The sequence below is a fragment of the Chelonia mydas genome, chromosome 1 (genome assembly GCF_015237465.2).
Source record: "Chelonia mydas isolate rCheMyd1 chromosome 1, rCheMyd1.pri.v2, whole genome shotgun sequence".
Classification (NCBI taxonomy): Eukaryota; Metazoa; Chordata; order Testudines; family Cheloniidae; genus Chelonia; species Chelonia mydas.
In genome coordinates, this window is record NC_057849.1 from 127591132 (window position 1) to 128167847 (window position 576716).

Consider the following 576716-nt stretch of genomic DNA (forward strand, 5'->3'; position numbering starts at 1 on the left):
GATGTTGCAGAAAAAAGGAGAAAGTGGGGTGAACTCTCATTAAGTTTCTTATATAGAAACCTGAATGGTTTAAAAATAAATGGTATATTACCTGGATTTTGCCATGATGACAAGGTGAACACTATCTAGTTCAAAACAAGCAGTCCAGTCTTCACATTTTAAAACACTATTAAACAAATGCTAGACAAAAGATTTTTCCCTTGCCTGTTGCCTCTGGTATATAAACCAATGGTCATAATGTTTAATCCTCTAAGGCAACTTTCTAAATTGTCTATACAGTCAAGTAAATTTAAAATATATAAATAAAGGTCTTTACCTAACTCAGAATTTGTTTCTTCCAGTAACAGCTTCTTTTGCTTCAAGTTCATTTACTCTTTTCTCAACTCTGCTCTGTTTTATTAAAGGCAATTAAATCAGCATAAATATTAGTCATGGACAAGTTTTTCACCTCACCGATTGCATGGAAGACTTCTGTTGGTGACCCTTTGATTTCAGTTCAGATTTCTTTTTTCAAAACTGCAAAAATGTTTGGAGCAGCATTTTCCTTGTCATATTGCTGTCACAAGTCTGTGAATCTTTGTGAGCAGAGAAATTTCTGGAACTGAAAAATCCTTTTGGCAAATCTTTCAGGAGGCAAACTCTTAAGATATTCCTATTTTCTACTTCTTATTCTCAAAGTGTTTATTTTTATAGCTGAGGTTAATTTCCGTTACTGAAAATTATGATATTAAAGGAGACTTGTTCAGAGTAGAGGGAAAATACATCTCACACTCATGCAAACCCACTGGCTATCTATCTAGCTGGTTACACTGTCCCATTAGATGGTAGGTAAAATTTCCAACAACTCCTACATGGCTCCTGTGTCTCATTTTCACAGATTCATAAATTTTAAGACCAGAAGGGGTGACTGTGATCGCCAAGTCTGATCTCCTGTATAACACAGGCCATAAGACTTCCCTTAAATAATTCCTGTTTGAACAAGAGCATATCTTTTAGAAAAACATCCAATCTTGATTTAAACATTTCCAGGGATGGAGAACCCACCAGAACTCTTGGTATGTTGCACCAATGGTTAATTATCCTCACAGTTTAAAATGTATGCCTTATTTATTTAGTTTCAACTTCTAGCCATTGGATCTTGATGTACCTTTGCCTGCTAGATGGATGAGCCCCCTATTGTCAAATTTCTGTTTCCCATGTAGGTACTTAGAGACTGTGATCAAGTCACCCCTTAACTTTTTCTTTGTTAAACTAAATAGATTGAGCTCCTTGAGCCTATCGCTATAAGGCATATTTTCTAATCTTTTAATCATTCTCACGGCTGTTCTCTGAACCCTCTCACATTTATCAACTTTCTTCTTAAATTGTGGACACCAGAACTGGACACAGTATTCCAGTAGCAGTCGTACAAGTGCCAAATACAGAGCTAATATAACCTCTCTACTTCTACTTAATATTCCTGATATTCCTGCAAAACACACCTACCAGATCAGACCTGTCAGACAACGAAATGCCCAGTTTGAGGATCCCACCAGAATTTAGGTGGGAGCTGAGTGACAGGACTGAATCAGCTTTGCGCATGACCACCAGAGTAAACTTAGGTGTCTACATGATTGGGCGACAGCTGTGAAGGGCTTTTGAAAAGGGAGGGATAGCTCAGTGGTTTGAGCATTGGCCTGCTAAACCCAGGAGTGTGAGTTCAATCCTTGAGGGGGCCATTTAGAGATCGGGGGGCAAAAATTGGGGATTGGGCATGCTTTGAGCAGGGGGTTGGACTAGATGACCTCCTGAGGTCCCTTTCAGCCCTGATATTCTATGAAAATCTATATTTTGGGTTTAAGTGCCTTAATCCCGTTGTGGAACTAGCTCTAAATGATTTAACCAAGACCACCCAGGAAGTATATGGCCAAGCAGGGAGCTGAATCCAGGTCTCTCGAGTCCCGGGCTAGCCCCTAACCACTGGCCCATCCTTCTACTTATTTCTGTATTTCTTTTGCCTTATGTAAATATTTGCCTTTGTGAATGTTACTCTTTAATCTTCTGCAATTTGACTCACATGATTCAATAAAGGATTGGCTGCTTACATCCCAGACAAATAAGGTATGTAATAACTAAGGGAGAAATTCATCCAGATACCAAAACTACAGCACAAGGCCCTTCACTTAACCCCTCGGTAGAGCTATATGGTGGGGGCCATGCAAGTTTTCTCTGTGCCAGTCCCACGTAGGCCAGTACAGAGAGTGGCATTGTGAGTGGGAGGGGAGGCTTACTGCAGGATCCCCCACCATGAATATGCCATGGCCCTAACACTCCATGGATGTGTATGGACAGTGGACATTATTCCAGACCATAGCCTGGAGTAGTAGATGCATTTAATGCCTCCTCTGCAGCTTGTAATTTGTCTGCATTAATCCCAGTTATTCTGGCTTTATGTGGGTGAAGTGATTTTTCACTCTGAGATGCTAGCTGCCTGCTGTTGCTAAACAGGGCATGTGAACTGGGGACAATTCTGCATACAACATGGCTCTGCATACAACATAGGTTTTGGAAAAGGTGGACAGGGATTTACATGTGTCAGATATTTAGAATCAAATTTCAGTTTGACATCTCTTGATAAATTCTGTTTCCACACGTGTGGGCATCTGACATATTCCAATATTTTTAGAGGTTACGTATTTCAATATATTCTTTTATTAGTTTTTGTTTTTAAACAAAAGTTTAAGCTTCATCAAATTTACAGGCAAGAATTGAAGAATGAAAAGAGTCAGTGAATTTTGAATGTGGGTGAAACAACATTTGGGTAATCTGACATTTTGCTTTCAAGAGTCAAGAAATAGAGCAATTATAGTTGTAGTAGTCTAGACAGCAATGTCTCACAATAAACTGTCTTACTAATTGCAGAATGTTTACAGAGAAGGTTATAACAGGCGTGAAGTAAGATTGACTAGAACAAACTTGCTCTCTTTACATCCTTTTAAAAATAGATCCCACAATTTCCTCAATATTTCAAATCCTTGGATAAATATTGAGATGCGGGTTTTCAGTTGTAACCTCTTTTTTATTATGGCAAAATTATGCCCCCTGAGGCTCCGTCCTTGCCCCTCCTCTTCTCCCCAAGACCCTGTCCCCGAGGCTTTTTCCCTTCCTCCCAAGGGCCCATTCCTGCTCTTCCCCCAGAGGCCCCACTTCCAGCCAATCCAGAGTGGGGAGCAAATGCCAAACATGCATTCATGCCCAGGTGGAACTCACTGTATTGGTTTTAACCTTTAAATCCTCAAATGATTTGGGTCTGTTAGAGGGCTTATTCCTTCACCTGCTCACTTCCCTGGTTCTTCTCATATGAACAGAAAGCAACAATACCCGAAGTCCAAAGGTGCAAACAATTCGATGTTTATTGGGGTGAACTTCCAGCAAGCAATGATTCCAATTTCCTTGCTTAGTGTCCCCCTTCCCAGCTCTGACACCACAGAACCTTGCCTGTGTCCATGGGCATGCGCACAGGGTGTGCCAGGTGTGCCCAGGCTCACCCTAATGTCTCAAAAAAAAAAAAAGTGGCTTTGCATTTTAATTTAATCACATGATATGCTCTTTTAGTTTTAAAGTACGGATTGTTGTATTATGCAATAAGCGCCGAACTGCGTAATATAGATGTTGTAGAAATGTATAGAAAGCCCACGTTCGCTCGCAGCATGCGTCCTCACTACTGCGGCGCCACCTTACCATTAGTCCTCCCCTCTGACTATTCCAGAAAATTCTTTGACCTATATAAGCGGCCGTATCAGGCATCTACAGCGCAGTGTCTACAGTGTTTGTAATCTTTGTCGCGTGTACTCTACTGAAATAGCATAACAAGCCCCTTGGCTTCACGTTTTAATTCAATCGTATGATACCCCCTTTTAATTTTAAAATATGGATCGGTTGGTTGTTAAGATAAGAAAAGGAGCAGACAAACTGAATTATAATGAATGTGCTGATAGTAGTGCAAATACCTCAGACTCCTCGGTTAAGAACTTACATGAAGATAATGCCACAACCAGTTCGTGCAATAAACTGAGTAATGACCAACAGAAACAGACTTTGTCTCTTAGTTCAGGTCAGTGTAGTTCCTATTCAAAGCCATCAAACATTCCATCTGATGGCCCAGCTTGTGATTTTCCAAAAAATTGATTAGAACACCGGTCTCGATTATCTAGAGCTCCTTATCAGCCTAGATTAAGCATGTTTCCTAGAAGTAAAATAGGGAATAAACAAAGAAGTTTTCAGTCTGATTGGTATGAAAAGTATAAGGTGGTTAGAACATAACCCATCAAAGGACGCAGCATTTTGCTTTTACTGCCGTTTCTTCTCCTCTAATGATGCAGCAAACAAAGGTCACACTGATCCAGCATTTATTGATAAGGGATTCAGAAACTGGCATAGGGCTAATGAACGTTTTAAAAACCACCAGCTGTCAAAATCTCATATGTTGAGCTGTTCTTCATGGTCAAGTTTTAATGAAGGGAAACCTATTGATGTATTGTTGTATGAGGGCAAGCAGGTTTATCTGTCTAAACAAGAAGAAGAACGGTGCCATAACCAAAGTGTAATGGAGTGACTGATTGACATTGGTCTGTGTTTGGCGAAAGGTGGGAGACCATTCAGGGGTCACAATGAAAAAGCTGACAGTTTTGAGAAAGGTTTATTTCTAAATCTTGCCAATATGCTCCAAAAATATGATCCCGTAATGGCAAAGCATGTGCAACAATCTCCTCGAAATGCTACCTATCAGAGTAATCACATCCAAAATGATTTAATTGTGGCCTTGCACAACGTTGTGCAACAAAAGAGTGTGTCTTCACTAAATGGAAAAATGGTCTCAATTGCCGACGACATTACTGACTGTCAAAATACTGCACCACAATGGACATCTGTTCATGGTGTCCACAATGAAAAACATAGTCCAGCTGAACATTTTGTGTCTGTTCAGAGACTATTAACAGTTGATGCTCAGTCTATTTTTGACCAGTTAAATGACATCCTCGGCATTCTTAAAATTGACTGGTCATCAGTGATGTCTGTCAGTTTTGATGGCGCATCTACTGTGTCTGGATGTACTGTGGGAGTTATGAAATGTAAAGAAAGAAACAGTGAAATACTCTACACTGCTATGTGCATTGTCTGAACCTCGTCCTAGTAGATGCATGCACTTCAAGTAAACAAAAGAGAACTATCTTTGATTTTTTTGGTGTTCTTCAGAGACTCTTTATGACTTCATGGAGGGGAGTCCTGTGTGACATGCAGTAATGGAGAAGATTTCACAAGAAGTAAGATCCCAGCTGAAGACTTTGAAGTCACTATCAAACACAAGATGGGCATGCAGAGCAGAAGCAGTGGCTGCTGTAAAACAAAACTACTCCATCATTTTACAAGCTTCACAAGAGATTATTGAAACAACTTGCCTTGCTGACACTAAAATAAAAGCCAGGGGCCTTATCCATGAACTAAATTAATTCAAGTTCATCTTTGCCCTTCACATGATGCACCCTATTCTCCAGATGGTGGTAAAAGTGAGTAAGGCTCTTCAAGCTCCAGGTCTCAACTTACTTATTGCAATGACAGGGGTGAAAAGCTTGTGTAACTCCTTGGCTGCGATGAGAAATGGCCCAGAATATTTTCAATCTATTTTCAATGACAGTGTGAAAATGTGTGTAGAGAATGATATATCAATTCCCCCAGTTAAGAAGAGAAAAACATCCACTCGTATTGATGACGCATTTGAGTCCCAGCATCACTTTGATACTAAAGAGGAGCAGGAGAGAATAACTTCATTTTACCCGCTCCTAGACTCAATGATTACCAGCATTGACCAGCGTTTTGAACAGGAGACTTGTAAAATTGTGACTGCAATGGGAAAACTGCTGAGCTTAACATTGGCAGGGATGATATGAGAATCATTGCCAACAAATTTAAAGTGTCCTTGGATGAGTTGGAAGCTGAAGTCGGATTGCTTCGGTGTTATGACGGATCTGTTCCTAAAGGTAGCACTACGAACACCACCAGAGTGGCTTGATTGGCTAAAGAAATCGGATCGGTCTTCCATGTTCCAGGCCTTTTACAAATCTATTCAATGCTTTGCAGTCATACCTGTTACAAGTTGTTCATGTGAAAGAGCCTTTTTGAAACTAGCACATGTAAAAAACAAACTAAGAAGTACAATGTCCCAACAGCGCCTCGACTCATTCATGATTTTGTACATTGAACAAGAATTGGCTTTGTCAGTTAATTACAATGATGTGATTGAGGAATTTAGGTCCATAACACCTGGTGAGTGACATCTCATTCTCTAGGACAGGAAGATGAAGAAACCTTAATCTGTTTTGGTCAGTTCGGGTTAGCTCATTATCTGGTTAAAAATAAAGATCATGAAAATTGACTGTATCTTTGTATATGCCTGGTTATCACTACAGCAAAAATTTGGTATTTTGTGTCTCATTTTTTAAGTTTGTATTTTTTAAGTAAAGTTTAGTTGTTAATTAAAAAAAATAAGTTTAGTTAAGTTTTAGTTTCTTTAGTTTGTTTGATGAATAAAAATAATGTCCTTTATGATTGAGTATTCAATAAATGTTTGCCTTTAAAAAAAATTAAAAAATAAAATTCCCCAAGTGCACACCCTAATGAAATATAGTGTGCACACCTATGCCTGTGTGCCTCTTCCCATTCCCCCCTTTAGCAAAACATCATTCCAATTCCCCCACCCCCATTCCCTGTTCCCATTTCCCCCCTTTCTTCTTGATTGACTGCAGACTATATAGTAAAAACTTGAGTTCTGCTTAGCTATACCTTAACCAATCATTTTACTGAAATTTAACTAAATCAATCCTAACATACTGTAACATGATTATTTAACCAATTATATCCCACCACCTTAATTAGTTTACACCCAGAAAAATTAATGATACAGCAGACAGGAACAATCACAGAAACAGACAGAGATTATACAGAGAAACAATAAGGAAATGGGGACCACAGTGATAGAACAACAAAGAAATGAGAATTTCACATCTCAGCTATTGATGCTTGAGTTCTTGCCAGACAGGATGTTATCAAACTAAGTTTCCTTTTACATCTTCTAGGCACTTCCCTTTCTCTGGAGGTGATAGGCATTATCAGGACAGGATTGTATTCCTAACAGCCCAATAGCACCTTGTTTCAATGTGACTAGTTTGGAATGTGAGGATGTAACCGTTCACTTCCCAGCTTATGGCTGCCTCTGCTGCTTAGCCAAAGGCCTTAGCCTAAGCACAGGGCCTCAGACTGTCACAGTAAGAGAAGGCCCTTACACCGACAGACAGTGATTTTGATTCTTTCTTTTATACCTCTCTAACTAGCTAAATGATAAACATATACCTAAATTTTTAAAGTATAGGCCTTTGCAGACAGGCCTGAATATCTATATCCTAATGGGGTCCAGATTAACAGAGACCAGCTCACTTTTTGGGGCCATTCTAATACATGATCAGCAGAGAAATATGAGCTGATGCTCCCTAACAAAAGAGAGAGCATTCCTGTCATTATTCAGAAAGGCCCTTTGACTTGGGACATGCTTAATTGCTACTAAAGTTCAAGTTTGTTAAGCAGGCAGGATGCAAACCTCATCTATTTTTTCTTACATGTTGAAGATGAAAGAGCAGAGGGGCTACTTATGAGGAAATTTTTGCATCCGGATTTGTTGATAATTGCAAGGGCATTATGCAAGGGATAGAAGCAGATTACTGTGAATTTTAAATGTTGTCAAGGGGAGGGCCACAACTCTGAGATAGGTACTTTTTTTGTCTATTGAATATATCAAATTAAATAAAACTGTACAAATAAAGTAGGGCCAATTGTATGGATTTAAATTTTTATATCTCACAAACCACCAAATATTTGAAATCACCAACTCTGACAGGAAAACAAATCACAGAATCCTAGAAGATTAGGGTTGGAAGAGACCTCAGAAGGTCATCTAGTCCAGCCCCTTGCTCAATGCTGGACCAAGACCAATCTCAAATATCACTAGAAAAGTGTGAAAATAGACCACACACTCTTATTTATTTAGATTTATACGCATACACAAGAAAAAAGGTGCCTCTCATATGCTCTATGTGGCGTCATCAAAACTTAAAGTTACCCCATATTTAAAATAACACTCCAACTGTAAAGCCTCTCAGGGGTCCAGAAGAGAAGATGGCATGTAACTGTATGCATAAGAGTCAAAGTATATTGTTTCTTACTTGAATTACATTCCTATTGGCTATGCTTCTCAAGCAGATAAAAAATATTGATCTGAAGTTAGAAATTTAAAGCTTACATTTTAAACCTAACATTTGACTTTTACCTTTACAAGAAACAAACACACAAAAACCCAAGAAAGGGAAATTACCTGCATATATTTGCTTGTTTAGCATGGAATTTTATGGATTTCAATTACCTATAACTCTTATGAGAGACATTCGTCTTTCATTTTAACTGCCACTGTCATATAAGAAATGTGTGAACTTTTTATTCTTATTACTTCCCTGGGGTCAGGCAGAAAGAGAGCATCCTAATTTTCTCAAGAATCACCACAGCCATTATACATTTTGTATAAAATTCCAAAAACAAATTAGTTAAAATGCATTTAGGGCTAGTGGATGCCCTGAGAGAATGAAATTGTACATTTAGCTACGAAAGAGGTATAACACAAGCAAAGTCAATACGCAGCCCTTCCAATGTGACTCAACTGAAGAGGACGGGACCCCCTCTTGGGATCAGAAGATAGTTTAGTCTCCACTCCTATTCACTTCCATATAACCTGTGCAGGGCTCAGAAACAGTCCGTGTGAGTCCGTATACTGTGTTGGCACTTCTCTGATGTGACCATCTTCTTCTCTAGACTCTCAGCTTTCACTAAAAGCAGTAAGTTGTTAGCTGTTTATAATGTGAAGAAAACCTCAAAAATGTGACCCAAAAGGTAACCAACATGGGGTGTCTGTATGAATCCGCAGAATGCCTAGAACAATAGCTCTGAGACACATGAACTGCCTTTCCATCTCAGTAGAGTCTTAACTCAGATGCCCAGTGCTAAGAATCATATCGACATTTACATTAACTATTTAAATCTTCATTTAAGAAAAGAAAGGGAGGATCACGGAGCTGCACAATTTACCATTATACCCTGTATTTTTTTCTCCCAATCAAAAAGGCAAGCCCAAGGAAAACAACCAAGCTCATGGACATATTCCACTGAAGAGGGAGTGGGGAGCTAAGCAGAGCTTAGAGAGCACATAATTGCATTTTGAATTTCTGCACAGTCTACAGTGAGTGGTCTCTCATTTGGGATTTTTTACCTGAGTTGCATTTATTTGTGGGTGGAGCTGGGAAGAGTACCACTACCCTTTCCCCTCTAATCTCATACCTGAGTCTATGGAGCTTTTAAGGTTCCTTTTTCACTTTCATATTATATTTAAGTACAGAACAAAATGTTGATAAAAGAAAGTCCAGAATAATTTATGTTTTCTCTTTTCAGGATCCCAGGGGACAACTGACCTGGTAAAACCATTAAACTGCTAGAACCTTGCTTACGCTGGGGATTCTAATAGTGTTGTAATTGGTGAAGCTAAATGGATGGTTTGAACAATAGGATTTGTTTGTTTGTTTTTGCTGAAATTCCCAGCCTTGGAAGGTTTTGAAAATAAGGTGGTAGTCAGGTCCCACTCAGCTAAGGGATTTGTAGGTTAGGGGCAGGACTTTGAAATCTGCTCTGAAGTAAGTGAGGATGCATTTGCACTTTAATGCACAGGCGACGTGTTCATGTCATCATTTGCTGCTATCAGGCATGCCGTTGAGTGCTGCATCCTTTTTACTAACATCGTTTTTAATTTTTCCTTGCACAAGTTGAGCCAAAGCTTTTCATCAGTCTGCTCATTTTTTCCAGGTGTTGGGACATATTAGTGATGCTGGAGGTCTGCAAACTGTGGGGAGTGTGTGTGATAAAGTGAAATAATAATTGCAGGGGCTGGTTTCACTCCTTCAGGGAGGAGGAGCGAGAAGGGAGAGTCCTTAAACTTCAACAGGAAGTTCTGCATGTTGCAATCATGTCTACTCAGGAGTGATCCTGAGCTGCAGACCCGCAGTTGAGTAGATGTTTCTACCAAAAAGGTCCAGCTTTTTGGAGTCTTTCACCTTGGGAGTCTCCCCTTGTGACCCCTGCTGTTTTTGTTCATTGGCCACAGCAACCAACAGGGATCATGGGGAGGAAGGATGTATATACAAGAACTCATACCCACGAGCTGGGACACAGTACTTCTTTTCGGTTCTCTTGGCTGTGGGGGGCAGGGAAGTGGGGGTTTGCCACAGGCTTTTATTGAGTCCATGATGGCCTTATTGAGAGGTAACACTACTCTTGATAGGCCCTTTGTGGTCAGGTTGTTGACTAAAGTATGGGAGGACTCCTTTACCACCTCCACTTCTATGCCCAAATTTTGGGCTACTCTTTTCAACAGCTACTGATGCGCCTTGAAGTCATCCTGGGAAGGTGATGCGCCCTGAACTTGGCTTTGTTGGGGGAGGAGGAGATTGGCACCGGCTGAGGGCATTCCTCCTAATTTTTGCAACGGATGGGTCACACGGTATCGGCCCCTGGTACTCAGCATTCACCTGAGTACTGGAGTTTGGATTGGGGACTGCCTGAAGAGGTGCTGGAGCCCTTTCTTCTGAGGTCATCAAGAAGGAGCACCTCGACCAGAGTCCCTACATTGGAGAAGCCCACAAGTTCCAAAACAGCCATTGAATAGACACCAGCCAGTGACCTGGGGGCCAAGTACCTGAAGGCATTGCCTGGTTCGGGTCCACCGCCATGCAGGGCCGAGAGGAGGAGTGTCAGGGTCAACTCCTGGCATGTCTTCAGGTCCCATCATTTAACACAGCTCTCAGTGATTTCAGCTCTCAGTGATTTCAGTTAGAGGGGGAACCTCACTGCTGGTGCACACTGGGCAGTCCCTTGCATCAGAGACACTGTCCCAAAGCAGGTCTAATGCTTAGATCCAGGTATCAGTGATTTCAGTTCTGCAGTGTATAACAAGACTCTCAATTGCATTTCTTTGTTGCTTCCTGTTCTGAAGCCCAATGACAAGGGAATCCAGGATGTTGACAGAAAACAGGTGCTTCCTTGGCCTCTGCCAAGTTTATCAATAAGCGTGTCAATTTTGTGCCAAATGGAGTTATGGATTTAAGAGGTACATACTTGTCCACTGGCACCTGAACTGAGCCCACCAACTCATTTCACATAGGCCACAAGCTTTCATTGACTCCTAACCTAGGCTGAATGTTTACCAGCATACCATAGGTGAAGGATTTTAGTGTCTCATAATCCATTCAACAAGCCACCTCCACCCATCCCTGTTCACAAAAATAATCTATTAATATTTTGGTAACACCCACTATGTGTTTGATACTATCCAGGCACATAATAGAGTTCCTGTCATGAACTTCAAAGTTATAACATTCATAAAACAATTAGGAACCAAAATTATACTTCACAGGATAAAGCAATTTGACAGGGTGAAACAATGTATATATTAATCTGATTATTAGAATCCATTATTGACCAAAAGGAGTACTTGTGGCACCTTAGAGACTAACCAGTTTATTTGAGCATGAGCTTTCGTGAAACTGGTTAGTCTCTAAGGTGCCACAAGTACTCCTTTTCTTTTTACGAATACAGACTAACACGGCTGTTACTCTGAAACCCATTATTGACCAGTGCAGGGAAAAAAAAAAAAATCAACAGCAACACATTTACCCCCCTACCCCCATTTTGTGTTTTACTTAAAAAACCCCAAGTTATTTGCATAACATATATTTTGGTCTGAAGCAAATAAACGCTAAGGGTTTTGGAATGTTCAGGATATGGTCATCAATAAGAACAATTTTAAGGGCCATAATCAATAAGTTTACAAGGCTGCACTCATAGGCCACAATGAAATCCATTTTGACTTAATCAGGTTTCCTATTTTTTCTGGTAAATATATGGCAATTTTGGACTATAGCCAAGCTGTGTCTACTGAGGACAATTATAAACCACTGCAGAACAACTTGCATGAGCCACACAGCTCCCAAGTCAAAGTAGCATATTAGCAAACACATTCTATAAGGTTGACAGATTTCATTTGTTTTCTTTTTTCCACCTTTTATTTCAGCCTATGACCACTTATTTACATTTCCTTTTCTTCTTCTTATCCCTTTTTTGGGTTTTTTTTTTTTTTTTTTGGCACTAGAATGAAAACTCCGCAGCCGTGCTTGAAATTCAGATGAACGATTTCATAAGCTTATCACATATACTGTAGGTAGATGCTGCAGTCATAGATCAAAAATATGAAACATTCCCTCAACATAAAGGTACATTTTGCTGAAGCCCCCTTGGAAAGTCTATGGTTTAAGGACATTGCTCATGTTACCACACAATTCTGAACTCAATGAGCTTAAATACTTTTTGAAAGATGAATGGCTTTTCTGAAGCTCTCTTTTCTTCCCCCATAGGAGCACTCAACATTTACATTCTTCAAGGATTTCAGGTGACAAAGGGCCCAGTACTGAACACCTAGCATTCAGTTCCTCACAGGATAGGTTGTCACGGAGCATGAGCAGTAATTCTAATGCACAAACAGCAGGTAACAAACGGGGCAGACACTTGCAGACTCTTATCTTACCCATTTTACTAGGTGCGTCAAACAGACTGTTGTGAAACATCAGGTAGGTGTTTCCTGGCTACAGATAGCATAGAATTGCCTGTGTTAGAAATATGCCGAATGTGAAACTCAGTTCTATTTATCCTCCGTTCATTTCCCCTCAAAACTTTAAATACCGTATTTAATAGACATAGCTGTATGGACAGTAACAGGCAAAAGTTCTTCTCATCATGCAGCCTGAATTACTAGGACTGGGATCCTTGCTCTGGAGAATCAACTCCCAGTTTAATTGATTGAGTACCTCTCCCAGAGGCTCTCCCCTCCTTCTGCCTATGGAGTCAAAGGACTGCAGGTTTAGCATGGTGGTTCTTGCCCAGCCCTTCCTGCAGTCCACTATCCCTGCCCACCCCATGGACACAATCATTAAAGGAGTGAACCCACCCTGTGCAGCTTCCCTTAATTATGCTTTCTGTTATCTATCAGCTCTGTGTTCTTGGGGAACCAGGGCACAGTACCCAGCCTGTCTGACTCACAAAAGTTCTCCCCACCCCCAGCCTCTGCTTGAACTAAAGCCGGTCAGAAGAAAGACCTACAAAAAGCAACGAAAAGGCAGTGGAAGACACACCTAAACCCCTCCGGACAAGGGTGACAGGATTAAGGAAACTCCCCTAGCCTCCTTTGCAGCAAAGATGGCACAGGGAGGCATCTCCATTAGCATACAGAATGGAGAACAGAGATTCCAAGGCAAGAACCACACCGAACTCTGGGATCAGAAAAGCAGGAAAGCACTACATCATGGGGGATCTCTGCTCCAGATGTTAATGAACGTATTAGCTCAGTAGTTATCAGACCAATTCTAGTAATGAATCCTTTATTGGTATCCAAAATACTAAAGCTGCCTAATTGCATTGTGAGCTCCCTCCAAGGAACACCACCCATAGCCAGGAATGATCAGTTCCTATTGTCTAGCCTGAACAAAACAACTTTGATATATTCCCTTGAGCCATCAGTTTACCCATAAACAAACCTAGTGTTCTTCCTTGAATCATTGTTCTTTCCCTTCAAAAACCCCTACCTATGCTCAAGTAAGTGCTCTGATGCCTGGATCCAAAATCTGCATCAGTACCATTGGGACAACATCTTCTCCTGACTGATCATGCTGGGGGCTCTGCCTGTCTCCAGCACTCCGGACCCTCAGCTATCACCACCACCTGGGAACCCCGATCAATTCAAGCTTCATGGAGTGGTGAGAACCCAGCTGTCTCTCTCTGGGCATAGCCTTCTGACCCTGACTTGTGTGATCAGTTATAGTTTTCTAAACCTGACTTTTATAATCAAATTTAAGTTAGATTTAATATTATAACCATTTTGTTTGTTTGACTCCCCTTGTATGGTTATTACCCGGCAATAAATAACTTTCATGGTTAAGCTGGTTGCTTCTCTCTCTCTCTCCCCCCCTCATGGATATTTTTTGGTTTTCCCATTCGCTCTGCAGCAATGATTCATACCTAAGCTAAAGATCCCTGCAGTGCCCAAAAATCCTGTGGGGTTTGTTCATTAACTGGGTTACTACCAGAACAATTGTAACGTGAAAGTGGGGATAGGGACATGCTGAACCTGGGGCACAGGAGGGTGGCAGCTTGGAAGTGCTGCTCAACTCAGCCTGCTCAGGCATACTCTATTCTGGTGCGGTGTCCATGGCATATGAGGGTGACAGCTTGGAGGTGCCGTTTGACCCAACCTGCTGAGTCCAAGGGCATCTGAGGGTGACAGCTTGGAAGTGCTGCTTGACCCGGCCTACTGAGACAAGGGACATATAATGGGTCAGCTTGGGAGTGCTGATTAATCTAGTCCTCTCAGACGTGCTCCATTAATGTGTGTGTGTTCGTCTGATTCTAGGGCTGGAAGAACCCAGCCCTGGGGAACCTAGGTCCTGCAGGATAGCTCCACTGGGAGAGAACTTGCAGAAGGGAGAAGGAGAGCTCCATATGAGATCACAAGTGACTCATACACAATGTACAAGCAGTACATTGATAGAATTACAGAACCCCCCCCAGAAGAGTAACTCTAATAAATGAGCATACCCCAAAGTAATGGAGTATTTGCTACACCTTTGTCAGAGGAGGCAGTATGTGCCTCTTAGCATACACAGCCAAAATTCATCACTTGGCAACACATTTTATTATTTTCAGCTCTCCAATTATCATGTCACACAATTACGATAAAAACCACACCATCTAAGTCAGCCTGAAGATTAAAGACCAATAATACCTATTCAAATGTAACATTCTTAATTTTTTGACTCCCTCACATGTGTTTCCACTACCAGTGTTCCCTTTGTGTTCTGGTTTGTACCTTATGCATGCTATTCTCTGTACACCTTGTTTGCTCTCTAAGTTGAGATATTTGTAAAAAAAAAATTTTCAAGATGGCCAGATAATATGGTGATGTTCACTGCATTAGATCAGGCAGAAGTTTCCAAACTGTGTTTTCAAACATATTAAGTGGCAAGACAAAATCAGCAATAAGGCTATTAATAGCCAAACCTAGTAAGTGCCTTCATCAGCCCTGTTTCAGCATCTTATTGGTACTGACATATTAGGATTAGTAGCAGGGAAGACAAACCGATTGCAAAGTGTGTTTACTGAGGAATGCCACTACACAGTTGCTGATCACATGGTTGCCAAATGCTTTGGTGGCATGATAAAATTGCCAATGAAGGACACATACCAAACATCCAGCTAGATATCTTAAGGACCTAGCCAGAGATTGATCTGGGTGACACTTGACCTGGAAGGAGGCTACATCTCTTTGGGATTTGCCTTGATGATTACTAAGTAGGAAGCGAGGAATCCTTTGTCTGGCTCAGTTTGAAGGATTACAGGTGACACAAAGTTGGGAGGTATTGCCAATATAAAGGAGGACCAGAATATCATACAAGAAGATCTGGATGACCTTGAAAAGTGGAGTAACAGAAATGGGATGAAATTTTATAGTGGAAAGTGCAAGGTCATGCACCCAGGGACTAACAAAAAGAATTTTTGCTGTAAGCTGGGGACTTATCAGTTGGAAGTGACACAGGAGGAGAAAGACCTGGGTGTACTGGTTGATCACAGGATGACTATGAGCAGTCAATGTGATGCGTCCATGAAAAAGCCTGATGCATTAGCTAGGATTGCATTAGCCGAGGTACTTCCAGCCAAGACAGGGAAATGTTACCACCATTATATAAGGCACAATGTGGAATACTGTGTGCAATTCTGGTCTCCCATGTTTAAGAAAGACGAATTCAAACTGGAACAGAGAAGGACTACTAGGGTCAGAAGAATGGAAGAAGAATGGAAAACCTACCTTATGAGGCTGAGGGGAGATATGATTGTTCTCTATAAATACATTAGAGGGATAAATACCAGGGAAGGGGAGGAGTTATTTAAGGTAAGCACCAATGTGGACACAAGAACAAATGGATATAAACTGGCCACCAACAAGTTTAGGCTTGAAATTAGACAAAGGTTTGTAAGCATCAGAGGAGTGAAGTTCTGGAACAGCCCTTTCAAAGGGAGCAGTGGGGACAAAAAAGTTAACTGGCTTCAAGACTGAGCTTGATAAGTCTATGGAGGTATGATGAGGCTGCCTACAATGGTACGTAGCTGACATGCGACTGCTGGCAGCAAATATCTCCAATGGCTGCTGATGGGGCACTAGATGGGGAGGATTCTGACTTACTACAGAAAATTCTTTACCAGGTGTCTGACTAGTGGGTCTTGTCCACATGTTCAGAGTCTAACTGATCACCATATTTAGGGTTGGGAAGGAATTTTCCCCCAGTCAGATTGGCAGAGACCCTGAGGTTTTTTTGCCTTCCTCTGCAGCATGGGGGATGGGTCACTTGCAGGTTTAAACTAGAGTAAATGGTGGATTCTCTGTAACTTGAAGTCTTTAAATAATTATTTGAGGGCTTCAGTAACTCAGCAGAGGTTAGGGGTCTATTACAGGAGTGGGTGGGTACGGTTCTGTGGCCTGCGATGTGCAGGAGGTCAGACTAGGTGATCATAATGGTTCCTTCTGGCCTGAAAATCTATGAGTCTATGAGATTAAGGATAATAAAAGATGGCTGTATTGAATGGGATTTACTGCTGGATTAAGGGGAGTTTTCTATGTTAATTTTCCTCAGTAAAAGAGGAAACCGTTAACTATACCAGAATTGAAGGGAACAGAATTTATATTCATTCATAAGAACATTAAAAGGCCGGACTTCATCAGACCAATGGTTCTTCTAGCCCAGTGTCCTGTCTTACAACAGTGGCCAATGCCAGATGCTTCAGAGGGAATGAACAGAACAAGACAATCATGAATTGATCCATCCCCTGTTGTCCAGTCCGAGCATCTGGCAGTTTGAGGCTTAGGGACACCCAGAGCATGGGGTTGCATCCCTGACCACCTTGGGTAATAGAATGGGGTTGCATCCTTGATTGATCCTTCATTATCCCATGGTGGCACTGCCAATGCACTTCTGTTTTGCCATAAATATCCAATATTTATCTAAGTGTGTATGTCTTAAGAAAGTATTTGTAATGCTTTGGTGAGAGGCCCTTTGGAACAACTTTGTAAATGTGACATGTGCCTTGATTTTTTTTTAAACTCCAAGTTCAATTAAATGTATACAGCACTTTGAAAAAGTTACTAATTACAACTTATTAGAGCTTGTTCTACCTAATAAGTTCCCAGTTGGAATTCAGCAATTCTGAACTAAAGGGATCCCCAAAGGCACCTGTTTTACACTTGAAAGCTCAGAATTATTGCTGTATGGTAACACTTTCTGATATGCAACATTAGCCATGAAGGAACTGTGCAATACCATTTCTGTTATCTTGAATGGCAACAGAAGAGGAAGAATTTACATTACTTTAGTTGGACTGTAGATACAATATAAATATTCACTAGAACTGCAACACATGGTTATACAAAATTATATGCAAAATAATATTACAGTAAGCAATATTCACCCACCTGCACTTTCAGATCTTTGGATGAAAGGCATTGCAGAAGAAAAACTGTTACTATATTGTGCTTGACAATATTTTTCTAATACCATCCAATTAATAATTTACTGATAGTTTGGAATAGGATATTCTTATTTTTTAAGATATTTAAATAGTGTACTCAGAGACACAGACTGTTTTAAATTTGCTTTAAAAAAATCTATGTAATATCTAAGAATTTTAGTGAGTCTTCCAATGTTCACTTATTTTTTGCTTTTTATTAAAAACAAAAAGTGAGCTGCAGAAATGCTAGAAAAAATATTTGATCTCTGAGTTCTTGTTTGAGTTACGTTCTGTTATCTCAACAGTCCACTTATTAAAAAAATGAACAAACAGCACTCTAATCATTCAACCACTTAATTTTTTTTCACATGCAGAATAGAAGGAAACTTCAGTATTTTATTTCAGTGAATAATATCAGAAGTACCTATTTTCTTATCTTCAGCATTTTTTACGTTCACTATCTTCATCAAAGACGTTTTACTGTGATTACGAGAATAGTTTAGGGCTTCCCACAGCTAAAAGGTTATTTTTTTTTTCAAATTTATAATGCAATCATTATCTCCATACAAGAGGTAAGATCCTTTAAACTAGTGTTTCCCAGTCCAGGGGCTGGGGCAAAGTAGTACAGGAAAGTCAAGACACAGAGGAGAACAGCAGTAGGGAAAAAGAATTTTCACAACCCTGGATATGTTCCACCATACAAATTATACTTATTTGTTTGTTTGTGGTAGCACTCACAATGTACTTTATACTTTCCAAAAAGAAAATACAGTCACTTTCCTGAAGAGCTCACAATCTAAAGATAGACAGAAATGGACCCGGATTAGCAGAAATGAGTATAACATATAGGGTGGCAAAGATGGTGCTTGGTAAAACAAGGTTAAGCTACAAAACAAAAATATTACTTTCGGTATTAAATCAGCAGAATTTTCTGTAGTAAAAATAATGTAAAGAGTCTTCAGAAGGACTTAACTGTGGAGAAGATAGGGGGCCTTGTGCATAAGCTCATAAAGACTAAAGGAGGCAACATGAAAGAATGGAAAAAAGAATGGAAATACAAGGCTGTCATCATTGGGGGAGCAAAATGGATGGGGAAGAGGCTATGTGAAATGAGACAGGGGGATAAGTAGGGAGTAGCAGTGTTACACAGGCTTACACAGCGCTCAGATGAGCTGCAAGAGCATATGGTCGTAGGAAGCTGACAATGGGTTCCCCCTCCACCCCATTCCAGAAAGGGGAAGTCACAAAACAGGAGAACAAAAACGAACACCACGAAAGTAAAACACACAAAAACAAAAAATCCAACCAGAAGATAAGAACAGGAAAGACAAAGGCATGGACAAGGAATAGGTAGTGGTAACTGTGCCGCACAATGGTATAAGGGGGCAACAGCCTATCCATAACAAGGAAAATGTTGAGCACCATTGTTCTAAGCAGTCTGTTATTCCAGCAAACCAGAGCAAAACCCTCCACATGTTTGAAGCAGATTGTCTTTGCAGTTTTGCAAATGCACTGAATGTACATGACATTATGCAGATGACAAGACTAGTATAGCTGAAGAACAGGCAAGAAGAAACATTCCTTCCACTTAGCACTGCAGAAGACAAACCAAGAGTAACCAGGGAAATTTAAAAGTAAATCATGAAAGACTTCATTGTCTTATTTTAGAAAGAAAAATAAAAAATAGATAATTTTTTACTCTACATTTTCATTCCCTACCCCCCAATCTCCAACTAAGAACATGTTGAAATATATTAGTCCTTAGTCATATGGTGGTAAACCAAACAGTTCTGGTTCAAAGTCCTCCATAGATTTCAGCACTAGATTTGCTTCCTTTGTAAGATCTTGATTCAAATTTTCATCTGGAATCATAATCACTTGCATCCCAGCTGCCAGTGCTGCTTGAACCCCAAGTGGAGAATCTTCAAATACAAGACACTGAAAAATGAGAAAATAAAGACATAAAGGTTAAAATGTTGTAATTACTTGTATTATCACAAGAAAGGATGGCACATTATATATCAGAACACATGAAAAGTCACTTTCTCGAGCTGAGTAAATGAAGTATCTATAGGGCCTAATTGTGCATGACAGAAGTCAGTGAAAGTTTTCTAATTGATATCAATGAATGCCGATTGATCCCATAATGCTGAAGAACAGTGGGTCATAATGTAAATGGTTTTCAGTGCAGTTTAGTAATGTATTCTCGTGAACTGGTGGGAAACTTAACATTTTCTACTCCACAAAGCATCTGCCTGCAACTGACATGCATATTTTCAATACAATAAATACAGGAGAACCTCAGAGTTAGGAATACCAGAATTATGAACTAACCAGTCAACCACAGACCTTATTTGGAACTGGAAGTACACAATCAGGAAGCAGCAACAAAAAAACCAAATCAATCAAACAAACATAAAAGCAAACAGTACAGTACTGAGTTAAATGTAAACTACTAAAAAATAAAGGGAAAGCTTTAAAAAAAAGTTTTGACAAGGTAAGGAAACTGTTTCTGTGCTTGTTTCATTTAAATTAAGATGGTTAAAAGCAGCCTTTGTCTTCTGCATAGTTAAGTTTCAAAGCTGTATTAAATCAATGTTCATTTGTAAACTTTTGAAAGAACAACCATAACATTTTGTTCAGAGTTATGAACATTTTAGAGTTACAAACAACTTCCATTCCCAAGCTGTTCGTAACTCTGAGGTTCTACTGTAGCTATATTCTCTCAAACACAACACACCACAAAATGTTGGACAAGATCCTCAGCTGAAGAGAGTGGAACTGTGATAAGAAAATCTGTCCCACTGCCTTTAAGCATCATGAAGAAGTCCAATAAATTATGTTCTTGTTAAGAAGTAGTTGTTAAATTCTTTTTCTTGGAAAGAAGGGATTGCTGCCTCTTGCAGAACATGTAAGCACAAGTGGGTTCTGAGCACATTCAGCATGCTTAGATGAAGATTAGTGAGGAAAAAAAATTGTCAGCACAGCTTGTCTGGATACCTGTGAGCTCTCTTAGGTTCGAGAACTGTTGCAGTTTTTGGCCCATATTACTGCTTATAACAAATTGTAAACAAGTGATATTCAAAATGCATGAGCCACTTCATATCTTTTCAGATGTGTTTTGTACTTAAAATAAGAGTTTTTTCATGGTTTTCAGTTTTTGGATATCTGGGCTCCATTCAGAATATAGCAAACAATTTAGTAACAAAAAAATGAATGTGTGGCTCAGGAACGTAAATGCTGCATCTTCTGCTTAACAGATATCTCAATTAGAGACACAATGAAATTAAAAACATTAAATGGGGCCTGATACATAAAGCCACACCACATGAAATAATTTGTATCAATGAATGTCCATATCTGTGATTTCAAAAGAATTCTGTTGTTAGTTTGTTCTATATTTAAACCTGAAACCTGAAGTCAGTGGTAAAACTTTCATGGATTTCAGTGAAGCCAGGATTTCATCATATATTTATAGCAATAATTTATCTGAATAAGCAGTGTCAGTAAACAATACAGTTAAAAATATTTGAAAGCTTTAGAAAACCATTAGGAGCAGATATTAATATATGTGCACATCTTGTGCATCTAGAAAGGTTATTTGCATATATCTGTTATTGCTCAGAAGAGATGTTCTAAAATTGGATATTATAATCTCTATTTTAATGCAGAAAGGGTTTAGAGGAGAGGTCACTCAACTTGTGCAGTAGCTGTAGTTCTTTGAGATGTGTCCCCCTATAAGTGCTCCACTTCAAGTATGCATGCAGCTCTTGACCCTTTGATCAGAGATTTTCTGTTAGCAGTGTCTGTCTGGCAAGCATATGCATCCTATGACTCTTCGTGCTGGATAACAAGGCTATATAGGAGTGCATGGGTGAACCACTCTTAGTTCCTTCTCCACCCAAACATCCCCCAAGAAGCAATCTGAAGCAGAGAGGAAGAAGGGTAGGTAGTGGAGCATCCATAGGACACACATTTTGAAGAACTGCAGTTATGGCAGAAGGTGAATAGCCACTTCTTCTTTGACTAGTATTCCTATGGGTGCTCTACTTCACGTGACTTTCGAGCAGTATCCTCAGATGTAGGTCCTGCAGTTTTGAATTCTGTTCCATCCAAGAGCCGCATCGGACTTTACAGCATGGATCAGGGAGTAATGTTTCAAAAAAAAAAAAAAAAAAAAGAGTTACCTGTTCCGTAACTGGTGTTCTTTGAGATGTGTTGCTCATCTCCACTCCATATTAGGTGTGTGTGCTCCCCATATGCACCGGTGATGGACGTTTTTCCCCCTCAGTGGTATCCATAGGGGACCAGCTCTGGCACCCCCTGGAGTGGCACGTGCACGCCATGGTATAAGCGGTGCTGCTGGCGACCTTCACCTTCAGTTCCTTCTTGCCAGAAACTTCAATAGTGGGGAAGGAGGGCGGGTCATGGAATGGACCTGAGCAAACACATCTTGAAGAACACCAGTTATTGAAAAGGTAACTGTCTTTTCTTCTTTGACTGCTTGCTCCTGTCTATTCTGTATTAGGTGACTCCCAAGCAGTACCAATGGAGGCGGGTAGAAGTTCATGGGCATGTAGATTGCAGCACAGCTCTGCCGAACCCATCATCATCTCTGGCTTGCTGAGTGATCGCGTAATGTTCCGTGAACACGTGAACCGTCGTGAATGTTCCGTGAACACGTCGTGGCTCTGCAAATGTCCTGGATGGGAATGTATGCCACGAAGGCTGCTGAGAACGCCTGAGCTCTGGTCGAATGGGCCTTCACGATCGGTGGTGGTGGGACCTGTGTCAACTGGTAACAGGTCCGGATGCAGGAGGTGATCCAGTTGGAAATCCTCTACGAGGACACCGGAAGGCCCTTCAACTTATCTGCTGTAGAGATGAAAAGCTGAGTCAACCTGTGGAAGGGCTTGGTATGCTCCAGGTAAAATGCCAGGGCACGTCTGATGTCCAGCACGTGCAGCCTCCTTTCCTCACTAGTGGCATGCGGCTTGGGGCAAAACACCGGGAGGAAGATGTCCTGATTGACATGGAAGGAGACCACCACCTTTGGCAGAAAGGTCAGATGGGGTTGCAGTTGAACTTTGTCCTTGCAGAACACAGTGTATGGCGGCTCCGATGTGAGGGCTTTGATTTCCGACACTCGTCTCACTGATGTTATCACCACAAGGAAAACGACTTTCCGTGACAGGTGGGAAAGGAAGCAGGAGCCCATAGGTTCGAAGGGTGGGCCCATGAGCCTAGAGAGAACCAAGTTAAGGTCCCACTGTGGGACAGGAGCCTGAACCAGCGGGAAGAGAGTCTCTCAAGGCCTCTCAGGAATCTGACCGACATATCATGGAGAACACAGTCTGAGTCTGGAACAGCGGGCGAAATGCGGAAATAGCCATCAGGTGCACCCGGATGGAAGAGAGGACCAGTCCCTGGTTCTTAAGATGGAGCAGGTACTCCAGGATGGATTGTAAAGGAGGAATGCAACAGAGAGAGAACACGCTCAGATGCCCAGTGGGAGAACCTCGTCCACTTGGCCAGGTAGGTTGCTCTAGTGGATGATTCCTGCTTTCCAAGAGGACTTGTTGGACCTTATTAGAGCAGGCCAGTTCCTCTGCGTTCAACCACACAGCATCCACAGCGTGAGGTGGAGGGAGGTAAGGTTGGGGTGCAGGAGGCAGCTGTGGTCTTGTGAGAGCAGATCCAGCCGGTCGGGAAAGGGCTGGGGGCGGTCGTCGCCAGGTCCATTAGTGTGCCGAACCAATGCCAGTGTGGCCACACCGTGGCAATCATGATGAATTTGGCCTTGTCCCTCTTGATCTTTGACAGGACTCTGCTGATGATCAGGTTTGATGGGAACTCATGCATCGGAGCCCCCGACCATGAGAGAAGGAAGGCATCAGGGAGAGAATCCTTGCCCAGCCCCTGCAGGGAACAGAACTTATGACATTTTCTGTTCTGTCTGGTGGCAAACAGGTCCACCTGGGGAGTTCCCCACCTCTGGAAGAGCATGTGGGCTACCTCTGGATGGAGTGACCACTCATGGTGAGAGGAAAAGTACCGGCTGAGGCGATTTGCCAGCATATTTCTGACAGCAGGAAGATGACAGGCCTCCAGATGGATTGTGTGCTTGATGCAGAAATCCCACAGACGGAGTGCCTCTTGACAGAGAGCCAATGAATGCGCTCCCCCTTGCCTGTTGATGTAGAACATAGAGGCCGCATTGTCTGTCAACACGCTCATCACTTTGCCTGAGAGATGTGGCAGGAAGAATCTTCAGGCCAGGCGGACTGCTCTGAGCTCTCTGACATTTATGTGCAATGTCAGTTCCTCTGGGGACCACATACCTTGGGTCTGCAATGCACCTTGATGCGTGCCCCAGCCAAAGTCTGAGGTATCTGCCTCAGTTTGATTGAAGAGCGTGGACTGTTGAATGGGGACTCCATCTAGGACTGCCTTAGAGTCGGTCCACCATTGCAGAGAGGTAAGTATCTCTGGCGGGATGGTGACGACTTTGTCCAGATGATCTCTGGACTGGGAATAGACCATTGACAGCCACTGTTGGAGAGGTTGCATCCTGAGTCTTGCATGGCAGACGACATATGTACAGGCTGCCATGTGTCCGAGCAACTGGAGGCATACCCGGGCCATGGTCAGAGGGAATGTGGAGACCGTTGCAATGAGATCTACCGTCATCCGGAACCGGTCTTGAGGCAGGAAAGCTCTTGCTCAGGTAGAGTTGAGCACTATCCCAATGAACTCTATCCTTTGCACCGGAACTAATGTTGACTTCTTGTCATTCACCAATAGGCCCAGGGACCAGCATGTGACCTGTAGTACTGTGAGATCCCGTTGGACTTGAGATCTGCAGCGGCCTTTGACCAGACATGCCAAGCTTGTGGGGAGAAAATGCAGAAATTGGGCTTGTTTTTGGCTTAATTGGCTTGTGAGTTGCTTGTTGGCTAGTTTTCGGCTTGTAGCATGTTGCTTGTCTGGCTTGTAGCTTGTCGTAGCTTGTTGTTTCTTTTTTTCTTTCGACGGCTCCTGGCAAGCTGGGGCAAGGGGAGGAAGAGAGTCAGGGGTGCACAGCAGGCCCACCATAGTCCCATACTGCACGCCAGGGGGATCTAGTCACAGAGTGTTGGGGTTCTTAAGGATTGGCTTGTTTTGACCTTGTTTTGAAATGGGATTAGCTTGAATTTGGGCTTATTGTGAAAGTCGGGGTGCTTATTTACCACATGAAAGTTGGTAACTGTGGTGCAAGCTGCCATGTGTCCCAGTAGTCGAAGACAGTTTGTTATTGTGGTTTGAGGGCTTCCCTGAATTGCCTATACCAGACCTGGCAAGGTTATGAATCTGTCTGAGGGAAAGTAGGGTCTGGCTCTCAATGAGTCCAAATATGCCCCCATGAACTCTATTCTCTGTACAGGGGTTAATGTGACTTTTTTACATTCAGCTGCAGAACCAACTCCTGGAACAGAGCAAGGGCCATCTGGGTGGAAGACAGCACTTCTTCATAGGAGCGGCCCTTCAGTAGACAGTTGTTGAGGTATGGGAAAATTAGGATTGATTTTTGTCAAAAGTCAGCAGCCACTACTCCCAGGACCTTTGAGAACACATGTGGTGCCAACGAAAAGCCGAAGGGAAGCACTCGGTATCAGACATGGTCATGGCCTATAGTGAAACATAGGTATTTCCTGTCCAATGAAAGTATCATTATATGGAAATAAGCATCTTGTAGATCGAAGGCCAAAACTCAATCCCCTTTCTCTAGTGAAGGCATTATCCTGAACTTCTGAGACTTCTTGAACTTGTTTAGAAGTCTTAGATCTAAGATCAGTCTCCACTCTCTGTACCTCTTTGTCATGATGAAATACTTCAAGTAAAATCCCTTGCCCTTGTGAGGAGGAGGAACCAACTCTATTGCTTCTCATTAAAGGTGAGCATTCAGGTCTCAAAAGAAGCTTATGAGAGGGATCTCTGAAGAGAGACGTAGGACATATGGAGGGAGGGAATGATGTAAAATGGATGGTGTAGTCCAACGTTATGACCTCTATGATTCATTTGTCTGTAGTGATCCACCTCGAAGCATGTTGGATGTAGGCTAGTAGGTCTCCAAAGCGGGGAAAGTGGACTAATGAACATAACTGTAACAACAGAAGTATGGGGAGATTTGAATCCTCAACCAATCTATCAAAACTGTTGCTTTGAAGATGGCTGGGTGGTAGTGGAGGGTGGTTGGGCGCCCCTCTTTCTCTGAAATCTGTCTGGCATGTTCGGTGGATCTATGGAGCCCAGAAAACAGAGCAGGATGTGTTGTCTGGGCAGACGGTGACCTACTAAACCTTCTCTTAGTTGCAGGTGTATACATGCCCATGGATTGTAAAGTAAGGCCTAGAGTCCTTTAGAGTGTGCAAGGATGCATCTGTGGGTTCTGAGAACAGTTTACAATTGTTGAAGCTCCCCCACAGGGTTCTGTATTTCTCTCAGAATCCCTGAGAGATGGAGCCATGATGCCTTGTGCATAGAGATGGATCTACCAGTTGTGCCTGCAGCATTTAAGGACTCTTGAAGAGCAGTTCTGGCCACCAATTGTCCCTCTGAGATGATGGACTCTATATTCCTGTGGCAGATAGTCAATAAAAGCCATGACCCTTTTGTTTTTGTAAATTTATATTTGCCCATGACCTCCTGATAGTTCACAATCCTGAATTGCAGGGTTGCTGACATGTAGGCCTTTCACCCAAAGAGATCCAGCCCCTTCCGGCTCTTATCATATAGGGTAGACTTAGCAAAGTGCTGCCTGCCCCTATCATTTACTGCATTTACCACCAGGCAGTTAGGTGAAGGATGAGAGAACAAAAAAGGTAATTTGAAGGAGTATCCTTAGTGGGAACATAATACTTTTTTATTCGCCTGTTCACACACACGTGGAATAGTGGCAGGTGTCCACCACAGCATTTTAGCCAGGTTTAGAAGCAGTTCAATGATGGGTAACACCACCCTGGAGGGTGTTGATGACTGCAAGATATCCAACAGTTTGTGTTGTGAATCCTTGACATGTTTGAGAATAATTGAAGAGTGTCATCTACCCTCTTTATGAGGTCTCGAAACTGCCAAAAATCAGCAGTCATAGATGGTGGCGGACGAATAACTGCCTTGTCCAGAGACAAGGATGAAATAGGTGTTTGAGGGTTGGCCTCTTTAGCCACCCTAGATTCCTGCTTCTCAAACGCCTTCTCCTGTGGAGGGGGGTGGTTGGGGAAGAAAGGGCTGTACAACTCTAGCCTCCCTGTGAGATGGTATTAGTGGTCTGGCAAATTGTCATTGATCGGCAGCACAGGGGTCCCAGTATGGCTATTGTGGGGATTCATAAGGAAGTGGGGTGGTATGCAGGGTTGGTTCCACCACATTTGATAATGTGCCTGATCCTCTCTATGATCTTCAGAGAATGGGTTCATGAAGGGATATACTGGAGAACCTTGAACAGGGATGGAAACTTCCAGTCAGTCTTTTTCATCCTCCTCCATCTCATCCAAAAGAGAAGCACCCTCAGAAAACAGCAGAGAGTCCTGCGGTACCAGAGGATGGGAGTCCAGAGATCAGAGTCTTGGAACCCATGGGGACCTGGGACTCCGGTGCATCTGTTATCGAGAGGTCCTTAGTCTATCTGGACTCCTGTGGTATTCAATCAGGGATTGGTAGAGACATAGTAGTCAAGGCCATGGCCACTGAAGCTGCCTGCTGATGGTGTATGTACTGAAGTTGATGCTGGTGTTTGGCATCGTTGCTTGCTGGGTGCTGCTAGCATGGGTACAAACAGCTGGGTTGAATGCATAGGTACTGAGGGTCAGGCTGAACTTGATGGTGCCGGTCCCAAGTGTCTATACTTGCCCTCCTTACTGGTATAGCATACTGAGGACTTATCAGAGCCATGTCTCTCCTTTGTGCTATGGGCCTTTACAGTATCAAAGGATACTGCCGGTATCAAAGGAGTTCTCCAACTCAGTGGTACTGAGTCGAGAGGTCATGGCTTCAAAGATGGTAGATCTCTCTGGAGACCGGACCTTTTTTGGAGCTGGCTCCTTAAGGTTAGAGTCCATGCTCCTGTTTTTGGAAGACTTCTCTGAAGCTGCCAAAGTCTCCCTTTTCTTAGGGGAAGCCACTGCCAAAGAGCTAGATCTGTCCAGAGACAGATGTACAGGGAGGTCGGACTCAGAAGATGGCCAAAGGGAGCATTCCATCATTAGCAGTCTGAATTTCATCTCTTTTTTCCTTGCCTTAGCCTTGAAGGCCAGGCAGAAGCTGAATTTCTGGGAGATGTGGGACTCCCCCATGCAACAGACACACTAAGGCCTGGCCTACATTATAGATTTAGGTTGACATAAGGCAGCCTTGTTCCCGTCAATGCAAGTGCCCTACTACACCGACATAATAATTGTACCTCGATGAGAAGGGTAGAGCTTATGTTAGTGTAGTTAGGGCAAGGTAGTTTCTATGCAGACACTGCATTACTCACATCAGCTGTTGGCTGTCATTCTTGTCAAATTGACAAGAAAGCCGGGCTGTCACTGGGGCGGATGGGGGGCTCTACTAGAGCACACTGCCCCCGGGCTCCCATCTGGGCTGCCCTCACTCTGCTTGGAGCTCAGCTGCTTTGAGGTCCCAACTGCCGGCTCCCCGTGGGGAGCCCGGCTGTTGCCCAGAAGCTCCCAGATCCCTGCTCGGAGCCCAGGAGCCATCTGGACTCCAGGCATGGGAGGGGAGGTGGCAGTCACACTCTTGGTGGCAGGGAGAAAGGAGCCGGGGGGGGACATCCAGGGTCCCAGTGGTGGGGAGGCAAGAGCCCCGAGGGGCAGCTGGGCTCCGAGAAGTGGGGAGCCAAGAGCCCTGCGGCAGACAGGCTCCCGGAGGTGGGGAGGCGAGAGCCCAGAGGGGCAGCCGGGCTTCCCATGCCAGGAACAGGGAGCCGAGAGCCAGGGGTTGCAGCTAGGCTCCTGGTGACAGAGACCCGAGAGCTTGGAGGGGCCGCCAGTCTCCCTGTAGGCAGGGAGTGGAAAGCTAACAGCCCAGAAGCAGGCGGGCTCTTGGCGGGGGCTGTGTGAGGAGCTGAGAGCCCAGGCTCTCAGCCCCTCGCACTGCCCCTCTTAAGTTGGTGGAAGAGCTCCTGGTGAAGATGTGCATCACCGACAGAAGGAGGGTAGTGTGGACATCAACCACTGCAGTAATTACATAGGTCAACTGAAGTTTCTAGTGTAGACATTCCCTGACTGTGGCCATCGCTCACAGGAATAGCCTTATGGCAGGAGAGGCAACATTTGAAACCTGGTGAGGCAGAAATGCTCCTTCAGAAACAAAATTAGTTTCCCTGAGGGCAAAGAGAAGATAAAACATTCCCCTCACTATTTATCTAACTAATTCTAACGATAAAACTATCTTAATATTATAAAAATATTAGAAAGTCAAGGCATGCTCAAGATGGAAATGCTAGGGCTTCATTTCAGTCTGAGGCAGTTGAGAAAGAACTGCGGGCATTTCGCCTGTCCACCCCTATATAGTCTCAGTATCCAGCATGAGGAGGAACAGGATGCATGCATGGGCCAAACAGACACTGCTAACTGAAAATCTCCAATCAAGGACTTGAGAGATGCATGCATACCTGAAGTGGAGCACCCATATGGACACTACTTAAGTAGTATATTGTGGATAGTCTGCAAAATGTTTGTGCTTTTTCCAAAGCCTAACTTATGAGAGAAACAAAAACCACTTCAAGGATGAAGGAATTGGCCACATATACAGGAACTAGCCATGTAAAGATATTATATGTACTGGGTGTCAGAACCAAGCTAGAATCAAGATGTTTTCCTTACAGACTTAAAATTGTCTCCTTGATGACCAAGAATCAAGACATTTTTCTTGCAAACTTTAAATTATCTCCTTAATGACTTGTTATCTACCTGCTAAACTCTTGGAGAAGGGAAGAGTGCAGACTATCAACACACTGAATACAAACCCACAGTATGCACTACATACCATTCTCGGAGGGGTGAAGGAGGGGAGGTGAATTAAAGTTCTGAATTATACCAGAACATAGACAAGTCTGTTTATTTACAATCTACAATGAAGAAGTCTTTCTTTGTTAGTTAAACTTTTCCACAGGGTCTAAATGATAATACAGTAAGTTTTGACATTTGAAAAGACTTGCATAGCTATTTGGAAAACAAAACAAAAACAAAAAACAAACATGCATACATTCTTACACTGCTAGCATTATCTAAGGTTTACAGGTTAGTGTGCAATTTAAGTTCAGTTAAACCTATTTACACACACACACACACACACACACTTGAAGGAAACAACTGCAGGACTAGTCAAGTAATCATTAATTGTAATATGTATAATAGAATGTATTACTGAAATAAAGTCTCTGGCATCAATAAAATCATTTTATATTATTTTATATAAAAAGGAACCACTAGATAAGATAGGATGGGGTTCTAACAAATACTCAGGAAGGGCCTAATTCTGCTTCCCATTCAAGTTAGAGGGAATTTTATCACTGATTCCAACAAGGAGCAGAAATAAGCCAATGGCAGAGTGCTTTTGAAAATCTCATCCATAAAATATTAAAGCATGGGTCATTTGCTGGTTTTAACTAGAGAAAATGGTGGGTTTTCTGTAACTTGAAGTCTTTAAATCATGATTTGAAGGCATCAGTAACTCAGCCAGAGGTTATGGGTCTGTTACAGGAGTGGGTGGGTGAGGTTCTGTGACCTACGATAAGCAGGAGGTCAGACTAAATGATCACAATGGTCCCTTTTGGCCTAAAAGCCTATGGGCTGGTCTACACTACGGAGGTGGGGTGGGGTGGGGGAAATCAATCTAAATCACGCAACTTCAGCTACGTGAATAGTTGAAGTCGATGCACTTAGATCTACTTACTGCAGTGTGTCCACTGCAGTGTGTTGACGGGAGACGCTCTCCCGTTGATTCCCCTTGCACTTCTCATTGAGGTGGAGTACCAGAGTTGATGCTAGAGCGATCAGCAGTTGATTTATCGTGTCTATACTAGACATGATAAATCAACCCCCGCTGGATCGATCGCTGCCCGTCGATCTGGCCGGTAGTGTAGACAAGACCTATGAGTCTATTCCTCTGCAGGAAGAGTACCAACTTATTTACGGCAAGGATATTTTGAAAGGATTTGCCCTTTTACAGCATTAGGTAAAGTTTTATTATTCCCATGTTGTAGATAATATTTCAAAGTCAAAACTATAGGTCGTTTAACTAAAATTAAAGTCAATATCAGATTTCTGTGTTATTTTCCAAGCACATTTAAAATTATACCAAACAGAAAATGATGAAAACCTAAACACCCAGGTAAGAAGAATCCAGAATTTTTGACCTATTTATCTATGGTACTTATATGGCCTGCGCCAGTGTAGTATGTGAACACCACAATCTTTAATGTATTTGTCCTCAATACTCCTCTGAAGTAGAAAGTTCCATTTAACATCATTTTATGGATGGGAAAATGAAGCACAGAGAGGCTAAGTGATTTTTCCAAGGTAACACAGGGAGTCAGTAGCAGAGCAGGGAACTGAACCCAATTTTCTTAAGTCACAGGCTAGCACTCTAATCACTGGATCATTCTTCTCCTCCAAATCTTTGTGGCTAGGGTACATTTCAACAAAATGAGCTTTTTGCTAAACCTTAAATGGGTGTAAGGTGTACAATGGTTAAAGCAAAACAATGAAAAAAATGTTAAATGTAAAGGCAAAAAGTAGTTCAGTACAGTATATTTTTAGAGATGCAACATATATGAATAGTCTTTGAAAGCATTAAGATGTAAGTAGACATGAACTTGCCAGTTTGTACTTTGAATTTTCTGATAACTTTACAATGATTTTTTGTTATTTTTATTAATACATAACCAGAACTGTTGACCGTACATCCTTACTTTTTTTCTTATATAAGCCAAAAGAAGGAGGGCATCAGATATACAAGGTAAAAAAAGAAGAGATTTGAGGCAGTATAAATAGTGGGTCAGAGTAAGTGTACACAGAAGCCAACATGTTTAAACTAGGCACATAATACACAGGTACCTAAGGCACTTAAATGTCTAGGGTGAGTTTCAGAAATGTTGAGCAACAGCAGCTACCATAAAATACAATGACATTTCGGGATTCTGAGCACTAGATAGATAGTTTCGTTCCTTCGAAGTTCTGAAAAATAGAAAGTTCTGTTTCAGGTTCAGTGAAACATTTTGTTCAACCTGAAAAGTCTTGTTTCCTGGTCTTTTACAAGGACTAGATTCACAAAGGAAGAGATGGTGGTTCCTAAATAGCCATTGGGCTGGGGGTGAAAGGGAAAGGGGAGACGAGAGTGTGGTGGGTAGGGTACCCACCTCGCACGTGGGAGATCCAAGTCCTCATTCCAATGAATATTTAATTTACATAAAGCAGAAAGGATTTCAACAGCAGAGATTGAGAGGGGACACTCTCTCCGTCTCACATGAGACTAGGCAATAGCCTGGTGTTAGGATTCTCACCTGGGAACAGGAAGACTTGGTTTCAAGTCTCCTGCTCCAGAGCAGTGATACAAATCTGAGTTTCCCACATTCCAGGTGAGAGTGTCCTCACCACTGGGCTGAAGCAGTAAGGGGGGGTGGGAGGGGGTACTCCTCCCCATTTTGTGAATGGTGCCCAAGTCCCCTGTAAATCAAATCTAACTTGGAAAAAAAAAAAACCTGTAGACAAAACTTTTCAGTGAATTTGTGTGAAATTAATGAACAGCTTCAAGTTAACCAAACTACATTTTTCAATGCATAAACTATTCATGCAAAAAATTTTACACAGCTCTACTGAGCACTTCTAACATTCAGGTTGCATTTTTCTGTGTATTTTTACAAACATCAATAATTCTAGAGCTCATGAAGTGGAGGGATGGATTGCAATGGCAGTGCTAGTACAAGAATTCCCACTTAGCTCTGCCAGTGCAGCTCAACTCTCACCTACAATACCTCTGTTTCTTAAAGGCCCTTCATAGTAGTCACTATCAACTGTCTCAAATTTCCTCCCTGTGTACCCTAGATAGATTTTTTTTTTTTAATCACACCATCCATTTCCTGGCAATACTAGAGACGGCAACTACTAAAACTAAGCAACTAATGACAATGAGATGGGAACATTAAATTTACTTTTGACCTAACCCATACAGTATTGAAAAAAAAAATGGATTGATTTATTGCACCATTCAGTCCCCCCTCACTGTTTCTTCAGGGAAGTCTAGCCATGGGTGATGCAGAAGTTAACTTCTCTGACTGCTGTCTCACAAAAAAGCTCTGTAATATGTCAAAACATTATTTTATTCGATGAGAATTTTCCAAAAACATGGTTAGTTGTATTCTATATGTACACAGAGAAAAAAAAAAAAGTATAGAACTGCAAGGTGGAACACAGGGTGTATAAAAATAGAGGATTTAAAAAATAGGATTTTTAAAATTTAAATACAGGTTTGCTGCCAAGTTTTCAAAAAAGTCAATGTCCTGAACTGGTGGAAGTCACTGGCTGAGCAACTGGAAGCCGGGTTTACTGAGTGCTAAAACAGTTTGTGACAGCAGTAGCCTCTTTTGCAGGTGTAAAGAGAATATTTTCTTCATTTCAGTTTATTCAATAGTTCAGACAATTATTAGTTTATTCAAAGTTAAGAAACCAATTGGGAAATGATAAAAACAGAGAAGCTTGCTTTCCTCTTTCAATCTATGAATAAAACTAAGTGTGAGAGGATGAGGACATGATGACCAGAAACAATCAATACAGTAACTACAGAGAACATTTCTTTTGTTTAAATACAAAATATGTTTTGATAATTTTTTTCTTATGTATCCAGCACATTGATGAAAAATAAAATAAAATCCTAGTTTTGTGCATTTTAATTGAATTTGACTTCATCCAAATAGTATTTGACATAAATCGCAAATAAAAAATTGTCATCTAATAAAGAAGAAATGCACCATTCATTATTTTCCTAAAATCATAAAAATATATAAAAATCTGAATAAAAGTAAATTAAGCTATATAATTGCTTAAATAAATGTGTATAGGTATAGTGAATCTTTCAGGTTACCAAAGGGAACCATCAAATAGGCAATACGGCTATATTCAGGTGCCAATAATAGAATTGTAGGACTGGAAGAGAGAGGTCTAATACAGTCTCCTCCACTCAAGGCAGGACTATGTATTACCTAGACCTGACAGGTGTTTGTCTAACCTGCTCTTAAAAATCTCCAGTGATGGAGATTCCACAACCTCCCTATGCAATTTATTCCTGTGCTTAACTACCCTGATAGTTAGGACATTTTCCTAATGTCCAACCTAAACCGCCTTTGCTGTGGTTTAAGCCCATTGATTCTTGTCCTATCCTCAGAGCAATTTTTGAAATAAACAAGAACAATTTTTCTCCCTCCTCCTTGTAACAACCTTTTATGTACTTGAAAACTGTTATCATATCCCCCTTCAGTCTTCTCTTCTTCAGACTAAACAAACAATTTTCTCAGTTTTCTAAACCTTTAATCATTTTTGCTGCTCTTCTCTGGACTCTCCAATTCGCCCACATCTTTCCTGAAATGTGGCACCCAGAACTGGACACATTACTCCAGTTGAGGCCTAATCAGCACAGAGTAGAGCGGAAGAATTACCTCTCCTGTCTTGCTTACAATACTCCTGCTAATACATCTGTAATGTTGCACTCTATATGTTTATGAAAATATGCTTGTAAGTGTAAATATAACATAACTGTAATATGCTTTATGCTAGATATGCCATGTAACATAACCTTTGCAAAGGTTATAATCTACAGAATATATTCATCCTATATGTATGCATGTATCATTTTCATATCTGAAGTTATGAGCGTTGGCTCTAAGCTTGTATTTGAAGTGTTTGCTGCAGGAAACACATAAGGAAGGTTTGGCCAACATATTATGAAGGAACTATTCAAGTAATTGGGACTACTTAACTAACAATGGACTTTGGGAGAAGCCAATCCACATCTGAGCTTTCCTGGGAGTGTTCAAACGAACATGTAAACAACATGTAAACAATGGCGTTGGCCTGCAAAAAGCTGAATCATTCATGGACATGTGACTTGCCCAGGTGGCTACAAACTCCATCTTGTTGCTGTGATTTTGCACAGAAGAACAAAGGGGTTTCTGCTCATAAGAGAGAATATAAAAGGCCCAGGAAGCCTCTCCATTTTGTCTTCAGCTGACTCAAGAGATGACCTCTCCACCCCAAAGAGATGCCTGAAAGAAACTGGAACAAAGGACTGTAACTACGGGGAGTGTGAGTGATTGCTGGACCCAGGCCATAACTACAACGTTGGTCTGAAAAGGATTGTACCTGAGATAACATCGAGGGTGAGAAGTTAGTATTTGTAACTAGATCTTTAGTGTATTAAGTTAGCCTTGCGTGTTTTGTTTTATTTTGCTTGGTAACTTACTTTGTTCAGTGCTTTCAAGTAATGACAGACAGAAATCCTACTCTTTATACTTAATAAAATCACTTTTTTTTATTAACCCCGAGTAATTAATACCTGGGGGAGCAAACAGCTGTGCATCTCTATCAGTGTTACAGAAGGCAGACAATTTATGAGTTTACCCTGTATAAGCTTTATACAGAGTAAAACAGATTTATTTGGGGTTTGGATCCCATGGGGAGCTGGGTGTCTGGGAGCTGCATACAGGAGCACTTCTTAAGCTATTTTCAGTTAAGTCTGCAGCTTTGGGGGCGTGGTTCAGACCCTGGGTCTGTGTTGCAGCAGGCTTGCATGTCTGGCTCAACAAGGCAGAATTCTGAAGGCCCAAACTGGCAGAGAAAATGGGCTCACAGGTAGTCTCAGCACATCAGGTGACAGTCCCAACGGGTCTCTGTGATAGAATCTGTCACAACATCCCAGAATTACGTTTGCTCTTTTGCAACATATTTTAATGGTTACTGCAAGGAGGGTTACACTGTCCCTTTAAGAGTAGAGGGGGCCAGAAGATGTTGTTCCAGGGAGTTGGAATGAACAAAGGCCCAAGAAATAGCCTGGTAATGGAAGAGAGGAAGTGGTCCTGGGTAATCAGGAGTTGGATGGGGGAAAACTCCACAACATTGTTCCAGCTTCAGCAGCCTTGTAGTGTAGGATGGGTCAGCGATCGCCTCTCTTCTAGCCAACTGGGAGGAGCTCTCTGGAGGAGGGCCATATATGGACTGCCTTATCCCTCAGAACAGGGGAGACACTGGCAAGAGAAGGAAGCCAGAGCCAGAAGACTGAACTCCAGAGAGAGACAGCTATGAGAAATGAAGAGAAGACTGTGGCAGGGGAAGAGCTGTACGTGGATGGCAGAAGAACTAGAGATAAGTATGCATGTTTGTCCTGCAGTGACGCACTTTATTGGTTGGACTGTTTGTGGGCACTAAACCAGCCCCACATGGAGGCCCTGAAGAAGGAGGCTGTTGCAAAGAAAACTCTGGCCATGAGGGACTGCTCAGCCCTGTTAACGTTATCAACCAGTGAGAATCAACCTTTCTTTAAGAAAATAATCATGTTTTGCATTTGTACTTTTTAGTTAGAACTGATTATTTAAATCAAAGTTTCCTGCTTTCTGATTTAAATAATGATTAAAATTGGAGATTTAAATCACTGTGAGGTAAATCAATTCACTCAGGTCAAACAAAACCCTTTGGTCCCGCTTTCTTTTTAAAATACTAACCCTATGTCCATCAATATGTCGGCAACCATTTAGAATCAGCCAAGGGAAAGTAAAAGATGGTTTCTGTCTCAGAGGTTTGATGAAGCATGACTTAATTAATGACTTCCAGTGGGCAAGTGGACTCTCTAACTTCTTATGCTAGTCTCCTTCATATGTTCACTAAATTTTCTTAATTTGTTTTTCATTGCAGTTTGAGGGCTAATATTTTCAATCTGTTGATTGTTATCATTATGTATAAAGAAACGTCTGGCTAATGTTGTGAGGAATGGAACAACTGCTGTCAAAACATGGAGCACAGTCCTGCCTGTGTGTTTGGTTGTTAACGGTATACTTGGTTTGTGGCATACATCCATGTCTCTAAGCTCTCCGTGCATTCTGAAAGCAGAAAAAGCACAACTCTGACACACTCTGCCTTTTTAAAGAGTAAGCTTAAATGTAGAACAAACCAAACATTTTTTAATCCACACTATACATAGAAACATACTTCACTAGTCTGGCTTGCCTTATTGGCTTCCATGATGTCACTAAGCTTGTTGTATGAGAGAAGCAGATGATTATGGAAGGCAATATGCATAATGGAAAAGCTTAACTAATTCCCTGGAACTAGAGGCAATTAAAACTCTTAATTAGCAAAGAAGCCAGGCAAATGACCCATAATTATGATGGCTTTAATGTTATAGGAAATAAATGCACCAGGTCTTCCTTCTGCCTTACTTGCTACTGACATCTATTGTCAGCAGCATGGCAACATTTTTACTGAATGATGAAAAGTTTACGGAGGTTACATACATAATGGGATTAACAACTGTGCTGCATAGCGATGGCATAAACAATTTGCTGCCTAGGCCCACCCATGCAGGGGACTGGACTAGAAGACCTCTCGAGGTCTCTTCCAGTCCTATGATTCTATGTGCTAAATGTAGAGATATGAAAGTAGCCAAGTTCTTCAGTGTTTTGCATGAATATTGCACTGTCAATATCCCTCCAACAAAGAGATGTGATTATACAGCTTTTGGTTGGAAGTTTCTACATTCTTCCCCTCCCCCCGCCCCCCCACCTCCCACCCCATCTTGTTCTGAATGCAGTGTTCAGTACAGCTGCTATGGCATGTCTCAGAGAGGAATATTGTTGACAGTGTTGCCTTAAGACAGTTTTGACTTTGGCAGTAAACCAGATGGCTAGAAGACAATAAAGAAATAAAACACTACATTTCATTCTTTGACTCTACACATGCAGTTAATAATTTCAACTAGGAAACAACCAACCAACCAGCAACAAAAAACAAACCACGAAACAAGAGGCCCTAATGCACACACATTTTATCTGAGAAAGTGAGGTAAACACCCTAGTAAGGCTTTCAGTTAGGACCCTAAGTTAATACAAACATGAGTAATGTATAGCAGGGGCACTCCAATATCTATACAATAAACACCTGTCTGTTATATTTTTGCACCCACCATAAATGGCTTAAATCTTAACAAGATTAAAAAAGGGATTGGATAGTTATATAGGTATCAAAAATATCCAAAAGTTCTTATAATTAATAACACAAATTTTGGTAGGGATATTAAACCTTGTGCTTCAGGGCTTAAGCCAATCTCTATTAGAGATCACATCTGAGGCACAGGCATAAGGAAAAAAAATCCTTTCATTATAGATATACACGGCCAATTATGACACTGCTATATCAACAATGTGACAAGGGGGAAAATTAGACTTGGGGATTTTGTAATTTACATACATACTTGTCTGCTAATTAAGAAATTTCTCATTCTGATAAATTTTGGAGGAAGAAAGGTGAGGAAGTTCCATCCTTTTTGGAAAAAAACTATAATAAACTTGAGAACATTTCTTACATGCTATGATACGGATTGTACTTTTGATCATCATATAAAAAACATTCAGCCCTGAATCTGCAAAGCACTTGAATGCATGCCTAAATCCACTGAGGCAAATGGGCCTAAAGCACATATTAGAGTGCTTTTTTTGAACTGAGATCTTACTAATGTAGTATCAAATAATTCACTCTTTTTTGAAAGAGCCAGAAGAACAAGAATTGGATATCTGGTGTTTCCTCATTTTTTTCTCTTACCTATTTTATATTATTTGCTGCATTTCCTAGATTTTGTAACAGGCAATAAAGAGACTGAAGAGAAAAGCATCCAATTTCTGTCTGCATTTTTTGTTACCGCTCTTACCTTTAGCCTACCTCTTGGCCTGCTCAAAGCAGATTCTGACTTGGTTAAATCTTTCTCACTGGAGAAGGCATCCCCTATGGATACTGCCATCATATTAAGGCTTAGATAGAATTACATTAGTATTAACCTCTCTACTGGGGAAACTAGTGGCAGAATGCCAGCTTCCTTTCCCAGCACACATAAAACCTATTTCAAAACCTTTGGGGATATATGAGAAAACCATGTCCTCCTTAAAAGAAATGCCAAATGAAGTCATATTCAAGAGGAGAAGGATTAGCAGCTTTTACCACCAAGAGAAGCTTTTTCTGAGCTAGAGGAGGCCTCTTCTGTGCATTGGACTGCACTGCTTTGGATTGTTATCGAGCAGAACCCATCATCGGCATGGACGCATGTCCTCGGGACTTGTAATTGAAGCGCTAAAGATTCATATGTCCCTTCATGCATCTGGCATGTAAATATCTTGTGATGCCGGCTACAACAGTGCCATGAGAATGCCTGTTCTCACTTTCAGGTGATATTGTGAACAAGAAGTAGGCAACATTATCTCCTGCAAACTTGTTTGTCTGAGTGATTGGCTGAACAAGAAATAGGACTGAGTGAACTTGTAGGCTTTAAGATTTTACATTGTTTTATTTTTTAATGCAAGTTGTTTTTACATAATTCTACATTTGTAAGTTCAACTTTCATGATAAAGAGTACTTGTATTATGTGAACTGAAAAATACTATTTCTTTGTTTTTTACTGTGCAAATCTTTGTCATAAAATAAATATAAAGTGAGCACTATACACTTCTATTCTGTTATAATTGAAATCAATATACTTGAAAATGCAGAAAACATGCAAACATATTTAAATAAATGGTATTCTACTATGGTTTAACAGTGTGATTAATTGTGCGATTAAAAATATTAATCGCACGATTAATTACGATTAATTTTTTAAATCACTTGACAGCCCTACATATTATACTCACACTCCATAGAGTGAACTGACATGGATTTTCCTTGATGGACCAAACTGATGAGATTCAAAAACTTACAAATATCATGTGTAAATTCCTAATCTGGAACTATGTGGTTAGATACCATCAGAATACCTCTCGCACCTGACACCACCAACTCTCTGCACACAATTGGAGAGCGATACTTTAGGAGCAGAACACCAGCTCTGGCAAGACTTAGGAAGCCAAGTGCCTTCAAGGGCTTGGAGCTACTAGGGTGTGCTGCTCCAGAGCAAGGGTCCCTCTAGTACATTTTAGGATGGCTGTAGGAGGAAGCCCCACTCCTGACACCTTAGGCACTCTAGAGCTAGGGAAGGGATTCTGATTGCTGGAGTTCCTAAGCATCTCTGGAACACATCCCCTGCTCTACTGGAGGTCAGGGACACCACCACCTAGATGTTTCCTCCATTTGAGAAGCTCCAACTTGAGAAGCTGACTTTACAAGGTCCCATAGAAGACCCTTTGCAACCACCTATGCTAACTTCACATGTCTATTGAAGCCTTTTCCTTAGGGCAGGTCTACACTTAAAATGCTGCATCGGTGCAGCTGCACCGATGCAGTTGCACTGCTGTAGTGCTTTTATAAAGACACTCTAAGCCGATGGGAGACAGTCAACATAGGGCTGTCTACACCGGTGCTTAGGTCGGTGTAACTATGTCACGCGGGGGTGGGGGTTCACACACCTGAGTGACTTAGTTATACTGAAGTAATTCTGTAGAATACATCTGTCTCTATAGTGTATAAAAATAGAGACGTCTCTCACCCCTTTCACACCTCAAATGGTCTGCAAAACCCTTTTTCTTACCCCCAGTTCTCTCTACAATTCACACACAGATTAGTCAGTTCACTGTGACATGAAGGGCTTGCTACAACAGTTAACTCCAGTTACACCACTTGAGCAAGCCGAGCTGGAGTGAGACCAGAGTGAATGTATTGCAAAACAATACCTGAGCTACACAGAACTAGTGGCTGAACTAGGAGTTGTAAGTCGAACTGATGCATCCAAACCGCATTACTAGCTCAGAGTCAGCAACACTTGAACTCCAACTCACCCCCTTCGACAGGCCAGCTAGCTCAGGCTTAAAGCATCTTAAACTAGAGATTTTTGTGTGTAGATGGGAGTCTGGTTTGAGGAAAAACATAAATTACTTAAGTAAAAGTATGCAGTGAAGATAAGTGCTCAGTTACACTATGTATGTATGTACAATGCATCCTCCTTTATATGTGCATTTACGGCCTGGTCCAAAGCCTACTATGTCAATGGAGAGACTCCCATTGACTTCTATGGGTTTTGGATTAGACACTTAGGGTATGTCTACATAGCAATTAAACAACCATGGCTAGCCAGGGTCAGCTCACTTGGGATTGCAGGGCTTTGACCATGGGGCTATAAAAATGCAGTGTCGCTGGAGCCCAAACATCTACACAGCAATTTTTAGCTCTGCATCCCAAGCCCCACAAGCCCCAAGTCAGCTGGTATGGGCCAGCTGTGGCCGTGCTGTGGGTATTTTATTCCAGTGTAGATTTACATTTAGTGAGCTCAGAGAATAAATCACGCATGCCTGGCACATGAATTTAAAACACTCAATTTTGTCAAATCAAAGACAATTTTCTTCAAAACCTAGTCAAGCACTTCTGATCACTGGAAATATAATTAAAGGCCATTTTTCAATTCTTCATCTGCAGATTTCCAGTTTTTAATATATATATTCTTAAAGTGATTCTCTCATTAGGGTGGCAATTGTATATTTTCACTTTCTTCATCTTCAAAAATGGACACACATTTTTGCTCAAACTTGTAAACAAAATTCAAATTTAAGAAGGGGCCAAGGAAGAAAATGTCAGCCTGGAAGATGAGAGTTTCATAAGGTTAAGTGTGGCTGATTAAAGGGGGTGAGAATAAAAGGAGTCATGCAGAAAAAAATTATAGTACTATCGATATGGCTGAATGATGAACAGTTGCTACTAATATGACTGTTTACATGGACTGCTGGTATATGGGAATTTTCATGAGTCATTATACACAAAGGCAGACACATGTACCTTACATATAAAATGGTGGGCTGCTATTTAGCACTTACGTTAGTGATGGGAAAAACAACAACTTCTTTACTAATATGTCACAATGTCTGGTGGGTTATTGTTTAGGTAATTTGCATTTTCTTTTTTCCTACTCTTTGATGTACATAATATCTAGGAACAAGGAATAATGTCTTTAAGTGACCCATTTAGCAGTAGAATGATTAAAATGTATTTATTCAGTATTTCAAACCGCAACAGTATTTGCAAATTTGATGTCCTACTGTTTTAACCGTCTGCAGGCATTTTTTTCTTTTTTTTTTTTTCTTTTTTTTTTTTAATACTACATGGTTTCTCTCCTTTTTTGATATTTAATTCAGTTTCTCGGAAGTGTCTGCAAACGTTAATCATAGCTGGTTTTACTATGAGGGCATATGCCAATTCAAATAAACAGGGAAGGAGAATCTTACGAAGTATTAAGTAGGCTGTCTGGGGAAATTATATTTCCCCTTGTTCTCTTAGTTCCATTAGGGAAAATGAGTACTAGGCTATCATGTTTCTAACTACTCCCCAAATAAACAACTCAGCAACTTTTTCAGCCATTATTGTCTATAATTTTAAGGTTCATATTAGACACAATCAGGAGAAGCATATGAACCTAATCTTTTTTCTTAATTCATATTTATATTAATTTACTATTATGACAGATGGAGCAGCTCAGTACAAGAATAAGATCAGTTACAGCACAGGTGCAAGGTTAAAGCAAACATCACTTGCAGTAAACAGAAATCAGTAAAACAGGAAGGGAAACTTACATTTGCATATCTTAAATGCCCTTTAGTAAGATGGTAATTAGAACACTCTGCATTCCTAGCTGTTGCATAAATAACATTTTTACTTTGAGGCCAAAATCAGCAGCTATTTTTCATAAAATTATTCAAAAAGGGTTATCTTCAGGAGGTGGAAGGGAGTGGGAGAATTGGGGAGGGGATATAAGGAGAAATTTAAAATTTCTTCCTTCTATTCAGGATTCAATCAAGTGAAAGAATGTGCTTCTGTGACTGACAGTTGGACACAGACACTGTGACTCTGTGAAGTAATGAGAAGGTCACATTTACATGTGAGGTTACTCTGATCATTCCGGATGGCTGGAGCATTCTTTTTATAGAGGACTGTGTGTTTAGAGGACAACACACTAAGAACTTTGTAAGGCAACTTGTGTCACAGGCCTCAAGAAATTCCCAGGCATTTCTGAAACAGTGTTCGATTATACGAACAGCAGAAATCTAACTCAATCAACAGTCGCTTGGAATAGCAATAGAGAAGTATTGTTCTTTTATGGAGAATACAGGGAAAACACTCAAGATGCTCACTGTTAATGATGACTACTGCCACTGGGTACTATATTTTCTGGAATCTGCCATTTACTGAACTCCAAATCTAGCCTGAAGGAGGAATTCTGTGCAGTGAAAAGACTATCAGTGACATCTTCCCTTCCACATGAAATTAATATTAATACGTTTACCCAAACCACTGAGATTTCCTCATAAAAAATAATGCAAAGCTCACATTTGTCGTTGAATCCAGACTGTGACCCTTGTGCTGGACTAGAACCCGGATGGCTTACATGATCAATGTAAGATGCAAAAGCAGCAGGCCACAAATAGGAATAAAACAGGGTCAGAGGCAGAGACTGGTGATATCTTAAAGGTATGTAGGGAAAACTGATATATAAAAGGTCAGTTCCTTTTTCAGCACTGAATGAAGATAATACCATGAACAGGAGCTTGTGGGCAAGGCCTTCTGCAGAACATTGTCTAACCTGAATCTTGATGAAAATCCCGAGTACATAAAGTAATCTAGAAGCTCTTATGATTTTAGACATAAGAAAACTTCAGCTCAGTGTGCAGCAGTGGTCAAACAGGTTCAGAACCATTAGGAAAGGGACAAAAAGTAAGACAGAAAATATCATAATGCCCCTATATAAATCCGTGGTACACTATGTGCCGTTCTGGTCACCCCATCTCAAAAAGGATATAATGGAACTGGAAAAGATTCAGAGAAGGGAAACAAAGATGATGAAGGTATGGAATGGCTTCCATACAAGGAGCAAAAAGAAAGATTAGGGTTGTTCATCTTAGAAATAAAGAAAACGAAGGGGGTATATGATAGAGTTATATAAGAACATGAATCGTGTGAAGAAAGTGAATTTAGAAACTGTGTTTCCCCATTCACATAAAACAGGAAGCAGGGGTCACCCAATGAAATTAATAGGCAGCTGGTTTAATAGAAATACAACAAAGTACTTTTTCCACACAGTGCACAATTAATTTATGGCAGTGGCACCGATTTTCTAATCTGCCGGGGAGTTCTCAAGCCCCATCTCTGCCGCAGGCCCCACCCCCACTCCACCTCTTCCCCAAACCTCCATTCCTGCCTCGTCTCTTCTTGCCCCCGTCCCGCCCCCACTTGCCCCTGGCCCCCCTCTTCCTGCCCCTTCCCCTAAGTGCGCCCAGCCCTCGCTCCTCCCCCTCCCCTACAGCGCCTCCTGCATGCCACTGAACAGCTGATTGCAGCGGGTGTGCGGCGCTGGGAGCGAGGGGGAGGCGCTGATCAGCGGGGCCGCCAGCTGGCAGGAGGCGCTGGGGCGGGGAACAGGGGGGAGCTGGCTGACAGTGGGTGCTAAGCACCCACTAATTTTTTCCCTGTGGGTACTCCAGCCCTGGAGCACCCACGGAGTCAGCGCCTATGACCTGTGGAATTTATTATCGTGGAATGTTCTGATGGCTAAAAAGGTATAACTGGGATCAAAAAAGAATTAGATAAGTTCATGGAGGATAGATCCATCAATGGCAATTGGCCAAGATGGTCAGAGATGCAACCCCATGCTCAGGGCAACCCTAAACCTTTGACTGACAGAAGCTGGGAGGGGAACACAGGGATGGATCGTTCTAAATGCCAATTTCTGTAAACTCCCCTGAAGCTCTGGTAATAGCCACTGTTGGAGACAAAATACTGGGATAGATGGGCCATTGGTCTGGACCAGTATGGTTTTCCTTATGTTCTAATTAGTACTTTCAAAACTCATCCTCAAAAGAGTGGCTGCAGTTTTATACACATAAATTTGATAATCAGACATCTATTTCAGAACCTGGTTTATGGCTAGCTTAAAGTCTGACCCTAAGTGTGATAAACTGATTTGGACTCTCACCAGAGTAACTCCAGAAGAGTTCTTCTAACATCAAGTTCTGTACACTGTTTATGGTAACATCAAAAAAGATATTAAAAAAATCAGTCCGTATGTCTAGATACCTCTTGAATCAGAGTGTCCCAGAAACACTAACGAAATTATATGCACATTATTGGCATTGTTAGCTAGTTTACCTGGACTCCATTAAAACAGGTTTAATCCTAACTCTCTTTTAACCATGTGTTGGAGAATACATGTATTCATTATGGACTGGCTTTCAGAAAGACCTGCTCGTAGCCTCCTTCTGCGTGAGTGCAAACACCACTGTACATAGCTTTCCAAGTATTTACAATTGTACGCACAGGTATTAGAATCAATTACACAAATACGCAGGTGTCAGTGCTTGAAAAAGCACATAACATTACACACATATAGAAAGAGGCCAAACAGTGAGACACCCTGTAACATTTTATCTTACAACCCTTTGAACAGATGTCCCAGATCATCTTGCTTTTGCTAGGTGAAGTTAAACTTCCATCTTTCCCTTCCTTTGTGAGGAGAGCCTCAAAGAACCCACATCCTGGGTCTGAAGCTGAACCCTCTCTTGAACAAACCAGATAGTGTCTTCTACAGAATTCTTTTGATTGGGACTTTTTGTTTCTCTCTGAATCACTTTCAGTCCCAAGTTCCTGAGAAATACATAAATGTATTGGCTTTAGAGGATACAGTACAGAGTTATGTTCTATATTTGAAATCTATAGTTTTATTATTGCAAAGTCTATTTATTGACCTTTTCTGTTTGTCTTTAAAAAGAATTGCTCCCCTGTAGGGGATATTAAATTCTTATTCTGTTTTATAGGGTGCTTTAGTTTTATTTCTTCTTTACATCCAGTTCAAAGTCAGTGAGACATTGACGTAAAACTATTTGTGGGTACAAGGTGAAAATCTAACATTGTTTGCTAAGGGACAAAAACACACAAATGTAAAATTATTATTATTATTATTTCCCTCAAATAAAGTAATTTATCTGCCTCTTAAAATTAATGGGAGCACACTTACGAAAAAATGCTTTTTTCCATTTGTAAGAATCTTGTAGCTTTAGGGACAGAAATGTGAAGGTAGAAAAGGAATCAGACCAGGGGAAAGCAAAAAAATCATTCCTAGAATTAGGGCACAGGTAAAATATGTCACTGACATAATTACTTACAAAACTGGGTATAGCAATAATCTCCCTCCCATAACTCATTATCTTCTCTTGAGTAGTGTTGTCCTGTCAGGAATATATGTATTCATAGTGAAATGTACATGACTAAACTGATTTAAATATCTATGGTACTGTCTAGTTGTTGTATAACCTTTGTTAGAGGCTTTAAACATTACCTACCTTTCTGTGCCATATATGTCTCAGGACACAGACCCACTTCTTGATTTGTTCAGGATGGGAAAAAAGTGCAAGGAGCCACTTTCACCTTCAAAAACAGCCTCTCATTGGGTTAGAAAACGGGCATGAGTAAAGTGGGACTTCTATCAATCAGAATATGGTCTTCTGACCATCCACACAATGGGCATTGGCACCAGTCAAAAACTGAATGAGGAAGACAGGTATGTATACATGCTACATTTGAATTCTTCACACTCCAGAGGCAAAACTGCTTTCCTTCAGTTTTTCCAGGAAAAAAAAAATGCTTTGGGCTGAGACTCAAAATGAAGAATTTCAGTATGAAAAGTTAAAAATTATATGCAACTGAAAGATCTTTTAGAATGGAAATGTCAATGCAATATTAACTATTAGCTCTCTATGCACTTCAGCTATAATAAACATTTCCTAATGATCTTTAAATTACAATAAGTTGTCTAATGGCAGAATGTAGATTTCAATGTAGGACAAAAATTAAAAAATTAAACAAAACTGAAGCAAAAATGACTAATAATAATGGTAAGAAAAATCTTCATGGAAACAAATGTGGAATTCGGATACTATTCCCCTTAACTAAAAACAGAAGGATCCTCAGCTGGAAATTGATGGTTGCAACTCTTCAAATCACAAGAGAAGCCATTTTCTAACACTAGCACTTTGGAGATTATTTAAAAAAAAAAAAATCAAATATCAAGGTTGTTGGGTTTACACCAAGCTGCTGAAACAAACCATGATTGAAAAATTAAGATGAGCTGTCTTTATTAAAAAAAAAACAAACAAACAAACCAATCCCTGTGATGTTGCCAAGGAAATGTCCAGCAAAGGGTTACAGAAATAAAATGTGGAGGATGGTCTGAGAAAGAAAAAAATTCAACACTAGGCATATTATGATGCCAAGATGAAGAGCACAAGGAGAAGAGACAGACCCCAAAATGCAGTAATAAGAGAATTAAAATAAAAGCTACAACAACAAATATGTTTCTATAAGGTTTCAGAATTTGAAATAAAAAGAGATTATGGCTAAATCTAGGTCATTTTTCAGAGGTTTTTCTACAATGAGATTACAGTTCATTTATATTCAAATTTCCATTGCCACTGTAATGTTAACTACCAAAAGGAAAAACTGGCTGTAAAAGAACCTATTTGCATCTGTTTTGAAAAAAACAAAGGAATATAGAGAAAAGACTTCAACGTAATCAGTTTTATGTGTGATGAGAAAAAACTCCATATTAGAGGTGATTAATAGACAACAAAATATTCCCTCTAAAATAAAGCATTCCCTATAGATTAATAATAAAATATATTTAATTAACTGGTCCTATGACTTCAAAAGGGCAAGTCCATAATTCTGAACCTCTCAGACCGCAAGACCATTCTGAGAGTAAAAGGCAGGCAAATCTCTGAACATTTTTAACACTGAAGTTAGGGAGAAAGGCAACATATTTACCCTCCCTACCATTAATACAAAATGGTCTAGTGGATAAAACACAACTGAACAAAGAATGTGGGCTCTCTTCCCTGCTCTGCCACACAATTCCTCTATATAGTTGCACTTTACCTCTCTGGACCCCAGTTTCTTTATCTGTAAACTTGGACTAATAAACATTTACCTCACAAAGATGTTGTGAAGGTCATGTTTATGAAGTACTTTGTTGTCCACAGACAGAACATTCTATGTAAGTAGTAAGTATTAATACTTACTACATTCAGCACTAAGTAGCAGGGACCTTCCCTCTCCCCCACATATAAAAAGAAGATTTTGTTCTCATACAGATAATGTAAGGGAGTACGCAGAACACACATACTGGAACAACAGTGAATGAATGTCATGCAGATCATTCCCTGGCATTGACTCTACAGTAGGAGTTAAGCTGAATCGTACCATAAGGTCAACTGGTTCTTTGTAACACTCATAACAACAAGAGTAAAGAAAGTTAAACATATATTTATTTATTTCTACATTACTATTACTTTCTACTTGAATTGAGATGTAATATCTTGTATATTATATGCTGCTGTGTTTTATCAGCTTTATCTTGAGTACCCTGATGTTAGAACTGGCTGTATACTGTTGCTTCAAGCAAAAATTATCAAGTAAATTTAGGCAATGAGAAAATCAAGGATGCAAAGAGATTGATATGTATCAGTCATATGAGAAAGTGATTAAGCAGGTTATTTCTCCCAAGAGTTTCCTTTCAACTGTGTTCCAAATTCAGTTTCTCACATGAATATTAAAATTCATATGCTCTGCTCTGAAAATGAATTTACATTTTAAAAGATACTCATATCTTAATCTTCTATTTTAATGTTTTTGAAAACACAATTTTATCAAAAATTTGGCTAGTAATATCATCTTTTTACACAACAGTTTATAAGTGCATAGGCACATGCATATAAGCATATATTGCTCATTTGCAGCTATTAAGATGCATTTAATTTTCCATTAAACCAATGTTTTAATATGAAAAAACATCACTAAACTACTATTATAGTATCACAAGTCATCCGTTTTCCTCCTGATATGGGCACATATACAAACAAAATAAAAGGAGAATTTCTGTGAAGGGATGAAGGGGACAGACAGAGTAAATCTCCCCAAGTAAAAGTAGAATACAGACTTGGGACAACAAAATAGGCCAAGACCTTATTAAAGTAGGGACATAAGGCTCAGTTACAGACCTAACTGTGATGTTAATATAGCACATACATTAGTTTTGGAATCACAGGAACTATGGTAGTAACCACTTTAAATTAATGGTGGTTATAGAACTTCCACTGTAATAAACCTCTTTCAATTACTCAAAACTTTCCCAAACAAATACATCTGGAGACAGTTGGCCTATACCTAGCCTTTTTTTAAGTTTGACTTTTAAGAAAGAGGAAATTACTGACCTGTAACTGGAGGTTCTTTGAAATGTGTGGTCCCTGTGACAGGGCAAGGCCAGATGGCTATGGAAAAGTAGTGGGAGATAAATATATTAGCTCCAGGCTAAACAAATTTCTGGTACCAGGATAAGTGAAATGGCATTGCTCCAGGTCAATTAAGACACCTGGGGCCAATTAAGAACTTTCCAGAAGGCAGGGAGAAGGCTAGGTTGATTGGGACACCTGAAGCCAATCAGGGGCTGGCTGAAACTAGTTAAAAGCCTCCCAGTTAGTCAGGTGGGGGTGTGCATGCCAGGTGCTGTGGGAGGAAGCTGTGCTGTTGGAGAGGCTGAATAGTACACACCATATCAAGCAAAAGGAAGGAGGCCCTGAGGTAAGGGTGAAGTGGAGTTTGAGAAAGTGAGGGCTGCTGTGGGGGAAGTAGCCCAGGGAATTGTATATGTTATGTTTCTAAAAGGTCAGCTACCATAGCTGATACTATTAGGGTCCCTGGGCTGGAGCCTGGAGTAGAGGGTGGGCCTGGGCTTCTTCCCCTCCCCCCCGCCCCACCTTTGCCCCCTGATTAATCACTGAGACTGGGAGACAACAGAGACTGTGCAAGGAAGGATAACTTCTCCTCACCTCCCTTGCTAGCTATGATGAAAATGGCTCAGTAGACTGTCTCCCTTGTCTCTAGGGAGAGAAGGGTTATATGGAGGGTCACAGTGAGCCTCTGAGGCTAGCGAAATCCACCAGGAAATGTGGGACCCATGGAGGCAAGGACAGAGCTTTGTCACTATATATATATATAGGAGCAATTCCTCATTTTGAATTCCCCTTCTAAATTGCAGCCCCACACTGAGTCTAGAGGGAGAGCAAATACCTTGTGCTCTCACATTCCACCTGTTTCCTCCAACCTTAGGATTTCTGAGTTGAGTCCATCATTATATTAGGTGGGGCCACCTTCCTGCCCAAAACCACTATTTTCCAAGGCTCTGAGATTAGGGTTGCCAACTTTCTGATTGCAGAAAATTGAACACCTTGCCCTGCCCATGCCCCACCCCTTCCCTGAGGCCCTCCCCCTGCTCACTCCAGCCCACCTCCCTCTGTCGCTTACTCTCCCCCACCCTTGCTCATTTTCACCAGGCTGGGGCAGGGGTTTGGGATGTGGAAGGGGCTGAGGGCTCTGGCTGGGGATGCGGGCTCCAGTGATAAGGGGTTTTGGGTGGGAGGGGGCTCTGGGTTGGGCGTGGGGGTTGGGGAGTGGGAAGGGGTGCGGGCTCTGCACTGGGGGTGTGGGCTCCAGGTTGGGGCCAGAAATGAGGGATTCAGGGTGTGGGGGGGGCTCCAGGTTGGGGCAGAGGGTTAGTATGCGGGGAGTGTGTGTGAGGGCTCTGGTTGGGGGTGGGGACTTGGGGGTGGGGCCAGGGATGAGGGGTTTGGAGTGTAGGAGGGGGCTCTAGGCTGGGGCTGAGTGGTTCAGAGTGTGGGAGGGTGCTCCGGGCCGTGGTGCTGGCTCTAAGAGGGAGTTTGGGTGTAGGAGGGGGCTCAAGGCTGGGGAAGGGAGGTTGGGGTGTAGGCTCCAGGTGGTACTTACCTCAGGCAGCTTCCAGAAGTGGCTGGCATGTCCCACCAGCTCCTAGGCACAGGGTAGGCCAGGAGGGCTCTGCATGCTGCCCCTGCCTGTGGTGCAGGAACCGCCGAGAACCCTGGCTGCCCCTGAACCTAGGACCCGGTGGGACATGCCAGCTGCTTCAAAGAGCCGCACAGAGCCGGCCACTGCAGCCAACCAGATTTTTAGTGGCTGTGTTGACTGGAGCTGCCAAGGTCCCTTTTCAACTGGGTGTTCCTGTCAAAAAACGGATGCCTGGCAACACTACATGAGACAGATAACTTCAACCCCCAAAGGGATTTTCCCTCTTCCTCAAGCCCCAAATTTGTACTTCATTGGTTAGGCAGAAACTCTCATAACCAGGGAAGTTCACTGGTCTCTGATCCTAACCATTGCTCATTGAGATAAGGAGTTCAAGAGTTCAATCCTTGAGGGGGCCATTTAGGGATGTGGGGCAAAAATTGGGGATTGGTCCTGCTTTGAGCAGGGGGTTGGACTAGATGACCTCCTGAGGTCCCTTCCAACCCTGATATTCTATGATTCTAAGTCAGAGTAGGTGGCATTTCTCTTAATATAATGCTCACTTCCCTCATGTCTCTTGGTTATGAAATATTTACTTACTGGCAGACAATCTGTCACATAAGCATTAGTGATAACAATGACCCCACTGACCGGCAGTTTAGAATTTCAATTATATTTATATAGAGAGTTCAAAAGTAATTTGCTTTAAGTATAGATACATTTTTATTATATTAAAAAAGTTTGATAGCAATAAGACAGCTCAGCAGGTAGAGATTAAAACCCAACATAAAATGGAAAGGAGAGGAAAAACAGGACGTCTGCCTTTACTATTCCTATTAATACTGAACCAATATCTCAGCACAGTTGATTCTAAGGGCATACTCTAACGAATGAGATATAAAAGATTTAGAGGGGTAGGCTATGACCTCTAAGATTACTTTTTTTTTAGTGTTAGGGCCTAATTTAGGTGTGCTAATTCCAATTCAGATTACTATATTATCTTTATTAACTATTCTCATAATTAGTAAGTATTTTGATTGCCCAACAATGCATGAAGTACTTCAAACACGGGCAATGACACTGCCCACTTCTACACACTTGTGTAATAATGCTGATTCACACTGGTTGTCATATTTCCACCCTGGTTACATTTCTGTATTGGATAGTCTGGCATATTACTGATATTTGCATTCTGCTGCACATTTATTTCTTGAAGTCCTTCCATTCTAAAGGCATTCACTGTACCTTGAGATACTATACAACTAAAACCAGAAGTGTTTTTGCTTTTGTTTTTATTCTTCCCAATCCTTCTGTATATCCTGTTAAAATCATTTTCTAAGCAATGTGTTGTAGAACTGCTGGAATTACTTTGACACAAACTGCTGCACCATGTCCCCCACCCACCTGAAAAAAAAGAAAAGGAAAAAAGTCTATTTTTCTGTTCCACTTGAAATGTATGGGAGTTCTGTTTCACACAGATGTGTAAGGAAATGACAAACATCTTTTAGACCAGATAATGTCAAGGTCTGAAACCCTGATCGATTTAAATTCTCCAGAGTTCACAATGTAATTGTTCCTGGACAGAGTTTATGAAGTTGACAGAAGTTGGCATCTGTGTTCCCTCTAAGGTGAGCGCCCATATAGGAGGCCATCAACAGACTAGGGACCAAATGGCTAGGCAGCAGTTCTGCAGAATAGGACCTAGGGGTTACAGAGGATGAGAAACTGAATATGAGTCAACAGTGTGCCCTTGTTGCCAAGAAGGCCAATGGCATTTTGGGATGTATAAGTAGGGGCATTGCCAGCAGATCGAGGGACGTGATCATTCCCCTCTATTCGACATTGGTGAGGCCTCATCTGGAGTACTGTGTCCAGTTTTGGGCCCCACACTACAAGAAGGATGTGGAAAAATTGGAAAACGTCCAGCGGAGGGCAACAAAAATGATTAGGGGACTGGAACACATGACTTATGAGGAGAGGCTGGGGGAACTGGGATTATTTAGCCTGCAGAAGAGAAGAATGAGGGAGGGACTTGATAGCTGCTTTCAACTACCTGAAAGGGGGTTCCAGAGAGGATGGAACTAGACTGTTCTCAGTGGTAGCAGATGACAGAATGAGGAGTAATGGTCTCAAGTTGCAGTGGGGGAGGTTTTTCATTTGGAAACTTTAACATTAGGAGGGTGGTGAAACACTGGAATGTGTTACCTAGGGAGGTGGTGGAATCTCCTTCCTTAGAAGTTTTTAAGGTCAGGCTTGACAAAGCCTTGGCCGGGATGATTTAGTTGGGGATTGGTCCTGCTTTGAGGAGGGGGTTGGACTAGATGACATCCTGAGGTCCCTTCCAACCCTAATATTCTATGATTCTAAGGGACGCACACCTAATTACTATAGCCATGCAGGCATGCAAACAAGGGCATAGTCACAGGTGAGTGTAGGGTGAGGTGGGGAATAGGAACTGGGTGGGGGGGAGGACGGTGATGTGGGAGCTGGGGATGTGCAGATCTATGGTAGGGAGAGAACTCCCCTCAGCCCTGAGGTTGTGGCCTGGAGAGACGCTTCTTCCTGAGCCCCAGTCCCAGGACTGTGGCGGGGATGGGAGAGAGGCCTCTCCCCCGGCCTCAGCTCTGGGGCTGCGGTGGGGGGAGATGCTTCTCCCTGAGCTCCAGAGAGGAAGTGGGGGAGGACGGGAGAGATCCTCTCCCTTGGCCCCAGCTCCGGGGCTGCGGCAGGGAGAGTTAAAGAGAGCTTTAAAAAGTTAACCTTTCTAAGTAACATTCTCTTACTACTTTATTTCTTTTACATGGCTTTTGTTTTAAGTGTATACGGTTTTGTCTAAAAGTTTAAAAGTCAAGTGATGCCAAACTTCTAAAGTATTTATAAAATCTTGCTGTTTTAGTCTAGTGCAGGGGTTCTCAAACTTCATTGCACCATGACCCCCTTCTGACAACAATAATTAACTACACAACCCCAGGAGGGGGTACTGACGCCTGAGCCTACCCGAGCCCTGCTGCCCTGGGTAGGCGGGCCAAAGCCCAAGCCCTGCCACTCACAGTAGTGGGGGGCGAAGCCAAAGTTTGAGAACTTCAGCCCCAGGCCAGGGGCCTGTAACCTGAGTCTCACCACACAGGGCTGAAGCCCTCAGTCTTTGGCTTCATCCCTGGCCCTGGGCAGTGGGACTGGGGCTTTGGTCCCAGGCCTCAGGAAGTCTAACACCAGCCCTAGTGACCCCATTAAAATGGAGTCTCGACACACAGTTTGAGAACTGCTGGTCTAGTGAATGGTATTGGCCTGTGGGAAGGTGGGAACAGAGGAGGAAGGGTGCTAAAATATTTTAATGATGAGAAATGGCTGGCATTAGCTGCCGATCTGAATGTTGAAAATATGTAGAACTCAGTAATCAAAATGTAAAAATGTCTTTATTTTTATGTTGCTATTATCAGTAAAATTACAAACTGTAAATCCCTAGTATTACAATGAACTATTTTTGTAACTGTCGGTATAAAGCGCCCTTTCCCTTCACTTTTAGTCCTAGTATTTGAGGATGTACCATAATTAGAGTACTTGTGGCACCTTAGAGACTAACCAATTTATTTGAGCATAAGCTTTCATGAGCTACAGCTCACTTCACGCATCCGAGCTCACGAAAACTTATGCTCAAATAAATTTGTTAGTCTCTAAGGTGCTACAAGTACTTCTTTTCTTTTTGCGGATACAGACTAACACGGCTGCTGCTCTGAAACCTGTCATAATTAGTGTATTTTGAGAACCCAGACACCTCAGAGCAGCATTACCTAAAAAAAACATTTTTGCATTTATGCGGGCAGGAGTTAGGGTTAGGGTTCATACAAATAAACACCTTAAGCAATGCACCTTGTGCTGATTATGCACTATATGTGTCTTCTGACTTTTTTAAAACTTTGTGTTTGTGGATAATCTAAGCAGTATACCCAGATGTACAGATCCTCTTTTTTTAACCTGTGTAATACGTAATTTTTTTAACATTAGTGTTAATTTTTAATTCTTCTTTTCATACCTATGGTAACTTTTAAAAAATATATATTATGTAGGTTTTTTGTTTCTACTGGTGGCGCACATCCGCACAATGACTCGATACTGGTGCTGCACATAACAAAATTCATTCCACACATGGATGGAAAAAATATTTTTAACTTTTGCCAAATCGGATAATTTCTGGTTGTGCTTTCCACTAAACTGTAAACTGTGCAAAAGATCTGCAAATAAAGGCATTTGCAAATAACATGAGAGCCATTGTCAAGCTACCACAAATAATACTGAGCCCTTTTGCTGTATTTATAAAAAAAAATAAAAATAAAAGGGGCTGAGAACTGTTTTGTCTGTCTTTTAATATCTCTAGCATTCAGACTTTCAATTAAGATTTATTAACTTGTCAAAGAAAAATAATTTTACAGCATATACAATTGCAGTTCATTTTTAGCATATTTATTGCTCTATAAACAGAAAATCCAGATTTCCCTTAAAACACTCTCTTCTCCTTGCAACAAGAGGTGTCCCTAATAAGAGAAGACAGGGAGAACAGAATATTCATGAACCTATAAGTCTCAATATATAAAAGTATAAAGTTTAAAATTAAACAGAATTATAGGACTGTTCCCATTAAAAAAATCACTGTTGCCTGTGTTTCCTATGCAAACTCATTGGGAGTTGGAACATAAAAGGTTCTAAAATACTTCTTGGATAACGGGATATCCACCTACCTGACTACTACTTGTGCTAGCTAGTTCCATCCCCTAATTGGTAGGCCAATGCTACATTCTCCAAATCTTAAAGCTCCAAAATATTCTAAATAATTGATACACTTTTGGAAGATATTTTATAACAATATGTGTATTAAAATTCAATATTAAAACTGTGTAAACATGCAAGCGTATATGATTACAGAATAACTATTATTATTTACAGAAGCATCCGCTATACGCTAGGCACATTCCAAACACTCAAGAAGGATGGTCACTCTTCTGAAGAGCTCACAGTGTACAATTACATCATATTACAAAAAAACCCAAGAGTAAAAGAAAATTCTTTAGAACTCTTTACTGATCATGGGAATCCAGTATAGAATAGATGCCTCTCCACCAACCAAACAAGTAAATAAGACTAATTTGCAATCATATTGCCTAGGGAGGTTGTGGAATCTCCATCATTGGGGATTTTTAAGCTCAGGTTGGACAAACGCCTGTCAGGGATGGTCTAGATAATACTTTGTCCTGCCTTGAGTGCAGGGGACTGGACTAGATGTCCTCTCGACGTCCCTTCCAGTTCTATGATTCTATATGGACCCATCTACTGGATATCAAAGGAAAATGATACCAAAAAGCAGATCTGGTGGTCAACCAATCCAAGAGAGGAATTGCCCTTCTCCAACACTCCCCCTTTTCTTGGCCACAAATACAGAAGAAAGCCAACACAGATTTTTTAATTCCTGGAGAATTTTCATACCATAATCATATTAGAAAAGGAGATGCTATTATCAAAATTAATTTTAGAGCTATAATTTAACATTTTGATCCTTCAGAATCTAGAGTGTTCCCTACTTTCTCAAAACAACTGCAAAACAGATATAAATTTCCAGTTATCCAAAAATGTTTCAGGTGTTGAGCAACCTGGCAAACAAGGTTATTTAGACTCTAGAGCAAAAATTAAGTGTTGCAGGCTATCAGGCCTTTCAAAATATCTTGCCAGGAAATTCATTCCGTTTTGGACCAAGTGATTCTTTGTGGAAAGAGAAGTATGTCTTGAGAGCGGCTAAACACAAAGACATCTTGGGCTTTGTCTATTCTATGAGCTTTGTACTCGGCATGGCTGAACCATGCCTTTGCTGCTACTATCAGTGTTACTGTGGCTATATTGCTATTTATACTCACGCTAGCTCAATGAGAACTAGTCGAGTATGTGTACACGAGCAGGGGAATCACACATCTCGCTCACAGTGTAGACAACCTTGGAATATATTTTAGCTTTAGCGGATGGGGTAGCTGCTGCAGAGACTTAGCTCTGTAACCTTTGAATTAGCTCCTTTTTCTGTTCGCTGGTGAAAGAGGCAGAGAAATTTAGAGGCTACAGTTGAAGATGACTGCCAGTGCCTCTTTGAGGATAAGATATCTCCTTCATTTACGGCAGACAGATTTAGGGCTTTGCATCAACTACCTCTTTTTTAGTAAAGAAGAGGTAGCTTCAGCAACATCAGGATTTCTCAGGTCTCCCTGACACCTGTCAAATTGGACTGAAGCCTATATATTATACAGTGACTAGAATAGTTGTACTGGTTGATCTAAAGGCAGATTCTTCTAGAGCTCTTTGCGGAACTGGTGCCTTATAGTATGTTAGAAACTATACTAAATATAGAAATCAACAGAAAAACGATGAGGCTCAATTTAGACAGCCTGCTTTTTCACTCTTTTCCATGATGCTTTTATTCCAATGTTTGGTTTGATCCTAACACAGTATGTCACAAGCATTATGATGTCTTCATACTGAACAGTAACTGAAATCCTTTTATTAAAATACAACATTCTAAGATGAATTTATTCATCCTTGGAGTGACACTGAGCCTGAAGCCCTTACTATTAATCACTACACAAAGCCAGATCACACACTCAACTCAGACAGTGAATCTGTGGACTCAATACACAGATTTTTTTTTAAAGTTATATGAAAGGTGATGGGTTTGAACTGGTTCTTTAAAAATGAAATGGATGTATTTCAGAATTTTCTGAGAAACTATATTTTGGATGTTCAGGACTATTTATGAATAACCAACTTACCACTACTTAAGGACTACTTAACTTTTTGTAATACACTCCTCTTTCTCTTTTCACTTTCCACCCCCATCCCTATCCCCTCATACTCCCTGCAGGAACTCAGTTTGAAAAACAAACAAAAATAAATTCATTTCTTTTGTGATGGATAGAAAAGCAGTCCCATATTTTTATTTTAAAAATAAAATGGCAGTCAATGTAGTGAATATTAATTATCCTTAGCTAAGGAACTGTACAAGTTATTGCTAGATGCTCCAACTGTAGGTGTGACTGTTTTTAAAGTAAATTTACAGACAAATTAATTTAAAATCCCTGTATTAATAAAACAGCCGCACTAATGCACTCCCATCTGACAATTCAAAATCAAATGTCAACTTTGGAACATACTGGCTGCTTTTTGCTTTCTAGCTGAATGTAAGATGAGAGAACTCTCAAAAGAGAAGAGGACAGGAACAAAGTGTCCAAACAACTGAGAATTACTATTTAATACAAGAGGGAATGGAGAATGGAATGAAAGTGCAAACCCCCAACATCAGTGTCTAGATGAGGTGGGATCTGAGTTACTACAAAAAATTCTTTCCTGGGTATCTGGCTGGTGAATCTTGCCCATATGCTCAGGGTTTAGCTGATCGCCATATTTGGGGTCGGGAAGAATTTTCCTCCAGGGCAGATTGGAAGAGGCCCTAGAGGTTTTTCGCCTTCCTCTGTAGCATGGGGCACGAGTCACTTGCTGGAGGATTCTCTGTTCCTTGAAGTCTTTAAACCACAATTTGAGGACTTCAATAGCTCAGACATAGGTGAGAGGTTTTTCACAGGAGTGGGTGGGTAAGATTCTGTGGCCTGCGTTGTGCAGGAGGTCGGACTAGATGATCATAATGGTCCCTTCTGACCTTAATATCTATGAATCTTTCACAGAGAGATGTTTTGTGACACTCTGTACCTCAGAGTGGCACCCTGCAATCCCCATATTCACCACTGTCATATAATTATGTTTTGTACAAAACATGACCTAGGTATCATTTTAAGTCTTGATCTGTTGAACATTAATATCCTGTTGGATGATATTTGCTATTATTATAGGTGAGGTTATGAAGTATGCTGTATGTTACTGAAACATTCTGTGAGGTTGAGAACACCCACAACAGCCTTTCAGGTAAAACAATGGAGTAGCCACACGTGCTGATGGCCCCTTAAAGGGAATCCACTCTCCCAGTGGCCATCTCAGAAACTTTTCAGAGAGAGCACATAGACAATAGAGAATGCTTAACCAATGAGGGTGGATCCTCACATCAAAAGCTTAGATCTTTCCAGCAAGCTAAAGAAACTATAAAAGAGGGGAACCGACATCATCACTTTCCCTCTCCCTGTCCCCCTTCCCAACTCAACACCTGGAGGAACATCTGGAAGACAAAGACTTTGAGTGGGGGAGGGTGATCCCAGGCTGGAATAGAGTCCCAGCCTGTGTACTGAGGATCTGTGACCTGTTTGTATCATCTGTCAGGGTAAGACACTGCTTGATTTGAATCCTGTTTAGTTTGTAGAACTCAGACTGCAAATTTATTTTTATTTCTTAGGTAACCAACTGTGATCTCTATGGTCACTACTTATAATCACTTAAAATTGATCTTTCTGTAGTTAATGAATCTATTTTATATTTTTACCTAAAACAGTGTTTTGATTGAAGCATTTGGGAAATCTCAGCTCAGTTTACAAAGCTAATGTGTGTCCTCTCCATATCGAGGGAGGAGCGGTCTGGGTAATGATCTTACACTGGTCAGGCTTCTGGAGTAGCCTCTCTATTGTTGGTTCATGTAAGGCTGCACAAGCTTTAATGCAACTCAGTTGAGTGTGTTCCTGCCTGTGGATTTCTGTGTAAGTGCAGTACCTGCCTGAGGTTTGTGGCTTGATACACCATGTGATATTATCTGATTAAATATGACCATGCAAAATCATGGTTGCTACCACTGTTATATAATTGCAACAAATCTTATATCAAGTGTGACACATAGCCAGAAAGGGTTAAGGAGCTTGCAGGATAAATGGCCCAAAGTCAACCATTAGAGACAAGTTAAAGTATGTGAAAGGTCATTAGGGCCACTCCATGCTAGCTAGGCTAGAACTTTGAAATGCAAATTTGTATTGTTAGAGAATTGGAGGTGATTCTAATTGTATGTGTGTACTTATATCTTGTAGGATATGAGCTATGTAAACAGACAGTTTCTGTCTGTCACTATAGCTATTGATTCAGAGATCAAAAACCATATTAACAGTTAGATAACTGTAAACATAGTAACATCACTGTATTCATCTCTCTTTGAAATGTATACCAAATCATCTGCGAATGGCAGGAAAATGGGGAATGGCCTTATGTTAATCTGTGTAGCTAATTACCAGCAATGCTTACGAAATAGGTCTATTTCAAAATCCCCATGATTGCTTATTGTCTGAAGGCCTCTGACATGTCAAAGAAGGCCTGAATCCGTATAAAGATGCCTTGAGTCCCAATCCTTTTTATCTCAGCTCTGCTTGATGCTTCATGCAGGGGAAGCTTAAGCCCAAAACTGAGATCTCCAGTCCTAATCTGGAATCACCCTGAATATGAACATTGAACAATAACCTATGACTATTCCTGAAAGAACTCTTTGCAACTACAAAGCTCACCATCTCTGCTATGAATTTGATCTCAAGAACTCATGTCTGTATATATATTGATCTTTTAGCCAATACTCTCTTTTCTTTTTAAATAAATTTTAGTTTAGTTCATAAGAATTGGCTATAAGAGTGTATTTGGGTAAAATCTGGAATATTCATTTACCTGGGAGGTAATGTGTTCGAACCTTTGGGATTGGTAGAACTTTCTTATATGATTAAGATTTTCAGTAATACTCATATTTGCCTTGGGTGTCTGTGTGGAGGCCTAAGGCTAGGTTGCTTTATGGGAATGTTGTTGGCTTCTGGGTAACCAGTAAGGTATTATAGAAGCTGTTTTGTGCTGGCTTGGTAAATCTAAGTATTGGAATATCCACCATTTTGGGGGATTGTCTGCCCCATTCTTTGCAGTTCACCCTAATTGAGTATCTCCAGTGTGGCTCCCTGGGATACCAGTCACACAGCATCACTGAGTGAGAGGAATATCTAAACAACAAACTAAAAGAAGCAGTTAGAGGTAAAAATGCAGCCTTTAAAAAGTGGAAGTTAAATCCTATTGAGGAAAACAGAAAGGAGAATAAACTCTGGCAAGTCATGTGTAAAAATATAATTAGGAAGGCCAAAAAAGAATTTGAAAAACAGCTAGCCAAAGTCTCAAAGTAAGAACACATTTTTTTAAGTAAGCACATCAGAAGCATTTTTTCCTGTAATTAAAAAATAAAAATAAAATAAAAAACCTGCCCGAGGCAGAGCATGCATTGAAAATTTCATCCTGAATAGTTTGTTTGGCAAAATTATAAACAACTGAAAACAGACCCTGTTAAAGAAATGTTAAAGGTAATCTTAAAACTACAGGTATGTTCCACTAAAAACACATGATGCTGTTTTGTGGAATAAAGGTTTGGAGGCTTGAGTTTGGGATGACCACATTATTGATTGGAGGGAGCCTGCATGGGAGGAGGAGTAATTAAGCAGCTTATTCCATACTAGTGTTGATAAGTCTTCAATTTTGCACCATTATGTAATTTGCTGATGCTTTTTTTTTTTTTTTGAATTGGTACTGTTCTGACTCTCTAATTCAGTGGTGGGCAAACTGTGGCCCGTGGAACACATGCGACCCATCAGGGTAATCTGCTGGCGGGCCGCGAGACAGTTTATTTCCGTTGACCAGCCATAGGCATAGCCTCCCGCAGCTCCCAGTGGCCACAGTTCGCCGTTCCCGGCCAACGGGAGCTGCGGGAAGCAGCGTGAGCCACAGGGACATAGTGCTGGTTGTAGAGCCCTCTAGTGTGCTGCGTTCATGCCGCAGTATATCAGACGCTGCCAGCCCACACCCTCTCTGTTCCTTCTTGCCGACAACTCCAAAAGAGGGGCAGGAGGGTGGGTAATGGAATGGACATGAGCAACACATCTTGAAGAACAACAGGTACGAAAAGGTAAGTAACCGTTTTTTCTTCGAGTGCTTGCTTATGTCGATTCCATTTTAGATGACTCGCAAGCAGTGTCAATGGAGGTGGGCTCGCAGGTCACCATCATGCAGTTTGCAGCACAGCTCTGACAAAGCCAGCGTCATCTCGTGCCTGCTGGGTCAGTGTATAGTGCGACGCGAACGTATGGACGGACGACCAGGTGATAGCCCGACAGGTTTCTTGGATTGGCACCTGTGCCAGGAAGGCCACCGGAGGTGCCTGCACTCTAGTGGAATGAACCATCGCAATCACTGGCGGGGGAACTTTTGCCAGCTTGTAGCAATGATGGATGCATGCCATGACCCAATAAGAAATTCTCTGGGCTGACACCGGGCAGCCCTTCATCCTGTCCACAACAGCAACAAACAACTGACTTATAGAACAGCTGCATTCTATCGATGTAGAAGGCCAGAGCCTGCTTGACATCCAGCTTATGCAACCTACATTCCTCATCTGATGCATGAGGCTTCAGACAGAGGACCAGTAAGTAGATGTCCTGGCACGTGTGGAACTGGGAAACAACCTTGGGCAGAAAAGCTGGATGCAGGTGCAGCTGGACCATGTCCTTGTAGAAGACTGTATAGGGCAGCTCCAATGTGAGCACCCTGATCTTGGACAACTGCTGTGCTGACGTTATGGTGACCAAGAAGACAAGGAGCAGGAGGAGGGAGCAGGAAGCTAGGGGTTCAGACAGAGGGCCCGTGAGCTTCGAGAGCACCAGATTCATGTCCCATGGGGGAACTGGATCTCAGATGTGTGGGTCCAGGTGCTCTAGACCTTTCAGGAACCATGCCATCATGGGATGGGTGAAGACAGACCTGCCCTGAAGCAGAGGGTAGAACGCAGAAATGACAGCCAGGTGCACCTTGGCTGAAGACAGTGAGAAGCCCTGGAGCTTTACATACAGCAAATAGTCCATGATGACCTGCAACTGGGCCTCCTCAGGACGAATGCACTTGTCTGAGGTCCTACATGCAAAGCGCGTCCACTTGTCCACATGGGTATCCCTGGTGAGGGTTTCCTGCTGCCCAGAAGGACCTGCTGGACTGCCGTGGAGCAGTCATGCTCGTCCGTGCTTAGCCACAGAGCAGCCACACCATCAGGTGCAGAAACACCAGGTTCAGGTGCAGCAGACTGACATATTTCTGGGACAACAGATCCAGACAGAGAGGTAACTGCAGCGGGTTGGCCACTGAAAGGCTCAGCAGCATGCCGAAGCAGTGCTGGCGAGGCCATGCCAGGGCAATGAGAATGACCCATGCTCTGTCTTGCTTCACCTTTAGCAGAACTCTGTAGACAAGCGGCACTGGCAGAAAGGCATACATCAGTGCTCCCAACTATGAGATCAGGAAGGTGTCTGACAGGGAACCCTGGTCCCTGCCGTATAGGAAGCAGAACACTTGTCACTTCCTGTTCTGCCTGGATGCAAACAGGTCCACCTGGGGAGTCCCCCAGCATCAGAAGATCAGGGTGACCACCTCCGGATGGAGGAATCACTAATGGCAAGAGGAGAAGGACCTGCTGAGGTGATCTGCCAGGATGTTCCTGGTTCCAGGTAAGTGACCAGCCACCAGGTGGATGGCGTACTGCACACCAAGGTCCCAGAGGCTGAGTGCCTCTTCACACAGGGCTAAGGACCTAGTACTATCCTGCCAGTTGTAATACATTGCGGCTGTGTTGGCTATAGGACCTGCACCACCTTGCCTTTCAGGTGGAGTAAAAATGCCTGGCAGGCCAGGCACACTGCCTTGAGCTCCCTGACATTGATATGAAGAGCTAAGTCATGCTGCATCCAGCGACCTTGGGTGCTGAGCTTACCCAGCCCAGATCTGACACATCTGAGACCAGGGTGAGCAATGGTGAAGGGGACACAAGGGAACTCTCCGCAGCACTAATTTGGGGTCTAGCCACCAGTTCAAGGACAAGAGGACAGTCTGGCAACGTGACCGCTCGGTCTAAGGGGTGCCTGCTGGGAATGTAGACCATTGCTAGCCATGTTTGCAGGGTTGCAGATGAAGCCGGGCGTGCCTGACCACATACGTACATGCTGCCATGTGGCCCATCAGCCGTAGTCAAGTCCATGGTGATCAGATGTCTCCTCTCGTGGGCAATGAGATCCACCATGGCCTGAAAGTGTGCTTCCAGGAGGAAGGCCCTGGCTCATGTGGACTTGAGAACTGCTCTGATAAACTCTATGCGCTGGACCAGCATTAACATGGACTTTTCTATATTTATTAACAAGCCCAGGAAATTGCAGGTGGAGCATACCAGATCAAGGCTTCTCTGCACCTGTTCCAGAGACCACCCTTGATGAGCCAGTCGTCTAGGTACAGAAGATCTGGACCCCCCGACATCTGAGGTAAGCCACTACCAGTGCCACGCATTTCCTGAACACCCTGGGGGCTGACAGGCCAAAGGGTAGCACCATGAACTGAAAGCAGCGTCCTGCCACTATAAAACGCAGGAACCGTCTGATTCATGGGAATATGGAGACATGGAACTAAGCGTCCTTTAAGTTTAGAGCGGCATACCAGTGCCCTGGATCCATGGAGGGGATAATGGAGGCCAGGGATACCATGTTGAATTTCAACTTCTTGAGAGACTCATTGAGGCCACACCGGTCCAGGAGGGATCTGACTCCCCCCTTGGCCTTCGGAATTAGGAAATATCGGGAGTAGAATCCTCTTCCTTCCATGTCCCAAGGAACTGCCTCCACAGCCCCCAACTGCAGGAGCTTGTCGACCTCCTGAACCAGGAGTTGCTTGTGAGAGGGTCCCTGAAGAGGGACGGGGAAGCAGGGGGCGGGAAGGAGGGATATCCACAAACTGCAGGGTGTAGCCCCAAGCTACTATGTCCAGGACCCAGTGGTCCGAGGTAACCCATGACCAGACCATGCCCCACAAGCGAAGGGTAGCCTTAGTGTCCTTCAACCCATGTAGCCTGGCATCCATTTGATTGGAGAAGAGCCCAACTCCATCAAAGGGGAGGTCCTGAATAGAGACCTGCATCTCCTGGGAAAGGGCCTGCCATTTGGACCCAGGAGCTGAGTTGTATAACCACAGCCGATACAACCACCCTCGCCACCGAGTCCCATGCCATTTTCAGGGAGCATCTGGCTGCTGCGGTCCTTTCCTCTACCAGGGTACCAGACTCCTGAGCCTGACCCTGAGGAAGGGAATCCTGGAACTTCTGGAGGCTCTCCCAGAGGTTAAAACTGTATTGGCCCACCAAGGCATGATGGTTCGCCACCTGGAATTGTAGGCTTACTGTTGAATAAATTTTCCTGCCAACAAATTGAGTTTTTTGGCTTCTTTATTCTTGGGAGTAGAGACGATGGGGACCTGCTTGTCCTTTTCATTGGCCACAGACACAACCAGTGAGCCTGGAGGTGGGTAAGTATAAAGGTACTTGAAACCCTTGGCCAGGACAAAGTATTTTTCCTCAGCCCATTTCAAGGTGGGTGGGATGGAGGATGGGATCTGCCACAGTGACTTGGTGATCTTAAGGACTCCATCCTGCATGGACAGGGCAACCTGGGTGGGCATGGAGGCCAGGAGGACATTGATCAGGGTGGCCTACTGCTTGGCCACCTCCTGCACTTCCAGCCCCAAGTTCTCTGCCACCCGTCTGAGAAGGGCTTGGTGTTCTTTAAAGTCATCTGTGGGGGCTGATCCTGGAAGGCCCTTTGACTGCCTCGTCCGGGGAAGAGGTCGCCAGTGGAGGTGCTGAGGGCTTGGCAGCTGCCGTAGAGGGAGGTTTGAGGGTGGGCACTGGATCCTCAACCTCTGAGTGAGCTTCTGGTACCAGGCCTGGTGGGGCCCTCGATCTCTGCTCCAACACGGCCACTGATGTGCGCTGCAAAGGGGGCATTGTCATCACCAGACCACCCCATGCTCGCCAATACGGCTGTGGACGGCAGGGCAGTTTCCGGTGCCCAATCCCAACATGGGGACCAGGGTGATGGGCTGAACTGGGCCTCCACGCCAGAGGAACCACTCTCTGGCGACTAGGGAGGAGCCATCGATGCCTGGGTCTGCTTGCTGGTCATGGCTACCGGTTAGTGCTGACCAGGCATAAGTGACCTGTAGCTATACCGGGGAGATTGGTGTCGGGGAGAATGGTGTTGTGGAAACCGGTAAGATGAAGGGGAGTGGTCCCCCGGTGCCATCGCCCGGGACAGATGTCTAGATGCAGATCGGTGATAGGGTGAATGGCGTCGGTTATAATACAGGGAGCGTCGACCCCGCACTGGGGAATAACGTCTTGAGGTCAGGAGGGAGAGTTTGTGCGACCAGCAGCGTGGTTGCAACTTGCCATGGGATTGCTTGTCCCATGATCTGCGGTGTTCCTCTGCCCCCAAAGGCATCTTAACAGCTGGCCTGTCCTCTCAGGAAGCCTTAGTTTGGTCCTGCAGCACTGGAGACATCACAGGAGTAGATGAACTGTGCTCTCTCTGTGCCTGGGTTTGGGATGATGACAGTGCAGGCAGGATGGTGGGTCACATACCACTCACCAGAATCCGTGACCGAACTTTAAGTGGGCTAAGAGCCACAGGCGTGGAGGCACATGCATGCTGCTCCGGAGAAGGCTGGCGGACAGGCCCGGTTCCTCTACCGGATGACCCTTGGACCTTCTTGCTCAGGGCCAGCAAGCGCTTTTTCGCCTTCTTCTTTGGCACTGGCAACAGCAAACGGTGCTGAGAGGAGCCAGGTGCCAGCAGCACACTGCACACTGAGGCCAAAGTACTCAGTGCGGCCTGTATAGAGGGCACAGAAGCCAGGCAAAGAGCAGATTCCATCAGGAGAGCTCTGAGGCGAATATGCCTCTCCTTCTGGATGTGAGGTCGAAAGTTCTTAGATCTGACAACACTCCTTAATGTGTGATTCCCCCAAGCACTTAAGGCAGCTGTCGAGGAGGTCACCCACAGGCATAGGCCTGCCACAGACCGAGCAGGGCTTAAATCCAGGAGCTCGGGGCATGCCCCACTTGCGGCAAAGTCCCAGCTTGGACCTTAACTATCAGCTAACTACACTACTTAACACTAATTACAATTAACAAAGGCCCAAAGGCAGGAAGTCCAATGGAAGAAAACCACTAGCTCTTGACAAGCAAGAGAGGTGCTCCAATTGACCACCACTGGAGATAAGAAGGAACTGAGAAGGCATTGGCCGGCAGCACCTGATATATCGCTGCATGAGCGCAGCACGCTAGAGGTCACTACAGCCGGCCCTACAGGTACCACTAAGGCAAAAATCTCTGACAGCCACGCACGTGGGTGTGCACACACCCACAATGGAATCGACTTGAGCAAGCACTTGAAGAAACAGCATTTCAGTGACTCTGCCCTGCTTTTCTCATAACCTCGGTGGTCTTGTACGGTGGTGACTTGGCCCTCCAGCCAGGTCATATTATAGTTCCACCCATTCTAGGTTATCTCTGTCACAAACAAACAGTGTCTGACAAAATAGTAGTAATCAATGCAATGTCTTCCATCTCTTGAGGGCTCCTCTTCGGCCTCACTCTTCCAGAAAAGCAGCTAGCAGGACTTCCCACTGGAATCCCTCAGTAAACCTCAAAAGCCAGACAAAAATACAAACCAAGCAACTTCTGTCAGCCCACGGCTCAAGCTTTTATTCCACCTGAAGTTCTCTCCACACCTAATTTCTTTCATGGGAAGAGCCTGACAAAGAAACTCCAGACCACCTCTCTCCTAGGTCTCTCCCTCCTAACTGCACTGAACTCCTTCCTTTTAACTCTTCCTTGCACCTAACACACCCACAGAACAAAGTGGGGCTAATTAGAGCTCTCAGGCAGTTGGTGGGGTATTTATACACATTATTACATAGCCTTATATCTGTACCTGGTAAATTGTTTGAAACTATAATTAAAAATAGAACAACAAAACACCTGGAAGTTCATGATGACCTTGTCTAACCAGCATGGTTTCTGCAAAATATTGTTATGGCTCAAAAATTGGCTAGGAGGAAGAAAACAGAATAAATTAAATAGTCAAATTACATGGTTAATTTTCATCATGGCAAAAGGTTAACAGCAAGGTGCCTCAAAGTTTTGTACTGTCCTGTATTTATTAGTGATCCAGAAAGACAGCAAGTAGTAAAATTTTGCTTATGACTAAAAGTTAGGACCAGAGGGAACTGTGAGAAACTTCACAGGGATCTAAACTAGTTAGGTGAATAGGCAACACAATCACAAATTAAATCCAATGGTTGACAAATACAAAGTAATGAATATGGGAGAGAAATAATTAAACTACTTGTACACCTTCCAGGGTTCTATATAAACTGTATCAACTCATGAAAAGGGCTTGGACATCACTGTAGACAGCTCAATAAAGACCTCTGCTCAATGTACATGTTCAGTGAAAAAAGTAAACAAGATGTCAGGTTGCTAAAGGAATGGGATGATAAATAATATGGAGACTGTTATGATACCTTTGTATACATGAATTGTGCAGCCTCCTCTGAGTACCGTGTCATCCCATCTCATATAGCAGGGATTCTCAAACTGGGAGTTTGGACCCCTCAGGCGATCGTGAGGTTATTGCATGGGAGGGTCGCAAGCTATCAACCTCCACCCCAAACCCCGCTTGCCTCCAGCATTTATAATGGTGTTAAATATATTTTAAAATGTGTTTAGTTTATTAGGGGGGTCACACTCAGAGGCTTGCTGTGTGAAAGGGGTCACCAGTAAAAAAGTTTGAGACCCACTGTCATATAGGATATTGCAGAGCTAGAGGGGGTTCAGAGAACAGCAATGAAAATGATCAAGAGCCTGGGAAAAAGTCATATGTACTGAGATTGAAAAGACTGGGATTGTTTACCTTATGAAAATGAATAAGAAGGGACATGATAAACTTACACACAAAATATGTAATTAAAGCTATGGACTCATTGCCACAGGATGTCATTGATAACATGAACTTCACAAGATTCAAAAAGGGACTCAGCATGTATATAGATAAGAATACCCAGAGTTATAATTCATAACACATTTTGTGGAAAATATATTAAGCCTCACGGTTGAGGGCTTAAGCCAATCTCTAACTATCAGAGAGCCAGATGAGATGTGATGGAAAGAGTAGATTACTCCACATCTGCCTGCTGTGGGGTTCTTACACCTGCCTCTCACATACATGGTGCAGATCCCTGTCAGAGTCAAATTACTAGACTAGATGATCCAGTATGGCAATTCCTATATTCTGCATTATTTTGATAGAAAGGGAAAGGTGTCTTTGATGGAAGGTAAGGACAGCATCTCTACTATTACACGGAAGCGTTTCCTTCTTCAAATCCGCAAACACTTCAGCCTTGCCCAGGCTTAGTTTGAACCATCTGTCTCATGTCTTTGAATAAATACTCACTATTATTGTAACAAAGAAATTCTGGAATCACACTTTAACAGATAAACCTGTCCTTTTCCCAGCTTTTCTCTGTGCTACTACAAGGTCTTTTATATTTATAATACTAATCTATCACAATAAAAATATTTTGTTTCCAAACACACTTCTTTATGGGATACATTTTGTAATCATCTTATAAGTGCACTCATTTCATAATGTAGTAATCGGTGTACTACCATTGCATAAAATCCTTTGCCCTGTTTAGCCAATAAATAATCTGTCAGTGCTAACTGATCACCCCGTACATAGCTTTTCTGAAATGATGGTAAAAAACCCACAAAGAATATTAAAAATTCATCCTCACCCCACACAACTGAATAAACTCTTGCACAGGCGCGGGGGAGAGGGGGGCATCATATCTCTGAAAATTATCTGCAGTTTCACATTTCATGAACAGCAACAATGTTTTTTAAAAAATATAAAGAGGGCATTCAGGGATAAAGTGACACACACTGGGCCTTCCAAAGATTTCTGCAAGACTTTCTAAATTAATAAATTACAAAGAAGCAACAAAAATATCCTTAACAATTCAGTTGCTTGTTTTAGTCTTTATTCTTTGTTCTAAAACTCTGAAGCAGCATTTTTATGACAAGCACTGGCATGATTGCAAAGGTAATTTCAGCTATACAGAGGATCAGTGCACTAGATCTTTTTGAAAGAGGATTTATTCATTGCTTGCTCTAACCCAGAAGACATTAGAAACATTTTAGTGAAGATTCTTGTTAATTAAAATCCAATTATTCAATGATTACTCTGTTTGGCATCTCGAAAAAGATGCTCAAGGACTTGAAAGAAAAAAAAGATAACTCAATGAACAGTTTATCAGAAAAGTAGTATTTCCCCCCTTTCTTTTCTACTTACCATGCATAATTAATATGTGATAATACCCATAATGAGTTCTCTAAAACAATTAGTAACTCATCTCCAGTGACCTGCTAATCTGAATATAATGCTTTTTGAATTTGTAGGTGCACCAGTCTCTTTGTGTTTATGCACCCATATCACGTAGAAGGAGAGAAGGCTGCAGAACATAATTTATTATTTTGCATCAGATTTCATCAAGTCCCTTAGCAACTACTTGATACATTATCAAGACAAATGCAAGGAATTTTTTTTCTAAAATAGCGGTGCCCCAAAGAATAAGAACCAATTACAATTCTCCTTTCCTACTATAATCATAGACATCAAGTGAAAGAAAACCTTGACCAGAGTATTTTGTATGAAATTTGAATGCCTTTTTTCCATCTCCATAAGGCAAATACATCCATAAACAAGCACGCAGTGTAGTGTCTAGAACACTTAAGAGCTAAATTACTTTCAAACCATGCAACACTTCATTTTTCTTCTACCCATGTATAACACAGCTAGTGAGGAGAGGAGGGGAACAAATCCTGTAGACAAAGTATTAGGATTGAAAGAAACTTTATAAATATCTCTTTTCTTTAGCTGCTTTGTAAATAAAAAAAAACAAAAAAAACAATTCCTTTACAAGGGACAACATTTATACCATGTCCTTAAAAGTCCTACATTCCTAAATGTGGTCCTAAAAGTTGTTTTCTTTTTTCCATCTCTATTTTTGATGGCTTCCCAAACTGTAAAAGAGGATTAAAGATTCACCCCATTAGTCTGGAGTCTGTTGATATTTCTCCACCCCTCCACATTGCTGCAACAAACACAGAAAGTAAGTTTTGCAATCCCAGAAGTCACCTTCCAGCCTGGAAGGTACAAATTAGGGTTTACACGCTGAGACTATTTAGAAGCAGAAGGTGGTGCAGGATGCAGCCACTTGCTTATTAAGTAGTACATCACACAGGGAGCACATTACACCAGTCCTCTAATCTTCACACACTAATTAGAAGCTTCTGGGTGGTATTCAAGGTGTTGGTTTTAATCTATAAAGCTCTAAATGGTTTGAGACCTGGTTACCTCAGATCACTTCTCTCCATGGGGGATACTGACAACAAATGCAGTCAGTAGGTCCAGTCAAGCTAGACTCTCCCCGACTTTTAAAAAAGAGGTCCTATGATGGTGTCACTTGAATAAATATGTGGACAGAGTTGGCATTGGGCTTTGTTGCAAGGATAAGTTCCTGGGTTAGTGTTTTTGTTGTGTGGTGTGTGGCTGCTGGAGAGCATTTGCTTCAAGCTGGGGGGCTGTCTGTAAGCGAGGACTGGTCTGTCTCCCAAGATCTGTCACAACAAAAACACTTACCCAGGAACCTATCCGTGCAACAAAGCCCGATGCCAACTCTGTCCACATATTTATTCAAGTAACACCATCATAGAACCTAATCACATTAGCTATGCCATCAGGGGCTTGTTCACCTGCACATCTACCAATGTGATATATGCCGTCATGTGACAGCAATACCCCTCTGCCATGTACATTGGCCAAACCGGACAGTCTCTACGCAAAAGAATAAATGGACACAAATCTGACATCAGGAAACATAACATTTAACATTCAAAAACCGGTAGGAGAACACTTCAACCTCTCTGGCCACTCAGTAAAAGATTTAAGGGTGGCAATTTTGCAACAGAAAAGCTTCAAAAACAGACTACAATGAGAAACTGCTGAGCTTGAATTAATATGCAAACTAGGTACCATTAACTTTGGTTTGAGTAGAGACTGGGAGTGGCTGGGTCATTACACATATTGAATCTATTTCCCTATGTTAAGTATCCTCACACCTTCTTGTCAACTGTCTAAATGGGCCATCTTGATTATCACTACAAAAGTTTTTTTCTCCTGCTGATACTAGCTCATCTTAATTAATTAGCCTCTTACAGTTTGTATGGCAACTTCCACCTTCTCTGTATGCATGTATATATATCTTCTTCCTATATGTTCCATTCTATGCATCCGATGAAGTGGGCTGTAGCCCACGAAAGCTTATGCTCAAATAAATTTGTTAGTCTCTAAGGTGCCACAAGTACTCCTGTTCTTTTTGCGGATACAGGCTAACATGGCTGCTACTCTGAAACCTCTCTTAAGAAAGCATATTTTGCCCATACTTCATAGCATTCACTGGCTTCTAGTTCATTTCTTGTAACAGTTTGGATCCTGGCTGCCTCTCTCTCTATGTCTTATCAGAGGGTGGAAAGCAGGTTTTATTTATTTAGCGTGTGCATAGTTGTCTACCCAAATGATGGCATCTTCAGTGGCGTGATGCAGTTCTTCAAGGCCACCGCTGAACCTACCCAGCAGGCATTCAGCGACAATGTGCGTCATCGTCTGTGTTGTGCCACAGCCAGGGCCGGCTCTAGTTTTTGCCGCCCCAAGCAGTGGAAAAAAAACTGCCGCCGTGGACGGCAAAAGAGAGAAACTGCTGCCGATTTGCTGGTGCCTGGAGCCGGCCCTGGCCACAGCTGCACGAAGGGCACAAGCGATACTGGTTGGCTGCACAGAGACCTTCCCCAGTCCAGATCCTGTTCAACAGGGACCACTGGCGATGGGGCAGGTCAAACCCAGGTGGGCAGATTGTGAGTTTGGCGACGAGGGACTGGTTGGGGATTATAACAGATATCCATTCCTTTCACCAGAGTGTTTCCGCCCCAACATCCTGGCACTGTGGATGAGACCATAATGGGCGATGTGACGGCAAACATGCAGCTGGCAGTTTAAAAAGGTCATTGTGCAGTGGCAGGCTTGGGTTGGCATGTACTTTCTCCAGTAACCTGCCAGTGGCAACCTCTCATCTGATATGAGGAGGAGCAATATTTCTCAGAACTGGAAGCCATGGGAGTGAAGTCAGACGCAGGGTGCCAGAGATGATGCATATGGCGGCATATAACTGCGTATCCACCAGTTTGGTGTGTGACGATCAACTCCAAACTCGTGCGCAGTATTCTGCCACCGAATAAATGGTAGGTGACTGGAGACTGGGCATTTTTAGTGCAGTGTCCTTTGTTCTTCTGCAGCTCACTCCACAAAGCTCCAACCTGCTGAGTTTGGAGACATATTGGAAATCACATCTGTTTTATGAACCACTCTGAGAGGATGGTTTTAGTGGGATGTATAGGGGATGGGTAGGTTGTATGGTTTTGATGTGTTAATAGTGCTACCTGACTTTTTAATACATATTATATTGTCTAATAATGAATTGCAGGTGGCCCTAGAGCATGAGATGAGTAAGAATAACAAGGTTCCATCAGGAATCTTCCCTCAGCCTCATTTTGGGGAAAGCTGACAACTATGAGGAAGGTGCCATTCACACATTGTTCCCACCAATTGAGCTTTTCCAGCTAACACCTACTAGGTCTCCTGAAAGGCTCTCTCACTGATAGGCACCTAGTAGGGTCAGCTCACCATACTAACTTGAGTAACTATTAGCTGAACCATTTTCAATCAGAACAGAGGGTCATCACTCTCTATGCTAGCTTATTGAGAGACCAGTGAAGAAAGAGAATAACTGCTAATGCATTAAGCAGTTCCAAAGTTCTGGGCACTTCTAGTTCCACCTTCAGTGCACCCCAAATTTCCCAAAGTAAGCCTATTCTCAAAACATCTGTGGTCTATAATCATTTGCTTTCCACATTTGTGCAAGCAATTACTGTGATTATGTGCACATAAACGGAAAGAATGTACACGAACAGCAAGTAATTTATTTCTTTAGATTTCTCCAGCGTATATCCAAGGCACTAGCTTCATTATTTTAGGTCAGTTAGACAAATACTATACTATTTACTTAGTGGGATTATCCATAACAGTAGCAAAGCAAGAGAAATAAAAAAAAACCCCACACCAAATAACCAGAACCCAACTCCTTTTCAAATGTCCACAACAAGAGTTGGGGCTCTGCAGTGTGCTTAGAAGAACAAAAAATTCATGCTCTGACTGATTGGGAAGGAAAAAAAGTTCCCCAGTCAAGGACCCTGCAGGGAAAACCCTTGAATCAGGAGTTTCCTCCCTTTCAAACTGAAGTAACCCCATCTTCACTGCAATCACATCAGTACAGAATGGAAAATGAGGTTGTTCCCCAGATAACCAGGCCACATACAGTCAGGGCTTTGTAAGTCAATGACAGTACCTTGAATTTCACCTGGAGATTTACTGGAAACTAGTGAATATTGTGAAACACTGTTGTACGCTCTCCGCATAAAATCCACATAGTAAGTAGGCAGCCACATTCTGCACTTGCTTTAGTTTATGGATACTCTCCATACGCAACCCCATATAGAACATATTACAGCAGGTCCACGCTCAACCAATTGGCCATTTATTCATGCAAGTCTCTTTTGTGTGTGTGCAAATGAATGCATGAATGCAACCCACACATACAGATATTTTGAAAATCAGGCTCAATAGCTCTGTTAGCCAGGGTTTCCAATTTATAATTGGAAATGTTTATATCCAGCAGTATGATGATAAAACATTTGATAATAAAATAATAATTAAAAAAATCTACCCACATGAATTTGTATGCTATGTATACAGCATAATGGTTTACATTATGCATTCCTGTTTATTGCCATGCGTCAGCTAGGCAAAAATCACAACTAACTGAGATCTACTCAAGAAAAAGGAACAGAAGAATTTTGAAAAGAATGTTATTGGCACAGGTTTTTATTCTATGGTGAAAATTTCTGTGTCTTTTTGCATGTACTGTTTTTGTTACTGTTATAATAAATAAAGTGTCTAATTTGTGAATTGTAAACATTCAGGAAAGAGTGAAGCCCATTTATGTACAAACAGAAAAAGTACAGATTAACAATGATTGACTCTAAAATACATAACTTAAACAGCAGGGGTTCCAACTTGCAGCTCCAGTATATAACTTAATGACAGATTATTCATGCCTTTGTAACTCCCTTACCTTATTTAAAGTATGGAAAACAAATTCAAAGGCTCAGTATGTACATTAGGCACAAGAGACAGAAAAACCAAATGACACATACAAATCTTAATGTAACCTGACCAATCTGAAGAACTGCATTGAACATTCATCGGAGTCAGCACAGACTACTATTCATGATTTTGGGTTTTATTAAGCAAAAAACTACTATTAAAAAGGGTGGGGGGGATGCGCAAACCAGAGTAGAATTATTTAAAGTAATTGACTTAAAACAGGCTGAGGCTTTGTATAACATTTGAAAAATCTGTTTTGCAATTTTAGATTAAAAACAACAGCATTTATAATTTAGTTCATTATAAAGGTAAATAGCACTACTTGTTAGGGATGTATCGGTTGAAAAAATTAACAGGTTAAACGGTTAAAATGATATGGTTTAACTGGTTAACCATTAACTGAGGTTGCTCGGGCAGGCTGGCGCCAGGTGGCAGGGGCTGAGGTCCTGCTGGCCCGGCCAGGACTGGAGTTCTGCCGGGGCTGCAGCCCTGGGGTCCCGACGGCCTGCTGTGGCCGGGGCTGGGGCTGCTCCTGCCTGCCCATCCTTCTGCGGCCGGGGTCCTGCCTGCCCGCCGTGGCCGGGATCGCTCCAGCCCGACCGCCACGGCTGGGACTGGGGTCCTGCTGGCCCAGCTGAGGCTAGAGTCCCTTTGGCCCGCTGGCCTGGTGTGGCCGGGCGGCTGCCAGGGTAAACAGTTAAGGTCCGGTTAATGGTAAGCCTAATGCTAACTGGTTAACTGTTTAACCTTTTACATCCCTACTACTTGTAAGGTCTTATATTGTTTAAATTTCATAGAACAACTATAGGAAGGAAAGTAGGTAGGTAGGTAGGCAGACAGACATAAAGAAAGAAATTATGGCTCTCATCCAGCAAACACTTAAGCAAGCACATAACTATATTCACAAGCATTGTCCTATTGACCTCAGAGAGATTACTCATGTACTTAAAGTATGTGCATAAATGTTTGCATGTGCAAAGTGTTTTCAGCATCAGAGGCTGAAATATTTTTATTAAACACTTTGCCATAAAATGTTTGTCATTTCAAAACATAATTGCTTTAGTGCTAATAATGATGTTATTTAGAGGGAAGGTGGTGTGCTTTATTTTTTTGTCCTTTATTAATGTTAGGTGGTATCCTGAGTGAATGGGTTGCACATTTCAGCAAACCATGGGGTTGACAGAGTATGTTAGCAACCTGTATTAGGGAACTGCTGAAAGAGGGGAGTTAAGTTTCCACAGAGAACCCTAACTGTGCATTTGGCGGTTTTCAAAAGTTTGAGTTTTGCTCTATGTTCTGCAAGGGAATGACATACCACTAAGCAACTTTAACTCTCAATTAATTAAGTTGCCACTGAATATAATAATAATGTTGGTCAAATCCTGAAGTCTCCAGTCTGTATTGAAGAAAATTTCCCATCCATTTCAACAGTATTTCTGCCTAAGTGGGTGTGAGTGTCTGCCCAGCCAGACACAGTGCAGAACTGGCAACACAGTGAGTACCTCAAGATTTCACCCCTTTTTTTGTTTTTGTTAAAAGTCAACAACCCATGTAAATTTATAACATCAGCTTTAACACAGGAAACACAGAATCTTGAAATCAGGTCCTTTTCTGTGACTATGAAAATTTCATATGTTTGCTATTAATTTTAAATCTACAAACACAAAAGAATGCATCTGATGAAGTGAGCTGTAGCTCACGAAAGCTTATGCTCAAAGAAATTTTTTTAGTCTCTAAGGTGCCACAAGTCCTCCTTTTCTTTTTGTGAATACAGACTAACACGGCTGCTACTCTGAAACACAAAAGAATCAACTCATCCTTAAAGTGAAATTCAGTATGGCCATGGAAAGAAAATTCTAAACATTCCGAAGCAATGTTAAGAACAATGGAAACTGACTTCCAGAAGCTGGACGGTAAAAGTCAGAAGACATTATGCCAAATCTGCATGTTAAAAAAAAAATGGTTTACTGAAAATAATTTTTATTTTGAGATCTTTTCTTTTCGAAAAAAAAATGTAAATTGGCCTTCCCTTGCCTCTGCTGCTTCACTAGCCCCTCCTTTAAGGTCACACAATGCTCTCTTTGTGATTATTATGCAATTTTGTCATGTACATTTTGGAAATCATGGATTCCAGGGATTTTTCTTTTTTTTTAATGCTCTCGACATTTCATGATTTTAGTGGATGTCCAGATGTGATGGAAAAATCTGTTGCATCATTTGCACTAAGAACCTTGAGTTCTGTCAAATAAAAACCTGAGGCTGCATGGAAGGTTAAGAAAGAGCAGGAGCCCACAAACGGCACTGTGGTGACATAAAAAACAGACCAATGAACTCTTAGGGTATGTATATACTGCAAGGAAACACTCATGGCTGGCTAGTGTCAGCTGACTCAAGCTCTCAGAGCTTGGGCTGTGGTGCTAAAAAATTGCAGTGTAGACATTTGGGGTCTGGCACCTGGCAGGAAAGGTGGGTCTCGGAGTCCAAGCTCCAGCCCGAGCCCGAACACCTACAAGACTATTTTTAGCCTCTTATTGTGAGTCTGAGTCAGTTGACACAGGCTCTGAGAGTCATTTTCACATTTTGGGTTGCTTTTATTTTGCCGTGTAGATGTACCCTTAGTGACAGATTTCACTACTCCCTTCACTAATAGGTTAAAGAATAGACTATTTCAAAATACCGTGGAGAGTTAAAGTTTGAAACAAAACAAAAACATGGCTATAATTTAGACGATCCTGTGTTCAAATATGTTAACCGTTACCACAGCAAAAGCCCAGTTCTAGTTGTTTGCAGTGAAATGGGAAAATAGTTTATTTGAGGTGCAACATCTGGAACACAAAAACAATACTTGTGATACCTAACTCTTTTTTATGATGAATTTTTATTATTTCTGAGCTTTTCATGATCCTCTCACAACTTTTCCTCCACAGTGGATAAATAAAAACAATGATCAATTATTGTTTCAGAATGGTTAGGGGGTCATGACCCCCTTGATCCTACTGTTAAACCTCCACAAAGATTGTTTCTAACACAGAAGCTCATGTTTGCTCTCCCCCTACCCCCCAACCATTACTAGACAACCTCCTAGATATTCTTATTCCCTTTGCCTCAAATAAATTCCTCCAGTACTTCCTTTCTGGTACTTTCATAATTGCACAACACAACTTTTAGCCACATTTATTTTCAAAACAAAACAAAACCAAAAACCCCCACCCCACACTGAACATTTCAGTTATTAAAGTAGTCAGAGAATATATTGCACATATATTTTGTATATCAATACACCACATTACAAATTTTAAATCTCTGTTTATCTAATAAATAGTTATCTGGGAAGATTACTTTCACATGATGCCAACTTCAAATTCTGAGTTAAGGATAAGCAAAAGCAAAAAAAAAGAAAAAAAAAGGCACTATGATATGCAAAGAGTAAAACATTTGTCTTTTTCCTTTCTAATAAAGAACCTTTAAAAATGAAATATCAGGACTATCAGCTCCTCACTTCTTGTTCTAAATGGAGGTTACAGCCTTGTGTGACCGCTACTGAGATTGTTCAAAGCTTAGACCCACTCCTGCACACACTCAGTCATACAAGTAGTCCTTATGCATGCAACAACTGTCCAATGTGTACTACTCACACGAGAGCTACTTGCATGAACAAGATATTTGGGGACAGGTTGGGGACTCCTTGTCAGTTGTTTATCAAAGAGAGAGAAATAAGGTCTGTTATTCACATTCTCCCACATGTACAAAAGAAACATGAGATTGATTTTATTATACATATACACACACACACACACACACACAGACCTTCAGTCATCATAAAAACAAACCATATTACTGTTCCTTTTGCTTCACAGTTCACCTTGAATGTTCAAGGTCCAAGTGTCTTTCCAGTATATACAGTAGCTAACAATAAGTTAAATAAATTGCAATATGAACAATTATGATTTACTAACACAATTCACATATGTTCTAACCAAAGATATGACCAGACTTATTTCAGTTTAGATTCCTCACTATATCTGAATACAATTTAGATTTCAAGTCAGAACTCTGAAACACATAAAAATTGTAAGAGAATTACAGTAAAATAGTATCACAAGTGGATTACACAAAGAAGTTTCAAGCAATACAATAAATTTAGCACGAGGAACACAAAAGTGATCCCAGTGGACTGTAAAGTAAGAAAAAGTAAGAAATTAATTCTTACTTCTTTTTATTCTCATGTTTAATTGTAAATTATATTTCTAAATTTGTGTCTCTTTTTCATTTTTGCTCCAGCAAAGTCACAAACTGGCACATCAAATGAGTCATTATGGAGCTAATTTGCCAAAAAAAGTGGCAGAGCTCAGCTGGCATCCAGCTCAATGGAGTACATTCCTAAAATGGTGAAATGACTGTTGAGTACCTAACTCTCTAGGCACTACACTGATGGATCATCATCAACATTGATGATCAATCATCACTTATTGATCCACTCCTGCCCATGTAAATAAGGGGCTTCAATCTCAGAACTTGTCATATTAAATAACAAATTAAAACAAAATCAAAATGTAGTCTGAATTGTTTATTGCTGACTTTTCAGCTAATTCAATCCCTACCTTTTCTGGAGGAGGAGGAGGGTGAAATCTCTTTGCACAAACTAAAAACGCATCAGGCTGTGGCTTGCTGTTCTTCACATCTGGGTCATCTCCCAACACAATATGATGAAATAGATTAAAGAAGTCTTTGTGTTTGCTTGTTTTTATCTGAAATGTCACTCCAGCTGAGCTAGTGGCAATAGCTATAGGTACATTGTGTTGGTGTAGATGGCGGATCAGCTTTTCAACCCCTGAAAGACAAATTAACATGTATTTTAATATTCATGTCCTATTTATGGTACTACAGGCTGTATCATAATGAAGTCGTTTTACTGAATATAATAAGGATTCATTTGTCCTCAGTCATTCTTGAAAGGAATTTTTATTAAGGTTGTCTCCACTGCAACCAGAGGTGTAATTACAGCACATGTAGACATACCTGAGCTATCTTTGATCTAGCTAATTTGAATAACAATAGCAGCAAAGCCACAGCAGCATGGGCAGCACCACGGGCTGAGGAAGATTGCCAGGGACCCTGTGAACTTACTTTTGCGGCTAGCCCTTGCTGTCGAGGCTTCACTGCTATTGTTATTTGAGCTAGCCATGGTTTGTCTGCACATGCTGAAGTCACACCTCACATGGCAAAACAAACTCTAAGCATGAAATATTTTTTACTCAACAGAAAAATCAAAGTGTTTACACCAAGGTAACAGCAGATAATTATTCTTGAATCAAATGCCGATTTTTTCCAAAGCTACTAGACTCAATTCCCCTTGTCTTAGCTACACAAGTTAGAATGGAGGGAGGTATTTCAGCCATCAATGAGCTGGATACAGTTCCTTGATTCTGCATAATTGATTAGCATGAATTAGAGAAGCCTGGAAGGCTGCTCTAACTTATACTGGCAGTGTAAAATCCCTGAAAGACCTCACATCAGTGGAAAATCAGGGTAGCAGAGCTGCAACATATCTTCTATAGTGGGTATAAGCATGAACAAAAGGCCAGAGTAATGGTCTGATATCCTCAAAGAAGAAGAATTACAAGGCAAGTAGTTTCTAGTTTCTTAACTTTTATAGACAGAAGGAAAAGTAACATGACAAAATTTGTTATTGTGCTGACATCATTAAACTACAGTTCTATTTTAACTGTTAGACCTATGGTGATTTACTCAACTAATAAAAGACAGAATAATGTGGTTTGCCAAGTCTTCCCAACCAACAAAGATGCAAAACAAGGCTACAATGCGCTTAATAGATTCAAATTAAGTAATAAAAATAATATTTACATTTTCTAAATTGCTGCACAAAATTGATTGATGCAAGTCCTACCTGTTCAAATAGCTAAATCCGAGACTTATTAAGATTTTGATTACAATACTGCAATTTGATACATATTCATATAGCCCCTACTAAATTATCCTAAGAAGCTATACAAACAAATTGTAGGATGTTAGTCACCAAGGTTTAAACCCAGATCAGAGAAAAATTAGATTAATAAGATGGACTTTTGAGGGGAATGTATTCAAAAATCCATTTAACCAACAGGCCTCACACGGGACCTTGGTGCTTTAGTTAGGACCTTCTATCAAGAAAGACTTTTAAAAAACAATGGAGCCAAATTTTCTAGCATAAATGGTTGCAGTTTCATCAGTTTCAATGGAGATTTTTCCCATTCACTCCAGAAGAAAATTTGGCCCACGTATTATTAAGAGTCAGTCAGCATGGATTCACCAAGGGTAAGTCATGCCTGACTAACCTAACTGCCTTCTATGATGAGATAACTGGCTCTGTGGATGAGGGGAAAGCAGTGGAGTGTTATTCCTTGACTTTAGCAAAGCTTTTGATATGGTCTCCCACAGTATCCTTGCCAGCAAGTAAAAGAAGTATGGACTGGATGAATCGACTATAAGGTGGATAGAAAGCTGGTTAAATCATCGGGCTTAGAGAGTAGTGATCAATGGCTCCATGTCTAGTTGGCAGCCGGTATCAAGCAGAGTGCCCCAAGGGTCGGTCCTCGGGCCAGTTTTGTTCAATATCTTCATTAATGATCTGGAGGATGGCGTGGATGACACGAAATTGGGAGGAGTGGTAGATACGCTGGAAGGTAGGGATAGGATACAGAGGGCCCTACACAAATTAGAGGATTGGGCCAAAAGAAATCTGATGAGGTTCAACGAGGACAAGTGCAGAGTTCTACACTTAAAAGGACGGAAGAATCCCATGCACCGCTACAGACTAGGGACCGAATGGCTAGGCAGCAGTTCTGCAGAAAAGGACCTAGGGGTTACAGTGGACGAGAAGCTGGATATGAGTCAACAGTGTGCCCTTGTTGCCAAGAAGGCTAATGGCATTATGGGCTGTATAAGTAGGGGCACTGCCAGCAGATCAAGGGACGTGATCATTCCCCTCTATTTGGCATTAGTGAAGCCTCATCTGGAGTACTGTGTTCAGTTTTGGGCCCCAAACTACAAGAAGGATGTGGAAAAACTGGAAAGACTCCAGCGAAGGGCAACAAAAATGATTAGGGAGCTGGAGCACATGACTTATGAGGCGAGACTGAGGGAACTGGGATTATTTAGTCTGCAGAAGAGAAGAATGAGGGGGGATTTGATAGCTGCTTTCAACTACCTGAAAGGGGGTTCCAAAGAGGATGGATCTAGACTGTTCTCAGTGGTAGCAGATGACAGAATGAGAAGTAATGGTCTCAAGTTTCAGTGGGGGAGATTTAGGTTGGACATTAGGAAAAACTTTTTTACTCGGAGGGTGGTAAAGCACTGGAATGGGTTACCTAGGGAAGTGGTGGAATCTCCTTCCTTAGAGGTTTTTAAGCCCTGGCTGGGATGATTTAGTTGGGGATTGGTCCTGCTTTGAGCAGGAGGTTGGACTAGCTGACCTCCTGAGGTCCCTTCCAACTCTGATATTCTATGATTCTATCATTCTAAGAAATGTACTCCAAAATGATAAATGAAACACAGGGGAATTGTTTATAATATGCACTACTGAACAGAGGAGGAAAAAATGAGTTCTCTAGACACACTTTTCTGATGTCATGTATTCACTGTCACAAAATCTAGACAATTCAGCAAAACCCATTCAGCAATATTATGGGGAATTAACATTAATAGTATGTATGCAAGTGTATATACGGTAAAAGATGTGCTATCCAGCCGTTTGCCAACCAGAAAGCTCTATAAACTGGCATTTCTAATCTTCATAGAAAGTCCAGTTTATTGTCCGGTTGGTGCAGGGCCGGCAGGCTCCCTACCTGGCTCTGCATGGCTCCTTGGAAGCGGAAACACATCCCTGCTGCTCCTAGGCGGAGGAATGGCCACAAGGGGTTTGGAATGCAGGGGGAGGAGGGGTGCAGGAGGGGGTGCAGGCTCTTGGAGGGAGTTTGGGTGCAGGAGGGGCCTCAGGATGAGTTTTGGGGTGGCAGATACAGGGGGCGCTCACCTCGGGCAACTCCCCGCAAGCGGTGACCTGTCCCGGCTACTCCTAGGCGGACCTGTGGCAGGCTGCTCTGCGCACTGCCCCTGCAACTCCCATTGGCTGCGGTTCTCATCCTCACACCCCCTACCACACCCAAACTCTTTCCCTCTTAGCTAACCAACATTTTTCACTTACTCGCATCCCCCCATTCCTCCAACATGCCAGATAAAAAAAGCTTTTACTGTATGTATGTATATAAACAATACATGGCTAAACGATACATGTATAACGTTTATGTACACACGTGGAAGTGATGTCCATATAACAACTTGCACAACAACAGAATTAATCATTCAATTCTAATAGACTCATTTGCCCTCTCCCCACTAATCCAACTCTAACAGAATTTATTCTACATTTCAAAACTATTAGCATCTTCAAATAGTCACTATTTTTAAAAAGAGAGAGAGACAGAGAGAAAGAAAAAAATAACATAAACCCATTAGAAAAAATCTCCATGTCCAGTCTCTCCTCCCCGCAGAAAACAAACAAACAAAAACGCCTAAAAGTCCAGTATGAATAAGATTCAATCCAAGGCCAATCACAGTTTTTCTGTATATAAAATTGCTATTTTCAATAATTTTTAGATTATGTCTCCCTTCAAATTCTGTACAATTGAGCATGTGGTAAGCAACGTGAAGCGATATGAAAAAATATTTCCAATTACAAAAAGTACACTACTCTATTAAGGTTCTTATCAACACAGGATCTGAGTACTTTCTCGTAGTTTAATTAAGCACTGTGACTAACATCTGTCACATATGTTTTCCCATCCTCTCCCTAAAGAGAATTCTTGAGCTGGCCCACTGTAAAAGTTCTGTCTCCTGCATAGACAATCTTTATCCAAATTGTGGTGGGCCTAGTATATTAGCTCCAATTAGATGAGCCTGATGTTGTCCTTTGAGTAAATTCTCTGAGCTTGGCCAGGAACAGAAAGTTCAACTCTGGGCAGCAGTTGGCTGATGTATACAGGGTGGTTTTTTTCTGTGTCGGTCAGATTATTGTGTGCTGAAGGAGAAAGGAGTGACTCCTTCTCTGAATGAGGTGTTCACTACGTTGGACAGGAGTGGCACCACTTGCTCCATGGCTCTCTTTCACAAGCCAGGAACGCCATGGTTCGGATTCACACATCTTGGCTTGAGACTCCTTTCAGATGTCAAACCTCCTGATGAGCAACGTACTGAACTCCAGGAATGCAGAGAGGTTATTGGTTGATGGGTGAAGGCAGGGTGGTTTCAGGTTGTTTGGGAACCCTTCCCAAATGTGTAAAAAAAAATTCTGTATAATACATATAAACAGTATACACAACTGTTTGGTATAAAGTTTTTATTGGCAGGAGTTTGGGATGGCTGCATTACTCATAACTGGCAAAGCCATGAGAGTGTTAAACAGATAATCTCAAAAGCATGCCAATAAAGTGCTTATACCACATTATCATATAGCCTGTATTTGCTAAATATTTCACAGAGGGAAAAATGAATATTTTAGTTTACAACAAAAGTATTGGTACAGTTTTAAATTAATCTTGACCCATAAAGGCAGATTATTTAATACCATGAAATCAACTACACCACATGCTCAGGATAAGAAAAAATAATATTAAAACACTTGGGGAAAATGCCTAATATAGCTTTACTATGCATAACAATGAGATTTTTAAGGTCCAATATCTTGGGAGCTTCCATGGGTAGAAAAAAGTGCTGTGTATTCAACTGTTCAGCCAGAAACCTTCCCCCTTCTGGTCACTTCTCTCTCCCACTCTTGCCCTCCCATGTCATGTTATGTTTCCTTTCCTTCCCATGTAATGTTTCTTCACTGCAACACTCTTCAAGGGGTGGGGAAAAGTGAATTAAAGAGGTAAGTCGGGAGAATGGGAAATCTAAGAGCAAATACCTGGGAAAGATGGAAAGAGAGAGAAAAAAGAAAAGGGTTGTGACACAGAGGGGAATGGAGAGAATCCAAATTTTATATTAAACTGACAATCCCATTCCAATCCCCTACGATGCCTCCCCACCCAACTTTCTTTCTTCCCTATGACTGGAGGGATCTTCACAGGCACTTTCATGTTGAATGATCCCTTGAAAAATGTGTTAACTACTTTTGCTAAACAATCCCTTCTGCCTTGAATTTAGCTATGATACTCTGAGTAAGCTTCCCAGATCTGAAGAAGAGCTCTCTGTAAACTTGAAAGCTTATCTATCTCACCAACAGAATATAATCCAGTAAAAGCTAATACCTCACCCATCTTGCCTCTCTAACAATCCCAATTCTGTTTCCTAACCTGAGGTAAGTGACAGACACAGAGAGATGCTGAGACACAGAGGGAGGGAGTAAAAGATAAACTGAGGGACAGAGTAGGAAAATGGAAGGGATGACAGGCAGAGGAAATTGAAAAGTTAATGGTAGGAAAAATACTGAAAAATTTTGGAAGAGTGAGTTCCTGGGTGGTGATATTCATGTGATAAGTTGCATTTATAATAAAACTCTGACCATCTATACTTTGTCTACTAATTCTTCTTCACCAGGAATAACCAGGCCCTGAGCAGCTTTAAAACAGACTTTTTTTTTGTTAAAATAAACTTGCCAGCAGTACATTTCCTTCATTTCTCCAAAAAAAGTGAATACCTTCTCCAAATGTATACTTACCTGAGGCCCATGTTGGTACACACATAGGCCACAGACCCATTTAAATTCCGATATCTTGTGACCTACCTAGGCTAGAAATGGGTCTTCATAGCGTTGAAAAGATACATACAGTCCTTGTATTTTTCTAGCTTCATTCTGCAAATACCAATACACTAAACTAACCTTTCAGTCACTGTGTCTTAAAATTACAAAAAAGAAAGCAAAAAACGTGACAGTTTTGCCATCAACTCTCATTATTCCCACCTTGGCTTACATTTTAGATAATGGATAATTACAGGGCTGAGGGCATGACAACTCAAGTTTGATTGTAGAGGAGCAATGGAAGCTTTTTCTCACTTCAGCTGCTATGTGCATACTCAATCAGGTAGACAATATTTGCTGTTTGTGCCTATATTATTCCCCCACCATACAAACACTCACAACCATTTATGATGCAATATTAAGAGATCTGATATTTTGTTTGTAGCATTTTGTTACAACATGCCATTTACAGGCATCTGAGACATTTTTTGGCAGTCTATAAAAACAACAGTCCTGCCTGCAATACATCCCCTCCTGCCCCCACGTCCCACAAGTAGCCACATGCCCAGGAATTTTGAGGAACTGGAATTCCTCTTACTGTTAGTAAAGTGTCTGTATTAGCAAACAGTCAATCAACTAATCCATCCATCTGGAAACTCAGTTAATCTGTAGATGTGCCTCTCCACAGACTTTTTTCTGTGTTCTCCAGAATCCAGCCAGTCAGTTAATAGCTTCATTGTTTTTGAAGACAGCCTTTACTATGCAAATGAATTGACCTTTCTCTTGTTACATTTCTAAACAGAAATAAAAGCATGAACAGAAGTGTAAACTTCCTCCTTTAAAATCAATGAAGAATTAATGTAAAAGCCTACTTGTGTTCGTTTAAATGCCTACATTAACAAAAAAAAAGTAGCACCCCTTCCTCTGAAAAATGTCATATTGTTTTCTCACTGAAATGCAACTATAAATACAAATTAACTTTTGATTCTGAAAACGTATGTGAAGTCCGAGCCACCACTACACTAATGTGAGAAAACAGATATTTAAACTGCTTCTTGTTATAACCAGAAGTTTTACTTCAAATGAGATTTAATGTAAATAACCTATAGCATTTTACAAGTAGAAGAATTTTTCTTGTAAAGAAATACGTCCAATGACTTTGCAGTTTTTAGGTCTGCCCCTATCCCATATGTCCTACCTATCAAAGGGCTAATTTTCCCCAATTTGTGACCTCTTCAAGTGGCTTATTTTCTTCAATCCCATGGCATCTGTTTCAGCTCAGCAGTCAGAGGCTATGTGTACTCAGTTTTCACTAGAGTCAGTTGGCTAAGGAAAAGCACTGTTGTGGAAAGGTTTCAGAGTAGCAGCATGTTAGTCTGTATCAGTAAAAACAACGAGAAGTCCTTTTGGCACCTTAGAGACTAACTAATAAATTTTAGTCTCTAAGGTGCCATGAGGACTCTTCATTGTATTTGTTGTGGAAAGGTTACGTCTTCAGGGTTCTCTCTCAAATTCCCCTAGGTCAGATGTTATGGTATGATTCGCCCCCCCCCCCCTTTGCATTTTGACTTTACTAGTTCTAAGGGAGCCTGATACTGCTAGATCAGAGGTTCTCAAACTGTGGTCCATTGACGACCAGTGGTCCCCAAGCTCCATTCAGGTGGTCAGCGGGTAGTTTCCTCTAAGGTGCATGCCTGGGCGGCTGCACATGAGAGAGTGAAGGGCCACCCACCTCATTAGTGGAGCCGCGCAGGCGTGGCTCCACTAATTAGGTGCCTGGACCCTGGAGAAGACGCACATGTAAGGTGAGGTGGTGGCCTTGTGAGGGATAGGGGGTAGGTGGGAGGGGACAGTGGGGTGAGAAGAGGGGGTGGGGGTAATTTGGGACGTGCAAGGCTGCAGCAGCCAGAGAAAGAAGCAACTTTCCGCAACTCCAGAGCTAGTTACTGGGGAGATACGGCCCTCCTTTCCAGCCCCAGCTCAGGGGTTTCCGTGACGGGGTGGAGCAAAGAGGGAGAGACCCCATTCCTTTCCAGCCCTGCTTGGTGGCTGTTGCGGCAGGGGAGACACCCCTCATTCCCAGCCCCAGATCAGGGGTTGCCACGACGGGGGAGAGAGGGAGAGACTCCCTTCCTTCCCAGCCCAGCTCGGTGGATGTCACAGTGGGAGAGACCCCCCTCCTTCCCAGCCCCAGCTCGGGGGCTGCTACGGCAGGGGAGAGAGGTCACATCCATCGCATTAGAAAGATAAGACTACTGATATTAAAATGTGAATTGTGTTCTTTTATTTGTAGAACAAAACAAGTTAATTATTATTAAGTTTTTTTTATATAGCACTTTTATCCAAAGTGCCTTACAATATTTAGCTAACGGTACAAACAACGTTTGGAAAGATCATTAAGTGGTCCGCGAAAAAAAAAGTTTGAAAACCACTGTGCTAGATCATAGCTATCTATGTATAACTACCTTATTTATATATGTTACTTAATTTGTTTTTTAATAACTGGTTAGCATACTAAACTCCACACCCAAGAATGCAGGTAGGGTCCAAAAATAATACATTAGGAAAAAACAGCTACACTTTTTTTAAAAAAAGTGTGCTGCGTATCCAAGTGCAGCTGTAAGTTAGTTTGTGCTCCTGACACTGTAACAGTGGAAAAAATTATGCTAACAGAAGTTTTCACCACTCTTATTTTTCCTTCAGGATGTTTTACAAAAGATCCAGACCAATAAAATCCATTTTTTATATGAATCAGTTAACACTGGGTGATTATTTACAATGTATTACCATATTCAAGTAACAGTGCAAGTATTACATTGATTCAGCCATAGAATACTTTACTGGGAAGATACAACTTTTTGGTATCTTTCTTGTATTATTATTTTGTAGAAAAAGTTAAAAGAAGTGCCAAATGGGAAATTAAATTATATTAAAACTATAAGAAGCCTCCCACCAAACTATGCATAATTGACATTATGTTCCCATTTACACTGATCTTCAAACCAAACCTGGAAATTTCTTATTAACAAATTACAGTAATGCCAAAAACAAATAAACTAATCAGAAACCCTACTACCACCAAATCACATGCTGAAAATTCATGTAAACTCATGATCTTTAATCTCTAATTTAGGGGCTCAGCATCTGCTCTCCTCCCGCTAATTTTTTTCTATTTCCTCCATGTCCTAAGTGACACAGCCAGATGCTTGAAGCACCTTCAGGAGATGGCCTTTGCATGCATCCAGGTTCATCCGAACCCCAGGTCTGGTCATCCTTCAGAGACTGGCTCACGTATTCATCCTGATGTAACAGCCAGTTAAAAAATATCGTCAGTAAAACCAGGTTTATTTAACTAAGATGACAGTGAGAGAAATAAATGAAAGTTAAGCAGAACATCTTCCAACAGACCTTTTGCCCATCTTTAGCCAATCCACTCTACACAAATAGGCTTCAGAATTCAGATCTAGGCTATTATATTATTTATTTACCACACAGGTGAGAAAGAAAGCAAAATGTCTGAAAGCAGGTATTACAATTTCATTTGTAATCAACAATTTCAAACATTTCTACAGATGCAGCTGTACTAAACAAAACCTTGTTAGATGGACGGTAAGTGGCTATGAGAGGCAAAGTTAAGCTTGCTTTTGGAACCTTCTATGATGATATTTTACTAATTTATGTTTGTTTAAAAGAGCATGAACTACTACTGTATTTGAATATTTATCAAGCTTCCCATTACTAATCATTTTCACATTTTAAACCATTTATTTTATTTTAAAAATAAAACTAACATTCCTTGGTATACATACACAGTAGCAATCTTACTTTAAATATTTTGTCTGTTCAGTTTTTTATATATTAATATTCTAAAATACAACCAAATAATCAAGTATTGTAGGTAGAATTTTGGGATGCTTATTATGCTTTCTCCATCTCTTCCTCTTATGGAATGTCCTGCCTTGATTATTTAGCCAGAGATTTAAATTCAATCCCCCTTTAGACACAATTTTGAAGTGACAATATTTAATAATTCCAATTTGCATCAGAAGACCAGGGATCAGATCATCATAAGTTAACAGTTAGCAGGCTAAATGAAGAAAATACATAAAGACCATTCAATGCAATCCAGTTGTGCTCCTTCAAATTAACATCCTCTATTAATCAACCATGGTGGTAGATAGAGTACCATGTATTTTACTGTGTGGTATGGCATGGCACACAAACCATAATAGCATGATGCAATATATCACAAAAGAGGAAACATTATCTGAAGGACATGTCCCAATTTACTGTTATTTTGTATCTATGAATGTACCATGTTTTCCAAATAACTGGAAAGTTTTATTGTTAATTTTTCTTGCTTCATTTTTCTCCACCCCTTTTTTTAAAATAGAAAACAACATTGTGTGTAATGGTCATGCATTGTTGACCATTGGGTAGAAGTTGAAGATCAAAATAAATAAATAAATAAATAAATAAATAAAATTGTAAACTGATTTTAGTTAAGTCAGCTGAAATGAACAAGGATCAACTTTAGATGTCAGCATCTTTAAATCCTGATTAATCACAGATGTCAATGAAATTAACAACTCTGAAATAAACAACCAACAAAAAAGACCAAATTGACAGGATGCAGGTATTGGGAGAACAGAGACTTCCTACAAGAATAGCTCAGCATTTTCATTTTGAAAGTTTAGGAAAAATATAAAATAAAACACAAAAAAGCACAGATTAAAGCAGTCTTCCCCCTTTATTCCCCTGATGCTTCTCTTCAGTCTCACTGGGTTCAGCTGAAACCTTGGTGACAATAATTAGTTCAATCAGTTGACGACCTAGGGATAGTATGTACTGAACAAGATACTGCTACTGTGTCCTCTTTTACTTTCATTGATCACTGATGTCATACAGAGAAGAAGTTCCAGAAAAAAAAGAAAGCTGTTATCGCTTGGCTGGAGACAGCATGTCCCTCCCTGATTGTTCTAGGGCTCCTATGCCATTATTTTGTATGGGGCCTTTTACATGTAGTCAGTTGTCATGCTTTAAAGCCATGTGATGTCATCTACTCATTCTGCTGTAAAAACTAAGCCAAAAATTCCTGGCTCCATTTAAATCAATGACAAACTCCCATTGCTTATCCAAAAATTGACAAGGTGGAAAGTAATTTATTTCATATTTTCTCTTTGGTCACTGCTATCTTTGCTAACTGGACACATTCAGAATGTGACACTAAAGACAGTACCAAAATTGCCAGAGAGAAGAAAAAAACAATTTTCCCTTTTATTTTAATGTAAATTGAAGAAGTGTTTGGAGGAATAAGTGGTTTTGTAACTGCTAAGTACAAAGGACCTTCTGAGGAAACAGATATTCTTGTCTTCTGATGTTTTTCAGAGATTTCTTCTTGGGCCTACTCATCCAATTCTCTAATCTTTTCTAAATGTACATCAATCAGATGCTTTCTGAGCAACAATCTGCTAAGAATAATATGAACTTTCCTGCAGTAGAATTCCTTAAAAATTAATGCAAATTCCAGGGACCTTTTTGAAGCTTAAGCTAAGAGACATTGGGGGAAAACTGAGAATGTACTATTCCCTACATTAAACTTCAAAACTGAGGACAACTACTTTCTAGGTCAGAAGACCCAAATTAAACAAACAGTTGTATCCTTTGGATGGCAAAACACTGTATGAATACCACAGCACACTATGACTCTGCACCACCTGTTCACTCCTTTGATGGGAGCCAACAGGACATTGAAATATGCAATCATATTGCTCTTTGAGCATTTCGTGATTACGAAGAAACCCAGTACTGTAGGTCTGCTGTTGGATCTCCAGTAGAAAAGCTGGACACTTGTTGAGGTCAGTGTTGCAACTGTGATATTTGGGAGTGAACATTTTCTGGAACCAGGAAGGACAATTAGAAGAAAAAAATAATCTCTCAAGGTGGGTTCAATTTTGGGCCTGTCATTCTTGACAAGTAACCCTTTAGGGCATCCAGCTGACAATCCTTTAGGACAGTGAACCCAATTCTGAGATAGTTTCAGGCAATCTGGAACATCTGGTTACACTTACAAGTACATTAACTTCCCTGTACATTTCTAAACAAGTTTTGTTATAGACAGAAAAATTACAGTGATAAAGAGACTCAAGTTATAATATGGTCTTTCAGGTTTTTTTTTGTTTATTTGTTTGTTTTTTTACTTTGTGTCAGGACAACAAATACTGTAGCATCTACCCAACTTAACCCCCCCTCCCCCACTTAAAATAACCATTTTAAAATATTACTGCTCTTCAATTTAAAATATAAGCACCAACCGTAGTCAATTAAAGCAAACCATTCACTAGGGAATTTTCACAGATTAAGCCAGAAATATTTTCAGATTCAGGTGAAAGGTGAAACTGAGCAACTATATGAAGCCTCAGGCTATATGCATGAAAAATGCTGAAGGCTTCACATTACCTTCAACTTGTCTGAATGTTTTATTTTCTCTCCTTGATTTCTTATTTTTTAAAAAAAGCAAACAAACAAAAAAGCAAACCCTTCTTTAAAACAAACAAAAACAGGTAACTTAAAATATATATAATATAATATATACTTTAATACTTTAATATATACTTTGAGATGTTTATGGAATGTGGAGATGTAATTTAGTAAAGAATATTCTATTTTACACCTTACCTATTAAATCTTTGGTTCTCCTTCCTCCTGCAGTCCCTTCTGATTTTTAAAGCAATTGGAATAGTTATATAACAATCACATGACAAAAGAAGACACCTATAGCATGTGCTATTTTTCTCATATTGATGCAGTTGAGCAATATGGTATGACAGCCTGGGATTTACAACTAATAACAGTAGCTATCACAAGAGTTAAGGTAACTTCAGTTTCCATTATAACTCAGTGTTTATATATGCAAAGTTTCCAAAATATTCAACTTTTGGACTCATATGTTTTTTGCTAAATATATATTGTTTGAAGAGGGCTACACCAAAAATGGCCAAAGTTTAAAAGGTGAACTGTAGCACATGTGTAGTTCTTAATAGAGAGTCTGTACTCTGCTAGTGGATATGGAGTACCAGAAAGACTTGGAGCTAGCCCCCACCCCTCTGGAGGGGGTAGGGGAGCTGCGGTCTGCTCCTTAAAGGAGCAGAACATGGCTAGGGAGGGCATTCATTCTTTATATGGCTTTAACAGAACAATACATATGCTAACAAACTTAAACAAAGGCTTTGTTTAAGAGCCTAACTTTCCAGTTTTGTGGGTGAGAGAACTATAAGTGAAGACTATAATGCTAACGGCCTTAAACCAGCTGCCTCAGGAATCTGCCAAGAATTTTGCTGAAAATATGTTCCTCATCTTAGCAACGGAGCTAAGACTTATCACACAGCTGCCCAGCTTTATTCGAATGAAACTCCTTCTGATCTGACAGCTCAGGCATTGTCACTTTTGTCCAGAACAATTTACAAACTTGGAACCTAATCCTGTAAACCCCAATGATCAATCCCATTGAAGACAGTGGGACTATCTGCATGACTATGGACCATTTTTGTGGACTGGTAAGAATTTCAGGAGTATGTTTCTATAAAGGAAGTGGAATCCCCCATTGAAATGCAATGTTTGGGTGCAATACCATAAACCAGTTTAGGATACAGTACTACTTAAAATTTGTCTTTTAATAAGTCTTACATATGCTGAAATGTCTGCTCACCCAACTCCCATATTCCATATAAACAGACTGAATACTCCATATTTTGGGGGAAAGTGAGTAGTTAAGCATGTTGATGTTTATATATAGAAAGAGGGGCATTGGAGGGGACGGGGAGAGCATGTGGGCCCCAGGCTGGGGCAGGGAGGAGTCACATGGAGGGTCACGTGGGGAGGTCACATGCCCCCCCTGCCTTGTGTCCCTCCCATGAGTGCAGTACCGGTAAGAAATGATTTCTACTTGCACCACTGGTTGCTCCCATGCTGTGTCCTTCATCCCCCCACCCCTTTCCAGTGACTGTATTGGGTTCTCTTGCTGCTTCTGAGTGTGCCAGCAGCTGAGTGAAGTGGACTAGGCTCCTGATTCCTGAAGTCTCTTCAGCGATTGTAACTCTAGTCCATTTCACTCTGATGCGAGGACACCCAAAACAAAACAAGCAGCCTATGAACACAGTGGAAGTTCTGGAGGGAAGCAGAGATTGCTGAGAAACAACAACAGAGATCGCAAATACACACTGTACTGTTTAGGATACCTAACCAAGTGTGTATAACCCATATCTTACATGAGTCATATCCAATTGTGCATGAATGGGAAACTTGAAGAAGATTATAACCCCTTTGTGCAAAGGCTGCCTATCTCTATTTCCAAATCATTTGTAACTCCTACACTGAATCTGATGTCAGACCAACCTAAAGCTCTTCAAGATTTCATCACCCTGTTTAATCAAAGAAAAACTAACATTACCATCAGACCTCTGGCAACTTGATTGGATTTCTAGTTGATTTGATCATAATCCTTTAAGACTATGAAAGCAATTCTTCCGTAGAAACCTTTGTAGCTTTTGAGCACAAAAATGCGCCCAAGGAAAATAAAATACTCATTCCACACAAAGGATGAAGCAGACTGTGCCAAAACTCAAATGGTTTTTAAAAATGTTTTTGGTGTAACTTGATGCTCTACAGACCTGAGAATCACAAATCATTATCTGCACATGGCCTCGATCCTCAAGTGAAACTGGTATTGTTACTGTGATGACGGGAAAGTAATAAGGGTAGAGTCATCCACCATTTGCTGTAACTGTTATAGATCCAGTGTTCAGTAGACCTTAGAAATATCTCCTATGTTCACCTGTTTCATTTTTATTATGAAATGTTCTTTAGGAGTATAATTAGCAGCGTGACATTACTAGATATGAGTCAATAATGCAGAAAAAAAAGTGAGCATCATTCTGGGATGTATTAGCAGGAGTGTTGTAATAGAGGTTACTTACCTGCTACTGGAGGTTCTTCGAGATATGTGGTCCCAATCTGCATTTCTCAATTGGGATACATTTGCATACTATGCGCTTGAGTCCGGAATATTTTGTAAGCAGAATCCACTGGCCCGCAGCTGAAGTAAGCCCACATCCCCTCTGGAATGGGAATATAAAGTAGTCGGTAACAAAGGGTAATACAACCTGAGATACATTTTGAAAGTGTCTGTGTCAATACAGTTTGACCTCTCTAGCATTCTGCTTTGTAAACAAGCAGTTTAGGTGTCTTTCTAAGATCCTTTGTTCTTTGCACATAAAAGGCCAAAGCCCTTCGAACATCCAGAGAATGCAGCCGTCTCTCTTCATAAGAGGCATGGGGTTGTGGAAAAAAAAAAAACTAGTAGGTGACTTATCTGAGTTAATATGAAATTCTGAAACTACTTTAGGAATTAATCTAGGATGGGGTGTAATGAGACTTTTTTTTATAGATGGTAGTATACAGTGGGTCTGCCATGAGCATTCCCAGCTTGCTTACTCTTCTGGCTGACATTATGGCTACTAGAAAGGCCAACTTCATGAAAAGACAGGCCATAGAGCACATACCTAGAGACTCAAAGGGGAGTTTAGTGAGTGACGATAAAACAAAACTGAGGTCCCACTGAGACGCAAACTTCACCAATGGTAAAAAGGATCTGACAATCCCATTTAGAAATCTAGTTGTGACATAATGATTGAATATGGTATGGCTATTCACCAGAGGATGGAAAGTTGCTGATTGCTTCTGGGTGCACTTGCAGATAACTGAGCGTAAGACTTAAGCATAAATTGGTACTCTAAGATAGCAGGGATCCCAGCTGATTCTGGAGGCAAATTGAGAAATGCCTCCATTTTGTTGTCTAACAGCTTCTCATAGAGTCTTTTCTGCTTTAGTTAAGGATGGACTACACCCTTTTAGAACACAAGTAGTCTGTTTCTGACAGCCATCCAAATGCCACACCCTGAGTTGCAACAGTCCTGGACTTGGGTGCTTGAACCTACCCCATTGCTGTGCTAGAAGGTCTGGCAACATGGGGAAGTTCATGGGTGGGTGAACTAAGTGCTTCAGCAGATCTGTGAAGAAGAACTATCTCAGCCAGCTGGGTACAATCAGGATGATTCAAGCTCTGTCTCGGTGGATCTTCCATAGAACTTGTAGTATCAATGGGATGGGAGGAAAAGCATACCCAAGTCGACTCCTCTGACACACCAGCAGGGCATCTCTCATCAATCTCTTGCTCATAGCTGCTTTGGATGTGTACCAAGGAATATTCCTGTTCTCCTGCAAGGTAAAAAGGTTCCCAGCCAGCATTCCCCACTGGATGACGATATCATTGAGAATTGAATTGTGGATCTCACATTCATGATTTCCAGAAAAATGTCTGCCCAGGCAGTTCGCTAGGGTGGTGGTTTTCAAACATTTTTTCTGGAGACACAAATGAAGAAAATTGTTGGTGCCCGTGACCCAACGGAGCTGGGGATGAGAGGTTGGGGCTGTGGGAGGGAGCTCTGGGCTGAGGCTGGGGGTTAGGGTGTGTGAGGGGGTCAGGACTCTCAGCTGGGGGTGCAGGCTCTGGGGTGGGGCCGGGGATGAGGGGTTTGGGGTGCAGGAGGGGGCTCAGGGCTGGGGCAGAGGACTGGGGCACGGGGTTGGGGCATGGGCTTACCTCAGGCAGCTCCTGGTCAGTGGCGCAGCGGGGATGCTAAGGCAGGCTTCCTGCCTGCCCTGGCCCCGTGGACCACGCTGTGCCCTGGCTCCTAGGCGGAGGTGCGCAAACAGCTCCTGACCACAGGCCCTCCCGCCCCCCCGCCAGCTCCCGGCTAGTGGGAGTGCAGAGCTGGTGCTCAGGGTGGGGGCAGCGCACAGAGCCCCAGGGCCTCCCCCGGCTTAGGAGCCAGACCTGCTGCTGGCCGCTCCTGGGGTGCAGCACAGTGTCAGAACAGGTAGCCTGCCTTAGCCTGGCAGCACCACCAATGGGACTTTGAATGGCCTGGTTGGTGGTGCTGACCAGAGCCTCCATGACCCAGTGTCTTACATTCCACGACTCACAGTCTGAAAACCACTGCACCGGGGAGTTTAGCACTCCTGGTAAATATAATGCTGATAGAGTTACGTAATGGCTGATGCACCAATTCCAGAAGGTGACTGCCTGTATCATAAATGGAGAGATCTTGCTCCCTCCTGCTTGTTTATATTGGATAGCGTGGCTTATTGTCCAATATTATTTGGACATATCTGGATCAGATGAGTGGTAGGAAGGCATCACAGCTTGATAAATCACTGTGAATTCTAGCAAATTGATATCCATTCTGGACTCCAGTGGGGTCCAGTCGCCCATGTGAGTGCCCCAACCCAAGAGGGAGACATTAGTAAATATTGTTGCCTCGGGAGTTACTGTGATGAAAGACCGTAAATCATTCTCTTTTCACCCATGCTGCCACTACTGAAAAAACCTTCACAGAGACCCTGGGTGCTGTAGCTAGACTGAGGGAAAGAGCTCTGAATTGGTAATGCTCCTGATCAAAGAGAAACCTCCTGTGGGCTGAGCGGATGTGAAAGTTAAATTATACATCTTTCATGTTGACAGACACAAACCACGTGCCCGCCTCTAAAGAGGGAATTATTGAAGCCAAGGATATCATACGGCATTTTAGTTTTTGAATAAACCTGTTCAGCTGTCAGATCGAAAATTGGCCTCCATCCCCCATTCTTTTGGGGGATCAAGAAGTAAGGGGAATAGAATCCCTTCCCTGGATGTAGAGGTGAAACTCTTTTTATGGCTCTCCCGAGGAGAAGAAAGTTCACCTGTTGTCATAGAATCTCCTCATGAGAGTGGTCCCTGAAAAGGAACCCAGAAGGGGGTTTGTGGATAGGAGGTACCAGAAACTATCAGAGAGTTGTCATGAATAAATCTCTAATACTCATTTGTCTGCAGTTATGGCCTTCCAGTTTTTGGCAAATTGGGTAAGGCAGCCTCCAAATATCAGAGGAGAGGAATGAGGCAGCATCAATAAAGGGACACGGGTCTTGACACTCCCTTCAAAAGAAACTCTTTGCTTGGGGTTAGAGTACAGTGTGGTGGGGAACGTTGCAGAGACTGGATTTCTAGATCCATAAACTCACTCTGGGGGTCATGGATCAGCATTCATATCACGCTCCCTGTCAGTACCTGCCCAGGCTCGGGAAGCAAATGATCCAACCAGTGTACTAAATGATCATAATGGTCCCTTCTGACCTTAGTATCTATGAATCTATGAAACTATGAATCCTGGTCACGTGCCACCTGAGGCACACTGCACACCCACTGTCTCTTGCCTGGCGACTTCTAAGGACATTGGTAGTAAAATAGCTGAGGAGGCGGTCTTGCCCTATACCCATCTATAGTGTTCTCTCATAGGGGCAGGGGTATAAATGCCGAGCGAGCAAAGTGCTGTCCTCAAGTTTTTAAGGGAGTGGAGAGACTCATCTGTCTTTTCATGGAATAGGTTGATAATATCGAAAGGCAGATCTGGTATGGTACTCTGCACCTCTCTATGAAAACCTAAGGATTGCAACCCCGAGTGTCTCCTCGTAACAGTGACCGTAGCCACTCCCCTAGATGCATTATCTGCCACATCCACCACAGCTTGGAGGGAAGTTTTGACCACCAATCTGCTCTGATCCACTAAGGCCTTCAAGTGGGTCCTATCCTCCTCAGGGAGCTTGTCCTTAAATTTGAAAAATCTTGTTATAATTAATAAAATAATATTTGGCCAAGAGGACCTGAATAATTTGAGATCCTGAATTGGAGGGAGGTGGAAGAGAAAGGCTTTCTCCTTGGAAGGTCGAGTTGCTTGTGTCTATTATCAGAGGGAGTAGCCTGCGGGTGTTGTTGCTTGGATCATGCTGTAGCCACCTGCACCACTAAAGAGTTAGGCAGTGATTGAGAGAACAAAAACTCATACCCGCCCCCCTGCCGCCAAATGGGACAAAGTAGCGCATCTTGGCTCTCTTATGGTGGGAGCACAAGAAGCAGGAGTATGCCAAACCATCCTTACCAGATCCATGATAGCCTCATTGATGGAGAGGGCCACTTGATTGGGAGACTGGGACCAGAAAGCTGCAGAATGTCTACTAAATTGTGCTGAGGTTCCTGGTCTTTCTCAAGTTGAATCTCTAGCTTTGCAGGCACCCTGTGCATAAGCTCTTGATATTTTTAAAGTCATCCAACGGAGACGGAGAAGATGGAGTAACCACCTTATCCCCTGAAGATGACAAGATCACTCCCAGAATAGCTCACCTTCCCCTTCTGAATATTCCAGTGGGGACGATTGTGGGTGTCCACAGGATGGCAAATAGGTCTCCTGTACCAATCCTGGGTGTCTACGGTAGGGTTCCCACGGTCCCCAATATTGCCAATCGGCTGAGGAGGACCACCTGTCTCTTGGCCAATCATATCTGGTCAGAGACTGAAACCCTAACCTTCTGGGGCTCCTGTCTAGTGCCACCTCCATCCAATGCCGCAGCAGCTCCTGTGGGGCCTCAGACTCATCCACTGAGAAAGCTGGATCCCTTACCTCTGGTACCAATGATTGTGCCCCAAGGATGGCAGGTGGGATAGAAGAATGACTCTGCCTTGCCAGGATAGCATCTTCCTCTTGTGTATCCACATCCCAGAATAGACAGTCCCAATAATGTGCATAGTGAAGAGCAAATGTCCCCCAGGGAGACGTAGGAGAGTCCATTGGTGGAGTCATCAGAACCGGACCTTCCTTGGTTACTATGGTGGTTGGCTCCCTCCAGGGCTGTGTCACTACTGGTACACATTGGCTTTAAAAGAGGATGGGAGTACCAGGAGCTGTTTAACCCAAGCCTTCACCATTGGAGTCATACCCTTGTGTGCCTCCCTAGGGACTGAGTGGCTATATTTACTTAGGCCTAAGCCCTTTGTCCCCATATGCGCCAAATTTGATGGGGTCAGGGAGTGATCCTCTCTTTTTGGAACAGTCTTAGATTAAGATGGCTTGTCCTTGTATCTATGAAAGTGCCATTTGCTCTCATGTGAAGCCTTTTTTTAGGCTTAACAGTCTTAGCCTCTGCTTGGTGAGACTGATGTATGGGGCAGGCCAGGAGGGAAGGGGAGGTCCCTTAGACCAGATCTCATTGGAGCTTCATAGTCTTCTCCAGGAGATATTTTCTGAGTGTTAGTTCCCAACCCTCATGAGTTCTGGGGGAAAAAGATGCTGCACTTAATAGAAATATGAGACTCACTTAGGCAGCAGAGGCAGTACTGATGTTTGTTGCTCACCGAAAAGGAGCAATGGAAGGAAACAATTTTTTAACCTGGGGACACAGGGCATAATCCAAGACTACTCAGGGTGACAATGTCCCTGGGTGGGAAAGAAATGGGGGAAAAAAACTATCTAACTATACTTTGTAGAGTATACTACAGAGACTACTAAAACTATCTCTGTATAATACCTTACTGCAATGATGCAGTAAAAAGGGAGCTGATGACATCAAAGATTTCAACTCACATCCTGAGGGGGTAAGAAGAAACTGGAGAGGCATGTGCCTGCACCACCTTTTATGGCCGCGGGTCGGAGCACAAGGAGAGCTATGGTGTGCGTGCAGGCCAAAGGACACTGCTTATGAAAAATTCCTGCTTCAGGTGCATAGTGTGCATGCGTATTCCACATGTGGAACACACACAGGGACCATCATACAGAGAAATAATTCTTCCACTCTGCTCAGCACTGATAAGGCCTCAACTTGGAGTACTGTTTCCAGTTCTGGGTACCATACTTCAGAAAAAATGTGAATGAATTGAAGAAAGTCCAGAGGAGAGCAACAAAAATGATTAAAGATTAAAGATCTAGTAAACATGACCTACAAAGAAAGATTGGAAAAACTGGGTTTAGTCCAGAAAAGAGAAGATTGAGGAGGGATAACAGTCTTTCAGCAGGTAAAAGGTTGTTATAAAGAAGAGGCTGATAAATTGTTCGTCTTAACCACTGAGGACAGGATAAGAAGTAATGGGCTTAAATTGAAGCAAGAGAGATTTACGTTAGACATTAGGAAAAACACTGTAACTGTAAGGGTAGCTAAGCTTTATAACAAATTAGCTAGGGAGGATATGGAATCTCCACCACTGAAAGATTTTAAGAACAGGTTAGACAAGCACCTGTCAGGGATGGTCTAGATACTACTGAATCCTACCTAAATGCAGGGGATGGACTAAATGACCTATCAAAGTCTCTTCCAGTGCTACATTTCTACGACTATTCCTATTCTCAGATATATATATATATATATATATATATATATATATATATATAAAAATAGAGCTGGAAATTAATCTATTTCCAAGCCAAGGAAGTAACTAGCTGCTAGTAACTAATGCATCTTTCTCACTTTCCTGCACTTTAAACAATAACAAAGATTCTTCTCAGAGTGCAGTTGAGTCCATGTTCCAAGTAGGATTCTTCCCCTTTCCAACACACCTTCAAGAACTACCCCATTCATCCCATAAATTAATTTACATAACTGCAATGACTGCTAATTACACCTGTAACCAGTCAGAAATATAAAAAGAAAAAGTGTCATTGGTACATCCTGACAGCTCTGTCAAGCTGATATTTCCTAGGCCTAAACGAAGCCTAGATTAGCAGGAGACAATTTGAGGTTTAATAAACTGCTAAAATAACAAGTTCCATCCTGCACAATGTGCCACACTATGTGATAATATGTACGTAAAGGGCAATGCAAGAATGTTCCTTGCATTCACCCACGGGCCCCATGAAGTTAAGTACAATTTATAGTGACAGTGTGTTCCCTCACACAGAGAATATAAATTATGTAAGAAATAAACTATACCCAACTTTAGGGCTTTGGGATCAGAAGAATGACTTTATACAGTCAAGGGAGCACTGTTGCAAGTTCATGTTTCTACCAATCTAAAAGCAGGTGGAAAAGGGACCTTGGCAGCATGTTAAATTGTCTATACATTTTGTTTTATTGATGTGAACATTTCCAGAGGTCTAGTTAAGAGATCTAATTTTTTTAATTATATAAATATAACAAGGTTTTAGTTTTTCCTATGGACTCTCCTAATTTATTTTTTAAAGAGATTCTATGGCTGTGTTCACAATTTAATCTAACTATGATTGGTCAATAATGTTTTTGACTGTCCAAGTTGCCAGAGCTCCAAGAGGTAATTCTGGCTTTAATTAAAAAAGTTGGTGAAATCCTGAAAAGTTTTAACTTGACATTGATCCCAAGCAAAAGTAATGGAGCAGCTGATAAGGGACTTGATTAATAAAGATTTAAGAAAGGCAATATAATTAATGCCAATCAACATGGTTTTATGGAAAATAGATCTTGTCAGACTAACTTGATATCTTTTTTGATGAGATTACAAGTTTGATTGCTAAAGGCAATTGTGTTAATGTAACCATACTAAGACTTCTGTAAGACATTTGACTTACTACTACACAACATTTTGATTAAGAAATTATAACGAGACAAAATTAACATGGAATATATTATATGCATTAAAAATTAGCTAACTGACACGTCTCAAAATGTAATTGTAAATTGAGGAGTCATCATTGAAAGGGTGCGTTTTAGTGGGGTTCCAATGAGATCAGTTCTCAGGATTATGCAATTTAATATTTTCATCAATTAGACCTGGAAGAAAACATAAAATCTTCACTGAAAGTTTGGGCAAGTGGTAAATAATGAAGAGGACAGGTTACTGATACAGAGTGATCCAGATTATTTTATAAACTGGGCAAAAGCAAACACAGTTTTACTACAGCCAAATGTAAAGTCACAGAACTAGAAACAAAGAATGTAGGCCAAGCAGGATGGGGGACTATATCCTGGGAAGGAGTGACTCTGAAAAAGGTTTGGGAGTCACAGCGTATAATCAGCTGAATGTGAGCTCCCGGTACACTGTTGTGGCCACAGGACTAATGAAATAATTGGATATATAAACAGAGAACTCACAAGTAGAAATAAAGAAGTTATATTACTTCTGTATTTGGCAGTGCTGCAATTACAATTGGAATACTGTGTTCAATTCTGTGTCCACAATTCATAAAAAAGTTGAAAAATTTGAGAGGTTTCACAGAAGAGCCACTATACTGATTACAAGATTGGAAAATATGCCTTAAAGTGAAAGATTCAAGAAACTCAGTCTGTTTAGCATAACACGAGGAAAAGAAATTTGATAATAGAAGGCTCTTAAACTAACAAAGATATAAACTATCCAAAGATATAAGTTCCAATGGTTGGAAGTCAAAGCAGGACAAATTCAGACTAGAAATAAGGCAGTTTTTCAAAAACATTAATTAATCATTGCAAGGATTAATCAAGTGTTGTGGTGGATTCTCCATCACTGGAAAAATTTAAATCAAGAATGGATTTAAAAAAAAAAATGCTTTCATTCAAACAGGAATTTAATTGACGGTGGTATTGTAGCCTGTTTTACATAGGAGGTTTAGCTAGATGACCACAATGATCCATTCTGTCTTTACAGACTATGAATCTATGAAGTTTTGCTATTTTGGACTACCACTGTGAATAGCCTTATATTGTAGCTACCCATAATTAATGAAGATATGTTCTCGCTAAAACGAGCCACCCAAGCTCATGGAAAAGTTATAGCTTGATGAACAGCAAAGAAGTTTAAGGAGTTTTACCATATTTACATTAATATAGACTTACTGTATATGAACACTTACCAAGCACTTATTACATACAAATAATACATTACCTATTGTATTACAATACTCCTTTATTGGTCATGTTAGTTTTTAAGGTAAGTATACAAATGAAGAAAGGAGGTGGTGAGGATATAACAATTTTTTGTTGTTGCTGTTGTTTGGAGTTACATAAAAATTGATTATTAAAAAAAAGAAAATTTTAGAAAATATTTAGTTTTCAAAGAAGCAATCTTTCAACAAAAATATATTTTGTTAGAAACAATTTGACGTTTTGCTCACTTGTGGGATCAGAAAAAAAATCACCATAGATCCTACATCTGACAAGGAGTTTCACCCATGAATTAGTTTTCCTGTGCCTTGCCATGGCATTTCGAGAATGGGTAAAGTGACTTTTCTTCTCTTTCTTCAGATCTGCCATTTTGTTAATAAACCAGTTAGCAGTTCCCAGGGAACTCAGTGCTGCTTGGAGAAGAGAGCAGAACGATGACTGAGATAAAGAAGACTTAAGAAAAATAGAAATGGGAGCACACACACACACACACAAAATCAGTAATTTTTAAAAATAAATATGTCATTTGCTGAAGGGAGTCAAAAAGCTCACAGCTACCTTTGCTGCCTGGTTGGCAGCAAAATGGCAATGGGCTTGTTGACTCCCTTCATGGCAGTAACCGTAATTCAACCCACTTGTGAAGGTCAGCAGAAACTAACCTAAGACAGAATCTGAAATGGATTAACATTTTCAACAGCAAACGGGATTTAGGACCTTAAATTCCATGGATTAGACTCCTAAGCATCTAAGTGACTTCTGAAATTTTCATTTGTAGTCTATTAAATATACTTTACTTTTATAAATAGCTTTAAAATATAGCACAGAAGAACTGTCTTACACTTTACAATGTGTCTTGCCTTTCAGCTTCATGCTATTTTTTGTAGATTGTTGTGTTCTTTTCAAGGAATATAGTTTTTTCTGAGGTAGACCTCCATGTCCCTGATGGGGCAACTGACAATCTCCTCCATATTTTACTCCTTCACTTATAATACCATCCTTCAAAGCCTCCTTGTCATGGGGTTGCTACTCAAAGGAGCTGCTCCTGGACACCTCAGAGAGTAGGAAAGAAATTCTAATAATTGAACATATTGTCCCATATGTTTCTGACATATTGAGAAGCTGCCTATTAGCTTGATATTTAAATCTGTGCAGAACATTTTCACAAGTCCACTAGATGAGATCCTTTTCTATCATTTTTTGACAACATGGATCCTCATCCACGTGTTAAACCAGACATTTTCTTTCTGCCTACATAAAAGTTTGACAAGAATGAAAGACAAATTATTTCATTAAATTAGTTCAGCCTTCAGCTCTGACCCCAAATTGTCTAAATGCAAATGAGATTTACAATTTTAAAGAGATGTAAGGGATGTAGAGATATTTCAGATTCCTCTACATTTATTTGGCAAACAGTTCCCTTTTTAAAGAACTCACTTATTCCACAATCCAGACACTACTGACCTTCTTATTACTTCTACAAAACAGCTGACAAGCCAGTTTTGGTCATTCTCCAGTTAACAAGACCCAGGAAGTCAAAGCTATCCTTCCCTTCAAGAAGGAAAACTAAACCAACAGCAATTTGATGAGTTCAAGTAAAAAACAAATAGCCAAAAAATAAAGGAGAAGATAAAAAAATGAATCCTGTTTGGGCTGGTGGGGTAAGAAAATATTTTTTAAAAAGAAAAGCTATTTATTTATTTGCTTAATTGACTTTTATGTTATTCTATGTTCTCCAACTTTGAAAGTTGCTATGAGAAAAGACGGCTACTTACCTTTCGTGACTGTTGTTCTTCGAGATGTGTTGTTCATATCCCTTCCAACAGGTGTGTGCGCGCGCATGCTGCATGCACGATCATTGGAAATTTTTACCCTAGGGGACCCGTTGGGTCAGCTGAGGAGCCCCCTGGAGTGGTGCCTTTGTGGTGGTGTATATAGGACCCTGCTGACCTGCCACCTGCTCAGTTCTTTCTTGACAGAATATTCCGACAGAGGGAGGCAGAAGGGATTTGGAATGGACATTAGCAACGCATCTTGAAGAAAAACAGTTACAAAAGGTAAGTAACCGTCTTTTCTTCTTCGAGTGATTGCTCATGTCCATTCCAATAGGTGACTCCCAAGCAGTTTCGACAGAGGAGGGGGTCAGAGTTCACCAAGTTGCTGATTGCAGTACTGCCCTGCTGAAGGCTACATTTTCCCTCGCCTATTGAATGATGGCATACTGTGAATGAAGGAGTGGATGGAAGACCACGTTGCTGCCATGCATATGTCCTGAATGGGGACCTGTGCGAGGAACGCAGCGGAAGAGGCCTGGGCCCTTGTGGAGTATGCCGTCAATACTGGGGCTGGGATCTTAGCCAGGTCAAAGTGCGTTCTGATGCAGGAAATGATCCATGAAGAGATGTGCTGGGACGAGATGGGAAGCCCTTTCATCCTCTCGGTGATTGCAATAAAAACCTCTGGTGACTTACAAAACGGCTTTGTGCGTTCAATGTAGAAGACTAGGGTATGCCTGACATCCAGGGAATGGAGTGCCCACTCATTGTTGCTGGCATGAGGTTTAGGAAAGAATACCGGTAGAAATATGTCCTGGTTAACATGTAATTACAATACTACCTTGGGTAGGAACGCTGGGTGAGGGCGTAGATGCACGTTGTCCTTGTAAAAGACCACGTAGGGGGGCTCGGAAGTTAGTGCTCTGAGCTCGGAGACCCTTCTGGCCGAGGTTATGGCCACCAGAAAGGCCACCTTCCAGGAAAGGTAGGATAAGGGGCAGATCGCAAGGGGCTTGAAAGGGGACCCATGAGTCCGGAAAGGAACAGGTTAAGATTCCACCGGGGAATGGGCTGCCTCACCTGAGGCTAAAGCCTATCCAAGCCCTTAATAAAGTGGCCCACCATGGGATTGCTTAAGACTGACCTGCCCGCCACACCCGGATGGAAGGCCAAGATGGCCACCAGGTGTACCTTAATAGATGATATGGCAAACCCCTGTTGCTTCAGGTACAAGAGGTAGTCTAGCACAAGGGGAATAGAGGCTTGCTACGGGGAGGTATCTTTCTGTATGGACCAAATGGAGAAACGCTTCCACTTTGTCAGGTACGTTGTGTGAGTGGAGGGCTTCCTGCTCCCCAACAGAACTTCCCTAACAGAGTCTGAGCTGGTTCAAGCTGGTTCAGCCATGGAGTTTCCACACCATGAGGTGGAGGGACTCCAGGTTGGGGTGTTGTAGTTGGCCGTGATCCTGTGTGATGAGGTCCGGGAGCATAGGAAGGGCCACTGGCCTGTCCACTGATAGGTTCAGCAGTCGGGGCCACGCTGGTGCTATGAGGATCACTGAATCCCTGTCCTGTCAGAACTTGAGGAGGACCTGCTCTATGAGGGGGAAGGGCGGGAACGCATATAGCAGGTGACTCGTCCACGGTAGGTGAAAGGTGTCTGCTATGGAGCCTTGGCTGTGGTTCTGAAAGGAGCAGAACAGCTGACTCTTTCTGTTGCTCCCTGTTGCAAACAGGTCCACGAGAGGATAGCCCCAACTCTGGAAGATCGAAAGGGCAATGTCCGCTCTGAGTGACCACTCGTGAGTGTTGAATGAGCAGCTGAGGTGGTCCGCTAGCTCGTTCTGTGCTACCGGCAGATATGAGGCCTGTAGCTGGATACAGTGTGTGACACAGAAGTCCCACAGTCAGAGAGCTTCCTGGCACAGGGGAGAGGAGTGAGCACCACCTTGTTTGTTTATATAGAACATCACTGTGGCGTTGTCCGTCAGTACTGCGACACATTTGCCCTGAAGATGGGCCTGGAATTGCTCTCAGCTCCCTGACATTGATATGCAGCGATAGTTCTGGTTGTGACCACATGACTTGAGTTCTGATACTGCCCAGGTGCACTCCCCAGCCCATCTGGGATGCATCTGTGAGCAGCAACAGTGAGGGCTGAGGGCCAGCTGAGTGTCAGCTGAATATACAAATTATATCCAGATTTTCTGTTTCTGGTTTTTTAAACTTGCTCCCCTCTCCAGCTCCACCCCCACCACACTCATTTTACCCTCAGCCCTCTTAAGATATTAAGAAATTAGATATAAATATAGCCACCCCTCAAAAAAAAAAAATCTAGACTATTGGTAGTGCACCATAAAGGCTGAAAGGCCAAACATTCAAAATCCAGAAAGTTCCAAAAGTTATGTTTGTTACGTTTACATTAATTATGCTACTTTGCACATACCTGGAATTTGCTATTCTGCCCTCTCTCATTATATTTTGCCATAAAATACTGCTGTTTGTTCCGGAAACATTAACTTTACATTCTATGTTGGTAACAAACTTAGTTTAGAGCTTTCTTCTTTTGCATGCCTGAACTTGTTACGTAGGGTTTTTTCCCCTCCCCCAATACATACTACAAACTTAAACGAAAGAAAATGTTACTAATGGAACCAAGATTACAAGTTCAAGAACTCAGAATATGCAACATATATACATGGACAGACACACAAGTCTGTCCATGTGTGTAAAGGCATGCATATTGTTTATTTTACACAATACACTGGAGTGTATACACATACACACCTTAAAAAAAACTTGTTGAATTACACAGCTACTCTCAAATATTATAAAGCAAAGACTAGATCATGAAACTTATAAACTTCATGCATATTTATCCTGTCCATGTGTTTTTCTGTTCTTTAAAACATGTATTAAGAGCAGCTGTTCCACAAGTGTATATGAAAAAGCTCTCAGCATCCTCAGTACCTTTCTACCAAGTAAACAGGAAATTTTTAGCAAAACCTGTCAAGCAAAGAGTGAAGAAATCAGGTCTGTGAGAGAAAGTGCTTTGTGAAAGGAGGTTTTAGAACTATACAATAGTCACAGTGTTTAAATAATTTCATATGCAGTTATTTAAATATTGAAGAGAAACACCTGGCATCAATGCAGCATTAGGAAATATTTTTTCCTGCTTCATTTTACTTTCATGCAGTAGCTCCTCTTTGGTCATTGGAAGCTCAAGTACATCTCGAATAATCTGTGCTCCCTCCAATGCTTTTTTACCCATGACTAATGATTTCAAATCCCAGGTATATGCCTTTCCAAAGCGTTCACAGATTTCTTGAAAAACCGTAGTATAAAGATGCTCAGTATCTGCAAAAAAAGAGAAAGAAAAGGCATTTGTAATAAGCAAGGCTGGAATCAGAACCAAGCTCTTATGTTAAGAACACCCAAACTTTGCCTAATTGGAGGGTTACACTGGCAATTTGTCAGGTGCCACAGGAGCATATCCCTAAATGGAACTCATAACAGCTGCCCTTGTATTTAATACAGAAGTGCAGCCAGACTGCTGAGATCCACATAGTACACCAAGTATCAGGTATTCTTACTCTTCAAAGGCAACACTTCCATGTTATAGGAAAGTGCTGTGGGTCATGATAAAGAACTGTATTGACCTGCAGTTTCACTGCCTCTATCCCGCCTGGGCTACTACACAGTACATGTAAGAAAAGCAATCTTAATTAAGAGATCATATCTATTCTTCAACTGAGGGCTTATCTACACTATCGCCTAAGTCAATGTAAGTTACATTGCTCAAGGGTGTGAAAAAGCCACCCCCCCTGAGTGATGTAAGTTACATCAACTTAAAGCAGTGTCCACACCACTCTATGTCAGCAGGAGATGCTCTCCCGCTGACCTAGCTTCTGCCTTTCGTTGAGGTGGAGTATTATGCTGACGGGAGAGGGTTCTCCCGTTGGCAGGGCACATCTTCACCAGACGTGCTACAGCATGCAGCTGCGCAGTAGTGTAGACTATCCCTGAGAAAGAAAAACAGAGAAGGAAATCTGGTACTTGAAGGATGTCATTACATCTTCAATTTAAATTACAACAAATAATTTATTTTAAAAGTTATATTAATGTCTTTAAACATCAGCTGCAGAGTCCCTTCAAAAGATACCACAGTCATTATCACAGTTGGCATCACTACATTTATATCTGACCGTGTTTCCACTATAGCCCTGCCCTCCCATCTCTTTCTGTTTCCAGGGGTTAATGGTAAGAGGTCACTTCAGGCAGTATCTTGGCATATAAAAACTCAGCCTTGGGACAAAGCTTTTCTTTTTAAATATGATTAGTTTTAAAAACAAAAAAAATACCCGCCCTCTCCTGCCAAGAATAGAACTTTTCCGAGGTTTGGAAAAGTGAAGGTTGATAACATTAGATCTAGTCAGAGAGAATGTGGCTAGTAATATCTCTATTATTTTAGTTCCCACCTCTTAAGCAGAGATTATAAACTGTACCTTTAAAAGTAGAGTCTCTTAAACACTATAGGTTGCTTTCCCACCATGTTCTCATTTTTCTCCCTCATACATTCCCTTGCCTAGAAACCTTTCACCTTCTTTTAACTTAGTCAAAGGTAATAGTTAAATGAACAATTTCTCAATATGTTTTTCAAACGTTTCAGTACTTTCTATGTGAACAGACTACAGCCAACATCTGGGGAAAAGTTGTAGACATCTTTCAAATGCACTGAAAGAAATTATAGAGAATGTTTCCTCTTAATGGAGCAGTTGGCGTGTACTTAACACAGACTTTTTTGACAGTTTTCCACTTTTCTAAGATCTTGATTAAAATAAATAATTTAACATATAAGAGAGAGGCTAGAAAGGTTTTTACACAGTACAATACGCGCTTCAGCGTCAACTCAAGCCTGCCTCACTTTGAGTGTGTGTTTCTCACCTACAGTTTATTTAAAAGTTTCAGGATCTGTAGTTTGAGCTTGAACTTTCAGAACAACAAATCCACCATACTAACGTGCTGGAAGATTCTCTCTAGATGATTTCTAGATTGGATCCTAATGAAAAAAAGTTCCTATTCAAGGTTACACTTATAAACTTGTTCCTTTTATTTTGGGAAATTATTTTTAAGAAAAGAAAAATAAAATGTACAAGTTGTGAATGAGAATGTGTTCCACTCACTGTCCTGCTAAGTATCATGGAGAAAAAAAGAATATTTCAGAAACTTTCAATTCTAAGCTTTGCCATCGTGATAGCTTAGAGAACAGACTAAAGAGGTGGTAGCAAATGTGAGCAATACAGTCATAGAATCATAGAATATCAGGGTTGGAAGGGACCCCAGAAGGTCATCTAGTCCAACCCCCTGCTCAAAGCAGGACCAAGTCCCAGTTAAATCATCCCAGCCAGGGCTTTGTCAAGCCTGACCTTAAAAACCTGTAAGGAAGGAGATTCTACCACCTCCCTAGGTAACGCATTCCAGTGTTTCACCACCCTCTTAGTGAAAAAGTTTTTCCTAATATCCAATCTAAACCTCCCCCATTGCAACTTGAGACCATTACTCCTCGTTCTGTCATCTGCTACCACTGAGAACAGTCTAGATCCATCCTCTTTGAAACCCCCTTTCAGGTAGTTGAAAGCAGCTATCAAATCCCCCCTCATTCTTCTCTTCTGCAGACTAAACAATCCCAGCTCCCTCAGCCTCTCCTCATAAGTCATGTGCTCTAGACCCCTAATCATTTTTGTTGCCCTTCGCTGGACTCTTTCCAATTTATCCACATCCTTCTTGTAGTGTGGGGCCCAAAACTGGACACAGTACTCCAGATGAGGCCTCACCAGTGTCGAATAGAGGGGAACGATCACGTCCCTCGATCTGCTCGCTATGCCCCTACTTATACATCCCAAAATGCCATTGGCCTTCTTGGCAACAAGGGCACACTGCTGACTCATATCCAGCTTCTCGTCCACTGTCACCCCTAGGTCCTTTTCCGCAGAACTGCTGCCTAGCCATTCGGTCCCTAGTCTGTAGCGGTGCATTGGATTCTTCCATCCTAAGTGCAGGACCCTGCACTTATCCTTATTGAACCTCATCAGATTTCTTTTGGCCCAATCCTCCAATTTGTCTAGGTCCTTCTGTATCCTATCCCTCCCCTCCAGCGTATCTACCACTCCTCCCAGTTTAGTATCATCCGCAAATTTGCTGAGAGTGCAATCCACACCATCCTCCAGATCATTTATGAAGATATTGAACAAAACCGGCCCCAGGACCGACCCCTGGGGCACTCCACTTGACACCGGCTGCCAACTAGACATGGAGCCATTGATCACTACCCGTTGAGCCCGACAATCTAGCCAGCTTTCTACCCACCTTATAGTGCATTCATCCAGTCCCTGCCCTCTGCAGCAGCCTGACGCATAACATACTCCTTTGCTGCTCAACTCCACTAGTTTGCTTTTCTTGAGACCAGCAGACAGTTCTAATTTGAGATCAATGAGAAACATATGGGATATTTCCTATCATCTCAGTAGGAAAAAGTGAATACACGGCACAAACAAAGGATTTTTCTGACACTTTGGTTTCAGCATTCTGTGTCAGTAAATAGAAGAGAACCTGAAGTTCAAAGGGGTTCAGTAAAGGTCCATCGTAGTTTAAGGAGTCTAGAAGTCTAGCAGACAGGTCAGGAAGTAACCCTCAGCCTACAAAAATCTGTAACATTTGCTGCAGATGCTGCTTAAGCAATTCAAATGTAGAGGGGGCAAAGAGTTAAGTGCATGACTAATTTAATCCTGGGTAGCCCCCAAGCAGACAGGTTACATATCACAATACTGCTCCAGATCAGCACAAATTCAAGTGAGTTGGCCCTGAATGGTGTCCAGATTGATAGCTTGAGAAAGGAGAAAAACTGTTCACTTGGCACTACCAGCTGGTGCTCTCAGCAAGTTGAGGTTAAGATGAATTGACAAGATAATGCTTAAGATGTCACAGCTCTGTTTTTCCTTTGTTTCTGATCTGTTGAGAATTAAAAAAAAATAAAATAAAATTGAGATCAACTAGAAAAAAAAAGAAACCTAAACCTTGATAAAACCTGGGCATTGGAAAAATGGCTGCAATGGAAATTCTAAGAATCTCTAGTTTCTTATATCATGACTTCAGGTAAAATTATGAATGTATGAATTCTTAAGAAACAAAAAGATTTTCCATCTGATATTTTCATGATTAAAGAAGGCAGAACCCTTGCGGTCCTCCTGTGCCCATAGCTGCAATTTGGAAGGATCTTACACAGGTGTGGAAGCTTTACTCCCCTGGGCAAACCTGTAGGCCTATAGCACAATTAATAAAGTAACTGAAATAACTCAGACTTAATCTTCAGTCAGAATCTGGGACAACATCTAAATAAAAATAAATAAAATAAGACTCCCAGTGCCTGCAATTTGTATATTTTTTTTGTTAAAAAAAATAAACAACAGAGCCAACCGCGAGTGTGTGTGTTTGGTGTCACAAACACACACACGATTACTTCCATGTTTTTTTAAAATACAAAAACATGTGTGAACTTCCCCTGGGAACTCTGCAACATCAGCTAACTATCCAACAGTAACAGTACTCTTAACTTTGTTATCCATGCTGACTTGGGAGTATCTCAAAAAAAGCGCTGAACACACTACAGCCAGGTTAGTTTTCGTTCCATTACAAGCAGGGGCTGGGGGTGGAGGGTGGGGGCGGGGGAGGGGAGGGGCAGAAATGGGGGAGACATGCATAGCCAGCTAAATGGCAAGACAGTATGAGTGTGGAAAGTAATTGTATTTTACCATATGCAAACAATGGAAAGTAAAATATTCTATATAAAACTAACGTGTGAGTGTCAAAGGCACGAAGGGGAAGCTCAACTCCCATTGAAAGGCAAGAGGAGTTGTGTGCCTAGCTACCCTTTATACCTTTGAAAATCCTTCCTGTGTTAACTGTGTCCTTCTAAACTTCATCCCATCTCATCTCTTTTACCTAGACGTAGTCAATATGATGTATTGCCCACCAAATTCATTTCACTGGGGAAGAGTGATTTTATTCCCTAGCCACAAAGTCATTCCATAGTCATTTTTATAGTGACCCTTCTTGTACAGAGAAAGGAAAGGCTACTCCATAGTTGTTGCTTACACTGTGCAAAAGCCAGTCACAATAAATACAGATAAAGTGACAAGAATTATAGAGGTGTTGGATTGCTCTATTTGTGATCCAGCAGAAAAATATGCTGAAGCATACCCGGAAAGCCTGGAGGTGACTTGTGTCATAGTATACTGTAAAACATGATTGTTTATAATCTGTTGAAATCACCAAAGAGAATCTGAATTAAAAGACCAGATCTAGCCAGGTTAGGGTTGTGTATTGGTTGCCCATCACTGTAGTATCTAAGCAACTCCTCTTTATCAATTGCCTGAGATCCAGGAAGATACTTGAAGATGGCAAAATGTAACTTATTAATGAATAAAGCCTGGATCTAAGTTTTTTTTGCCTGTTTTATTAATTTATTACAACACATTTTAACTTAATCTACAGTTTATCAAGAAGACAAGGTTAATAGGCATGCCAGCTTCCTTCAGCTATAGATATGGCTATGATATAGTCATGAGTATTTTTAGTAAGTCATGGACAGGTCACAGGCAATACACAAAAATTCACAGCCCGTGACTAATACTATATATATCCCTGACTAAATCTTAAATGGGTCACTGCTGGGGGGCGCAGGGACCGCTGCGGAGGGGTTGGGGGGAACGTGTCTGGAGGGGCCGCTGCTAGGGGGGAACTGGAGGGCTGTGGCTGGGGGCGGTTGCTCCAGGGGCCTAATGTTGGGGGGAAGGCAGCTGCTTGGACGGCCTTGGGGGTCAGTCACACTGGCCCCCGCAGAAGTCACAGAGATTGCGGAAAGTCACGGAATCCGTGGCTTCCATGACCTCCACGACAAACACGGAGCCCTAGCTATAGGTTTTGCTTTATTGTTTGCTTGTATGACCTGGTTCATCTGTACTGTTGTCTTGATTGAATAAACATGTCCATGGTTTGTTCTTTTTCACTGAATCTGGTTTATCACTTGAATTCTAACTAAATTTGATATTTTAACTGTGCACTTTATAAAAAAATGGGCCCAAACTGGACCCCAGAATCTAAACTCCACCAGGTTTTAGGTGTTTTGGGGGGAGAGACCAGGAGGGGGGAATGAAGGAAGAGAGATGGCATGCAGAAGGGAGAATTTTGTTTTCAAATCAAAGGTTTCAAGTACCTCTACAATTTTCATAGAAAATATGATCCAAAAAAGGAAAGGGCCTACTTTCTGGCTTCCATTTAGCCAAAGACCTGGTAGTAATGGGGGGACTTTAACCAACCAGACATATGTTGGAAAAGTAAAATGGCAAAACACAAAATTTCCAATAAGTTCTTGGAATGTATTGGGGACAACTTTTTGTTTCAGAAAACAGAGGGGAGTAACCAGGGGCAAGCCATTTTAGATTTGATTCAGACCAACAGGGAGGAATTGGTAGCGAATCTGAAGATGAAAGACAATTTGGGTAAAAGAGATCACAAAATGATAGATTTCATGATTCTAAGGAAAGGAAGGAGTGAGAGGACAAAGATTTCACATAAGTAGACTTTAACAAACTCAGAGGACTGGTAGGTGAGGTCCCATGGGAAGAAAATCTAAGGGAAAAAAGGTTCAGGAGAGCTGGTACTTTCTCAGAGAGACTATATTAATTGCAGTCTATCCTGATGCGAAGGAAAGTCAGGAAGTAGGAAGCCAATATGGCTCCATCAGGAACTCTTTAATGACCTGAAAATCAGAAAATAATCCTACAAAAGGTGGAAATATGGATAAATTTAACTATCAAATCATAAAAATATAACCAAGAAACAGCATCTGTGTCGAGTGTGTTTTCCCCAACACTCAACGTAGAAAGAGATATTACTAGAACTAGATTATTCTTGCAGAGCTTTCTAAAGTTCAGGATGAGAACGCCTTTCTGTCTAAAGGACAACTTTAAGTGCTCTAAAACCTGCACATTTATTTAGATTTCTTGAAATTTGCTGTGCCATGTGGGGATGCAAAATAGGATTAGCATTCCAAATTTGGGGTCATTTGAGCAAGGTAAGGTACAAACCCGGCCACAGAGAGAGAAGGGGGCTGGGTTGGGAGAGGTCAGTTAGACTGGGTGGGCCAGGGCCATGGCAGGAGCAGAGGGCCCGAGTGGGGAGACAGGGCTTGACTCGGTATACAGGTTGGGCTACATAACCTACTCCTGGGGGAATTCTGCGCCACTGCACATGTGCAGAATTTATGTCCCCGGCACATTTCTTTACTTCCCTGCAGAAAATTATTTTCTGATGGGGAAGCAAAGGGAAGCCGCAAGAGCAGTCATGTGACTCTTCCCAGGAATATGTTTCAGGGCCCAGGGCAGCTTCCAGAGAGGTAAATCACTTTGGGGCAGGAGGTGGGAGTGGGGAAGACCCGGCTGGTGGCTCCTACCCTGCGCCAGGCTCAGCTGCTAGTCCCAGCTGGGCTGGGCAAGACGGGATTTCCTCTTCCCCTGCACGGCAGCCAGGGCAGGGTCAGACCCACCATCAGATTTCTCTGCCCGCTGCAGGAGGCTCTGCAAAGTCCCCCCGTCCCACTTCCTGCACCCATCACTCCTCAGGGCTGCAGGGGGAGGGATCCCTGTACAGGGAACTGCTCCCCCATCTGCCCAACCCCCGTGCATCCAGACCCCCTCATACGCACACCCTTCCACCAAGCCTCACCCCCCACACTCAGAACCCTCCCGCCGAGCCCCATGCCCCCTGCACCTGGACCACCCCGACGAGACACCTGCACCCGGATCCCCAGTCCACTGAGATGCAATCAGCCACCCCACTGAGCCCACTCCCCCAGCATCTGGCCCCCCACTGAGTCCCCCACACCCAGATTTTCTGCCAATCTCTACCTCACCAAACTCCCCTCCCCGCTGAGCCCCAACCACCTTCACCTGGACCCCCCTGCAGAGTCCCATTACCATTGCACCCAGAACCCCACAACAAGTCCCTGTGCATCCAGATCCCAAACTGAGCACTTGCACCCAGACTGACCCACCCAGAGCCCTCTCAACCCACACTTGGATCCCCCCATACTAAGCCCCTCCACATTTGGATCCTGCCTTGCTGAGCCTGCCTGCCCACTCTTGGTGCATCTGGCACAGATGGGCTGGGCGCTGGGGTGTTTCTGGGGCTGGCCCGGTCCTTGCACTGTGTCAGGGTTCGGTGCAGCCTCACCGCTGAATCCATGTCCTGGGGGGAGCTGCACAGTGATCTCCCACCTATGTGCAGTCAGTGGCCTGTGCTCCCCAGTGCCATGCTGGAGCCTCCACATTTATTTGATAAATAAAATTTGCAGATTTTTTAAAATATTGGGCAATCATTTTAATTTTTTTGGTGTAGAATTTTTAATTTTTTTGCACAAAATGCTCTCAGGAATAATAACCAAGTAAGCATGATACCCTCCAGTGAGCTGCTGTCGGTGATCTGAATTCGCAGCAGAGGGCACCAGACAGCATGGAGGTACTTTTTACATGCTAATGGCTTAACGGGACAGGAAGGGGAGGGTTACATGGAAATGCTGGCCAGGAGAGTGGGGGTGGAGAAGGAGAGAGATAGTCATCTCTCTTGTGCTTAAAAGTTACTGTAACCACCACATAGTTAAAAAAAACTGTTTTGATTTTGGAACATAGATTATGCCTGCGATTTCTCTCCCTGCCCTGTTATCAAAGACACACTTTCAACATTTCAAAGCATTATACCCATTTTACTAAAACAAAGTCAGCAAGAATGGTGGAGGAGTTAGACTAATCAGAAATCACATAATAATCTTTACTTTTACCTAGCCACAGTAGCACCTCAAATGGAAACCTTCATGCTAACTACCACTGCCTAAATGACCACTAACTCCTTCAAAAACATTTCTCCTCTTTCTTTAAAAAAAACTAGGAAATTCACTGACAAAAAATGTGGATTAAAGAAGAGTTAAGGCTGGCTGGTGGTATCCTATGCCTTTTACAACATCAAGTTCAGCAAAACTCAATTAATTCCTAATCTTGCTGTAAATTTCATTGGCAGTCAGCTGTCCTCACATAATATAATGAGCAACTAACAGCATTATTTCAAGAGAGGCCACAAATTAAAAAAAAAAATACAGTAAAGAAACATTTATGAGTTGGAGGAAATTCCTTCTGAGTAAACTTTATTGTTGGGATTTATTTTTTTGTTATAAAAACTAATTCATTCATTATAAAACTTGTTTTATTAAGTACCCAGAGCTTGTGATGAGTGCATTTCAAATCAATGAATGAAAGAAAGTATTAATAATTCACAATTATATTTATATCTAGTAATTGATCTCATTATTGAAGAACCTGAGTTCCTTGCACATTTTAAAAGTTATACATGCCAGCCGTTTCTCCTCTCTATCCCCACTGATGGAAAGCGTTTTTCTTTTTAGTTGGGGGAAAAGCTAGGTCAAAGAGGTAGGCACATTATGTTCTAGTGAAGTGGGGCGGGGCAAGGAAGAGAGAGAGTCAGGATAAATAAAACAAACAATAAGAAGTCACTAGGACCAAATGGTATTCACAAAGAGTTCTGAATTCAAATTCAAGGAATTCAAATATGAAATTGCAAAACTACTAACTGTGGTATGTAACCTATCGCTTAAATCAGCCTCTGAACCAGATGACTGGCAGATAGCTAATTTGATTCCAATTTTTAAAAAAGGCTCCAGAGGTGATCTTGGCAGTTACAGGCCTGTAAGACTAACTTATGTACCAGACAAACTGGTTGAAACTACAGTAAAGAACAGAATTATCAGATACACAGATGAACACAATATGTTGGGGAAGAGTCAATACAAGCTTTTGTAAAGTGAATTTCTGCTTTACCAATCTATTAGAATTATTTCACGGGATAAGCAGACATGTGGACAAGGGTGAGCCAATGGATATAGTGTACATGGACTTTCAGAAAAACGTTGACAAGCTCCCTCACCAAAGGTTCTTAAGCAAAGTAAGCAGTGATGAGATAAGAGGGAAGATCCTCTCATGGATTAGTAACTGGTTTAAAGATAGCAAACAAAGGGTAGGAATAAATTATCAGTTTTCAAAGCAGAGAGAAGTAAGTAATGATGTCCCCCAAGGATCTGTACTAGAACCTGTGCTGTTCAACATATTCATAAATTATCTGTAAAAATGGGTAAACAGTGAGGTGGCAAAGTTTACAGATAACACAAAATTACTCAAGATAGGTAAGTCTAAACCTGACTGCAAAGAGTCACAAAAAGATCTCACAAAATTGGGAGACTGGGCAACAAATTGGCAGATGAAATTCATTATTCATAAATACAAAGTAATGCACACTGGAAAACATAATCCCAACTATACATACACAGTGATGGGGTCTAAATGAGCTATTATCACTCAAGAAAATATCTTGGAGTCATTGTGGATAGTTCTTTGAAAACATCTACTCAATTTGCAGCAGAAGTAAAAAAAGCTAACAGAATGTTAGGAACCATTACGAAATGGATAGATAATACAGAAAATATCATACCACCACTATATAAATCCAAGATATGCGCATACCTTGAATACTGCATGCAGTTCTGGTTTCTCCATCTCAAATACACACACACACACACACACGAAAAAGTACTGACAACAGCAACAATAATTAAGGGTATGGAACAGCTTCCATTTGAGGAGAGATTAAAAAGACAGGGACTGTACAACTCAGAAGAGACAACTGAGGGATGTTATGATAGAGGGCTATAAAATCATGAACAGTGTGAATAAGGAAGTGTTATTTACCCCTTCACATAAAACGAGAACCGGGGGTAACCCAATGAAATGAATAGGCAGCAGGTTTAGAACAAACATAAGGAAGTACTTCTCCACAAAATGTACAGTCAACCTGTGGGACTCATTCTCGGGGGATGTTGTGAAGGCCAAAAGTATAACTGGGTTCCAAAAAGAATAAGATACATTCATGGAGGATATGTCCATCAATAGCTATTAGTGAAGATGGTCAGGGACACAATCCCATGCTCTCGGTGTCCTTAAACCTCTGACAGCTGATACTAGACAGGAGAGGATGGATAACTCAATAAATTGCCCTGTTCTGTTTTATCCTCTCTGAAGCATCTGGCACCAGCCACTGTCAGAAAACAGGATAGTATTCAAGATGGACTATTGGAAAGCTCCAGGCATTGCTAAGGAATAACTTCTCATTTCACTCATAACATTTTCTCTGAAAATTCCCCTACTAGCATCTGTACCAGCCTTTTTGGGGAAAGCTCTTGTTTCTTTATTAGTTGTGTAACTCAACTTGGGATAGAAATGGCAGAAGTTTTAGTGCAGACAGCACTAGTGTTTTCCTGTTACATCTTCAAACCTAAGAACGGTGCTAGAAGACGCAGGAGTTTAAAAAAAAACAGCAGTGAACTGCACAGACAGCAATGAAATTGTGTGAAAACCACTGAACATGCAGCCAAGGACTCTACCAAGGAACAGCAACCCTAGAAGAGGACAGAGGAGAGTTTAGTTAAGGAAAGTCAAAATGTTGCCCTTCCAAAAAGGATATGTATTCAGCTCTAATAGTGAGAAGGTAGGGTTAAGTTAATCACACACACACCATGGCAGGCTTCCAAATCACCATATTATGGAAGCAAGTCACTGAAGCGGCCACAAGTGTTTTGCAGATAGACCACTGTACATACACATTCTCTATTCTTTTCTGTCCTCTCTTTTCCCGTGTGGATTTGTCATGTCTGTCCTAAAAGCAGATGCCACAGAGCCCTGAGGCATTCTGGCACTTGAACCTTCTACTTGGTCACAACATGACTGATTATAAATCCATTTAGACTTGGCCCTAACATGACTGAATACTAATCAACTTATACAATCTATGAACAGAGATCGCTTTTCCCTTGGACTTCTTCCCAAATACTATGAACAATCCAGATGACTTTCTAAAGTAGGCTCTAGGTATTAAACAACAGTGTTTTTCATATACAGGTTTTGAAGACTGGCCTCACGAGATATATCATGTTGATGAAGGAGGAAGAGCAAAAGGGTAATTGTCTTGACTGATTTGCAATTCTGACACTATGTTGGGGGTAGAACTTGAACTGAGATTAGGAGGATGCATGGGGGACTGGGTAATTCACCGAGACATTTGGGAACTTAGACTACCTGGTATGCCTAATCGATTTTTAGTCAGTGCTCCCAGAATAATATAGCTCAGTGGTTTGAGCATTGGCCTGCTAAACACAGGGTTGTGAGTTCAATCCTTGAGGGGGCCATTTAGGGATCTGGGGCAAATATTGGGGATTGGTCCTGCTTTGAGCAGGGGGTTGGACTAGATGACCTCCTGGGGTCCCTTCCAACCCTGATATTCTATAAATCTATAACACCCAACATTTGGATAGCGAGAGGGAGTCAATGGATATTCTGGCCATGAGAACCCCCACAGCTTCAGTGTGTACACAAACTGAAGCCAGGGGAAGTTGTCACTGTTCATGACAACGTTTGTTAAGAGGGTATGGGACAAGGAACTACCCTGACAGGACACCTACTCTTCCAAGCTAATGATAGCTGTGTGCATGTTGAGGCCACCATATTACAAGATATTCATTTTAATCTCACCACTGCTGCAGGCCTGTGGATAGAATTTTTCAATCAGCCCTTAGGTTTCAGATACCCTTTAACTAGACCACCCTAATACCTGATCGATTCCAAAATTTACTTTCACTCCTACCAGAGATTCAGAAAATTTCTGAGTTACAAGGGCAACTTCATATGCTTCAAAATATATATCAAGTTGAAAAGTATGCCTTTCGTACCGCTTATAGACATATAAGCTTATGTACATAGTATGATGTATTGTGTTTTGCGACTAAAACTGTGCAACAACCCCATTATAGTATTATAGTGGGCATGTTATTGCTTGTACTGTTGTTATTTGTTTAGGGTTATGTTATTGTTGTTGTAAGGGACGTAATAATAATAATAATACTCTTCATGTCCATACTAACCATGCATTGTCATTGTATCCAATTAAAACCCCTAAGGTTGAAGTATCTGATGCAGAGTTTGAAATACAAAATTTAATGAAAATGGAAGTTTAAAATTGACTTTTAAAATTGACTGGAAGCACAAAAGGGGGGAGTGTGGAAGTAGATAAAGAGAATTTGGATGCAGGCCTCTATATTGAGCATGAGTCAGGCTTACTCTAGCTTTAATAACACGAGATTTGTAGCAGCGGGGATAGTGCGAAGAAAGTGGAAGGAATATGTATAAACAATATGCAGTTGTTGCTTATTATTGTCTGTAATAAAGGTATAAATACTTGTTTATCTAATTGTTTATCTTTGAGAGACCTGCATAGGTGGCGAAACCCTGTGTCCTAGTGCACTCTCTCCCTCTGTGCAATTGCTTGAGGTAATAAACTGTATCTGACTTGCTGCACCCAACCTGAGAGTGAGAACTGTGTCCTTCTCTGACATACCATCAATACAAAAATGGATACAGATGATGGAATATCATTTTGATATTATGAAAAAGACTGTAAATGCTGGACAGTCCATGTGCTACAGCGATCAGAACAATATAAGAATTTAAAGAAAATAAGAAAGTGCATGCTGTACAAAGTATGGTCTAATTTCCACAACAGCAAGGGATTTTAAGAAGCAAGTCTATTTCCCTACTGTATCAGTGTTAAGCAGTCGTTACCAGCTCTCACAATTTTACAAATCTTGGGATATTTTCAACTTTTTAAATAAAGCTCCTGCTGCTGGAATCAAGAGTTTGCATGAAAATTTCAGCTTTTAGTAAAAAAAGTTTCTACTGCTCATGGTTGTAGAGAAATGCTTGAAAACATGAAGAAGCGCACCCTAAAGGCTCAAAAACCATAAAAATACATCTATTATTTTAAAACTCTTGTGATTTTTGAACTCCTGGAGTAGGCAATGGTGCCGTCTCCCACTAGGCAACTTGCCTGTACTAGTTATTAGGGCATATAATAAAAACCCGAGATTGTTTTACCAAGAGGGGTCTGTTAAAAAGCCATCTATATAGTTTTCATGCAGATGCAAAGAGGTTGTCCCAGCATGCAAATTAGCAGAATTTCATTCATAAAAATTGACGCTTCTGCTGGTGTCATACCACATTTGTCAGCTATACAGAAATAACAGCCAAATTCACACAGTTTGACAAGGAAAAGCAGACAATCAAAAGCGTGGGGTGTTTCTGAGTACAGAATGTGGTAGAGGCTGTTTGTCCAATTAAAAGATAATACAGACATCAGTGCACCTGACTGAGGACAGGCAGTCCACCAGACATGGCTCTTGGCAGACACCTTGCAACGAGAGCAGCTGATCAAGTTGCCATCTCAGCAATCCAACAAAACAAACAAAAAACAGAGTAAAACCCTCAAGAAGCTACCAAACAACTACTAAGAGCTGTAAATACAAGACACTTGTAACTGTAAAGACAGGGTGCAATGTTGGGTCGCCCTCAAAGTTATATAAGTATGATAGAATTATAATTATGTAGTAGTAGAAATAAAGACAGACAAAAGAGTATGTAGGTATTGTAAAAAGGTATGAACATCCGTTCCATGCTGTTGAATTTCACTCTGTAACAAATGAAAGGTCAAAGTGCTAATTATTTCAGGCCGGTACAGGACAAAGAGTCTGTGCTGGAAAGTGATAAGAACTTGGAGGAAACAATGCTGTTCTTTAAAACAACACCCTGATGCGCTTCCCCCGCGGGGGCCCCTTGTCATGCCTATGTAAATCTTGGTATCAAAAGAGGGAAAAAATAGATAGTGGGATAAAACTTGTTAAATGAATCAAGAGTCACAGATTGTGTTGTTAAGTAAAAGAATGAATGATGAGTGCATGGAATTGAATGTCTGAAGCAGGGAAATAATTGGTTAGTAAATGGTGCCAGCCTAATCCTAAGAATTTCAACCTTGGTATCGATGGGCCAAAGAATATTCAAAGTGGAGATAATGAGATGACCCCCGGAGGGCGAACCGGAATCCACCCAAAACGCATCAAGGAAGAACAAGAAGATAACACCTAGCCATCATGGAGCCGTCATGGATGTACCACTTGCTGATTGAGCTGATTGATGGTCATCTCAATTGTAAATTCAGCATGATGAAGAAACTTCCATAGACTTGTACTGAACCAGAGACCTATAAAGATTGGACCCCAGGACTGTGTTCTTTGAGTCTGGTTCTACGACCACCCTCCAGGAGCATCGGATGCACATCTGACAAAAACTCGGCTCCACTCTCGTGTCCAGGCCACCTGGCCAGCGTCTTGGCACGAGCAACATCTAGGCTGGTAACTATAACAACCTTTTTGCAGAACCTGTGTATGAATGTCTGTGTGTGTGAATGGATCTATATAGAAATTGCATATAGGAATATTTTGTTGTATTTACAATAAACGTGGCAATTTGCCTTGTCTCTCTTACAAGATGCTGTTGGTATCATTTTTATTAGTGTAACAGCAATACAGCCGGAAGCATGGAAAAAACTGTGTAAATGATGGTTCCACAACTCGCCAAGCAGGACAAAAGGGAAGCACAGAGGGAGTTTGAATGTGGGCTTTTTATATCCTTTACTTGAAATGGACATTTAGAACCTTAGACAACTAACCTCCGGTTCTGGGTGAGTTCTTTTTTTTTTTTCTAAACCAGTTAATCCAATCCTTGACTGTGAAAAGAAACAGAGCACTAATGTAAAAACATATGACACGAGTAATGTGATGGTTGAGAAGAGAACAGGGTCAACTGTTTAGTGGTTGACTTTTTGAATTGCTTACAGCAGAGTAGCAAGAGAAAAGGGGGGAACAACTGAAAGTGCAAAAATACATGTTCTCAAAAAAAGATTCCCATAGAGTATAACCATTAATGTGACATTATTCAGTCCTGCACCAGGACACGCCACCAACACTAACTGGACATTTCTCTTGTGAGACTAATGCTGAAATTTCCCAATATTGAATAGACAAAGAAAAAAAAACAATTGAAGGGGAGTGGCTAAAGCACCACTTTTCCTGCTATTCGAGAACAGGTGAGGTTTTAGGGCTTGTCTACACTGGCAACGCTAAAGTGCTGCCGCGGCAGTGCTTTAACGTGGCTTGCGTAGTCACAACACAGCGGAGGGAGAGAGCTCCCCCAGAGCTCTAAAAAACCCACCTCCACGAGGGGCGTAGCTACCAGCGTTGGGAGCATGCTCCCAGCGCTACTGCACTGTCTATACTGGCACGTTACAGAGCTGAAACTTGCAGCGCTCAGGGGGGTGTTTTTTCACACCCCGAGGGAGAAAGTTGCAGCGCTGTAAAGTGCCAGTGTAGACAAGCCCTTTGTGGGACACCACAGGAAGAGATGTAAATGAATAGTCCCACAAAAGCAGTCAGTTGAGACCCTAAAACTCCATATAGGATGTGTTTTGTATTTTGAATTGTTGGGCTGTTCAGTATACAGGGTCTGTAACAATGAGCTCACTTTGTAAAACTTATCCTTACCTTTTAATTTAAAAACTGAACCAAAATAATTAGCAGCCACTGAATAATGACTCATACTACAGTAATAGTTGCTTTAAAATTAGAAGCTAGTTATACAGGTCTTACAGCAAAGTATTCAATAAATCACCTCACGTGGCTGTTAAACTATAGCTTCTGAAAGCTAAAGGAAAAATAATGAATATGATTGCTGAGAATTAAAATTACTGCTGCTAATTTAATTGAGTGATGATTTGCAAATTAATTTTTTTGATTAGCACTTAGCATAATTCACTAAAATTATCAATTATTCATTGTAATAGGGAACGGGTAAGTAATCTGTTTTAGGTTACATTTTTTGCAAATCTAAGTTACTCTAGACTCTTTTTTTCTCGCAATATTACGTTAACATAAATTTATGCTATCCAATGATACATCAGTATACTATACATTAATTACTGCAACAAGTCAAGAGAATCACTATTGTTGGCCACACAAAGTTCTGTAGGACTTCTCATTCTTCCTGTGTGGTACAAGCTGCTGGGAATTCAAGTTACTGCTAAGAGGCTCACTATGAAAATACCTTTATAGTGTCCAAAATAATAAATGCACAGAACTAATCTCAAGGGACACTAAGATTTGCCTCTTGGGGCTTGCATCATTTGGAGGATTTTTCTGTGGAAGAAACAGCTCAAGCTGACTTTGTTTGTTTTACATGCAAAGAAATATTCTGTGTCCACAGGCCAAAAGAAGTCTGTTGACAAATATGAAGGGCCTCCTAATTTACATTTAAAGACACCCTATTTTCACCTCTTTATTTTTTTAAAAGAAGAATATTCCTACTGCAGTCTAGTATGCACGTCTTAACCCTATCTATAATGTCACACATAGAAGAAAAGGAGTACTTGTGGCACCATAGAGACTAACAAATATATTTGAGCATAAGCTACGTGAAGTGAGCTGTAACTCACGAAAGAAGTAACCCCCAAATACATAACACCAATCAAACACTCATCATTCTGATGCTGAGTTGTAAGTATGCCACCAATCCGTAAACTCTACACCAAAAGGAAGGAGGAGCTATATTTTGCTTCCTGAAAAAAAGCTCTCTTTGGAAAGTCAAATGAGACAGGTGCCTATTTAGGGAAGCATGCAAGTATCCATGGAAGTCACACAGCTTAACTCCCCAACTAAAACAGGCAGTAAAAGAAACACCTTCTTTGAAAGGGTGGGGAGCGAGAATACTCGTAAGCACACCACAACACTCTTCAAAAGAGAGTGCTTAATCAGGAAGCCCCTGCATGCTGAAAGAGACAATGGATTGGATTTTCAAAAGCACTTACGTGATTTAGGAACATAAGTCCCACTAAAAGTCAGTGACTTATGCTCTAAGTCACTTAGGCACTTCTGAAAATCCTGCCTGGAATGCCCATCACATTTTACATTTTTGGTAATATTTTAAAGGCTACCTGGCATCTAGTAGAAAATGAAACAGTCTCTTTTCTTTCACAGCACTGGATAAGTTCCAAACTTAACTGCAGAGTACATCAGATAAACACCACTACAAGGAAGAATTGAGACCTAGAGGCTAACAAAGATAGTCTTTTGTTTCTCTTTCAGAAAAAATGGTTGAACATTTGTTTGCTTAGTAAACATGCTGACAACCCATATTTCTATATGATGTTAATGCTAAGACATCTAGCTTCTCGTTTGGGTATGCATTTCATTTGATTCTTCAAGAGACAGACTACTTCATGCTGGCTGACAGTCAACGTTCAAAAGGAGAAGTTTCAAAGCTATTACAAGGAGATCCCATGATATTATTTATTTTAAATAGACTTATAGCAGGAACACCTGGCCCAAGCCAAAGCACCAGAAGGAAGTCAGGCGTTTGAGATTTGCGTGGTGAGGATGACGGAGCAAGAAGAGAGGTGTGTTATATGAACTGTATCAGCCTTTCTTTGAAAAGCAAAAGTCAAACAATAAAATGTCCACACTGCAAAATGACCTTAACACCCTGGGGTCCTATTCTTTCCCCACAGGGTAGTGGTAATTAGGTAATTACCACCAACTTCAATGGGAGGGAAGGTTTTGTTTTAATGTGTTTTAAACTAAAGAATTAACTAGCCTATAAATATTTCAACTACCATGTGTGACAAATAGGACAATCTCCTGGATAAACCTTATTGAATTAAGTATAATGCCTTTGGGGCCCAATGTATTAAAATGCAATTGTTTATTGTTATTGTGGGATTGTACACAACTTCTCTAGGAGATGTGACTAATGCTAACCTTTGGAAATGTTAGGAACTTCAAAGGACTTTCTGAAACAATGTGAATGTTTAAAATTAAATGTATTTCCCAGGAAGTCTCGAAGAGAACATAACCCCTCCGATTATGAAAGAACTCAGCCATTTAAAGTTTAGCCCGGGGGAGGGGGCCCACTGTATGGCTGATTACCTATTTGCAGTCTATTCAAAGACCCCAAACTGAATAAAGGATTCACTCACAAAATAATGGGGGTTCTTGTTCTGAGCAATGGGTGTTATGAATTTGAAATCACAAAAAAAAACCCTGGTTAGGTAGGGTCTGAAGAACTGCTCAACTGTCACAGCCCATTTTGCAGTTAGGGTGATCTCCGGTAAGTTTATTAGCCTGTGTGCAGCAGGTTGTTTTTAATATGTTTTCTCTGTATTGCTTTTATCTTAAGTATAAAATGTGCTTGCTTAGAAAGAGCTGTGTGGTATATTAACTGTGGTAATTACACTGTTAACTGTCTCTGAAGAGAAGGCAAAAAAAGCCAGTTTCGGCAGTCTGTCTTCTGCTGGGGATATCACAGTACAGCAGAACCCTGTTTATCTGATCTAATTGGGACTGGGGCCAGATCTGATAATCAAAAATCCTGATAGAGAATTGGAAAGTGCCATGCTGCAGCGCCATCTAGTGGCCCCAGGAGAAATCAGCCCTTTAGACACCTGTGTGTGTTGGTTGTCCAGTTAACACGGAGAGCCAGATAATGGAGGGTCGGATAAACAGCATATGCAGGGAACTGCTCAGTGTGGAAATACCCTGGTCAGAAGGGCGAGAGACAGGGGCTTCCAGGAAAGAGAGGCAACAGCTGGGGACCTAGAAGCCTAATGTGGGTTCCCTTGCTGGAACACAGAGGGAGAATACATATGCATTTCCCCGTTATTGTGATACCATGTTATACATATCCATTAAGGAACAAATATTACTCCCTGCCCAGGGCCTGAGTAACAGGGGTTATGTGCTTGGGAAGTTCATGGGGGTAGGCGGGAAGGAATTCTTCTTACCCTCAGGTAATAAAGCTGCTCCACACTTGTTACTCAGCAGCCACTATACCAATACCCTGTAAGATCTGGTATAGTCACATTTATTCTATAAAAAAATTCCAAGTACACTTCTACCCACGAAGCTCAGCACACAGTGCAAACATCATCTTTATAAAACCATCTCCAATGCACAAAGGAATCACACTTCTACTTCCAGGATACAGGGAGACAAATGAAACAACTGCAATGAGTTCACATTAAAAAAATGCTCCTTTGACCTCTATTAAATACAATCATCCCTGCACTCCATCCAAAACTGGCATACTGGTTGAAAGCCTGCAGAAGTCTGTGAAAATTTCTTTCACAATCTACTATTTTGAAAACTATGTAACCTACCCATAAAGATATAATCCTAGATGAACACTTATCCAACTTAACAAAAAAGGAATCACTTGTTTCAAATACTGTTCAAATAAAAGGAATATACTTATCAAATAAATAAAAAAAATATTCAAAACCACCCTGATAACAGAAGTCTGAAAATATGAAATAGAATACTGGATTCAATTTTTCCATCTCCCAGATTTTTTTTTTAAAGGGATAATTGATCTATCCTGTTTCTAGCCTCTATTAGCTGGAAAATCTTCACAACACCATTTTAAACTAAGCCATTGTTTAAAAATACAAACACAGATATGGAAAGTGATGCAGAGAGAAATTACATCAGCTGTGCAAAGGACTCATAACAGACAACCGCTCTTCATTCGGTTATACTGTGGGAGACAGAGTCTGACCAGGAAGCCCAGCCAGCAGAGGAGAATTGGGGCATAAGGTACCATGGTGGCATTTCAGAGTCCAAGTGTTTTTGTTCAAAACTCAGAATATTTAGGCTTTGGGACAAAGTATTTCAGTTTTTCACCAAAGAATCAAAATTTCCATGGAAATTTGACAAAAAAAGGGGAGGAGGGGGAGGAAATCTTTTTTTTCTGTTTTAATTTAATTTTTCCGGCCAGCTCTACTCCTAAATCTTGTACTCAGACCATGCCTCTCTCCAGCTTTACTTAGGGATGCTCTGGAGTTAAGCCAGAAATTCATTTAGCCCCAAACCTAGAGTTTCTTGTTTAAAGTGTTGTAAAGAAAACAAAGTTAGAGAAGCCAAAAGACAAACATCTTTCCCACTATCCCCCCCCAACAATAAATACAGTAAATTACAAAAGGTTTAGATGGAGAACTCAGTTAGTGAGCCAAGAGCAGATGTATGCTGGTGAGCCAAATTCATGTGAAGCAGAATTACAGTGCTGGAAGAAGAGTGTGTGACTATTGCTATTAGGGCTATATTTTCAACTATCTCAGAGGAGAGAGACTGTGTCTTGTATCACTAGAGAACTGTTCTGGGCATAACTGAAATGTTATGTTATGATTGTGTTTTGAATGTAATGGCTTAGAGTTACAAGAATCACTGCTGTGTATCCCATTAAATGAAATGAAAAACACTTGTACAAAAACTGAAAGGGTAGAAGAAACTTTATTTTATCATTTCACTCTTCTGTGTGATCGATAGTGTTGAAAATAAAGGAACAGATATTGCAAATTGGCTTAGGTGTCATTCTATTATTGTTCGATCATTCTTCCTTCCTACCTCAGTGTTGCAAACACAGGTCAAAATTTACATCTTGAGAGACAAGTGGCTTTGCTCCCCTGTAGTTTAGATTTAAGAAGCCTGACATTAGAGTTACTTTGGTGTGGAGCACTCAGTACCACTGGGAGCTGCGGGTGGCCATGCAAATGTAAACAAACAGTCTGGCGGCCTGCCAGTGGATTACCCTGATGGGCCACATGTGGCCCGTGGGCCGCAGGTTGCCCACCACTGCCCTAGTCACTGAACATGCAAATAGTACAAGGTAATTCTCAGTTGTGAGGAACTTACAATATAAATAGTAGAGCTAATCAAAATTTCAATGGGGAGAAAAACTTTTTCAAGCAAACTGTAATTGAAATATTTTGAGGGTTTTAAACCAGCTATTGAGCTGGTGAAAATTCTTTAACTACAGAAAAAAAAAAAATTGAGAAGACTTTTCAAAATTGTCAACCAGCAATTTTTTAATTCCCACAATATTTTTTCTTTTTCAATTTCTAGAGTTTTCTTGACCAAATCTTCTAAATAGACAAGACAGACAGCAGAGCAGGAGTAGAGTTCCATTGGCTTCAATCAAGATTCAGTAGAATAATTCTGCTCAATTTGTCAATTTGGCACACCTAAGTTTTGCAGGAGGGACACAAGCGGGGAGGAGAGATATATCCTTTTTTTGCGGGGGGTGGGGGGGTGGGGAGAGGGAGGGAAGGGAGATGTCTTTTTTTTTTTAATGGCAAAACATATTTACTAAAAAAAAATGAGAGAGAGCAGTCATGAATAGCAATTATTATTTTATTGTCTACAGTTGACCTGGTGTGCACTATCCAGGACTGTACTAGGTCAGGATTCAGTCTCCAGGTAAATGCACTAGACCTAAAGTATAAACTAACTTTGAAAAATAACTTCTGTGGCACATGCTGCTCATGTAATTAGCATCTTTCCAGACTCCATGCCGGTACACTCCTTTCCATCATTTAAATCAAGCCTGCAATCATCAGAATAAAGATGGCCATTTTATGTATTAAATATCCTGAGCTGAGGTTATGTAACTTATCTTACAGGTCAGAAAGAGGTCGGAAGGACCAATACTACAACTTTTACTCCACCATTCACCACCATATGCTAAAACTGCTAGAGAAAAGTACAAGAGCAGATCAGACATATTTTTCGAGTTGTACATTCAGTCAAACAGGGTCACCTTTGGTACTTACCCTTTGCTTAAGGAAAAGAGAGAAGAATTAAAAGATATGCAAGTTACTAAGGAAAGAGACGCTAGCAGCCAAAGGATTTTTTGTTCTGTAAAAAGCATGTTTGGTTTCTACTAGGCCTACATCGGAGGTAGTTGTCCCCTAGGCTATTTCCATTAATTAGGCTTCTCAATAGTGACTTTTAAAGAGATGGGAAATTCAAGCACAAAATAGCAAATCTATCATAATATTCCATTAAGAGGCTGTTTTAGTGCTGTGAGTTCTTCCATGTGAATGGCAAACCTAGCTGCTGACACAGTGTACAGGATTAAATTCTATGACACATTGCCCTCACAGAGAAAGTATATCTGACTCTTGTAAAATACTGCTGTGTAAGTCCCCCCCACTGTGATATAAAGGATAATTTTAAACACCAATTTTGTTGCAAGCTCGTAGGAGATTTTTTTTCTTTCTTACAGTGACACAGTTCGTGCTGCTATTGTTAAGATGTGTCAGCACCCTTATAAGCCCTTATTGTATTTTAAGAGCTTTATAACTCGGCCATAAAAAACAAAATTAAAAGCTACAAGAGAGAGTAAGAGTAAATGCAGTTCCTTCATTTAGAGAAGTGATTCCGTTTGCAAGCATCTTACTTTTTACTGAAAATTTAGCATCTGTCTATCGATAGACACAATCAAACTCTCATTGACTGCAACGGGAATCAGAACAGGTCCTAGAGTGTGCCTGGGCAGCAGTTAGATTGTCATTATAAACCAAACTCATCACAGTGTAACTAAGGCTATGGCTACACTGGCACTTTACAGTGCTGCAACTTTCTCGCTCAGGGGTGTGAAAAAACACACCCCATGAGCGCAGCAAGTTACAACAATGTAACGCACCAGTGTAAACAGTGCCCCAGCATTCTAAACTAATCCCCTCGTGGAGGTGGAGTACCAGGAGCAGCACTTTGAAGTTTCAAGTGTAGCCATGCCCTGCGGTCACTGGAATACAAACTGAAGTTTAATGAATAGACTGTAATTGACTCAAAGGCTTCATTACAGTCACTGTGGGTTAATAATACATTTTTCAAACTTGGATCCCCCATTAAATCTGATATCTGTATTATTTAAAAAAAAAATTATTTGCCTTACAATGGATTTACTCTCCTGAACCTATGCTCCTGGTGCAAGCTCTGAAAGTTATGAAGTTGTATGCTGTTGGCTTTAGGCAGGGGGCAGTATGGCCTGCCACTTAAGTTGACAGTTGAACCCTAGTGGTTCTGGGGCTTCCACCTGTCAGTTCCTCTACTTCTAGTTGACAGCATAAGAGATCTCAATGTGTGCTGCCCTTCTACTCCTATAACACTGTATCACAACCTACTTAGTCCACACCTCATGAACTCTTTGGGGGAGAAAAAAACATCTTTTTTGCCTCAAATATTCTTTGACAAGTGCTTAACTCTTTTACAAAATTTAAGGCAAGGGACAACAATATTTTAAGGATGAAAGTATGACTGACAATGCCAGAAGCAACAGAGAAGTTAAAAGGAAGAGGATAAAATTCAAACCATAACCTTTGACAAGGAAAAGGCCATTAGAAACTTTAGTGAGTTTTGGTAGGGCTATAGCAAGGGTTCTCAAACTGTGGGTCGGGCCCCCAAAGTGGGTCATGACCCCATTTTAATGGGGTCATGAAGGCTGGTGTTAGACTTGCTGGGGCTCAGGGTCAAAGCCGAAGCCTGAGCCCCACTGCCTGAGGTTGAAGCCGAAGACTGAGGGTTTCAGCCCTAGGCGGGGGGGGGGGGGGGGGGGAGGGGGTAAGATTACATGCCCCCCACCCAGGGCAGAAGCCGTTGGGCAGCTTTGCCCACCCCTCCCCCCCCCGGGACGGCAGGGCTTGAGCAGGCTCAGGCTTCAGTCCGCCCTCCCTGGGTCGTGTAGTAATTTTTGTTGTCAGAAGGGGGTCACGGTGCAATGAAGTTTGAGAACCACTGGGCTAGAGGACGGTAAGCAAAGGCACAAAACTTCACTTAAGACTACACCCTTTCCAAGTTAGAAGTTTCAAAACAAACTTATAAGTTGGAACACACAAGAAAAGCATTTAAAATGGAACCGAGTAGGGGAGGGAGAGAGAAAGGGGGCTAGGTCTGGAAAGAAATAGTAGAAAGAAAGGAATTAGAAAGGGTAATCATTTTTTCCCCTTTAAACTGCCTTGAGATTTATCTGTGAATAAGGCTAAGGCATCGATGAAAAAAAAAAATCCTCCCACGTGCTATCATAATACATAAGGCAGGAGATACTCTGAAACTCATAATTTTAGTATGGAAATTAGTACTGTTCCTTGAACATGTATCCATTTAAAGATGAGCTACAGAAGTTCACTGGAAATTCAGAAAACAACACAAAAACATAAGGTTTCAAAAGAAAAATAGTAAACAACTGCTTTAATACCCTCTGTCAGGTTAGAAAGGAAAAGAGAGAGAAAAGAGAATGTGCAGCAATCTCATATTCACATGTCATGCAATAAAAGAGTATGGGTAGGGAGGGAAAGGACTTCATTAAAATTTGCTAAAAATGTGCTTTTACTGGACCATGCTCAGAAACTTTTCTTTTTTCTACTCCCATTACTTGTAAGAGTTTCCCCTCTCACTCTCAAAACAAAGACTATCAGCTATTCCTTACGTTGTAGTCAGCTGAAAGAAATTTACTCCGGGGTTCCATTTCAGATTTTTGTGCGTTTATCACCATGATTCCAGGGGCTACTTAGCTACCTAAAAACTCCAGTGTTTTTTGGTTTTTTTTTTTTCAAATAATAATTTAGAAATTAGCTGACAGGAGCACTGTATCTAATTCCTACATAAAGAAAGAAACCTAAATAAATACTAGTTCAGCTCTGATACTACTAACATGTTCTGAGATCTTGTGTCAAGTCACTTAAGGGACAGTTAGGTTTAAAATTTTAATGTATATTCTTACTTTATTACTAACTCTTGAATACAATAATTAAAATAACTGTAAAAAATTCTAGATTACTTTCTATCAATTAGGCTACTTACTTTTTGCAGTTCACCAAGCTCGGACTAGATCATTTAACTTTTGGAAACATTCTACTAGGGCTAGGCCCCATGAGTTTATACTGCACCTACCTGGAGTTCTAGGGGTGTTACCTCACTACAAATAATAGACTAGAAAGTGACTCTAAACAGTACTGATATTGACATTTTCACGTCACTTTCACAATATTGCCAATCCCAAATGTTCAAAACTCAGGAGTCAGGCTCACCAAAAAAATAATGAGATTATATAAAAACAGTAGATTTGGTGTTCTTTTTATTTGCTTTCTGCTTTTTGACCATTTAGGTTGCACAGGCAGCAAATTTCGAAGCTTTCTCCACAGCCACGAGGGCTAGAAACTTCATTTTTCTTTAAGAATGAAGGCTGAAATCATCCCATATTCACTTGACTCCAGGAACTGGGGCTTTAAGGAAAACAATAATTATCATAAGACTCATGACATTTTCTGTTTAAAAGCTAGTTATTTTCCTCGAAGGCTCTTAAACACAACAGTTCTCACATGAGAATATTTAAAACCAAACACCAAGAAAATTTCACATTTTAAAGTTGAGAAAAAATTGTATTTTCTGAGATCTATCAGGGCCACTGCAGGCAGGAAAGGAAAATAAACAGGCACAGGAGCTCTGGGCAGCTCTTACTTTTGTAAAATTTGGAGGGTCAAATCTTCCAGTCCTTAATCAAGTAAAACTTCTACTGCAGTCAGCCCCTCCCCACATACATATTAACATATGCTCAATAACTATACACGTCATACTTAAATATTTGAGCCCTAAAGGCTACACATTTTATATGCACTAGCACATGGACTACATTTTCTGCATATTCTGAATAGTGCTTAGCGCACAGATGGTTCCCAGTGAATAATACAAATCATGACAATAATAATCAACTTTATGGACTCTGTGGACGTAATTTCTGTTCTGTGTTCTGGAATTGGCCTGGATACCACTGAAACCCTAAGAATTTGAGACATAAACACATCTGGTATTCAGACAACACTTTTTCATTCCTTCCTTTTCCCAAACTTGGAACAAAAAGTTACAAAACAAAATGGTTTTCAGTTAAAATGTAAAATTTTACAACAGCCATTGCTCTACAACCCAGTCTGGGGCAGAATCTGCCACCCCTTGGGGTTAAGTGATCTCCTCTCATCCTCTCTCTTTCTTCATCCTTCCTGATTTCTGTGCTGCTTTTTATGCTGTCAATCATGACATCTTTCCCAATTGCATGAGACCATTTGCTGGAGTCTCAGAGAACTGGCCTTCTTGGTTTTGCTCCCATCACATTCCTTTGCTCCTCCTGCCAGCAAAGAGATAGGCTGGTGCAGTGGATAGGGAGCTAGCCCTGAGAGACCTGAGTTCTACTTTTCCCATAGACTTCTTGTATGACCTCAGGCCAGTGACTTAGGGAGGGAATTTCAAAGGTTTTCAGACTCCCAAAGATGCAGCTAGGCATCTAGTGGGGTTTATAAAGCATGTAATCATCTAGGCGGTTTTAAAAATCTCACTAGGTGGGCAAATGCCCTTGAAAATCTGGTCCTATGTTTCTCTGTGCCTCAGTGCCCCATCTGTACAATGGGGATAACAGCATTGCTCTCCCCTACAGAGGGGCTGTGAGGAGACATTGGTTAGACACTGTGAGGCGCTCAGACACTGGGGTGATGGGGCCACATAAGTACCACAGGTAGAGTAGGAACTTCTCTACACCAATGGTTCTCAACCAGGGGTATGTTTACCCCTGGGGTACACAGAAGTCTTTGAGGGGGTACATCAACTCATCTAGATATTTGCCTAGTTTTACAACAGGCTACATAAAAAGCACTAGTGAAGTCAGAACAAACTAAAATTTCATACAATGACTTGTTTATACTGCTCTATATACTATACTCAGAAATGTAAGTACAATATTTATATTCCAATTGATTTATTTTACAATTATATGGTAAAAATGAGAAAGTAACCAATTTTTCAGTAATAGTGTGCTGTGACACTTTTGTATCTTTATATCTGATTTTGTCAGCAAGTAGTTTTTAAGTGAACTTTGGGGTACACAAGACAAATCAGACTCCTGAAAGTGGTACAGCAGTCTGGAAAGGTTAGGAGCCACTGCTCTATACCACTGCTATCCCTTCCCTTGGTTTTGGCCGCTTCATTGCAGCACCTATCCTCCTCATATATCCCTCTTTTCTGAATGTAACCTTGACTGTAGTTCTTCTGAGTCCCCTGTGTTCTGTCTTCAACACCCCTCCCCGCCCCCCCCCCCCCCCCAAGGGATTCCTTTTTACAGGCTCATCTAATGACTTCCAGATCCTCAATTTAATTGCCAACCCTTTGAATCTTGATAACCCAGCCTCTGTTTACAAACATAGGGACTCCCTGCCCCAAGGGCACAAGCTGGGAGCAGTACTTCTCTGCAGAACTCACACTCTACACCCAGGCTGTGCTGCTGCAGTTAAAAGCTCTGCCTGGGGCTAGGATGTGCACCAGGAGCAGACCTCCTGGAAGAAACTCAGGGGAGGGAGGATGACCCCCTCCGAAACCCCCGCACTGCCTAAGTGGAGTCCCTGAATTAACCTCTGTTCCACATTGCACTGGAAGTTAGCTGAGATTTTGATCATATCCAGTGGGCGCAGCTAAAACTTTTTTATTAGTAGGAGAGAACAATTTGAGGAGATGCTATTCTCTCTTCTTCTAAAAAGCAACACTGTTGAGACTGGTAATACTGTACTTAGTGGTTAAAAGAGCAACTTTTTTAGCTACCCACTGGCTCTGAAGCATCTCAAATTTTATTTTTTCTCCATATATATTTCCAGTGACACTTTCTCAATTTCATCCTTGGACACAATTGGCATGGGATGTTAGGGGAAAAAGTCCATTCTAATTTTCACCTTTAAAAACCATAGCCATAATAAACTGCAAAATACATAATACTGTAAGGTCATTGACAAGTTAAATATTTTAACAAATTAAATTTTACAATTTCATAAGAGTCACATAAAAACTAAAAATTATAGGAAAGAAAAAAGTAAATGTACTAGAACAATCGTGGTACTTCCCATTGCTCCTCATTTCCTCACTCGTGGAAAATTAAATAGTTTAAATGAAACAAGGAAAAATAGAATAAATATATGATCTATGACAATAACAATGTAAGTTATACAATGAAACCATGATTAGATATTTTACAAAACCTTAGTGAACCAAAATATTTTAATTTTCCTGAGATATGTTTGTCATAAAATGTTGTTTTTAATTTTTAAAGAGTTTAAATTTAGCATGCTGTGATCTGCTCTTTACTGCTGCCTCTCCCCTGAGCTCCAAGACCTAAAGCAAAGAATGTTCTTTTAGCCACACAGGAAAAAAAAAAATATAATGAGTAGAATAGATGATCATGCTCAGCATAAAAAGATCCACTATTTTTCTAATGTTACTATTCCTTGTAACAATGGGCCTTTAGTGGAAAGTCAGTGATGCATCATCTTAGATAGTTGTCTATTTGTGCGGACAGGGGTCTAATCTCTTGCCTTGAGGCATATCCAAATGTCAAATGTACATAGTTGCCACAGCAAAATAATATTCCAAAGTCAACTAAATATCATTTTACTTGCCATAGATCAAGATCTTTACCACCACCGGTCAAACTACTTAGCATGTAGGAGATCGCTTACACATGATCAGACTGATGCTCCATGCTTAACACTGACTTCCTTCATTTCTATCTGTCTGATACAGACTGTAGGCATCTTTCCCTCAAACAGACTCTCCCTTTGGCTCCATTCTCTTCCAAACTATTACTGAGGTCTTCTCTCCATGAGAAACACTCCTGAATCAGCACGACTACTTCTATACTCAACCCAACCTTCAAGAGACTTCTCTTAAAAGATCAGTCAGTAATGAACAAGAGTCAAGCAATGCAAAAATGAAAAGAGTTTATCTCAACGTGAGTTAAGTGCTAAATGGATTCACTCTTGTGCAGCAAGTAACAAAAATGGGAAATACAATTTGAAATCGAAAACATCCAGAAAGCATTGCCTAGCAGTAAGGGCAGCTGCAGAGCTGAGTACTTAGGGTAACAGAAGGATGTGTCATTCACAGGTTTTAATCAGTGATCAGACATTTTGAAGTAAAACTAACAGCTGCTATAAAGAATGGCACAATGAAGGATGCAAGGAAGGCAGTCAAGTATGGAACAGGCACAATGTGCCGCATTTATAAATGAAGATCATAAAAAAAATAACTATGTATTAAATAACATTATTTCAGTTCTTAGGGAAAATATGGGAGGGAGGGGCTTAGACAGCAGTTGAAAATCACTGAAACAAACAAAAGGAAGCTGAACTCTAATCATACATCCAACTTCACAGGAACCTTACCCCAAAGAATATAGTAAGTTTAAACAACAGATGGGAGGATAGTAGAATATTAAGGAAGATGAAGTTTTACTGGTGCCCATGGAGAAACTTTCAAGAGCTGCAGTTAGACCTCTCTCAATGGAAGGCCCTAGAAAGACTTTCCTAGCCAGGTCACCTTTTCACAGAGATCTCCTGCCCTAGCAAAAACTGGGGCAGACAAGGGAAGAAGGAAATCAAAGAAATAAATTATATTTAGAAGTTGAACCAAGCTTTCACAAGAGCAGGGTTCACTTAGATGTAAGCTTTTTGCAAGTCTTAGTACCAAGGTACTATAGTAAGGAGTACTCTGTATAATAGGACCCTATCAATTCACAGTTAATTTTGGTCAATTTCATGGACATAGGATTTTCAAAATATAAATTTCATGATTTCAGTTATTTAAATCTGAAATTTCAAAAGTTTGTAATTGTAGGGGTCCTGACCCAAAAGGGAGTTGTGGGTGGAGGGGAGGGGGGATTGAGAATCCTAATTGTAGGGGGATCACAGTATTGCCACCCTTATTTCCGCACTAGGCTGCTGGCTGGAGGCGCTACCTTCAGAGCTGGGTGGCCGGAGAGCGTGGCTGCTGGCCAGGACCCAGCTCTGAAGCAGGAGCACAGAGTACGGATGGCATGGTAGGGTATGCCACCCTTACTTCTGTTCTGTTGGCCTTCAGAGCTGGGCCCTTGGCCAGGAGCCCACCATTCTCTGGCCATCCACGTCTGAAGGCAGCAGCACAGAAGCCAGAGTGCACGGTATGGTATTGCCACCTTACTTCTGCACTGCTGCTGGTGGGTCCTGTCTTCACAGGTGAGCCTGGCTAGCAGATGCCAGTTGTCTGGCCATCCAGCTCTGAAGGCAGTGCAGAAGTAAGGTGGCAATACCGCAACAACCCCCCACCCTACCCACCCTCTTTTGAGTCAGGACCCCCGTTTGGGAAACGCTGGTCTCCCCCATGAAAATCTGTATAGTATAGTACACAAAAGACCAGATTTCATGGGGGAAACCGGATTTCATGGTCCGTGACATGTTTTTCATGGCTGTGAATTTGGTAGGTGCCCAATATATAAATATCAGACACATGAAAGAATACTAGAAGCTGTAGAATAAGAAGGGAAATGTGTGCAGACTGAGTTAATCTTGATATCCACAGACAAGTATGCTGCCCTCACTAAATCAGAGGTAGAAAAGGAATAAAAGAGAATCCTATGCAGAGAGGGTCAGCAGTATTACTGCTAACCGTTGTTCAACTACTGAAAGGGAGCCACCTGAAATGAAAGATTCCATATCCAGACTAACGACTCCATAAGGAGGAAATTAGATTAAGATCTGTGTCATAAACAAAACAGGATCCTATGTTACCTTCCCAGGTGCCAGGACAAATGATGGCAATAGCAGGATACAGAATCCTAAAGAATGTTGAATAATTCCTAGAGATTTTAGTCCAACTAAAACAAACAAACAAAAAAAATAAGGCTCAAGAGTCCTCTTTGGAGATGTGATTAAAAGAATGAAGACAACAATGATGCAGAAGATGTTAATCTTCTCCTTTCTACTCTATTGGAGATCAATTGATGGATGCATCACAGGGGTAGACAGAAGCAGCAACAAAATGTTTAGAGACAACTGATCTTGCTGGAGAAAAAAAAGATTAATGAAGTGGTAGATGTCTTTGGGTTTTAAACAAAATATTTCACACAGTGTTACACCAAAATTTCACTAAACAAGAATCCAAATCTGTTTTAAAGATGGAACATGGACATATGCACTCAAGATTGATTGAAGGATTGTAAACAATGAGTTACAATATATGGGAAAGTATCAAGTTTGGAGAGAAAGTAAGTTGCCTAGTGCCTATTTAATGTCTTCAATAATGAACTAAGGGAGAGCATAAACAGCATTTTAATAAATTCACTAAACTGGGAGGAGCTGCAAACACTGGTGGGGCAGAGTAATAATACATAAAGGGACTGAAGTAGCAAACAGCAAATCAGATAGAAATTTGCAATGAGGAAGGGCAGCAAAGGAGACCAGGACAACTTTGGGCTGTATATCAATATATGTGATATTGACAAACTGGAGGAAATTCAAGGAAGATCAACAAAGACAGGGAAAGAGAAACACTTACATGGAAAGAGTAAATAAATTAAATATGTATAGCTTGGCTAAGGAAGAAGTAAATGTGGTAATGTGAGCATGGGAGAAGAAGCACTCTGACAGAAGGCAACAACCAAGGAAGGAATGGATTTATTTATTACAATAGAAGAGGGCATAGCTCCAAGTACAATTAGCTTCTGGTTAAATTTTGCAAGGAAAGTGGTTTGGACTACTCAGAAGTATTATTCAGGCCTAATTTGATGGAGTCAAGTTTGCAAACTAATTCCAGTCCTGCAGTTTCTCACTGAAGTCTGTTTTTGAAGTTTTTTTGTTGGGCCTGGTCACTACAAAAAGTAATTTTCCCTCTGTTGATACTCACACCTTCTTGTCAACTGTTGGGAATCGGCCACATCCACCCAGATTGAATTGGCCTCGTTAGCACTGACCCCCCAGTTGGTAAGGCAACTCCCATCTTTTCATGTGCTATTTATTTATACCTGCCTACTGTATTTTTCACTCCATGCATCTGATGAAGTGGGTTACAGTCCACAAAAGCTTATGCCCAAATATATGTGCTAGTCTCTCAGGTGCCACAAAGACTCCTTGTTGTTTTTGCTGATACAGAATAACACGGCTACCCCTCTGAAATTGTATTTTGTTTTCTATAAGGATTTAACTGTAAGGGAAACCTAAATAACTTAATTGAGGTTAAAAAATCCATTGCTAACAAGCAAGCATCTCCGCTGAGACTGGAAAAGCACCCATGTGAATTAGAAACAAAAGTTCCATTATTCCGGAATAAAAGTTTCCACACAGAGAGTTATATTCGTAAAACTATAGCAGTATAATTATACTGGTAAATTTCCTCCTGTAGACAAGTCCTTAGGTACCTTCAAAACCCCAGCCTGACAGTCTGTTACAGAGCCTTTACCCAAAATGGGACTACCTGCATGAGTAACTGCTACACAATATAGGGATGGCAGAACTGGGCCCTAGGGATAAAATCCTGGGCCTGCTAAAGTCAGTGACAGAACTTCCATTGACTTCATGGGGCCAGGATTTCACCCAAGTGCTTTATCACAAGCCACTCTGCTGTAAATGACTAGCGTACGAGGGTGTCTCACTGTGATTGTTTCAGTAATTGTAAGCATTTGTAATTGCCTATCCTTTGCCAGTACACACAACAATAAATTCAAATGTTGCTAATCAGTGTATTGCATCATTTTTTATTAAAAAGTAAATAGAAAATTAGAGTAGGTGGGGTGCATTATATAGCAAAAATTCCACATTTTTTTCTCTCTTAATGAGATTCTAATCTACCCATGACCTTTTTGCTTACTGCATCTTCTGATTATTACATCCAAAGCAAAATAATTTGAAAAATTTATATATACACACACAGCATGTGCAGTTGTAAACATAGACCAACATTTTCAAACCTCTTTGCCTACAGCGGGGTTCCGAAATCCATACTTAGACATGAATAATGAGGGCCTGATTTTTTAAAGTGTTGAGCACCCACATATGAAATCAACAGGAGCTGTATGCGTTCGCAACATTGAACAGTGAAAAGTTTTAGAAGATTGCTAGATTATAGCCTCAGAAGATTAATTCATGAGTCCAAGCCATAACAGAGAACAATTTACAGAGGACTGATTTTTATTTGAACTGGTGCTATATGCTATAACTACAGGAGAAACAGGAAAGTCTTTTAATGTCTCATTAACATTATAAAAACAAAAAGGTGGCACACATAAGCGAGTTCCACTATAGAACTCCCATCAAAGTCCTTTTTTACAACAACCTCTCAGGCTATTTGTGCATGAAGTAACAGATACAGAAAAGGTAAACATTAACTCTTTATCTTGTACTAGTTTTGATAAAGCTGGCAAGAAAGCAAATATGAAAAAATTCACATGAAATCGAATAATAATGCCAATTGCATGAAACATTTAATTCCTTCTGTGCTCCAGAAACAACAATAATTCCTCCCTTCCAGCTGTTCTTCCAGATATCTGTAAGTTTACACTGACTCAGCTTGTACAGACAAATCATCTATCACACATTCTCCTTTCTTAAAAAGGGACACAGTCAGGTACAGAAGTTTAGGACAAAAGTGCATGCTTCATTATTTTTAAAAGGGAAAATCCCCCCTCCATTCATCCCCCCTCAAAATCTACTATTATATATCAGTATTTTCCTTATGCTTTACTTTACATTAAAATAGATTTTGTTCAGATTTAAGTATAATGCTAAGAAACGTCTTGCCTGGATTGGTTGGTTAAATTGCTTTCTGAGTGAAGGAACGGCGTCATACCCTCACAGTTTGTATGGAATATAATCTTCCATTTAAAGTCTTTTAGCCCTCTAAGTATTGGTGATAGGCACTACATAAATCTAAATAGCTACAAATGGCTTGTCTACATAGTTCACTGGTCTGCAACAAAAAGTGTAAATTATAGAATGCAATAGCATGTTGCACACTAACTGGCCCATGTAGACCCTCCTAGATGCACTAAGAGTTCCCTAATGCATGTTGCCATAGTCCTGTTTCAAACAGTATTACACTAAGATGCACTAGGGAACTTTAGGTGCACACCAGCAGGGTCTGTATGGGCCAGTTAGTCAGAGCATACTAGAATTTACACCCGTCTGGTGCAGACTAATGTACCATATGGACAAACCCAAAGACTTCCAAATGTAAGTAACTGCAGTAATTAGGCTTACTGCATACTGATACATTAACGAGCAAATTACAGGAGCACAGATTTTATAAAATATGTAAATACATAGATGTAGTTTATAATATATTAGGCCCCAATCCTACAAACACATACTTAAAGTTAAATCCGTAAGTAATTCTTTGCAGGGTTGAGTGCTTACGCTGTGGATCTGGAAAAATACCAAACCTTATTAAAAATGCATGCAATAAAGTTTCACATTTGGCTCTAGTGTAGTTTTCTCTGTGTGTACATGTATGCAAACATGCACACACGCATTTCACATTTATAGTACATGTACCAATAACGGATCAGATCCTCCCGCAGCGTGTGTGGGTCCACTTGCAGGACATGGCCTTAAAGCATTACGGAACAATATAGCACTTTTAGGAAAAAATAATGCAGAGGATTCAGGAAAAAGTGGTGCTGCTTTTGGATAGGGGATTGTGGACAGGATGGGAGGAGAAGCCTGTTTGAGGGGCACCAGGACTGAGGCTGCACAGGGGAAAGTTTGATAAGCATTGAGCTAGTACATGGGAATTTGCTATAACCAGAAGTGAAACTGACTAGATTATTCTCAAGAGTCCAAACTGAACTAAAAGTAAACAAACAATTATGATTTTTAACTTGACAAAATCTCTAGGTAGAAACATATAACAGCTGGTACACAACAGCAAGGACAGGACTAATTTCCACTTCAAACTGAATCAGCAACATGCTGCTAATGAGGGGATCCCTGTTCAATGCCCTTGCCCAGCTCAATGATTTCATCAGGACTCTGCAGAGGATCTGCTTGTGCACAAGACATTGCAGGATCAAGACCTAACACTTATTTGAATGCTCTTCCCTAGATAATTTATTTAAAACATTGCTGTTATTATTGTGAATTATTTGGCATTGTTTAAAAATTATTCCTCAGCTCTTGAGCTGGGCTGATAAATAAATCCATGTAAAATTTATTTGACAAATTCCACAATATTCTTGAATAAATTATTTTAGTTGCTTGTGGTTTATCTTCAAATATTAGCTCAGTTTTACCCATTATTACACTACACAGACTGCAGAATTCATATCATATTTATTTAAGAAGATCTAATAAGAACAGGATAAGAGTAAAAAGGGCAAAATTAAATCTTCTTCTGTCTAGAGGTGCATAGCTTATTCACTGTGATGGACTTGGAGCTGCCTATATTAATTTATGAATACTAGAAGTTGTAGGTGTTTGACAGATTGCTGTGAGGAGGGTTACTATCTCTTGACCTAGTTACTGTAGGGCTTACTGTATGCACATACTGAGTTAATTCAATAAGGATCTCAATACATGCAAACACCTGGACAATAACCCAGGATTATTGACTTTAATTTTGCTATCCCTGACTTCTGCTGAACTGAACAGGTTAACCAGTCTGAGAAAACCAAACCAAGGAGGAGAACAACACAACTTGCACCTGAATTTTAAGTAATGCACAGAGAAAGAAAGTGAAGGTGAACCCAGACTCTAGAGGCTGGGGTAAGACAGGCCTACATCGGACGCTATGTAAGCTAGATAAGCATATAGACCTTCTGCTGGTTTTTAAATCCTTTTTTTTTCATGTTATACTTAACAATAGGAGCAAAGCAAAGAATACTTTGGTTTAAGAAGGCTGTTATGGGCCACTGTATTCACCAGTGGTCACCAGCCCCCAAGGGAAGAACCACAGGTGACAAACTCAGTCAGATCTACTGGGTAAATGCAGTTGATGCAGGAGGTGGCTTAGCCCCGCATTCTGTTTAAGAGTGGGGGAATCACAGGATTCCATCCCAAACACAGGTAAGGGCATGAGGCCCAACACTTGAGGGGGTGCTCATGAAGAAATGGGGTACCAGGCCTAGACCAGTACCCAGTGGAGGGTCCCAGTTTGCATGTAAGGCTGGCAGATGCCCCAGGGGACAAAGGGGATCAGTAACAAGGCCAATGGGAGTGTATGCAGTCACCAGTACAGCAGCCAGACTCCATCCAGACTGTGTTAATCAATTCTGCAGAAACCAGAGAGGAGGATGATCAGCTGAAGTTTGAGAGAGAAACACTGCAGTTGGAGTCCATATGACTTGCTGATTGGAAACAGGAGAAGTAGCACTGGCATGAGGAGACAACGCAAGACCAACCAGACGGAACAAGAGCGTCGGTGACTCTATGGCCTGGAACTGTAAAGGATGTGCTACAGATTTGATAAGGAAGTCAGACACCATACCATATGCTCAGGGCCACATGATTCAATTCAGAACTCATCTCAAAAGCATTAAAAAATATACTCATGTCATCCCCATCCCTATAGCGAGGTAACAATTTAGAACAGTGGTGGGCAATCTGTGGCCCACGTGCCGCCCACGGCCCGTCAGGGTAATCTGCTGGTGGGCCAAGAGACAGTGTTTACATTGACTGTCTGCAGCACAGCTGCCCGCAGCTCCCAGGGGCCGCGGTTCCCCATTCCTGGCCCATGGGAGCTGTGGGAAGCGGTGGGAGTCCAGTTCTCTTCTCACTTATGCCAGTGTAAACCAGGAGAAAATTTTATGTAGTTACACTGGCATTAAGCCAGCATGAGAGGGACTCAAGCCCCATAACTGCAGATGCAATCCTTTTAAACAGGGCTCTCCTGGGTGCAGCCATAATCCTTTCAATATGTACATAACGAAACAAAATAGTATTCTTGGTTAAGACTGCTGTATTCCTAGAAACTCTTCTCACCCAACCGCATTCAAAACACCTGTTTTGGGTAATGCTGGGAAAGTCACTTAAATGGTTCTAATGATGTCTCCTGAAAGGATTTTCTAACTGTTCTTTGGTCACTAGATGCGGCCAGATGTTGGTTAGGGCTTGTCTACACTGGCACTTTACAGCACTGCAACGTTCTCGCTCAGGGGTGTGAAAAAAACATCCCCGTGAGCGCTGCAAGTGCTGGTAGCTATTCCCCTCAAGGAAGTGTTTTTTTTAGAGCACCGGGATGGGAGAGCTCTCAACCAGAGCTATGCCGCGACTACACAAACCACAATAAAGCGCTGCCGCAGCGCTTTAACATTGCCAGTAAAGATGTGTCCTTACTTTCCAGGTCATTCTTTTCGTCTGCACATTAAAAGGCCAATTAACATTATTCTATTAATTTACAAAATAACTATTCCATTTTAGCTACTGAGGATAAATACTCCATCATACCAGATGGTAAGAAGACTAATGCGGGGAAAAAAAAAATCTACACACACGGTCTCCTCTCCTCTAACATAAACTAAGCACTCAATTGTGATAAATCCCAGTTGAATCTTTATGGTTTGGAGCCACTGGATGATAATGAACACTTGACATTGAAAAAGCTATTATCTAGTATTATAAAACTATCACGCTTGTCATTGACTTGAAAGTCAACATATGTAAGTTCAGAAGATATATCATATATACATATATAATATAGATATCCTTCAGAACATGTTATGCTAGCTGTTGTATATTTTATGCTAATTCAGTAGACTTTTTTCTTGCTTCCATATCTTCAATGTCAGTCTCATGTGCAGAAATGTCAGGATCAAACAAAAGAGACACCATGCCCTAAAAATAATAAATGGATCAACTATGTGTCTGAAAGCCCTTCTGTTCTTTGGATTTTATTTTAGCCAGATAACCCACACAGTAAGTGACGAACAAACATGTATGTAGTTAGAGATTTAATTCCATTAGATTTTAGCAATGGTAAAAAGTAGGTCTCTATAGGCAAAGACTGAAGGGTCCTAAAAATAACCTAGTATATAAGAGCTGAGCATTTATTATTAAGAATCAAATATTCTCCTTTGCTTTAGAAAAGCATGTGGTGATTCTGCACTAAAAAAATACTGTTTAAAAAAAAAAAACCCTCTTCAGCAGTACATCAAAAATTAAAATTTATTTATTCCTACTCCCTGGGGATTGTACTACACAGTGAAGTCTGCACTACTTTTAAACTACTTTACTAAATCTTGCTGCATATGTAAAATAAAAAAGAAGAGGCTTTAAACAAATGTTACTACTGTATATTAGAGCAGTGACTGATCATTTCACTACAATTAATGAACTGTGAGAGTTTCCAATAAAAATGCTATTTATTTTATTCATTTAATTAACAAGATTCTGAGGTAATGTGCACATGATAAATTGTCTTTAAAAAAAGGGGAAAGGAGGGCATAAGCTAAAATTTCATCCAGTAGCCCAAGGGCAAAGAGAAGACAATCCAAAAGGAAAGAACTGCAGAAGAAGAGAACCAAAACTATTAAAAATGCATTGTGCTGAAGGGGGAAAAAAATGTTTTGCACAGTGATTTGACTAGAGCAACAGAAGGACTCAGACAAATGGGGATGGATTTCCATAGATGGTTAAAGGGAACGGAGAAGTTGCTGCCCGTAGCCCAGTACAGATGACATCTCAAGATGGAAATAAAGGACAACTTATCAAACTCAGTTACGTTAAATGAACTTGCGGGAGAGACAGGCACTAACTTGATACATTTCACAACTGTTGCTGCTCCTTGATCAGTTGCAAAGCAAGTTCAATTTTCAGTATTGCAGAAATTACAACTCAACTGTTAAAATTTCCTCACTACATCTAGGAGACCTTAGACCAAGACTTTCAAAATTAGCTGCTTAAAATTCTGCTAATAGTTTAAGCATAAAAATAGGTGCCTAGAATTTTCAAAAATGAGGGGCGCTCAGTAGTTCCAATTAAATTTAACGGGAGAGGCTGAGTGCTCAACAATTTTGAAAAATCAAGCCACTTCTTTAGGTGCCTAACAAAGGATACAAAGATCTAATTCAGTGGTTCCCAAACTTGTTCCGCCGCTTGTGCAGGGAAAGCCCCTGGCGGGCCGAGCCAGTTTGTTTACCTGCCGTGTCCACAGGTTCGGCCGATCGTGGCTCCCAGTGGCCGCGGTTCGCTGCTCCAGGCCAATGGGAGCTGGTGGAAGTGACGTGGACCGAGGGATCCCATATAATTAATTTCCCAGTATATGTACAGCTCACATTCTAGGAAAATCTTAACGCTGCTTCACTGTACGAACCCCATCGGTCTGGGGGATTAAACAAGACGCAGAAGACTAATTAATTTCATTTTGTGGTACCTAATGAAGACAGAATCTCAAGTATTATAGGAGTATTATTTTTAACTAGACAGTATGGCCTTTCACAAAAATGTCTTTGGACACTGCCTGTAACTTAAAGCACCAATCTTGAAAATACTTATACAAGAGAAGTACAGTTAAAAATCAATGAGACTCCCCATGAGTATAAAGTTATTCATGTATATAAGTATTTGCAAGCGCAGGACCTACATACTTTACTCCTGGAGGAATTCTGCACCACTGCGTACGTGCAGAATTTATGTCCCCTGCAGAAAAATTACGTCTACAAGGAAGCAAAGGGAAGCCACAAGAGCAGTCAGGAGACCCTCCCCAGCAGTATATTTCGGGGGCTGAGGGCAGCTAGCAGAGAGGCAAATCACTGTGGGGAGGTGAGACTGTGGAAGACCCGGCTGGTGGCTCCTACCCTGTGCCGGGCTCAGCTGCTAGTCCCGGCTGGGCTGGGGAGGATGGGACTTCCTCTTCCTGTGCACAGCAGCCAGGGCCAGGTCAGACCCATCCCCAGATTTCTCCCCCAGCTGCAGGAAGCTCTGCAAACTCTCTCCCCAGCTTCCTGCACCCAAGGAAAGCAGTGGACGTGTTGTTCTTTGACTTTAGCAAAACTTTTGACACTGTCTCCCACAGTATTCTTGCCAGCAAGTTAAAGAAGTATGGGTTGGATGAATGGACTATAAGATGGATAGAAAGCTGGCTAGATTGTCGGGCTCAATGGGTAGTGATCAATGGCTCCATGTCTAGTTTGCAGCCGGTATCAAGTGGAGTGCCCCAAGGGTCGGTTTTGTTCAATATCTTCATAAATGATCTGGAGGATGGTGTGGATTGCACCCTCAGCAAGTTTGCAGATGACACTAAACTGGGAGGAGAGGTAGATACGCTGGAGCGTAGGGATAGGATACAGAGAGACCTAGACAAATTGGAGGATTGGGCCAAAAGAAATCTGATGAGGTTCAACAAGGACAACTGCAGAGTCCTGCACTTAGGACGGAAGAATCCAATGCACCGCTAGAGACTAGGGACTGAATGGCTAGGCAGTAGTTCTGCTGAAAAGGACCTAGGGGTTACAGTGGACGAGAAGCTGGATATGAGTCAACAGTGTGCCCTTGTTGCCAAGAAGGCCAATGGCATTTTGGGATGTATAAGTATGGGCATTGCCAGCAGATCGAGGGACGTGCTCGTTCCCCTCTATTCGACACTGGTGAGGCCTCATCTGGAGTACTGTGTCCAGTTTTGGGCCCCACACTACAAGAAGCATGTGGAAAAATTGGAAAGAGTCCAGTCCAGAGGGCAACAAAAATAATTAGGGGACTGGAACACATGACTTATGAGAAGAGGCTGAGGGAACTGGGATTATTTAGTCTGCAAAAGAGAAGAATAAGGGAGGGACTTGATAAGTGCTTTCAACTACCTGAAAGGGGGTTCCAAAGAGGACGGATCTACACTGTTCTCGGTGGTAGCAGATGACAGAACAAGGAGTAATGGTCTCAAGTTGCAGTGGGGAAGATTTAGGTTGGATATTAGGAAAAACTTTTTTCACTAGGAGGGTGGTGAAACACTGGAATGCGTTACCTAGGGAGATGGTGGAATCTCCTTCCTTAGAAGTTTTTAAGGTCAGGCTTGACAAAGCCCTGGCTGGGATGATTTAATTGGGGATTGGTCCTGCTTTGAGCAGGGGGTTGGACTAGATGACCTCCTGAGGTCCCTTCCAACCCTGATATTCTATGATTCTATGATCACTCCTCAGCTGCAGGAGGAGCGATTCCTGTACAGGATCCTCCCCCATCCGCCCAACCCCTGTGCATCCAGGTCCCCTCATATCCAGACCCTCCCACCAAGCCTCACCCCTCCTCCCTTGCACTCAGAAGCCCCGCAATGAGCCCCAATCCCCTGCACCTGTACCACCCTGATGAGCCAGTCGCACCCGGATCCCCATCCAGCTGCATCTGGACTCCCCCGCACTGAGCCCAAACCCATGTCCCATTGCCAAGCTCTATCCTCCCCACACCCAGACCCCCCCCCACAGCTGAGCCCCAATCACCTTCATCTGGACCCCCCTGCAGAGTCCTATTACCGTTGCACCAGAACCCCCCAACAAGCCCCTGTGCATCCAGATCCCACACTAAGCCACCCGCACCCAGACTGACCCACCCAAAGCCCTCTCAACCCACACCTGGATCCCCCCACACTAAGCTCCTCCACATTTGTGTCCTGCCTTGTTGAGCCTGCCTGCCCACACCTGGTGCAACTGGCACAGAGGGGCAGGGACTGGGGTGTTTCTGGGGCAGGCCTGGTCCTTGTGGTGTATCAGGGTGGGTGCAGCCTCACCACTGAGTCTGTGTCCCAGGGGGAGTTCCACAGTGATCTTCCACCTCTGTGCAGCCAATGCCATGCTGGAGCGTCCACACTTATTTGACAAATAAAATGTGCAGAGTTTTAAAATATTGTGTGCAGAATTCCCTCGGGAGTAAACTTTTACTCATGTTGGTAAATTAGCCTATTTTACTTAGAGGAACATCTGGGCTGCTAGATGTTTGTAAAACTTCTATTTAAATTAAAAATACTAACAACTACAAAGAAAAAATCCTAAAGACCAATAGAAATATTTTCTTAAAAAAAAAAAAAATCTATGAGAACAGTGGGTTTTAGACAAATTAATTTCCCCCTGCAGTACAGCACTTAGAAGCTGAAAGTGAAATTGAATATAAACAAGTGATACTGACTTCACTGATTGGCACTGTCCCTGATGAGAGAATTGCAAAAACTGAAGAAAATGCCTGAATAGTAACAGGTTAATAAGCCTTTAAATATTCTTTCTTTTCTTATATAATGTAAGGTACTATGGTACACAGGTAAATAAATTTGTTTGCACAATATTTTTAAATTGATGTCCCTTTAAATTAAATGGAGACAATAAATATGGAAGGGTAAAAATAGATATTTTCCAGAAGGGAAACAGAACAAATAATTTACATGGTGGGCTAAACCGAAAGGACCACTCTCTTCCTCCTTCTCTTCGGGGAAAAGCATACATGCTCAAACCACGCTTTCCCAGAATTCTTCCAGGTGAAAAGTTTGGTTTCCTACACTATGACACGGCAAATACTTATCAGAACCAAAATCCAAACACACGGATTACAGTAATCTACAGTAGTGGTGCAAAAGAAGGCTCTCATCCCGCAGGTATTTGTGTATGTGCTTAAATACACGGACAGTCCCAGGAGCTAGTGAACTCAAGGCCCAGTGTTACAGCACTACTGTAGAGCTGTAGTTGTTCAAGGTAGCACTGTGGAACAGTATGTTTTATTTACTTATTACAGGAAGCAACAAACCCAGGTGAGATTAGACCTAACCTACACACCAACTTTTCTACTAAGAATGTGTTTCTCCAAACATCTGCCCCAGTCCTGCCTACTGCCCTGGAGCTGTCACTCGTGCCACTGCTTCCACCTCAGACCAGATGCTTGGCTTGCAGGCCGGTAGCTTGTGCGCCAAGGAGGCCGGAGGACTCTCTCAGGCTGGGGTCGGCAAACCTTTTTCATCCCCACAGCAGCAGGCTCGTCTTCCATAGCTACCCCAGCACACCCGGTTTCAGTGAGGAGGGCACAGGAGAGCCAAGCAATGGTCTGAGCTGCAGCAGCAGCCGCCCAGGGACCCAGCCCGAGCTTGCCCCCGCAGAGGGAGGGCTAGCAGCGGAGGGCGCCCCGGGGAAGGCGCCACTCAACCACCACCCCCGGGGCAGGGACGCAGGCGGCAGCGCCCGTCCCCTCTCCGGGCGCGGCAGCAGGAAGGGGGCGAACCGCCCTGCCCCGCACGGCCGCAGCCTGGCGTGAGAGCGCCCCGGGCCGAGGCCGGCCGGGAGCAGCGGAGCCGCGGGCTACGCACCCAGCAGGAGACCGTCCATGTCAAAGATCAGGTGGGTGGCGGGCCGCGGCGGAGCGGGGCGGCAGGAGGAGGCGGCCATGGCGGGGCAGCGGCGGGAGCACAAGCGGAGGAGGAGCCGGGCGGCGCAAGCGCTGTCAGCCGCCGGCGAAGGGGAAGTGGGAGCCGGCTGCGGCAGCACCGCTGTTTGGTAGTGGGGGAGGCAGGGAGCTGGGGCTGGTGCCGGGCGCCGGAGCTGGGCTCCCCCTCAGCCCTCCCGGCTCCGAGGTGCTCTGCGCTGCTGCCCTGCTTGCCCCCAGGCGCCCCAAGGGAGAAGGGAGGGGGTGCTGCACTTTTCTGTCTCATCGAGGGAGAGAAACCTAACCACGTCCCGGGAGTATCTGGGCCACAGCCGCAAGGGCACGTCTACACTTACCGGGCTACAGCGGTACCGGCGCAGCTGAGCCACTGCAGCTCTGTGGCGAAGAGGCTCTGGGGGACAGCTCTCCCGTCCGCATAAAAAACCCACCAGCGCGAGCTGCATAAGCCAGGTAGGCAAGAGAAGCTCTTCCACCGGCATGGCGCAGTGCACGCGAGCGCTTATGTCAGTGTAACTTATGTCGCTCAGGATGGGGGAATATTCACTCCCCTGAGTGACATAAATTTTATCGAAGTTGGTGGTAGTGTAGGCACAGTCTTATGCGGTGTCTACGCTGTACTTTTGTCAGTAAAACTTTTGTCGGTCAGGGGTGTGAAAAAACCATCCCCTTAGGGCCAAAAGTTTACCGACAAAAAGTGCCAGTGTGGAGAGCGCTTTGTCGGCAGGAGACGCTCTCCCACTGACAAAGCTACCGCTCCTCATTCGGGGTGGTTTTATTTTGTCGGAAGGAGAGCTCTCCCCTATTGACAAAGAATGGCTACATTGCCTACCTTAGCAGCACACGTGTGCCACTGTAAGCAGTGGCGGATTAGCCACTGGGCCAAGGAGGTGGGGTGGCGAGGTGAAGGAAGCTGGGGGCGGCAAGTTGTATGGGCCCGTGGTGTCCATGCTCCACCAATATGAGAGCACAGAGGCCCAGCTCCACCAAAGTTCGGGGCCAGATCTCTCTCGCGGCCCTGCCTACCGCCCCCGCGTGCTTTCCCCGGAGCATCCCTCCTGGCCATGCATGCCGACCACAGGCTATTTAGAAGAGCACGGGGCCCCTGTCACCACCACCAGTGTTACGCTAATAAAATAATACCAATAGGATCTTATGAGAGGGATAAGGCAAAAGAAACGTCACATTTATTGTAAATACAACCAAACATTACTATATGCAATTCCTATATAGATCCATTCACGCACACAGACATTCACACAGGTTCTGCAAAGAGGTTGTTATAGTTACCAGCCTAGACGTTGCTCATGCCAAGTCACTGGCCAGGTGGCCTGGACACGAGAGTGGAGCCAAGTCGTTGTCAGATGCGCATCCGATGCTCCCAGAGGGTGGTCACAGAACCAGACTCAAAGAACACAGTCCCAGGGTCCAATCTTTATAGGTCTCTGGTTCAATACAAAGCTATGGAAGTTGCTTCATCATGTTGAATTTACAATTGAGATGACCATCAATCAGCTCAATCAGCAGGTGGTACATTCATGACGGCTAGGTGTTATCTTCTTGTTCTTCCTTGATGCGTTTTGGGTGGATTCCGGTTTGCCCTCCGGGGTTCATCCGATTATCTCCACTCTGCATATTCTTCGGCTCATCGATACCAAGGTTGTAATTCTTAGGATTAGGTTCGCACCATTTACTAACCATTTATTTACCTGCTTCAGACATTCAATTCCATGCACTCATTATTCATTCTTGTACTTAAAAACACAGTCTAATGACTTTTTTGGGTTTAACAAGTTTTATCCCACTGTTTTCCCCTCTTTGGTTACAAAGATTTATATAGGCATGATAAGGGGCCCCCGCGGGGGAGGAAGGGCGTCAGGGTGTTGCTTTAAAGAACAGAATTGTTTCCTCAAAGTTCTTATCACTCTCCAGCACAGACTCTTTGTCCTGTACGGGCCATTCTTATCATCTCCTTGCATAGCCTATTAACTCAGTCCTGTACCACCCTGAGATAATTTGCACTTTGGCCTTGCATTTGTTACAGAGTGAAATTCAAAATAATAGTACAGCATGGAACGGATATTCATAACCTTTTACAATGCCTATACAACTCTTATATCTATCTTTATTTCTACTACTACTTGATTATAATTTTACCATACTTATATAACTGCGAGGGTGACCCAACACCGGCAGTGCAACGGGGCTAAAGCGGCTTCCTGCCTGCCCATCCACTACGCTTCTGCAAGCAGCCGGCACGTCCCTGCGGCCCCTGAGGGGGAGGGGTGTCTCCGCGTGCTGCCCCCACTCCGAGCGCGGACTCTGCCAACTGCAGCCAATGGGAGCTGTGGGGGCTCTGCCTGCGGGCAGCAGCGCATGGAGACCCCTCCGCCCCACCCCCGCCTAGGACCTGCTGCCAGAGGAGGGTGTGGGTCGCTTTCGGGAGCCGCCCGAGGTAAACGTTGCACCCCTCATGCTCTCCTGTACCCCAACTCCCTATCCCAGCCAAGACCCCGCATCCGAACTCCTTCACAGATCCAGCACCCCCTCCTACACTCCAACCTCCTGCCCCAGTCCAGACCAAGCACCCAAACTCCCTCCTACTTTGGTCTGGTGTACACTGTAGATAGGGTTGCCAACTTGCTAATCTCACAAAACCGAACACCTTAGCCCCGCCCCCCACCCTACCCCTTCCCCAAAGCCCCACCCCTTCTCCAAGGCCCTACCCCCCACTCACTCCATCCCCCCTCCCTCTGTCACTCGCTCTCTCCCACTCTGACTCACTTTCACCAGAGTGGGGCAACAGGTTGGGGTGTGGGAAAGGGTGAGGGCTCCAGCTGGGGTTTTGTGCTCCAGCTGGGGGTATGGGCTCCAGGGTGGGGCCACAGATGAGGGGTTAAGAGTGCGGGAGGGGTGAGGTCTTCGGTTGAGGGGTGTGTGCTCCGGGGTGGGGTAGGGGATGAGGGATTTGGGGTGAAGGAGGGGGCTCTGGACTGGAGCCAAGATGTTCGGAGTGCAGGAGGGGGCTCAGGACCGAGGCAGGTGGTTGGGGTGCGGGAGGGGATGTGGGTTCTGGCAGGGGGTGTAGGCTCTGGGATGGGGCTGGGGATGAGGAGTTTCGGGTGCAGGAGAGGGTGCGGGTTCTGGAAGGGAATTTGGGTGTGGGAGGGAGCTCAGGGATGGGATAGGGAGTTGGGGTGCGGGAGGGAGTATGAAGCTCCATGAGGGAGTTTGGGTACGGGAGGGGGCTCAGGGTTAGGGGGTTGGGGTGCAGGAGGGGATTTGGGGTGTGGGCTCTAGCTGGGCGGCACTTACCTGAGTCGGCTCCCAGAAGTGGCTGGCATGTACAGACGGCTCCTAGACACAGGGGCCAGGGAGCTCTGCCCATGCCTGCAGGCACTGCCCCCGCAACTCTCATTGGCCACAGTTCCTGGCTGATGGGAGCTGCGAAGCCGGCGCTCAGGGCTGGGGTAGCACGTGGAGCCCCCTGGCCCCGCTGCCTAGGAGCCAGACATGCCATCCGCTTCTGGGAGCCGTGCAGAGCCATGGAGCCTGCCTTAGCCCCGCTGTGCCGCCGTCCGAACTTTTAGCTACCCGGTCACCACCCGGTCACCGTGAGAGACGTAGAGTCAAAATCGATGTAGTTTGATCAACACAGCATTAGTGTAGACACTGCATTGCTTACGTCAACTGTTACTAGCTTTCAGGAGCCATCCCACAATGCCCCACACTGACAGTACAATCAATACAAGTGCTGCTGGTGAGGATGCGCACCGCCAACACAAGGAGAAAAGTATAGACATGCACAGGCTATGTAATTACAGTGGCAGCCAGGGCTGTCCCTAGGGGGGTGGGCGCCCCGATTTGCCGTACCCTAGGGACGGCTCTGGCGGCAGTTATATGCTAACATAAGTTAGATCAACTTAATTTTGTAGTGTAGACATGGCCCTTGTCTCAGATACCAAGTATGTCACTTTTCCTAATAATTTTATCAACTGGGAATCGGATTGTGATCTTTAAAAAACAAACACGCACACACAATGCATGGACAAAAGAAAAAATGTGAATCTGTTATGTGGCAAATTCCTTTATAATTGACACAGTGCTTAGAATACCAGCATATCAGTTGCTCCAGAAGCTGCTGTAAGAGTGTAGGCAGTTTATCAGGGGTTTCTAGTAAGGATTTGTTTATCAAGTGTGTCTAACAAATACCAGGGTAGTCAGTGATTAAAAGCATAGTTGTATATATAATTTAATATATTTTCCCTAATATAATATTCTAATTAATTAAGCTTTGTCACCTACATTAGTTGATAATGTGACATCAGTACTCACTGACTGCAAGAAATTACATCACAATGAGCCATGTAACATGAGACGCAGTGATTTTCATATGCAAAAAAGGTTTCTGTGCAATTTTTTTTTAAAAGAGATTTCTTCTAACATTTTGAAAATATAACCAAACTATGTTTACCAAAAAATTGGTCTGTCTCATGGAGAGCTTTTGAATATGTTAAAAATCGGTGAATCCCAGACAGACCCCATCTATAAATCAATCAATCAGTCGTATTCTAAGGAAGATTCATCTTCTTACAGCTGGATGCTCTGCATTACAAAATTGTATTGTGTTTAAACATGATTGTGATCAAGTTAGCTGACCGAATGATGACTGCAATTTGTCCTACTCTACATTGGCTGGGTCAACTGTGATCAGTATTATGTCAGCTAATTCTTCACAGTTACATTCCAATACAAGAAAATCCTCCTATATAAACAGACAAGCCCCCTTAGCTTTATTCAGTATAATTACATCCACTTAATAGACAAATGAAGGCGGGGGGGGGGGAGGGGGGTCCAAGAAGACACAATAAGGTCATAGTATGGTATCCTCACAAACAACTAAAATAGCTAATTCCAGTTTTATTGGATGCCATTACATAATTTGACTCATAAATATCACAACAATAGTGTTTTCTTGAAACAGGGGAAGAAAAAATAGGAGGGTATGAAGGGAAATGGTATAACTGTCTTTCTTATTTTAATGACTTTATTTTTCATTTTAAACTTTTCCATGCGATGTGATGAGTCATGACCCGTTTAAATCATTTGTGCAGTTGTGATTTGTGAGAACATGCAGTGGGGTGGAGATACAATGATACGCAGAAGGCTAATAAGGAACCATAATCTGCTTGGTGAGAAGGATGGAAATGGGGTATAGGGATACAATCATGCTGGTAGGCCCTCAACCTGCAAAGATTAAGCAAATGCTTAACTTTACATACTGTGAATAGTCTCAATGACTCTCAGTGCATATAGCTAAGCATGTGCATAAATCTTTACAGCAGTGGTTCTCAATCAGGAGTACGTATGCCCCATGGGGGTACACTGAGGTCTTCCGGTGGTACATCAACTCATTTAGATATTTGCCTAGTTTTACAACAGGCTACAGAAAAAGCACTAGCAAAGTTAGTACAGACTAAAATGTCATACAGACAATGACTTGTTTTTACTGCTCTATATACTATACACTGAAATGTAAGTACAATATTTATATTCCAATTGATTTATAATTACATGGTAAAATAAGAAAGTAAGCAATTTTTCAGTAGTAGTGTACTGTGACACTTTTGTGTTTTTATGTCTGATTTTGTAAGCAAGTAATTTTTAATTGAGGTTAAACTTGGGGGTACACAAGACAGATCAGACTCCTGAAAGGGGTACAGTAATGTGGAAAGATTGAGAGCCACTGCTTTTTTACAGGATCAGGGCCTTACTTGGTATGGTCACATGTGGAAGGTCAATTATATTGTGTTGGTTTTTAATAAATATAAATTAACACCCTGTGGACAATACTGGAAAAGGATGTTTTTAAAAATACCTCACTCCCCAAAAAACCCAACTTTCTTAGGTTTTGCACAGGCAAAGAGAATTTCATCTATAAGTAACATCTGTTGGAAATGTTCAGGTGCAAGTGAGTGCAACTGAATGCCCAGTTAGGGGCGAGATAGCCAGTGCTAGGTATGCAGTTCATGTACAATTTTTTTGTCTTTTAATGTTACCTCAGTATCATTTCCTGAATCAGGGCCTGGGCCCTGATTCAGGAAAGAATTTAAGCAAATACATAACTTTAATTCAATGAAACTTAAGAACATGCTTAAGAACTTTTCTGTGTTGCATTGGACTTAAGTATTGCTTTCAGAACTGTGTACCTGGTCCTGAAGTCATTTAGATCATTCCCTTAAAAACAAAGGAAAGATTTACATATTTGTCCTAAATTATCGTATTCTGAAATGCATGAATGAGAATGTGTAACATTTTTTGAAATCCTGTTTTGAGACTGTTCAGAAACATGATCCCAATAATAGCAGTCTTTACAGAAGTGATAGAAATATGCTGTACCGTATATACCATTCTGAAATTAGTTTTGTTTTTCTTGTTGTCCTGCAGGCAACTGTGGCAAAGAGGATAAACTGATCTAAACCTATTTTGCTTTTAATTTTAAAAGGAATCTAAAGACAAAAATAACCCAGTAACTTAGAAGCCTTCACAATGACTTAAATAAAAGCTTGTAAACCCATTATTAATAATAAATTACCTGGAGTGGTTTATAATTAAATGAAATGAACAAACTGAGATTCAAGACAGTTGCAATACTTGAGTCTTCTAAGCCCTAATAAAAGAAACACATCCCAATTGTAAGGGACTGGGACATAGGCAGTGTTGCATAGAAGTCACAGGCTGATGTCCACAAGTCAAGGACAGCCGCAAGGTCGCAGTCAGAGAGCAGGGAGTAGAGTAATCACTAGAGTCGGGATCAATAAGCAAGAGTCAGGCTAGGATCAGACTCCAGACATAGTTGTTAGGCTGGAATCAGAAGGCAAGAGTCAGGGTCGGAGTCAGGCTGGGGTCAGAGACTAGAGAGACTGAAAGCAAAGTGAGATCTGGCATCATCACAGGCCAGAAGCCTCTGTGGTGTCCAGACAATTCCCTGGGGCACCCTCCAGGGTTAAATAGTGAGCATGAGCCAATCAGAGGGCTGCAGGGTGCTATTATTCTGGATCATTTTGGAAGTACTTCCTGCAGTGCTTAATCTCCACAGTGCTTCTTGGATACAGCTCTGCATGGCCCCTAGTGGTGAAGTGGGAATGTCAGCTACTTCCCGTTCTGCAGGCCTGGGTTCTAGTCCCATAGATCTTTCACAGCTGCTACTCTGAAACCTATATGAATAGTGAGTGTTGTAGCAAAAATCTTTCACCTTAAGAACATGAAGCAAGTTAATGTCATTGTTTCTGCTTGTGTTCTTACAATTAAAAGAGAATATGAGCCCCTCAAGGCTGACTGGCAAAGGGCCTTTCATACTGTAGCTCACATCGGGCCTGATACACTTTTTGCCCCACCACGCTGTTTAAGTACCTTGATGAATCAGGTTGTAACATGTATCAAAGACACAGTTAATTCAGTTAGTTTTCCAAATAACATGCAATATTCCCAGCAGAGGAAAGTACAATAAAAGTTTAATTTACTTTCACAAATAGCAACAATATTTGTAAAACAGGAAACTCACCCAGAAAAAAAAAACATACCCAAGAAGCTACCTTTACTTTAATACTAAGTAACTAAAAGGCAAAGTCTTAACCTCGGTGGTCCCACACAATTAAATATGTGTGCCTGACTTTGATAGCCTGGTAGTTCCTGCTGTTACTTGATTCTCAGACATTCCCTCTAGGTTTTTCTAAAGTGAACGCTATCTCACTGTGATGCTGCAGGATTTAAAGACTCCTAGATTTCCACTTCATCATCCATAGAATCTCACAACCATGCTAAAGGCATAATCCTAATTTCCACCAGCCACGAGTAATGCAGTCATACTAGTCTCATGCCAATAGAACATTCATATCACATCACACCATTGTGTATTCTGTGCCAAATCCTCAAGCACCCCGATGCCTCCTGATCTGTTCTGGCTTGACTGATCTTCAGGTTGTCATGATGGTACAGTAAGGGGTGCAGAGTACAGGAGGTCTTGAGTAGTCCGGAAGTCCTAGATCTACCAAGATATTTAGGCTCCTAGCTTCCAGTGAAATCAATATATTTGTGTATATGGGCCAAAGTGCTCTGGACATTTCACTGACTGTGGATCCCTGACACTCATTTCTCCCGTGCAGAATCCATAGAGGCCACTACTATCCTGAGGCATCAGAAGCCCCAGCAGAGTCACTTGTGTGGGGTAAAGAAAGAGAAGTATTTAGGAATCAAGGTTCTTACTGTGAACCCTCCAAAAACTTGATAGAAAGGATATTAGGAATTTTAGGTATCGGGAAACATCAGGGGCCCTCTCTCCTTCTCCCTGAGAATGGGGTGTTTGGGGGCCAATCAGATTGCCAGTTGAATGCTCTGTGTATATTGTTAAATATATATGGTACCACCAAAAAGAAAAAAAAGAAAAGGAGATGCAACATGACCAAGTTAAAATATAATACTTATAATAAATACATTGTTAATCAACCAGCAAATAAGTACATTATAAACCATGGACTATAGCATATCATTGGTGTTCAAGCAGAGCTCCCTTTTGAAATCAGTGAGGAGTTGTGCCTAAAAATCAATGGTATTATGTTCTTGTGGACTGTATTTTACTTCAGACAGAATTTGGAATTCTAATTAACTTATTTTATTACTTTATTGAAATATTTTCCTGATCTGTTAATTTATTTTGTCTGAAGTAATACACTATAGCATTTTTCCTGAATTGCTGTTTTGTGTCCTATGCCTAGATCAGAAGTAATTCCAAAATGGTCAGTTAATAGACCTATAGCAGAGAAGACCTGCTCAGCAATAAGTGCACCAGCAATAAATTCCTCCAAAGCTTTAAATCTAAACAAAAAATCATACATATTTAATGTTTTTTTCTGCAAAGTAGAATAGCAGTGCACAATAGATGAGTGTTCCTATTTTCTCTTTAACTGGCAAGTAATTGAACCAATAACAATGATGAGATTTTTGTGCTCCTTTCTCACTGACTTGTCCTCTCCTGCAGCTTTTTTTCTCTCCACAGTAATAAAATAAAATAAAATAAAATAAAACCCCTCTATGGCTGATATAGGGCCTGAGTCTGCACCATTTAAGTCAAAGGGAGCTTTTTCATTGATTTCAGGAGGTGCAGGATCAGGTCTATAATGATTAGAAAACACTAATCACTCAATTAAAATTAGCTAAATATGCAGAAGTATAGAGGTCCCCAAATTTACCTACTTTCACCGTAAGAAAATGGAATGTTCCAAAAGGAGCATAAGTTTGTCTGGAAGATTGACAGTACCCATTCAGGTACCTGAATAAGTAACTAACTAGACGTGGGACTTTTATCTCACCCCTATAAACATAATTCTAAAATGTTGCAGACTGCAACAGTTTTTTGCATCAGTGACTGATATCAATGGGACTACTCATGGAGTAAGGTGCTGTTCAACATAAAGAAGGGTATCAGAATCTGGCCCGCTAATATCAAGGTGATAAGCTTTCTGCTTCAAAGTTTGATTCAAATCTTACTTGCAGTATTTAAAATGTCCTGTCACGAGCTACTGTGTGTGTTCTGATGCCACTCATCTAATTAAAAAATTAAACCCATATCTTTATGGGCAACCATTGCCCATATATTTCATAATTGAAAATATAAATTTAAATATTACTCTTAATTTAAAGGGATAAATATCTAACCCATGAAGAGCAAGTACTTAATACAAATTGAAAGGGATCCGTGCAGGCTCCAAGTATGAGAAATTAATTCATCATAAATCTGATGATGCAGCTATCTACAAAAGAGGTTACAGAATGATTTGTTATGTAATTATTTCATAAATATTAGACATGTCATTTAGACCAGTTGGCACCACAATCTATAACAGATTAGTGTTGTGTTAAATAAATTTGACAGCCTTACTCCATAATCTACTGTAATAGTTTTAGCTGAATTTTTTAGCATAACAACTGTGCCCTCATCTGAAACAGCAAAACTAGGTTAATGCAGTTTCCTAAAAGCTAATAACAAGATTTTCAATATTAATAGTAATATATATTCTAATTAAGTAGAAGGTGCCATCTTAAAATCAGCCACCTCATGCTGGGATCCTGTCTGATCTTGCAAACTGCACAGGATCAAATTGAGTCAGTTCTTGGATGGGAGAACTCTCAGGAAAACCTAGCTGCAGGAAACATTGGATTTGATTCAGTAGGTGGCACTCTTGTCTCTGAATCTGTAACAGACCAAACTTCTTGCATCATGTTGGAGGACCTCTGCAGTTAGAGCTGGGATTGATTTGCAATTATTAAAGATCTCATGTTGCTTTATTGTGTAAGAGTAGATGTGTCAATTCTGGTAACCTGGCCAAATTTCAACTAGGCCAAATTATTATTTTGGTATTTCAACGCAAATATAGATTCAGGTGCGTATCTTAAAACATCATTTTGGCATTTAGATATCAAGGTATTACGCTTCGGGTTTTGCAGGATACACAGATTGCTGAAGTGTTGAGAAATTCCTTTTTTCAGCTTATCCAGTTATGAAGCCTTATACACTCTTCTCACATAGACCCAGTCGACATTATCCACTTTCATCATTTCCATGTTCTACTCATAACTCACTCTATCTAGGATTTGACACAACCACTACAAAAATACCAAATCTGGTAAGACATATCTCTAAGTTCCTCGTTAACAATATGAGTGTCACCACAGAAAATCACAGATTCCACTGGCTCCAAGTGTGGTTCAGATAGTAATTCTAAGTCTTTGTCCTATTATACAAAGTATTCCTGGAGTTACCGAATACTCCAGAAATTATACTTCCACAGTACCCATTGGTGAATATGTTCCACAGAGTGATGCAGCCAAATAGACCCAGCTTCTGACTATTTGGCAGTGAGAAAAAAAAAATATTCTTTGTTTTGGAATCCCTATTGCAGAACTTTTTTCTAGAGATATCAGACTAAGGCCATGACAAGCAGTGAACTGATCAAGGTGCAAAACCCACCTTTTTATTGAAGTTTTTCTACAGTATAGATTCATCTTTTTGTTTCTTCATTTGTTTGTTTTAAATCATAGCCACGCAAAGTCCAGAGGAACAGAATAAGTAAAAACTGTCTTTTTGTTGTTGTTTTGGGATTCTATAATTGTATACAGTATGTCCTGAAAATACCGCTTAGATTTCAGCATGATAGAAGGTTTTAAAAGTGCAGAAATATAGAAAGTTAAACTAAAAGAAGTCTCTCTCCATATTTAGCTTTTTTAATGGTGTGTTCCCTTTGCACCCCTATTCAAGACCAGAGAAGCATTTGTAGATATATTTCCAGATATTGTAAACTCTTTGACTAGACAGATTGGATTAGAGTGCAGGAACATTCAACCTTTTGTATTAAAGGTGAATTTGTCAACCATGGTTGTGCCAAAGGTTTATGTACTGCCCAGTCCAGCAAAGCATTTAAGCACTGAGTTAACTTTAAGCATATGAGTAGTCTTGTTTAAGTCAACAGGACTACTCAACTACTTAAAGGACATGCTCAGGTTCTTGGTTGAACTGGGATCCAAAGTTCAACTTTCCTGACATTCTTCGTGGTCACTGGGTTTTCCATGTGCTCCTTTATGACAGCAGCCCACATCTGCACTGAACATTTAGCGAGTGGGCAACCTTCTAGCTTACCCATTTGATCCAATGCTCCATACCTTTGTGCCCTCTTTGTCTTTCTGAACAGAATTTAGAAGCAAAGCTAGTTTTCCTAATCTCTGAGAATGGTCCGTAGGTATTGTTCCCATACCAACCTAAACACAGATATTTCTTTAAAAAACAACGCTATTACAAATCTGAGAGAAAATCAAAGCAAATAAAAGTGAAGTGCTATAAAATCTTATATATTTTTTCTTCTAATTTCTGGTCAGAAACACCACTGGTAGTAAGTCAAGTAATAATATGTGTGAGTCCTTCAGGCTTACAGTTTCGCTTACTAGGCTCATCTCCAATAGGAAAATTGCCTGTTGCTTACAGCAGATGCTGCAACTAGTTTAAGTGCTAGTGTTGACAGACAAAACTGTTTTCAGCACCAAGAGAAAACATGATTGAGACCATGTTTCACCATAAGTCAAATGGAACCTCTCACTCTTATTAGCATCCCAGTCCCAGTTCCCTGCCCTCTGTGTCAGTGAAGTCATTCAGTTATAATATTAAGTCACTTTGGTCCTTAGGTGTAAAGATCCATTAAAATTAATTGATTTCTAATCAAACACAGGTTATACAATAAGCATTAAGATCAATACCATTCCATTTTATGTTCCAATTATTCCAATACTCAATTAGTAGACAGCTTATTTTTCCTCTTCTGTCACTTAGCATGTAGCATTTCAACAGCACCCTCTAAATCTTTTGCATACCATTTTGGTCAAAATAAAGTCTTTGTTGTTGTAATTCCAGATTGAACCATTATGAATTTTCAGACTAGGCTTGCCAGCCCTCCCAGTTTCACTGGGAGTCTCCTGGAATCAGGCTTTATCTCCTGGAGGTTACTGCAGCCAAACCAGGAGATTTTAGGTGTTAAAAGTCCAGCGGTTCAGCAGAACTAAAGCAGGCTCCCTGCCTACCCTGGCCCCCCACCGCTCCCGGAAGAAGCCAGCATGTCCCTGTGGCCCTTGGGGAGGTAGGGGCAGGGTGTCTATGCGTGCTGCCCCCGCCCCCAGCGCTGACTCTGCAGCTCCCATTGGCCAGGATCTTGACCAATGGGAGCGGTGCCCATGGGCAGGGGCAGCGTTTGGAGACCCCCCCAGCCCCACCAACTATGAGCCGCTGCCAGAGGGATGTGCCCATCGCTTTCGCAAGCCTCCTAAGGTAAGCGCCATCTCCCTCACCCCCTCCTGCATCTCAACCCCCTGCCCCAGGCTCAGCCCGGAGCCTCCTCCTACACTCCGAACCCCTCAGCCCCAACCCAGAGCCCACAGCCCCTTCCACACCTCAACCACCTGCTCCAGCCCAGTGAAAGTGAGTGAGGGTGGGGGAGAGCAAGCGACGGAGAGAGGGGGGCTGGATTGAGTGGGGGCGGGGACTTGGGGAAAGGGCAGGGCAGAGGGCGAGGCAAGGTTGTTTGGGTTTCTGTGATTAGACAGTTGGCAACCCTATTTCAGATTAATTTAGCAATCTTGTCATTTCAATTAGGTCAGGTCTATATTGTAATTTTAGTCAGATTATTGTATACCCAGACAATCTCAGATCCCTTTACTACTGTTTGTATCAGAGAACAGTATGTGCACTTCAGAAAGGTAGGAAAATATCAAATCATCTCTTTTCTCTCCTTATGAAAGCTTCTGCTGCACCCAGTGTACAGCTTGTTATAGCTGTACATAGCAACATCTCTCAGTGGCTGCCAGAAGGCATTACTTCTAAGAATTTTCACTTATGATGAGAAGAGGTGGATGAAAAATTTTGAGATATATGTATAAATAAAAAATATGGATGACATTTTTCACAAAATATTTTTTAAAAATGTGAAGACTTGGTTGATGTTTTTCAACAAGTTGTAAGACAGTGGAAAGGGATATAGTTTTACAAATCTGAAGGGTTCACTCCAGAGCTAGTGAACCAGAAGCTAGTATTTAAAAATTAAAAATAAACACAGTAAAACATGAAGGTTGGCAATTGCAATCTCAATTGTTCGGTAGGTGTGACACTACAAGTATGCTATGATGGGTTGGACCCCCCCCCCCCCCAATCCAGGATGTCACCTGATGTTCTGGGGTTCCACCGAGCCCGCCTGTTCCACCTTGGGTTACCAGATGTCCCGATTTTATAGTGACAGTCCCAATATTTGGGGCTTTTTCTTATATAGGCTCCTATTACATCCCACCTGCTGTCCTGATTTTTCACACTTGCTATCTGGTCACCCTAGTTTTACCAGCCTGTGTTTCCTCACCCTGTCCTTGCTGTGCCAGGCCCTCAAGCCTTCTCTAGCACACACACAGGTAATGCCACATCCAGCTGCAGACACAGACTGAAATCAGCTCTGTATGGGGGGATTCAGCTCAGGACCTTACCCAGCACTCACATGCACATCTTCTTTGGGGTGTAAACCCAAAATTATATCGTCTTGCCCTGTATAGAGAGATCTGTACAGCATAAGCTCATAAAAAATCGCCCCCTCCCTCAACATGGAGGGAGATATGCACAGCTTTTTGCCCTCCTCCCCCAGATATGAATTGCACAAACTGGGTTTTGAAATAAGCAAGAAATAAGTTTATTAACTACAAAAGGTAAATTTTAAGTGAATATAAGGGATTGCAAACAGAACAAAGCAGATTACTGAGCAAATAAAACAAAACATTCAACCTAAGTTTAATTCACTAAAGAAAGAGGTTACAAAATATAATTTCTCACCCTAAATACTGTTTTTGGCAGCTTGCAGAGTTTCTGCAGCTTAGTGTTCCAGTCATTTCTCTTTACAGACTAGACCCCTATCTCAGCCTGCATTCAGCCCTTGCCTTCCCCAGCTTAGTTCCTTTGTCTCTTCAGGTGCTTTCAGCAGTCTTCCTTCTTGGGCGGGGAGGCAATGAAGAAGAGCCCTGATTGACTCACTTCCCACCTTATGTAGGATTTACATAAGGTGGGAATCCTTTGTTACCAGTAGAAAAATACCAGCAGTGTCCAAGACGGTACTCTGTACCTGGTGACATCATAAGATGACACTGCAGTGTCAAAGCAATATCCCAGGAAGCTCCTCAGGAACGTGAGAGGTTAATATTGTGATGGGTTGGATCACAAAAACCCCCTTGGGGCTGCCAACTGATGTGCCAAGACTACTTCTGCCCCTGCTTTCCCTGCCAGGTTTGGACTTCAGCACCTTGTCTTAAATATAAAATAGAAACTTACAAGAAGTGGAAGATTGGACAAATGACAAGGGAAGAGTATAAAAATGTTTCTCGGGTATGTAGGAATGAAATCAGGAGGGCCAAATCGCACCTGGAGCTGCAGCTAGCAAGAGATGTTAAGAGTAACAAGAAGGGTTTCTTCAGGTATGTTGGTAACAAGAAGAAAGCCAAGGAAAGTGTGGGCCCCTTACTGAATGAGGGAGGCAACCTAATGACAGAGGATGTGGAAAAAGCTAATGTACTCAATGCTTTTTTTGCCTTTGTCTTCACGAACAAGGTCAGCTCCCAGACTGCTGCGCTGGGCAACATAGCATGGGGAGTAGGTGGCCAGCCCTCTGTGGAGAAAGAGGTGGTTAGGGACTATTTAGAAAAGCTGGACGTGCACAAGTCCATGGGGCCGGATGCGTTGCATCTGAGAGTGCTAAAGGAGTTGGCGGCTGTGATTGCAGAGCCATTGGCCATTATCTTTGAAAACTCATGGCGATCGGGGGAAGTCCCGGACGACTGGAAAAAGGCTAATGTAGTGCCCATCTTTAAAAAAGGGAAGGAGGAGGATCCTGGGAACTACAGGCCAGTCAGCCTCACCTCAGTCCCCAGAAAAATCATGGAGCAGGTCCTCAAGGAATCAATCCTGAAGCACTTACATGAGAGGAAAGTGATCAGGAACAGTCAGCATGGATTCACGAAGGGAAGGTCATGCCTGATTAATCTAATTGCCTTCTATGATGAGATTACTGGTTCTGTGGATGAAGGGAAAGCAGTGGATGTATTGTTTCTTGACTTTAGCAAAGCTTTTGACACGGTCTCCCACAGTATTCTTGTCAGCAAGTTAAAGAAGTATGGGCTGGATGAATGCACTATAAGGTGAGTAGAAAGTTGGCTAGATTGTCAGGCTCAACGGGTAGTGATCAATGGCTCCATGTCTAGTTGGCAGCCGGTGTCAAGTGGAGTGCCCCAGGGGTCGGTCCTGGGGCTGGTTTTGTTCAATATCTTCATAAATGATCTGGAGGATGGTGTGGATTGCACTCTCAGCAAATTTGCGGATGATACTAAACTAGGAGGAGTGATAGATACGGTGGCAGGTAGGGATAGGATACAGAGGGCCCTAGACAAATTGGAGGATTGGGCCAAAAGAAATCTGATGAGGTTCAACAAGGATAAGTGCAGGGTCCTGCACTTAGGAAGAATCCAATGCACCGCTACAGACTAGGGACCGAATGGCTCGGCAGCAGTTCTGCAGAAAAGGACCTAGGGGTTACAGTGGACGAGAAGCTGGATATGAGTCAACAGTGTGCCATTGTTGCCAAGAAGGCCAATGGCATTTTGGGATGTATAAGTAGGGGCATAGCCAGCAGATCGAGGGACATGATCGTTCCCCTCTATTCGACATTGGTGAGGCCTCATCTGGAGTACTGTGTCCAGTTTTGGGTCCCACACTACAAGAAGGATGTGAAAAAGTTGGAAAGAGTCCAGCGGAGGGCAACAAAAATGATTAGGGATCTGGAACACATGACTTATGAGGAGAGGCTGAGGGAACTGGGATTGTTTAGTCTGCAGAAGAGAAGAATGAGGGGGGATTTGATAGCTACTTTCAACTACCTGAGAGGTGGTTCCAAAGAGGATGGTTCTAGACTATTCTCAGTGGTAGAAGATGACAGGACAAGGAGTAATGGTCTCAAGTTGCAGTGGGGGAGGTTTAGGTTGGATATTAGGAAAAACTTTTCACTAGGAGGGTGGTGAAACACTGGAATGTGTTACCTAGGGAGGTGGTAGAATCTCCTTCCTTAGAAGTTTTTAAGGTCAGGCTTGACAAAGCCCTGGCTGGGATGATTTAATTGGGGATCCATCCTGCTCTGAGCAGGGGGTTGGACTAGATGACCTCCTGAGGTCCCTTCCAACCCTGATATTCTATGATTCTATGATTCTAAGCCAGACACGCCAGTCTGCTCCAACACAGACCCAGGGTCTGAACCACATGCCCCAAAGCTGCGGACTTAATTGAAAGCAAATTAAGAAGTGTTCCTGTCTTTAACACTCAGATGCCCAACTCCAAACCCCAAATAAAACTATTTTACCCTGTATAAAGCGTATACCAGGTAAATTCATAAATTGTTCGCCCTCTGTAACACTGATAGAGAGATATGCACAGCTGTTTGCCCCTCCCCTCCCCAGGTATTAATACATACTCTGGGTTAATTAATAAGTAAAAAGTGATTTTATAAAATACAGAAAGTAGGATTTAAGTGGTTCCAGGTAGTAACAGACAGAACAAAGTGAATTACCAAACAAAATAAAATAGAACACGCAAATTTGTCTAAGAAAACTGAATACAGATAAAAACCTCACCCAGTAAGCTTCCTTTTACAGACTAGTCTCCTTCTAGTCTGGGTCCAGCAATCACTCACACCCCCTGTAGTTACTGCCCTTTGTTCCAGTTTCTTTCAGGTATCCTTGGGAGTGGAGAGGCTATCTTTTGAGCAAGCTGAAGACAAAATGGAGGGGTCTCCCAGGGGTTTAAATAGACTTTCTTTTGTGGGTGGACACCCCTCACTCCCCCTGTGTAGAATCCAGCTACAAAATGGAGTTTTGGGGTCACGTGGGCCAGTCACATGTTCATGCATGACTCAGAACTTACAGGTAGCATCCATGGGTCACCTTATGGGGGGCACCGTCACAACTATCTTCGAAGTTCTGTTGGCCTTCTTAAATGACTCATTCAGGCTGATTGCCTGCTGTCTGATGGGCGTTCCCCCAAGTACACACACGGTTGTAATTGTTACATAGTCAATATTCCTAACTTCAAATACAGAAATAATACATGTATACAAATTGGATAATCACATTCAGCAAATCATAATTTTTCCAATAGTACCTTATATGACCCATCTTGCATAAAATATATCTTAATTGTGCCATATTCATATCATAACAATATTTCTGTGAAGAATATGGAGTGTAGCGTCACATATGCTATCAAGCAGAGAAAAACTCACAATAAATGAAGTTCTAAAAAAATGCTAATGGAATAGCATTCTGTTAACTTTATGAATCTCATCAATAATATAACTTAGGCTTTGCATTTAGTAAGTGGTTCAAGAACACTGTACTGTGTTTTTTCTTTGCTCTTGCAGTTTACTTAAGCCCCTTCATTTTCAGTTTAAACCTATTTTTACCAAAAAAAATCCCAGGTTTTACAAAAAGTATTACCCCCCCCCCCACCCATTTTCACCCTACTTTTATGTCATTCAACTATATAAAATAACTTGTTTTATTAGGAAAATACAATACATTGTATGAAATATATGTATTATGGTAATACATTAGTTTGTGTGTAACAAAGCTTCCTGTTAAAGTAAGGCTATGATTAGTCTAGAAGATACACACAATAAACAAACAACTCTGACGTGTGTGCATATCTGAACATACTGATGAATCTCACACCCACCACATACACATTTCAAGCTGTTAGCAGGTAACGGTTTAAAGATTTGACACGCTAAAATGGAAGAAAATGAACTCTCTATCAGAATATGTTTCAGAACACAAGGAAGTATTCAAAAGTTTTATTTGTGGATTAGAGATTGTTTTCTTAAACTCAAACGCATTGTGTTTTGAGTTCTGTTTTAGTACTGCAGCAAACCACACTGAATTCCGTTCATCAAAGGATTAATCTACTAAATACTCTTCCCCTCCCCCCGCCTCCTTCCATCCACCAAAATAAACCCCAATATTTACCAGGAAAAAATATCAAAAGTTTTTTTCACTGATTTTTAGCTGTTTGTCTTGTTGCAGTAATAAACACCGATAAATTCCCAGGAACAAATAAATAAAATAAATACCAAAACATTTACTCCATTATTGTTAAGGCTATGATTTAGTCATTGGTATTTTTAGTAAAAGTCATGACAGGTCACAGGCAATAAGCAAAAATTCACGGCCGATGACCTGTCCATGATTTGTACTATAAATACCCCATACTAAATCTTAGGTTATCTGGGGGTCCCGTGGTGCTGCTGCTGCTGGGGGGCTCCAGGGGTACTGCTCTGGGGGGAGAGGGGATGGCCCAGGGCACCACTGCTGCTCTGGATGGGGGCGGCCTCGGGTGCCGCTGCTGCTCCAGGACCGCTGTTCTAGGGCAGCGCCCAGGACCGCTGCTGCTCCAGCGGTGCCTGGGGCTGCCCAAGCAGCAGCTGGCCTTGGGACTTCCCCAGCTGCTTGGCCAGCCCTGGGGTCAGCTGCACTGGCCGCTGCAAAAGTCATGGAAGTCCCAGAAAGTCACGGAATCCTAAATTATTGTCCCTGGAGAAAGGGTGTGGTTTTGTAGTCAGAGCGCAGGAATGGGAGCTATTCACTCTGGCACCAGCTTGCTGACATGTCTTTCAACTTGTCTCTCTCTCTTACTTAGTTTCCTTATATACAATATGAGAAAAGTAATATGTACCTCACAAGCATCTTGTGAAGCTAAATTAATACTTGCAAAGGGCTTTAATATCTCTTGTTAGAAGTTACTATCAGTAACAACTCAGTAGGAGTATTTTACCATACTCACAATAGGATGAACATTAAATTGCATCTTGGATTCTCTCCTTCCCTGTTTCCTACAGTGTGTTTCTAATTAATTAGAATGGAAAGGCCTACAGTAGTTGATCCGGTACAACTGGAAGGTTTAAACTAAATTGTTTCTCTTAAGCTTATCTTTGCATACATATGGATTATGATAATTTGTTTGCCTTTGTTTCTTTATGTATAATATTATGTATGTGTATATAGAGAGAGAAAGAGAGTGATTTTGAAGAAAGATATTGTGTAGTCTTTTTTACACTGTTTTATCTGTAGGGGGCTGTATGCCAAGGACGTACCCCCCTCTGTCATTCCTTACCCCCTCTGTCATTCCTACAGTTAATGGGAGTGGACTTTCCACCCATATAGTGGTGATAAGTGCATGCAGCCAGCTTGTTTGAAATCTGGAGGCAGAAAGTGAAACAGCCTGCCGTGAGGTAAAGTATCTTCTTCTAATGTCTCTCCTATGTACTTATACTGTAAGATCTTTGGAACAAGGGACTGCTATATTTTTCAGTCGCATGCAGCCTTAAACACATTTTTGGCACTCAATAAATTAATAATAATAATGTGCCAAAATGTCTTATTTTCCTCAGAAAAGTGAAGCAGTTTATATTTTATAACAAAAAAAAAAGAAAGTTGGCTGGTGAAAGACTCTGATAAGCCAAATCTACAAAAGATAATCTAGAAACCATAATGACAAACTAAGATTGTAACATAAGAATGTGCTGCGTTAGTACAGTACTGTAATATGCTATGAAATTTCCTGCCTAGAATGGGTTAAAAAGAACATAAAACGTTGTCTGGCTTCTGAAAGCAGTAGGAACCAGTCAGAAAGTGGTGAGACCCTGAGTTACACCGTTTCCCTGCTGTGCTGCAGTGTGATTTTTTTTCCCCTCACCACTCAAACCCTTGTGTGTTCAAAAAAGTGATATTAAAAGAATGTGTAATTTTGATTACAAATTCTGTTTAAAGACTCAAAAGCTGCTGGGCTGCTAAAGAGTTGTAAAATAAGCTTTTTAAGAAACTTGTGGTTTTAAAGTAGCTTTGCGGACTCTGAGTGAGTGGGTTATGTTGTGTAATGAGAGCTAATGCAAGCCCATTGGTTCAGTGGAGGAAATACATGAGACTGAGAAATTTAATTATTTCAATTACATACATACATACATACATACAGTTACATAAGATAGTAAGTTAGACTCTTTCTTCAATAAGTCCAGATGCCCTCAGGTTTACTGAGGCTAATGAAAGTTAAGACCATGTATTGTGGGGAATATCCATTAATGGAAATAATTGAGACAGAGAACTGGCGTGGGTGTGATAGAGGATCAGCAATGGAAAGTATGCCCTTCAGTACCCTTGTACTCACCCCTTACACACTATTGCAATAATATTTGTACAAAATATGCCTTGTGAGATATCACATGAAAGCCAATAACACACTGGTTACTAATATGATTATAAAATGCATGTGTTAATGATTATATGTGAAGCTATGAATTCCCTCTGTATGATGTTACTAAAACAGCCTAGCCCAGGTAAAGGTGATAAACAGGTCTGTCCTAGACAAACAAATGTGGGTTTATCTTAATTTACATATTAACAGTAAATAAGGCCATCAAGCTAAACCTGTAGGGGTTATCTAATCCTGAATTCAAAAGACAGAGAATTAACATGTCTCCTGCACCCCAGGGAGACACAGGAGCCTGAATCCCCAGGAGATATTCCTGACTTGTAAGACAAAGACTTTCCCCTTGGGGATATAAGGAACAGAGAGACATTCCATCTTTACCTTTCACCTTAGGGGACAAAGAAATCAAGTGATTTGATCTCTGAAAGGGGTTGTGGCCAGGCCAGTTAGTAAAGAACTTGAAAGGAGAGTGGGGATGAAAAAAAAAACATCTTGAGCAAAGACTGTTCTAGCTAGATTAAATTTTAGTCTTTTAGATACTTGTTTTCACTTTTATTTGCTTGTAACCAGCTCTACCTTTATCTCTTTTACTTGGTATCATTTAATCCATGTTGTTTTGTTAATAAACTTGTTTTACTTTTATTATAAACCAATTCAGTGTTGTGTTTGAAGGGAAGGGTGTATTCATCCTGGTTAAATTAACGGAGCAGCAAATTTAATATCTTCTTTGAAGGTACAGTGGTAGGGGCTGGGCAGTCCAGAGAAACACCTCTGTGGAGCTTGAGGGCTAGAGTTTACTGATTGTTATCTGCTAGGCAAGGTTTGGGCTGGGAGAGCCTTAAGGAGTTTGCTGGTAAGGAATACAGACTGGTGTGGTAGGCTTTGGCTACACTTGCACCTTATACTGCAATAAAGCCTCCAAGAGCACTCTACCTTACTCCCCGTCCACACTGGCAAGGCATGTAGAGCGCTCTGACCCCCTGGCTGGAGCGCTCCTGGTACTCCACCTCCCTGAGAGGATTAACAGCTGTTGCGCATTGGCTGAGACGGTCCAGTGTAAATGGGGAGTAACGTTATTGCACACTGATTGACCTCCGGAAACTCCCCATAATCCTTTTAACTGAAGCGTCCTCTCTTGTTTTGTTGTGAACTCCGGACGCGGAAGTGCCGTTTCAAAGCTCCGTTTCGGGGGCTGCTTATCAAAAAAACAAACACAGCTACTGTTTGCTTTGAATGAGTGAGAGGCAGGCAGGGGGGCTCCGTTTGGAGTGCCGACAGCTAATATTTGCTTGAAGAGAGAGGCGGCGTGGGGGCAGGGGAGGGGAGGGGAGGCGAGGGGCGTTGGGGTCCGTTTCGGCGAGCGGCTGCTTATCTCGTCTATGAGAAAAAAAGAAACAGCTGTCATTTGCTTTCAGTGAGTGAGAGAGAGGCGGGGGAGGAAGGGGGGGGTCTGTACTTACAAGACAGCACGCTGACACACTCTCAGCACCCCAGAACCCCACTCTCTCTCCCCCCACGCTCCCTGTCACACTCCATCCCCCCCCCCCATTTGAAAAGCACGTTGCAGCCACTTCAATGCTGGGATAGCTGCCCATAATGCACCGCTCCCAATGCCGCTGCAAATGTGGCCGCGACAGTGCGCTGGCAGCTGTCAGTGTGGACAGACTGCAGCGCTTTTCCTACTCAGCTGTACGAAGGCGGGTTTAACTCACAGCGCTGTACATCTGTAAGTGTAGCCAAGGCCACAGTCTAATCACCAGCAAAACTCACTCTTGCTGACGCAGAGAGGTAACTAGTGGCTCACACCTCTGGGTATCCCCAGCAGCATGATACAGAAAGGAGCAGAGCTTTTACACATTAGTTATTTGGTTTTGTTATTTTAATTTGGATTTTTTTTTTTAACAAGAAACCTCCCCAACAAACTGTCCTTAACTACAATAACCAAGGTGGGGAAGGTCCTTTAAATCTTTTTTATAGCAAATTCTTATGATGCATTGTCTTCAGGCAAAACTTAAACTAAGACAGATCTTTAGTTTATGTATATGTGTGCATATATAATTACACATGCACGTGTGATTTTTCACCTCTTTTTACTAATCTTTCTTATGTATTGATTATCTTTGTAAAAATAGTGATAGCAACAGTAAAACATACAGCTGTTAATACTTGTGCTTCAGCCAAAAGGAGAAAAAAAACTCTCATGACTTTATCATGAGTCTCTTGGTATTTGATGTTTTACTTATTAGCCCAGCTCTTGAAGTCATTTGAATATATGAGACACTCATCTCATCTTTCTTTCTTTCTTTCTTTCTTTCTTTCTTTCTTTCTTTCTTTCTTTCTTTCTTTCTTTCTTTCTTTCTTTCTTTCTTTCTTTCTTTCTTTCTTGTAAGACTCTAGCACAAATGATTGCAGAGAAAGGCTGGAAAAACATGAACACTAAAGGTTCAAATCCTAGAAGACAATTAAAAAGACACCAAAAATACTATTTTAAAAAATCTTGTGATTTGGGGGGCCTGACTCATGATTTCTGAGTGATTGGGGCTGGCAATACAAAAGATTTAAAATCATAATTTAGTTATAGAAGTTACAGCCAACTGTCTCTTCTATTAAATTAAGCTTTCCTGTTCCCTTCCTCAAATTTTATACATTTAGGGCTATATTTTCAACAGCTTTGTATATCTAAATTGGGAGTTTGTGCCCCTGAAATCAGGCACGAAGTGCCATAGAGCATTTTCAAAGAGTGCAGGGAAATAGCTAGTGAATTGCATCCAGCAAAAATTGGCTCTGCCTAGATGGGTGTACCCAGAAATATGTGCCCACCATGGAATTTTCACAGGGTTGCACCAAGAGGCATCATTTCTGAAAAAATTGGGAGGGAGGGCAAACTTTTGTCAGCATATAAAACATTCTGTGGCCCAAAGAGCATCATAAATGAGAAAAACTAGTCAGTTAATGCTTTCCTAATGACCATGTCCAAAGTCAGAGGAGAAGGGGGAAAGATGTAAGGCAGACAGTGGAAGACATAATAGATCATTTAGACTTATGAAAAGATGGGTGAGGGGAACCATAGTCGAGGGAGAAGGCCAGTATCCATCCATAGCGTCTGGATACACCTGGACATAATTGTAAAGGCTCAAATATGCTATTCCTCAGATTATGTCCATGACAACTGCCACCAACCTAAAGAAGCTCCCCTGCATTACCTATTTGGTCCAGCTATTTAACATGCACAAACCAGACAGAACAGCCCATCACTTGGAAATGGGGCATGGTCACTGGGCACATACTAATAGCACATATTTGGGCCAAGTCAAACTGAGACAAGAGAACGAAAGAAATTTGTGGGGTCATTTTGACCACATAGAATGACATGTGAAGCTGTATAATGATTCATTAAGGAGAATCAGAGGCCCATCTCATAAACATTATTGAAGAATCAGTAAAAGTAGTGGTCTAACCAGGTTGAAAGTTTATGAAATTTTCAAAATTATGGCATAAACAAAAAAAATACTGTCTTAAAAATATGTTCTGTCCAGCTCTATTATTGGCAGAGTGTTAGCAGCATGCAGGTTGCACGGTAGACGCAAACTGCCTGAATGCTTTTAAAGATATTAGCAAAACTCCATTAACTAAGCTAGTCAAACCACTATTGCTGCAGTAATCCCCTCCCACCCCCCAACACACACACACACAATCTAAAAAAGTACATATCATGACCAGTAGAAACTACCTAATGAATCCCCACTATTAAGGAATTCTGTTTAATTAAAAGTGGGAGAAAGTCAGTAAAATGGAAAGGTTTTTCTTCCTCTTACGGCTCCGGTGTACGCTTATAAAATTTGCAGATTACATCAAGGTGGGAGGGGTTGAAAGCACTTTGGAGGACAGGATTAGAATTCAAAATAATCTTGACAAATTGGAGAATTGATCTCAAGTCAACAAGATGAAATTCAATAAAGACAAGTGCAAGGTGCTTCACTTTGGAAAGAAAAATCAAATGCACAGCTACCAAATGGGGAATAGACGGTTAGGTGGTAGTACTATTGAAAAGGATCTGGGGGTTATAGTGGATCATAAATTGAATATGAGTCAACACTTTGATACAGTTGTGAAAGAGACTAATCATTCTGGGATGTATTAACAGGAGTGTTGTATGTAAGACACAGAACGTGATTGCCCTGCTCTACTCAGCACAGGAGAGGCCTCAGCTAGAGCAGTGGTTCTCAACCAGGGGTACGTGTACCTATCGGGGTATGCAGAGGTCTTCCAAGGGGTACATCAGTTCACCCAGATATTTGCCTAGTTTTATAGCAGGCTACAGAAAAAGTACCAGCAAAGTCAGTACAAACTAAAATTTCATACAGACAATGACTTGTTTATTTTGCTCTATATATTATAAACTGAAATGTAAGTACAATATACATATTCCAATTGATTTGTAATTATATGGTAAAATGAGAAAATAAGCCATTTTTCACTAATAGTGTGCTGTGACACTTTTGTATTTTTATGTCTGATTTTGTATCTCAGTAATTTTTAAGTGAGGTATAACTTGGGGGTATGCAAGACAAACCAGACTCGTGAAAGGGGTACAGTAATCTGGAACGGTTGAGAACCACTGAGGTAGAGGTCTGTATTCAGTTCTGAGAGCCACACTTTAGGGAAAATGTGGACAAATTGGAAGAATCAAGTGAAAAGCAACAAAATGCTGAAAGGTTTGAAAACCTGATCTATGAGGAAAGGTTTAAAGAACTGGGGATGTTTAATCTTGAGAAAAGAATACTGAGTGGGGATCAGATAACAGTCTTCAAATATGTTATCGGCTGCTATAAAGAGAACAGGGGATCACTTTTTCTCCATGTCCATTGAAGGTAGGAGAAGAATAGGCTTAATCTACAGCACAGAGATTTATGTTAGATATTAGGAAAAAACTTTCTAACAATAAGGTTATTTAAGGTCTGGAATAGAGTTACAAGAGAGATTGTGGAATCCCATTCATTGGAGGTTTTTAAGAACAGGTTGAACAAACACCTGTCTGTGCTGATCTAGGTTTATTGGTCCTACCTTAGCTTGGAGGGCTGGACTTGATGACCTCTTGAGGTCCCTTCCAGTCCTACATTTCAATGATTCTGTGATCACCCCTGTACTTGCAAGCAGCCAAATGGAGACAGAGGACTTGTCTTGACTGCTAAAAAAGGTTTATATTTTACCCTGGAATAACTAATACATCTGAGCTATACTGAAATGAAAACACAGTTAAGATTAGGTATTTTAGTTTTACTGCCGGGTAAACTTGCCAACATCAACCCAGAGGGGTTATGGGTAGGGCCCTACCAAATTCACGGCCATGAAAAACGCGTCACGGACCATGAAATCTGGTCTTTTGTGTGCTTTTACCCTATAATATCAAGATTTCATGGGGGAGACCAGCGTTTCTCAAATTGGGGGTCCTGATCCAAAAGGGGGTTGTAGTGGGGTCACAAGATTATTTTAGGGGCTCTGAAGGCAGCGCCGCCACCAGCAGCAATGCAGAAGTAACTATAGCAGTATTGCAACTTCCACTACAATAACCTTGCGACCCCCACCACAACTCCTTTTTGGATTAGGACCCCTACAACTACAACACCATGAAATTTCAGATTTAAATAGCTAAAATCATGAAATGTACTATTTTTTTAAATCCTATTACCGTGAAATTGACCAAAATGGACCATGAATTCGGTAGGGTTCTAATTATATGGCAGTTTACCTCATGGTTTACCTCATGGTGAAACTAGGTGCCTAGTCTTCTCTGTATTTTTACCTCAAGATAGTTACTCCCAGGTTTAAAAAAAACTCACCTTTTTTAGCAGTGGGGACCAGGGCAGACACAGAAGTACTGGTTAAGGAGATTAAAGGCCATCATACAATAGGAGTTACATAAAAGTGCACACAGCTGCATAAGAAGAGCCCCATCCACAATTAATGCTAGGTGTTTTAGAAAAGATAAAAAGATGCCAGAAGCTGAACAGCATGGGAGTAATAGTTCTGGAAATTGTAAGTGGGACCTGTACAGGGATGTGGACTTTCTCCTTAATAAATCTGAAGACTTAGAAAATAGGAATATTCTCATGAACATAGCTGGTGTCCCTGAGGACAGAGAAAGAAGGTGAAAATATAATTTCCTTTGTCCAAAATTCATTTAAGGATATTTTGAAAAAGGATACAAAGTCCCTGTTTGTTGAATTCAAACACACCCACAGAGTGCTTCAGTCCAGATAATGAGTCCCCAAGAGCAGTTATTGAGAACCTACTCAGCTCCCAGAAAAAAAAAATACTTAGGGAAAGCAAGACAATGGAAAAGGTGTCTTTTCAGAACAGTCAGCTTTTTTTTTCTTTTTCCTATGCCTAGGCTTTGGTGTTGAAACATTCAGAAGGAAAGGAAGGGAAATAAATATAATGATAATCTAATGAAAAAGGAGGCTCGTTGTGCTGTGTGGCACCGTATCAAGTTAACCTTTATATGTTAAGGGAGGACACAGTTTCCTAACACTCCTCAGGAATTTAAAGATTTCCTACATTTTCCACCTAACTTCCTAAAAGAAAAGACAGACACAAGCAGCTGGATTTCTACCTATAAGTCCCACAAAAAACACCTGACACATCATGGCTTGGATTTCAGTTTTTCTGTATTGTTCTAACTAAAGAGCCTTGTGTCTACATTGTTTATTCAAGACTTATTTCTATCAGGTTCTGTAGAACATACTTGGCCTCCTCCTCTTCAGCAGATTTTTTTTTTTTTAACTTGCAGAATGCATTACTATTTCAGAGATCATTCTTTTTAATACTTGGTTGTTGTCTAATCCTATTATGTTTCAGTTGTGTCCTCAAATGTTTTGCCTGGTTAAACATATTCATAATTCATTCTTTTCCTTGACGTTAAAGGGAGTAACTTGATGGTTCCTACTGTGCATTTACTGAAACTTATTTTTCTCTAAAATATGATTATGCTATTAGATGTTGACAAAACCCAGTTAATATCCAAGCATTCCAGTTTTTGTTTTTTTAATGGTTTTGCCCCTCTCCTGGCACACCTTCAGGATATTTTTCTCCTTTACTATGATACATTTTGCAAGCAACCTTTTCCATATAAGCACTGTGTAGTTCTTCAGTCTTTTTTTCTGTGTGCATATGGTTTTTTTTTAAAGGTATGTAAAAAACTATATTTCCTTCCTGTTTGGGTGTTCTCCATAATGTAAGGCCATGACCATCCGTTTCCAAAAATAGTTTCCATTACTCATGTCTGACTTTCAAGATTCTTCACGGTTTTATGTGTTATTTATGGGCCCAGTCCTGATGCAACACGAGTAACTTTACACGTGTGCATAATGGTTTGCAGGATGGTTTCCATAGTTCTTTAAATGTTAATAGCATGAACTAACCTATTTTTAAAAAATACAAGAATATAATATCAGGAGACCTACAACTGTGGTCTTCACAGACCCCAAAGACTACCTAGGAGCTGTTGTGACCAAGGATCATGAAAAGCTATGAGCTTTGTTTTGACAGAGTTTCAGCCCTTGTCATTGACTTGCATTTTGAAGACTTTCTCTGCAATGAAAAAGGCTAGAAACTTTTTTTTAAATGAATGTTGGGATTAGCATTGGGAGGGAGGGGCTCATTGGCCATGGGCTCTTCGAACCACCAAAGCCAGCTCCGTATTTTAGCCCTCTACCTTCCATTCTGCCCTAAGTGGCTGTTCTGTTATGGAATTGGTAGAATTTAGAAACACAATAAACTTTATTATCTAAAATTAGACATTTTTCCTTAAGGGTTTTCTAAACATCTCGCTATGTTCGTTTTTGCTGATATGGATGCTGGAATGGAGGCTGCTTCATTTTTCCCTCAGTTCTGTTCCATCAACATTTAAGGATGGGTTATTATTTTAATAAACAAAAAAATGTGCTGAGATGCACCTTCTTGGAACCCCCATAAAGCGTTTAACAGAGATGGGCACAACCGAAGACGGTGGATCTACACCCTCAAGATTTCTTTTCTGTCATAATGTATGTGTTTTGAGGAAATTGACATGACCTAGCCATTTTAGAGTGACATCATGATCATTTTTTGAGAATTTGGATCTTCTAGAAGCATCAGTTCTTTGAACATATTTGATTAAATTGCAGTTTGCTGCTTCTGGTGGAACAAGCAGCGTGTTTTTGCATCATGTTACATGAGACTTCTGTGTCACAATGGGAGAAAGCCTCTTGACTCTAATTCTTAATGACTTAGGACCAGATGTTCAAAGGTATTTGAACACCTACAGATGCAAATAGGTGCTCAGTGAGATTTTCAGGTTAGGCACCCAACTACCATTGAAATTAATTTTACAGAGGCCCCCAGAACATAATTACCCCACCCTAAACAGAACTAATTAATTCCCCTGCTAGGAGCCACATAATAGCTGTGGGGCAATGCTCAGCTAATAGGGACAGGAAAGGAGGCTTCATTCATTCAGACATGTCCCTTCCTTCTATTCATCCTGCCTCCTCAAGTATGCTCTATGGTTGTAGGAGGGGGTACCACCCTGCATCTGTCCACCCCTCCCAAACCAGTTGGAAGAAAGCTATGGGGAAGGTGAGGGGAGAAAAAGGAGAAACACACAGGTTACCAGCTTTGCCCATTACTTTGCGGTACGCTCATTTATTAGGTTTCAGAGTAGCAGCCGTATTAGTCTGTATTCGCAAAAAGAAAAGGAGTACTTGTGGCACCTTAGAGACTAACAAATTTATTTGAGCATAAGCTTTCGTGAGCTACACGAAAGCTTATGCTCAAATAAATTTGTTAGTCTCTAAGGTGCCACAAGTACTCCTTTTCATTTATTAGGGTTACTTTTCTGGGATGGGGGGGTTCTATACTTCTATCAATGTACTGCTTGTGTCACTTGTGTGCTCATATGAACCTCTACTTTTCCCTGCTGCAAGTTCCCTCCCAATGAAGCTATCCTGCAGAACCTAAGTTCCCCAGGGCTCAGTTCTTCAGCCCCAGAATCAGATGAACACACACACACTCTAACAGAGCACATCTGAGAGGACCGAGTCAATCAGCACTCCTAAGCTGACCCCTTATATGTCCCTGGACTCAGTAGGCTGGATCAAACAGCACCTCCAAGCTGTCACCCTCATATGCCTTGGGCACCGCACCACAATAGAGTACACCTTAGCACGCTGGGTTGAGCAGCACTTTCAATCTGCCACCCTCATATGTCCCAGGTTCAGCACGTTTTTATCCCCACTTTCACGTTACAATTATTCTGGTAGTAACCCACTTGATGAGCAAACCCCACAGGATTTTTGGGTGCTGCAGGGATCTTTAGCTTAGGTACGAGGAACATTGCTGCAGAGTGAATGAGGAAACCAAAAAAAACACCTATGGGGGCGGGGGAGAGAGTGAGAGAAGCAACCAGCTTAATCATTAAAGTTATTTATTGCCAGGTAATAACCATAGGGGAGCCAAACAAACAAAACAGTTATAATATTAAATCTAACTTAAATTTGATTATAAAAGTCAGGTTTAGAAAACTATAACTGATCACACAAGTCAGGGTCAGAAGGCTATGCCTAGAGAGAGAGAGAGAGCTGGGTTCTCACCACTCCATGAAGCTTGAATCGATCAGGGGTCCCAGGTGATGGTGGTAGCTCAGGGTCCTGAGTGCTGGAGACAGGCAGAGCCCTCAGCATGATCAGTCAGGAGAAGATGAAGTCCCAGTGGAACTGACGCAGAGTTTGAATCCAGGCAGCAGAACACTTACTTGAGCATAGGTAGGGTTTTTTTGTAGAGAAACAACAATGGTTCAAGGGAGAACACTAGATTTATTTATGTGTAAACAAGGGAGTATACCAAAGTTGTTTTGTTCAGGCTAGACCATGGGAGCTGATCATTCCTGGCTTTGGGTGGTGTTCTTTGGGAGGGAGCTCACAACGCAATTAGAGAGCTTCAGTATTTTGGATACCAATAAAGGATTTATTACTAGAATTGGTTTGATAACTACTGAGCTGGGTGTGTGCAGGCATGGGTTCATTAACATCTGGAGCAGAGATCCCCCATCATGCAGTGCTTCCCTGCTTTTCTGGTCCCAGAATTCCATGCGGTTCTTGCCTTGGAATCTCTGTTCTCCATTCTATATGCTAATGGAGTTGCCTCTTTGTCCCATCTTCTATGCAAATGAGGCTAGGGGAATTTCCCTAATCCTGTCATCCTTATGCCAGGGGTTTAGGTGTGTCTCCCACCGCCTTTTCATTGCTTTTTGTAAGTCTTTCTTCTGACTGGCTTTAGTTCAAGCAGAGGCGGGGGGAGCTCTTTTTTGAGTCAGAGAGGCTGGGTACTGCGCCCTGGTTCCCAAGAACACAGAGCTGACTTATAACACACAGGGCATGGTGGGAAGGAGAGAAGGGGGTAGGAGTAGAGCCTCTGGCATGCTAGGGAGAATGGGGGACCTTGCTGTGGGGAATACACAGAACCCCGAGGAGAGTACTTGGGGAACACTGGTGTCGGGGAAAAGGGGCATGAGGAACACAAGAACCCCTCATGAGTGGAGATTGGTAGAGCCCTGTGTGGATACACAAATGTGTATATCCACATCCAATCCTCGATCCGCAAAAATAATCTGTGGATATCCGCATCTGCAGATATCCGCAGATTTGCAGGGCTCTACACCGGGGGCCTGACTGAGGTTCCAAGGAACACCCCCCCACCCCTGGAGCCTGGTCGGGGAGAGATGTGCTGGCAGCTGTGGGGAGCCATGGCAGACCCTCCACCTGCCCTGGGCGGGGGGCCTGAGCAGCCCTCTTCCCAGTGTCCCAGCCCCTCGCCCAGGGCAAGAGACCCAGGCTCCCCACAGCTGCCAGTGCAGCTCTCCCTGACCAGGCTCCAGCCAGGTAGGGGGACAGCTTGAAGCCGCAGCCCAGCCACGGTAAGAGCCAGGCTGGCAGCTGTGGGGATCCGTGGTGGACCCTTTACCTGCCCTGGGCAAGGGATCCAAGCAGACCCCTGTCCCTTCGCCCCAGGCCCTCTGCCCGCCTGCTCTTACCATCAGAGCCCTTTGTATCCGCATCCGCGCTGGTATCCGCAGAAATGGTCCGCAGATATAAAGTGGATACCCACGGATTTGCAGGGCTCTAGAGATTGGGGGACGCTGCTGTGGGGGAGTATGGGGGCCAACAGAACCCCTAGTGGGTGGGGAGAGATTGTTTGGGGGAGTTTCAGAGAGTCTCTGAAATAGAGAGGGATGGGAGGATGGTACCCAGGGAGCTTGTGGGGTGGAGTGGAGAAATTCAAGACGGATACAGCGTATGCAATAAGCGCTGCTTACAGAAGTTACAAAGTGTGTGCCTTTCCTACTATACATATATTGACTCATGAATTCACTGGACTTTAATAATATATAATAATTCTTATTAAATAAGGATTGGGAAGGTGGGGACTGCTTTTGTTTAAATACAAAGAAGATAGCCTATCATTAGAGAGTTGAAACAGCGTCTAAGCAGAGGCTCTAGAGTGAAACAGAAATAGAATAACAACGTTCTTTGTACAGTGTCAGAAGATAATGACTATGGTTCTTTACTTGTCATGTGACATAGCAAAAGATGCAGCAGACATGGCTAATCTGTAAAGAATGAATACACTTTAAATTAATGTCAGAAATTATTATTAATAATATACAGTATGGTCCTACTATTCTGTTTTGTTATGATTCCAAAGCTTACATTTTTGTTTTTTTCCAATACACAGTAAGGAATTTTGTTTTTGCAGAATCATCTGGATTAAGTGTGTTTTGCTTACAGTGACATCTTTTTTGTGGCTGTTAGAACTTCATATTGAAATACTAGCACCCTATTAAACCAGTTAAAATCACTTTTGGCATAGTATTCATGTATATCACAGAATATTTTTGAAGTGAGTATCTTTAAATGTTGTTTGTTTTAGCAAACCTCCCAGTAGAAAGCATGTGAAACATTTTATCAGAGGATTCTGCAGATTTCTATATGAAAGGAATAGTTTAGAGATAAATCACTTAAACTGAATAAAACTGTAGGGAGATTGTGTGTGTGAAGGGTTTTTTGTAGCAATTGTAGCGACAGCTGCTGCATGTTCCTATAATAATCCAGTTGATGACAAGGAGCTAATTGGTGAGAAAACTGGGCACATTTCTAATTTTGTTAAGAGAAACAGGACAAATCTTTAGCTTCTGCATGAGGTGTCAAAATATATTGTGCAGAAGACAGAACATTTGTAATGAAAAGAAATGTTTGGTAGATCCATGTGAAGTAAAAACAGCTATACATATGCATTTGTATACATTAGAGTTTATTAGAAAAAAGGATTTCTGTGTGTGAAATGAAATCTATCATTCTGAAAGCAGTAACATGAATTATGAAGGAAGGTAACATAAGATGGGTACTGTTTTTAAAAAAAATGTAAAAATTATATTTGGATGAATTTTTTTTCAACTATTTGAAATTCTTATATTTCCATTAATGGTATTTAATCTGATTATATAAACATTACAGTTTCAAATAAATAGAAATCCAGTGTTTGATACTATCTATCTTAGGTTCTTATATGGCTCTCATTGCTGATAAACACCCCTATGAGGTAGACAATTCCTATTATCCCCATTTTATAGATGAGGAACTGAGGCACAGAGAGGCTAAGTGACTTGCCCAGAGTCACACAGGAACTGTGTGGCAGAGCATGGACGTGAAACAAGGCAATCTCAAGTCCAAGAGCAGTATCCTACTTGCTGGCCAGCCTTCCTCACCCTTTAATTTATCCAGTTAAATTACCTGTTCTCAGATACTACAAATTATCTGTATTCTTACTGGGTCTTATCTTTATGTCTTTCTCACGCTGTAATGTTCTGTGGTCTTCTGTAAATGAACCATCCACCTTAATATTTTACCTTTTTAAAATATGGGATTACAGCAGCCCAGACTGTCTTTCTAAGGGAGACTAACATGGGTGAAATCCTAATCGCGTTGACTTCAGTGGGGCCAGGATTTTACTCCAAGTGTTTATTGCTAAGCTGAAGCAGGTGTGATCTTTTGGTTATGTGAGTTTCTATTGAAGTCTCAAACTTAACAGGCACCACTTTTATTCCAACACACAAAGAACCCCTTTCCCATACTAGAATTGATCAGCTTTAAATTCATTTATAGGCATTGCCATGGTGTGTATTGCTGTAGTATTTGAATGTCTAGATATTACAGGCATACTTGCCAATATCTGAGAAGGGTTACAAAGGGCAGTTCTCCTTATAAACCAGGAATGTGTGAGAGACTAGTTGCAGCATCCACTGGACTGTTGTCTATGCAGTCTAGTGGATTTTGAGGCCTGATTCTCCACTGGTGTGTCCACTTACACTTGTGCAAAAGTGGGCTTAAAGTAAAACACCATTGGCTCAGAATAGTAGTATGTTACATCCATTTTGCACAGGTGTAAATGAATATACAAGGCAATGCAGGATCAGATCCTAGATATTTTTTCTTGGAAAAATATAAACAAAACCTTTCAATGTTTCCCCTTTTGAATTCTTGCCTTATTTGGAAAAATTGCATTTGCATTCTTACCCCACCAAAGCTATCTCATACTTCCTCCTTCTCCTTCAAGCCTCCCCTTTCTCCCCCGACTCCCAAGTCCTTCCCTTCTATTCTCATTGCTTCCCCAGTGGCTTTTTACCCTTTTTTCTTCAGCAGCTGCCAGTGGCTCCCTCGTCTTCTTAATCATAATGTATTTCTTCCTTTTTCCGCACATATCTGTCTCTTTTTCCTGCTCCTTTTCTGAAGAGAGGTGGAGGCTGCTATTACTGGGACTGGTTGAATGAGTGTTATGTTCATTTGCTCTCACTGCAAGGACCACAGATATTGTCAGGAGCAGAAAGGAAGCCCTGGTCAGGAGAGTATCTGAGGAGTGTATTCAGACAGCTGTCCCTGCAGTGATGGGACATAGACATTGCAGCACCATGATGGTTTGATATCTGAACAATCAGAGACCCAAGATAATAGCTGAGGCTGTCCTCACCAGGGATCTACAGGCTGGTACCAGCCAAATTGGGACTTCTAGCAAATGTACAAAGGAAGATGCTCTAGAAATATTTCTAAGGGAACAGCTATCACCAGCTCTTTCTTATAGACTATATTTCAAAAATAAGGGTAAGAAGAGGCTACATGATACTCCTAGTAGAAGATGTTAGAGTTTCGTGTTGAAAGTTACAATCTTATCAGATTCAAATATTAGAAATTGTTTTATTGTATTATGTGGTTATGTTTCTATTCAGACTCAAGATCTTACTGAAATAAAGATATGAAAGATAGTGATCAGCCTGCTTCTAAGTTACGGCCTCCATTTATTGTACTACTTTGATACTGGAAACCAAAATACTGTCGATATTTTGATTTTCATTAACAACACCTTTGTCCTGTTCACTGTTGGCTAAATGCCTCACCAGAGGTTCAAAAAGACTTTCTTGTTCTGGATCATATACTCTAACTAAAATACAGGCTTGTCTTTTTTCAATTAGCTTAAACCTTTGAAATTTAGTGTTTGTGAAAGTTGTCAAAACATACCCTGATATGCTTGATTTCATATAAAACGATGTTTCTGTTAGTGCTGCAAGTACACGTCTGGATTTTAATATCATAAGAGTGGTTACACAAGAGTGGGAAATCAAACAGGATAAATAATGTTTAGCTGATTGCTACAGCTTGAATGATTTGCAGAGTTTTTATGATTACTTTGTTCCTTCAACTTATATTTCTGAAGATGTCACAGTAGTTTCACCTGCAGAGCAACACATTCAAGCGTCAAGCCGAACAGAGCAGTCCAGAATTAGACTGTGCCCCCTAAATTGTTAAAGTGATGCTGAGTTGTCTTTCAACAGGGTTCCTTGTGATGTTAGAGAGTGCCTAGTAAATTTTACAGCTTGCATGAAAAATTATGGTAATTCCCAGAGGGGGTGACTTAGTGGGCTAATATTCAAACTTTGCAATATCTGCACTCCCTAGAACCATATGTTCCAATTCTAGCAAGATTCTATCATGCTTTGGAGGTTAAAAATATGGTCTTACCTACTGTTTGCTTTTTAGGGGGAAGAATAGCATGTGACCTTGTGATTAGACTGTATCATATGCATATGAACAAGAGTAGCAAATTAAGGTTGCACAGGAAAGCTTAATTCTGGTGTCTGCTAACTTTTGAATGCTTGATTTTGCAACCTTAATAATGTTCTTGTAACATACTTTTTTGTGTGTAATTTCTGAGATGCTTTTTAAAAAACAAACTGAAAAAAATCATATTTACACCCACGTGGGCCATCCGGAGGAACTTTTCGTTCCACTATGCAGACCTCTGCCACTCAAGTTAATAGAGTAATTGATAGAGATATTAGGTTTTCACCCTATATGTGGACAAGCACTAGAGGGGAATGAGACATATACTTGTCAGTTGGTTTCACAGATACTTGCTGACAGCAGAGAAATGGTGAGACTTGGGAATCTTGGGTTCCATTCCAAACTCCAGAGGGAAGTCTATCTAGTGGGCACAGACTTTTCTGCAGCATCCCCTCCAACCTGTCCATGGTCCAGTCCTGTCTCTCCCCCCTGGCTCCTCATCCCAGACCCATTCTCCTCACCTAATTATTCCCAGTCTCCTCTCCTCAGGATTCTTATCTTATTCTCCTTGCCCAGACAATCCCAGTCACCTCCTCCTGGAACCTTGTTCCACCCCCAACTTTCTGTAACCACTCCTCTTCCCCACATGTTCCCCATCCACTACTTCTTCCCCAGTCTGTTTGCACAGCCAGTTCTAGTTCTTTTCTTGTTCCTTATTAGATTGTTCTCCTTTCCCCCTGCCACACAGATTCCCAGTCCCTGTCTCTGCCTAGCCAGTCACAATCTCCCCTGATGGTTCCTTGTTCAACCTCTCTCTCCATCATCCTCTGACTCCCCATCTTCCATCCAATTTCCATCCCTGGCTCCCAGTCCCAGTCTCCTTGACCAGCTGGTCTCAGAGTCCCTTGTCCACCAACCCCCTTGCCAGCCTCTAGTTCCAGTTTGTCCCTCCTCCTCAAGTTACTTGTCCCAATCTATCCTCTCCCACCATGTCTAGCCCTTGTCCCTCCTTCATTTGAGATATGACAAGTGCCTCCTCTTTGCAGAATGGACCCAGCAGGGTGACAATTGTGAGCACAGCAAAGACAGGTCCCTGTTCTCAGTTACAGTGCCCAGACCTGGTGTCAAGTTTCCTTCCCCACTCTGAACTCTAGGGTACAGATGTGGGGACCTGCATGAAAAACCCCATAAGCTTATTTTTACCAGCTTAGGTTAAAACTTCCCCAAGGTACAAACTATTTTACTTTTGCCCCTGGACTTTTTTGCTGACACCACCAAGCGTCTAACAAATATATAACAGGGAAAGAGCCCGCTTGGAAACATCTTTCCCCCCAAAATCCTCCCAAATCCTACACCCACTTTCCTGGGGAAGGCTTGATAAAAATCCTCACCAATTTGCATAGGTGAACACAGACCCAAACCCTTGGATCTTAAGAACAATTTAAAAAGCAATCAGGTTCTTAAAAGAAGAATTTTAATTGAAGAAAAAGTAAAAAAAATCACCGCTGTAAAATCAGGATGGTAAATACCTTACAGGGTAAAAAAGGGAAGAAGGAGGATCCTGGGAACTACAGGCCAGTCAGCCTCACCTCAGTCCCTGGAAAAATCATGGAGCAGGTCCTCAAAGAATCAATCCTGAAGCACTTAGAGGAGAGGAAAGTGATCAGGAACAGTCAGCATGGATTCACCAAGGGAAGGTCATGCCTGACTAATCTAATCGCCTTTTATGATGAGATTACTGGTTCTGTGGATGGAGGGAAAGCAGTGGATGTATTGTTTCTTGACTTTAGCAAAGCTTTTGACACGGTCTCCCACAGCATTCTTGTCAGCAAGTTAAGGAAGTATGGGCTGGATGAATGCACTATAAGGTGGGTAGAAAGCTGGCTAGATTGTCGGGCTCAACGGGTAGTGATCAATGGCTCCATGTCTAGTTGGCAGCCGGTGTCAAGTGGAGTGCCCCAGGGGTCGGTCCTGGGGCCGGTTTTGTTCAATATCTTCATAAATGATCTGGAGGATGGTGTGGATTGCACTCTCAGCAAATTTGCGGATGATACTAAACTGGGAGGAGTGGTAGATACGCTGGAGGGGAGGGATAGGATACAGAAGGACCTAGACAAATTGGAGGATTGGGCCAAAAGAAATCTGATGAGGTTCAATAAGGATAAGTGCAGGGTCCTGCACTTAGGACGGAAGAACCCAATGCACCGCTACAGACTAGGGACCGAATGGCTAGGCAGCAGTTCTGCGGAAAAGGACCTAGGGGTGACAGTGGACGAGAAGCTGGATATGAGTCAGCAGTGTGCCCTTGTTGCCAAGAAGGCCAATGGCATTTTGGGATGTATAAGTAGGGGCATAGCGAGCAGATCGAGGGACGTGATCGTTCCCCTCTATTCGACACTGGTGAGGCCTCATCTGGAGTACTGTGTCCAGTTTTGGGCCCCACACTACAAGAAGGATGTGGATAAATTGGAAAGAGTCCAGCGAAGGGCAACAAAAATGATTAGGGGTCTAGAGCACATGACTTATGAGGAGAGGCTGAGGGAGCTGGGATTGTTTAGTCTGCAGAAGAGAAGAATGAGGGGGGATTTGATAGCTGCTTTCAACTACCTGAAAGGGGGTTCCAAAGAGGATGGCTCTAGACTGTTCTCAATGGTAGCAGATGACAGAACGAGGAGTAATGGTCTCAAGTTGCAATGGGGGAGGTTTAGATTGGATATTAGGAAAAACTTTTTCACTAAGAGGGTGGTGAAACACTGGAATGCGTTACCTAGGGAGGTGGTAGAATCTCCTTCCTTACAGGTTTTTAAGGTCAGGCTTGACAAAGCCCTGGCTGGGATGATTTAACTGGGACTTGGTCCTGCTTTGAGCAGGGGGTTGGACTAGATGACCTTCTGGGGTCCCTTCCAACCCTGATATTCTATGATTCTATGATTCTATGATTCAAAACATATAGAGAATCCCTCTAGGCAAAACCTTAAGTTACAAAAAGACACAAAAACAGGAATATACATTCCATTCAGCACAACTTATTTTATCAGCCATTTAAACAAAACAGAATCTAACGCATGTCTAACTAGATTGCTTATTAGCCTTTTACAGGAGTTCTGACCTGCATTGCTGCTCTGGTCCTGGCAAAAGCAACACACAGACAGAGAAAGCCTTTATTTCTCCCCCCACCTCCAGCTTTGAAAGTATCTTGTCTCCTCACTCGTCCTTTTGGTCAGGTGCCAGCGAGGTTATCCTAGCTTCTTAACCCTTTACAGGTGAAAGGGTTTTTCCTCTGACCAGGAGGGATTTAAAGGTGTTTACCCTTCCCTTTATATTTATGACACCTGGCATGGCCTACAGCAGCCCAGAGTGGCAACTGCAGGAAAAGTCCTGCTTAGCCCTGGTCTGGATCAAGTTCAGTGCATTGGTAGTGCGTGAGATTTTTTGAGGGAGAGGCTACACCCAGGAGCGCCTGAAGCTCCCTAGAAGTGGGGAGGCCACCGGTGCCTGGGGTGTGGCCCTGCCCCCACTCTGCCCCTACCCCCAGGCCCTGCCTGCATTCTGCCCCTTCCCCCAAGGCTCCCCCCACTCTGCCTCTCCCACTGAGGCCCTGCCCTCTTTCCACCTCTTCCTGCTCCCGCTTTGTCTCTTCCCCAAAAGCCCCACCCTTGTTCCATCTCTTCTCATCCCCACTCTGCCTCTTCCTCCTAGGCTCTGTCCACCGCTCGCTCCTCTCTGCCTCCTCTCGCCCCATCGCTCACCGTTAAGGCAGAAAAAATGTGGAAGGGCATAGCCGTCCCACTTTTAAAAGTGATGTGGCCATGGCCCTCTTGCTCCCCTTGTTACAGTGCCCCTGTGTCTCCCCTCACACAAAGGTCACCCCCTGCCAAATATCATCCTCTTGTTCCAAAGCATGGCTGCAGTAGAACTTCTCAAAGAAAAGGCTGCCAGAATTTTTTAACATGTCCAAAACAATATATTTTTCACTAGCCTCATTCTGTGAAATGGCACAACCATTTTAGCTGCAGCTTTCCCAAAATATTCAGCCTGAAGCAGACATGCAGCATGGAAAATTTCAGACTGAATAGTTAGAGTTTGGCAAAGATATAAGAAACTGAGAACAAGGTCTTATAATGAGAAGTGATGGGTGACTTAATAGATGTTGTTACCAACTATGCCTATAATACTCTATGGTCCATTGTGGTGTATTTTGTGGACTTAGAGGGAGAGATGGGATAGAATCTTTGTTTCCAACAGAGGATCCAGAGCCCATGAAAATCACTTTTAACTCTTAGCTCTGTGCTTTAAATTGGGATTGTGTCTCTGTTAAGGAAACAACAGAGGTAGAGCTCAGTGAGATGAAGGATGTAAATCACTTATCTGATTCAGCTGGGCTTATGGGGAAAAGATAGTGCCCTTTTTGTGTGAGGCCCCTGTAGAAATAGAGGAACTGGATATTTTATATATTATCTTAAAAACCTGTAAAAAATTTTCCACAGGCAAGATTTCTTATCTGACTACAAGCTGGGGCAACCAGGTCAACTATTAACAAAGGTCAGTGCTGCTAACTAGAAGAATCCTCAACAGTCTTTCTGTTTGCTAACAAGACAGAAATGTTTGGAGAAGGATTGAGACACGCTATAGTTTGATTCCAGCTCTGAAGAATCCACACTACATATAGTGACACACGCTACAGATTAGAAAGCACTGTAGACTGATAAATCATCAGAGGTGAAAGGATAGTTATGAATTAGAGGTAGTTGGGGTATGTATTTGTTCTCCTAAAAAACGTTGATGAAAGCAACAAAATGTTCATTTTCATTAAAGTTTTTCTTCAAGTTTTCATTGAAAACCCAACCCGCAGTATGGCCTGAATACTGAAATGTTAGGGCTTGGGATGGTCAAGAAAAAAAAAAATATTCAGGTTTTGTCTGAGATTTTTTCAGTTTTTGGTTTCTGAAAAGTATGTGTGTGGGGGAAATTCTCAACAGACCCCCTTGTCTTCTCCCTCCTCAAAAAAATTATTTGTAAACAGACATGCTAAATATGAGTTAACACTGTTGCAAAAAAAAAGACCATCATTCTGGGATGTATTAACAGGAGTGTTATAAGCAAGACATGTGAAGTAATTCTTCCACTCTACTGCATACTGATAAGGCCTCAACTAGAGTATTGTGTCCAGTTCTGGGCAGCACGTTTCAGGAAAGATGCGGACAACTCAGAGAAAGTCCAAAGAAGAGCAACAAAAATTATTAAAGGTTTAGAAAACGTGACCTATGATGAAAGATTGGGAAAAAAAATGGATTTGTTTAGTTTGGAGAAGAGAAGACTGTGGGGAGAACATGGCACCAATCTTCAAGTACATAAAAGGCTGTTACAAAGAGGAGGGTGAAAACCTCTAAGGATAGGACAAGAAGCAATGGGCTTAAATTGCAGCAAGGGCAATTTAGGCTGGATAATAGGAAAATCTTCCTAACTTCAAGGTGGTTAAGCACTGGAATAAATTGCCTTTGGAGGTTGTGGAATCTCCGTCGTTGGAGGTTTTTAAGAACAGGTTAGACAAACACCTGTCAGGAATGGTCTAGTTATTATGTAATCCTCCTTTGAGTGCAGAAGATTGGGCAAGATGACCTATTGAGGTCCCTTCCAGTTCTACACTTCTGTGATTTTATGATTGTAATAGCAGTAGAAAGCATTTGTGAAAGTCTGTGCAGGAAGAACACAGTGATAGATTTACAACCTAATAGCTCTTGTTTAAAAGTAATTTAAGAATATTTCAAGTACTATTTAAATGTTTCTTTTTTTGTACTATACGTACAGATATATATACACTAAACAATTGAGTGGCACTTTGTCTTTAAATGAGACTGAAAGCTCAAGGTGAGGGTTTTGAGTATCATAGCCCCGGGTTTGATTCTGTGTAATGTTCACTGAAAGGTCCTGGAAAAGATAGAACTTTGGTCTGTGCCTCAATAAAGAGTTAAATGGAGGTTTCAAAAAGGAAATATAATAGGAGCTGTACATAACTTGCCCCCATCGTGCCTTACCTAGTCCTACACGGGTCTCTCTCTTTTGACTCAAAGAGTATAAGCTTCCCTTAAAACAGATTGTAATTTTAGCTGCTTAGTGCTGGAGTATCGCAAACCCTTAAGGTACCTATAGCGTGCCAGGTATACCACAACTCGGAGGCAAGTACTGATGGTGTTTCAGCTGCTAGGCCTGGTGTGCCCGCTTGTAGGTGCTAGCCCTGGCTTGCCCCAGTAATCACTCAGACACATGGCTAAATGAAAATGATATCTTGCTAGGACTGGCAGGAAAAGGAAAGGTTGCAAATGCCCTACGTAGAGAGGCCTAAACAGTTACAGTTCAAAATGAGCAATAGGGGGTTTTTGTTTGGGTCACTGGGGTCAATCCACTGGAGAGTAGGGCACTTAGTGCCTTGGGTGGCCTCTCTATTAAAAGGCTCTAGGAGAAGTAAATAGGAGCTTTCAGGTCTCCAGGCCAGGTTCAGTTAGTGGTGTATCTCTCATTGGGGCCTCTTTACCCTGGCTCCCTGCCCAGTCGCTACTGCTCCCCAATGAGTCCCACAGACCTGCACCCACCTGTGATATCTGGAATGCAGTTACTCAGGTTTCTTCTCTTCAACTTCTGACTAGCCATGCCACTGCCTCCCAAAATTGCCCAGTAACTTCCTGGTTCAGCGTCCTTCCTCCTACCTGGTCAGGAAGAAGAGGATGTGCAGGTTGAAGAAGAGGTTGATGGGAAATTGTAGTTCATGATAATATTTATAGAAGGACTTGTGGCACCTTAGAGACTAACAAATTTATTTGAGCGTAAGCTTTCGTGGGCTACAGCCCACTTCATCAGAAGCATAGAATGGAACATATAGTAAGAAGATATATATATACATACAGAGAACATGAAAAGGTGGAAGACAGACCAGTCCTCTCTTACAGACAGCTCCCCAACCTGAAGGAAATACTCACCAGCGACCACACACCACACAACAAAAACACTAACCCAGGAACCTATCCTTGCAACAAAGCCCGATGCCAACTCTGTCCACATATCAATTGAAGGGACACCATCATAGGACCTAATCACATCAGCCACGCCATCAGGGGCTCGTTCACCTGCACATCTACCAATGTGATATATACCATCATGTGCCAGCAATGCCCCTCTGCCATGTACATTGGCCAAACCAGACAGTTTCTACGCAAAAGAATAAATGGACACAAATCTGACATCAGGAATCATAACATTCAAAAAACAGTAGGAGAACACTTCAACCTCTCTGGCCACTCAGTAAAAGATTTAAGGGTGGCAATTTTGCAACAGAAAAGCTTCAGAAACAGACTCCAATGAGAAACTGCTGAACTGGAATTAATTTGCAAACTAGATACCATTAACTTGGGCTTGAATAGAGACTGGGAGTGGTTGGGTCATTACACAAATTGAATCTATTTCCCCATGTTAAGTATCCTCACACCTTCTTGTCAACTGTCTGAAATAGGCCATCTTGATTATCACTACAAAAGTTTTTTTTCTCCTGCTGATAATAGCTCATCTTAATTAATTAGCCTCTTAGAGTTGGTGTGGCAACTTCCACCTTTTCATGTTCTCTGTATGTATATATATATCTTCTTACTATATGTTCCATTCTATGCAGCTGATGAAGTGGGCTGTAGCCTATGAAAGCTTATGCTCAAATAAATTTGTTCGTCTCTAAGGTGCCACAAGTACTCCTGTTCTTTTTGCGGATACAGACTAACATGGCTGCTACTCTGAAACCTGGTAATATTTATCTTCTTGTCTGGATTTGTAAGCAGTTAAAGATAGGTTTGGGACTCCGTTGTGAATATTCCTTGTTGGACTTTAACTTGACTGACTAACTCATGTGAAGACTTCAAACTGTCTTGTCTTCAACAGGATTGTAATTCATATTAATGAACTCAAGTTACGATATTTATGTATTTATTTATTTTGCTGTGGACACAAGGTCTTTGTCTCAGTACCTTCTTCTAGAAGCAGTGTCTCAGTCTGCTTCCTAACAAAACACTATCCCCCATATTTGTGTTAGAGAAGGAGGGGCCAACACCTGACACACATAATAAAGTATGTACTTAAGAAAAAGGTCAAATTTTCTACCTTGATAGTATGAGTCAACTTAAAAGGCATAATAATTGCTCTTTCTTCACCTTTTGTTCTTACTATAATAAGTGGGGATATGATGGTGCTGAATTAGAGTAACCATTGTGAAGACAAACACTGGTCTTTATCCTTAATATTTCTTACTTGTTCACCATCACTAGGAGGAAGATGAGGATCCTCATACTTCTACTATTTTATCACTTTGCCACAAAGAATGCCAAAAGTTACCAAACTTCAAATCCCAACTTTATTTTAATCATGGTTGATGACCTTGGCATTGGAGATCTGGGATGTTATGGAAACAAAACTTTAAGGTTTGATAAAACAGTTGGAGGAGGGGGAGAGTGTACCATATCTGTGTATAAAGCATAGTGCATGTTTACAGATTTTAAACTTTTAAATACAGTTAGAGCTTCAGCATGGTTTCTTTTGTACAGAAAGATCAATCCTGTTTCTACAGTATGGACTGCTTATATTTGGCTTTCTTTGTGTCTTTACTGTTATAGGAAGAAATATAGGTAAATATACATAGTCCTCCAAAAAGCTGCATCACAAACAGAAAAAATCAATAAAAGATTGTGGTCCAAGCAAGAAAAATTAATGATAATTTTCTTTTAACATAATTTCAGAAGTATACATATTTTGAAGTAGTCTCAAAATTTTAACTTTGTGGAGAGCTTGTCATTACGCATTTGATTTACTGCAATTCATCTTTAACTATGGCATGCTAATTAAATCCATTAAAGCAAATGTTAATATATCTGACTAATTCAGAAATGTTTTCCCAACATGATTGTTGTCACCAGTTAGGTAAGATGTTGCGGTACTGGTGCAAAAAGCAAATAGGTGAAGCCTCCACATTTACATGAGTTTTTTCGTGTGCGCGAATCAAAACTGTGATTGAGTAGAGTAAAATATAATTTAAAGGCCCTTTCATGTTAAATGAGTGATTATATATAGGTAAACACTGAACATTTATATTGAAATACGGTGTTACAAAATTGGAGCTTTTTAATAATATGAAAAATAACGGAAATATGTTAAATTCCTACAACTCATAATTATAGCTATATGTTTTTACTTATATACAAGACACTATGTAACATATATATATAATTTGGGTACACCATATTATCAATGTTTTAATAAGGTTTGTGAAACGTGAACAGAATACTACTCTGAGCTGCAGTACTCCAAGATCAAATGTCTGGTTGTGCATTTAGTGTATTGTAAAAATGGCAATAGACCAGAGGTGGGCAAACTACGGCCCGCGGGCCACATCTGGCCCGTGGGACCGTCCTCCCGGCTGCTGAGTTCCCAGCTGGGAGGCTCGCCCCCGGCCCCTCGCCCGCTGTCCCTCCTCCCTCGCGCCTGCACACCTCAAAGGCTTTCCAATAAGCCTATCTTACCGCTCTGAGCGGCATGGTAAGGGGGCGGGGAGAGGGAGGGTTGGCTAAGGGGCAGGAGGTCCTGGGAGGTAGTCAGGGGGTGGTTGGATAGGGTGGAGGTTCGGGAGGTGAGGCGGACAGGAGACAGGGAGCGGGGGGGTTGGATAGGGGGTGGGGTCCTGGGGGGACAGATAGGGACGCGGGTTCTGGGAGGGGGCGGTCAGGGGACAAGGAGTGGGCGGGGGTTGGATGGCTCGGGGGGCCTATCGGGGCGGGGGTGTGGTTGGGGCAGTCAGGGGACAGGGAGCGGGGGGGTTGGATAGGAGGTGGGGTCCCGGGGGGAATGGATAGGGGTGGGGGTCCTGGGAGGGGGCGGTCAGGGGACAAGGAGTGGGGGGCTTGGATGGGTCAGGAGTTCTGAGGGGGGCAGTCAGGGGGCGGGAAGTGAGAGGGAGCGGATAGGGGGTGGGGGGCAGGCTGTTTCCGGAGGCACAGCCTTCCCTACCCGGCCCTCCATACCGTTTCGCAACCCTGATGTGGCCCTCGGGCCAAAAATTTTGCCCACCTCTGCACTAGACCCATATGTTGACCATGGTCATCATTTTCAAAAATGCCTAAGTGACTTTGGAGCCTAAATTTCTTTGAAAGTTAGTGCAAATCAGATTCCTAAGACACTGAGGCACTTTTGAAAATTTTATCCCATGAGCTTTAATTTGACCATTTCCAGATAATCAATATGAAATTATTATATATGTTTATATTTTTTCCCTAGAACCCCCAATATTGACAAGCTAGCTAAAGGAGGAGTGACATTTACTCAACACATAGCAGCATCTCCACTGTGTACCCCAAGCAGAGCAGCTTTTCTGACAGGCCGATACCCTGTCAGATCAGGTAAAATTCATTAATATTTCATTACCATTTATGTGGAATGGTTTTGCCTCTGACAGGAACTATTTTGCATTTTTTTTTCTTCTGCCCTGGTACTGGCTGGATGTGTCTTTATAATCACTGGATCAGATACTCAGTCAAGTGCCCAGCCAGGCTGTGTGCTTGGGAAAAGAGAGTGAAGAATCTTCACCACCAAGCATATCCATGCCAAGTCCTCCTCTCCTCCTTCATTTTAAGAATCATGCAAGTGCATACAACTTTAACTTTGGCAGTTCTTGCTTGGCTAAGACTGTGGGTGCTTCACCATGACACCTTAACATTCCCGAATGTGGTTTTTAGCAAGGACTGTTATATTAATCAGATTGCTTGTTCATTAGTGATAACACATTTCCTGTTCTTGCTTCTGAGAATGAAAGCAAAGCATGTCTCAGGGTCCTGCTTAATACTTGTATGTTCATTCCAATCAAGTAACAAGCTGCAACTGCAGCAGTCAGTGTAACCTGCTGGATTGATTCATAGTTTATTTTGTAAAGGAAGCTAATATGTATTTGTTACCAATAGCACCTGCTATATTTAAAATGGCAAACAGCTTTCCACTGTGACCCTTATTTTCATGTATTTCTGACTTTCTGAAAAATTCATTGTTTTTAGCTGAAAGTTTCACTGATTGCCCTGCCCTAAGTCATCTTTAATATCTTCATGTATCAATGAAAGAGTAAACATTCTTTTCTGTCAAATTTATAAAAGCTGTTCAATGGGGACTAATTGCAAATACTATTGGAGACAGAGAACTAATACCAAAGGACCCTGAGATATCAGAAGCATGTTCAGAAAATAACAAAGTGAGTTTCAACTTGCAATAATTCAGGCTAAAACATCTGAAGGACAGTAATCCAAAACCCAGATATTTAATGGGAGGGAGAAACCTGAAGAAAAGTAATGGCATAATAATAACAACAACAACTAATAATAATTAATAATTAATTAATTAATAATCCCCAGCTGGTGTAAAATAGTGTGGCCCCAATAACCTTAATGGAGCTACATTGATTTATACCCTAACTGAGGACCTGACCTGAGATATCTAAATATGTCTTCAAATAAAATAAATAAAGTATTTTTGTAGAGAACACAACTACCTATCTTTTGAGCATGTTGAATGTGGGTGCGAAACTGAGGGCTAAGTTGGAAGTAAGGTTGAGATCTCTTTGAAGATTTGGTCCAATTGGTCTTTTCCATTTCTTGCTGCTACAATTACATATGTATTGTGGGATCCATGAAGCAACAATGAGCATGTTTAGGTGCCTAGAATATCACAGGAACAAGACTGTGATCCACCAAGCTGAGCTAGGTGCCTAGGATCCCTATATAATGAATGGGGAGCTCCTAAGAACGTGGTCCACAGAAGCCAGCACACTAGGTGGGGACCCATCTAAACTAGCCAATGGGAGATGCTGACCAGAGATAGGTGCCTAGGTTCAGGCTGCAGAAAGACACCTTGCTCTGCTTAGCAATCCCCAAATGGGAACCCGCCCCCTGGAGTCAGATGGTTTAGGCATCTAAGTAGGGTGACCAGATAGCAGCTTGAAAAAACAGGACGGGGGTGGGGAGTAATAGGCGTCTATATAAGAAAAAGTCCACAAAAATGGGACTGTCTCTTTAAAAACAGGACATCTGGTCACCCTACATCTAAGGCATTAGTGAGGGAATGAGTTAGGTGTCTGCTTTTTTCCCACAAAAAACACAGATTGCGGGGGAGATGGAGGCAGGGAAGTGGTGGCAGAAAAGTGCTCTAACCACGGAGCCAGTGCTTAATTCATCCCACGGCTTGCCAGGGCTCAGCCCTGGCACCTCTGGGCTTGCTGTATCAGTTATGAATGTAAAAAAAATTGCTTGAGCCCTGGCACCTCTTTCAATTACAAATTAATTACTGCACTGAGCTATGGGATACTCTGATGTAGGGGGAATTGAACCTGGGTCTCCTGTATCCCACGTGAGTGTGCTAACCACTGGGCTGAAAGTTATAAGGTGGGCAGCAACTCCTCCTCTTCCTCAAGGACTTTGAATGGGACCCAATTCAGTAGATGCACTCTGAGCACACCTACTGGATTGCGCCAAGCACAAAATTTATGCAGTTGAATGCCTGTCTTTCCCCAGTCTGTGAATCGCTCTGGGGCTTAGGCAGGAGATAGTCATCTGGACACCTAAAGTGAGGCAGCAGTGTACATGCCCAGAGGCAGAAAGGTAAATGCTTGGGGAACTTCTACTCTGCAAAACATAGGTGATGAGCAAGTTTGGGCATCTACAGAGTTCGGCAAGAGTTTTGCGGATCGCAGTGGAGCCAAAACTGGGACTTAGTACTTTTGTGTATCCCACCCTTAGTGCCTTGCTCTGAGGATTTCAAAAATACACTTCAGAAATGTCAATTAACCAAGCCTCACAACATAACCGTGAAATAGATGGTATTAATAGTTTTACAGGTGAGTAAAATGAGGCAAAGAGATGTTGAGTGAGTTGCCCAAATTCATACAGAGAATCAGATCTGGAAATAGAACCTCGGAGTGTTGACCATTGGTCCCCTGGTCTAACCACTATCCTGTGGTCCCTGACTCTTAAGGAAAGAAGAAATATTAAATCATGCAATCCCAAATTCTGCTCTCAGAAGTACAGATATGTCATAGTAATGACCACAGAAATTTTCTGTCTGTTTGGCAGGGCCCACAGTAATTTGAGATTTTTCTCCATCTCTACTTCTCAGCTTTGCATAAAAGTGGAAAAATGACCTGATTCAGCGGAAACAGACAATTCCCTGCCATTTGGTGCTATAGCTGCTGGTCGGAAAATGTCATTCTAGTGACACCACTTTTTAAAAAAAGTCTCTTTTTTTTTTTATTTAGGAATGGCTGCATTGTCAAACATTGGTGTCTTCTTATTTTCTGCCTCTTCTGGTGGACTACCCCCTGAAGAAATAACTTTTGTGAAGCTTTTGAAGCAGAAAGGTTATTCTACAGCTCTTATAGGTACGACTGTTGATATATGTACAGCAACAACTATGTTATATAATAGCATATATTTTATTATACATTTAAATAAAAAGTGCACTTTCTACAGTGCAAGAAGTATTATATCAGTCACACAAAGTTGTTTTCTTCCACAATGCAATGAGTTTACTCCTGTAATACTTTATAGCTCACGAGAACTGCAACACATTCAGAGAAAATTTGTGCATGTGTGAAGCACTAATAATTTAGATATGTCTTCTTATTGATCTGTATTGACATAATGCATAAGGTCTCAAACATGGGTCAGGGCCCCGTTGTGCAATGCAGTGTACAGACACAGAACAAAAGAAGGCCGCAAAGAGCTTACAATCTAAGTTTAAAATGTGACAAGTAGTTCCAATAAACAGACAGTAACACAAAGTAACAGTAGTCACTGCACACCAGCTGCTTAACCAATGCTATTATGGCAATTACATAACCAATACTAATATGTTTGGACAAATAGAGACCGTTTAGGCTTATAATAATACTTTATTGTATTTAAGTGTATTGCATTTAAATACTGTGACGTGCTTTCCTAATTTGGGCAGTGAGACACTTCGTATTGCTTGTGTTGGGAGGTTTCTGTGAGCTGATCACAAATGAAGTTCTATTGTGATTTAAGTATTTGTTATCTACAGGCCAGTCATTAACAGCATCATTTTCAAAGGTGTCTACTAATCTGGATACCTCCCTTTTTAGGTTCCCAAGTAGACATCTAGGGCCTGATTTTTAGAGGTTACTTGACATCATTTTGAGTTGTGGGTGCTTAGTACCTCTAAAAATCAGGCTTAAATGTATTCCAGCTTTTAAAGGAATAAAATAATAAATCCTTGTCAAACTCTTCAAAACAAGGTGGTATGTTCTGACAAATTCAGAACAGGAAAATGTCAGCTGTGTTGTTTAATACAAGCTACACTGCAAATACAGTAACATTAATATAATTCACAGAGTCACCATAAAAGTTTAACGCAGTTTGATTCCCTGCAGTCTGTATACAATTTAAGGCTGCAAACAATTCATTTTTCTGTTTGTAATAAGCAGCCGCATTTAATGTAGCTTATTTTCTGGAGGCTGACTTACATAATGCTTACTCTTCTTCACTACTTTCACTGTGACATGACAACCTTCCATGTAGATCACCAGAAGATCAACATGATGTTATAATGAGGGATTTCCTCCAAGTGTCTAAATGATAAGTTACGAAACCATAAGATGCAATATTACCATACATTTAAAGCATAATGAAGCCTTCAGAAAACCAAGAAGAGTCTTCAAACTAAGGAAAGAGCATATGTAAATGAAAAAGGGAAATACTGTAGATTTAAATTGCAGAAGACAGATTTCACTGCCCAACATGCCCTTCTCTGCCTGCTGATATTCTCATCATGTCATCTTGGCAGGTCAGGGAGACTTTGCTTGGTTCAGTCTAACTCAGTGGTTCCCAAACATTTATTGTCACAACCTCCACAAGTGACAGATTAGTATCTCCATGTTTCCTTGCACCAAGAAGTTGTACTGCCACTGTGTTTTAGTCCATTGTGTCTCATTCCTTTTTCTCTCTGCTTTTCCTACTCTCTTGTATTTTTCTTTTCCGTCTCTTTCTTTTTTCTTTTATCTTTGATGCACACATTTTCTTGCTTTTTTAATCTCTAAATATATTTTATATGTACATTTTATACCTCCTTGCTACCCCCCCCCCCCCCCATCACCTCCAGAAGGCAACATATACACTTAAGTGGCAAATATCCTTTGGTCACTCCATAGATCGGAGTTGTATGTGGTCCCATTGAACGCAGCTGAGCTGTGGAATGATCAAAGAATCTTGAGCTGGCAAGCTGGCACCTGAGCCTATAACCCAGAGGTGGGCAAACTATGGCCCATGGGCCATATCCATGCAGAGGCACAGCCTTCCCTACCTGGCGCTCCATACCATTTCGCAACCCAGATGTGGCCCTCAGGCCAAAATGTTTGCCCACCCCTGCTCTACTAGCTAGAAGTGAAATGCAGAGCTTCACAATTTCAATCTTAGGCCCATATGCCACTGTGACAATATCGAGAAATTCAGTACATTGGGCCATAGTGTGGTTTTTGTAACTTGTCCTGTTAAAGTATTGGTCCACAGCAGTAGTGACCAAAGACATTCTGTCTATAGAGAACTGTGTGCCTTTGAGGGTTGAGGGGGCTACCTGATAGCAAGGGACATCACTTGTGACATATTGAGTGTGGGAGCCATAAATGCCTCCAGTTCACTGGGGCAAGCACTGTGAGCAATGCCTGTAATTGTCAGGCCCTATGGGTCTCAAACCCAGGTGGCTGGAGTTATCACACTCTAGTCCTCTACTTGACAGCTCACAGACTGCAGCTGAGACCAGGGTCCATGAAGCCCAAGTGGGGCATAAGCTCTGACCTACACTCGGATTGGGAGCGGTGCAAGGCTCCTGACTGGGCTGCAGCCTTTATTTAAGCCAGAGGAAGAAACAGGAAGTTGTCTGTACAACTGAGCTTCACCCGGCCTAGGACTGCTGGTCTGGTATTTATCTGTTCCCGCCTTCTGATCCTAACCTCTTGGTAACTGACTCTTTATCTCTGCATTCCAGTTTGTCTCTCGTTTTTGATCTCCTGGTGTTCAAGCCTGGCCTGATTCCTGGTAATTGGCTCCTGGCCCCTTGACTCATGCCTGACACTAATCGCTAGGCCAGGCTTCCCACACCTCGACCCTGATGGTAATTTCTCCTATGAGTTGCAGCACATGCTCCTCGTAGCGCTGGCCTAAGACTACCAGTTGGTGTGCAAAGAGAACTAAACCCTAGTCTTGTGCTTACCTCACCCTGTTTTGGATGTTTGATGGTGCTATGCTCTTTGGAGGGTATATAATAGAGCTGGTTGGAACATTTTTGGCAAAATTTTGTAATTTTGTCAAAAAATGCTGTTTCACTGAAACATTTCACAGAGACATTGATTCTGATGAAGTTTTCATCTAGAAGGTTTCTGAGATCCAAGATTATCTCATCACTTCTGACCAGAGAGAGATAAGGACCAGAACAGAAAAATAGCTGTTTTGACACTATTTCATTTTGTGAAAACGTTCAGAAGGTTTATTGCACGTTGGAAGGAAAACAAATATCAAAATCATAAAAGTTGTCATGAAATGGAATTTCTGTCTTCTGGTCAGGTCTAATCTTTAGTGCTGTTGGGAATGGGAAAGACAGGATGGACATGCACCTATATCTTAGGCTCATGAATTATCAACATCAGGGACAGTTTTACTTTGTGCAAATTCAGAAGTTGTGTGATGTGGAAGGAGGAGAGAAGTTCCACCTATCTTCTGTTCTCTCATATGTGCTTGTATGGAGGCAGTGCTGGAATCCTGCCTAGGACAATGATTTGCAATCCACCCTAGATCTTTTCTCAGGCACCTATCATAGCCTGGGACTTTCCCTCAACAGTGTGAAGACTAAGGTGCTCCATCAGCCTGCCCCAGCACAAATTGCCCACCTTTTCCCACAAATTGTCATCAGTGGTGAACCCCTGGAAAATGCTGAGCATTTCCCTTACCTTGATAGCCACCTCTTTCAGACAGCCAATCTTGATGTGGAGATTGAACATAGGATCTGTTGTGCCAGTGCATTCTTCAGAAAGTTGCTCCATTGTGTCTTTATTGACAGAGATCTGCTAATGGAAACTAAGATCCTAGCCTACAATGCAGTAGTCATCCCCACTCTTTTTTATGGGTGTGAGACATGGGTGACAGACTGAAGCTATCTTAAGCATCTGGACTGGTACCAAGAGTGCTAGCTTAGGTAGATTCTCCGTATCAGATAGGAAGACCATCGCACCACTGCCAGTGTTTTCTCTGCAGCTAACATCACCAGTGTTGAGGCGAAGATTATGTAACATCAAATTCGCTGGGCTGGTCATTGTGTATGGATGGCTGACGCTCATCTTCTGAAGCAAGTCCTCTTTTCTCAACTTAGTCATGGTAAGAAGACCTCTGGGGAACAGAGGAAATGCTACACGGACTCCCTGAAAATATATCTTAAGAAGGTAGGCATTGATTCCATGAACTGGGAAGAGCTGGCTGGCAATAGACTGCAATGGCATCACATCATACATCAAGCCTTAGCCTGTTTTGAAGAGAATCACCTTGTTCAAGAGTCTGAGAGAGAGCAGAGGAGGAAGAAAAGTGTACAGCATCCCGGCTAACAATTGTGCTCTCTCCAAGCAACCACCTGTCACATGTGGAAAAACCTGTAGAGCAGGGATTGGACTCCTCAGCCATCTAAGTCTGATCAATGACTTTTCCTTCTGGCAGACATCATCTTCATATTGAGGGACAGCCAACGATGCTTGTATGGAGAGAGTGCTGGAATCCTGTCTAGAACAATTTTTTTTAAAGATCACAACTTACACTGCTGTGAATTTACAGATCATTTTATGATATTTGACTTAAATTGTCACGTACTGGATCACTGGAATACACTACTTAAAATTTTGTTGTTCTTGTTCCTGACAACTATTAGATGCAAATCATTAAAGTTACAAGAATTAAGAGTTACAATCAAGAATGGAGGTAAAATTGTGCTAGACACTGTATAGACACATAGCAAGGAATAGTACTTATCCTGAAGAGTTATCTGTATAAATAAAGGTTCTTATTTGGCATGAATGGAATTTACACATAAAGCAGAGCATTATATCTTAGAACAGAATCTGGTCCACTCTGTTCCTATTTTGACCAGCACTCAGGCTTATGGGAAAAAATCATTCTGTATCACTTAAATGCAAAGAAAATGAACTTAAGAGATGTATATGTATGAATTTTGTTATTTGTTTATTTATTTACTTTTTAAAAAAAGATCAGGAGAAGGAATCTTTCATGCAAATATAGTGAGTGACTGGCATTTTAAAGACCCGTATGATCCCTTGTATAAATAAATACTTAGTATATTTTAAATATCTACCTGTCTAGAACAGCTCCAGTTACTGTGTTTTAGAAATAAATTCAATGGAAATTATTTACCTGATAGATCACAATGATTAACAGTTGCAACAAATCGACAAAGACACTTTTTGGAAAACTGGTAGAGACTATTTCACCAGGAGCTAATATAAATAAGTATTTGCTTAAGGGGCCTTAGCTACACATGAACAGAGTGTCCATTTTCAAAGCTAACTGTTAGTGGTCTGTTGCTCTGCAGTAGTCTCTCAAGCCCACCTAATGGTCACCTAAGGAGCTTCAGACATGATGCAAAGTCTTTGAGGATGAAGGTATAAACAAGGGGTGGGAGAGCAATAAGCATCCACGTAATAAATGAGGGAGAAATGCCAGTCCTAAGGTGGCAGTTTCCCTTATGCAGAGGGGCATATACTACAAATGGGGCTATTAAACTACATAAATGTTGTATGTGCTTGTTTCCTTATAGGAAAGTGGCATCTTGGGATGAACTGTAACAGCAGGGATGACTTCTGTCATCACCCCCTCAATCATGGATTTGATTACTTCTATGGGCTCACCGTGACCAGTCTTAGAGACTGCAAACCAGGGGAAGGCAGCGTGTTTGTGGCAGGGGTTCGAGCATATCTTGCCACTCCACTTCAGCTCATCGGCATCACCCTAATCTCTTTGGAGGTGCTGCATTATATTGATCTCCTCAGAATACCCCGTGGAGCACTGCGCTACTTCTTTTTAATATCCACAGTTTTATTTGGACTTTTGCTCATTTTCTTTTATACTTTTCCATATCTAAACTGCTTTTTGATGAGGAACCACCAGATTATCCAGCAGCCACTGTCCTATAAGAACCTTACTCAAAGATTGACGGAAGAAGCTGTACAGTTTATAGGAAGGTAGGTTGGTTTAGTCATGTTATGACTTCATGCCAGCATTTTACTGCCATAGTATGGCTTATATATATATATATATATATATGTATAGACTGGTGGATGAAGGAAACAGGGTCATTATGGTAATACTATCATTTTTCTCTAGATTTAACAGGTCACTAGGAATCTTATCTTTAATGAAAGTGAACCATTTAACAATTGGATACATATGAAAGGCTAAGAAATGTAGGTGCACATCTGGGAGACTCATCTCTAATCTCTAATCATCTAATCTCTTCAGTATTTTGTGTTAGAGGCATAATTGTTTTTCCCAGGCAAAATACAAAGACCCAGATTTTTAAAGGTATTTATGTGTTGCTCTTCTCAGCATTGTAATACCTTAACTGATTAAGGAACCTAAATCTCATTTTTAGACGTGACTGACTTTCAATGAGCTTTTGGCTCCAAAGTGCCAACGGCCCAGATCCTCAAAGGTATTTAGGTGCCTAACTCTCACTGATATCAGTTATATTGTTTATATTTTCATGTTTAAAAATAACAAGATACCTTCATAGGTAACATTCCACTAAGCAGTAAATATAAGGTTGGGTCCTGTATTCTTCTTTATAAGTTCAGTGTTACTTAATAAATATAGGACATTGTTGCTGAAACTCAGCATCTTTTGAAATGTGATTCAAAGTGTTCTCAGTATTCAAAAATGCCATGTTAGATAAGTTAGCACAGTTCTAGATATGTGATCTCTGAGCATGTTGGCCTGGAAAAGTGTTGGTTGTATGTAGCCTTTTGGGTACATCCATTAAATTAGACTTCTGTGGTCTAAACTTTTAAGAGAAAATAATGATTTGGGATGCCTTAATTTTGGGGAGACACATTCATAAATGTAAATGAAGTTATATTGCATTATATTTCATACTAGTGTTTAGAACTGCCAGAGAAGAGAAATCCAGATCATAAGTTGGTCTAACTTGGCATAGCTTTATTGATTTCATTGGAGCTAAACTGATAAATTAAGGATCTGGTCTGATATTCTCAATATAATTCCCAGACAAAAAGATGTTAAGTTGGAATTAATAGCACATTATTTAGAGTATTTAGGGTAAATTGTGTTCTGGCCTTAAACCCTATGACTCTAGGTGCAATTAGATAGTGTCAGAACTAGTGTATGAAAACAAATACTAATTTTGTTGCTGATGCCAATTATATAGAGGCAGGTCAGTTCACTTTAAATTAATTCTATTAATCATTTTCCCCAAGAGCAGGTTTATATACATACGGTATAAACCTATCAAAATATACATGAGGCATTATGTTATATTTGGAAGTATAATAGTAATGGATTCTAATTATTTTATGTTAAGTTCAATGCAGTGTTGTAGCCATGTTGATCCCAGGATAATAGAGAGGCAAGGTGGGTGAGGTAATATATTTTATTGAACCAATTTCTGTTGGCGAGAGAGACAAGCTTTTGAGCCACACAGAGCTCTTCTTCAGATCTGGGAAATGTATCCACAGTGTCACAGCTAAATGCAAAGTGGAACAGAAACCCATGCAAGGAATCATTAAACAATTACAACCCATACTCATTGGGGACCACATCCCGAAAGAAATCTTTCATGACCCCCCACTTCTGGCCTTCACATCACCCCTCAACCTCTCCAAGCTCACCATCAGAAGCAAGCGCCCCTCAGACCAGGGCACACCAACTCAAAGTGACACCAGATCCTGCCAGAATAACAGATGCAAAACCTGTAGACATAGCCCCACTGTTTCTAGATCAACACCCCCCGACAATACACCTTTCAAGATCCATGGGTCCTACACATGCCTATCACAATATATGGTGTACCTCATATGGTGCACTAAATGCCCCAATAGCAACTATAATCAGATAATCACTATGCTCTAGAATGAACTCACACAGGAAAATGATAAAAGACCAAAACAAAAAAAAATCTCTCCTGTGGGTAAACACTTTTCACAAAGTGATCACTCTATATCTGACCTCTCAGTCCTCATTCTCAGTGGAAACCTGCATAACTCTCAAAAGTCAGGTCTGGGAGCTTAAATTCATAACTTTGCTACATACTAAAAATCATGCACTGAGTAGACACTGAATTTATGGCTTATTACAACAGGATATCATCCATTAACACCCCCTCCGCTCCCCCTGCCCAAATCCCCCCTGTGACTGGAGAGGTGTTAACTGGCTACTTCACCTTGAATGGTCCCTTGAAATATGTATAACTACTTACGCTAACCCAGTGGTTCTCAAAGCCGGTCCACTGCTTGTTCAGGGAAAGCCCCTGGTTTGTTTACTTGCCACGTCTGCAGGTTCCGCCGATCGCAGCTCCCACTGGCCGCGGTTCACCGTTCCAGGCCAATGGGGCTGCGGGAAGCAGCACGGGCCGAGGGATGTGCTGGCCGTCCTTCTTGCAGCCCCCATTGGCCTGGAGCGGCGAACCACGGCCAGTGGAAGCCGCAATCGGCCAAATCTGCGGACGCGGCAGGTAAACAAACCGGCCCGGCCTGCCAGGGGCTTTCCCTGAACAAGCAGCGGACAGGCTTTGAGAACCACTGTGCTAAACAATCTGTTCCACCTTTGTATTTAGCTGTGACACTTTGAGTACATTTTCCAGACCTTAAGAACTCTGTGTAAGCTCAAAAGCTTATCTTTCTCACCAACAGAAGTTGATTCAATAAACAATATTACCTCAGCCACCTTGTCTCTGCAATGCTAAGTTCAGTGCAGTTATCACTTGTGCCTAAGGATATGATTCTGTCACAGAGGTCACTGATTCTGTGATTTTCCAGGACCTCCATGACTTCTTCTGGGGCAGAGCTGGAGCACCAGCCCCAGGGCTGAAGCAGCAGTTGGGGTTGGGTCAGTCCAATGGGGCTGGAGCAGCAGCTGTCAGTCACTGCTGCGGGAGCAGCAGCAGAGCTGGAGCAGTGGCCAGCAGTCAGTGCTGGGGCCGCTGGAGCAGTGGTCCGTGGGGCTGCCAGAGCAGTGGTCCCCAGGTTGCCAGAGAAGCGGTTCCAGGGGCTGGTGGTCAGGAGCGGCGGTCTCCGGCCTGCCAGAACAGATGCTGGAGTTCATCCCCGAGGCTGCTGGAGCAGCTGGGCAGTGGACTAACTGCTGGAGAAGCGGTCCGCGGTGCCATCGGAGCAGCAGCCAGTGATCAGCCCCAGGGCAGCCGGAGCAGTGGTCTCTGGGGCGGGCAGAACAGCAGCCAGCAGCTGTCAACTGGGTTGCCAGGGCAGCAGCCAGAATTCAGTCCTGGGCCCGCTGGAGCAGCTGGGCAGTGTGCTGACCACTGGAGCAGTAGTCCCCGGACGTTTGGAGCAGCGACCCCCCCTAGAGCTGGAGTGCCCCTGGAGCTGAAGTTGGGCCAGCACCGCTGGAGCTGGAGCAGCAGGGGCCTGGAACAGATTGAGTTTCAAAGCCCGTCTGCTGAAATCACAGGCTTCTAAGAATTTTTGTTTATTGCCCCTGACCTGTTCCAGACCTTTAGTAAAAAAGAATCTCAACCTTTCTTATGCCTCATCAGTACGTCGTTTAGTAAATGCTCTGGTGCAATCCAAAATTTCAAAATGTCCGAGGCATATTTTAAACTTCTTTGGAATTGGCAGAGTAAAAGCACCTCCATGTTCTTTCAGTATACCTCTCTCTACTAAACTCACATGGCTGACCACCATCATGGAAAAAACAAGTGAAATCAGACTTTTGGAAAAATTATATTTGCATAGTTAAAATTGGCTCATAACTGAGAGTTATGGTAATAATGCTACTTAAGCATTTTTCATGCAGATACAGATGAAGCCTCTGATCTAACGTCATGGATTGTATAACCATAATTCTCTGAAGTCTGTGGTGACAGCTAATAAACATATCATTAAAAGAAATTACCTTTTATCCTATTCTATTCCAGTCACAATTTGCGTAGTCAAAGCCCTGAAACACATTTATAGCATACACCAGTTTAGCTCTCATCCTATTTAGTACAGCTGTGAGTTAAAGCTTTTTGATATATCACCAAGGCTTAAAAGCAGGCACCAGGCATGCTGTACAGGTCTCATTTTGTACCAAAAATTACTATGTTCTTAATTCTAGAATTTAAAGAACTCTGAAATCAGATGCTTTTCATGACTCCCAAAGAAACTAACTAGCTGATTAAGGCAAGACATTCATGTACTTGGATATAGTTTAAAAATTGTATACATATGAATGTATCTGTACAGTTTAAAAAAACCTGACGAATTAATATCTGATTGAGCACCAGTTGAGCACTTTACTTGTATGTTTGCCCCTTCCGTCTGCCCTCTTCTGTTTTGTTGTTTCAGAGTGTAAGTTATTTAAGGAAGGAACCATGCACTCTTGTGTTTGTACAGCTTCTTACACTCTGTGGGTGAACCTGTTAATAATAATAATAATCATTAATAATAATTAATAATAATTTAGGAATCATTTTGTCAGCAAGCTAGATCTGTGACACAGTTTGCTAGTGACAGATTGCGTTATAAATGGAGCAGTTGTAACAAGCATTGGATCTGTATTTCTGTATTGGGTTCCATGCATGTTTGGTTTTTCAGTTACAAAAAAACTGTGGGTGGATAAGGAATCTTAAATGTTCTTTTTGAGAGAAAGAATCATTCAATTTTTTTTTTTTTTGGTGGGGGAAAAGTCTGCATATATGCCCATAAACTGCAAGGAAAGGATAACTGTGTATATGAATACTGTGTATCGTAAGCATTTAAAACTGACATGGGTATTAAATTGCAGATGTCAAAAACATATTGGCAATGTGACTGCTTGGAAAAATCATTTAACATAGGCAGAGATAACAAAGACACATCCTAGTTTAAAATATCTTCCTAGTCACAGCCAAGTTTCCCATTTACTCACTCGCACCACTATTTTTTTTTATAAGCCCCCCCAAAATGGTCCACACTTCCTTTTTCTGGTCAAAATATTGCAAGTGTGAGATGTTTAGCTTATTTTAGATCATATCTTCTAAAAATCAAAAAGATTTTGATTAAAACAGCCAGGTTTTTAAGCACAATGAAAGTGTACAAGAAAAATGAATTTCTGACACAAAGACCCAATCTAAGAAGCTGATCCTGCTTCCATGAAGTCAATGCAAGTTTTGCCATTTACTGCTAAAGGAGCAAGATTGAGACCTAAATGAAATTTGTACAGTCGGTACAGCCAAAGAGTGATAGTCCGATCTTGAAGTGGGTGCAGGTAGCCGTAGCGAATAAGCATGGAAATAATTCACTGATGAGATGAATTTTAAAGAGGTTTAAATGGGGAGAAGAACGTTTTGTGAAAAAAGGAGAGAGGGAGTTCCAAGCAGAGAATTAGTTACCACAAAATATCAGTTAGATTTGCATCCATAGGTACAGATATACTGTTAACTGTTTATGCCCAGAATATCTTGAAATTTCTACCTACCAGATTGCTTCTCAGTCACTTATGTTTGATGCCATATGTCAATGTTCCTTCCTCACTCTGAACTCTAGGGTACAGATGTGAGGACCTGCATGAAAAAAACCCTAAGTTTATTTTTACCAGCTTAGGTTAAAACTTCCCCAAGGTACAAACTATTTTACCTTTTGCCCCTGGACTTTATTGCTGCCACCACCAAGCGTCTAACAAATATATAACAGGGAACGAGCCCGCTTGGAAATGTCTTTCCCCCCCAAAATCCCCCCAAGCCCTACACCCCCTTTCCTGGGGAAGGCTTGATAAAAATCCTCACCAATTTGCCTAGGTGAACACAGACCCAAACCCTTGGATCTTAAGAACAATGAAAAAGCAATCAGGTTCTTAAAAGAAGAATTTTAATTAAAGAAAAAGTAAAAGAATCACCTCTGTAAAATCAGGATGGTAAATACCTTACAGGGTAATCAGATTCAAAACACAGAGAATCCCTCTAGGCAAAACCTTAAGTTACAAAAAGACACAAAAATAGGAATATTCATTCCATTCAGCACAACTTATTTTATCAGCCATTTAAACAAAACAGAATCTAATGCATATCTAACTAGATTGCTTATTAACCTTTTACAGGAGTTCTGACCTGCATTCCTGCTCTGGTCCCGGCAAAAGACAACACACAGACAGCAAACCCGTTGTTTTCCCCCCCTCCAGCTTTGAAATTATCTTGTCTCCTCATTGGTCCTTTTGGTCAGGTGCCAGCGAGGTTGTCTTAGCTTCTTAACCCTTTACAGGTGAAAGGGTTTTTTTCTCTGGCCAGGAGGGATTTAAAGGTGTTTACCCTTCCCTTTATATTTATGACACCATAGGTATACATTTGGTCAGATTTTCAGCTGGCTTAAATCATGTAGCTCTATCAAAATCAATGGAATTATACTGATGTACACAAACTGAGGATCTGGTCCAATGATTTTGAATATATGTAACTGTGTGGCAAAATTTGGACAGCAATATTTTTAATATGCTGCATCATCTGGAAAGTTTGTAGCTTGTCTTTCAGATTGCAAGTTGATTTGGAAGTCATTGTGAGGAAATAAAAATGGAGCCCTGTGATGTCCTATTTATATTAATTTGCCAGTTTTGAATCACACTCACACTTACAAAGTGTGAGCCCCACTTGCTGTTCTACTACAGTGGCATTACTACTGGGCATATTTGTGGTGACAATCAATGATGCTGATGCACAAAAAGAAGTAAAGAAAAGACAGGTAGGTTGCTTTCTGTGGCATTCACAAGGCAATAAATGGGGGGGGAGAGGAATTATGGAGCTGAATCTCATTTTTTACTAAGTAAAAGTGGCTATAAAGTAGGGGTACAACTTAGACCCACATGAAGAACTAGAGCAGACTAAAGAGACCTTAGTGTCAATAAGAATCAGGCCCTACAACAGAGATAATAAAATAAATATGTAGATAATATCCCAAATAGTTAAGTATATATTTAAGAATGTCTAATGACATATTTACATGACTTTTCTTTACTGAATTGGAATGATTGCATGTTTCATGTCAACATAAACATTTCTTGCTGTACTTTCAGCAAAAGAAACTTAGATATGTTGAAACTGAAAGCTCTCTCTTAGTGTGCATACAGGATAGCGGCAATACATTTTCAAAGGAGATTTGACGGAAGTGCTCCAGTTAATAAAAAAGGAGTTAAATTGTTATTGTCAAATCGCCCTCCCACCTACTAGCTGAGGTGCCATTCCATTTTCAAGGTTGCAGTAGAAGCAGTCAGTATTCTCTTCAAAGAGGCTTGGCATGAGATAAATGACTGTCTTTAAAAGATCAAAGGATATTAATAGGCAAGACTCCTCTCCACCTGACAGACAGCTGTCAGTCAGAGCTTGTCAATTTGAGCTGCAAACTGTAAAGAGGAAATTTTGTTAATCCTGTAACATACCTAAACCACTGCCCACAGCTGGAATACCAAATGTTATGCTTATTGCTGAAAGCAGCTAGAAGAGCCTTTCTGAAACCTTAGTGCAATTAACAGACCGGGATGGGGGGGGATCAAGGGGTGAGAGTGAGTGACCACAAGGAGCAAACATGACCCTGTGCCCTCCTGACTTGAGCTTTTTCTGAAGCATGTGGTTTTGCAAGATGGAAAGTCTGGCAATAGTTAACTATTGCTGAGTGAAATAAAGCTGGTTACCTGATGGAAAGCAACACACTACAGACTGGAAAACTGCATACTTAATTTAGCTTCTGCTCAGCCATTTTTTTTTTGTTGATAAACAAGCTATGTAATACTAACAAATTGGATATAAAAAGAGAAGAAATCTGATCTCAATGGACACTTGGACACCTGTCAAGTTTCCCTGCAGACACAAGGCTGGCCACCGGACGTCTACAGTTATCCACTTGAGACATCCTCAAGACCCTGGGTGAATATGAATCTGGGGGTAATTTGGGGTACTCTACTAACCTGTTGCAGATGTGTGTAAGTGTTGGAGACTAAATAAAGTAAAGCACTTTTGTTTGCCTGCTTGTATCAACTATCTATCAGCCGGATGGCTGTGTCCCCATTGATTTATTTCCTGCCACCACCTTGCAAAGAGTAAAGTTACCAAGAGCTTTGGGTTCAGCAAAACCCTGGGTAACAAAACCAGTGAATGATTTTGAGTGTACCTCTTCATGAAAGTTAGATCTTTGTCACAGTGGCATTTTTTTAATATTATTCATTTTACAACTGTCATCCCATGAAAATAAGCCTTTGTTATGGATGTGCTGATGGTCACCTTTAATGGTACTGGTGTAAATCTAGCACTGCTATGTTGTTAGAAACTGACAGTTTGTATGCAATTTAAGGTTCGTGCATGGCTCCACAGTATGCCAACATTTTTATGGCTGACTTAGAACAACGCTTCCTCAGCTCTCGTCCCCTAACGCCCCTACTCTACTTGCGCTATATTGATGACATCTTCATCATCTGGACCCATGGAAAAAAGAAGCCCTTGAGGAATTCCACCATGATTTCAACAATTTCCATCCCACCATCAACCTCAGCCTGGTCCAGTCCACACAAGAGATCCACTTCCTGGACACTACAGTGCTAATAAACTATAGTCACATAAACGCCACCCTATACCGGAAACCTGCTGACTGCTATTCCTACCTACATGCCTCCAGCTTTCACCCTGACCACACCACACGATCCATTGTCTACAGCCAAGCTCTACGATACAACCGCATTTGCTCCAACCCCTTGACAGAGACAAACACCTACAAGATCTCTATCAAGCATTCTTACAACTACAGTACCCACCTGCGGAAGTGAAGAAAGAGATTGATAGAGCTAGAAGAGTTCCCAGAAGTTACCTACTACAGGACAGGCCTAACAAAGAAAATAACAGAACGCAACTAGCCGTCACCTTCAGCCCCCAACTAAAACCCCTCCAACGCATTATTAAGGATCTACAACCTATCCTGAGGGATGACCCAACACTCTCACAAATCTTGGGAGACAGGCCAGTCCTTGCCTCCAGACAGCCCCCCAACCTGAAGCAAATACTCACCAGCAACCACATACCACACAACAGAACCACTAACCCAGGAACCTATCCTTGCAACAAAGCCCGTTGCCAACTGTGCCCACATATCTATTCAGGGGACACCATCACAGGGCCTAATAACATCAGCCACGCTATCAGAGGCTCGTTCACCTGTACATCTACCAATGTGATATATGCCATCATGTGCCAGCAATGCCCCTCTGCCATGTACATTGGTCAAACTGGACAGTCTCTACGTAAAAGAATAAATGGACAAATATCAGATGTCAAGAATTATAACATTCATAAACCAGTCGGAGAACACTTCAATCTCTCTGGTCATGCGATTACAGACATGAAAGTTGTGATATTACAACAGAAAAACTTCAAATCCAGACTCCAGCGAGAGACTGCTGAATTGGAATTCATTTGCAAATTGGATACAATTACCTTAGGCTTGAATAGAGACTGGGAGTGGCTAAGTCATTATGCAAGGTAACCTATTTCCCCTTGTTTTCCTAACCCTCCCCCCCCCTCCCCCCCGGTTCCTCAGACCTTCTTGTTAAACCCTGGATTTGTGCTGGAAATGGCCCACCTTGATTATCATACACATTGTAAGGAGAGTGATCACTTTAGATAAGCTATTACAGCAGGAGAGTGGGGTGGGGGGAGAGAAAACCTTTTGTAGTGATAAACACCCATTTTTTTCATGATTTGTGTGTTTAAAAACATCTTCTGTATTTTCCACAGTATGCATCCGATGAAGTAAGCTGTAGCTCACCAAAGCTTATGCTCAAATAAATTGGTTAGTCTCTAAGATGCCACAAGTACTCCTTTTCTTTATGCAATTTAAGTTATCTCTGATATTAACAGCTGAAAATCTATTTTTTAAGTGATGGGAAGAATATATGAGAAATTGTGTTATTCCCAGTTTATGGTAACAGTCTTTATTTTGTGAATTCTTCTTTCCCAAATAATCTCCCAGGCCCAGATCCTCAAACACCTACTGAAATAATGTGAGTGAGGCACCTAAATACCTTTGAGTATCTGGGCTTAATTAGAGCTGAACAGATAAAAACCCAATACAAAACAAATCATCTGCCTAGTAGAAGTATTTAACTAAAGGACAAACAATATTGTATTAGAAATGTTGGGGAAACTTTTAAAACATCACTTAATATTGGGGCTTGCCTACTATAGATAGCCCTTAATGATTTGCCCGTACAGAGCATAGGTGAGACAATATCATAAACCTAAACAACAAATAACTGACCTTGAAATGTAAGTTGAAATGGGTTTGTTTTCTCTTGAACTTTAAATGTTGACATGCTCTAAAAATTTTTAATTTGACTTAAAAAAGTCTCCTAAATAATTTGTAGCTACAGTAATTAGAGATTCTGTTAACACGAGACTTTGCTTATATTCTAGCAAAGTCCAACAAGTCATAAGGATAAGAGTGACATTCTATACCTTGCAATAAATTGATCTCTTATAAAAAACATTTTTCTTTAGGGATTTTTTTGCTCATAAAGTTTATCCAGCATTTTACAGAATTAGTAAAAAAATATAAGCCAATATAAACATAGGCAGACAGAGATAAGAGAGAGAAAATGAGAACCAAAGACCCAGATTGTCCCCTCCCACAAGAACCTATAAGACAAATGGGAAGTGTAGTCCATCTAGAGAACCTGGCCTATTGAGTAGTATCTGAATTACATGACGCATTTGAGTTATCACTCCCAAGGCATTGTGGCATATTTCCAAAGCATTGATGTATAATTTTTTTCAGCTGAAATGTGTTCAGTTTTTCAACAAAACATCAACATTTTCTGCAGAAAGCAGACATTTTTATGAGGAAAAATTCTCCTAGTCCATAAATCAATTTTCCAAAAATTCACCTAGTCCATAAATCAAAAATAGTTTTGATGGAAAACTTTTGATGAGCTTTAGCCAATGTGTGCTCATAGAATTAAGACAGGATGCTTTTTTTTCTAAAATATATGCTCTGGGAGTTATTTTGGGTAAGCTCTATTGCCTGTGATATACAGGAGGTCAGACCAAAAGATCACAGTGGTCCATTCTGGCCTTGGAATCTATGAATTCTTGGCCTGGAGAAGGGAGAGGTTTTACTACAGATCTCTCATGGAAACAGCCACAGCCAATGGGAAGGGAGTGAAGTGGACAGAGACATAAATACACCAGAATAATTTGTTTGTTTTTCTTTAGAATGATGTATGGGTATTATAGCAATTTCTTTCATCAGGGGGCTTTTGACAGGTTTTACAGGCCCTTTAGGGCTGAAAAAGAGATCCTTCTTAGTTTAAAGGTTAAAAGTTTATTGCCTTGTTTTCCTTACCTCATGTCAAAGTATGGCTTTCTGGCTCAGCACGTTAATATTGTATTTTGTTGTGGTGGTGGTGGTGTTTTTTTTTGTTGGTTTTTTAGAGGGGCGGGGGTTGTTTTTTGTTTTTAACCACCTGAAGTTCAATAAGTACAAACAGTATGGGATGGGGAAATGTACAACAGAAAAAAACTGCTCTGACCTGTGTGTTGCAAGGTGCCAATCTAGACACACTGTACCATAGCTGCTCTTATGGTTCAGCTGAAATTTACAGTGTTGGAATATTATAACAATAAGCACAACTGGTCATTGTTAATACTCTTGAGTAATGTCCCTCACACTAGGATTGTAATGCAAAAATCCATACTTATCTAAGATTTCCCTTCAATTCCCTTCCCTCAATTCCCTTTAAGCCTTCTGGATTAAGACATATATATATTGTCAGATCCCATGAAGAGCAAAATTGAAGCTTTGTTGTTGTTGTGGGGTTTTATTTTTTTCCTTTTTTTATTAGAGAATAATCCAATAAGAAAATGGCTTGAAATGAATGGAGAGTGGATATTGTTACAAGAGAAAAATATTTTTTTCTACCTCTCTCTATATTGGGCATAACTTTTGCGATGCTCTCATGTTCGGTTCCAGGTGATAGCTAGATATTTTTGGCCCCTATTTTTGCTTATGCTAAACCTGGTAGTTGTTAAATGTCCATATGCTGAGCTTGCCAAGAAGAAAGTTGGCTAAGCATCTTGTTTGGTTCAGGGATTGTATATCTTTTAAACTATGCATTGTTCTAGTGCTTCCTGGCAAGGTCAGAGAGAGAGAGAAAAAAAAGGCAAGTGGCTAGGTCCGTTTAGTGCCTCACTCTGTACAATGATTGTGCCAGTGTTTTTTGAACAGGTATAACAACTAATCTAACAGAAGGGTTAATTGGCTGTATTTCTTATCTTCAATACAGTATGAATTAAGAGTGGCATTTCTAACATGAGATTTCAGGATTGCTCTATAAATGATTTTGTTAGTCCTTTCCCTATATAATATTTCTTCTGTTCTGTAGAGCATGCATGTAGAAAGACTTCATTGTTAGAAATGTTGCTAACATTTTATTGCTGTCCAAGTGATTTACTTCTGGATTTTTTATTTTATTTATTTTGTATTTATTTCAGGAATGCTGATGCACCATTTCTTCTTTTCCTGTCCTACCTTCAAGTCCACACTGCTCTATATGCATCAAAGGATTTCAAAGGAAAGAGCAAACATGGCTTATATGGGGATGCTGTAGAGGAAATAGACTGGAGTGTAGGTATGTTGCACATTTATCTTAAATGAGTTTAAAAATTTTCACAGATGTTTCTTTAACCTTCATTAGAAATTTGTGACAATTCCACTGCATGCAAAATCTGCTCTGGTAAGGGGAAGACTAAACAATTACTATGTATTAATACTGATTGCTTAGATGCTGTGTCATGCTCAGGTGCTAGTGATACTGTGTCTCTTGGTATCATATGAATTTGGTATAAATTCTGCAAGCTGCAAGTCATCAGACGGAAAGCTGAATTCAGGAGACTTCATAGGGCTGTCATCAAAAGAACTAACGATAAAATAATGGCAAAGTCTTAATATGTACTGTTATTGCTAATTCTTAGTAAGCACAATATATAATGAGTAATTCTTTCATATTGGTGAAATCAGTCAAGTGGGTCCACTTCTCTGGGCACAATACAGCCAAAAGGCAAATAAGTCACCTCTCAAGGCACGGACTCTCTGATGTCACAGAGAGCAGTAAGTTATCAAATCGTTCAATGGGCCTACTTTATTTCTGGGCATATTGGAATGACTCTCCATTTCTAGGGGTAATCACCTGTGAAAACAACTCACAGTTCATACTTGAAACAATCAGGTGAAAGTAGAACAGTACTAAAAGATAATGATCATCTTGCATTCCTCCTCCCTACCTACCCCAAGCCAATTCTGGTTTTAGTAAAGCCAAGTAAAAAATTACTTTCTTCAAATAAGCAATATTTACTAAATTACTAGAAACAGACTTTCGTCTCAATATTAGATGCATGCTTAATAATATGCTTTCAAACAATGTATTTTGATTGCAAGCATGTAGAGTTCGACTCCATATACATTTCTATTCATATCAGCATCAAGAAATTTGGACTACAAATGGCAAGGGATGAACAGGCTGCAGTGATTGTTCAGCAAGGTACATAAAGGGATTTGTAATATACATAGGGCAATATTTGAATAGATAGGTAAAAAAACATGGAAGTAGTGAAGCATTTTAAATGGGATGAGTATCCTTCTTGTAGGCAACTGGACCTCAAAAACTGTTCTATATATGGAGTTTATTCAAGTGAGGGAGACTTGCACTGAATCTTCCTTACTCCCTCAACTTTCACCACTCCTCATGGTGCTACGGTAAACACTATGACTAAGTTGGTTGTTTGCTACAGTCTTAGCATTAGACTGCCATATGGTTGGTGAACATCCATGTTGTCATGCCCTCCAAACCATTAGCATGTCTGTGACATCATGTCTTTTCCTCTACCTCTGCTTCCGGTTTGATGTCTTCATACACAGTGGTAAGGATTAGGCAAATCTAATTCACTACTTGCTACTGCCATTCATTACCTCAGCTTAACTTTGTTCACCTGTTGAGACAGTTTACAGTTGTGGCCACTGAATACAAGCAACTAGTTGGAGACAAAAACAACAGACTAGCTGTTCCTGAAGCACTAGTATTGTAGAGTTGTTTACCGATTGAGTGTCACTATCCAACGGTACCACTGGACTCTCAAGGAATACTTTAAACACACCAAGCAGCATGTTTCAACGTCAAAAAGATATAGTTAAAACAATTTGGGACCTACCAGATAGCCAGGATCTGGCTTTATTCTCCTTGATGTTTTGAATCATATGTAGTCCGTTGTAAACAGAGACAGTTCCAGACATGCTATAGTAAACAACCTCTGGTCTTCCTCAGACTCCATTGCACTTTTCTTTTCTTTTCTTTTCTTTTCTTTTCTTTTCTTTTCTTTTCTTTTCTTTTCTTTTCTTTTTCATTACAATATGTCTTAAAAGGATGAGTAGCAGCAGAACTAAACACCCAGGGCCAGATCCTCAACTAGTGGAGCTCTGTCAGTTTATCCCAGCTGAGGATCTGGTCCCACAGTCTGGCTGATGTTTGGTAAGAGTGATTTGTTCTCAGGTTGCCTATTTGCTTCAAATGAAAGAGGAAAATTTTAAGTTCTTATGGATACATTCTTTCCATAATTACAACTATAAAGAAAAGAACTGGTGCTGGGATGTTCAAAGAAGCCTGAGGTAGTTGGGTACCCACCTCCCATGGAAATAGGCACCTAACTTCCCTAGGCTCTTTTAAAAATCAAAGTTTAAATGCCTGAGAGTAAGCGTAGGTCTGACAAACTAGACATTTAATGTATTGCTCACATCAGTGGTCGGCATGCCGACTTTGATTTCTATGCTGGTACCGCTTCAGCATCTGTGCTAGGAAATATAAGCAATATTAGCTGGAACAGCTGGCCTAAAAAAGTGAAAAACTGCAAACTTCTCTTAAAGGGAAGTTTGATCCTATGTTGACAAAGCACAAGTAACTAGCTACACACAGAAAAATATAAATGGGGGGGGGGGACCACAGAAATGTCAACTTGACATGAAGGGTTGATTCACAAAAGGACTTAGGCATCTAACCGCCAATTTAAGTACCTAAATCACAGAATCAGCCCCCGCTTAGGTGCTGCCAAACACTGTAGGCTTCTAAACTCAATCGATGCCCACATTTTTGCTGTACAATTTCCCTAAGTGCCTATGTTTCTTCTGTTCATGCACACTGCAGTCCCATGCCAGTTATCCGGATGCCTAACTCCCAGTGTGATCCATGAATCGGGGAAAGATAGGTGTTCCTCCACCTAACTTGCCAGCAAGGCCCCCTCTGGTAAGCATGCTCTGAGCTTGCCTACTCGATCAGGCCCCGTAGATGACATGCTTACACAAAACAGCCAGGGTGGAGGTAGACCTCTTGCAGAACTTTTAATCCAGTGGTTAGGATACTAATCTGGGATGTGAAAGACTCATGGTTCAAGTCCCCACTTTGCTGGAGGGGAGAAGGGATCTGAACTGGGGTGTGTGACCTCTCAGGTGAGTGTCTGAACTGTTGGGCTATGAGATATTTTTAAGTGGGACTCTCTCAGTCTCTTCTGTTGAAGCTGTGGATAAATCATTTAAGAAAAACTGAAGCAGGGGAACTGGACCCTGGGTTTCCTTTCTCCCAGGGGAGTTCTCAATCTACCATGCTACAGAGTCATTCTCATGCTTGCTGCCCCCTCTCTGGTCCAATGATTCCTTCATTATTTGTCCACAGTGGAACAGCTTTAACTGAAAAATTGAGGGAGCACCCCTTCCTCCCCCATCAGAATATCTTATAGCCTAGTGGCTAGGGTATTCATCTGAGAGGTGGCATGTCCCAGTCCATATCCCTCTCTCTCTTCAGGACTTGAGGGCTTGTCTATACTGGCAAGTTTTGTCACCAAAAACTGGCTTTTGGCGACAAAACAGCGATAGTGTACACGCTGCAATGTCACTTTTTTAAAAAAAAAAATGCCTAGGTTTGGCGACAAAAAACTTCCACCCCTGCGAGAGACTTTTGTCTTTTCCCCTCCCTTTATTGTCGACAAACAGCCAATGTAGACACCACAGTGTTGGGGTTTTTTTCGATTTTATTGGCCTCCAGAAAGTATCCCACAATTCCCATGCTGCCACTCTGGTCAGTGGTTTGAATTCCGCTGCCCTGCAGCCAACCCGCCCCTCCCCCTTGCAAGCTCCTGGAATTTTAAATCTCATTTCCTGCTTGCTGGCTTCCCAGAGGAGCTTCCCAGGTGGCTTCCCAGGTGAGCATGGCTAGCTATTGCACCAAACGTGCTCCTGCTCGGACCATCGCTGAGTTGTTGGATCTGATCAGTATATGGGGAGAGGAGTCTGTTCAGTAGCAGCTGCGAGTGACCCATAGGAATCGGGACACATATGGGCAAATTTCTCTAGGCTTGTGCGAAAAGGACACGCAGGACACGCAGCAGTGCAGAGCAAAGATAAAGGAGCTGAGGCAGGTGTACCATAAGGCGCGGGAGGTGAACCGTCGCTCCAGTGGTGCACCTAAGACCTGCCGCTTCTATAAGGAGCTGAATGCTGTCCTCGGTGGTGACCCCACCTCCATCGCTGATTGCCCCGTGGATACTTCATATACAGCTGAAAGAGGGGGCAACCCTCTGAAATTGTGGATGAAGAAATCGAGCTAGAAGAGGATGTGGTGCTCCCAGCAGGGTCATTCAGTGGGGCAGGCAGCCAGGAATTTTTCTCCACTCCAGGAGTGCTCAACGGGGAGCAGGAAGCAGATGAGACTCTGGGTAAGTTGCTGTGGCTTGTCTAGGGAATCAAAAAGTGGAAGTCAGTTAGTGTTTTCTGTGAGCTGGACATTGCCCTGTGTAGCTAATCTGCATGGCCAAGCAGGGTGTTGATGGACATTGAGACCTGCAGGGAATCCTCCAGAGAGAGGTTCTGGAAAGTTTCAAAGAGGTACTTGTTAATCTGCTGCTGCAGATTCCAAGGGATTGCAGCCTTGTTAGTTTCCTCCATTGTAGGAAACTGTACAATGCCATTTAGCAATCACTGGAGCTGGGACCAAAGCAGCACATAGCTGAGGTGCATATAGACCAGGGTGAAAGCAGCAAGCATTCAGCAGCTGAACCCTGGTTTCTCTGGTCACCCTCAGCAGCGAGATGTCAGCCAGCAGGTTGGCCACCTGTGAAAAAGTGTGGGATAATTTTAGAATGAGTTCCCTGCAAAGCTCCCCTGCAAGCTATGACCTTTCTGTCCATTCGCACAACTGCCTTCCCCCCACTCCCGAAACTCACCATGAGTGGGATGCTTGTGGAGCTGTGTGCCTGCCTAGAGTCTCAGAGAGAAAGTGATTTATACTAGCAAAATGTCCTTTTTATTAAAATGTTTCAATTATTTGCTGGAATGTAACAATCCCTCTTCTGTTCATCACAAACCTTGAAGAACGCATCATGGACCCCTGTGGACTGGCTTCAGCATATAAGAAAAAAACCTAGGCTCAGCAAAGAAGACATGTTCCGCAAGGTGCTACAGCGCGATGAGAGACAGACCAGGGAACGGGAAGAGTGCTGGGAAGCCGAAAGGCAGGACAGAAAAGAGAATGCTTCTTTTGCTAGGCAAGCAACAGAGTGGATGATAAAAGTTATGGAGGATCAGACGGAGATGCTCAAGTCTTTGATACAGCTGCAGACTGAACAGATCCGAGGTCGAGCGCCACTGCAACAGATGCACAATTCTTTGCCAATCCCACCCACCTCTATGCCCACATATTCCTTTTTACTTCACAGCACTCCTGAGTTTCTCCATCACTCCACCCCCTCTCTCAGCTTGCACAATGATAGCTGGAGCTACACACAATTGTGAGGTTTTACCCTTTTTAACAATAAATAAAGGCTAAGGTATTTAATGGTACAGCGTTTTTATTCTGTGTTCTACAAAAGCGTATAGCAATCAATTCACTCTTGGGAACAAGTTTCTAAAGCATTGTGTTGCATGGATCTTGGGACCCAAAATTGCACATGGATGCAACAGGAAAGCATCTCCAAAGCAGACATGTGTTACTGCCCCTCACTGTCAAAGTGGTTCCTCAAAGCCTCTCTGATGTTAATAGCAGCCCTCTGGGCTCCTCAGACAGCCCTGGCATCTGGCTGTTCAAACTGTGCAGCCAAGCACTCTGCCTCAGTGCTCCACACCTGAGCAAACATTTCACCCTTAGATTCACACAGATTATGCAAAGTGCAGCATGCAGCTATGACCACGGGAATATTATCCTCGGTAAAGTCTAGCCTGCGATTTAAACACCTCCAGCGAACTTTCAAACAGCCAAAGGCACATTTTACTACCATGCGGCACCTGCTCAGCCTGTTATTAAAATGCTCCTTGCTGCTGTCCAGGTGTCCTGTGTAAGGTTTCATGAGCCAGGGTTGTAAGGGTAAGCTGGGTCTTCCAGGATTACTATGGGCATTTCCACATCTCCCAGAACTTGTGATCTGGAAAGAAAGTCCCCACCTATAGCTTTCTGAACAGGCCACTGTTCCTGAAGATGCGTGCGTCATGCATCTTTCCAGACCAGCCTGCATTGATGTCCATGAAATGCCCCCCGGTGATCCACAAGCGCCTGAAACACCATGGAGAAGTATCCCTCCCTATTGATGTGTTCTGAGGCAAGGTGGTCTGGTGCTAAAATTGGAATGTGTGTGCCATCAGTCGCCCCGCCACAGTTAGGGAAACCCATCTCTGCAAAGCCATCTACTATTTCATGCACATTTCCCAGAGTCACGGTCCTATGCAGCAGGATGCAATTTATAGCCCTGCACACTTGGAGTAATACAGCCCCAACAGTGGACTTGCCTGCTACAAATTGATTTGCAACAGACTGGTAGCAATCTGGATTTGCCAGCTTCCACAAAGCAATTGCAACACACTTCTCTACCGAAAGGGCAACTCTCATTCTGGTGTCCTTGCACCGCAGGTCTGGGGACAGCTCAGCACATAGCTCCATGAAGGCTGCTTTACGCATCCTAAAGTTCTGTACCACTGGTCATCATCCCACACCTACATGACAATCCGATCCCACCAATCAGTGCTAGCCCAAAAGCAACTACCGTATACAGCTGCTCTGTGAATGCACAAAGCACTGATAAGTTGCTGCCATCCATATCACACTCGGGTGCCTGGGATTCATCATTTGCTAACTTTGCGAGTAACTTGGTGAGTAACTGTGCTGCCATGCGCAATGTCCTCAGACAGCTAACGGCGCATAGGAGAGAAGTGCGGGATCCATCCTCTCTCACTGCAGATGCTGGCGCACACTACAAAAGAATGACAGTTGGAAAAACAGCGCAAAAGGAAGCCAGAGACCTTTGGAGGGGTGGGACACAAAGCGGTGCACAGTGGTACATTTTGCACATCCCAGGATGTGCCGCACTCCATTTCGGCATTCCCACAACACCTAGCGACAGACGGTGTCACCAGGCACTGTGGGATACATACCCACAGTCCATTGCTCTCACTGTTGACAAAGGTGCCCCGAATGTGGACATGATCTGTTGACAGAGGGAGCAAATGTAGACATGCTTTGGCGACTTTGTTTTTGTTAATTTTTCCTTGGCGACATTAATTTCATTGAAAAAACTTGCCAGTGTAGACAAGCCCTGAGTATCCTAGCCACTGGGCTAAAAGTTGTCTCCCTCCCCATCATGTGCCTAACTTTCTTTGTGAATATAGCTCAAAATCCTTAAATTAAACAGAACCTAATTATAGCCAGGCAAATAGAAAGTATAGAAAACCACATTAGAGCAGTTTACTTGAAACTGGACATACCACCCCTCAGCTGAGTACTTGAGCAACATTTTGCTTCTAGTCTTAAACACGGTCATCCATGAGCTGCTCAATGAAGGGAAATGTCACAGAAAATCTTTGTTGGTGGGTAATGAGAAAGTGCGAACAGCTGTAATGCAGTTGTGACTGTCATATTCCAGAGATTAAGAACTTGTGTCAAAAGCAGAAGCATGAAGGTGAATGAAAATTGTTCCCTGATTTTTGAGTCCAATAACTCAGGTCAAAAAGAAGGATTTTGCTGTCATAAAGTACTTAAAGTAAGGAGGAGGCTTCTTAGTTTTGTCCCTCCAGAGTGAGAATCTTCAGTCAAGGAAAACTCTCCATTTTTTGAGACTTAATCACCTAACCAACTATTAAAATAAATAGAGTTTTTCTTCTTAATTTTAGCAGGGGAGTTGACACAAAGGCAGGTAGATGAAATGCTTTTTAAAAAAAAATTTATGTTTGAGGCATGTTAAATTGATACTTGATGATTATGATTACAATCCAGGTTCCAAATACTAAGTATAAGCTCACAGGATAAGCATGTGTATACAACAGAATTCAGTGCTTAAAGAGTTCATAGTTTTAATGCTGCTTCATATGACATGCCTTGGAGGGTTATTCTCTGACTAGTTAACATTTTAAATTTGTTTCAATGTAGGCTAAGTACCTTATTATTTATATTAATGATAGTTTATAGTTGTAGCAGGTGAAATACCCTCCCACTGTAAAAATGAACAGACTATAATCCCTTTTTCTTGCTGTATTTTTTAAAATAACATAGTAGTGGATTTAATGTGGAAGTCTGAATGGATATGTGCTGAAATTATTTATGATAAAAATTAAACCACACTTATATAATCACTACAAAGAGTTCTGGAGCCCCCCCCATAGCCTTATGTTACAGCTCTGTGAAGACATACCTCTTCAGAGACTCAGAAGCAGAGCTCTTTCTTCTATTCTACTTACAGTTGGGGGGGGAGGGGTTTCCTAACAGAGAGCCTTTTATTCCGCTGTAGAACAATCAGTGCTACATAGTTCACACATAAGGAAGAGCTAAGAAATGCTAGCTATACTCTGGGACAAGCCAAACACCAGTAAGGTGTGGCCATTACATTGGGTGTCTTTATTATTATAAAGAGAATTCCATGAACTTCCAAATAAAATTAAAAACAGAATCTCCCCTCCCTCACCATATTCCTAAGCAGATGTCAACAAGGTGTACTTATGATGCTCATTAAGAAAAGGGGGAGGAAACAAACCATTTTGGATATGAAGTTTCTGTTTGGGAATCTCCTTAATAGTGTGGATAGTTAGTGTAGAAGAGAAAATAGGTGGGTCCTACCTACAGATTTCTTGATGTGATAGGATTCAAATTTGGAAAAGCCCTTGGCTGACTACAAGTACATATAAGCAAGATACTTATATTACCCTATGACGGTGACAAGCTGTGGACATGATTTTACTGTCTTGGATGGTACTGCCCTATTGAGCGATGTTGGTATTTTCTTGGTGTATGCTGAGTAAATGGTGCTATGTCAGAATTATGGGCAAAAATTGATAAAGGGGCATGTAGGAGAATCGAGGGACAAGATTTTCAAAAGTGTTTAATTATTTTGGGTGCCCAGCTTGAGAAATCAATATTTTCATTCATGACTTGGAATGGGGAATTTGCTTATATAATCTGTGGATGACACCAAGGTGGGAGGGATTTCTAGCACTTTGGATGCCAGGATTAAAATTCAAAACAGACTTAACAAATTAGAAAATTGGTCTGAAATGAATAAGATGAAATTCAGTAAACAAAAGTGCTTCACCCAGGAAGGACAACTCAAATGCACAACTACAAGATGGGGAATAACTGGCTAGCTTGTAGTGCTGCTGAAAAGGATATGGAGGTTATAGCGGATCACAGATTGAATATGATGTAATGTGATGCAGTTGTGAAAAAGACCAATATAATTCTGGAATGTATTAACAAGAGTGACATATGTAAGACATGGCAGGTAATTGTCCTGTTCTACTAGGCACTGGTGAGGCCTCAGCTGGACTACTTTGTCCAGTTCTGGGCACCTCACTTTAGGAAAGATGTGGACTGTAGTGAGGCAGAGTGGCCTCCCTCTGAGCCTGAGAGCGAGGGACCACTACACTCGCCCTGGTAGGAAGAGCCAAACCAGCCCTGCCCCCTGCACTGGAAGCAGAGAGGCGTGGCAGGAAGTATGAGTGTTGGGCCCTGCAGCTCAGTTGGGCAGAAGCCAGGGAAGGTGGCAGATGCCCCTAGCAGAACTCTGGACCCAAAACTGCACTGTGCAATGCCCTGCTCCCCAGCCGTGGACAGGAGTTACCAGGACTGCCGTCAGCCGTGTACCCTGAAGAGACTGAGGACCCTTGGACCACAAAGCCCTGCACCAAGACTGTGGTAGGATGTAACCCAGGGAAACCAGACTTTAGTCCAGTTGTGCTGCTGGAAAGCGAGTCAGCATGTTTTGGCGAGATCCCCACTGACCCAGTGGCACAACCATTCACCATTGTTAGTACCCTGGGCTGGGACCCAGTAGAGTAGGATGGGCCTGGATCCCCCTACCCGCCTGCCATCAACCACACCCCTGATTTGGTGGCCTCCTTCCCCAGAAGGCTGTGAGGCCCCAACTGTGTTTGCTGGCTGCCTTAGTCAGGAGATCTAGGCTAAAGCCTGCTCCTTGCTGGGCCCCACCCAGAGGGTCAGAGCCTCAGACTGTTTGCTGGCTGCCAGGAGGCTCAGGCTAAAGACTGCTCATTGCTCTGCCTCATCCAGAGGGTCTGAATCTCAGACTGTGATCTCCATGCACCCTAGCCTGGAGGCTTGGGCTAGAGACTGCTTACTGCTCTTCCCCACCCAGAAGCCAGAGCTATAGACTGCTAATTGTTGTTGTTGCCTGACGCAGCGAGTCAGATTGGCCTCCCTCTGAGCCTGAGACTGAGGCACTGCTACACGGACAAATTGGAGAGAGTGCAGAGGAGAGCAACAAAAATGGCAATAGGTTTAGAAAACCTGACCTACAAGGAAAGGGTAAACAAACTAGGCATGTTTAGTCTTGAGAAAAAAAGACTGGGGAGAGGGGTACCTGATAAGTCTCCAAATATGCTAAGGCATGTTATAAGAAAGATTGTTATCAATTGCTCTCTCTGGGTATATCTACACTACAATTAGAAACCCATGGCTGGCTCACGCCAACTGACTTGGACGTGGGCTGTGGGACTGTTTAATTGCAGTATAGACTTCTTGGCTCAGACTGCAACCTGAGCTCTCAGATCTTCCCACATTACAGGGTCCTAGAGCCCCGGGCCCAGCATGACCCCGGGAGTCTACACTGCAATTCAATAGCACTGCAGTCTGAGCCGAAATCACCAGGCACAGGCCAGCCACAGGTGTCTAACTGCCTAACTCTCCTGAGAGATTGGGCTTAATCTTTAGCAAGGGAGATTTAGATTAGATGTTAGAAAGTTTTCCCCTAACTATAAGGATAGTTAAGCACTGCAGTAGCATTCCAAGGGAGGTTGTGGAATCCCCGCCATCGGAGGTTTATAAGAACAGGTTCAACAAACCTGTCAGGGATGGTCTAGGTATACTTGGTCCTGCCTCAGTGCAGGGAGCAGGACTGGATGACCTGTTGAAGTGCCTTCCAGTTCTACGTTTCTGTGATCCTAAGGGCCTGATCCAAAATCCATTAAAGTTAATGGGAATCTTATCCATTGACCCCAGTGGCTTTGGGTCAGACCCAACTGTTTAATACTGCACAGCAAATAATTACATCTTTGGAGAAGAAGAGAAGACTTTTGAAATTAGGATTGTTTGAGAAATTTGGGTAGGCAGAATGCAATTAATGAAACTGGAATTTGTCCAGGACACCAATACTAGGGCAATCAGCGACATTCCTACTCTTATGAAAATTATCATGGAGTCTAAATGGTCACAAATAGTCAGGAGGGCAGAAGAGGGCCACTTCTTCAGATGCTGAAATATGTACTACACTCTCTCTAACTCATCTGTTAGTGTCTTCCATATGTAGGGCAGCGTATATGGTGCATCTATGTTTTATTAATAGAAACCCTTTTTGTATTCTAGAAATCTCATGCCAAAGTTATAAACGCTCAGATTTTTAAACTTGAGAGACTATCTCTAATGAGAAAGTCATCAAAGGAAAACGTCATTTTTTATTTTTTATTTTTAAACTACTCGGCACTGAAACTGCATTCCTAGGAAATATTTTTTAAATTTGCTGTCCTATTTCTAGTAATAACTTTTTTTTATTCTTCTGGGAAATGGTATGACATTCAGCTAAACCTATTAAAGCTGGCCCTTCATTTAGTCATAGTATGTGAGCTGCTATTAGTGTGGCTCTCACGGCCATATTTTACTATGCAGGATTTGTATGCAATCAGCATTTATTTAGAATCCCACTCTATTAATTCTAATACATGAAGGACTCATAAATCAGCAGTAAACTAGTGAACTCTGGATTATATGAAAAAGAACTAAAGATAGAGAGTAATAATATGAGAAGCAAAAACAACACTCACTTATGCCACAGAAAAAATGAATGAGATACTCTTAATTTGCTGCTCTCAATTGCTTCCCTGTACAAGACTCCAGCATAGGGCTGTATGATAGGGGGCTACTTTTTCATTGGTTTGCATCTTCCACAGTCATTTACACCTATGCAAAGTAGATGTAAAATGCTATTGAATCAGAATGGTAGCACAAAGTGAAAGGCAGCACACAGTCAGGCCCTGGATTATTAAATTCAGGCAGCTAATCAAGACTGAAGCACAAACAAAGCAGATTCAGGAAACTTAAAAGTGAGACTGACAAATCTTAAGAGGATGACATATGTGACATACGATACAGTTAACTTTACATTTCTTGACATTCTGTTGAGGTGTGTCACAATCCTAACATTTTAGAACAGATTTGGGCAACATGAGGGCCACAGAACCCACTAAAATCCTTTGGTGGGCCGGGGGTATGACATAAGGGAGTATGACATTGGGTCCTATCCCCAGAGGACGTGATGCAGGGTGGGTCATTCCTGCCTTTGGTGGGGAATTGAACAGTGAGTCTGCCATGCACTCACCCAGCAGTGATGGCTTCTGTCCCATGGGGCTGGGCCCAGCTTCCTGCTTTGGTCCGCTGGCTACACCACAGCATCACATGATACACACATCTGCATGTAGAGGGGAGGCTCTCCCCCTGCATCACCTTGTCCCTTCCTGGCCCTGATGCCACTGGATTGCCTGCCCTGAGCTGGGCTGTGATGGGCCAAATGAACTGATCTTGTGGGCCAGATATGCCCCCCAGGCCACAGTTGGTCATCCCTGTTGAAAATTAATTCAATTGTCATGAAAGGTGGTTGATTAGCATCTCTGGGAAATGGAATTTTTTGTCAGTCCACAAGAATGGATATGTTTTCGATAGTAAAGCGCTTCCCCACACTGTTCTTCCAGTCTGCTTTTAACTTTAACATTGGAGGACTATTTCTAGGGCTGAGAAGGTAGTTAAGACTCCAGGCCTATTTAGTCTTTGGCATTGCTGGTGAAATTCTCAAGGATATGACTTAGACATTTAGGTTGGTGTCTTTTGAAGGGTGGATGCCTTCCAAACAGATCTGGGCTAAGACCCAAAGTCATTTCATATGTCATCAAACAGTAATGACTCTTAGTCACTACTGACTGGGGCTGGATTTAAGAGGTGACTTTGTAATGAAAGACTCCACATCCCATTTCCAGTGTGATAAACCTCCTGAGTCATCTAATTCCCACTTACATTCAGGTTTTTATAGGTAACATCTTTGTACAAAATAAAACTCCACTGAAAACATTATTTAGAAGATTATAAAGCACATAAGTAGCCACTTCTATAGTATTTTTTTAATCAGTCAAGTTTAATGATGTTGATTAATATCCAGGTAGAGTACTATATAGTGGAAATCTCCTTTGTAATGCACCAGATGCTTGCATTTGAAATTACACAATGGAAGAAATTTGCTGACAGACGCTGTAGAGGCTTCATCAGCAGCAATAGGGAAGGGCTTAGTCTATGGAAGCACAAAAAGTTTTTGTGACTAGTGTATTTTATTTTGCAAACATAATATGTATCACTTCCAAAATTATATTTCACTCAAAGTTCTGAAGCCCTGAAAATTGGGCCTTGTAAAAGAAACACTGAGAGAACATACTGTGTAGACTTGTGAACGGAAATGCTGTAATCAGCTAGAAAATTAACATTACTCTTGAGAAGATCTGAAGTTTCCGTAACAAGAAAAAAAGCAAATGCTTGTATTAGGCCACCTAGGGATAAAAGAAACCCAACAACTCCACAAATGCCTCTCCAAACAATAAGTATGCAAAGTTCTGCAATCAACAACTTTTTACCACCCACACACTTTCACAGAGAAGTTAGTTTTCCTCCTTACATTTAATCAATCATTGACTTGAAATGGTAGGATATTGATGCTTGCTTAAAGTGAACGGGGAAAACTAATTACGAATGGCAATCAAGATAACAAAGACAATCTTGGCCTAAATTTACCACAGGATCTTTGCTGGCTTCTGCATATACCTTGATGGAGGCTGCTAGTGGCACAAGTTCTATTTGGGGGAAGGTTCTAAACAGAGAGTTTGGAGAGGGACAGTACTACCCAAAGGGTGTGTGGTACTGTCTAGGAAGAATATATAACCAGAGCAACAGGGCATGTGACGATCCAATGCCTCACCTCAACAACCTCTTTAGCAGGGATTTGTCAGGAATTAAAGATGCTCTGTCTCAGCAGAAACCTTGCAGCAAAGCATTAAGGATGAGACCCCTACCCAGTGCAAGGAGCCAGGCTGGCACAGAGGGAGGTGATTTATGCCTCACTATGCCAGCTTTTGTGAATGTACCTCTTGTGAAGATGAAACCCCTCAGCATTGACTATGAACATGATTTTATGATCCTTTTTCAACGCCTGGACATAAAGCCAGTGGTGAGCTGGAGCCGGTTCCCACCGGTTTGCTAGAACAGGTTGTTAAATTTTAGAACCGGTTGTTCCGCGACGGACAACCGGTTCTAAAAGGGCTTCTAAATTTAACTGGCCAGAAGTGGCGCCTTAGGCACCGACTCCACATCTAGTAGATGTGCCGGTGAACTCCACTAGTCGTCACCTACAGCCCCCAACTAAAACCTCTCCAGCGCATCATCAAGGATCTACAACCTATCCTGAAGGACGATTCTTCACTCTCACAGACCTTAGGAGACAGGCCAGTCCTCGCTTACAAACAGCCCCCCAATCTGAAGCAAATACTCATCAGCAATTACACACCACACAACAAAAACACTAACACAGGAACCAAACCCTGCAACAAACCCCGTTGCCAACTCTGTCCGCAAATCTATTCAAGGGACACCATCATAGGACCTAACCACATCAGTCACACCATCAGGGGCTCATTCACATGCACATCTACCAATGTGATATATGCCATCATGTGCCAGCAATGCCCCTCTGCCATGTACATTGGACAGTCTCTATGCAAACGAATAAATGGACACAAATCTGACATCAAGAATTATAACATTCAAAAAGCAGTAGGGGAACACTTCAGTCTCCCTGGACACTCAATAACAGACTTAAAAGTGGCAATTCTTCAACAAAAAAACTTCAAAAACAGACTCCAATGAGAAACGGCAGAACTGGAATTAATTTGCAAACTGGACACCATCAAATTAGGCCTGAAAAAAGACTGGGAGTGGATGGGTCACTACAAAAACTAATTTCCCCCTGCTGATACTCACACCTTCTTGTCACCTGTTTGAAATGGGCCACCTTGTTTACATTGGCCTCATTAGCACTACAAAAGTGATTTCCACCCCTTCTTGTCAACTGTTGAGAATAGCCCTCTTCCACCTTAATTGAATTGCCTCGTTAGCACTGACCTCCCAATTGGTAAGGCAACTCCCATCTTTTCATATGCTGTGTATTTATACCTCCCTACTGTATGTTCCACTCCATGCATCTGATGAAGTGGGTTTTAGCCCATGAAAGCTTATGCCCAAATAAATGTGTTAGTCTCTAAGGTGCCACAAGGACGCCTCATTGTTTTTGCTGATACAGACCAACACAGCTACCACAGTGTTTACTTATGTTATCAAATACTATTTTGTCCACAGGACCCACCTAATCCAGTGCTCAGGATGGACTATGCTCACTGAATGAGCAGCTATTCAATATTTTGTTTTCTCCTCATTGTTCAGCATGTGGTCTTATTTACTGCACAATAGTCACAATCTGTTCTGAATACAGAATTGTCAATTTCTTCGTGGACTTTTCTGTGGCTTACATCATTATAGCGTCCAAGTGCTTCACAAACATAAATTAATTAATTTTTCCAACACTCATGTGGGATGAGGGGATATTGCTACTCCCATTCTACTGATGGGGAGCTCAAACACATTAAGGTAACAAGCATCCATTAATTTTGTGTGTCTAGTTTGAGACACCTAAAACCTGATATGCACAGTGGAAATTTAACTGGTCCACCATGTGGATTCTATCTCTCCAGTGGGAATGAACCAGAGAATGCATATCATGCATTACTCTGTACTAGCTTCTGATCCAGTTCAGTGTGCTGTTCCTGCTCTTCAAAGCTCTTAATGGGGAGGGAACAATCTGTCTTAATAGAAGTCTTTTTTTTTTTTCTGTGCCCCACTACGGTAATTGCAATAAATTAGAATACTGTGGCAGACAGGCCCCAGAGTGATACATGCAATGAGGGTGTAGCCTCAGAGCCTTCTGAGGCTATGTCTATACTAGGCACCAGTGGCGGTGGTTTGAGTTGTAAGTGTAGCTATTTTATGCAGTGAGAAGCACTGTGGTGTGTAGCTACATGTGTCAATGAAAGGCTCTGGCAGGGGGGAGGCACCAGGGAAAAGTTTCGTAGCTCCCAGCTGACAGAGCCTTTCACTATGGCAAGGAAAGGCTCTGCCAGGGGAGAGGCAGCAGGAAAGGCTCAGTCTGTCAGAGTCTTTCCCTGTAATGGAGAAGGGCTCCAGCAGTGGGGAGCTGCCGGAGCCTTTCTCCACTGCCTCCCTCCTGCCAGAGACTTTCCCCACTGTGGGATTCTTTTCGTGTGGAGAGGAAAGGCTCCAGCAGTGGGGAGGTGGTGGGGCACTACACTGCTCAAAATAGCAGTATAGACAGGAAGGCACAGCTTGGGCGAGTAGAGAACATGTATGCTACGTTCTGGCATACATATCCACACCCTTCAGTGTGTCTTTATTCTACTTGCATAAGCCATGCCTCACCAGCTACACTGCTTTTTATGCCCATGTTTGTGGGGAGGGTACTACATGAGTATGTACTCCAGATGTTCCTGAAAGACGCATGCAGTGTAGCAGTACGCAGTTTTGCCACTTTGAGGACTTAATAGAAGAGACCTATCTCTATGTGCAAGGCTTTCCTTCAATAACAGAGCTGTAACAGAGCCAGCCATGCCCTCTGGGAACACAACCTCCAAGTACTGATGGAAAATAATTAGGGTAGGACTGGTGAGTTTGCGTCTTTTGGGGACGAATCGGTTTTGAATCTCATGTTTGTGCACGGGATCTAGACACTATGGCGAAAGGTACATTATAGATGCATACAGACTGGAGGCATCTGAAGTGTGGTGATATCCCAGCATGACAAACACCTTGTCAAGCCTTCATACTTGATTCCCCCCCACACACATACGCATCCTTTTTCTTCTCCCTCAGAATAACCTTCACTTTATTTTACGTTAAGATTGTTATTTGGAGGAGGAGGATGGTCCAGTGGTTAGGTCACAAGCCAGGGATTTGAGAAACCTGAGTTCAATTCCTAGACTTCATTTATGGCTTTGAGTAAGTCTCTCTGTGCCTCAGTTCCCCATTATAAAAATGGGACTAATGCCTTATGGGATTGTTATGAGGCTAAATATGGGTCATGCTTGGCTTCTATGGTTATGGGTGCCATATAAGTATCTTAGATAGATTTTTTTTTAGTTGGCTTTTTTTTTTAATTTCTAAAGCAGACTGGAATTTAAAAACAAAGTAGGACAGCATCAATCTGAGGAATAATATAAAACTTAAAAGTGCTTTAAGCTGAAAGAAAATTAAAGGATGGCACGCTCATTAAATATAAACTTCTGTTTTTCTGCAAACCCACGCATAACTTGATCCTGACTGTTTAAAAAAAAATTACACAGGATGTCTCGGCATTTGTAGCAAAACTTTACAAAATACCAGTTTTGACTGGTTAAGATAGCTAGATTGACAGAAACAGGTCTGCTTGTTATCCAGAGTGGAATATATTTTTGACATCATAAAGCTGTAGAAATGTTAAACAAGTTATCAGTCAGTAAGGTTTCACATGCTGTTTTCTTATTTACAATATAATATGAACAGATGTAATTTGTCCCTGTCTACAAAATCATCAGCACATGCAGAGGCTTTCAAAATCATTTAATAATGAGTAATGAATCAAAGAATATAAAGAAGATATGATGAATGGTTAGGAACCATTGGTACTATATTTTCAGGTGACAAATAAGAAAACAGACTTTTAAAAGTCTGTGATTTCTTGGTTCTGAACTTTGTAAATTTGAAGTTAGATTTTCCCCGACAGCTAGCTAGATCTACAGAGTAGTTTCTTGATGATAAGTTGAATCAGTAATGAGCCCCTAACGAGTGCATTTATACATTTGCTTTGGGGAGTTGGATAGTAAATAGCATTTTTTTAGGAACAGGAAGAGGGGATCAAAGGAAAATAAGCTACTCTGACACTACGAGAAGCTTTGAAAACTGGCTTTTGAAAACAAAACTGTTTTGGTTATGAAACTTGATGCATGCATAATTTGGTGTTTGAGCTATTTTGTAAATAAGAGGGGGTAGGGAGGAAGTAAATCTACACTATATGGATTTTAACAGAGATGAATCCTAACTTTATCCAAAAATTGAGATTTTTTTTTTTTGGAGGTTGTTCTGTTTTCTGTTGTTCTGTTGATGCTAAGAGCAGTTTTGGTCCATCAGTCCAAACCTTTATTCATATGAGGCATCCCATTAAAGACAATAAGACCACTTTTAGGCCATAGCTCCATATCTAGTAACGGGGACAAATTTTGTCCTCATTCAAGTACATTGCTGCCTTCAGTGACTTCAGTGGGAGATGTGCACTCTCATCCAAGGGCAGAATCTGGCTCTTGTTCTGTTTATGCTGTTCTGCTTTGTTCTTGTTCTACCTACTATGCCATGAACAGATCATCTATCTCTTCCTTTGTCTGTATTTCCTCTTTGCAAAACCCTCCCAGTGGATTTCCATGGCTCCTTTTCTCAAACTGCTTTGGACATTCACTCCTACAATTTTTTCATCAGGTCCCACTTATATTGGCATATCAGAGTGCCTCTGTGTAAGCAGTGCTGCAGAAACCAGAATAATGTAAACATGAAGAGACAATATAATAAAATTCTAATATGAAAAACATACAGGTCCTTTCTGAAGGTTTCTCTTTCTAAGGGTATGTCTACACTACGAAATTAGGTCAATATTGTAGAAGTCGATTTTTAGAAATCGATTGTATACAGTCGATTGCGTATGTCCACACTAAGCGCATTAAGTCAGCGGAGTGCGTCCTCACTACCGTGGCTAGCATCAACATACGGAGTGGTGCACTGTGGGTAGCTATCCCACAGTTCCCGCAGTCTCCGGCGCCCATTGGAATTCTGGGTTAAGCTCCCAATGCCTGATGGGGCAAAAACATTATTGCGGGTGGTTTTGGGTACATGTCGTCAGTTGCCCCTCCCTCCGTGACAGCAACAGCAGACAATCGTTTCGCGCCTTTTTTCCGCACAGACACCATACCATGGCAAGCGTGCAGCCCACTCAGCTCAGCTCAGCTCACTGACACTGACGCTGTTGTGTCCTGGGTGCTGCTGGCCAGACCCAGACGGTGCAGTAGGTCTGCTAACCATCATCATCCTACACTTCCGCTGCAACTCTGCTCTCCTGCAGCTCAGGGGATCCGTTCCGGTCCTCCTGGGTGCTGCTAACCATTTTCATACACGGCTTCCGCTGCAACTCTGCTCTGCTGCTATTGTCTCAATAGCGAATTTCTCCATGTTGTCTGTCATGGGCTCCCGGGTACGTGTGTTCTTCCTCAGGAAATGTGCGAGGTGCTAACCGTCGTCCTCCACCTCTTCTGCTGCAACTCTGCTCTCCTGCTCTCATGAATCCACCTCGCAGGTCCTCTCATCGTTCTCTATAAATATCTATTCTCGTGGCGTCCGTCTTTAGCCACCACTTCCGCGGCAACTCTGCTCTCCTGCAGACGCCATACCACGGCAAGCATGGAGCCTGCTCAGATCACCGCAGCAGTTAGGAGCATTGTAAACACCTCATGCATTATCCTGCAGTATGTCACTACCAGAACCTGCAAAAGCAGGCGAGGAGGCAACGGCAGCGTGGTGACGAGAGTGATGAGGACATGGACACAGACTTCTCTCATAGCATGGGCCCCGGCAATTTGGACATCCTGGTGGCAATGGGGCAAGCTCATGCCGTGGAATGCCGATTCTGGGCCCGGGAAACAAGCACAGACTGGTGGGACTGCACAGTGTTGCAGGTCTGGGATGATTCCCAGCTGCTGCAAAACTTTTGCATGCGTAAGGGCACTTTCATGGAACTTTCTGAATTGCTTTCCCCTGCCCTGAAGCGCAAAAATACCAAGATGAGAGCAGTCCTCACAGTTCACAAGTGATTGGCGATAGCCCTCTTGAAGCTTGCAACACCAGACAGCTACCGGTCAGCTGGGAATCAATTTGGAATGGGCAAATCTACTAACTGTGGTGGGGTGACAGACGGAACGCATATCCCTATCTTGGGACTGGACCACCTTGGCAGCCAGTACATAAACTGCAAGGGGTACTTTTCCATGGTGCTGCAAGCACTGGTGGATCACAAGGGACGTTTCACCGACATCAACGTGGGATGGCCGGGAAAGGTACATGCTGTTCACATCTTCAGGAACTCTGGTCTTTTTGAACAGCTGCAGGAAGGGACTTACTTCCCAGACTAGAAAATAACTGTTGGGGATGTTGAAATGCCTATAGTTATCCTTGGGGACCCAGCCTACCCCTTAATGCCATGGCTCATGAAGCCATACACAGGCACCCTGGACAGTAGTCAGGAGCTGTTCAACTATAGGCTGAACAAGTGCAGAATGGTGGTAGAATGTGCATTTGGATGTTTAAAAGCATGCTGGCGCAGTTTACTGACTCGGTTAGATCGCAGCAAAACCAATATTCCCATTGTTATTACTGCTTGCTGTGTGCTCCACAATATCTGTGAGAGTAAGGGGAGACGTTTATGGTGGGGTGGGAGGTTGAGACAAATCGCCTGGCCACTGATTACGCGCACCAGACACCAGGGCGATTAGAAGAGCACAGCAGGGTGTGCTGCGTATCAGAGAAGCGTTGAAAACAAGTTTCATGACTGGCCAGGCTACAGTGTGACAGTTCTGTTTGTTTCTCCTTGATGAAAACCCGCCCCCTTGGTTCACTCTCCTTCCCTGTAAGCCAACCGCCCTCCCCTCTTCAATCACCACTTGCAGAGGCAATAAAGTCATTGTTGTTTGAAAATCATGCATTCTTTATTAATTCATCACACAAATAGGGGGATAACTGCCAAGGTAGCCTGGGAGGGGTGGGGGAGGAGGGAAGCACCGGGTGGGGTGGTGGATGAGGGGAGGAGGGAAGGACAAGGCCACACTGCACTTCAAAACTTATTGAATGCCAGCCTTCTGTTGCTTGGGAAGTCCTCTGGGGTGGAGTGTTTGGGTGCCCGGAGCTGCCCCCCCCCCGCCCCGCGTTCTTGGGCATCTGGGTGAGGAGGCTATGGAACTTGGGGAGGAGGGCGGGTGGTTACACAGGGGCTGCAGCAGCAGTCTGTGCTCCTGCTGCCTTTCCTGCAGCTCCACCAGACGCCGGAGCATATCAGTTTGATCCCCCAGTAGCCTCAGCATTGCATCCTGCCTCCTCTCATCGCGCTGCCGCCACCTGTCATCTCGCTCATCCCTCCTGTCCTCGTGTTCATTTTCTGCTTTCCTGGACTCTGACATTGCTTGCCTCCACGCATTCTGCTGAGCTCTTTCAGTGCGAGAGAACTGCATAAGCTCAGAGAACCTTTCACAGCAAGTGCATTTTTTTCACCTTCTTATCTGTGCTAGCCTCTGGGATGGAGATGATAGGGGGAGCATTGAAACATTTGCAGCTGTGGGAGGAAAAAATGGGAGAGTAGTATTTAAAAAGACATATTTTAGAGAACAAAGGGTAGACTCTTTCACAGTGAACCAAGTTGTTAACGTTACATAGCACAGGTGCTTTCGGTACCAGGTTGCATTTTGCCTCTTATATTGAGGACCTGCCGGTTTGGTGTGAGAGATCACACACACAGGGCTGGGCAACAGAATTCGGCTTGCAGGCAGCCATGGTAAGCCACAGTCTTTCGGCTTCTTCAACCATCATAACGTGGGAATGGTTTCAAACAGCAGCACCCTCCTTTCCCATACCAACCACCTGTTGGGTTGTCCATTTAAAAGGAGGGGCTGTACTGGCCACGAATGTATCCCAAGTCTTCAGGGCAAATTAATCATTAAACACGCTTGCTTTTAAACCATGTATTATATTTACAAAGGTACACTCACCAGAGGTGCCTTCTCCAGCTTCATGGTCTGGGAGCCAGCCTTGGGAGGTTTGGGACGGTATTGGCTCCAGGGTGATAAACAGTTCCTGGCTGTTGGGGAGAATGGTTTCTTTGCTTGCCTGCCGTATGCTATCTTCCTCATCTTCCTCATCCCCAAAATCCTCATGCCTTTTTCATGAGACTCCCCCCTTGCAGGTGTCCACGGATGGGGTGGGGTAGTAGTAGGGGCGCTCCCTAGAATTGCATTCAGCTCATCATAGAAGCGGCATGTCTGGGGCTCTGACCCAGAGCAGCCATTTGCCTCTTTGGTTTTTTGGTAGGCTTGCCTGAGCACCTTAATTTTCACGCGGCACTGCTGCGGGTCCCTGTAGCCTCTGTCCATCATGCCTTTGGAGATTTTGGCAAATATATTGGCATTTTGTCTTTTGAAACAGAGTTCTGATAGCACAGATTTGTCTCCCCATACAGCGATCAGATCAGACCTCCCATTTGGTCCATGCTGGAGCTCTTTTGCCATTCTGGGACTGCATGGTCACCTGTGCTGATGAGCTCGCCACGCTGGCCAAACAGGAAATGAAATTCAAAAGTTCCCGGGGCTTTTCCTGTGTACCTGGCTAGCGCATCTGAGTTGAAAGTGCTGTCCAGAGCGGTCACAATGGAGCACTCTGGGATAGCTCCTGGAGTCCAATACCATCTAACTGCATCCACACTACCCCCAAATTCGACCCAGCGATGTCGATTTCAGTACTAATCCCCTCATCGGGGAGTAGTACAGAAATCTATTTTAAGAGCCCTTTAAGTCAACAAAAATGGCTTTGTCGTGTGGACAGGTGCAGGGTTAAATCAATCTAAGGCTGCTAAATTCGACCTAAACTTGTAGTGTAGACCAGGGCTAAGGGATCTTATGCTTCTCTTTGTAGTTAAAGTGAAGTTTCTTTGATACGTATAAGCATTGTCCAGGTCCAGGATGCTCAGTTATTCACTGTTCTTCCCCTTAGAATAGAAGAAGGCATCCTGATAAATCCATGTGGAAAGAGATTATTGCAGGACGTATTTCACTTCAGAGCTTTAGTATATCCATAGAAAGTCCCTCTATTTGGCAAATATTGAAATCTTACTGAGTATTTATAAAAGATTTTTATAGGGCCTTTAAAAACATAAAGATACCTAATTAAACTATAGGATTCTCCAGGGGAAAATCCGTGAGTCATTCATTTTAAACAGTCTGCGCTAGATCTTCAGCTAATGTAAATATAGTTGATATAATTCCACTGAGGTCAATGGAACTATGCTGATTTACATCAGCTGAGGATCTGGTCCTTTTTTTAAAAAAAGCAAATTTTATTTTATTGTTTTAAGAAAAGATTGTAAAGTCCATTGTAAAGAACTAAAGAGTGTTTGGTTTCAAGATCTGTGGTATAGCAGCCAAACAGTACATCCTCCTAACATATGCAAGGTTTGTGTATGTCAAATATTGGCAAGGAAGAAAAGAAAACACAGGAGTTTCCTGCCAGCAGCTGGCTGGCAAGGAGAAACACACATAGTGCTATCAGCAAGAAGTTAGAGGAGTGTTGTTTGCAAAGGAGAGAGAGAAGAAAAGCAAATGTACAGTATGATGCTTGTGCAGCGGGAATCAGGGAGAGATTTACTCTTGTTTCTATTAATGTCTTGATTTGGGACCAAAGCCTCTAACCCCATGATAAGGCATTGGTCTAGTGCTGCATCAGGGGTAGAAGTGGCACCTCCACCATTCCTTACAGCTCCTCTGGGTCAGTAGTGAGCCAGTGTCCTAGTCTGATGTTAAGGGCATTGTGCTGCTGCAGGTGGCTTTTTTCCTACTTGAATAAGAGAGAAAACTTTAAGAAGTCACTACCTATTTTTCACAAGAATTAGGTGTTACACTTGGTGTACGGGCCTAGATCCAATTGGGTTAGTTACATCTCCTCTCCCTAAATTTCTGGTATAGTCACTTCCTGCTCTGAGCTGTTGCATTGCTACGTTCTGTCAAACAGTGGCTGCAATTTGCTCTTCCATGGTTTCATGTCAAAGGTGGATGAGTGATTCCCGTAGACATCAGTTAAGGAGAACTTTGGGGGTCCATCTAGATTAAAAGCGCTAGAAGTGTAAGATCGGTAACACTGTCTCAGAATTTGAGCTGACTGTGATTGACATTTAATTACTACTTCCCGTGTTCTCCATTAACCTTAGGTATCTGGAGAAGGAGTACAGAAAGGGAAGATACTTTAAACAGCTACTACTGATAGTTTAAATATACCATAACCAGAAATATCTGTATAAAAACCCTAGATACTGAAGTTTATGCATATTTATCACTGTTTAGCTGAATGGTTACAGTCAACTTCTGGGTGTAGAGCAATTGTGTTTTCTGTAGGCTGTAAGAATAAAAAGCCATTTGACTCTGTGTACTTAAACTGCTCTCCATGTGATATTGAAACTGCAATGCGTTGTGGACGTTTGTGTGTGTTACTGGGAAGAATGGAGATTTCACAGCTCACTTGCTTGTCATCCATATGTACACAACTCCCACACATTTAAATTAGTGTTACATGCACAAAAGGAAAGAAAAAACAAGTCCCTGAAAAGAAAATTTATATGTGGGGCAAATCCTGTACCCTCCTCCACATCCCTAGAGACATGTCTGACAGCAGGAGCAGGGCAGTTCCACTGTGTAAGGAAAGGGGCAAGATACTGAGGGGCTTTGCTCAGTGTGCTTCTCTTCTGTGCAGTGGAGACCTCAGCACTGCAAGGGCCCCAATCACATATGTTACAGTTACCAGGCTAACTGCACCTTTGACCCCTCCTGGTCTGTTTGAATGCAACTTGTTAAGGTCACAGGCCTAAAGCCCTCTTCTCTAGTTCAATCACACAATTCTCTCACTTTCGGGGCTTGTCTTCACTGCAATCGTTAGGTCAAGTTAGTACATTTGGGTTACTCCACTTGAGCTATCCCATGTCAAGTGTACAAGCTAGCCTAGCTCGAGTGAATGCACAGGGAGAGTGACCACTCTGAAACAACACTTGACCTACACAGTGTTTGGATTAGCAGCTGATGAGTTGTTGTAACTCGAGCTGCTGCATCTCTACTGCATTGCTAGCTCAAGTGGCAGAAGCCCTCAAGCTCTGAGCCATGCCTCTGAATGGATAGCTAGCTGGAGCTTACAGCCACACTTAGCCTGAGCTGGAGATTTTTGTATGTGGACAGGCGCCAGGTTAGAGGCAAAACTCAAGTTATAACGTAAGCTAACAACGTAGTGAGGACAAACCCTCAGACTGGATCTTAACTGCTGTCTGTGATTATCTTATGAGGCAGCCCCAGCAGTTCAGTTCTCTCTAGAAGTAATGACAGTGGTAACCAGACAGCTTCCCTAAAGCAAAGTGTTATTTATTTAGAACAAAAGTATTTAAGAGAAAACAGATCTTAAAGCAATAAAACTGACTATTGGCATGTCTAGTTTACAAGGTATCTAACCATATTGCACATGGGGATCCTAGTATGTCTAAGCTACCTATAGATCCTCCTATCCCCGGAGACCTCTAGGGTCTTGCAGGCATAGTATGTGAGTTAAGACACTGCACTATTTATCTTCTATGCATCAGGGAGGGTCCCATTCAAAAGCTGTTCAGTCCTTTTGATCTCCAGGTTTCCTGCCTGGCAAAACAAGCTTGCATATTCCTTGGAGACAGGACATAAGGTCCTTGAAGCTGATCGTTTTGCCCACTGTCCTTCAAGTGTGTGCTGGGGTATCTGTATCTGGGGCCATTGCCTTCTTCTTGTTTGTTCTTCCCATAGCCCCCTACTAAACAAGATCAGTACCTTCCTACAGGAAAGTCTTATAACCCTATATGCACTAACTTCCCCTCACTGACCAGTGTTCACAGAATTATTACATCTTAGATTATCACATACCAATTCCATGTCTATCGCACCCCCGAACCCGTCAATATACAGGAATGGGGTAGAGGCTTCGACAAACTATCAGAAGGGTGAGGACTGTCCCAGATGATCCAGTATTATGCTGTACTCCCACCTTGCCATTCTTTGGCACTGTGAAGGCTACTGCAGCATCAGAGCAGCAGTAGAGGCCATGAAGCAGTTCTACATACACTCCATAGTCTAGGAAGCGACAGACATATTTCTCCATCCCCACTCCACAAAGCAGAAAAGATTTTTTTTCTGTTTGATATCTTCTCTGCAACTGAATGTATGAAAAGCACTTTCAGAATATGGCTGGGTAAAATTTTCAAAAGCACCCAGGTCTCATTTTCAAAAGTAACACGAGCATTTAGGAGTTTAACTCTCATCGAAACTCATTGGGACTTAGGCTTCTAAGCTCCATAGCCTCCAAGATATTTAGGCACCTAACTCCTATAGCTTCCCTAAATGACTTTCACTAACTGAATATGTGCATTTCAGAGCAGGAACCATATGTCAGTGACAATGTTTATTCAGAAAGTTTTCTATGATTTACTGATATGACCTACAAAATAATTTCTTTCCTTTTTTCAAAAGTTTCCTTCCGAGTTTAATTTGTGTGTGTGTAGAATGCTGATACAGTCAATTTCAGAAGCAAAAACAGTAAGGGAGGGGAAATAAACTGTAGATTGTTGAACAATAGAGAGCTGTACAGACTTAAATTTTTCTCCCATTTTTCTACTTAAATCCAAAATGTCATCCAGAGAGACAACAGAGTTTACCTCTGTTCTGTTAAGCTCAGTTTTCTTATTGGCATTAACAACTTCTCTGTGAAGAGACTCATTCACAGCTTGCCTTGTCTGCAGACAACAAGTGCATAGTAGGCTTCAAATGTCTGACAGCATTAGAAGATACAAAGCCAGTGACCTATTGCGCTGGGAAGTAAAGATGCAGATGCAGCAAGAAACATGCAAACTGAATGTCACATTTAGAGAAAAACACAAGGAATCTCCTGGTCTTTGGGACAGTGTATTGTATATTGTGTACATTTGGTTGTATGTGTAAAATGGCCTTTTACTCTCATATGTTAGCAGAATGATGCTGTGAATTTCCCAAAAGAAATTATCTCAGCTGGAGTATACAAAATACCCTTTTATATCGCATGACAATGTCTCATATTTAGTATCTTAAGCAGTCTAAAAGTTAAGAAATACAGAGCATTACGATGAAGAAATGTAAGGTCTAAAAGTGAATTTTAAGCAACATATTCATTAACTAATGTACACACTAACCAGGTAGCTATAAAGCAGCCATACTGTTGACCTCTACCTATCCCAACAATGTTATCTCTTCAATCCTATAGTAGCTATGCAGTTACTGATGCCCTGCAATCCGATTTTGCCTATAATGCAGCCATACTTAAAGGTCCTATAACTCTCATTAACTATTTCTCAGAGGGGTAGCCGTGTTAGTCCGTATCCACAAAAACCATGAGGAGTCCCACTCCATGCATCTGAAGAAGTGGGGTTTTTACCCATGAAAGCTTATGCCCAAATAAATCTGTTAGTCTTTAAGGTGCCACCGGACTCCTCGTTGTTTTTATTAACCATGTCCTAACTCCATGCTTTATTATACGCCAAAGATTGAATAGCACTTTTTGTACAGATGTAAAACACATCATTCCAACAGTTAAATTTACTAGGTAATTTGAACCCCATATTAAAAGAAAAGATTTAGTGATCAATCTGTAGAAAACACTTTACCCTTATCTTATGCATAATTGTACGTCAAAGTTTGGGTGATTTATTCATAGCAGCTAAACACTGCATGTCTAATCGGCTGTGCACTACGGTGAAAATTTACCTTGAGGGTCTGAAAGGCAAGTTATCCTTTTAAGACTGTATAAACAGCCACAAGCCAATTTCAATTTTAAGTTACAGCGCAACACAAATCTGAACACATAGCAAATTGATACTAATACCTTAACTGACCACAGCAATTTTAGCTTAGTTTTTATAGAAAGAAGGCAAGTCCCAAACCCATACAGCAAAATTCTGCTTTTGCTTTCCACAACTGAGGTCCAGTGTAACACCATTGAGGAAATATGCCTTGGCTTTGAGGACCATTTCTTTCAAATTAGAATTGGAGAGGTAATATGGGAAATCTATCAAGACAACCTAAGCTGACCTTCACTCTTTCCGATCACCCTCACTCCCTACCCTGTAACAAAAATGTACATGAGAGATAATAATACAGGTCAGTACAAGGAAACTGAAGCTAATTTACATACTCACAAAACATGAGAAAGATCATTGTAGTCAAATAAGCACATGATGAATGTTCACCATGGGTAAGTAGGGGAATTATCAACAGAGCTAGAGAAAAGGGAGAGGAGAGAACATCTGAAGTTTGCTAGGCTCTATTGTGTCTCAGCTATTGCATTTATGGTGAAAAAAATCTGCTGGAAATAACCCATCTGCCTGGATAATTTGCAGATACCATCAAAACACTGGGTGAGAAGCAATACAGTACTTAAAAATGTTTGGGTTATGTCCCACACCCAAACACAGTCCTAGAGAAATGATTATATTATGTTTTATCATAATTTATATATTATTTATACATTCCCAAGATTGTATAAATAATACTGGGGGACTAACATGAAGGGGAAAGGAGTCCAAGAGAGCTGGCTGTATTTCAAGGAATCCCTGTTGAGGTTACAGGGACAAACCATCCCGATGAGTCGAAAGAATAGTAAATATGGCAGGCAACCAGCTTGGCTTAACGGTGAAATCCTAGCAGATCTTAAACATAAAAAAGAAGCTTACAAGAAGTGGAAGGTTGGACATATGACCAGGGAAGAGTATAAAAATATTGCTCGGGCATGTAGGAATGAAATCAGGAGGGCCAAATCGCACCTGGAGCTGCAGCTAGCAAGAGATGTCAAGAGTAACAAGAAGGGTTTCTTCAGGTATGTTGACAACAAGAAGAAAGCCAAGGAAAGTGTGGGCCCCTTACTGAATGAGGGAGGCAACCTAGTGACAGAGGATGTGGAAAAAGCTAATGTGCTCAATGCTTTTTTTGCCTCTGTCTTCACTAACCAGGACAGCTCCCAGACTGCTGCGCTGGGCATCACAACATGGGGAGTAGATGGCCAGCCCTCTGTGGAGAAAGAGGTGGTTAGGAACTATTTAGAAAAGCTGGACGTGCACAAGTCCATGGGGCCGGACGAGTTGCATCCGAGAGTGCTAAAGGAATTGGCGAATGTGATTGCAGAGCCATTGGCCATTATCTTTGAAAACTCGTGGCGAACAGGGGAAGTCCCGGATGACTGGAAAAAGGCTAATGTAGTGCCAATATTTAAAAAAGGGAAGAAGGAGGATCCTGGGAACTACAGGCCAGTCAGCCTCACCTCAGTCCCCGGAAAAATCATGGAGCAGGTCCTCAAGGAATCAATCCTGAAGCACTTACACGAGAGAAAAGTGATCAGGAACAGTCAGCATGGATTCACCAAGGGTAGGTCATGCCTGACTAATCTAATAGCCTTCTATGATGAGATTACTGATTCTGTGGATGAAGGGAAAGCAGTGGATGTATTGTTTCTTGACTTTAGCAAAGCTTTTGACACGGTCTCCCACAGTATTCTTGTCAGCAAGTTAAAGAAGTATGGGCTGGATGAATGCACTATAAGGTGGGTAGAAAGTTGGCTAGATTGTCGGGCTCAACGGGTAGTGATCAATGGCTCCATGTCTAGTTGGCAGCCAGTATCTAGCGGAGTGCCCCAAGGGTCGGTCCTAGGGCCGGTTTTGTTCAATATCTTCATAAATGATCTGGAGGATGGTGTGGATTGCACTCTCAGCAAATTTGCGGATGATACTAAACTGGGAGGAGTGGTAGATACACTGGAGGGCGGGGATAGGATACAGAGGGACCTAGACAAATTGGAGGATTGGGCCAAAAGAAACCTGATGAGGTTCAATAAGGATAAGTGCAGGGTCCTGCACTTAGGACGGAAGAACCCAATGCACCGCTACAGACTAGGGACCGAATGGCTAGGCAGCAGTTCTGCGGAAAAGGACCTAGGGGTTTCAGTGGACGAGAAGCTGGATATGAGTCAGCAGTGTGCCCTTGTTGCCAAGAAGGCCAATGGCATTTTGGGATGTATAAGTAGGGGCATAGCGAGCAGATCGAGGGACGTGATCGTTCCCCTCTATTTGACATTGGTGAGGCCTCATCTGGAGTACTGTGTCCAGTTTTGGGCCCCACACTACAAGAAGGACGTGGATAAATTGGAGAGAGTCCAGCGAAGGGCAACAAAAATGATTAGGGGTCTGGAACACATGACTTATGAGGAGAGGCTGAGGGAACTGGGATTGTTTAGTCTGCAGAAGAGAAGAATGAGGGGGGATTTGATAGCTGCTTTCAACTACCTGAGAGGTGGTTCCAGAGAGGATGGTTCTAGACTATTCTCAGCGGTAGAAGAGGACAGGACAAGGAGTAATGGTCTCAAGTTGCAGTGGGGGAGGTTTAGGTTGGATATTAGGAAAAACTTTTTCACTAGGAGGGTGGTGAAACACTGGAATGCGTTACCTAGGGAGGTGGTAGAATCTCCTTCCTTGGAAGTTTTTAAGGTCAGGCTTGACAAAGCCCTGGCTGGGATGATTTGATTGGGGATTGGTCCTGCTTTGAGCAGGGGGTTGGACTAGATGACCTCCTGAGGTCCCTTCTAACCCTGATATTCTATGATTCTATTAGGTACTTGGGGCCGATCCTCAGGTACTGTAAATTAGCATAACTCCACTGACTTCAGTGTTGCAATTGAGATATTATCTATCTACCTCCCTCTTATTACCATAGTTTCTAAGCACCCGAAGGAGCTTATAGATCCTGTAAGTTGATGTGCTTTGGCAGACACTGCACATGCACAGAGCTCCACTGAAATTAAATTATAAACATATCTCCACATTGTTTCAAATACAGGTCAAATCCTCACCTTATTTCTATGCATTCCTTCAGCAACCATTATGAATGCATCTTACTGTGCATGAGAGCCAAGCAAGCAAACCTCTCCTGATACAAAAGTTAATAGTCATCTCTGAAGGCCTTGTTTTCAGAAGCACCTGCAGCTCCCATTGATGTCATTTGGAATGGTGAGGGCTCAGCACCTCGGAAAATCCAGCCCTGAGTGTCTTAAGTACTTTTTGGAAGATTTCAGGGCACAGGGTGCTATCATAATAGAACTATTAAATAATAACAGTAACAAATTAGAACTGATACAGGGCTTCCCCACCACCATTACATTCGTCTTCACGTTGCATTATTCTGTGGATTAAAATGTCTCCATTTTCAAAATTGATATAATAAAATATGGAAGTATGATTTTTAACCAATCCATGCTCTTGACTTTCTAGGGGAATTTTATATATATTTTCTAGACAGGCATTTGGATCATTTTTTTCCTGATTGTCACCTTACAGAGTCATGTGCATGTTTTGCCTGTATGCAGAATCACCTCTCTTCCTTGGGTTCTATTGATTGATGTCATAGCACATTTTCTATCCAATCTATTGCCTCTTTCCAAAATCTCCACATTCCATTTGCCATATTTCAGCTCTGAATGCTAAACAAGTGTATGCAAGTATACATGCTGTTCACTGTATGTGCTGCAACTTCTTGTCTTGGTGTCAGTGGTTTTATTATTTTTCATCTTCACCTCTCAAGTGTTGCGCTCAATGACTAGGTCTGAAAGTGATAATTACTTCCCCATTGCAGAGACAGACTGATTTACATACTTATCAAGGGGAAACTTGATGACTCTGAGCTTATCACAGAAATTTGAATATTTATAACCTGAAATCTACAAAAGCTAAAATTAAGACATGGCTGTCTAAGTCTTAAGTTACTGTACTTGGGCATGTTTTTACACAACACCCAGATTGTACTAGGTACTTGGGGCAGATCCTCAGGTAGTGTAAATTTGCACAGCTAAATCAGTGGGTTTTATATCCGATCAACACATTAAACTCTTTTCATAATACTCATCTCAAAACCAGCATAGGAAGATTAAGTTCTGCTAAATTGATTTTTAGCCTGTGGATGTTGGAATGCAGAGATTGCAACATATATTGTTCATAAGGAAAAAATATTACCCTTCTGAACACCAAGGAGGGGTTCAGCTATGGAATTACCTTATAATTCAAAACCTGTGGCAATGAGGTAGCTGTCCCCTCAGGGACTACTACATACTGTCTACACAGCAGTCTGGCATCATCACCTTCTCAGGGACGAGTCCTGGATTCCAGCCCCCCATAGCATTTGGGGATGTTTTGCAGGACCCTTTGCACATGTTCAGAATCTCACCATTTCCCGAGACATGGAGACAGGTCCCCACAGCTGACTGTCAGTCCCCAGTTGAGATGTTTAGAGAAGCTATTCAGCCACAGGGAGTGGTGCCAGGAGTTGGCTCTGAAACAGAGCTGTTAACCAAATAAATGATCTGTCTCCTCTAGGTATATGGAAGATGGGGTGGTTCATGCTCCCAAATCACTCTTTGCCTCCTCCCCCACCCAATGTCCCTTGGAGCATCACTACAGAGCCAGGGATGCAGTAGCTCCATCAGAAGAAGGTGGAAGTATGGGGCAAGATATATGAATGTTGCCTTGAGTGGGGCAGTGGTATCTCATTTGCTTGAGTTACCTGTATCCACCATTAGGGCTCTGTGTTTGTCACAGAGGTCACGGTAGTCATGGATTCCGTGACATCCTGCGGCCTCTGTGACTTCTGCAGCAGCCAGTGTGGTTGAGTGTGGCTGCTCAGGCGACCCTGGGGACAGCCACACTGGCCGCTGCTGGAGTGGCTCTGCAGATGTGGCTGGCCCCGGGGACCACCTGAGTAGTGGTCCTGGGACAGCTGGAGCAGCTGCTGGCCTTGGAGCAGCCGCTGCCCCCCCGGCACTCCCCCCATGGCACTGGCTGAAGCAGCCACTGTTCCCCCAGGTCTTCCTCCGCCCGCCCCGGCAGTTGGTACCGCAGGCCCACCAGAACTCCCCCTTCCGGTAGCTGGTGCCACAAGCTCCCCCCGCCGCAGTGCCCCCCCACAATTCAATTAGGGGTATTTATGGTATAAGTCATGGACAGGTCATGGGCCATGATTTTTTGTTTCCAGCCCGTGACCTGTCCCTGACTTTTACTAAAAATATCCATGATTAAATTGTAGCCTTCCCCATCATCTGTCCTCTACAGTAGACCTTCAGCTGGTGCTGTTCCACACCCCTTCTGCAGCATTCTGACCATCGTGTGGATTGGTCACACTGGTGCAGAACTGCCTTATGTGGGAGTAAGGAGGCTGCATAACCTTTAGTGTTGTGACAGATGGGTCAGGATTGGGTCCTTTAGTGGTTTTAGCAGGCATCTGTGTTATTTCAAACAGATGAACAAGATTCACATTTTAAATTGTATGGAAAACATTCCTGGATTATTAATTTTAAATGAAAGTGAGTGAATGTATTAAACAAAAACATGTATATCACACACACATCTTGAATTAGATTTCCCTTTGAAAAAAATTCAGAATTGAGTGCAGTGGGAGATTTGCATGATTCAGGACTGCAGCACTGGGCAATGTTAATGGAATATTAAAGTTGTGTTTCAGTGTGAGCTGTACTGAGTTAACCAGGATAAGACTGTAGAGATGAAATCTTACATTCTCAAAGTCATCCCAAAGGATAAGAGTCAAGCTCCAATCAGCTATACTCCATCACTCCATATAAATTGACATCACATTTTAAAAACCTTTCTAGGAGACAGCACCTGAAGATCTGACATCTTATACTATTCCTTAAAGTAAAAGTGGAGCAGGATGTAAAGATGATTCTGCTAGGATATTTGCATGTGGGCATTTCAAGGGGAGGTTTAGCTGGACTTTAAAGCATTAATTCTATTAATTAATGTCAAATTTTATTTTTAATGCCTTCATTAATGTGTCTCTAATTAAAAACGTAAAAATGAGATGTGTACCTAATGATCTAGTGACTTTATGTGCTACATTGGAAATGATCTAGGTTTAGGACCAAAGCTGATCAAACTCCTGGGATGACGGTGCTGGGAGAAGCTGAGTCTTATATTCTAACTGCTCAGCAATCTTTCAGAAACTACATGGCTCTTTCAGCATCACATTGGCTCCATGGTCTTGGGCTCCATTGGCCAAACCACATTCTGGTCAATCAATAGCCTTGCAATAAAATGACATGTGCCCCGGAAGCGTCTGCATCCTTAGGGATTAACACAACTCTTAACTTTTCCAGAACACAATTTTCAAGTGGATCTCCTCAACTGACAGTTCTGTCATTTGGGAGTAGTTATAGAGAGCCACAAGTGTATGCAGTGGATAATGCAGTGTATGCAGTCTGTGCCCTGAACAAAGAGGATTTGCAACAAATTTACTATTGATTCAGTAGGGCTATTTTTTTTTTTTTTTTTTTTGCTTGCTTGTTTCTCAGGATCACACAAACTTGGTACATTGCTTCCTTGAATGCCAGACTAAGTTTCTGTTCCTTTCTACAGTCATGGATAAGATTGATTTCTAACTCTATTTGCCCTTCTGGCACACGGTATGTAAATTACAATTCCCTGCGCAATTGAACCTATAGTCATCAGACTTAGCTTAATTTTTAAGCTTCAGTTAAATCTACAAAACAAACAAATCTTAAAAATTTCGATCCAAAAAGAATGTATTGGAAAAGTACTGAACAATTGAAAAAGGAGGGTTGTAATGTAATTTCTGTTTCAACCCTATGTAGTGGTTGCTCCCAATATAGATATGTGTGTGTGCATGTAAAATATACACACAGTTACACTCAATGTAATATATGTATTTTTTTTTGTTTTTCTTACCATTTTTAACACAATTGAGATACAGTATGGATAGAGCTGGGCAGGTACTGGATTTTCCATTTTGCAGGAAATTACACAAATTCATTTTTCTCCCCTGTTCTGGAATGGAACAAAAACAAAGAAAGAAAAAAATTCCAAGCAACAGAATTAAAAAAAAACAACAAAAAACAAAAAACATTTAGGGGTATCAAAATGTTTTGTTTTGATTACATTTCATTCCAATTTTGACCTTTTTAAACTTATAAAAAAATCTAAACAAAACTAAATTTTGATATGTTGCAGTCCAAAAAAATGTCAAGTGGGACATTCCAACACTATTAAATTGATTTTTTTAAAACATAATTTCATCAAAATCTATTTTATATATATATATTCTGCTTTCAATGGAGCTGGCATTTTTCATCAAAAAAAATATTTTGATGAAAAATTTCAAATCAGAGCTATGTATGGCTTGTATTAATACTAACCACATTGTTCAAATACCCTTCAGTGTGCCTTATCCTACAGTAAAATACATCTGATTACTTATTTATACAGTGCTCATTCCAAAAGGTGTCAATGTTCAAGGAGAAAATAGAAATGCAAGTTCTGTTTTATTTTTTTGTGATACTTAATCTCCAACCACAGCAAAGTGTGTCATTTGGAATACTGAAAACTTATGTTGTTAGAAATAAATTGTCATTTTAGTATTTATTAACCCTGTTGTAATATAATCAACTAAATAATGACTTTGTTATTACCTTATTATGACCCTGATCAAAAAAGCCCATTGACGCCAATGGGCATGTTTTCATTCACATCAATGGGCTTTGGATCAGGCTCTATATGCAATTTGTTGCCTTTCTGGAATAGATACAATTTGCATGGCCTTTGCATGAGTCTAAAGTCAGTAATGATGTTCAGACTAGGTCAAATTTTATCCAATCTACTTGCCAATAAATAAATACTTTTTATTATTATTATTTTATTTTAAATGGAGTGCATTGGAAAGCGGAGTTTCAGATGAATATTTCCTGTTCTGTCCCAGTTCAGGTAGAAAAATTAATATTGATTGATCGTGAATGGGAAAAGGAGGCCTAGATCTTATGCTCCATTTGGTGTGCTTTTAATTCTTTCTTTTAATATGATCTATTAAATGGTATTAATTATACTTTTTTCTTTCACATGCACATGGTGTCATACTCTGCGGTTCTTGAACTATGGGGCGAGCCTCCCAAGAGAGGTGCGGGAATGTGTCAAGGGTGGCATGAGCTGTGTGTCCTGCTTTTTTTGAAAAAGAGCTCTGGCTATCAGCCCTGGGTCACTGGAGCTCATGCAGAAGGACTGTGCACATCCGGCAGGCAGAGATAAAGGGGAGAGCCGGAGGCCTGCCACTCGGGCTTGAGCTCTCATCCCCTCCCCCATCCTCCCATTCCCTCCTGGAGGCAGCTCCAGCTGTCAACCCTGGGGTGGCAGCAGCAGTGCAGAAGTAAGGGTGGCAATGGGGCACTAAGTCTCTGTTGTCATAAATATAAAGGGAAAGGTAACAACCTTCCTGTATACAGTGCTATAAAATCCCTCTAGGCCAGAGACACAAAATCCCTTTACCTGTAAAGGGTTAAGAAGCTCAGGTAACCTGGCTGGCACCTGACCAAAAGGACCGATAAGGGAACAAGATACTTTCAGATCTGAGGCGGGCGGGAGGGGATTGGTCTGTCTGTTCTGTGTGCAGATCAAGGAAGCAGGCAATCCAACTCCATTAGAATTAGTAAGTACTAGCAAGGGAATGTGTTAGCTTATTTTTGTTTTGGCTTGTGATTTTCTCTGTGCTGAGAGGAAGGTGTATTCCTGGTTTTCTTTTTGTAATTTTAAAGTTTGGCCCAGAGGGAAATCCTCTGTGTTTTTGAATCTGATTACCCTGTAAGATTATCTTCCATTCTAATTTACAGAGGTGCTTCTTTTACCTTTTTTTCTTTCTAATAAAGTTCTGTTTCTTTTAGAATCTGATTGGGGTTTTTTGTGTGTCCTAAAAAAACCCCAAGGTTGGTCTTTGCTCATCTTGTTTATTCTCAAGCCTCCCCAGGAAAGGGGGTGCAGGGGCATGGAGGGATATTAAGGGGGAGTAGGAACTCCAAGTGGTCCTTTCCCTGAGTTTGTCTAAATCACTTCGTGGTGGCAGCATTACCTAACCCAAGGTACAAGGGAGAATTTGTGCCTTGGGGAGTTTTTAACCTAAGCTGGTGGAAATAAGCTTAGGGGGTCTTTCATGCGGGTCCCCATGTCTGTACCCTAAAGTTCAGAGCGGGCAGAGAACCCTGACAACTGTGAAAAGTGATATTGATGAGTATCACTTTTTACATTGCCACCCTTACTTCCGTGTTGCTGCTGCCACAGCGCTGCCTTCAGATCTGAGTGCCCAGCCAGCAGCCGCTGCTCTCTGCCTTGCCTTCACATCTGGCTGGCAGTATAAGTAGTTGGGAAGAGGGGTGCAAATGACTACAGACACAAAGAAGGGGGCCCGATCAAATAAGTTTGAGACCCACTGGTCTAGAAGGATTACATTATCCTCGTTCATTAAGAAAAATACTTTGCAGATTTTAAATAGAAAAGTGTATTAGAGTTGGTCGTCTTGTCCTTCACTTTTTTAAATCATATGTATCCACACAATGTCCAACCTAACTTCCTGACTGCATCACCACCACTTTATCAGCAGACACAACAGTGTTTAGCAAGCACAACCAATGGAAAATTGCCTTTTTCTTTCTTTGGCACTTAGCCTACCTGCTACAACAAGCAAAATGACTTGTCAGATGGAGCTTCATGAGCTGTTAACCAAATCCCCCCACAACCCACCAGCTTTAAAATGTCAGTCTTTGTAACAGATTTTCCACAGCTCTGTTGGGAAATTTCAACTCCCACCAAGTTTCAAAATTTATGTAAACAAATTCTCTTATTCTTATATAGCTACTTTTCTACTATTTTACAAACCAGAACAATAGACACTGATTATTTAACTGGTTGTATCCCTTTAATTAGAACCCAGTCATTAAAGCCAGTAGGAAATGAAGGCACTCAGCACCTTCCAGGAGGTGCTCAGTACATTACAGAACTGTGATTTTACAGAATTGCAACTTGCAAGGGGATTGGTAAGCAAAAGGATGAGGTAACTGCTTCTAAGCCAGAACAGGTTGATAATGGCAGAAAGCCATTATAATCTGAAAAATGTTTAAGGGGCCTCACTCCTGATGAAATGGATTCTGTATTTCTGGGTTCTTGCATCATGCTACTTAACATGGTAGCTCAATGCTTCAGCTGGGGAACCAGTTTTTAGTGGACAGATGAACAAATCAAAATAGCCAACCATATTGTCACCTTTCTTGACTAGTTAAGCAGAGAGGACAAGGAGAATGGTCATGGAGACTGAATTATCTTTATATTGTATGGATTTTCTGAAGAACTATATTAAGGCTCATTGGCAGGGCAGTGTTGAGAAGGGTACACTTGTGTTATTTGTGCTGTATCTTTTTGTTGGTCTGTTTCCAGTGACAATAATCCTGCATTTCTTTCAGTACAAAAATGTACTTTAGCATTAGGCACTAATTCTCATTTACACTAAATCCCGTTTACAAAACTTGAGCAGTGTAAAGAAGTCTTAAAATTGGTTTAAATGTAATTTACGCACATTGCAAGGCCCGTTTACAGTGTCAGAGTAGTGTAAAGAGCCCTCTGTATAAATGAAAATTAGGTCCAAAATATTTTGAAGTCTCACAACATATCCAAGTGGCCCAACTCTTCTTAAATATGTAAATTTATATTTTGAATTTTTTTTTCGAGTTTACTAAGGGTCTAGTCTGATATGCCCTAGAGCATTTTTCCAGCTGTGATTGATTGGCAGAGTTAGATAATGAAATTGTGTAGCTTAAGAGGCATTTCTTCTCTGTACTATTGCTCTTGTAAGAGTGCCTTATTCCAGCACATACACTAGGTGAGCCATGCTTCTTCTGAAGGCTTCCATGTGGCAAAGCTCTAGTACATTGTGAACTGTACTTTGCATACTGTGACTCTTTCAGTTATGATCAACTTTTTCAAACTCCTTGTTATGGGGTCACTGCTTCTCTGAGGAGCAGCCCTTTCCTCTGATGTGCACAAATCTTTTTTGTTTTATACATCAGGAGGCCCTGCAGCAATCAAGCCACAATCTCGATAGCAGCAACCTCTGCGTGGTAACCACCTAGTGTGTTCTGAATGGTGCCAGTTGCTATATATAATAATGTTTTTTTAAGAAAAAAATCTGAAAAATTAATAAGAGCAAAAATGTCTATTTCTTTCAGGTTACAAGTAAAAGTTTAAATCTTTCTGTTTTATTTTTTCAGGAAAGATTCTGGATGTGCTAGAGAAATGGAATCTGAATGATAAGACTCTTGTATACTTCACATCTGACCAGGGGGCACATGTTGAAGAAGTCTCTAGCACTGGAGAAGTCCATGGGGGGTATAATGGAATTTATAAAGGTGAGCTTCTTATAATGATTTTTAGAAACGTATGTCAAAAATTAGCTACTTCCTCTGCACAGGGTGCAATCTGCTGTAAGCCCCAAATGTTCCTATCATTAAACTTCTAATGTTCATAATCCTAAATCCATATTTAGACACAAAAACATCAGTGGCCTGGTTGTCAAAAGTGATGAGCATCTGCAGCTCCAGTGACTTCAGTGGGATTTGTAGGTGTTTATCGCTTCTGAAAATGCTTTTAAATAGACTAGTGATGTCAGTGCAACAGGCTGAGATACCTGATTGGACAGTAGAGGAAAGGGGAGGGGTGAAGAGGTAGCTGTGTGTCATCAGAGATAGTAGCCAAGTGAGTGGGTGAAGTCACACAGAGAAAGGGTGTAGAGAGAGAGAGGAGGAGGGAGCCCAGGACAGAGTCTGAGACACCCATGGAAAGCAACAGAGGAGGAAGACCCAATGAAAGAGATGCTGAAAAATACCAAAGAGATAGGAGGAGAACCAGGACAAGACGGAGTCATGAAAGCCAAAGGAGCACAAGATTTCAAGAGAAGGGTATGATCAGTGGTGTCACAGGCACGCAGATTGATTGCTTTTCTCACAATACAGCTATTGAGACAATCAATGCGTACTTCAAATTCAAATAATTCTGTAGAGGCTTGAGACCATCAGTAAATTTACCTTATTGTAATAAGACCTGCTGTCCATGGGATCATGCTGCTGTAGAGGAGAATAGTGTTTTTAGCAAGATAAGATGCATGTCAGAATAGCAAAAAATCTAGCTGAATAGGTTATCTTTTCTTTTTGTCTGTTCATGTGTCCCTGACTTGATGTCACTTGCTGACCCATTTCACTTCAAGCAATAGCAGTACAAAATATGCTGATGAATTTGGTAACTCATTCAGACAAAGGGATCATGATATGCACATGATTATAGATGACAAGGTGATTCTGGAGAAGGGGAGAGTGAGAAGAGGAAGAAAAGAAAGAGAGGGAGGGAAGAAGAGGATAACTTCCCTTTGATATCACAATCCCACTCACCCATAAGTAGCTGATGGAGAAGATGGGGGAATATTAGGTGAGGGGAGAAGGTAAAGAAGAGGGACAGGGAGAGAACTGTTATATTTCCATTGCACTGTGAAGTTTTCATTGGTACCAGTTGCTAAAACAGGGCCTGATTTTCAGCATGGAAGTGGTGGGTGCACAGCACCTCTGAAATGCAGGCCTGTGATGATGAAAGTGAGTTTAACTTCCATCAAAATAGGAGAGAGATGCCTGGTTCTTGTATGGACAGGTTTAGATAGTCTCACTCTTCCCAGAGGAAATTTTATGCAAATGGTTCATTAATTTTCTTTTCCCTTCCTGTTTGGGTGATGGAGGGAGAGAATTGGAAAATTAGTTCCTAAACTTACTATCTGTAATTTTATAGAGGAGGTAGAACATTGCTTTTGAGTATGATTTCAGAGAAGAAGAATTAGAGAGAGGGAAAAGAGGGTCACAGGAAGCAATAAAAGTATAGTAGGGCCACCATGTGAGAAAGCTATATAACTTTTATCTGTTTATAAAGTGTGTGAGAAATAATCTCAGATATTAGTAGGGCAAAAATTGCAGCAACCACAGCTGTGAGGTTACAGAATATACAATGGATCCTATTGTACTATAGAGATTGACAGCTGAGAGAAATCTATCATTAACCTGAATTAGAACTATATTAATACTTAGCCCTTATATATCACTTGCCATATTGAAAGCACCATAGACTTACACTTCCATAGCTGTAGGCATGCCGCAATGTATTTTGGAAGCTCTAAAAATGTTAGCACTTTAGAATGTCAGACTAAAATGGGGGATACAATCTAAGAAGATGAATGAGACAATATTCATAAATAAGTGAATAAATTTGGGGAATGTGCTTTTGTTTGGAACTTTCATTTAAAGTAGAGTATGTGACAGGGTCAGGCCAGATGGCTATAGGAGAGTAATTTTTTTTTTTGAAGCAAAAAAGGTATTTTTTTATTTGCATAACACACTTACAAAACAAAACAACAGCATATACAATGTGTAACACAGCAATCAATCACAATTGTTTTCTCATTAGTTTCAGGGGAGGGAAGTGTTCAAGCTTGCCTAGGCCCAGAGCGGGGGGGCTTCCTCAACTCTCATGGTCTTCCACCCTTCCGAGTTACCTGGTGATCCAGAGCGAGGGGGCTTCATCGACTCTCAAGGTCTGCCACCCCCTCGAGTTACCTGGCGCCACGCCCGAGTGTCACCAACAATTCCCTCCTCTGAAAGCACCCAACAAAAGGAGCAGGCTGTGGGGGGGACAACCCATGTGTGAAAGGACCCCTCTAAGATGGTGGTGTCCGCAGCAGCAATGGCTGCGGCTGGGGTCTCTTACTCTCTCCCCCAATCAAAGGGTCAAAACAAAGGGAGCCGGACAGGGACACCGAGCAGAGAGCCTCGGACAGCGCCCACAGCTCATCAAAAGCATCAAGGGAGTCGGTGGACGCCGCCCAGAGGAACTCCGCCCGGATACGTGAACGGACCGAGGATCGGAAAATGGCCCCACAGTCACAGGAAACTCCATCGGCCAACCTCCTCTCTCTGGTTTTATAGATGGCCGTTTTAGCCAGGGCCAGGAGGAGGTTAACTAGGAGATCCCGCGACTTTGTGAGGCCACAGATGGGGAGTGCTTAAATAAAAAGGTGAGGGGAAAAATGCAACCAAAAACGTAATAAAAGATTTGTGAGAAGCCGGAACAGGGGCTGCAGCCTGGCACACTCCAAATATACGTGCGCCAGGATTTCCCTTACACCGCAAAAGGGACAAGTATCTGGGATAGGGTTGAACAGCGCCAAGTACGTACCCATGCTCACATCTCCGTGAAGGAGCCGCCAACTGATGTCCCCGACGGACCTCGGAACCAAGGTGGAATATAGGCTGGCCCACCGGGGCTGCTCACTCTCCAAAGGTGGCAGAAGGTCTCGCCACTTTGTGTCGGGGTGGGACACTAGGGTGAGGGTGTGAAGGGTGTGGAGCGCGAGCGTGTATAGATGTTTCCTTGGTGCAGTTTGGAAGCATAGTGGCTGCAGTTAATGCAGCCAGCTCGCTGTAAAGGGATGAGGGGGTCGATTGGGTCTACGGGGCAGGGGTCCAATTAAAAGGTCCAGCGGGCCTGGGGTAGAGGGTGGGCAGAGCATGCCCTCGAGCAGAACCCGATCGAGGTAAGCTCTAGTAGCGGGCAGCAAAGCGGTCTTCACCTCCTGAAGTACGCGCCGGGGGTATGAGGTCTGGAGAGCCCCATGCGCCGGGCGAGCGTCAGGGGATCCAGCCAGTCTCCCCGGTCATAGTCCAGGAGGTCTCCGACTCTCGTGACTTCTGCCAGGATCAAGTTCTGGCACACCGAGCGGGACTCCGCCACCTGCACACGGAGTTGGGGATAGTGTAGCAGGGGCTCCACGAGGAGATCTGCCCCCTGGGTGACCGCCACGGATCTGGTCGCTAAAAACCATTTCCAAGTCCGGAGGAGGTCCTGGTAGAAGACCAACAGCCCAAAGAGGTCTCGCGGAAGACCTCCCAAACAGAGATAAAAGAGCTGCCGGTCATATCGGAGCCCTCGGATGCGGCGCAGGATGGCGTGAGCCAGTATGCTCCACGCCGAACTGCCTGCACTATAAAGGATCCTCTGTAGGGCCTGGAGGTGGAAGACGCAGACCTGAGTGTGCAGACACTTGGGCCTGAGCAGGAGTAGTGGTGGTCCTAAGACGGGGGGCAGGTTCGGGTACCGGGCGGCCAGGGGTGTCGGCAATGATGGGGCCGATGTCCTGCCGGGTCTTGGGGATCCCAGGTGCCCCTCCTTGCCGGGTTAAGAGGCAGTCCCTCCAGACATGCCCCGACGCCCGGCAGAGGTAGCACCGGGCTTCCCCCACGGAAAAGTACACCCGGTAACGGGCCCCCTGGTGGGGGACTAGGACCCTTCGAGCGCCACTCCGTCGCACGCCGCCAACGGCAGTAAAAGTTGCACTTGCCGGCGGAAGGAAAAAATGTGATGGAGGGTGGGGTCCTTGCAGCCCAGCGGGAGAGGGCTGATAACAAAAACAGGTTTCCCCAGGGTGGAAAGGGCAGGTAGCAGGGCAGCATTGGGGAGAAAAGGAGGGACAGAGGTCAGGACCAGGCGGACGCCCAGGTCCTCTCGCGGCTCTAGGGGGACAAACACCGCCCCCCACCGCCAGGCCCCTCTCCACCGCTTCCTGAGCGGCAGCCTCCGATGCTAAGAAGAAAACGCCCTCCCCGTACATTTTGGAGGCCGCCACAATGGCCGAGGGCCCCACCACCCTCGCCAACGCCTGCACGTAGGTCTCCACGTGGGGTGAGGCGGGCACCAGGAGGCATCGGACACCGTGCTTCCTTGTCATGGTGGGAAAGGGGCCCCGGCCGCTATTGATAGTAGCGGAGGTGGTGGGTGGGAGAGATGACGAGGCAGCAGGCAGGGGGGCTGCCGCCGCCCGGGAATACATCCTGGGGGCTGAGGGAGGGACATCTGCAGAGCTGGTGAAGGGGGCAGCGGGGGAGGACGCCTGTGGTCGGTGGCGGGGCTGCAGCAGTGGGGGTGGCCCCTGCCATGGAGGGCCCGGTGGTTTTAGCAGGGCCCTTCCCCTTCTTCTTGCCCTGGCCTTTCCCACCGGCTCGGGGGGCTCCCCTAGAGTCTGGGGAGGTGACAGGCATGGTAGCGGCGGAGGTCACCCCGGTGCCCTCCATTGCTGATGCCCCAGCAGGGGCGGTGGCAGGTGATTAACAGGAGTTGGGGTCAGGTAGAAAGGGACAAGCTGTGGGGTGGACAGTTCGGGGGGGAGGGCACATGAACCACCGTACAGAGAGTCCAGAGAGTCCTGTTTGGTCGGCTGGTGCTTCTGGCCCACACGGTGGAATCAGGGCGAGCAGCTGAGTCCAGAGTCAGATGTTAGACAGCCAGCAAAGATGGTAGAGTGGGGGGGGTGAAGATCATAGTGTGGGGGTTGGGAGGACACAGAGGGATCAGGGGGGCAGCTCCGTGCCACACCCCCTGTGTCCCTACAAACACAGTTAAGACACAGTCAAGGCCTCCCCCCACACAAGAGCACAGTTCCAAAGTTACTCAGTCTTAGGCCCCCTCCACGGCGATTTATAGATTCCCCGGGCGGTGTTCCTCCGGTGGACTTCTTTTTCTCCGTCTGTTCCGGGTTTTCTTTTTTGCATTCCAGAAATGCCAGAGCAAGTGATAAGAGTCCTCTCGACCGGAGACGGGTCCACAGACAAACAGCAAGCGGCTGGGTCTGGGGGCTGGGTCCTTCCACTCCCCCCTTCCGGGGAAGCGGGCCAGCAGCCCCCCCCCTCGGGGGGGGGGGGTTTCAGCTGGAGCGGCAACAGCGTCCAAGGGCGGGCGGGGGGCGGGCTAACAGCCGGCCAGCAGCCGGCCAGCACTCTAGTAACAGCAGAGAAAGAAAGGGGGGAGAGCATCTGGCCCGGTCGGGGGGGAAGCCGAGAGCAGGGGCAAAAAGCAAAGAAAGCCCAGGCCAGAGGATGGTAGCAGCAGGAGAGCAGGCTAAGTAGGTCCCTTTTCCCTGGGTAAGGGAAGGGAAGGTTCCAGACCAATCAGGAACTTCTGGAGACAATTAAGACAGGCTGATTAGAACACCTGCAGCCAATCAAGAAGCTGCTAGAATCAATTAAGGCAGGCTAATCAGGGCACCTGGGTTTTAAAAAGGAGCTCACTGTGGCATGTGTGTGAGGAGCTGGGAGCAAGGGGCACTAGGAGCTGAGAGTGAGAATGTGGACTGTTGGAGGACTGAGGTGTACAAGCATTATCAGACACCAGGAGGAAGGTCCTATGGTGAGGATAAAGAAGGTGTTGGGAGGAGGCCATGGGGAAGTAGCCCAGGCAATTGTAGCTGTCGCACAGCTGTTCCAGGAGGCACTCTAGACAGCCGCATTCCACAGGGCCCTTGGCTGGAACCCAGAGTAGAGGGTGGGCCTGGGTTCCCCCCAAATCCTCCCAACTCCTGGTCAGACACAGGAGGAATCAACCTGGACTGTGAATTAAGAAAAACGGCCAAGCTGAGGGCTGCTGTGCGGCCAAGCTGAGGGCTGCCGTGAAGCTCCAAGGTGAGCAAATCCACCAATAAGTGCAAGACCCACCAAAGTAGAGCAGGAACTTTGTCACAAGTATTATATCTATACTTATATAATAATGAAGAAATTGAAACAGATCTTAGTTGAATCAATACAGGTCTGATAGCTAGTGTGGCCTCAAGAAGAAAACAGACCGTTTTGGGTTTTTTAAAATGGATTATTAAGTGATTTACAGATGCCTCTTAGGTAAGCTGATAAATGCACTAATATATTATGGGTGGGAAGATAATAAACTTAATAAAAGACATTTACAATGAAACTAAGATGTTTAAAAGATCTGTGCAATCAGTTTAATTTACCCTAACAGATGAAAAATATAGTGGATTATGTTTTATCTTTCACACTCTACTCTAAAGCCCCAAATCAAAAGTCATCTTTTTAACATTAAGATATGTCATGCTTGATTGTCAAAAGCTCAGAAAAGGAAATGGACCATTAGACACATAACTAGTTATTTTTATGTGTGAAGGCCCTCTTTAAATGCGCAATCATGAACACACAAATTGGGTGTGCAAGATCAGTGTACCTTTGCATGACTGACCTTCTGAAAATCAGACCTGTTAAATCCTAAACTATCAGGCATTGGATGTTAATATATGTAGAAAATTAACTGGACTAAAAAGCATCCCTCTTGCTTTTGTGTATGTACATATATATTGGAATTTAGCACATCTGGCTTAGAGGAATAGAAGTATTAGCTGTACTTTATGAGAGGGGCATCTCAGTGTTTATCCTGATGAAACTCCAGTGAGAGAGAGAAAGACAGACACACACACACACACACACACACACACAATTTAGCACATCTGGCTTAGAGGAATAGAAGTATTAGCTGTACTTTATGAGAGGGGCATCTCAGTGTTTATCCTGATGAAACTCCAGTGAGAGAGAGAAAGACACACACACACACACACACACACACACACACACATCTTTTGATCTGTAAGAATGATCAAAATATTAATAGGTCTGTGCAATAGAATCACAGAGTGTCCTAATGCATCTTATATACAAACTCTATCCCAAAATACTTTACAAAGTTAAACAATAGCAGTCAATGTGAATTAGAGGTTTATGTAAGGGAGAAAAAGATATGTTTTCAATGGAAATGGCAATGTGGGATCTCTCTGTAGATGACAACACAGAGTTGTATCTGTACTTTGTCTGCACCTACAGTTTTTTTTTTCTGAGGGAAAAATCAACTATTAAACATAAGGCTGAAGGCCACAGCCACTCGGAAAGTGTAAACATCAATGCATAAAAATACAACCTGGGTTGTTCTGCTTTTAAAAACACTGTTAAAGAACTTTAAGAGAGAAAATATGTCTCTGTGTGATGATACATATTGCTATCTAGGGGCTGCCATTATATGGACTCATGGGCTGTTCCTCCTCCTCTTTTGTAGTACTGCCAACCTCAAGTATTCAAAAATCATGAGTCAGGCCCTAAAATATCATGAGTTTTATTTTTAAATAATAAGTTTGGGTTCTTGTCATTTGCCTCCTGGTTTCTGAGCCTTTAGGGTACTTTGCATTTTCAAACTTTTCTTTGCAATCCTTAGGGCTAGAAACTCATTTTTTTAAAAGGAAAGCTGAAATTCTCATGCAGTTCCTCGACGGAAGCAGCTGGAGTTTTGAGAAAATATCAAATATCACGAGGTTTGTGATCATATTATGGGAGTTGGCAATGCTTCTGTTGTCATCAGACACAGCTCTGACAAAGATGTATAAGATCTAGATCTATATAGCAGAATAAACTCTGCTACATTAGCAACTAGTTCCCCTGTTATAGCCCTTTACTCTGGCTCTGTGGTCTATTCTCAACCTCCATAGAACTTAAACAGCTTGTCTGTTTCCTGAAAGCAAAATGGTGGTTGTATCTGGGCAGAGACAATTGAGGAAGTAGTCCTGCTGTGATGCAGAGATGATGTCTATTCTTTTCTGTGTTTTCTTATACTGCACTTATCACCATAGTATCTGAGAGCCTTCTGTCAGTGCATTTAGCAATGTGACTACACATATGTCACTTGTTCTTTGTTCCCTCGTTGCTATGTGATTCTGAGAAGGAAATGTCAAAGAAATGCGCCTTGAAATTGTAGCAGAAAGCAGTGAGGTTTGTGATGGTCCTTAGTTCCAGGAAAGTACATTCCCCAGTCTTGGACCAGTCCCCAGAGAAAGTTCTGTCTCCTGTACAGATGAGCTTTACTGTTATCGTTGAGAGTTCCATTGTGCCAGAGGTATATAGTTGTCAACCAGAGTTTTTGTCCCAGAGCTTTAGATGGTCTTGTTATCCTTGGCACTGGCCATGAAGTGCATCGAAGATAAGAACTGAGACCTTGAACATGATTGGATATTCTATGGAAAGCCAGTATCAAGAATGGTGGACAGGTCTGATGTGGCTTATGGAAGCCTGTGTTGTTGAGGAGACAAGCTTCAGAGTTCTGAATTAGTCAGAGTTTCCTATGTGCTAAAGGTTTCATGCCAAGGTATGTTGTGTTGCTGTAATCCAGCCAAGAGGTGACAAAGGCATGAATAACGAGGCCAGGTCTAATTGTGGCTGTGTATTGTCAACCAAAGGAGACTGCACTGTGGCTGCAAACTCATCAAAATACTTTCCTTTGCCCACAAATATCATCTCTGGTTTGCTCAAGTTCAGCTTAATCCAGCTGTTCTTCATCCAAGAGCTAATCTCATCCAAGCACTAGGCCATCTTGGTGGTAGAGTTCATATGTATGTTAAAGGCACTTGCGAACATGTTATTTGATCGGTTCACCAGTGGTAGTGTATAGATGTTGGAAAGGACTGGAGAAAGAGTTGATCCTGAACTCTACAAGCCTCAGGCAGCAATTCTGCCCCATTTGCTTCTTGGGCTTCTTTGCATATACTGAGAGGCAAAGTGGGTGGGTGAATGGCAGATTTCTCAGCAGCTTTTCAACTCAATATTTCACCAGAACAGAGGAAGAAAATGTATCTTCTACTTCCTACTTTCCCCAGCTCTCTTTAGGTTGCAACTTCTCAAGAAGTATTTCTTTTCAATGGGTCTATTCCTTTTCTTCTTCTGCCACACTTGCCTCATTGCTTCTTCTGGCCACTCTGATTCTACACATTGCTTCTGCATGGGTCATTCGGTCTCCTGTGGAAGAAGGAGAGTAGAGTTCCAGGTCCTCCTTCCATCCTTCACAATTTTTCATTGATATTTATCTTTTAGAGCAAGCCAGGATACCACCAGTCTCAGACCAATGATTCTCATCATGATATCTGAAGTTGTGGGAATAATCCCCTGAGAAATAAGTACACAAACCCCAGCAAGGCAATTTACCTTAGAGAATGTTGAAGCTACGAGGCCATAAAGCTGTCAATAGTGTTCACAGAACAGCAGATGGTATCCAGGAACTGATTGTGAATCTAGATGAAAAAACAGGAGGTGCTTCCCTTTCATTAAAATAATCATGATATTCTGACTAATTGCCCTCTAAGCCTATGCAGGTTTCAGAGTAACAGCCGTGTTAGTCTGTATTCACAAAAAGAAAAGGAGTACTTGTGGCACCTTAGAGACTAACCAATTTATTTGAGCATAAGCTTTCGTGAGCTACAGCTCACTTCATTGGATGCATACTGTGGAAAGTACAGAAGATCTTTTTATACACACAAACCATGAAAAAAATGGGTGTTTGCCACTACAAAAGGTTTTCTCTCCCCCAACCCCGCTCTCCTGCTGGTAATAGCTTATCTAAAGTGATCACTCTCCTTACAATGTGTATGATAATCAAGTTGGGCCATTTCCAGCACAAATCCAGGTTTTCTCCCCACCCCCCCACAAAGCCACTCTCCTGTTGGTAATAGCTTATGCAAAGGCCCTGTAGGATTCCCAAACTGTTATGAGATCTGGAGACCCCTTCTCATGAGTGAGCCCATGGTTACCTTGGTCTGAAATTCTACTGTCCTTGTGGATGTTGATGCATCTCAGGAAGATGAGGGCAATAGAAATCTGAAGGCCAAACTTTAGAAAACATCAGTTTATCATAATAGACAATTCTAGTGGTGAGTGTATCTATGCACTGACCAGGGGCTATGCCATTCACATCAATTAATATATTCAAAATATTAATTTTGTTTATAAACTTAGCTGCACTGGATTTCAGTAAACACACTATTCTGAGGACATGGGTTGATCTGTCTGCTCCCAATCAACACCCACCAAATCACTCTTGAAAACCCACATGTCATTTGAGAGCTTTGCCACAGTCTTCAATGAGAGCAGGACTGAAACTCTTTTGGTCAGGAACTTTTTCCAAGTTCATATATTCATTTTTAAAACACTTTGGAGCACTGTGCCTATCCATGGTACTATGTAAGCAATTAATTACAATATTTGATACCTTTTCCATATGGATTTGTGTCAATCACATCTCATTAATTCCCTCCCAGCTGATCCTAATTGATTTCTGGTAACCGTCTTCTCAGGTGAACCTGATTGACTTGTAGTCACCCCTCCTCAGTTGATAGGGAGGAGGGCTATCTGGGCTTCTGGGACTGTTTTCTATCCCCTCCTTGCAGCTGTCTGTCCTGAGTTTATAATTCTAACTATATATAACTATATATATATATATATATATATATATATATATGTGTGTGTGTGTATATATATATAAAGCAGTGTCTGATTTATTTTAGCCAGTATTATTATGTTAGCGTCAGTGAACCTAAGGGAAAAAATCATCTGAGTAAAGGAATAGTACATTTAGTGCAAATAAAATAACCAGTTTGTGAGGGTGGCATGTAAAGAGGAAACAAAATGATGGTGTTTAAATGGCATTTCTGAAGGAGAAATTGCTTTCTGCTAAAAGCCATGTTCACTCTTTCAGGTGGAAAGGCTACAAACTGGGAAGGAGGTATTCGTGTGCCTGGTCTTCTTCACTGGCCAGGAGTGGTACAGGCAGGTGTCCATATTGATGAGCCCACAAGTAACATGGATATATTCCCTACAGTGGTTAAACTTGCAGGGATACCATTACCCAAAGACAGGTATGGTATACAGTTTCTTGTATTCTACACAGTATTTTTCATGGACACTTTCTTCTCTTTGCTAGCTTTTAGGTCTGTATATAGTGGGAGAGAAGCATGGATTTGAAATTTCATTATTTTACCATTGTTTACAATAGTAAAATGTCTTTTTCATAGCACTCTTGTGGTACATTTTATAGCCATGTTGTACATGAAGACAACAAAATCTTTTGGAGTGCCTTTTCTGAACTAGTTCATGTAATTAATTTCCATCTCCTCTTGGGTGATCCCTTGGAGAGTCCTAGTTCCAGGCTCTCCACAACCCTATAGACTAATCCTGCACCACTGATATCAATGGGTGCTTTGTCCTTGGAGGTAGTGTGACCTCCTTTGTAAAGTGCTTTGAGATCTATGGATGGAAAGTTCTGTAAAAGAGCTAGGTATTATTCAATGGGTGCAGGATCAGGTTCCATATTCTAGATCATCCTCCTACTCTTTGCCTTTAAACCGTCACCTCCCTTATCCTTTACAAAACATTTTGAAAAATCATACAAAATAATGAGTAGCTCTGTAAGAAAGTTCCTCTTTCTTCAGTTTTATAGTGTGAGACCAATGGGGCATTCAAAGAAATTAAGTGGATCAGCAGAAATTTTAGAATAGATAAAAGGAAATAGCCCTTATGCAGAGTATTGCAAATACATGAAGGTCACTGCTATGGAGCATATTCTGATCTGAGTTAAGTCACTGTAAAGCATTGACTTTTATGGAGTTACTCTGTTTTTACACCAGTAATCTTCCTCTAAGAAAAATCACTGAGGCAAGCAATTTAGCGGGGTTTAAACAGTGGTTAAAGTAGATAAAAATGTGAGGGGAGCTTACCTGTTTTGGTAGCTGTATGTCATCACTGGTGTGCAGGCAAACACTTAGAGGGTTAATGTTGAAGGTCTCATTACATCCAGGAGTAGCGTGGACTCTTATTTCATTTCAGCATTGTCTGAATAAAGCACCTACTCCTCTTGTAACTACACAGGTCTCTCTGATCCTTGTTCCCTATATTGACATCAAGTAGTGAAGTGACATTACATCATCTTCTATGATGCAACATGGCATATGGAAGACAATAGGAACAAGGGAATAAGTGTATCTAAAAAGCATCCATGTCCCCAGATAGGCCCGTAGCCAGCAAACAAGTGGGTATGTAGGTTTTTGCATGTGGGCATACAGAGCCCTGAGCTCTGTAGGAGGATAATCTTGAGCTCCCAATTTATCTCCCCAGTAGGGAGTGCCCAGAGGGGCAATGGAACAGACAGAGCCTTTCTGCTTTTTCCAGAATCTGCAAAGGGATGTCATCAGTTGGTGGCAGGGTCCTTCTTTTCTCCTGGTCAGGATGGAGAGTTGGAGGCTCTTCTTGTTCCCTCCTCTGAAGTGTAAGGAGAAGCAGCAGTGGACAGCTAGGACCATTGTATTTTTCTTATCAGATTCCAGTGCTGTTCACCTAATGGCAAGAAGGCTTTTAGAGTCCCACAAACTCCCCAACCAGGCATCAGCTCCTGCTGCTGCTCCCGCTTCAGATTCCCTGGTCTGATGTGTCATTATTTCACTAGCCAGCGACTATGCAGGAGGAACAGGAGCTCATCTTCCCCAAGTCCAGGAGAGGGAATGGAGGAGAACTTTCCTCCTGCTTTTACCAGAAGGACAAGTGCACTTCCACATGCTCTCCATTACTTTAACACCTAGGTTTACACAGGGACTGGACACACAGTACATAGGAGGATACATCATATAAACTTTTACATAAAAGCTCTGATCCTTCAAACATTTGCACACATGCTAAGCCTTAAACCAATTACATGCTCCATTGAGTTCCAGGAGGGAGTTACCAGATGGGTTTTCCATTCTCTTGTAATCTCTTTTTCAGGTCACTGTTCCAAATACTCATCTATGTGTGACAAGGAGATGTGTATGCAATAAAGATCTGTTGCATCTGAGCTAAATCCTGCTTCCATTGAAGTCAGTGTCAAAGCTCCTTCTCCTCCAAATACAGAAGAATTGGGTTCTTGTATCTTTTACTCTTACTTGACCAGTGGAAGTTACAACCTTCTCTTTATCCATGTGCTCCTTCCATACTTCAGCCTGTCCTTATGGTTCAGTCAGACTTCCCCTTATACCTCAGGAACTGCACTTGTGTAAATACAGTCCCCCTTCATTTGGAGATTTAAAGATAGCCCTGAACGCACATATTATTTTGTGTTGCTAACTCTTAGAAGAGACAAACTTACTTCGCTAACTTTGATGTCCTGGACTTTGCTGAATATAGGACTTGAGTCATTCTGTGTCTGATAACTATTGCTTTATTTATAGATACTGAAGTCTTGGAAAAAGTTTACCACATATAGCAAAAAACAGTACAAAGGCTTTTACAGCCTTGCTTAAAATACTCTAGGATCAGAGTGTGATTTAGCTATAGGGAAACTAGGCTGCTGCCCAGGTTGGAGATATCTGGGCAGCTGTGTAGGGCAGCAGATTCGGGCTGGCTGCCCCTCTATCATGATGGAAGGGCAATTGGGCCAAATCTGAGTGGCGCTGTGACCTAATGACCCATGTTACAACTACTCTCATTCAAATTTGGCCCTCGGTCTATGAGGGGGAGACACACTGAAGTTTTGCCTAGGATAGCAGATTTTCTTGAGTAGCTTCTGCTTAGGGTCATTAACTTACAAGGCTGGAGTGATGTGGAAAACTGGGAAATATCTGTATTATTTTTATTAATATGGACTCTGTGTGTTTGTTTATGCTGGGTCACTTGCTATCAAGTTAGATCAAAATGGATTGTTAAAGGAACCAAGCAAGAAAGCTACAACAATGAGAGACAAGAGTCATGTAGCAAACAATGGAAAAGCTGTTTATTGGAGAATACCCCTTCCCTGTCTCCACCCCGGCTAAGAATGGTTTACTTTTCCAAGGGTAAGCTGAGGATCAAAGGGAGATGCTAAACTTTACAGGAACCCAGGCCTTGAAAAGGGAGGGGGGTTGGGTGAGCTAAAGGGGGCTGCGCAGAGAGTGTCAATGAGAACTGACAGGCATGCAAGGAGAGACACAGAGATGAAGAAAGCGTGTTGTGAGCAGGACAATCTGCATCTTCCAGCCAGAGATAGGGGTTAGGTGGGATGAAGAGAATTTACACAAAGAAAGAAAGATTAAGGGTTGGTAAGGGGGGAAAAATAGAGAGAGAGAGAGAGAGAGAGAGAGACCGACCGACCTTCACTGTTTTTACCCTTTGCTCAGTGTGCTATGTACCTTTGGGTGAAAGAATAAATAATACTTTGTTTTGAAGAGGCTGTTTTCAAGTCATTAATCAGCCACTGTCTCAGGCTCCCGCTGGAAAAGGCTTACGGGTGCCAAACTCAGTTGGGCCTGTCTGGTTAACACCGTTGGAAGACAGAGAGGCTGTGGGCCAGAGATCTAGTCTAAGGGTTATTGGACCATGTAGTTCCACCCAGAGTGAGGTGCAGGAAGCAAAGCCTGTCACTTGAGAGAGATAAAAAGGGGCCCTAAGTCTTATCTCGCCCAATAACTGTGACACAAGGTATTGTGAAAGATATGATAACAGAAATTTAAATATCTTACATGAAAATCTCCCACCATTCTGTAACTTCTTTGTGATCCAGTGGCCACTAATGCTGTCCTTGATCAAGGTGTGAAAGAACAAATACCCTGGCTGTCACTTCTAGGGCACATTAGACTTCAAGGCTGCCAAATATTTTGCTCATCCAACTTCTCTATAATGTTGAAAATAGTATGTTCTAATTTCCCTTCTTGGTTACAAGAGGTAGATTTAATTAGTTTGTGTTCCTGCCTTTCTTTTGATCAGTTCATAGGTGCTAATATACAGTTCCAAAGCTGTTGTGTCCTTTCCTAAATACACTCAGTAAATCATTACAGTGAAGAGGCTCTTCTTGAAGTTCTGGAGAAATACCGGTCTGTCTTCTGGTGCTCATTTTGATCATGTAAAATGAGAAATGTGCACCTGCTTAACTAAACTCAATGCAGCTTTCCTTCTGTACCTCCTTGGAGGTCCTAGGCAAGATAATAAATACACATAATAAAATAAAGCAAAATAAGACAAAGTAATTCAGAGTTAATACACCAAGCAGAACTTACGATTATTTATTATAGGCCAAATGGGAAGCTTATAAGAATAAGGTACTATTCAGAATGGATAAGGGTGGCAGAATCTGGATCCAAATATATAAATTGCGTTAAACTGCAGGAAATCCTATCCCTTTTGAAATCAATGGGAGTTTTGCCTGTGATTCCAAAGGGGCCAGGGTTTGACCCCACATTTTCTTCTCGGACTCTTAAAATGAACCTTTGCTTATTGAAATCACACAATAAATTGATAGCCATTTCTCAGATCATTCATTGCCATGAACCTAATCAATGCAAATATCCTGCTGCAGAATTCCAGAGCAAAATGAGGAAACGTTTTTGGGAAACTGCAAAATTTGGTTTCCAAGATCAAGTGTGAATGTCTGCTGTACTAAAGTTCTGGGCTAGATTGTGTCACAAGGGCATGGCCTTTTCTAAGGAGAAGCATATTGTCCCAAGACAATCCCAGAGAAGGAAATGTAGTTCTGGGGGTCACAATTCCCTCCCTGCTCTCCCTTTGCTCCTCAGGGAAAGTAATTTGCTGCTGGCCTATAGCACAAATAAATTAATACTCTGACAACATGCCAAATGAGCTCTGTTATGAGTTCTGTTGGCTGGTGTGTTGAGGGGGCAGATTAAAATCTCTGTTCATTCCCCACCTGTCCCCAGTTATTCTCCCCTACCTGCCCCAGCTGGTTGACTTGTAGCACCTCAACCCCCGGGCATCTAAACTCAAGGCCAAGCTAGCTTTCTGAAGGGGCATATTTCCCTGTATGCACCTGAACAGTCATGTAGCCCAAAACATTTTAGCCATCTGAGATTGTTTGGAGTTTATTAGTATTAATTTAAACAGTTTATCTGACACTCGCAGTGAAATGATGTTCAAAATTAATTATGACTTTCAAAGGAAAAATAGGAAGGAACATCACAAGTGGCATCCAGAACTACTTTATGAAGTGACTATTTTTAACTGCCATTAAAACTCAAATTAGATAGCTGCAGAATTAGTTCATCATATGTTGTTAGAATATTCAAGCTACTCTGAGTTCAATAAAGCAGGGTCACTTTTTAATTTTGCATGACAAAAATGAGCACCAGCTGATACGCCAGACTGGTATTTCTTCACAGCTGAAGTGAAGAGACACTCTGCTGCTGATGATTTATTGAGTGCTTGTAGGAACAGACAAGACAGGTATAGGATATGAAAAATTACAGGCTTGCCCTGGGACATCCATTACAAACAATCACTCTGTCAGATCCTTTCTGGTCTTGATGTGTGCAGATTTTATGGACATTGATCTCATGCTCTCTGAGTGGACACTAAGCCCCTAGGAATGTTGTTTTGTTTTTCCTCTTTTCATGTGATGGCCCCACACCAGTTCCTCTGCTTTAACCTCTGCCATCAAATTGCTTTCTTGCCACCACAATCCTTCCAGGTGAGGAGGAGTGGAAAGAACTATATGCCATAATTACTGCTCCACAATAGCTCAAAACAGGTTATTGTGACTAGCATGAAGCACTCCAGGGGCTGGATCACTCACCAGCAGCCCTCTGAATTCTCTCCAGCAAAAAAAGCCAACAAATAGGTTTTGATATGGGGGAAGCTACTCGTCAGAGAGGAAGACCCAAAAAATGAGGTTCTAGGAGGGGAATGATAGCAGAGAGCATCCCCTTCTGACTGTAAGCAGCAGGTCCTGGGGGATTAAGTAGAAAAGAAACACACATCCTTAGCAAAGAGGCTGGAAGGGGAGGGTAGCAGAGGCACCTTCTTCTCCTGTCCTCATCCTTGCAGCAGCCAATAAATAGAAAAGGAATCGAATAAGGAGATTTTCACCCATGTGCAATGAGTTACCTCTGAGTCTGCCTACATTTGATGAGTCATCCCTGGGTTCCCTCTGAGGCCATGTCTACACTAGCATTTATGTTGGCAAAACTTCTGTCGCGCAGGGGTATGAAAAAGTCCTGCAGCCTGTGTCTGTTTCTGTGATAGTCAGCCCCTGGTCCAGCCTACCTCTGCTCCTATCTCAATCAGCTATTGTGTGATTCTGATTCCATGAATCAGACTGGAGGATCCTAGGGGGTAGGAAAGGAGTTTCTAATTTTATCAGACACTTCCTAGCAAGGGAGTGATATCAAAATGGAACCCTAAGTGGAGGCGAGGTGGTAGGAGTCCCAGTATCTTCTCCCTGCTCATTAGCTGGGGGTGAGTACTGAGCTCACCATGGTGGTGGTCTATGATTTCCAAACTTTTCTAATCAGTTTCAGGCCAGTAGCTTTAATTTCCCAACTAGTAATTACCTGGCAGTTTTTTCAAGCATTGGTTGTAATAACAGGGAATTACATAATAATTAAAATTTACATAGAAGCTTAAAAGTTCAACTGTTTTAAAAAACTGTTTTTACAGGATGTCTTTCAAAAAGCTGAAAGAATAATAGCCTTGCTGATCTATGTAAGTGCGTGAATTAATCTCTTCTAAAAACTGTTGTAAAACTTGTAATTCACACCATGCCAAAACCATGGATTGTGATTATTTTTTTCCTGTAAGTTCATTCTAGCTACTTGATAGCTTAATGAACGGAAATAGTCATGTTTTGCTGATTATATAACTCCTTTTCCATCTAAATAGATGGATTCCTTCAAAGCATGATCAAATATGTCCAGCAGCTGTTAGAGGACTTTTTTTATTTGGTGACCATGTAGTTCATCCCTTAACACGTATTCTGAAAATAATTCATTTCAACTTTGAAATCATTGCATTCATGTTTAGTTCAACATATAGAATACATTCAAGTAGTGTCCCTGAGGTTACTTTAATGAATGTCCCTAGCCATGAAAGCTAGGGAAGAGCCAATGGTATACGATGAAGATTTCACTTACCTGTCCCACAGCTACCACAGCAAAGCTACTCTTTTAAGCAGCATTTAATGGCGATACGTGTTTGTGTATCTAGAGGCCCAAGTTCCAGAAATTTACTCACAGACTGTTTGACTGTCCCCAGACCAAAAATAGAGAGAATGGGATGGGGGAAGCCAACTATGCACAAAAGGCAAAATGCAAAATTAACGTTCCTGTGAATAATATAGAACTCAAGGAGAAAAAATGCCGGCAGGTTTTGCTCCAAATTCACCAATTTGTTGTGTCCCTTCAAGTCATGAAAAGAAGGCTAGCTCTAACACTCCAGCCTTCACGGTGGAATGGCATTAGCACTGTATATTAAGAAATGGAAATGCATAGTTAGTTTTTTCTCAGCCAGGAAAGGCTTGGGTTTTTCTCCCTGACTTTGAAATGCTTTCTTATTCAGAATTATTGATGGACATGATCTGATGCCCTTGCTTCAAGGGAAAATTCTCCGATCCGAGCATGAATTTCTCTTCCATTACTGTAATGCATATTTAAATGCAGTGCGCTGGCATCCAGGAAACAGTAAGTAAACTTGCCTATTCACATTTTAAATATTTCATGCAATTTTTATTGCAACTTGAAAAGAATCAGAAAAAAGCCTGAGGCTATGGTTACAAATAAATTGCTTAAAGTACTGGGTTTTTTTCTTTATCTTTTTTATACCTTTCTCCTTTTTATCCAGAAAACACACCTATCTACACAGCCAGTTTATTATTTGACATTAATTTGATGCTGCACAACAAAGTTTTATATCAACACAGTGCTGAGACCTACAGTGACTGAATATATTTTCTAAATTTGTATTTGTTTAGAGCAGAGTTTCTGTTACATGATGTTACATTTGAGTCAGGGCCAGATACTACTTTTTAAATAAAATGTACAGCTAATAGGAATGTTTGCTGGACAGTTTAGTGGGTATTATGCCAACTGGACAATTTTTACCATTGAAAGCAGCAAAGTCACAAATCCCAAGTGAATTATTAGACTTTTCATGCTTTTATGAACACTATAATTGTGCTTTGAAGGCCAAGGAACTAAACATTGCTCACTGATCTATTTCTTTTTATCAGCTAAGTTTTCATGGTGGCAGCTGCCGTACTAATGTCAACATGTTGCCCTTCCTATAAAACAAATCCCTGTGCTGAAGGAGTCACTCACTCGTTTGGGTGACAATATGCAGTACTTGTCCCAGGTCAGTTGACACTCATGGTGACAAATTATAAAAAGGCTTCAGAATGTTGATATGACACAAACCTTTTCAAGTGGGCATCACCATGCATTCTGTCAATTTCAGTGCTTTTCAGCAGGTTTGTTAGCCTGTCAGAAGAGGTGGATTTAAGACTCTGATTCGTAAACCTCAAATAATTTGGAGGTTTGATATGAATAATCATCTATACATCTTACCCAAAACTTTCCATAATCACCTTGGATTGCATATGGGGATGCAAATCCTGCAAGATGACAGTATTGATGCAATTAAAAACAGATAGCAAGATGCTACACACGTAAATAAGGCTTTAGGAAAGAAATGCATGAAGTGTTGTATTTGAGAACTAGTACATGATCATGGAACTAAAGGGTATTGTAATGCACAATCATGCAACATGAAGATGTGATTATACCATTTAGGTACAGCACTGCGTCCAGGGGAGGGTATAACTGTACCACCCCACAGGGAGCAGGGGACGCAGTGTGTTTCTCAGAATTCCCAGGTCTGTAGAGGTGGTTTGCTCACTACCATGTGTGACACTGTATGGAATATGTGGGACACTTTATGATATTGCTGATACCAATATTATAAAATTGCAATGAATCGTGCCAGATATCCCATGTGAGGTATCTGCAGAAGCGTTATAATTTGCCAACTCTGATAATCTTTTTTTATATGTTTGTATCACCTTTGTATTACGAGTTATAGATATATAGGGTATATCTGTATTTCCGAACTTGTGCTGTGCATCTGGGTGACACCCTCAGACAGACTGGTGTCAGCACTGCCCAGCCTGCTTTATGGCCCATCAAGGGAAATAAACTATACAGTGAACTCATTGAAAGGGTCAGGGGCTACACCTTATGACTCAGCAAGGCATGCAGGGGCATGCCTATGGACAGAAGTCTAAGGCTTTCATAGGGTTGCCAACTTTCTAATCGCACAAAACCGAACACCCTTGCCCCACCCCTTCCCCACTACTTCTCCAAGACCCTGCCTCTGCCCCACCCCTTCTCTGAGCCTTGCCCCCACTCACTCCATCCCCCCTCCCTCTGTCGCTTGCTCTCCCACACCCTCACTCGCTCATTTTCACCGGGCTGGGGCAGGAAGTTGAGGTGCAGGAGGGGGTGAGGACTCTAGCGGGCTCCAGGATGGGGCCAGAAATGAGACATTCAGAGTGTGGGAGGGGGCTCAGGGATTGGGGAGGGGAGGTGAGAGCTCCAAATGGAGATGAGGGCTCTGGGATGAGGCTGGTGCCAAGGGGTTCAGAATGCGCGAGGGAGTTCCAAGCTGGGGCAGGGGTTGGGGTGCAGGAGTGGGTGAGGGCTCTGACTGGGGGTGCAGGCTCTGGGGTGGGGCCAAGGATGTGTGGTTTGGGGTGCAGGAGGGGGCTCTGGGCTAGGGCCAATGGGTTTGGAGTGTGGGAGGGGGCTCCGAGCTGGGGCAGGGGGTTGGGGACTGTGGGGTTTGCGAGCTCCAGGAGGGAGTTTGGGTGTGGAAGGGGACTCGGGGCTGAGGCAGGGGGTTGGGTGCAGGAGCAGGTGTGGGGTGCGGGCTCTGGGTGGGAGTTTGGGTGTGAGAGGGGGCTCAGGGTTGGGGCAGGGGGTTGGGGTGCGGGAGGGGGTGCGGGCTGCGGGTGGTGCTTACCTCAGGCGGCTCCCAGAAGTGGCTGGTATGTCCCTTGGCTCTTAGGCGGCCATTGGGAGCTGCAGAACTGGCTCTCAGGGCGGGGGCAGTGCCTAGGAGCTGCAGGGATGTGTCACTGCTTCTGGGGAGCAACACGGAGCCAGGTAGGGAGCCTGCCAGCCCCGCACCAACCGGACTTTTAACGGCGCAGTCAGCAGTGCTGACTGGGGCCACCGGGATCCCTTTTTGAGTGGGTGTTCCAGTCGAAAACCAGACACCTGGCAACTCTAGGCTTCCAGGCCATGTGCTGGGTAGCTTGTATTTGGAACAAAGAAAATACATGCTGCATGGCAAAAGACTATAAAAGGCAGCTGTATCTTCTCCATTTTGTCTTCAGTCCTACTTCTTGTCTTCAGTTCTGCTTCTTACCTCTGGAGGAACTTTGCTACAAACTGAAGGCCTGTACAAAGGACTGAATGACCCGTCCAAGTGGATGTACTCCAGAGGGACTTTCAAGCCAGCAAACTCACCAATACTGCTAAGAACCTGGTATATGGACTATGAAGTTTCTGTATGAATGTGATTGCGTTGCCATTTAACAACTCTCTTCTTGTTCTTTCTTTTTTCTTTATAATAAATCTTTAGTTTTAGACACTAAAGGATTGTCTGGCAGCATGGTATTTTGGATAAGATCCAACCTAATATTGACCTGGCAAGGTGGCTGGTCCTTTGGGGTTAGAAAAACATTTTGTATGGTGAACAGAGTTTTAAAATAACTTTTCACTGTACTGGACCTAAGCGCTGATTGGGAGCCAGAGAACTGGAATGCAATAAAGGGGGCTGTGTTATTTCTTTTTTCTTTTCTTTTCTTTTCTTGATGACCAGTGTGGGGATCAGAAGCACAGTTCGTGACTGGTTGGGAAGTTTAACTTCAGTGTTACCCAGCAGTCTTGTGCGTATCTTCTCTCCCTTTTGCAGCCTTCCCTGACCTTAGCATGTCCAGGGAGGGCTGCCCTAGGCACCACCGGGTCACACCAAACATCTTTGTGGGGTGGAGTTCTCTCTCCTTCCCCTGAGCAGCTAGTCAGCTTTGTTGTCTCTTGGGGCAGAGGGGTGAGTGGAGGGGGTTGGAACAATGGACCCTAATCTTCCCAACCTCTATAGTGACTAGAATAGAGCAGTCCCTCTTATTCCCAGAATTCATGGACTGCAATTTTTCCTAGTACTAAGATGTGCCATACAAGGGTGGAAAGAAGTCTGCTTGCATCCTCCCTCCATGCTGCATAGCAAAACAGGGCCAAGCAGAATCTGGCCATAACGTTTTCTTGATGTCACTTTCGTATGGAAGTCTATGTATGGAAGCAGCCTGACAATCATGCAGAGTATCATTCTCGGAGCACAAGCATGTGGTAGGTAAGCATTCTTCTTCTTTCCCTTTTGTGTCAGTTTCTCTGGAGAGTGTTCAGTTGTCACTGCTACCACTCTTTTCCAATCCCAGCTCTTCATAAATGCCTTTTCTGTGGAGACACTAGAACAGCATCCATAAAGATTTGCTCAAGCCAGTGAAAGATCCTTCACATTGCTTATCTCACTCCAGCATGTTACTGTTGTATAGAAAGAGACTCCATGTACTTCTCTAGCTTGTTGCTCTAGTACACAGCTGATGTAATCAGCATTGCTGTCGTCACTCACCTGGCACAATATAGTATTTTCCTCACTTCTGATTTCTCGGTAGCTCTCTGTGGCAGTTCTGATATTGTAAGAAGCACCTGATATGTTCAAAATACAGTATATTACTAATTCATTAATTATTGCCCTTTAACTGCTCCCAACTGCTCTTATTGGCATTTTGACCACTAGTTTCCTGTGCAATTCTGAATTTTACTATTACCATTTGTGACAATCAGGGTCCAGACACCCCAAGAGGAAAAGGGGGGGTCTGAACCCCAAAAATAAGCAGGTGAATCAGCTGATTGTATACACCATTATTGTACTATAAGTAAAGTATCATATAAAAACTGATGTGCTGATCATGAATATCATTGCGTGATGTATGTACAGGTGGTGTGTAAAGAGTTATGCATTTAGGAAAAATGTTCCTAAAATATGTTGTGGGGGCAGACTTGATAAACAAAGAAATATTGTTTTTCCTGTGTCTCCAGTGTAAATGGAACAAGGTGATTCTAGAGACAATGGAACTTACATAGAAGTCACCAGGGGAATGGGAAGTCAACAGCTGGTGAGAAGAACTTTAGCTGGGGATACACTTGAAAAGAATACATTTAAAATGTTTACTGGACTGTAAAAAAGAAGGGGAGAATTAGTTCATGGATATCCTTAAAAAAGGCCTTAAAAACTATTCTATCCTACCATACTTACTTAAGCTTACCCTTCTTGCATTGTGGTTTGCATGTGGGCACAAACCCAAACCTGCGTAACAAAAATGAAATGTATGCAAGTATCAAAGTATTCATTTCTTTCTTGTCTTTGTATTTTATGTACTCTTTAGAAAATATGCTTCAGCCTTGTAAACTCTGCAGTGTCCGTAATGGCTGCTCCTGCTAGGGATGGCATTTGTCCAAAAGGAAGAGCTTCCAGCATCATGTGTCCAAGAGTGAAAGTTTTGTAAGGATTGACCACTGAAGGTTCAGAATGCTAGCATGCAAAATATCCTGTGTATGCACTCACATCTGTAACTAGTTTAAATTTAGTTAAAGCGTTGCAAGTCCCATATGACTGTATAGTGCTTGTACACCAGAATTCAGAGTAGCAGCCATGTTAGTCTGTATTCGCAAAAAGAAAAGGAGTCCTTGTGGCACCTTAGAGACTAACCAATTTATTTGAGCATAAGCTTTCATGAGCTACAGCTCACTTCATCGGATGCATTCAATGAAGTGAGCTGTAGCTCACGAAAGCTTATGCTCAAATAAATTGGTTAGTCTCTAAGGTGCCACTAGTACTCCTTTTCTTTTTGTACACCAGAATGAAGCTGGTCAAGTTTTATTTGAAAAGAATTTCCAAGAAAAGGATAACAACCAGATCTTTTCAGATCTCGTACGTACAGATCTCATACGTACAGAGATGCTGAGGGAACTAATGCGAATACAAAAGAGCCCTGTATGAATCTCCACCATCTTCCCTCTAGCGAGCTGCAGGTGTGGAAGATGCTTGAATTACTGCAGATCTAGGTTTTACCAGAAGGAGGGAAACATGTAGTACCTGTCTGGACAACAGGAAAATAAAGATAAATCATTTGATTTTTTTTCTTAAATAGACTAAATACACTGCAACAAAAGACTGAGTCCTTAGTACAGTAGCCTTTTTCAGACTGATATCCAAATGGATATTTAGGATATATGTATCCTTAACACCCAGATGGTTAATTGGATTGATTTCCAAATCATACAGAGTAGAGTCAGAGAGCCTGTGAGTGAGTTGCATACTTTGATGGCTGATCTTCCCTTCACTGTCTTTCACCAGGACAAAGCTGTTCAGCAGGTCCTTTTACAAACCTGTTTCTGAGGTCCACCAAAACCAAGCCATTTGGCTGTGTTTTCTTTTTAAAACCCCATTGTCAGCCAAGGGAAACTAGGTTCCATACCCTACCTAGAGTATTGCTAGTCTATTGTGCTGTTTTATATTGTGGTTCTTATACTGAGCCTACTACTGTGGTATCGGAGTGGCTCTTATTAGTGTGTTACATGATTTGACTAGCATCTGTCACATGTGGTTCTCTTCTTTTTTCCTGCCCTCTCCCGGTGGAGAAAAGTGTATTTGGATTATTTTACATTTCTTTTTAAATGATTGTTTGTTCTTATTTAGATAATACTAAGGCATTAGGAAGTCACTTAAAGTCTTTTGTAGGCTTTGGGAGCCAATGTAAGGGGAATGTCTGTTCCACTCAGTGCATGTCAAGGTGGATCAGGTTATGCATTGAGACATGTTATGCTGTAACTGAAAATCTGACCATCTCTTTGCTAGGGTTCTGGCAGAATCAATGGCCTGCCTCTATTACGTTTCCATCTTAGAAAGCTGCAGGGCTGCTACCAGTTCTGCTCACACGTTTACACAGCACCTTTCTCGACATGGCATCTAGGCCTGATGCTCACTTTAGGAGGGCAGTACAGCAATCTTTGTTTAATTAGAACTCCTCAGCCCACCTTCTTGGGGTTTGTAATAGTAACTAGACTCTGACAAATGGGAATATGCAGAGATCATCTTTAAGAAGAAAGGCTGAGTTGCAGTAACTGTGGTTCGTTGAGAGTGTTGGCTGTCAGCGTGTTCACACTAACTGCTGACCATCCCCATTGCTCTCTAGGACTCTGAGGTTTAATAGAAGGAGCTGAGGGTTCGGGAATGCCTGGCCCATTGTAAACTTGGCTCTGAACATTCAGTACTACAAAGGGCTTTTGTAGACGCTCCTGAAGCTCAGTGATGCTGGAGGGCTCTGCCCACACATATTAATATTCTGAAGCTACACATTTGAAAAATTCTAATTCCTGGTATTTAACCTGTCTTTTTGCCTAATTAGATGTCATCTTAAGTGCTCAGGATCCTAAATCATTAAACATTTACACTTTAAAAGATCATAATCAATGACAATGTAGTTTCTACGTTTAAAGACTAAGCCATCTAAGTTTTTTGTATAATGTTCTGGTCACTGTATATGTCAGAATATGCTTTGGCCTAATTTAACTCAATCAAATGCTATAGTTCTGCTGATGCTAACAGACTGGTACTTCTGTACTGTGGATTGCTTTTCTTTGTTAAAGTTATAATTTACATAAAGGAATACTGTAAAAAATGTCAAGAGCTGCTGCTCTGGAACTTTGCTGGCATAAGAATTAGTGCTATTAAAAATGCATCACTATGACAACGTAATTATAAGGAGAGCATTCATCAAATAAAGAGTGTATTTTTGGTCGCATGGTACTATTGCATGTTGCAAACTCAGAGGCCTGTTCTCCTCTCATTGTGACCATCATTCCATTAATATAAGTGGGAATTACACTTCACGCTGTGCAGTAAATTCCTGCATGCCTTGTAAACATTCTGGAATACAACACAGCACAGTATATATTACAAAGAAATAACAATCCTAATGGTATTTTAGCACGATAAGTAAAAATCTATTGATAAATGTCAGGATGATTGCACTAGCAACAGTTCAGCTTCCCTATTACAAATCAGGGTTTTAGTAGTACAAAGAAAAGGAGTACTTGTGGCACCTTAGAGACTAACCAATTTATTTGAGCATAAGCTTCCGTGAGCTACAGCTCACTTCATCTGATGAATAAAAATGGAAAATGCAGTGAGGATGTTTTTATACACACAGACCATGAAAAAATGGGCGTTTATCACTTCAAAGGGTTTAGGAAACTGCTACTTTTAGACAAAGAAGAGGAAGGAGGGAAAACATAAGCTTCATTTTTGTGTTTAGTAGAAATGTTTACTGACTTATCTAGGATGAACTAGATCAACGTCTTAGTTTTTACTAGACAATAAATTAAACCAGCACTTTTACTGCTTCCTTGCCCTCTCCCCTACCCCATAGTAGTTTGTTTCCAGTACCAAAACTGTGAGTGTCAATATGAATATTTTTAAGGGCCTTGCCATGGCAAATTAAATTGAAATGCCAATAAAATCAAAACAGCGCATCATGCAAACATAAATGACTGATTGAATTGTATTCCCCTTTCTATGAGATATACTAATCTGCATAGACAAAGGGGAAGAATCTACTAATCTCAGTACTGCATTGCCTCTGGTACTGAGACACTGGGTAAAGGGAGAATAATACCGAAGTTATCAGCTTTAAAAATATAAATGAAATTATTAGCAGCTCTCATTACAAGAACAACCACACATCAAAAACAATGGATTGATCCTTCTTGTGAAAAATACTGATTCTGAACCTACTTCTTTTAACTTAGTGATGTAATTTAGAAATGCCTTTGAGAATTCTCACCCATCAGTTCACTTGGGACACCCCCAACCTGAATGGGAGAGGCTGAGATTGTCTGGCACGGAGTGCCCCATGCTGCTTCATACATTATGGGCCATATTACTACCAAAGGCCACACTATTACTGTCCCTTCAAAGGCCATCTGGTTGGTCAGATGATATTACAGGTTCAGAGCAATGGTCAAGGAGCATCCTTGTCAAACTTGCTAGTTAGTCTTTGCCTACTCATCCAACCTGAATCAGTCAGCTAATTTTGTTCTTTGGTAGACCAAGATTTGTGAAGAATTTCAATTCATAGAATTATATTCATATTGTGTGAGTCAATAGTGTAATATTGTTGGAAAAAAACCGAACATCATTCTGGGATGTATTAGCCATAGTGTAAGCAAGACACGAGAAGCAATTCTTCCATCCGCTTAGCACTGATAAGGCCTCTAGTGGAGTACTGCGTCCAGTTCTGGGCACAACACTGGAGAATGTCGAGAGGAGAGCAATACAAAGGTCTAGAAACATGACCTACAAGGAAAGATTGAAAAAAAACTGGGTTGTTTAGCCTGGAGAAGACTAAATACATTTTCAAATACATAAGTTCAGGCCTTCAAGTTTATAGAGAGGAGGGTGATAAATTGTTCTCCTTATCCATGGAGGAGAGGAAAAGAAGTAATGGTCTTAAATTGCAGCAAGGGAGATTTAGGTTAGACATTATGCAAAACTTCCTAACTATAAGTTAGTTAAGCACTGGAATAAATTACCTAGGAAGGCTGTGGAATCTCTGTCATTCAAAGTTTTTTAAAACAAGTTAGGGCTTGTCTAGACTGGCAAGCTTCTGCGCAGTAAAGCAGCTTTTTGTGCTCAAACTGCAGACGTGTACACACTGCCAGGCCACTTTGCGCGCAGAAGTGCCTCAGTTGCAGCGCTGCAAAAAACCCACCTCGCCGAGAGTCGTAAGGCTATTTGCGCAGAGGCTCCAGCGCGTTATTGCTAGTGTAGACCCTTGATTGCATTCTGCGCTGTAAGTGGCCTCCAGAGCTGTCAAATGATGCCTCAAGTGACCGCTCTGCTCATTGTTTTGAACGTGGCTGCCCTGGAAACGTGCCCCTCCCCCTTCAAAGCACCATTTCTGACAGCCCTTGTGTGCTGTGCTGATCTGGTCCAGGACACAAAGCAAACTATTAATGTGGAATGCTTGTGCTGTTGAACACAGAGGAGGTGTGTGTGTGGGTGTGAGAGAGAGAGAGAGGGAGAGAGAGAGATTGCTGTGCAGAGGGTCCAGGGAGGGAGGCAGGGGCTGATGTTGAGGTTTCCCACTCCTCCTGCATCAGAACTGGTTGCTTCTTGCTGCTGTCTGAACTTACTAGACAGCATGCTGACACACTCTCTGTCCCCCCAGAACACACTGTCTCTCTCCCCCCATCCATACACACACACTCTCCCTGTCACACACTCTTCCCCCCACACACTTCAGTTGGAAAGCAGCTGGCAATGTAGTAGGATGCCCATGGAACAATGCGATTGGGAAACCTGCATCATGCGATGCTGTGCCTGCCACATGAGGCATTGCAAACCCTTCCCAAAGCACCCTGTGGCCAGTTGCCCAGTGGGATAATGCACTGCTCTCTTTGCTGTTGCAAGAGCTACTAATGTGGATGCGCTCAGCGTCCCAAGGAGCACAGTGTGGACACACAACAGCGGTTTAATTCCGGTGTTTTAATAAAAGTGGTATAACTTGTGGTGCAGAAACTAGCCAGTGTAGACATACCCTTAGACAAATACCTGTCAGGGACAGTCTAGATAATACTTAGGCCTACCTTTGTGCAGGAGACTAAACTAGGTGACCCCTTGAGATCCCACCCAATCCTACATTTCTGTGAGTTACAAAAATAAAAATGAGTAAAGAATCTACTTTAAAGAAAAAATTCAAGATTGTAAAGATTTGACTGTCTGGTTTAACACCCCTTAAAGGGGCTTGATCTTCCAAGGGAGGATGTTCAGTATTTTCTGAAAATCAGGCCCCTTTATGGTGTGTCTTGCTAAGAAAACTAAAATTGAGGCATCCAAAATTACTAGTCACTCTTAAAACCTTGGACAATGATTCATATTGAAATATTTTTTTTTTTAAGATGGGAGAATATCAGACTTTTTTAAATTGTTGCAACCACATTGTGCACTCTGTTGCCTGCTTTAAAAATTTGTAACCCTAGGCTACCAGAGATGGTTATACAGTGCTATTCAGTATGTAGCACATTCACTTTAAAAGCCACAGGACAAGCGGTGGAAAATGAGCCAGAAGTAATCAGACTGCTGTTCTGGAAATGAAAATATCTATTCTACTCTGTTGCTGGCTAAAAGGTTTGCCTTGTGAATATAACTGGTTGAGGAATAGAATCAAAAATGTCCATCCATCCCTTTTTTTTAAATTTCAATATTTGAAAAAATTAAATGAGTCCTAGTGAATTTCTGCATCTTGGAATATACTGCAGTAATAAAAATGAATTCCATCAATGTCACCCACTGGGAGTCAGATCTTTAAATGTTCATATAGTAGTCAATGCCAACAACTGTGGTCCACAGTATCCCACTTTGTATGATATTCCATGAGAGATGTTTAGTCCTCCTAAAAGAGAGGAGTCTTCCTAGTCATTGTTTATTTCAATTTTTTGCTCAGCACACACTATTTTCCTCTATGCATTTAGTATATCTTTACTCAGAGTGCAGGATTATTTCAGCTAATGACAGTGGATTTATTTATTTATGTATTTATTTATTTATTTTTGATTGAGGCCTGAGGTTAAAAAATACAGAAGATTTTGCAGTTAACAGGTGTAAGACCGATCAATTTAAAAAAGAAAGAAAGAAAGAAAGAAAGAAACTTGTTTAGATTTTACTGCACTATTTTTCTTTAAGCCATGAAAAGAATTTAGGTCAAAATCTGTTCTCAGTTACCCAGGTGTAATTTAAAATCAGTGGAGAGAAGAACAGCCATAATGGGTCAGACCTATGGTCCATCTAGCCCAGTATCCTGTTTGCTGACAGTGCCCAATGCTAGGTGCTTCAGAGGGAGTGTACAGAACAGGTAATCATCACGTGATCCATCCCCTGTCGCTCATTCCCAGCTTCTGGCAAACAGAGGCTAAAGACACCATCTCTGCCCATCCTGGCTAATAGCCATTGATGGACCTATCCTCCATGAACTTATCGAATTCTTTTTTGAGATGTATGATTAGGGAAGAATTGTACCTCTTGTGTAAACTAGTAGAGAAATCAGACTTGTTTCTGAAGATGAAAATGTGCATAAAAGAGGCACAATCTGCAATTTCCCCATTTTCCCAAGACTGGTATGAAATTGTACATTCTAACCCTTATTTTAATTAACAGCGTTGAAAATTATTCATGGTATTGTGGTTTAGTTTAAAAATTAGCCATATCAATTTGTGACTCAACATTTAAATAAAATAAATAAAATTAAAGAATGCCAAACTTGTGGACAAAATTGTCCTGAGAGCAGTTAAGCATGTGAGTAAGTGCTGGTAGATATTGAAAACTGGGAAATGGCTATGTAATACTGTAGAATCAATCTGAAATTGTTCTTCCTGTTATAAATGTATGTTTGGGAAGGTGGCTGAGGCTAGAGTGGCAACAGCAGTTGTAGAAACAATAGTTTCTGTATGAGGAGATGTTTTCAAACTAAAGTAGTTGACAACACATCTTCCTCTCTAATTCAGCTCTCCTAAAATATTTTTGGTTTCATTTTAAAAACATAGTATCCTCCTACATCCACAGAACAAATGAACAAGTATTTTCTTTAAAATGAAGGCGGGGGGGGAGAATATCTTTTGAGATCTTCCAGATAGGTTTTCCCATGTCCCCTTGTGGAAGAAGTAATACTGATAAGAAGATTTGTTCATTGTGCTTCTTCCTTTATGGTGAATGAATGCTACTGCAGCTTCATATGTGAAATGTCAAATGTATTACTATACATCACATTAGACCTATAAGCTTTGCCTCGGCTTTGTTTTTGTCTTTCTCTTACTTGCTTTGCTGAAGACTTTCATATCAATATTGTTTACCTTTCCTTACATGAAAAAAGGTAATGGGAGACTGTTAATGGTAGATCAAGACTCCTATTTTCTACTGAGAACCCCAGCACCTACTTACAAATACAAAAGAGGGTAAAATAATCTATTTAGCTGTCTTGGTCCAGGAAGTTAACATCTCCTTTAACACAACACACTTCAAAAGAAGTGACTATCATACAGTATGATATTTTGTCTACACCACGCAGCTTTTAGTGACAAGGCTGTGTCGACACAGCCTTGTCGCCAGAAGTCAGTGTGCGTAAACGCTCTTTGTCGGTACTTTGTCGGCACTTTTGCTGACAAAATACTTCTAGCCCCACGAGTGACGTTAGCTTTGTCGGCAGGAGAGCACTGATGCCGACAAAGCCGCGTTCACACTGCCACTTGCATTGGCAAAACTTTCGTCTTTCACGGGGGGGCTTTTTTAAGTACCCGTGAAAGACAAAAGCTTTGTCGACAACTTTGCGGTGTAGACATACCCTAACTTTTGCCAGGTAAACCTTTTGTTTTCATACCATGAAAACAGATCTCTTTAAATTCATCCTCCTAAGACACCAACCTCATATCCTCCTTCAGTAAAGGAAGTAAAACAGGTGGCATTGTGTGAGAGTGAGAGAGAGAGAGAGCACAAGCGCAAACCAAGGAAAAACAATCAAAGCAACAAATTTCTCCATTTCTTTTGAAAGCTTTGCTTTCTGGTTAGAACAAGAATAGTAAAACTGATTTAAGAACCTACCAGTGAAAGAGCATGGTGGATGTCCCTTGACACTGATATTCTATTCCCAGATTCTCCTTGTGATCATATTACAGTATTTTTCCCCTCACACAAAAATTGCAGCCATAACTGATCAGTCTCTTGAATCCAAGACATCCTGACCTAAATTAGTAATGTTCTTGGTGAATAGGAAAAAGTTGACAGGTTTGAATGAGTATATAAAAGCAAAGACATTTTAAAGAGTCTAATTTAGTACCATTTAAATGTCAATGTGAATGGGTTGCTGTCAGGAACAGTACCATATATTTGTGGTAGTAAAACAGTCTTGAGGGTTCTGACCTGTAGAATTTACCTGCAGAAGACAGAAAAAAGATATAAACTAGGGCAGCTTTCTGCTTTTAAATACACCATCCATTTGGAAGGTTGGCAGCAGACACAATGAAAGTAAATAATAATAAATATATAAAACAAGATAAAAATTATGTTCTAACCTTCAAAAGTGAATGTCTGCTCACAAAATCACTTTAAAAAGAAAAAAAAAAAGAAAAGGTGGGGGGGGGGGGCTTTAAAAAAATCTCCAGAGCAGTGCAATTCCAAAGATAGCTTCAGGTCAGTGCTAGATTTGAGCCTGCAGCATCCTGCATATTCAGAACACAGCACTGATTCATTCTACTTTTAAAATTGGATTCAAATGACATATGCTATCTTAGGCAATGTGCTTCAAAGAAAGGAGTTACTTCATATTCATCCTGCCTAGTGTATAAAGTGTGCCAGACCACTTGGTTCATCTCTCTCCCACGAAGTGCTTGTTTCTCAGAAAAAAAAAACACTGAAAACATGATTGCCTGGAGTTGGCTAATGTATCATTACCTCATTAAGAATACTGTCCTGGAGGAGAGAGTACCATAAAAGCATCAGAATGAAAAAAGAACTGTGTGGAAAATAAGGTTTCTAATCAGTGCTATAGACTCAGATTCAGAATGATTCGGTAAGTTGCAGACCAGGATACTCTGCTTACACATACTGGCCACAACAGACATAGCACATATCTAGTGCAGGAAATAATCACCCTTTTCCTCCTGCCCACAGCAGGCAGATAGTGTTCCTCACCCTCCAGTTCTTCTCCTAGCACAGACAGCTATTTTTCTTCCTCTGCTTCTGCCAGTGCAGAAAGGCACCCTCCCCACCCCTTCTTACATCTTGGTCTAGGTGATGTATGAGGCCCTCACAACATAATTTATTACCTTTTCCTCCAATGTCTTGGTTAATTATGTAAGACTTCAATACTTAAAAAGCTTTTTGAAAGTTTCTATTTATTCTAAGTCCTTTGACTTTTTCTCCTTACTGAAAAAGTATGAAAATCTGCATGCAAACAGAAAAGGGGGGCTAAATTTAGCAAACAAATTGTTTGCTGAAGATATTTCTTTCAGCTCTTAACTAGAAATACAAAGTCCATGAGATCAGATGAAGCAACAGATGATTGTGACTTTTTACAAATGTATTCTTTATTCAAAACTTTCAGTTTAAAAAATAATAATAATTCTTGGGCTGCAGATCAGTCCTGAGTTTGTTCCTTGATTCTATGAGCAGAACTTAGATTTGGGGTTCCAGTGCAAATACATATTTGCACTTTATTCTCCAGGACTACATTGCTGTTTCTTTTACGCCACCAGAATGGCATTCGGGGTCCAGGATACAATGGCAGTGTTGCAGAGGAAAGCTGCACCAACTTGCACCCTAAAGGTTCGAAAACCAACAGACAAATAAAAGGAGTCTTATATTTATGGGTTTAAGAAAAATTCTCAGGACTTTAAACCAGGTCTCATGACTTTTTTGAGAATATTTCTGCCCTTTATAGCTGGTTTAGAGTTAACTCTTCATTTTGTGAGCTGTTACACACACTTGGTACACTCTGAAGTCATTGAGGTAGAATTCCTGTTGATTCCAGTGGCAGCTTTGCCTGTATGAGGGCTTTAAGATCAGGATAATTTTGTGTTCCAGAATCTCCTCCTTGTCTTCATCTCCACTGACCATTGAGACTTCCCCAGACACCTACACATTTCACTTCCTTATATAATTGTCATTCTTATGAGTGTTGGGATGATTCTCGGACATTTCCCTTTATTCCCTTCTTTATCCTCTTAGCTCATGAGCCAGGGAAAAATTACTTACTTTTCATAGAGGTACCAGAGAGTGTCCATTAATCTTTTGCTAAAGCTACTAAAACACTATCATGTACAAACACAAGGTAAAACATACAGCAAGAAAAACAGAAAATGAACCAAAGTTAGATGTAATCACTTCATACACAAGAGTATTTTGAGCCTAGATCTGCAAAATTAAATGAGATGGAAATTCCAGGAAAATAATTGTATGCAAAGAAATTTAACTGAATGCAGAAATCATGGCACATTTCTCCTGAGAAAATGTCTTACCGCTGCTAGCTTGTTAAGTGGATTCATTGCCTGTCTCTGATCTATCATTCATGTTTATATTGCCCATCTAAATTACCCTGCCGTTTCTTTTGGGTAAGATTCTTCATTTCTAGCATGCAGAGTGGCACCTTAAAATACATATTAATTAATGTTTTGAGACCACGTTACCTTGAAATTCCAGAATCCTTTAATCCAGCCAGGGCCCTCACACAGCAATATCTGTTTCGTTAGAGCTGGTCACAGGACCTGAAAACCACTTTCCTCCATTTCCTGCCTCACCTCTCTCAAACCACACCTATCTGTAACCCAGCTAAAGAAGGAGAGGACACTCACTGCTGTCAAGTCGTGCAGGTTTTAAACAGTTGAGGATGTTCACCCTAGATATAGCTGCATTTTCAGTGGTGGAATGAGTGATCCTTGTCTATAGTATGTAGATGTTAGATATTTATAAAGTAATTCAGGACCCTTAAGGATGAAAGGCACTGTATAAAAGTATTATGTATTATTTGCTGCTTTTGTTTATATCATGCACCTGCCTAGCTAGTTAAACTGAATGTCATACAGTTTAAGCTTCTCCCATTTGTAGTCTGGGAACATTGTACAGTATATGAGACCATACATTTTGTCTGTTTTCCTTTTATCAAAACTAAATAATTTCCATTCCAAAGTCTCAGATGCAGGTTTAGAGTTATGAGCTTCAATTACAGAAACTCATGCTGGCAGTTCTGTAATAAAATTTCTAGTAATGTGCTTGTACTGTTTCTAGCTGGCAGTGATTCAGGGCCTGTACTGTGGACTAGATTCTGAAAACGCTGCATGTGAGCAATTTCCATTGAAGTTGCTTACATACAGCTGCTCTTGTAGCCTGGGGCTCTGGATGTGTATACCTTTAAGAAGCAGAAGCTTCTATAGCAATGTGTTTGAGTCAGTGGTTCAATGGAAGGTATAGAGATATAGGGAAGCAACACAAAGTTAAACAAAAGACTAGAGTTTGTTCAACGGTCAAAGTCGGCTGCATTAGTAAGGGCCAGTTTTACTTATAAGAATGCAAGTACCCGTCACACAAAGATGATGCAGGTTTGAACCAAGTGCCCTGACAGTGATGTTTTGCAGTAACTACTTTGAATTTGCTACAAAGCCTTGGGAAAAAAAAAAAAAAAAAAGCTTTGAAAGAATTCTGTGTCTAACAAGTCCTAAGCTAGAAGCAACCAAGTGAAAGAATATAGAAAATGCAGTAAATAGCAGCTGTGTTCTGCTGAAAATTTGATCTGTGTAAAATTGGACTTGGTAGTTTCTGTAAAAGTAACCACAGAAAGCATACAAAAAAATCCTCTGTTTGGAATTTTGTTTGTATTGATTAGTTTTACTCTGTTGAAAAGCATTTTGAGACTTTATACAGAGTTATGTTGGTCTAAAAAACACTGCCTCTTTTCCTTTAGTTTGGATAGATGTCAGTAATCTACCACACATTTCAACAGCAGAAAAGATATGAAACCTCACAAGATATGAAAATGTGCTAGTTGAACTAAATGTAATAACAGCTAAGCAGAAATAGCATTGCTTTGGCATTTTGTAGGTCCACCTGTAAAATGCATTGATATACTTATTTTGGTGCAAAAATAAATACAGAACAAGAATGTCATAAATTTGGGACAGGTTAACAAGAAACTCGAGCAGTTAATGAATGAATTTGCAACTAAAATGATAAAATTAGCATGCCCAGGTAACTTTTCTGATACTGGGAATTGAAACAAAATGTATGTTGCTTGTATTTTTGCCTCACTCACTAGAAAAAAGCTGGCCCTAACTGAATGGCTAGAATGTGCCAGAAGTTATAGAACTCTCAGTGCTAATGGGCAGAGAAAGAGAGCAAGGGACAAATAAATCTCAAAATCTGTAAAAATACTTAGCAAAGAAATAAAAATATTTTCAAAATTGATGCAATAGTCTGAAAGCCTGATTTAATGTCTATTGAAATCCATGGAAAGTCTCTAGATATAGAGGTAATTTCCTTCATAAAGGCCAGTGTGTGAGTATATAGCAAATATGCCATGAGGTGGCAAAATGAATCATTTCTACACAGTGAACTAACAGTTTTAAGTATCACTGTCTTTGCCTACCAAAGTTGCGAAATGATATTAAAAAACATTGTTAGTTACTGTGCACTAGCTAACACATTTTAAAATACAACCTGTTTCCTTAATGTAGACCATGTCCCACTGAGGGCAACACCCAAAGTCTATAAGCACTTTCTTTACCTTTAATTACATGGAATTTGCATTTTACTCAAGTAGGAGAATGATTGTAGAAGTAATAATTACTTTTATTATTTATTATTTATATTATCCCAGTGCCTAGAAGCCCTAGTCATGGACCAAGACTCCACTGCGCTAGGCGCTATATAAATACAGAATAAAAGGATCGTCCCTACCTCAGAGAGCTTCCATCTAAGTATAAGACAAGAGACAGCAGATGAATACACTAAGCCAGATGGAAGAGGACAAGAAACAATAAAACAATATTAGGCAACATGGTAGACAGTGGTCTCAGAATGCTAGCAGCCTGTAATCTGTAACTTTAATCTGCAGTTCAGATACTGGGCAAAACTTGCTCTCCAATATGCATGCATTCTTCACTGGATCTGAGGGCAGAATTTGACTCATTGCTGTTAACTTTAGCTTTCAAAAGTATTGTTGTCAAAGTTTGCGTGACTGGGAGCAGAGGAAAACAATGGGAGTTTCTGGGGGCTGAACAATTCAGAAAATCCAGTCCTGTATTGCTTCACTGCTGCCTCAAGCACCAGGTCTGGTATGGTGGACATGACACACTTGAAGTGCCACTTGATGTGTCAGGTACAGCATGACATTCCACTGGGATTTCAGAACATCAGGAGAGTACTGCAACAACACAGTGTCTGGACTAGAAGATTATATCCTTGTTCAAATGGATCCTGTATTCTTACTCTCCTGTAGGATTTGGATAAAGAAGATTGTGAAATTTGATGCTAGGTCTTGGTATTTGACATGTTTTCCAGCTCATATAGCACTTGGATATTATAAAAAGACTTCATCCTTTGAAGTCTTGAGACATTTCAGGAGACTAAAAAAAAAATTGTTTGGCAAATAGTTTAATCTGTGCCAATGTGTTTATTTATAGTGATGACACATTAGGTTTTGGCAAACAACTGAATAGGGCAAAACTCTAAGAAATGTATTTGAATATTTAGATGTTAGTAATCTGAAAAGGATCTCTCAAAACTGGGTGATTGGGCAACAAAATGGCAAATGAAACTTAATGTTGATAAATGCAAAGTAATGCACACTGGAAAGCATAATCCCAACTATACATATAAAATGATGGAGTCTAAATTAGCTGTTACCACTCAAGAAAGAGATTTTGGAGTCATTGTGGATAGGTCTCTGAAAACATCCACTCAATGTGCAGCGGCAGTCAAAAAGTGAATAATTAAGAAAGGGACAGATAATAGGACAGAAAATATCATATCACCTCTATATAAATCCATGGTACGCCCACATCTTGAATACTGTGTGCAGTTGTGGTCACCCCATCTCAAAAAAGTTATATTGGAACTGGAAAAGATTCAGAAAAGAGCAGCAAAAATTATTAGGGGTATGGAAAAGCTTCTGTATGAGGAGAGATTAATATGACTGGGACTTTTCAGCTTGGAAAAGAGACGGCTAAGGGGAGATATGATTGAGGTCGATAAAAGCATGACTGGTATAGAGAAAGTAGATAAGGAAGTGTTGTTTACTACTGCTCATAACACAAGAACTAGAACACCAGATGAAACCAAACACAAGAATATAACACAAGAACACCAAATGAAATTAATAGGCAGCAGGTTTAAAAGAAATAAAAGGAAGTATTTCTTCACACAACGCACAGTCAACCTGTGGAACTCCTTGCCAGAGGATGTTGTGAAGGCCAAGATCATAACAGGGTTCAAAAAAGAACTAGACAAATTAATGGAGGATAGGGCCATCAATGGCTATTAGCCAGGATGGGCAGGAATGGTGTCCCTAGTCTCTGTTTGCCAGAAGCTGGGAATGAGCGACAGGTGATGGATCACGTGATGATTACCTGTTCTGTTCATTCCCTCTGAGGCACCTGGCACTGGCCACTGTTGGAAGACAGGATACTGGGCTAGATGGACCCCTGGTCTGACCCAGTAGGACCATTCTTATGTTCTTATGAGTTTAGAAATCATAATAGCCCAATGTCGTTCTAATGAAAAAGTAAATATCAGAAATTTAGGGGAAAATATTCTCAACAGATTAGTAGATAATTTGGAGGGTTGGGAGAAAACTGTTATGTGATAGGGCTAACTGACATGCTATTTGTGTGTGGGAACGTCCTTTAGTGGAAAAATAGTTATTGAAAAATGGGATGATTTGAAATACTGTACGGATGCATTTTGAGATTTTTCTCAAGGCTTGCTCTTAAATTTGAGCTGTGGCAAGGGATCCCAAACAAATAAATAAATAAATAACATCTAGAAAAGGAAGCCTGAGCACTGAGTAGCATGGGAAAATGGGCTTTAGATGAATGTTTCTTTTTGGTTTTTGCTACCCTTTCTCTTGTCACAGATCATCAAGCTCTAGAGACTATTTTTGGCAAAGCAACCTGCTACGATTGAAAGATGGGGATTGTGCTTGCAAAGCGACAATTTAAAAATTGAACATAAGCCTGGTTTAAATAAATAAAACAACCCGAACCCAGCTGTCTGTATTTCAGGACATCCTTTGAGTGCTATCATCTACAGTAACTACAGTAGAGAGATGTATATAAAATTCATATATTATCATGCAATGCCAAAAGCACTTTCAGTACTTTGGAGAAGGTACAACATGCAACTCTAAATGACTTCCATCTTCAAGCTGTTATTTATTTTATTTATTTATATTTCTTATTTAAATGATTGATTAAGGCCCTGATCCCTGCAATCTGACCAGTGTATAGAGTGATCAGAAACTTTCCAACAATACTGTTTCATTGGAAAATGCCAGCTCATTGAACCTTAAATTTCTTGCAAAAGCAAGTTCAGTATGACAAACTTCCACTGAGTCAAAGGCAGGGTCTTGGCAGAACCTTGCTGCTGGGCAGTTCAGCTAAGCAAACTACCTGGGTGCTGAGGGGTCCATAGCTCTGCTGCAGCCCCACCACTTGCTCCCCAAGAACAAATCTGGTTTCAGAAACACCATGAGTTGATTTGTTTCTGAAACAACTTTTTTTTTTAAATGTTCTAGCTCAAGAGAAACTTCTGAAAACTTGGTTTTGTTCTGAGTTGGAATGAAACCGAACTTCAAGATTCTGAAATTTCTCACAAAATGTAAATCCTGAGTTTTGGCTGGCTCTATCTATGTGGGCAGACTGCACTAATATACAGTCTCGCGACATCAGGCTGAAGGCAGGCAGGCTGATGATATTTGTCAGCCCATCCGGACTACAGTATCAAAAGTTGATAATGGACACTATTAAATAGTTACGCATTTAATAATCTCCACAGTAACTAGGATTTGAGTTACACTAAAAGGTTATTTGATATTTGAGAGGAAGGAATGACTGGTGAGGACACTAGCCTCAGTCATGGGTGGTGTGGAGAAAGTGAATAAGGAAGTGTTATTTCCCCTTTCATATAACAAAAGAATCAGGGATCACTCCATGAAATTATAGGTAATAGATTTAAAACAAACATAAGGTAATACTTCTTCCCACAATGACAGTCTACCTGTGGAACTCATTGCCACGGGATGTTGTGAAGGCCAAAATATAACTGGGTTAATAATAAAATTAGATAAGTTCATGGGGGATAGGTCTATCAATGGCTATTAGCCAAGATGGTCAAGGACATAACCCCGTGCTCCAGGTGTCCCTAAATCTCTGTCAGAATCTGGCACTGGGTGACAGGGGATGAATCAACTGATAACTACACTATTCTGTTCATTCCCTCTGAAGCATCTGGCTCTGGCCACTGTCAGAAGACAGGGTAGTGGGCTAGATGGACCATTGGTCTGACCCAGCATACCCATTTTCATGTGCTTCATTAAATATAAATTAGCCAATGGACAAGTCAGAATGACTATAGCCTAGTGGCTAGGGCACTTAGCTGAGAGGTGGCAAATCCCTCTTCAAATTTCTTCCCCCACACCTGAAACAGGGGCTCTCACATGCTGTATGAGTACCCTATCCACTAAGCTAAATGTTATAAGTGAGGTCTTACTTGCTCTCTTTCAGCTGTTCTGTTTCAGGTCCTACATGCTTATCTTCCTTCAGTTCTTGCATCACTAACAGAACTAGGTGACTCCTTGCAACCTAGACCTAGATGCCTATCTTCATGAGAGGGGAGGGACCCCCCACCATTAGAATCTTCCATTGGCTAGCTCAGGCAGCTCCCCTGCCTAGTGCCATGGCTTTTGTGGATTGCATACCATAGCACCTATCAGTCCCCATTCATTGTTTAGGGAGCCTCTGCACCTAACTCAGGCTTTGTGGATCTCAATGGTGTTCCTATGATTTTCTAGGTACCTAAAAATTTTGTACTGCGGTGCTCAGCATATGTCCCTTCATTGATCTGGACCTTTGTGTGTTTGGGCCAAATTTGTAAAGATATGTTGGGGCCTAATTCCCACGGAAATCAATTTAAACCCTTTTAAAATCTGGGGGTTTGTGCCTCAGTTTCTCATCTGTAAAATGGGGGCAAATAACACTTCCCTACCTCAATAAGGTGTTGTGAGGATAAATACATTAAAGACTTTGCGGTGCTCAGATAGGACACTAATGGGGTTATACAAGTGAATAGATTATTGGTAACAGCCTATCGAATCAGTTGAAGACTCTGAGGGCATTGAGCAAACATGCAAAAATTGCATATAAACAATAAAAACCTCCAAAATGAGTTTTATTTCAGTACCCAAGAAGATGTAGAGCAATACAGCATTATTAAGGTACTTCTGATTTCAAATACACGATTATGAATACAACTGTCAGAAATGGGGGAAGTTAGTAGAGATGATTAATTACTGCACTGCAGGCTGGGGTTTAATGAGGAGTCAGGTGCACATTTGGGCCCCAGTTCAACAAGGTGCTTAAATATGAGGGTAACTTAAAGCTTGTGGGTAGTACTTGACTGCTTAAAGTGACACGTGCATAAGTATCTTGTTGAATTGCAGTCAAATAAAACAAAGGGGTGAAATCCTAGCCCCACTGAAATCAGTAAGGGGTTTGAAAATGGGGCTTAACGTAGGCAAGAGAAAAGGGTAAATGAAGAACGCAATAAACCAAATAAACTAAACTCTGAAACAATTCACCTGCACTGCAGTCTTTGCAGCAGAAACTCATGAAGAGGAGGAAATTTATTCCAAGCATTTGCCGGATACAAATTAAATGCCAATAAAATGTGAGCATGTTTGTCTTCCTCAATAAAGGAAGTGAATGATGGTAGCACAAAAGCCACAATAGAAGACACCATTCATCAAGGCACAGCATTAGAAAATACATTGCAAGGAACAATCATGCACTGGCAGGGGGATGAACTAGATCAATGTTTTTTTTTCCCTCTCTCATTCTATGGTCATTTTTTCTTAATTGCTACAACATTATACAAAGGATATTGAGTCTATTCATAACAAAAAGAGATGGACATTACATAACCAGAAGTGCATCAGGTGTATGTAACTTAGGGCAGAATGGGTTTTCATTTTCTGACCATCTCAAATATATAGGGCTTATAAGCATTTGATAAGAGCAGCTATTTGACCCACTGTCTGTGGGATCATTCACAAAAGTGCTATGTAAATACACTTTTAATAATATTTGTTTCAAATTTCCCACCGAGTTCAGTGAAAGACAGAGAAGAGGCTACTGAAATGGCAGAGAATTTGATGACACACCTATGCTGCACAACGGAGTGTTCCAGACATGATTCAGTTCATAGACACACAAGAAAGATTGCTAGTTCACCAGAAAGACTGATTTTGTGTGGTGACTTTTCTGTGGTGTTCTGTAATCCCTGCAGACTTCTTGCTCAGCTGTTTATGTGGCATATAAAGCCTCAAAAAATGCAGTCTGAGACTAAAGGTTTTCAATGTGTGGGCAACCTAGGTTTTGCTAAAAACATAACCAAATACATTGGAGACACAACAGGGTAGTAGTCAGCTACTTATCTGAAAAGAAATGAAATATCCGAGTACCATTAGTTTTGTGAGAATTGAGATGTGACAATTTTCAGGGAAGTTTACCGTGGAAGAGGTGTTACGTAGTGGTAGCATAGTCAGGAATGCCAATAGTACGTGTACTGCTAATGTCACACTGGTCACCTCACATATCCAGCATCAATCACTGTCTGTCAGGTCACCTGTTAAGAAGCATGCTGGTAACCAGTACATTGTATGGAGTGCCTTGATGCTATTTGGCACCTGTTGTCAAGATGTGGTGAGCTTGCAATGTTTTGTTATATTGTTTGTCAGGCATAGTGATAAGAAAGTCTCATTCCTTTTTTAAGATTGAGGTTTCTCATTGGTGATGTAAGGGTCCATTCTAAGATGAACTGGTGTCATGACTAGATAGGTGTTTTTTGAAAGGAGAGGGTTGGAAGGCTGCAAACCCAATATTGGTCACGTAGGGCTTGATTCACAAAGTGATTTAGGCACTGCAATGCTCAGTTTTGCCAGGCCTAACTTTTAGGCCCCATGCAACCCAGTGGAATCCACAAACCACAAGTTAGGTGCCTAGGCTCCATATACAGTGCATGGAGAGAAATAGGCCTTTGAGAGTGGGATCCACAAAAGCCAGCAAGCTGAGTAGGGAGCTTCCTAAGGTAACCAAGAAGAAGGGTTGGTCTTAAGCCTCACCTCTTTGAGGGAGTTCAGAACCTAAGTCCAGGCCAAAGGGAAATGTTTGTCTCCATTTGGGGTTCACAGCTATGAATCCTCTCATGGATTAAGGCAGCTAAGCTGTTTCTTGCAAGATAGGCACATGCCTAAATTGCAATAGGAAGAAAGGCCCTCTTATAACATTTAGCCCAGTGACTGGAGAACTCCTGTGGGAGATCCTGGCTCAATTCCCCACCCTCTGCCTGATGTGGAGAGGAGATTTGAACATGGGACTCCCATCTGTCCAGTGAGTGCCCTAACCACAGGATTGTAGAGTCATTCTCACGTTCTTTTTGACCCAATGGATATTTAAATTATTTCAGTATTTCATACACACTGAAACAGCCACAACAGGAGATATTGAGAAAGCCCCATACCAGAAAATCCCATTGTCCAATGGTTAGGGTATTAGTGGAGGTAGGTGTGCTCTGCGCATGCCTACTATATTGAGTCTCACAGATAAGTGGGGCTTAGGTGTAAGAATGACACTGGAAGGGGTCAGGACTGAGGCAGCTGTGCACATGGTTATTCAAGATAGGGTAAGTCTGCCTTATGTACGGTTACCATATGTCCGGATTTTCCTGGACATTGCCTCTTTTTTGATTTTGTGCACCCTCTCCGGGCGGATTTTTCAAATAACAGGAAATGTCCCAGGTTTTTTGCAGAGCAGTCATTGCAGCTGCTGGATCCCTTCCACCCAGACCCTGACTCCCAGCCCTGGGGGGGGCGGTGTCCCACAGGGAGGCGCTAATAGCTCGGGTTGCATTCTGGTCTTGCACCAGTTGCCCTGCCACTGTGACAGGGAGCGACACTACCCTCCACCTCCAGTGAGTACCCCCACTGTAGCTACCTCCAAATACCTCTCCCAGTACACACACCCTCTCCTGCACCCCCCAGGTACCCTTTCCAGTACACACACCCCTGCAGCACCCCAATACTCCTTTCAGCACCCCCAACTGTCCCCCGATCCAGCTTCCCCTCCCCCTCTCTCTGGCAGTGTCCTCTTTTTGGGAACCTGAAATATGGTAACGCTAGCCTTGTGGCTTTTTACACAACTTTGGGAAACGGCCCAAAGCTGCTCAGTGTGTGCTGCGGTGTGTGTCAGTTTGTGTTCACCTCAGACCAGGCCCGCTCAGACAAACCACCAGGAACAAGGCTTTATTCTTTAAAGAAACATAGAACAGGATTACAGTCCAGCAGACTCTTCTCTGCTTCCCTGCTACGTGCTCCCAGCTTCAATAAGTGCTGAAACTTACTGGTGGGAGGGCAGAGGGGCCTTACTGCCAGGAATCAAGAAGCTGTCCCAACATGCTGCAGTTCGTAGTCCACAATTTGTAGTTCCCAAGGCTGCTGCTGCTGCTGAAGCACAGTGGACCTTGGATAGGGTTGCCAAGTGTCCGGTTTTCAACCAGAACACCTGGTCAAAAAAGGACCCTGGTGGCTCTGGTCAGTACCGCTAACCAGGCCGTTAAAAGTCTGTTTGGTGGTGCAGCGGGTCTAAGGCAGGCTCCCTGCTTGCCGTGGCTCCACGCGGCTCCTGGAAGCAGTGGCATGTCCCCACTCCAGCTCCTACACGTAGGGGCAGCCAGGGGGCTTCGCATGCTGCCCCCACCCCAAGTGCCAGCTCTGCAGATCCCAGGAACCATGGCCAATGGGAGCTACAGTGGCAATGCCTGCAGATGGGACAGTGCACATAGCTGCCTGCCCGGACCTCCACACAGGAGCCGGAGAAGGAACATGCTGCTGCTTCCGGGAGCTGCTTGAGGTAAGTGCCGCCCGGAGCCTGCAGCCCAATACACCTCCTTCACCCCAACTCCCTGCCCCAGACTTTACCCCCCTTCCCGCACTGCAAACCCCTCATTCCCAGCCTGGAGCACCCTCCTGCACCCCAAACCTCTCATCCCTAGTCCCACCCCAGAGGCTGCACCCCCTCCTGCACTCCAACCCCCTGAGCCAGCCCGGTGAAAATGAATGAGTGAGTGAGGGTGTGGAGAGTGAGTGACAGGGTGGGAGGGAATGGAGTGAGTGGGGACGTGGCCTCAGAGAAAGGGTGGGGCAGAGGTGGGGCCTCGGAGGAGGAGCGGGGCATGGAGCAGGGCAAAGGGGCTCGGTTTTGTGTGAGTGGAAAGTTGGCAACCCTAACCTTGGAGTACAACTTGTTCTCTCTGAAGTCCATTATGACGTGCAACAATATCCTCCTCCAGTTTTACTCTGGATTACAGTAACTCCTCACTTAAAGTCGTCCCAGTTAATGTTGTTTTGTTGTTACGTCGCTGATCAATTAGGGAACGTGCTCATTTAAAGTTGTGCAATGCTCCCTTATAATGTCGTTTGGCAGCTGCCTGCTTTGTCCACTGCTTGCAGGAAGAGCAGCCCATTGCAGCTAGCTGGTGGGGGCCTGGAACGAGGGTGGACCGGAAGCCACCCATCATCTCCCCATTCCCCTAAGTTCCCTGTGCAGCAGCGGCCCAGAAGGCTATCAATTGCCCGCAGTTCAGCTGTCCCTCCCCCCACTGCCATGTGCTGCTCCTGCCCTCTGCCTTGGAGCTGCTGATTGCTGTGCGGCGGGGAGGGGCGCGAAGAGGGAGGCTAATGTCAGGGTGTCCCCCTCCCCTCTGCTCCTGCCCCCTGCTTACCCCTTCTCCATATAGAGCAGGGTGGGGACACGACAGGGCTCAGGACAGAGGGAGCTTGCTGGCTGCAGCTGCTCTTTCAACTTAATATCTATGAATCTATGAAACTTCCTGATCTACTTAAAAAGGCAATGTGCTTAAAGTGGGGTCAGCATACTTAAAGGGGCAATGCGCATCTCTCTCTCTCACACACACAGGGTGTGCGTCTCTGTCTCTGTCTGCCATGCTGTCTCCCCTCCCTCCGTTCGTGCTGCCTTGTAGAGTGTGAGGCTACATTAACAACAATGTGTTAACCCTTGAGGGCTCAGCCGAGTGCTAGTTCATCATTTAGCAGTAAGGCATTCCCTGGGAAATATCCCACCCTCTGACTCCACCACCTCAACCAAGCTTCACGATCATCATTGCTGTGTACAGTATTAAACTGTTTGTTTAAAACTTATACTCTGTGTATGTATATATATAATATAGTCTTTTGTCTGGTGAAAAAAATTTCCCAGGAACCTAACCTCCACATAGTGGCATAGCTATGTGGAGCGAACAGGGGCAGCGGACATAAAAAAAGGTGCCACCCGCTTGTACTCACCGGGCGGCACTCCGGGTCCTCGGTGGCACTGAAGGCCTCCGGCGCCGAAGTGCCGCCGAGGAGCTCGAGCGCGTCAAGGCCCCCGCCGCCAAAGACCCAGGGCGCTGCCGGGTGAGTAAAAATTTAAAAAGGCGCCTATAAATTAAAAAGGTGCCACTTGTGCTCAGAGGGGGAGCAGCCGCTCCCCCCGCTCCTCCCCTGGCTACGCTACTGACCTGACCCTCCCCCCCGTTACGTTAATTCTTATGGGGAAATTGGATTTGCTTAACATCGTTTCACTTAAAGTCGCATTTTTCAGGAACATAACAACAATGTTACTGTATTGGGGTTATTCTCCTCTGCCACCCCAGTTTGTTTGCACACACATGGGGGCATCATTTTTACTCCTTTTCTGTCTTTCTCGTTCTTTTCTCTGGCCCCACCAGGCCATTTTCCTTCCTGTCCCTTTCCCCTTCCTCCTCCCCCCATTAATGTACAGGCCCAAAAAGGACAACACTGTGAAAGTCCCAAATTTTCTCTTCTAAATTTCAATTGTGCAAGTCTGTCACAACAGCTGGAGGAAGCAGAGCAGATACCAGTGCAATTTGGCTAAGGTGTCTCATTATGCATTTTAATTTGCTATTTTGATCATCATGGCAAAGCAGCTGCAGCTGAATTTGTGACACACACTTTGGGCATTTTATTTGCTAAGTGTGAAATTACGTAACTGCCAAAGGAGAGGAACCCATGGCTAGGTTATGCAGAGACTGTAAAAGTGTTAATATCAAACTCAAGAAAAAATTGACCTAATCAACTGATACACACTTCTGCTAACAATACTTTGTGTGGAAATGTGTTTCCCTGACAAGCATGACAAACAGTCTTTCTGTATTTTATTAGCGCTGCTCTGTGATAGTAGAGACACTAGCTATTGTAATGTTTTCACCTAGAGCTATTTATTCCCTTTGGCGTAAGGGCTCCATTCTCTGCTAGTATTCTCCCATCTACTCCAGGAAAAATTTTGAAAAAAGATTAAATCAAATTAAATTATATACTATTTCTTACCTTGCTCTTAGTCACATTAAAGAACAGCTTCCAGGTTATTTGGGCTCAGCTGGAATGAAATGTACAGCTCTCTAGTAAAAAAGGTCTGCCTCTTGTAACAGGTCTTTATATAGGGGGACTTTGGTTTTATGGGAAGCAGGAGATCTAGCTTATGTTCCTGGCTGTGCCATGAGCTTCCGATGTAGCCTTTGGCAAGTCACTTAACATCTTTGTGCTTCTGTCACTCCCCCTCTGTAAAATGATGACAATAGCCAAGATTTTTTTTAAAAAAAAAATAAGAGCCTGTACTTTTATGTCCATATTTAGGCACCTGAATAAAGGACCCGATTTTCAACAGTGCTGAGCACCCAGAAGCTCTCATTGGCTCAGTGTTTCTACCTCTCTGGAACATTGTGAAGCTTATTTATTTAATATCTGTAAAACATTTTTAGCTCCTTGCATGGTAAATGGAGTAAAAAAGGCCTGAAAGTATAACATGAATGCTCAAAAGCCAGTAGACAAAGAAAAAGAACCTCCCCCCCTGTTTTTTTTTAAAGTGTTTTTTTACAGCTTGCCTCATGCTTTCGAATGCTTGCTTGGGGTTGGCAAAGCTGAATATTAGGGAAATAAATCATATAATCCAAAATATTTCAGATACACAGATGTGTTCATGATAAAAACAGGTATATTTTAAAAAAGGAATTAGTCATTTAAATCGTAAAGCTATAAAACCTAAACTTGTTTCTTTGTACTCCTCTGTCTGTGGTTGTCATAAAAATAAAGGGAAGGGTAACCACCTTTCTGTATACAGTGCTATAAAATCCCTCCTGTCCAGAGGCAGAACCCTGTCACCTGTAAAGGGTTAAGAAGCTAAGATAACCTCGCTGGCACCTGACCAAAATGACCAGTGGGGAGACAAGATACTTTCAAAGCTGGAGTGGGGGGGGAACAAAGGGTCTGTTTGTCTGTCTGTCTGTGTGATGCTTTTGCCGGGAACAGATCAGGAATGCAGACTCAGAAATTCTGTAAAGTTAGTAAGTAATCTAGCTAGAAATGCATTAGATTTCCTTTTGTTTAATGGCTGGTAAAATACACTGTGCTGAATGGAATGTATATTCCTGTTTTTGTGTCTTTTTGTAAGTTAAGGTTTTGCCTAGAGGGATTATCTATGTTTTGAATCTGATTACCCTGTAAGGTATTTACCATTCTGATTTTACAGAGGTGATTCTTTTACCTTTTCTTTAATTAAAATTCTTCTTTTAAGAACCTGATTGATTTTTCATTGTTCTTAAGATCCAAGGGTTTGGGTCTGTGTTCACCTGTACAAATTGGTGAGGATTTTTATCAAGCCTTCCCCAGGAAAGGGGGTGTAGGGTTTGGGGGGATATTTGGGGGGAAGACGTCTCCAAGTGGGCTCTTTCCCTGTTCTTTGTTTAACATGCTTGGTGGTGGCAGCATAGGGTTCAAGAACAAGGCAAAGTCTGTACCTTGGGGAAGTTTTTAACCTAAGCCAGTAAGAAAAAGCTTAGGGGGTCTTTCATGCAGGTCCCCACATCTGTACCCTAGAGTTCAGAGTGGGGAAGGAACCTTGACAGTGTTACTTACCTGTCTTTCATCTTTTACTTAGATTATAAGCTTTTTGGAGCAGGGATAGTCTACTTTTCTTTGTGTTTGCACAGTGCCTAGCGCAATGTGACCCTTATCCATGACTGGGGCCCTGAGGCGCTGCTGCTGCAGCACAAATAATAAATAATTATGGTAAGTTGGCCCCTGCCCTAACAAGAGTTCAAAGATCAACAATTTCCAACAGAGGGCCAGAAACTGGATTTAAACTGGAGACACTGAGCCAAAGGTTCATTATCCTCCAACCCTGCTGTACACAACTGGAACTGGGTGAACAGCTGATTTTTAAAAAAATTGTGACTCCACATCAGGCAGTGGGAGGAATTGAATCCTGGTCTCCCACTTCCCAGATAAGTCCCCAAACCACCTCTTCTGCCCCCCAGTTTTTGAGCCAAAACTATTTGACCAATTTGTGTCAAATTCAGGAATCATTCTGGGTCAACAAAAACTACATTTTTCATGCAAACCAACAGTTTGTCCAGAAACATTTGCCCAGCTCTATACACAGCTCAAGTGTACCACACTTCACAAATACATCTGCAAATAGCAAACCTTTGGACCTATACATAGGTTATGAAATATCTGCATATCAGCCAGATATATTTGATCAAATAACAAACCTGGAGCAACTTTCCCCCAAAAGGAAGTCAAACAAATAGCAGTGTATAACATGCACTATTCAAGACAACAGAAAACTCTGTATCCATAATTTCACAGTTGGATTTTGGTTTGGAGAGATTTTCAACAGGCATTATTACAAAAAAATTCTGCCTTGGCCAACAAAGAAAATGTGTCCTTTATAATGCTGGTGGTCATTGTAATTTGTCTCTTTGAGACCTAGCACTAGTGACAGCTGAAGAGCATTTTAAAAAGATAAAGTTTTTTCTAAGTAAGATACTGCTTCAATTCACTAGAAACAACGATTTCTACTGTATGTATCCACATTGATCCCTCCACTTATCAGGGCCGGCTCTACCGTTTTTGCCGCCCCAGGCAGTGAAAAAAAATGTCGCCGCCGAATTACCGCCGCGGACGGCAGAAGAGAGAAGCTGCCGCCGAATTGCCGCCACCGCGGAAACACTGCTGCCCCTTTCTGACCGCCGCCCCAAGCACCTGCTTGGAACGCTGGTGCCTGGAGCCGGCCCTGCCCCTTATTTACGGTCAGGTTCTTCTGTAAAAACATCCTTACCTGGCATAGTTAAAAAAAAATCTGCTGTAAGTAAATATTATTTCGGGAAATGTGCTTGCTGAACTAATGAAGTTGCTCTGTTGCTATATCTGCACTTGGAGCTAGGATGTGATTCCTAGCTCAAGTAGAATCAAGTTTATAGCCTGGGTTTCATCAAGCAATGGCTGTACCCCTAAAGATTTAGGGCACGTGCACACGTACAATGCTGCAGCAGCGCAGTTGTATCGATGCAGCCGCGCTGTTGCAGCGCGTCTGGTGAAGATGCGCTATGCTGACTGGAGAGAGCTCTCCTGTTGACATAATGAAACCACCTCAGCGAATACCAGAAGCTAAGATGGAGGGAGAAGCTCTCCTGCCGACATAGCAGTCTGTGCGTGAGTGCTTATGTCGGTGTAACTCATGTCGCTCAGAGGCCTTAGTGTCAGTTCAGCCTTGATCCACCCTAGTTGCAGCCCCAAGAAGTAACCTGGATCACATTGCTGTCTATCTATATTTATTTGAGAATTTAGCAACAAAAATGTTCCTGTTGCTAAATTCATGAAGAATTGCATATATATCATAGATATATAATAATATGACCCATAAACATGTTTCTAAAAATATAGCAGAAAAGAAACAAAAACCACAACCCACAACAAAAGTGATTATTCTGATTACTGCTAGGTTCTGTGTAGAAATAGATTAGAGAATGGAATGAGTCAGAATGGGAGAGCTAACAAGGAATATAATGCACTCTCTGAACACATAGCAAATGAAATATCTTTGAGCAATTCAAATTAATACACTATATGCATATAATTTGGCATCTAGAAAGTCAAGGGCAGTCAAACAAATTCCCTCATTTACACAAAAAGGTGGTGAAGAGTGTTGAATTTCTCCTTCTATAGAAAGACGTTCAAACACCTCAAATCCAGTAACAAAGGAAACAGCAGCATACTTATAAAGCTGCCCTCACAGAAATGACTCAGAATACTATAGAACAAAGTACAAAATCCAGGTTGAATTTTTACCTCAGTTACACAAATATAGCTTCCTTTCATTTCAATGCCTGTGTGTCTGAGAACAGGTAATACCAGGACAAAAATCACATACAACCCTAACCTCATCTTTGGAAAGATATATTTTACTGAGAAGCTCTTATTTCAAAAGCGTATATTCTGTTGTTACTACCTAGCCTTCAGAGTTAGGTTGGTCTCACATGAGTGTGAGAATACATGTATGGTGGCTGAATGCTGGAATGGAAAGGCAGTTTGTTGTAGTGATAAGCAATCTATGAGTAGATTTGAGTGTTATGGTGTTTTGGTGCTATGCTTGGGTTAATGCACTAAAAATTGCAATGCGATGTTATGCCATGGGCAGCAGCTTCGGCTAGCTATCTGAGTACAGACCCAGGGGGCTAGGCGGGCTTGCACTTGGGTGGCTAGCCTATGCTGCTGCTTGTGCCACAATGCCCATACTGCTTTTTTACCCAGGCTGTGAGGCCCTCTCCCAGCTGCTGTATAGTCATACCCTAAGTTAAAGACTTTTTTCTGTGTGAATTTAATTGGGCTTCTTCAAAGTGAGTGTAGAGGAGCAGTGTTATGCTGAGGTGCATATGGGCAGTTGCTGGGAAGCTGATATCATTGTGTGGGTGAAGACCTACTGGTGGTTTCAGGGAGAGCAGGTGCTACAGCTGTGTATTCCATGTGAGTGTGTGTGCGCCCCGTGCACCAGAGCTGGAGAACTTTGCTTAGCAGTACCCGTAAGGATGGTGCTCATAACCCGCGGCCATAACCCCTCCTCTGGCCAGATAAGGGTGGCACCACCCTGACCCACCTCAGTTCCTTCTCACCTCCCATAGCTAGAATTGGAGCTCTCTGTGGTGTCTTCACCTCACAATTTTGCTCTCAGTTGTCTGAGAACTTTTTCTTGTGCACTGTAATAGCAGTACCTTAGCTTTAGTTTGTGTTAGTTTAGTGTTAGTAGAGTAGCTGGCTGCCCTGTGTGATGCCCTCACCAGACTTCAAACACTGTCTGTCATATAAGGGGTCCATCCGCAACAGCAACCACTTACACAAGGTGCTCGGTGAGTCTCAGTGAGAGACACATTAAAGAGAGGTACTCCATCTGTGAGTCATTCACAGAGAGAATTCAGGGGACAAGAGACTTGCGGTTGAAGCAGCACCTTTTGAAGCAGGCCAATGAGGCCCGCTTCGGCACCAAGGCCCTTGTCTCATTGGCGGTTGCCTTCAGATCCAGCAACTGATGCCATTCTGCACTTGGGCTCTGGCATCTCCCCTAAGAGGAAAAGGGGTGGTTCACCTTCCTCTGGTGTGGCAAGGAAGAGATCCCATAAAATGTGTCAGGACCATTCCAGAGCTTAGGAACACTCCTTTTCCTCTTCTAAGAGGAGTGCTGATCGGCACTGTAATTCTTCTGGCATGCATAATGGAGCAGGTCCATTCAACTGCTCCCAATAGCATGTTGTGAGAGGTGAGGATCCATGCTGTCAACTCTGGTTCCAGCCATTTGATGTACATTAAGTCCAGTACCAACAATGTAGGCACCAGCACTGACTGTCTCCATGCCAAAACCACCAGAATCAGAGACTTCCTGGACTACGACCAGGGGGCCTGGGTGTATCCCTGGTGTTCGATCAGTGCATGGGGCTCTCCACCCTTCAGACTCCCCTGCGCGCACTCCAGGAAGTGGGGGCAGCCTTACCACCCATTCCTTACCCCTGACCCTCCGGACTTCTCCATCAGGCCCCTGCCCTGCGAGCCTCCCCGGCCCCCTCCTTTCCACAACCTGAGCCGACTGCACCTATGCAACAACTCTACACACTCATGCTCCACACGTTTCACTTCCTCACCTTTGTGTCCCACCCGGATACCAAGTTGTGGGACCTCTTACCACCTGTGGGGGGTGAGGCACCCTGGTGGGCCAGCCTGTACTCCACCGTGGTCCCACAGCCTGCCAGGGATAGCAGTTGGCAGCTCGTTTACAAAGCTGTAAGTCTGGGCACGTACCTGGCACGATTCTCCGTCCCTGACACCTATCCATACTGTGGCATGAGGGAGACCCTGGCGCATGCGTATCTAGAATGTGCCAGGTTGCAGTCTCTTTCCTGGCTCCTCCAGAACCTCCGGTTGAGGTTCTGACTGCACTTTTCCGCGCACCTTTTCATATACGCCAGGGGTCTCAAACACACGGCCCACGGAGTTCTTTCATGCGGTCCACCAAGCTCCCCACACCCCCCACCCCTCTGCCTACCTCCAAGCCAAGGGTGGGCAAACTACAGCCCGCGAGCCCCGTGCTGCTCCCTGAAGTGGCCAGAACCATGTCCCTGCGGCTCCTTGGGGGGAGGAGGGGGCAGAAGGCTCCGTGTTGCTCTCACTTCCAGGCACCACCCCGCGCAGCTCCCATTGGCCTGGAACGGGGAACCAGCACACAGAGCCCTCTGCCCCCCCTCCCACAGGGACATGGTTCCGGCTGCTTCCTGGAGCAGAGCAGAGCGGGGCGGGGCCAGGGCAGGCAGGCAGGGAGCCTGCCCTGGCCCTGGTGCACGCCGCTGCCACCCCGGAGCCGCTCTAGGTAAATGGCACCGGGCCAGAGCCCGCACCCCGACCCCCTCCTGCACCCTGCACCCCAACTCCCTGCCCTGAGCCCCCTGCTACATCCCACACCCCTCCTGCACCTCAACTTCCTGCCCTGAGCCCCCTGTCACACTCTGCACCCTGACCCCCTGCTGCACTCCTCATCCCTCCTGCACCCCACACCCCAACTCCCTGTCCTGAGCCCCCTACCACACCCTGCACACCTCCTGCACCTCCTGGGGACAGTGAGTGGGCGGTGTTGGGGTGGGGACTTCGGGGAAGGGGTTGGAATGGGGTCAGGGAAGGGGTGGGAAGAGGCGGGGCAGGGCCTCATGGAAGGGGTGGAGTGGGGGGCAGGGCCAGTGGCAGTGCGGGGGTATCAGTGAATCGGCCCTCAGGCCAATGCACTAGTCCTCATGTGGCCCTCATGGTCATTTGAGTTTGAGACCCCTGTCCATGGCCTCACGAAGTCATGAGACCTCCTCATCAACCTCCTCCTAGCACTAGCCAAAGTATTCATCTACAATACCAGGAGAAGGATGCTGGATGGGGAAGTGCTCTGTGACTGTGGGACCTATTTCTGTTCCTCCCTTATCTCATGCATCCAGGCAGAGTTCCTCTGGGCAGCATCCGCTGGTTCCCTAGACAGCTTTGAGGAGCAGTGGGCATTGTCCAGGGTTCTCTGCTCAGTTTCCCCCTCTGGATCCCTAGTTTTGAATCTATGACCCACGCTCCCAACCCTGTTATTCCTTAGTTGTCCCCCATCATCAGTTGGCTCCTGGGTCCAGTGGCTCCTCCCCTACGGCTTGGGGTGGGGGGGCTTTAAATGCAGGCAGGCTTGTGCCTGCCCACCTCCTGGAATTCAATTGGGGGGGTCTCCATGCCAACAGCTTTTAGGATGACCAGATAGCAAGTGTTAAAAATCGGGACGGGGTGGGGGGGTAATAGGTGCCTATATAAAACAAAGCCCCAAATATCAAGACTGTCCCAATGAAATCGGGACATCTGTTCACCCTAATGGTATATCAGGCAGCATCAGACTTGGTTTGCCTCTCAATCCCGGACTCTCCGTTCTTCGGTGCTATGGCTTCTACTGGCTCATTCCCCATTATGTGCCTGGCACCTTCCGGCCATGTCATAAAGCCGTCAGGTCATCGCCACTGCAGCTCACACCACTTGGGCCACAAACTATGGAGTCAAAGCCAGGCCTGGCACCAAAGGTCCCCTCAATGTTGATGCATCTTTCTGCATCCCATCATCAAGTCCAGTACTAGCCTCAGTATTGATGTTTCTCCAGGTACCGGGTAGGAGTGTATCCTATTTGGTGACACTGGTGCCGCCTCCCCACTTCTCTTCAGCAATTATACCACCTCCTTATTGGGCTTTAGATGAGTCTGACTGGTTGTTTGCCCCATTGGGGATGACTCCCCCATTGTCATCACACAACCTCCAGGATTCCTCAAGAACCAGGTCAGCTAGTTGTCCTTGTTGGCTAGGCACTAGAGATCTCCCATGGATCACTACCAGAACTGAGATCGGCATCTTCTTCTGTAGTCAGGACAGGGGCTCTTGGACCAGTGCCTGCTGGTCACCAGTGCCTTATCCATATGCCCAGTGGCCTCCTTGGAATCCCTGTGATGCTCCTGGGTCCCTGGGATCCTGCTCCTCGAACAACTCCCTACCAAGATCACCAGTTGTGACACTAACTCCCACTCCTATACTGTCTCAGCTGCAAGTGACAGCTTAGTTCATTCCCCCTGGGCCTTCTGACCTGATCCTGTGGTGCAAGAACAGAATCTGTCATTGGCACAGCAAACTGCCTCCTCATTCTCTCCAGATGACTCTTCCGTGCCAGAATCTCTCCCTCAGTGTTTATTTCCATGTAGCAATCCTCCTGAGCCACAGGAGGTTCCTCAAATTTGTCATGGCTGGCCAGCACTACCAGAACATCGTGCTCTTTCTGCCTGTTATCTGCTCCCCGTGTTTTCAGCAAAGGCATGATTGTGTTAACAGCATACCTCAGGAAGAGGGTAATTCATATCTTCCCATAACTGGACAATTGGTTACTGGGGGGAAAGTCCAGAGTGGAAGTCTAATGTTCACTTCACACTATACCTATTTGATTGTCTAGGTCAACACTGGTTCCAACTCAAGGAATCAAATTCATTGGGGTCCTGATGAATTCTCTATGAATTCAAGAGAGTTTCTACTGACTGAGAGATTCCACATGATCCACTACTTATGTCTGGAGCTCCAGTCTCAGCCCTGAACCACAGCCTGAGTTTTGTTAGGCACATGCATACAGGTAATTCAATATTCATTCATCCTCTTTAGCTGTGGCTGAAGTCAGTCCATTATCTGAATTTCTATCCCTTGGACATACTTGTCCAGCTTCCCTCATTGATTCAGGGCCCTTATAGTGGTGGATAATTCAGGACAATGTGTGCCAGGGTGTTCCTTTTGCTCAGCCTTCACTGACCAGGATTATAGTCACTGATGCCTCATTAATAGGTTAGGGGGTGCATTATGAACTCACTGAAAGTTCAGGGCCTGTGGAACAAGAAACTTCTCTACATATCAATGTCCTGGAACTTTGTGCCATCTACAAGGACTGTCAGATCTTTCAGGATCACCTCCTGGGTTCAGTGATTCTCATACTCACTGACAATACCTCTGCAATGATTTAAATCACCAGGCAGGAGGGAGCACACTCCAACGTGCTGTGTCAGGAGGCGATCAGGTTCTGGCAGGTTTGCAGCTGGGAAAACATTACCTTTGTGGCTGATCCCTTACCTGGGATACACAATCACTTGGCGTATCACCTCTGCAGAATTTTCTCCTTGACTCATAGGTGGTCTCTGAAGCCCAGTATCCGGCAGAGCATCTTTGCAGTTTGGGGCATCCTGATGATTGACCTGTTCACCACAAGAGAAAATAACAAATGCCCACTGTTCTATTCCCCAGAAGTTCTCAGTCTGGGTTCCTGGACTGCTGCTTTTCACATGAGCTCGGAATCGGTGCTCCTGTATGCCTGTCCTCCAATTCTAATCATCCTGCAAGTTATTCATAACCTGAAATTGGATTGTGCAAAACTCATTTGTACTGCTCTCGCATGACCAAGGCAATGTTTGTTCTCCAACCTCCTCACATTGTTGGTTTGGCCTCCCATATCCCTTCCTCTTCATCCTGACCTGATTCAACACCACATCCAGGTTTTGCATCAAGCAGTAATCTCCCTGCACTTCAAGATGCTACATGGCTAGATGATGAGAAACGATGTTTGGAAGCAGTCCCACAGGTCTTGCTTAGGGTTGAAGCCCTCCACCAGGATGGCCTATTCATCCAGATGGAAGTGATTCTCAGCATGGTCGTTACCCTGGCGAATTCAACCAATGCTGGCTTGAATCCAGGACACCTTAGAGTACTTGTTACACTTTCACTTTTCTGGTCTTGCACTTAGTTCATTGAGAGTCCACCTGATGGCTATTTTGGCACCTCTCTCATATGACAAGGGGAGGGGCTACAGATGCAGGGTGTGAGCACCATCCCCAGGGTACTGCAAGGTACTGCAAGGCAAAATTCTTCAGCTCTGGAGCATGGTGCGAGCACACCCCCACATGGAATACGTGTCTGTATCACATTTTGAGGAACCACAGTTACAGATAAGTAACCGGTTTTTGCTGGCACCCAAAGGGTCTGGCACACTAAAGGGGTTACTCCCAGGGGACTGGATTGTAAGCATCTTGGGGTAGGGACCATCTTTTTGTTCTGTATTTGTACAGCACCTTAGCACAATACAATCCTGCTCTATGACTAGGGGTCCTAGTTGCTGCAATACAAAATAATTAGCATTAATTAATAATAGTACAAGCCCTGTAAATCCATGCCAGGGTGGATCTAGTATGCTTAGCTGTGGGGGAATCCTGGTGCTACAGCCATAGCCTTATTCTTTATTCTAGTTGCTGATTCCATAGAGGAAAGGGTATGTAGTAATCCCTACATCAAATGAGACTTTACTAGCCAGATGGTTTGTAGAACAAAGAGATTGTTAATTACTGGGAGATTAATTTGATCCTTGTGGCTAGCCCTCTGACAAAATGAGATTTTATACCAGCTGAGAGAGAGGCAGAAAGAGTACTCTTCCTTTTAATATCCAGCCTTATACAATTTATCAACTTTACAGATTACAAATCTGACAGCTCTTTATGTCTACCAGCGTATTATATCGGCTGTTCCACAGGCACAGAATCTGATATGTTTTACTTTTTTATAACAATCTGGAAATCAGTAGTTAGACTGCACTGCTGTCCTTCCAGCAATACAGCGATGTTCCAGAATCACACCGGAATGCCACTGCAATGAAATGAAACATTGCTCAGCTCAGTGTTTTGCCCAACACACCTGCTACAATAAGAAACAGTGAAGTTGTTAAATTAAAATGATTATGAAGTGTTTAGAAAAGTAAGACTAACCAAAGCCATAAAATTCAAATGTAATATAGTGTCTCACATTCCATCCTTACTTATGCAATTGCAAGACAATGGTTGTAAGCTGTGGCTGGGGTTTCAGTTTTAACATTGAATGTCCTTAATTTTGCTTGTTTGTGTTACAAACAGGATACTGTTTACTTAGTTTCCATGTCTTTTCTTTTTTTGCAAACATATGTATTTACTTGAGCTACCCTAAATAAATGCTTTTATCATTCAGGACACTCCACTTAATATTTATATGGCTAAATCCTTGAACTGGCATTGGGCTATGGTGCCCATCAATGATGGAATTGGCTGCAGATTTCTTTTCAATGTCATTCTGCACAAATGCTCCATCAAAGACATATGTGTGATCAGACAGCATGGCCTCCTCAGATTCCTCACATGCATATTTTTATTGGAATTCTTTCTCATTGCTATTTGATAGCTATGTACATTTTCATTTTTCTTGACCTCTGTTATCCAGCTGTATCTTTACATCAAATGATTTGTATTACTATGGGCCAGAGCCTCAGCTAGGGTAAATCAGCATAACTCCATTGTGTGATCCTAAACAACCTACAGTTCTCACAGTTCTGAAGATTCGGAGCAGGCTGCACACCGGGGACAGAAGGATGGTGAAGAAATTTGGCATCATGTAACCTCCAGAAGAAAAAAGGGGAACGTCCATGTACCAGCAGGGCAGATACAGGTAAGTAACCGTTTTCATGTTCTCTCCACAGGTACTAATGCGGAGAGTGGACCAGATGATACGTCTGAGGGAAGGGAGCAGAAAGAGACTCCGCCGATTGGAAGGCATGAGATGCACTGTCCTAGGGTTGGGGGTTCCATGACCACCGCTCCCAAGAGAAGGAGGCGGGTGGTGGTGGTTGGGGACTCTCTCCTCAGGGAGACTGAGTCATCTATCTGCCGCCCCGACCGGGAAAACTGAGAAGTCTGCTGCTTGCCAGGAGCTAAGGTTCGCGATGTGACGGAGAGACTGCCGAGACTCATCAAGCCCTCAGATCGCTACCCCTTCCTGCTTCTTCACGTGGGCACCAATGATACTGCCAAGAATGACCTTGAGTGGATCACTGCGGACTACGTGGTTCTGGGAAGAAGGATAAAGGAGTTTGAGGTACAAGTGGTGTTCTCGTCCATCCTCCCCGTGGAAGGAAAAGGCCTGGGTAGAGACCGTCGAATCGTGGAAGTCAACGAATGGCTACGCAGGTGGTGTCGGAGAAAAGGCTTTGGATTCTTTGACCATGCGATGGTGTTCCAAGAAGGAGTGCTAGGCAGAGACGGGAAGAGAGGGAAGAGCATCTTTGCAAGCAGGCTGGCTAACCTAGTGAGGAGGGCTTTAAACTAGGTTCACCGGGGAAAGGAGACCAAAGCCCTGAGGTAAGTGGGGAAGTGGGATACCGGGAGGAGGCACGAGCAGGAGCGCGTGAGAGGGGAGGGCTCCTGTCTCATACTGAGAAAGAGGGGCGATCAGCAGGTTACCTCAAGTGCCTATATACAAATGCACGAACCCTGGGAAACAAGCAGGGAGAACTGGAAGTCCTGGCACAGTCAAGGAATTATGATGTGATTGGAATAACAGAGACTTGGTGGGATAACTTACATGACTGGAGTACTGTCATGGATAGATATAAGCTGTTCAGGAAGGACAGGAAGGGCAGAAAAGGTGGGGGAGTTGCACTGTATGTAAGGGAGCAGTGTGACTGCTCAGAGCTCAAGTATGAAACTGCAGAAAAACCTGAGAGTCTCTGGATTAAGTTTAGAAGTGTGAGCAACAAGAGTGATGTCATGGTGGGAGTCTGCTATAGACCACCGGACCAGGGGGATGAGGTGGACAAGGCTTTCTTCCGGCAACTCGCAGAAGTTACTAGATCGCAGGCTCTGGTTCTCATGGGAGACTTCAATCACCCTGATATCTGCTGGGAGAGCAATACAGCGGTGCACAGGCAATCCAGGAAGTTTTTGGAAAATGTAGGGGACAATTTCCTGGTGCAAGTGCTGGAGGAGCCAACTAGGGGGAGAGCTTTTCTTGACCTGCTGCTCTCAAACCAGGAAGAATTAGTAGGGGAAGCAAAAGTGGATGGGAACCTGGGAGGCAGTGACCATGAAATAGTCGAGTTCAGGATCCGAACACAAGGAAGAAAGGAGAGCAGCAGAATACAGACCCTGGACTTCAGAAAAGCAGAGTTTGACTCCCTCAGGGAACTGATGGGCAAGATCCCCTGGGAGAATAACATGAGGGGGAAAGGAGTCCAGGAGAGCTGGCTGTATTTTAAAGAATCCTTATTGAGGTTACAGGGACAAACCATCCCGATGTGTCGAAAGAATAGTAAATATGGCAGGCGACCAGCTTGGCTTAACAGTGAAATCTTTGCTGCTCTTAAATACAAAAAAGAAGCTTACAAGAAGTGGAAGATTGGACAAATGACCAGGGATGAGTATAAAAATATTGCTCGGGCTTGCAGGAGTGAAATCAGGAAGGCCAAATCACACCTGGAGTTGCAGCTAGCAAGAGATTTTAACAGTAACAAGAAGGGTTTCATCAGGTATGTTAACAACAAGAAGAAAGTCAAGGAAAGTGTGGGCCCCTTACTGAATGAGGGAGGCAACCTCGTGACAGAGGATATGGAAAAAGCTAATGTACTCAATGGTTTTTTTGCCTCTGTCTTCACGAACAAGGTCAGCTCCCAGACTACTGCACTGGGCAGCACAGCATGGGGAGGAGGTGACCAGCCCTCTGTGAAGAAAGAAGTGGTTCGGGACTATTTAGAAAAGCTGGATGAGCACAAGTCCATGGGGCCGGATGCGTTGCATCCGAGAGTGCTAAAGGAGTTGGCGGATGCGACTGCAGAGCCATTGGCCATTATCTTTGAAAACTCATGGTGATCGGGGGAGGTCCCAGATGACTGGAAAAAGGCTAATGTAGTGAAAAAGGGAAGAAGGAGGATCCTGGGAACTACAGGCCAGTCAGCCTCACCTCAGTCCCTGGAAAAATCATGGAGCAGGTCCTCAAGGAATCAATTCTGAAGCACTTAGAGGAGAGGAAAGTGATCAGGAACAGTCAGCATGGATTCACCAAGGGCAAGTCATGCCTGACTAATCTAATTGCCTTCTATGACGAGATAACTGGCTCTGTGGATGAAGGGAAAGCAGTGGACGTGTTGTTCCTTGACTTTAGCAAAGCTTTTGACATGGTCTCCCACAGTATTCTTGCCAGCAAGTTAAAGAAGTATGGGCTGGATGAATGGACTATAAGGTGGATAGAAAGCTGGCTAGATTGTCGGGCTCAACGGGTAGTGATCAATGGCTCCATGTCTAGTTGGCAGCCGGTATCAAGTGGAGTGCCCCAGGGGTCGGTTCTGGGGCCGGTTTTGTTCAATATCTTCATAAATGATCTGGAGGATGGTGTGGATTGCACCCTCAGCAAGTTTGCAGATGACACTAAACTGGGAGGAGTGGTAGGTACGCTGGAAGGTGAGGATAGGATACAGAGGGCCCTAGACAAATTGGAGGATTGGGCCAAAAGAAATCTGATGAGGTTCAACAAGGACAAGTGCAGAGTCCTGCACTTAGGACGGAAGAATCCAATGCACCGCTACAGACTAGGGACCGAATGGCTCGGCAGCAGTTCTGCAGAAAAGAACCTGGGGTTACAGTGGACGAGAAGTTGGATATGAGTCAACAGTGTGCCCTTGTTGCCAAGAAGGCCAATGGCATTTTGGGATGTATAAGCAGGGGCATTGCCAGCAAATCGAGGGACGTGATCGTTCCCCTCTATTCGACATTGGTGAGGCCTCATCTGGAGTACTCTGTCCAGTTTTGGGCCCCACACTACAAGAAGGATGTGGAAAAATTGGAAAGTGTCCAGCGGAGGGCAACAAAAATGATGACTTATGAGGAGAGGCTGAAGGAACTGGGGATGTTTAGTCTTCAGAAGAGAAGAATGAGGGGGGATTTGACAGCTGATTTCAACTACCTGAAAGGGGGTTCCAAAGAGGACGTCTCTAGACTGTTCTCAGTGGTAGCAGATAACAGAACAAGGAGTAATGGTCTCAAGTTGCAGTGGGGAAGATTTAGGTTGGATATTAGGAAAAACTTTTTCACGACGAGGGTGGTGAAACACTGGAATACCTTACCTAGAGAGGTGGTGGAATCTCCTTCCCTAGAAGTTTTTAAGGTCAGGCTTGACAAAGCCCTGGCTGGGATGATTTAGTCGGGGATCGGTCCTGCTTTGAGCAGGGGGTTGGACTAGATGACCTCCTGAGGTCCCTTCCAACCCTGATATTCTATGATTCTATGATTCTACGATATCACTGATTAATAGAATCCTTACCTTTTCTCTTCCTTATGCCTCCCCCAATCCATTTTGCCAGTTAAACGCTTAAAAATCGCCTGAAGCAACACTCAGCACAGAACCATCTACCTTTCCCAGCATGCTTAAATAAGTACCACAGTAAATAGAGGCATATCCCTGCTCAGAGCAATGGTCTGTGCAAAGACAAATATAGAAGAATTGTGATTTATTTAAATCTGAGAGTATTTTACGGAGCAAAGCCACCAGTGTGCCTTTCAGAACAATGTTGGAAACACAGACAAAGGTGGTTGCATCCATTTTGCAACAACTTCACAGCTCTGTAAGTCTGTGGATATCTGCTGTAAGAGTCAGGGAGTTCTCTGAAGATTTTGAAGGTGCTGCTACTTATTGTCTGCACAAGCAAGTCAGTCTCAGGCTTGAAACATCCTCTCCCTTTGCTAAGTTCTAAGCAACATTCAGAGGTTCCCCCCTCCTAATATCCTTCACCCACCTCATCCTGATTATTGAGTGTTAGTGCCGTCTAAGTGAACTGGAAGCCTCCAGGCTCTGTCAGATTGTCACTGAATAAGTTCCTAAAGGTAATGTATCTTGTACTGTGAAGAATAATGTATGCTAGGAGATGCTGGAAAGAATCTTAAGGTTACTGACTTTCTTTTAAATCCAGGCTGCATATTATAACTTCATTCTGTGGCTCTTTTTGCACTGGCACAGGTCTATCTGAAAGACTAATCTTATCTTTAAAAGCCAAGTGTAATGTAGTTAGCACATATAGAGTGATACACCAGCTATCACTCCCCTCATCCTATTTCCTAATGATTTCCGTTGGGGGGCTTAATGAACATCACATTATGTAGCCCTGCATATATATCATGACAGCCAGTTACTGGATTAACAAAGCTTGCTTTGAGCTCAATGAAGCTCTTTTTACTGAGATTAACTTTACCTTCAAATGTGGAAAATGCAAAAAAAAAAAAAAGTCTCCTTGACTGGCACTTAGAATCATAGAATATCAGGGTTGGAAGGGACCTCAGGCAGTCATCTAGTCCAATCCCCTGCTCAAAGCAGGACCAATCCCCAGTTTTTGCTTCAGATCCCTGAATAGCCCCCCTATGGATTGATCTCCCAACCCTGGGTTTAGCAGGCTAATGCTTAAACCACTGAGCGATCCCTCCTACTTAAAGAGTGAGCTGTTTAAAAAATTGTTTCAGTGATGCAATGTTGTGAAATAAAAGCTAGCAGTTTGTGTGTTTTTTCCAGCAAGAACAGGAGACGAGTTTTGTTCTCTGGTCTGTCTCTGGGGCATGTCAGCTGTGTGTTGCTAACCCTGGGCAGAATGAAAAGTTACAATCTTGTCTAAAGGCAAGATGGGTGAGGTAATCTACTGGACCAACTTCTGTTGGTGAGAGAGAGAAACTTTCAGGTTTACACAGACTCTTCAGGTTTTCTTCAGGACAGAAGAAGAGCTCTTGAAAGCTTGTCTCTCAAATACCCTGGGACCAACATGACTACAACAACACTGCAAAAAATCTGGTTCTGTGCTATTTGAGCAAAGTATTAGCCATTTCTTGGTGGACTTCTTTCCTGTTGAACATTCTGGGGTTCCCCAATACGTCTGCGCTTAAATTACATCTGCATTAGTTCACATTTGCTTTCTGTGAAAATAAAAAAAAAACCCAGTCAATACTTTAAGAAAAGAAAAATTAAACTGTGTTACATCAGTGCATATCACTCCCTCCCTATGCACAACAAAATGAGACATTTAGCAACTTATTTAGAATTAAAGACATATTTGATTCTCATTTGCCAAGGCAGTGGGTCACCTAAAGATGACAGTGCCACATTTCCTAAACAATTGCAATTCAGTTTCATTGGTGTAATTATTAGTAGTACTATTACAGTAGCTCCTAAAGGCCTCAGTCAGGAAATGGGGGACTTATTGTGCTGGTCACTCTACATCAATCTAACGGAAAGACAGTCCCTGCCTCAAACAGCTTGCAATCTATGTATGTGACTAGAGACAACAGGTAGCTACAACAAGCAGATGGAGAGGCTTAAAGTAAGAGTGAGATAATTATAATTCGCAAAATAAATGGTAGTCATGGAACATCAGCTGCCTGCCTATGGTCAGTGTTCTGTACGCATCCTGGCAGACGTGCATTGTAATGAGAGAGTTGAAGGTAATGCAATGACTTGTGGCTATTTATGGTGCACTCCTGTGCAGACTGGTGGCATGAGAATATGCGAAAAGGTGTTTTAAGATGTCTATGATTCATTTTAATAAAGAATATGAAGTGACTGTAATTGCTCCAAATAGGTTTGGAACATTGCAAGAAAACTTTTTGTGCTATTTCTGTATTTTGTGGTTTTTTGTACACTAATACTGTACACGTAAAGGTTGAGATTAACGACTAATTGTAAGTGGTTTGATTTTGATTTTCACAAGCCCTAGGGATTTTTTGTACTCTAATCATGAGCTGTTGTTTCTTTAAATTGCAGGTGAATCTATTTGGAAAGCTTTTTTCTTCACTCCAAACTTTGATCCAGAAGGCTCCAACGGTTGCTATAATTCCCACGTGTGCTATTGCTATGGAAGACTTGTCACACACCATAACCCACCGCTACTCTTTGATCTCTCCAGAGACCCCGGAGAGAAGAATCCACTAACACCAGAGACTGAACATCGTTTCTATGAAATCCTTGATGTCGTTCAACAAGCTGTAAACAACCATACAAAATCATTGCACATAGTCTCCAACCAGTTATCATGGGGTAATATCCTTTGGAAGCCCTGGCTTCAGTTATGTTGCTCGTCCTTCTTTCTGTCTTGTTACTGTGACCATGAGTCAGAAGAAAAAGTAAGCTTGCCTAAGGCATGACACCTCTGAAACACACACACATGCTTTTGGGATAAACATATCTGCAATTTTACCTACAATCATTGGAACAAGCAGTATTGGTAGATTGTTTGCTTGAACCACTACAATACCTAACCTTTTACAATCCCACTGGGGCTCCTAGGACTCTATCATAGGTTTATAGTATCTGCTGGAATCCCAAATCCTACTATATAGGGTAAACCATCTTTTAAATACACCATTTCCAAATATTTTGGGGGGAGGGAAAACCACTCCTGGACCCTCCATTCCAGAAGAAAGAGTATGTTCCGGAGTAGAGCAACCCTTTCTACCCTTAGAATCATAGACTGTCAGGGATGGAAGGGACCTCAGGAGGTCATCTAATCCAAACCCCTGCTCAAAGCAGGACTGATCCCCAAGTAAATCATCCCAGCCAGGGCTTTGTCAAGCCTGACCTTAAAAACTTCTAAGGAAGGAGATTCCACCACCTCCCTTGGCACGGTTCCTTTCTCATGCAATGTTTGCATGAAGCAGGGGTGCCTGCCATACTCGCAGACGGTCAAGCTGTAGTCACTCTACAGAGAGCACTATTTCTTAAGACCTCTGACTCCATCTGTGTTCACAAGCTTTGAAGGTATGTAACTACAGCTTCCAGCTCCAACTGTCACACATCGCTCCTGCCCCCACTGGTAACTATCATCTACTGTTAGGAGAGTATTTCAGCAAGAGAAAATTATAAAAAAGATACCACCGTGACGAGGGCTACAGAACTACCTAGACAGATGGACAAACAGACACAGAAACAGACAGATAAAGAAAGGATTTGTAGCAGCAATCATGACAAGCAATCAATGCTGCTATAAAACCAAAAATAGATGACTGACTATACAATACAACTTATGGATGACTACACAGTAACAGTTGCTCATATTTAACGGGACTAACAGATGATGTCACTTGCATTCCCCAGTTTCTGGGAGGGCAGATAGGAATGCTGAGCTGCTGACAGGCGGGAAGACAGAAAAGCAGGAAAAGGAGTGTGTCATATGAAGCCTTTTACAGCCACTAATCATGTGGAGAGGTCCAACTTGGCCCAGTCAACTGGATCCATCCTACTTCACTAACAAGGTCCATAATAACAATAAACACCCCAAAACAGGGTCCAAACACTGAATGGCCAATTCTGCCCAATCCATATGTCCAAACTCCAAACACAGGCCATGCCAAGAGGGTCTCTCTCTCTCAGTGGCTACTGTGGAAACCAGCTGTTTCACTGATGACAGAGAACTGCATTTTTTTTAAAGGTCTTGCTTCAAATGTTTGAAATTATTTGCTTTGAAAACCCCCTACAAAGTCTGTTGTTTTCTGAGAAGTCTAAACAAAGTAGCTCAAATTTACCCAAGGCTGAATATGTATACTCTGTATTCTTAATAAGGCCTGGGGAAATCTTTAGCACTTATGGGCTAATTTCAGTACCAGTATTTACTCTGTATCTTGTTCACTCACATTTTCTTTTCATTCTGCAGCAAAGCAAATTATTATTATTATTGGCAGATATTATGAACAGGAAAACATATCAGCAATATAAACTAAAATTATGTGATCCCTAATAATATGAGACTTTCACCTTATCACAGAAACCTAGTGAATTACTGTCCATCCAACAACATAATGCATTAAGGCAGGGGTCAACCTTCGGCACACAGTCCATCAGAGTAATCCGTTGGTGGGCCATGAGACATTTTGTTTATTTTGACCGTCTGCAGGCATGGCCCCACACAGTTCCCAGTGGCTGCAGTTTGCTGTTCCCGCCAAAGGGGGATGCAGGAAGCCGCAGGGGCGTGCTGACTGCTGCTTCCCGCAGCCCCCATTGGCCGGGAATGGTGAACTGCAGCCACTGGGAACTGCGGTGGGCCATGACTGCGGACAGTCAACATAAACAAAATGTCTGGCAGCCCGCCAGCGGATTACCCTGATGGGCCACAGGCCGAAGGTTGCCAACCCCTGCATTAAGTTAAGGGTTCTCAAACTGAGGGTTGTGAGCTGTCAGCCCCCAGGCGGTTGGGCTCCAGCTGTCAGCCCCACACCTGGCTGACTCCGAAGCCCATGCGTGCACCCAGCTCTGCAGACAGCACCACCATCAGCAGCAGCACAGAATTAAGGGTGGCAATGGGACACTAAGACATCTGTGAAAAGTGATATTTACAAAGTTTCTTCACCCCACGCCCAGCACTAAATAGTAACTATGAAAAAAATAGCTTTCCTGCTTATCACAATGATTAGATAAAAATGTATTTTAGTCTTAATATAAAAGAGGTGAGAAAAGGCAAATTCATTTTAAACAATAGGGTTATAAATTTAGCATTTAAAATGTATTTTTAATTTATAAGGGGGGGGTCTCATTCAGAGACTTGCTGTGTGAAAGGGGTCACCAGCACAAAAAGTGCGAGAGCTACTGCATTAGGGGGTTTCTGGTGGTATTAGCAAGTCCCTAACACAATATGATCTTTGCTGATATTAACACTCAAAAACTACATTTAGCTAATATTAAAGTTGTAACACCGTTTTTTCGAGCTGCCTGTCATGGTAATATATGTTTTGATTTAGAGTCTAGCCCTCTGCCTATTATAACCTAGTGTTTTATTTGCCTTTTTAATGAAACTCATGCACTGAAGCTCAAGGTTTCACAGATTTATCCATGGCATCCATACATTTTTCCTGGTAAGTATGGTGTCATATTTCCCATATTCCCTATTTTGGATGGTTCATTGCAGATTTATCATTGTGCAGTTTTTCTAAATGTTATGCCATGCATGCCATCTGTAGGTTGACAATAACATAGCAAGATCCTGTGTATTGTGACAAGTCAGGTCCAATAACTCCCTGATAACCAATGTGGGCTATTTATATTACAGCTGAAAAGTCATGAGATGGCCATTCAGCTTGGTTTCCTGTCTGCTTTATTAAATCACAGCACATACATGATAAATTTAGCAACAAAGAAATCTGTTTATGCTTGTTTTACTGCAAGTACTTTTCGACTGTCATCTATGGGAACTTTTCAAGCATGAGTGTATGCAACATTATACGTTCTCATACATTTCTTGCTTACTATGCAGTGATGTATTCAGCTGAGCTATTTTACATTGTTGAACCCATCTTTGTCCTCAGAATTCCCTAGCTGTGACCTCAATAAGACTCTCAATGGATACTCTTAAAAACGTCCATATCTTCTTCCTTTCCTCTGGCAGTTGCCCAGCTTGGTATCTTTTTTTTCTGCATGATGCTGATTCAACTGTTCCTTTTTAGATGCAGAGAGGTAATGACCAAGAGCAGTAATTCCTCCACCCACCTCTTTGATCTCTTTTCCCCAACTGAATTAGGACTGTCCAATACCCCCTTTTTCTTGAAATCATCCAGGTCTTTCTGATCTCCATGCCTAGGAGCTTTACACACCTCAAATTCTTCCTCGCCCCTTTCCATTTGTCTCCATATCTATTCCAATCACCACAGTAAAAAGAAATCTTTTTGAATAGATGCAGTTTTCTGAGCTCTACTACTTTAATCCTCTACTTATTAGTTAAGGTCTAATAAGAATGCTTAAGTTAACTGTATATTATAACATCAAAGATGTTTAAAAAAACATGGACAGTTGAAGTTATTTCTTGTTTGTGCCACATTTCATGTTTACAAAAATATGATTTAATTTTTTGACACTGAAAATAAAATCTGCAATCTAATTTTATAATTGTTACTTCAATAAAATTGTATTAAGAATTACACTATATTTTTCAGCAGTTATATTGGATGCTATTTTGTTTAGTGCTTAATAAAATAATCCCCCCACATTACAAATGTATTGTATCTTTCAGTGGCATATCAGATCCTGATAATTAAAACAGTCTTGTATGTATGCAGAATAAAAAGTGAAGTACAATGTACCATCTTGTATAGTAGCATCATCTGCACTAATAAGGCAAAGTTTGTTTTTCACTATGGTTTGATGGTGGCTCATGCATAAATTCTATTATTTATTAATGAGAAATGTGTGAGAAAAGCTTGCTCCTGCACTGCTTTGAGATTGTCTCTTCCACCCCTATAGTTTAATTGTTCTAGCTGTACAAATGCTTTAACATGGTACAGGGTAGCAGCCTAGGTCAATTTGAATGTATGCTTGGCTTCAGAGGAAAGATGGTCTACTGGTTAGTGCACTATCTAACTACCCCTGGACTTCAAATGTATGAGTAGTACCATTACTTGAAGTTTAGCATGTGTGAGATCAGGGTCTAAAAGAGAGATAACAGATGGCTAAAAAAGAAAGGCACTGGGAGACTCAGAGAAAGGTATTAATTAGATTTCTTTAAAGTACATTTAATCTTACTCTCTTCTTCTTTTTGTGGGCAAGGGGGAGCCAGTGGAGAGATTTGAATAATAGTTCCAAAGTTGAACATAGTAGCACAGGGAAAGAGAAATTAACAGGTAAAATGCACATTGATGAAATTATGCAGATAATTAATAATATAATTAATAATATTTAATTATGATTGAAAGTGCACAGACACGTTGGACCTCTGCATAATTAAACAAAGGTGGCAATTTGAATATGAATCTTTTCAGCCTTGCAATAGTTTCCAAAGGAACCTTCCAGCACATGCATTTACACTGTAAATCAAAGCCCTGTATTTCGGAATACAATAACATTAATAATCCAAAGGAAAGGATTTGTAATGAAAATTTGGTTTTGCATTCAGAATTTTGATATTTTATTCGTTCCAGATTAACTAAATGTAAGGCAATTAAACATTTTCCTTGGATGCTTTCAAAGCCATATTGAAAGACCTGCAGGGAGGGTGTGGAGGAAGAGACAGAGTATCAATCCCTCATAGCTTTTTAGTGCAGTAATTAGGGCACTCACCTGGGAAATGGAAGATGCCTGGTTTAAGTTCCTCCTCCACCCAAAGGGGAGAAGGGATTTGAACAAGGCTCTTCTACCTCTCATGTGAGTGCCTTAACAACTGGCCTATAGAATAGTATGGTGGTGGGGGTCCCCTCAGTTTCTCCTGTTGAAGCTGTCTCCTTTCCTCCCACCCCACTGCTGATTCTTGCAAAAACATCATAGGTGCCTATTACCAATAGACGGATTGCAGCAGAGAAACCCAAGCAGAAGGAGGTGGCTCCCTGCAACCCAGATGTAGGTGCTGAACTCCCTGACAGGATGGGGCTTAGGACACACCCCTCACCTTGGTATCTCTCATTGGTTAGCTTAGGTGGGGAGCTTCCTAGCATGCTGCCTTTTGTGAATCCCTTTCTGAGATGTCTGTCTCTCCCCATTCATTGTATAGGGAGCCTAGGCACCAGACTCAGGCTTTGTAAATCCCAGACTTTTTCCAGGTGCCTAAATGTTAGGCATCATGATGCTCAGTGTCCTCATGCCTAAGTACCTGTGTCAACCTGGGCCATATGGTTTTAGCAATCAAAGTTAACACACTCAATTATACCTGTAAGTGTTTAGCCTTCAGAAAACTAATATGATGCGCCACTCCTAAATAACCGGACGTCCTCATTTTGCACAAGCTAATGCTTCCAGTAGCTCACATTGCAGTAATGTAAGCTGGAGAGTCAAAAGCATATAACAATATGGAGAACTCCACTTGTGAGAGGAATGGTCATGACCTCATGGACAAAGACAGGTTGAGAAAGACACTTCTGGCCACTTTCACAAGCTGAGAATACAGGACCTTTTGGCCAGGGTGTGGGGGCGGAGGGGGGCACGCGGGGGAGAGGTTTCCTGAATTTGGAAGCCTGTGACAAGTTGTCGGCATGAGAATTCTATAAACAGGGCAGACACCAGCTCCGTCACACCTTTTGTATGGTTTTTCCTTTCCACTAGCACAATCTATATCTTATATGAAAAGAGCTTCACAACTTCTGTCTTGACCAAGCATTTGCAAGCAGAGAAACTGAATGGTCTGGACCTGGTCAGCATACTAATGCACTGCAGCTCAATCTGCCACAGTAGCTAACCAGTCACACATGCTGAAGAAAAGAATGACAGAACAGAGTCCTGCATCATGGAGTACGAGAGAGGCCATGCACCCCCTGGAACTATTCAGAATGGCAAGCAGCACGCCACTGAAGTGTGAGTCCATCTGCCCCGCTAGGGACTGTGGATGAATTAGAGAGAAAGGAGTGACTTTGACTGCTTAAACAACTAGGAGTCCTTGTGGCGCGTTAGAGACTAACACATTATTTAGGCATAAGCTTTCATGGGCTATAACCCACTTTATCAGATGCATGGAGTGAAAAATACAGTAGGTAGGTATAAATATACAGCAGATGAAAAGATGGGAGTTGCCTTACGAAGTGGAGGGTCAGTGTTAACAAAGCCAATTCAATCAGGGTGGATGTGGCCCATTCCCAACAGTTGACAAGAAGGTCTCTGGTTCCTGGACAGCCACCAGCCAGACTGCCTCAGAGTCTGGGCCCTAGGAGCCATCAAATTCCCATGGCTTCCAGGCTTCCAGCTCCTCAGCACCTCGGAAACCCAGGCTCCCCAAGCTGCCCGGCATCCCAAGTGACAGGGTGCTGGGGCTCTGGGTAGCTCAGGGACCCTTCAAAATATTTAGAAAATATGAAACCAAATTTTATTTTCAATTTTTTAAAACAAAGTGTTGGGATTTGTGGTGCACAGGAAATCCTAACATTTATTTCTTCATAGAATCATAGAATATCAGGGTTGGAAGGGACCTCAGGAGGTCATCTAGTCCAACCCCCTGCTCAAAGCAGGACCAATCCCCAATTAAATCATCCCAGCCAGGGCTTTGTCAAGCCTGACCTTAAAAATCTCTAAGGAAGGAGATTCCACCACCTCCCTAAGTAACTCATTCCAGTGCTTCACCACCCTCCTAGTGAAAAAGTTTTTCCTAATATCCAACCTAAACCTCCCCCACTGCAACTTGAGACCATTACTCCTTGTTCTGTCATCTGCTACCACTGAGAACAGTCTAGAGCCATCCTCTTTGGAACCCCCTTTCAGGTAGTTGAAAGCAGCTATCAAATCCCCCCTCATTCGTCTCTTCTGAAGACTAAACATCCCCAGTTCCCTCAGCCTCTCCTCATAAGTCTCCAGCCCCCTAATCATTTTTGTTGCCCTCCGCTGGACGTTTTCCAATTTTTCCACATCCTTCTTGTGGTGTGGGGCCCAAAACTGGACACAGTACTCCAGATGAGGCCTCACTAATACCAAATAGAGGGGAATGATCATGTCCCTCGATCTTCTGGCAATGCTCCTACTTATACAGCCCAAAATGCCGTTAGCCTTCTTGGCAACAAGGGCACACTGTTGACTCATATCCAGCTTCTCGTCTACTGTAACCCATAGGTCCTTTTCTGCAGAACTGCTGCGTAGCCATTCGGTCCCTAGTCTGTAGCGGTGCATGGGATTCTTCCTTCCTATGTGCAGGTCTCTGCACTTGTCCTTGTTGAACCTCATCAGATTTCTTTTGGCCCAATCCTCTAATTGGGTGCAATCCACGCCATCCTCCAGATCTTTAATGAAGATATTGAACAAAACCGGCCCCAGGACCGACCCTTGGGTCACTCCGCTTGATACCGGCTGCCAACTAGACATGGAGCCATTGATCACTATCTGTTCAGCCCGATGGATTCCTTCCATTTCCGAATTTTATTTTATTTTATTTTATTTTGGAATTGCTTGTGGAATGGAAATTCTAGTTCTGGCCAGCTCTTCTGTTACTTTTGAAAATCACTTAATCACTTAGGCCAAGATCGTCAAAGATATCTAGGTGCCTAACTTCCCATTGATTTGAATTCCTTTGAGGATCTGGACCACAGGTCTTGCAACAGAGTGGCAAAACACCTCAATAGCTTTAAAATTCTGCTCTTAATTCTTTTCAGTGCTAATCAGACTAGGTTCCCTGGCTAAGTTGCTGTCTCATATCACATGGAATGGTGCCTAAAGTATTTTTCGTTAAGTTTAGAATTAAATTTAAAATAACAAATACAAAATATAGCTATGTTCTGCCAAACACATTTTTTTTTATTTTCCTTTGTGCTTTTGCTATTACATAGAGAAACACATTTTTTTTCTCTCGATAATATTGTATTATCCCTGGCTGGCATGAAAAACATTATGAAATGGTTGAAATTATTATGCACTGCTCTTTATTGTGACATTGATTGTGAGAGAATTTGGTGCAAACTTGCTGTTTGTAGCAATATTTATGATAAAAGGATGGAGCAAGAAAATGTCAAGTGCTTAGCAGACTCGCACAGGGCTTGCAAGAGAATAATTTTTCTTAGTATGCCCTCATCACTGCTGAATTAAAATAAGCTATCAAGAAAAAAAATTAAAAATGAGTTTTCCAGTCTGATGGTGATAAAAGAGATTACTCTAAGCATATTCCATATGTAAGAACTTCTTTGATTTTTTCTCGTTTTTAATCTCTTGTGCAGTTCCCCTTTAAAAAAAGACAATATAACCGGAGTTAAGAAAACCAACCTGCCATCAACAACTATGTGCTGATTGCCCTGTAATAGTCAATCTTATACTATCTTAGATAACACATTGGGAAGCATTTGATTAATGCCACTGTCCAGATAACTCTTTAAGCTCTAGGGAGATTGGTAGAGAGGAATTTCAGACCCTAACATCTCTCTGTCTGGTACATATGAAAAGCGCAGTTATCCAGTGTCATCTCATCACTCACTAGGGTTTTAAAAAACATTACTTTGCAAAAGGATCATCTGGATGCCCTAGCCTTCTCTCTGATGCTTGCTAAAAATAAACAGAGATTCTCTCTGACACTAAGATTTATGCTGCTGAACGACACCCCTCTTTGATTATCTTTCAGTGAAATTCAGTCATGAGAGGCCACCCTTAGCAGCTAGATGGCATTCTGCCCTTTCTGGAAATTAATGACAATGACAAAAGTGGTTTGCCAGCACTCAGGCAGCTGCATTAATGTGAATGGTGTGAATGCTGCAGATACTTAGTTTTGCCTATCAATTTGAAACACTCAATAGCAGAATATATAAAAGGCACTTTCCTTCATACTTTTAACTTAGGCTCAGTTCCATGTCTCTTGTATGAGTCTCTTTTTGCAAGAGGGGTTCAGACCCTCACAACCAGAATTCAACTTATGGCTTGAGAAACACAAGCTCTGTTAAACTGTTTGTTTCTGCTCCTCAGATATTTAAATGTGTTTTATGAATGCACAGATATCTCTGTGCAAGCATGGAGATTGCTGTACTGTAAGATTGTGTAATATTTCATTCACTTGTTAAACTCTTGTTAAGGGCCAGACACTGGCTTTAAGCCATGGTGCACATTGTGGGGAGATCTGGAGGGGAAGCAGTACAGCAGGAACCCCTGGAGGAATTCTTGCTGGTTCAGGTCAAAATTCCTCTTTGGGCTTCAGCTCAGCCACTCGTGGAAAACACACAGGGTGCATTCCCCACTCTTTCAGCTCTCTCTGTTGGCTACTGCTGAGGGAGTTGTGGGGCCCTAACCTTCATGGCCAGTGACATTAGCATGAAGTGCAAGGACTATAAATGTGGCTAGCCCTAGCACCTAGAAGATCTATGCATGTTGCACCTCATAAATGTGTTCAGACACCTCAGATTCCCAGAAAGGGGCCCCTGTGGTCATACCCTGACATCTCAGATTCCCTAATGCAAAGAAGATGGAGGCTTGGACTCAGAGTACTATCTTCAGGAGCTGAAAAGATGGCGGTAAGAGAACTGCACTTTCTATTTTAAAGCAGATGTATAGAGAGGGCATTCCCCTTGCAATAGGGTGACCAGATAGCAAGTGTAAAAAATAGGGACAAGGGGTGGGGGGTAACAGGTGCCTATATAAGAAAAAGCCCCCAAAATCAGGACCGTCCCTGTAAAATCGGGACATCTGGTAACCCTACCTTGCAAGGCGGCAGTGGCTGCTGCCATTGCTGCTAGCAGAAAAAGTGGCCCTCCATTTCCTGAGGGATTGCTATGAATTCATGTTTGTGCATTTTGAAGTTTGTATTAAAAGCCTAGAGGAACCAAGAGCCTCTATGAAAGGCTTTGAATTTAATGGAAGTTAGGTGCCTAAACAGCTGTAAAAAGCTGGCCCTTTGTGTTGGTTCTCTGAATAAATTACCAGACTCCTTTCCCCAAAAGAGGTTTTTCCCTTTTGTGCTTTAAAAGGGGGTCTCCTATTATTCAGGGGAAGGACTTTAGCACCTGGAATTGCCATCCTTACGTATTCATGCAGAATCAGCTGTGATTTAACCCTAAGGATTTTAGCTCATGTAACCTTCAGCATCCACTGTAACTCAGTGGAGAAGTTATGACTGGCAGAATTTTAAAGAATTGCCACCGTTATATAGGTCAAGCAATTTATTTTTAAGGTCATACTAATCATTCTGTATGCCAACATTTTAATTATTGTACTAAGATGAGATATTTCAATTAGAATAGAATTCTGCCAGCAGTAAATTAAGCTGTTTTCCAATTTGCATTTTCTGCTAACATCAGTTATAAATGTGAGATGTATCAAATCACTTGGGTTTGAAATACACTACTCAACTTCTGTAAAGTGCCCTTTACCACCTAAATGCCCGTGCCCATAATACTGTGTGCACACATTTTCCCTCTTCTTATAGAAACAGAGATTCTCCCCAGGCTAGCAAATAGATAAACTGCAACACAAGTACTCATGACAGAGATATTTGTAGGGATCAGTCTTCTGAATGTTTTAATTTAGTCAGTTTCTTAGGGTAAGTAAAATTTGTTTAACATACTATAATGCAGCATGAGGCAAGGTAAGTTCTTAAGTTACAGAGCCTTTCTAATAATTTTATTGTATCTGTTTCCTTTTTCCATTCAGTACTGTTGCTTGATTGAGCTCATATATTTGTTAAAACATGGGCAGTAAGGCCCGGGTCGGGCAAAGCACTTAAGTACATACTTAACTTTAAATATGTGAGTCATCCTGTTGACATGCTCAAGTGCTTTGCAGGATCAGGGCATGTATTTCCAAGAGGAGAACTGACTGTTGCATTACTGACTGTGGGATTACTGAGACAAAGTGGGTGCAGTAGTATCTTTTATTGGACCAACTTCTGTCAAATATATTACCTTACCAACCTTGTCTCTCTAACAGCCTGAGACCAATAACACTACACACAACACTACACACAACAATGGAAGATGTTGAATTGCTGTCACTTTACTTTCACTGGCCAATAGATTTAACTTATTCTAAAATAAAATAATAATAAATAGTTATTTATGTTTTAATTTCCAAATCTCTCCCACTTCAGGGGGTACATTTCAGCCATTTGTTACCTTACCCCCAAATCTTCTCTTGGTAGAAATACAGAGGTAAACCAACGTTTTCAAAAAATCCCAACTCAATACACAATCATTTCTGTTACTAAGATACAGTTTACAGGAGAGATTGTAAAGCTGAATATATTGGTAAAAATAATTAGGCTTTCCGTAAAGGATAAGTCCAAATACAGCAGGCAGCAGCCAAAGTCAGCCACTATCCAGCTATAAAGTGTACCCTCATTAATGGGTCACAGAAAAGAACACTCAATCTGCTAAACCAGTCCCCAGAGGAAAAAATTTTAAATGAGAAATGAAGGTAGCCTTTTATACATGCATAGCTAGGAACCTGCTAAACCCAGCATTTACCACTATCACAATGGCTTATTGCTCAGTGGAAATAAAACATACTTGACTGTACAATGAATAGATAAAAGATAGCATAAAATAGATAAAAGAATCAGCTATTAGAATCAGATAAATATCAAGAGAAGAATTTAAAAAAATACAGTACCAGCACCGTAGTCCTTCACGGAATGGAAAGAAAGAAACAAAGTAGGAAGGTCCAGAACAGAAATAAGAAAAAATTACAACTATTACTCTGTGTAACATCCCAGGAAGGAATCTTTATCATCTCGTTCCACCAGCCAGGGGAGACATATGCCTGGTTTGACATTCATTATCTTTGCTACTACCTTCTGCATGACTGAGAATGGGGGAAACACCCAGGACCTGAAAAAGCCTCACACTCTGCTGCCTTTTTATATGGGAATGTAGAACAAAGATTAGGGCTTTGTGACTGTGAGAGCTGTTGAAGAGATCCAGCTGTGGAGCCCCTTCACTGGTCCTACAGCTGGAAGAAAATCCCTGGAATGCTTTCTTCTACAGAACTTGACACCTAGACAGGGCATCAGCGGTTGTCAGATTGTCTGACCTGGGAAAGTGCTGAGCAGTCAGGCTGATTTTTTTTTTTGTTCTGATAAATGTCTGCATTTGTGTGGTCAGATTGGTGGTCATCTACTTTCACCTGGCCCCATCAGCTTGGTCAGGTATGCTGCCACCATGCCATCGTCTGATAGCAACTTTCTGTGGCTGTCCTAGGCAAGGTATAATCCACACAACTAAGACTACAAATAGCTTTTCCTTTTCTCATCTCTTTTTAGGATGCACTAACGTACAACTTGTGAAAAAAGACAGCCAGGAGGTTTAAGGCAAACAGCACCAAACAGTCCATGGATAGCTTTCCTCTCGTTATTGTGAAAATGTACCCTCCAAGGCCTGCATGAAGGCTACCATGTCCTCAGGGAGACCCAGAGCTGCAGCCACAGTGAACTTGTTGAACGTGGATGGAGCAATGCAGAAGGGAGGCACAGGAGAGGTAGAGACCTTCAGATGGGAGGTGGTAGGGCAGTGGAAGCAGAGGCACGCATACTATCTATGCAAATCTTCTCAAGAGGGAAGGGAGCAGTTTAGAGTGTCCATATTCTTATGGAGCCAGCAGAGTGTCTTCCATAACTAGCCCTTCCTCATTTCCTGAATGAAAAGAAATAATTATTTAATCAACATTTAACCAAACCACTCTGGTTGATTTTTAAATAGGGCTGATTAGACAACCAATAATGATAGGGTTAATTAAATCTCATGGTGTAAGACGTATGCTGACTGACTGTAGGGATCAGGAAGGAATTCATAACCTAACCACCACTCTACCTACCTTCACAACATTTTATACTTGGATGGATGGCTTATTTTTGTTTGGTTTGTTCTTTAGTCTTGTTCTGAAGAGGAAATTTTAGGCAGTGCCAAAGGCAGACTTGCTGGACTAATGCTATGATCCAGGATGGCAAATCTAATATGCCTATGTTTCTAAGAATAATATAGGAACAGAACTGAATTTTTTTCAGAGAAGTTCCAAGTACTTACAGTACTTCAGGCAAGAGCAAGTATTTGTCAGTGGATTAATAAGCATACCTTCTTTTAACAAAATTGCTATTTTCCTTTTAAATAGAATGAGGAAAAGGCTTTGTAAGAACCCTAAGGGTTTCAGTCATGGCTTTTCTCGGACTTGTTCAGTGTTTTCCTCACTATTCTCTATGGGCATTTCCTTCCATGCCTCTTACATCTTGAACTACGTACCCTTTGACAAAAATTAAAATCTACATAAGCCTCCAAACATTCATTCTAGTATTAGTAGTCCATACACACTGCATCCAATGCAGCATACCAATTGCTGTGTCAGGCTATGTTTTTCAAGATACTCCTGAGGAAGAGCAACAGTAAGTTCACAGACTTTATGCAACCAATCACAACAACAACCACAACCAAACCAGGGACCTGCTTTTCAGAAAGTGGATTCTTTCTGTGTATGTGCAAACATATGGATGTTCTGTTTTCAAGCACTAACAACTGGAAATAGTTTCAAATTACATAATTTATTTATTTCTTTTAAAAACATAGGGAAATTCCATTAAAAACATCCTAAATTTAGAGAGCCTTAAGTTTCCACTGTTAAGCATTACAAGGTCTGGAATTGCTGGAGTTAAGTTTGCACATGCACCCTTTGCTCTTCTCCTTCTCTGTGTGAGTTCTAATTCAGCCTGTAATGACATGATCACATACCCTCTCAAATACTATCATACATCCTTATACAATTTTGACACTCTTATATAGTGTGCTCTATCAAGTGCTCAGTGATTGAGGCAAAGACTCTGCAATAGGTAAGTGTATAGTGACTATGCATGTTACACGATACACCTTACATTTTATTCCCATCATCATTCTAGGTAGTAGAAAAAAATAGTTTCTAATTAGGTAATCATGTCCTAATCTTCAGATGGTGTAAACTGATGTAGTGTCAATTCTGTCCACTGAAGTGTAGTATCAGAGCGAAGTCAGTGAAGCTACACAATTTTACACAGCCAAGCATCTGGCCCACAATTGTAACATATCATTATGACCTTTTTACAAGGAATGCTCCCATATGTATTTTATGAGCTATTAAAATTATTTTCATTATAGAGCATTGCTAATTTATCAGGATACAGTTGTGTTGTCGTAAGACTGAAACATGACCCAGATTTATGTGGCTGCAAGGGACGGATAACCCTGGAAATGGACTCTGTTCCTGTCTGTCCAGGATGTTAAGGATGGATGAGCCTGCAGAACATAAGGAGCACATAAAGAATATAGGGAGAAGACCACTGGAAAATCCATGTATATGTTTCTGAAACTTTCAGCCTGTGTATCTATCTAGACCACAAGTGAGAGCAAGGGATTTTAATGTTTGAGCAACAGAATTTCCAAGTCTTAGGCATTATTAATTTATCTTAACAAAAATAGCATGGGGACGTCAAGATTCATTAGACATTTTAATAGCATATTAATTTATTTAAGGACTGTCACACCATGAAGCCTACCCAATGTAACTGATTGTTTTGAAGAGATAATTTACTGTCTACATGTTCCACTAATCACCTCAAATGAAAATCATGTCTAATGATCACAGATTCAGTGCCTGGTTACTTTAACAATGTTTCAATATTCATTTACATTTGTTTTTCCTAATTGGAATTAATTGGAATAAATATGTGTCAAACAGTTAAAAAGTCAGTAACCTAATTTTGGGGGAAAGATACATTGCATTCACCCTGAAGTGCCTGGCTGTGTTTTTCTTCTTCTGTTTTGCCCTGTGGACTTTGTTTAGATTATATGACAACCATCAACTGCCAAACGTGCCCTTGCCCTTTTGCTAAATCCAGTAGCAATCCTGGAATATGTTAACCCTAGAATTTAAACCCTTAAGGTTTATTTCATTTTAATGGTAAAATAAGAGAAATGACTAATATAACAGTCCCTTAAAATGTAAATGATTTATAATTAATCAGCTCATGTTATTGAGTGTATATTGCCTGGTATAAATGTTCTGTTTTTCACAGGGATAGGACCAGTAGTAACACCTAAGACAAAGCAAAGACTAGGCAAGTGTTCCTTTAGCCTATCCATACACCTCTGCCTATGCACTACTGTGCTGGCCTATAGAATACTTGGGTCTCTCTTAAGGAGAGGTTGCCAATTTATTAAAATGATGTGATATGGATAAATGTCCACCAAACTCATTTTCACCTGTGATCTAAGGTAGGATTTATTCCCAGTTCTCCAAAGGTGAAGAGATAATACATTCATTTATTGGAAGAAATGGCTGCAAGATTCATGTTCTTCAAGAACCATGAAAAATGAAGCTGATTGTCATGATTTTGCACGGCTGAAGTGAAGAGTGGTTGCATCTGAAGAAGTGGATTTTTTACCCACAAAATCTTATGCCCAAATAAATCTGTTAGTCTTTAAAGTGCCACCGGACACCTTGTTGTTTTTGTGGATACAGACTAACATGGCTACCCCTCTGATAAGTGATTGTTTTATGTTTGTTCATTTGTGCCCTTGTTGCCAAGAAGGCTAACAGCATTTTGGGATGTATAAGGAGAATTGCCAGCAGATCGAGGGGCATGATTATTCCCCTCTATTTGGCATTGGTGAGGCCTCATATGGAATACTGTGTCCAGTTTTGGGCCCCACACTACAAGAAGGACATGGAAAAATTGGAAAGACTCCAGCTTAGAGCAACAAAAATGATTAGGGGGCTGGAGCACATGATTTATGAGGAGAGGCTGAGGGAACTGGGATTATTAAGTCTACAGAAGAGAAGAAGGAGGGGGGATTTGATAGCTGCTTTCAACTACCTGAAAGGGGGTTCCAAAGAGGATGGCTCTAGACTGTTCTCAGTGGTAGCAGATGACAGAACAAGGAGTAATGGTCTCAAGTTGCAGTGCGGGAGGTTTAGGTTGGATATTAGGAAAAACTTTTTCACTAGAAGGGTGGTGAAGCACTGGAATGGATTACCTAGGGAGGTGGTGGAATCTCCTTCCTTAGAGGTTTTTAAGGTCAGGCTTGACAAAGCCCTGGCTGGGATGATTTAGTTGGGGATTGGTCCTGCTTTGAGCAGGGGGTTGGACTTGATGACTTCCTGAGGTCCCTTCCAACCCTGATATTCTATGATTCTATGATTGTCAATTTGATTGGGCAAAATGTTACACAAGTACAGACCATGAAAGGAGTTTTAGCTTTTAAAGAAAAGCCTGAAAGAAAGTCAGAGTGACATGACAGAAAAGTTTTCCATGTAAAAGGTATTCACCAATTTCCCCCCTTTTAAATCCATAGTTTTTTTGCTCATTTTCACCAACAAAATGCATCTTCTTCCAAAGAAAAGAAAAACATATCTACCAACTTTGGAAAGCTATAAATCAGAGACATTTGGAATGGAAAATAGGAAATGGTAGGCATGGAATGTCAGATTAAGGCCTGGTCTTCGCTTCATCTACTGGGTAATAATATGGAAAGATGCCATGCATATAAAATTAAATTGACACTTTATTAAAAGAACTGATGGTCTCTTGGCCTGAAAGTCTTTGAGAACTATTTACAGAGGTGTTGCAAATTCAGCTAACATTCTAAGCCAGGTCATGCACACTGGCTTCCTGGCGCCTCTTCCAAATCCTTCCTTCCTGCAACTTGTATTCCTCTCTCCAAATTCCATGCAGGTTCTATATTAGAAAGTCTGTGCTGGTTCAGTGTAATGGATTTGAAACTGATTTAACTATACACATGCAACCCCCTAATGTAGATGCCCTTAAACCAGTTTAAGTGCCAGCTAACCCAGTTTTGTTAGTGAGGCTTAAATCAGTTTTAAGTGCTTGTGTGTTTGCACCTGTGTATTTATACTGATTTTTAAATCAATTTTCAAACAACACAGCTTTTCAAATATAGACCAGGCCTAAGAGAAGAGAGTGGGCAGAGAGAGAAAGAGAGAGAGAGAGAGAGAGTGAGTATCTGTAAGTGTCTGTAGACTAGACCCCAGGCCTGCAGAACCTGGGACAGCTGACAGTCCCACACTACCACCAGGAGGTCATGTAGAACCACAGACAGTGAGTAGGTGCTGCAGGAAATACCACCCAAGAGAGCCAGAGTGACAGTACAGGCAGTCCTTAGACTTATGACACAATTGGTTCCTGCAAATCTCATCTTAAGTCGAAACATTGGTACTTGGATCCAATTTTTGCATAGGAACCAATGTTATAACTAGGTGATTGGTTCCTGAACCAAGGTCTAATACACTATTTTCACCAAAATAACCCAAAATTGCATACTCAATGAATTATACATGTGTAATATAGCTATATGAACGTATTTATATTGTAAATAGCAATCATGTTGACATAAAAAAATCACAAAATGAGCTAGAAATACCTAAAGAAATATAATACAGGCAGTCCTCAGAATTAGGACACAACTGGTTCCTGGGCATTGCTGATCTTGTCATTTGATTTGTAGGTTAAGAAACCTACTGAAGGAATGAAGAAGGAGATGGGACACCTTCTTCTGAGCTCATGGGTAGGTCTAATTGGCTGGAGTTTTCAGGGGTTTTTCAGGTTATTTGGAAGGACTTAAAGAAAGTGTCCAAGGAAGTTTGGACAGATGTTCTCCTCTTTTCCTTTTAAATTTCTCTGTTGCAGCTGTACATGTTGGATATACTCCTATTCACAGATGCACTGTGGTCAATGTTGGGATCATGTTCCTCAAACAGGGACATGGCAGCTTCCAAATGTTGAAATGCCTCAGGGAACACTGTTGTCAAGACTTTATGAGGAGGAGTCTCTTCAACAGTGGGCACATCTTCTTCTTCCTCTGCCACTTTTTGCTGTTCCAAATCAATGAGGTCCTCATTTGCTAATTCTTCAGAATGTGATGCCAGCAACTCATCAGCATCATCTGGTGCAACGTCTAAGTTGAGTGCTTTGCCTATTTCAACAACAGTGTTGGTCACCTCCTCAACAGTGTCAGTAAAGCCTTGGAAGTCAGACACAAAATCTGGACACAATTTTCTCCAAACACCATTCAAATTTGATTGTTTGACTTCATTCCATGCCTCACCAATGTTCTTAACTGCATGGTAAATGTTGAAGCCCTTCCAGAATTCCTTCAGAGTTGGTCCACCTTCCTTCTCAGTTGCCCTGATGGCCTGGGAAAATGTGCTCCTAAGATAGTAGGCCTTGAAGGATGCAATTACCCCTTGGTCCATGGGTTGCCGCAGTGAGGTGGTGTTGGGGGCAGAAACACCACTTTGATGTCAGGATGCATGTCATCAAGAATGGTTGGATGACCAGGAGCATTGTTGAGGATTAACAATGCTTTAAATGCAAGATTGCTTTTGCTGCAATAATTCCTGACACTTGGCATAAAATAATGATTAAACCAATCCTCGAAAATGTTCCTATTGACCCACGCCTTATAATTGGCTTTCCATATCACTGGGATAAATGCTTTGGAATATCCCTTGAAAGCTCTGGCATTTTCCAAACAGTATACAAGCAAAGGTTTAAGTTTGAAGTTACCTGAAGCATTTACACCAAGCAAAAGAGGGAGCCTATTGTTAGCAGCTTTGTACCCTGGCATGGATTTCTCCTCTTTTGCAATGTATGTTCTCGATGGCATTTTTTTCCAAAAGAGCCCAGTTTCATCAACATTAAAAACTTGCTGAGCACAATACCACCCTCTTCAATGATCTCAGCCAATGTCTCAAGAAAAAGATGAGCTGCCTCCTCAAAAGCACTGGCAGCTTCACCTGAGACCTTGATGTTATGCAAATTGGCCCTGGCTTTAAAATGCATAAACCTCCCCCTACTTGCATTAAAAGGCTCAGCATTAGAACTCTCCCCAGGTTGTTTCTTTAGATCATCATAAAGACTCCTAGCCTTTTCCTGAATTATACCTAAACTCACAGGAGCACGGTGTTAATTTTGATCTTCCAGCCAAACAATGAACAGTTTCTCAACCTGGGTGATAAGTCCAACACGCTGCTTAGTTATCACAGTTGCTTGCATAGGAGCTGAGCCCTTAATATGTTCCTGAATTCGTACCTTGTCTTTCAGGATGGTCACAATAGTCATTGGGGGACATCGAAAGCTTTACCAATTTCAGTTGGCATCTCACTTTCTCAGACCTCTTAATTATTTCCATTTTTGTTTCCATAGTAATTGTTCTACGTTTCTTAGAAGAAGAAACATCACTTGCACCAGATTTTCACTTTTCTGCCATTATTATGGGCAAAGAAACACTTTTTAGAAAAAGTTTGGAAGCACAAAGAATCACCACATAAAAATGGCATCAGAATAGCTACTGAGTGCCTTGAGTCTAGGAGATGGGAGGCACAGAATATCGATGCGCATATGAACTTGTTCCCTGGCATGGTGTTGCATCAGCTCAAGCATCGTAAAGTCAAAATCAGCATCATAAAGTCGAAACAGGGTGTCCATTTATAAATGGCATAAGTGCCGTTCATTGTAACTCAAACATTGTAGAGTTGAGGGCTGCCTGTACCCTGTGGCCCTCTGACCAAACACCCTATTTAACTCAGGGGGTTGCCCAAGAGAGTTGTCTGGGAAGCCACAAAGACTATGGTCTGCTGTGACTCCAGACTTTGCCTTGTCCCCACTCTCCGGTCTCCAATCCCAGCCTGATTCTGACTCTGACTCTCACTGGATACTACCTCTGACCTCCAAGCTCTGACCCTGGCCCCAACGCTTGCTTACTGAACCTGGCTCTTGCAATTCCTTCAACTCCTGCTCAGCAACTACTATCCCCGATGTGCAGACCTCAGCCCAGCTGTGCCTGATAGACCAGACTGCCTATGCCCCAGTCCCTTACAGTATGTATAGAAGTGAATAGGGAGAGAAGGAAACAGCACAAAGAGCTGGGATGGTGATGTAAATTAGCTAAAGGGCTATAGTGGTAAGAGAGTGATGGGGTAAAGGTTGGAGCCAACCACCAAGGACAATAGAGCAAATGAGATTTAAAAAAATCCCTCAGAGTACAAGAAATAAATCTGAGTATCATTAGAAGAAATAGAGTACTTGTGGCACCTTAGAGACTAACAAATTTATTTGATGCATCTGATGAAGTAAGCTGTAGCTCACGAAAGCTTATGCTCTAATAAATGTCTTAGTCCCTAAGGTGCCACAAGTACTCCTTTTCTTTTTGCAGATACAGACTAACACGGCTGCCACTCTGAAACCGGTCAATAGAAGAAATGTATTCCTTCAAGCTGGAAGACAGAAAACATACTTCAGCTTTTAAAAGTATTGCATACTTTCATATTAGCCTTGTGAATGCCATCTATTGTACACAGTCTGGGACCATGATGTTTCAGAAGCCTTGTGTCATTCAAAGCTATATAATGAAAATCCATAGCTCACACTACTGCTGCTGTATGGGAAGGGGGCAAGTGGGGATGGGGCCTGGTGTGAAGTGGGCGGTTGAGTACCCCGGGGGCCTGGAGGAAACCAGCGCCTGTGTTCCTTAAATTCTATTCAGTCTTCAGAGAGAGGCTCTAGAACTTCCCATGCTCCCTGGAGCAACCTGTGAAAGTAGTCGTTCAAGTACTTGTCAGTTGTATAGGTTTATTTAATGTGAACAGCCTCCTTAGCACATGTGCTAAAGTCATTTTGAGAAGCAGTTCATTCAAATTCTTCCAGTCTGTTCTCACCTGCTTTTGTTTTTTTCTGTTTCCTCGTTTCATCAAGATAAAACAACACTGACAGTGCAAGGACATTAAAACCTCGGTTTAACTTGTGTGGATATATTTGAGGATCCATGCCAGAGCTGAGTTTGTTTAAGATGTTGCATGACAACCTGATCCTTTGAACTGAATCTATACTTTATCTTGCACCTCTCGTTGCCATGACACCCAGATGAAATGGTTCAGATATTTTTCCCTATGGGTGAACCAACAACTAATGTATTCTAAGGAGGTGTCTCTGGTTGTACTCTTCATTTCTGGAATGCTGATGTGCAAACTCTTTTCAGAAACATGCACATCATTATGTTCTCTTTGTAAACCTTCAGGAAATACTGCAAAAACAGTACAGACTTAAATCTCTAAAAATCCTTTCAACTGATTCTTATAACCTTTACTCTCTTAACCTTTATGATCTCATTTTCCACAGCAGCTCTTAAATTGGTTCCACCAAAGCTCCCGAGAGACATGGGTAACCCTGACAATATGTACATTATTATCTACCTGCGGTGCCCATGATGGAAAATGATTCTAAGAAGTCCCTCATCAATAATTATGACATTTTCTGAGGTGGCTAAAGATCCCTTAGCCTTAACTGGGATGCTAAAACAATACAGCACATGTGTATTCATCCTTGCCACATAGAATCAAAAGCTCTTTGGAAGGCTATAAACACACCTCATACATAGTATTTGTTCGTTATCGAAACAGCAAAAATGGATTTTCAATAGAGACTTTACTTTGCTCTTTATAATAAACTGCACAATTTAAAGTGCTTAGGTCAAATATTGTAGAAGGGTGGAGCTGCAAGACACAATAAAGGATTTTGCAATGTCCTGGGGGACTTGGAAACTGATAACTGCTATTTTGGAGTGAAATCCTGCAATTGTTTTTGACATGTTAAAAACATTAGGGTAGATTCAACTGTGGGATACATGCTGAGTATTCCCTTTGTTCTGAAGGGCCCATGTCCCCTTGAGCAGAATATCCATCCACATATTGGAAGGTTGGCTGTGTGCAAAATGTGACTATGGCCATAGGCGCTGACTTCCCCTCTGCCCGGTGGGTGCTCTGCCCCTGGCGCCGCCTCTGGCCCCGCCTCTTCCCGCCCCATACCGCCCTCGCCCCACCCCCATTCCACCCCTTCCCCCAAGTCCCCACCCCTGCCCCGCCTCTTCTCACCTCCTCCCCTGAGCATGCTGTGTCCCTGCTCTTCCCCCTCCCTCCCAGAAAGTCCTAAGTGCTGCCAAACAACTGTTAGATGGCCGGGGGGGCAGAAAGCGCTGGGAAGGAGGGGGAGGAGCGGGGACATGGTGCACTCGGGGGTAGGGGGGAGGAGGAAGCGAGGAGGGGGTGGAGGCAGGGGGAGCTGGGCTGCCGGTAGGTGCGGAGCACCCGCTAATTTTTCCCTGTGGGTGCTCCAGCACCTGAGCACTCATGGAGTCAGCACCTATGACTATGGCACCACAAGGATGTGATGAATCAGTGCATCCCATGCACCATATTCCCCATTAAGCTTTTCATGGAGTCTGAGATACTTTTGTAAGCTGCTTCTCCTTGTAGCACTCCAGTGAAATGTACTCAGGAGCCGAGCAGTCGAACAATGTTCATAGAAAAATGCTGTTATTGAAACCAAAATGTATCAGTGGTTCTCAGAAACTTATGGGTGCAGGATGTAATTTCTGATGCTCAGAGGGAGGAGGAAGTGTGAGAGAGTTTTATCCCAAAATAGCCAATAGTTTTGTGGCCAGGGCACACAACTGGCAATGAAGCAGACTAGAATTTGAACCTTGGTCTGTCATAGCCCATGTGAGTTCCCTGAGCCCTAGAAATGTGGGGAATTTTTTCACCAACTATTTTTACTGAAAAAATGTATTTTGGGGGCCTCAAAATTATTTCCTAAATTCAGATCACATTTCAGTTGCAATTTTCCCCTCCAAAGAGTTGAAATGTTTCTGACATGTAGCTGAATCAAAATAAAAAAACTCAAAAAAAAATGTTGTCTTGAGCAGATCAAAACATTTTGGTTCACTCAAAATGCGTTGAAAAAAACAACATTTTCATTTGGAGTCAGGTAAAATAATTTCAGTTGATTTGAAACTTTTTTTTAATTTAACTAATTTTTTTTAATTGGTTTGGTTTGAATCAAATTGCATATTTTTCTGATTTTTGGTGTGGTTCAGCTCCAACCATCAGACTATTCACTGTTCCTGGAATGAGTATCTCTCTTGCTCTTTTGCTGTTGTTTATTCTGGGTTTTTTGAAAAAAAAATAAGAAAAGTCTTGGTTTCATTCCACATTGGAACAAAAACAAAATTCAAAACCTCAACATTTTTTGCAAAATGGGATTGTTGTTTTCTAGCCAGCTCTACAAGGGAGTGAAGTGGTTGGGTTTTTGTTTTTCCTTCAAAATTGACAACTTTTTTGTTGTTCTTGTCAAACTTTTTTTTTTTTTTCAGATTTTTACCAAGAAACTGAAAAAAAAAAACCCACTAGTCCAATTTGACAAATATGGACATATTTGTTGAACATTTTAATTTTGCCAAGAAAGGCCATTTTCCTTCTAAAATTGTTTCAATGGAAAATTTTCAACCAGTTCTACTGTTGAATCTCCTTTGCATTGCAGGAAACTGCCAATGCATATGCTTGAAGATACTCTTTAAAGCAAAAATAAAGGACTAAAATCAATATTTTCAAACTTCTGGTGCCTAATACTAGGCATCTAAATCCATATCTAAACATTTCAATAGAAAGGGCCTGTTTTTCACAGGTACTGAGTAACCACAGCTCTCAGGGACTTCAAAGGATGCTCCCAGTGCTTGGTACTTCTGAAAAACAGGCTTCTGATTTAGATACCTCAATATAAAGATAGCTACCATATCTTTTGGCCTGCAGATTAGAAAAATTAGTCTAGTTAGAGCTTGAAATTCAGCCTTAAGACACTGCTTAAAAAGGCCTTGCCAACACAGCTCTCACACAGATATTTTTTCTTGTCACTTTTTACTGTCCCCTGTGTATTTCATAACACCCACACCCATTCTGGATGAGTACCATAGAGCTTGCCCTTCTCTGGTGGTCATAAAATATATATTCAGTTATGTTATTGTCAAGCTGTCTGGAGTGGCTCACCTCAGGTGCCAATCTCAGGACAAACTGTTACAAACCAGGGCACAAACTGGTTGTGTGTTCTATAATTAGATTTCACCAACCAAGTATCAAGTGTGAATCCCTCACGCACTATAACAGCCTTAACATGGAGTCACAGATAATCCCTTTGGGCACTCCAGTCTCTCTTGCCACCCAGGCAAGCTGCCTTTGTGATAAATGGTCTCTTACACCAAAAATTGCAAAAATATTCAGGTTACTCCTACTCACAAAGGACCAGTCACTTACACCAGGTCAGTTGTACCTTAGATCTCTCACCAAAGACAATGCTTATAATCAATCCTATAGTAAACTAATTGAAGTTTTATTAACTAGGGAAAAGAAATTAGTTGTTTACAAGATTAAAGCAGGTAAACAGACACAAAAATAAGTTGCAGTCTTAGGTTTCAAAAAAAGAATAATAGCAGCTGCTGTAATGTGAAAGTTCTATGTGTTCTTTAGGGCTAACCCAAGCTAAGAAGCTTGCAGATCCCCTGCATATGCTTGCCAATATTGCCCTTGCTGCATTCTAAGCAGCACAGTGAAACAGATCTTTCTGGGCAGGAATTTTTTATTCCCTTCCCCAAAAGTTCAAACTGTGATGGGACAAGGGTTTTATATTAGGGCTGTTGATTAATTGCAGTTAACTCATGTGATTAACTCAAAAAAAATAATCTCCATTAATTGCAGTTTTAATCACACTATTAAGCAATAGAATACCAAGTGAAACTTTATTAAATATTTTTGGATATTTTTCTACATTTTCAAATATATTGATTTAAATTACAACACAGAATAAAGAGTGTACAGTGCTCACTTTATATTATTATTTTTGATTACTAATATTGGCACTCTAAAAAAGATAAACAAAAGAAATATTATTTTTAAATTCACCTCATACAAGTACCGTAGAGCAGTCTCTTTATCGTGAAGGTGCAACTTACAAGTGTAGATTTTTTTTGTTATATAACCGCACTCAAAAACAAAACAATGTAAAACTTTAGAGTCTAAAAGTCCACTCAGTCCTACTTCTTATTCAGTCAATTGCTAAGACAAACAATTTTGTTTACATTTACAGGGGATAATGCTGCCCACTTTTTATTTATGGTTTTACCTGAAAGTGAAAACAGACATTCACGTGGCAATTTTGTAGCTGGCATTGCAAGGTATTTACATGCCAGATATGCTAAAATTTCGTATGCCCCTTCATGCTTCGGCCACCATTCCAGAGGACATGCTTCCATGCTGATGATGCATGTTCAAAAAATAGTTAATTAAATTTGTGACTGAACTCCTTGGTGGGAGAATTGTATGTCCTCTGCTCTGTTTTACCCGCATTCTGTCATATATTTCATGTTATAGCAGTCTCAGATGATGACCCAGCACATGTGGTTCATTTTAAGAACACCTTCACCGCAGATTTGACAAAAGGCAAAGAAGATACCAATGTGAGACTTCTAAAGATAGCTACAGCATTCGACCCAAGGTTTAGAATCTGAAGTGCCTTCCAAAATCTGAGAGGGATGAGGTGTGGAACATGCTTTAAGAAGTCTTAAAAGAGCAACACTCCGATGCGGAAACTACAGAACCCAAATCACCAAAAAAGAAAATCAATCTTCTGCTGGTGGCATCTGACTCAGATGATGAAAATGAACATGCATCAGTCTGCACTGCTTTGAATCGTTATCGATCAGAACCCATCATCAGCATGGTCGCATGTCCTCTGGAATGGTGGTTGAAGCATGAAGGGACATGTAAATCTTTAGCACATCTGGCACATATCTTGTGATGCTGGTTATAACAGTGCCATATGAATGCCTGTTCTCACTTTCAGGTGACATAGTAAACAATAAGTGGGCAGCATTATCTCCTGCAAATGTAAACAAATTTGTTTGTCTCAGCACTTAGCTGAACAAGAAGTAGGACTCTAAAGTTTAACATTGTTTCATTTTTGAATGCAGGTCTTTTTTTACATAATTCTACATTTGTAAATTCAACTTTCATGATAAAGAGATTGCACTACAGTACTTGCAATGCAAGTACTTGCAATGAAAAATAATATTTCTTTTGTTTTTACAGTGCAAATATTTGTGATAAAAATAAATATAAAGTGAGCACTGTACACTTTGTATTCTGTATTGTAATTGAAATTAGTATATTTGAAAATGTAAAAAACATCCAAAATATTTAAATAAATGGTATTCTATTATTGTTTAACAGTACGATTAATCACGATTACTTTTTTTAATCATGCAATTTATCACGATTAATATTTTTAATCGCTTGACAATCCTAGTTTATATATGTCTCCTCTTCATAGGTGTGTGTGGGGCAACCAACAAAGTATTTTGTGCACTGATGTTCCACAGTGGTTCATCTGGTGTCTATTGGCCTTCTTTTGTTGGGCAGGAGATGACACCTTTTGTGGAAAACTAGTATTTCAAACTTGGTAATGCTTCTTTTCTGATTGTGTGGGTTTGCAGTTTCATAGCAAACATTCTTATAATTACAAAGCAAACACTTAAGTATTACCTTATCACATGGGATACAGATATTATCATAGAATCATAGGACTGGAAAGGACCTCAAGAGGTCATCTATTCCAGTCCCCTGCACTCATGGCAGGACTAGGTATTATCCAGACCACCCTTGACAGGTGTTTCTCTAATCTGCTCTTAAAAATCTCCGATAACGGAGATTCCACAACATCCCTAGGCAATTTATTCCAGTGCTTAACCACCTTGACAGTTAGGAAGTTTTTCCTAATGTCCAATCTAAACCTCCCTTGCTGCAATTTAAGACCATTGCTTCTTGCCCTATCCTCAGAGGTTAAGAACAATTTTTCTCTGTCCTCCTTGTAACAACCTTTTATGTACTTGAAAACTTTATGATGTCCAGTGTTCCTCTAATTTTTTACGTCCATGTGCAGAATGAATTTTGTTACATGCATCAATATGGAGGTGATGTGTGAAACATCTTGGGTGGGGCCAGGGATGAGGGGTGTGGAGTGCAGGCTACCCCAGGGCTGCGGCAGCTGAGGGGACTCTTCCCAGCCCTCTCTCTGGAGCAGTTCAGGGCTAGGGGATAGGCACTTCTCCTCAGTCACGGCAGTGCTGATGGGGCTGGACTGGGCTGGGCCGAGGGAGAGGCTCCTCTCCCCCGGTCGCAGCAAGTCTGGGGCAGGTCCATGCTGGGGCTGGCAGGGAGGGGCACTTCTCCTCGCTGCCACAGGTCCATGCTGGGGCTGGCGCGGAGGGGCACCTTTCCCTGCCGCAGCCTTGAGCCCCTGCACAGGGATTAATAGACAGCTGCACGGCTGCACAGCTACACAGCTTAGAGGGAACTTAGATCATGTCCCCTCTCAATCTTCTCTTTTCCAAACTAAACAAACCCAATTTTTTCAATCTTCCCTCACAGGTCATGTTTTCTAGACTTTTAATCATTTTTGTTGTTCTTTCTCTGGACTTTCTCTCATTTGTCCACATCTTTCATGACATGTGGCACCCAGAACTGGACACAGTACTCCAGTTGAGACCTAATCAGTGTGGAGTGGAGTGGAAGAATTACTTCTCGTGTCTTGCTTACAACACTCCTGCTAATATCCCAGAATGATGTTCGCTTTTTTTGCAATGGTATCACACTGTTGACTCATATTTAGCTTATGGTCCACTATAAGCCCCAGATCCCTTTCCACAGTACTCCTTCCTAGGCAGTCATTTCCCATTTTGTATGTGTGTAGCTCACTGTTCTTTCCTAAATGGAGTACTTTGCATTTGTCCTTATTGAATTTCATCCTATTTACTTCAGACCATTTCTCCAGTTTGTCCAGATCATTTTGAATTATAATCCCATCCTCCAAAGCACTTGCAACCCCACCCAGCTTGATATTGTCCGCAAACTTTATAAGTGTACTCTCTATACCATTATCAAAATCATTGATGAAGATATTGAACAGAACCAGACCAAGAACCGATCCCTGTGGGACCCTATTCATTATGCCCTTCCAGCATGACTGTGAACCTGGGAAAGGTTTTCCAACCACCCTATAGTAGTTCCATTTAGGTTGCATTTTCCTACTTTGTTTATGAAATGGTCATGTGAGACAGTATCGAAAGCTTTATTAAAGTCAAGATATACCACGTCTACTGCTTTCCCTCCTATCCACAAGGTTGTCACCCCGTCAGAGAAAGCTATCATGTTGGTTTGACACGATTTGTTCTTGACAAATCCATGCTTACTGTTACTTATCACCTTATTATCTTTGAGATGTTTGCAAATTGATTGCTTAATTATTTGCTGCTTTATCTTTCCCGGTACAGAAGTTAAGCTGACTGGTTTCTAATTCCCTGGGTTGTCCTTATTTCCCTTTTTATAGATGGGCACTATATTTGCTCTTTTCCAGTCATCTGGAATCTCTCCTGGCTTCCATGACTTTTCAAAAATAATCGCTAATGGCTCACATATCTTCTCAGTCAGCTCCTTGAGTATTCTAGGATGCATTTCTTGAGGCCCTGGTGACTTGAAGACATCTAACTTGTCTACGTAATTTTTAATTTGTTCTTTTCCTCTTTTTGCCTCTGATCCTACCTCATTTTCACTGACCTTCACTATGTTAGATGTCCAATTGTCACCAAACTTCTTGGTGAAAATTGAAACAAAAAAGTCATTAAGCACCTCTGCCATATCCACATTTTCTGTTGTTATTCCCCCCCCCATTGAGTAAAGGGCCTACCCTGTCCTTCGTCTTCCTCTTGCTTCTAATGTATTTATAGAATGTTTTCTTGTTACCCTTTTTGTCTCTAGCTAGTTTGAGCTCCTTTTGTACTTGGCCTTTCTAATTTTCTCCCTACATACTTACGTTATTTATTTATATTCATCCTTTGTAATTTGACCAGTTTTTGTAGGACTCTTTTATGATTGTTAGATCATCGAAGATCTCCTGGTTAAGCCAGGGTGGTCTCTTGCCATACTTCCTATCTTTCTTACTCAGTGGGATAGTTTGCTTTTATGCCCTTAATAATGAAAAACTGCCAACTGTCTTCAATTGTTTTTCCCCTTAGACTTGCTTCCCATGGGATCTTACCTATCAACTCCCTGAGTTTGCTAAAGTCTGCCTTCTTGAAATCCATTGTCTCTATCTTGCTGTTCTCCCTCCTACCATTCCTTAGAACTCTACCATTTCATGATCACTTTCATCCAAGCTGCCTTCCACTTTCAAATTCTCAACCAGTTCCTCCCTATTTGTCAAAATCAAATCTACAACAGCCTCTTCCCTAGTAGCTTTCTCAACCACCTGAAATAAAAAATGGTCTCCAATGCATTCCAAGAACTTGTTGGATAATCTGTTCCTTGCTGTGTTATTTTCCCAACAGAAGTCCCCCATCACCACCAAGACCTGTGCTTTGGGTGATTTTGTTAGTTGTTTAAATAAAGCCTCATCCACCTCTTCTTCCAAGTTAGGTGGTCTGTAGTAGACCCCCTACTATGACACAATCCGTGTTTTTTACCTTTTTATCCTTACCCAGAGACTTTCAGCAGTCTGTCTCCTATTTCCATCTCAACCTCAGTCCAAGTGTATACATTTTTAATATATAAGAAAACACCTCCTCCCTTTTTTCCCTGCCCTTCCTTCCTGAGCAAGCTGTACACTCCTATACCAATATTCCAATCATGCATATTATCCCACCAAGTCTTTGTGATGTCAACTATGTTGATGTCAACTAACATAGTTGTGTTTATTTGCTAGCATTTTGATTTCTTCTTGCTTATTCCCCATACTTCTCGCATTAGTATACAGATATCTAAGATACTGATTTGATTCCCTCCACCCCCCGAGTGCTGTCTTGTCTCTCCTTTATCCTTGCTATAACAGCCCATGCTCCCCACCAAATTCCGAACCTTCTCCCAGGTCTCCATGTTTTTGACTTACCTGTGGGCTTTGGTCACCTGCCCCCTTCAAATCTAGTTTAAAGGCTTCCTCACTAGGTTAGCCAATGTGTATCCAAATATGCTTTTTCCCTTCCTCAATAGGTAGACCTCATCTCTGCTTAGCAGTCCTTCTTTCTTTATTTAATGCATATAACAACTCACAAGCAAGTCATAAAGTCCAAATACTAAACACAACTCTATAAATTTAACACGTATTTTAACAATACTAACACACAGGTAAGCCAGACTGGTTTCCAGCTATATATTTGTCAGTGTTCACCGAGGCTTAGGGGCTACGGCATGAGCTAGCATCGGGTCTGCCAGAGTCATAGTTATCATTTCAATCAGCCTTCAGTCGTATATTTCACTACTGATGGATCACAGATTGGTCCCATTCAGCTCATCATTAGACAGCATTACAGCATCATATAAACAAAGGAAAACCATACAGATAGGAGATGAGTTATTTAATATACAGAGTAGTTTTAGGATGGCTGTATCTCAGACTTTACAAAACCTAACTGGTCACACCATAGCTTCCCACATAAACCATACAGGATACTGATCAATTATAGTCTTAATCATGGAGACATTAATCATATAGGATATCAAGTACTAATGGGGCTTTTCTGAGCAGTTTTTCCTCAGGTTCCCCCTTTTCTTTCTGGGCATTTTAGGTCTCTTGGTTGTAGCATTAAAACCGTAAAGGTTGAGTTCCTAATATAATCTTAACCATTCTACATTACTCTGATGTATCCAATTGCATATGGATCTAGCATCTAAAAGTCATGTATCTGTCATTTATTATGAGTTTCTTGCCACTGTTTCTTCCTATTTTAATCTTTTATTGTTGATACTATATAAAATAGTTTATTATATTTACTCTACTGCCTATGCCAAAACTGAGACTTCCAAAGCTGTGCACTGTATGGCTGGGGAAAAGCCATCAGATGTTGGAGGAGCACACACTCTGGGTTGAGACATCTCTTAGGGATACATTTATTAAAAGGTGAACTCTACATCATAGTAAAGAGGATAGGAAAGAAGGTGCTAAATACAGGTAGAAGCTAATAATGGAACATAAAACAGTCAAATTTAAATTTAACACTTGAAAGCAAGCAACTGAATATTGACAAAATGTACAAGTACTTATCTACAAATCCTAGATGTCTAAATACTAAGGTACTAGAGTGTCTGCCATTAAATGAGGATATTGATATAATAGGCATCAGAGAAACTTAGTGGAATGAGGAGAATCAGTCGCACATGGTAATACCGGGGTACAAAATATATAGGAATGACTGACTAGGTTCCAGTAGTGGGAGAGTGGTACTATAGGTGAAAGAAAACATAGAGTCAAATATAGTAAAAATCTTAAATAAATCAAACTGTACCATAGACTCTATGGATAGAAATTCCATGCTTGAACAAGAAGAGTATAACAGTAGAAATATACTACCAACCTCCTGACCAGGAAGGTAACAGTTACTGTGAAATGGTCAGGGAGATTAGAGAAACTATAAAAGCAGAAAATGAAATAATAAATGGGAGATTTCAACTGTCCTCATATTATCTGAGTATATGTCACCTCAGGAAGGAATGCAGAGATAAAATTTCTAGACACAGAAAAATAACTGCTTCTTGGAGCAGCTAGTTCTGGAACCTACAAGGCGAGAGGCACTTCTTAATTTAGCCGGCCAAACAATCAGTGGGGCCACTGGATGATTGAAATGCTAAAAGAGTGCTCAAGACAAGGCTATTGCAGAGAAGCTTAATGAATTATTTGCATCATTCTTCACTGTAATCGATGCGAGGGACATCCCCACACTCAACCATTCTCTTTCGGTGACAAATCTGAGAAACTGTCCCAGTTTGGGAACAAACTGATAAATTAAAAAGTGAGAAGTCACCAGGACCCGATGGTTTTCACCCAAGAGTTCTGAAGGAGCTCACATATAAAATTGTGAACTTACAACAGTGGTGTGTAACCTATTGTTTAAATCAGCCTCTGTACCAGATGACTGGAGGTTAGAAAATGTAATGCTCATTTAAAAAAAAAAGCCTCCAGAGGCTAGCCTGGCAATTACAGGCCAGTAAACCTAACTTCAGTACCAGGCACATTGGCTGAAATGATAGTAAAAAACAAAACTAACAAACACATAGATAAACACAATATGTTGGGGAATAGTCAACATAGCTTTTTTAAAGGTAAATCATGCCTCACCAATCTATTAGAATTTTTGAGGGTGTCAACTAGGACAAGCATGGTCCAGTTTATACAGCGAACTTGGACTTTCAAGGTCCAACACAAAATGCTCATAAGCAATTTAAGTTGTCATGGGTAAAAAGGAAGGTCCTCTCATGGATCAGAAAATGGTTAAAAGATAGGAAACAAAAAGTAGGAATAAATGGTCAATTTTCACAATTGAAAGAGATAAATAATGAGGTCCCTCAGGGATCTGTACTGGGACCTGTACTATTCAACATATTCATAAATTATCTGCAAAAGGAGTAAACCTGAGGCAGCACAATTTGCAGATGATCTAAATTGCTCAATATAGTTAAGTTCACAGCTGACTGCAAAGAGTTACAGGGGGATCTCATAAAACTGGATGACAAAATGGCAGATGATATTCAGTGTTGACAAATGAAAAGTAATGCACTTGGAAAAAACTAATCCCAATTATACATACAAAATGATGGGGTCTGAATTAGCAGTTACCACTGAGGATAAAGATTTTGGAATCACTGTGGATAGTTCTCTGAAAACATCTGCTCAATGTGCAGCGGCTGTCATAAAAGCTACCAGAATTTTAGGAACCATTGGGAAAGGGATAGATAACACAGAAAATATAATACCAGTATATAAACCCATGGTATATACACATGAGGGCTGTCAATTAATCACAGTTAACTCACATGATTAACTCAAAACAAATTAACTTGATTAAAAAAATTAATCATGATTAATCATAGTTTTAATCACACTGTTTAACAATAGAATACCAATTTAAATTTATTATAAGTATTTTTGATGTTTTTCTACATTTAAAATATATATTGAATTCAATTACAACACAGTGTACAGTATTTTCTCTTTATATTATTATTTTTATTACAAATATTTGGACTGTTAAAAGGATAAACAAAATGAATAGAATTTTTCAATTCCCCACCTACAAGTACTGCAGTGCAATCTCTTTATCGTGAAGGTGCAATTTACAAATGTAGATTTTTTTTTGTTAAAATAACTGCACTCAAAAACAAAACAATGTAAAACTTTAGAGCCTACAAGACCACTCAGTCTGACTTCTTGTTCAGCCAATCGCTAAGACAAACAAGTTAGTTTACATGTACGGGAGATAATGCTGCCCACTTATTATTTACAATATCTCCTGAAAATGAGAACAGGTGTTCACATGGCACTTTTGTAGCTGGCACTGTAAGATATTTACGTGCCAAATATGCTAAACATATATGCATGCCTCTACATGCTTTGACCACCATGCCAGAAGACATGTTTCCATGATGATGATGCTCATTAAAAAATAATGCATTAATTAATTTGTGACTGAACACCTCAGGGGAGAACTGTATGTCTCCTGTTCCATCATTTTACGCGCATCTGCCATATATTTTGTGTTATGTCAGTGTTGGATGATGACCCAGCTTATGTTGGTTGATTTAGGAACACTTTCATTGCAGATTTGACAAAAATGCAAAGAAGGTACCAATATGAGATTTCTAAAGATAGCTATATCACTCGACCCAAGATTTAAGAATCTGAAGTACCTTACGAGATATGAGAGGGACAAGGTGTGGAGCATCCTGTCAGAAGTCTTAAAAGATCAACACTCTGATTTGGAAAACTAAAAAACCCAAACCACCAAAAAAGAAAATCAACCTTCTGACTCAGATGATGAAAATGAACATGTGTCGGTCTTCACTGATTTGGATAATTTTCGAGCAGAACCCATCCTCAGCATGAATGCATGCCCTCTGGAATGGTGGTTGAAGCATGAAGGGACATATGAATGTTTAGTGCATCTGGCACGTAAATATCTTGCGAAGCCTGCTATTAGAACACCGGTTCTCACTTTCAGGTAACATTGTAAACAAGACGCGGGCAGCATTATTTCCTGCAAATTGTAACCAAACTTGTTTGTTTGAGCAATTGGCTGAAGTAGGATTGAGTGGACTTGTAGGTTCTAAAGTTTTCCATTGTTTTATTTTTGAATGCAGTTATTTTTTGTACATAATTCTACATTTGTAAGTTCACTTTCATGATAAAGAGATTTCACTACAGTACTTGTTTTAGGTGAATTGAAAAATACTATTTCTTTTTTGTTTTTTTACAGTGCAAGTATTTGTAATAAAAAATAACATAAAGTGAGCACTTGTACACTTTGTATTCTGTATTGTAATTGAAATCAACATATTTGAAAATGTAGAAAACATCCAAAACAATTTAAATAAATGGTCTTCTATTATTGTTTAACAGTGCCATTAAAACTGCGATTAATCATGACTCGCAATTAATTTTTTAAATTGTTTGACAGCCGTAGTGCACACCTTGAATACTGTGTGCAGTTTTGGTCAGCTCATCTCAAAAATATATTAAAATTGGAAAAGTTACAGAGAAGAGCAACAAAAATAATTCAGGGGCTGAAACAGCTTCCACGTGGGGAGAGATTAAAAAGACTGGGACTGTTCAGCTTAGAAAAGAGAAGACTGAGGAAGGATATGATAGGGGGTCTATAAAATTGTGACTGGTGTGGAGAAAGTGAATAGGGCAGTGTTATTTACCCCTTCACAAAACACAAGAACCTGGGGTCACCCAATGAAATTAATAGGTAGCAATTTTAAAGCAAACAAAAGAAAGTACTCTTTCATGCAAAACACAGTCAATCTGTGGAATTTGTTTCCATGGGATGTAGTGAAGGCCAAAGCCATCACTGGGTTCAAAAAAGAATGAGATAAGTTTTTGGAGGATAGGTCCATGAATGACTGTCAGCTAAGATGGTCAGGGATGCCACCCTATGCTCTAGGTCTATTTAAATCTCCAGTTGCCGGTAGCTGGGACTGGACAACAGGGGACGGATCACTTGAAATTGCCATAGTCTGTTCATTCCCTCTGAAGCATTGGTCACTGTCAGAATACAGGATACGGGCTAGATGGGCCATTGGTCTGACCCAGTATGACCGTTCTTATGTTCTTATGAACCATCCATGACTCTCTTGCCTATTTACATCAACTTCCTTCGCAATCAATCAAGAGATGACATAATAGTTTTCCTGTAATTCAGGCCTGAAGCACAATATTCTCATTTTATAAGCTGTTGTATTGTCAACCCCAGAAGTTCAAAATTCATGAGCCAGACCCAGAAAAAGATTATCCCCCAAATCATGAAGTTTCTTTATGTGTGTGTGTATTTTGGTCAGCGTTCTGATTTTTAACTCCCTGCCCATCCCCAGAGTATGTGTGTGACAATTAGCATTACTAAATCTTGCAAACCTGTAAGTATTAATGTGAGGTGGCCTCAGACCACACATCAATTAATTATACCCCCTCCCAACTCAGACATCAATTCTGGGCAACCCCATCCAAGATGCAATCAATTCCAAAAACCTTGCCCCAGCACATCTCTGCTCCTCTTGTAGTTGTGGAGGTTCTTTGCCCTTTTGCCGGTCCCAGGGGGACAGATTCAGGGGATTGTCTTCCCCGACCAAGCCTGGGGCAGAAGGGCAATTCCATCAGGGTCTTTTTTCTCCCTCCCCAGGCCTTGTGATGCAGAACACAGAGGAAGAAAGAGAGGAAGGAGACAGGAGCAGAACCTTGACCTGTTACTGGGCTTTCTGCTTCCTCTTGCCTACTGTGTGGAAAATTATATCAGCTGCTACCTCTCCCCATCTCCTGCATCCAAAATCTTCTGTTGCCTCTTGAGGGGCTGTCATAAATATAAAGGGAAGGGTAATCACCTTTCTGTATACAGTGCTATAAAATCCCTCCTGGCCAGAGGCAATATCCTGTTACCTGTAAAGGGTTAAGAAGCTCAACTAACCTGGCTGGCACCTGACTCAAAGGACCAATATGGGGACAAGATACTTTCAAATCTTGGGTTGGGGGAAGGTTTTTGTTTGTGCTCTTTGTTTACGTGGTTGTTTTCTCTTGGGACGGAGAGAGGCCCAGACAGAAATCCATCTTCTCCAACCCATCCTAATCCAAGGCTCCAATATTGCAACCAGTGTAGGTAAGCCAGGCAAGGTGGATTAGTTCATCTTTTGTTTTATGTGAATTTTCCCTGTGTTAAGAGGGAGGTTTATTCCTATTTTCTATAACTTTAAGGTTTTGCCCAGAGGGGGATCCTCTGTGTTTTGAATCTGAATACCCTGTAAAGTATTTTCCATCCTGATTTTACAGAGATGATTTTTACCTTTCTTTTTTTAAAATAAAATCCTTCTATTAAGAACCTGACTGATTTTTCCATTGTTCCAAGATCCAGGGGTTTGGGTCTATGATGATTTTGTAACCAATTGGTTAGGATATTAGTCTCAAGCCTTCCCAGGAAAGGGGGTGTGTAGGCCTTGGGGGGATATTTTGGGGGAAGACGTCTCCAAGTGGTCTCTTTCCCTGTTCTTTGTTTAAAACGCTTGGTGGTGGCAGCATACTGTTCAAGGTCAAGGCAAAGTTTGTATCTTGAGGAAGTTTTTAACCTAAGCTGGTAAGAATAAGCTTAGGGAGTCTTTCATGCGGGTCCCCACATCTGTACCCTAGAGTTCAGAGTGGGGAAGGAACCCTGACAGGGGTGAAGGAGAGCTTTGCCTGCCTCCCACAGGATGTCTGGTTGGCTGCTCTTTCCTAGGAAGTGGGGAAGAGGGAAAGGTAGCCAATCAGGGATCTGGGGGCAGACAATAAGAGGCCTATAGACTAGTCAGGACTGGAGATAGAGGACTTGGAGAAGATGGAAAGAGAATTCTGCAGTATGTGCTGGGGGAGAAAGTGATGAGCCTTCCTCAGAAACAGAGCTCTAAAAAACCAGCCCAAAAATAAATGAAAAAAGCCACACAGTGAATCCAGACTTTAAGAGAAGTTTGCTTCATGCTAGTTGCAGTGTTTATATAGCAGGAAGTATTTGTATTTAACATTTTTTTTTCAGAAAACAGTGTGGAATAGAAACTGGGAAAATGAGAACAATAGTTAGTAATTGACAGGTTTCAGAGTAGCAAACTTGGGTTTGAATAGAGACTGGGAGTGGCTGGGTCATTACAGATATTGAATCTATTTCCCCATGTTAAGTATCCTCACACCTTCTTGTCAACTGTCTAAATGGGCCATCTTGATTATCACTACAAAAGTTTTTTTCTCCTGTTGATAATACTTCATCTTATTTAATTAGCCTCTTACTCCACCTTTTCATGTTCTCTGTATGTATGTATATATCTTCTTACTATATGTTCCATTCTATGCATCTGATGAAGTGGGCTGTAGCCCACGAAAGCTTATGCTCAAATACATTTGTTAGTCTCTAAGGTGCCACAAGTCCTCCTGTTCTTTCTGTAGTTAGTAATTATTTCTCAGTTCAGTGGAGTGCACTTAGCCCATTAAACTGGAGTGACTGTTTGTGTGGTGAACTGGGGTATGCACTGAGATAATTGTACTGATGGTGAAAGCTGAGTGTGGGGGAAAGAGCCATTTGATTTCCTGAGTGATAGAAGTTGCCAGACAGAGAGAAATCAGTTCTCAAACTCTGAGAGAGGAGACAGCCACAGAATGAATGCATACTATAATGAAGTTTGATGTCAGTGGGAATTATGTACTGAGTGGCAAACTGAGGTGGTGACTAGCAGGGTTGAATTAATAAGGACAGATTATTCCAAGGCCTTACTTTTAATAAATTTAGGCTTGCAACTGCATATATTATTTGCATGACTAATTACTGCAGTTGCACAAGCAAATCAGGTAATTGTCTGCACAGTTGGCTAATGGTAATCTGTATGCCCGATTAACTATCTTGCATGCAAAATCATAGTAAATGTCTACACACATTAAGATTTGTTTAAAAAGCAGGCTGTAAAAAATGTTAGCCTACCAGTGAATGGGAGACTGCAAATGGGAGGTTATGGGGTAACAGAATGCTTTGGTACTGTTGCTCTTTCTCATGCCAGTGTCCCATTTGGACACCAGTGTTGCATGTGCACTGAGCATGTAGCAGATGTCCAGGGTTCTGCAGGTCAGCTTTACAGTGAAGAAGAACCCAATGATGTAGAGTCTGGGTATATTCAAAGTGTAATTTGCTTTATTTACACATATACACCAGTCCTGAAATGAGATGGTCAAACAGCATGCAAGGGTCATCCCTTCTGCAAAGAACCTTCTGCCCAACACTGAAGACCTGTGACTAAGGAGCAACTGTGCCTCAAGAATTGACTGTAGTCAGAAGTCAAGGCCCTGCTGCTTGCACAGTTCCCTGTCTCAAAAGCTGCTTCTAAATACAAAAGCCTTGCCTAACCCCAAACTAACAACAATACAGCTTGCCTTCCCAAGGGTCAAAACTTGCACACTAAGAAAAAGAACATGGAAGACTATGTATAACAACACCATCTGGTGACGCCTATCATAAAAGTACTCACAGGTTCCCACTAGTAAGGACACATTCTGGAGTAAAAAAACAACAACTGCAATGAAGAAAAGCTACATAAGAGTGAAGGAAGCCCAATGTCTGTTGAAATCACTATTGCTTTTAAAGCATGAATGGCAAAAGCCTGGTTTTAATATTGCTCAGAATGAAATTTACTATATTTTCATATCCCTCAAAGAGATGTTCACTTCCACATCTAGAATTTATTGACATTGTAATTACTTTCAGACAATGGAGCATAGGTCTGCAAACACTATACTTTTTCCTAGCTGCTTGGACTTCACGTTTTTATCTCTACATTTCTGACAGAGCATGGACATCTATATTCAAATCAATCAAAGCTCCGAGTCTCCTCAGTTCACATGGAAATGTGATACAAAATCCTTTGCTGGATGTACCTCATTCTCCGACAACACTCCTACACAGGCTGCCTAGTAAGTGGAACCTGTTGGTGTAACAATAACTGCTAAAAAGTTACTGAAATAATAATATCAATTAATAAATGCTTCACTCTAATATAGACTGTTCGCGGGCTTATTCCTTCACCCGCTTACTTCCCTGGTCCTTCTCGCATGAACAGAGAGCAACAATACCCGAAGTCCAAAGGCTGCCTCTGCTGTTTAGCCAACGATCTTAGCCTAAGCACAGGGCCTCAGACGGTCACAGTAAGAGAAGGCCCTTACACCGACCGACAGTGATTTTGATTCTTTCTTTTACACCTCTATAACTAGCTAAGTGATAAGAATACACCTAAATTCTTAGAGTAGAGGCCTTTACAGACAGGCCTGAATATCTATATCTTAACATAGACCTGGATCACAGACCTCAAAGCACTTTAAAAAGAAGGTCAGTGTCATTTTCTCCATTTTATAGATGGGGAAACCAAGGTACAGGGAGGTGAAGAGACTGTAGGTAAAACTCATTTGATGTCTAGTGTTTGAGACTAATAATTTTAAAATGAACACTTGTGCATAATACCGGCCATATTCTGCTCTTGCTCAACAAATAAAGCTCACGGGGAAGCCAATGCATGTCTGGCATTACTCAGTATACACGCCATGTTTGTGTCTTTAAAGTATTTAAGTTTCATGGAAAGCATTCTCCCTGGATGTTGAATTGGATTTGCTGCCTTTAAAGGAAAGCATAGATCCAAAACCAGGATCACTTTGTCCCTTTAATAGATATTTTTTACATAATTAAAAAAAAGAGCTTTGGTCTGGATGTTAAATAGATTTAATTTTTAAATACACTTGTTCTGAGGTGTTGTTCTCATTATGGTGACTTTTACAGAACTCAGGATCATCCATGAAGCTCAAGGGAGCAAAGCCATATAAAGGCAGTGGTTATAGTGATGGGTCTTTCATGTTTGACATCATTTTTCTGTGTCAAAGAAAAACAGACTCAACATATTTTTCCATATCTATTTGCAGTCACAGAGATTAACAAATGTAAGATACAGTTGGGCAAAACTCACTTGACTTGCAAAAAAAGACATTATGTTGTTGTGCTGTACTGAAGATGCTTATGTTAATTAAGCAGATTTCATTAAATCTTATGATTCTGAATAATATGTATGCTGATTACTCTCAGATTTATGTTTATTTTGCAGCTTTCTTTTCACTATATGTAGCCAATGTCTTTAATTGGATATATTAAAATTTTTGTAGTGGTAAATATGGATAAAATTAAATTTTGGTTTTAGGCTCAGATGTTTCATTTTCCAATACTGAGTATAATATTTATTTCAGTTCTGCAGAAATGGAGAGGTACTATGGTTATTATTACTGGCCCCAGCTGAGATCAGGGTGCCATCTGCGAGCTTCTGTACATACAGTGTCAACATATTATTTGCTTGTCTTATCAGTTAAATTGCCAGATAGTTTCTACTGTTTGCCTATGTATAAAATTATAATTACTTAACTTCAATTACTGCTACAATTCTGGTTCATGTCTCAGTCATTTTCTTGGCTTACAATTATCGTCTTTGTAGTCATCATGTTTCTTCATCTTCTGGCTGATCAAAACACTGCTCCTCAGTTAACTTATTGCTTGCCCTCACTGGTTTAATATTACCTCTTTTTAATATTACCCCTTGTAGTCAAGAGATAGCACTAGCAATCTATGAACTTGAGAATCAAATGTAAATTAGGCCTGCATGAAATTCTTGTTACAAAACTTCAAAATATGTGAAACTTAGAATTCTGGCTAAGTTCACTGGAAGGCTTGGAAGGTTTTAAACCTCTTTGAATTCAGCTGTGATAATTCTGTAAATAATTAATATCTAAAATGCAGTAGAAATATAGGAAAGAGGAAATTATGGAGGGAGAGAGTATTCTGCAGCATTAAGGACAGACCTAGCATGATGCTGGCTAGCACCTCTAGTTAGGGTATTTGACATGTGAAAAGATGGCCTGGCCACGGGGAGTGGTAATTGCTGAAATAGACAGAGAAAATATGTCTTGTGTGGACAGATCTTCAAATCTTTTTATAAGATTGTCAAAAATGGAACAGAAAAAAATAAAAACCGAAGCTGTTTATTCCAAGTGTAAGCAGGGTCCGAATGAATGCATCCCTGACAGCTAGTTGGGAGGGGAAGAGACTATGGGTGTGTTTATGTAAATATAGTTTCCTCCTGCTCTGTTTACATATTCATCATTTACAGCTGTGTCAAAGGATCAACTTTGGCTTGTGTTGGTTGGGGCTCGAGATGGTTCTGTGTTGTATCAATGGAAAGGAACCCCTAGATATTGAACCCGGCCCTGGTTGCTGCTGGCTCCACCTGGCAGAAGGGTTAGACAAGCAATGAATACAATACTGAATGGATCCGAGCCTCAGGCAATACGCAGGAGAGACTGTAGGGAACACCTCTGTGGGGGCATCTGGTATGATAATAAGCCAGTCACATCAAAGAAACTTGGGGGTCAAGTAAGGAGAAAAGGAGGCTTGAAATCAAAGGTTGGTTCTGTGATGGGCTGGCTGCCTCAAAGATCAGAGAGGAGCCAGGAGAATATACTTTCTCCAAATGTAAGACTGTCTATACTGTAACTAAATCTTATGGTGCACCTACCTAGATAACCTTTGACAGGGTTTCAGACTAGAGATGTTATATTTGATGTATTCCTTTCTTTAAATATGTTTTCTCTCAGGGGGAGGGATAGCTCAGAGGTTTAAGCATTGGCCTGCTAAACCCAGGGTTATGAGTTCAATCCTTGAGGGAGCCATTTAGGGATCTGGGGCAAAAATCGGGGATTTGTCCTGGTTTGAGCAGGGGGTTGGACTAGATGATATTCTAATCCTGATTTTATAGATTCTTGTTAAATCATGTTTTGCTCCAATTAGTTGGCTCTGCACTGAGAATTTCACTGAGAATATCCTGGAGATTTAGCCTTTCAGCCTCCAAGAGGAGGCAGTGCAGGAAGGGTGTCTGGAGCCTAATGGCTTGCCTACGTGGGGAAAAATATCCCGCAGTAGTTCGTGCACACTAGCTACTGTGTAGTAGCAACTCTGCACTTACTCTCCATGAGGACACTTACTACACACCCAGGGCTTGTCTATATGGCCCTGCAATTCGGACTATGGGGGTGTGAACTGCAGTGCACACTAGCATGCTGTGCTGTAACGCCCCTGTGTGGGTGCTGTTAATACAAACCAGTTCACATGAATGCAGTGCTCTTTCAAACAGGAATAAGTTAACTCAAACTAGGCATTTTTTAGTTCGTGACAGCAGTGTCTACACGGGGGAGTTACAGTGCAGCATGCCAGGATGTGCTGCAGTTCACACCCCCGTAGTCCAAACTGGGCCATGTAGACATAGCCTGAAAGTACCTTTCTGCACATAAACTTAATGAACTTTGGAGCTGTATTAAGCTCAACTGCCTGAGGGCACTCTTAGTGTGCAGTAAGAGTGTCCATACTGGGCATTAGCAGCATTTACATTCACGCTCTAGCTCAGTGCACAGTAACCTCCCCTTGTAGAGAAGCCTTAAGATACCCACCAATCTTGGTCAAAAGGAATGTGGACCAAGGAGCTCTCATAAGATGTGCGGCTTGCATGATGCAGTCCAAACAGCACACAGGAAAAGCCTAAAGACCACGGAAGAGAACTGAGTTTAAGGGACCAGAGGTGACAAAGGCCCAGTTTTCTCTTATGCAATGAAACTAGGCGAAGCTGAATGGTTTCAGCTGAATTTCACTTTGAGTTTTGGATTTAGCTGAGCTCAGAACTCAAAGCCCTAGGAGTTGTGGGTGGCTGTGTGAGAAGCCACAAGAAGGAAGACAGAAAAGAAAAAGCTTTAGGTGAGCCCCTGCAAATCAAAATTGTAATATTTTGCACATCTCTAATATTAAACCAGTCTACATTTGTGGAATCTGGTTCTTGTTTCCATGTGCTCTCATAATTTATTGCCTGCTAATAACTAACTGTAGCTCTTTTTCCTGCATCTTTGCCATTTATCTATTTATGTAGGCATTTATACTGTATTCATCATAATGATACTTGGGTGCCTCATCTTTCAATGCTCATTTTTCACTTGATTTTTATGAACTTCCCTCTCACTTGAAACATGCACAGCTGATTTTCTTATCTGATTTAAAGGTACATCTAATCATTTTTCCTAAGCATAATTTGTATTGTGTGTCAGGGATTGGCTGGTGTTCTTCAATTTGTGGTTCTCAACCTTTTCAGACTACTGAACCCCGTTCAGGAGTCTGATTTATCTTGCATATCCTCAGGTTACACTTCACTTAAAAACTACTTGCTGACAAAATCAGATATAAAGATACAAAAGTGTCACAGTACACTATTACTGAAAAATTGCTTACTTTCTCATTTTTACCATATAATTACAAAATAAATCAATTGGAATATAAATACTGTACTTATATTTCAGTGTATAGTTAGTATATAGAGCAGTATAAACAAGTTATTGTCTGTATGCGATATTAGTTTGTACTGACTTCACTAGTGCTTTTTATGTAGCCTGTGGTAAAACTAGTCAAATATCTAGATGAGTTGTATGATTCTGCATAAACCCCCTGGAAAACCTCTGCATAAACTCAGGGGCATGCATACCACTGTACTACGCCTTATTTGTCCAACTTATTCGTTAATCAGGTTTGTTATTTAGTTTTCTATTTCTTCTCAAGCTCTTGGTCATATATTTGGAAGAAGACCAGTGTCACATCAATCAATAATATTAATTAATTAATTAATAATAATAATTAATAGAATTTGACTAGCCATTCCAATAACAATATATGATCGACACAGATGTGTTACTTATGAAGCACTAACAGCTATTTTACTTCTTTGTTTAGTGTCTATAAATAAGCAAAATGGAAATAAAATAGATTATTCCTATAGCATACCACTTATTTCATAGATATTTCCCCGAACATAAGGATGCATTTAATAGCTGAATATATTTTACCCTTGGATACATTCAATTTGTATTCATTTTAGAGCTTACTCTGTTAATTAGAAAAGGTTATAGATTAATAACTAGTCTTTGCTAATGTATGCAATGGACTGTAAGTTTCAGTATACGATGTTTTCTCCCCAAAGAGGTATTAGTGATTAGTTCATACAAATCATAGCAAGCACTATAGGCTGCCTTCCAAAGCTGGTCTTCATCTCTACATTACATTTTAATCATAGAATCATAGAATCATAGAATATCAGGGTTGGAAGGGACCACAGGAGGTCATCTAGTCCAACCCCCTGCTCAAAGCAGGACCAATCCCCAATTAAATCATCCTAGCCAGGGCTTTGTCAAGCCTGACCTTAAAAACTTCTAGGGAAGGAGATTCCGCCAGCTCCCTAGGTAACGCATTCCAGTGTTTCACCACCCTCCTGGTGAAAAAGTTTTTCCTAAGATCCAACCTAAATCTCCCTCACTGCAACTTGAGACCATTACTCCTTGTTTTGTCATCTGCTACCACTGAGAACAGTCTAGATCCATCCTCTTTGGAACCCCCTTTCAGGTAGTTGAAAGCAGCTATCAAATCCCCCCCCATTCTTCTCTTCTGCAGACTAAACATCCCCAGTTCCCTCAGCCTCTCCTCATAACTCATGTGTTCCAGTCCCCTAATCATTTTTGTTGCCCTCCGCTGGACTCTTTCCAATTTTTCCACATCCTTCCTGTGGTGTGGGGCCCAAAACTGGACACAGTACTCCAGATGAGGCCTCACGAGTGTCGAATAGAGGGGAACGATCACGTCCCTCGATCCGCTCGCAATGCCCCTACTTATACATCCCAAAATGCCATTGGCCTTCTTGGCCTTCTTAATCTTTGAGTCTTTTCCAAAACAAAATAAAACAAAACAAAACAAACACTCCAATTCCAGATATTCCTCGTAGAATAAAGAACTGATTTGCAAGGAATTCTTTGTAGAGCCAAAATGAGGCAGCTTAGAAACACAGAGACTATAACAGATTGTGATAAAATCGTGTTTTAGAAGAAAATGCATTGCTAACTACATGGGAGCAACTGTGTATTACTCTGATTTGTACGATACTCACGGTCGGCCGGATCCTGGTATGGATCCCAGCTACAATTCTGCAGTTTGTCTGTGATCCTTGACCAAGGAGCATGGGTTGAATCCAGAAGGTCAAAGCCCCCTATGCAGTAGCTTCAGCCCTGGAGAAAGAGGGAAAATCCTAGATGGTGTCCTCTTCCCCACTGTTATACATGGTAGTGGAGTCACGGATGAGTGGTGTCAGGAAAGAGGGGAGGACAGCTGGAAGGGCTGAGTACCATCTTCTCACTACAGCAACAGGACTGCCTATCATAGCTCAGACGGAAAGAGGGCCTATCGAGGCCAAAGAGCATCTGTGCATTTACACAGAGAAGCACAGGCCCCCCACTATCCTCTGAATGTCAAACAGTTTTTGCATGAGGGCACCCTGATTGAACACTACCCTCCTCTATCTCTCTTGCCCCATTCTGCCTGCTCCACTATGGGCAATTGGAGGAAGGGAAGAAGTTGGTAGCAGAATCCCCACAAACTCCTAGCAAGCCAACTAAGTTTTAGGGGTTTATGAGTCTGCCACCCCTCCTTAACCGTGGTTCCTTCTCTTCTCTACCAAAATCTCTTCATGGGGGTTACTGTCACTTCAGGGTAGCACTAATGCCTTTAGCCTCTCCTCCCTTCCTTTGGCGATGGGGGAGAAGGGCATGTGAGAAATTAGGAGGCCTGAAAAGGAACTCTTCTCAGGTCCCAATCATGGAGCAGCCACTCTGTACCCCTATTGTGCCATCCTGAGGATTGCTCAGGATACCCTAGAGCGCCCTCCAAAAGGGACAAAAGGGCTTCTGCAGGCCTAGAAAACTTGGCCTATTGTAGAGTGCAGGAAAAAAATCAGACCATGGAAAGCATAGGTGCTGACGCACCCCCTGGCTTGAAGTGGTTTCCATTATATACAGGGTTTACAGTTTAGTTCAAAGGCCCTCAGAACCCTCAGAACCCAAAATAAATTGTTCCAGAAACCCTGCTTGAAAGCAAATATCATCTGTATCTGACCTTCTGTACAGTATGTCAGCACCCCCCACAAACACACACACCAGGCCCTGTTGTGACTGCCTCCCTTTTTCATGATAGCTGAATGCTCAGGTTTGGCAACACTGTGACTAGCTCTTCCTATTTTCCTTCTTTGTGGGGGCTAGTCATATAGGCCATATACCCCAAATCCACCTATCAGTTTTCTGTGGGAGAGCTGGGTCTGCTTACTATCCTTCATGTATTGGCACTTCTGGCCTTTTAAACATTCTGAAACCCAAAGCACACAGGGCTAAGGACATCTATGTCAGCAACAGCGGAGCTGAGCAAAGCTTTATGAGGTGACTAGCATTAGTTAGATAATATTCTCTCACGTTTCCCAATACTTCTTTAAAATTATCTCAGGGAATACTTCAGTTACCACAGTCACATTATTTACTCATCTAAGGCAAATAAAGTAGTAGGGAACCCAGTGTATCCATGCTAGCTATAATTTTTCTTTTAGATTCACCCATTCCTTTAGCTTATACACAAAAGTGTAATTTATACACAATTCATTGTCAGTTTCTGAGTAGTAGTGTTAAAAAAAGGCATTTCTAGTGCTAGTCTACACAATTGCAATACAACACAGAAACACATTTTCATGAATTCAAGAGCTGGCACTCCATTTCTGTGTTCTACAGAATCTGTAAATGTTAACATTGTTAACTATTTCACTGATCATCAAAGCATGTTACAAAGGAGAAGGAGGATCACAGTGTGAAGAGCTGCTCAGTGTACTGTGAGTGAGTTCGTTTTGGTGCCATGAATTTATTGGCTTCGGAAAGCACTGTTACTTATTTGTTTTTCACCCAAAGAGCCCTGCAATGCATCTGAGCGCATTCAACAGGGAGCCAAGCCCAAGAGGTTCAATATGCCATCCAAATTCCACAAAGGGGAAGCTTGGCCCAAGTCGTTTCAGAACCCCCTTACGGAAAGTCAAGCCCAAGGAACCTCGGGAACAAACATATTTTGAACATTTGTACAGTCTACTATAAGTGGCCTCTTATGTGGGCAGAGTTTAGAGAATTACGACCACCCTTTTCTTTCCAGTTCAACCCCTGATGACAACTAATAACTTGTACCAATTTTCTTTTTCTTTTGGTCTTCATTTACCTTTTCTTCTGAACCAAAGCATGGCCCATCTCACAGCAAAAGGCTGTGTATTCTTATGTGTATTCTCAGTAACCACTTACAGAGTAAACAGGTCCACATAATAATCATATAGAATGTAGAGATTACAAATACCTATTCTGTCATTTTGTCTACAAATGTGTGATTGTGCCTTTTAGTACATATACCAGTAAATTGTCCTCTTTAAGTTTTAAATTGCTCAACTATTGGGACATCTCTTTGGAGATTATTCCTTAGCTTTCTAGATCTCACTACCTGGAAGCTTTGATGCTGACCAACATTTGCCATTTACCATTTTTTCTCCATTTTCCCTAGTGCTTCTAGTTGTACAATAAAAAGAAAAGGAGGACTTGTGGCACCTTAGAGACTAGCAAATTTATTTGAGCATACGTTTTCGTGAGCTACAGCTCACTTCATCGGATGCATTCAGTGGAAAATACAGTGGGGAGATTTATATACACAGAGAACATGAAACAATGGGTGTTACCATACACACTGTAACGAGAGTGATCAGGTAAGGTGAGCTATTATCAGCAGGAGGGCGGGGGGGAAAAAACTGTTGTAGTGATAATCAAGGTGGGCCATTTCCAGCAGTTGACAAGAACGTCTGAGGAACAGTGGGGGGATGGAGGGGGATAAACAAGGGAAAATAGTTTTACTTTCAGAGTAACAGCCGTGTTAGTCAGTATTCGCAAAAAGAAAAGGAGTACTTGTGCATCCGATGAAGTGAGCTGTAGCTCACGAAAGTTTTACTTTGTGTAATGACCCATCCATTCCCAGTCTTTATTCAAGCCTAAGTTAATTGTATCCAGTTTGCAAATTAATTCCAATTCAGCAGTCTCTCATTGGAGTCTGTTTTTGAAGTTTTTTTGTTGAAGAATTGCCACTTTTAGGTCTGTAATCGAGTGACCAAAGAGATTGAAGTGTTCTCCGACTGGTTTTTGAATGTTATAATTCTTGACATCTGATTTGTGTCCATTTACTCTTTTACGTAGAGACTGCCCAGTTTGGCCAATGTACATGGCAGAGGGGCATTGCTGGCTCATGATGTACAATGTGACACTACACCCCATATTCTTCATAGAGATATTGTTATGATATGAATATGGCATAACTGATACGTTTTATGAAATATGGATCATGAGAGGTATCATTGCAAAGGTTATGTTGTACTGACTATGATTTTCCTATTTGTATACATGTATCATTTCTGCATCTGAAGTTGGGAAAATTAACTATGTAACAATTACAACTGTGTTTACATCTGGGGAACGCCCACCAGATGGAATGCAATCAGTTTGGATGGGCCATTAGGGAGAACAATTGGTCTTTGAAGATGCTAATCTCCTACCTTCCTGAGAAGATTCTGGGGATGCTGCTTTGACACTGCAGGGTCATGTGATCATGTCACCTGGTACTGGACCCCATCTTGGCCTATTAGTATTTTTCCACTAATAGGGAGTGGGGATCAAACTGGGAAACAAAGGACTATTACCATATGTAAATCCTATTTAAGGCAGGGAAGTGAGTTAATGATGGTCGGTTCCTCACTGAATCCCTGCCCAAGATGACTGTTGAAAACACCTAAGACTGATCTGGGAAAGAAAGAACTGGACTCAGGCTAGAAGGTGTCTGGCCTGTGAAAGGAATATCTGGAGTTCTAAGCTACAAGCAAGAGCTGTTTGTCTACAAGAAACTCTTCAACCTGCTTAAAACAACAACTACTTGTAGCCCGTTTCTTTAGTGTATTAAGCTTAGTTTGCATGTTTGCTTTATTTGCTCAGTAATCTGCTTTGATATGTTTGCTATCCCTTATAATGACTTAAACTTTATCCTTTGTAATTAATGAACTTGTTATTGTTTTGTGCAATTCATAACTGGGGGGCAAAAAAGCTGTGCATATCTTCCTCCACACTGAAGGACAGAGTGAATTTCATGAGCTTACATTGTACAGTTTTGTGTTTAGTGCAAGACAATACAATTTTGGGTTTACACTTCAGAGGTGGTGTGCATTTGAGTGCTGGGCAATTCCCAAGCTGAGTCTTCCCACACAGAGCTGATCTCAGTATCTGTGTCTTTCTGCAGCTGGCTGTGGCCCTATCTGCGCGTGTGCTGTAGGAGGTTTGACATCCTGGCTCAGCAGGGCAATATAAGGGAACCCAAACTGGTGGAACCAATGGGCTCAGTGGTATCCCAGTATATCAGGTGACACCTCAGAAGAGTGGGGGCAACCATCACATATATCCCTTGCATATACCCCTGCCAAAGAATGAATGTACATGATTTAAACTAATTCCTCAATCTTGTGTTTCTTTCCTGCCCAGGGGCCAGAAGTGAATATTAAGAAACAGGTGGTACTAGCCAAAGCCCTAGAATTTGCTTTAATATTTTGTGCATTTACAGCTTTCCTGTGTGACAGTATCATTTACTCAGTGCTGCAGGCAATCTCTGCTTGTACCTAAAAATAACGTTAACAGTTATGCATAGGGAAAAATCATAGGGGAAAGTGCACAAAAGTAAAAGGCCAATTAGAAAGGGAATGGAGCCAGAAGTACTCAAGGTTGTGGTACCTTCATTAGCTAAAAGTGCATTCGCTTTGGGGAGTGTGCTGTGGCAGCTTACACGGCTTCTAATTCTGTTGGTATTTTGTCCATTATTGTTTATTTACAACAGTCTCTCAAGAGGCTGCACATTACCACAGGTTGCTAATTCTCGGGAAGCAGTTTTAGAAATAAAAATGTGCTCATTCTCTCAAAAAAAGAAAAAGAAAGCACAGAAGGTCGACCAGCGCTTTACAAACACAAAGCAGTATCTATTATGTATGGTATAATATATTCTGGAGGTAAGGTGAGTTCGTATAAATTCACCAACAGAACCAAGAAATGGTGTGAAAGGAGTATTTTTTCTTACTTCAGAAATAAAAATCAAGCAACAAATCCCATCCATGGAGATGTTTAATTCTCTACTAGAACTAATAGATTATCTCTTATTCTTAGTGGTCTCTGGAACATGAAAATTCAATGCATTTTTAAAAGGCCTCTTCAATAGTTTTTATAGTACCTTTCCCAATGCACTACTCTAGTAGAAGGTGCAGATTTGGATAGCAGCATACTAAAGAGCCTCAGAGGCTGCAGGGGAGGGAGTGCTTTGTCTGGGCCAGCAGGTAAAAGAAAACCATGGGCTCTTTTAAGGATTCCCCATCCCCACTTGTTTTCTCCCTTTTTTGTGAGCATTCACCCTCCTCCTGGGTGGATTAATTGGACAAAAGGGACAGCAGAGGGCCCACTGGATCTTGCTGTATGCCTGAGGCACCATTCTGTACCCTGAGAAAATTCTTCCTGCTTTCTTCCTTGGGATCCGGACCAGGTTTTAGGACTTTGCTGTGGGCACTATGATAATTGCCTTTGGCTGCTAGGAAGGATTTTTCCTCACTGCCAACTTGTCCTGGTCAGGGTGTTCTTTTTAAATTGTTTTTTTAATAAATCTTTCCTCTCAGCAGCCCAGGGACCTGGTGAATAGGTTAATATGTAAAACTCATGCTATCATAATTTGGCAGGTGCTCAATACAGGTAAATCATTCAGTAGGGGGTCCAGATCCCTGATAAACCAGACTTGGAAGTGGATGAGAAGATGCCTCCTAAAGAAGGTGGGGAAGGGAGCTGGGGCACCTAATGTATGGTACAGAGAAGAGACTATCTCTTCTGCCCCCCTCCCTGCAACCCCTGTGTCATAAACATAAAGGAAAGGGTAAACCCCTTTAAAATCCCTCCTGGGCAGAGGAAAATTCCTCTCACCTGTAAAGGGTTAAGAAGCTAAAGGTAACCTCGCTGGCACCTGACCAAAATGACCAATGAGGAGACAAGATACTTTCAAAAGCTGGGAGGAGGGAGAGAAACAAAGGGTCTCTGTCTGTCTATATGCTGTTTCTGCCGGGGATAGACCAGGAATGGAGTCTTAGAACTTTTAATAAGTAATCTAGCTAGGTATGTGTAAGATTATGATTTCTTTAAATGGCTGAGAAAAGAATTGTGCTGAATCATAGAATCATAGAATATCAGGGTTGGAAGGGACCTCAGGAGGTCATCCAGTACAACCCCTGCTCAAAGCAAGACCAATCCCCAATCAAATCATCCCAGCCAAGGCTTTGTCAAGCCTGACCTTAAAAACTTCTAAGGAAGGAGATTCTACCACCTCCCTAGGTAACGCATTCCAGTGTTTCACCACCCTCCTAGTGAAAAGTTTTTCCTAATATCCAACCTAAACCTCCCCCACTGCAACTTGAGACCATTACTCCTTGTCCTGTCCTCTTCTACCACTGAGAATAGTCTAGAACCATCCTCTCTGGAACCACCTCTCAGGTAGTTGAAAGCAGCTATCAAATCCCCCCTCATTCTTCTCTTCTGCAGACTAAACAATCCCAGTTCCCTCAGCCTCTCCTCATAAGTCATGTGTTCCAGACCCCTAATCATTTTTGTTGCCCTTCGCTGGACTCTCTCCAATTTATCCACATCCTTCTTGTAGTGTGGGGCCCAAAACTGGACACAATACACCAGATGAGGCCTCACCAATGTCGAATAGAGGGGAACGATCACGTCCCTCGATCTGCTCGCTATGCCCCTACTTATACATCCCAAAATGCCATTGGCCTTCTTGGCAACAAGGGCACACTGCTGACTCATATCCAGCTTCTCATCCACTGTCACCCCTAGGTCCTTTTCCGCAGAACTGCTGCCTAGCCATTCGGTCCCTAGTCTGTAGCTGTGCATTGGGTTCTTCCGTCCTAAGTGCAGGACCCTGCACTTATCCTTATTGAACCTCATCAGGTTTCTTTTGGCCCAATCCTCCAATTTGTCTAGGTCCCTCTGTAACCTATCCCTGCCCTCCAGCGTATCTACCACTCCTCCCAGTTTAGTATCATCTGCAAATTTGCTGAGAGTGCAATCCACACCATCCTCCAGATCATTTATGAAGATATTGAACAAAACCGGCCCCAGGACCGACCCCTGGGGCACTCCACTTGACACCGGCTGCCAACTAGACATGGAGCCATTGATCACTACCCGTTGAGCCCGACAATCTAGCCAACTTTCTACCCACCTTAGAGTGCATTCATCCAGCCCATACTTCTTTAACTTGCTGACAAGAATACTGTGGGAGACCATGTCAAAAGCTTTGCTAAAGTCAAGAAACAATACATCCACTGCTTTCCCTTCATCCACAGAATCAGTAATCTCATCATAGAAGGCGATTAGATTAGTCAGGCATGACCTTCCCTTGGTGAATCCATGCTGACTGTTCCTGATCACTTTCCTCTCGTGTAAGTGCTTCAGGATTGATTCCTTGAGGACCTGCTCCATGATTTTTCCAGGGACTGAGGTGAGGCTGACTGGCCTGTAGTTCCCAGGATCCTCCTTCTTTCCTTTTTTAAAGATTGGCACTACATTAGCCTTTTTCCAGTCATCTGGGACTTCCCCCGATCGCCATGAGTTTTCAAAGATAATGGCCAATGGCTCTGCAATCACATCCGCCAATTTCTTTAGCACTCTCGGATGCAACTCGTCCGGCCCCATGGACTTGTGCACGTCCAGCTTTTCTAAATAGTCCCTAACCACCTCTTTCTCCACAGAGGGCTGGCCATCTACTCCCCAAGTTGCGATGCCCAGCGCAGCAGTCTGGGAGCTGTCCTTGTTAGTGAAGACAAAGATAGAATAGAATAACTATTTCTGTCTGTGTATCTTTTTTGTAACTTAAGATTTTGCCTAGAGGGATTCTCTATGTTTTGAATCTAATTACCCTGTAAGGTATCTACCATCCTGATTTTACAGAGGTGATTTCTTTACTTCTATTTACTTCTATTTCTATTAAAAGTCTTCTTGTAAGAAAACTGAATGCTTTTTCATTGTTCTCAGATCCAAGGGTTTGGGTCTGTGGTCGCCTATGCAAATTGGTGAGGCTTTTTATCCAACATTTCCCAGGAAAGAGGGGGTGCAAGTGTTGGGAGGATTGTTCATTGTTCTTAAGATCCAAGGGTCTGGGTCTGTGGTCACCTATGCAAATTGGTGAGGCTTTTTACCAAACCTTGTCCAGGAAGTGGGGTGCAAGGTTTTGGGAAGTATTTGGGAGGAAAGACGTTTCCAGACAGCTCTTCCCCAGTAACCAGTATTTGTTTGGTGGTGGTAGCGGCCAATCCAAGGACAAAGGGTAGAATATTTTGTACATTGGGGAAGTTTTGACCTAAGCTGGTAAAGAGAAGCTTAGGAGGTTTTTCATGCAGGTCCCCACATCTGTACCCTAGCATTCAGAGTGGGGAAGGAACCTTGACACCCTGTAGAAGGGGAGGGCCCTGGGGTTCCAGCAATGGTGGAAGAACCAGGTTAAAGGTGTGGAGATAATAATGGGGCTGAGGGAAGCCTACCACCAGTTAGTACATTTTACAAAGGAAGGATGTACTGGACAAGTTATTGCTGGATGTTTCCTGGATGTGTAACTTAATAAGGTTGTGGCCTACTTGAACCACATTCCTGGTGTCTTTCTTCCTGTAGTTTCAGGGATAATGCATTCGCTCAGAAGGCTTTTGCACTGTCCACCACTGCAGCTTATATGTACAAGTGACAAGGTCTCCTCCTAGCTGTAAGAAAGAAGAAATAGGAAAATGGGCAACTACTTCCCACTCACCTTGAAACGGTTTCCTTTTTTCAGGGCCCTTTTGGAAATTAACAGCCAAAGAAAAGCCTGCTTCCCAGAATCTCCTAAAAAGGCAATTTGCTCTGAGAAAAGTGGTAAGCCTCCGTTTTCCAAAAGAAACCCAAACGTTGAAACAAAACAATTACAGCTAAAGACAAATCCAACAGCAACTCCAATGCTTCACAGTCATGTTAAAACCTAGGTTGAAGCACAAAGGACGAAATTCACCCTTGCGTAGAGGACCCACATAAGGACTATAGAGAAACTAAGCCTCTGCATAGTTTTATCTACAATATGCAGAATCGGTCTGTATGGTTTCATAAGAGCTGCTCAGACATCTGAGGATAAATGGAAATCTATACATGAAACAGAAAAGTAAGAGGCAACCAAACAAAGATGTTCAGAGTCAGTTCAGATATCCAAAAAAATGGTTAAGAACAGCAAAAAGTAAAAGAGATTAAGTTAATGGTAGCCAAAGGTCTTTATGAATACAGCAAGGCAAAATATAGTACTAAACAGAAAGCAGGTGCATTAATGAATGAGACATGGAATGGCAATACTTATGATTCACATAATAGCTGTGGTAATGAACTCCTTTTAAAGAATCTAAGCTTTCTTTTTTTGAATAAAAAGGTAAAAGTTTTTCTAGCTGTTATGATTGTGAAGAAAACCTTTCAAGCATGAACAGATATGTTTTCAGAGATTCAGGAGCTATTTAAATGCCTCTGAAATGAATGCCTAGCCCATTTGATTACCCTTGCTCATTTTACTGAGTAGCAGCACCCTGTGGATTCAAGAACACCAGAAGAGAACAGACGGATCTGAGATTTCAAGCAACTGCACCTATGAGTAAGGCATAAGGATCAGTGAGGGAAAGGATGGATTTCTTTCAGAAGTTTCCATTTCTTGTTAAGGTAAATTTTAAATACACACAAAACCTATGTTAAAAGAATATTAAACTTGCAAAGTTAAGCACCTAAACTTGGGAAATTCCAGAATTAAGGTTTTTTGTGAAATCTTAATTAAGCCCTCTTGTTCATATACATTATAATTCAGTCTTTTAACTACATGATCACATGCTATTGTTTTCACAGGAGCCACTTTATTCAGTGCTCACTGACTGAGCTGTTATTAAATATTTTTGATTTATCCTCATTGTCCCGTGTGTGGCCCCATGAAGCTGAAGGCGGCTCTAGAGGCAGGAGAATGGCATAAAGATTCAGGGCATGAGTGGAGCATACAAAGACCTGAAGAAAGGGTCTTGGAAGGGGATAGAAGGAGGAGAGAACCAAATGGGTGGGTACTCATTTGAGTGGACTATGGTTTATGTTTATTCATCTAGTGTGGGCCCAAGATATCAGAAAACTGATAGAAAAGTCCTTCAGACCTAGTAAGGCAGCCATGATCTCAAAGTTTATCTCTGTGTAAAACATTAGATGTTACACAATTCATGTTGTAATCATAAAGGTGCAGTAAATGTACATATTTGTTTATTTGTATGCTGCCTCCCCCTTACCCACCCTCTCCTGCAAAATACCTCTCTTCTTGGAAGGCTCCTTGTAATAGTACATCAGCTCACAGCTAATCACAAGCAGAATCACCCATGGTGCAACACCACATTTTTGTAACATGTTGAAATATTTAATAACAAATAATAATTATTTATATTGTTAAGAGTCTTCACATGCATATAGTGAGGATAAGACATACAATGATACTATATTATTTAACTGGTAACATATGTACATATAGTTTATTATATATTCTTATCTCTGAAGCTATATAATACACTCAGTAGGAAAGTTTATTCTCTAGGTAAGGACAAGACTCAGGCCAACTGTGGAAAAAAGTACTACGTTCCATTGGGTCCCCTTGTGATGTAATATTTCTGCTTCAGTTTACTTTCCTCACACTTTCTGATTATTCTGTTCTTTTCTTTCTTTGAATATATTGGGGGAGAATATACAGTTAATGAAGATGATGTTTGAAGAAGGTGGAACACAATTGTTTTTCCCCAGTGATGGAGGATTTCCAAACAGCACAGCTGGTATATATGTACATAGGCATTGCCATACTGGATCAGACCAGTGACCCATCTAAACTAGTATTCTGTCTCCACTAACAGCCATACCAAATGCTTCAGAGGAGTATGCAAAAGAACCCCAAACCCACCATAATACCTAATTAAGGAATAATCTCCCTCCTGTCAATTGGCTTATGCCCTTAACCATGGGAGTTTATATCTCTTTTACAAGACTTTTTTTTTTAGTCCTGGAGGATGTATATGTTTGTTGATGTTCTCATTATCCATGTATCTGATGGATTCATTTTTGAATCCTACTAAGTTATTGGCCTGTGTGATACCTTGTGACGATAAATTCCACAGGGTAATTATGTGATGTACCTTAATCATATCATACTATTACTTAGTGGCTTAACATGAACCGATGCCCATGTATTAATAGGACTAAATCAAGAATAGCTTCTCCTCTTGTGCTTTGGAATATTTACAGTGTTGAAAAATTTGCTTCTCTAAACCTTAGAATCATAGAGTTTAATACTAGAAGGAACCACCAGATCATCTAGACTGACCTGTATATCACAGGCCACCAACACCACCCAGCTCCCTCACACTACACCCAACCACCAAAATTAGAATAGAATATTACATCCAACAGTCTATTATGTGCCACAGGCAGAGTAGATGAGGGACTGAGGTACACCAATGCCCAAGGCACCTGCAATAGCAGGGAATTAAGTAACGTATACCCAGATAACCCTGGCACATGGCCACCACTCATGCTGGCGAGGAAAGTGAAAAAAACCCAGGGTCACTGCCAGTGTTACCTGGGGGAATATTTCTTCACAACTCCATATATGGTGATCAGGCAGACAGCGCGCATAAGAGCAAGAACCAGCCACCTAAGCCCCTGAGATAGAGAATGCTTGGTGCCACCTCAAAGCCCTCTCTCACCATGTCCTATGTCCCATCTCTTCTTGTGGCTATCTCTGATGCTTCAGAGGAAGGAGATTTTAAAAAACGCACACAAAACACCCAGAATATATTGGGAGGAGGGGAATAGGAAAGAATCTCTTCCTGACCTATTCAAGTGAGAGCTGAGCCTTGGATCTCTCTTAAAACTAATTAAGTTGTTTGCCCCTACCATTCCTATTGGGATGCTGCTCCAGGACCTCACTCCTCTGATGGTTAGAAACCTTCCTCTAATTTCCAGACTGAATTTCTTCATGGTCAGTTTGTACCCATTTAATCTTGTGCTAACATTGTAATTTAGCTTAAATAACTTTTCATTGTCCTAGTTTATCCCTGATCTATGTATAGAAAGCGAGCATATCCCCTCTCAGCCCTCTGTTTCTAGACTAAACAAAGCAAACTCTTCCAGTCTTCTCTCATAAGACAGACCATCCATTCCCCTAATCATCTTACTAACTCTTCTCTGCAGCTGTTCCAGTTTGAATTCATCTTTCTTGAACATGGGTGTTCATAATTGTACACAGCATTACAGATGAAGCCTTACCAGTGCCCTGTACAGTGGCATTAATATTATGATATTTGACCAGTTACTATGTAGGAAGTTGAAGTCTTCATTATTATTTTATTAATTTTGTTTCTTAGTTGATTTCCCTCAACACTGTGCACTCAATATCCATTTTCTGACTAGGAGATGATAGTCCTTTTTTAAACATGATCACATAGGGGGCTGATTTAACTTACACTAGCATATAGCATCAGTAACTCCAGTTAAGACAATGCAGTTGCACTGATTTAAAACTGGTCTGAGATAAGAATTAACCCATCATTTTCTTAATTGTTAGTGTGTGGAGATAGATTGATTTTTTGGCACATGACATGTAATGCCTGAAAGCAATCTGCCTAGGTTTTGAAGCCAGTCCCCTAAGCTCTTTCCTTCTTCCTTTCCTTGGGATGTGTTCTCATTAATTGTACAAGCATTCTTGAAAAGTAAGATGAAGAAGACTCTAAGAACAAATCTGTTGTAGATATGCTCAGATTACTTACAGCAGTGACAAGTTTGGTCTTCAGATTATAAGGGTGCAGTGATCACGATTCTATTAATATCCCTGGGAATCCAGTTCAGGGAGCAACACAAGTGAAAATTACTGGAGGAGATTATGTCTTCTACCATCTTAATCTCCATCTTGATGAGAGGATTTCATATTTGTGACTAGCCAGAAGGAGAGAATGGAATTTAGGTAGAAGAAAATAGAAGAAAATGTAGGCATGGGTAACTGTCAGTATTTACATACCCAGTGGCCCTACCAAGAAAAGAAAATTCTTTAAAGCAGGTTTGTTTGAAATTCTCAGATTGATTCATCACTGGTATAACAAGTCATCGTTATTCCAGAGTACACAAGTCACATAAGCCTAAACCATTTTTTAGTAAGCCAAGCCTGAAACACCTATTTTAGAAGTTTCTCCAGCATCTTATACAGCAAAAGATGTGATATTGAAAGAGAGCTGTTGATTTTATTTGGGCCAAAATTTAGATTTTTTTAAAGAATAACGCTATTATAAGACCTAATGTTAGAAGAAATGTTTTCATGAACTCTTTTGAAGTACAAGGAAAACAGCTTTTTTTTGTGTTTGCATGGATTTCAACATACTCTTGTAGAGTTTGCAACAAAAATATTGTAGCTTTGTGCTAGTATATGAGAACCAGAAGTTTAAAAAAAATAGTACCTAAATATGAGAGCTGGTCAGAAAACCAAAATTTTCCCCTGAAAATTTTTGAGCAAAATATCAGGCTTGAGGTTCAGTGGCAGAAGTGTGTGAAGAATCTTATATAACAATCATCTGAATTACACCTGACGCAAGTCCCTGTTATTTTCTTATTTTTAAGAGCACTAAATTCATGCAGCTTTGTAAAAGCGAGAACACTGTCCACTTGGATGATAATGTTATTACTCAATCAATCACAAAGCAGCAGCTTTTGGGGACTCACAAGTAAGTCAAATTTCATTTCTTACATCTAGAGTGAAGTTACTTAATATGCAAAAAAAGACAGAAAAGAGGAAGAATATTATGCTAAATTCTTCACCATTGAATTGCTTCTGATTTCCTATTACTGGGTAACATTGCTGGGTTCTTGTCAAAGGAATCTTTAACAGTTGAAATCCTGGGACTGCTAATGCAGATGGTTATGGATCCTAGCACTGAGAGGCTATCTTCAAGACTGAAGGGATGGGAGATTTGAAATTTATCAAAAATTATAGAACTAAACACTTGATTAACAAAAAATAAATACATCAATAATTTCTGAACTGAATATCAACAAAAGAACACTAGTTAGTTCTAAAAGGTCGAGTTTTGAATTAGCAATATTTGCAGAAGTTCTGATCAGCCATAAGAAATTTGCATTGCAGATAAGTGACACTTGGAAAGGGTTATATCACTTTGTGTGGGTTTCAACACTGCTGGGGTTTAATTTATGTACTGTCATTGCAAAGAGGGAAGTATAATGGATTTTTAATTATCAGAAACTACAAAGAGCAAAGGGAAGGTACTCCAGTTTCTAGACAAAGCAGGAAGAGTATTAGGAGTTATGAAGAGCAAATTACACAGTCATGGCCTATTAAAGTCTTGCAGGACATGTGGTGCTCCTGTATTTTAAAAGGGTTTATATTAATTTCTGGAGTCAATTTCAGAGTATAATATTTAATTACTTAAAAATGGCTAAGAAGTTTGAATATAGCAAATTAACTGATTTATTTATTTTCAGATAATTTCCCCCACCTCTCCTGCCCTAGCTTTTGGGGTAAAGGCAGTGGGTTTATATTCCATACAAATGTAATAGAAATTTGCTATGAAACTTGTAATGTCATGGCTTTCCAGATACTGAGCTCAGGGGAGGGAAAAGCCCCCATAGGAAAGTGTTTTGGTCCCAGTGTTATAATATGTGTTATATATTTATATATATTTATTTATATATATATTTATAGTGTTATAAAATGCATCATTATTTGATGGGCTTTTGAAACACAATTACTTTTTTACAACTGCTAACATACAACTACCCATCTTCCTGTCATTTCCTGTGCCAGCATGAAAGGGGCAAAGGGCTTCATTCTCCACTAATGACAGGTTTCAGAGTAACAGCCGTGTTAGTCTGTATTCGCAAAAAGAAAAGGAGTACTTGTGGCACCTTAGAAACTAACCAATTTATTTGAGCATGAGCTTTCATGAGCTACAGCTCACTTCATCGGATGCATACTGTGGAAACTGCAGAAGACATTATATACACAGAGACCATGAAACAATACCTCCTCCCACCCCACTCTCCTGCTGGTAATAGCTTATCTAAAGTGATCATCAAGTTGGGCCATTTCCAGCACAAATTCAGGTTTTCTCACCCTCCGCCCCCGCCCCCCCCAGACGTTCTGGTTAAACTTGGATTTGTGCTGGAAATGGCCCACCTTGATTATCATGCACATTGTAGGGAGAGTGGTCACTTTGGATGAGCTATTACCAGCAGGAGAGTGAGTTTGTGTGTGTATGGGGGTGGGGGGGTGAGAAAACCTGGATTTGTGCTGGAAATGGCCCACCTTGATTATCATGCACATTGTAGGGAGAGTGATCACTTTGGATAAGCTATTACCAGCAGGAGAGTGAGTTTGTGTGTGTGGTTTTTGGAGGGGGGTGCGGGGGTGAGAAAACCTGGATTTGTGCTGGAAATGGCCCACCTTGATTGTCATACACATTGTAAAGAGAGTGGTCACTTTGGATGGGCTATTACCAGCAGGAGAGTGAGTTTGTGGGCGGGGGGGGGGGGGGGAAGGGGGCGGAGGGTGACAAAACCTGGATTTGTGCTGGAAATGGCCCAACTTGATGATCACTTTAGATAAGCTATTACCAGCAGGAGAGTGGGGTGGGAGGAGGTATTGTTTCATGGTCTCTGTGTATATAATGTCTTCTGCAGTTTCCACAGTATGCATCCGATGAAGTGAGCTGTAGCTCACGAAAGCTCATGCTCAAATAAATTGGTTAGTCTCTAAGGTGCCACAAGTACTCCTATTCTCCACTAAGTTGCAATAGTATAACCTTGTATAGTTCTTTACATTTGTACAAGGTAAACGAAATATAAAACACCTTCACTCAGTAACAAGTGTTTACAAGAAAGGGTCTGGCTCTTCTCAGTGTCTTCCTTTTCACTATTGACCTCATCCAGTTCTTGTTGTGTCAATGAGAGTTTTTCTGTTCATTTCAACAGGCACTGAGTTAGGCCCAGTAAAATACACTACAACACAAATCGAGTAGGAATTTTGATTTCCTTTCTTTTCTGTAACATTAAAATTTTCATTACACTCACCTCTTCACCATAACTCTTTCCTCCCTATTTCTCTTCATATTCCTTTTCTTCACTTTTCCTGCTGGTTGTCATTGAAAACACGTTTATCATGGATTTTCAATAGAGCTGGTTGAAGTGTTCAGAGTTTTAGGTTCAGTTCATATAAGCATCCTTATACGTTTTGATGAGTTGCCAAAGCTTATCTGAATTGCTTGAGCCTTCAAAACAAATCTGGAGATTTCATAATACATTTTCTTGGGAAATTTCCAGCAATTCTGCTTTTGGTTCTGTTATACTGCAACAACGTCTCTGTGAGTATTTGAGCACCTCCAATTCCATCTGGAACCCAGAAAGATACACATGCATACATAAAAATAAAATGTTCCCAGAATACTTCAGTCTCAGTAAAGGTTTTATCTCATTCCAGGTCTAAACGAAGATTAAAGTTAATGGGGATATCTAGACTTTTCCTGCACTCTTTATCCCTAGTTTTCATCATCAAGATAATTGACTTCTCCAGGAAAAAGGAAATAATTAAAAACTCTATTGCTTCTTGGAAAAAAAATAAAGTAAGGGGAAATAATGGCTGAGGAAGTAAACAAAGTGTATTCAAATGATCATCAATGCCTTTGAGGGAGTTCAGGGAGGGAAATGTAAGGTTTTAAAAAGGAGAAGTTTGTACACTCTTAATTTCAATGCTTTCTTTGTTTTTGCCCTGCACTTTCCCTTGCATGACAGACTATACATTCCTAAACGGTTTCTCGATACAACGCACTAACTGCTATTTCTAGTGGCAACAACTTTTGAACTGTAAAGGCAAGAAAATGTGTTTTATTAATGTGTTACAAGAGTCTGAAGTGGATGGATTTTATTGTTTTTAAGGACATTATTGTATTTTATAGCCGAAAGATTCACTTTGGGACCTTTGGGAGTATTTTGGTGTCTGGGGAGCTGCTGTAGTCTGTCTGCTTGGGTAGAATTCAGAATTCAACCATATGTGATCACATAGAAGGAACCACACTACTTGTGTTATTTTGAATTATTAGAGCATTGGTTACTTTATTTTTCTTATATATGAATAATGTGTAAGGTAGTTGGTTTATTTCCTCCAATTAGATTTAACAACAGTTTGACTTACAAACTAACAGCACATTAGATGTAACAACAACAGCGATTGCACCATCAGTGCACCATGCATCTCAGAGACTCTGGCCAAATCTGCTATCACTAACATAAAACAATATCTGAGACGCTCCGAGAACTGAGAGAGGAAACATCATCTATAGCAGTGCTTCTCAAGCTATCTGATGTGGGGGACCGGCATTTTTTTCCCAATGTGTGTGCAGACCAGCAGCCGATGCCTCGCAGACTGGCCCCGGTCCACGGACCACCACTTTGAGTAGCACTGATCTATAGTATCAAGTTCCTTAACTCAACATAATCTAAAATGACATCAGAAAATCTTCCACTGTGAGTAGTGGCTGACATGGAAATAAGTCTCGTTCGTAGTCTCAGATGTAACCTATTGCTTCTCCCAACTCCCTAGTGACTGATACGGTTCTTTGGAAACTGGAGCAACATTTGTGTAGAACAGACTTGTTTGTTCCTGATGGCAGACTATTTGGGAGAGCAGCAGACGTAAAGGTAAATAAGGCAAGAACTGTCTACTCGGAAGATTTCCAGTTAGTGCTACATTCAATGACCAGCAGCTCTGAGGAGATGATACAGGAGGGAAATTTGCTTCCTTGGGAAATAGTAATGGAAGCTTTATCTGCAAGGGAGCTTACAGCCTTCCTTTGTAGGATTTGGAGTGATATCAAAATAGTGTATGGACTGGAATAGAGCTATTTTTAAAATTTTCCATTGGAAGAAAGGAGGGTAGGGGGAGAAGGAAAGAGTGAGAGAAAGGAAAAAAGAAAAGTGGTATTGAAATAAAAAATGAAAACCCAAACATTTTTTCGTAGGAAATTTTGAAAAAAAAAAGTTTTTTTTAATTACTGTGGGAATTTTTTTTTTAACAGCCCTCGTTTGGAATAATTGGAGGAGCATTTGCAGCCATATTATATTTCAGTCTACTGCAATCAGCCACACTATTGCTAAACCATGGCAAGCTGTATGAGGATCAGAGAGTGACAAAGACGAGCGCAGTTCGCATGGATAATTAAAAGTGCATTACACCACAACATATCACAGCTTATCTCAGCTAGGTGAGGATTGTGTCTGTTTATATAAATATTTGTTGCTATGGGAAGGAAACTGGGAGTGAGCTGTGAATTAAATGGCATGCACTCAGCAAAGATTTAAATCAAAGAACTGCTAAATAATAATCAAGTTATTCCGTGGACTGTGAGTATATGTGCTCCATCTGCAAAGGAATGGGCTTAAAAATGTCAGCAGGGAGAATATAAGAATTGCACATAGTACCCAATGAAAAGACAGCAGCTGAGCTACAGGAGACAGCTTAAAAACGTAGGTTCAGGTCTGCATTTTGAGGGCTTGCAGAAACACCTATTAAAGTCAATGTGAAATTCTGCTTGCATGACTAAACTATATTGGCGACTATAAGATTACGAAGGGTGTCTGGTATTGGACCAATGGTGGAAATTTGTCATATTTCGATTCTGATTACAATTCTGTCCCAGCATTATGGCCCTCAGGGAGCCTACTTAATTTATTTTCAACATGATGAACTTTAATTGTATTTTTCCACATTTAAAATTGGCTTTTTCTACATTCCAAATTTAACAAGTTACTGTCTGACAACTCTGAGCATTCAGCACTTGGCTTCTTAACTGCAGTATCCCCCCTTATGACTACTAGTGCTGATCCAGCTCTGGTAAAGAATGAAACTCCCCTCTTGCCCAATTGGCAGGTGTTCGGTAAGGAACTTAATCATCACTAGCAAATAAAGGGAAATTTTCTTCATTGACTTTAACAAAGTTGAAGTAATAATTAATCTCCAAGAATTACATAAATAATGGGTGAAAACTTGGTCCCATTGAAATCAAGGAGAGTTTTGCTGCTTACTTCAATGGGACCAGGGTTTCACCCATTGTTTGTTTTTTAACTTAAACATGGACATATAGAAATATCTAGAGATGGGTAAAGTCTATGAGGAAAGGAAAATTATCTCAACTTTCCCTTCATTTTTGGGGGTGGATTTTAACCAGGGGCTCCAGACAGGCCCCTCCAGTACTTCACTGACAGGATCGTTATCTCTCTGCTGCTCACTCTCAGATAAAACAACTGACTGTATTATGCTGGTTACTTTCAGGCATACTTTTCATTCTGATCCTAATGTGAAAATGGCATTTGCAAATGAGACCAGAGGGTTTGTTGACCAAAATCTACATTCCTGCTGCTTCAATTTTGATCAAAACAGACAAGGAGACACAACAAGGTGCCATCATGGAGTTTGAGGCGCAAGTGGTGTTCTCATCCATCCTCCCCGTGGAAGGAAAAGGCCATGGCAGGGACCGTCGAATCGTGGAAGTCAAAGAATGGTTACACAGGTGGTGTCGGAGAGAAGGCTTTGGATTCTTTGACCATGGGATGGTGTTCCATGAAGGAGGAGTGCTGGGCAGAGACGGGCTGCATCTTACGAACAGAGGGAAGAGCATCTTTGCGAGCAGGATGGCTAACCTAGTGAGGAGGGCTTTAAACTAGGTTCACCGGGGGAAGGAGACCAAAGCCCTGAGGTAAGTGGGAAAACGGGATACCGGGAGGAAGCACAGGCAGGAACGTCTGTGAGGGGAGGGCTCCTGCCTCATACTGAGAATGAGGGGCAGTCAGCAGATTATCTCAAGTGCTTATATACGAATGCACAAAGCCTTGGAAACAAGCAGGGAGAACTGGAGGTCCTGGTGATGTCAAGGAATTATGACGTGATTGGAATAACAGAGACTTGGTGGGATAACTCACATGACTGGAGTACTGTCATGGATGGTTATAAACTGTTCAGGAAGGACAGGCAGGGCAGAAAAGGTGGGGGAGTAGCACTGTATGTAAGGGAGCAGTATGACTGCTCAGAGCTCCGGTACGAAACTGCAGAAAAACCTGAGTGTCTCTGGATTAAGTTTAGAAGTGTGAGCAACAAGAGTGATATAGTGGTGGGAGTCTGCTATAGACCACCGGACCAGGGAGATGAGGTGGATGAGGCTTTCTTCCGGCAACTCGCAGAAGCTACTAGATCACACGCCCTGGTTCTCATGGGTGACTTTAATTTTCCTGATATTTGCTGGGAGAGCAATACAGCGGTGCATAGACAATCCAGGAAGTTTTTGGAAAGCGTAGGGGACAATTTCCTGGTGCAAGTGCTAGATGAGCCAACTAGGGGGGGAGCTTTTCTTGACCTGCTGCTCACAAACAGGGAAGAATTAGTGGGGGAAGCAAAAGTGGACGGAAATCTGGGAGGCAGTGACCATGAGTTGGTTGAGTTCAGGATCCTGACACAGGGAAGAAAGGTAAGCAGCAGGATATGGACCCTGGACTTCAGGAAAGCAGACTTCGACTCCCTCAGGGAGCGGATGGATAGGATCCCCTGGGGGACTAACATGAAGGGGAAAGGAGTCCAGGAGAGCTGGCTGTATTTCAAGGAATCCCTGTTGATGTTACAGGGACAAACCATCCCGATGAGTCGAAAGAATAGTAAATATGGCAGGCGACCAGCTTGGCTTAACAGTGAAATCCTAGCGGATCTTAAACATAAAAAAGAAGCTTACAAGAAGTGGAAGGTTGGACATATGACCAGGGAAGAGTATAAAAATATTGCTCGGGCATGTAGGAATGAAATCAGGAGGGCCAAATCGCACCTGGAGCTGCAGCTAGCAAGAGATGTCAAGAGTAACAAGAAGGGTTTCTTCAGGTATATTGGCAACAAGAAGAAAGCCAAGGAAAGTGTGGGCCCCTTACTGAATGAGGGAGGCAACCTAGTGACAGAGGATGTGGAAAAAGCTAATGTACTCAATGCTTTTTTTGCCTCTGTCTTCACTAACAAGGACAGCTCCCAGACTGCTGCACTGGGCATCACAACATGGGGAGTAGATGGCCAGCCCTCTGTGGAGAAAGAGGTGGTTAGGGACTACTTAGAAAAGCTGGACGTGCACAAGTCCATGGGGCCGGACGAGTTGCATCCGAGAGTGCTAAAGGAATTGGCGGCTGTGATTGCAGAGCCATTGGCCATTATCTTTGAAAACTCGTGGCGAACGGGGGAAGTCCTGGATGACTGGAAAAAGGCTAATGTAGTGCCAATCTTTAAAAATGGGAAGAAGGAGGATCCTGGGAACTACAGGCCAGTCAGCCTCACCTCAGTCCCCAGAAAGCAGGTCCTCAAGGAATCAATCCTGAAGCACCTACATGAGAGGAAAGTGATCAGGAACAGTCAGCATGGATTCACCAAGGGTAGGTCATGCCTGACTAATCTAATCGCCTTCTGTGATGAGATTACTGGTTCTGTGGATGAAGGGAAAGCAGTGGATGTATTGTTTCTTGACTTTAGCAAAGCAGTTCTGCGGAAAAGGACCTAGGGGTTACAGTGGACAAGAAGCTGGATATGAGTCAGCAGTGTGCCCTTGTTGCCAAGAAGGCCAATGGCATTTTGGGATGTATAAGTAGGGGCATAGTGAGCAGATCGAGGGACGTGATCGTTCCCCTCTATTCGACATTGGTGAGGCCTCATCTGGAGTACTGTGTCCGTTTTTGGGCCCCACACTACAAGAAGGATGTGGATAAATTGGAGAGAGTCCAGCGGAGGGCAACAAAAATGATTAGGGGTCTGGGACACATGACTTATAAGGAGAGGCTGAGGGAACTGGGATTGTTTAGTCTGCAGAAGAGAAGAATGAGGGGGGATTTGATAGCTGCTTTCAACTACCTGAGAGGTGGTTCCAGAGAGGATGGTTCTAGATTATTCTCAGTGGTAGAAGAGGACAGGACAAGGAGTAATGGTCTCAAGTTGCAGTGGGGGAGGTTTAGGTTGGATATTAGGAAAAAAAAATTTTCACTAGGAGGGTGGTGAAACACTGGAATGCGTTGCCTAGGGAGGTGGTAGAATCTCCTTCCTTAGAAGTTTTTAAGGTCAGGCTTGACAAAGCCCTGGCTGGGATGATTTGATTGGGGATTGGTCCTGCTTTGAGCAGGGGGTGGACTAGATGACCTCCTGAGGTCCCTTCCAACCCTGATATTCTATGATTCTATGATCTCACCAAATATATTTTCAAATGTGTTGGAGTCAATTCTGAAGGAGGGAGGATTAGGTTACTTGGGATCACAAGTCTTTAGTATCAGTGGAGATGGATTGAGCCTAGAAGACCTAGCGAAAATGACAAAAGAATTTGCAATGAAAATACATAAGAGATGATCTACAAATGAGCATAACCACTGGTCAACTGGGCTTGCAAAATCAAAAGAGATTCTTACTGAATAAACCATACCAATAAAATTTTGAAATGGAATCAAAATGATCAAGGAAGATTGACAGGGAAAGCATCTTATAAAGCGTTGGAAACATTTTCAGAAGTAAGTCTTTAGCATGTAAGTATTCTGAGAATGAAAGTACATTCCCTAATATGTTCTTCTACTCATGATGTGTTCCTTGGAGACATAGACATTAACTATCTACACAAGGAGGAAGATGCAACAAACATAGAGAGCTGAGGGATGAAAGATGATCAAAATCATAAAGAGAGATTACAAAGCAAATTACTCAAGGGGAGAGTGAGACAAGAGGTGGAGATAATGTATGAGTAGTCACTGGAGAAGTGTGTTGATCATCTGTCCTGCAAATTTGACAGCAGATGGACCCAAGTGAGTAAAACCAAGTGAATTCTTTATATGAGGAAAAGATTATATGGAGGCCCTAAACGGATACAAACCCACATGGTATCTTTTTATTCTCAACAAAGACAGACAGAAAAGGAAAAAATGAAGTCAGGCTTGAGTAGCCATTTCACTATAAGGGCCAGATTCTCCATCCTGCTCAAGCTCCGTTTTGTGAAGGAATAGGGAGTGGGGAGTTGAGGGAAAGATGGCTTTAATCTATTCATATTATGGAGCCATTTGGGGGCTGATTCAGCTCCTGCCACAAACTAAAGCAGCCTCAGGGATAGGGTATGGCAGAGGAGAGCATTAACAAAACACTCCTAGATGGGGTTTTGTTAGCCTAGTGCCTCTTTGCAGATCCCTTATATCTCTTCCTTATATAAGGAATTCAGTTGGGTTTATTCAGTTAAGTCCATCTGCCACTATATTTGCAAGTTGGATAACCAATACACTCCTGGTTCCACTAACTACATCTTAAGATTTCTGGAACAGCATAACAGGGCAATCTGCCCCTTTAATGGTACCAGGGGAGGGGAGGCAGGAAGCATCTGACCCTGGTGCAGGGAGAAGCCCAGCAGGCAGGTTCTGGGAATCAGCTGACACACCTGAACAGTACCTATAAGGTGGATAGAAAGCTGGCTAGATTGTCGGGCTCAACGGGTAGTGATCAATGGCTCGATGTCTAGCTGGCAGCTGGTATGTAGCAGAGTGCCCCAGGGGTCAGTCCTGGGGCCTCTTTTGTTCAACATCTTTATTAATGATTAATGTTTTAGCCTAACCAAAAGAAGGTTGAGGGAAGATATGATCGCTCTCTATAAATTTATCAGAGGGGTAAATACCAGAGAGGGAGAGGAATTATTTAAGCTCAGTACCAATGTGGACAAAAGAACAAGTGGATATAAACTGGCCATCGGGAAGTTTAGACTTGAAATTAGACGAAGGTTTCTAACCATCAGAGGAGTGAAGTTCTGAAATAGCCTTCCAGGGGAAGCAGTGGGGGCAAAAGACCTATCTGGCTTGAAGATTAAACTCGATAAGTTTATGGAGGAGAGGGTATGATGGAATAACATGATTTTGGCAATTAATTGATCTTTAAATATTCATGGTAAATAGGCCCAATGGCCTGTGATGGGATGTTAGATGGGGTGGGATCCGAGTTACTACAGAGAATTCTTTCCTGGGTATCTGGCTGGTGAATCTTGCCCACATGCTCAGGGTTCAGCTGATCGCCATATTTGGGGTCGGGAAGGAATTTTCCTCCACGGCAGATTGGAAGAGGCCCTGGGGAGTTTTCGCCTTCCTCTGTAGCATGGGGCATGGGTCACTTCCTGGAGGATTCTCTGCACCTCGAAGTCTTTAAACCATGATTTGAGGACTTCAATAGCTCAGACATAGGTGAGAGGTTTATTGCAGGAGTGGGTGGGTGAGATTCTGTGGCCTGCATTGTGCAGGAGGTCAGACTAGATGATCGTAATGGTCCCTTCTGACCTTAATATCTATGAGTCTATGATAGGATTAATTGCACCCTCAGCAAGTTCGCAGATGACATTAAGCTGGGAGAGGTAGATACAATGGAGGGTAGGGATAGGGTCCAGAGTGACCTAGACAAATTGGAGGATTGGACCAAAAGAAATCTGATGAGGTTCAACAAGGACAAGTGCAGAGTTCTGCACTTAGGAAGGAAGAATCCCATGCACCACTACAGGCTGGGGACCGACTGGCTAAGCACCAGTTCTGCAGAAAAGGACCTGGGGATTACAGTGGATGAGAAGCTGGATATGAATCAGCAATGTGCCCTTGTTGCCAAAAAGGCCAATGGCATATTGGGATGTATTAGTAGGAACATTGCCAGCAGATCAAGGGAAGTGATTATTCCCCTCTATTCAGCACTGGTGAGGCCACACCTGGAGTATTACGTCCAGTTTTGGTCCCCCCACTACAGAAGGGATGTGGACAAATTGGACAGAGTCCAGCGGAGGGCAACGAAAATGCTGGGGCACATGACTTACAAGGACAGGCTGAAGAAACTGGGGTTATTTAGTCTGCAGAAGAGAAGAGTGAGGGGGGATTTGATAGCAGCCATCAATTACCTGAAGGGGGTTCCAAAGAGGATGGAGCTAGGCTGTTCTCAGTGGTGGCAGATGACAGAACAAGAAGCAATGGTCTCAAGTTGCAGTTGGGGAGGTCTAGGTTGGATATTAGGAAACACTATTTCATTAGGAGGGTGGTGAAGCACTGGAATGGGTTACCTAGGGAGGTGGTGGAATCTCCATTGTTAGAGGCTTTTAAGGCCCGGCTTGACAAAGTCTTGGCTGGGATGATTTAGTTGGTGTTGATCCTGCTTTGAGCAGGGGATTGGGCTAGATGACCTCCTGAGGTCTCTTCCAACCCTAATATTCTATGATTCCATGATTCTACCTCATAGTTCGCCCACTCAGCTGGACAATAAAAGAGGTCCCAGCTCATTGGTGGGGGTCAGGTAGGGGGAGGAGGAAAAGAAGGAGAGAGTAGGGAGTATATTTTCCTGTCACCAGAGCAGGAGTCTTCAGGCAGGTGGGCTTTATGGATCTGCCTCCCACCAGGGTTGGGGAAGGCCCTGCCTGGTAGCTACTGGAGGCCAGACGGCCCCAATCTGAACCTTTAACCAAGTTATTTGTTATTTTTGCACAGTTTCTTTCCTTGTGATGATATTAAACAGAGCCCTGAAAGAAGGGACAGAGACTAAGCTGGTCTTGGCTGACACCTAATCCCTAGCTGGTAATTAGGGCCACTAGCTTACAGGGCCACAGAACAGATTCTAGCCCACAGTATTTTGCTGTTGTAATATTGCTCTAGTGCAGTGGTTCCCAAACTTGTTCCGCCGCTTGTGCGGCGAAAGCCCCTGGTGGGCCGGGCCAGTTTGTTTACCTACCGCATCCACAGGTTCGGCCGATCGTGGCTCCCAGTGGCCGCGGTTCGCTGCTCCAGGCCAATGGGAGCTGCTGGAAGCGGCGGCCAGTACGTCCCTTGGCCTGCGGACGCGGCAGGTAAACAAACTGGCCCGGCCCGCCAGGGCCTTTCCCTGCACAAGTGGCGAACAAGTTTGGGAACCACTGCTCTAGTGGAATGGGAGTAAAGTAGCTCACATTCTAGTTTTCACAGTAGAAATTGGGATGTGAAATTAGCCAAAGGGCCACAAAGTACTGATGATTTCATACTTGTGATTCAATGGAGGAGTCCTATGAAAACCACAACAAAGGGCCAACTAGCCAACAGAACATGGCTTAGTGCAATAAGTATCCAAAGCCATATGACAATAAGAAATGAACCTTTAGGTCCACGGGTTTCTAAGAGGCTTGTTATAGTTATGGAAGAAACATATTTTCATTGTCTGACCATAATCTGTCAATGCAGTTCTTTGAACTGAAGAATGTAAGAATTTAAACTAAAGCTAGTACTTTACAGGTAGCTGTGATTTAATAGCTTTGTCTTTGACAAACACTTCTGACAGCTAATTATTATTTTGCCTAGAAGTTTTCTTTTTCATAATAAGGTCAACACAAGAAGTTGTGTGGAAATGAATAGAAAGAACTAGCTGTCACTTTACAGTGTCTTTGTTATAAATTTAACAATACAAATAGATCACATTATGAAACCTTTTTTTGAACTTCTTTATAACATTTTTTATGAAGTAGACAGTTGGGTCCAGATCTTCTAAGGTATTCCATTATGGGAGTTAGGCCCCTAAATACCTTTGGGAATCTGGGCCTTAGATACTATTGTGCCCTGACTGATGGACAGTTGCATAAATGAATGAATAATAATAATGAAATTAAATATAATAGTGAAGAATTCTACACTCTGCTTATTTACTGGGGATTCTCTCCTATCATATTATGCCATACAACATGGTTGAACATGTCAAAATTACCTCATGAGTCTGACATATAGATTTGTTATCTGAAGTTTTGCTGAACCCAAAGGTCTTGGTAACTTTACTCTTTGTAAGGCAGTGGCAGGAAGTAAATCAAAGGGGACACAGCCATCCGACTGATAGATAGTTGATGCAAGCAGCCAAACAAAAGTGCTTTCACTCAAAACTTTTGCTTTATTTATAGAGCCCTGCATGGACACAAAATTGATATCTGTGGATGGCGGACGTCCGTGGATATAAATCGGATATTAGGGGAGCTCCAGGGCTTCACCGGGAATTGCAACAGCGAAAGCAGCAGCATGTTGGGCCACTGCTCGCAGGAGCCAGCTCCTCTGGCATGGCTGTATAGTCCCCAGCCCTGTCCTTATCCTCACCCATAGCTGTCCCTGGTTGCACTAGTGTGTGCAAGCAGCTTGCATGCCCTCAGACAGGAGATGCAGATGGCTGTGTGGAAGGGACTCCTGTCCCGGGGCATGCGGGACACTTGCACACGCTAGCATGATCAGGGACAGCTGCTGGTGAAACTGTTGCCTGCCCCAGTGGGCGGGACTGGGGGAGGTACAGCCATGCTGGAGGAGGGCCTGCGTGGGGCGCTGCCTCCTGTGAGCGGCAGTCTAACATGCTGCTGCTTTTGCTGCTGCAGTTCTCAATAGAGCCCTGCAGCTCCTCAGATATCTGATTTATATCCGTGGATATCTGCATCCGTGGATATAAATTTTATATCCACCCAGGGCTCTCTTTATTTAGTCTCTAGCACTTACACATGTCTGCAATAGGTTAGTAGAGCAGCCCAAATTACCCCCAGATTCATATTTACCCAGGGTTTTGAAGAGGTCTCAAGTGAATAACTGTAGACATCCCGTGGCCCGCAGTTCTGTCTGCAGGGGAACTTGAGAGGTGTCCAAGTGTTCACCGAGCCAAGAGTCCTTCCTCTTTTTATTACCAATTTGTTAGTATTACATAGCTTGTTCATGAAGAAAAAAAAAGGGCTAAGCAGAGGCTAAGTTAAATGTGGAGTTTTCCAGCCTGTAGTGTGGAGTTTTCCATCAGTTAACACGCTGTATCTCACTCAGCAATAGTTAACTATTGCCAGACTTTCCATCTTGCCAAACCTCATGTTTCGGCACAAAGCTCACATCAGCAGGGCACAGGATGATGTTTATTCCTTGTGGTCACTCACTTCTCCCTCCCCTCCTGATCTGTTAGTTGTGCTAAGGCTGCTACAAAGGCCTCAGAGCTGCTTTCAGGGATAAGCATAACAATTGGTTTTCTAGCTGTGGACTGTGGTTTAGGCATGTTTCTGGGTTAACAAAATTTCCTCCTTACAGTTCCCCAACTTGAAGATGACCTCTTTCTTAAAAAGAGGGCCTTCACATAACTGCAGTCACACCCACAAAGGCTCCTGGCTGCACCAGAGATGTGGTCCAACAAGCTCAAGGCTCTTAGCCGAGACCAAGGAAATGATCTTGTTGGCATCCCAAACTCAGCAGACCCGGTCAGCTGGGTGATGACTGCAGATTGGCAAGTTGCACATACTCCCCTTCTAAGGGTAAGGGTGATGGTGGCAAAAGCCATCTGGCTCATCTGTCGGGGGACTTGGAGTTGCCAAATTTAGCACCAAGTACATCACGTCATAAGGCTGAAAAAAAAGAAGATTACTGCTACTTGGAACATTAAAATTATTACAATGGGATTCAGGGCCAAATTGAAGATCCCTGTGCCAGCGAGCGACCATTCCAATAATACCTCCCACCACTGGTGTTTTTTAGATTCTGGCCAATTCTTGCAAATATCCATTTAATTTCATTGATGTTATGATGTACAGTAACCATGACCTTGTGCGCCTCTGATTTGGCAGTGTGCAGGTGGCTCTGCAAATCAGGGAGTACAAGCGTTTGTAAAAGAGTTAAAGTCATTCCAAGGGATACAGATTTTACAGCAGAGTCAAAGGATATGTCTCTTTTAATTGATTATATTTAAGTTTAGGCATTTGAAATTCAAAATCACATCCCTGAATCACTATAACATGACAAAAACTTTTATCCTCATGAGGATCATTATCTATTTTATGAAAGTAATTAACAAGAAGCATAGAACACTAGTTTCTTAAACACACACGGTGATCACCTATATATATAAACTTAGAGTTATTATTTGCAAATGGGTTAATAGCATAGTGGCATTTCCCTTCAGTCATCTCCCATTCTATAGTAGTTTTAGCTTCAGGAAACACCGGGTAAGGTTCGGCTTTAATTGGGTGACCATTACCTGTGTCAATGGAGTGGTATGCCTGTTCAGTCAGTCCTGGGTTGGCTGAGAACGTCGGCTCGTGGCTAGTGCACAGATCCTTGATCTGCTGTCGCTGCATACGCCCAAGGGTCATGGAGAGGTTCACCTCTTCCACGCCACCATCACTTTTCCCTTCATAGCCTTCAGGCCACTCAGCATCATCTCCTCCCTGGGCTGTAAACTGACAAACCCTTAATTCTCTGGAATAAAAGGGCTTTAGAGAATTAATATGGTACACCTTAGGTTTTCAGTTGGAGGTGGGGAAGGCTATGAGATAATTAACAGCTCCCAGGCGCTCCTGAACCGTGAATGGCCCTTCCCACGACGCTTCCATTTTATGGGCCTGGAGCACCTTTAAGACCATGACCTGGTCCCCTACTTTGAAGGAATGCTCTCTGGCATGTTTATCATACAAGGCTTTTTGCTCTTTTTGAGCATCCTTCAGATTTTCTTTAGCAAGCGCTAAAGAGGTTCGGAGGGTGTTTTGTAGGTTGGTCACAAAGTCCAGAATGTTAGTTCCTGGAGAAGGTATAAACCCCTCCTATTGCTGCTTCACCAACTGTAATGGCCCCTTAACCTCGCGGCCATATACAAGTTCAAATGGTGAAAACCCTAAACTGGGATGTGGTACAGCTCTGTAGGCAAAGAGCAACTGCTGCAACAGAGGTGCATGTGTCTTATTAACTCTGTTTTCTCCTAGAGCCCCAGGAAGAAATCACAGCCAGCCTTTCATCCTATCTGTGATTTGGGGGGCATGTCATAAATATAAAGGGAAGGGTAAACACCTTTAAATCTCTCCTGGCCAGAGAAAAAACCTTTCACCTGTAAAGGGTTAAGAAGCTAAGACAACCTCGCTGGCACCTGACCAACATGACCAATGAGGAGACAAGATACTTTCAAAGCTGGAGGGGGGTGGGAAACAAAGGGTTCTCTCTGTCTGCGTGTTGCTTTTGCCGGGACCAGAGCGGGAATGCAGGTCAGAACTCCTGTAAAGGGTTAATAAGCAATCTAGTTAGATATGTGTTAGATTCTGTTTTGTTTAAATGGCTGATAAAATAAGTTGTGCTGAATGGAATGTATATTCCTGTTTTTGTGTCTTTTTGTAACTTAAGGTTTTGCCTAGAGGGATTCTCTATGTTTTGAATCTGATTACCCTGTGAGGTATTTACCATCCTGATTTTACAGAGGTGATTCTTTTACTTTTTCTTCAATTAAAATTCTTCTTTTAAGAACCTGATTGCTTTTTCATTGTTCTTAAGATCCAAGGGTTTGAGTCTGTGTTCACCTATGCAAATTGGTGAGGATTTTTATCAAGCCTTCCCCAGGAAAAGGGGTGTAGGTTTGGGGCGGGGGAAGACGTTTCCAAGCGGGCTCTTTCCCTGTTATATATTTGTTAGATGCTTGGTGGTGACAGCAATAAAGTCCAGGGGCAAAAGGTAAAATAGTTTGTACCTTGGGGAAATTTTAACCTAAGCTGGTAAAAATAAGCTTAGGGGGTTTTTCGTGCAGGTCCCCACATCTGTACCCTAGAGTTCAGAGTGGGGAAGGAACCTTGACATGGTGGCAGAGCAGTGGGATTAACTTGAAATCATTTTGAGATCAATTTGAGATTTTTTGAACCAGAAGCACAGATTTTAAAAAAAGACATTTTTTTCCCCCTTTGGGCTGCTGGAAAGCAGGTTTTCAGCTGAAAGCAGTTAGAGTTTTTTTTGGCCCCCAGACCTTCTTGTCCAGTGTTAGGGGGTGAAAGGGATTGTTTCTGCCTAAAATGAATTGGTTCCCCACCCAGTGCTGTCCTCTGGGGAATGTCAGTCCACAAATGAACACATTTAGGCTTAGTACAATTAAATAATAGCTTGTCAGTTTCCACCCAGAGACAACTGTACCCACTTGGGTAGCTTTTAATTCTTCCCACAAATAAATCCTCTCTCCCACTAGCCCCTTGTGTATGCATGAAGATGGTGTGGCTGCCACATTAAGTGGGGGATTCTATAGTGGCCAGTATAGACCATTTGCAACCCAAATGACACATTGCCAGTTCTTGCTGATTCCCAAGCTAATATTTCCAAGGGGCCCAAAGAGTGATTTGTTCATCTGGGATGTTAGGATCAGTAGTGATGTCAAAGGTATTGTTCACTTTACATTTCACTGTCATTCATAGATTGTATCCCCATGCTGTAGACACAATGGATTCCTGATTCACATCACCAAAGGAGCTGGTTTTCAAGGTCTTCCAGCTTTCACAATGTTAATAATCTAAAACACAAAGCAGAACAAACTTACCTCCCTCTATATAGGGAGGGGGAATCACTAAAACATTTAAGCTAAACTTACTAACTTTTACTCAGACCCATCTAGGCCTGAGTCCCTCTTTTCCCCTCTACCCTTTTTCCCTGGGAGGGGACTCTTGAACTTTTAACTGTGCTTTGAGCACGCACTGGGGGCTCAGCAAATTAACCAGCACTGGTTTACTTAGGGCTTGCTGAGGCTGGACACATGACTGTTGTTAATTTTGCCAGTGAGTACATGTTTTACTGGAGAGTGAGCAGTTTTCAGTAACACAAGGGACAATCCCACCAGATATTCCCAATGCTGCAAAGCGCAAACTAGTGCCAAAGCTTTCTTTTCACAGGGAGTAAATCTCCTCTCCACCTCACTGGAAGGTTAGGAGACATATGTCACAGGGCAGAGCACTGTTCCAGTGATTCTGACTCTGTAAAGCTCTCCTCACAAACGGTTCTCCCATCCAGGAACTTAAGCTAAGGCTTGTTTTAACTAGACCATGGATTCTTGTTGAGAGCCCCAGTTCCACTCTGCTCTCTTCTTTAACAGTTCATGAAGCGGAGTGGCCTTCTCGGAAAATCCCTCAGTGAAATCTCAGCTCCACTCTCTGTTGGTCAGGGGAATGCCCCTTTTGTCCCGAAATCACTCCAAAAATTTTATCTGTTGGGAGCACAGCTGGGCTTTCTTTGGGCTCACCTTAAACCAGTTTCCTGACTCTTTTGTAACACCCTGTCCAATACCTCCAGAGTCTCTTCCCTGGTCTGAGTGTGAACCAGGATATCATCCACATAAAAATATTATACTCTCTCTTTTGGGCATTCCTGCTTACATCTTGACTACCTAGGCGTGACAAAGAATAGAGGTATGTTTCAGTACATGGGGACCCTGGCAAAACACAACTGCTTCCCTTGAAAGGTAAAAGCAAATCTGTAATAGCTGTACTGATGTAAAGGGATAGCAAAGAAAGCCTTGGCCAAATCCAAAACTGAAACCCACTGGGCCCCTCCTACAATGGAGGCCACCCCCTCCTGACACTTAGTCACTACGGGCCATCAGCAGGGTCATCCAATTAAGGGGCAAAATATCCACCACAAACCTCCAAGTATTACCATAACCTTTAAGAACTGGCCACAGAGCGGCATTATTGGGGGTTTACCTGTTCTTGGCCCAAAAGCCCATCAAATGTTTCTTTCAGGCTGTCTTTTGCCTCCTTTGGCTACCTATACTGATCTGGCCTGAGGGATTCCAAGCCTGTAACTAGGATTTTCTGCATCAATTTTACCATATTTATTTTATTTTTGCCCCACACTCCTGGTATTTCTCTGCAATTACTAGGACTTCTGGGGGCCACTTGGGCCACTCCAGTTCTTCAGATGCCTGAAGGGCTGCTCTCCGGCACTTTGCTCAAATCTCCACTGGCTCCCAGGGTGTGCCAGGAGGTGGTTCCCCCAGGACTCTGTTAGCAAAATCAACCAGCACTCTCAAAGCTATTAAAACATCAATTCCCAGAATCTCTTCTCTTTCCTTTCTCCCTGTTAGCCCTCACCTTCCTTTAGAGTCTTATCTGGGAGGGCTATTGATTGACACATAGTTGCTTCATTTGGAGCAACAAATTCCCTATGGCTATAAAATAAACAGCTTTGGGCCCAATCCTTCTTTTGTTAATTTACTACTTTTCTCAAAACTGCTTTTCAGGCAGTAATTAAAATCAGTAGCAAAATAAACTTTCTTGTTGCTTGGCAACCATATCTTCAAGGGCAGTAAAGCCACCTGTGGCTTTAACCCTTAACTTTCAAAACAAAAACACACAAAAGAAAAAAAAAACAGCGTGTGTGTGGGGGGAAGACCTCTGTGTGTGTGTGTGTATGTGTGTGAGAAGAATGACTTAGGAAGGAAGGGAAACAAACAAAAAAAATAAAATGCAGACAACAACAGCAACAATTCTACAAGTTGGGCTTACCTTGGGCCAAAGAATGTGGGAATCTATACCCCTAGCCTGGCTCTGAGAGGAAAGTGGAAGCTGCCACAACATCCACCAGAGTGAGATCGGGGGGTGACAGCTGTCCTTGCCCGACATCCCAAGACTGTGCTCCAGTTTAATGGGCCTACCAGTTTCCCTGGTACCCTAGCTTGGTCAGGGGTGAAGGACCTGACCTCTACCCATTTTTCCCCTTATTGGTTATCCCCTTGGGGATCAATCTTCCTCACTGCAGGGGCTATGGGCATGGGAGTCTGCAGCTCTTCCAGTGTTTCAAGCAAGGGACCATATGGGTACTGCCCAGAAAAGCCCAAAGGAAAGGGAAGTTCTTGGTGATCATCCCTCTCATCATCATAAGAAGGATGCAAGTCGGGGTCCTCCTCTGACCCATACCCACTTCCCAGACTACAACTTCCTCTAATTGAAGCCACTATTTCCTTCTGCTCTCCCCCATGGCTCTGAGAGCACAAATCTGTCTCTTATATTCCCCATGATCTTCCTGGATCTTAACCTGAGAATCCTTCAGTAAGGTTCTAACAATTCCTTCACTCTCCATTGTCTGCCATTTCAGTCTAGACACCTCCTGTTCCAGCTTCTCACTCACGATTTCACTGTCTCTATCACACACGCTTGCTTTTGCACTTCCACTATCTGAGCTTGGAGGATGTCTGACTCAGCCTTCAGCCTGGATATCTCTTTGTCTTTCTCAATTTTATATTTCTCTAGTTCTTCCCTTCTTGCCTTTAACTGACCTATCTCTCTATCTACAACTATCACTACTGTCTGCTTACAGAGCTGTAGGATCACCACGGGGCCAGTCAAAGCTCTAGGTTTCAGAGGCATGTTACCCCAGTTCCTGTATAAAATCATAAAATCCCCATATAATTTTCAACTGTTCTTCCTTTCCAGATGTTTCCTTTCCTTTGGACATAATTCCTCACTTGATCAGGCCACCAGCCTGAGCTCTAAGTCCCACTAACAGAATTTATCCATAAACTGACTTGAGAGTTACAACATGAGAACTGCAGGTAGCTATCCCACCTCACTGTCCTCTACTTCCTATTGCAATAGACAACTACTGGTTTGCATCAACAATCCCCTTCCTCTCCATCATCCAACCTTGGGCCTCCAATTCTATTACCCGGGGTTTTGTTGAACCCAAAGCTCTTCGTAACTTTACTCTTTGCAAGGCGGCGGCAGAAAATGAATCAATGGGGACATGGCTGTCCTGCTGATAGATAGTTGATGCAAGCAGGCAAACAAAAGTGTTTTCACTCAAGCCTTCTACTTTATTTAGCCTCCAGCACTTACACATGTCTGCAACAGGTTAGTAGAGCAGCCCAAATTACCCCCAGATTCATATTTACCCAGAGTCTTGAGGAGATCTTGAGTGGATAATCATAGACTCCAGTGGCCAGCCTTCCATCTGCAGGGGAATATGAGAGCTGTCCAAGTGTTCAAGTGTCCAAGTATCCACCGAGCCCAGAGTTCTTCCTCTTTTTATACCCAATTTGTTAGTATTACATAGCTTGATCATCAAAAAAAACAACCAAACAAAAAAAAAAACACCTGCTGAGTAGAAGCTAAGTAAAGTAAAGTTTCAGAGTAGCAGCCATGTTAGTCTGTATCCGCAAAAAGAAAAGGAGGACTTGTGGCACCTTAGAGACTAACAAATTTATTTGAGCATAAGCTTTCGTGTTATTCAGCCAGTCTCTATCTAACCCCATCTATACAATGGAAAATATGGCGGGAAAAAACAGATTTGAGAGGACAGAGAAAAAAAAAAGAGTAAACTCAGTATGATGTGTGACAGGAAAAGTTTTAGTGAATCTCTCATTCTTTCTGTCCCATCCAGCTCAAAAATCTCTCCCCCAAAGCTGTCAGCTAATGGTTACAGATCAAATATAAAATAAAAATCTGTCCACCGCACCAGGATGCTAATGCTAATCCATCCAAAGTAGTGTACATCAGCCTTGTAAAATTCTGTTTTCATCTTGAGGAGAGTAATTTACTTTGATGAGTGATTAAAATCTCATTAGTCTTTTCTAGTATAGGTGAATAGATTCTGAGCCTTCGCTGTTCAAAGTTCATGTTGATTTTGCAACACTGCCATACTTGCCCATTGGCCTTGTTTAAGTTGTGCTGAGAACTGGATCCATGGGAACAAAGATATTTTTTTTTTGGTCATAGTATCTTCTCTATAAAATACTGATATGGTTTATGAGCTACTTAAATTCCAGGCATTACAAGCCAATTTGTGGCATTTAGCAATATGCCTGAGTAGGAGGTGAGTGGAGCTGTACCTCCCTACCTTAACCTAGAGGAGTCCCACTCCCTGCTGAAGCAACATGGTTTGTGGGGACAATATACCTTCTTGTTTCAGATGGCCCACTCTATAGCCTCACCTACTTTCTGCTCCTTTTCCTATTCCCTTTGGAGCAGGCCATGGGAACAGTTCCTGAGGTCCACTGAGTGCAGGGACTACGCCTATGACTGGCCCTTGTGTGGGCTGTGCAAGTAGATGGAGGCAGGAGAAGGTTACTTGTATTGTCCCTTTGTACATCTGCATAGGAGCCTGTCACAATTTGGTTCTAACTCTCAATATGCAAGCCATTTTCTATGGGGTTACAAAAGATGTTCTCGCTACTTAGATATATATGGTCTTATAGGTGGTGGGGAAACACTGAAGACCAAGTATGCTACAGACCATTACTCAATTTATGACAAAGAGCATGTTGTTAATTGTGGTTGGGTAGCTTTCCTTTATTATTATTTTCTTCTCTCTCCTCATACATATAATATAGATCAACATGTCTTGAGTGTTTAAAGATCTCAAACAATGGAACACCCATGTTATAGGAACTTCAATTGCTCCAGTAGGCCAAAAATTTCAAAAACAGATGCCTAAAGTTAAAGCCTTCACATCTAAATTCCTTGATTTCCTAGGAAACCTGTTTTATCTCATAATTTGAGTGCTTTCAAATCCCCATGCAAGACGTAGTTTACACACTTCATGTTTTTAAAGAATCTGGTGACCTTGAGGTAAATCTCCATTACTACATATTATTGCACAGCAATTGCAGGCAACTGTTAATCTATATGCTAAGGTAAAATCTCTTACAGTACATTTGCTATATTTGTACTTGCACAAATGGAGACAGACTTGTTTTTCACAGATGATTTAATCTGTTATTTACCTACCAATGCAGTCAACGCCTGCAGCTATTTCAGCAGAACAAATAAAAAATTATAACTGAACAAACCAATGATGAGAAAAAAGTGTGCTTTTGATTGTAATTTTCTGTCTAGTGATATGTGTTCCTCAGTGACATGACAGTGCCATTATGTAATGTGAACAATACATGTAGCCCATTCCTATCAAAACCCATAAAAAGCAAGTTTAAAGGAAAATTATTATTTACTACTTACAACAAAAAGTATTATCAATTGCTGATTATTGATATATTAACAAGTACTTGATAATAACTTCTATTTATTTATTTTAATTTTTTAATTGTGTCTGTTGTGGTTTTCACCAAAGTCAAAGTTCTAATGGTCTAAAGCTCAAAAGCAAAGCAGTAAACATAACAAATGCACCTCATCACCACTCTCAGTAATGGTCTGAGTAAATAGATGAGGTTGACATTTAAATATAGCAAACCCATTCAAGAATCTTGAATCAGATTCCCCAAAAATGTGCGATCTAGATTAATTATAATATGTTTGTTTTGTTCTGTTTTTTAAACCTTTAGAACGAAGCTCCTCTTTCCACTAATTTGTGGGTGATTATTTCAGGTTACAAAAATCAACCCTAAGTGCGTGCTAAAAAACACAGACCTTTGCCTGATTGCTCAGATCCTGTCTACATGGAGTTATCTCTGGTTAGCTATCCCTGATTAAAAGCAGGTACGCACAATCTTATTCCAGAATAAAAGTGATTTGTTCTGCTTTATCTTAATCCATTTATGGATTAAGCTAAACTGGAACAAGGCACCCAGGATTCAGGAATAATTCCATGTGTAGACAAGCCCTTAGAAGGGGACTCCTATTATAGGACCTACAATGATCTCTACACACTATTTGTAGCTGTCATTTTGGATTTGCTCTTCTGAGGAGTATGGCTTGGATTTTCAAATGAGTCTAAGGTCTGTAGCTGCCCAAATCTCACTGAGTTTCAAGACAGCCTATATTCTATATTTTAAAGGTTTAGAAACTCTTTTTTTCTGATTGGAAATGCAGAGTTCAGCACAGGAAACATAATGTTAGCCCAGACACAATGTCAATCAGTGAAAGATTATGGTATGTAGCATGGGTAACTTCCCAGGCAGAGGTGGCCAGAATGTTCTCTCAAAATGACACCCAAAACGATATCTTATAATCTCTGTGAAAATGATCCTCAGTCAGCAGAAGAAACAAAGTGAAAAGTTGCACCTAAAAGCTTTCATAGGGCTGGTCACTTTTCCTTTAGATCCACCTGGAGTGATTTATTTGGACACAAATTATTCTGAACCATTTTAATTCCACGAGCAGCCACAGTGAACACAGAATGTTCATCTAATTCCTTTCCAACTGGCCAGTTTTTCAAACCGTTATTTCTCTTTAGCACACTGACAGATTGTCATCTTTTCAATACAGAATCTAAGTGCATATGCTAAAAATGTGCATTTAAAAAGCCATTTAACAACTCAGTGTAAATGTTAAACATGGGGAAGATGAAGGCCGCATAGCTGAACTCACCACTTAATTGAGGCAGCAGTCAAGAAATGAATCACTTCACGTCTGAAGCTTTCCCTATTATTAGCATATTTAGAATTTGTGCAGACAATATTTTTCCATTTAGGATATATTCTCCATCCATGCATTTTACACACCCATTTCTTTCTTCTTACCTTTACCAGTATGGCTCTCTTCCTACTGGACAAAGGATGTGTTTCTCTGTCATTTTGAACAATGAGCTGCTACTCATTTTCTTATTTATGTTTTATGTGGATTAATTCAATTTAGACTCCAAAAGAAGAGACATGTAAGACTTTTGTTGGACCAAATTCTGGACCACAACAAGTAGTCTGAATGGCTAAGCTGTACACTAAGGATCTGCATGGGGGATAGGAAGAGAAGAGTCCATCACCCAGGTTTGGTTCCTCTGCTCTCGGCAAAACCAGAGTAAGGCACACACCCTGTAGACCCATGCCTTTCATTTAACAATAAGTAGCTGCTGTGCTTTTGTAAACCAAGTTTATTTCAGACACAGGGTCTATTTCCATTCCTACATGCCCCCTCAACAAGCTCTCCTGTGCCACCCCGCTCCCTCCTCTATCACAGGGACTCCAGCAACTCCCCAGATATCCCTTCTGGTATGAGTTCTGTGCACCCCCCATTCACTTCTCTTTCCATACCAAGGTTCTCTAGCCTACCACCATGAACATCTCTCTGTGTGCATGTCCATTCTTACTGCTTCCAATGCCAGGCGCTCTGTGTGCTGCCCTCGCCACATGCCAGAATCCACCAATATCCCCCACTAGTTTTATATGTGCCCCCATTTCCCTCTATCCCCTGGGATCCCCATTCTTCACCTCATGGCAGGGACTCTGTGTGCTCCCTCCATGCCCCATTTTCCCCACCTGGGGGATTTGTGTGCACCCCACTCCTTCATATTCCTATGCTATGGTCCCCCATTCTTCACCCCATGCCAGAGCCCCCTGTCTGACCCCCGTTTCCTGCTTCCCTCCATACTAACATCTCTGTGTCTCCCTTCCCTCATATCCTCCCCCATTTCCCCACCACCAGGGATTCTATGTGCCCCCCCATTCTCTTTTCCCCCATGACATGTGTGCATGCCCTCATTCCCCCTTTCCCTCTACACCATTATTATGTGTTTGTTTTATTATTTATAAGTCATTCAGGGTGTCAACATGTTAAACTCTATTGGGAGGATGAACAGAGATGAGATGGAGATTGTTTTGCTGGAAGATGTTAATGGATGCCATCAACAACTCTGATTTACAGACAATTGCAGAGATGCTTGAAGCTGTGGCCATACTAAACAGATATCAGAGACTGTATGTGTCCCCCATTTCCCCTTTCAATTGTCCAACTTCCCCCGTAAAAATCAATAGGCTTCTGGCCCCTGATGCCTAGAACATTCCCTGAAATTTTGGAATTGATCAGATGCAGCATGCAAAAGTTATGATGTTACATACAAAGAAAAGGAGTACTTGTGGCACCTTAGAGACTAACAAATTTATTTGCTAATACAGACAGTCAGATGGTGGCATTTCTCTATTTGTCTAAGCTGAGTGTAAGGCCTTCACAAACTTGGCCCAAAAGAAACCAAAATGTTCTATTTTATTTTAAAAAGCATGATTTTTAAACCAATTGCACAATCCCTTGGGCCTCACTGATGATTTCTGAATGCTTGGAGTTGGCAAGAGTGGACCCAGCATTTGACTTTAGACAGTGGTAAGAACTCTTTTTTTAAGCTATTCAAAATATATATCAAATGATTCAGAAACCACTACCTATGTCTTTTTTCCCCCAATGTCAAAACTGCCAGGATTGAATCATCAGCTGCTCAGAATCGTAATTTCTCCAAGAAGGTCAGCATATGAGAACGAGTATTTCTGTGACCCAAAATATAGGACAAGGTGAAGTAAAAAAATTGAAGTGTAGTTAAATCACGTAAGGCTCTCCAGGGAGATGGCATAACATGCCATATTATTTTTGTACTAGTTTCCTGATGTCAAGAACTAATTACTCCATAAATCCTCTACTGTATTGATATCTGTATAAGAAGCATGGTGTGTGGCAGGCAAATATGCCTGATAATTGTGCATTTTAAAAAAATGCTTCCTCTTGCTGATGTCATCATTACTATGGGAAGGTTTTATCTTATTAAATGTTCTATTTTAACCTAGAAGTGACTGCAAAAGATAAGCAATAGATTATTTCTGCTAACAGGTAGAAAGACACTAGAGTAGACATCATGCGTGAAATCTTAGCCTAATAAAGTCAATGGTATAACTCCCATTGGCCAGGATTTCACACCACATTTCTCCCATCTCGCGTAGTTTGTAATGTTATGTGGTCATGAAATAATGAAAAATTATGGGCCAGATTCTCAGCTGGTGTAACTCTTCATAGCACTGTTAATGTGGTTTACGTGAAATCACTATAAAATGGGTGTACAACTGGTTGAATAAAATGTACTCAAATAGTAGTTATCAATGGTTTGCTGTCAGACTCGGAGGAAGAGCAGGGGCGTGTCTAGTGGGATCCTTGCACCGTCTATTAATAATCAATATTTTCATTAATGAATTGTATAGTGGAGTGGAGAATATGCTTATAACATTTTCAAATGACACCATGCTGAAGGAGTTATAAGCACATTGGAGGACAGGGTTAGAATTCAAAATTACCTAGAAAATTGGTGAACTGGTCTGGAATCAACAAAATGAAATTCAATAAAGACAAGTGCAAAGTACTTTTCCCTAGAAAGGAAAAAATCAAATGTACAAATACAAAATAGGGAATAGTTTGCTATGTGCTAGTACTGCTAAAAAGGATCTGGCGGTTATAGTGCATCACAAATTCAGCATTAGCCAACAATGTGGTGCAGTTGCAAAAAGGGCTAATAGCTTTCTGGGGTGTACTAACAGAAGTGTCATAGTTTGGACATACAAGGTAATTGTTCTGCTCTACTTCACGCTGGTGAGGCCTCAGTTGAAGTACTGTGTCCAGTTTTGGACACCACACTTTAAGGAAGATGTGCACAAACTGTAGAGAGTCCAGAGGAGAGCAACAAAAATGATAACAGGTTTAGAATACCTGACTGTAGCAAGGTGGGGCTCACCAACACAGCACCTCCTTCTGGTTATCCTGGGAATTAGCTCTTCTTCCAGGTCCAGAGTGCCCTCTTCCGGCCAGTGTCTCACCTTTCACTGGCCCGTGTCCCTCTCAGACCCAGTACCCCTTTCTTTGGGGTGCTGCCCCAGCAATACCCCCACAGTCTTTGGGTGTCCCCTCCCCAGGGAACCTCAACCCTCTACCCCCACCTTGCCTCAGTCTATGGCCACTGCCAGTCATCAGCTAGCCTACCCTGGGCTGCACCTCTGCAACCCCAGAACCCTTTCCAGCCTTTAACAAGTCAGCCTGCGGGGTTTCCAGTCTGGAGCTCCCCCAGCTCCTTGAGCCTTCCCCCAGCCCTGCTCCACTCTAGGTAATCTGTTCGGCTCCCCCAGCAGCCAGGCCCTTCTCCCTCAACAAGCTAGAGAGAGACTCACTTAGCTCCTGCCTAGGAGCCCTTTTATAGGGCCAGCTGAGGCCTGATTGGGGCATGGACCCATGTGTGGCTACTTCCCCCAATCAGCCTATTCTTACTGATTCCCTGCCACAGCCTGCTCTCAGAGCTGTTTTAAGCCCTTCAGGGAAGGAGCCGGGTGACTGCCGCACTACACTGACCTATGCAGAAAAGTTAAAAAATTGGGCATGTTTAGTCTTGAGAAAAGAAGACTGAGGAGGGAACTTGATATCATTTTCAAATAAGTTAAAGACTTTTAGAAAGAGGGTGGTGATTGTGACATTTTCTTGGGGTACCCGGAACTGAGAGTCACCATGTTAACCCCTGCCTCAGCGAAAGAGAGACTTGCTGGTGCTAAACTGGGTGTCAGCTCCCTGCCACAACAGGCTGTTAGCCATCCAAACAATCTCCTCAGAGCTCTGCCCACCCCTACTTTACCTTGTACCTTAATACTTGGTGTATTCCAATCCCCAAACTCCTCAGAAGCCTCTCCCTGTAGTGTCCAGCCCCTGTCACTGGACACTCACAGAAAGTACAAGGTAAGCGGACCCTGAAGGGAAAGTGAACACACAGCTTGATTGGTACAACTCAGGATCAGGTCTTTTATAAGAACACAGCACTTTAATCTATTTAGAGTGAAAACAAATAAAAGTTTATTACCAGAGGTTAAGATTTAAGAGATAGTGAACACACATAATAAGAACAGCAGGTTACAAATAAAACAAAATGTCTAACACACCTCCTTATAGTCTAAACTTAATGTTAACAGGCTAAGCCCTTGTCTAAAGAAGGCTGTCTTATCCAAATGTCCTTTATAGTGCTTTCAACCAAACCCTGACTGAGATCACGTTTTCGTTAATGTAATCACATTGCCCAATTATTCTCTAGGTGCAGGGTAAAACAGGGGTCCTTTTGCCTTCCTCTTATATCCCAGAGTTCATTGTCTTTTGCATCCCAAAGACAAGACCATCCCCTGCGGTTTTTGTCTCCAGTGCCTTCCCATATTGACTTTACTTCCTCATGTTGACTTGGAATGCAAATATAGCTCCTATTGTATTTTCCTTATAATGCTTAATTTACATCAGAAACAGGGACAGTGAATGTCAGGCAGAAAACCTGTTTGTCAACTCTACCTGGTTACATAATTTAAAATCTATTTTTAGTACATACACACAACTCCTTAGATACCATCCATACATACTCCTCACAACAATATTAATGACCATTATGATGCTCACTTTCATTTAAGACCTCACTTGATGTTCTTTATAGATAAACACTATGACATCAATGTGTAAGGTATTGTGAGTATGCCGGGCCTGTTAGGAGCTGCTGACAGAGTAGTGAGCCCTTTTGCCAGCTGGCACCAATGGGCCCATGTCACAGTGATCAATTCATCTCTATGTCCACTGAAGGCAGGACAAGAATTCATCAACTTAATCTGCACCAAGGGAGATTTAAGAAAGAGATTTCTAGCAATAAGGATAGTTAAGCACTGTAAGAGGCTGCCAACGGAGGCTGTAGAATTCCCATCACTGGAGACTTTAAAGAAAAGCTTAGACAAACACCTGTCAAGAATGTCCTATGTATACTTGGTCCTGCCTTAGTGTGGTGGGATGGACTAGATGACCTCTTAAGGTTCCTTCCAGTCCTGCATGACTATGGTTCTGTCATTAAAATCCATACAAGGATCTGATCCTATATCTCAATCTGACCCTCTCCTTTTTAATCTGATTAGACCCCTGGATCTCCTATAACATCAGCTTATCCAACTCCCATTGAAGCCAGTGTGAGTCTTTAATATCTATATCTATCCTGTATGTAGAAAGATACAAGTTGATTTTGCTAGAGGAAAGTCTCCAAGCAACCTTTCCAGGGCAGATACTATCTACTATTCTGTGTTAGTATTTTGCCTAGCTCAGTGGGGCCACAATCTTGGTCGGGCCTTAGGCATTATATAATAAACATGATTATCAATAATAAATATCTACTTTATTTTTATACAAAGTGTACATTATTGAGAAAATAATGCACATTTTGTGGAAATATTAAAAAATGTGATCATTGAATTCCAAGTGGACCAAAATTCACAATTATTTTGCAAGATGTTAGAAAAATCTTGGCTTTTCCTGTGAACATTTTGCAAAATGAAAGCAGGTGATATCGAGCAGCTCTAACAGAGTCCTAACTTTAAATGAAAACAAATGCATACTTTATTTTAAGTTTCAAGATGCTCCTTGTCCACTTTATCATTTATTGCCCAGTCTCGTAACCATTCATGCATGTAATGTGACTAGTCATATTGCAGATAGTGGAACTACTCATGTGAGCACAGTTACTCACATACATATTTGCAAGGTCGGTACATTAGTTATTATCGACATGCATTCCCCTCCAAACAATAAAATTGCCTCTGCAAAATGGCTTCTCTATTCTGCTCTTGCTGACCTTATCACCTGCTCCCAAATAATATCCCTTACCAACTCTCTCCACACAAACATGCACGCAGCCACTTCCTTCACTGACCCTGTTCCAATTACATCTATCTGATACCACCTGCCCGGCACGTATCTCCACATTGACTCGTTTGGTCAAATTAATCTCTAATGTAACTTCATTGATTTTTAATTAATGAGATTTCCTTTTGGGATTAGCAGGGGTTTTTTTTGTAATAGTTGTTAAATATTTTTAGAAGCTATTTTAGTTTATAGCTACCCAGATTTAGTTATAAATGTGCCTGCCCCTTGGCTTCCATAGGAAGCAGATGGTAGACTGACAAGATCTATTTAAGATCTGGCTGCCTTGAAGGAAGTGAAAACAGTAAAGACACGTCATTTAATACATGGCAAGGGTAAATCATTCCTTCATTAGCATAATTGTAAAACCAGACTTTTATCCTAGGAAGGAAATTTCTAACACAGGAATCTGTGCTCAGATCCTAAAATACTGTGGTTATCTTTCAAAAGGCCACCAAATGCAGCCTTTCTCTCTCCAAAGAACCAGGTCTCTTGCTTAGTTTGTATGCATCTAGATTTTACCCATCCCTAGGCTTTAAAGCTTGGCAGTGTCTTCTGTGATTTTACACATTTGCATTCTACGTTTAGATGATGGATTATGACCAGGCTTTAACTTGGCTGATATGTGTCAGAGCAAAGAACAGGTGTAGATTCATTTTATTTAGAGCTAGTCATAAGTAACTGGTGTGTGGCGCAAAGAGAAAACGTTTACAAAGAATTAAAAAAGGAATTTTTCTGCCAATGTTTACTTGTGTCTTTTTAGTGGAGAAAACAAATGTATTGCATTCATATTTTTGATGCAGTTTCCATATGACAAACATTATTAAAAGACAGGAAAAATAATATTAGGAAATTGCTTACTAATATAATGCAACATTGTAATGCAATGTAATATTTTCTGACACTTTGTTTTTTTCCCTTGTAGTGAGCTCTCTGTTTGAATTCCATAGTGTTTATATTACAAGTGTTATCCCTGGAAAAGGCAAGGGCTGACTTTGTGCCCAGAACACACATATTGGGAAATGGACTAACACCAGAATCCTACTCTTACAGATGAGTAAATTGTTACTTTGTTTTCTGATAAAGCTAATCTTATTTTTATTACACCATTGATTAATAGCAAAGAAGTGTTCTTTGTGTTCAGTTTCCCATGTGAAATTTAACATAAGGGAAAGCTGTGTTAGTGTAAATCATGCTCTTTAAATAATTATTATGTATAAGAAAACTGAAGAAAATACAGTTGGTCTTGAATGCATGTATCAAATATTGCCAAATATTGCTTTTTCTTATGCAAGTGCAATTCCCAAGAAAATCAGAAGATGTGCATGTGCAGTTTGAAGTCAATTCTGTGATGGCTGCCATCATGACTGACAACATGATGATCAGATCAGATGCCTCCAGAGCTAAAACCATGAGTCTTGACAGCTTGAGCTTCAGACCCAGTCTCAGTATATTCAACAGTCTCACATCTTCTGCAGATCAGGCACAGAGACATGTAACTTACGTTGACCAGTGGGTTATATATTTCCTGTGGTCAGAGGAAGCTCTGAAGCCAACTAATCACAATGTGCCTCTAAATTTCCTATCTATAGACTCTTCATGTTCTTGAGGACATCCCTAAAGAAAATTGATTTGATTCGTAATACTATCTTAGAAAAAGAAAAAAAGAATAATTTACCTGAAGACAGTGCTGTTAGGCTTTGTCCAATGAATACATCTTACAATAGGAAAATCAGTAAAGAAAATTACACAATACATACTTGTGTCTGTGAGGAAAGATTAATCAGATTGGGACTTTTCACCTTAGAAAAGAGACGACTAAGAGGGGATAAGATAGAGGTCTATAAAATCAAGACTGGCATAGAGAAAGTAAATAAGAAAGTGTTACTTACTTCTTCTCATAACACAAGAACTAGGGGTCACCAAATGAAATTAATAGGCAGCAGGTTTAAAACAAACAAATTAGATATTTTTTTCACACAATGCACAGTCAACATGTGGAACTCCTTTCCAGAGGATATTGTGAAGGCCAAACTATAGCAAGTTTCAAAAAAGAACTAGGTAAGTTCATGGAGGATAGATATATCAATTGCTATTAGCCAGGATGGGCAGGGATGGTGTCCTTAGCCTCTGTTTGCCAGAAGCTGGGAATGGGTGACTGGGGATGGATCACTTGATGATTACCTGTTCTGTTCGTTCCCTCTGAAGCACCTGGCATTGGCCACTGTCGGCAGACAGGACACTGGGCAAGATGGACCTTTGGTCTGACCCAGTATGTCCATTCTTATGTTCTTATACTTAGCTTTCCCTAGACCAGCCACAGAGTAGACATGCCTGTGTAGTTAATAGGTTTGTTATAGACTAATGAAACTCCAGTGAAGTAAGGTCTTAATTAACTTCCAAACAGCCTGTGAATGGCTCTCAGCATGAAAAATCAAAAATCAATAAGGGTCAAATTCTGCTCCAAATTACACCTTCTCACCAGAGTTGAACAAATATGATTAAAGGCAAAATGTGGCCATAAGTTATCACTAAAGCTAAGAAGTGTGCAGATATAGTCAGCCTTTTACTAAGGCTCTAGTGCAAGTGAACTGGGACCACTCCATACCCTTGAGCCTGTCTCTCCTTTAAATTACGTTTTATTTCTTTTTGGTGCAGTTATTACATGTCAGACATTGTAAAGATCCAACAAACCATAATAGATTTAAGAATGCATTACAGAAAATTTCTTGAGTGGCACAATGCATTGCATACACTGGTCAAAGTGTTATTTAGCTAAATAAAACTTGACAGTCCAAGAAAACATATAGGGAGAGAGACAAAGTTCTTGAAACTAGAACAGAGCTAGTTTGCTTAATAAATTTTATGTGATTATAAATGTGCTCAAATTATATGTCAAGGTATTTTTGTGGAGAAATAACTCTTTTATTGGAAAGGCTCAGTAAACACTAATGCAAGTTTTTGTTTTAAAATGTGAATGTGGATTGCATTAAGGACAACAAGGAGAAGAACAAGAATCGACATTTAGGTCCACTAACATCCCTAGCTACCAATTATATTTTTGTAAATTGTATGTGATTTTAACCCTAGATTGAAGGTCACCAAGCTGGATGACCATCGACTTAAAATACCTTAAGACATAATTTGTTATGTGTCTGTTATATATTTTCTTAACACTTAATAAAAGCCATATAATTTCCTTAGTCTGAACATAAATTTCCAAGTGGCTTCTAATGTAAGTTGCTTTCTTCTATATTCTTGTACCTGCTTTGTATATTTATGTCTTGATAAGACTGAGAACAAGGTTAACAATATGTTAATATGAATGACTTTGTGCAGGAACATATTAGTCTGCTGTTCAGTATGCATAACAATGTTGGCCCTAAAATTAAACTTATAATAATGAAAGAAGAGTTTCAGAAGAAATCTCTGTACTTCAGTTCATCTGGTTGAATATCATAGGGTTAAGTTTCACAGTGAAAACCTGGCCCTTTTGAAGTTAATGACAAAACTTCCATGGACTTCACTGAGGCTAAGATTTTACCTTCAGTGTGTATAAATACTGTAGTGTATTATGACAGGATGGGAGTTTCAAATGAGCCCAAGGAAGTTAGGCACTCAGCTCCCATTGACTTTCAGTGGGAATTGGGCACCTACCTCACCTAGGGCATGTTTGAAAATCTCACCCACAATCCTACAAACACTTATGTACTTATGTAGGTAAAACCCATGTGTAGTCCCTTTGAAATCAAATGCACTGGTTACAATCTTAAAGCTAAACATGGGCATAAGTGTCTGCAGGGTTTCGGGTCTTAATGTATTGCAAAGCACAGAAGAATCTTCATGCTGATTCGAAGGCAAATTATCTGATTAATCACTAAAGCCCAGCTTCTCAGAGGTATTTAGGCATCCAACTCCCATTGATTTCCTAAATACATTTGTGGTTTACCTTCTAAACTCCCTTGTGATTAGAGGTATGTACTACATGCTGTATGCATGCATTACTATTTGATTTACTCCATTTTAGAGTAGTTCTTTTAATAGCTATACAATATAGATGAAATGTTCAAGAAAATATGTTGAGAACATAATTGAAAAATCTATTGATTCTAAATAATATTTCGAATACAATAAATAACATCAATGGAGGTCACTTGATTAAATCTACATAGCTACTGTTGTTGGATTAATTTTAGTCTTGCATTTTACTAATATATTTCTATTGTGGAGGTGCCAGTCATAGCTTCATAGTTGGGGTTGAGTTGATGGCTTTTTATACATATAATTTATGTCAGATAAGCAAAGGTTTCGTGCTCTGATCCTTCAAACGAGATTCCATTGACTTTAATGGGACTACTCAGTATCCATCTATCTTAGGTACTCATAGGGTCCCCATCACCATAGCATTTGAATGCACCTCACAATTTTAATGTATTCCTTCTCATAATATCCCTACAAAATAGAAAAGTGCTATCATCCCCATTTCACAGGGAATGGAAGCACAGAGAGGACCAAAATGACACAGGAAGTCCATGACGGAGCATAGAATTAAACCCAGGTCCCCAAGTCCTACGCTAGCACGTTAGCTACTATACCATATTTCTTCTCACATGCATGAAGTTCCACACTATGGGTGTGTCTACAATACCATCTTTCGATAACGTGTAGTGTACATATACACGTAGCCCCCCCAGCACAGGTATAAATAGCTGTGTAGACAGTGAGGCATGGTTTAGGCGAGTAAAGACACACATGAAGGGTGTGGGTACATACTTGAGTATACACCCTACACTGCTCTCTACTCACTCAAGCAGTGCCTCCTTATCTACCATGCTATTTTTAGCAGCGTAGTGTCCCACTGCTGGAACCCAGCACAGGAAAAGACTCCAGTAGCTCTCGGCTGCTGGAGCCCTTCTCCCACCTCAGGGAAAGACCCCAGCAGTGGGGAAAGGCTCTGGCAGCTTCCCATTGCTGGAGCCTTTCTCTGCATCAGGGAAAGACTCTGGCAGTGGGGAAAGACTGTGGCGGGACAGGGAGCAGGGAAAGACCTCCCTCTGCCAGAACCTTTCGCTGACATGTAGCTGCACATCACAGTGTGGATACAATGTGCTTTCCATTGCAGTTTGTAGCTACACATACACTACTTGCCGCTGCCACTGGTGTAGGTGTAGCCATAGTTGAGTGTATGCAGGATCAGACCCTCAGTTTGCAACTCTCTCACTTTTTAGTGGCTTGATTGAAAAGGGGACTGGTCTTATTTCTCCTTTAGCTCATGTAATTGCTATCTGTTCTAGTCATTATGGTGTATGTCTACATCTAGTCAACAACTAAATTAATGTGTGCGAGAGAAGAACTGATTGTCCTTTCTGGAAAAATGTCATTCTTTTCTGTGACCCATGTGCAGGACTCATGTGCTTTTGAATTCAGTCAGTTTCTGTGTAAATTGCCCCACATTTTCACAACCTTACAGTAAAATCTGTGCTTCATGTTGCTAGTGCTAATTTGTAGAATGAAATGCAGGAAATTAACACAACTAAAATCTCCACAGAACTTTATGCTCAAGTTCAATCACAAGTTATTACTCTTGAAGTTTGTTCACCGGTGTAGTAATGAACACCATTTCCCAGTGCTGCAGAAATTGTTGGGTGAAATTTTATAGCCTGTGTTATGCAGGAGGTTAGATTATATGATTAGAATGGACTGTTCTGGCCTTAAAAATGTAAAAATGAAGACAAAGAAGGACATTATACAGCTAGTTTCTTATTTCAGTTTTCCTATGTTCTGTAGTTTGAGCACAATAAGCATCCACATGTCTTCCTGTCATTGCAGAACTCAACTGTGTTTGTCTCTGTAGAAAAGGCCCCGCTAACTTAACCTGGGACAAACTGAAGCAGTATGTGAAGTCTCTATTAAGCCAAAATAAAAAAAAACTGTGAAGGTAGCTAATATTCATGACATCAAAAGAAAAGGAGTACTTGTGGCACTTTAGAGACTAACCAATTTATTTGAGCATAAGCTTTCGTGAGCTACAGCTCACTTCATTGGATGCATCTGATGAAGTGAGCTGTAGTTCACGAAAGCTTATGCTCAAATAAATTGGTTAGTCTCTAATGTGCCACTAGTACTCCTTTTCTTTTTGCGAATACAGACTAACACGGCTGCTACTCTGAAACCGTTCATGAGATAATCGCTTTTCTCTGTGAATTATCTTTGTTGGTATCAGCCACTGCGAGTGAACTACTTTATGGGTGATGTTTGAGAGTAGCTGTCATGTAGAGAGAGACACATACATGATTTTTATGGGCTCACACCATAGAGGGTTGTTCTTGGAGTTATATGCTTGATAAGTAAATGTTGCGTAGGCAAACTCCTGATGGAGACTATTGTGTGAACGAACTTCGATAGCACCAACTGCCGTGAGTGGAATCTCGTCAACAATTTTCACTGGCGCTAGTCCTCTGATGATGTATTTCATTACACTGTTTTCCTCTGATATGCTACAATATAATTCCTAATTTATGTCTCACATCACAATAATCAGCATTTCTCTTTAATTGACTCTCCTTTATGACTGTCCTTGATATCCTACAATTCAAAACGTCTCAGTCAGACGATTTTTCATACAGGCTTTGAGGGACCACAGAATTTGGGTGGGGAGAGAGGGAAATCTAGGCCAACCAGATTAATGAACCAAAACTAAATATGAGGATGAGGAAATAAAGGTGATTGGTGAACAGAATTAAGTGGCTTGATTCTTTTAAAACTAATGAATTCAAAAGAGTGTTTGAAATTTATGCCCCAAATCCTGGTTTATTAAAAAAAATGCAGTTAATGAATTGTTGTTTTGTGTAATCACTATAGTATTTGACATCATAATCCATGCTTGTGAAGGATGTAAATGGACCCTAGTCTAACTGACTTACTTCCTTAGTGCCAGGGTTCTAGTTATGGGTATTGGGGAATTTTTCATCCTGCTATGTCAAGCAGCATCCAACTCCATATAAAACATACCATTTCCAATGAGAACAGTTGAGTGCTTGAGCATAAAATTTACTTTTTGCTCAAATGTTTTGGGGGAAATGAACATAAAAATGAGGGTATGAAAACAGCAGAAGCAAATTTCATTTTAAATTTGACCAAATATTAATGCAAAATATTGGATATTATTTACCCAGATCTAGTACACATTCACAAATGCTATATCTGTCTATATATTATTTAATCCTTCTTTTGAATCTTTTATACCTATTTCACAGATGTTTGCTGACAACAGAGGAAGATGAGAGTCAGGGATATTGGGTTCCATTCCAGGTGCTTGAGGGAAGTATGCTTTAATTAGCAAAAAGAAAAGGAGGACTTGTGGCACCTTAGAGACTAACAAATTTATTTGAGCATGAGCTTTTGTGAGCTACAGCTCACTTCATCAGATGCATTCAGTGGAAAATACAGTGGGAGATTTTATATACACAGAGAACATGAAACAATGGGTGTTACCATACACACTGTAACAAGAGTGATCAGGTAAGGAGAGCAGGGGCGGGGGGGTGGGGTGGGGGCTTTTGTAGTGATAATCAAGGTGGGCCATTTCCAGCAGTTGACAAGAACGTCTGAGGAACGGGAAGGGGGAGGGGAATAAACATGGGGAAATAGTTTTACTTTGTATAATGACACATCCACTCCCAGTCTTTATTCAAGCCTAAGTTAATTGTATCCAGTTTGCAAATTAATTCCAATTCAGCAGTCTCTCATTGGAGTCTGTTTTTGAAGTTTTTTTGTTGAAGAATTGCCACTTTTAGGTCTGTAATCGAGTGACCAAAGAGATTGAAGTGTTCTCCAACTGGTTTTTGAATGTTATAATTCTTGACATCTGATTTGTGTCCATTTATTCTTTTACGTAGAGACTGTCCAGTTTGGCCAATGTACATGGCAGAGGGGCATTGCTGGCACATGATGGCATATATCACATTGGTGGATGTGCAGGTGAACAAGCCTCTGATAGTCTGGCTGATGTGCTTAGGCCCTATGATGGTGTTCCCTGAATAGATATGTGAACACAGTTGGCAACGGGCTTTGTTGCAAGGATAGGTTCCTGGGTTAGTGTTTTTGTTGTGTGGTGTGTGGTAGCTGATTAATTAGCTCATTCTCCCCCAAGCTTGACCTCTGTTCCTCCAACGCCCCAAATTGTCCCTGCCCCAGTCCCAGCCAAGTGTCCCTGGCTCCTCCCCACTTTCCTATTCTCCTCACCTAGCAGGTCTCAAATACTCAGGCTTCTTGTCCCAGTCCATCTCCTTGCCCAGCTAGTCCTAGTCTGCCCCTCAAGTCTCCCCAACTGCATCCCAGTCTCCCTCTGACTCTCCTACTCCTAGTTTTCTTGCCCAGCCAGATGCAGACTCTTCCTTCCCCTCTCTGGCTCCTAGTTTCACTCTTCCCCCTTCCCACCTCCTGTCAGCTTCCAGTCCTGTTCTCCCTGCTTCTCCTGGCTCCTCATCCCTACCTACTCCTTCTCTCTCCCAACCCCACGGGTCTGGCTCTTGTCCCCTTGGCATTTGAGTTAGGCACCTTCTGCTTCCATGCTGCCTGGACACTAGCAAGGTGGTCCCTGAGAGCCCAGCAGAGATAATCTGTCTGTTCTCATATTAGGCCCACCCTAGCCTGCAGCAATAGTTGCAAGGAAAGTCCTGTTTAGCCCTTGCAGACCTAGGCTGGAGTATGCTCAATTGCTCTTGTCAGAATGGTGCATGCACACAGCCCAGTCACACACACATAGGAACTGTGACAGGCCCAAAATATGCCAGTCTTTGAAGAATTTAGCTGCCAAATGCTAATGGGTTTCTACAAACAGAGATTTTTCAAAGGCTTCTAATTGGGCCATATTTGGGCAGATTTTCATGTGAACAGCAAAAGGCACATTCCCGGCACAAAGGCCATCCCCCTGTGAAAAGGCAAGTCTGAGCTCCAAAACACCAGGGTGCTTGAGCTTCTCAACAAAATGGGTTTAAGGAACGTTTTCAACATAGACAAAACAATGCATTTTCCCTTAGCCTCATTCCCAGAAATGGCTGACCTATTTTGGCTGAAACTTAAAAAAAGAATTAGCCCAAAGCAGACATCTGTCTGGAAAATTTCAGTCCAAAGTTCGGCACAGTGATAAGTCAACTAAAAACGAGGTCTTATCATGGAAAGTGTCAATCAACTTTAATAATCAGTGGAGCTCCTGGCTCTGCCTATAAAATTAGAGCTGTGTGAATAATGTGGTTTTTGGTTTGCTGGTAATTCCAGAAAAAAACAACAATTATTCAGATAAACCCAAAGATAAACATTTTCAAAATTTTCAATACATTGAAAAGTTAAAAAAAATTGTTTCAGGTTGGAAATAAATGTTTAGTTTTACCTGAAATAAAACTTTTTGTTTCTACCTTTTAAAACTGTTTAAAAATCAATTAAATTAAAAGAAATGTCAGAATGAAGTCATTTTGAATTGAAGAATCAAAACAGTTCATTGAAAAAATACCAAAAATAAACCACTTCAAATTTTTTCAGAATTTTTTTATTTTGTTTTTTTCCTGACTGAAACAATTGGACAAAATCAACAAAGATTTGCAACATATTTCAGCATCACCCAAACTGAATTTGTCACCAAAAGAGTTTTGATGGACTATTTGGCCCAGATCTACCTATAATAAGGTTAGTTCTTTGAAAAATGGCCATCAGTTGAAATGAAAATCATATTTCTGAATATAAGTAGCTCTAATAAAGACTTTTCCATTTGTTCTAGTTACTATATGAGTTCAGTGATTTATGACACAAAATGAGGCAGCTTTGCTACATTATTAATTGGTAACAGTCTCTTCAACAATATATTTGTCTTTAAACACTGTAGATAGTACAAGAGTGTTCATAGGTTTATTTATTATTAACTTGTTTTTCAAAAGCAGATAAAACTACATTCCTGTCATAGAACTGATGAGATAGAGTGTCTCTAAAATTGAGACATTTAACTTATACAGCATATTCAACCACATACCTGTCTCCTGCAGAGCCCACACTAATGATATTTGCAAAAATCTTTTGCATGCTTATCCAAATAATAAAAAGAAAAGGAGTACTTGTGGCACCTTAGAGACTAACCAATTTATTTGAGCTCAAATAAATTGGTTAGTCTCTAAGGTGCCAAAAGTACTACTTTTCTTTTTGCGAATACAGACTAACCGGTTGCTACTCTGAAACTTATCCAAATAATGTAAACTGTCTCAGAGCTTGATATCTCTGGGAGGAAATACAAGGGAGTGAAAGAAGAATAGAGCAGTCTGATTTACTCTATGAAGTGAGGGAAAAAAACCTGAACCAAATAAAATGGCAAGTAATGAGCCATTGGCAAAATCTTGGAAAATATACTGTAGAGAACAATCCTGCATTGGCAAGCATATGAACAAAATGCCTATTAAGTCTCTGCTGTAAATCTACAAGATCCTACATTAATGTAGAGTTAGATACAGGTTACAGAGTTAGATACAGAGTTAGATACAGTTAGATACAGATACAGTTTTGCTTCAGGGCTCATTGCTTAAGGCACAGAGGCTGTTACATGCCAGATCTCTGGCTGAGACTAGGCTAGGCTAAGACAAAGGCTCCTGACTCTGGAAATATCGGTAGACACTTACCACTGAAACAGAGTATAGTGCAATAGACATGATTCCTGGGAACATTTTCACCCCTTGCCTGCTCCCCCAAAAGTACTGTTAAGAGTAGAATATACTCAGTTCCTAAGTATAGTACATAAGAACATAAGAATGGCCCTACTGGGTCAGACCAAACTAGCCCATTATCCTGTCTTCTGACAGTGGCCAGTGCCAGGTGCCCCAGAGGGAATGAACAGAACAGGTAATCATCACGTGATCCATCCCCTGTCGCTCATTCCCAGCTTTTGGCAAGCAGAGGCTAGGGACACCATTCCTGCCTACATATTGCCAATCTTTTATTTCTATGAGTCTAATTTAAGTATGTAATTTAAGAAAGGCTATATATGCATTTATGCACTATATCCCCATTAAAAAAAACACATAGCTGTTGTAATGGGACACCTCCCAGAATACAAGCACAAATCTCACCTGTCCTCATCCCCTCCTTTCTCTCCTTTCCTGTGCCACAATTAATCCAAGCTCCAGACAGGACCTCAGAACATCTTGTCTTAGGCCCTGATCATGCAAACATTTCCACAGGTCGACCTCTTCACTCACATGCACTGCCATTAAAGTCAACAGGAGTCCATGAGGGTTCAGGGGTCTCTGTCCATGGAATAACTTGATGGATCAGGGCCAAAAGCAAACAAACAAAATCCTAAAGTAATAGAGACTTCTCATCCTAACAAAAAGCCATTCCACACACATTAGAAGAGAAAGCAAAGCAGTGGGCATAAGTGGATGGCAAAAAAGGATCCTTCAAACAACAACTAAAATGCTCAATCAACTGAAAATAGAACAGGCATATTGCAATATTGAGTATAACTGGAATATAGAAAATGAATCATAAAATGAAAAACACACACATACAGTGATACACCAAACAGAAATAGAACTATTGATACAATACTTGTATTATTTATTCATGTATATTCTAGGAAAAACTGTAAAGAAACCATATTATTCCTTGAAACGTCTGTCATCACCTGGGCTACTACTGCTACATTTTTTGAAAGGGGAAATGTTTGCTTCTCCCTATGTGCAAGCCCTGATGCAGATGGGACATAGCCATTATTCTAACCTGCCCACTTAATATATAATGTTTAAGGCTCCAATCCTGCAGATACTACTTTGGAAGTGTTTGCAGGATCATGGCCTTAGTCTGAGACACTGTTTTAGAAACAAACCCAAATAATATTATCAGTAAAGCTCTCCATGTTATGTGTTTGTTTGTTTGTTTGTCTGTTTTTCTCTTGATTTAATCAGTTAAATGACCTTGTGTAGATACGTTAGAGCTGCTCAAAACAATGTTTTTTTTTTAAAAAACTTGCAAATGTTTTACAAATGTTTTCACTATTTTTTTTTATTTCAAACATTTTTAGTTGTCCAGAAAACAACATAAAAAAAAAAACTTCCAACAAAAGTATTCACCAAAGAAAATCAAAATCAGAAACATTAGACCAGCTCTAATTCACATGCTTTTACACACTTCAAAATACATCCTGCTCTTATGGGCCCAGGGCTTCTCTTCTGCTCCTAACCTGTCCCCACAATGTCTCCTCCAACTCTTAAGTAAATTGAACCTTGCAGAGAAAGTTCCCTGCACTTAGGATCAAGCTGTGAAGAGCTAGCTGTCCCCTTCCATTAACACAGGATCATCTGTGCTTGTGAATGTGGAGGGGACATGGGTCACCAAGAATCTAGTACAGATTCTTTTATTCTTTTATTTTTTTAAATGAAACCTTTTTTTTTTTCATGAAAAAAGACTGCCTTTTATTTTTTTAAATGTTGAAACTTCTGCACTGCAGCATCTACAAGCTAAACTTCAAATGGGCAGAATTGTATCTGCCCATGCAGCTTTTGAGAGGAGTATCATAAAAAAGTTACCCTCACCTTTAATGCATCAATCTGTGACAGTCTTGCCAACTCTGAGGATTTTATTGTTAGTTTCATGATCTCTGGGTGTTTGTCTTAAAGCTCCAGTGGCTGGAGTTGTGAGACTCTTGACATTTATTTTAAAAACAAAGATAAGCGTATAGCCCTCAAGAAAAGGAATACTTGTGGCACCTTAGAGACTAACCAATTTATTTGAGCATAAGCTTTCGTGAGCTACAGCTCACTTCATCGAATGCATCCGATGAAGTGAGCTGTAGCTCACGAAAGCTTATGCTCAAATAAATTGGTTAGTCTCTAAGGTGCCACAAGTACTCCTTTTCTTTTTGCAAATACAGACTAACACGGCTGTTACTCTGAAACCTGTATAGCCCTCGTGATTGTGGAGAAATGTTCAAACATTAGAATGCAACTAAAAAGACCCAACAAATAGTATTTTTATCATGATTTTTAAGCCAATCTCATGATTTTTGAACACTTGAGGATAGCAATACTGATAGTATAACACCCACTGAGCAAAACTGTTGTGTAACACACACATACAAGTACTGTAATTAGGACCAAGACATCCATGTCTTTTGTAAATTCTTGGTTCTAAATATGCAAATGGTTCAGTGATAAGCTCAGAGCCATCCAGTTTCCCCTTGATAAATATGAAAATCAGTCTGCCTCTGCAATGAGGAAATAATTATCACTTCAGGACCTAGTAATTGAGCACAACACTTGAGAGGTAAAGATGAATAGTAATAAAACCACTGAGAGTAAATAGCTGTTGCTCGTTGACTTTTCATTTGCCTCCCGTTTGTTTTTTATTCAGTAATTCTTTACTAATTTTAGCTGTATTAAAGATAAACAATATTGTTGACATAATGCATTGTTTTCTTTCTCTCCCCTTAAATTCCCCCTTTTAACTTTATTTCAGGTGGGAAGAAGGAAACTTTATATTTGTACATTTTGTAATTTTCTTAATGTGTTTACCATAGGCTGGGTAGTGGTCAGCCCCTATGTAGGGGCAGGGAGCACATAAAGGGCTGTAGGGACCGGATCCTGAAAGGTATTTAGACACCTCACTTTTAGTTTTATTTTTTAGTATTATTTAGTTAGGAACCAAAATACCTTTGAGAATCTCGGTGTAGGAGCCATTTCCTCCTTCTTCTGCCCCAGACTTGAGGCCAGCTATAATATGGGTGGGGAGTGCAAGCCCTAGAGACCCTAAGCTGTATGAAAAGAGGAAGTGGGGACCTTAAGGAAAAGCCCTGCTGCATTGAATAGAATATGATAACCTTTCTATAGACTTATGTCTCTGCCGAATTCTATAGGATGGTTAGAAGCACTACAGAAAGGATTTCATTCTGTATTAAACTCTCTAAGTTTTCAGAGTCATTTCAATTTTGCCCTATTTTATTTCTATAGAAGCTGTTGAATACTGCAGGAATTTATTCACAAGGGTGGGGTGAGACAAGCAGCAGAACTGGGTGTTCAAGTTGCCACTTTCTGGGAGCTGCAAGAAAGAGCTGGGAAAATTTTCAGGCCTTGTCTATGTAACTGCTTAAGTTGATGCAAGTTATGTTGTTCAGGGGTGTGAAAAACATCCCGACCCCAAACAACGTAACTTATGTCATCTTAACGCGCTGTCTACACTGTGCTATGTTGGTAGGAAACACTATCCCACCGACATAACTTCTGCCTCTCATTGAGGTGGGTGAGCATGCTGCCACTGATGTTGTGTGTCTTCAGCAGATGTGCTAAATTGACACTGCTGCATTGATTGCGGGGCACTGACTTAGTGGGTTAGTGAAGACAAGCCCTGAGTCAAGGCTGAGGTTCTACTGAGGACTCCAGCTTCAAAACAATTGCTCTCCACTGCAACACCCGAGGGGCAGAATCCAGTCCTATTAAGAAGATAAAAAAGAGGTGGTTTTCAAAATAGATATAAACACCTTGAGCTGATATTAATTAACAGGGAAGGAATTTGCATATTAATTAGGGCTGATCAAAAACTGTTTTTCTTTTTTACAGAAAATTGGGTTTGGGGGGAAAACTGTCTGCTTTCTGTGGAAAATTTAGTTTTTTTTCTCATCTATATCTCTTTATTTATTTTCAGAAAAAATTGCAATGGACCAGCTCTAAATTAAGGTCCCCATGGCAAAGGCACTATGGGAGTAACTCATCCTTGCACTGAGGACTTGCACAAAGTCTTCTGCCTCACTAGTCTCACCTAAACCATGCATGAGGCTGGTGGATCAACATCTACATGGTAGTGGAAACCACACACAGGGTGAGGGGGTTGGGCGAAGAGGGCAAAGTGATTGCAGAGGTATGGGATTCATTGGCTATTTTAGAGCTTAAAGCTTGTAGGGTGGATTCTGTCCCCTTTGTCCCTATGTAGAATGCCTGTGCAAAGCCTATATATTCAGGCTTTTCACATGGAGCGTGTGGATTGAAGCCTAAAGAATCATCTCTTTCAGACCTCATAGTGGGCACATTGTTACAACAGAGGTAATCAGAGCACAGTAAGGCATACATTTTTATGCACCAAATCAAAAATTATATTTCATTTTTATTAATAATTTATCATTTGTATATAGCACCAGACTGTAGGTGTGCATGACATTTTACATAAACCAAGTATGGTCATTGGACTAGGACTCAGGAGACTTGGATTCTTGCAGTGTCACAGATATCCCATGTGACCTTGGCCAAGTCACTTAAACTCACTTTCAGTGTCTCCCCTGTAAAATGGGGGACAACACTACTTTCCTACATTGCGGTGTTCTTGTGAAGGTAAATTCTTTAATGTTTGTATGGTTTTCAGATTCTAATTTGATGAAAGCCATATAAGTACCTAGATAGATAGAGCCAAAGAGCTTAATTCAAATGGCAGAAGGGATGGGCAGAAACAGGAGAGAGAAAAGTTCTTACAAAACAAGGCTGTGAGATTGCCTGTTTTTGTTATGTTCGTTTCATTAAAAATAAATAATAATTCAGTTTATATTGGTATAGGTGTGTGGGTCATATCCTCTGTAAATTTGATGTATGTGCCACTTCCCTCATTCTCCATATCATTTCCAATGAGGTGAAAATATGTCAGGTAGAGAAATTACTGCCTGAAAATGCTAGACAATTTTATAATATATTCTTAATCACAACTCTGTGATTGGATTTCTGAGCTGTTTCTTTCCTAGTCATAGCAATTTACTTGAGCAAAATTTCATAAGGAACCATGAGAAATGTTTTGCTAATGATACACACTGAATTTCCTGTGTCCTTCTTTTAGATTGTTCAGAGAAACCTAGTGGGTTTGTTTGACATGATCTCTTGTGACCTGATAATAGCTCTAGACCTCTATTTCACATTAATGAATTATTTTCAAATGCCCATTTTAATTCCCTGATTATTGGCTCCATTATTTTCCCTTGTATAAAATACAGAAATGTTGGATGACAGTTTCCTGGGACTGCTTTTTGCTGCTTTGTAGAGACTAGAATTATAGCGTATTCATTTACTCTTTTGAGTTATCTAATCTCTTTGCCACTTCAGGGTCCAATTGTTTCCCCTCCATCTCTTCTCCCAGTACCCTGTGTTTTATTCTCTCTCGCTCACTCTTGCTCTCTCATATACACCTGCTAAAACTTCTTCATCTCTGACACTGAGACATCCATCACAGCTGCCTGTTATCCCACCTTTTTTTGGCAGACAGCTTCTGTCCCTTCCAGCTATTACTGTAATAGCCTTTTTTATTTCTCTCCCAACTTCCAGGCACATTTCACAGCTATTAGCAAACTTACTCAGTAGAGAAAAAACACTATGGCCCAGATCATTTCCCTACAAAGAAAAATAACTTATAGGAGATAGAAATCTTTGCATGTTCCCCATACTGGAGTTTCCACCAGATTGTGCCAGGATGTGGGGTGTGTCAGAAATTTCACTTGTCTAATAATAATAGTAATTAATAATAATATGCTTATGGTGCTGCAAAATGTCCAAATCATATCAATAGGAGAATACTGTACCTATAAAGAGATGGGCATCCCTGGACAGACTTTCTGCATTTTAATAGGTAGAGTGGGCATCTACTCTGCTAATTTACTTACCAAAATTTGGTCATTGAATATTGAATCCCAAATCAAAACTCCCATTTAAATGAATAGAAGAGAGGTTTTCATTCATTTTGTTATATGGAACAGAGAGAACACAAAGGAGCTTCTATTTAAGTAGCAAGAATCCTCATTCAAAGCTCAGAGGGACCACTATCATTTGACGTTATGGCAGAGTTCAAAGGCTGTTATAGTTTAGAAGCCTGCTGGGCTTGTCAAAGGCTATTGTTTTGTACCATCATTTAATATGGTGCTTTTTACCAAAAAGCTGACAATAGGCACATTTCAATTTACTTTACTTTTTTTTTTGGCTGTTACCCCCCACAAAATCATTGGCTTTAGCCACAAAGAACACTTTAAGTACCAAATACTTTGAGAACTGTGCAAAAAGTCCCAAAAACTGGGCTCAGCAATTGAAATATGCACGTTATCTGCCAGAAAAATGCCAGTTGCTGCTGCTGTATATAGTATAAAAAATTCTTCCTAGAAATGTCTAATTTTTAGGGAACTATCTTGTTTAGCAATGTCCATTCTGATGCATATACAATTAAAGATCCCTAGAGGGTTCTGAAAACTTCAGAGAAAATGTCTAACACACCCAACAACTGCTGTTTCCCCAATAATGGTTCCAATTGTCCACATTTTACTCCTGGGGAAATTCTGCACCACTGCGCAATGCAGATTTTTGCAGAAATTAATGTTGTACACGCAGAATTTCCTTTCCCCCACAGAAATGGGCTGCAGTGCTTCTGGCTGCCAGTAGGGGCTGCTGGACCCAGCAGAGCCCAGCTTGAATCATAGACTATCAGGGTTGGAAGGGACCTCAGGAGGTCATCTAGTCCAACCCCCTGCTCAAAGCAGGACCAATCCCCAATTTTTGCCCGATATCCTTAAATGCCCCCCTCAAGGATTGAACTCACAACCCTGGGTTTAGCAGGCCAAAGCTCAAACCACTGAGCTATCTCTCCTCCTCCCCCCCCCAAAAGATTATTTTTTACCACTCAAACAACAGAAGTGCTTAAGTTAGGATCATAGAAGGTTAGGGTTGGAAGGGACCTCAGAAGGTCATCTAGTCCAACCTCCTGCTTGAAGCAGGACCAATCCCCAAGTTTTGCCCCAGATCCCTAAATGGCCCCCTCAAGGATTGAACTCACAACCCTCACTTTAGCAGGCCAATGCTCAAACCACTGAGCTACCCCCCCATTCTATTCTACATTGAACTCATTGGTTAACTGCATATATGAAGAGTTCAGATAAAGAGGCAGAAACAGGGAGAGGACAGTGCTCAGCAGATGGTCACATCTGAAACTGCATCACTCACAAAATAATCTTCAATCCAGGTTTGGACTCTTCCAGGACTTTCAGTTCACCATCCACTTCAGAACTCAAGTAGATGTTGTACAGAACTAGTTGCTGTAGTTTGCAGTTTGGATGTTTCAAGGATTCACACAGCTTCTTCACTCCTTCGTCCTCCAGTGAATTGTTACTCAGGTCTAGCTCTGTTAGGCATGGTTTGGAAGAGAGGATAGTGGCCAGACTCCCACAACAAGCAGCTGAGAGACTGCAGTTACCCAACCATAGAGACTGTAAGTTACAGTTGGGGTTCATCAGTCCTTCACGGATAGTTTCAACCCCTGCATCTCCTATCTTGTTTCCACCCATATGCAGATGTCAAGGTTCCTTCCCCACTCTGAACTCTAGGGTACAGATGTGGGGACCTGCATGAAAACCTCCTAAGCTTACTTTTACCAGCTTAGGTTAAAACTTCCCCAAGGTACAAACTATTTTACCCTTGTTTCAGAGTAACAGCCGTGTTAGTCTGTATTCGCAAAAAGAAAAGGAGGACTTGTGGCACCTTAGAGACTAACCAATTTATTTGAGCATGAGCTTTGAAGCTCATGCTCAAATAAATTGGTTAGTCTCTAAGGTGCCACAAGTCCTCCTTTTCTATTTTACCCTTGGACTTCCACTGCCACCACCAAACTTTATCTGGGTTCCTGAAAAAAACGTAGTTTGGAAACATCTTTCCCCCCAAAATCCTCCCAACCCTTGCACCCCACTTCCTGGGGAAAGTTTGGTAAAAATCCTCACCAATTTGCATAGGTGACCACAGACCCAAACCCTTGGATCTTAAAACAATGGAAAAGCATTCAGTTTCCTTACAAGAAGACTTTTAATAGAAGTAAAAAAGAATTATCTCTGTAAAATCAGGATGGTAAATACCTTACAGGGTAATTAGATTCAAAACATAAAGAATCCCTCTAGGCAAAACCTTAAGTTACAAAAAAGACACACAGACAGGAATATTCATTCTATTCAGCACAGCTATTTTCTCAGCCATTTAAAGAAATCATAATCTAACACATACCTAGCTAGATTGCTTACTAAATTCTAAGACTCCATTCCTGTTCTGTCTCCAGCAAAAGCATCACACAGACCCTTTGTTTTTCTCCCTCCTCCCAGCTTTTGAAAGTATCTTGTCTCCTCATTGGTCATTTTGATCAGGTGCCAGCGAGGTTACCTTTAGCTTCTTAACCCTTTATAGGTGAGAGGATTTTTCCTCTGGCCAGGAGGGATTTTAAAGGGGTTTACCCTTCCCTTTATATTTATGATAGCAGATCTCTCAAGGTCTGGTTTGTGCCAAGAACAAAGCTAATGCTCTTACAGCAGGCAGTTGTGAGACCACATTCCCTTATCCATAGTGCCTGGAGTTTAGTTTAGTTTGCACATAGAAGACACTGCTGGGGGAAGGGGAAGGGACGTAGAGGGTTCCTGGTAGCTGCAGTTCCCAGCATGCTCTGCGGGAAGGAGAGGGCAGCGCACAGGAAACTCCATGCAAGCCTGGGACCGAGCATCAGGCAGGCTGTTTCTCTCTCTGGATCCCTAGGCTCTGTGTGGGAAGGGGGCGGGTATCTGGGCCTACAGCTGGGCTCTGTGGGGGGGAAGGGAGTGCAGGTATCTGGCCCGGGGCGGGGGCGGAGGGGCAGCTGGGCTCTGTGGGGGGAGGGGTTGTGGGTGTCTGGCCCACCATCTGGGCTCAGGGGAAGGTGCGGGATGAGAAGGGGACAAAGAAACAGGAACTGGATTGTCTTTACTCCTGGAGGAATTTTTGTGTGTGTCTGTATTGTTACAGACATATTTGCTGACAGGTATTTTGAAATAATACAACTTCCAATTCTAACCCCCTGTTTTCAGTTGCTCAGAATTTTCTCCAAACAATTCCATTTGTTCCTAATCATTCCTCTCAGGACAAAGGTAATTTTTATTTCTGGAAAGTCTGTTCAAAATCAGTTCAGTCATTTTTGAGTTATGTAAGCATAAAAGAAAAATGCACTTTCTGGTTGAAAGTATGTGTTACCCAACTAAAAACTGGCTGAAGCTAGAAACTTTATGCCTTATTTGGTTTGTAGCTGCCACTGAGGAAGAAAAAGGCTATAGAAGGCTGAAGACATCTGTTTATTATTTTTGAAGTGATGAATACTTAAAACCTGGATGTTCTCATATGGGCTTTTCTGAGACAATTTTAAATGGGTTAGAACATTGAGTGTGTTATGCTGCTTTAGCTTTAGGGAAGCCTTGTCTATCCTGTCAGTTAAGGCTGATAAATGGAAGGTGGGTCTTAAGTTCACAAAGATGCAGGGCAGCAGCACCCCGCTTTGCCTGAAATTGGATCTTGCCACTGCAATCCTGGTGTTTGGGGGTGTATTTTGAGTTCCCCTTTGAAACTACTTGCAAATTGCAGCTTCTTGCAACTGCAGAACATGGCGACACAACTTCTCAATGGCTTTTGCCAGCAAGAATCAGCATATGCTATGTTAAAAAAAAAAAAAAGCCTGAAACTGGTTGTCAGTGAGTGCACTTAATGGTTTTACTTTTATCTTGTTGAATCCTGAGTAGGGGTAGAACTCCTGATCCAAAAATCCCCAATATCCCAATAGGGCAAAATCCCCATAGTCCTCAAGAGTAATAAAAATGGTCCCTGATATAGGACCAGTTTACCGAAGGATTCTCTGTTGGTTTATGCCCTGTCACAGAATTGGAGTTTAGATCTGTTGACCATTCCATAATAATAAACTTCCACAAACAAAAACTATCCCCACCATGCAAACTGTAAATAACATGGAGATATCTAATTATGGGATACATAATGTTAGTTGCACATGAATGCCTGCACACGTTTCCATGACAGTGACAGACTCCATGCAACATCACCCCAAGGAACTTCCTTCTGCTTCTCAATGATAAGGAAAAACTGTACACAACACATTAATCTCCCTCCCTTAATTACAAACGTATGCCCCCCCCCTAAACACATAACATATGATACACTTAACTTGTGCACATATGTCAAGACTTGAATAGTTACTAATGTTTCTGAGGTTCCACTTTAATGTGGCTTTAATCTCACTGAGTAGCTTCAGTCACATTATAAATTATGGGACATGGCAGCCATGTTGATTTAAAGGAAATTATTAATATAATTGGAAAGGTGGGGGGAAATTAATTTTGCTAAATTACAACCTATTTTTTTCAAATGTAGCTTGAAACTAATTGGCAATGAGCTTTACCTATATGGAAAGTGTGAATGATAGCAAAGTAGCCATTTGATAGCAAAAGAGTTACAATTAATTTGAGGCGCTGGTGAAGGTGTAAAGGTCTCATTTCTTAATTAATTTTAACTCAGAAACTAAGTAACAGATTTAGTTGAAAATCTCCTAAAATCAGATATTAGGTATTGTAAATTTGGGGAAGATACAGTGCATCTGTCATAGAAAACAAAGAAGTTGAATTCCTGCTTTCAGTGAAAAACTGAACTAAGCCTTCCTATGATAGAGGCTCTACCCCATCTCTTTAAAAACCTAAGTGAGGGTGGGTAAAATCTTTCTTTTTATGGTCCTGAATCTTTAGAACATTTCTCCCTTAGACGTCACAATTTGCCATACTACATTCCTGACAATTTAAGGGTGGGAGTTAATTAGCTTAGTAAAACTTCTTCTGTTACATGCATGCAAGGTGGTGGTATTTGTTTGTTTGTTTGTTTCCTTTGATGGGGGACATCAGAGAGGTGTATTCTTTATATTTTACTTCTGATCTGGATTTCCTGGCTATTTACATTGGTGTGTTTCTTATTTGGTTAATTTTAGTAATGTCATTTAGTAATGCTGATCTACAAAGGGAGGGGAAATAAACAAAAATGTTGCCAATTTCTGTTCCCTTTTTTTTTCTCATCAAAACGGACTACAATTTTTGGTTGAAAAATCTCGATCAGCTTTATTATTTAATAATCATTCATAAAGTGACGAGGCCTTGATGCTGAGAAGAAAAAATAACGTTAGTGATGATGATGATCACCTGAAGCTTTGTGTTCATTGGTGTGACTCCCTGTGCGGCTATGGGAGTAAAGGTTGGACAGAGATTGCCGTAATTCCACAAGGAAAAGGACTGGTAATATTTGCTGTGTTTCATATCTAAGATAAAACAGTATGAGCTAAAAGACTACTTTGTATTATTTTATCCCTGGCATCCTTTTTCTGGTAAATAAAACTTTGTGGCCCTAAACAAGTTGGCAATATCTTCACAAGAAAATTGCCTATGGACTGAAGTTGTAGCTATTAGAATATATTCCACGGACCTTTCATTAATATTAAAGGCAAGCTGGGTTTTATGAACAGTAGTAGGCAACATTTGAAAGTAACCCCGGTGGAGTAGTAAAAATTAAAATTGTATGAAGTAGTCCTCTGGATACCACATATTTCTTGTACGTGTACTAACATTATATCAAAGTTTCCTAGGTCCAATGAAAAGAAATCAATTATGATTTGTGAAACTAGTAAGCTAGTATTTGGAACACTGAGCACCATTTCTCTGACTTTGTTCTGCTGTAGGACAAAAATGCTGCTCCATGCACTACTACATCTTTGTAATGAGCACATGCCTAGCACCAGCGAAGGTGCCTGAGGAAGCTCAGATAAGAGGCGTCAGAGAAGATGTTATCTAGGCAATTAAGGAAGACCTTCATTACACTACTATTGTATTTAAATATATGTTTGGGGTGTCCATGAAAATGATCACGGGTTTTCTTTGGTGTGCAGCACTCTACTTTGCCATAGAATCGATGATAAGGTGGTGTGCAACGTGTAGGGCACCATAATATGGGTCACTACTAGTTTTGTTTTTTATTTCATTTAGTATTGTGACAGATTCAGACCAGAAGGCTATAAGAGAGTGCTGGAAGGCAGGTATATCAGCCTTCAGAATGAGCAGGCCCTTGTTCCCTGGATAGCCAAACAAAGGCTACTCCAGGCCAATTAAGACTCCTGATGCCAATTAACCAGTTAAGGCCATTAGGCTAATGGAGACAGCTGGAATCAATCAAGGTCCCACTTATACTGTTTAAAAGCTCTCCTTTCCAGTTCCCTCCAGGAGGCTGAGGTGAAAGGAGCTGGAGGAGAGGAAGCATTGCTGAATCCTGAGGTAAGGTTGAAGCAAGAAAAAGGGAACCACGGGGGAAGTGGTCTAGGGAATCAAAGTGGTGTCAGTGGTGAAGGGAAAGCCACCACTAGCTGCTACCATTTGGGTCCCTGGCTGGAACCCGGAGAAGAGGGAGGGCCTGGGTCCCCCTTGCCCCCGCTGCCCTGACGCCCATACTCAACAGAGATCCCCTGGAGAAGGGAAGCAGGACTTGGTCCAGGCAGGAGGCTGAACTGCACTTACTGAGCTCTACGGAGCAACAGAGACTGTGGGGTATTCCCCCTTCCCATCTCCCATACTGGCTGGTGATGAAAGTAACTCAATAGACTGAAGGAGGACTTGTGGCACCTTAGAGACTAACAAATTTATTTGAGCATAAGCTTTCGTGAGCTACAGCTCACTCTGATGAAGTGAGCTGTAGCTCACGAAAGCTTATGCTCAAATAAATTGGTTAGTCTCTAAGGTGCCACAAGTACTCCTTTTTCTTTTTGCGAATACAGACTAACATGGCTGCTACTCTGAAAACTGTCAATAGACTGAGAAAGGGAGGTCACATTGGAGCCTTATCAAGTTTCTGAGACCACTGAAACTGCCCAGAAGTGCGGAACCCATCAATACAGGCTCGGGACTTTGTCACAGTATCCATACAGATAGCATCATATTTAACAAAGGTGGGTCATTCACTTTTCCTTAAGACTAATATAAAAGAATTTTCCTCCTCACTGTTTCTCATATGTATTTGACATGACAAAATAATCATAGGATAATAGGACTGGAAGGGACCTCGAGAGGTCATCTAGTCCAGTCTCCTGCACTCATGGCAGGACTAAGTATTATCTAGACCAGGGATCTGCAACCTGCGGCCCGCCAGAGTAAGCCCCCTGGTGGGCCGGCCGGTTTGTGTACCTGCCATGTCCGCAGGTTCGGCCGATCACAGCTCCCACTGGCCGTGGTTTGCCAATTCAGGTCAATGGGGGCTGTGGGAAGCAGCGGCCAGCACATCCCTCGGCCCATGCCGCTTCCCGCAGCCCCCTTGGCCTGGAGTGGCGAACCACAGTCAGTGGGAGCCGTGATTGGCCGGACCTGCGGATACAGCAGGTAAAAAAATCTAGCCTGGCCCAGCAGGGGGCTTATCCTGGCGGACCATGGGCCAAAGGTTGCTGATCCTTGATCTAGACCATTCTTGACAGGTATTTGTCTAACTTGCTCTTAAAACTCTCCAATGATGTGGATTCCACAACTTCCCTAGGCAATTTATTCCAGTGCTTAATCACCCTGACAATTAGGAAGTTTTTCCTAATTTCCAATCTAAACCTCCCTTGTTGCAATTTAAGTCCATTGCTTCTTGTCCTATCCTCAGAGTTTAAGAAAAACATTTTTCTCCCTCCTCATTGTAACAACCTTTTATGTATTTGAAAACTCTTATCATGTCCCCTCTCAGTCTTCTCTTTTTCAGACTAAACAAACCCAGTTTTTAAAATCTTCCCTCATAGGTCATGTTTTCTAGACCTTTAATCATTTTTGTTGCTCTTCTCTGGACTTTCTCCAATTTGTCCACATCTTTCCTGAAATGTGGCACCCGGAAATGGACTCAATACTCCAGTTTATGCCTAATCAGTGCAGAGTAGAGTGGAAGAATTACTTCTCCTGTCTTGCTTACAACATTCCTACTAATGCATCCCAGAATGATGTTCGCTTTTTTTGCAAGTGTTACACTGTTGACTCATATTTAGCTTGTGGTCCACTATGACCCCCAGGTACCTTTCCGCAGTACTCTTTCCTAAGCGGTCATTTCCCATTTTGTATGTGTGCAACTGATTGTTCATTCCTAAGTGGAGTACTTTGCATTTGTCCTTATTGCATTTCATTCTATTTAGTTCAGACCATTTCTCCAGTTTGTCCAGATCATTTAAAAAGTTGATAGAGAGTTGGCTAGATTGTTGGGCTCAACGGGTAGTGATCAATGACTCCATGTCTAGTTGGCAGCCAGTATCAAGTGGAGTGCCCCAAGGGTCGATCCTGGGGCTGGTTTTATTCAATATCTTCATAAATGATCTGGAGGATGGTGTGGATTGCACCCTCAGCAAGTTTGAAGATGACACTAAACTGGGAGGAGAGGTAGATACTCTGGAGGGTAGGGGTTAATCCAGAGACCTCTGTAGGAATGAAAAGTAGTTCATTCTTGAGCCCCATTCAATGCCTTCTCTGCTGAGAATGTCAACAAGAGCGCCAACTACTGCAAACAGTAATCATCTTTTTGTCATGTGAAAACTGGGCCACTGGGAACTAGACTGAAATCAATGCATGTCAACACAGCTTTCAGAAAGTAATGGATTTTAGTTAATGAGTCGAACCCAGTGTTGGAAGACTCTTGCATGCTGTTAGAAATCGTGCTTTCTTACCTCCGTAATCTGCCCTGGGCTTCCTGCATTTAAAAATTTAAAAAAATTCTAAGCATAGCTCTGAAGAGGTCTAAGAAATGACATAACACCGCACAACACATTTTGACATTGCTTCTATATGTCCAAAAAATGGAACTTCGATTTAGATTCCACTGTTAAACTGATAATCTTACAGGATCATTGTTTCTGAAATAGACATGCTTTTTTTCCACCCTTCTGATATCTGTTCCTGTCTGTTATTGAAAAATAACATGGTAGTGGAACACTGAAATACTGTCCTAAACATCCAGATAGTATGCTGCCCAATTAGATAACAGACAGTTGCTTTTATTGCCTCTTGAATGGCACAAAGATTTTACATACTTGTTCAAGTGATGGGATTTCATTTATTTAAATAAATGATCAGGAGCTGAGTCAGTATTCTGATCCGAGTTGATTTCTACTGAAACAAGCTATTATGAATATTTTCTTTATATAGGAAAGTGAGTTTATCATAGGATTTCTACATCAGCCTCCCCGGAGACTGCAAGCTGACAAATGTACAATATATACTTTTCCTCTGATAACAGAAATTAGATATTTTTGTTTGCAAATGGAAAACATTCTGGGCACCTGTTTTCATATCCACTTTTACTTTGCAGCCTGAGAAATATTTTGTCATTTCAGAATTCACATCTATTTTTTACTGCTTTGTCTTGGAAGTGATAAAATACATGATTTGTACATGTTCCAGTAGCTTTATTTGAAAGGTGACACTCTTATTCTGAACACCATATATTGTATATTCACTTCCAAGTTTCTCAGGAGTGCAGATTACAAACAGGAAGGATATATGTGCAGCATGTTGGTTGCTAGAAATTATTTGTATTCACAGCCTACACTGCTACTTATTTTGGTGCCAGTTACAATTATGTACGCTCTCCTAATGTTTAAACTAAGAATTGTACCTTTCGGTGCAAAATGATGTATTGGTGTGAATTTTCAATTTGTATGTTAAGTGTTCTCAGTTCTGAGTAGCCATTGAAAGATATTAGAATACACTATGTGCCCAGAAGGCAACCTCACCCCAAGATAACAGGGCATGCTACAGAACTAATAATAACACTGTCACACAAGTAGCACCTTTTACTACTAATTGTAAGCAAACAGCATTTGTATCGGTCAGTCATTTAGTATCTGGTGTGTATTTGCATGTGTAATGTTAACAGATCCTGGTCATTGGCAGACAGGATCGAACCTGGGACCTCTGGAGCTTAGTGCATGAACCTCTTTTGCATGAACTAAAAAGCCACATGCCTCTAAGCTAAGGCTGTTGCAGCTTATTAATCTCTAGATGGTCTAGGTGCCACTAGACGAGGACAGAGCACCACACCAAGCAGGCACGGTTACACACGGCCCAAAGCCAGTCATACTGCACTCATTTGTAATGTGAAGCTTTCCCTCAAAGTGTCTGTTAAAAATGGCACCCTCTTACTCAGCAGATCTGTACTGAGTTATATCAGCTGACTTCAGCGACATCAGTCCAATTTGATGAATGTTAGCATTGTGGAATTATTACAGTCCTGGGAGCATAAGACAGATCCTTTTCTTTCTGGGCACCATGTAAGATTTAGTTTGCTCGTATGTAGTTGTAATCTGTAGGCAGCAGCAATACTTAAACAAGCATATTAGTCAAAGAAAGAAAGAGACACATGGGAGGTCTTACTGGTGTTAGATTCAGCATCTGAATAAACTGCATCCCAGATGAGAATGAGAAGCAGCATTTCTTTCAAGACCCAACTCTTATCCATTCATAGCACCATCTTGTGACATCCAGTCATATAATTTACATGCACTACCAATAAAATTAACTAAATTCTAATTATGAACCACCTGTTCAATCCCATGGTCTTCAGATTCTTCTCTTGTTCACACTTGTGCAACCATGCTGAAGAAAAGAGTTGCATAGGTACAATTGTGGAGCCTTATTTTCTACAAGCTAGTCCCAGAAGTGTGATTTGAGGACAGAATCTGCACTGCAGAATCTTTATTACTTGGTGATTTATGACTTCATTATGACTTTTTGGTAGAAACTTGGTGTTTTAATTTTATTTTATTTTTCCCTGACATTTATTCTTGTGTGTGACAAACTTTTTTTTGTTATTCTTCCACAAATCTTCCCATAGCAGTATGGCAGGTGGAGAAAAAACAGCATAAAAATATTGGAGGTGTATTATGTTTAAGGGGAAAATATAAAACCAAAGTTTTTTTATTTTTTAAAAAGATTATTAAAATCTGATGCACAATACATATAATGGAGGGAGAACAATAGAGGAGAGTACTTATTAACATTAAAAATACAATTATAGATAGCATGAATGTATATTTACTTTTTAAACTTGCAGTTAAAAAGTTTCCTAGACTTTTCAGTTTAGGAAATGATTACAGGGCTCCATATTATAAAACAATTTTAACCATAGTAAGATTGAAATTCTCTTTCAAATTTGAAACTCATAAACATGGAATTTATCCAAATGAACAAGTTCATTGGTAGCAATCTTTCTAGTACCAGATAATTTTAATAACAGCTCTGATCCAGATGTTTGAGATTTTCTGTGCTTTTTATTAATCTTTTGAGCAATACTAGTTAGTTTAAATGTTAATAAAGCTAAATTTAACATCCATCTTGCCTGGTAACTGTTTGTATGTATTTATTTTTCAATAAAATGTTATATTCTATGTAGTAGTCCAGTGGCCGAAAGTTGCTGACATTAACAATACTTTTTACTTCTTATATTTTTGTTAGAGTCTCAGAATTTACAAGTCTATAACATTCTGTTCATTTTTGTTTCAAAACATTAAACTGTATGAGGCAGACTTTTTCTCATTTGGTTTATTGACAGAAATGCACTACAGATGCCTTATATTTTAATGATGCTTAAATGATGGTTGAAATAGTTATCATTCAATGAATGTATATTCAAAACCGGTTGCCTCAGCAGTATAGTTAATAGGTGTACAAATACATTTGATGACAAGCCTTTCAAATTTGCATATGAAGTTTCATTTGCAAGTTTCAAAGCATTAGAACAAAAGTTATTGGGTTCTAGTGGTCATATATGGAACAGGACTGGCAAATTGCAACTGCCTTAAAATGCTGCCCCTATTTCTCAGTCTTACTTGCATGTGAAAGACAAGGTATGTGAGGTAATATCTTCCATTGGACTAACTTATGTTGGTGAAAGAACCAAGCTTTAGGAGCTACACAGAGCTCTTCTTTAGGTCAGGGAAAGTTGCTCACAGTGTCACAGCTAAATACAAGGTGGAACAGATTGTCTAGCATAAGTAGTTAATACATATTGTAGGAGACCATTCAAGGTGAAGTGACCAATTAACACCTGCAGTCATAGGACAAAAAAAGGAGGGTTATAATAAGCCATAAACCAGTGTTTTTATTAAATCCATCATTTTATGTGTCTCTGTGCCCCAAACCAGCCACTCCCCATCCTTATGTGTCCCTGTACCCCTCCCCATGTGTCTCTGTGCCCCCACTCAGCCACCCTCTGTCCCTATGTAGCTCTGCACTCCTCCTCCATCACCATATGGCCCTGCATCTCCCTGCCCTCTGTGGCCCTGTGCCTCCACTCTCATTCAGCCTCTGCACCTCCTCCACTAGCCCTTATGAGCCCCTGTCTGACCCCGCAGAATCCTATGCTGTCTGTCTCCCCATAGCCTCTGTCTCCTTACCTGGCCTGACAGGCACTGTGATCAAGGCAAGCTTTTTCTCTTCGCTTGCTGGCCAGGAGCTTCTGCTGTGTTCTATCACAACAGTGCCCTCTGGTGGTTAAAAGGTGGAACTGCAGCAACATTTTGGAAGAAGCTTTTTTCTGCACAAAAAATTAAAGATATGTGTGGCTCATTAGTTATGCATGCGTGCAGTAGCACAGAATTCGCCCAGGAGTATCTATCACTGGCTTTCTCTACATGACTACACTAAATGTCTACACTAGTTTAATAAAAGTGTGATTTTAAGCCAATTTATTTAAACAAGTGCAATCTCCCTTCCAATGGACATTCTTATTTTGGTTTCAACATAAGAAATCAGTGTACGCTAAAATGAAATCAGCCACTCTTAAACTGAAGTAAGAATGTCTACATAAAGGTTTGGGAGAACCAGTTGGTACTGTTAAATAGCCTGACAGCACTAATCACAAAACAGTGGGATTAGCTAACGGTTACCTAACATTAGTAGATTTCCTCCTTCTGCAGATGAACCACTCAAGAACACTTCTAATATTTTAGGAGCAGCTATTCACCAATTCCAAAACACTGTCTTTGTAGATAGAAGAGTGGTAGACAGGAAAAGAATATATAATTTTCTCACACATGTCCCAGTTCCTTCTGTTTCTGCAGCTCCATAGGAGAACTATGGAAATGCCCCTGTGATTACAGTCCCATCCTAAATCCTTTAATCTCAGGGCAAACTTTGAAAGTCTACAGTAATGTCTGTAAACAAGTATAGGGAACAGCCAACCAATGCAAACTGGGTTGTGGTGCTCAGCAGCATTGCCTGTCCCACAGAGGCTTCAAGCAAAGCAAGGAGTAACTGTCAGGGGCAGCTGGCCAGTAGGAGCTATGCTGTGGCATTGTGTAGTTGTAGTGCATGGTGATATATCACTTTCCTAGGGTGGGGACTGAAGCTGTTCCAGGCCCTGAAGGCTGCAATACATCCAGCTGCCACACAAGTCTCTGGGTACTGCAGCATGTAGGCTCCATGAAGCAGGAGGAGGCATACAGGGACTAGAGTCTTCTGTGGAGCAATGTCACATTAGTCTCACAGAGACAGACATTAGATCTCCCTGAACATGCTCCCAGCAGCTATAAACCTTTCATGTTCCCTCTACACCTTTCTCTTCAGATCCAGCACCAGACAAGGTTGAAGTAAGGTAATCTGGTGACCTAGGCACACTACAATTTGAGACCACTACTGATAAACTTCCACAATCCTGTGTCCTTGAAGTTGCAGAGTCAAAGGGCCATCTTCCTCTCTCAGAGAGTCATGGGCAGTGGCATGGGACCCACTCCTCCTAACTTGGAGTGACAGCAAGGGCCCCATCCTCCTGGGACCATCAGTAGCCCATATTCCCCTAATGAGGCAGAGGAGGTAGCAGAGATGTGCCACTGTATTTACTGTAGCCACTGGTGTGTATCTCCTTGTGTGGAAGCTCCAGGTCCATTGCACTCCCCCCTTCCTGATGCACAAAGAATTCTCTGTTGGTGTGGTATTGGTAAAGCAGTGCAGAGCAGAGAGTCTTGGAATTAACACCTCATGGAAATGCCTGGGGCAGTTCATCCCTTTCCAAACGGTTGGTTCAGGTTGTCCGGAGACTTAAACAAATGTAATTTCTTTGGTTATACTTGCTTCATAATTTCAAATTTTAATTCACAGCAATAATAACTAGATAGTTACTTTAAAAAAATGAAAGATGAGATTCTGATATAATCATAGGTTTCAGAGTAACAGCCATGTTAGTCTGTATACGCAAAAAGAAAAGGAGTACTTGTGGCACCTTAGAGACTAACCAATTTATTTGAGCATGAGCTTTCGTGAGCTACAGCTCACTTCATCGGGTTTTTTTTTTTTCATGTGACTCCAGGAGCTGGGACCCCTAGCCATGGGTCTGTAGTATCTATGCTTTAATCTGGGTCTGGCAAAAAGTAGGTTGGTTTCTGATCTGGTAAAGAAAGGGACTCTTCCCATGAAATGAATTTTGTTCTCTTTATTGCAAGTTTTGGAGGGACAGATATAGGTTATAGTACAATTATACATGAGATAGGTCACGCAAGATGAAAAATCATATTTGCTTTAATTCATATGGTGTTACTATAATTCTTTAATATTTGTAACGTGGTAGTGTCCACTCAGCACATTACTGTAGTACTGTCACCCAGTACTACAAAAGGCTTGCTCTTCAGTGTCCACACAACAACTAGTACATCTAGAGTTAAGGCTGCAGCAGTGGACTTTCCCACAGCCATATCATGAGTATTTGAAATTCCACTGAACTAATAGCTCATCAGGTTGACACCATTAAGTCACAGCAGTTTCATAGCTCATGGTACACCAGGAAGTGATGTGACCAACATCGATCCGACAGCCTTTGACTGGCCTGGCTTGGTGGACCAGGCACCCATTTCACAGCTGGATGAACTAGAGGTACCTTTTCAGTGTGAGATTAAGTGAGATTCAAATCCATGCTCTTCAACAGTGTAGCCAAGTACCTTAACCATTCAGCCAACACACCACAAGTAGCCAAATGGTGGAATTTCTATAGCAAATGACTTTAAAGTTGGTGGCAGAGCTGAAAACCGTATCTGGCACCTCAGCGAGATGCACTGGGAAAAACAGATAGGCTTCTAATGAACCAGAAAAAAATGAGGGAAATAACATATACCAAATGCTATGCCATCATCACTCCTGGCAAAGTGGCCCACTATAGATTTGAACTCAGCCCAAAATTGCTGGCACAATAATTGCCATCCTTCCGTAGGTCAGTTTGTCTCAACCTTGTTCTGTCTTGCCATCCTCCTTTGTATCCTGGTGATTTTGCTGTGCCTTTCTGAATGACCTGTATGAGAAAATCACTACTTTATGTATGTGTCAGGCGTGCCATGGTGATTCACCTACCATGGTATTCATGCTCTTGCTATAGTCTGGGATAACTACTAACATTCATAAATATTGAAAAATTTGTGATTTTTCTGAGTGCAGTTTACAGGGTTGCAAACTTTCTAATCACACAAAACTGAACACTCCTTCCCTGCCACCTGCCCGAAGGCCCTGCCCCTGCCCACCCATTCCCCAAGGCCCCACCCCTGCTTGCTCCATCCCCACTCCATCCTTTGCTAGTTCTCCTCCACGCTCACTTACCTTCACCAGGCTGGGGCAGGAGTTTGGGGTGGAGGAGGGGGGTGAGGGCTCCACCTGGGGGTGAGGCAGGGGTGGGGATGAGCTTACCATGGCTCCCAGGAATTGGATGCCTGGTCCCTGGCATCCCCTAGATGCATGGGCAGCCAGGGAGACTCCATGTGCTGCCCTTGCGCCTGCAGGGACCACCCTCACGCCCTCAGGCACCGCCCCCACAACTCCCATTGGTCGTGGTTCCTAACCAATGGGAGCTGCAGAGCCAGCACTAGGGACGGGGGCAGCGTGCAGAGCCTCCCTGGCCATCCATGTGCATAGGGCTGAAGGACCTGGCAGCCGCTTCTGGGAGCCGCACGGAGCTTGGGAAGGCAGGGAGCCTGCCTTAGCCTCAGGCCACCGATGCGCCACTGACCAGCCTTTTCTTGGCCTGGTTGGTGGTGCCAACCAGAGCCCACAAAGGTCCCATTTCGACTGGGGGTTTGGTTGAAAACTGGATGCCTGGCATCCGCAGCAGTTTGGTATGCATTCCCCAGTTACATGCTCAAGGACCTTAAATGTGTACGTCTCACAAAAAGCCAAGACATTTGTTCTGATATACTTTAAGTATCTGAGTAGCCTTGTGATTAGAATATGTTACTAAGCAACAGTGGAGAGGCTGTGTGCATGGTTGTGATAGCCTCACATTAGGGCTAGTTCAGATACTTTGGTTTCTCAATGGATATGGCTCGTACCCATCTTTAACTATGATATATAATGTGTTTGTGTTCATTCAGTAACATCAAGGTTCGTGTCCCCTAATTCATGATCAACAATACTCCTTGTCAATAGCAATCTGTGTTCTAATGCTGTGTTTTACATCTGAACTTTTATGTACTAGAAGTATGAATAAATTATACTTGTGTTCCTGGGCAAATAACTCACTGAGGGAGCATGGGGAATCTGCCAGATATCATCCATTACAGATATTGATTGGGCAGCATAAATGCACATGGAAACCAACCTGAAAGTGCTTTTGGAAGGTTATTAAACTAATGACTAAAGAAACCACTTTCAATGAAGGGATGTGAAAAGAGGAGTTGACCTATGGCCCATACATTCTGGGGGATTCAGAGAGAAATATGGATCACCTATCATATGGCTTTGGTCTGGGATATTGCACTGTCCAAATATTAGTTTGAGATTGAACTGGGAAACAATCCGATTAGAAATAGGAATGTTACCATGAGTTAATACAAGCAGCTCTGACAGCCTCTGGCAGAGAGACAGATGCTGTGGGGAAGATGGCAGCTTTGCTAAGCAAGTGGTCAGGGACAGATCTTTGCAGACATGCTGAAAGTACCAGCATATACACTTAATGTTTGTAGCCCTTTTATCAATATTTGTAGTAATACTAGACTGTGGCACTTTTATATTTACTTACTTTATATTTTTATGGTATCATCCACAGTATATATTTTTCTCATATAAACCTAATTTTTAATTAGTATAAATTTAACTTTAACTTGGTGACTTAAATATGGAGTCAATTCCTGCTCGAAGTTTCTGAAGGAAGGAAACTCACTTCTTGCCTCAGAGTCTGCGTGGTGTTAAAGATTCCAAAGTGAGCAGCAGGCCAAAGACATGGGCGCTGAGGAACCCAGGCATAATATGCTGCCATTGTAGTTGTGTGGGATAGAGGAGAAGCCTGCAGACCAAGAGGAGTGAAGGCATAGTTACTGTGATGGACTCACCATATCCTGAACAAACCCTATGAAGTAAGATAAACTTTATTGAATTACACTTTTTGAATTAGGTTTAATACCTCTGGGGTCCATTGTATTAAAAATGCTGTGTTATTGTATGTACTTCTCTAGTAGGAAGGCGATGCTAATGTAATTTATATATTATCAGCTCTTTGAAGCCATTCCCCTGGAGAGGTAGTTCATATACTAGTTCAGACTGGATTTTCCAGGTACCAACAGACAAAGAAAGGATTTGGATAAATAGTCTTGTTTTAAACTGGCCCGGGACCTTCTTCCTAATCCAAAAAACACATGGGACCTCTGGTCCACAAAGGACCCAATCCTCAGAGCAGGGTTGGAAGGACTTGGCCTACTGAGGCTGTTATGAACATGTGACCATAGAAGACAGCCACTCTTTCTGGGGTTTTGAAAGACTACTCCTACCAGAGCCCATGTTGGAGTTGAAGTGATGTCTGGTAAGCTTATTAGCATGTGTGTAGGTTCTTTTATTGTTTTTAATTCATTTTCTCTGTAGTGCCTTTACCTTAAGAATAAAATAGACTTACATACAAAGAGCTGTCTGGTATATATAAGCCTGGACAGTCACACTGTTAACTGTCTCTGAAGAGAAAGCAAGCAGGTGTACTTGGGCAGCCTTTCTCTGATGGCAAAAACACAGGGTAGGCAGGGGTGTATGCAGCCTGGAAATGTCCTGGTCAGAAGGGAGTGAGACACAGGTCTCTGCTCAAGAGAGGCAATGGCTGGAGAGTTAGAAGCCTGAGAGTGGGTGCCTTTGCTGGACCACTGAGGCAAAATAGAGGTGCAGTGGCCCTAACTGTGACAGTTATGCAGTTGATTTAGATGGCACTACGTTGGCTTGCAACCAGTCCATGAGTAAACCACCATTTCAAGATACCAATACATAAAAAAAGGGCTCTTGCTATGTGCTCCCTGCCATTTTATGTGACAGGGATTCCGCTCTTGCACAGTGAACATGTGATTGTCAAGAAGCGATTTATAAACAGACCAGACAACAGAATTCTTTCGTCAGTGGTATGAATTATCGCATGATCAAATGCTCATTTATTTATGCAAAAGCAGTAATATCAATACCAACAGCACAAACATTAATCGACATGGCCTTGTTTAACAGGTATCCCTCTGACAAGTATTTTGCTACAGACTATAAACTCTGTCAGTCAATAGTGATGGTTTACAAGTCACTTCAAAAGGAGCATAGCTGTTACATGCTGTTCCATGACACATAAAATCACCAGAAGGCAATAATTGCGTTGGAGACATTTCAATCCAATAGTGCTGATGCAAAATTCCAGTCATCTGTACAGCACACAATTACAGTAATACACAGCATGCACATGTTTTACCTCCAAGCAGATGAGGGCATAACTATGAGGAAATGGGATGACAGTAAGAAGGAGAAAATATATGCTAAATAACCGGATAAGTTTCCTGACACTTTGATCTGTTGGCTTGTGAAATATTTGCCTAAGGCAACTGGTGAAAGCTTTATTGGTACTGTCATTGGGTGTATAGACCTCATGCTGGCCTGACAATCAAAGGAGTGATCGGTAGCCTCACAGCAGCTGGGAGAATAAAATTGCTGAGAAGCAGAGCGGTGGGGAGGCTTCAAGGGGATCAAGTAGGCTGGAGGGGGAAAGTCCTACCGGCAAGCTGGTGAGAAGGTGCCCAGAGACAACACAGCAGAGAAGGGATGACTGGATCTATAGTCTGGAGAAGCCTACAGAACTAGTGAGCTAGGAAGGAGGTCAGGGCACACAGGCGGAGTTGTTGAGGATTGATTCTGTCTGGTTTAAGAGCCCTAAATTGCAACCCAGTGGAATCGGTAGGCCTGGGTTCCCCTACTGATCCCTCAGCAGAGACTTATGAACCAAAGAAGTTTCCAGACCCCCTGAGGACCAGGACCAGCTCACCCTGTGTGATGTTATATGATTAAAATATGACCATATATATCATTGTTCCTACCACTGTTCTACAATTGCAAGAAGTCTTATACAAAATATGTAATGTAAGGTGTCAATGGAAAAGTTATGATTTGCTGAATATGATTCTCCTGTTTGTATGTGCATATGATTTTTGTACCTGAAATTATGAATACTGACTATGTACCAGTATTTCAAATAGAAAAGGAGTACTTGTGGCACCTGGTTAGTCTCTAAGGTGCCACAAGTACTCCTTTTCTTTTTGCGAATACAGACTAACACAGCTGTTACTCTGAAACCAGTATTTCAAATGTGTTTGCTCCTGGGGTTATACCCACCAGGTAGTTTACATACAGTCTAGCCAGCACATTATGAATGGACTGTTCAAGTTGATAGCCCATCAAAGAACACTTAGCTCCCACAATGGATATAGAAGAAGCTCATCTCCGCCCGATGTGCCATCCTCTGGACGCCTTAGCCAGAATATGGGTAACGGCTCTGCTATGACTCATCAAAGCATGCAGACATATGACTTGCTCATGTGACCCTGAACTCCATCTTGTGACTCCTACACTTTTCCACAAACTGTGCATGAAGTTCCTTCCACATGGGAGAAAGAATAAAAGGCCCAGGAAGCATCTCCATGTTGCCTCTTTCCTGCTCTGATATCTGGACTATGAACTTAAAAGGAGCAATCGAACTAATGGACTGAGAACCTTCCAATCATTTGGAAGCTACCAGAGACTATACAAGCCAGCAGTTTATTCCATCATTGCTACAAACCTGATCCAATAATTTTGCAATGATTGTATTTGATTCCTTTGTCCATTTAACTCTCTCCTCTTTCTTTTTTCTTATAAATAACCCTTTTGATATTAGATACTAAAGGATTGGCAAAGTGTAATTATTGGGTAAGATCTGAGCTGTATATTGACCTGGCTATGTAGCTGATCTCTGGGGATTAGAAGAACCCTTTGTTTGATGAAATTGGTTTTCAATAACCACTCATCTTTAAATCTAGTGTCTGAGTGGTGAAATAAGGGCTGGAATGCCTAAGGAGACTGCATTTCTGACTTCTTGCTAACCAGTGTGGTGAGACAGAAGTTTACTTTTGTTACTGGCTTGGTATATCTTATGGAAAAATAACCACCAGCCTGGGGGTGAGTCTGCCCCATTTCTCAGCAGTTTGTCCTGAATCTGGTATTCTCAGCTGTGACCCACTGAGGCATGGTGACACCCTGCCATGTACAAGGAGAAAACCTGCATACCTCAGCAGGACTGAGATTAACAGCTTTTATAGTTCAGAATGGGACTACCATAGGGAATCAGGCAAGAGAAGCTGACTGATCAAGTGGACTCTGTGCAATGCTCTGTCTGACCAAAGGTGGGGCGTGTGGTTGCATTAGCATACTGGTCCACAGTTACATTTAAAATTAGGCTGGACAAAACACAAGTTAATGTACAATAGGGAATAATTCTGCACAGGCCCGCCAACGTGGGGGAGGGAGGCAAAGGGGGCCATTGCTCAGGGGCTGGGCGATTTAAAAGGGCCCAGGAGCCCCAGGCCCTTTAAAATCATCCAGGCGGGCTGTAGCATGACTAGGCGTGTGCAACCGCTCTGGGCCCATGTTGTGGGGGGCCCTGCGGGCGGTCCTGGAAATGATTGATTCGTCCATGGATTCTGCCTTGGGCTCCGCCCCCACTAGGGATGGCCCTGGCTCTGGCCCTGGGGCCCAGAATTTCTGTTGGCAGGCCTGATCCAAAACTAGATGAAATAATAGCTCTTTCCTGTCTCTAACTTCTGTAGTGATTTACAGTCAAATTATTGCTCATTTGGTAAAGTTAATCAAATCTCTAAGGTTGTTTTTCCCAGTAAGTGAATGAAATCTTTTACATTCTCTCAGATCATCAACTCAAGAAGACTTTGAGAGTATAGTATCCCATTGCCCATTAGTAACTGGCAAATCATGTAAATTGTCCCATGGTTAATAAAGGAAATGAATGTTCAATACAATTCTCCCTCCTCCCCGCCCTCAGTTCAATTATACTTTATTGTCATAACACATAGCAAGTGTAACCAGAGTTTCAGAGAGAAGCCCCCTCAAATACCTGTTGGCCATGGATTCAATCTGCCCATGACTTCTCCTTCTGAAGTTTCTGAGCCCCTGGAATGGGTCACTGGACTAAGCCTCTAGGGGATCTGCCCTATGCGCTACAACAACAATGGCTACACAGCCTCCAGACACTATTTCCCAGGCTGCTTAGAGTCTGGGTCAGCGACAGAATAGACAGAAACTCCTGCCAAATCCAACAGACGGGCTTCTGATGGGGTGATTTATACAGACAATTTGTTGGGCCAGTGAGGAGCCAGTAATCAGAACTGTTCAGTCCCTCAGTGGTTGGGACAGCCTGACCCAGAGACAAAGAGGCTGGTTTAGTTTCAGTTTTGGAGCTTTTGTGGTATATGTGAGGTTGGAGCTGAGAGAAAATCAGAATAGCTCAGGGAGTGTCTGATTAACTTCTACTCTCCACAAAGGGAGAATCTGAACTGCTGTAGGATCTTGTATGTGATCAGTCAGTTCAAGCCCTGTGGAGACCAGCATCCAGCAAGTAAGAGAACCAACCCAGTGCTGGCTACCGGGAGCCAGCCAAGACTTCTGCAGGACTCCAGACCAGGGAGCCAGGAAAGGACACTGCCCCACCCAGGGGTGAAAACACTATAAAAGGGACCCTTTCATTTTCTTAAGTTGTTCAACATTCGCATCACTACTACACTCATCTCTGGACTCATCCTATGCATTCCATCTGCCTGGAAAGGTGCCAGGGACAGAGCTGGAGTTTGTAGTACACTTGGGAATTCTGGGAGGTGGGGGAATTTGTTGTATTATTAATAATTTAGCATTTATTAGTTAATCTTTCCTTCCCAAGAGCCTCTTTTTTCCTATCTCCAATAAAGTCCTCTTTGTTATATTGCTATTTTTGGGTGTGGCATGTCATTTGTTTAGGGTTTGTATTAATGTATGTTGTTGTTTGTGAGTAATGGGTCATAATCCTTGTTAAGAGTGATAACCTCAGTCATTTTCTCAAGGGACAATACCCCCTGTGCCCCAGGCACAGAGGGGAGTAAACCTTGGGTGCAGGCACCAGGTGTCACATCAAAGAAGCCAGGACCCAACCTATGTGAGGAGCGGGGGCATTAGCAAGCACCAGGGAGGAGGCTTGAGCCACACCTCAGAAGTGGGGCTATAAAAACATATTTAGGGTGTTTATTTCCTGTGTGAGTCTGTCCTTATCTTCCATTCCTCAGCTGGCAACATTTTGCTACACAGCACAATATCACCTGTGCCTTCACTCTCTTTCCATTCTAAATAGTTTGTTTGTGTTTTGTTTTGTTTTGTTCCTTTTCCCCTTTTCCTTAAAAGTCTCTGATCACTTCTGGTAATCAGAAAATATCTTCCTGCCACTCCGGTGGATTTTTGGATATTGGACTAGAAATTATCTATGTATCTGAATTCTCCTTTACTGTATTAACTGCACAGACACTCCTTTATGAGTTTACACTGTGCTCAAGTCTTGGAGTGTTTAACTCAGTATTTTATGAGAATCTGCCCTATCTTCAGGAGTGCAAGTAGGGTGGCACTAGTACCGGCAAGAGATTTTTAGCGAATATGGGGTACCGGAAAGACTTGGGGCTAGCCTTTGCTCCCTTAAAGGAGCAGAACACGGCTAGAGAGGGAATTCATTCTTTAAATGGCTTTAACAGCACAATACGTATGCTAACAGACTTAAACAAAGGCTTTGTTTAAATTTGTTAGCATATGTATTGTGCCGTTATGTTGGTCAGGAGTCCTCAAGAGGGGAGAGGTGGGGGGACGGAAGGTGTTTAAACAGTGTTTTTGATTCTGTTTCTCCCCATTGTTCTGAATTATCCATGACATCCATACTGCATCACACCAAGTCCAAATCATTAGAGGAATGCCTCTGCTTGCACTGACCAGAGGATGTTTGGATTCTGATGTCAGCCCAGTTCTGCAGCCTTACAGGAATCAGGTGTTGTCCCCAGTGTACATAGAATTCTTCTTTGCAGCCAAACTAGTCTAACATGCATTTTGTTATCTGGAACTGGAGCACCAAAACAAAGAAAACAAATGCCTCGTTTTCCAGCTTTGTGGGTGAGAGAACTATAAGTGAAGATTATAATGCCAGACACTGATGGCCTTAAACTAGCTGCCTCAGGAATCTGCCAAGAACTTTGCTGAAAATATGTTCCTCAGCTTAGCAATAGAGCTAAAACTTATCACACAGCTGACCACTTTTATTCGAATGAAGCTTCTTCTGATCTGACAGATTCATTGTCAGGCATTGTCAGTTTCATCCAGAACAATTTACAAACTTGGAACCTAATTCTGTAAACCCTTAATCATTTGATCAATCCCATCAAAGACAATGGGACTATTTCCATGACTATGGACCACTTCTGTGGACTGCTAAGCATTTCAGGAGTCTGTTCCTATAAAGGAAGTGGAATCGCCCATTGAAATGCAATGTTTGGGTATAATACCATAAAGCAGTTTAGGATACAGTTCTACTTAAAATTTGTCTTTTAATAAGTCATACATATACTGAAATGGCTCCTCACCCAACTCCCATATTCCATATAAACAGACTGAATACTACATAGGTAGGGGGAAAGTGAGTACTTAAGCATGTTGATGTTTGTATATACAAAGGAGGGTATCAGAGGGGACAGGGAGAGCATGGGGCTCGTGGGCTGGGGGTGGGGTGGGGAGGAGGCACAGGGAGGGCCACGTATGAAGGTCATGTGCCCCCCTTGTGTCCCTCCCATGAGTGCAGTACCGGCGAGAAATGATTTCTACTTGCACCACTGCTTATCTTTATACCTTCCATTATAGTGAAGTAGTCTGTTAGCCCTGGTCTACACTACAAGTTTAGGTCAAATTTAGCAGTGTTAGATCAATTTAACCCTGCACCCGTCCACATGATGAAGCCATTTACTTCGACTTAAAGGGCTCTTAAAATCGATTTCTGTACTCCTCCCCCGATGAGGGGATTAGCGCTATATCGACTTTGCTGGGTCGAGTTTTGGGTAGTGTGGTAGCAATTCGACGGTGTTGGCCTCCGGGAGCTATCCCAGAGTGTTCCATTGTGACCGCTCTGGACCGCACTCTCAACTCAGATGCACTGGCCAGGTAGACAGAAAAAGGCCGACAAACTTTTGAATCTCATTTCCTGTTTGGCCAGCGTGGCAAGCTGCAGGTGAGTGCAGATCTCATCAGCAGAGGTGACCATGATGGAGTCCCAGAATTGCAAAAGAGCTCCAGCATGGACCGAACGGGAGGTATGGGATCTGATCACTATATGGGGAGACGAATCCGTGCTATCAGAACTCCATTCCAAAAGACGAAATGCCCAAACATTTGAAAAAATCTCCAAGGGCATGAAGGACAGAGGCTATAACAGGGACCCGCAGCAGTGCCACGTGAAACTTAAGGAGCTCAGGCAAGCCTACCAAAAAACCAGAGAGGCAAACAGGCGCTCAGGGTCAGAGCCCCAGACATGCCGCTTCTATGATGAGCTGCATACCATTCTAGGGCGTGCAGCCACCACTACCCCACCTGTGTGCTTTGACTCCATCAATGGATTATCACGCAACAAGGATGCACATTTTGGGGATGAGGAAGATGATGATGATGAGGAGGAGGTTGAAGATAGCGCACAGCAAGCAAGCGGAGAAACTGTTTTCCCCGAGAGCCAGGAACTGTTTCTCACCCTGGACCTGGAGCCAGTACCTCCCCGAACCTACCCAAGGAGGGCTCCTGGACCTGCCAGGCAGAGAAGAGACCTCTGGTGAGTGTACCTTTGTAAATATATATATATATTATATATTAGAATACATGGTTTAAAAGTAAGCGTGTTTAATGTTTAATTTTCGGCCAGTACAGCTACTGGAAAAGTCTGTGAATGTGTTTGGGGATGGAGTGGAAATCCTCCAGGGACATCTCCATAAAGCTCTCCTGGATGTACTCCCAAAGCCTTTGCAAAAGGTTTCTGGGGAGGGCAGCCTTATTCCGTCCTCCATGTTAGGACACTTTACCACGCCAGGCCAGTAGCATGTAGTCTGGAATCATTGCATAAGAAAGCATGGCAGTGTATGGTCCCAGTGTTTGCTGGCATTTAAGCACCATCCTTTCTTTATCTCTCTGTGTTATTCTCAGGAGAGTGATATCATTCATGGTCACCTGCTTGAAATAGGGTAATTTTATTAAGGGGACATTTAGAGGTGGACATTCCTGCTGGGCTGTTTGCCTGTGGCTGAACAGAAATCTTCCCTGCTGTTAGCCACGTGGTGGGGGGAGGGGTGAAGCAATCATCCCAGAGAATTCGGGGTGTGTGGGGGGGTTTAGTTGGGTTTGTGCTGCACGTTAACCCAAAAACCGCAGCCCCTCCTTTTAATTGCCAACCCATTTTAAATGGCCAACCCAACGGGTGCTTGGTATGGGAAATGAGGGCGTGGCCATTTGAAACCATTCCCACGTGTTATGATGGTTAAAGAAGCCAAAAGACTGTGGCTTACCATGGCAGCCTGCACGCCTAATTCTGTTGCCTGCCAGCCCTGCGTGTGTGATCTCTCACACCAAACTGGCAGACCCTCAATATAAGAGGCAAAAATGCGACCTTATACCAAATGCACATGTGCTATGTAATGTTAACAGCAAGGTTCGCCCTGAAAGAGTCTACACATTGTTCTCTAAAATGTGTCTTTTTAACTCCTACTCTCCCTTTTTTTTCCTCCTGCAGCTACAAATGTTTCAACACTCACACTATCATCTGCTTCCCAGAGGCTAGCGAAGATTAGAAGGCGAAAATAAAGCACTCGCGATGAAATGTTCTCTGAGCTCATGCAGTGCTCCCACACTGAAAGAACTCAGCAGAATACATGGATGCAGACAGTGTTAGAGTCCAGGAAAGCACAATATGAACGCAAGGACAAGTGGCAGGTTGAAGATAATAAGTGGCTGGTTGAAGATGATAGGTGGCGTCAACTTGCTGACAGAAGGCAGGATGCAATGCTGAGGCTACTGGAGGATCAAACTGATATGCTCCAGTGTATGGTTGAGGTGCAGGAAAAGCAGCATGAGCACAGACCGCCGCTACAGCCCCTGTGTAACCAACCGCCCTCCTCCCCAAGTTCCATAGCCTCCTCACCCAGATGCCCAAGAACATGGTGGGGGGGCCTCCGGGCACCCAACCACTCCACCCCAGAGGACTGCCTAAGCAACAGAAAGCTGGCATTCAATAATTTTTAAAGTACAGTGTGGCCTTGTCCTTCCCTCCTCCCCCACCCCTCCTGGGCTACCTTGGCAGTTATCCCCCTATCTGTGTGATGAATTAATAAAGAATGCATGAATTTGAAGCAACAATGAGTTTATTGCCTCTGCAAGGGGTGATTGAAGGGGGGAGTGTGGTTAGCTTACAGGGAAGTAGAGTGAACCAAGGGGAAGGAGTTTTCATCAAGGAGAAAGAAATAACTTTCACACTGTAGCCTGGCCAGTCATGAAACTGGTTTTCAAAGCTTCTCTGATGTGCACCATGCCCTCCTGTACTCTTCTGGTGTCTGGCTGCATGTAATCAGTGGCCAGGCAATTTGCCTCAACCTCCCACCCTGCCATAAATGTCTTCCCCCTTACTCTCACAGATATTGTGGAGCGCACAGCAAGCAGTAATGACAGTGGGAATATTGGTTTTGCTGAGGTCTGAGTCAGTAAACTGCACCAGCGCGCTTTTAAACGTCCAAATGCACATTCTCCCACCATTCTGCACTTGCTCAGCCTATAGTTGAACAGCTCCTGATTAGTGTCCAGGCTGTCTGTGTATGGCTTCATGAGCTTTTATAATTGCAATAATTAAGTTATTATAATTACAAAAAGCTTTATTCCATGTATTTAGTGTCTTTGATCCTGATCCCCTTGAAGATCCAGAGTTATATGGAGTTCAATAGGATCAGGAGAAGGTCCAAAGCAACATCACCATGTTTGGTTTTTAGCAGGCTACAACACTGAGCTGGCTTCTCCTAGATGGTCCCTTAAATTACTTCCACCTACCAATGCGCAGACTTCAGGTGACCATATTTTCCCAAAGGGAAAATGGGACACTGCATGAGGCCGGCCACCCTAGCCCGCCCCCCCACCACCACCTCATGCCTTCCAAATCCCCTTTCCCGCCCACACCTGGGGGCCAGCCTGGCTTGAGCTGCTCTCCCTACCTCTCCCAGCTGCACAAGGCTGGCATTGCCGCTTCCCCCTACTGCCCCCGGTAGTAGGAAAATCCTATTTTAATAAATATTTTGCTTTAGAATGTAGTATGTATTGATGTATTTTATAATTATGATTTAATATGCCCTGCTGTGATGTTATTGACATAATCTGGGACCATATAGATCATGGTTGCAACCAAGGTCCTGTAGTGACACCAAATCTTATATAAAGGGGGTCAAATGAGGTGTCTAAGACAAGGGTATGGTTTGTTGATTATGATTAAGCTGTCTATATGTGTGTATCATTTTTATAGTTGAAGTTATGAATATTGGTTCTATACTGTCTGTAGTTCAAACTTGTGCTATGCTTCTGGGTGACACCCCAGACAAGTTGGTGTCAGCTCTGCCTAGCCTGCTTGATGGCCCATTAAGGACCATCAGCTATACAACTGACCCATTGAGAGAAGGCAGACATGCCTTGCGACTCAGCAAGGTATGCAGGGACATGACTATGGACAGAACTCTGAGGTTTGTCCAGGCCATGTGATGGACAGCTTGTCTTTGGAACAAAGAAAGAGAGACCACATGGCAAGAGAATATAAAAAGCTGCTGCAGCTCCTCCATCTGGTCTTCAATCCTGCTTCCTACCTCTGGAGGAACTTTGCTACACTGAAGCTTTGAACGAAGGACTGATGATCCATCCCAGCCGTGGGTGTACTCCAGAGACTTGATTTGAACCTGCAGTTTATTCTATCACTGCTGCAAGCCTGAATCAAGAACTTTGCCATTACTGTATGCAATTGGTTTCATTTAACCAACTCTAGCTCTCATCTATATCCGTTTCCTTTTATGAATAAACCTTTAGATTTTAGATTATAAAGGATTGGCAGCAGCATGATTTGTGGGTAAGATCTGATTTGTATATTGACCTGGGTCTGGGGCTTGGTCCTTTGGGATCGAGAGAACCTTTTTTCTTTTACTGGGGTATTGGTTCTCATAACCATTTGTCCCCATAACAAGTGGCACTTGTGGTGATACTGGGAAACTGGAGTGTCTAAGGGAATTGCTTGTGTGACTTGTGGTTAGCCAGTGGGGTAAAACCAAAGTCTTCTCTTTTTGGCTGGTTTGGTTTGCCTTGGTGTGCATGGAAACCCCAGCCTTGGGCTGTAATTGCCCTGCTTTAAGCAATTTGTCCTGAATTGGCACTCTCAGTTGGGTCCCGCCAGAACCAGACTCGTTACACCTGCCAGCCACCCTTTTTGATTTCAAGGCAGGAATAGACCAGAATAGTCCTTATGGCTGATTATGTTTTGTCCTTTTGTTTTAGGATAAGATTTCATTACAGTATTTGCTATAAGGTCTTGCTTCTTGTATGAATTGCAAACTAAGTTGTTTCTTGTCTGCATTGCAAACTAAGTCGTGTAAGGTTCTTTTTTAATCTCTTTAGTAACCATATAATCCTTCCCAAAATGTTATCCTGTCTGAAATTGTGTGAAATTGTTTGGTGTGAGTGAGGAATGTGTCCATAGTTAAAAATAAGTGAAAAAGGCCATCACAAATGTCCAGATGGTCAAGAAAAAGTGAGAGACTTGAAAACACCAGGATACCATCAGAAAACATCCATTGTATCCGAGGCTAAACATGTTAGCAGCATTGACAACCTCAGAGGTGAGGCAGACACCCCCAAAGGTAAAACAACAACTAGGAGATAACGATGGGAAGCCCTACAATAACCATCAAATGATAACAGCAGAAAACCCCAATATTAACACCACTTAAGGACTAATGATTACAGGATGACATTGCAAAATGCATGGACTCAAATGGGAATTGACAACTATAAAGATGGGGTGTTTGCCATGAAACTCTGTGTTCAGTCCTGCAAAGCTTCAGAGCATCAGATAACAATGGACAGAACCCAGCTCCTCACTCATGCCCCATCTAACTGGCCATTAGATTGACTCGAGCTACGACAGATTGGTAACTATAAAGACCATCTTCAGGCCGTGTGTGTGTGGGGGGGGGTCTGTCTGTGTGATTGAATGCATATGCTAACTGTTATATTTTCAATAAATGTGACGTATTGCCTAGTCCCTTGAAAAGATCCCGTGTACTTTTTATAAGCAAAACATTTTTGGTGGAGAAGTGCGAAAGGAGGAAGGTATGCACTATAGTTATTGATAAAGGTTGCTAAAAATGCGTGATACATGATATAACTGATAACTGGTCTATGTATAAATTGATCGATCATTCAGGTGTGTGCACCCCCAGTTGTAGAAGCCCGGAGGAGGAGAATTAGATTTCTTGCTCCCCCGGTTGTAGAATTGCCAGCACAAAGTAACTAAGGAGGAGAATTAGATTTCACGTTCCCTCTCACTCCCTCACTCGGCAGAGGGAAAAGGAATTGTCTTAAAGGTATACACACCATCGGTAGTAGCAAGGTCAAATAAGGAGAGGGGTTTAGTATTCCACTCTCCGACCCAGTCGCTGGGGAATAATTTAAAGGTGGTATACCCTCGGTCGTAGTAGGGTTGACCCCAAAAGACCGAAGCTTAGCGTCTCCGTTCTACCCTTGTGTAGGATTCTAGGGGTACAAGACACATAAGAGCGAGGAGGATTATTGTTAAATCCCAACAGGAGATTGGGCATATTAAAAAAAATGTTTAAGCATAAGCAAGCTCTTAAAAAGGCTCCCGGAGAGGAGACTGAGAAATTGGCATTTGTGAAAGAAATGACTCCTTTTGAGAAAATTTTGCAGAAATTTGGACCCAGCCCTTGGTCTGACCAAGCAGGGGCAGTTGTCCACACAATTTCAGATTCGGAAGATGAATTGGCTCAATATTTGTTGATCTATAGGCTGACAACCCCAGTGAAAAAGGAGGCAGCTGCAGTATGGCTTTCATGGAAAACCTGTCCTGAGGTGTTCCTCAGCCTGGCTGCATGCAAAAATGAAAACATGAAACTGCACCAAGACTTACAAGCCTCCGCAGCAGAAGCAGAGAAATGGAAATTTATGTTCACCAGTACCCAAATACAAGTAGATTCCCTTAAGGATGGGTACAAAGAGCTAAAACAACCGTCCCAAATTTTACAGGAACAGGCAAAAGAGAGAAAAAAGATTGAAAAAGAAAACCAGGTTTTACAGGGAATGGTCAAGAAGCTAACTTTAGAGCAGGGGAGAGCCCCCACTGACCATGATCGCTGTAAATCAATCATTAAACATTTAAAACAAAAACTGGGGTTTGTAACCAGGCAAGTGGCAGGGGAAACATAACTGAGATCCCTGTGTGGGCAGACCCTTGGGACCCCCCTGAGAATTGGGAAGGGGCTACCTGGGCGGATTCCCCCTCCAATGCCCCCATGTTCCTCTGTGCCCCGCTAGGGGTCACACCCCACTTTTTTTTGCAAAACTGCATTTGGCCTGTTTGCCAAAACAGTCAGGATGGGGCTTTAAAAAGGGACTGTCACAGCCAGAATGGGATGTATGGTCACTCTGCCCAGGCTGTTAACGAAACCTCTCAGAAATCTTCAGAAACAAAACATCCTTCTCCTCACAAGGCATCTCAGTTGGGCTGTAGTGTTCTAGTGCCTCCAGTCTGAGGCAGTACCTTCCTATCATCTCTTTCACCTGTGACATAGGAACAGGCAGATTATATGCTCAGGAATTTGTCCTGATTTGCTGAGAGAGGTGACATCCCTACATTACCAGGCTTCTGGTCCCAGGCTGTAAAGAGAACAGTACCTGGGGTGTTTCCAGACACCAGCTGTTATCCTGTATGCACTTCCTTTCTCACAGCATCTGTCTAGGTTGGCTGTAGTTCTCCTAGAACTGGGTAGCCTGGGACCATGAAATTTCCATCCGTGAGACTTTTCCTTTGGCATTAAAGGGCCAGCTCTCCATGTTCCAGTCTTAGCATCCTTTTGCTCCTAAAGTCTAGGAATAATGCATCAGGCTTCTCTGACAATACTTTCTTTAGCATTTCTTCTCACCTGAGGGACTCTGTATGTTGTTGCTTATCATTTATTTTTATTTATTGATTTCTTTGTGCTTCGATTTTGTTATCTGTTGCTGATGATTTAGACTATATATGGATCATTTACACTTAAAACAACACATTTGCCTTTGTCCTGCACTCCTTCCACCCCTCTCTGGTACACTTGGGAGATGCAGAGAGTGAAACAAATATGAGCTGTGTGATGTGATTACAGACAACATTTGTGCTTGAATCAGGGCAAGACTAAATTATACAGGTTTCTGTGAGAGTATTGAAATAGGAACAGAAGCAAATGGGAACTTGACCCCACCTCTTTGGGTTGCCTGTCAGGGGGTCGGGGGTGACTGCACTTGCTACTGGGGTTCACTGGAGGCTTTGGAGGCCGTAAGACTGTCTCTCCTTTCCTCTTGTAGAGTCCTGTTTGCTGTTACAGCTTTGGGCTGCCAGGGTGGGATGTGATAAGCTTACTTTGCATTTCTTATTAACACAACTGAAACTTAACCGAACCAACATGTAAAATCTACAGTTCAGCCATCAACGGTGGCTTCTAATGATTTGCTAAAAATAAATTACTGCAGATGTTGTAAAATAGGCATGCAGGAAACAGCCCTGTCTAGCCCTAACACTCTGTGGGCATATTTAACAGTTTTATATAGTAATCCTACTTGTAGAAGTTGAGAGAGAACCTGCCTTATGGGATCATTAAGTTCAGAGATTTATGATGATTGATAGAATGAAATAGGGCTGCTAACTCATGATGCGCAATGTGGCATAACTCCAAAAGAGCAGGCTGAGGGGCGGGAAGCAATACAGTGGCTGGGCAATACGCCAGCGCACAGCATCATTGTAATTGCAGATGAAATAATAATTATTTGCGATAGCTTGCTAATCAGTGAAACCATGGAAAAGGCTGCTGACAAGCGCTATCAAGGTAATTAAGGTGAAGCACTGAATTTGCATAAATTTACACTTTGATCATTGTTCACAAGATACTCTCTCTAGAAATAGACTTGGCTGGATTCAAGATGAGCACTAAATCAAAGCAAAGGAAAGCAATAGCTGCAAAACATCAATAATGCTTACAAAACACAGGTCCACCTTACGTTGGCAAATATCTAAAGAATCTGTTGTCTTTAATCAAAGGATTGTGCTCAACTTTTTTCAATTAGTTAATATTCTTAATTAATATACTTTCCTAGCTGTGTCTTTAATTAAAACACTTGAACGTACTTAAGCAGGGAAACTTGGAGAACATAACTCTTTATTATACACCGTGATGAAATATCCTTGCTGAATGATAGCCTGGTAAAATCAGAGATGTACCATGTATTAAGCTGAATGAGCTGTCATTGATCCTCAAGGTTAGCTGTCTTTGACGTGTCAGAAAGTTCTGCCCAAATTCCATCCAGCACCTCTCCAATCACCTACTCCACTGCATAACCATTTGGCCTTCAATGAGGAGCAGGAGCAGAACCAGATCACCATTTCATTGCTCCATTTCTTCCAGCCACTTTTTCAAAGAATAACAGTAAGAGGAGACATGATCATAGAATTATAGCACTGGAGGGGACCTTGAGAGATCACCTAGTCGACTCCCCTGCACTCAAGGCAGGACTAAATATTAACTAGACCATCATCTAGATGATCATAAACTGCCATCAGCAAATGTGTGAAGGCATAGGACAGTATCAATGACATACAGCTAGGTAATTCCTAGTGTGTCTCCCTGTCCCCACAGAATCCTGGGATACTGCCCTGTAATTGTAATGCTAACATCACATAACAGTGGCAGTATGGACACAGGTATATGTGCATACACAGCATTATGGCTGTGTCCAGCACAGCATAATGTAGTCACTTGGCATGGGTATAGGGCGCATGTGCAAGCATCTACACAGTCCAGTATTCGAGTGCCCGCATCAGTGTAGACACAACCTATGGTGCATACCATGTCACAATTCCTGGGGAAACTGTATCTCTGACCCCTACTGGTGTCTCCAAGCACACTGCCCTGTACATCACAGACCTAGGCCAGCCAATTCTCCCACTATCAGATTGGGCTCTGGGTTGTAGACCTTTGTGTACCAGCTGTGATTACCTCTGCTTTAAGGAGGCTGATTGGTTCCTCTTACCACTGTCATTGCCTTGGAGAGACCAGAACTGTAGAGTCTGAGCCTAAGTCAAAGTATCATATATTTAGTGCAAAAGCATTTCAGAGAAAGCATATTTAGAAAACCATAAAATGGACTATATGAATGTCTAGCTCTTCCCTAAGGCATACCATTCCCTGCATCTGGGAAGGCCCGACTGCCTCTGTCAAATTTCTCTTTCTGTTCATTTTTTGTCCCTAGACAGCTGCCAAAAGGTGACCCTCTTCTCTTCCAAAGAAAGGTTCTTCAACTCGTTAGAGTTCTTTTGATCTCTAGCCTCCCTGATTTGTCAAAATGAGGCTTGTAACCTATTCAAGAGTGTAGACAGGATTCTTGAAATTAACAGCTTGACCCATTCTTTCAAGTGTGTGAGGGTGTCTGTTTGTAGAGCTATTGTGTTCTTTGCACTTTGCACCACCCCCTATTAAGTAAGATCAATATATTCATACATGAAATTCTAATAACCTGATAAACCATAACTTCCTCATCGACCAGATCACATACAGTGCTCATAAACGTACATCACAATATTCATAGATAAGTACGTAGTAATTCCATGTCCATCACATACAGTAGCTGCAGATATTCAAAGGGGTACATGCTAGCTAAGGACTTGTCTACACCAGGAAGTTAGTGTGCAGTGTGCATTTAAAGTGCACTAGCTACTCTGCTGTAAATCCCTGTGCAGACTCTCTTACTACATATGAAGAGCGCTCTCAGGCATTTTAGCTTAATGTACTTACAAAGTACATAGAGCTAATGCATACAAAGGTACTTGTAGTGCACAGTAAGAGCATCCACGCAGGGAGTTAGTGCAGTGTAGCTAGTGTGCACAAACTATTAAGGGCTATTTCCCTGTGTAGACAAACCCTGAGTTGGCAGTAGGATGCTATGCCTTTTAACTTTCAATACTATGTTCCTACAAGGAAGGTCTCTCTGTCTCCCTGTATCCACTAATCCTCATCCTCAATACCCCCAGAGAATTACTAGATAAAGTTAAGGATCAAGGTTAATAACCTTTTTTTACCTGACATAATTCATTGTATACATTATTTCATTACATGACTGTTATTGTTTCCTTAGAAAAGTTGTAAGTTCTGCTGATAATATTTGATCTTTGTTTTTGTTTTTATTTTTTTATTATTTTGTACTAACTCATTAGGGTTTGCCCAGATGTAAAGCCCAGGGAGAAAGCAGGAAATGTATTTGTCTAATACAGCATGTGCCAGATACATCTTTATACTCCACTCATTTGGATGGATGACCTGTTAAAACTGTCACTGAGACACATGCATGCAGTATGTACAGTTTAGTTTTACAATACAGAAATAAACACACCCACTAATGACCCTGGGAGACATCAAACACTACCGCATACAGACCAAAGAAATCCTAGATTTCATGCATTTCCAACAATGTAATTTGATTCAGTCAATGACGCTATTGCATGTATACAGAAGGCATGTTTACATTTCTATTTAGTAATTCAAGTAATGCTGAACACTGCATTCTCTTTGGATTTTGTTAGCTGCCACTGCATTTTTCTTTTCTTCTTATTTTTAATAATATATACACTTAGGTTGCATCACAGAACATCATAGAGTGGTGGTAGCTATTGCATACTAAAAGCTGAGGCTAGCTTCCCATTGGCATGCTGTCTAGAGTGGCTCACGACCATGAAAGCCTACCTCAGACCAGATTGTAAAAAGGAGAGCAGACACCCCAAACTGGTGGCATGTTCTATAATTAGATTTCAACAACCCAGTACCAAATGTGAACTCCCAAAGTGCTACAATAGTCTTATAATGGAGTCACAGACCGTCTCCTTAGACATTCCAGTCTATTTTGCCACCCAGGCAAGCTGGACTATGTGATAAATGGTCACATATATCAAAAATCACAAAACATCAGGTTATACCCAGTCCCAAGAGATTACACAGCATAATTTCCATCCTACATCTCACACGAAAGACAATGCTGGTAGGCAGTTCTATAGTAAACTAACGAAAGGTTTATTAGTTAAGAAAAAGGAATGAGAGTTACTGAGAGGTTGAAACAAGTACAAATGTATGTACACGTGAGTCACAGTCTGTATTTCCAAATGGTAGCAGAGATGCAGAAATCTGCCAGGCTCCCAAATATCTCAGGTTTATCTAAAATAACTCTGGGATCTCCGTCTTCTCATTCAGTTATTCTGCCCAGCAGTCTAGAGATGAAGAATTTTTCCTTGTGTCCCTACTTACAGCTTTTTCTCACATGTGGGCTCTTTGATGACAGTGAGGAAGGAGTGCATTTAGAGTCTTTGATCTCTGATCATCACACACAATGACCACTTGCTTTGAAATGAGCACTTTCCTGTCAAAGTTCGTCATTTGCATTCCACAAGGCTTCTTTCTCATGACATGGGTTATTAAGTTACAGGGGTATATACAATATAAATGTTCACTATTACATTATAATAGTATACAGATAAGTGAAACCAATGCATGCAGCATGCAATTACTTATTATGAAGTTTAAACACCAAATACATTCTTATACATTTAACAATCAGTTTGATCTATACTAATACACAAGCGAATCAGCCTGTCTTCCAGCTATGCATTTGTAAGCCTTCGGTGAGGTCTGGGGCTTTGGCATGAGCTGGCACCTCGTCTGCCAGTATCACACCCATCACAGGCTTGATAATTCTCTCTCACACACACAACTCCCACAAACCTCAATCTTCCTGAAATCCCATACACCACTTCTCATCTCAGGCTAAATTTTCTTCTGATAAATTCGGTAAAATTAGGACTCAAGTTAATGTTCTAGTGTGAAATCCTAGTACCATTAAAATCAATAGCAAAACTCCCATTGACTACAACAGAGGCAGGATTTCATCCACTCTGTCTCAAAGGTTGTACCTGAAATTCAATCTAGGATTTTTGTTTGTGTTTGTTTTCTTTTTTTCCCTTAGTTTATTGTATCTCCCAAATGGCTTGGTTTTGTATTGATGGCCTCGTTGAAGTTACTTGTAGTGACTTTTGGGGAGATGGGGCAAAGGAGACATTGAAAAGGAAGAAATTAAAAGACACCTACTAAGCATCTTGTGATACTTCACACTAAGGAAGTGAGGAAAGGGTTAATTTACTAGGGACTGATTAAAGCACGGTTAAAAAGGACCCAGTGGAATACTTAGAGGCACTGTGGGAAACATGAAGACCTTTCCCACCCATCCATGTCAAAAAGAAGAGATTAGGAAATTTAAGAACTATATTCTGCTTTAGAGATGCTTTGTAAATAATGGGTTGCTTTCCCCCTGTATACTGGACAATTGTCCAGGTATGGGACTGGTTATTAACCTTTAGTCCCAGACTGTTGGAAGAGGGAGGCTGTAAGGCATCCCTTTCTTTCTTTCTTTCTTTCTTTCTTTCTTTCTTTCTTTCTTTCTTTCTTTCTTTCTTTCTTTCTTTCTTTCTTTCTTTCATATTGCTTAAAAAAAGGAATGTCATATGTTCAAGTCTAGGTTTGAATACAGCTAATTACTTCAGGTGATGCAGCATGGGTAGCAGAAATATACCACCAGAATATGACTGTTTGGGACATTGATCCATGAGGTGTTCTGCAGTCTGAAATCTGTTTCCTCAGTCACAAATAGTATTGTGTCTCAGTCCCCATTTATGGAGAAGGTAGGCATATTTGCCATATGATGTGAGGATGCAATTCAAAGTGGACCATATTTTCTGTGGAAGTGAAAACCACTGGGACCTTCATTTGAGTCCTTGAATGAGGTATTTATTTGGGATAGTGGCATCCTTCCACCTTACTTGCCATTGATCTTTGGGGAGTGGGGGCAAACCCCGAGTCTTTGTATGCTTGCACAAGTCAAACAGGTTTTCTAGATTGGAGTCAGAATCTCAGTATGGGATGCCTGAAGGATACTCACATCACAGCAAATGTGTGATGGATAAATGTGAGCCAGTACAGGAAGCCATGGTTGTGGCACTGATTTTACAGTACCCATAATGATCCTCATAGCAATAATAAGTTGACAGTTGACAAGTGATGTGAAAGAGCTAGGTCTCTAGATAGGTGAGCAGTATTCTGTGGTAGAATAGACAAGGGCCAGTGAAGATGTCCATACAGTTTTTGCATCAGCTCCCCAGGTCATTGATGCCAGTTTCTGGATGAGATTTACATGCATTTTTGTCATGAATATTTTTCAGGTTCTGACAGTATGTGAGGCTTTGGTCTAGTGTTACACCAAAATATTGCAGGGTGGGATCATGTCTTATCTGCTGGCCACAGAAGTCCATGCATAGTTCCGCACTAGCTTTTATATTGTTTAGATGGAATGCAGACACAACAGTCTTGGTAGAGTTTGGTTTCAGCTGCCAATATAAGAAATATACTTGTATAGTTTTAATGTCCTTGATTAGGATTTGTTCTATGATAGGTAAATCCCATGCCTGTGTAGTCAGAGCAATGTCATCAGCACTGACAAATTTCCATGATTATGTTTGAGGAACGTAACTTGTGTAAATATTACACAGGATCAGTGCTAGGACTGACCCTTGTGAAAGACTATTGTTGTCTTCTGATCTAATTACCAAGGAAAACACGAAATCTATTCATCAGAACTTCTCAGAAGAATTTTAACATTGCATTTCATGGGATAATTATGTTGGCTTTCAAGACAAGGCCATTCCCTCATATGGTATTGTAATTGGCAGGCAAGTCTTGGAAACTGCTCCAGTCTTGAGTTTTTGCTGGAGTCCTGCCTCACTCTATGTTATTAAGGCTAATACTTGGCTGGTGCAGCTGTAGCCTGGTCAGAAACCCACTAATTCATTCAGTAACACTTCTTCAAAGAGCCTGATCAAAGTCACCACCCTGCAAAAAACCCATATTAAGGATGACACTCAAGAATCATGTTGCCCCATTACCGGCTACAATCTTTTTGCTTTCCTCCACCAACCGAAATATGGTCTTGCTACATACATCAATCAGGGCATTAAGGATTATGACATGATTCTGGGAGCATCTTTACTATCTCAATAAGACTCAGCAAGATAGTGATAGATAATGTGTACAAATCACTGAATACATATTTGCCTTCTGCCGCATTACCCACAGCTTATCACCCTACTATATATGTCACTGACTTCAAAAGCCACCACACAATGTGGGGCTATAATAGCAATGATACATTGGGCAAGGCACTTGCAGAATGGTCATCAGACAAAAATACACACCTTCTTTTCTATACAAAAGACAGAGGCACTTTTCATTCTGTCTGTTGGAACGGAGACTACATCCAGATCTGTCTCCTCACCAAAGACCAGTTTGGAATCCTTCAGAGCACCTCCAGAACTATTCTTGGCAACTTCCCACACAAACAGCATCACGCCATGATAACTGAACTCCCAGTAAGCATGTCATCACCCAAACACCAATGGAACTTTTGAAAGGCAAACTGGACAAGGTTCACTTTGACAATTTAGGCAACCATCAATGTGATTCCACCAAAGTGTGAAAATTTAGATAGTTTCACCTGACTCACCAGAGCAGCTGCAAGGAAAGAACATCCCCTATTGAAAAGGATATACCCCATGCTGGAAACCAGAAACAGAAAGGCAATTAAAGAAATACAAAGATACTGGTGACGTGAATGCTGTAACATCCCTACTAGAGTCACTGAATTTAGCATAATGTCAAAAATGGATCGGGATGGTTGAAGGTTCTGAACTTTACTTCTTCAGCTGCAAAGTTTGGCTATTGTGTCAGCTTGGAGCTGCAAACCCAGTGTAACACTGAAACCCTGAAGTCTCAGCTGATATGATTGCAAGAACTCTCCTTATGGATTCAAAAGGATCAGAGGAAAAGTCTACTTACCTCAAAGTGGGCAGAGTGCTCTGACAAATCATCAGCTCACTACCCACCTTGTTCCTCCATCACTGCTTGGAGTTAAAGGACGCTGTCTCACTCACGAAAGCAGGGAAAGCAAAAGGATCTAATGGCATCTTTCCAGAATTTCTTAAAAACCTCGACGCCCAGGAATGGAAATGGCTGCCAACACTATTCTCTAATATTCATCCCCAGGATCTGGCACGAGGCTATGGTCCTTATCATTGACAAGCCCAGGTAGCCAACCAGTAATCCCTCCTTGTACTGGCCTATAGCACTCTTCTGCATGCCGGACAAGCTTATGGCAAGAATATTACTGGCAAAGCATCCTCTGTAGAGTCTTCCCTCTGAGCTGCTTGAGATTCCTGTGGCACTTGTTCAGCAGGCAGCCAGGCTGTCTTTCTGTTTTCCCTCTTGCTCCTCTCCTGCCTGGACATGATCCAGGAAGGAAGAGAGAAAAAATGCACAAGGAAAGTGGTGGTACTAAGGCCTCTCATTCATGCTGTCCACTCTATCTCATTATCATGCTATTTTGCCTTGATGTTATCCTTCCTTTCCCTCACTTCCCTGACTGCTAATTTATCCTCTTCCTTTAATATATTAATTGTCTTGGTCAGTTCCTCAGCCAGGACTTGAGCCCTATTATTAGAAATGCTTAGGAAATGGTTTGGAAATGGAAAATTATGATAGACAAATTATGACTAAAACAAACAAACAAACAAACAAAAAAGTAATTGAAACAACAAAACCCCAAAGTTTTCAGCCAAAACAGCTTGTTGATTGGTGGCGTGAGTGTGTGTGTATATGTGGGGGGGGGGGTTGGATGAAACCTCAAAATAAGCAGATACGTTTTATGAAAAATCTTATTTTGTCAAAACCCGTGGAAAAATAATTTCCACATAAAATTTTCAACCAGCATACCTATTCCTTTTTCCCCACTGTCTTTTCTTCCCTGTTTCATAGATTCACACAACACAAACCACAGAATTTCACCAGTAACTCTTCTCCAAGCCCAATAGCTTCCAGTTGAACTAGAGCATAGATGTTAGAAAAATAGTCTGGATTGAAAGACTTCTAATGATGGTGAATCCATCACTTCCTTTGGGAAGTTGTTCTAATAGTTAGTTATTCTCATTGTTAAAAATGTTCTTATTTCCAGTTTGAATTTATCTAACTTCAGCTTATAGCCCTTGGATTTTTTCATGACTTTGGGATTTCATGTTCAGTTGTTTATCAGTCATGACCACTGAACCCTTTTCGGAGTCATTGCTTTCCAGGATATATCCCCTATCCTGTAAGTGTGATCTGCACACTTTGTTCCTACATGTTTGACATTGCATTTGGCTATATGAAAACTTGAAATTAAAGAACTATATGCTTGATGTTTTTGCTCTGCTTAATAAATGATCCACATCAGTCTACATTAATGATCTTCATTATTTACCACTCTGAGGTTTCCTTGGTGCATCCAGAACTGTAAGTCACGTTGTTACCATCTGCCTTAGGAAAGGAGAGATTTGCTGGTGCTAACCTGAGTGACAAATCCCTGCCATCCCAGTTTGTTAGCCAGCCAAACCCCTTAGAAGCCAGTCTGCCAGCCCCCATTTTGCTTTGCAGGTAATACATTGCACATCAGTTCCCAAACTCTCCGGAAGAACGTTTCTCTCCAGTATCTGGACCCTGTCACTGGACACTCACAGAAAATACAAAGTCCACTGTCTCCAAAGAGACAGTATACTCACCAGCCTGTTCGCTCAGCTGAGGCTGCATGCATTATTATAATATATTACACTGAGATGAACTTATAGTTAAACCAAGAATACGTTTATTAATAAAGAACAGAGAATCAAGTGATACTAAGCAATGATAACAGAAACAGAAAATGTTTACAAAATAAAACAAAAGTATAATATGTTTTCTAATGACGAAAACCTAACAGACTATAATCTTTGTCTACAGTAGTTTTCTCAACTAAAGCATCCTCTCAGTATCACAAGTGCCCCTGGGGCCAGGATCCATCTTTTATGGATGCAAAGAGCACTGATCTCTTTGTTCCCTCAGTGTCTTCCCCCATCCTTATAGTCCAGTAAACCTATGAAATGTGTCTTCTGAAGTGTACCCGCAGAAAAAGTTTCTCTCTCCCACTGATTGTTCTTCAGGATGCAGATGCCATGCTGTCTATGTTGTGTTCTCATTCTTCTGTTCATTTGCTTTTCCTGGCTTTATAATTGTCACCCATACATACACCACACAATGATTATGATGACCACTATGATATACGTTTTAATTTTGATACCTTACACAATATTCTTCATAGGTAAATAACATGACAGCAATGTGTTAGGTGCAGTGAGTTTGTCAGGCTAAGCAGAGTTGCTGTTACATTACTGTGAGCCCTTTTGTCAGTGGGCCACGAGGGGCTCTTAGGGTCACAGCCACTCCACAAATCTTTGTGTTATCAACAAACTTTACTGGCAATGATATCCCCCTCCAGATAATTGATAAAGACATTGAATAGCATTGGACAAAACACTGATCCTTGTGGGAACCCAATAGCAGCATGTCTCCATGCCACGAGGAGTCCCCCATTAACAATCACATTTTGATAGCTATCAGTAAGACGGTGTTTGAACTTTTTATTATTTTGACTATTGATTTTGTATAATGCTAATTTTTTAACCAGAATGTTGTGTGGTACAAAGTCAAATGCTTTACAGCAGTCTATATTATACCAAGACCATGGCCTCTATTGTCCAACTTGTCATCTCATCAAAAAATATGACACGTTCTGACTTTGTGGAACCCTAAACATATTCAGGTTTGGGCTGTGGTTCATGACAGTTATTTCTTTTCTGCCGTACTTCACCAATCTGTAAGTAATACATAAGAAGAACATCCTCATGCTGAAGTACATAATTTACTTACCAAAGATAATGAATCTTAAGAAATACTACAGACAGCAGCTCACTGCCTAGTGTAATGTTTAATACGACCCTAGAAACACTGTGTTTGCCTGACTAAACATCAGGGGGATATGCTCAAGCATGAGACATATTCAACATAAGATTAAAAATATATACTGTACAAAGTGTACTACACCACAAAAATAATGCCAGTTTGTGTTTCTTGCACCTTCTGTTATTCAATTTGACGAATAAAAATGAAAGTAGTTGTCACACCAAGAACATTAAAGCGACCTTTTGCTGCTGTTCCTTCAAAGGACTCAATTGTTAAGTTATCATTCCAGCAGAATCCTGTGTTGGTGGCACATGTGTTTTGTGGGCTTGAAATCTTCTTGCAGCGGTGCCTCAGATCCAAAGAGCAATCACATTACGGAAAATAACCCCTCTTCTCACTCTCTCTCTCACACACCCCACCATTCTGCTAATTTAACCAGACATGACACAAATGCCACGATTCATCAAGCTGACAATATCTAAAGGACAGCTTGCTAAAAGCTGTTGCTGAAAGTTAAAAATGCATCACTTTTCACTTAAATCTCCTTATATTCATGTAGCTTTAAAGCAGTATAAAATGGTAGGTTAGAAATGGGATTCAGCTTTCTCCATAAGATCACTGGTTCAACCTCAACATGTATCAGGGATGAACAAAAATCATTACCATTTGAGGGCTGTTTAGGGGCTCTATGAAATAAACTGGTGGTTTGTCATAAATATAAAGGGAAGGGTAACCACCTTTCTGTGTACAGAGCTATAAAATCCCTCCTGGCCAGAGGCAACATCCTGTTACCTGTAAAGGGTTAAGAAGCTCAGCTAACCTGGCTGGCACCTGACCCAAAGGACCAATAAGGGGACAAGATACTTTCAAATCTTGGGGGACAAAAGGCTTTTGTTTGCGCTCTTTGTTTACATGATTGTTCTCTCTTGGGACTGAGAGAGGCCAGACAGAAATCCATCTTCTCCAACCCATCCTAATCCAAGTCTCCAATATTGCAACCAGTATAGGTAAGCCAGGCAAGGCAGATTAGTTTATCTTTTGTTTTATGTGAATTTTCCCTGTGTTAAGAGGGAGGTTTATTCTTGTTTACTGTAACTTTAAGGTTTTGCCCCGAGGGGGATCCTCTGTGTTTTGAATCTGAATACCCTGTAAAGTATTTTCCATCCTGATTTTACAGAGATGATTTTTACCTTTCTTTTTTTTAATAAAATCCTTCTTTTAAGAACCTGACTGATTTTTCCATTGTTCCAAGATCCAGGGGTTTGGGTCTATGATGATTTTGTAACCAATTGGTTAGGATATTATTCTCAAGCCTCCCCATGAAAGGGGGTGTGTAGGGCTTGGGGGGATATTTTGGGGGAAGGTGTCTCCAAGTGGTCTCTTTCCCTGTTCTTTGTTTAAAACGCTTGGTGGTGGCAGCATACTGTTCAAGGACAAGGCAAAGTTTGTACCTTGGGGAAGTTTTTAACCTAAGCTGGTAAGAATAAGTTTAGGGGGTCTTTCATGCAGGTCCCCACATCTGTACCCTAGAGTTCAGAGTGAGGAAGGAACCCTGACATGGTCTGACTTCAGTTTCTGTAGGAAAAATGTCTATCCAACAAAAATCACCACCACAATTAGCACTACCTGGCATTCTCAGCAGCGAGAGCAAGGATTGGCTATGCATGGAGTCTTCAACTCAGCGTGCAGTAACCCCCACCCACCCACCCCCCACATAGACAAGCCCTGACTTTCTCTGAGCCCTAGGACTGGACTTCAAAACTGTACTGAGGCACATTGCAGGACAACGTCCATGTATTATCTCCTACACTGTCGATACAGAACATGACATCATCACTAGAGCTGGTCAAAAAAATTGGAATGGAATGACTGATTTGACAAAATTGAGACATTTCATGGAAACATTTCCAGTGACAGTGATGGATGGGTTAAGTGAATCTATTGCAAATCACTTTGTTCTCACACCTTGCTAGAAATGGTTGCAAAGTTATTTGATATTTTACAACTGATGTAAATTGAACATGATTGGAAAACATCTATTTCTGGAAAGTTAATTCCTGTAAAGGTGAGTGTGATAAAAATGTAGATAGATGGAATTTCTCATCTTCCATACACTTCTGTAGAAAATTATGATACTTTCTGTCAGTGCCAGAATCACTCATGGCGATTATACAGTTTGCTTAATCAGTATATTATCTTTAAATGCATATGCTCCAGGGGTATGTCTACACTTCAATGTAAGTCCAGGGTTAATAGAACTCAAGTCAGCAGACCTTGGGTTTGTTACCTAGGGCTTGAGGATCTACATTAATCTGTAACCCTAGGTTAGAAATTGTTGAACCCTGGGCCCCAACCTGGGGCTCCAGCATCAACACTGCATTATGTGGGCCCAAGTTCAACCACCTATATCCCAGACTTCCTAGCCCCCTCCTAAAATGCAGCCACTCTATCCCTTTGTTCATGGTGTAGTGTGGGAAAACTAGACTATCCACCAAACTTTACTGTCCAAAGCACAAGAAAGTTGGCCCTTGAGATTGTGGAATACTTTTGGTGGACTCCCAGAGCATGAATCCAATGGGCCTGCATCTACACTACAAAGCAATAGGGCTTGAACTAACGCAAGCTTGGACCCTCCATCCCCATGGCAACCAGGGACCCTGCATCCGAGCTTTGGGCTGGTGCAATTTGTGTATAGATGGAAGGGAGTGACGGTTAAATGTATAAGTGTATATTTGGGTGTTTAAACTTCATGAAAGCTAGTGGGATGTTACTTGCATTGTTTTCACTTATCTGTATCCCGTTATAATGTAGTAGCAAACATTTACACTGTGTATATCCATGTAACTAAATAACCCATCAAATGAGAAAGAAGCTTTGTGGAAAGCAAATGAAGAACTTTAACAGAAAAGTGTTAATTTTAAAGTGAGTGGTCATTGTGTGCAATGATTGGAGGTCAAAGACTCAAAGTGCATTCCTCACTCCCTGTCATCAAAAGAAAAACCCATGTGGGTGACACTGTCAGCTTGTTTTCTGTGAAAAGAAGCTATACGTATGGATTCAAGAAAAGATCCTGCATCTCTGGACTGTTTAGACTCGTACCAGAAAGTGTACCAGATGCAAAGTGGAGATCCCCAAAGACAATTTGGGTATACTGAAAAGACTTTTGGGAAACTGGGAATTTTATTACACCACTGCCAGCATTTGGAATTACAAACTATCACTCACCTCTTCATACATTTTACGTGCTTTAACCCCTCAGTAACTTTCATTTCTCTTTCCTAGCTAATAAACTTTTAATTAATTTACTATAGAATTGGCTTCCCGTGTTGTCTTTGGTGTAAGATCTAGGATAACAATTGATCTGGGGTAAGTGACTGGTCTCTTGGGACTGGGAACAACTTGATGTGGTGTGATTTTTGGTTTAAGTGACCTTTTATCACAAAGTCCAGTTTGTCTGGGTGGCAAGACTGACTAGAAAGTCTTCAGGGGCTGTCTGTGACTCCATGGTAAGACTGGTGTAGTGATCCAGGAGTTCACATTTGTTATTGGCCTAGTGAATTTTAATTATAGAACATACTACCAGTTTGGGGCATCTGCTCTGTTTTCTGACAATCTGCCCTAAAGTAGGCACAGACGGTCGTGAGCAACTCCAGTCAGCATGACAGAACTATTCTTCAATTCCCCATCAGCCAGGTGGACAGAATGGGTGGATCTAAGGCAGTGTTGGGCAACCTGCGGCCTGCAGCTCCCAGTGCCCACAGTTTGCCGTTCCCAGCCGATGGGAGCTGCAGGAAGCGGCGTGGGCCGCAGGGAATGGCAAACTGCCGCCACTGGGAGCTGCAGGCAGCTGTGCAAATATAAACAAACTGTCTGTTGGCCTGCCAGCGGATTACCCTGATGGGCTGTGTGCAGCCTGTGGGCAGCAGATTGCCCACCACTGGTCTAAGGTATACAGAATGTTAATTTCCAAGTGTTTAATTTTAGCATAAATGTTTGGTAGCTGTTGCACAAAAGGAACAATTAAAAAGCAATTAATGTCAACACAGTGTTTTGTTGATAGTAATAGAAGTGTTAGATGTAGAGCAGCGATTGGATAATTATCCTTGGTGTGATTATAAACTGCATAGATGGGAGGGTTTAAAAATAAAGACAAAGAACAAATTCTGTTATTGAATTTTAATTATATTGTGCCTCATTGAAGTTGCTATTTATGTTTAAAATAATGAGAAGCTTGTTTTCTGCATCTTTTGGTGGCTTTTGATTTGTTGACCTTTCTACATTTTTAAGTTTCCTGAGCCACAGTTTAAAGTGATGTAAATTTTCTCTCAACAATAAATACAAACACTTCATGTTACTCATCACAGGTGATTGGATAACTAAGCCTAACAAAAACCTAATCTTATACCTGTAAATCTTTCATTGATATGAATTTTGGGGACCACCAATATATTTTTGGATTGCTCCTGGGCTTTACTCCTAGTGAAGAAGTTTCATAAACTTCTCATTGTTATGGCTGTCTATTGGAATAATTAGAGACCCTAAATCAGATCAGAACCCCATTAAGCCAGGTGCTGTACAGAAGTGCATTCCCTACAGAGCTTACAATCTAAAAGGCCTAACTGATGAAAACACGCTTAACTGCATCGTCTTCTAAAGCCATTAATATGGGTCAAAGTCAGAGTGGGATTATGGATTAGCCTAACACAATCACAATCACACTTCAATGCTCATTCATGGAGCGTACCTCTGTGATATATTTGGAAAATGTAGGAATATGCAGCTTTAGAATTATCTCATGTCTAATTGTTCCTACAGGTAAGCTTCAGAAAATGTTAATTGCAGAATCGTAAGACTGGAGGGGACCTCAAGAGATCACCTCGTCCAGTCCTACACTCATGGCAGGACTAAATATTATCTAGACCATCCTTGACAGGTGCTTGTCTAACCTGCTCTTAAAAATCCCCAATGACGGAGATTCCACAACCTCCCTAGGCAATTTATTCCAGTACTTAATCACCCTGATAGTTGGGAATTTTTTCCTAATGTCCAATTTAAACTTCCCTTGCTGCAATTTAAACCCATTGTTTCTTGTCCCATCCTCAGAGATTAAGGAGATTATTTTTTCTCCCTCCTCCTTATAACAACCTGTTATGTACTTGAAAACAGTTATCATTTCTCCCCTCAGTCTTCTCTTTTCCAGACTAAAGAAATCCAGTTGTCTATGAAATATATGTGAAATGCATGGCCTGCGCTATTATCACTCACCCAGCAAAATTTATTTTGTCCTGATTTAAATTTATAGCAAAATAGAAATAGTAGCTAGCTAGCTGAAAACCTACTGTATATTTGTAGGAAGTGAAGGAATAGCCCATTAATCCTTTCTTGATTGGTCCTCTATTTTAACTTGTGCTGTCACAGTGTGTTAACATGTCATGGATTCATTGGGCTAGCAAGAAAGAAGCAGAGTCTTCTGGGTACAACAGATATGTCCAGAATAATCACGTGGTTAGGACACAGCATTCCTAGTGTCACCTGGAACAGGGAGCAAGAAAGATACCAAATTTGTTAACCACATAAACTAGCCATTAATTCTTCCTAACAGGAAATAGAATAAAAGACTCAGGAGAGGCAACATCAGAGCTGTCCATATTGCCCAAACAAAAAAGCATGACATATCATTTGCATAAAAGTTGCAATAATTTGCACAACTTTCCATAGTCTCACCTGATAGGAAAAGTACTATTTTTTTTTATTTGCACATTTGTGGATAGGGAAAGAGGTAAGAGGCCTTTGCCTTACATAGCTCATCTACACAGATTTGTGAAGGTTTCCTGCCTTTGTAATGGGTAGAACAGAATGCTTTACCTTTCTGAAACAGAGCAAATAGAAGGGGAATATCGAAAAAACATACATTTGCTTTTTGTACATAGTACAGTTGCAAAGTAGCCTGGCTTTCTGGAAAGTAAAATAATTGTACTTAACATAGTACTCTAAACACACTAGTATGGACTCACCCTGGCTGAAACAAGAGATTGAGAATTAGGACTCACTGGATATGTCTACACTGCAATGTAAGCCCAGGCCTAGTAGAATTCAAGTTAGCAGATCCTGGGTTTGTTAACCTAGGGCTTGAGCATCGACCCTAATTTGTAGTCCCATTTTAGGAACTGTTGAATCCTGGGTCCCAACATGGGGCTTGAGCATCTACACTGCATTATGCAGGATCAAGTCTAATAGCCTATATTCCAGACTTCCTAGTTGTCTCAGAAAATATGGCCACTCTAGCCCTTTGTTTACGATGTAGTGTGGGAAAACTTGACTGTCCATTAAACTTGACTGTTGAGAGGACAAAGAAAGTCGGTCTGTGGCATTGTGGGATACTTATGGCAGACTCCCAGAACATAAGCCCAGTGGGGCTGAGTCTAGACTGCAAAGCAATAGAGCTTGAACCATGGATCCCATCTTGACTCGGGCTCAGAATCTCCCCCACATGGGGTCCTAGGACTCTGGGACTGAGTCCTGGGTTAATATGATATGTGTATAGATGGAAATGGGATTAGTCTTGAGCCTGAGGCTTGATCTACACTAGCAACTTAATCAGTATTACTTTGTCATTCAGGCGTGACCTAACTCCTGGTATAGACAGTGCTATGTTGATGACCTCTCCCATCAACATAGCTACTGCCTCTAGGGAGGTGGATTACTTACGTTGACAGGAGAAGGCCTCCTGTCAGCATAGGTAGTGTCTTCATTGAAGTGCTGCATTCACTCAATTGATGCAGCTGTATTGGTGCTGTTGCAATCTTTTAAGTGTAGACAAGGCCTGAATTTGAACCCTGGGCTTATACTGGGTAGACATACCCCTTGAGGTCAGATCCTCGGTGTCAAATTGTCATAGCTCCATTGACTTCAATTTGCTACTGTAAAGACGTGATCCAGCTGTAATTAGTTAGTTAAGCCTCACACCAGCACCACCATGATGTAGATGAGTCATTTTTTTAATATATTTACATTGATTCTGTACAGGGGTAAACAGAGATGGTGAGAAAATATGGCCAAACTTCACAGGAAAGGAATGGGGAGAAGGGGCTTTTCATTGTTTGTTATTGGGTACAAACTGCCATTGCTTACTCGGCAAATCAAAAAACATAATCCTTGTCTCAAAGTGCTTACAAAGTATACTTGCAAAATACTATTGTAAACTATAGGTCCCCAAAGTGTAAATAGTTCCACCTTAAAATCAGCAACATTGCAACAAATACCTCTTATAATCAACGAAAACACAGCTCCCAATCCTTTATCTTTATTTAAGAGGCATAAAACGGTGATGGAAACATTAGAAATGCAGACAGATAGAGAGCTAGTAGTTAGCCAGGTGGACTGCAATACAGAACAGTAACAGCCATTTACATTTAATCGATCCTACTGAGCCAAGAACAATATTTTAGCAAATACCTCCATTGTTCTGTGACAGAGGTGTTAACTGGGTGAATGGGATCGATTAGTGATGAGATGAAATGTAAATTGCTGTTACTGCTCCACTACCAGCAGAGCAACTCAGAGCGAGAGCTGTGATGACATGGGTATAGTTACCCAGCTGAACCACATTCTGGTCCTGCCATTGTGAGGATTACTAATGCAGTCTCATTGATTCCCCGGAGTAGAAAAGCAGCTGAAGAGATGTCTGTGGTGCTGAACATCCACCATCTGGAGAATGGGAAGCCTCTCAAGAGAATAGTAGGTGAATCTGGAGGGCATCTCTAATTCTCCATTTGTATTATGTTATGGAAATAAGAAGAGTCACAAATCACCACTAACTTCAGCAAGTGGGAGGAGGGGGAGTACTCAGCCCATCAAGGTCAAGCTATTCAAATAAATGTTCAAGGACAAGCTATTCAAATACAAACAAAATTAATAATGTCCCATGCGTATTTCATACAGGCACGATAGAAACCCTCACCACAGTTTAATTGTTAGTATATCAGATTAAACCCCCATCAAACCCTCTTCAAAATTCAAAGAGGGATTGGACATCTATATGGATAACAAGAATATCCAGAGTTAGAATAATAAATGCTAATAAAAAGAGCATTGGAAGGGGGATAAAATCTTATGTTTCAAGGTTTAAACTAATCTCTATTAGGGATTAGGGTGGGGTCTTCATGGGAGGCAGACAACCCCCCATCTACCTACTGTGGGGTTTTTACACCTTCCTCTGAACCATCTGTATTGGCCATTACTGAAGGTAGAATACTGGACTAGATGGACCAGGGATCCTATCCAGTATGGCAGTTCCTATGTTCCACTTCCGCCCCGAAATTTAAGGGTGTTCAGATCTAGAATTTGGTTTCTGGTCCATCTCTAGGCATAATGGTCAGTTTGAGAACATAACATCTGTGCACTATGCTCTGAACTGAGTGTTTATCTCCAGGTACAATCCGAAGTGTTAGTTACAATCTATAAAGTCCTATATGGCCTGGGAACTAAAATATTTGAGAGATTAACTTTCTTCCTTTACCCAGTCCTACAAGTTACTGTCCATTAGGTTGCTCTCACAGTCATTCCTCACTTCATCTCTCTATGGCTGCAACAGGTTGTGCTCAGTAGACGAATCAGACCACAGGCCATCACAGACAAAATTTGGAAAGCTTGAACACAATGTATCTGAATAATTTTTTTGGTTATTTTTTTGGTTTGATGTATATTTTTCCTGGCTCTTACAGAGACACCTCCTGCCTTTCTCTATTCTGCTAACAATGCTAGCCTTGATTATCCATTTATATGCGACTCCCAAAAGCATCTTTGTGCTTGTTCCTAACTGTTCCTTATGCATGAAACACCCTGTATGACTACCACCTTCTCCTCAAGATACACTTCTGCTGTCATGCCTACTCAAAATTGCCAGTTGATAATGGGTAGATGTCATGGTTATGCTTGCACTTGTGTCTTCTTTCTAGTCTCTCTAACTGTACCGCCTCATGTCCTTACCTGTCTGGGGTAGAATGTCACAATTCTCTGGCTCCCAGATCCGGATCTAGGTGCAACACCCTTCAACCTAACCACTTATTATTGTCCAGATCCAACTGGACAGCTGCATTTCTTCTCTTTGGGAGCTTGTGACCAGTGACATAGTGATAAATGGCATTCTTAAAACAAGTAGGTTTCTTTAGCAAATGGAACAAAGTATCGTAGGTGCTGGAACAAGGAGTGCTGGGTATGCTGCCACACCCCCGGCTTGCAGTAGTTTCCATCATACAGAGGGTTTACTGTTTGGTTCAACAGCTCTCAGCACCCCGACTATAAAAATTGCTCTAGCACCCCTGCAAAGTATTAGAGCAAATTATTTCAGAACAACAGCCTACACACATATCTAGACCCATCTAATCTTACATTTCACTACAAGCTAAATTGAGTTACAAGAACAGAACACATCCTACTTACATTCTTCTAACTAGTCAAGGCGCTCTTGAGTCCCAGTCTGGTTTCCCTTTTTTCTTGTGTATTCCCCACTTTCTCCCATCTGCTTCTTTCACCCCCTCAGGGATACCCCCTTTTCTCAAAGCACCACTCTCCCTGTGCGAGTCTCTGAGTCCAGTCACTATATTGTTCAATGTCTTTTGTGACAGGGCCTAGATTTTGAAGTCGTCCTTCTGCCTCAGCCTGATTTTTTCCCCAGTTGGCCAGTCAGGCCACCTAAGACAGTGCTTCTCTGATGGTCACTCCCTTGTCTGACAGTTAGACAGACAAGGTGGGCAAGGTAATATCTTTTATTGGACCAACTTCTGTTGGTGAGAGAGTCAAGCTCAGTATTGCCAAACCCAAATGTTCAAAAATCATGAGTCAGGCTCACCAAAAATCACGAGGTTATGTACAAATAATAGATTTGGTGTTCTTTTAATTTGCCTTCTGCTTTTTGAGCCTTTAGGGTGCACTGGGGTCACATTTTGAAGCTTTCTCCACAGCCACGAGGGCTAGAAGCTCACTTTTTTTTTCTTTAAGAATGAAGGCTGAAATCATCCCATATCCACGTGACACCAGAAGTTAGGGTTTTAAGGAAAACAATAATTATCATGAGACTCACGAAAAAATCATGAAAATCGGCCACACTTCAAATTTTTGAGCTTACACAGAGCTCTTCTTCAGGTCTGGGAAAGGTGCTCAGAGTGTTACAGTTCAATACAAAGTGGAACAGATTGTTTATCATAAGTAGTTGTCACATATTCTAAGGGACCATTCAAGGAAAAGTGGTCTGCTAACACCTTTGCCATTATGGAACAAAAAAGGGGGGATTAATGGGTTACAGATTGTTGTAATAAACCATAAATCCAGTGTCTGTATGTTTTTAATCTCTATCAAAGTTATCAATTTAAGCTCCTAGGCTCATCTTTTGAAAGTGTTGAAAGTTAAGAACAGGTTCTCGATCCTGGGAAATCTGAGTGAGGTATGGAGGAACTGTAAGCCTAAACCCGTGGTGGGTGCCCTCAAAAAAGGCCAGGGGGTTGGTCAAAGGTGCAGTTAACCCTGAAACTGTAATGTCACAGGTTGGCCCCATTAAGGCAATCTGGGCTCAGCCTGACCCCTGATCTAGCAGTTACCCCTCAGCCTTGCCCATGATCTAGCCACACGGGCAATGAGCGGTGCCAGCTAGGAGCTCATTGTAGGTGGAAGGACTGTAGAGAAGGTGGGACTTTCCTTCAGGAAGGGGACCCCACACTGAGCACAGTTGTTGCCCATGCAAGAGTCCTGAGATAGGGTCTACAAAGATCAAGGAGATCCCTAAAGGGAAGCTGTCAGAATCTCTGGGGAAGGGAGACAGTAGGGGAATCCTGCTGGGGAAGAAGCAAGACAAGAGAAGCTCTGCAGGGACCAGGAGAATGGGCCAAGAAGTAGAGGACTTTCTTGGAGCCTGAGAGGGGAAAAAGCACTATTATTTTGGGCATTTAATTTGGACTTTCAGTTGGTCCTCTTGTTACCAAGGGGAAGGGGTCTGAACTTTACGTGACGTGGCTAGAGGGTTGGGCCATGGAATACCCAGTGAAAGGCATATGGCCTGCAAGAGGTGCTGGGGATGAGAACCCTTTGCAGCATTGCACTCTGACACAAATGGGAGGTATGTGTGGTGAGTACACTACTTTACATGTGACACATATGGTGGTATTATATGTGGGATCTATGTAGGTGGAAAATGCCAGTAAAGTGCAAACAGCAGTGAAAACAAGTACTGTAGAAGGAAAAAGTAGACAGAAAAGTATCTCATAGTATTTTAGGGGAAAGAATAGTGAAACAGGAGCAATAATTAAGTACCACTGAAGAAACATCAGCTGTTGAACTTGCATAAGCAGCAAGACTTGCCTGTGGCTGACCTGAAGAATATGAGATTGTAATCCATGCTGTGCCCAAACAATATGAGGTGGGATGGGGTACCTCCTCCAAACAGGGGGGTCAGGAGAACACCCTTTTCCTCCTACAGGATATGTATGGAGACTGAGGAGACAGAGCCACAGACAGTCCAGCAGATGTAGTGGCGATGGTGAGACCTCCAGAGACATGGAGCCTGGAGTGGAAAAGGGTGCTTGTGCAGAAGAGATGGATGGAGCTGGAAGCAGAGATGGAGGGGCAGAAGCTTGCTGACCAAGACACATGCTGCCAGCTTGAACAGGAGAAGAGGTACTCTAATGGTAGGAGTATATGAGGTTGTGCCTTGCGATGTGTTGTTTTGGGATATGAAACTTGACTTCAAAAATCAAATCCAGCTTTTTCTCCAGGAAGGGCTGAGCAGGTGAATCAAACTCCCTCCGTTGACTCCAGTCATACAGAGGGAGGTGTCCACCAGAATGCAAATGGAGTAGCTTACTGGGAAAAGCAGGAGTTGGATCTCCCCTGCAGGTAACAAAGAAACTGATAACTGAGATATCCAGAAAGGAGGGGAACATTTCCTCCACAGTCTGACTGCCCAATGGTCTGTGAAAATGTAAAGTACTATGAGCAACTGAGGTAAGAACTCCTGCTCACCTTGACTCAGTATGTGGGGAAGAAAAGGCCAATACAGTGGTGGTGGTTTCAGTACTCTTCCTCAGCCCCCCAGAGAAGCTGAGATTATGCCAGAGAGATCCCAAGGCCCCAACCTCCAAGGAGGGGACGATGGGGAAAGGAATTGTGCTATGGGGAAGAATATTTATTATGTGAATTGTTGTAGTTTGAAATGATAAAAGGCATTGGCTGTCATGCCATCCTGAGAATAAATCTGTGGCTTTCCTACAATGTTTATCAAACTTCCTGTTTACACCAACTTCTTTAAGGGGGAGATGTGACAGATATGTCAACTCCATGCGATATCTCTGGGGATCATACTGTATTAATTTTATGTATCACTATGGGCCAACGGCATTTTGGGGTGTATAAGTAGGGGCATTGCCAGCAGATCGAGGGACGTGATCGTTCCCCTCTATTCGACATTGGTGAGGCCTCATCTGGAGTACTGTGTCCAGTTTTGGGCCCCACACTACAAGAAGGATGTGGAGAAGTTGGAGAGAGTCCAGCGAAGGGCAACAAAAATGATTAGGGTACTGGAACACATGACTTATGAGGAGAGGCTAAGGGAACTGGGATTGTTTAGTCTACGGAAGAGAAGAATGAGGGGGGATTTGATAGCTGCTTTTAACTACCTGAAAGGTGGATCCAAAGAGGATGGATCTAGACTATTCTCAGTGATAGCAGATGACAGGACAAGGAGTAATGGTCTCAAGTTGCAGTGGGGGAGGTTTAGGTTGGATATTAGGAAAAACTTTTTCACTAGGAGGGTGGTGAAACACTGGAATGCATTACCTAGGGAGGTGGTGGAATCCCCTTCCTTAGAAGTTTTTAAGGTCACGCTTGACAAAGCCCTGGCTGGGATGATTTAGTTGGGATTGGTCCTGCTCTGGGCAGGGGGTTGGCCCTGAGGTGGCCTCCAGAGGTCCCTTCCAACTCTGTTATTCTATGATTCTAACTCCAGGGAGGGAGGGGTACAACAGCTCCTCCAGGAGTCAAAAACAGTGGGGGGCAATTAAGGTGAATCACTTGGGTTGTAAACACCTCCAGAGAGGTACACCCCCGGGGAGGGTCAAACTGGGTTTTCCAGAGACCAGCAGACAAAGAAAGGGTTGGGTGTAAATTGACACAGGGCCTTCATTCTGATCCAGCAAACGGACAGGAACTTCTGTCCAAGGGGTGCCCCAGCCCTTGCAGAAGGACTGAAAAGACTTTGACATACTAGGGTCCCATAAGAGTGACTGGTGACCTCTGGTAAGCTTTTAACATGTGAATAGGATCTCTTACTATTTTTAATATGTTTTCTCTATAAAGCTTTTGCCTTAAGAACAAATCTGCTTTCTTAGAAAGAGCCATGTGGTAACTGATAACTGCTGGCAATACTGTTCATAGCCCTCTGTGAGAAAGCAATGCACAGGTGCTCGCCATTAGGCACACTGAGTTGCTGGGACACTGCACTCTTAAACCTCCCCGTTCAGAAGGGAGTGGGACAAGGGTTCTTGCTCAGAGACAGGTGATAGCTGGAGACCTGAGATCTGACTGGGAACTCCTGGAGTGGACCACGGGTAGGAGGAGGTGGGGAATACAGATGCACTTACCTGAAACTGTGACCACTCTATGCTAATTGTCTATGATGTTTTAGAGCATCAAAGCTGAGACCAGTAATTTATAATCCACATGAGTGAACAAAAATCAAAGTTCAATGGGAGATTTCTATTGACTCTGATGGGCTTTGCACCAGCATCCTGAAGGGAAACATATTAGTCAAAGAGGCTTAGTTACAAGTAGGCTTGGCAGAAATTTTATTTTTATTTTTTAAATAATTTTGTCAAATAATACTGATTATTTTAAGTGCATTTTTTATTTGTGTCAATTTAAATGTTCATGCTTGTGTGAAATTATGGGGGGGGGTGTCAGAAAATAAGGGTGTCAGACAAGAATTATTTAACGACAGTAGACTTGAGATTCAAAAAGTTAACTTTACAATCATTAAAACACAAATTGTCAATATCACATGGCAAAATATAAAGAATTAATATTAATTTTCTGGTGTTGGATCCTTAAACCAAACTCTAAGTTCTGAAGCAGCATTTTTCTTTCTTGGCCTATCTGTATATTTCAATTATTATTGACAGACAATTTTTTGTCGGTTTGGGTGTGCACAATGAAATCCATGTGTACTGACTTTTACTGACTAAAATATGAATCCTTTCAAGCCTAGTGACAAATATTATGGAAGGAGAGGAAAAGCACTTCTCAGCTTCCAAACACTGAAAAATCCTGAGCACCATATTTAAATAAAAACTTCAGCTGAGTTCAGTTTAAGAAGGTTTTAATTTAAGCTGCTGTATGAGGAAAAATATTAGCAGTCACTTGTTCACTGTGAAAAGCTTGAGTCTCAAAGGTAAACTGTGATAATTTAGAAACTTGCAGATGGTGACAGTGCTATAGATGCGTGCCTGCTTTCTCAACTGGAAAAGCGATGTGGCAAGGTGAACAGGTCATAGAGAATATGAATATCCTGACACTCTTCACTGAGTAAGGAGCACAACAGTCAAACTGATTAATGATTATATTGTTGTCTCGCATTGGTTTAAACAACCTCTTTTCTTCAGCGCCTTCTCTGCCAGACTGCTTGACCAAACAACTTGAGGTTCAGTCCAGGCTGTCTCCCTAAACAGCAGGTTAAGATCTATCTCCTTGGACTCCAGAGTCACTCTTCATTTGTAACTGTACACAGAAGATCAGATCTTGAGGTCAGATTATGGGGATGTAACTGATGAGTTGGCAGGAATTCAAACTACACAGCAATTGTTTCACTTAATCAAATCCTTGTTCATTTTTTTAGGTCCCTTCAACCAGATCACTAGCCAGAGAAGCTTGAGTTCAATCAACAAGAAAATAGTGAATAATATTAGGAATCAAAGAGTATTATTTTGGGGATGAATCATGCATTCTCTTCCACAGATGTAAAGATCCCCTGCAATAGCAGACCTGGCATAGTCTCTTTGTGTATGGAGGGGGAAGATTTAGAAAGGCCACACAGGAAGCATGTACACAAGGTGCAGAACTCAGCTCTATAAAGGCTCTTTGCATGCAGTACCAGCATGCAGGTGACCGGTGGGGGCAGGACAGAGATGGAAAATCTATTGCTACGAGGTTGCTCTTGTACATTTCCCCCCCTCACCTAGAGGAAGAGCATTAGGTTTGTGAAGACTTATGCAAGGTCAGGACTATGGAAGTGGCTGCACATAGGTTTGATAGTTACCATGGAGACTAAGATAAAGGATTCCTTTCCCTTTCACCATTAGCCCAGTATTCTGTTTGTGACCTGGATTGGACGATTTGGGTCTTTAAAAAAAAAATTCTTTTAGCTTTTGCCAATTCAAAAGTGTGTGATGTGGATAAAGAATAAAGTCCGAAGGGGATTATTTGTGGGGAGCTTTCTTTTAAAAATAAACGAAGACAAAGATTTTCCTAAATAACTAGTGATTTTGATTGCCCTACCTTACACACCTAATAGGGGCATAATTTTCAGAGGGCATCTGCTCAGCTCATAAATCAAAGGACAACCTCAACCTAGAGAGATCATCGTCAAAGCTGACAAGCAAAAGTAGGAAGAGGTGGAATCTAAATTAAGGTGACTTGAAGGGAAACCTTCTCCCATGGAGAGGGAAGAGAAAGCAAGAGAAATTGGATGATCCCTTTCCTGAGTATCCATTTCCTTGAAGGATGCTAAAGAGAAGACTACACATACACACACCCATTATCCATCTCCAGAGTAAGGGAGGCTGGAGGTAAAGAAGTGCGGAAATTTCCCCTTCTCCTGTGAATCTCAGGAGGTACCTATGAGCCACTATTGAGATGAATAACACTGGCCAAGTAACCATTAAATACTCATGACGGAATGGTTCCTGGCCTATCAGCAAACCTTTATACAGTTAAACATAGAGATTTGCCATACTGCCCTGGCTTATGCTCTGTCACCTTTGAAAGCTGGAATGGTGCTCTCTCATCTGCTAGATTGGCTAGAGCTCCTGGCTCCATATGCTTTCCCCACCTTGTCCAAGCCAGAAAAAGCATATGCACAACTGGAGAGAGGGGCACAGTTTTAGCGTTGAATGTGCTCAAATTTCATGATTGTTGGCCGGTTTTTGTTGTTGGTTTTTGGGGGGGGGTTGTGGGGCGGGGGGGGGGAGAAAATGTATTATCATGGATCATACACAGCTTACAAAGACTTTAAAAGTTTTTGGCGGTGCATTAACATTTTCCTTGTTGAGCTATAACTTGTACTCTAGCATCATTGTTTTTTGGAGACTATTTGTTCTCACTGTTACAGATTTTTTGGACCTGGATCTTGGGAACTCATGTGTGTCAGGCAAGGGAAATTACAGACCGAGGGCTCAGGGATAGGAGTCCTGGGCATTGTCTAGGCTTTGCTAGTTCCTGTCACCTTTTCGATGCGCTAGACAGAGATTCAAGGGTTCTGTGCATCAGCTCTCACCACAATGTTCCCGTAAGGTAGAGTTTGATTGTTCTTCTGGGTGACTGTTCTTTGGTTGATGATTATGTCTCCCCTTCCCTTAGACAAGTCAATGTATTGACACCAACTGTCTCTGATGCTCTGCTGATTCAATAGCATTATGCACCTGTCTACAAAAGAGCCTTTGTTTATTTTGGGTTTATGCGTTCTGGATAGTGCCCTCACATAGCTGCCCTTCCTGTTCCATATAACCCTTTTATTATTATAAAAGAGATATAGCAGTTTGTTTCAGAGGCAAACATAAATCATAAACCAATACATGTCAGAGCTCTGTAGACAGAGCATACAGTGAATGACACTGACAGGTTGCTTCTATGTTCAAACATTTGGTTCACCAGATCCCCAAACCACAAGTGACTTCTGAGGGTATTGAGATTACTGTTTGTTCCAAGTTCTGTCAAACTGGCTCTTTAAAAACAGCTTTGGGACAAATGGCCATTTATCTTGCATTTGTGGGGCAATCAAAGCACGATAAACTTGTCGGACTGCTTGCACTCTGTGTGTGGGGCTGTATGAGGGGGTGCGCACGCATGTGCATGTAGTATGCTTGGTGATGCATGGTGCAGAGCAATGCTGTTTCCTATTGATTACAATCTACGATTCCCATAGTGGAAGGTGCTTAGCACCTCTTGGGAAGTACTCAGCATCGTTCAGGAGAGGACATTCTATTCTGGTTTATGGAGCCACTCCATAATAGGAATGTTGTAAGGAATCTACTCTGACATTTGTCAAATGAGTTTGTTAATATTGGAGGCAGCATATTTTTCCCCTGTATCTACTTGGAAAGAAAAAATATGATCATTTGTGTCTTTGTAATTAAAGTTGCATCAGTGTTGCCATTAATAACTCCCTTTTTCAAGATTTTGTAAAACAGGTTGTAGAAATGTGCTTCAGGCTACTTGAAATGCAGAGTCTGTAAAAACTGATTATTTTTGTAATCAATTAAAAAAATGATTTGACCAACTTCTGAGTGTTGTGAATTTCCAAAGGTAGAAGTAGTTGCAGTTTAAATTGCTTTTTTGGGGGCTTGTGCAATTTAAAAAACATATTCAATTTCAAAATAAATTTTGGTGGCTAGCTGTTAGTATGATCAAATTGCTTTAGGTATAGAGATATAAAATATATATCTATTTTAAATGCTGTGATATTAAAGTTTTAAATTAGGTCAGCTTAGGGACCCAGAAATAACAATGTGTTTCCAAGTAGGAGAACTAGGTTTGAATTGTAGATTTAATTTCTTGTTCCCAGGAGCAGAGTACACCTGGAATGATACATATTGCCATAATACCACTTGGATAGCTCTGTTAATAGGCATTTTCAAAACCTTTAAATGCTTATTTCTGTTTATTTGTTTGAGGGAGAGATTGGTGGCTGAGAAGAACTAACACATAATGTGAACAGATGTGCTTAACTCTGATTTTTTTTTTCAGTTAAAACTATATAATGATAATTTGTATTACAGTAGGTTTTAGAAGCCCCAACCAAGATGTAGTTGCTGTCCATAAGCACATAGTAAGAGACAATCCATGCTCCTACCATCTTAATAAACAAAACAGACAAACAGTGGGAGGAAAAAAACATTATTACCCCATTTTACAGATGCAGAACTGAGGCACATTCAGCATATTCTGTATATACCTAACTGTTTTGCTGAACTTTAAGGCCAGGTCTACACTAGAACCTTTTTCTGGTATTGTCATGTTGCTGAAGGGGTGTGACTTGTGTGTGTGTGTCTGTGTGCGTGAGAGAGAAAGAGAGAGAGAGAGAGACTTTCATACTAGCAAAAGCCCTACTGTAGACACTGTTATACTAGCAAAACGGTGCTTTGGCCACTCTTGCTTATTTTGTTGAGGGAACTGATATAAGTTATACTGGAACTAGCATTTCTTTGTCAGCATAAACTGCATCTACACTCGGAAGATCTGCCGGAATAGCTATACTAGCAAATCTATTCTAGTGTAGATCTGGCCTTGGTGCATGCTTAAGTCAATCCCTATTCATCAAAGCACATAAATATGTGCTTAGGTCCCACTGAAATCAACGGGCCTTGAGCATAGCTTAAAGTTAATCATGTGCCTAAATACATTGCTGAATCAAGGCCTAAATTACTTGCCCAAGTTCCCAGAGGAAATTTGTGGTACTAGCAGGAATTGAACCAGATAGCCTAAGTCCCAGTCTTGTGTATTAATGACTAGACTACCTTTCCCCACTAAATAAAACAAAGCCCTTTATATTTGGCACTTCTATCCATAATAGGCAAGCCTATCCGAAACATACAGAGTTGTAAAACAAAATTCACAGTTACCATCTAATATTGCTTGCAAAAAGCTACATAAATGTTATACTCTGAAGTGACAAAAAATGGCAGTGTGGGGTTCCATTTTTATTGGCTCTGTTTTCAATATAAAATATGTGCAGTATGCAAGTAAACTGCAGGTCTCTATAGGTAAAGAAACACTGTCAACATGGGTAAGCACCAGATGCATCTTCCTTAAACTGAGGTATAACTCAGGATGTAGCATATGTAGTAAATACGTTCTAAAAGGTTGTTAATACAGATTATACACACACACAAAAACCCCCTATGGTAAAAGAACATATTTAAGGTTGCAAAATCAAGCAGCCAAAAGTTAGGAAATGCCAGAATTAAGGTTGCAAGGTGTGTATGCCTTAATTATATTATCACAGCCTAAATACTTCATTTATCATAGTTTTTGTCCATGTGTAATTTCTGTGCCCCCCACCCCCTTGCTCCCTGTCTTCATTGGCTTCTGGTCCCAATTTCCCTGCCTGGGCTCCTCATCCAATCTTAGAGTCCTGCACTCCCAGCTTCTTGTCCCAGTCTCTTGGCCCAGCCAGCCACAGTTCTCCCCCTACCCCACCTCCTTATCAGATCTCAGTCTACCCCGCACCTACAGGTTCCCATTCCTCTCTTCCCTGTTTCCCTCCCTGGCTCCTAATCCCAGTTTTCTGGCCCAGCCAGTCACAATCTACTTCCTTATCCCGACTCCCAGTTCCAGTTCCCTTCTCACCACCAGTCTTCACGCCCAGGCTCTATCTCCCTCCCTCGACAGGTGCTTTGTCTCAATCTATTCCCTCCCCCCCGCCCCTTACATTTGCATCAGGCAGTTTTCTCCTCCAGGCTGCTGGGGTCCACAACGGAATCATTGAGAGCACATAAGAGACAGGCTCCAACTCTCAGTTTAGATGCCTGGTCCTGCTCTGGCACACAGTAGCCCAGAGATATAATTGTAGGAAAAGTCTTGCTAAGCCCCAGACCAGTACATGCCCAGTACAGACAGAATCTTCAGGGAAATCAGCTGCTAATATAAGATGTATCTATGAGCAAGTGTGAACTGCAATTTTTCAAAGGGTTAAAATGGGGCCAAATTTGGGCAGATTTTCACAGGGCTGGCAAAAGGCACATCCCTGATACACATGCCACCTCCCTGCCCAATTTCAACATCCTGGTACAAAGCATACGTATGCTACAGCTTTTCAAAGGGAAGGTTGACATATATTTTTAACATGGGCAAACAACATCTTCCCCCCTAGCCTTGTTCGTGGAAATGGCTGAACCATTTTGGCTGAAATTTTCCAGATGTACTCAGCCTGAAGCAGACACTCCACATGAAAAATTTCAGCACAAATGGTTAAGAATTGGCAAAGTTCTAAGCAACTGAAAATAAGGGATCTGGGCAACCTTAATAAAAGCAGGTTTCAGAGTAACAGCCGTGTTAGTCTGTATTCGCAAAAAGAAAAGGAGTACTTGTGGCACCTTAGAGACTAACCAATTTATTTGAGCATAAGCTTTCGTGAGCTACAGCTCACTTCAAGTAGCTCCCGAAAGCTTATGCTCAAATAAATTGGTTAGTCTCTAAGGTGCCACAAGTACTCCTTTTCTTTTTTCTTAATAAAAGCACTATCTATAATGTTTGATAATTGGCCCAGGTCCCTCCCCCACACTGTAGAAATAACTGAAGGAAAGCAATCTGGGGAGGAAAATTTGTGAAGAGCCTCTCAAAGTTTTCCTGCAAGCATTCCATAGCGAGAAGATGAATTCTTCTCTATTCCACATCCTGACTGCTTGGCAGGATGGGCATTATTCAATGCCCAGAATCTAGATGGATTAGCAGGTTGCCAGGACCAGAGTCATGGAGGTTTATCAATGGCTTTAGACCACCTGTCTTCCCTTCTACTGGCTCCCTGACAGTGTGGCCTACTGGAGCCATACAGCCAGGGAATCCCTATCCAGCAGTTGCTCTTGAGGACTCCCTTGAGCTGGGTTTTCCCATGGCAGAAGGGAGTGTGGAGAAGACTGTATTATCTTCTCGTGGGTCCTTATGTGCGGGTTGTGGGAGGAAGGAAAAGAGCCTAGCTTGCCATGGACAACTGACCTCAAGGAAGGAATATGTTGCTGAGAGGGGTTTTTTTGAGCGATTCATGTGGCAGGAAACATCTGTGCTTCTTTGATTGTGCACAGAGTTTGGATCCTCAGAAATTCAATCTTTAAAACTACATACATTGAAACTGTCACCCTCTAACGATGCTACATTTAACTTACTTTTTTGTCAGGAGACAACAGTGGCTATTTAAACTAACTGCTTGATAGAATTTTAAACACCATATTTTAGAATTAAAACCTGTTAATACTTTGATACCTCAATTTGGGTTTATTTATGTGAAATATCTCCTGTCACCCTGTACTCCTTACTTGGGTTTAGATGATGCGCATAAGGGCCCATCTACACTGCAAAGTCCTTTTGGTGGCATGTAAGGTACACACACTATGTGCACCCCCCCCCCCACACACACACCAGCATGGGTGTAAATAGCAGTGTAAATGGTAAGGCACTGCTTACATTCATAGAGGAAAGACAAGCCTGAACCCTGTGGGAATGTACCCTACTTGCCCAAGCAGTGCATCTCTTGTCCACACCACTGTTTTTAACAGTGCAGTGTCCTGCTGCCTTACTGCTGCTGTAGTCTTTCCCCTGCCTCAGTGAAAGGCTCCAGCAGCAGGGAGGAAAGTCTCCAGCAGATCTCCTTGCCACCAGAGACTTTTCCCTTTGCAGAGAAATGCTCCTGCAGTGGGGAGCTGCTGGAGCCTTTCCCTGCTTCAGTGAAAAGCTCCAGCAGTGTCAGAGGGCTCTGGAAGCTCCTTGCTGCCAAACCTCTCCCCACTGCCTCCCCCACTGACACACTGCAGTGTGGATGCAGCCTGCTTTTTTCACTGAAGTGTGTAGCTATATGTGTCCTACATGCTGCCACAAATGGTCTGCAATGTAGACAGCCTGAATGTATCAGAAGAAACGCAGGATGCTTACTTTTCCACCCTGCAAGAGACAAACAAAAGTAAAAGATTTTCAGTACAGCTGGTAGACATGTTTTTAATCAAAACATTTTTTTCCCAATGAATAATAGCTTTTCAACAAAAATGTTCATTTGCACAGAAACATTTAATTTTTGTCAAAAATTCTCTTCTTTTTTAGTGGAGAACTGAAGAACAAAACCTGAATATTTTTATTGAAAAATGAACTATTTTCAGTTTTTTGTTTCAGCTTTTCAATGAAAAACCCCAAAATTATCAAGGGAAATTAAAAAACACACAACTTTTTTCAAAATTTCCTGAAAGGAAAATTGCATTTTTGGATCAGTTCAAATTTTCAATCAGATATGAAACCTGTGCATTCAAATTTAAAATCTCTACATATGGTCAGCTAATGGCTTGGGATCTCATTTTAAAATGTAAGTTTTCCTGTTCACTTTTACAGTTGAAGCTGAGCATCTTTATATCAAAACATCCTTTAAAAACACAAGGGTGAAAGTAAAGCTGAAGACTTACTGGTACGAGGGCCAGCTCCAGCCCCCGGAAGGGGTGGGGCCATGGGCGGAAGGGGCGGGGCTGGGGTCAGCGTCCCCCAGCCAGCCCATCCATACTGCCTGGCCCACGCCACCCGGGGCTCCAGTGGCGATTTAAAAGGGCCCGGGGCTCCAGCTTCTGCTGCGGTAGCGGCAGCGGCGACTGGAGCCACGGTCCCTTTTAAATCACAAGCCCCGGGGCAGCTGACAGGGGGAGCAAAAGGGTCAGTGCTTTAAAGTCAGCTGGGTACGGGCTGGTACTGGCAGCCACTTTTTAACGGTATGCCGTACCGGCCCATACTGGCTTACTTTCACCCCCCGAAAAAACACCACCCCAGGAGGACATACATTCCCCTGCTCTGGCTGGCTTGTATCACAACATTAATACATTTATTCCTTGCATTTGATAATTTTCATCTTCAAATACTCCATGCAATTGTGTTCATTTTGAACACAGTACATGACCATTAGGCACTGTTTTTTCCTTAGGCCCATGTGCCTGTCTTTTGCTTGGTTCCATGCTAACAGCACTCTTGATGTAATGCTCTTTACTTCTAAGATCTGTTTTTGTCAGAGAAGACTTACAATCTGCTTCTAAAATGTGGTAATGTGGAAAAGCTGGATAAAAGGCAGCCATGGAGCTACAGCACCATCAAGTGACAATTACCTCTGTCATTTTAAGCTCTATTTTATGAGAATGAGGGTGTGTGTGTGTGTGTGTGTGTTAGACAGTCACATGAGCCCTCCCTTCCAAGTTTGCGCACAATCTTTACCAGTTTAATGGTTGTTAGTGACACAGTATATTGACCCTATTTTTTATTACAAGTGAAACTCTTACCTTTCACACAGTTCTCTTATGAACTATCATGTTTTTTTGCCTAATTGATGTAGTATGTGAGCATAGATTTACTTATACTAGCACATGGCACACAGCATTTAACATCAATAGAGAAATATGCCATACACGTAGGATAGTTTTCATACCTTTATAAAATTGGTGTATGCATACCTAGGCAGAGTCCTCTCAGGTAGGGTATTTCAGAGATGTGGTGTGTTCTAGTGGGCTGAGGAGAGGACTAGTAGACAGGAAACTGGTATTTTACTTCCACTGCCATTGCTCAATATTGTAACCCTGAGTAAATTGTTTAATACATATGTACTTCAGTCATCCATCTGTAAAATGTGGAGGCTAATGTTTGTCTCTGTCTCTGAAAGATGCTGCTAGACCCTTGGGTGAAAGATGCTATATAAAGTCAAAGAATGATTATATATAAATCTTCCAACTCTAAGGAAATTAACAGAGGTCCATTGTGAGCAGCACCTGTGTGGTCATGCGAGGGTGGATGGGTGAACAATGTGGTTTCCCAATGCACCTGTGTGGCCATGCAGGGGCTTCTCATAATAACCCCCATATTCTCTGTGCTCTGGGTAGCACATGAACTGTTCATTGCTACTGTATTAAGAGCAGGGCTCTGAAAAGGATAGTGAGAAAGAAAGAAAAGGAGCCCTGGTCCAACTCTTTCTGCATGCCAGCTCACAGAGCAAGGAGTTTATTGAGGAACAATCTCTCTAATGTTCCACCTGAAGTGGAATGCCACTCTCTGTTCAACTGCATTTAGTTCAGTGAGAATTCATTGGCACAACTCAGGGGTTATAAATTACTATGTAGCAGAGCTGTATCCAGGGCAGGGTGAACAGGGGGCAGCCACCCAGGGCACAAAGGTATGGGGGCAGAAAAATGATGAAAACCCTGGTCGAGGGCACAAATATGCTTGCTCGCCTCGTGTGCTAAAATGCTTAATTATGGCTCTGCAATCTAGCCCAGACAGTCCAGTCATTTTTTCTTATGATGGTCACAAACTGAGCTGTTGAGGAACCGGAATTTCTATTTCAGGAGAAATTCAGTGATTTCAAAATTTATTTTGATTCCACATCAGAGCAAAATTACCAATAGCAAAATTTCCCATGAAACAAAAATTTCAAAAAGAATTAATTTCAGGCAATCAAAATGTTTCATTTCAATAAAATCAAAATCTATTTTGTTTAGATTTTGAATTTTTGCCTTTTTAACTAAAATATAATAGAATGTAAAGTAAAATAAATTTTGAAACAAAAAGTTATGTCAAAAGGAAAAATTAAAAATGTTCACTTCCAATAAAGCTGAAACAGAACATATCAACCTTATCAAAACACATTTTGATTTTTTTTTCTAACTGATAATTTCATCAAAATCATTCCTGCAGAATGTTTCAACTTTGACAAGCATAAAAACATTCCACTGGAAAGCTGTCAATCAGCTAGTCAGAAATAATTTACATTCTGTTCATGGTGACTGAAACAGGAGCTAGCTAATGAAACACATTACAATGACATTTGCTACTCTTCTATTTTGCTCAGGGGGTTTAGTGTTCTAGAGGCTGCCTCCTACAAAGAATTTTAGGCCAAATGCTTAGTGTACTTGCATAATGAGGAGCAGTGGAGCACAGAGGGTTTTCTGTCCACACCATTCCCCCAATCCTAGGAAATGTCAGGAGCCATCTCGTTCTGCAGTACAGAAACATCTTCCTCAAGGCTGTGCTAATTTGTATAATCTTGAATATTCCTTAATTGCTGTTGCACTGGCCAGTGCGCTCTGTTTATGCCCTCTCCTAAACCTCACATGATCCCTGTGCAGGACAGGGGCAAGGAACAAGTGATATACTATATTTATGACACATGGAGGTTCTCCCATGCAAAGGGAATCCAATGGGTCTTTAAGGGCAATTCTTCATCCACTTTCCACCACAGGAGTGGCACAAAGGTGACAAAGTGGGGACCAAGGCTTAATTAATTTCAAAATGATGACTGTTTTTTTTAAACACTAGTTGAGTAGCGAGCTGGAGAATAATGACCTTCTTAGCACATTCAGAGTTTCCAATTTGATCAAGTTGTGTTCAAACCTTTTTCTTTTCTTTTCTTTTTCATGAATGTTGGTGTGACTGTCTTTTTTGTCTCTGCCACTATGTTTGTAGAGAAACTTTTATTTGTATAGATATGGGTATTCAGATGTGAAGAAAGGTATCTATGTGCAAACTAGCATATTCTTCTATGAATTAGACAGTGGTTCTCAAACTTTTTGTATTGGCGACCGCTTTCATACAGCAAGGTGCTGAGTGCAAACTCATTTATAAATTAAAACTGGGTGGAGTTAATTTAATTTAAATGTAATATTAATTTAATGGGGGCTCCCTCAGTCTGACAGCTCACAACCCTCACATAATCACCTCACGATATCCTGAGGGGTCGCGGCCCCTAGTTTGAGAACCCCTGGATTAATATATTCCCATCAGAAGAGCTTTATTCTATTTATATGTAGAATGTAATGTCTTAAATAAATATAAGAGGAAATATGTTTTGAAACACTGGCCAGGCCACTAATCTTTGGAGATGGTTCAGCTTTACCACATCAGTGATGATTCTTATTACGCAGAATAGCCTTTCTGAAGGAGATATTTTTTCTGTCAGTGACTCTTGCTGGATTTTTTTTAAAAAACAAACAAACATCCCACTGTGAAGTGGAGCAGGAAGCAATTATAACAAGAGCATTATGGGCAAGTCACTCTAGAGTGAAACTAACACCATGGATTATAAATTGAGGAAGCATATAAATGCAGTGGGATGTATTCATCTACAGTTCTGGAATTTGCATGATTTCAGAAGTCAGGCCTTGTCTACACTACCGGGGTAAGTCGACCTAAGTTACGCTACTCCAGCTACATGAATAATGTAGCTGGAGTTGACGTAGCTTAGGTCGACTTACTGCAGTGTCTACACCACGCTGCGTCGATGGGAGACGCTCTCCTATTCACTTATGTTACTCTTCTTGTTCCGGTGGAGTACTGGAGTCAACCGGAGAGCGCTCTGTGGTTGATTTAACGGGTTTTCATTAGACCCGCTAAATTGACCACCGTTGCATCAATCACAGCGGCGTTGATCCCCAGTAAATGTAGACATGGCCTCAGAGTGAGAAACAGTAATTCTGCTTAATGGCTCTGAGATGTACCATCAGCAAGTAAATAATAAGACATTTGTGTTTGATTCCTGAGGTCAAGCACTGCAATTCTGCTTACATTTCATACCACCTGCTTAAAAGCAGTGGGATTGCACAGCGTGTAAATCAGAAGTAAATTTAGTCCCATGTCTCTCATTTTCCTTGAAAGCAAGGGCTTGAAACACCACACAGGCATGCCACTTGAGGTCTGGTTGCACGGGGTGAGGGTAGTGCCTTAAGATTAATCAGCAACAGCTACTAAGGGGTAACATCGGCAGGCTTTGAAATGAATAATATCTGATCCATTTAAAATATAAGGATTTAAAATGAGATCTTGAAAAGGGAGACATATATTTAAAGGGGAAAGAGTGAATTTGTGAAAACATGAAAGACTCAAGCCCCTTTACCCCCTGGGGAGGAGCTAGTCAATGGGTGGTAAAATTCTAGAGTTCTAGTGAAATACTCTGACCATGTGTCAGCTGGAAGAAATCCATACCCTGATTCTCACAAACTCTCCATGTGTTTTCTCAGAAATACATGGTCCGTCCAGACTTACAATCTGCTCCTACATCTGCTCCCAAGCAATGATTTGTGATTTTAATATGCCTGGTGAGACATAAGCTAATAAGATTTTCTCTGCTGGAGCTAAAAACATTCAATGCAAAATATTAAATACCCTCTAACAATTGTAAGAAAAGGAGAGAGGGATAATTTTGTACACCAACTGCCCTGTGAAATCTAATGTGTTTTAATTCTGGTGTCCCAGAGGTTCCTTAATATTGCCTAATATTTTCAGACTTAAAGACTCCGTACCTCAGAGCAGAACTGAACATTGTTACAAGCATCCTGGTGTGTGAAATTTAAGCCTGTTTGTTGTTGCTTATATTTGAGGTGGTAAATTTCTGTGCTTCTGCAGTAAACCATTTTTAAAAACACAACCCATCTAAAAATGCCATGCAAGGTGTCCTGGGAGTTAAGTGATTATTGGTTTTTGTATGAGGCTGTTTAGTCTGCCTTTCTCACACACAACAATCATAAAGCATTGTATGTGCTATCTGATCAGAACAGTAAACTGCTACTTCAGGTGTATAAGGGGAGGATTTTACTCTGTTTTGGAAGGTTTTATTGGAGGTAATTCAGTTCTGAAGCTTGCAGTTCTTCTACGCTAACCTGAGACTTTTTTCTCAAATGGAAATTCTTCACTTTCAAGTCTCCTCTATTTTCCTCTTCATTCATTAAAACATTACAAAAAATCTAATGGAACAAATGAGAATTTTTTTTAATGGCGAGAGAGAAAAAAACAAAACCTCTCCTCTCCTTGTGAAGCCTGGTCTACACCTAAGGGCTTGTCTACCCTACCCACCGGATTGGTAGGCAGCGATCGATCCAGCAGGGGTTGATTTATTGGGTCTAGTATAGACATGATAAATTGACCACTGAGCGCTCTCCCGTCGACTCCGGTACACCACCAGAACGAGGAGTGCAAGCAGAGTCAACGGGAGAGCGTCAGCTGTCAACTTACCGCAGTGGACACACTGCGGTAAGTAGGTCTAAGTACGTCGACTTCAGCTACGCTATTCATGTAGCTGAAGTTGCGTATCTTAGATCGACCCTGCGTGGTAGTGTAGACAAGCCTTAAGACTCAGATTGACCCAGCTATGTCACTCAGAGATGTAGTTAAGCCAACCTAAACCTCAAGTGGATTAATTATAGTGACAGAAACCCCCCTTTTGTCACTTTAGCAAGTGTCTAAGCTACAGCAGCTTAGCTGCAGCACTGCAGCTCTGCCATTGTAGCACTTGTTGTGTATACCAGTGGCTCTCAACCTTTCCAGACTACTGTACTCCTTTCAGGAGTCTGATTTGTCGTGCATACCCCCAAGTTTCACATCACTTAAGAACTGCTTGCTTACAAAATCAGACATAAAAATTCAGAAGTGTCACAGCACACTATTAGTGAAAAACTGCTTATTTTTGCATTTTTACCATATAATTGTAAAATACATCAATTGGAATATAAATATTGTACTTACATTTCAGTGTATAGTATATAGAGCAAAATAAACAAGTCATTGTCTGTATGAAATTTTAGTTTGTACTGACTTCACTGGTACTTTTTCTGTAGCCTGTTGTAAAACTAGGCAAATATCTAGATGAGTTGATGTACCCCCTGGAAAACCTCTGTGTACCCCCAGGGGTACATGCACCTCTGATTGAGAGCTGAGGATCAAAGGCTTTTTAAACTATGGCACTGGTTTAATCTGACATGTGATTTGTTCTGGGATCTGGTACCTGATACACCTGTTCAATGTACCTGTTTCTGTATTTATGTCCAGGTAGAAGAAATTAGGCTCCAAATCTACCACCTATGTGTTGAGGAGTACCTTATTCTGCAATATTGTGCCAATGAAATTAACAGGATCACTCGTGGTGGAAAGGAGTACTCAATGTGAGTAAAGGTAACAGAATGAGCCCTTAAACCGCATCATATTTTGTTTGGCTGTATCTGTAACTGACTTTCATTTCCCCACCCCTGAATTCTGAAGTTATTTTCATGCACCTTATTCTTCAGCAAGTGCTATGTATAATGTTCTGCTGGTGATAAGAGCTGGTGCTCTAGGCTGATGAATTTGTACAATAATGCTGTCATCACATATAGGTAAGAAAGGAAGAATCCAAGACCATGCAGTACCTGTACAACAAATTCTCATTTAATAAAGGGAACGATAGGTACAAGGGAACAAGGAAATGGATCAGTGCATGCAGAATTTCTATTAAAGTGAAGAGAGAATATTCAACGGAATCCTAGTTCTAGGAACACAGAAGCAGATCCAAGTTTAGAAAAACAATGGGTTAGATTCTAATTTAAGTGGCAGTAGCATAAATTCAGATTAACACCACTGATGTTAATGGTGTTATCCAGTCTTATACTGGTGTGACTACCAGAATCTTTTCTAGCAACCAGAAGCAGATGATATTGTCTCTTCAGTTGGCAGTCTCAAGAATAGTACATCTTTTCAGAGAGAACTATGGGCTAGTTCATTTCCCCACATAGCATCTGAATAATGCAAACATAGTCCAAGAAATCAAAAGGCTCCTAACTAAAGCCAACAGAAACAATAATAAAGAGGTATTATAACTCTGCAATTTCTTTTTCTGCTGCTGCAGCGATGATCATGATAGAGGGTATTGTCTTAGCTGGCTTCTTTCTCTTGTGTAAGTATCTTTAATGTTTTTCTTCTGGATTCTATTCTTCATTGCTTAATTATCCTTTGAACCATCAAGATGTCCTGCTCTGGATTTCAGCCTTTTCTTTAACTCTGTACTAAAGTGTCCTTTTGTATTCCATTCATTTACAGCTAAAGTGTCTTTTAGTCTCCCTTGTCTTCTGTATCTTTGAGACTGTTGGCTGTTTCAGTCATCTGTCTATCTCTCTGTAGGAATAAGCCATATTTACAGGGTACTTACTGCTTTAAACTGGAATTCTCAAAGGGCTCTAAGGAAGCTGGGCACTCAATTCCCTCTGAATTTCCAAGGGACTCATCTAACTTCCATAGGCTCATTGAAAATCCCAGCAACTGTACCGAGGTACCCAGCCTTTTGTCCTTTGTTGTCTAATGTCTACATTAGAAATGCTACTGTGGCAACGCTGTGGTGTAGACATTTACTACAGCGACGGGAGAGGTTCTTTCATCGCTATAGTAAAACCACCTTTCCTAAAGGATGTAGATAGGTCAATGGAAGAATTCTTCCTGTCTACACTGGGGTTTAGGTTGGTTTAATGATGTGTCTCAGGGTGTGAATTTTTCACACCCCCAAGTGATGTACCTTACTTTCCAGTGTACTTTCTGAATTCCAGGCTTCTGAAAAGAGCATTAACTCAGGGGTGAGACTTTTAGCTCTTTCTTGAATCTTAAATTGTCAGAAGCAGCTTTTCCCAGCAGAGCAGCTGACCTCTGAGGCAATACAGGACAGAAAAAAACATATTTTTAATGTGAATCAGTGGCTTTTCTTTATTCATGATATGGGTCTAGTCAGCCAGGTCTAGCAGAGGGCATTGACTACTATCCAAAAAGTCTTTTCTTATACAAGAATATAGAAACCTCAAACCTATATCAACTGAAACTGTGCATTTATCAGGAGGGAATATTCCTGCTCTGTTGGGACCCTGAAGAGACAAGAAGAGCTGCTGACTATAATAGTAATGAGGATAATTGACTCAGATCTCATTGTAGAGACAAGAAAAAGTCAGAATTTTAGTTTCCCCGTGCAGTAAAATTTCATCAATTAGTATATGTCCATTCAACACCTACTTTAAAGCAAAATCTTACAAGGTAATAGTGTGCAGTAACCAGGGGGGATGTGAAGCTTTGTCTGACTGTCCACTTTTGAAAACAGGATGGAGTATCCCCTCCGGTTAGCCTGATCTATTTTTACATGACTTCAGCTCCATTTAGCATGGACAGAGAATTTTGTTGTAGGTGATTATTCAGAAAACTTACACACCTATGTAATTCTGGAAAGCTATGGACTCTGATTACTGTATCAATCAAGTAAGTGGAAAGCATTAAATAATTTATACTGTAGTTAGGTTTGTGGGAAGTTTTGTTGTAGATTTTTAGAAACAGCTTACTTGTTTCTGCACTAAATCACTCCCAAAATATTAGGAGCCCTGTGGTCTAGGAGAACATTTCTTGTAAACTACATATATTTGTTAAAATTGACTTATTTCTTCAGATCCTTTAGTAAGCCTTTCTCACCAAGGATTGCCTTGATCCGCCTGTTTGGTGTAGGAAAACCAACCAAAAACTTGGACCAAAGGCCCATCTACAAACCACCAACATCAAAATCCATCCTCCAGCTTTAGAGAAGAGGAGGTGGCGACAAATGATTGAGTTAAATAGTCATGAAATAACTGAACTGAATGGACTGAATTTTATGAGTATACAGATAGGGCCCTGATATTGAAAAGATGCTGGACAGAACCACTCTACTGAACCTGGGCATTATGCAATAGACATTCTTGAAAATACCTCAGTCATAAAATAATATCAATAAATGTAAAATGGAATTCTAAAAACAGGAGGCTAATATATAGTTCACTATTTTTATTATTCTTTTATTTTTATACACTATTATTTTTATTTTGCCAAATTTTTGACTGACCAAATAAACGACATGGGAAAAATATGAGTGATATAAAACAAATGTAGAGATTGTCAGTCTCTGTCTAACCCCACTCTCATTTTAGAAACTACACTGGCAAATTCTTTTTGCCTAATCTCAAAAGAACTTGAGCATCAGGGCTAGATTCATAAAGAAACGTAGCTGTGGTGGTGCTTAGAGGCACCTAAAAAAATCACACGGATTCACAAAGCCTGAGTTCGGTGCCTAGGCTCCCTATACAAGGAATGGGGAGAGATAAGTCCCTCAGAATGGAATTCACAAAAGCCACCATGATAGGTAGCTCCCTGACAATTGGAGATGGCAAGGCGAGAGATCTGTCCTAAACCCTTATACTTTCAGAGGGTTCAGAACTTAAATTCAAGCTAGAGAAGGGGTTCCCAAACTTGGTTCGCGGCTTGTTCAGGATAAGCCCAGGCGGGCTGTGAGACGCTTTGTTTACCCCGAGCATCCACATGTACAGCCACTCGCAGCTCCCGATGGCTGCGGTTCCCTGAACAAGCCGCAAACGAAGTTTCAGAACCCCTGAGCTAGAGGTAAGTGACTACCTGCGCTTGGGGTTCTCAGCTGCAAACCCTCTTGAGGGTAGGCACCTATGCTGTTTCCGCCCGAAAGATGGGAAGATGGACTTCCCTCACAACTTTTACCCAGTGGTTAGGGTATTCACCTGGGATGTGGGAATCCCCCAGTGAAAGACCCTCCCCTCCCCCATGCCTGAGGGGGAGAAAGGATTTGCGTTGGGCTCTTCCATCTATCCGGTGAATGCCCTATCCACTGGGTTATAGGATATTTTGATGTGGGAGGGGAGAGAGGGAGGCTCCTCACTTTCTCCTGTGGAAGGTGTTCCACTGTGGATAAATAATTAAGAGACACTGGAGCCAGGAGGACAAGCTTGACTGAATCCTGGGTTAGGTCTTACCTCCCAGGCAAGTGTTCTAACCACCAAGCTCTTTCTCTTCCTGTCCCAATGACTCTTTCATTATATTGTCACAGTGGAACAACTTCAACAGGAGAGACTGAGCGAGCCCCACATCAAAATATCCTGGAGATCAGTAGTTACAGCACTCACATGAGAGGTGGCAGAGACATATTCCAATCCTGTCTCCCCACAGGCAGAGGAAGGAGGACTTGAACTGGTGGTCTCCCACATCCCAGGTCAGTACCTGAACCACTGGGCTAAAAGTATGAGAGAGTTTCTCCTCCCCATCCCAGTCTGTTTTGTGTGAACTTGTCTATAAGCGCCCAAACTGGCAAGCAGGCTCAAAGTTCACCTGCTGGATTGGGACCTGCAGGTGAGTTAGGTAGAGGAATGCCTATCTTTCCCTGTATTGGTCTAGGGCAGTGGTTCTCAACCAGTTTATCATTGTGGGCTGCATTTGCGGCCCACAAAACTGTTATGCTGGCTGCAGGTTGAGGACCACAGTGCCCCCTACCTATCTCCCCCCATACACAAACCCCTATGTTCAGCACTTTCTTCCCAGAGACCCCTCCATAGAGTGGAGACAGGAGCAGAATGCCAGGCATGGGGCATGTTGTGCTGAGCCGGGTGACAGCCAGGATCCTGGACCCCGATCCTGCTGTGAAGGGCCGGGCAGCAGCTAGGACCCCGCAGCCCAACCCCATGACTCTGCAGCCCGACCCTAGAACCTGAAACCGCTGTGCAGGGCCAGGCAGCAGCTGGCAGCCCAGAACGTCAGCCTGCTGTGTGGGTTTGGTGGCAGCCGGCAGTCCACAGCCTGCCACGGCGGGGCAGGCGGGAGCCCAGAGCGCACCACGCGGCAGGGCAGCCGGACCCAGACCCACAGCTTTTAGCACACAGCTGAGCTGGGCGCTAATTGGGCTGCATATGGCCCGCGGACCATGGGTTGAGAACTGCTGCTCTAGGGCTTAGGTATTCAGAAGCCTAGAGTGAGGCTGCAGTGTGCGTGTGTAAAAGCAGAAACACAGGTGCCTAAGGAAACTTTTACTGCAAAATTTAGACACTGAGCTTACAGGATTCAGTGGCATCTGAGCAGGGTTTTGTGAACCCCAGTGGGGCCTGATTCTGGGATTTAGGCACCTAAAGGGCTCTAAGCCTATCACTATTGGGTATGTGTTCTGCTTTTTGAAAATGGAGCAGAGAGTGGGATAGTGAAATGCTAAACAAATAAACAAACATGGCATCTTCTTATAGGGCATCGCCTTATGTCAGCCTAAACTTCTGTATTTTCCTGTACCCCTAATACAGGTTTCTTTCCTTCAGTTGAAAAAAATGTTGGCCAAGAGTTTTGAAAGTGATTAGTGATTTTGGGTTGCTCAGCTGTGGGGGTTTTTTGAGACACTTTATAGGCCCTGATTTTCAGAGGTGGATGCTCAGCACTTTCTGAAATTCAGGCTTCTGTCAGGGACTTCACATTTGAAAGCTTCACAAAACCTGGAATGCATGAGGTCTGCCATTTAAATTCTATAATTCTGCTAATTTGTGCTGTAAGCTATTTTTGTGATGCTTTTTCAAACATGTTATTGGCGACAACACTCAGATTATACGGACTGGTTCTGTTATCAGAAATAACATTGGTTTAAAAGTATTTTAAATACTGGTAATACAATCAAATGTTATTCAGACACTGTGGGCCCAGGAGGATTTCATGCTTTGGTCCTAACTGCTATATTTTATTGCTCAGTGTTTTGTACCTGCACACAGGTGGGTATATTTCTAAATAATCTAAAATAAATACTTCCCTTCAGCTTGGCTGTCAATTCATGAAGAGTAAGTGTCAGCAATTTCACCAAACTGAATGCCTCTCAAGCAACAATTTCAGCAGCCAGTTCTCACTGCCCACAGCTGGCAGCCTGCCATCGGTTATATTTTCTTTTCACACAGTGTTTTGCATTTTAATGTCCACACTGCTCTCAGAGGAACTGCTGCCTTTGCTGATGTAGTTAGAGATAGAAGACTTGATTCTGCTTCTAGTATAATGAGTGGGAGTTTCTCCAGGGTCTACAGAGGGAGCACAACTCGGTTCTCAAACTGCATACCTTTAGCTGTTTGGTAAGATCTATGCTTCTGTGTGCAGGGCTCTTCTATTGATCCAACTCCTTTAGTTAGAATTAGAAAGACATCAAGCTCTGCTGATTCATTGTGAATCGCGGGGCTTTGCCTTCCCCAGGATGTCAGAGTGGTGTGTGTAACCCTCTGGTCAGGAGGAATGAGGGGCAAACCCAAACCCCAGGAAATGGTTATAAAGATGCGTTGAGTTTATTTGGAGCAGGGTGAGACGATAACCTGCTCAGAGTAATCTAGTGTGAAATTATTTTAACTTTAATCCTTGAAGAGTTTATTTGCAGGGTACTCTGAAGTCAGTCTGTGGAAGAAGACAAAACAAAGACATGGCACTTTGAGTTTTCTGAGCACCTGATCAGTCCTGTGGACCTTATAAAAAGGACAAATATCAGTAATACAAGTTGTCCATAGGGAAATGTTGTGTTAATGTTGGTTTTAAAAGGTTCCAGCAGAGATTCAATGTATTCAGTGATGGTATCTATATTGGCCCAGTGGTTTATAGAATTTGTCAGCCAATCTGCTAAGAACACAAAGTGAAAAGGCAGTTTGTGTCTTGCTTTGGTAAATTACCTGATGTGTGGGGTAGTTACTGACAAGTGTGCCTGAAAGGACTAGGGACACTTGCCTATTATCACCCAAAGCATCGAACTCTACTTGGTTCATCCCAGATGCTTCAACCACCCATAGGGTATGAATAGTGTATGAGATGGATACCAGTCTCAGCAAGATTTATTTCAAGATCCTCATTATAAGCCTGGCTGACAGAGGCAGTTATTCAATTGAGAGATGCTGGTTCCCATTTGTGGAGAGGCTCTGGATGTGTGATATTCTGCTCCTTTAAATGGTTGGACTGGTTGGACTCAGAGCTGAGCCACACTTTTGTTTAGTTTCTGTTTTGCTGTCAGAACAAGAAAGATACCACAGCAGATGGCTGTGCTTTAAATCTAGGTCTCTATCTCCTTCTATGCTGCTTTCAGATATAAAATTGGTGTTGAGGAATTTATATCCCACAAGTGTCCAATGCTCCCAATGCCTTAACAAGGAGATGAAAAAGTAAGCAAATTATAATAAAAGAGAGGCAGAATCTCCCTAGAAACAAAAGGTAGCAGGCTGCTGGTTTTGCAGCTTTTGCTGGATTGTGATCCAGACAAGAAGAGAAGGGGAATAGACAATTAAATGCAATACAAATTAGGAGGTGGTTGCCAGATCTGCTGCTGAGCTCCTGAGAGACAGAGAGATGAGAAAGCAGCCACCTTGGCAAGCTAGAAAATAGCGCTAACCTTTAGCCTGCTCTGAAGGTCTTCTGCCAGCAGAGGGAGTCCAAGTTATCCCTTGGCTGTTTCAGCAGCGTAAACACCCAGCCAGCAGAAGGAAATCAAGTGCAGACAGTGCACTGTAAAACCTCAAAATTTTCCCTGGGGAACAAAAGACATCCAGGAGGGTGTGAAGGTAACAGGAGACAGGTGAACTAGCAACTTTTGTGAGCAATATTGATGAATTTGATGAAAATGGCAAGTCATGGGTGGTATACTTTGAATGTTTTGAGTGATATGTAGCCTGCAACTCCATTTCAGACAACAAGTTTCAACCTTGCTGACAGTGATGGGTCTGAAGGCATACTGACTGTTGTGTGACCTATCATTTCCAACTAGGCTTCTAGTGGAGGCTGATTTGGACCATATAATGAATACTAAATGTCACCAATCTTGTCACCAGTTTCACACAGTTGGCTACATTCATCATACCAGTGATCAAAAAGGATGGCTCCATCTAAATTTGTGGAGATTTCAAAATGACACTGAATCCACTTTGTATGCAGACCAATATCTGCGACTTCATACTGAAGAACTGTTTACTACTGTTAGTGGAAGAGAGTGTTTCAGTAAATTGGATTTGCTCAAGGCATTGCTCTACAAATGAAGATTGATCCAGCAATTAGGAAATACCTCACAATCAACATGCAAAAAGGTTTATTTTGTTACGATAGTTAGCCTTTTACTATCACATTAGCACCTGCCCTGTTCCAGAAAGCGAGGGATGAGACTATGAAGAGACTGAATGGCATTCAGTGCTATTTGGATGACATCCTTGTTACAGGAAAAGATCAAGAGGATCATCTTCAAAATTTGGATAGTGTCTTACAATGTTTGGAAGACCAGAGGCTGACAAATGTGATTTTTTCAAGCCTTTGGCTGAATATGTTGGCTATGTAATGGACGCCATGGGCTTAAGGAAATTGCCAGAGAAAGAGAAGACAGTTCTTCAAGTGCCACCACCGGAGTCTCATGTCATAGTTGCTGTCATTCTCAGGACTGCCTCACTACCATGGTAAATTTCTGCCTAATCTGACAATAGTATTGGCACCTTTACATTCACTGTTACAATTCTATTCAATTCCGTAAAGGGACTCAGTATGGCAATGCTCATGGGTTGTCACACCTGCTGTGCCCAAACTCCTGTCAACCCAAATAAACGTTGGATGAAGTATTTTATTTCTATTTGATGGAAGGTTACACATCACTAACACTGACATTAACAAAGAAACCACTAGGAATTATGTGCTTTCTTTTGTGAAGGGAATGGTCCTACAGGTACAGTGCTGGATCATAAGAATTCCCATTTACACAGTTTGTGTCACAGCAACATGAATTATTTGTGACTCAAGGTTGCACCTTGAGGGGAATGTGAGTGATCATTCTGAAATCAATTCATTCTCAGGTTTTGGAAGCTCTTCATGAAGGTCATTTTGGCATTGTACAGATGAAGGCCATAGTCTGGAGTCATGTCTGGTGACCAGGAACTGATAAAGACATTGAGAGGAAGGCCAAGTGCTGTACTATGTGTTAGCAAATTCAACATGATCCTGGCCTAGCTCATCTACCACTTGGTTGTGTCCTCAGATTCCTTGGACACATACTCATGTGGACTTTGCCGAACCATTATATATAGAGGGAGGTGGGAAAGTGGAATACCCACAGTCTCTGTTGCTCCTTAGAGCTCAGTAGGTGCAGTTTGGCCTCCTGTCTGGACCAAAGTCTGCTTCCCCTCTCAAGGGGATCTCTGTAGAACTTGGGGGAAAGGGGGGAAGCCGGGCCCACCTTCTACTCCGGGTTCCAGCCCAGGGACCCTAATGGTAGCAGCTGTTGGTGGCTTTCCCTTCACCACTGACGCTGCTTTTATTCCCTGAGCCACTTCCCCATGGTTCCCTTTTCCAAGCTTCACCCTTACCTCAGGATTCAGCATTGCTTCCTCTCCTCCAGCTCCTTTCACCTGGGCTTCTCTCCAGAGAACTGGAAAGGAGAGCTTTTAATAAGTATGAGTGGGACCTTAATTGGTTCCAGCTGTCTCCATTAACCTAATGACCTTAACTGACCCTTTGTCAGTTAATTGAGGTCAGGTGCCAGCATTAGTCTAATGACCTTATCTGGTTAAATTGGCTTCAGGTGTCTTGATTGGCCAGGAGTAGCCTTTGTTTGGCTATCCAGGGAACAGGGATCTGCTCATTCTGAGGCTGATATACCTGCCTTCCACTACTCTCTTATATCCTTCTGGTCTTAGTCCGTCACAATATATATATATCATCATGTTCCTATTATACCTCTGGCGTTTAGGGCAGTGATGAAGCTCCTCCACTCCTGTCTGTTTCTGGCAAGTCTTTCAATGGTTCCCCAGCTGTGCCCCAGGTTTTTCAGCTCAGTTTCCACAGCTCTTCACCATGTTGTTTTCGTGTGGCCTCGTTTTTTCTTGCCTTCAGGTGTCCATCTTATTGCTACTCTGGTGATGGAATCAGTTTCCATCCGAAGAACATGACCGATCAATCTCCAGTGCCTCCTGGCACTGATGGTGCTCAGATCCTCTTGGCTGTAGTGTGTCAAGAGCTCTTGGTTTGAGATTGTTCTGGGCCAAAAGATATGGAGGATTTTTCTGAATCAGGTTGTATGGAATGAAGACAGTTTGGACATGTCATACTTTCTCATTTCGCAGCATTCTGCACTATAAAGTAATGTTGAAAGTACGCAGCTCTAATAGATCTTGAGTTTTGTTTTGGTGTTGTATTTTGATGATTTCCAGACTGTATTTAAGCTCCTGAAGGTGTTCCTGACTTTATTGATTTTGTTCCAGATGTCCTGGCTTGTTCCACCATCCTGGCTCATGGTGCTGCCCAAGTATGTGAATGTTTCTACATTGGTGAGAACTTGATCCTCTATCCGTACTGGTGATGGTGAGGCAATAGTGTATATCAGAGGGAGTTGATAGCATTCTCAGAAAAGAGCAAGCTGGTTTTCGGAAAGGGCATAGATGCACAGACCAGATTTTCACTCTAAGAAACATAATAGAACAGTGCTTAGAATGGCAATGGCAACTCTACATCAAAGGCTTTAGATATCATTCACAGGACCAGCTTATGGCGCATTCTGCGGGCATATGGAATTCCTTTCCGTATAATCAACATCATCAAAAGCTTCTATTTCAACTTTACATGCAGTATTGATCACAGTGAGCTCAGTTTTGAAATCAAAACAGGAGTACATCAGGGGTTTGTCACATCTGCAATCCTCTTCAACATTGCCGTCAACTGGGTAATGCGGCGTACAACAGAAGACATGCCAAGAGGCATTAAATGGACACTCTTCTCATCCCTTGAAGACCTGGACTTTGCAGATGATGTCACTCTCCTATCACATGCCCAACACCATATACAAGAAAAAACAACTCGACTCAATGCATTCAGCAAGCAAATTGGACTGAAAATCAACCGCAATAAGACAGATATCATATATTTGGAAAATATTTTAAAGTAGGTGGAGGACTGTGATGTCCTACCCCTTTAAACAGTTGGGCAGCCTGTACTTAGTGCAGAGCCTCATTTTTGTTTCACTTCTGTTTTGTTGCCAGAACAATACAGCTACCACAACAGATGGCTGTGGTTCAAATCCGCTCCTCCTGTGTCTCTATCTCCTTCCTTCCTGGATCCAGATATAGCAGGGTGTCGTTCCCCACTTTTTTCCCTGAAGGAGCTATGGGTAGGACCCACAAAAAGACTTATGTGTTGCAACACTGAGCATCATGGTACCCAACTTTCAGGTACCTAGAAAAATCACAGGGAACAACACTGTCATCCATAAAGTGGTTAGGATGCTTACCTGGGATGTGTGGTTCAAGTCCCCCTCTTACTGAAGGGGAAAAGGGATTTGGACAGCGATCAGACACCTCTCAAATAACTTTCCTAATCACTAAGTTATGGGACATTCTGCCTCACCAACTGAAGTTATACCACTTTAATTGAATAACTAAATGTTAATTGGGCCAGAGAAAGAGTTGGAATGTTTCTATAATCTAGTGCTTATTGCAGAAATTTAGGCACCAACTGAGTTTAGGTGCCTACACTATTTGGTAGAAGCTGAGCGGGGTTTTGTGGATAGCACTGGTGCCTAAAAAAATGGTATTTAAGCACCTAAGTACCTTTGTGGCTCACATCCTATGTGGTTTGGAAAAAAAACCAGACCATTTTCCTGGCAGTAATGTACCAAGTCAATATGCCGCATTATATTAAGTGGAATTTAACTGATTAGTTCTTTAAAGTGTATTTAATTGTATCTATATACCATGCATATTTAATTACATTTCGGTATGGCAATTTCAAAAATATGTACAACATAATTATGACACTAGAAATAATTGAATAGTCTTCACTCAATCCTTCCACTCATTACAACATGCCCATAACTTCACTTAAGCTGTTGGACCAAAGGATATGTAGAATTCCACAGCTGAGGACCTTCCTTTCATCTTCCGATGAGCAAAAAAGGAGCCTGCCAGCTGATCTCAAATATCAGAAGATAGAGATGGTCTCTAGGATGCACAGGCCCTAAACCATCAAAGGTTATATTAATCAAAACCAACATGTTGATTTGCAACTGGAAATAAGGTGGCAGCCTGCATTCCCTGGAACTCCCTGTATGAAATACTGATGAGTAATAGCTGAGTTCTGCACTACCTAGAGTTTCCAATGTAGCTTCAAATCCCACGACTGAATATACACATAAACTTTCAGAAACTCTGATCATTCTGGATTACATTCAGCTCTAATATTTTAAGATCATAAAGTTACCCCACAGCAATGTTCTGTGGAAGGAAATTCATATTTTTATAACTAAAGGACAATTACTTATTCTGAGTAGTGAGTAGTTCCTATCACTTCTAACCAAATAAGGCACTATTCAGGGGACCAGATCTAAAGTCCCTTTGAAAGTAATGGGAGTCTTTCCATTGATATCAGTGGGCTAATGTTCACTATAAGTAAGACTGGTATAATCTGGCCCTAAATGAAGTGTGAAACACATGTAGTCTTGATTCTGCGTGACAATGTCCAAAAGAGAGGTTAAGGACTGTGGTATTGATCTGTCGGATGAGATCAGCCAACCTAAAGCTGCAGGCTCTAAAGCGATAGCTCCCATGTTAATGTAACTTTAGCGCCCTCCTGGCCAAGATGGAATCTGCTCTGCAGGCAGCTCTGGACAAGAGACGACACACACAGGAACGCAGCAGGAAAAGTCTCTTCCTCCCCAGGGGCACGTGTTCCAAACCCCCCAGAGTGAACACACACACATAGGAAGAGAACAATAAATATAGATAAGGGAAATATTTATTCACAGAGGGATGAGAGGGGGGAAACAACAGGGGTAAATACAGGGAGAGCAGTAAAACGGGGTTGCATTCAACACAAGGCCCCACAGGCCCAGTGGTACCACAGTCTGAAAGGGCAAGCACCAAGCAATGTGTAGCAGAGTCCTGGGCAAAGTTACAGTGCAGTGGTGAGTCTTGGGTGCTCCTGGTCATCTTCAGTTCCAGTAAACTTTCCCCAACAAATCCCTCTGGTGCCCTCTTCTGCCGCTCTCTGCAAAGCCACACAGAGCAATCACCTCCCACTTAACTAGCTAATAGCCTCCCTCCTTATTCCCAAAGCAAAATCATGAGCCCCAGTACTCACAGCCTCATGCAGCTCTGGGCAGCAGTCATACTGGGTCCAGCTCCGGTTTGTCCTTCTTGGATGATTCCTCCCGGGCACAGTGCTTCTCCTGGCTCCTGTCCTGGGGGTGTCCCTGATCAGCTGCTCTATCCTTCCCGGGCTTCGCTCTTGTCTGGCAGGTTCTTGTCTGCTTCACTCTTTGAGGGTCTGCTTACTGCAGCCCTTCTGTCTGGAGCTCCAGACACACACCCCTGTGGCTCTCCCCTCTCTCTATGCTCCCACTCCCCACAACAGCACTTTCTCCTTCTGGAACAATCAGCACTTCCCCCCTCAGGAAAAAAAGTTTTAAAGGGCCATGCTCTCTGAACCCCAAGGGGGTTACAGTAAATTTTACTTCTCATCAGCAAGATACTGAATATAACTGCACAGGTTAAGCATGTTCCTTCTTGCCCAGGCAATTACCAAAGAGTAGTGAGGGAGGACAAAGAATAAATCCCATTCAAGGTAATGGTGTGAGGTAGTTCAGTTCATTACTTTTATTATTACTGAATGTACTGCGTGCTATCCACACTGAGGGGTTGGTGCTCATTTCATCCTCCATATAGCAGAGCTCAGTGGTGCCAGCAATGGCATGTTCATTCGCTAGACTATGAAACTGTGATAACGGCTTTAATACAAATCAGGTTTGCTTCATCTCATCCGGCAGGAATGGATAATTAACACTTCTCAATATTTGGGATATGAAAATGATAACGCTGATATCAAGAATGACCTTGAAACCTGCAACTTGCAAGCTCTAATTGAATTAGTGTATTTTCTCTCTTTTCTACTTATGTAAGCAACAGATTAGGTTCTAGCTAACTCTTTCAAAAAATGGAGGGCCAGCTCCTTAGCTGATGCAAATGAGCATTGATACATTGGTTTCAATGGTGTTACATTGATTTACACTGGCTGAGGATTTGACCTGGAATTCTCAGACCAATCTAATTTCACCAGTGGAAAGTTTAACATAACATCTCAGAAATATAAATGGGGCTCATACACACTGAGCCAGAAACTGTCTTGTTCCACTTTTGCACTGGCGATTTCAGTTAAGTTACACTGGTATAAAACTAGAGTGAATCATAGTCACTGGTCTCTCACACTCCTACAGATATAAAAAATATGTGAAGAAATTACTACATCATAATTTTACATCAACTAGACTTCATTATTTTTTCAAAGCATAAAACCCCAAGTTGACCACCTTGTAACTGAAATTAATGTTTTAATTGTAATATGAATGTATATTAATTATTTTGATTATTTATCAAGTTACTTCTTCAGTAAGTTCATCTTTTCAACAGTAAATACATTTAGGGATGAATGATCTACCTACGATCTTATTATTATTAGCAGATAATGCAAGCTTGTCACTCCATATGCTATCACTTCCTATTTGCCTCAACCAGGGGAAATTTCACATTCCACTTTTAACTATGAGAACATGTCACAACAGCTGTGGATTATGAATTTTTGTAAGAAAGCGCTGCATAAAATAGCCAGGAAGTGTGATATATTTATTCCTCAAGAGTGAAAATAGTAACTTTAACATTGTTTCGTTTTAAGGAAAGTTTGGTACTGCCTGAAATTTATTTTATGTAAGAAATAGCTCAAATTTCCAGCTCCAAATATTCATATGTAGCGGGTGGTCACCCTCTGCTGCCCTGAAGGGCTTAAAACAGCCCTGGGAGAGGTCTAGGGCAGGGGAAAATCTGGACTGATTGGCGGAGCAGCCGCAGCTGGGGCCACGCCCCAGGCAAACCCAGCTGGCCCTATACAGGCCCAGTGAAGCCAGGCGCTGAAGAACTCTCCCTCTAGCTTGCTGAGGGAGAGGGGCCTGGCTGCTGGGAAGCTGAGAGAGTACCTGAGGTGGAGCAGGGCTGGGGGAAGGCCAGAGGAGCTGGGGAGCTCCGGCCTGGAAACCCCCCAGGCTGCAGGCCTAGAGTAAGGCCAAATAAGTACTGGGGTTGCAGGAGGCAGACAAAGGTAGACAAAGGCAGCAGGTCCAAACCCCTCTTGCCTGTGATGAGTGGCATTTACACTGCAGTCGGCCCCAGGGAATGGGGGCTAGTTGATGACTGGCAGTGGACATAGACTGAGGCGAGGTGGGGATAGGGGGTGAGGATTCCCTGGGGAGGGGAGACCCAGATCGGTGGGGGTACTGCCAGGGGGCAGCATCCTGGGTAAAGGGGCACTGTGGTCTGGGAGGGACATGGGGGCCCAGTGGCAAGCAGGACACCGGCCTGCAGAGGGCGCTCTTCCTCCTGTGTTTGGTGAGAAAACACATATCTGAGGTTTACAGGAAATTGACCTTTGAGAATAAGTGAGGGAAAAAAATCTTTATACAGTTCTACAGAAAACTGAATAATGTATCCTAAGAAAATATCAGTGCTTTGCTAGTTGTACAGAGGTCTGAGGAAAAACTGGTCAACTGGGTAAACTTTGAGACTCAGAATAATCTCAGAGTCTAGACGGGTTCAAGTCTAGGGCTCTCACTTTGTCCCATCATTATTGATCTACAATATGAAATATCAAGCAGTATTTTCTGAGATACTTTGTACATTAGTAAATTGTCCAGATCTACTAAAATGGCATGAAAAGCATCAAAAATGTCGATTGTTCCAAAAACAAAAGTAATAATTGAAGGAAAATCTCTCCGATTTGTGCTTCATCAAGTTTCCCTACTACTACAGCAAAATAAAGCACTATAAGAGTTATGGTAAACAGCATTAGATTGATTGATTAAGCAAGGCATTTTAATCATGAGGGTCTCTAGGAATTCATTTATAGCCCAAATACAAGAAGCCTTAAGGAAGACATTGTAAGATTTAATGATGATTTCTAACTTCCTGCAGTTCAATTAAAGACTGTAAGGTACTGGTTTTAAATGTAGCAGGTTTTTATAGATCAAATGCTTTAGTTCTCAATCTCTGCATGTCAAGATTTTAAAAAAAATATATTTGAGTAAGCAGTGGTAAATGGGCTTCTGGCTGGATGACTATCTAAATTACTTTCAATTGGTCATGTGTTGCAACTAACTCCACAATGAGAAACATTAACACCATGGGAGGAATAGCTGATGCAGCAATAATGAAATCAGAGATGTGCTGAATTAACCAAAGCAAAATGAAGGTGGGTTGGTGGGAAGAGTTTCTTAAAGATGTTTCAACCTGGCAGATGAGTGAGGTCTACCACCTGCATTGTTTTACATGTTCCACAAAATTACAGTCTTCAATGCTAGCTTCATGTTCCTGACATCAGATTTTAACTGGGATGAAGTTTAGATGAGTTGCTTTAAGATACTGCAAACATATGGGGTCTGCCAAATTTCTCCATAGTGCCTAGAAATGCACATTCCAGAAACTAATATTTTTTTGCAATATCAGAAAGTCTGATACCATGATACTCTCAGAAGTACTGATGAGGGCAATGTCATCAATTAATAGCATCGTTCAAAACCGCAGAGGGTGGGGAGCATGGTCCATAATGGTTTGGAAATAAGTCATTTGAGCAAAATAGTCAACGTATTCTGAGAAATCTAATTAATACAGTCTAATTTAGATTCTCACAGAATGACACAAGATAATACCAAAAAGGTGTTATTGAATATAACTTGAGATATCTTCATTACAATATAGTAATGTTGCTAAAGTAGGAAAATCAGCACATATTATTTGTTGTTCTTCTACCTCATTGTATTTTAACCTTCCCCAAAATTTCAGGTAATGAAGTTATGTAGAATCAAAAGACCAACCACATTCATGTGTGTTTCTCTTAAGCATTTAATGCTTGGTTTTTAACCCTCAGCCTTCACTTGTTTTACACACAAAATTGTGGAAGAACTTATGAATGCCTGTGCTTTGTAGGGTCAAAAACCTACATACTCAATGGGTTGGTACAAACACCTGAGCATGCAATAAAATTAACATTTACACTCTCAAAAACCATTTTATCCTAATGGTCCTTTCAGGTGCAAATTCTATGACTGGAAAACATGCTGGTGCAAGAATATTTCAAGTATTCATATAGGTATTTGCATATAGGGATGTATGTGTGTGCGTGTGTGTGTGTGTATATATATATATATATATTCATATAGGTATTTCCTCTTTTAAAGTTGTGTGACGTTGCATTCTGTATGATTTTATGAAAGTATGCTGATGAGTGAATATAATGTAACTAAAATATGCTTCATGCAAAAGGTCTCTTGTAAGGTATCATTACAAAGCTTATAATCTACTGAATGTGGTCATCCTATTTGTATAAACGTATCACTCTTGTATCTGAAACTAGAAATATGAAATATAAGTCTGAGGTCCTATTGTAGTTATGCAAAGTGTGGGCCATTAATGGTGGTTTGGCATCTTAATGGCTCTCATTAACCAGGACAATTACCTGTAGATGGCTCTGTTTCACTTGTAAATCTTCCTGTATACCTGTATGATGGCAAGTGGGTAATGAAGTCTTACAGTGACATGTGATCATGTCACCTGAACTGGAATCCATCTTTAACCTGGTACTTTTCCATTGAGAAGGAGGGTGGGAACCCAGAGGGACAAAGGATTCCCACCTTATGGAGAAGATATATAAGTGGGTGGAACAGAACCAAGAGAGAGCCATCATGAGGAATCCCCTCGCTACCACCTGAACTGGAACAAGGGCTGTACCCGGGGAAAGGATTGTGCCCAGAGTAGGAAGGTGTCCAGTCTGTGAAAGAAACTTATTGAAACATCTCTAAGGGTGAGCTTTTTATCTGTATTCAGTTTTTATTACTGTACTAGACTTAGACTTGTGTGTTTTTATTTTATTTTGTTTGGTAATTCACCTTGTTCTGTCTGTTACTACTGAGAACCACTTTCTACTTTCTGTATATAATAAAATCATTTTTTACTTATTAATTAACCCCGAGTATGTATTAATATGGGGGGGAGGGGAACAAACAGCTGTGCATACCTCTCTATCAGTGTTATAGAGGGTGAACAATTTATGAGTTTACCCGTACAAGCTTTATACAGGGTAAAACAGATTTATTTAGGGTTTGGACCCCATTGGGAGTTGGGTATCTGAGTGCTGAAGACAGGAACACTTCTGTAAGCTGCTTTCAGTTAAGCCCACAGCTGTTAGGGGACATGGTTCAGACCTGGGTCTGGGTTTGCAGCAGGCTAGCGGGTATGGCTCAAACCAGGCAGGGCACTGAAATCCTAAGCTGCCAGGGCAGGAAAGCAGGAGTAGAAGTAGTCTTGGCACATCAGGTGGCAGCTCCCAGGGGGCTTCTGTGATCCAAACTGTCACAAGTTACCCTATAAAAATCAAACAAACAATATTCATTGGGGAAATGGTAATACTTCAGTTCCTGGTTTTAGTGGACTTTTTGGTTATTAGGCCATATAGACCTGAATCAGTCTCCAAACCTAATTGGTGGAGAAACTCCCATTGACTTTATGATGCAGGATAGAGCCTATCCTGGACAAAAAATCAGTGAAACCATATTTCATATCGTCCATGAAATCTGAGAAATTGGGAAATGGTTCCTTTTACTGTATCCCAAAGCTTGTGAAACATCACCTATATTTTCAATGTGACTTCTATTTTTTTTAATGTGAATAGACGGTGGTGGTGCCTGATAGTGATTTATAGATGTCCAAAGTTCAGTAGACAAAGATAAAAGGTATTTTGACATATCTCTTGATTTTTGTTCCAACATCAAGGCCCATATCCTCACGTGGCACCAATGGGTGTTTACCCAATATAGTCACTTGAGCCGTGTCAGTTTATACCACCTGAAAATTCAGCCCGTATACTCACCAGGTAACACTCAACATTCATGGAGTAGTAGGGCATATCCATTGCTGTCTAAACATATTTTCTCTTCTTTATAAGCGACAGCCACTTAGAAGGTTCACATAATCATGTAGGAGTAGGGACAGTTATGGGTTTCTCCTGGAGTTTTGTTTTCCTAATGAATATACTACTTCATTGAAATAGACTGGTCTTTAAGCAGTAATGTAAATCTTATGGCTGGTTGTTTTATTAATTGCTTGAACCAACTCATTGGGCTTGTTAATTCACCCTAAGCAAGGACCACCAGTTATTAATCTTTTTCTTATTCCTGACACCATGCTTTACAATTATTGATTCTTTTTGCCAATTAGGTATTTTAGTCTTTTACAAACTGACATGCAAATGGCAGAGCCACTAAAACAATTTTGTGTTGGAGAATTTGCCCTTAGGTGTATGGGAGCAGTTGTATAATTGTTCAGTTCATTTACATACAAAAGTAGCATTAAATATTTAATATGGTATGACATGCTTTACAAGTGAGTCAAAACATTCTGCTTACAGGGCTGCTGATTTGATGGACTGCCTTCATGAGCACACTGTCGTGGCTGACAAGTGCAGTTCTAAGGACAGGTGCATCTTGTAAATCAGAGGGGCCTGTTAGAGGCCATGCCATGATGCCCAGTGCAACGTTCTTCTAGGTATGACTTCCATTTTCCAGACCTAGCAAGTACATGTGAGGTGACCAGAGAATCTCTCTATTCTTCACTAGGAAGAGAAAGGTGGGCTTTTTCCTAACACAGGTTAGCAGGTCAAGGTAAACTCTAGCCTCCCCCATAGACCTTATCTATACCTATTGATGTGTGACAACTACAAATGGCTTATCTTCACTAAGATTTTACGTTGTTTTAGTTTCCACACATTAGCTAACTTGTGGTAATATGCTCTTTTCCTTATGAAGATACATCCTGAGTCTTATTCACAGGCTGTGCTTCTGCTCTGAATATACTGTATGTAACTTCTTTCAGGAGATACATAAAACCAAGGTTCTGACAATCTGTAATGCTTTAACCCCACATACCTGGTGGTGGTGGTGGTTGTTTTGCAACAGTAAAGGGTGATAGCCCTGTGGTCTCTCCCTAATTCCAGTGAGTATTAACAGTCTGCTTACCTATATCCCCATTACAGTTCTATTCGGTTATGTTATTCCTCTTCCCTTACAATTCTAAATCACCTGCCATGCTCTGTTAAATAACCCGGGGACTTCTCTTCAGTGGTATGTGAAATGATTCCTTTTTATACAACGTTTGTAAAGTGGTATAGGATACTTTGGGGAGAAAGATAAACATAGGCTAGTATTAAAGGACCATAGAGTTTATCAAACATAGCTGACCAATGGTCCACATAACGAGGCACTCTGTTCACAGGACAGTGGGCTCTCATATGTTCCCCTCCCACCCTCATCAGCACCACTGTTAACTGTATAAGGGTTATTGTGCAATATATAGCACTGATGGGAAAATTTCCTCCTGCTCCCTACTGCTCCCTGCATCACTACTAAAGAAGACAGTGGGCTACTGGTTATTTTCAGACTTCAAATTTCAAGATAAATTGTTTTGGCTTTGTAAAATGGGGAAAGGAAATTGTGCAAAATGTCTTTTTTCATAAGATTTTGCTACAATTAACATGGCAGAATCTACTTTTCTTGGAACTAAAGAATTATGAGCTGGTTTTGCTAAGATAAGATTATAAACTTATTTTAATGGTTCTATTATTTATTATTATTGAACTTCTGTTATTTTTCTTGATTTCTCATTGGCTGTATGTGTGTGAATATTAAAACATTTTACTAACCCTCACTCAAACTCCTGCTACTCATGAATTAGAAGAAGAAGAAGCCGCACTGAAAATCTCACAAGAAGGGCATTGACTTTAGACATTGACAGGTTCTAAGAGCTTAGAAAGAGAAATAGAGATTTATCCTGACTCTCCTTGATGGTAGTGCCTGGCATCTTGCAATGGAAATGCAATTATTTCTGCTAATTCTCCAGAACAGGTGAGTCCTATCAACTCTAAATCTTGAGTAACTCTGTGTGTAAGTTGTATTGGGCAGAGTGAGGACAATACTCATTTACAGGGACCCCAGTGTTAGCAGCTTCTTAGGCTAGTCTAATTAATGAATCTTACTTGTCATTTTGAATGTCCTTTGTGCAATGTATGCAAGAGAAGCCATTCAGTGCAGGGATGGGAGAATGATTTAAACAAAAATATGAACAATTAGGAACTTAAAATATTAACTCCTTGTCTGACAAGGCCTCCTGTGTATCCATTGCATGAGTTTCCAAAGTAGTTGAATGTGCAGTGTATAACCAATGGGCACTTTACATGGCTTGTCAGGAAAAAGAGAAGGTAAAGGTTTCAAAACCCCTAAGGGATTTAGGAGCATAAACCCCATTGAAAGTGAATGTGATTGGTGCACCTAAGTCTCCTCATGCACTTTTGAAATCTTGTCCAGAATGTGACTCCCCTGAATCTCATGCTCTCTGGGACACTGTGTGGCCAGATAGTGCACAAAGGCCTCAGTACCGGGTTAGGGAGGCTGAAATTGTAAGTCTCTCACGAGAGTTGCATATGAAGAGTTTTGACATACATTTCAAGAAAAAATAAAATATTTTCCATTTCATATTCACAAGTAACCATAAGGTTGTCTGGCATTACTTATTATAGTATGAGACAGTATGTCAATTACACCTCAACTGCAGAGGCAAACATAGATGTGGACAAAGGCATCAGGAGAGGAAAAAAACAACCCAACAACTGATGCTGAAGCATTGTTACAAAAATAGAATTGGTAAGAATAGAAAGTGTGACTATGAAATTGCACAAACAGTAGATAAAGCAGCACTTCCAGTATCATTAAAGGATAGGAGAATTCAATTCCATGTGAAAGCCACAGCTAAACTGGAAAACACCCACACTTAAAGTTCAAGACATTATAGAAATGATATCAAGATCTACCTTGTGAACTGCATGAGTTATCCCTAAGACACATAATACATGTGGACATGAGAAAGTTAAGTGAAGCCAGAAAGGAAATACAGCTAGGATCACGTTCACCACTGACATCAGAGGATGCAACTCAATTGATTTCAACAGTGTGTTTGGTAGTTAACTCACATGATGGATGATGTCCTAGATAAGGTAAATAGAGCTAAACGTTTTCTAAATTAGAACTTTAAAAAGTTAGTCAGTTATAGCTAAAAAAATTACAGATTAGTAACTGCCTTCTCAGCTCTTTTGGACGAAGGAGATATGAGATTATCATTTAGAATCTTTCCTGTAGCATATATTGTCAAAGATAGCATCAGACAGCCAATTTATATTGTAGCAAAAGCATTTCGCTTATTGACACTTTTTTTTTTTGCATCTGGAGAACAAAAAACAAACAAACACAAAGCCAGAAGAGACCAACGGAATCCTGAGAGTTTAACCTAATGCTAAACAAGGACAAATGATTGAGAGAAAGACGTTAGAGACGTGTTTTCTCCTGTGAGGGAGGAATTTGTTCTATGAAAATACAAGCAATTCAAGATTCAGGAAGTCCTAACTGCTACTGGTTTGGTAGATTGCAGATGGCAGATTACTGTGCAAAAACTATTAAGAACTATTCCACTCTAAATCCACCACTGAGAAACTTGGCTAAGCAAGACATGATTATAATCATTGCACTGAAGGATGTGAGACAACATTTTAGAACATAAAACTTAAGTTGAATGAACCTGCTACTACGTACCACAAGAACAGACACTGTAATTTTTGTAGCTACCAGCTCCATTGGATTAGGAACAATTTTAAGATAGAAACAGTGAGCAAAATATTATTTCATATGCCAGTTGCAATTTATCTGATGTGGAACAGAAAGGCTAATCATGAAAAAAACACTAGCTGTAGTTTGGGATGAAAACAGTTTCATGTTTGTTTTCTGAGTAATTGCAGACTACAAAGTATGACTTTACTGTTGGAAAATCCAAACATAAAAAGACCTCCAACAATAGAAAGATGAAGAGTCAGAAGGCAAGTCGCTTGATTTTGAGATGCTACAAATCTTGGCAAAAGACAATAACCCAGCAAATTATTTGGCCAGGTACCCATGCTATACAACTGTATAAACCTTCCATTGAAAAGGAATATATAAACTCTATTGTTTCAGATGATGTGCATAGAACACTAAAAGATTGGGTTGGGATTGCTTTAGGTCCACAACATCTCTCAGATATGATCCATTCCACCTGGTATCGCAGTCTGAGCCATGCTGGAGAACGTGAGAGAAAGAAGGAGGTGCATCTTTCCAATGGCAGTGTCTGAAGAGCTCCAGAGCAGGCATAATGTCTCCAGGAAATAATATTAATTACAATTTTGGAACATGCAAAGTACGTAAACCTCCAAGTATGATCCATGACCATCCAACAATGTTGGATGGCAGAAATAGATTCCTGTGAAATTATAAATCTTTGTCCAGTAAATGACTGCATTAGTAGATTAAGGCTAGCTGAAGTAGAAGGTAAGGTGCTGCAGCATCAGACAGCACTTAAGAGGAATATAATAAAGTCTGCTGTGGGGTTGTTAAAGAAATTCAGATTGACCATTTGAAAATAGACTCCATATAAACCCCATTATTAGGGTGACCAGATAGCAAGTGTGAAAAATCGGGATGGGGTGGGGGGTATTAGGTGCCTGTTATAAGATAAAGCCCCAAATATTGGGACTGTCCCTATAAAATGGGGACATCTGGTCACCCTAGTGAGAGGACATGATGATGTGAAAGTGAATAACTCTGAAGAATGTATCAATAATTAGGTAGGAATACACATGATTTTTCAGACATGGTCTTATCTGGATTCTGAAAGTGTGAATAAAAAAGATGGCACAAAATGTAACTCATGCCTCCTTGGTGTGGCATTCTGTCCCTCTCTAGTGGCAGCTAGAGCAACTAGAGATTGATGAGTCTGCTACAGCCTTAACTAAACAAGATGTGCCTTTCAGCTCAAGCAGTCGAGGCTCCTGCATTAAGCTTGGAAGGGCCCAGCTACCAACAACCAGGATCTATCAGTGTTAAATATAACAAGGACAATACTGGGCACCTGTTGTCTCATACATTTTCAGAACAAGATCTATTGACTGGTGAGACAAATGACAAACATTTCATGGGATCACAAAATTGATTTTTATTCTGATTGACAGCTAAAGAAAAGAGAGCTAAACAAGGACATTGAGAGGAAACTCAAAGAACTGGAACTAGATGTGCCTTTTGCAAGACTAAGGGTATGTTGTGGAGGACATTCCTATATATCCAAATCCCCTGAGGAATCAAGTCTTCATTAATTCCAGTACTGCAAACACCAGAGAATTTCTGATCATTCAAGTCATCTCTGCAATTTAGATCATTTGAACTTTAACGCCACATTTGGAAACTGGCTAATTTTATCTCATGTGGTATGCCATGCCATTCTCCACCTTCTGCACTTTCTCTCTTTTTAGCACTTCATTTGTAGCATTTAAAGTTACATGAAATAATATTTGGCCAGATCATACCTCTCATCCCCCCCACCAAATACACTTGTGGAGGGGGCATTCATGCATGGATCTCCCCCTCTATTCAGAACATGAAGAGGAAATAATGTTGATCGCCTTGCCTGTTATGGGTTACAACAAATACCCAGAGTTATTTTCAACGGGGCCTTAGTCAGAGTTAGATTTATCTCATGTGCAGAAAGCTGACTATTGCAAACAAAATTATTCTTATTTTAAATACTAATGCATGATTAATGTGAACTGGGATAGAAAATGTTCAGTGGAGATCCATATAACAACATTAAGCTTTTTCTGGAAGAGAATTCCAAATGGAGCATAATGACAATGATGATCTAGAGGTTTACTAAGATACTCTCAAAGCTTATTTAAATGCTGATACTGGATTCTATTTCCCTTCACTTACATTAGTTTTGCCCCCGTATAATGCGCTGATTTCAAGGGATCGATTCCTGATTTGCATTGTTTTACAAGAGAGAAGGGGAAGGGACATTGTGTTGTGTACAGCATTAAGATACTTTGTTAGCAGTGGGCTCGTTCCAAATTATTAACCTAACTAAATATAATGCTACTCTTGTCCCTTTTTTCCAATCTAACAGCTCCAGTAGTTATTATACATGTGGTTTCTTCCAGACAGCACAGTGTAGCATTTCATTTAGTGCCATCCCATAACTACAAGCCAATTTTTGGCCAGATGCTTATAGAATCAAGAATCACTTGCTGTGATCTACAGGAACACAATTGTGTTATGTTCTGATAATATGGAATAAAATGTTACATCATTTCTGTAAGATAATCTTTGATTTATATGGTGGTTTGTAATTGTGAAAGAGGTAAAACAGAATCAAAACGTATCAATTTACAGAATCTGCTTAGTTTCTGCGAAATGAACAGTGGCATTAATGCAAGCTGTTTGCTTCCCTATGTACCCTGTTGAGTGTGTTTTTAAATTATCTTTTTTCTCTAAGTATAAAGACACCCATAAAATACCTCTTTTCCCAGACTACTCTATACTCCTTTCATCAAACCAGATATTACAAATGTTTGAACATAAAAAGCAATTGCATGATACATCTAGTGCTTTTCTTAGCCTACAAGGCTATAGTAATTCATTGTTACAAATCAAACCATGTAAAACTATTTTAAATGACTAAAGATAGATATAAAACTGCCACAATTCTTCTCAGTAAGTTATTTTGATATAAATTTCTTATAACATACAGATGTTCAGTGTACCCTTTTGCATGTGAATACTTTGGGAAGGAGGACACCTGCTCAGGTGGTTTCAATCATTCTCAAGCTATTGGCTGGGCTTGGATTGTCCAGTTTATTTAATTTAGATTTATTTAAAATACGTTAAACAATTTCAAGCCCATGTACAAGTTTTTAAATGGTAATTAAACCAAGTACATTTACAAACTGGCTGAATGCTAGCTAAAGACTCAATAGATTTTTTTTTTACAAACCCAGAACATCTCTCCCTTTCTCAGGAAGTAATATTTAGTGTCCTTTAAACTCTGTTTCATAAAAAATCAGAAGGTGTTGAATTTAACATATTTCATACACCCCTTTCCTCCACTCCACCAAAATACTTCTTACGCTCTTCCCTCCCGCCCCCCCCCCCCCCAACATTCTCAAAATCAACTAATGGGATCTTATCTCTTCAGGATAGACTGATCTGTATCCGTCTCACCATCCCTCACTAATACAGGCCCCAATTCTCTGGTATGCCCAAAATGTATTTGGAAAAAAACCTTTGTTGCTTTCTATTATCTTGAGCTGTATGGATTCTGGGCTAGTCTCTGATGGAGACTAGAGCAACTGGGATTCTGTAATGTATATCAGCTGCCAATAGTCCCTGAGTCTATTCCAGCAGCCAGGGATCAGATAGGTGTAAGGGAGTCCTGGCCAGACCCCTGCACATGTCTGCACATGAGATAAATCTAACTCTGACTAAGGCCAGAAACTAGGAGTGAGGTGTTATAAAATCCATTACAGTGACTCTGTACCACCCAAGAATCTCACTCTGCTGTGGGAGATCTTCCCTGGCTGGATGTACAAGGCCCTGAGGCAGATATAAGCAGCTCCCAAAGACAAGCAAACAGGTGTACAGCTATCGAAAGTAAGCAGTAGTGTGGTTGCCCACTTTAGTTGTCTCTTCTTTCCTCTCAGAAAACGAAGAACTGCAAAAAGTTAAGCACCCTCAACGCCGAGGAGTAAGAAGGTTTTGGCCCTAAAATTTTAATTTGCTCATGTAACATGTCGCAGTGCAAAATACCACAGAAGTTCCAGAGGGAAAACAAAGTTTTGAATCTTATTAGTTTTTGTATTACATTAGTGCTCAAATCAGAATTGTGGTCCCATTGTGCAAGGAGTTGTGTAAATATAAATGAAGCATTATCTCTGCTCTGAATAATTTACTCTCTAAATAGAAAGGACTGAAACAGAAAAACTCTTCCACTGACTCTGCCTCAAGGAATTTTTTCACAACAAAGACAACACAACCCATAACCACCACATCCCCATCAACAATTATAAAAAAATAGAATCAGCTAACTGGATGCCTCCAGCAGACAAAACCGCACACTGGATCAATACATCAATTGCTTCAGGAAAATAATCAGCTGTTAAATCCTCGACAAACGTTACATCCATAATAATCTCTCCACCCCCAAGAGGACAACTATTCAGTACTAAAAAATTCAGTCACCAGATAGTGATCAAAATAGCAGACAAAGGGGATGCCATCATAGTCCTCAATTATGATGACTACATCAACAAAGCCAACAGACAACTCTTGAACACAACCTACTACAGTTACAGCTTTGTTATTCAGCATGTTGGGGAAGTGGGGGGTGCCAGTAAGTCAAAAATTCTGGTTAACTAAGAGGGAGAGGTTTGGGTGCAGGAGAGAGCTCAGGGCAGAGGGTTGGTACATGGGAAAGGTTTTGGGGTGCTAGAGCTGGGCGGCGCTCACCTCAGGTGGCTCCCCGCAAGATGTGACATGTCTGTGCTGCTCCTAGGCAGAGGCGTGGCCAGGTGGCTCTGCATGCTGCCTCCACCTGCAGGTGCCGCCTCCGCAGCTCCCACTGGCCACGGTCCTCGGCCAATGGGAGCTGCACAGCCAGTGCTCAGGGCAGGGCTAGGGATGGGTCAGGGAGAATAGTCAATCAAATGGTTCCTTTTGTTATAGTGACAGAAGGTATCCAAAAGGCTGTTTCTTGTCCCAATATTCTCCAGAAAAACAAAAAACCTGTCAAAGCAAATCACTACACTGCATACACAATTCTTGTGCAAGGGAGAATAAGCCACACATTACCGATATTGGTCATGTTTCTTAATACACTACTGGAAGGTGCTCACATACAATGGTGATGCGGACAGCATCAGAACATGAATAGAATAGAGTAGAATTCTTCTTTCTCCCATGCAGAGAGCTGGACCACTTTTCTAAGGGACTTTGATGAGAAGGACTTCATAGACTCATGGCCATGTCCTGCTTCCAATGTCTTCTAGTGGCTCCTCTTCTTCTCTCTCACTGCCCACATAATTTAGACTCTAGACATAGCATTTGGATCCAGTCACACAAATAAAATTAAACCAGTTTAGTTATGTGTCTTTTTGGAGATATGTATGTATCAAGGAGGAAAAGAAAGATAAGTCTCTCTGCTAGCTGAGACTACTTAGAATCTCTCTCTCTCTCACTATGTCTCCTTCCCAGCAAACACACCACAAGGGGCAGAAAAGATTACCCTGACAATTAGATTCTCTGTGCTTTTCTTTAAACAAGCAAAGAAGATGCTGACTATCCTCACAGAATTTTTTTTCTTAATAATTAGCTGGGAAATTCAAAGTAATTTCCCTTCCAATAAATAAATAGAGTGCAGCAACAGTTAAAAAGAGAGGCTGTTTAATCATTTCTACTGAAGTAATGGGAGAGGGTGCTAGTCTAATGTTGCCATTATTTCAAGTTTTGTGAGTATATCCTTAAGCATTCTGCATGGATTTTGCAGTGCTCTTTAGCTGTTATGCGAGAGCGCTTCCCTGGTGCATGACTACAATTTGGCTACTCATTTTTATTTATAAGGATTTACTTTAGGAATGCATTTGTGAAGCCTTACTGGGCTTCCTTAGATATATGCTTACACCTCCCCGGGCTTCTCCATAACCACAGTCTGCCATAGTATAACTAGCCTCCTGAATGAATTCTGCATCCGTGAATGTCAGTGCTAACCAGGCAGAGAGCTACTGCAGAATTTAAAGGGTAATGATAGTGGTATAAGGGCACGGCAGGACCAATTCTAGTGCTATTTAAGGCACTAAGTTCAAACAGAAGTTATAAAATCAGAAACAAAGCATTAAAATTAATGTATCAAAAAGCAGAAATGCTGCAGAGAATGTGAGGAGACACACTGTATTTCTCACGCTTTTAAATATAGTGAGAAACACTATGGCTGAGTGTTTTGCTAATTGGACTCTGAACCTGAGTTCTAATCTCTATTCGGCCACTGATTCATTGTCTGGATTGGGCACATTATTTAACTTCTCTACCTCAACACTCCCTAATCCCACTGGGATGTTTTGAGAGTTAGTTAATTAACGTACAGTAGATGGGATATTGAAGTGTTTGTCTAATCTGTTCTTTAAACCTCCAATGACAGGGATTCCACAACCTCCCTTGGAAGCCTATTCCGGAGCTTAACTACCTTATAGTTTAAAAGCTTTTTCCTAACATCTGACCTAAATTTGCCATGCTGCTTACCAATTACTTACAAGAAGCTCATTACTTTTTGGTCTACCTCCAGTGGACATGGAGAATAACTGAACACTGTCCTCTTTATATCAGCCCTTAACATATTTTAAGACCATTATCAGGTCCCCCTTCAGTCTTCTTTTCTCAAGACTAAACATGCCTAGTTTTTTTTTTAACCTTTCCTCATAGGTTATGTTTTCTAAACCTTTTATCATTTATGTTGCTCTCCTCTGGATTCTCCAGTTTGTACACATGTTTTTAAAATGTGGCCCCCGGACACAATACTCCAGCTTGAGGCCTCACCAGTAAAGTGGAACAATTACCTCCCATGGCTTACATATGACATTCCTATAAATACACCTCAGAATGAAATTTGCCTTTTTCACAACTGCATCACATTGTTGGCTCATATTGAATTTGTGATCCACTATAACCCTCCCCCACCCCAGATCCTTTTCAGTAGTAGTACGGCCTAGCCAGTTATTCTGCATTTTGTAGTTGTGCGTTTGATTTTTACTTCCTCTGTGTATTACTTTGCACTTGTCTTTACTGAATTTCATCTCATTGATTTCAGACCAATTCTCCAATTTACTAAGGTTGTTTTGAATTTTAATCCTGTCTTCCAAAGTGCTCACAATGCCTCACAGGTTGGTGTCATCCACAAATTTTATATACTCTCCACTTGATTATCCAATTCTCTAATGAAAATACTGAATAGTACCAATCCAGGAAAGACCTCCATGAGACCCCTCTAGATAATACTCCCAGTTTGACAGTGAACCATTGATAACTACTCTTTGAGTATGATTTTGCAACCAGTTATGTACATATAGTAATTTCATTTAGACCACATTTCCCTAGTTTCCTTATGAGAATGTCATGTGGAACTATGTGAAAAGCTTAATTAAAAGCAGGGTATATCAGTTCTACTTCTCCCTCTCCCCACCCCTGCCCCACCACCCACTAATTCAGTAACACTGTCAAAGAAGGAAATTAAGTTGGCTTGACAAATCCATGACGGGTATTATCTATCACCCTATTATCCTCTAGATTCTTACAAATTGATTATTTAATAAATTGTTTCATTATCTTTCCCATTATCTAAGTTAGGCTGACTAGTTTATTATTCCTCAGGTCCTTTTTGTTCCCCTTTGTAAAGATAAGTACTATATTTGCCCTTCTCCAGTCCTCTGGGATCTCACCTGTCCTTGTGAATTCTCAAAGATAATTGTTAATGATTCTGAGATTGCTTCACATACTTAAGCATCCTCGTATGAATTTCATCAGGCCCTGTAAACTTGAATATATCTAACTTATTCTTTAACCTGTTCTTTCCCTATTCTGGCTTGTGTTCCTTCCCTCTTACTGTTAATATTAATTGTGTTAAGCAACTAGTCACAATTAACTTTTTAGTGAAGACTGAAGCAAAATAGGCATTAAAGATGTCCACCTTCTTGCTGTCGTCCCTCATTAGGGACCTGCACATGCCTTCACCTTCCTCATGCTCCCAGTATATTTATAGAATCCCTTCTTATTACCTTTTATGTCCCTTGCTAGGTTGTTTGTAGCAATTTCTTTGTTCTGTGCAGGATTTCATGAAGCTAATCCACAGAATACACAACAACAATTAGAGACATAAATTGCTTGGATGTAAGGAGAAACAGACCCAAACATTCAACCTTTTTTTTTCAACTTTAAAAGATCCAGAAAACTATTTTTACTATATACCTATTTTTACATTTTTGCTTACCTTTGCAGGTCTTTGCTGCCCATGGAAAAGAAGTGGAACTACCATGAAAAAGGCTGTTCCAATATTACATTAAAATTTTGAGGTTAATACTATTTGCTAAATGTCCGAGAGCCTAAAATCCACCTACAGTAATACCCAGAACCATTATGCCAATATAATTTCTTCTGACATTGCATATACTCTATTATATAGGCCAGTGGTTCTCAACCCACGGCCGACAGGCTGCAAGAGGTCCAATCAGTACACAGCTGTGGCATATGTGACATCCTCAGGGCCATACAGGTAATACATATATTGTGCGGATGCAGCCCACATAACACATGGAGAGATGCATATGTGGTCCACAATGGTAAATAGGTTGAGAACCACTGACATAGGCCAATGTGGCATATGTACCAAACCTCTCTGTGACACAGAGTGCTCTTTCCAAACATCTCTCACCTCAAACTCACTACACCAAACACATTTTATAGGATATGTAGCCATAAAAAGTAACAGGTAAGGAACCTAATGAAAGCTTGCAACATGTCAAGATTCATATTCATTGCAAGCTATATGTACAGGTAATATTTAAAGAATAATGTATTTATATTGAAAGTATGCTTTATGGACTTGGAGTAGAAATTTATCACCAGGAGAACACAGAGAAGGGAGAAGCATTCTGTATTCATTCACTGAGGGAAACCCCTTGTAGAGCGTTTGGATCCTGCTTCTTCAGAAACTAGCCAGTTCGGCAATAGACTGGCCTATTGGAGGGCGGGTGGGGGTAGAAGGGGGGGAACGGACTACTTCATTAGATAGCAGAAGTAACTATTGATAAAAGTCGTCCCAGGTTCGTGTTTTATGATTTTTTTTTATGTTCTGTAACCCCATGTTTCCACCACACTCTCTTGTTTCTGGTTAAATCTGTATTCTTTCTTAAATAAACCCACCTTTGTTTTATTATAAGTCCTCACAAATGCTGTGTGTTATACAGCAGCGGTGATTTAAGGTAAAACTGGTAAACTGGGTACACTGCTCCTTGGGGGGCAGATGGTCTGAAATTTCTGAGTAGCCAGTGTCAGGGGCTGGATATCACAGAGAATTGATTCAAAATGAGTCGGGGATTGGGACGCGTCTATCCTTAACCCACAAGACAAAGACAGGGCTGGACTAGCTCAGGGGGTTTTTGAGTGGCTGAAAAGGTGATGGTGTTATGGTGCTGACACCCAGCTACCACAAGAAAGACTCCCTCTTACTAGAGGCAGTGGGGTAAATAAGTGACTCGCAGTCCTGGGTGCCTCGAGAACTGTCGCATTCTCTCATTTTTTCCCCCATACCAGGGTCTAAAAGATATTCCAGTTAACATTCTAACTAACGTTACCGAGAATCAATACCAAATTTATCTTATTGTGTTGTGTTTGCAAGCTGTGGTTGTTTATTGGAAGTTTATTTGTGATTGCTAAGACTGCGTGCTTCTCCCAGCAATGGCTTTTGATAGTAAATTTTATGTATTTCAAAATACTCATCAAAAAATAAAGGCCATTTTGCTCAGAATAAAATCCGAAGTCATGACCCCTTGCATTTCCTCTCAAAATTTAGGACTTTTGCCTTTTTTCCCATGACAAATGTCCAGAGTTAGTGAGTGTATATAATGGTCATAAGCAAGATTTAAACAAATCAGTGAAAAGCTATTCTTGAAATATTTCTGACCCGACGAATTATAGCACTACCTTTTGAAAAGAGGAATTTTGCAAACTAGCTAGCCTGATTTCCAGAATAAGGAGGGTAAAGTTTGGATAAGCATCCACACATTGGGTGCCTATCTGGAGTAAACTTTTCAAAATTTACCTGTGAATGATGCAGATTGGAAACTTTGCTAGCTTTATGTTTTCAAGTGTGCTGTGCTCTACATTGCTTAACTTTTTCTTTCCACTTTATTTCCCCAACTCATTTGTTTCTTGATAATAAAAACCAAGGCACAACCTGGAAACAAGCCATTACATGTCCATCATACCTACTTACATGTTTAAATGTTTTTAACACAGCTAACAGCAAAGGTTTGTGCAGTATCAACACTAGAATGTGCAACCATGGTAATTAACATGCTAAAACAAAACTAAAAGTTAAAGTGTAGCACCGTTAATTCTTTCGGTGTAATCCCCAATACACAAATTAGTCATGCAAGATTTATATGTCCTGTTGGGTTTTTATGACTGAGATTTGTACCGTAGTACTTTAAACATGTAAAGCACTATATTAGTGGTCTTCCAATATTATTTATTATTGTAGCTGAATTCTAACTGAAAGTCTAAATGATTTCAGTGATGCTGAAATTTGGCATTAAAAATATCAGTTTGAATATATCTTTTTTTCTGAAAATGGCTTTAGTTGTGTTTGTCTGCCACTGCTTCTGCTATTCACATCAACATTACAAACAACGCTAGGAAAAGGAAAATGAAGATTATGCAAAAGGTTACTATTGTCTAAATAATCCACTTGCCACACACATGAACCACTTTAACTGCTCCATCAAAATGTGCACGTCAAGCCAGAGTATCCACACAATCTAATTGCTGTACTTCTTGAGTTGTCTCCCCCTGACTTTTTGTGCCCCCAACATCCACATACCACTCTGTTAGTCACCCTTTTGTCTCACTGTCATAGGTCCCAGTCAAGCACCCCTTGTTGGCCATTTATTAAATTGCTGTGGGGGGATCCATTGGTGTGTGAAGTCCCCACAGCCTAAAAGAAGATCAGCCACCATGCCAGTCTCAGTTCCCTACGTACACACTCAGGGCACAGACCCTCTGTCTAACACCCCATTCTGAGAGCTGGAACCCACTGTCCAGCTGCCTAGCTGCTGGGCTCGGTGCTGACTCTCCCAGAACTCCATCCAAGGTGTGAGCCTTCTGGCTTACCATTTAACACTCTCCAGAGGCACGTGGCACTTGTGACGCATATTACCCACAGAGATCCTTTGCCCAGAGTCTAACACATTATTGCTCTTTTACTTAACCGTTAAAGCACAAGAGACTACAGATCACGTAGAACACAATAAACATCGTAAACACAGTGACCCTTATTAGCTCGCCCTTCTCTTGGGAATGCTTGGGGGACCAACAGTCGACGGGGTCTCCTGCCTCATCCAGCATCTATATATTGGGTTGATTCCTCCTTGTGGAGTCTCTTTCCCTCATCCTGCCCAACACTTCTGTTCCCCTGTTTATATGCCCCCCGCCCCCACCTTTCTTTGTTCTGTCTTTGGTAACTTTCCACTGTTCCAACTTCTCCCTTCCCTTCAGACAAGAGGAAGGAGTATCTTCGCATAGCTTCAGCAAACCCATTGCCCCAAAGTGCTTCACCTTAAATAAGCCGTCATTGAATTCTAACAACCCATCATTGTCCTGGTCTGGCAGAGACATGAGGGAGACTTGCCAGCAATAGTGGAATCTACATACACATAGACAGAGGGGTGTTTATGATACAGCAATTTTCAAAGCGACAGCTTCACAATATTTACCAGAATTCATACATTGTACAGACAGACTCCCCAAATTATCACAGTCCCATCTAAAATTACATTTTCCTCTGTTAACTGGCTCCTGCACTTGGGTGCAGAATATGATTAGATGAAGGGCCCTTCTCTGCAAGGAGCTCTGTTTGTGTTATAAACCACACAGTATACATTTGGGCACTGTATAAATAAGGCTGTATGATATTCAGTGGCTATTAACTACAATGGGCATCACTTTAAACTAGATATTTAGCACCCATATCAGTAGCTTTTCCTGCAGTATTTGTAGTATTTCCTATTCTAAGAATACCACTTCCAAAATCAATTTTAATGATGCCCCATTGATCATTGTTTTATTGTTGTTACCAAGATGTAAATAATAATAATTAATACCTAGCTCTTATATAGCACTTTTCATTTGTAAATTTCAAAGCATTTTACAATGGAGGTCGGCATCTCTATCATTATCACTATCACAATATAATTATTAAACATAGTCAAAATTAGTTACTAAGGTATGTTAGTTACCCTACAACAAAACTGACAATGGTTTGATAGCTAGTTTGCTGTGATCCCTATATTTCAGGCTGATCAATATTGTCTCAGTGTTTCCTTGTGATCTTCCCCCCACCCCTAAGTCCCCCATCTGTTTGTTTTATCCACTTGTCTGTAGTTCTATATTTACACTGTATGATCTTCGGAGCAGCTCTTTGTTATATGTTTGTACAGCACCTAGCATATTGAGGCCCAGGTACAGATACAGATAATAATAATACTGGTAACAGGGAAGTTCTTGTTACTCCACACATCTGTCTGCTGAAAAGAAATGTAGAAAAACATTTAATGCAAACCCAGATTTTAGCCACGCTTTCACAGTCATTAAGAACATGCTGTCATTAGTGATAAGAAAGCTATAATTTGGCTGCACTTTTAAGCCCTTATATCTCACTGCAAGATCTTCCTGCTGTAAGCAGAAACACAGCTACTGCTGTAGAGAAGAAATCATTATCCAATTGATAAAGTTGTAGCATGAGTCGTAATTAGACCCTTTCCCTCTCTGCTGTACTTATTCAATGCCAGCCTCAACATATTGCTCTGCCTATGATTAGATGAAGGGCCCTTCTCCGCAAGGAGCTCTGTTTGTGTTATAGAAATTGTGCTGCAGCAATTGTCATTGTTAGTGAATCAGGAGTAATAACGTCTAGTGGCTCCTGCCTAACTATGAAATCAATCCCAGGAGGGGAAAGTGACTGCTTGGAAATGATCACAACGGATATTTCCTGACAAAACATGGTATAATAGAGGTGAAGTACAAAGAACGCTCAACGAAATGAATTTGGCTAAATGTTTATTGCAACGTTAATTTATTATCAAGGGTGCCACTGCTATCTCTGAACATCAGTTTTAGTTTGGTCTGTTTTAATAGACTACTCTGTACAATAAATATTAACCCACGCCTTCTGCCTTCTTTCTTTAATTACGCCTGAGGGCATTCTGTGCCAAAAAAACATTGCCAAAAAATTAAAGATGCTGCACAAAATATTTTAAAATTCTGCAAAATTCTGCAAGTTTAATTGGTCAATAAATAAATGCAGAGGCTCTAGCATGGCAGTGGGGAGCACAGGCCACTGGCTGTACGAAGGTGGTAGATCACCCTGCAGCACAGCACAAGACCTAGGCCTGCCACAAAAACACCTTGGGGCCCTGTCCCTCTGCACCAGGAGCACCAGGCATGGGGCGGGCAGGCTTAACCAGGCAGGATCAAAGTGAGGAGGGGCTCAGTGTGGGGGGGGGATCCAGGTGAGGGGTGAGAGGATTCTGTGTGGGACAATCTGGGTGCAGGCAGCTCGGGGGTGGGGGGTCTAGGTGTGTGCGGGATCTGGATGCACAGGGGCTTGTTGGGAGGGTTCCAGGTGCAGGGACAATGGGACTCTGCAGGGGCTTCCAGGTGAAAGTGGTTGAGGCTCAGCTGGGGGGTCTGGGCACTGGGGGAGTGGGGCTTGAAGGGGTGGGGGTCTAGGTGCAGCTAGTTGGCAGGTCAGTGGCATGGGGGTCTGGATGTAGGGACTCAGGGTGGTACAGGGTGGGGGGCTCCTCAGGGTGGGGGGGTTGAGTGCAGGAAGCTCAGTGCGGGGTGGTCTGGGTGCAGGGGTGGGGGTCTGGAGGCAGGGGATCTGGGTGCAGGGGGCTCCAGATGAAGGGGTTGAGGTTCATTGGGGTGGGGTTTGGGTATGGAGGGCTAGGGACGTCCTGGACATATGGGGTGAGGTTTGGCAGGGGTGTCTGGGTATGGAAAGTCCAGATGCATGGGAGTTGGGTGGATGGGGGAGCAGCTCCCCATACAGTGACCCCTCTCCCAGCAACTGAGAAGCAATGGGGGCAGGAAGCAGGGGAGGATGCTGAGCTTCCTGCAGCTGGGGGAGGTTTCTGGAGGTGGGTTTGACACAGCCCCAGCCACTCCTTGATGGGGAAGAGGAAGTCCTGTCCTCTCCTGCCTAGCCAGGACTAGCAGTTAATCCCGGGTCAGGGTAGGAGCCATGGCTGGGGTGTCCCCAGCCCTGCAGTGATTTACCTCTCCATTGGCTGCTCTCAGTGCCTGAAACAATGCACCTGTGCAGCTAGGGAGTGGTGTGTGACTGCTCTTGCAGCTTCCCTAAGCTTCCCTGTCAGAAAGTCATTTTTTCTACAGGGAAGCCAAGAAATCTGTGGGGGACACAAATTCTGTGCACGCGCAGTGGTGGAAAATTCCCCCAGGAGTACTTTATGCACCTTTGACATTGTTCTGATTAAGCCTGTGACCCACGCATGGGTAAGCCCACATCACCTGGTCCAAAGGCAAATATAAATATTAAATAGAGGATGTGTTTTGTTAATGTTTAAAAAAGGGAAGAAGGAGGATTCCGGGAACTACAGGCCAGTCAGCCTCACCTCAGTCCCTGGAAAAATCATGGAGCAGGTCCTCAAGGAATCAATTCTGAAGCACTCAGAGGAGAGGAAAGTGATCAGGAACAGTCAGCATGGATTCACCAAGGGCAAGTCATGCCTGGCTAACCTAATTGCCTTCTATGATGAAATAACTGGCTCTGTGGCTGAGGGGAAAGCAGCGGAAATGTTATTCCTGGACTTTAGCAAAGCTTTTGATGTGGTCTCCCACAGTATTCTTGCCAGCAAGTTAAAGTATGGGCTGGATGAATGGACTATAAGGTGGATAGATCATCAGGCTCAATGGGTAGTGATCAATGGCTCCATGTCTAGTTGGCAGCTGGTATCAAGCGGAGTGCCCCAAGGGTTGGTCCTGGGGCTGGTTTTGTTCAATAGCTTCATTAATGATCTGGAGTATGGAATGGATTGCACCCTCAGCAAGTTTGCAGATGACACTAAACTGGGAGGAGTGGTAGATATGCTGGAAGGTAGGGATAGGATACAGAGGGACCTAGACAAATTAGAGGATTGGGCCAAAAGAAATCTGATGAGGTTCAACAAGGACAAGTGCAGAGTCCTGCACTTAGGATGAAAGAATCCCATGCACTGCTACAGACTAGGGACCAAGCGGCTAGACAGCAGTTCTGCAGAAAAGTACCTAGGGGTTACCGTGGACAAGAAGCTGGATATGAGTCAACAGTGTGCCCTTGTTGCCAAGAAGGCTAACAGCATTTTGGGCTGTATAAGTAGGAGCATTGCCAGCAGATCGAGGGATGTGATCATTCCCCTCTATTCGGCATTGGTGAAGCCTCATCTGGAGTACTGTGTCCAGTTTTGGGCCCCACACTACAAGAAGGATGTGGAAAAATTGGAAAGAGTCAAGTGAAGGGCAACAAAAATGATTAGGGGCTGGAGGACATGACTTATGAGGAGGGGCTGAGGGAATTGGGATAATTTAGTCTGCGGAAAAGAAGAATGAGGGGGGATTTGATACCTACTTTCAACTATCCATCTAAAGAGGATGGATCTAGACTGTTCTCAGTGGTAGCAGATGACAGAACGAGGAGTAAGGGGGAGATCAAGGTTGGATATTAGGAAACACTATTTCACTAGGAGGGTGGTGAAGCACTGGAATGGGTTACCTAGGGAGGTGGTGGAATCTCCTTCCTTAGAGGTTATTAAGGTCAGGCTTGACAAAGCCCTGGCTGGGATGATTTAGTTGGGGATTGGTCCTGCTTTGAGCAGCGGGTTGGACTAGATGATCTCCTGAGGTCCCTTCCAACCCTGATAGTCTATGAAATTTTAAAAAAAGAAAAGGAGTACTTGTGGCCCCTTAGAGACTAACCAATTTATTTGAGCATAAGCTTTCATGAGCTACAGCTCACTTCATCGGATGCATACTGTGGAAAGTACACAAGATCTTTTTATACACACAAACCATGAAAAAATGGGTGCTTACCACTACAAAAGGTTTTCTTTCCCCCCACACCCCACTCTCCTGCTGGTAATAGCTTATCTAAAGTGATCACTCTCCTTACAATGTGTATGATAATCAAGGTGGGCCATTTCCAGCACAAATCCAGGGTTTAACAAGAACGTCTGGGGGGCGGGGGGTAGGAAAAAACAAGGGGAAATAGGTTACCTTGCATAATGACTTAGCCACTCCCAGTCTCTATTCAAGCCTAAGTTAATTGTATCCAATTTGCAAATGAATTCCAATTCAACAGTCTCTCGCTGGAGTCTGGTTTTGAAGTTTTTCTGTTGTAATATTGCAACTTTCATGTCTCTAATCACGTGACCAGAGAGATTGAAGTGTTCTCCGACTGGTTTATGAATGTTATAATTCTTGACATCTGATCTGTGTCCATTTATTCTTTTACGTAGAGACTGTCCAGTTTGACCAATGTACGTGGCAGAGGGGCATTGCTGGCACATGATGGCATATATCACATTGGTAGATGTGCAGGTGAATGAGCCTCTGATAGTGTGGCTGATGTTATTAGGCCCGTGATGGTGTCCCCTGAATAGATATGTGGGCTTTGTCGCAAGGATAGGTTCCTGGGTTAGTGGTTCTGTTGTGTGGTATGTGGTTGCTGGTGAGTATTTGCTTCAGGTTGGGGGGCTGTCTGTAGGCAAGGACTGGCCTGTCTCCCAAGGTTTGTGAGAGTGTTGGGTCATCCTTCAGGATAGGTTGTAGATCCTTAATAATGCGTTGGAGGGGTTTTAGTTGAAGGTGACGGCTAGTGGCGTTCTGTTATTTTCTTTGTTAGGCCTGTCCTGTAGTAGGTGACTTCTGGGAATTCTTCTGGCTCTATCAATCTGTTTCTTCACTTCCGCAGGTGGGTATTGTAGTTGTAAGAATGCTTGATAGAGATCTTGTAGGTGTTTGTCTCTGTCTGAGAGGCTGGAGCAAATGCGGTTGTATTGCAGAGCTTGGCTGTAGACGATGGATCATGTGGTGTGGTCAGGGTGAAAGCTGGAGGCATGTAGGTAGGAATAGCGGTCAGTAGGTTTCCGGTATAGGGTGGTGTTTATGTGACCATCGTTTATTAGCACTGTAGTGTCCAGGAAGTGGATCTCTTGTGTGGACTGGACCAGGCTGAGGTAGATGATGGGATGGAAATTGTTGAAATCATGGTGGAATTCCTCAAGTGCTTCTTTTCCATGGGTTCAGATGATGAAGATGTCATCAATATAGCGCAAGTAGGGGCGTTAGGGGACGAGAGCTGAGGAAGTGTTGTTCTAAGTCAGCCATAAAAATGTTGGCATACTGTGGGGCCATGTGGGTACCCATAGCAGTGCTGCTGATTTGAAGGTATACATTGTCCCCAAATGTAAAATAGTTATAGGTAAGGACAAAGTCACAAAGTTCAGCCACCAGGTTAGCCGTGACATTATCGGGGATAGTGTTCTTGACGGCTTGTAGTGCATCTTTGTGTGGAACGTTGGTGTAGAGGGCTTCTACATCCATAGTGGCCAGGATGGTGTTATCAGGAAGATCACTGTTGGATTGTAGTTTCCTCAGGAAGTCAGTGGTGTCTCGAAGGTAGCTGGGAGTGCTGGTAGCATAGGGCCTGAGGAGGGAGTCTACATAGCCAGACAATCCTGCTGTCAGGGTGCCAATGCCTGAGATGATGGGGCCCCCAGGATTTCCAGGTTTATGGATCTTGGGTAGTAGATAGAATATCCCAGGTCGGGGTTCCAGGGGTGTGTCTGTGCGGATTTGATCTTGTGCTTTTTCAGGGAGTTTCTTGAGCAAATGCTGTAGTTTCTTTTGGTAACTCTCAGTGGGATCAGAGGGTAATGGCTTGTAGAAAGTGGTGTTGGAGAACTGCCGAGCAGCCTCTTGTTCATATTCCAACCTATTCATGATGATAACAGCACCTCCTTTGTCAGCCTTTTTGATTATGATGTCAGAGTTGTTTCTGAGGCTGTGGATGGCATTGTGTTCTGCATGGCTGAGGCTGTGGGGCAAGTGATGCTGCTTTTCCACAATTTCAGCCCGTGCACGTCGGCGGAAGCACTCTATGTAGAAGTCCAGTCCGCTGTCTCGACCTTCAGGAGGAGTCCACCTAGAATCCTTCTTTTTGTAGTGTTGGTAGGGAGTTCTGTGGTTTAGTATGTTGTTCAGAGGTGTGTTGGAAATATTCCTTGAGTCGTAGATGTCAAAAATAGGATTCTAGGTCACCACAGAACTGTATCATGTTCGTGGGGGTGGAGGGGCAGAAGCAGAGGTCCCGAGATAGGACAGCTGCTTCTGCTGGGCTGAGAGTATAGTTGGATAGGTTAACAATATTGCTGGGTGGGTTGAGGGAACCATTGCTGTGGCCCCTTGTGGCATGTAGTAGTTTAGAAAGTTTAGTGTCCTTTTTCTTTTGTAGAGAAGCAAAGTGTGTGTTGTAAGTGGCTTGTCTAGTTTTAGTAAAGTCCAGCCACGAGGAAATTTGTGTGGAAGGTTGGTTTTTTTATGAGAGTATCCATTTTTGAGAGCTCATTCTTCATCTTTCCCTGTTTGCTGTAGAGGATGTTGATCAGGTGGTTCCGCAGTTTCTTTGAGAGCGTGTGGCACAAGCTGTCAGCATAGTCTGTGTGGTATATAGATTGTAATGGATTTTTTACCTTCAGTCCTTTTGGTACGATGTCCATCTGTTTGCATTTGGAAAGGAAGATGATGTCTGTCTGTATCTGTACAATTTTTTTCATGCAGTTGATAGATTTCCACTCCATACGGCTAAATGCAGTGCCTTGCATAATGACAGGTTTCAGAGTAACAGCCATGTTAGTCTGTATTCGCAAAAAGAAAAGAAATTCTAATGTTCTTTGTAAAAATGCAACTACTATTCCGAAACATTCTATGCCATTTGGTAGAGCTGACTGTGTCACTCTTGAACGAGACCATTTTGAATTTGTGCTCAGTTACTGAGCTGAATCCTTTTGTGCTAAATCTTCTGAGGAGTGTCAGCTTGGAATGTCAAGAGTATGGAGTAAGAGACAAGGTGAGGCAGGGGCTGGGAACATGCCTGGAAAACAATGGTTATGTAGGCACACCTATTTGAAGAGCCTCTGAATCATAGGTGCCAACTCTGAGGGTGCTCTGGGGCTGGAGGACCCAAGGGAAAAAATAGTGGGTGCTCAGCACCCATGGGCAGGCCCCGCTGATCAGTTCCTTCCCTTCCCGCTAACCAGTTCCTTCCCCTCCCTTCAGAGCCTCCCGCCCACCAACGGGCCACACCGATCAGCTCCTTCCCCTCCCTCCCAGCGTCTCCTGCACACGGAGGATCAGCTTTTCAGCAGTGGGCAGGAGGCGGTGGGTGGGAAGGGGGAGGAGCGGGGGTAAGAAGAGGTGGGGCGGGGCCAGAGCAGGGGCAGTAGGAGTCAGGGCAGAGCGGGGTGGGAAAAGGCGAGGCAGGGGTGGGGATTGGGGGAAGTGGGGTGGGGACGGGGCCTGGGGCAGAGCAGGGATCGAGCACCCACCGGCAAATCAGAAAGTCGTTGCCTCTGCCCTGAGTCTTTTCTGAAGTATCCTGATTAGACAGACCTCATGTACCGCATGCTGGCTTTGAAGGATGATGAGCCCCATGGTGCAGTCCTGAGTGTCCAGTGCGACTGGACTGAGCTTCATGGGTCCCAGACTGCTTAGGGGGTCAGCAGGCTCCATTTTGTGGGCAGTGAGCTGGAATGGAGAACTGCTGCTCCCCACTGGGGCCAGGCCGAGGAGAAGATGAGGCAGGGTGCTGTTGTTGAGTTGCCAAGGTTGAATACATGAGACCACGGTTAGAACTCCACTACTGTTGACAACTTGTTAGTCTTCGCTCACGGACTCCTTCTCCACAGCTAGACATGGAGAGTGGAAGCTGGACACTGTCGGTTGTGCAATGGATATGAATTTGGCTTACAATTGAGAAAAGAGTGAGTTACCCCTGCACTATTGCTATCCAGTATAACATCTATTACTGCCAGCTAGCACTGTGCAACCTAAGCTGATCATAGTACCAAACTGCCTTGCTCCTTGTTTCACCTGGACTGCCTTTGACGGACTTACAGAGTGCTGGCCTGAACTCCCTCTCACCCAGCATGCCAATGCAAGAGGGGGCCCAGGACTATAAGTTAAAGGGACACGGTGCACTCAGGAATGCAGGGGATTTGTGCATAATGCCAAGAATTTTGGTTAGGTTTATTTTGCAACTTGCTGTTGAAAACTGCAGCCATTAGCTGCGCTATTGCAGCGCCACCTACTGATCTGGCATAGATATAATAATTGAATGTATATTAGTCTGTTGCATTTTCTATTGGATGTTGTTAGGATAACTTTGAAGTAAAATTGTGTTGGTTTTATTTTGGCTGTTTATGGCATGCATAAGATCCATTATTGATATTTTTGTTCCTGGAGGCAACTGAGGGACGCTGTAGGTGTATACAGAGCTTGTCCAGGTGGAGGCACCGCCAATTATAAATCTTCCTGCGAGGACTACTGCTGAGGGGTGATTAGAAGATTCCTACCTAATTTCCCAGCTAAACTGGGACCATCAGCATCTCCATTACCATCAATAATGTCAAGCACCCATGCAACAGGGAAAAGTTGCCTGTCCCTGAGAAACCCAGGAAGGAAAGAGGCTTTACAGCTATAATTAAGGTCATCTGGTATTTGCATCTACTTTAAGGAAAGACTCACTGTTCTGATATAATATAAGTGGCCTTCCTCAGCACTTTTCACAGGCCAAAATGGTACCCTCTGACTGCACTAGTAGCTCTGGCCATAAACCTTTTTACAATTAAGGGTCTTGTTACCTTGATGCATTGAGAAACATGTAACTAAATCCTCATGCACCAAGATGAAAACATGCCACTAACAAGTAATCTCTAAAACAAAAAATATGCCTCATGCAGTTAGAATTTGACACTCTGCATATCCTGCCAGACTGGAGGGTTCTAAACCCTCCCTTCCTCTCTTCCAGTGTAAAATATTAATATCAAATATAAATCATACTTAGCACTTACTGTAGATAGTATCTATGGGCCTCAAAGCTTTTCAGACACTGGGGCCTAGATTTTTAAAAGGCTGAGGTCAATGGAAGCGGTGGGTGCTCATCACTTGAAAATCAGGGAAGATGCCTAACTTTAGGCTACTATTTTTGAAATCTTGGCATACACAATTAAGCCTCACAACACTGCTCTGAAGTAGGTAAGACACGTACCAACCACTTCACTTTTTATTGGCATAATGCAACACTAGACACCAGTTTTAGGAAAGTGAATGTAGCATATCTCAGTGATTCTCAGATTATGATGGTGCTTTCTGGTGGTCTGCAGAATGAAATATACTGAGAATTAAACAGAGTGAGAATGGGCTGTTTGAGACTCGGGGTGGAATTAGTCAGTCCGAGAATTTATCTTATGAAGTGGTCTGTCGAATGAAATAATTAGGGGAGAACCACTGTTAGAACCAATTAAATTGCAGGAGGAAAGTTGAGCAGGGAGATTGTAATTATAGGAACTGAAATTTTGCAAGGACACTAGAGTTAACATGTTATGTTAAAATAACATTTTTTAAAATATTTCCCCCATATTACAAATCACAGATTAAATTAATATAACAAAATATTTTTAAACCATTGGACAATGAGAATACAGGAGATTAGTTAAAGTCACTTTTTGTGGTCAGTCTCTAATCAATTTTAACTAGAGGTTTGTTTATATTAATGCAATGCTGTAATGTTTGGATTGTGGACACCACAGGAAAACGTTTGTTTGCTTTGTTTAAAGAAGACTTTCCACTGGAAAAAAAATATATCAGGAAAACATTTCTCTTGGTCTGAGCTTTTATAAAATCTTATTCAAACTCCCTCACACACTAAACTAAACATAGGGCCAAATTTCACGTAAGTGCTCTATAACCTTCCTATTCTTATAGCAAGAGTTATGGAATCAAAAGAAAATAGAAATAGACCTTGATACTGTAAAGTCTTATGGATGTATCTGAGTAATTTGATCAATAGGACACGCTACATGGTATAAAGAATCCATGTCAGAGTATCTATTTCGAAGGGGACCAGTTGGAATCTTTGTAGTAAACTGAGAATTGTAACATGTAATAATTAAAATGAAATATATATTTAATTTGTCAGAGTTTTTTTGTAGATTTTTGATGCCTTTCAATAGCATAAACTAGGTTTCTTTCTTAAAAAGAAAAAGAAATGCATGCCCACCATCCATTTTCCTACCATTCTCCTCTAGGCATCCTAATGATGTTCCTCTATTTTTTTACCCAGTGCTGGGTACCTCCATTTGATTTCCTTTGCAAGTCTATCAAAGAGATGCCACCCAATTTCAGTGTTTACCTCTGTTATTTTTAATTTGAGCTACAACAATCCCCATATATGGCAGTACTGGTGGCACTATCATAATTTTTAATGTAATCCTGTGCTTTTCTCTTGGTGTGTGACCACCAAAATCACACTGAGAAACTGTATAGCTTGGCATGCCTGACTTAGCTGTAGGTTTCTTTTTGTGATTTTAGTGCCAGACAGCTTTTTTTTTCTATACAGTGGAAGCTATTTACAATTCATGTGTTTATTCTTTTAGTTCTTACAATGCCATGATTTTCACTCAAGGAGCTCACACAATATTCAGGATGTTCAAAAGCAAGGTGAGACATGGAGTGGCTTAGGAGTGGGAGTTAAAAATAAAACAGTTCCTTCCCACACTTCTTGTTAACCTTAACGTCAAGAAGTCAGTTGGAAGAATCTATCCTCAGCATGTCTAACCCTGCATTTGTTAGATATTGCTCAGGTAAGTGATGCATAATGGGTGGGATCAAAATGTATTTCTCCATGTTGAATCTTCCACTGGCCAATATGCTGCAGTAAAATCAATCCCCTGAAACATCAAGAAATCTTTAGGCAGAGATCTATTGTCCCACCCTTTTACTGCCAAGTTCTTTGTGGGAGGCATAGATTCTTATTCATTCTTATGGCATGATTCTGTGCTATGATGAGAATCCTCCAATCACACTAAAGTCAGTGAGTATGTAGGACATTCAGCACCTGACAGGATCAAGCCTTTAGCAATATATTCCATTGTTATAATTCAGGTGAAATATATTAACTACTGTGTGGCACAAGTAACCTTACTGGAGCCCTGAAAAAGTCTTTGGGACTCTCAGTGAGCAGTAGAGACCTATCTGTAGCACAGGCCTTCTTACCTGACCATCCCCTGGATTGCTCTTGTCTGGTTACAATTATGGCAACTGCAAGGTGGAAAACTGAGGCACAAGTCCACCCAATTTAGGCTTAATCGTTTTTTGACTTTATCTTCTAAATGTTTAGATAATCACTGTCACTTTTAACTTCTGATCATATATTTATAACAGAGAATAAATGAATAAACTGGAACAGGTAAGAGCCCAAGTTACCATATTCTGGATGCTCTCCATCACTTCATTATGGTTGTCTCAGTCTCTGGTCTGGTATTTTCTGGTCCAATTCTCTGAGTTGGACCCTTGTTCACATGGGTTTTATACCTTTCCATATCACAGATTCATTAGCTTTCTTCCAATCAATGTTAAGTCTTGTGTTTTACATGATCTGTACAACATGCATGCACAAGCTTCAATTTACATAACTTTTGCTGTCTACACCATTTTCATGTCATTATGTCTTCATGTCTCCTTACACCTGTTTTTTTATCAAAATGGAGACTTTTTAGCATTATGTTTAGTGTATTTTATTATACATTCTTGTGCATGTCTTCCAATGCAATACATTCCATGAACAAAACATCATGTTTATCCTGTCAGATGAAGCGAGTCTATGTAATCTAAGCGAGTCTATGTAAGAGAAAGACAACACTCATGTCAAGCAAAGGCTAGGCCAAAGCCTTGGCAGAAGTATTAACCTGGTCCACCCAATCTTATTCACTATACATAATCACAAACTATTGATATTAATCTAACAAAATATAACCAAAATAACATTAATCTAACAACATATAACCAATCTAACAAAATAACTTATTTGACCATATAGCAATTTTTTTATCTTTGGATATCATAATTCAAAACATGTGTATCATCCTAAATTATTCATTAACCTTTTATTTGAGTAGGAAAATTATGGAGAACGACATGCCAGCATGTACTTACCCTTTCCAAAAATGAGTTTTCAAGGGACTTTTTGCTCAACGTGTAGCACCACACTTGTAAATCATTAAAAAAGACCTGTCAGTAATTTTACCTGTTATGTTTTGAGATGTTCTATGCAATTTAGGACCTAGGCGCTTAATTGTTTCCCAGCAACTTTGGTCTACTTTTTAGTTATTTTGATTACCAATCCCAATAACTATGGAAAGGTAAATCCCCAGCAGTATGTTGTAATAGGTTAAACTACTTATTAATTTATTCATGTTTCAAGCTTAGCAATATCATCTACTTGTGCGTTCATTCCAATAAAGTGGGCACTCTGGCCTGGTGCATTGTTGTCCGGAGTCCCCTCCAACTCTCAGTGGAGGCAGTGGGAGCTGAAAACATTCCATTCTTTGAAAAATTGGGCCCTATGATGGGGAGAATCTTGGGAAGACATATGAGTCTTTTCCTTTGCATCCAAGAGTGCAAACAAATGGTCAGTTTAGATGTGGGGTGAAGTTTTCAAAAGCACATAAGTGATTTAGGAACATAAGTCCTATTTTCAATGGCTTCTTATAATATCTCATTGAAAATACCCATAAAAACTTTAAACATGAGTACACATTGAAACACAAAAAGTACTGTGGAATATCTGTGTTGGGGTCTAGTGTCAAGGCATTCTGATTTATCTCTTATTCAGATCTTTATTCTGTGTCATAATAGTCTGAAAAGAGGAGCCAGGGACTGTCCGCAATTATAATCCTGGCTTTGACAATGGTTTGCTGTGAAGGCTTCAGGAAGCCATTTGGCCTGTGCTAAAAAGATTCTTCTTTAAAATAAGTTAGTTTAACGTAGTTGGAACCCCCCCCATAATATCTATGTAGATACAGTGTAACACTTCTTCAGTCATGTTTGCTGGGTATGTTGTACCATAAGTAGGAGGCTAGCCTACAACACAACCAGCTCACATGGCTTTAAAGGTGTTAAACTTTCTCTGCATGAGTATTAAGGTTGAGGGGAGGTTCAATCATGTTAAGGTAACTCAACTGAAAAAACACCTCTCCTGCCCCTTCACCCTACCCCCTAATGTAGGCGTGGCTGCTAAAGGCATGTCTAGACAGGGATAAAAGACCTGCGATACGGCTGACTCTAGCCCAAGTCAGCTGACCCGGACTCACAGGACTCAAAATCACTGGTGTAGAGCATAAGCCTGAGCTTTGGGATCCTCCACCCCTGCAGGGTGCCAGAATTTGGGCTCCAGCCCAAGCGCAAAAGTCTACATAGTATTTTCCGGCCCCAGAGACGGACCCCAAGTCATCTGACCCAGGCCAGCCATGGGTTTTTTATCCCTGTGTAGACATACCCTTAAGTGCTGAAAATACGGGGTTAGGTCCCTGACTTTAGTCAGCCAGGTTTGAAAATGTTGGCATTGAGCTCTGTCTCAGATTTCTTATCTTTAAAATAACCTCTGTCACAGGGCTAGTGTGAGGATTAATTAGTGAATATTTGTTAAGTGCTTTGGAGACTGAAAATATTGTGTAAATATTAAGTATTATACTGGATTATACTGAAGATGTTTGGGGGACTGAAGATCAAAAAGATGAGCAAAAATATGTCCTCTTGAAAATACTGTGAACGTCTCTCCTACATGGTGCTTTATATTTTTTCCCCCTAAAGTCTACCTTTGGAATATTAGCTCCAGATATCTTGCCTGTTCCCCTCTGTACTACATATTTAACAGACGAATAAGGCAGACAATCATAAAATAAAAGCATGTTTTTGCTTGGTAAATTATAAGGGAGTCTCAGGAGTTTTTGAGAATGAAATGAAACAAGAAACTGAAATCTCTCCAATAAATTAATACATAGCTGATGCTGGCACAACAACTGGGAATTAATAGATGCAGCAGCTTTCTTTCTCTGTCTTCTGTTCACATCTCCATCAATGAATTTGAGTACAGTGACCAAACCCAGGAAACCAAGCCTTAAAACCAAAACATCCTCAGCTGAACATTTTTCTAACCAAAAACCCGTGAGGAGAAATTAATTACTACCACACAACCAAGGGGAGCTTGATAATGGAGACCTTGGGTTAGGAGCCACTCCTGAAACAAAAGAAGCCATTTGTCAGTGGAATCTTAGTAACATTTTTCACAGGCTACTTTGAACAGTTCTGTGACCTCGTGAGAGACTGTGTGAAATGCATGGTAACGGACAGAGCAGAAAGGAGACTTCGTGCAATCAAAGTTTAAGCTTGATGAATTCCTTTAACCTCTTTGACTGCAAATCGCCCACACTTGGCAGATTCATTTATTCTGTACTGTTCTTTGTTAGATTTTCTGGAAAGCAGTAGGAGTGATGCTCTAGTCAGTCCACTTGGGAGCCTGATCGAAAGACCCAGACAACAGTTGCAAGCAGAGAGGTTAGAGGAGCAGGACTGTGATTTACACAGAAAGAAAATTAAATCCTTCTAACTGATTACCATTCAGTAATGAAGATGCTATTTTGATAACGGTTATACCAATCCATAAGTGGTATAGGTTTCTAAAATCTTTTATTTTGTTATTGTTTCTGTGCACCACTCTTTCAGATGGGCCTGAAACTGAAAAGGTACATATGTAGAATTAAATATTGCTTGCAATCAAAGGCAATGAGAGCCAGGGGCATGAGCATAAGACGGGGAGTTTGGGACTCCTGGGGAGAGATTCTTTGCTTTGCCTGAAAGGCCAGCAGCAAAGAACTCATAGCCTAGGAAGGATGGAGACCAAGGTGAACGCGGACCAAGGCAGCTTTGTGCCCTCCCAGTCCTGGGCTGCTCTAGGGACTGGAAAGGCCTTCACTGTAACTTAGATAGCTCTGAGGGCCCATCTCAGTTATAGCATCCTGTGACATTAAGAACAGCCCAAGGGCAGAGGGCAAGGGACACTCTGATATTTAGCAATGAGTTTCAGCTGGCCTGACCAGCCCAGTGTACCCCAGCTCACTGTTGTTACAATCTGTATCTAAAAGGTATCATGTAATATGTCATTGGAAAGATCATAACTCATTGGCTATTAATATCATTGTGTAATGTAGGTGCAAGCAACTGATGAAAAGTTGTGGACATAAACTGAAATTATAAGTCTTAAAATGTGTTTGCCAGTCAAACAGGATTTACTTCACCTTAAACAAAGGAATGTGATTTCTCCATGGGGCAGTTACTTTCAAAGTACTTTGAAAGACAATGAGAATGTATTTATATATCAGATAAACCAAACTATCCAGGTAACGAGCAGTCGGGAAGAGACAGTGTGGCTACACCCCAGCAGGGAAGAGAAATTTAATTTGAGCTATAAAGACGAGAGGCGGGGGGTCTTTTATGAATGCTTGTAACACACTGGTGATTAATAGCATTTTGAAATGTGTGTATTAACACTACAAGAGGAATTATGAATACTCATTCTATAATATTTTAAAGTGTGTGGCTGAACAAAGGAAGGAACAGTTCCTGCCCAGACAGGAGGAGGAGCAGCTATTTACCTGACTCATATGTAAATTAAGCAGGGTAGAATCAAAACAACGGAAGCCCCATTTACATCCAGAGAGATGGGAAGCTCATAGGAAGGGAAAAACATCATGAGGTCAGCTTCCTGGTGGACACAGCAAGCTGGGCACACAGGAGGGCTTCCTGCCTCTTGAAGCAAGGTCATTGCACTTTGGGAGACACATGCAAGGACAGAAACCATTTTAGGCAGCCATCATTAGACAGACACAAGGGAACAGAGCCCGCACAAGCTAAGGAAGATGGGTCCTTCAACCAAAGGGGGTGGGTGTTGAAATCTCAGGAACTGAATATAGGTGAGAAACTTGCTTAGGCAAAGGTCTTTCACCTAACAAGATAAGGGAAGCCAGCACCTTGTACTTTTGCGGAAGGTCCTGACTGAGGGAAAGTCAGCCATGGCTGGGAAGAAGAATGACTGGTGAGAGAAACCATCTTGAACAACATCTGTATCTTGCTAGATTAAGTTTTAGACATTAAGTTGTGTTTTCACTTTATTTGCTTGTAACCCTTTCTAACTTTATCTCCTATACTCTTGAGTTCACTTAAAATCCTATCTTCTTTTGTTAATAAACTTGTTTTACTACTAATCCAAACCAACAGTCCTGTGTTTGCACTAAAGTGGATGTCAACTACAATTAATGGAGCAAACTGGTGTGTTTTGTCTCCTTAAAGGAGAAAATGGTTTATGCTATTCCTCTAAATGTTGCAGGAGAGGGCTGGACATATCAGAGCACAAAGGTCTGGGGACTGAGGGTGCATTGGGGTTACTTGCTAACATTAACCAAGTCTTGTAAAGACAAAAATGTGTCTGTGACAACTGCTGGCAGACTGTTGGTTTCAAAGTGATGCAATCAGAATGGTATGGCTGTAACTGTGCCTCAGTGGGTCACAACTGACAATGCCAAACTGAGGACAAACTACTGAGAAACAGGACAAATGTAACTCACACACCTTGTGGGTGTGGTGTTCTGTCCCATCTAGTGGCACTGAGACCACTTAGAGAAAGATAAAATGAGTCTGTTCTGTAGCCTAAGCTAAGAGCCAGATGGCTTTTAGCTCATGCTGTAGAGGCTCACACACTAAGCTCCAGAGCTCCCAGGTTCGATCCTGCCGACCGACGACTAGAGTCTGTTGGCGTTACACAAACACAACCCAAAACTGATGGTTATTCTTCCATAAGATATACCAAACCAGCAACAAAAGTAAGCTTCTGTTTCACCACACGGGCTAACAAGTCATAAAAGCATTCTAGTTCTTATATCATCACCAAAAACACTGGATTTAAAGGTGACTGGTTCTTTACAACCAGTTTCATCAAATAAAAGGTTCTTCTGATCCCAAAGGACCAACCACACACCTAGGTCAATATATAAGTCAGATCTTACCCAAAAATCACACTGATGCTAATCCTTTAGTATCTAAAATCTAAAGGTTTATTCATAAGAAGAAAGAAAGAAAGGTGAGAGTTAAAATCGGTTAAAGGAATCAAATACATACAATCATTGCAAAGTTCTTGGTTCAGGCTTGTAGCAGTGATGGAATAAACTGCTGGCTTGATAAGTCTCTGATTCCTTCCAAATCACTGGAAGGTCCTCAGTCCCTTGGTTAGAATGCTCCCATTAGTATAAGTCCATAGTCCAGAGGCTTGGGCAGGAAAGAGGTAAAATGGAGATGTTTCCAGGGCCTATGTGGAGGGAAACCCATTGTTTTAAACAAAAACCTCAGCACAGCTAGTGGAATATTACAGGTAAAAGATGGGAGTTTGGAGTCACATGGGCAAGTCACATGTCCATGTCAAATTTCACTGAGTCATTGCAGGAACCCATTACCTATGCTCCAGACAGAATGTTTACAGGACAGTCCATTCAGTGTAGATGGGTGTCTCCCATGGTCCGTTGTGAGTTAAGTGTCCTTTCAATGGGCCACTCAATTTGAATAGTTCCTCTAAGATGTGCTAGCTAACTAACTTGTGGGCGTTGCCCAGGGAGCAAACATTTGAAATCCAGGTAAAGCGCCAATATGCAAAACTTCAAATACAAAAATGATACTTGCATGCATATCGCATAATCATAACCAGCAAATCATAACCTTTTCATAAACATGTTACATACCACATTTTGTACAAGATTTGTTGCAAATATGTAACAGTGGTTGCAACAATGAGCTATATGGTAATATTTTAATCAGATAATATCACAACGGCATACCGAACAGAAGTGCATACTGGCTCCTGGCCGTCTGTACATTCTGGATCAGTAGCAGAATCATTTTGTGGTACTCAGGGTTAAAATAGAAATGATGACTCAACCTCTCACTGGTCTGAATTCCATCCCAGAATGTCACACAGCCTTTCTGAGTTGCACTACGGGCACTGCCTGAGATCCTGTAGTGCTTTGTGCTGCCTGGAAAACCCCTGCCACCCTAGCTATGCACTGTATACTAAGGCTTAAAATTGGGTCCTCAGAAGGCAGCCTTATAGCTATCTTCCACCGTGCCTGAAATGGTGGAATCAAGGCTTTTAATGCCCTTTTACAGAAAGGGGTCAGATGGGATCTGAGGATCTCATCCAAGGCCGCTCAGTTGTAATTCTGGTTCTGCCATTGACCCTTTTCCTGTGTCCTTGAGCTTCAATTCCTCATGTAAAGTGGGAACAACACTTTGCTCCCTCAGAGAGATGCTATGTATAAATTAATTTGCATATGCGGTGTGCTCAGATATTATAGATTCCATGCAAAAGGCAATACGTTAATTAAATACTTTACGTTGTCCTCCAGCTCTTTGACTAGGTATAACACTATTTTTAAGTAAAAAGAATTAAATGCTTTTTAGAAAATTTGTGACTGACATGAAATAACTAAAGTCTTTGGCACTATTAATACAATGTATGTTATTTTGAAGATACATGTTTTTTACGGTGAAAGAGAAAACACATATTTCAGTGCTGTTGGCAACTGAGAAACAATTGTAGTGCAATTTTGGGCCCAGGAGAATAAGGTAACAAGGGCACTTTTCAAAGTTACCCTCTGAGGGCTTCTGTTCTGGAGCAATGCAGGTACAAGCCAGAGTGAATGTTCTTGTAGTGTTTTAAAAATTAAACTGCCAACACTGTTGACCTCACTGGAAGATACATATTTTCCAAACTTCCATATTTCAAGCATTAACCTTAATGGAGGGTATTTCCCACTTTGTACTGATTTGCTGTATAGAGGATCTCTCTCTCTCTCTCTCTCTCTCTCTCTTTTTTTTTTCATCATCACCCAGGCAGGAATGGGTTAAAGATCTGGAAGCTCCTGGGAAAGTGGAGGTCAGACAACAAGGCCCATCTGCTTTGTATGCAACACCCAGATCCTGAGAAAGTGGAGGCCAGGCCCCTGTGTTTTGTATACTAGACCCCTATCCTTGGTGGTCTCTAAATCTATCTATAAGCATAGGAGTTGGAGTGGTTTCTTCTTCAGAACTCCAGCCTCAGTGTTCAGAGTGCTCTCAAGGCCCAGGTGGGTAATATACTGGCCCTCAGTACTGCTTTAATTCAAACTTTCTGTTTGTGGTTATTTTGTGGCCTGATTCCAGGGAACGGGCAACATACCCCGTCACAGGGGACAGGGACTTTAAGCTTTTACATTACTGAATACTCAGAAGGCCAAGAGGCTCAATTCCACACCAGTTGTAATCAAAGTGAGCTTTGACATTGACTGCAGTTGAAACAGGATCAGATACAACAGTGTAGAAACAGGATTCACTCCTCTCCTGTAGAGCATACGCAGCAAATGAACTGGAGACAATGTAAAGAGCAATGAGTATTTTACTAATGCCTACGGCAAGTGCAACTAAGAAACTCATCAAGCATTTCACACGGAAGCCTTGAGTATTCTACACCTGCCAAAGCCTGTAAAAGTATCTAAGGGGAAACTTACACGGGAAAATGAAGAAAGTCAATTTTAAATGGAAAAAGCAACTAACACTTAATGGCTTCGAGAGGGAACCTGAAAATAAATGTTCCCAAAATTAATTTCTTGTTCAGCAAACTCATCTGTGATTTGGTTGGTCCTCGGGTGAGAGTTTAAATTCATTTTTTCATGATACATGATTACAGTATAACTTTATTCCTGGAAACCCATCAAAATATCATTAAAAAGCTGACGGAAGTGGTTTCATATTGGGTTTTGTTTATTTTTTTAATAAAAGGAAGGCCCCACATGTGCTCTGACTGAAATACTGGAGCCATAAATGAACGTAACGAGCACTCACATCTTTGAAAATGGGCTGGTTGTTTCCTGTTATGAAAATGTGAATATGTTCTGCAGTTACTTCATCCAGCTGGGTGTGTCCAAGTTAGAAATCAAGGCCCCATTCACCAGAATGCTAAATTATAGTGAGATCTGAGATCTGGATGCATGGATCTGAGCAATATTCAGTTCCATGTTTATTGCATATTTGCTGCATTCTTCAGGAAATATGTTTCTGTGGAAGATTGTTTTGTCAAATAATAGTAGTTCTCAGTAAGACTTTTGAACTTGTTCCATAAGCTTGTCAAGAGAACAGTATTACACACCCTCTGGTATTTGAGGCCCCAGTTCTGTTATGGAAGGGCAAGACCTAAGGCTGTTGTGAAGGCGAAGACTATAACAGGTTTCAAAAAAGAACTAGATAAAATTCATGGAGGATAGGTCCATCAATGGCTCTTAGCCAGGATGGGCAGGGATGGTGTCCCTAGCCTCTGTTTGCCAGAAGCTGGGAATGGGTGACAGGGGATGGATCACTTGGTGATTACCTGTTCTGTTCATTCCCTCTGGGGCATCTGGCATTGACCACTGTCAGAAGACAGGATACTGGGCTACATGGACCTTTGGTCTGACAGTGTGGCCTAGCGGATAGCAGTGGTGCCCAGAGCTGTACACACTTTACGCGTGGTGTGTACCATTCCTGGATGTTCGTGACTGCTCGAGGCTATATTGGTGGGATTCCCCAGGCAGAAAGAGGCCTCCCACTGCTGATTCAGGTTTGGCCCCTCGGCCCCTGTGTCATGACAGGGGAATGGCAGAGCCAACGTTGAATGAATGGGGTAAGTGGCATTGTGACTTGGTGAATAGGGAGGAGAGGAGAAGGTGTCACATCACTGCTCAATTTTCGCCCCGGTAAGCCCCCCATTATGAGGGGGAGGCAGTTGGGCCAAAATTGAACAGCACTGCAACAACCCATGTGCTAGGTTGCAACACCACTCACTCAATTTTGGCTCCCCTATCATGATGGAGGGGCCACAGGGCCAAACCTGAATGGTTTTGTAACCCCCATGTGACAATGTGGCAGCAGAGGTCCCTGTTCTTCTTGGTGTCAGAATGCAGGACTGACGCAAGGCTTAGAAGCAGGGAGAGTTAAGGAGTGGGAACTGGAGGTGGGGGTAGCAGAGGCTCCTGGGAGGGGACAGTGAGAGGGGGTTCTAGGAGAGGGTGGGAGTAGGGGCTCATGGGTCAGGTAGTTAAGATTTTTGGGGGGGTGAGTGCATATCACGTAAAATTTTTCCATGACTTGTGATTAGGACACTGAACAAGGAGGCTGGAGAACTGGATTCTATTTCTAGCTCTTCCACTGACATTCTGTGTGACCTTAGTCATGTCACTTCATTATCTGCACCTCTTTTTCTACTCCCACCCTTGCCCGTCATGCCTATTTCCACCGTAAACTCTTCAGGGAAAGAACTGTTTCTTGCTCGTGTACTGTGCTTTGCACAATGTGCTCTTATTCTCATTCCATTGAGTACTCCTGTACGAAATAATAATATTATGATTACAGGCCAGCGTTAAAACTATGGGAGACCAGATTTTCAAAAGAGCTTAGAAACTAACAGCTTCCATTTAGACAACTAAATAGTTGTTTTCAGTGGGAGTTTCTGGGTGCTGAGCACTTCTGAAAATCTGGTCCTCGATTTAGTGCTTGTAGTTCGGGCTGCACAGTACTGAATCTATGATGTGATTAGTGCTGGTGAGAATGATTTCAGTGGAATGTTTTTCCACCAGCAGCTCATCAGATGAGCTGTCATAGAGCTGGGGCTCCCCACTGGCTCCAAGGCAGCCCGCCTGGCAGACTACCACATAACTGGGGAGCCTGGGGATCAAATCTCATTTCAGAAACACCCAAATCTTCCCACTTCAGAGAATATTTCAGTGTTTTGGACAGAAAAACAAAACAAACTCCCAGTTCTGCAAAAAAATAAAGTTTTAGATTTTCATCCTGATACAGGACGAATTTTTTTTCCCAGATCTTCAGTTTTTGTGCGTGTAGAATTGGGAGCCTGTTTCTGAGCTTTAGATATAAATATGCCAATTGTGTCTAAGGATAAACAAATTAAGCATCTTTTAGTTATTTTGGAGGACTGGAGACTAAATTACCACTTATATGATATGTGAAGGGAGCCTCTTTGCCAATACATTTATAGGACATGGCTTGATTATAATGATACACCACTTTGTATGAAAATCGACCATGCAAAAAACTGTCATAGTTTTGAAAATTTTTGAAATTAATATTATTTCTTTTTCACTCAACTAAAATACATCATTGCTTTGAAAACAAAAATTCTTATGTCTGGAAGCAATAATCTGGGCACATTAAGAATTCCATCCCATGGAAAATTCCAGTATTTCAACATTTGGTTTAATTTTCAGTGGAAACAAAACATTTTGACGTTTCATTTCAGTTAGTTAAACTGACCAGAAATGTTTGATTTTGTGTCAGTTCAACATTGAAATTGCATATCCCTGTTATGCTGCATTGCCTCATGAGAGTTGTAGTTCAGATTCCTTGTGTTCCTGTTCTCCTTAATTGCCCAGGCTATCTGGCCAAACTACATCTGCCATGATATACCTGCAGTCATGTGACTCCCATGGTGCATCAAGTGACTCATTCAGAGAGAAGACTGCATTTCATGATGGCAGATGGAGACCAGTCAGGGATTTCAGCTAGTAGGAGAAAGTGAACATATCAGACATCCCAAATACAACTCCCATTAGGCAATAAAACACACTAGAGAGATCCATGTTAATGCTGTAATTACTCAAACCAAAACATTTTGGGTTAGTTCAACAAACTGAAATATTCAAAATTGGGTTAAGATGACCTGAATGCAAAATTTGGTTTACGTTTTCCTAATGGAAAAATCAGAAGATTGTGATTTTGTGGAAACTGCATTTTCTATTGAAAAATCATTTAGGTAGGAAAATTTCCAACCAGCTGTAATAATAACTTTACTGAACATACAACAAACTATACAACAAATGCTATTCTCATATGCCAGTAGAGAGCAATCTTTATATAAACTAAGTATATACACATGCACACACATATATTCTGGTACTACATTTTATATGCTAGTCTCATAACATATATAACAGTCAGTGCTGATATTAAGTGAGATACTGAGCAAGTACAGGATAGAAAATCATGTGGTTAAGGCACTGGACTTGCATGCGAAAGGGCTACATTCAGATACTGGCTCTGCAGCAGACATTCAAGTCCCTTAATTTCTCTTGGCTTCAGTTTCCTAGCTGTAAAAGGGGTATAATGCTTCCTTACCTCTGTGACCCTAAAAGCATCCCAGTGCCAAAGGGCAAGGGGTTCACTGGTATTAGTGAGTTTGAGCTGGCCTGACCAGTTCAGTGTACTCCAGTGCAACTCCAACTTATGTTCTACTCGTATCTAATAGGTGTTATGTAAGGCATCATTGGAAAACCAATAACACACTGATCATTAATATTCTTGCCGTGGTGTATGTATGGTAAATGCCCAAAGGACTGTTCAAATATGATGGGAATATGGGACTAACATGTGTCTGAACCAGACATGTCTGGGGAGTGGGCTTACAGATTTCTTCCATTCAGGTGCAATCAATCACAGACAAGTGGCCATTCATTAGTATATCGGACGCTGCAGGACAGCTCAATCTGCATTGTAGAAAGCACCAGTGGGGAAGAAACCAGCACGGAACCTTCTCCATCAGACTTCATGGCAGCTTTTCTCACAGCAGGGGCACTGGACTTCAAGAAGGATACATTTAAAAAGTTCACTGGACTATAAAAGAGAGGGGCAAAGAACCCCAAATTATCTTTCATCTAAGAAGACAAAGGGACCAAAACTTTGGAGAAAGTGGATGGTCAGCCATCTTGCTGGAAGGAGGTGTGGTAAGAATCTTACCTTGAACCAAGACCGTAGTTTTGTTAAGTCATACACTAGAAAGTGGTTTTTACTTTTATTCATTTGTAACCATTTCTGACTTTCTCCCTTATTCTTAAACTCAGTTTGATTAAATAAAGTTATTTTACTTTTATTGTAAATCAACCCAGTACTGTGTTTGTCTTAATAGTAACACGAGCCCAGAACGTAACTGTAGTGTAACAAGCAGGCTGCTGGAGTCAGAGTTGCTGGAGTCAGAGGCTGCTCAACTCAGAGCCATTCAGTACATGCTTGAATGCTGCCTGGGAGCACTGAGAGCTACAGCAGGAAAGCATGTTAAGGCACTCAAAGTTACAGGACAAGCGGTGACACAACCTCTCACAGATCTGGGTCGAACCCCAAAACATGGCAACCTCACACAAGTGTTGTAAGGATAAACTGATTGATGTTTGTGAGATGCTCTGGTACTACAGTGATGGGGGCCATGTAACTATGTAGCTAGATAATGACTTTCTGATACCCTAGAGATACTGAATGGATTATGAAGCCCACATTGATAGCCCTTACTTTGTGAGAACATATGAAAGCTAGTGGGCTGAAGAGCCCTCCCCCTTACACAATCAGGAGAATCTGAACACCCCCCGCTTGAAGTCTTGGTTCTCTACTTCCCTGAATTTGTGCATGGATTATTACAGCTCTAGGGCTGCTGAAATCTCTTTTACAGAGACAGATCAGATGGACAAAGTGGGATACATATGTTACCTGGGGTGTTCAGAACCTGCAACAGGGGCAACTGGACTATTTCACTTCAGGTGGTGTTAGGAATAAATCAATAAGAACTCAGCCATTCTGTTAGATCAAGGATTAAATGCACGCAAGCATGTTCTTGTCTAACACTTCAGTTTATTAGATTTAAGCACACAGAGACAAAATAATAGGATTAGAACATTCCAGATATTTGCCTATATTCTGAGATGGTATTGAGTAATCAATGACGGGTCAGGGCTGGCCAAACGCCTCCCTGCCGGGGAGCAAAGATATCAGGAAAAACGTCTCTCCCAGGATCCCAGAGAACTGCTCCCAAGTACACTCTATTATCTAAACTTTTTATAATTAACTCTACAAAACACATAGGTTGCAATGACCCCTACTAAATCATCAGTTTTCCTAACTTTCAATAAACTTTTAATATCAGAGGCATCGAGACTCAAGGCTGTCCATCCACATATCTTCTCTCATTCTCATTATTTACGTTTTCCTGCCCTCCTCCCATTCTGATTAACAAAACTGACAGTAGTTATGATCTTGCTTCTGAAAGCCTGTCTCCAAATTACCCCTTAACTATGCGGTGTTATATTTCATTAATCCATAGTGTCTGATTGCACATAACATGCTTGCAATTAGCTTGATCACATTCTGAGGTATGTACACTCCTCAAATCCAAGGGAACACCTGTAGCTCTTGGGTGTGTGAGAGTAGGGGGAAATATTCATTTACATGCATATCCCCATAAACCCCAATCAGCACAGCACTGTGCCTGCTGCTTTTTGAGGGGGAATAGGTCTGCTTATGAATTAGCGTGACCATCTTGAGGGTTGGTCAGTGCTCAGGCTGGCTGATCTATGCATCTCCATGTAGCTACTGCAATCCATTTTGACTCTGGGTCAGGATTTGACCCTTAACTAGGAACAGTCCATGGAAACAAGTTCTTTAGCTCCCAAGCCGTGCTACCCATAAATCTCCCTTTATGGAGCTCTTGGAGTGGCATTTTTAAAATAATCCTGTCTACCCCTTCACCACCACATCTTTTTCTTTGCTTGCTTGACAAAACCAATGGAAGTGAAGGCAGAAACAAGCATCCATTGAATGTGAAGACTGATGTTTTAACCCTACCAAAATGAGGCTATTCGGAATAAAGATTCTGAAGGTGTCTTTAACTTTACTCCTCGGTATCTGCATTGTTATGAGTTCACCCACCCCACCACTACTATAGTTAAAAAAGCAGAGCTGCTATAGAGATATGCACACAATATTTAACTAAAAGCATTCTTGAAAATGCCCCTCAGATCTGTGTTGGGGTTACCAGATGGTTCTCGGAGCTGCAGGTGTCCTCCTTGTGGGCCAGCTACCTGGTACTAGAGTGAATGGGCATGGATGATCAGGAGTAGAGTGCTGTTAATTTAACTGCTGTCAGTGCAATTAGCCTGCAGTTAAATGTATTTTATTGTAACTGGATTTTATTTAATATATTTTCTGTGCAAGGCAGTTCCACAGATGCCCCCCTCAAGGCAAAACTGCTACTGGCAGTGAAATAGCAATATCCATGCTGTTTGACCACATTCTGACAACCAAATTACACAACACTTCATGAATAAATAAGAAAACTGTGGTTTTCCCCTTCTCTTTTAATTTGACATGAGGTGAATGAGGTCTGATCCTTTTAATTATTAAAACAGGCTACTTCTTGTCTCCATTGCAACTTAAGCATATTTTGCCACTTGATTCAGCCAGCAAATGGTCTGAACATGTACGACAAAGTGTAATTTTAAAAAGCCCCTAGCAGTGTGAATATTTTTGATATGGCACCTTAATATCAGCATAAAAGATGTATCAGCATTACATCTTTTTTAACAATATAAAAGTAAAATACTTTAATAATTGACAGTACAAGGATTTCCCCCCTGCCCATGACCATAGCTTTATATGTCATGGATAATTTATAACTCCAAATTTTTCCTCAAAATATTCTGTTTTGAGATCACAGGTGTAAGTTTACTTTGTAAAGTCATTTTAAAAATAAATGACTCACTAAATAGGATTGCTAGATGACTAGCATTAGTACTCCTCTCAATAATTTAGCTGATATTTTAAAATATATTTTCCCAATGTATTTAAGATTCTTTTGAAGTTTAAATCACTATGATCTTTATTCTCCGGGAACTTGTTAATGAAATGCTTTCCAAAAGTACCTAATCTTCTTTACAAGCACAGATAACTGACTATAGACGTTTTTCTCTGTCCAATTTAAGAGGCTGGAATTCTAATGCAGTCACTTCTCTCTGTACAACGGAGTGGGGGGGGGGGAGGGAATGTTAAGGCAATGTTAGGGTTGAGAATTTATATGCACAAAAGTATGATATTCAAACACAATGAGCTCTGAAGCAATCAAAACTCAGACCTAATGTGCACATGAAATATTTCATTACTCTGTATGATGTTAAATGTTTACCTTAATATTTACCTGCAATATCACCAGTTTCCTTGTTAACCATAACTTTGTGTGCGTAAATTTGCAAACAAGGTTTCATTTTTTTTGGCATTTCATTTTTCTGGCATTTAATTTTCCTTTGTTTTAAATAAATAAACAAATCTATTCAATGCTCAATTTCATTTTTAAAAGGAAAAAAAACCCAACACCTGTATGTTTGTGCAGAGAAAATGGGGAAGAGGGTATCACACTCCCCGGAGCTCCAGGCATGGGACATTCAGCAACTGTACTCCCTATTTACAGACTCACAGATCGGTTTAAGGTGTAGATTTCAGAGTGTGGAGAAGATTATTGTAGAAGTATACTTCTAGGGCTCTACTGAAGTCATCTGAACTATCCTTCTTTATCCGAGGAACGATCAATCTAATTTGTGTAGTTATATGAGCAGTGTTGTCTCAGATTTTCCTCTCTCTGCAGGATGCCCATGGGGGAGCACAATCTAACTCCCTGTGATTAATTGCACATTGAAATAAAGCATGTCTTTTTCAAATCCCTCTAATTTTTCATTCCTCCTTCAATTGATTACCTGTGCTGACTTACTTTATTGTTCTCCTCACAAGATGGCCACATAAAGGTACTTTTTTTAAAAAAAATCTGGCCATAGTATCTACAAGATCTAAACAGAACCCGTGGGCCTATCTATGTCTTTCCCTCTTCCTATAAAAAAATCCAGTTTTGTTCAGCCTAACTTTATGTCATCTTTTAAGTGCACTGTTTATGACCTATGATGATGCACAAAGTACATTTTCTCATATACAACAGAAGTCAGATGTATGAGCCCTTGAAATTTACAGTGGATTCTGTAAATTCTGACGTCAATTCTGACATCAATTCTCGGGTTCTCTTATTTAATAATTATACGTTCTATTTTAAGAAGCCTCTGACTGCCAGAAGATGGAGGTGAATGACAGGGGATGGGTCACTTCGTTACCTGTTCTGTTTATTCCCTTTGAAGCACCTGGCATTGACCACTCTTAGAAGACAGAATACTGGGCTAGATGGACCTTGGGTCTCACCCAGAGTGGCCATTCTTATGATCTTAAGAAGGGAGTATTTTATGAGGCAGTCAGGACTGGAATTATAACATTTTATATGGCTATCATTCATATGGAGATCAGTGAGGGCCTCAAAATGTGTATTTTCTGGAACCATGTTTCCTAGCCAGTGAATTGAGTTTGTTACTGTTAAGTAGTCATTACTGGTTTGGGGAATATTCTTATGTGCTCAGGATTAATTGATATGATTCATGCTGAGGTAGCTGAGTCAAAAGTAGACAGTGAAATTTGGTACCATACCAGAACACTGGAGTTAGGTTTGAGTCACTCACACTTTCATTATATCTGTAAATTTAACTCTAAAGAAAAAATTTTTTAGTCTGAAAAATTTTCAGCAATAATTGCTTTAAGTACATTGATCACAGTCAATCAGTTTCAGTGAAAAGCCTGCAGAATTTGAACTTTGCTTCCCCCTGCATTTCAGCAAAGCTCAAATCTGTTGATTTTCCAGGCACACTGCAAGGCCTGTCTATTCTCCCAGGGTTTTGATTAGGCTTTTCGTTCAGAGAGAGAGAGTTTTATGTTCAGCAACAGCTAAACTGGGTAGGTATTCCTTGGGTTAGATACAATGAAAAACCTCTTACTTCCCCTTTTTTCTAGGGCAGCCTGTCCTCAAAATAGACTTTTTCCTCCAGGGGTAAGTGCCATTCTTTCTTCTGTGATCCTCTTGGCCAGCCAGCATCTCTGACACAGCTTCTGGTACAGATATTTTACATTCCTCCTTCCTCATGGCTGCCAATCCTTGAGAGTTTGTGGCTATTTTTGATTAGGAGGGTGAAATGGAATTCATTATTTTCAGAGGCATGCTGGTCATGGTTACAATCAGCATTTCAGTATTTGATCGCATACGTCATCTGGGCAAGGTGTAATAATCTCTGCTTTATACAGTAACTACTCCACCCATGTCTCCTAATATCTTCAGGTCCAGCTCTGCAAATAGTTCCCCACTACTTCTTTAAAAATACACCCTTTTGGTCTCATCTGCACCTTAGTCAACGTAAAGGGGCAAAGTGACTGGATCTGAATTTTCATGTCAGTTATTTCCTGATTAGAGGCATTAGACTGAGTGTTTGAAGCTACAGGATTTTCATTTTTTTAACAGTTCCCTTGTCCCAGCTGTTTTCAATCCATATTAAATATAAATTATTGAGAGATTAAAGTCTACCTGTCAATGTCACTCTAGCTTTTCTTTTCATCCCTTAATGACTGGTATACACATTAGCAAAAATATGCACATTTGTTACTAATGATTGGGAGGAGTAGTTTAATCCTCATTTTATCAGGGATTTACTTTATAATTATTAGTGTGGGAAAAGATATTGAAGCTAACAGTATCAAGCTCTCCTCAACAGTAAGTTAGAGAAATATTATAATCCTTTGAATAAAGCAAGTTAAATAATGCCCTCCATAAACTCCAGGACATGGTGCTGTTATGGAGATGTCAGTAGCCATAATTTATTGCAAGTTAGGAAAGTTACTGATCAGAATGGGGTAGAAAACTTACCTTAATTATAAATGATGAGTGGGGTACTAGATTTGATGATTTTTATTAGTAATCCCTCTTTTTTTAATTTATACATGAATTTCAATATTTGTGAAAAGGACCACATTGACAACCACAAATATGTACAGCTTCAGAGCAAGCTGCCCTGCACCACATAGTCAGTACATGCCTCATATTACACAACCAGGAGTACTTTAAGTTTGAAAGGGCACTTCAGTCTCTACAGACTGGTGCCTTGTGATCTCCAATGAAATGGTTCTGTTCAGCATGAAAGAGCATGGTCACAGCACACCATCTGCTTAAACCATTATCAAGTTGTCTGTAGGTATCCCAGCAGAGTAGGGTTGCCAACTTTCTGACTGCAGAAAACTGAACACCCTTGCCCCCACCCCCTGCCCTAAGGTCCCACCCATGTTCCGCCCCTTCTCCGAGGCCCCACCTCCACTCACTCCATGCCCCCTCCCTCTGTCCCTCCCTCCCTCACTCATTTTCACCATGCTGGGCCAGGAGGTTGGGGTGTAGGAGGGGGTGAGGGCTCTGGCCGGGGGCGTGGGCTCTGGGGTGGGGCCGGGAATGAGGGGTTTGGGGTGCAGGAGGGGACTCCAGGCTGGGCGGTGGGGCCGAGGGGTTCGGAGTGTGGGAGGGAGCTGGGGCAGGAGTGAGGGAGGGGGTACGGGATCTGGACTAGGGACAGAAATGAGGAGTTCAGGATGTGGGAGGGGGCTCCAGACTGGGGCAGAGGTGCAGAAGGGGGCTCTGGGCTGGGGCCTAGGGGTTTGGACTGTGGGAGGGAGCTCAGGGCTGGGGTAGGGGGTTGGGGTGTGGGAGGAGGTTCGGGGTGCAGGCTCCGGGCTGCGCTTACCTCAGGCAGTTCCAGAAGTGGCAACATGTTCCTCCAGCTCCTAGGTCGAGGCGTGGCCTGGGGGCTCCATGCACTGCTCCCATCTGTAGGCACTGCCCCCGCAGCTCCCATTGGCTGCAGTTCCCAGCCAATGGGAGCTGTGGAGCCAGCACTTGGGGCAGGCCAGCATGCGGAGCCTCCCTGGACGCCCCTGTACCTAGGAGCCGGAGGGACATGCTATTGGCTTCCAGGAGCCATTCGGAGCCAGGTAGGAAGCCTGCCAGCCCCACACCAACTGGACTTTTAACAGCCCGGTCAGCGCTGTTAAACCAAAGCCACTGGGGTCCCTTTTCCACCAGGTGTTCCAGTCGAAAACCGGATGTCTGGCAACCCTACAGCAGAGAAGGTATTTAAAGGAACAGAGGGGTAGCAGTGTTAGTCTGTATCCACAAAAACAATGAGGCGTCCAGCGGCACCTTAAAGACTAACAGATTTATTTGGGCATAAGCTTTCGTGGGTAAAACACCCCACTTCTTCAGATGCATGGAGTGAAAGTTACAGATGCAGGCATAAATATACTGACACATGACAAGAAGGGAGTTACCTTCACTCCATGCATCTGAAGAAGTGGGGTTTTTTTAGTCACGAAAGCTTATGCCCAAATAAATCTGTTAGTCTTTAAGGTGCCACTGGACTCCTCATTATTTAAAGGAAGACACAGTTAGCTTTGCAGCTACGCCCATGTTTGAGTGGCAGCACAGGAGAAAGCAAGAAGGCGCATGTTTGAAAATTTAACAGAAGAGTGATTGAGGCTGTCATAACCTGCCCCTTCCTGGACATATCCTTCAACAGCTCAGTCACTAGTTCACCAAATCAGCCTTTGTATCCCTCTAATCTTCTGAGGAGATTTTCTTGTCATTCTTATGTGCAAGGCCCTTGAAAAAAGGTTATGTTCAAAACCCACTGATTTGTCAAACCTAGGAGTTGGAGGCATGGCTAAAACACTAAACTTTTATTGATCAGTGTAATACATAACAAGAGCATCCAGTGATCTTCCTGCTTCTTACTCTAATAGGGACAGCCTAAGTGTATAAGAGCCCAGCAGTGCTTCCTCTCCTCACAGGAGCCAATTCTTCAAATTCAAACCCCAAAATCTGGGGGGAGTGGGTTATGTCCAGGAGTCCAAACCTCTGTGTCTATGCACCCAGAAGTGTGTGTTCTTTTTGGTCTTCATCCTATAACATATCTGATCACATAATTTTTTTAACACTTCTCCTATGACTGCATCTCCTATCAAACAATTTCCAGATCAACATAGTTCCTTCTCCACAAAAGCCAACATAATTGGCAGAGAAGATGGGGGAGTTGATGTCTCTATAGGAGATGATAGGTGGCATTAAAGGCCTTTAAGGTGAATTAGTAGTCTGTGCTTGATGCAGTGGAGAAGGGGAACCAGGGGTGGGACACAGAGCAATGGCTGAACTGTTTGAAGCAACAATCCAGAAGCATGATCTTTGCAGCAGCATTTTGAATGGATATAAGTGGAGCAAGATTGTATTTGTCAGGGACAGAAATGAGGAGGTTGCAGTAGTTGATACAGATGTCACAACCGGGATATGGGTGGTCTGACCTAGTGGTCAGAGCAGGAATTAAGAGCCAGGCAGGATTGGTTTACCAGGAAGCCAGAGTCTGAGACAGACCAGAGAGCAAACAGTCAGGTGCAGGAGATGGCAGGGTCAGGTTACCAGGAGATCAGAGTCAGGCACTAGGAGCAAGTACAGCAGGAGAGGCAGTTCTAAGCTGGGGAAAGCCCGTTGCATGGACAACTTCCTGTTCCCTTGCTTGGTTTAAAAAAAAGCAGGGAACCAGTCAGGACCCCTAGAGTTCTGATGAGGAAGATCCTCCAAGTGAAAGAGTAATTAGAGATGTAGGAGAAAAACCAGGAGTGGCCAGTCACAAAACCTGAGGAAGGATAAGATATCAAGAAGAAGGATCATTTCTGACAATCTCAAAGGCAGCCAATACGTTGATGGTGGAGTACTGGTTTCAGCTGTCTTTGGCTAGGGAGGTTTTGATGAGAAGCAGTGCAGTGGCATGCCAGGGGCAGAAGATGGATTGAAGGAGAGGAACTCCAGACAGCAGTGCAGTCACCATGTTCAATGAGCTTGGAGATGAAAGGAAGAAAGGAGACGGAGTAGTAGTGGAAGAGGCCAGTGGGGTTGAGAGTGTTTTTGGTTCTTTTTTGTTGTTTAAGTTGGGGGGAGAGTGATGCATGTTTGTATTGTGAGAAGCCTGAGAAGAGGTGGAGTAGAAGGGAGGGATAAGAGTGTGGTAAGGGAATTCAGAAGATGGGATAGGAAGAGATCACTGGGTCAGGTGAAAGAGTTACAGAAGTTTCACAAATGCTCTCCTCTATCAGTAATGGGGAAGGAGATGGAGAGAATCATAGAAGTGAGAGAGAAAAGGGGCTAGGAGAGGGGAAGGGAGCAAAACAATCTCTTCCAAAGCAGACTGTTTTCATCCTTCGTTCAATGGGACTACACACACAGGAAGGTACTCCCCTGTGTAATTGTGGCAGAACAGGTCCTAGGTAAATGTACATGCACAAAAGAGGGGCATGATTATCATGGGGAGTGCATATATATATTTCTTCTTTGATATTATCACCTGATAAAGAAACTTTAGGGAAACATAGAATTTAAAAAAGAAATCAAGCTGGTTACATTTTGCCCTCTCTCTTTGGGGGGTTTTGTGGAAACTACCACTGATGGTGCGGGAGCCTTTGTTGATATATCAGTCAACTACTATGGCTATTCCTGTGTCATCTGGGAAGAAAGAGCAACCCTCCAGTGCCCTGGCAGGATGAAGATTATTATATAGTGGTCAAATTAAGAAGAAAGGCATTGAGTAAGATGAGACTTTCATTAAAATTTCAGGATTTTATAGATTATAAAAGGAAGCATATTCAGGCTCAGAGGGTTATTAGAAGATGTAAGAAATCATGCTGGTAAAACTTCTGTAGCAGTATTAATCACCAGGCTTCAGTAGAAAAGACATGGAATAAGATAAGATTGAAAGGATCAATGGGAAAGGGGTCAGATCTTTTGCAAAACCTACCTTAATTAAAGGTGAAACTACTGTTGATTCAAATATACAAAAAAGTTAACATGCTATGTGGGAGATTTGCTAATGTTAACAGTGATAATAAATATAGAAGGTGATTTTATCTGTGTCAGGAAACCTTTTATTTATTTTATTCATGTATTTATTTTTGGGAAATGTGTCATTATAATCTTGGAGAAAGGGTGAGATGTTAAATATAGTAATGTGAGTTTGTCAGTTAATTAACTTGAGTTATATCCTTCCAGCATAGGTAATATGATTTATGAAAGTTTAAACATATAAATTATTAATGAACAATGGTAACAGTTTACGGTAATTATTATCGTTCTGCTGCATTGCACTGTAACAATTCTACTGACAAGAATAAAAACCTCATTCTCTTAACATTTTCAAATTCAAACAATTTTTTTTTTCCTTTATGGAAAAAGTCCTGTGGATTTCGATAGGGAATACAACTTTTTGCAGAACTTTAAACTCCCTGAGACAGAGGTTCTTTTTATTCTGTTCTATAAGCTGGTTTAAAAATTCAGGCAAAAGAACATCCCTCTCTACTACAATGGATAGTTTTTAAGAGTATTTTCTCTGGAACCCTCTTGAATTCCTACGTGACTACTTCTGACCAGGACCGGCTCTAGGCACCAGCAAAGCAAGCACGTGCTTGGGGCGGCACACTTCCAGGGGCGGTGTTCCAGCCATCCTTTTTTTTTTTGGGGGGGGGGGCAGTTGTGCTCTCAGAGCTGCACCACTTAGACGGGGTGAAGACGCCGCGCCCCCGGCCACAGCGGGAAGGGGAAGCCCCAGTCACTACCTGGGGAGGAGACAGCGAGTCCTGTCAGGGAGCCTCATCTGCGCACTGGCTGCTGCGCTGCCTTGTGCCACCCCGTATATCGGGGATTCTCTGTGCGGCCGGGCAGGGGAGGGGGTAAAGCCCCTGCAGGCGCTGGGAGAAGGTGACATCACTCCCTCCACTTCCAGCGCCGCCTGCGAGCCCCAGCCCCACCTGAGCTCGGGGTGGCAATTTTTTTGCTTGGGGCAGCAAAAAAACCTAGAGCCGGCCCTGCTTCTGAGAGGTTGTTACACTGAATTATGGAGCCATTTTCAAAGTGATTCATCCATCCTCAATCCTGAAAAAGAACCTACCCAGGTATAAACACTTATTCATACAGCTCCTTTTGCAAGAGCAGGACCTAAGTAAAAAGTCAGTATCATCTTGATCTATCAAACTGTTTCAAGGTTATGAAGGACTCGGTTTTTTTGGAAAATCAAAACTGTCCTCCCTTTTTATCAGAGTGTTTTTTGTAAAGGCATTAGGGGATTTCATTCACGGAATGTGGGACCTTACTTATCCATGGGCCGTATGAGAGATATATGCAAAATAAAAGATGTTTTAAATTTTGTTGAATAAGGAGTTCAATATAAAAAAGTTTCTTAAACTGTGTTTTTATGGACTGAGCAAAATATAAAGCCATGCATGTCCCATTCATTCTGAAAGGGAAAAGTGGCCTCCCTTTTCTTTATAATATTTGTAGTTTATAAAACTTCATCTCTTTTTTCTGACCATCTCTACATTTTTACTAAGGGACCTATACATTCAACAGTACATCAACTTTCATTAGCAATGATTCAAATACAACACTTGAATCTTAGATAAAAGTATTTATGATTATGCATAGCTAAAAGTGCATAAATACAGCTGGTCAGAAAATATAATTTCTGCTGTCAGGAAATTCTGACATTTCATAATTTCTTTTAGTTTTGAAAATAATAAAAACTTGGAATTTTAAAATTTCCCATGGAATGGAATTTTTGTTAAAGAAAAACTATTCTGAACCATTTACATTTGATAATGTCAAAACATAATAAATTAATGTCAAATTTTGAATATGGTGTCTGTATACTATAATATTACAGTTATATAAATGTTGACACTAAATAAAATGAAAATAAAGTATTTGCAAAATGTTTCAACATTATCAAAATGAAAAGTCAAAACAATATTTCAACACTTTTCCATTGAAAATTTCATTGAAATCAACACATTCCCATGCAATGTATCTAGATTTTTAAAATGCAGGCTAAACAAACCTGTGTAATAGTATGGTGCATTGCTTTATAATAATCTTGTTTAAACCTCCCTCATTTATTAGAGTCTATACCAAACAATGCTCCTGGCTTTTTGTTTCTCTGTTTGTTGCTTTTTCTTGAGAGATTAGATTCTCATCTTTGCTCAGAGTGGCGTCCTTGAAATGCTTGAAGATTTTCTCATAACATACCAAAATGTTGCGTTTGAATTGAGCGAACATTTTAAGATAAAAACTGGTAGCTTTTCCTACACTCAATACTTTATTTTCTAATGGCACCATTAAATGTCATCAAATAGCAGTGTTATGTTTAACTTAGTGACATAGTTGATATTTTAAACTAAATTGGCTAGATCTTATCATGCAGTGGTTAACTTCAGATGAGAGCTATGATATAAGATAAGGAACAATAAAATCAAGAGCACTGACTTCTGTGATCCTAGCCAGAAGGGGAAAAAAGAAAATCCTTTGCTATGAATACTGTGATGGACGTACTGGGCATTTGCTACTCCCTGCTGGATGCCCTGCCACCTTGGCACACTCTGCCCATGATAAGCTGCCAGCAGAACCAGTGAGAGCTGGTCTTCCAACAACTAGAAGGCCTGGGAACAGGCAGAGGTAAATCAGAGCCCACTAGGCCAGATAAACAGGGCTGACTGATTCTACTAGGGGCCAGTTTCGGGTGAAGCCAGGGTTTCCCTTCCCTAATCCAAGTAATCTGGCCCAGTCAGGGGTTCAAATTTGACAATACTGGCATTGGGTTTCCAGGAAGAACTACTGTTTATATTATGGAATTTAATGTCCAACTGGCTATTTTGAGGTCAAAATTAATTTGTTTTCTGTTAACTGTGGAAGGGTACTGGACAGAGAACTGACCAGGATGGACAACTGGGCCAGAGAGGCAGCAGATTATTGCAGAACCAGAACACAAAGGGGGGCACTAGGGAAGAAGAACCTCTGCAATGCTATGTCCTAGTTCATAAATGATCTGGAGAAAGGGGTAAAGAGTGAGGTGGAAAAGTTTGTAGATGATACAAAATTACTCAAGATAGTTAAGTCCAAAGCAGACTGAGAAGAGTTACAAAGGGATCTCACTAAACTGGGTGATTGGCCAACAAAATGGCAGATGAAATTCAGTGTTGATAAATGCAAAGTAATGCACACTGGAAAACATAATCCCAACGATACATGTGAAATGATGGGGTGTAAATTAGTTGTTATCACTCAAGAACGGCTATTAGCCAGGATGGGCAGGGATGGTGTCCCTAGTCTCTGTTTGCCAGAAGCTGGGAATGGGCACTTGATGATTACCTGTTCTGTTCATTCCCTCTGGGACACCTGGCATTGGCCACTGGCGGAAGACAGGATATTGGGCTAGATGGACCTTTGGTCTGACCCAGTATAGCTGTTCTTATGTTCTTAAGAAAAAGATCTTGAAGTCATTGTGGATAGTTCTCTGAAAACATCTGCTCAATCTACAGCTGCATTCAAAAAACAGAATGTTAGGAACCATTGGGAGGGATAGAAAGACAGAAATATCACAATGCCACTATATAAATCCATGGTATGCCTACACCTTAAATACTGCATGCAATTCTGGTCACTACATCTCAAAAAAAATATTAGAATTGGAAAAGATACAGAGAAGGGCAACAAAAATTATTAGGGGTATGGAACAGCTTCCATATGAGAGATTTATGATTTATGAGGAAAGTCTGAGGGAACTGGGATTGTTTAGTCTGCGGAAGAGAAGAATGAGGGGGGATTTGATAGCTGCTTTCAACTACCTGAAAGGGGGTTCCAAAGAGGATGGATCTAGGCTGTTCTCAGTGGTAGCAGATGACAGAACAAGGAGTAATGGTCTCAAGTTGCAGTGGGGGCGGTTTAGGTTGGATACTAGGAAAAACTTTTTCACTAGGAGGGTGGTGAAGCACTGGAATGGGTTACCTAGGGAGGTAGTGGAATCTCCTTCCTTCGGGTGTTTTAAGATCAGGCTTAACAAAGCCCTGGCTGGGATGATTTAGTTGTGGTTTGGTCCTGCTTTGAGCAGAGGGTTGGACTAGATGACCTCCTGAGGTTCCTTACAACCCTGATATTCTATGATTCTATGATTAAAAAAGATGGACTGTTCAGCTTGGAAAAGAAATTAGTAAGTGCGGGATATGATAGAGGTCTATAAAACCATGAATAGTGTGGAGAAAGTGAATAAGCAAGTGTTATATACCTCTTCACATAACACAAGAACTAGGTATCACCCAATGACAAGGTTTAAAAACAAACAAGAAGGAAGTACTTCTTCATGCAATGCACAGTCAACCTGTGGAACTCATTGCCAGGGGATTTTGTGAATGACAAAAGGATAACTGAGTTAAAAAATTACTAGATAAGTTCATGGAGGATGATCCATCAGTGGCTATTAGCCAAGATGGTATGGATACAACATCGTGCTCCGGGTGTCCATAAGTTTCTGACTGATACTAGTCGAAGGGGATGGTTCACTCAATTGCACTGTTCTGTTTATTCCCTCTGAAGCATCTGGCATTGACCACTGTCAGAAGGCAGGATACTGGGTTAGATGTGCCATTGTTCTGACCCAGTTTAGCCATTCTTATGTTCTGACATGAGGGTGTGCTCTGATGTAGTACACACCATAACAAGTACATTCTAAACAAATTAAGCTATTTCAGTAGATTCTTTTTCTCCAGTATGCTAAAAACAGAACAGATCCAGAATAAAATAACTTTAAAAGATCATATATTTAGTAAATGCATTTCAGGTTCAGACAGAATTTACATTTATATTCTTACAAAAACTGGCGTTCTGGTCAGCTCAGGGCTCTGGTGAAATTGCTCTTTCCCCAGCTGACTAACAAGAAGAGGCACCTTTTGACATGAATAAAGATCAGACAGCCAACCTTCCTACTTCCTAACAAAATTACCTACTTTGGACTCCTTACTCTTTAATGTACTGATAAGATGGAATCACTAACCTTTCGGTCTCCAGACCTTTCTTAAAGCATCTTTATCTTTTCCTCTATAAATCTATACTATAATCTTTCAACTGAGAAAGGTAATTAAGACAAGGGACACAACACAGTGTGTACACTCATGGTTTTTCATGGCTCTGTAAAGATATGTTACCTAATTCTGGAAACAGAACTAAAACAAATGAACCCTTTTCTAGTAATGAGATCAGATTTTTAAAGGTATTTAGATGCCTAAAGTTGCAAACAGGCACCTGGTAGGATTTTCATGAGTGCCAAGTTCCTATCTGCCGTTAGGGGTTTAAAAAAAAAAAGGCCCTAAGGCCCAGATCCTCAAAGGAAAATAATGGAAGTTAGGAGCCTAAATACCTTTGAGGATCTAGGCTCAAATAGCTTCTTTGATCTCTAGAGGCTAGGCCCCTTTCCCCTAGCCATTGGCAGTATTAATAGCAATGTAATGAGAGGTTTCAGAGTAACAGCCGTGTTAGTCTGTATTCGTAAAAAGAAAAGGAGTACTTGTGGCACCTTAGAGACTAACCAGTTTATTTGAGCATGAGCTTTCGTGAGCTACAGCTCACTTCATCGGATGCATAGCATATCGTGGAAACTGCAGAAGACATTATATACACACAGAGACCATGAAACAAAACTTCCTCCCACCCCACTCTCCTGCTGGTAACAGCTTATCTAAAGTGATCATCAAGTAGGGCCATTTCCAGCACAAATCCAGGTTTTCTCACCCCCCACCCCCCATACAAACTCACTCTCCTGCTGGTAATAGCCCATCCCTCTTTGAAACCTCTCTTTATAATGCGCATGATAATCAAGGTGGGTCA

The 576716-nt window shown here is 41.8% G+C and overlaps 2 protein-coding genes and 1 long non-coding RNA gene across 12 annotated transcripts; 2 read left to right on the forward strand and 1 right to left on the reverse strand.

The window, feature by feature from the left end:
* Positions 1-14847: 14847 nt before the first annotated feature.
* Positions 14848-152423, reverse strand: LOC102946013 (pseudouridine 5'-phosphatase). Of its 4 annotated transcripts, none has more exons than XM_037899816.2 (4): positions 152228-152373; positions 108385-108603; positions 79588-79817; positions 14848-19668 (listed from the first exon to the last, which is right to left on the reverse strand). In XM_037899816.2, exons 1-4 carry the CDS (start codon positions 152304-152306, stop codon positions 19492-19494), a joined length of 705 nt encoding a protein of 234 aa, XP_037755744.1. In that variant the 5' UTR covers positions 152307-152373; the 3' UTR covers positions 14848-19491. The 4 variants fall into 4 exon arrangements, with proteins under 4 accessions (XP_037755744.1, XP_043393717.1, XP_043393716.1 ...); XM_043537782.1 differs by lacking the exons at positions 14848-19668; positions 108385-108603; positions 152228-152373 and adding exons at positions 44339-45578; positions 94697-94837; positions 95717-96233; XM_043537781.1 differs by lacking the exons at positions 14848-19668; positions 152228-152373 and adding exons at positions 44347-45578; positions 123976-124131.
* On the forward strand, positions 151845-328826 carry STS (steroid sulfatase). 7 transcript variants are annotated; one of them, XM_043537774.1, is made up of 11 exons: positions 151851-152258; positions 172099-172196; positions 196620-196772; positions 198619-198740; positions 201635-201757; positions 207205-207628; positions 220120-220256; positions 259323-259460; positions 270487-270646; positions 278076-278197; positions 324520-328825. In XM_043537774.1, the coding sequence occupies exons 3-11, from the start codon at positions 196627-196629 to the stop codon at positions 324897-324899; spliced, it is 1752 nt and encodes a 583-aa protein (XP_043393709.1). In that variant the 5' UTR covers positions 151851-152258; positions 172099-172196; positions 196620-196626; the 3' UTR covers positions 324900-328825. The 7 variants fall into 7 exon arrangements, with proteins under 7 accessions (XP_043393714.1, XP_037755719.1, XP_043393709.1 ...); XM_037899795.2 differs by lacking the exon at positions 151851-152258 and adding an exon at positions 152630-152754; XM_043537775.1 differs by lacking the exon at positions 151851-152258 and adding an exon at positions 152786-152804 and having other exon boundaries at positions 172096-172196.
* Positions 328827-342992: 14166 nt separating this feature from the next.
* On the forward strand, positions 342993-354277 carry LOC122464009. The gene is made up of 3 exons (XR_006287836.1): positions 342993-343004; positions 350686-350689; positions 354147-354277. It is a non-coding gene; the product is annotated as an uncharacterized LOC122464009 (long non-coding RNA).
* Positions 354278-576716: the final 222439 nt, after the last annotated feature.

Excerpts from the sequence above, each read along its gene's own strand:
- STS (XM_037899791.2), top strand. Across the intron at positions 198,741-201,634 it reads CCGATACCCTGTCAGATCAG|GAATGGCTGCATTGTCAAAC; the intron begins GTAAAATTCATT and ends TTTTTTATTTAG. Across the intron at positions 259,461-270,486 it reads GTATAATGGAATTTATAAAG|GTGGAAAGGCTACAAACTGG; the intron begins GTGAGCTTCTTA and ends TCACTCTTTCAG.
- LOC102946013 (XM_043537780.1), bottom strand. The coding sequence starts at position 152,306 with ATGGCCGCCTCCTCCTGCCGCCCCGCTCCGCCGCGGCCCGCCACCCAC. Across the intron at positions 108,604-152,227 it reads CATGGACGGTCTCCTGCTGG|ATACTGAGCATCTTTATACT; the intron begins GTGCGTAGCCCG and ends CTTTTTTTGCAG. Across the intron at positions 45,579-79,587 it reads CTCCTCCTCCTCCAGAAAAG|GAACTTGGGACTGAAAGTGA; the intron begins GTAGGGATTGAA and ends TGTATTTCTCAG.